The following is a 531,803-nucleotide window of genomic DNA, read 5'->3' on the forward strand; positions in this document are numbered from 1 at the left end:
TGATGTGGGTGCTGGGAATTGAACTCGAGTCCTTTGAAAGAGCAATTAAACACTCTTAACTGCTGAGCTGTCTCTCCAACTCCAACTCTTGTTTGGGTAATGAGTTTTGGTGGTTTCATTAAAAAGAAACATTACAAAATGGCTTCCTATCTATAGAAAATAAAACTATGTGTCCCTTCCCACTCCCTGCACTACTCACAGCTTTTGTACTCTCTCCTGCCACAGACACCATTTTATCTTTAGGTCATTCTCCAGTCCCCTTACCCCAGATCTCACTGTCAGGAAAATTTTGCCTGCACAGACACACACCTGTTCTTACCAAACCCCTCATGTATGTATTTGGGAAATGTTGAAGGTTTTATGTGGTGGTATTTTATTTGTGCACTAATAAATAAAGCTTACTTGGAGATCAGAGGATAAAACCAGCCACTATATTAAACATAGAAGTCAGGCAATGGTAGCACACCTCTTTAATCCTAGTATTCGGGAGGCAGGGATCTGTCTGGATCTCTGTGAGTTCAAGGCCACACTGGGAACAGAGCCAGGCATGGTGGCACATGCCTTAAATTCCAACACTAGTTAACCCTGAAGGTCTGGAGGTCTGTACAGACAGACAGGAAGTGACAGATCTGGGCAGAAAGAGGAAGTGATGTAGCTGGGCAGAGAGAGGAAGATGGCAGGGACAGAAAGGATATAGGCGTGGGTATACAGGAAGTAGCTCTCTCTGGAGGCTGAGGAGTTGGTAAGGTGAGGTTGGCTGTGGCTTGTTCTATTCCTCTGATATCTCAGTTTTTGCCCCAATATCTGGCTCTGAGTTTTTTATTAATAAGACCGTTTAGCAATTTATCTTACAGTTTTGTTCTTTTTAATAGGGAAGAATATATTAACAGCAATAAAGTGATAATTGGTGCTCACAAGGTGAACATGATACTAAACCCTTTCTCCAGTGGGAAGCATTTATCAATGAGACTGCAGACTTTGCTTTGCCCATTCTTGACATCAAAATCTTTGCCTACAGACATTAGGCAGAGGTCTCCATCTCAATTATCTAGGTGCTGTAGAAAATGGAAAAAAAACCAGTTCTCCCAGACCCTAATGAAGCCCACTCAGGGTTCACACTGTGTGTGTTTTATTTGAAATTGAAATCATGAGAATGGGCAGCAGCAGCATGCAGTTCTCAGTACTGTCTCTTTAGTAACTCCTTTAAATGTTCTCAACAATCCCATGGGGAAAGTTTTGTTATCCCCATGACTCACAGAGAGATAAGTAGCTTGTGTAAGAACACACAATATATGGCTTTGTTTCTAATTTTAAGAAACTTCTCCTCTTAACCAGCACACTTTATGTCTATCTCATGCTTTTCTCGGTGAAAATTTGATGATTATTGTAGCCTGAATTCTAATTGGTCTTAATAATAAAAACCCGGAGTCAGATATCAGTATGAAAGCTGAAAGATCAGAGAAAGAGAGCAGCCAGCCACTAGAAAGACTTCCTACCTCTAGGAATCCTCAGACTGAAAAGGGCCGAGCTCCTGTCTCCACCCTGCCTTATCACTTCCTCTCTCCACCCAGCCAAATCACTTCCTGTTTCCTCCTCCCAAGTACTGGAATCAAAGGCATGAGATCCCAAGAGCTGGGATTAAAGGTGTGTGCCACCACTGCCTGGCCTCCAGTGGCTAGCTCCACACTTTGATCTCCAGGCACAAACAAAATATCACCACCACCGATTATCCTTAGCTAGACATTGCTAAAGAATTTATCTTCATTTTGATCTTTTCTGGACTCAATTTGTGTTGTCAACATCCAAATGATAAATCAACTTCGGAGTGTCACATTACCATCCCTGTTGGTATTTATTCAGCTAGGGTGTGTGTGATAGCAGCATATAAAAATGTAGCTAGCCCATCGCTACATTTCCCAGAATTTTTTCCCCTTGTAATTAGTTCTTGTTTATAGTCAGCCACCTGAGGTGAACTTCTTTTATATTTTTTTGAGAATTTCACATGTGAGTACTGTATTTACATTAGTTCCTCCTCTTTCTCCTTCCTCCAACTCCTCCCCATGTCCCGCAATGCCTCCTCAAGTTCATGACCTCTTACTCTTTAATTAATATTGCTACATATTACACATGAACAGTCACAATTTTCTAAACATAAGTGTAAGGAGCTGGGCAATGCTGCAGGGTGTCTGTATTACTCCTGATATGCTAGCTTATTTTATTGACACAGGACAGCAGCTAGGCCTGTGAAATCTTCAACTTCTTCATAACATCCTCAGCTTCCTTGAACCCTGAGTTAGACATGGTCAGTTCATGATCTCCAATCTACCAATGTCTGCAGATGATCCACAGCATTGAAGCTGGGGATAATGTCTAAAACACCATCTCTTGTTTGTCCTTATAGGTTTCAGCTTGTCCTTGTTCTTTCTTACGTCATCTCTAACTTTTCTTTCTGACTGCTGGGCCCTATTATCTAGAGTGACCTCAGAGTTGTCACCATATGCAGAGACAGTAAATGAGTATGTGGAACATCAAGAATGGGTGTCCGAGGGTTGCTATAATACATATAGTCAGTGACACTGGATGATAAAAATGTTGTTGGCATCTTGATACTGGGCTTTATCACTGCTGATTCAGGGAAACAGAATGACCATGGGGCTCTGAAATGCTTTGGCTTGAAAATGACCACCAACCCAACAGTTCCCCAGAGTTTTCTTGAGTGAGAGCAGCAGGAAATATTAGATAGAAGGACTTAGATTGTGGAGATAAACAGATAGAAAATACAAGATAGCTTTGAGGCCGGGCGGTGGTGGCGCACGCCTTTAATCCCAGCACTTGGGAGGCAGAGCCAGGCGGATCTCTGTGAGTTCGAGGCCAGCCTGGTCTACCAAGTGAGTTCCAGGAAAAGGCGCAAAGCTACACAGAGAAACCCTGTCTCGAAAAACCAAAAAAAAAAAAAAAAAGATAGCTTTGAGAGAGCCTGGAACCTATTCCAACGGGCCCTGACTGTCTCGTCCCCAGGGTATTTATAGAAACGCCAAGGGGTGGAGCACAAGACCTCCTCCCCCAGCACAGCCAAGTGCAGACCATCTCAGACACCTGCACTCTGGACCCTGGTCCAATCATCCTCTCTATGCAGACCTGCTCGGTAAAGCCACTAGGAACCTGAAAATGGGCTCCCACATGTATCCATGCCTATTGGCACATGCATTTAATCTTGGTAATTAGGAATCTGAGACAAGAGATTGGCAAGTTTAATGAGACTTGCCTGGGTTACGTAGTGAGTTCCAAGCCAACCTGATCTACATAGGATTTGCCTCTCTCAGAATGAGTGGGTGAAGCCTGGAATAGTGGTGCATGCCTCTAATTCCAGCACTTGAGAGGCAGAGGCAGGAGGAGCTCTATGAGTTTGTAGGCCAGTATGGTCCATCTACATAACAAGTTCAGACCAGTCAGGGCTACATAGTGGAATCCTGTCTCAGAACATCAAAAAATAATAAATAAATAAATAAATAAATAAATAAATAAATAAATAAATAAATAAATAAATAAATAAAAGTGGGTTGGGGGTTAGAAAGATGGCTCAGTAAGAGCACTTGCCTCAGCATACGAGTAACTATACTATAAAAAACCAAGTTCAAATGATCAGAACCCACATAAACACTTAGGTATGGTTTTGCATATGCTTGTATTCCTGGCACTGTGGGAACACAGAAAAAAAATAGTCACTCGGGCCTGGGAGCCAGGCAGCCTAGCTTGAGGTTCAGTGATAGGCTCTGTCTCATGGGAATAAGCCAGGATGTGAGAGCACAGGACACCCACAGCCTCCTTTGACCTCCTTGTGTCTGTGGGCCTGAACGCCAGCATACACACATAAGCATATACAACACATATTATGACATTAATATACACAAAAGACCCCTCCCCCAAAAGAAAATAACATTACTTCTTCAAACCCTTTGAGCACATTTATCTATAAAGGGTATCTGTCTCATTTATCTATAAAGGGTACTTGGAATATAAAGGAACATAGATATTCAATGAAGAGTAAATCTCTCTGCCACACTTCATATTTCTCCCAGTAACCCTTGGTTCCCACTTTCCCTGTAGTGTATGTTATATTACATGCACTACTCCATCTTCATGCTTTGTATTGAGCAGGTGCACACACTTCTTAGCCACAGTAAGTGTTGGTAAATGGTTCCCAGGATATTCAGGTTATGGAATGTTGCCATTGACTAAAGAGAAGGTCTGTACGAACAGAAGATGATATGTATATGCCTTGGGGGTGAACTTCCATTGGTCACTGAATGACATCGGGTTCTGTAAGTCATCTCCTTTGCTATAGAGTAGAAAGAAGTAATCCAGAATTATTATACACTCCAAACTGAAGTTATTCTGTGTAACACCACATTTTCCATTTAAATCTTCTCTGAATGATGCTCTTTCCTTACATTCCTTTATCCAGAGAAAGATACTCCCAATAAATTATTTGAAAAAGAATATTAGATACTATTTCCAGAAAGCCTAATCTGAAGCATTTCCACATATAAACTGCATTCTGCCATCCCGTAAGAGAATACACTAAGTACCACCTAGTAAACGAATCTGGCTCATATTTTTTCATCTCTGGGTGATGCATGGATGTCTCTACAGTAGAACCATTCCTGGTTTTTCTTGGTCCAGAAAGCAAAGAAGAACAAATTATCTGGCCTTCCTCTCCATCACATTCTTGTAAAATGGTAGCAGTAAACATTGTCCCTACTAGACAAGGAAAAGGACACAGAACAACCATTAGATACAGCACTTCCCAAATCCTACCCTGCAGATAAGTGGAGGTGCTTTTGGTGTAAGTGAAGAAAATTCTGAATCAGGCCCTAACAGGGAAAATCCTATTACACACTGATCTTTATGGTCCTTAGATCTTCCTTCTATTCTGCTCTTTGTCATGCATACATTAGTTATTGAAGGTCAGCTATGCCCTCTTTCCATATGTCTAGCTTTGTCTGCTTAACTTTGACAATTAGATAACCAAATGTGTGTTAAATATGTATATACATATATAATATATGTGTATATAAATATATATGTATGTATATATACTTAAAAAACAAAAATTATAGTCTCAAGATGATTATTAAGTCAAATTGTCAAAGCATTCTTTTACTGTTTTATTTGTTTTGCCCAGACTTGTGACTATTCTAGTGATATACAACTCTTTTTTGTTTTGTTTTTTGTTTGTTTGTTTGTTTTTTGAGACAGAGTTTCTCTGTGTAGCTTTGCACCTTTCCTGGAACTCACTTGGTGGTCCAGGCTGGCCTTGAACTCACAGAGACCCTCCTGGCTCTGCCTCCTGAGTGCTGGGATTAAAGGCATGTGCCACCACCACCCGGCCTGGTATACAACTCTTAAGTACCTGGTAGAAGGGCTGGAGAAATGGCAGTTTAGAGTATTTGATGCTGTTGCATATGGCAGGTTATAGCTGTCTGTAACTCCAGTTCCAGGGGATCCGGCACCCTTTTCTGATCTAGGTGGTCAGCAGGCATGTACACAGTGCATATACTTATTGACAAAACTCCCGTGCACATAAAATAAAAATAGTACTTAACATGTCAGTGAATAAATAGATTAAAATATGTTGTATTCTTGTAGTGGAAGATTATTCATCGAGACGAATGGAATAGCAACACATAGTGCAGTGTGGATGACACTAAAAAATATTGTTAAGTGACAGAAATCAAATGCCAGTGTCCTGACACTGTACAGTTCCACTTGTATTCAGAATATAAAAGAAACAAAAAGTGCATTCAAGGTTATTTTTGTTATTTTAAATTTGTGTGTGCATGCATGTACACGCACACATGAGTGCAGGTGTCTACAAACACCATAAATATCCGATCAGCTGAAGCTGGAGTCACAGGTGCTTTTTAGCTGCCTGATGTCATGGTGAGAGTCAAACCAGACAGGTTTTCTGAAAGAGCAGTTTACGTTCTTATCCACGGAGCCATCTCTCAAGCACCATGTGTTAGGGATTTGGTGGGTCGGGGGTGTTGAGACAAAGGGGAAATGGAAAGTGACTGCTAATTGTTATAGTATTTCCTTTGTGGTAATGAAAGTGTATTGGTTTTATAATTTTAATATAACTAGTGTATTGCACATGTAAAAAAAAGCATATAAGCTCACAGTTCAGTTCATATTATGTACGTCCAATCCCAGCTCTGGTGAAGTGGAGACAGGGAGATCCTTGGGACTTGCTGGCCAGTTTACCCCAGATTAGTTGTTGAGCTCCAGGCCAGTGAGAGACCCTGTCTCAAAAACAGATGTAGGTTCCTGAGGAATGACATCTGAATTTGACCTCTGACCGCCACACCCAAGTGCACACATGTACACACACTTGCACACACATTCATATCAGCACACATGAACATGAACCCACTCATGTTTGAAAATGTGCTAAAATGAGATTAGACTTGGGTGATATATGACTGTATTGAATTTCTCATACTGATCATGTTTATGGTCATTTTAGATACAGTTCACAGATCTGGCACATGTTTTGCTTGTTCTCTCTCTCTCTCTCTCTATATATATATATATATATATAAAATATATTATATAATATATATATATAATATATATATATAATGAGTAGATATAATCCTTCTCACCATGAATATAGATGCATTATTATAGCATCCCTCCATATATATATACAATAATGAGGGAATTCAGCAGAGGATGAAGAAGGCCCTAATTGTCTTCATATTTTCCCCCAGAAGTTTTATACAAATAATTTTTACTGATACCTACATGTGGAGGCCCACAAAGGTTTCCTAGTGAGATCTGAACTTGTTTTACCCAGCAGGGCTGCATTAGAGGATTGCTTGACCATGTGCATGGTTTCTAGGTGATTAGAAGGGTTTGCACTTGGCTGTGCTCGGGGGAGGTCTTTTCCTCCACTCCTTGGCATTCCTATAATACAGCCCTTTAGAAGACACAGAAGGGTCCTGTGGGTAAGGATCCAGGCCCTCCCAAGGCTATCCTGTGTTTCTCTCCCCTCTCCCCTTCTATCGAAATCTCTTATCCCTCACTCCTCAAGAGTACCCTGGAGTAAAATGTGGGAGCCAATCTCCCAGCTGTCCTCCCACACCTACACTCTTATTCTGAACTTTAAAGTATTTAGGAGGGATGCTTTATTAAAGTACAATTTGAATAAATATAAATATATCAGAAGTATTTGAAATACACAGTTTCTATCAAATTTTGGCATATGTTTTTATACTTTGTCCATACTTTATCCATCACTCCTCAAAGTTTACTTACACCTCTTTGTGACCTTTTCTTCCCCTCTTCATCCCTTCCCCTTGGAAGCTTTCTGACTGTATATTTATTTGCATATTCTAGAATACATGTAAATGGGATCAGACAGTTTGTGCCCCTTTCCATGCCACTTCATTCATTCAAAATAATTACTGTGTGCAGATTGACTGGATCTCATGGTAAACATATACGCATTAACTTTTTAGGAAATTGTCTCGCTCTTTCAACTGTGCCATTTGACATTGTCCATAGTAGTGTATGAGAATTTCATTTCAGCCATATTTTCTCCAACAGTTGTTATACCTGGCCGCTATTTATTATTATTTTTGTTTATTTTACATACCAACCACAGTTTCCCCTCCCTCCTCTCCTCCTGTTCCCTCCCCCACCTCCTTTCTGCCCCTCAGAAAGGGAAAGGCTTCCTATCCACTCCTCAGAAAGGGTAAGGCTTCCTATGGGAGTCAACAAAACATGGCATATCAAGTTGAGGCAGGACCAAGCCCCTGTCCCCTGCATCAAGGCTGAGCGAGACATCCCAACATAGGGAATAGGTTCCAAAAAGCCAGCTCATGTGCCAGAGACAAGTCCTGGTCTCACTGCTAGGGGGTCCACAGATAGACCAAGCTACACAACTGTCATCCACATGCAGAGGGTCTAGGTCGGTCCCATTTAGGCTCCCTAGCTGTCGGTCTACAGTTCATGAGCTCCCTCAAGCTCAGGTCAGCTCCCTCTGTAGCTTTCCCTGTCGTAATCTTGATCCCTCTGGCTGGTGCAATTCCTCCTCCCTCTCTTCTGCAGGACTCCCGGGGCTTGGCCCAGTGCTTGGCTGTGGATCTCTGCATCTGCTTCCATTGGTTACTGGATGAATGTTCTATGATGACAATTAGAGTAGTCACCAATCCAATTACAAGAGAAGGTCAGTTCAGGCACCCTCTCCACTATTGCTAGGAGTCTTAGCTGGGGTCATCCTTGTAGATTTCCTGGGAGTTTCCCTAGCACCAGGTTTCTCCCTAACCCCATAATGGCTCCCTTTATCAAGATGTCTCTTTTGTTGCTCTCCCTCTCCATCCCTCCCTCAACTCGACTATCTTGATCCCTCATGTTCCCATGCCCCAATCCCCTCCCTCTACTGCTCTCACTGCTCCCCCATCCCGAGTTTATCCAGAAAATCTCATTTATTTCCCCTTCCCAGGGTGATCCATGCATCCCTCTTAGGGTCTTAGGGTCCTCCTTGTCACCTAGTTTCTCTAGGGCTGTGGATTGTAGCCTGGTTATCCTTTGCTTTACATCTACTTTGGAGAAGATGTGGAGTAAAGGGAACCCTCTTCCTCTACTGGTGGGAGTACAAACTTGTACAGCCACTTTGGAAATCAGTATGGCGGTTTCTCAGAAATTGGGAATCAATCTACCTCAAGACCCAGCTATACCACTCTTGAGCATATACCCAAAGGATGCTCGATCATACTACATGAACACTTGTTCAACTATGTTCATAGCAGCATTATTTGTAATAGCCAGAACCTGGAAACAACCTAGATGCCCCTCAACCAAAGAATGGATAAAGAAAATGTGTTACATATACACAATAGAGTACTACTCAACTATTGAAAGCAAGGACACCAGGAAATTTGCAGGCAAATGGACAGAACTAGAAAAAAATCATCTTGTGTGAGGTAACCCAGATCACTATTTTACATTTTAGTTATTGTAAATAGGAATACTGGAGGTATGCATTAATACCTCATTATGGTTTTAATTTGAAGTTCTTTAACAATGACAGACATTGTTTCTGTGTCTATTTGCCCCATTTACTTTGATATAATGTCTGTTCAGAGTTCATCAGAAAAGGCTGGGTTTTTTTCCTTATACTTGGTTTTGACAGTCATTCATATGTGATGGTTACATGATTGTAAAAATGTCCTCTCCATCTATGTTTTATTTTCTAGTTCTCCTAAGAGTGTCTTTTGAAGAGGAAAATTTTTCACCTTGATAAAGTCCCTTTACCATTTTTTTATGGATTGTATTTTTTTGTGCAATAACTAAAATATTTCCTTATTCCAGTCCCAAAAAGATTTTCTCATCTATTTTATTCTAAATATGGGTCAAGGTTTTCTTTTATCATTGGCATAAAGCTACTTAATTATTTAGCATCATTTGTTGAAAATATTATCCTCACAGCATTTTTATCAGAAAGCAATTGACTATACACACACATGTATGTGCATATATCTGAATTTTCTATTCTATTTCACTGGTCCATTTGCTATCATGATTTCAATACCACACTACCTTCATAAATGTAGTTTTAATAAATCTTGAAGTTACAGGGTGTTATTCATGTAAATTTGTTTTTATTTTTCCAAGAATTTGTTGTGCTAGGTACATTGCATTTCCATGTTCAATTTAGTAATACTCTGTTAACTTCCACCCCAAAAAAATTTCATTGAGTTTTATTAGATTCTATTGAGTGTATAGAAATTCAAATCTTCTGACAAATGAACTTTAATTTCAGCAACATTTTATTGGTTTTACATGTCTTGGTATATTTTTATGCTGCTGAAGGATGTACCACTTGAAATATACATTTCAAATTGCAAGTACATTATAAAGAACTTACTAGTTCTAAACACATTTTCATAGATTCCTCTGGATTTTCTACAGAAATAGTCATGCTATCTTTGAATAGTCAGCTTCACTTTATTCTTCCTACTCTAAAAACATTTAATTTACTTTTCTTGCCTGATATCATTGGCTAAAACTTCTAGTACAACCTGACATAAAAACAAGAGTGGAATATTAGTAAGGTACAATAAAACACCATGACCAAAAGCAGCTTGTGGAGGAAAGGGCTCATTTCAGGTTATAGCTTATGGTCCATCATGAAGAGAAATCAGGGAGGGAACCCAGGCAGGCACCTGGAGGCAGAAACTGAGGCAGAGACCATCGAGGAGTGCTGCCTACTGGCTTGCTCTTCATGGTGTGCTCAGTTTGCTGCTTTCTTGTGCATCCAAAGACCACCTGCCCAAGGGTAGTACTACCCACAGTGGGCTGGGCCCTTCTATATTAATGATTAGCCAAGAAAATGTCCCCGCAGACATGCTCACAGACAGATATGATGGAGGCAATTCTTCAATATATGTTCTCTCTTCCCAAATGACTCTAGTTTGTTTTGAGTTGACAAAAACCTAACCAGTACAGAGGAAAATGACTCTAGTTTGTTTTGAGTTAACAAAAACCTAACCAGTACAGAGGAAAATGATTTTTTTCTTCAGGTATGGTGTCAACTGTGGAGCTTTTGAAAGGTCTTTCATCTTTGCTAAATTGAAGTTTCCTTCTGGTCTTAGCTTTCTGAATTATCTTACCAGATATACAATAGTCTGCGTGTGCTGAGATCACAGCTCTCTTCTTTCTGCTCTGTTAATATGGGGAATTATCTTGACTAAGTAATAGAAGACAAAACTCATTTTCATTCCTAGAATAAACTCCAATTGATCATGATGATTCATTTCCATATTAAATATTTATGTATACTTTCATGAGGTAAATTTTCTCTTTAGTAACGTCTTTTGCTATCAAAATTATTCTGGCCTCTTAGAATGAACAAAGAAAATTTCTTCAATTTTCTCTGCGAGTTCATGAGAATACAAACTCTTCCTTAAATAATAGGTATAATTCATGAATAAAATCAATTGGGTCTGGAGTTTTCTTTGTAGAAGGGCTTTTAGCATCAGAACCATCTGTGTGGTTCCAGTTAACTGCAATAACATCCAGAAATAGATAGGAACACATAGATTCATTAAGTATCTAGGTCAACAGGTAAAAGTACTTATTGTTCAATTTGAACTCCAGACCTAAGTTCAAATCTGGAGCATCAATGTGAAAATCTATGGATGACTGTACATGCCTATAACCCAAACACAGTAGAGGACAGGAGTATCACTATGGCTTGCTGGCCACTAGCCCAGCTCTAGAAATAGTGAGAGACCCTATTTTAAACCAACAAGGCTGGGAGTGATGGAGTATGATGCCCAACGTCCCCTTCTGGCCTCTTCAGGAATGCAGAGTCAAACATAACTGTACACATATGTGTGAATGCACCACACACATGCATACATGAACAATTTAAGAAAAATTTAAAAAGAACATTAGGTCTTTCTGAAAATGTATAAAAAGTTATGCACACATTCGAAATTGCGCAAAGCTTGGTTTAATCTCTGATGGTTTAGCAGTCACACTATTATGTTGTTTTCTCCCCTCCAGGGCTCTGCCAAAAGGCCACACTTTTATCATGCAACTGAAAATCTCTCATTGCCTGAGCTATGGCTCTGTTCTCTGTTCAGTGGAAAGTCGGTTTTCTACTCCTATGGCTTCTGCTTGACATTTGTAAAGGACTTCATCCAAGTTTGGCTTTGGCAGAGAAAGAATTCTAGAGTAGATCCAAGATAAAAATGGTTCCCTCATCTTATGGAAACACAAATACCATGATTCTTCCTGTCTTCCACTATAAATATTCCAGTGTCTGCAGCAGCTTCTCTTGGCTAGAGAACTGTTTAAATATTTCATATCCACCAATATTTGGACTACAAAAAGCCCACAGATGTTTAAATTTTATTAATATTTTTTGTTATTAATATTAATTTATCACTCATGCCAGATAACTTTATTTGTTCATGACTGAGATTATGTTGGAAACTATCTTACTCAGGTATATGGCATGTGCAGCCTAAGGGATCCACTGTTTCTTGGTTAAGTTTCTGTTTCTGTGATAAACACCATGACAAAAAAGCAACTTGGGGAGAAAAGTGTTTATTGCATCTCATAATTCCTAGGTCACACTCCATCACTGAGGGAAGTCAGGGCAGGAACCTGGAGGCAGGAACTGATGCAGAGGCCATGGAGGAGTGCTTCTTTCTGGTTTGCTCCTCCTGACTTGCTAGTTTGCTTCTTTATGCATCCCAGGACCATTTGCCCAGAGGTAGCACCACTTGCAATGAGATGGACCCTCCCATTTCAATCACGAATCAAGAAAATGTCCTACAGGCTTGCCTACAGGCCAGTCTTACGGAGGCATTTTCTTAATGGAAGTTACCTCATCCCAAGTGACTAACTTGTGTCAGGTTGACAAAAAACTATCATACTCTGCTTAGTTGCTTATTCAAGATGCTTTTTTTTTCCTGTATCAGGTCATTTGTAAATGTACAGTATAAGCCTAGTAAAGCTACTACTCTGAGATCCTCAATGTAAAGCATCAATTTCTGTTTTTAAGACAGCTGTCTATCACCCATTATGCACCAGCCAAGAATAAAGGAAAACACTCAGGAATGCATATGAGCTTCCTTTGTGGAGTGACACCTTGGAAGTAGCACACTTTTGCTTACCTGCAATGAACAAAATTTAGTCTCATGAGCACATCAAATTCCAAAGAAGTATGAAATATCATCCTGAGTTGAGAAACCTAGTGCCTGGCTAAAACAAGGGAGTTAAATTACTAAAAAGGGGGGGACTGGATATTAGTGAAATGTGAGTAGCATTTTAGGAGAGCACAATGTCGGCAGGAAAGCAGAGGATTTTGCTATAAGCAAAAAGGGGAGGGGGCATAGGACTGGCATGTAAGTTCTATTGGGGTGTTGCTATAAGAGTGAGAGGCATAACCACATGTCATTTCTTGGTTTGGGGCATAAATTCTATGTCCAAGTGGCTAAGAAAATGTAGCTGTCTTATATTGTATAGGAGAAATAAGGAAAAATCAGATGAATGCCACCTTTCTGAAAAGCCTTAATTTTGGGGGCTACAAAGATAGCTCATCAATTAAGAGTACATATTGCTCTTCTAGTGAACCCAGATCGATTCTCAGTACCTGCATGGAGGCTCAAAACCATCTATTACTTCAGTTCCAGGGCATCTAGGACCTTTTCCTGGCCTCCATTGGCACTATACACATAGACACAGGCGCAGGCAAATCACTTGTGCAAACACATAAAATAAAATAAATTACTTTTTAAAAGTTCTTATCTCCTACAGTTTGGAGAGGAATAAATTTGGATTCCCATATCACCATGTTTTTTTGGGTTTTTTTTTTTTTTTTTTTGTGTGTGTGTGTGTGTGTGTGTGTGTGTGTGTGTGTGTGTGTGTGTGTTTATAATAAGGGAAAGTTTTCAAAAAAGAACTGGGACACTTTGGAAGAGGCACATGACTATGACCAAATACCTATCTTTTATAGCAATCACTTAAAATGGTTTCCAGAGAATGAATCTGTTGTTCACTTTCTTTGGTAGTCCCAAATACAAGTAAGGTTGGGGCAAAGACAAGACCATTGTACCACATACACTGCCATAAACTGGATTTGGCTGAGGTCACTGTAATGATTTTTGTATTTTCCGATTCTTCCCCTCAATTTTTGTATGTTTCCTAAGCCCCATCATATTGAATTGATGATTTTGGCTAGAATCTTTATTATTATTATTATTATTATTATTATTATTTTTTTTTTTTCTTTTTATTCATCTATCCCCCATTCCCCTCCCTTCCCACAATACCCTCCTTGTAGTTGTTTTTTTTTTTTTACTCTTTGGGGGCCTGTAACCCAAATAAATACACGGAGACTTATTCTTACTTATGAATGCCTGGCCTTAGCTTAGTTTGTTTCTAGACAGCTTTTATAACTTAAATTATCCCATTTCTCTTTAACTATGTTTTGTCCCTGGGATTTTTTACCTTTCTTTATTCTATATATCTTTCTTTCCTTCTTACTCCATGGCTGGCTGTGTGACTAGGTGGCTGGTCCCTGGCATCCTCTCCTCCTTTTCTCTCTTCTCCTTTTCTCTCTTCTCCTTTTCTCTCTCCTCCCTTTTTTTCTTGAGCCTAGATTTCTCTTCCTATTTATTCTGTCTGCCTGGAAGCCCTGCCTATCTCTTTCCTGCCTAGCTATTGACCATTCAGCTCTTTATTAGACCAGTGAGGTGGTTTAGGCAGGCAAAGTAATACAAATTCACAGTTAAACAAATGCAACATAAAAGAATGCAACACATCTTTGCATCATTAAACAAATATTCCACAGCATAAACAAATGTAACACATCTTAAACTGTATTCAACAACACCTCCTCTTCCGCCTCCATCCAGGAAAGGGTACATCTCATATGAGTATCAACAAAACATGGTATATCAAGTTGCAGTAAGACTAAGCACCTCCCCTGTATTAAGGCTGGGCAAGGTGACCCAATATGAGGAGTGGGGTCCCAAAGGCCAGTAAAAGAGTTGGAGACAACCCTTGCTCCTGCTGTTAGGAGTCCCACAAGAGGACCAAGCTACACAACTGTAACATATATGCAGGGTGTCTAGGTCAGTCTCATAAAGGCTCCTTGTTTGTTGGTTCAGTCTCTGCGAGCCCCTGTGAGCCCTGGTTAGTTAATTGTGTGAGCCTTCCCATGGTGTCTTTGACCCCTCTTGCTCCTACAATCCTTTCTCCTTCTCCACAGGAATCCCAAACTCTGCCTAATGTTTGGCTGTGGGTCTCTGTATCTGTTTTTATTAGTTGCTGGATGAAGCCTCTCTGATGACAATTGGGCCAGGTATCAATCTGGTCACAGGAGACAGCCAGTTCAGGCTATTTATCCACTATTGCTAGGAGTCTAAGCTGGTGTCCTCCCCCATAGACTCCTGGGAGATTCCCCTGCACCAGGCTTCTGCCCGACCCCAAAATGCCCCAGTAGTCCCCCTCAATACTTTCCCCCTCCATGCCTCTCAACCTGATCGCTCATGTACCCATCCCAATCTGACCTCAGTCCACTCATGAAATCTCTTCTATTTCCCCTTCCCATGGAAATCTAGGTGTCCCCCATGAACTCTGCTTGCTACCTAGTCTCTCTGGGCCTGTGGATTATAGCATAGTTATCCTTTATTTTACAGCTAATATACACTTATGAGTGAGTATGTATCATGTTTATCTTCATTGGTCTGGGTTACCTCACTCAGGATGATTTTTTTTTCTATTTCTACACATTTGCCTTCAAATGTCCTAGTGCCCTTGTTTTTAACAGCTGAGTAATACTTCATTGTGTAAATTACCACATTTTATCTACTCCTCAGTAGAGGGACATCTGGGTTGTTTCCAAGTTCTGACTATTACAAATAATGCTGCTATGAACATAGCTGAGCAAGTGTCTTTGTTGTATGATTGAGCATCCTTTGGGTATATGCTCAAGAGTGGTATATATCCGAGTCTTATGGTACATTGATTCCAGTTTTCTGAAGAACCACCACACTGACTTCCAAAGTGGCTATACAAGTTTGCACTCCCACCAGCAGTGGATGAAGATTCCCCTTACTCTCCATCCTCTCCAGCATGAGCTGTCACTTGTGTTTTTTTATCATAGCAATTCTGACAGGTATAAGATGGATTCTCAGAGTCCTTTTGATTTGCATTCCTATGATGGCTAAGGATGTGTTTCTTGACCATTTGAAACTCTTCTGCTGAGATTTCTCTGTTTATATCTGTACCCAATTTTTTTTTTTGTTTTTTTGAGACAGGGTTTCTCTGCCTTGGCTGTCCTGCAACTCACTCTGTAGACCATGCTGGCCTTGAACTCACAGAGATCAGCCTGCTGCTGCCTCCTGTGAGTGCTGTGATTAAAGGTGTGTGCCACCACCGGGGCTCTGCAACCCATTTTTAAGTGGATTATTTGGTTTGTTGATATCTAATTTCTTGAGTTCTTTATATATTTTAGAAATCAGCCCTCTGTTGGATGTTGGGTTGGTGAATATCTTTTCCCATTCTGGAGGCTGCTGTTTTGTCCTATTGACAGTGTCCTTTCTTGGCTAGAATCTTGAGAGGCAACTAGGAGGATAAAGCCTAACTCAACAGATCCACATAGAAACATTTGTCTCCACCTCTGTGAAGGTGTCCAGCACCTTAGTTAGGTTTTAGGCACCATGTGTATGGCCTTCGCTTCTGTTAGTCTTGTAGTTCTCTTCATTCTCCTCTTTGTGTGTCAGCTTTAATCTCAGCATGCAGAGAAATAGCTACAGTATTTCAGGTGCCATATTCATACAGATCATCAGAGGAGAGGAGTGCTTTTCCTTGGCTGTATAATTTTAGGATTATAGTTGGAACTGCAGTACGCAGCTTATAACTACTTTATATCTCCTAATTCTTGTAGAGAAGATGTTAGAACTGACCTGTTGTTGGTTGTTTTTTTTTTCTTAACTCTTTTGGCTCTTGTTCTTTTGTTGGGCCTGCTGCCCAGCTCCCAAATAAACACTCTTGGAGACTTAGTTCTTTCTTACAATTGCCTGGCCTTAGCTTGGCTAATTTCTTGCCAGCTTTTCCTAACTTTAAATTATCTCATCTACCTTTTGGCTCTGGGATTTTTCCTTTTCTTACTTCTGTATATCTTGCTATCTCTCTTACTCCATGGCTGGCTGGGTGGCTGGGTGGCTGGCCCTTGGCATCCTCCTCTCCTTCTCTCTCCCTCTTTCTTCTTTTCCTCCCAGATTTTTCCTCCTATTTGTTCTCTCTGCCTGCCAGCCCTGCCTATCCTTTCTCCTGCCTTGCTATTGGTTGTTCAGGTCTTTATTAGACCATCAGGTGTTTTAGACAGGCACAGTAACACAGCTTCACAGAGTTAAACAAATGCAACATAAAAGAATGCAACACATCTTTGAATCATTGAACAAATGTTCCACAGAATAAACAAATGCAACATATCCTAAAATAATATTCCACAACTGTAGCTTGAGTTTTCCTGCCTGACCCACAGTCAGGACAAATCTCTATCACCTGCCAGTCCCACAGCCACTCAGACCTGACCAAGTAAACACAGAGAAGACATATTGCTTACAAACTGTATGGCTGTGGCAGGCTTCTTGCTAACTGTTCTTACAGCTTAAATTAATCCATTTCCATTAATCTATACCTTGCCACATGGCTCATGGCTAACCGGCATCTTCACATGCTGTTTCTCATCATGGCAGCTGGCAGTGTCTCTCTGACTCAGCCTTCCACTTCCCAGCTTTATTCTCCTCCTTGTCCCGCCTACACTTCCTGCCTAGCCAATGGCCAATCAGTGTTTTATTTATTGACTAATTAGCAACACATTTGCCATACAGAACATTCCACAGCACACAACACTAACCCAAACTGAGTCTCTCTGCCAGCAGTGAAGGGCATGTACAGGATGATAGATTGGCAACCAACAGCATTTGAAGCATCAACTTCCTGCCTTTAGGTTTCCCTTCTTATTCATTGTACCCACTGCCATTAGCTGACTCCATCAGACACTGCTTTATTCATGCAACTTGTAAGAGTTACATATATTTGTTAACTATGTATTATAAAAGGTATAAGCTTTCTAAAAGCCTTTAGTGGATGCTCAAAGATCATATTATAATTTTAATCTTTGCATTGTATTTTCTTCTTGCTCTAACTCACACAGAGAAGCAAAACATGCCCATTAGTCATGAAAGCTTGCTGTTCACTATTTGACCACTGAAGGAACACAGGAAAAATTAGGACCATCTATATTGAATGTTCCAAGTCAACCTTTACAGAAACATATTTTGATAGTCCTAGGAAGATGTTTTGCATTTCTCATGAGAATAACTCACCTGTAATTGTAGGCTCTATGATCAAACAGATTTCAGTCTCCTCTATGAAGATCCACATATCTTGGCCTCCAGTTTACCTTTCTACCTCCCTTTCTCACTGTTGCTGCACATGTTCATTCTATTCCACCCTTTATTGTTTAAATATGAGATAGCTGTCACCCCACAGGCTCTTGTGTTAAGTGCTTGGTTTTCAGATGTTAGTACTATTTTGGGGAGATTCTGACAGCCTTAAGAGATGGGAAGATGTAGGCCACTGAAAGTGTGTCTTTGAAGGTTATACCTGGTTATAACATCTTTCTCTGTTTCCTGTCTACTGCAAGGTGAACATCCCCTGCTCCTCCACACTTTTCCACCACTATAATGTTCTGCTTCACCGTGAGCCCAGAAGCAGCAGAGCTAAGGAATGTGAACTGAAATCTTTTTTAATTGTATACAGAACAGACCTTTGCTACTTTTTTACATTGTCCTCTCAGGTGTTTTGGTCACAGCTTTGCAAAATTAATTGTTTTCTACTACTTTGTAAAACAACTAAGGATCAACTCTCCAACACATGAACCTATGAACTTTATGATTCAGTAATGATAAAGAACTGCTATGCTTACAATACATTAAATATGTATTTTTATAATATATTATGTACTATGCATATATATATAATATATGCACGTGTTCCTGATTTTTCCTTTTATACAGTGAAGTGACTCTTCATGTAAACACAAGGACACAGCAGCACAATCACTTTAAGAACATTTAACCACTATAGGGTTAAGATAGTTTGCACACCAGCTAAACATCAAAACCTTTAACATACACTCAAATAATTAATTCATTAATTTCCAACCCCAAGTTAAACAGGTGACTTAATACATTTAGGATTATATAACAAAATACCATAAACTAAGTAATGTACAAATAATATAAATTTAGTTTTCACAGTTCTAGATCTGAGGAATCTGAGATGAAGGTGCCAGGCAAATTGATTCTGGTGAGGGGTTGACTATTATTTATCAATGGTGCCTACTCACTACAATTCATGTTCAAAGGGACAAATATGCTCCCTCGGTCCTCTTTTACAAGGTCACTATCCCATTCATGAAGAATCTGATCACTTGAATTATCTTCCAAGATTTTTTATCTCTTAATATCATTACCTTGGTGTTTAGCATTTCAACACATGAATTTTAGGGAAGCACAAACATTCAGAAAATAGCAACAGGAACTGTAAAATGCATGAATACCAATGGTCTTTGGCAAATTTTTAAAACATTCCACATATGAACTACCAGAGAGAAATACCACTATGGTATAGTTCTTGTTATTCTCAAACTGCTTTTGCACATGACCAACAAATGTTTGGTGAATGAACATTAGATCATTATACACTATGCTTTTGTGTCATTAACATTTTTGTGATAAATGTCATCTTAAACACATATTAAGAACTACATAACTAGATGTATTTGAATTGTTATTTCAAGCTTTCCCATGGAATAATTTTCAGAACTTATACAAATAATAGAATTAGTAACTAAATAAGTAAGTAAAATAGTTTTGAGTACCTACCATGTTCTCTTAACTGATTCTAAGTACATGACAATGATGAACACATGGGACATTGTCTCCATTTGCACCCAAACAATTTAGCCCATTGGAAAATGGAAAGAAACAAATTCTATGATGGGTCCAAATAGTTTGTACATATAGATTCATGCTACAAAGCAGGGATTTTGGTTATCTAGTGCTGTGTATGAGATAATTCAAAATTTAATCAACACTGATCATTTCTTAACTATAGGTCGCCTTGGCTTATTGGACAATTTTTACCCATAGCTTTTCATGCCTCTGCAGTGGAACAGTGATTGGAGTTAAGGTAATCTTGAGTGTTTCCTTATTCCCACATATAAGAAGAGTGGCAATATCACACAGTAAGAATAGCATGAGGAGCTCTAGTGATGGCTGCGGCCATTTTGGAAAATACACAGCATATGGCATATTAGAATGATCTGCTAGGATCAGGGGAAGTTTTCTGAAGAAGACTAATAAGGAGAAAATAAGGAGAGGTTATGCAGAAAAAGGAATAGGAAAAAACAAACGGACAAAATATATGTAAAGACCTGAGACAGAACAGAACAGCCCACAGGACAGAAAGAAGGTACAGTATAGAGATGGAAAGGATGGGTGAGGCAAGTTGGTGTTGTATAGTAGGTACAGAGAGTCCAGATTAAACCACTTTCTTGTCCATGTTCAGAGTTTTGTTCTTTAATCCGTAAACATACTAGAGTTTTAAGAGTTTTAAGTGGGCAGGTGGCTCTGATTACACCGAGTGGAGTGTATAATGAGGTTGCAAAAAGAACAGGAAGAGATGCAGAGAATCATGAATGGCACTTTAGGTGAGTCATGACTGGAGCTAGCATTGGCTAAATGAGTTGCAAAGAAGCTGGAGAGACACAGCTAGATTCAAGCACTGTAAGGAAGAAAAATAAATGGGACTTACAGATGGGTTGAACGGGATGTGGTGGAAGGCAGGAGTCAAGGGTGGATTGTGGTGCCAGCCACAGAGACACAGAAAAAGGTAGATTTGAAATGTTGAGGTTCAGTATATGTGGAGTTGGAGGCAAGCTTAAATAATCAAAATGAATATAATCAGTAGAACCAAGAACACAGGTGAGAGCCTAACTATACATATTTATGAATGCATGGTGCCTAGCTGGTAATTAATGGCACAAGTGAGGATAAGATGATGTAAAGAGAATACAGACAGTCTTTCTTGTGCAATACCTTTGATGCTTTTCCAGAGAATGATGAGTTGCCAGAAAGAATGTTGAGAATAAATAATATAAGATGGTCATATTATTAGAAGTGGTAAGTTGTTATCCGCGGTGAATGCTCTCAAGGGGTGCATAAGAGTAATGATTAAACTATGTCTACTGGGGTCAACAATGTGCAGGTCATAGCTTAGAAGTATGATGCTGGAAGTTATTGTGCCAACTTTTCCTGAGGGAATGAACAGATTTGTATTCATCCCAGACCAGGTACTAATGACAGACCAAAGAAACAATTCCGCTCAAGTCCAGCTTGGTGAGCCAATGAGTTTAATTAAGATTATTTAAAAGAACGTGGATGAGGAGTTGTTTGCAGGGGCCTAGGAAATTTAGGAGTGGCTGTACCACTGGAAAAAAAAAATCTCTTCCTTCCTTGGCAACTGTTTAGCTGCTTGTAGATCCTTAGGGAGAAACAAGACCTTGTGAGTCCCCTTCCCCACCATGAGGATATGCTAATGGACTGAATTTTGTGCAGGTATTCACAGCTGCTGAGAGATCAAGAAAGCAATAGCCATGTCATGTCCTAGAGACAGCCTTTCAGAACAGAAACAGGGAGTTTAGACTGCTTCTGGTGTAGCTGAAGATAAACTGAGCAATGAGGTTGTCACGTAATAGAACCCATTGAGAATAAGATATACTGAACACTGGATTTCACAGTACTAGATCATATGCCCTAAAGTTATCATGGTGTATTCCTTTTTAAACAAGGGAACATGAGGAAAATGGGGAACTGCATGTATCTTATGTGATTCAGACAAATGTAATTTGGATCCACAATAGCCCTGGGCAGAGGTTGGATATAGAGCAAATTATGGAAGCTTTAGGCAACTATATGAAAAATATTCTACAGCATGCCAACAGCGATAGCTCAAAATCTTTATTTGGCTTCAGTGTGTTCAACTCTTGTGCAAATCATGTAACCTCTCCATGCATCAACTTTGCTTGGCTATTTACTCGGATCAGAGAAAGACTGATCCTTGGAAAATGCTTGGAACAAAACGTCCCACAAGATTTGGCTAAAATGAAGCATTTGATTAGTTATCATTAACAACATGATACAAAGCCAGGAAGGACTATTAACTCATTGTTTTTAAACTTGGCTTCGGTTGTGTAGTTGGCTTCAGCCCTCGGAACTCTGGCCAAACAGCAGTATTTCTGTGTGTCATCTGTCTTCCCTGAGGACCCCCCAATGAGTCAGAGATATTTCACATCCAAGGAAAGTCTTTAGGGAAAGGAGGAGAAAGGCCATGGACAAAAGTGCGAGTGGCAGCCTGGAAAGCATGCATACAGAGGCAGCAAGAAGGATGGAGTAAAATGGTGATGTATGCTGCCTGCCGCTGCAGCTGGAAGCCCTTTAAGATATTCTTGAACTAATTTGCTAGCATAAGACCCAGCACTGATGCTGATTTTTGGATTGATTACACAAAGAGACATCAGAACTTTCCATCTCCTCCAAATCATCTTTCTTTGAATTCAACTATGTCATAAGGCTGTTACTTCCTGCAGATCCTTTCTGAATGAATCACCATTCTAAAGTGCTAAGCCCCCAGGGATGGATGAAAGAAAGCATCACCAGAATTAGCAAAGCTTAGGAAGAGCAGGCAGTTCGGGCTGCCAACTGAAGATGGTGGAGCTGCCTTCCTGCAGAAGGCTGTGTCCCTTCAACTGCCTCTCGTCTACTGCTTCTGTAGACACAGAGCCAATCCCATAGACCTAGAAATGGTGTTTGTGTATCTGTGTCTGGGGAGATGCAAATCAATATAATGATATTCGTGTTGAGACGTACCTCTGAGAAAAGTCTGTATGCATAATTCAAATTCATAGCCTCAGGGGCACAAATGGATTATTTCCTCATTTTCATATTAAGCTATTTCTGCCTCTGAAGTGTCCTGACCTCCTACTTCACTGCTATTCTGATAAGAAAGAGGAGTAATTATGCTATAAACCAAACTACAACCTAGGTTGAATGAAGTCTTTGAAGTTACGGTGCTCAACCCTTAATCAAGAAAGCATTTAGCCTACATTTCTTCACTTTGTTCCATTTTTCTTTTGTCCTTCCTGGCCCTGGACCATACTCCCATATGTCCTTTGTGCCATCATGTTCCCTTGTACATATTTCTTCAGGTCATATCTGGAGCCAAACTGATATGAGATTCGGATGTCCCACCACCATTGAGATGCAGAAGTTAGTACTCACCATACCTTCCCTGTTTGGCTATCCTTTATTTCCCCTATCTTTTTCCCAACATTTTCAAAAGTCAGATCATGTGCACTGTGATGAGGACAGCTGTGACCTTTCGAGCAAACATTTCAAATGTACAGCCTTTCCCCGCTCATCTCCTGAATTTCAATTGGCCTTATTTCTAGATAGCCCCCGCATGATTGGTCCGCTTGCATTGTAATCTTGACGTGTTTAAAATGAAATGCATTTTTTTCCTCCATGCTGGCTCCTCAACGGCCTCAGTACAAGACCGACCAGAAAAGCAAAATCAGTAAGAGGTATATGAAGTCAGTCTAATATGGATGTGTTAAAGGCACCTGCTTCACGGAGCGGTGAGAGCTGCCTGAGCAGGCCAATGTATGTCCATTGTCTCTGAATCTGTTCATTGCTGGAGCTTGAAGATCATAAGACAAACAGTAGGGGAGGAAAGACAACATCAAGTGGAGGAGATCAAGAACAGGCCAGAACCAGCAAGGATAAATTGGAACCCCACGAGGAAGAACTGGAAAACATGTTATTTCTCATTTCTGGCCTTAGTGGTGAGAACATATAGCAGAAGTGGGATTGTATTTTGTCTAGAGATAAATGCACAGTATGGCCTGGGAGTCTGAGACACTGAAGGAGAATCTCTCTGGGAAAGGCAGGCCCGGTTGTTATTTCACACCAATGAGGTGAGCAAACAGAGCATGCGTGTTTCAGAATGTCCAGTGCTTCTCTAACAGTTTCAAAATCCCTGAACATCTCCCCTGCGGCTGATCCTAACTGGAAAAAACCCAGACAATGAATTCTGGGAAATGTACCTCAGCTTAGGCAAGTTGATACATTAGAAAACCGTTAAAGTTCACTCCTAGTCAACCTGGAGGCCATTGACGTCTCCTAAACATATATTTAAATCTCTGAATAAAGATAATATTAACGCCTTCTGCTGCCTGACACAATTATCCCTTATACAACTGAGAAAAGTTCTCTTTCCCCAAAAGAGATTACAAAGTTCATTTTTATCTTTGAGTCATACTCATTTTTTTCCAAGCTGACTCACACTTTTCCTTTGATATCTTGTCCATTGCATATTGAAGTTGTGATGTCTTAAATAAACTTCTTAAGACTTTATTTTGTGCTAGTTAATAAGGTGATGAAAATTGGAAGAAAATAAAAGTATCTGGCTACTGTGTATGTAAAGCTGTCTGCATTAAAATAAGGAAGAAAGACAAGTATAATATGTCTCATTTCTACAATGCTCATGTGCTCGCTCACAGATGATGTCAGTAAGTGCTTTCTCCCCATAGCCCCTTATTCCTACTCTTTCTGTTTTCAGCAAGTACCTCAACTGTTCATTGTTTTTCTTTGATGGATAGGCACAAAACATTGTTCCTGAAAGCTCTGGGAATGTTAGCAGTCTTACCTGAGTTGAATTACAATTTTCTATTGATTTTAATATATCACATGGGACTATTAAGAGACACCATTGAGAATTTCCTATATTCCAGGCATGCTGTGTTATACACTTATTGTGTGATAATTGCAATCTAATATACCTCTGGTAGCCTTAAACACCCCATCCAGACAGCAACAGTCTTTCCTGTTTGTTAATCCAATGCTATGCTGTACCTAGAGTGGCCAGGCAATATTCTCAACTTCCACTAAATGGAATTTGTGTTGATCCCTTTGGAACTATAATCTCTTGACCAGCAGATATGGGAAGCTACATTTTTGCTAGCAAATCACTAAAGGTAATTGTGAATGGTGTCACTCTAATGCTCCTTCTTTCCTTTCCCTTCACTTCTTTTTCTCCTCTTTTCTTGACAGTGTTCCTCTATGTGGCTCAGTCTGGCCTGCAACTTGAAAGTCTTCCTGCCTCCATCTCTCAAATTCAGGGAATGTGCCATTGTGCTGACATAATAACTCTTCCATTTTCAGCCCTGGCCTCCTGGATTTATGAACATTGGATAAGTAAGAAACAACATAGAGTTCTAACTCGAAACATCTGGGAGGACATTATCCAGGCCTGTAAGGTGATGGCCCCTATCTCATGCCAAAATTATGTCTTCAGAGGACCAGTCCACATCTATGAATCCAGGATAATGAAGAACATGATAAAAAAAAAAAAACCTTACATGAATATAGCCCACGGCTAAACCTCATTTGTTGTGATTTGAGTTTGAGTTTGGTGCTGTGGGATGTCTTTCTGTATGCTGTGAATATGTGTGGCTCTCATTGGATAATAAATAAAGCTATTTTGGCCTATGGCAAGAAAGCTTACAGCCAGGTGGGAAATCCAAGCAGAGATACAGAGAGAAGAAGGGTGGAGTCGAGAGACATGAGCAGCTGCCCAAGGAGCAAGAAGATGCCAGCAGACCAGTGAGGCCACGGCCACGTGGCAACATATAGATGGATGGAAATGGGCTGAGTTGAGTTGTAAGAGTTAGCTATTGAGAAGCCTGAGCCCATAGGCCATACAGTTTGGAATTAACATAAGCCTCTGAGTGATTATTTTATAAATAACTGCAGGACCGTGGGGCCAGTTGGGACCAAGAAACCTCCAGGTACAGTTTGGTATAAATGTTCTGTTCTGTAGCTGGGTCTGTTTGAGCTACAGTGTTGCTGATAATACTGTGAAGGTCCTTTCCCCCACCTAGACAGGGTTCATATGTAGCCCAGGCTGGCCTTACACCTATAATCCTCTTGCCTCAGTCTCCTGAGTGCTGAGATTTTAGGTGCACACCATCATGTCAGCTGTGTATTTTAAAAATCCACTTTCCATTCTTTATTTTTCTAATAATAAAAAGAAATATCACGTGCTTAAACATTTCAACAGTACAAAGAATTCTTTAATAACATCAATTGATCCTACTCTGCCTTCTCCATACTGTAGTATGTTCCCCTGATTTCTCTACACCACAAACGTCAGCCTACTAGAAGCATTATTTTACTCCTTATCATTTCATTATGCAGTATATCTTGAGGACATTTCATAAAAGTACATAGGCATCTTGTTCGTTTTTTAAAGGTCACATGGTATTTAATCACATACATACTCATAATTAATAAAATGATTCTATTCAGGGATATTGATATGTACAGAAACCACTAAACTATTGCTACTATTCATATTGATAAACTAACACTTCACACACACACACACATACACACACACACACACACACACACACACACACACACACACATCTTTATATGCTTGATGGAGAAAAACACTTCATTTCTAAAAATCCTTGGATTTTTCATGTCTGGTTGATTTTTGAAATCTCAAACAGGGCCCATTTGTCTTTTTATGATTTGAGGTTTCAAGTCAGTTCAACATTCCTGCATGTGCAAATATTTGGAAATTATTTATTGCCCTTCTAGCTTCATGTTGAAGACCACAATGCCTTTTGCTCACTCACTAATAGTAATGTAGGGTCCATCTCTGAGTGACTCTTTTTCATTGAATCAACTCATTAATCTAATTAATCCTTGGGCTTTTCATGTATGGTTCATTTTTGAAATCTCAAACAGGGCCTATTAACTATTGTGTTGTCTATCAAGATAGTGTTATATGGTTTCATAAACTTACTTCCTCACCTTCTTTCTGCCCTCATTACATCTATCCAAATAATAATAATAATAAGAGCAGCAGCATCAAAAGTAATAAATGAAAATCCAATTACAATTTGGTATGGATAACAATGTGAGAGACAGGGTCTCCCTACATAGTCCATGCTGACCTCAAACTTGTGATCTTCCTGCAATTACAGGTATGCATCTTCATATTTGGCTAAACTGGGTGACTCTTAACACTTAGTATTTCATTTCCTGTGGCTAAGACAGATTCTGGTGATAGGAGAGAGCCAGATGCTGCTTCTCAATGAAGCTGGTCTTCATAAAGAGACCTCACGTTAGAGGCCATATCAGAAAGGAAGGCCACTGGACAAAGCTAGCTTAGACTTGGAATTTGGAGTGCATATAACTCCTTGCTTGTGGACCTAGAATAATTGTTCTTAACTGGGAGCAATTTTTGATATGTGAGACATTTGGTAATGTCTTGTGACAATTGTTGGTTGTCACAACTGGGGATTGGGGGCTGCCCCTGATATCTGGTGTATAGGTGCTGAGTATACCACTAAATACCCTTTAATGCTCAAAGAAAGCCATTCCCAGGAAAGAAACCTTTAGCCCCAAATGTCAATAGCACCCAACTTGAGAAAGCCTATCACGAGGTTACCCTATTCTAAAACCAGGGCCACTGAGCAGGGAAGAGTAAAAAGGTATACCAGCTCAAGTCTGTGTCACGTCCCTAAGGATTCTGACGTCATTGTCCAGGCTAGTATCTGAAATAGTGATTTCATGAAGCTCCTTTGGGATTCTGGTCAGTCTATGACAGGACTGATGACTACTTTCTGAAGAGTCTGATCTTAGGGAGGCCACCGCTCCCAGATTTTGCAACTGGAGCATTAACTGAAGGAAGTATCATCAACGGCAAAACCCAAAGGAGGTAGGAAGAATTTTGCTCAAATACTGGAGAGGATGATAGGGAAGCCCAGGTTTGGGGCTTTAGTGAGAAATGGGAAAGGCCCTTTTGAATGAACAAATTAAAATCTTCTGATTCAAGTCTGCGAGAGAGAGAGAGAGAGAGAGAGTGAGAGAGAGAGAGAGAGAGAGAGAGAGAGAGAGAGAGAGGAGGATTCAGACAGAGAGGAGAGAGAGAGGAGAGGGAGGGGGGAGAGAGAGAAAGGGGAGAAAAGAGAGAGGAGAGAGAGGATGGAGAGAGGAGAGAGAGTTGAGAGAGAGGAGAGAGGGGGAGAGAGAGAGCAGAGAGAGGAGTGAGGAGAGAGAGAGAGACGAGGGGGAGAAAGAGGAGAGAGAGAGGAGAGAGAGGGGAGAGAGACTGAGGAGAGAGAGGGGAGAGAGGAGGAGAGAGGGGAGAGACAGAGATAGGAGAGAGAAAGTAGAGAGAACAGAGAGAGAAGAGAGAGAGGAGGGAGAGAGAGGAGTGAGAGGGGAGGGAGAGAGGGGAGAGAGGAGAGAGAGGAGTGAGAGGAGCGAGAGGAGGGAGAGAGAAAGAGGGGAGAGAGAGAGGAGAGTGAGAGAGAGAGAGAGAGAGAGATGAGAGAGAGAGAGAGAGAGGAGAGAGAGAGAGAGAGAGAGAGAGAGAGAGAGAGAGGAGAATGGGAAGAGTGAGAGAGGAAAAGAAAAGAAAAGAAGAAAATCTCCTGGGTCGTTGCTCCCAGAGACCTTGGCCTAGCAAAGGGACCATCCTGGAAGGAGATAGTTCTAGTTCTGTAATGGATATGATTCTTGTCTAGTCACATTGCTCTATGATCCCAATGGCAACTAGCTGCGTTTTGTCTTCCACAAAGGCCTCTATGAAACCAGATCCACCCTGGGGGCAGCCTAGAAACCCTATCCTGAAGCCAGAATGTAGCCACGCCTTTCCACAGGGTGGATCCTCTAGGCTGCTCCTGCTGTTCTGGCGGTGGTTGAGCGCCACTCTGGAGATGGACAGATCTGGCTGCAGAAAACTACCACTGAATCCGTGAGGCTGTAGGTAGGCAGAGAACTTCCTGTGCCTTGTGCTCCCTGTCAGTTGACCCTAAAGTCTCATTCTAAACCGCCGCATAGCAGGCAGTCACCAGGCCTAGTCCTTGATTCAGTCCTTTCCAAAAGAGAAACATAAAACCCTGTAGTATGGGCCTTGGCGCTGGTGTAATATACTGCACACCTTGGTTCCAAATCCGGGTCTTTCCATAACGAATTTTTGAGTGGCTGTTGTTTTTTTTTTTTTTCCTGGTCCTGTGGGCATAATAATAATGAACTTCAGGTGTAGTCATGAGTGTCAAACCAGCGTACGTGGCCAATACATCCAGCTTCAGAGGGCAACTCTGAATTTCTAGGTTGCCTCTTTTTCTATGTGACACACAGGGACTTCAACCTTCAGCATGCGTGGATTCGTTCTAAGGGCCCAGGATCCCCGAGGTCCTGGAGGCACTAGCTTGTGTGTTGGAGCTAAGGGGCGTGCAAATGGAGCAAAGGATACTTTTGGATATAATGAGTTTCTAGAGCCTCTCGCTGGGAGACCTCTGGCTCCGAGAGGAACAGCCGGTTTCCAGAAAGAAGGGATGGAACAAAAAGAGGGGGGTGGGCAAATGGTGGGGCGGGGGAACCCTGAACCACTCTGTGTTCCAGGGAGAAGGAGTGGGGGAGGAGGAGGAGGAGGAGGAGGAGGAGGAGGAGGAGGAGGAGGAGGAGGAGGAGGAGGAGGAGGAGGAGGGAGGGAGGGAGGAGGGAGGGAGGCCAGGCCCCAGACGGGAGGGAGGGAAAGAAGGAGGCCCAGGAGGAGTTTTCCAGCCTGGTCTTAGCGGCTCTGGCTCACTACACAGCCCCTTGGTCTCCGGGCCTCTTCCCGCCCCTTAAGCGCGCTGAGCAGCCTGCCCTGCAAGGGAAGCGCCCGCTGGCCATGGGGGAGCCCGGGACTGGGCCCCGTGCTGTTGCTGCCTCAAGCGCTGCTGCTACTGCTGCTGCTGTGCGTCCTGCCCAGCCAGGGCTTCCCAGGTAGGACCTAGAGATGGGGCTGTCTCCCCAGCGGGGCATCAAGGAACCTTGGAGCCGTCTGCTGAAACCCCTGGCTCGGAACAGCGGGAGATGTGGGGGCGCCCTTTGTTTACTGTGAACTCAGCTTTGGCAGTTCCAGGGAGCGGGTCAAGAGGAGTGGGGCTCCCGACTGGGTACATGGAAGGGGATCTGAAGCTATGGGATCACGCCGTGCCCAGAACCTGAGCCTGAGCACCTTCTGCTCCCAGGGCTCCGGGATTTAAACCAAACCCTCTTGGGTTTGAGAAAGTTTGGTCACAGGCTCTTTTGCTTCTGTCTCACCACACCGCGTTGCTTTTTTTTTTTTTTTTTCTTTTTTTTTGGCCCTCTCACGGTTTTGATGGCTGTCAACGCTCTGGGCCTGGCGTCTTGCTTTTGGAAGGCGCCCCATATCTTGGCCCCCTCTGGAGCTGCCAAGACTCACCAGCCTGAGGAGCCTTCATGCATCTTCTTGTCTCGTGTCCGTCCCACCCCCACCCCCCCACCCCCCGCCCCCACGCCTCCATACTCCGGAATTCCGAGAAAGTTTGCTTCTCTGAGGAAGAAGTGCCAGCTGAGAGTAGTGACATGTGGCATGCTCTTGGTTAGCACCAGGGAAAGTGGGAAAGGCTCGGGGTTGTGCTGGAGGGCGTGGTCTCCAGCATCTAAGGGGATCCTGGTATTTACTGAGTTTTCACAGTGCAGGGAAAATTCTCTTTGAAAATGCCTCTTAAAAAATCTCTAGTTAATATCCTCACAATCAAGTCTTAGGTTAACAGAGAGCTTCAGAGGAGCAGGGCTACATGTATGGCATGCACCCCTGTGGCTTTGGAATGAAGCGTCAATCTTTGCAGAGGTTTTAACTTTCTGTTAATAGAAAAGAGGTGACATGAATTAGAAGGTATGCAAATGCTTGCCTATGTGTTCAACATCACTATAGGAAGTTAAAATCTGGAGCCCGAGAAGAAATTTCTTGGAATTGAGATAAAAGGATAAGGAGTTCCCAGCTAGGGAGCTGGGTAGACAAACGTAGGGAATCATGTTCTGAGTGAATGAATGAATGAATGAATGAATGAATGAATGAACGAACGAACGAACGACATGTGAGTTAATAGACAAGAACATTTGTGCTTTGAGCTGATGCTTGCAGGTTTAAAGTTTTGAAGGAACTGATTAGGGGCAAAATGCAAAGGAGTCTTTAGCTCCCTTGCTAGGGAAATGCCATTTTATGGTGTTAGTGCCCCCACTCCCACCTCCTTGACAACCATTGTGTTAAAAGGAGCTTAGAGGGGAAGGAGAGACAGTCTAACTGAAAGAACCTCCTCTTTTGGTTGAGCCTGTACCAGGCAGACTCCCCTTTCTCTTTCATATGCTTTTCCTCCTCTCTCCCGCTCCCCCCTCCACCTCCTTTCTCTCAGCTTCTACCCTTATATAGTATAGCTTGCCGCCAAGCCTCAGACACCCACAGAATCCTAGATTGGCCAGTTCAGGCATTTACTACTGCTTATGTTTTGGGACTTGCCCTTGGCTTTCTTGGCTTAGTTGGACAGGCTGCAGGTCCCTCCTCTCTCAGTCAGGCAGGCAGGCAGCCACCAGGTTCCTCTTTGCCACCACTTCTGCTGATTCCTAACCTGCCAGCTGGCTTTTCTCAGAAGCAAAGGAAGCATTTCTCTGGAGCCCTCCCTCCCCCCCTTTTTCTAGCATATTTCTAGATAGTTCCTTTTTTAAATTACTTATATTATTTTTTATATAATATAACTATACCATTTCCCCCTTCCTTTTCCTCTCTCCAAGCCTTCCTATATGCCTCACCCCCTTGCTTTCTACACCACAAGAATACTATTCAGCTGGAGCCCTATCTTGGCACATCTCTAAGGAGTATCTTGGGAAGTGAGCTCTGCTAGGGCTGTTGAAATGGACAGAGGGGATTTCAGTCCAAGCCAGAGATTGTAAAACTCTGGGGAAGGGAAATACTCCAGACTTGTTTCCTCTGGAGGCAAATCACATCAGCTGAGTTCACTGTTAGTTGTGGGGTGACGGGTTTTCAAGGTTGTCTCAGAGGCGCTCCCTCAGTAAGTGGACATCATGTCTCCAGGAAGAGCCAGTGAAAGAAGATTTGGATCTGGAACTTCACAAAGAGGGAGCTAGGAATTTAGGGCCCAGTCAGCACCCTAATTAAGTAACCATCTGAGCTCTTATAGCAAATCTGTCAGAGAAAGGGGAAATCTTTCCCATTCCCACCCAGAGAAGCTCTCTGGAGTTCTTCCAAACATGAATTTGATGCAGCTTTCCCGGGCCTCTGATGTATTCTTTGCACTCTTGCAAAGACTGTGTGGTTACAGAAACCCACAGAAAGCATATGAAGTGCTCCTAGCAAAACTGCCCATGTTTGTGTTTGGGACTTTTTAAGGAATGGATCTTTTCATTATTTCTATTCTTAAGTGAATTCTTGAAAGCCTCGGTGTGTCTCAGAGTTTGGAAGTTCACTCTACCTCCTGCAAACAAAGCTGAAGTTGGAGAATGATTGCTGTGGCCATGGAAAAAGGCCCTGTGAGTCTTCCTAGTTCTGGAGAAAACAGGAAAAGTACCTTGATTACATTAGTTAGGAAAACCTAAAGCCACATCAGCCCATGGCAGTCAAAGCAGTCTTCGGAACCAGCACATTTGGAGATAAGTATTAAGAGCCAAGCACCTGGCTCAAGCCCTACAATTAAGGTCTCACCAGAAACTGGCTAGAACTTTCTATTTGTGTTTAAAGCATATAATCAACTGACAAAATGACTCTGCAATATAAAAGGGGATCTGCTAGAGAGAGGAGGGCATTTTCATCTGGCATTGTCTTTGTTGAGAACACTTCCCCTACAGTAAATTGTTACCACTTCTCATTTCACAGATTTGTGAGTTGAACAAGGTACCAGAAACCATCATTAAGACACCAATTTCAGATCTTTCTGCCTCTTCAGTCCTTTCACTATAATCAAAGTACATCCCTTCATCCCTTCCCTTCTAGATGTCGACTGTAACAGTCTCACTGTTAGTCTCTCTGGAGCTAATTCATTGTAATTTTTTTGTCAGCCAAATACTGGTCTTTTCAGTGAACTATTTGTGTGTGTGTACATGTGCATGTGTACAGGTAAGTGCATATGCGTGTATGAGTGTGTGTGTGAGTGTGTGTGTGTGTGTGTGTGTGTGTGTGTGTGTGTGTGTGTGTGTGTGTGTGTTGTGTTCTTGTAGAAGCTAGAAGTCAGTTTTAGGTGTCTTCTCTTAGTGCTGTGATTACAAATGTGTGTCACCATACCTGGCTTTCTATGTAGATACTTTGATCTGAACTCAAATTCTTATTCATACGTGGCAAGCACTTTACTGACTGAGCTCTCTTCCCAGCCCCTAAGTGGACTAATTTGTATTCCATATTCCTCTATTCACTTAGAGCAGTAGCTCCCCACATCTACTCTCATGTGGAAGATTATTCGTTATACGCAGATGGTTCCAGCACAGTTCTCAAGTGTCCACTCTTGGCTACCCATAACTTAGTCCATATGCATTACATGTCCCTATAGCAACTTAGTTAAGTTTTCTTTCTTTATAGATATCACTGCCTGCATCTTGGAGTGACCCACTCAGCCATTCAACTGTTCAAAATTCTCCCCATTATCTACAACATCCATACTTTAATGAAATTAATTGACCAACCCTCCCTCCATTCCTCCCTTCCTCCCTTCTTCCCTCCCTTCTTTCCTGCCTTCCTTCCTGCCCAGTGATGGGGATGAGACACATAGCCTTGTGCATGTTGTATACACTCCAGCTCTTGGAATTATTTCTGGACCAAAGAAAAGGAAGCCTCCCGTCTTTCTTTAAAAAGCACAGCTCCTTGTGGCTGTTTTGTGGTCTTTATCACACATTCCATGCATTGCAAGTTATGCACTCCTCTTCTAGATTCTGAGTCCCTAAAAGCTAGCTACATTTGTACTGTGTTTTACCCTTATCTGTATTTCTAAGAATGCTTAGCAGAATATTCGATGCTGATGGATATTTGTGCTTATGGAATTTAATGGACCCTGAAACTCTGATGATCTGCAAGAAAGGTGCATGGGTAAGCGTGATTTTGTGCCACCATGAATGTAGATACATAGAAACTATGGCTTGCTGACCACAGAGGTTCATTTGAAATCCATGAGTACCCTCTGTTTAAGCAATAACTGTCTCTGTAAGATGAGAGACTGAGTGCAAGCATAAGCTGGAGTTTGCATTTATTTTTGTTGGCCACTTCATTCCATATCCTTCCAAAGTAGTTGAATGGATTCCTTAGTAAACACATATATATGTGCTAAATCAATTCCCCTTTCAGTAAACACAACTAAAACTAGTAATTGAAAGCAAAGAGAGCTTCAAGAGGTTTACTGTTGCCAAACTGACATAGCATGGAGTTTGTAGCAGCCAAGTTATGATTAACATTTAAGTTGAAGATTCTCTTACAAAATAGCAGTATGAATAATTGCCTCTCACGTTCTAGTTTCTAGTTTGTAGGGAGATAATTCCAGCAAGCCTCTCCATCTTTAACTGTTAGTTTTCGGAAATGCCAGCTTCAGTGGGCCTTTTGCCTTGGAAGGGGCTGCTCCTCTCTCAGGATGTTTAAATTCTGCTCTAAAATAGAATTGGTTTCTGCCTTCTCTAATGAAATCTGAGCTTTACCCAAAGACTTACTTTACCAAATGGCCATGAATGATGAAGAGGTACTATGCTTGGAAAAGGGGGCTGAACAAGGTATGGCATTCCTTCTTTTCAGTGGTTTCCTGTCTTCTGGGGAACTAGGCGCAGTTACCTACATTGGCCAACACTGTAGTGTAAATGTGTGATGGGTTCTGGAGGCACAGAGGAGCCGTACAGGAACTTGGTCTGCATGTTGAATGAAAGCTGTTGCTTGGAAATGCTGCTCCCTAGATGGGGATGGTAAAGGTCCAAGGTTTCATTAAAATGACTTCGGGCTTCACCAAGAGTGTTTTGAAATTGGAACCAGAACTCTGGACAGCTATTCTGCTCCCCCTGCCATGGGGAAAAGCCCCTATCCCAATCCAAATCCACCATTCACTAGATGGTCTTCCTGAACTGTGTGAGAAAAATGAACACTTAACAGGCAAGATAAACAAATAAATAGATAAGTACACAAAGATGAAATTACCAAAATAAGAAAACTTTTATTCAACCAATGGGTAGGTGGAGGTGACCTCTCTAGTTACCACCAGCTATACAGTTTCTAGTTCTCATTTAAAAAGCAACACTGGGCTAAGTGTAGCTCAAAAAGGTATACCATATCTGATGCTCTAAGCTCAAACTCCAGTGCTCCCCACAAGTAAAAATAAATGATAAATAAAGAAAAAAATCAAACAAAGTAGATGTAAACATAGACTAAACTGTTCCCTGTCCTCGTTTAGCTTAATGCCCAAGATCTGGAGGGGGATATTGAGTCAATATTTGGGATATTGATTGTCTGAAGTAGTTGTGAATAAGACCCAAACTACTCAATTTCAAATATCTTTGTGGTTAGTGGTAGCAGTGCACGCCTTTAGTCCTAGCACTTGGGAGGCAGAGGCAGGCAGATCTCTGAGTTCAAGGCCAGCCTGGTCTACAGAGCAAGTTCCAGGACAGTGAGGGTTACAAACAAGAAGACCAAAATAAATATTTTTGTGGCAGTTAACAGAATTTCCAAGATTCCTTCCCAGGGGAAAGGAACAGAAGATAACAAAATGGCAGTGAATATTTATAATACTCTGAATGAAAGAGCCAATTGGGGCTGGAGAGATGGCTCAGCAGTTAAGAGCACTGGCTGTTCTTCCAGAGGTCCTGAGTTCAATTCCCAGCAACCACATGGCGGCTCACAACCATCCGTAATGAGATCTGGTGCCCTCTTCTGTCCTGCAGGTGTATATGCAGACAGAACACTGTATACATAATAAATAAATAAATCAAAAAAAAAAAAAGAAAAAGAGCCAATTGGACAGGAGGAAAGTTGGGGCATACTTAGGTGATGAGACTTTTGCTCATCAAACACTACTCGAAGAGATTTAGAAGCTCTGGGAAGTTTAAAAGTTCTGAGGGTTTCTGATAAAGATTTAAAAGGCAAGCTTGCACCAAATGTCCTCAGGAGAACCGCTGAGCTGCCAAGTGCTTCAGGTAATAATTGGTTACACCTGGATCATAAAAGCACATGGCACACTATGTCCTCAGAAAACTCTGGAGCACACATTCCTCAGCCAAAAGACGCACTCACCCATAATTCTTAGCTAATACTGGATGTTCTCTGTGCATTGTTCTCCAGGGAGAAGATAAATGAGTTTGGACCTAATGACTAGGCTTATCCCAGAAACTTGGAGTTGTAAATTGCATATATTTGTTTAAAAACCGTTTTTTTTTTAATCAATTAAATTTTTTTTCATTTATTTTACATCCTGACCATAGTTTCCCCTCCCTCCTCTCCTCCCATTCCCTCCTCACACCTTCCTCCTGCCCCGCCCCCAATCCAGTCCTCCTATGTTTCTGTTCAGAAAGGGGCAGGCCTCCCATGGATATCAACACAACATGGCATATCAAGTTGAGGTAGGACTAAGCTCCTCCCCTTGTATTAAGGCTGGGCAAGGCAACCTAGTATGGGGAATAGGTTCCCCAAAGCCAGTTCAAACATTAGGGACAGGCCATGATCCCACTGCTAGGAGTTCCACAAATAGGCCAAGCTACTCAATTGTCACACATCTATAGAGGACCTAGATTGGACCCATTCATGCCCTCTAGCTGTCGGTCCAGTCTGTGAGCTCCTATAAGCCCAGGTTAATTATTTCTGTGGGTTCTCTTCTGATGACCTTGACCCCCCTAGCTCATACAATCCTTCCTGTCTTCAACAGGATTCCCTGAGCCCCACCCAGTGCTTGGCTGTGGATCTCTGCATCTGCTTCCATCAGTTACTGGATGAAGGCTCTATGATGACAATTAGGGTAGTCATCAATTTGATTACAGGGGAAGGCTAGTTCAGGCACCCTCTCCACTATTGCTAGGAGTCTTAGCTGATTCATCCTTGTGGGTTCCTGGGAGTTTCCCTGGCACCAGGTTTCTCCCTAACCTTGAAATGCCCACCCATCAAGACATCTCTTTCATTACTCCTCTCCTCCATGCTGCCCCCCAGCCCACTAGATCCCTCATGTTTCCATGCCTCCTGCCCCTAGTTTACCCAGGAGATCTCTTCTATTTCCCCTTCCTAGGAGAATCCATGCTTCCCTCATAGGATCCTCCTTGTTATCTAGCTTCCCTGGGGCTGTGGATTGTAGCCTGGCTATCCTTTACTTTGCAGCTAATATCCACTTATGAGTGAGCACATACTATGTTTGTCTTTCTGGGTCTGGGCTACCTCACTCAGGATGGTTTTTTCTAGTACCACCCATTTGCCTGCAGATTTCATGATGTCATTGTTTTTTTACAGCTGAGTATCACTCCATTTTCTTTATCCATTCTTTGGTTGAGGGGCATCTAGTTGAGCAAGTGTCCTTGTAGTGTCATTGAGCATCCTTTGTATATATGCCCAAAATTGGTATAGCTGGGTCTTGAGGTAGATTGATTCCCAATTTTCTGAGTACAAGTTTGTACTCCCACCAACAATGCAGGAGTGCTCCCCTTACTTCACATCCTCTCCAACATAAGCTGTCATCAGTGTTTTTGATCTTAGCCATTCTGACAGGTGTAAGATGATAGATATCTCAGAGTCGTTTTGATTTGCATTTCCCTGATGACTAAGGATGTTGAGCAATTCCTTAAATGTCTTTTGGTCATTTGAGATTCTTCTGTTGAGAATTCTCTGTTTAGATCATCACCCCATTTTTTATTGGATTATTGGTATTTAATTTCTTGATTTTATATATATATATTAGAAACCAGCCCTCTGTCAGATGAGGGGTTTTTGAAGATCTTTTCCCATTCTGTAGGCTGCCGTTTTGTTTTATTGACAGTGTCCTTTGCCTGATAGAAGCTTTTCAGTTTCATGAGGTCCCATTTATTAATTGTTGATCTTCGTGTCTGTGCTACTGGTGTTCTATTTAGGAAGTGATCTCCTGTACCAATGCATTCAAGGCTACTTCCCACTTTCTCTTCTATCAGGTTCAGTGTAACTGGATTTATGTTGAGGTCTTTGATCCACTTGGACTTGATTTTTGTGCACGGTGATAGATATGGATCTACTTGTATTCTTTTATATGCCGACATCCAGTTATGCCAGCATCATTTGTTGAAGGTACTTTCCTTTTTCTTTTGTATAATTTTGGCTTCTTTGTCAAAAATCAAGTGTTCATAGATGTGTGGATTTTTGTCAGGCTCTTCTATTCATTTCTATTGATCCACTTGTCTGTTTTATTCCAATACCAAGCTGTTTTTATTACTATAACTCTATAGTAGAGCTTGAAATTGGGGACGGTGATACCTCCAGAAATTCCTTTATTTTACAGGATTGTTTTAGCTATCCTTGTTTTTTGTTTTTCCATATGAAGTTGAGTATTGTTCTTTGGAGGTTTGTGAAGAATTGTGTTGGAATTTTGATGGGGATTGCATTGAATCTGTAGATTGCTTTTGGTAAGATGGCCATTTTTTTTATTTTTCGAGACAGGGTTTCTCTGTGTAGCTTTGTGCCTTTCCTGGAACTCACTCTGTAGCCCAGGCTGGCTTCTAACTCACAGAGATCCGCCTGCCTCTACCTCCCAAGTGCTGGGATTAAAGGCGTGCGCCACCACCACCCAGCAAGATGGCCATTTTTACTATATTAATCCTACCTATCCAAGAGCATGGGAGATCTTTTCATCTTCTGGTGTCTTCTCCAATTTCTTTCCTCAAAGACTTAAAGTTCTTGTCATACAGCTCTTTCACATTTTGGTTAGAGTTACCCCAAGCTATTTTATATTTGTGACTATTGTGAAGGGTGTTGTTTCCTTGATTTCTTTCTCAGCCTGTTTATCATTTGTATATAGGAGGGCTCTGATTTTCTTTTTTTAGTTAACCTTGTATCCCGCCACATTACTGAAGGTGTTTATCAGTTGTAGGAATTCCCTGGTAGAATTTTTGGGGTCACTCATGTATGCTATCATATCATCTGCAAATAGGGAAAGTTTGACTTCTTCCTTTCCGATGTGTATCCCCTTGATCTCCTTTTGTTGTCTTATTGCTCTAGCTAGAACTTCAAGTACTATATTGAATAGATAAGATAAGAGTGGATCACGGCATACTTTTAGCTTGGGTTTCAAATATCATTACAATAGTTTTTCTGTCCTGCTCTGTCCTGTAGTGTGATTAGTCACATGTACCAGCAATATGTTTTCTGATGTCATCATCACAGTGTCCCTCCAGTTGTGTTTAGAGGACATGTGTTCAATGAAGTTGCACCCTAGTGTCCTCTAATGGTTGGCCTTGGTCTGTGGATTATTGTGTGGATGGCTGAGCTGAGTGACCCTGCCTGGTCCGGGCTTCCAAGAATATTCAAGCACACTAGTTAAATCGGAGCCACAGGGTAAGAATCAAGCCAAGAGTTTTCAGGCCCATTGTGGACTGTTGAGGAAGTGTTGTTTATATCCCCCATTTTCTGAAACTCAGCTCCCACATGGCCATTCCTTATAGGAACTCTGTAGACACATGGTTACTGACTCAGTATTTGTCAGAATAAGGCAGTTCCTCTTAATGCCAGTGATAAAATGCTGTTTTATCTCAGATTTTAACTCAGCTTTTTAGGTAGTAGAATCATATTCTTTCAGTATTATCTATGTGTAGATATAATGCCCTCACCCGTGTAAAGTCTTACTAATTTGTCTATCATCATCGCTTAGCAGGGAACCTGGCTTCAAGAGGGTAACAACATGTCAGGAGGGAATGCTTCTGGCCAGCTTCAACCCACCCACCTGGATGGGTGTCTCAGGCTCTATATAGGTTTTTATCTAGTTTTCTCGTTTATACCCAGGTTCCCCTGAGCAGCCTGCCTATTTCATTTGCTGTGGAAACCTCTGGCAGTAAGGAAACCTCAGACATGAACTCTTCATGCATTTTAGGGAGGCCTCTCAGGCCTGGCCAGGTGGGATGTCTGGAGTCACATAGGTAGTTCAAAGTAGAGCTGTAGTTAGAGCTCAGTGAGTTCCCTTCTCTCCTGCAGGTCTGTGTTTGAATTTACATCTGGTGTGACCACTACATATTAAGCACTTTTCTGGCTCAAGAACTAGGCAAACAAGGATAAATTATGCTGCAGCACTCCCTGAGACCCCATCCAGCATGTAACTCAGCATCATTATTTATATGAATCCTTGTGTATACTCTCACTCATTCATCTAAGATCCAATTACTTGGGTATTTCTCAATGGTTGTTTGAGAAGCTCCCGCCCCAAGGCCAGCTCTTGATCCCCTTTAAGGACATTAGGGTCCCATAAGCTTTGTCTCTACACACTTGTTTTGAGTTGCACACCTGATTTGTGGTGACATTTTAACAGCTTTACTAAGACATAGTTCACCTACGCATTTAAACTGTCCACTTCAGTGGTTGTGGTATATTCATAGAGTTCTGTATCCATCATCTTAATCAATGTTAGGACATTTTTATTATTCCCCAAAGAAACCTTATCCCCTTTGGCTGTCACTGCCCAAACCTGACAGCTAGGCAACGACTAGCCTATTTGCCTCCATAGAATTGCCTACTCTTGACATTCTCTATAAAGTGAAGTTACACAAAACTTGTCTTTTTGTGAGTTGTGACCCTCATTTAGCACAATGCTTTCGAGGTTCATCCTTGTTGTCTCTTGATTCCTATAATTATTCCAGTCCATTCTACAAATATACTCCATTATATTTGCCTGTTGATCAGTTAATACACAAGTGGGTTGCTTCCACCTTAAGTCTCTTAGGAATAAAACGTTGCAGCAAAAAATTATGTACAGATCTTTGTGGGGACATAAACTGTCATTTCTCTTGGCTAGATGCTTAGGAATGGAACTTCTGGGTCATATGGTCACTCTGGGGTGAAACATCCAGGGACCTACAAAACTCTTTTCCAGAATGACTATCTCCTTTTACCGTCCCACTAGTAATGTATGTTCTAACATCTGTGCAATCTCAGAATCACTAACCCTTACACTGATTGTCTTTTCTATTAAGTAGACCCCTGTTCATTCAGAGTTTCCCCTCACATAGTGAGTGACAAAACTGGGTCTTTTCTGCGAACCAAGAAAGGATACTAGCTGGAGAAAGCCAATGATGTCTGCTATTTCACTGCTGGCTGGAGGAGTACTGCTAGCCCGCAATGCACCTCTCAATGAATTAGAACAGGATGCCCAGTTACATGGGCATAGAATTCTATCTGGAGACAGACTTTGGGCTAATTTAGAAATAGGGGCAGGTCCAGGACTCGAGACTGGAAGAGGAAAGGCTGGCTAGTGTGGTGAGCCTGGTTACTCTTTTGGTGGATATTATGGTGTGGGAAACTCTCTGGACAGACGTGTTGAATGATAGTGGTTTAGCCTCAAATGAGACAAAGCTATGCATCTGGTATTTTTTTAAAGCCTTGAGTATTTAAAAGGAAAACAAAACAAAAAGCTGTGCTTGCATTTCAGCATGATCCTTGCACCCTTGGGTCATCTGGAACCAAGTCAAAAATTCAGCCATGTAGGCCTTGCCCAAGTCTTGCTGAATCAGCATCTACATTTTAACAAGATCCTGCTGAGGATCTGTAGACAAGGAAATTTGAGTACTGGTCTGATGAGCAAGCACAGCCCTTTGCAAAAACAGAGTGGCTTGCCTGTTTAGAATCGCCACACAATGGCTCACTTCCTCTCCTCACCCTTTTGTGGTTGGTTTTGATTTCATCACTGAATCATTTGGACTTCCATTTGTAAGTCCTTTACATTCCTGAGATAAACATGTATACCTTTAGGTTTCTAGTCCCTTCTCTAGCTCAAAACACAAACATAAATCTTCAGGCCCTCCACTCTGGGTTTTTTTTTTACTGTATTGTGTTTTGTTTTGCTCTCTCTGTCTCTCTCTGTCTCTCTCTGCCTCTCTCTGTCTCTCTGTCTCTCTGTCTCTCTGTCTCTCCCTCCCCTTGATTATTTCTTTTCAAGTCTGCTGACCAGTTCAGCCCCTGCCTGGCCCAATGCAGAACAACAACAAAGCATATCTTAAGATTGACTTGCATAGCTTTCCTTTGCAGCTAATAATTTTAGCTAGTTTTAAAAAAAAGAACAGTAAGTTGGGTCTAATGTCACAGCTCTGTACCCCCAGGTACATGGGAAGCTAAGGCCTGCCTGGGCTACAGAGTGACTCCAAGATCAGCCTGGGCAACTTAGTGATAGCCTGGCTCAAAAAGCAAAACGGAAATTTGAGATATGGCTCAGGGAAAAAATGTTTTCCTATCACATGCAAGATGCTAAGTTTAACCCCCAGTATTAAAAAGGGGGGGGGAGGAAAGAAATGTAGAACAATCAGGGCTGTTGCTCCTCCTCCTCCTAACAAGACTTGATTCTAACTATTCTGAGAATAATTAGAACTGACTGGCCCTTAAAGGCTGAGGTTGAAATTACCTGTCATCATACTAGAAACCAATGTCAATGAGGTTAGGAGAGCTGGCAGTTTGGAGGGTGGATGAAAGGAAGACCAATGGGGAGGTCAGGTGAACACATCAGTGCCTCACTTCAGGCTCTGCCCTGAAAAGTCCACAAATTGGAAAGACTAGAATGATTGAGTTTTAATAACATCTAAGAGGGTTATTTGTGGGTTATGTCAGGGTAGGCATGTGGTTATGAACCCAACAATGGTCTCTAAGAAGACCTGATTGTGGAGTCTGGTGAATTTTAATTTGATAGATCTGGAGCAGGGAATAGTTAATTTGGGTACAGTCTGCAAATTGGTCCAAGCATGCCACATTTGTCCCCTCCTGTTTTCATATCATCAGTCACGCAAAAGTTTTAAGTGGTAAAAATATTCAAAAGGAAACTAATAATTATTTTCTTATCATTGAAACACAGCTGTATTAATTCACTTGAGTATACTATGTGTCCATTTGGTGATATAAAAATAATATTGAGTCATTTTGACAGATATCATGTCTTATGAAACTAAAAACAGTTTGCCTAAAAAGTTTGCCAATGCCTAATGTAAGTCTTACTTCTGAAAGTGTAACTCAAGAATCAGCTTTTCCTAGTAGCTTTAGAGAAATGTTAGATTTTGAATACCATTCCAGACCTATGAAATTGCAGCCTGTCTTTTAAGAGGAATGCCTAGGTGTTTGGAATTGCTTCCTCCACACTAGTAGACTCAGCTCAGGACTCATCTTGGAGGTCTAGACCAGCATGTTATAACTAACACTGTACTCAATTTATATGGCATACAACTTTATATCTAGTTTTCTAGGTTTGGGACTGTAACACCCACATATCTCAAACTCTCTGGAAATGAAGTTCTCATTGCATTCCTTACAGTCCTTGACTAAGTTCCAGTGTTCTAATCTAAGCTGGAAATGGCTGGGCCTTTGCTATCTGTTGACAGATTGCCTTGATGTTGCCAGGGTTTGGAGGCTTCATGTAGTTGGAAGTTTTCCTGTGTCCACAGCCACTCAGACCCAAGTAAACATACAGAGGCTTATATTAATTAAAACTGCTTGGCCATTAGCTCAGGCTTACTACTGACTAGCTCGTACACTTAAACTCAGCCCATTTCTGTTAATCTATATGTCACCATGTGTTCCTTGGCTTTACTTGTGTGCCATTACAAGCTGCTCCCTGGACAGCAGGCTGGTGTCTCCTGAATCAGTCTTTCTTCTTCCCAGAATTTTCCTTGTCTGCTTATCCCGCCTATACTTCCTGCCTGGCTACTGGCCAATCAGCATTTTATTAAACCAGTGTACAAAAGCATTACTCCACAGCAGCTTCGGACTCTGGTTTCTTTGGATCCTGACAGGATCTTGCTACATGATATGGCTCAAAGCCCTCTAATGTCTTCCACACACTTCTTTGAAGCGTTTTCCAGAGGCACGTAGATATGTTCTATTTATGTATGTTGCATTGTCATTAAATTGAGACATGCTGAGTATAAGCTCTGAATACAGTTTTTCTCCCTCCAAAACTCAGGATGAAATTTGGTTACCATTGTGGTGGGGTTGGGATGTGAGACTTTGAAGAGATTATTGGAACACCAGGAAGGACTAATGCCTTTCCCACGAGTAGGTCCTTACTTTCATAGGACTGAATCAGGTATAGTGGTTTTGGATTATTATAAAGCAAAGCTACCTCTCATTTGGCATCTATACACACATACTTGCCCTTCGCATTCTCACTAAGGGTTGTAATACAAGGCTATCCCCATATATAGCTTCCTACCTTGAACTTCCTAGCCTCCAGAACTGCCAACTAAAATAAGTTCATTTTCAATCACCCAGTCTCTGGTGTTTGGCTGTAGCAACATAAAGTGGCCCCAAACACAAGGTTGAATATGTTTCTGTAGTACAGGACTGCTCAGAATCATCAGTATGTTAATATAGCTTGTGACTGTCTGATAGAGGACTAGGAAGAAAATCTCAAATCATGACTCCCAGACCACATCTGGTAGCAGCACCACCCAAGAATATGTGAGGTATATAAATTCTCAGGCCCCATCCTAGGACTACTGAATCAGAAACAGGTTCCTAGGAAAGTTGGGGCCTAGCAATCTGTTTTAACAGACACTCCAAGTACTTCTCACACAGCAATATATGAGAATCATTCGTGTGGACAATTTCAAATCAGTTTTTCAGAACTTCTAACTAGACTAGTGTTTCCCATGTTGTTTTTAACAAGAACTGTTTATTCATTTTAAATTTTAGGACAGGACCTTGGGAAACATTACTCTGGCCTTACTAAGTAGAAATGGACACAGTAGGTTTCGAGAGTAAGCCCCGAGTTGAATCATCTCTCTGAGATTTGTGTCCTGAAGCAGTTTGTATGCATGCTTGGTTTGAAAAAAGTTTCCCAGATCAAAAGGCAGAAGCAGCTGGCTGATGCAAACACATGTTCTTTACAGTGTGTTTCTGTATACTGAAATGTGAAGAAGGCTGAGGAACAGCCCTGGGGCTAGTCCTTCTCCTATGCATAGTTCATCCTTTCAGGATACTGACCTGCGCGAGAGTGTGCCAGTCTGCAGGCTGTGACTCTCAGGCTAGATGGTTGCCCTGCTTTTTCGAGCCCACCTCATCCCTTCTCATGTACACGTTCTTTCTCCTTTGCTCGCAGTAGGTTTGTATCTACCACATTGTCACTTAGTCTGAAAGTTCTGGTGACACTGAAGTTATTGTACTTCCTCTGAGAGCAAGTGAGAGGAGTTCAGGGTGAGGAGACCACTCTGACCTTGGTTTTCGGGGAGAATGGACAAGACAATGGACAACTTCCATTTGTATACTTCTTTTGGGAGGGAAAAGAAAACTCTTGTGCTGTATCTTACTTTTGTCTGCCCTGTAGTCTGAAAAATTATGCTTCAAAACAAAAACAGGCCATTTGATGTTGTAGATAAGCTAGAACTCTGATGAATGCACTTAAATGATGCTTTTAAATGCAATAAAAAGACATTGGAGATGGAGCTCAGTGGTAGATCACTTACTTAGCAGTTACAAGGCCCTGAGTTTGAGCTCCACTCAGAAGAAAACTAAAAGTGAATCATATTTATTGTGAAAACACTCAGAGACCTGAAAAGCTGGAAGTAGATTTACCTCTCATTCTCCTCTAGACTCCCATTTTCTCCCTAAAATCACGACTCTGAAGAGTTTAGTATAAACTTGTAGACATTTTTCTCTCTGTGTGATTTTGGTAAAGATACAAGAGGTTTGAAAAAAATATTGCATTGCCACATGAAATAACAATGATGGTAAATTCATGCAATGATCTCATTTGCCAGGAAGCAGGCCCATGAGATAGAGGGCTTTAGCTGGGAGTGTGGTCCGAGAGGAAATTTGTCTCGAGCTCTCTCCCATGCTCACTGTCAGATACCATGAGTCTTCAGTCAGTGCCTTGGTCCATGGCCTTGTCCAAAGCCTGGATGCAGCCTCCCTTCCTTTATTCAATTTTCATTGTGTCCCTGGCATTCTGTGTGGACAGTTAAACCTTTGGAGGACCATATGACACACCACAAATTGCTTTTGTTCCATCATCTGGTTTTACTTTAAAGGGTAGCCTTCTTCCTTCTGTCTGTGTTGAGTGGGAACAGTTAGATTTCAGAGCTTTGGAAACTGTCTTAGTGGAAACAGGAGCTGGCATTAGTTAACAGCCCCTGCTTTGTGCTGACGTCCTCACTTTTAGGTACCTGTATTTTTCCTGTCCCTCTGTCTCTAAGATCTAAACAACAGGCAGAAACGCACTTGGTCCTTCAAACTATGAAGCAATAGGAGACTATACTGGAAAAAAAGTGTTCTTTCCCTTTGGACTAGAGTAATGCCTTCATTTATAAAGTTATCCTTTCAACTTTCTTTTTTTTAAGATCTAAAATATGGCCACAATTAAAATTTCACAAGCCACATGCTGTCTTCATTGTCTGTGCTAATTAAAAGCAGAGCGCTTGGAGACTAAGGGGGTCATCTTCTCTGCCGAGAGTTTTCCTCTGGGGCTCTTCTGCAGAAGTGTTTCAATAGAGGGTGGAATGCTGTCCTCGATGAAACAGCTATAGGAGCAAAGCTGACTAAGAGTTCATGCTTCCCAAGGATTACTTTCTCATCCTCTACCCACTCTACTGCTGTGGTTTTTTTTTTTTTTTAATAAAATCAAGCTACAGTGGACATGTAGGAGCATTCTTGACTGAGAAAAAAATTAATATAAGGACAGTGGTTGGGTGCAAGAGTGTGGGTGACATTCCGCAGTAAGACGGAACTCCAGTCACCCACAGTGGCAACCCTCTTCAGTTGCCCAGTAAGTGGTATCGTTTTGGCCTACCCATTCTTCTTTGCCTCTCTTTGTCTGCCCATCATTACGCGTTCGTGTGCCCTGTTTTAAGGCCTGCTTTGGGAGAAGACAAACATTGACTATGCTGCAATTTAACCCAGGGATTTGGTTTCCCTCCTGAAGTTAACTCAACTGCTAAATTGATACCTGCTAAATAGAGATGTCTAATGGGGGTTTCTATGATAGAAGCTTGAGGGTTGTTTTGCTTACTATTATGCAAGAAACTACCCAAAATTTGGTGGTTTAGATTAGTGACAACTACTTACTTGTACATGATGTTATAGTTTGGTCAGGGCTCAGTGTGGAAGACTCATTTCTCATGGGCATGCTGTTGGTTCTGTGGCTTTATCTGGGGCTGCTAGATCCAAGATGGCTCCTCTCATGTGTTTGGTACTTCATCTGCAATGGCCAAGCCCTCCCATCCCCCACTTCTTTCAGCCTTTCATCGATCAGACCAGTTTTTCCCAACTATCCAGCAGGATAAATGGACATCTTTGTATTCAGCTAGCTTCCCAATAGAGTAAACACAAAGCCTGTCAGGTTTCTGCTGTGAGGCATAGGTCATAGGTCATTGGAATTGACACAGCACCACTCTTATTGAACTTCATTAGTTAAAGAAAATTACAAGGCAGGCCAAGTTTTAGGCTGGTGGCAATAGTAGGTAGATTCCAACACTTAATAGTTTGAAGTAGTAGTACAAGTGGGAGAAATTGGTGGTAGTCTACTTTGAAGGAACTCCATTACAGGACTGGTTTGGGAATGCAAATTAGAGATATGAGTTTAACTGTCTGGGTTGTTTTCTGGGTATATTCTGACTCAGGGATGGACCCCAAATTAATTATGCAACTGTTGTGGCTTGGATATGAAATTCCCTCATCGATCATGAGTTGAAGCTTGATTTCCAATGCACTGTTCAGAGATAGGGCTTTTGGAAAGTGCCTGGACCATGAAGCCTCTGACATAGTCAGTGGATTAAATCATTCGAAGTTCATATTGTGACGGCATTATTGAGAGGTGATGGAAACTAGAGGGGGCCTCGTTGGAGTAAGTGGATCACTGAAAGCATTTTTTTCTCTTGCTTCTGTATCTTTTCTCTCTGGCTCACTCTGTCTCCTGACCACCATGAAGTGAGCAGCTCAAATCTATGATGTTGTCTTGGCCATGATGTTCTGCCTTACCACAGGCATACACTAAGTGGCCAAATGGCCGTGGACTGAAATATCTGAGACCGTGAGCCAAATAAATCTTTATATTGTTCATCTCAAGTATTTTGTCACTGTGATGAAAAGTGGCTAGCATACCAATGGTATTAGACCTACTAGGTAGAGTGCAGCATGAAGACTGAGAATGTATTCATGGACACTGCAAATAATTGAGTCAACTGACATCTCTGGAAACATGGAAGATTGATTTCCCAGCGGTTACTAGTACTAGCGCCACCTACCTCCCCTTCCCAAAGATTTTCTTTTCCTTCACCAAGGCAAGACATGATCAAATGGACACTAAAAATAGACCGTAGACTTAAATACAAAACTTGTATGACTTCTTGATGATACCATCAGAGAAACTGTAAGCTTGAGTAAGGTAAAAGGGTTCTCAGATATGACATCTAAAACATGGTCTATAAAAGGTACAGGGAATGATGTGCTTCATCCCAATTACAATTGTTTACTCTTCAGAACATACTATTAAGGGAATGAAGAGACAAATCACAGAATGGAGAAAATATTCTGAAATGACATGTCTGATTAAAGGGCTTTCACCCAAATATACCAAGAATGCTCTGAACTCAATAATAAGAAAATAAGCAGCCCCATTATAAAGAAGTCAAAATGTTTGAATAGACACAAAAGAGGATATATGAGAAAATGCTGAATATCATTATTCACCTACTAACAATTGGATGAGCATGGCTGATATAACTTCTGCTTTAATCTGTCAAAAATGTGAACACAGTCCACTTCTCTTTTGGAAAACTGACTTTCACTGTACAGTGCAAGAATAAGGTGTGGTTATTACTATCAGGAAGGGATTTGCACACATTTCCAATCCCCGTGTAGAGCTGACTAGCTATTTTATGTTTCCCTTACTAGAATTTATGTGACACGCATCCACAAATTGCTAGCCAGGAACTTTACCACTGGCCACCAGCAATTTGAAGCAGATCATTTACTGTAAGCTCAAGAGGACGTGGGTGTCTTCTACCATGCTTTTCCAAGCCTGTCTGGTTGCTGCGCTCCCTAAAAGCCTCCCTTCATCTACTACGTCTGTCCTCAAGTACCTAATGTCCTCTCATTTCAAGGAACTTGCATCATTTTGGCCTTATGACACAGGGCTTTAGTTTCCTTGGTACTACTGGTACTACTAATACATAAGAGATTTATGTCACCTTGAATTTTTTTTCTTTGAATTCACTTATACTCAGTGTTAAAGTTTGAAATGTGTTATTTTACATTTTTTCTAGAAACGAATGCTAAATTAGATGTTCAGTGCTCAGTAAGAATGCTGATTATATGAAGAGTAAGAAACAGCCTTTTTCATCTAGTTTCTAAATTTGGAACACGAATCCTGGATGAACAGCTGCAATGTCCCAAACAATTTTCCATTTCTGTGAATCCCAAAGGCTTCTTCATGCACTTAACATTCCAGAAATTCCTAGAATGAAAAAAAAAAGAGAACACACAGAGGTTTTGTTTAGATATGTATATATGTGTGTATTGTGTATGTATGCGTGTATGTTGTTTATAATAAACATACAAAGTAGCAGGATTCTTTTAACTGACATTTGCATACATCATTTGTTTTGGTTGATTTTTCTTCCCTACTTCTCTTCCAGATCTGCCTATGCCTACCAGTCTCCTGCTTGTACCCTTTTGCCCCACCCCAGTAGTCCCCTTTCCACTTTGATGTCTCTTGTATTTGATCACCCTCTTTTATCCGTCTGCCATAAGCCCTTTTCCTCTCCTCTCATGATCCTCTTCCTGGTTTCATGACCTATGCCCACATCCTCCCTCATACTTATAGGCACATAAAAAATCCAAAGTTAAGATTCACATATGAGAGAGAACATGTTCCCTTCACCTTCCTGAGTCTGGATGAACCCACTTGATAAAGTATTTTCCAGATTCATCCATATTCCTGTGAATTTCATGACTTTATTTTCATCTATTACTTCAGTAACTTTTTCAAAAGTTGACATGCACTTCAGAGCAGCTCTGTGCTCTTTATCCTGATGTACTGGTGTGCCAGCCTATGCCTGTACTGATGCCAGTGACATCTTGATCACTGCAGCTTTGCACTAACTCTTAAATTGGATAGTGTGATTCCTCCAAGTTTTTTCCTGATTTTTTATGAAATCACTTTAAACATAAATTCCAACAAAAATCTTGCTGTGATTATTATTGGAATTATTTGAATTCTATTGATGAATTTGGGGAAATAATTGATGTCTTTTTTTGTAATTTCCAACCCATGAGCACAGTACAACTCTCCACTTATTTGGGTCTTATTTGACTTGGTTCACTAGCACTTTTTTTCGTTTTCAGTAGGTAGATAAGACACATATTTTATTGGATTTGCAAGCGTTTCATTTTATATTTGTTTCATTTTTTATTTTTGAATGTCTTTTACTTATCCTTTGACAATTTCCTATATGTGTACAATGTGTCTTGATCATTGTACACACTCCCCTCCCACTCCTCTTGGGCACTCCAGCACGCATCCCTCCCTCCTTCATGTCCTCACTCTTTCTTTTTAACCCATTGAGTCCATTTAGCACTCCCTGTTAGAACACTGACTTATCTTGCTGGCTTGATCCTGTTCAGGTCAGGTATTGAGCAGGTACCACAGTTGTAGTGAGCTACATAGTGCAACCAGCATTTCATGACAGCATTTCGTAGCACTGCTTCTCATCCTCGGGCTCTTATATTTTTCCACCCCCTCTCTGACTCTGTTCTCTAAACCTTGGAAGTATTGATATAGATGTCCTGTTTAGGGCTGAGCACCCAATGGTCTCTCATTCTCAACACTTTGACCAGTTCTGAGTTTAACTGCATTAACTGCATTAACTGCTGTCCACGACAGAAGCAGCTTCTCTGGTTGAGAGAAGCACTAATCGAAGGGTCTAATAAATATTTAGAAAGAAATAGTTGACAGCATCTACACTTGGCAAAACAACAGTAGTAGGTTCCTCACTAGGGCCAGTGAGCTCACTAGACCGTGGACATTAGACTAGGTTTCCAGTACCATTCTTGAATTATTGCCGATGAAAAACGATTAGGCTTTGATGAGTGACTTTTGTCTTAGGTGTGTTTCAGATGGCAAAGTCTTTATCTTGAAGCCTAATGAATATTATAATTTAGAGAATTGATTGGGATGCTCATTGTCAGAAAACTCTTCTATTTAAAGATGTATCTGTTAGGATGAGAGAAGAAAGAAAACTCCACAGTCCAAAAAGTGTCGAATAAAGGTTTTCTGGAGTCACAGTTCCAGAGGTTGGTATTTCTCTCTTAGAATAGACACACGTTACATTTGTTCCTCAAAATAAATGTAGTCTTGGGGGCTGGAGGGAGTGCATAGTAGTTAAGAGTGCTTAGAGCTCTTGTAGAGGACCCAGGTTCAGTTCCCAGCACCCACATAATGCAGGTTACAACCATCTGTAATTCCAGCTTCAGGAGAATCTGTCCCCTCTTCTGGCCTTCCTGGGCACTTCATGCACCTGGTGCACATACATCCATTCAGGCACACACACATCCACACTAAATAAATGTTTACAAAAAGTGAACATGGTCCCACCCAAAGCATTTTTTCTCATAAGACAATGTCAATATATTTGAATAATGAAAGAAACATTAAATGAATAATGACTGTATAGCAAATGCAGATCTGCTTCTAATCCATTAGATCGCTCATCTGAGTAGTGAACAAGCAATCCTACCTGCAGCCTGAGAAATAAAATTGGAGAATTGGGAAAATTCAGTAAAAGATTCAGTAAAAACTTGCATGCCAATCGATTGCGTTTTTGGCCCCTGTATTGGTATTATCACATATTAGACAGCTTTTAAATGCAACAGAAATGCTCTACTTGTCCATTAAAGAGTGATCTGTGAGGACCAGGGTGGTTTTCTGTGTAGTGAAGCCAGGTAACACCACTTCCTGCAGCACCGTGCAGGTCATGTGCCAAGTGGTGCTACTTCAAGTGTTTAACTCAACTTCTTGTTCAATCTAGGTATTTCTTTTTTTTAAATTTTATTTATTTATGTATTTTTTTCAGGTATGAGTACTCTATTTGCATGTATGCCCACAGTCCATAAGAGGGCACCAGATCCCATTCTAGATGGTTGTGAGCCACCATGTGGGTGCTGGAAATTGAACTCAGGACCTTTGGAAGAGAAGCCTGTGCTCTTAACTGCTGAGCCATATCTCCAGCCCAACCTAAGCTATTTCTAATAACGAATGAACCAGTCTTTTTCTTAAAAAAAAGATTTATTTATTTAATTATTTATTTATTATATGTATGAGTGTTTTGCCTCCATGCCTGTAAGTGCACCACATGCATGCCGTGCCCACGGGGGCCAGGAGAGCCTCTGATGCCATGGTCCTGGAATTACAGTTGGTTCTGTGTCACCATGTGGTGCTGAGAAGCAACCTGAGTCTTCTGCAAGAGTATTAGGAGCTCTCAACCACTAAACCTCCTCTCCTATCCCAGCCTCATGTCTTTATATTAAGCAGACAACTATTTGAAAATAGCTTCAGCTTATTTCCAATGATAACTGAGTGTCAGAAAACAAATTCACACTCATAGCCAGGCTTTATTCAAAACATCAGTAAAAGTCATAGCCTCTAATTTCATGGTTTCTTTTGCAGTCTTCTCCTTTAAACCAACTATGTTGACATGTGATTCATCATTTGCTCATAAAAATAATTCATGTGAATAAATCACTATTAAAGCTTAATATTTAGTTATGCTTCAAGTAAAGCATCTGTGGTTGTTTGAGTGAGAATGCTAACATATTTGAGTGTTCGGTTTCCAGTTGGTGGACTATTTAGGAAAAATTAGGAGGTTTTGTTGGAGGAGATATGTCACTGGTGGTGGCCTTTGAGGTTTCAAAAGACCATGCCATTCCAACCTACCTCTTTCTCTGCCTGCTGCTTGTTGATTAGGATGTAAGTGCCTTGTTGCCACCATACTTCCCTCCCTGATGGCCATGGACTAACCCTCTGAAACTGTAAGCAAGCTCCCAATTAAATGCTTTCTTTTAAACATTGCCTCAGTCATGGTGTCTCTTCACAGCAATAGAACAGTAACTGAGACAGCATCTAACCTCATTATCTAAGACTTTTTCTCCTTATCTCTCTCATCTGTTTCCTTCTTACACTCTTGATATCAAGTCTTCCCCTTTATTGCATTGCCTATGTCTTAATTGTAAAGATATTCAATAGGATGTACCAATTCCATATGCAAACTAAGGTTTCTGAAAACTGGTGGGGCTGGCCAGTCATATAGCAAGGTCATAGGGTAGAGCCATAAGAACTCTTAGTATCCCACTCTACTGATTTTTATAGAAAACCTGTGTGGCATTGTCAGAGCCTTACTTCAGAGGATAGCACAGTGAGGTATTGTTCTCTTTTTCATTTTTTTGTGTGTATAGTGCATGAGTGTGTATACATGCACATGTGTTGTTGTGTACATGTTGTTTTCTGCCTTATTCATTGATGAAGCCTATCAGTTGAACCCAGAGCTTGCTGACAAGCCTAGTCTAGCTATCCAGCTTGCTCCAGGGTGCTGGAATTACAAGTCAGTCACCACACCTACCTGACATTTTACCTGAGTTTTGGAGGTCCAAACTTTATGCTTCCTGCTTACACAGCAAGCCCTGTAATTGCCGAGCCACTTCACAGCTGCTCACTGTGTTTTTGATTCACTCATAATTTTTTTTTCAATACCTCAGAAGTGTATGCAAGAAAACCAATTTGTTATGCTATAAATCAGGATGGTGGTGGGATCTGGTTGCAGTCTATTTATTATTTTGAGTGACGTTACATAGGTATGTTCAGTTTGTAGAAATTCATTTATTGACTTGTGTGTGTGTAAAAGAAAATGGAATGTTTAGAGCCGTGGGCATGCTTCAGTTGTAGAGTTCTTGCCTAGTGTTATGACATTTGAATGTAAAATGTCACTCGTCATGTTTGAGCTCTTAACTCCTCAGCTGGTAGTATGGTTTAGGGGGTCATGGAATCTTTAAGAGTGGGGTGGGAGCGGGACAAAAGTGGTGGACATTTGGAAACTCAAGCCCAGTCCTGGTTCCAGTCATCTCTGCTCTCTAATCAGCCATCACATGAGAGGCAGCAGTTACATGCTCCCAGCACTGTGGAGCCACTACCTCCGAAGACACTTTTAGTGCCATAATGGATTGCTCTTGGCAGAACTGTGAGCCAAAATAGACCTCTCTTCCTGAAGTCATCTGTCAAGTGTTCTATCACAGTGAAGAGAAAAGTAACTAACATACCCGGATTGCACAAAGCCCTGGATTCCTCCCCCAGCACCATAAAAATGTGTTAAAAGTGTGGCAGCTGGGCATGGTGGATCACATCTATAACACCAGCACTCCGGAGACTAGGGCAGGAAGATTGCAGGGTTGAGGCTGGCGTTATATAGAGAGTTGCAAGCCAATTCAAACTCTATAGAAAGACCCTGTGGGGTTGGGGGGACAGGGAGAAAGAAAATGAATACATAAAAGGAATCATTTCAGTAGTGGATGTGTTAGGGAAGGCTGGGAAACTGGGAGACCACTGGTCTATGACCCTGGCCCCTGATTTTTACTTGAACTTCATAGAAATATTTATTAACACCCTGTGTTGTGCAAGTCATCTCTATTCTCCATCATAGGATTCACTTTTCTCCTGCAGCCCTTTTTTTATTCTGCTCTTCAGAGCACTTTTCCCTCCTGGCGCCTACATGATGTAGGAGGCATCTGTCACAGAGCAAAGGAACAGTGATAATCAAGTGGTGACCTTGGCCAACATCCCAGGGTGCTCCCTTATTTAATATTCACTATCCGTGCTTCCACAAGCCAGAGCACATCTGTCTCTAGATCCTTCTTGCATGGCTGTACTCTAGGCCCCCAGCAACATCTGCCAAGAAGAGCTTGAAGCTAATTTTCGAAATGACGGCTCCCAAACCTCTTGGGTTTTTTTCCCCTCTCCTTTTTAAACATTAATTCCATGAAACATGAAATCAGTATCCTCCAAAGATTACCCCTCCTCTCTCCCCATCTCCGCAGCACACAAGGGACTGCCTGTTTATAGCCACCAGCAGATTGAAAGCCATGCATCTTTCTCTCCTTCCTGGGACTGAAGAAATTAGCCTTCATAGGTGTCTTTTACTTTACTTAAAAATTGTTTTCTCTCCCATATTTCAATGTTTCATTTCTTTATCTTTATGCTCACCACTTCCTCCCAAATGCTTGACTCTCTATAACATACAAGTCAATCTGGCGTCTGTGTGAGAAGCACCGACACTAGAGCTTCACAGAATCAACCTTGGAATTAGAGTTCCTTCTTGTCCCAGGTGCAGCAGCCTCCTCTCTCTCACCAGCATGCTTCAGCCTCAGAGAACGCTTTCTGCTACAGCAAGCTTGGATGGCAGCTCAAGAGGGTCTCAAAACCTTATAACACGCGACTTCACTTTGGGATGAAACCAATTCAACAAAATTCTAGCCGCCATCCTTGTTCCTCCCTTTTAGGGCTGTACAAAAGTAAGTTCCTTTTGCTCTCATGTTATTCATGTGATGGTATTGTGACTTCTTTTATTAAAAAATAAAACCCAAGAGTTAAATATTAGGGAATAAACCTGAAAGATCCACAGAGCACCTGAGAAATCATCACCTCCCTCTTTTCCACCTTCCCCAATAGAAACAGCCGTGCATCTCTTTAGGTCCCCCTTACTCCCTCTGTGTCCCTCTATCTTCCTCTGAGTCCATCAGAAAATTCTGTGGTCTACCCTGGCCAGCTGAATGTGGACTCTGCCTTCCAAACCAAGGTCTGACTCCATTTGCGGTCTTGGAACAATACCACAAACAAATCGCCCACAACATGATGACCATTAAGTGGTCAGAACACAGTGATTACTTTTCTCTTAAGTCTGGTTTCCTACAGAGTATCCATCTAAAATTCCCTCATCATTTAATAAACTACTTATTTTTTTACTTGTTATAAAATCTAGTCCATAGTGTTTTGGCTTTATTTTGTTTTGAACCTTGCTTCCCTTTACTTGGTTTTTTGAGCTAATCTCTTGGTATGCTGTCCAGGCTATCCCCAAACTCCTGATCAATCTTTCTACCTCAGCCTTCAGAGTAACTGGGGAGATTAATGCTTGCTGTGAAGCCTGGTACCTTTGCTTTCTTTTTTTTTTTCTTTTTTGCTTTACAGCATCTTTCATGGTGTCTTTGTCCTTCTTAAGGTATGGTTCAAAGAACTTATTTACAGTCTCACATGGTGGATTCTGTTCAGAAAAGCCAGACTTCTGTAGTTTAGCCTCTGTCCTCTTGCAGATCACTGTTGCTTGGCTTTCTCCTTTTTTTTCCAGAAGCTGCTTTACCTTCATCATGTGGGTAGCCAGCTGGCTGCTCTCTCCAAAGTCTGTGAAGGTAAATCTCCCCACATTAAGCTGTGTGGACAGGTTAGCATGAAAAGAAAATACAAGGTTTCAGGCTTATATTTCTATTGAACTCCCTCCTGTGTGTTTACAAGGAAGTACCAGCATTGATGATTTGTGTGTCCATTTTGAGCATCTACAGCTGGCACCGACAGTGTCCTGCACCATCCTGCCTCAGCTGAGGTGGGCAGTTCCCACACATGCTTATGGTTTCCCCCTCAGATGCTTGCAAGTCTCAGAGGCTTGCTTTCCAAGCTTTGCTCAGTTCCCTGAGACCTTGCTCAGCAGGAAGTTCTGGAAGAGTAGGAGGTTAGTAGAACTGGGCCAAGAAGGGGTGGGAGTCAGTGGACAGATGTCTCAGCTCCCATGTCCCTGGGTTGCTTCTCCTGCATTTCCTCAGTGAAGATGAGTCCAGGTTACCTCTAGAACTATCATGTTCACGAGACTACTTTCATGAGCTTCCCCCCATTTTCCTTTGTTATGTTCCCTACTTTATTGCTCTGCTTTCAAGAATTACCTCCCAAATGAACTGCCAGCATTCAATTTCTTGTCTCAGGTAGGGTCCACTTTGGGAGAAACAAAAACCATGAAGGTGTCCACTCCAGTTTTCTTAACGTCTACAAATTTATTTTTCCCTTTCTAGTTCTTATTCTTTCATTCATAGAACTACACAGAGATCTACAGAATACCTCCTGAGAGCATAGAACCCATTCATGGGTTGTGAATTTTGTTCAGTGAGTATTGATCAGTACTTTTTCAAAACTATATGGAGTTCAATATGAAAGAGCACCATACTTCATGTGTTGTTTTGTCAAACTTAGATTTCAGTTGTATAAGTCTATTGTGTTGTGGGTCACAAGATGAAACATATTTCTCAATGTGATTTACAATAAAAAGGTAAAAATAAATATTGCTCTCTGCTAATATAATTCACCAATTGATGCTTCCTTAAAAGATTAGTATACATTTACACATGTTGCATGTACTATATCAAACATGGCATTCTGTTGAGTAAATCAAAGAAATAAATGACTTTGGTGTGATTTGTTCTTTTTTATTTTTATTTCTCTTATTTTTCATATTATAATTACATTATTTCTCCTTTTTCCTCCCTCTAAACCCTCCAATATACCCTTCCTTACTCTCTTTCAAATTTATGGTGTCTTTTTTCATTAATTAATGTTACATACATATATGTACATGTATGTTTATATTCCTAAATACATAAATTTAACCTTCTCAGTCTGTATAATGTTACTTACATGTATGTATGTATGTATGTATGTATGTATGTATGTATGTATATTATTAATGTTCTTTTTAAACCCATACAAATTTGAAATCATCACCATTCTAAAAAATCTTTCAATTTTGGGGGTAATAATATATTCTCAGGTTAAGTCCAAGGGTTGAACTGAAATTTTTATGTCTAGAGTTCCCACACCCTATGTTTTAACAGCTTTGAGAATTACCCACCCATGGTCTTTGAATTTAAGAAAGTAAAGGGAGGGATTGCACTGTTCACTCTCTAGACTTTCAGGCCTACAGATGTAGTTTCCCTGGAACCAGAAATTTGAGTTCAAGTAAAGTAACCATCTTTGCTCTCAGTGCTACTGAGTTCTTCTTTTTTAGCTTATTCTTTTTTATATAAGAAAATTTTTATTCATTGTACATACCAATCACAGATCCCCATCTCATCCTTCCTCCCGCTCCCCGCCAAAGCCTTCCCCCACCCCTAACCCATCCCCTATCCCCTCCTTCATTGGTGTCTTTTTCTAGCACATATGTTAAAACAAGAAAGTTTTGGGGGGGGGGCATTTTGAGGAAGCAATTTTGATTGTCCCAGAAGAAAACTGTTGCTAGCAGCTTGTGAGTTGGCTGTACTGGCTATATTTCCAAACTGTGGGTTTGCATCAGGACACTCTCTTAGTCCTTGATGTTAGTGCCTGCATCAGATGATCCCCAAAAGCATTTCCAGAGCTAAGACTCTTAAGTTTATTGGCAAACATGACTTCTGGTTGGAAGTCCAAATGGTTCTTCCTAAGTACTTCTAGGAGAAACAAGTTCTGATAATTGCAAACAAATGATAAACAAAACTAACAAGCAAGTTCTTTGAATCAGAGGCATTTAAATGGATATGGCTTCATTTTTGAAATTAGACATCAAGGAGAACAGAAGAATATTTATATAATGTGTCTCTATTTTGTTTGTGGTACTGGGGATTGGACCAAGGGCCTCACAAGTGCTAGGTAAGTATTCTAGCATTGACCTATGTTTCCAGCTATAGATTATTTATACAATATGAATTTGCAAAAATTCAGCAAACACTGCTATGCTTATTTGCTAAATTAATAAAAACATAGTCTCCCAAAGAACATAAAGTATGACTTTGTAGTGTTTGATAGTCCTGGCTGAATGCTACATTTTACCCTGCCTCCTCAGGTGTTACCAATATCCTAAATTCTGTGGATACCTTTTTTTATTTTCTTTACATTATTACCAAACATATTTATATTTCAAATGATATGATTGAAAACATGCATTTGACCTTAGTATAACTGGACTCATACTGACTGTAATTTTCCTACAATTTACTTTTATTTTCATTTAATATCATATTCTTGGAACTTACTCATTGCATGAGGTTGTGACTTAGACAAAGAGCATTCACATCACTTGGGGAAATCTCATTGTGTAACTATGTCATAGTTCATCTACGTTACTCCTTGTGTGCATTTGCACTGTTGCTGGTTTTATGAACTTATAAACAGTGCTGTTAGTAGAATACAAGTCTAGTTCCTTGGTAAAATGCACAGGATTTTTCCAGAATTAATACCCATCAGTGGGTTGTCTGAACACACATCTTTGATTGTAGATAGTAATACCAAGTTGTTTATTGAAGAGATTATATTGCCTTGAATTTGTGCTACCAGTGTGTGCTTCCAATGCTTGACACCCTTTGTCAACACTTGACAAGATATTAACTACATGTTTTGAACCAATAAATGTGAAATAACTTGGGTATCTAGGGGAGGCCAGAGAAGGTGGCAGGTATTCTCTAATATACTGACTTGAATGGTCTCTTGAGTTTGCTTTCCATAATCCAGAGCTCACCAGTGCACAGAAATCAAAGCTCTGTTTTGGCAGTTGTTGTCAGAGTGAAAGGGGAGCCTCAATATCTGGCTAGCCTGGCCAGATGCCTGCTGCTTTAGAAGTTTTTGCAAGCTCAAAGTAAAATTTGAAATGCTTTTAATTTTTTTTTCATCCAGGACTTTTAGCAGCTTTTCCTGTGAGCACAGGCCAAGTAGTTCATTACACTGCCTGAAATAGACTTCTAACATCTTGATTTTGAAATTGATTCCTTTTTAGTTTATAGTTCCTTTTCATTGTATTTCATGGAATTGGGTGAAAGTAATCTAGTAGTTTGGTGTGTTGAAGGACACATTACCTCCTGTAACTGCCTTCTTCTGATTCACAAACTAGAAATTTATCAGTGAAGATGGCTAACCAACCATTTCATCAAGACTTTATAATAAACAAAATTGCTGTTTTGGTAATATTTGAGAATTTTGTGTATATGTTCATCAAGAGAAGAGAGAAAAGGCCCACCTACTATGGTACCAATTCACTGCCTGCTTTAATTTCTTACTTAGAATCTCTTGCTCAGGATTTCATTGAAGTGAAAGTGATTCTAGAAAACATCAGCATTCTTGTTCCTTTGGGAAAACACAATAGATGCCCATCATACCTAGAAAGCAGAGGCCCCAGGCACTGTATGGTGTGTTTCCACCTCCCTTGGCAGATGTTGTAACAGAGTCTACAGATTATCACTTTGGAAACCAGAATTGTCATCAGTTTAGTTCTACATTCTTTTTTAATTTCCACTAGAGTTTTTGAATCTCAGTGACAGTCATGAATAGTAGCAGACAGTATGTGACTGTCAGTTTGAGAACATTGAATGAAAAATGGATGCTTTCAAACAAGAGAAATTTTCCAGAAAAGAAACCATCTACCTCTCAATACAGGCAGAGCTGTCTTAAAAGTCTTTCATGAGAGGCCTCAAGTATAGTTCAAGTCATATTCCAGAAAATATTCCAGAAGAAAAAATATCTTAGATGTCCTTTAGTTAAGGAGGTTGTAACCTGTCACTTACAGGCATTTCATAATTTCAGGGATTTGGAGGAAGCATCTTTCCACACAGTCTCTTCTCTTTCTCTGTACCATTTAATCTACTGCATTAAAATATCACTCTGCAGCTGGCAATTAAGGACTGCTGCTTACCACTCTCAGCACACAGTACAGTGATTTTACTTGACTTTCTTAGTACCTTTCGTCTCTTCAATCCAGTCATTCTCTGTTTTGCCATGATCTGCCAGAATTTTGTAAATTATAGCACTGATTGACTGCCAAGAACTATGTACCCATCACAGTTTTATTTGGGCAGTGTTTTTGAACCATAAATACAGTATCTGTTTCTGTAAGTACACCCTTCATGAGGGAGACGAATGTCTCTTTTTTTGATACTGGGCAAACAGCTTGAGCAAATGAGTAGTGTGTTCACTACTGTCTTAAGAAGAAGAACCCTTTCAAAGAGTTCTTGTAGAGAGGAGTGCTTCTCTGTATGACAATGCAAACCCCTGTCATATTCCCTGAAGTGTTGGATGCTTACCTGCAGAGACAGACCCTACACACTTCTGAAACGATTTCTGAAAAATTCAAACAACACAGACTCAGTGCTAATGCAAAATTGTAAACAGAGTATCTCAAGGGAATGGAGCTTCAAGAGAATTGAGTTTTAAAGACTAATTAGAGCACGGCGCATGGAGGCTCATACTTACAATTTCAGCACATGGAAGGCTGTGGCAGGGGGATCAAGAATTTGAGGCCAACCTGGGCTACATAGTAAGTTTTAAAATGCTTGAGCATGTAGAGTGTCTCTGCCTCAAAAATTAATAATGGTTATTGGAAAAAAACTAGAGTAGGTTTTAAAATCTTTAAAATAGAGAAGATAGGCTGGAGAAATGGCTCAGTGTTAAGAACACTTGTTGCTCTTGTAGAGGACCTGGGTTAGATTCCCAGTACCCACATGGTGGCTAAAAACTGCCAATAACTCTGGTCCCAAGGGATATGATACCCTCTTCTGACCTCTGTGGGCACAAGGCATGCATATGGTTCATATAAATGCATGCATGCAGGGAAAACATTCATATACATATAATAAATAAAATAGAAAACAGACTAAGGGGAGGGGCCTGGCTTTCATGTGGATCATACAAAAAGACAAAGAAACAAGCCCAGGAACTCTTTTGATGTATGAAAGGATCGGCAAACAATGAACCCACTGACGTTTGAAAAAATATCATAAATTGAAAAAAATTAAGTTTATTTCATTGATGCTGAGACCATTCTCTGAGCTGAGAATACAGTTATGAACAAGGCAGCTAAGAGTCACTGTCTCTCCCAGTATGCATCAGAGTCATTGAATGACACCTACCAAAAGAACGAGTTTTCACTGAAGACTTAGAGGCAATATATGAAAGAACATTTCATTTATATGAAAGAACATTGTGACTGTGGAAACTGCACATCATGCTAGTTGTTTATTGCTTGTTGGAGGAGGGGAGCCCAAGTTGATTCATTTGACTACATTTTTCCCAACTGCAAAGGCTGAGATTCACACTGAAATTCACACTGCACCCTTCTACCTGCCCCCTGCATTCCGTTTTTAAAAGGCGGGAAAGCTCATTCAGTCTGGGCCATATATTTAGTGAGGAATAGAAACTTAATACCATGCCGAATGCCATGCCTCTCAACATTGTTTCCTCCTAGAAAGAATGGCCAAGAATAGACGAAAGAGCATACTGTAGTTGGAAGATTTTTCTGTGGTCAGGACCAATCTCTCCTACCCATGTCCTACAGCCACTTGGTCCCAAATAAACATACAGAGGCTTATATTATTTACAAACTGTGTAGTCTATGGCAGGCCTCTTGCTAGCTACCTCTTATATCTTAAATTAACTCATAACTATTAATCTATGTATCGTCACATGTTCTGTGGCTTTACCTGCGTCTTATTACATGCTGCTCCCTGGATGTCAGGATGGTGTCTCTCTGCCTATCCTTTCTTCTCTCCTATCTCTCTTGGATTTTGCCACCTGGCTCCATCCTGCCCTGCCACAGCTTTATTTATCAACTAATCAGAGTAACACATATTCACAGCATACAGACAGACTATCCCACAGCACTTCCCCTTTTCTGTCTAATCAAAAAGGAAGGTTTTAACTTTAACATAGTAAAATTACATATAATAGAACAGTTATCAAGCAAGAATTACAGTTCTAATATCTAGTCTATTTGTATTTGGCAAATTCAAAGAAAATATTCTATTTATCCTATATTTGTGAGTCTAAGGTTTCATATCTAACTTATCTTTTATCATAACCAAGGAAGATTATAACTATAACTATCTAGTCTTCAACTACATCAAAGAACCCAGAAGGATATAATATTACCTAAGTAAACAGGAAATGCTTTGTAAGCAACTTCCAAAATTCTGGAAATGACAGAGACAGCTGCCTGCCTGGACAGTCATCCAAAGTTCCTCTGTAACGTTGGGGCATCCATCTTTAGCCTATAGGCCTAGAGGTTTTCAGTCACTTCTCCTTGTGTCCTGTAGAATGTCTGGCAGTCTCCTCTGCTAAGCAGGAACCTGAAGAACCATCTCACCTCGCAAAGTTCAGTGGTCATCTTCTTATGGGTCCTGCATGTCTAGTTTATAAAACATATTATCAGCAGTCCAGGCAAGAGCAGTTTCTTCCCCAAATGGCTATTTTTGCCAAGAAGAAGATAAACTCCATATGGAGTGTCTTTGATGCCCATCCTCCTCTTTGAAATAAATCGGTGCTGCCAGGAGCAGACATGTCTCACTGTCCAGAAAGTCTAAGTTTTTAAAACATTTTAAATGCCATATTCTGTAGGTCTTTGAAGTGTTTAAAGATTACCTAATTGAAATATATCTATGTATACCTAGAAAACTTAACTAACATGACTATAGGTTTGATTATCATATATGACTAATTATTAATCTGTATTTCTCAACTATACATTACAATTTCAAATTAGTTGCACAAACAAAATACTTACAAAGAGACCATCCCACTGCAGCATACTATCAGCCTTATGTTGCATGGGGCATGCCATCTAGGTCCTGAATCAATCAGGTGAAAGCAAAGCCATCCCCAGCCCCTGGAAGCCCCTCACAAATCTTTAGAGTCTTCCATTCTGAACAAAGAAACAAAGAATTACCTAGACAAACCTGTAGGTTATAACAAGGGTCTTCCCCCATGTGCATCCCTTTGTTTCCTCATCTTCAGTTTTATCTGTTAGTCTGCCATGGATTTTGAGAAACAAGTCATCCAAGAAAGACACTTTTGACAGTTTCTGCTTCTGTGAATACTTGTCCAGGGCCTGTTTCTTGAGACTAAAGCAAACATCTTGTAAAGCTTAAGTTTCTCATACTGGTCTGGTTTCTCTCCTGTGGGAAAATATTGCCAAAAACTTAACAGAGCAGGTCTGGTGGTCTGCCATGGGGGACCCAGTGCTGTGATTTCCCAAAAGTCCCCCATGCATTTGAATCTCCTGCAATTTAATGCATGCAGGGAAGAAAGATTACTCCTCTGCTGTCTGTCCTCATGGCTTGTAGACTGGCCATTGAATGAGGTCACCACACATGTTTGTCTGTTCACATGTATTAACAACTGGAAGAATTCAAGAGACTAAGTAACAATATTGTTCCATGACAAAAGTTTTCTGTGGGCTCCCATTTCTTGAGGAATTTTAAGTTATGAAAGCATATACCAAACCACTGTCTCAAAGGATAAAAAAAATTAATACCTTGAGCCAGAATACATTTTCCCCAACACAAATTTTATCATTGAATTTAGAGACTAAACTTGACAACAATTTATTTCACTAGAGAAGACTGAGGATATGGATTTTACTAGTGGCTATTAAATTGAATAAATACATACATATAATTTTCTTAACTGCAAATCATATAAGATGGTTCAGACAGAAATTTTTGAAACACACAGAAAAGTTTGATAGTGCTAATATTCTTGTACTATACATAATACCTTAAATTTTATGCCAGTAATGTATGATCATCATATTTTGCTATTTTCCCCAGAAGCTCATTTGCAAGTACAAGGTAATAGAGGCCTTTAATATACTCTCACTGAATTAAGTAGAAAGTGTGATTATGAATCATCAAACTAGAGGCGAGTAAACAAACCAAGGACAAAATAACTTCTTTGATTTTAATATAGTATTTTAGGAACATATTACACAGTAAAATATTGTTGGAGTAGTTGAGGTTTAGACAGATGTTATCTTCACTTGTTTTCTTGGAAGGAGAGATTCAGATGAAAGTGTCACAAAATACTATGTTTTTTTAGAGGGTTCTGAGGCCTACCTTTAATTCCCTTAAAGGGACTTTTGTATGATAAAAGGTACACTGTGTTACCTTATTAGTTTAACAAAGAGTTCTATAGCCACATCCTTGGCTTTATCTTTAGATAATGTTTCCTTGGCAGTGGCCTATATTTATCTTTGTTAAAAAGCTAATCAAATATGTTTTCCCCTGATCAGCAGAGAGTGTGGTCCCAGGTGTTGCCTGAATCTCTGAATTGTATCACACTCTATATATACCATTTTTACATGAACATTCATGCCTGTAATAAATTTCCAATTTATAAGTTATGCAAAGAGATTGACAATTTTAGAACAGAATAATCATAACTATACTGTAATAAGTTATAAAATAATCACAATAATACTATATGTTATAGAAATATGGTTTCTCTTAAATATATATTTAATACAATGCTCATGCTTCTAGTGATGATGTGAGGCAATCCAATGCCTTCATGATGAAGTAAGCTGAATGACTAAGCCTTTATACTCTGGTTGTAGCTTCTGTATCTGGAGTTATTATAGCCTTCATGAGTTCATAGATAAAAGATTCATCCCCTTATAGACCACAGCAACCTCAGCATGCGAGCTTTTTCTTTCCTACATTGGAAAATTTAATTTTTTTAACTAAAAGAATAACTTTGCAGCTTCTCTCTGGTATAATTAAGATGCCAGCTCCTGTGCTTTGAAGTAAAATAAGGCCACACGAACCCAGGTACTATGATACCGTAATTATTGATCTTAAAGCAAATAGCTCTGGGATGATGAATGGGTGAACATTATAAACAATGTGCATACTCTGGATAAAGATAATTCCGGTCTAGATCAGACATGTGATTTCATCATGCTATTTAGGATGGTGTGTAGTGAAAAGTCTTGGGTTAAACATTCTTGGAATTTTCCATATAATATTGTTGAACCTCAGTTATGCATGGCCGACAAACTGCAGAAAAGAAAATATTCATTTCCTCGGTCAGAATAATCACATTTAAAGCCCAGTATCCCCATGTGGCTACTGCTTACTCCATTAGGTACTGCACATAGAGGCCATTTCCATCACTATAGAATGTGTCATTGGACATCACTAGTATTGACAAAATCAATCTGATCTAATGTAAATAATTATTTCTTTTGCTCTTTTTTGTTTGGTTGGTTCTTGACACATGGTCTCACTGTGTTGTCTAGGCTGGTCTTGAACTTAAGGCTGTTGTCCTGTCTCAGCCTCCCAGATGCTTCAATCACAGAGGTCACAATGTCTAGCTTCTTCTTGCTTTAAATGTGTTTTCTTGCTTATCTCATACTAGAAAGATTCCAGTATTAAGGGGGGCTTACATATTTCTTTAGAAAATATGTTAGCATGTGTCATAGTAAAGAATGCTATAAAAGCATGACTCCTAATTCTTATGTCACAGAGCCTTATTAAACTCTACTTAATGTTATCATCTTTTCTTCCATGAAAGTGAGTTCATATACTAAAAATGTGTTCCAGTTGATTCTGGAGAAGGAGATAGTACTCAAGTGAAACATCCTAGCACACAGTGAATTCTATCTGCTTTCTCAGTGACTTTAGTATAATTTTAAGTATAAAATATTAAGAATGCAGAATGAAGTAAAAAAATAAATCCAATCCTTTTGACTGATGACATAACGCAGAACCAATACATCTGCCAATTCAAATTATGTATCATGTTGAATGAACAGATCCTTTTAGCCAACTGGCTAGGTTTCCTCAGTCTCAAAGCTTTCCCTACTCCCCGCTGAATGGTGAAAAAGCTTATGGAGGGAGGAAAGGAATAGTGTAGTCATCTTCCAAACTCTAGATGCCTCATGGAGTTTCAATGCAAACAATGCATATTATTTTGAGGCCTCGATGGTTTTATCTATGTGGATATTCTAAGTGAAAGGGAGAGAGCCCAGGAAGACCCCCTCTTTGAACTGTGGGGAAGTTGTGAACAGTTACTTTAAAAAGACCTTTTAAATTAGAACAAGTTTCTGCAAGGAGAGCAGAATTTCAAATGGAATTGGCTTTAAGTATAGCTGAGGGACAGAATCATCCATGGCTTTGGATTCCTGGTTTCTTCGCCAACTTGCCTTTGTGTGGAAGAAGCACTGGAGCATGCTTTCCAAAGAGCGGTAATTTGAACCATATGCAGACTGAAATGATTGTCACATTAAAGCTCAATTAAGAGACTTTGAACGGGATCGCCTTTTATATAGAGACATTATGAGAAAAAGCCCTGTTTTCTCTGTATAACAGCCCTGGATGTCCTGGAGCTCACTCTGTAGACCAGGCTGACCTCAAACTCACAGAGATCCACCTGACTTTGCCTCCTGAGTGCTGGGATCAAAGGTGTGTGCCACCATGGTCCGGCTGTTTCTTCCCTTTCTTATATTATGGAAAATCTTTAGCTAATGTGTATGATTCTTTTTTTCAGTAAGCCCAACTTCCTGAACACATTGAGTTTGTCTTTTACTTTAATGTATACCTTGGGATCTCTATTTTGTAGACTACTCATCAGGTATTTTATAGAAGTTGATCTATATATTCAGGTTGAATATAAACTGGAAATGTTTTTTTTTTTCTTTTTTTCTCTTTTTCTTTTTTGGTTTTTCGAGACAGGGTTTCTCCGTGTAGTTTTGAAGCCTGTCTTAGATCTTGCTCTGTAGACCAGGTGGGTCTCAAACTCACAGAGATCCACCTGACTCTGCCTTCCAAGTGCTAGAATTAAAGGTATGTGCCACCACTGCCCGGAAATGTTTTTGGAATAACAATTAATATCTATTTATTTTCTTTGAACTTTTTAAAAATTAATGATAGGAAGTCTTCTTGTTTATATCAGCTTGAATGTATTCAGCTGCAAGAAACAAACAGTACTATGCACAGTGGCTTCGACTGAAAGGACATTTATCGTTGACAAAATAAGCACAGAGGTAGCTGGTATCTAAAGGTTATTTAGTAGTCAAATGAGATCATCAAAGACCTCAGGGTTATTTTTTTTCATTTTATTATTTTCATCCATTCTACCATCCTCAGATGAAATTTTCAATCCTAAGACTTTGTGCCTTGTGCTAACAAAATGTCTGCTGCAGTCTCAACCATTATCCATATATAATACCCTCCAAAGCCAGAAGGAAGGAAGGAAAAAGAGAGGCGAGTCTTGTCCTTTTGAACGTGTATCTTTTCTCTTGGGGAATGTCTTTGCAGTATGATCCTCCACAAACAGAATTATTTTCATTTGCCTAATACTAGTTTCCATGAAGCAATTATTGGAAAGGGCAATCTATTTTAACATGGAGTCATGATTTCTTCCCTGGGGAAAGGCATCTTAGAGCTAACGCAACCTCTGATCTTTTAAGAAGAAAGGACTAGCCAGGTTTGGTGGTGCATGACTGTAACTCCAGCAGTTTGATAAGCAGCAGAAGCAGGATTGTAAGTTCAAGGTCTGTGCAGACTACAAAACAAGTTCAAGGTTAACTTAGGCAATTTAGCAAAACCCTGTCTCAAAATAAAAAATAAAAAATTAACCATTGAAGATATAGCTCACTGGTAGAATGCTTCCCTAGCATACACAAGGTCCTAAGTTCAATCTCCAGTATTAAAATGAATACATGAATGAATGAATGAATCAATCAATCAATCAACTAGTAAGCAAGAGGTCTTGGATTTGGTTCTCAGAACTGCACAAAAAAGAAAAGTGAACAGAAGGAATGAGATCATGGCTACCGGGCATCGGACCGGCAGATTCTGCCACGCACAGATCCTTCATCTTGCTCTCATTCCTTGCATACTTGCTTTGGCACTACTCAAGAGGCCACTCGCCTGTCAGTAATCCCAAAGCCTACCACCCCATGTGTGAAAACGCAGGAGCAGAAGGCAGTAAGGCTTAAGGAAAATAGCATGCTGGGGTTGGAGGTCAGACAAACTAGATTTGAGTGTCCCATTTACCATTCATTAGCCAGAAAACCTTGCAAAGGAAGGCTAAGCAGTACCTGTCATAGGCTCACAGTGTGTGTTATTTCTCTTCCCGAAAGAATTCACTTGGTCAGAAAACATCTTGCTGTTGCTTGAAAGGATAAACTTGTCAGAAAGAAAAGCTTAACTGTAGCTGCTTTTACAATCCTCACTCAAGATTTTGTGGGTGGATTGGGGGCAGGTGGGGATGGGAACAGGAAGAATCAGGTAGGGGGCGGAGGATTGAAAGGAGAGAGTACTGGGAGAGACTACTGGAATTGGGGGTGGGTGATGTAGAAACCTGGTGCAGTGGAAACTCCATAGAATCCATGAGAGTGACCCTAGCGAAGACTCCTACTAATGGGGGGTAGGGAACCTGGATTGGCCATCTTCTATAACCAGGCAAGATTCCCAGCAGTAGGACTGGAACGTCAACCCAGCCACAAAACCTTCAACCTACAATCTGTCCTGCCTCCATGATGTACTGGGGTAATGGAGACACAGAACTTGTAGAAGTGGTCAATCAATTACTGGTCCAACTTGAGGCCCATACCACAAGAGGGACCCTAGGCTTGACACTTCCTGGAGGGCCAGGACCCAGAGAGGCTTATAGCCCAGAGACCTAGGATAAAACCAAACATGACTGGGAAAAAATGTCAATGAAATGATTCTTAGTGATGTTCTGCTGTACTCATAGATTGTTGCCTAGCCCAGCAACTGATGGGAGCAGATGCAGAGACCCACAGCCAAACATTAGGCAGAGCTTGGGGAATCCCACAGAAGAGGGAGAGGAAGGACTGTAGGAGCCAGAGGGGTCAAGGACACCAGGAGAACACAGTCTACAGAATCAACTAAGCATGGCTCATAGGGGCTCAAGAGGTTGGAGCTGCATCATGGGTCTGCGCTAGATCCTCTGCGCATATATGTATATTATGGTTCTTTAGTTTGCCAATTTTGTTGGCCTCCTAACAATGAGAGTGGGGATGTTTCTGATTCTTTTGCCTGCTTGTAGGAACTATTTCCTCCTACTAGGTTGCCTTGTTCAGCCTTGATATGAAGGTATATGCCCAGTCTTATTGCATCTTGTTATGCTGAGTTTGGCTGATATCACTGGGAGGCCTGCTTTTTTTTTTTAAGGGAAACAGAGGAGGAGTGGATCTGGGGGAGCCGGAGTTGGAGAGGGAACTGGGAGGAGTGGAAGAGAAACTGCAGCAGGATGTAACGTAAGAGAGAAGAATTAAAAAAATAAAACAAAATAAAATCCTCATTTAGCCAACCCACATAAAAGTCCCCTCTCACATTGTCAAAAGATTTGTAGGTAGTAGCAGTTACTAAGAGAAAGCTGCTCAATTCTCTCTCTCTGTGATAAAATACTTGAGAAAAGATTAACTTACAGTAGGAAAGGATTCTCTTGGCTCACAGTTTCAGTATATGGTCAGCTGTCTCCATTGTTTGGTGACCTGTGGCAAGGCAGAGCATTATTGACAAGCACCTGGGCCAGAGAAGGCTGCTCACTTCATAATATCCAAGAATGGGGGAGGCAGGGCTGGGGTCCCACAGTCCTATAATCTTCTTCAAGGGCCCACTACCAATATTGCCACCCCGAGGACCAAGGTTTTGGACACACAGGCCTTCGGTGACATTTCAGAACCTTACTGTAGGAGCAGAACACACACACACACACACACACACACACACACACACACACACACACACACACACACACCATGCATTGCTGTGTTGGTTTGCTTAAATGTTTGCCAAGGTTTAATGTAGGAAACAAACTCCTTACTAGGTATTTTGGGCAAAAGTAAAGTAAATCAGATGGATTCTAACAAGGGAAGTCAGGAAGTCTGTATCAGTGGTCAAAGGTCAGGCTGATTCTGTCACTCTAAGGTGAGGAAACTGTTGTTTGACTGCCATCACTGCCAGTGTCACATTCTGTGCATCCCACAATGCTGGTGAGAGGCCAGTGGCCATGGCATCTCACTGCTGTCAACACATCCACCAGAGCATATTTCCTGCATGTACAACTTAGGAAAATACTAATGCCTTCCTTAAGACCAACCGTTGACTAATGGGATTTCATGGAACTTAAAAGCTTCTGTACAGCAAAGGGCACCATTTGAGCAAAGAGGCAGACTACAGAATGGGAGAAAAAAAAACTTTCCATCTGATAGAGGGTTAGTGTCTAGGTTATATAAAGAACTCAAAACTAAATATCAAGAAAACAAATGACCCAATAAAAAATTGGCCCAAGAACTAAAAGAGTTCCTAAAAGAACTACAGATGGTCAAAAACTATTTTAAAAATGTTCAACATCCTTAGCTATCAGGGTGATACAAACTGAAAAGACATTGATATTTCATCTTTTCCCCAGTCAAAATGGCTAAGATAGAAACAACAGCAGCAAAGACTGTAGGGAAAGGAGAACATTGATTCACTGTTGGTGGAAGTGCAAAGTAATGCAACCACTACGGAAATCAGTGGGGAGTTTCCTCCAAAAGCTCGAAATATATCAACCATGTGATCCCTCTGTACCACCACCATACTCTCAGAGGACTTTATAGCTTAATACAGAGATATATGACCATGTATATACATTGCTGCTCTCTTCACAATAGCCAGGAAAATAAAAGAGCCTAGATACCCACCAGTTAATGAGTAAAAAATGAAAATGTGGTACATTTACCAATGGTGTTCAGTTATAAAGAAAAATGAAATTATGACATTTTCAGGTAAATGGTTGGAGCTGGAAATAATTATTCTGGATGAGATAACCCATTTTCAGATATGCATGTTGAAATTAGAGTATCTCTAGAAGTCAGGAATATATTAAGGGACCAGAGTGCGTGTGTGTGTGTGTGTGGGGGGGGGGGGGTCTCAAGAGGAATGGATAGAACACATGTGGTACACAAGGGGAACGGGGAAAAATGGAACAGGAAAGGCTAAATGGGATGGGGGATAGAAGGACAGGGTAGAGGAAGGGATACAAGGAGAGGGTAACTAACCTGAAGACCTTTTGGAAAGTCATATGAAAACCACTACTGTAAAAGCTTTCCATAATATGAACCTATATAAAAAGAGTTTAAATAGAGCTACTCCATATATAACAGGGTGTCTTAGTTAGGGTTACTCTTGCTGTGATAAAATACCATGACCAAAAGTGACTTAGAAAGAAAAGGGTTTATTTTACTCACAGTTTCATATAATAGTTGGATCCTTAAAAGCAATCAAGGCAAGAATTCAAACAGAGCAGGAACCTGGAGGCAGGAGATGATTGCAGAGGCCATAGAAAAGTGCTGCTTACTGGCTTGCTCCCCATGGCTTGCTCAGCCTGCTTTCATATAGAACCCAGGACCACCAGCCCAGGGATGACCCCACCCACAATGGACTGGGCACTCCCATTGATCACTAATTAAGAAAATGTCCTATAGGCTTGCCTACAGCCAGATCTTATGGAGGCATTTTCTCAGTTGAGGTCTCCTCCTCTCAGAAGACTCTAGCTTGTGTCAAGTTGATATAAAACTACCCAGCATACAGGGTGATGATGCTTCCACAATACAATGGGCTAGAAATAAAAAGCCCAGTTCCAGGAAGGAGTTAACTCTTTTGGATTTATTAGCCAGTGTGCACCTGTAGACCTCCAAACATTACAAGCTATTGTCATTGCTCTTAGTTATTGTCTAGAATTGATGACAAGACCCTATAGTTGAAGATACCACGTATTTGAGTCACAGGGCATGGAGAAATCAACTGGTATTGATGTGGGTATTTTAACCCTAATGAGTAGCATTCATATTGCCGGAGAGTTCAATGCACACCACTTGGGGAGAAAAGTAATCAACACTTTTACCCAGCTATGAACACTGTGAACCATAATAATGACTAGTCTGGCAAGACATGCCCACTGGTGTAAATATCACAAATGTTATGAGAATAACCAGCTACTTTCTGATTGTATTTAAACCCTGCTTAACAGCTCATATAGTTACCATTAACTGAACCAAAACCTATGGCTGGCTAGGTCATAGGTCCTTGGGGGAGAATCTAATACTATTATTAGATTCTTATCTTTATATCCACAGTGCATCTTTCAGCCTTCACCAGAGAAGCTTCTTTCTGCAGTAGCTGGTGATGAATACAAAGACTCACTACTGGTCCACATGCAGAGAATAAGATGTGGTGGAGTGCTCAGTCCTAGATGGGATGTATGTATCACACCCCTGCAAGGGTCAGGGATCATCCCAGAAGATGGGGCAGAAAGACTATAAGAGCCGGAGGTAGTTGATGTCTGCAGTGAAAAAGTATTTGTGAGGCATGACAAAGATGTTACACTCCTGAACTCACTGCAGTTGTGGCTTCGTGTACAAGATCAAGCCAGCCAAAATTCTAGCATTGGTGAGGGAGGATTCATCTCCAGCTGAAGTGCTATTGCAATTCATGACTTCTTGTAGCAGGCTTTCTTGGGCTGCCAGCACCCAAAGCATGGCATGAAGCCTCATTATTAGTTATAAAAGCTCGGCCTTAGCTTAGGCTTATTTCTAACTAGATTTTAAAATTTAACCCATTTCTATTAATCTATGTGCTGCCCTGAGGCTCATTTACCTCATCTATGTACTGTCCACCCTGCTTTCCTGCTTCCTTTATGTCTGTCTGACTGGTTCCCCTTTTCTCTCTGCACACCAGCCCCACCTGTCCCTCCTCTGCCATTCAGCCTTTTATTAGACCAATCAGGTGCCTTAGGCAGGCAAGGTGAAACAGTAAGACATCTTTATGTGGTTAAACAAATGCAGCAGAAACAAAAGCAACACATCTTTACATAGTTATTATATTGTATATTATACATGTAAACAATTATTCTGCAACACATCTTTACATAGTTAAACAAATATTCTATTCCACAACTTCTGTGAGAGGGAGAGTCAGTTTTCTTCAGGGATGCAGCTCCTGAGAGGCTACCCATCCTCCAATAGCTTCACCCATTCACATACATGCATCACTAAATGGAGTTAATGGAGAATGGAGGGAAGGAAGAGGGGAAAGCCCCTATACAAGGTTTGGTGTGGCTCATCTAATCATACATTTTTACAATATGATAACTTATTCCACGAAGGATTTGTGGTTGAAAACAGGCCAATGTGAAATACCTCTTTGTGGCTTCCGAGTCTCTAAGCCTTGAACATCTGGTTGTATTATTATGATATACATGATAAAAGTGCCTTCCACAAAGGATTTGCAAGTCCAGTCCAGCTAAGAGATTCGACCTAGGCACCAAGATATGTAAACATTGCACCAGACAATTAATATTAAGTGCTGTGGGCAGTGGTGTTACAGTGCACGGGAAATACAGAGTTCCTGGGGGAGCTGAGGCTTCCTCTCTCAGGACCCATAGAATAGTAAGAACTAAGAATATTGGCTTGATTGTTGACATGTTTTATTGTATAAAAGATCAACCAGGCAGGTAGGGGGCCTGCCACCCAGCTACCAAAAAAATACACAGAGGCTTTTCTTACTTATGAACGCTCAGCCTTAGCTTGGCTTGTTTCTTGCCAGCTTTTCTTAAATTATTCTGTCTACCTTTTGCCTCTGTGCTTTTCCTGTTCTCTTACTTCTGTAAATTTTACTCTTACTCCATGGCTTGCTGTGTAGCTGGCTGGCTGGCCCCTGGAGTCCTCCTCCTTCTCTGGCTCCTTTTTTTTCTTCCTCCCAGATTTCTCCTTCTATATATTATCTCTGCCTGCCAGCCCTGCCTATCCTTTCTCCTGTCTTGCTATTGGTTGTCCAGTTCTTTATTAGACCATGAGGTATTTTAGACAGGCACAGTAACACAGCTTCTCAGAGTTAAACAAATGCAACATAAAAGTAACACACCTTAAAATAATATTCTACAACAGCAGGCCATATTTAATCATGAGACATACACTTCTATGTTTGTCCAAGGCAATTGTCAGTTACATATATTCCTAGAATTTGTGCAAATGACTAAGTTCTTCAAACCTGGCCCAGAAACTCAAGTATGTGGAATTAAAGGACCTTGGAATTTGAGGTTTGGGGGCTATTTTCTCATTATGTTGTGGAGCCACAAGAACCATTCAAGTTCTAGCCTTTGAAAGTTGAAGGCTGGAAATAATGGATTTTTCATAACCATATGGGGACAGTTAAAGTGAACTACATGAATAGGATTGGTCTGGGGAAAAGTGTGGAGAAAAGGATGTAATCTGGAGCCCCAAGAAAACACTTATGTCTACATGGCAGACTGATGAGAAGCTGTGTCCAGAGACTGTTCAGAACAAGAAAAACAAAGGAAGCTAGTGTGGACAAAAAGTTTATGGAATAGGTGGGTGCCAATTCATTCTGAAACCTCTGTGCCATAAAATTAGGGTTCCAGGAGGTTAGTGTGTGTGTGTGTGTGTGTGTGTGTGTGTGTGTGTGTGTGTGTGTGTGTGTGTGTGTTCGCTGCTCATGGCTGCTCATGGTGTTGTTCCTTTAATGTGAGTGATTAAAGGTTCACATGGAATTTTGTCATTTCCTTGGGGTATACTTGCAGCAATGGAATGACTGGATCAAGGGGTCTAAAGCCAGGCTTTATGTTTCTCGGTTGCATTCCTAGGTTTCATGCTCACACACTCACTATTTGATACGGAACAAAGAAAAGTATGTAACTTTGCACAGCCTGGGTAGCCTAGCCAAGGGATCAGGTGAGGAAATCCGCAGCTGAGCAGAACAAAGGGATGGCCTTCTCTGCCTGGGAAATTCTCTCCAAATGGTCACACTTCAGCTGCCCTCCTCTCCTCATTTTTTTATTTCCATATTCTCCATCTCTCATCAAGAACACCAGTGAAACAGGGGCCATTAATTATGAGCTGCCCTCGCACAGACTTTTGCGTAAGCTCTAGGACAGATGTTCCTTTTCTAGTTCAATGGAAGGTGCCTGGGAAGTAGATGTGTGGCTAAAATGGTGCTAAGTTAAGGGTTGGTGAGCAGACTGAAGTTCTTAACTATAGGATTGCTGTGTTGAAATCTGAGATTTGCTTACTACTTCAAGTGATAAGGATCCACTACTTATAGGAACTCACCCAATATTCACAAAATGACTTGCCTTTAACTGCCAACTGAGTTAATTGCAAATAATACCATCTTTTTTCCCCCTCTAAGCCTATGGGCTTTGAGGGTAGTAAGACTGTGGGAGCCCACAGAGGTTTCCTAGTGAGATCGGAGCTTGCTTTACCCAGCAGGGCTGCATTAGAGGATGATTGGACCACGGGCCTGAGTACCAGGTGTTTGGAAGGGTCTACACTTGGCTGTATCTAGCAAGGGGGAGGTCTTTTGCCTCATCCCGTGGCATTGTTATTAAAAGCCCATTTGAATAAAGTTTTGGGCTGTTGGGTATTGACCCAGGTCTTCCAGAAGCTGTCCTGTGTTTCTGTCTTTCCTCTCGTTGGCTAGGCCTATCATTCTACCTACAAGTTTCTCATCCCTCTGTTCTCAAGAGTACCCTGGGAAAGGTGGGGGTAGGACCCCCACATAAGATGCCCTAAGAAATTTTACTTTATCCTAAGGTAGGCAAGAAACTCTGAATAAATACCAAGGGTCCTAAGTTTCAGCCTTCATTTCCTACAGATGTGCCAAGGAAGCTGTTTATTTCTTTTGTCATTGAGATAAGACATTTGATTTCCCTTCTTGGCCTCTGCCCACATTCATTTCAGCAGATGAACCTATTTCAGGTACTACAAACACTAGATTCTACTGGGTTGTCTTTGCTGGAGGAACTGTGGGTTTAGTCTGAGTCACACACATTTTACGGTGTCTGCTCTGGCATGAGCTTCATATACATTGGCATCATCTCAGAGTGAAGTTGACTCTCTTTCCCGATTCCAGAATTTCAGATGGCCCAGTGTGATTCCAAAAACAGTCTGAGGCTCATTTTGATTGGCTTTAGCCATCACAGCCCAGCCAGGTTCACTCTGAGAGGTTCCTGTCCCTTCATGAATGGCCACAGATGCTTCTGCTCTTGGCTCTGCATTCTAATAGCACCCCTTGCATGGATTATGCCCAAGCAATGCTTTCAAATAATGCGTCCATACTGTGTGGCTCTTCTTGCTGCAGTTTCTGTTCTTTTTTTTTATTGTAGGATCTGGAGACTCACCACTAGAAGACGATGGAGTCTGGTATTCACACTCTCTGTATAAAGGTGAATGCTTTGCTTATGTGCTGACGAGGACCTGCTGAGGCCAGGAGAATTTTTCTTTAAGGCTGTGCAGAGCAGACTGTAATAAAGTGACCAGACAACACATTGAAGTTCTAATTCTCTGTCCAGGAAGATAAATATTTAAAAGTAAATGTGCATAGGCACTCATCCTTCCAAAAGGAAAACAAAGGGAAGAAAAAGAAATCCCAGAAGTGCTGCCTTTCAGCACCCCGTGGTCATTTTATTCTCCTAAATTTCTTTACTGTCCGCACTTCTGCAAAGGCAAGCTGTAGCTGATGAAAGTGAAAATCAAGCCTGATTCATACATTACAGCTAGAGCCGTTCAGAGCAAACCCCCAAGGTGAACTCTGCACCCAGTGCTGCTAATGTACTGACTGAATGGAGAATGAGAAACTTGATTTTCATGAGCTCATCTCATGCTCTGTCTGAGCCCAGCATGGCTCCTAAAACGATAAGTAAAGTGTGTTGTTGCTCAAATGAATTTTAACTTAATGATAAGAAATCCAGCTCTACATATTTCCACCAGTATCCACTCCCAGCAGGTATATAAAGCCTAATCAAGAACCTTCTATACTGGCTTAGGTAAGTATATCCACAGATACTCCTACTGCTGCTCCCTTGAAGTCAGGGAGCTCAGGGTGGAAATGAAGGTAAATTTAAATGCTTTTCATCTGAAATGGCTCCTTCTTATTGCAAAGGAAAACTCTGAAGAAAATAGGCTGGCAAAGTTCCATTTTGACATTTGGCCCAAGAATGCATTCGTACTCTGGCAAGAAAGTACTACCCTAGACTGTCATGACCTTTCTGAGCTATCAGGGAATTGAAGTAGTTCCGGTCAGCCTTTGCCTAAAGACTGTCCTTCATTTTTCCAGAGAAGTGGGCAGTCTTTCTAGACAATGACTGGTGCCTATGCCCAGGTGCGTTTCCACATTTGCTTTGATTTCTGACCATAAAAGCTCACTTGTCAAATAATGTCTATCCTCATTGTCTTGGGCATTAAGTAATCCAACCAAGCACAAAATTTCTAGTCAGATGTTTGGACATACTCTGATTCATAAAACTTCCTGAAAAGTTTTTTTAGAAGCTCTTTTTGAGTCTCTAGTTGAAAAACATTCCTAAAATGCATGCAATGTAGAGACTCCTTACCCACATAGTAGGGATTGCCCCGTGTCCTTAGGACATTTTGCTCAGTGTCTACCCTCACCTTACAGTAGATCATATACCTAAAAATATGTCTATCCAGAACCTTCCATGAATGTCTAAGAATAAATCTTTTCATGATACATTATTTCTGCTGTCAGTTAAATAGCTTGCTGGCAGGAATCATCACACTATACATTTCGTATGTACGTACAGACATACCAAAACATGTTATGTACCTTCAGTTTTCACAATAGAGTTAAGTTTTTTTCTTCTTGGTATCACTGTTATGATGAGACTTGAACCTGGACCTTTATTCATGCTAGACAACTGCTCTATTCAAGAGTCACACCTCAGCTTTTAAGTGTCATTAATGTTAAAAGTTAGAGGTCAGCTGTGATTAACTGTGAGATTATCTCTGGAATACTAAGCTCCTCAGTGTCTGGCACATAGTATATACTCAATAACTAATTTGAATTAAATCCAATTTAAAAGAACAGAGGAAGATTAAATAGCATATATTGGGTTCCCAGGATGTAACATCTTATTTATTGATTTGTATTTATTTATTTATTTATTTGAGTGCTGGGGATGAAATTCAGACTTGATGGTTTTGCTTGGGATACCATAATAACTTCCCACTAATCAAGGGAAGGAGAAGATACATAGAGAAGTGTCAGTATTATCCCCTGTTTATGGAAGAGGGACCCGAGGGTTAGAGAGAGTAGGATGTGAGTTCTGCGTCACTCACTCAGCTGACAGATGCTGCACTGGACTCTGAACAGATGTTCTGGCTCACATCCATAATGCACTAGTAGTTCATTAGCCTGCCGCACCACGCTGCCTACCCCACAGACTCCATTTAATTAGAGTGCTTATCACATTGGCTCAGGAGGATGCAAAGGCTTTCCTGATTAATCAGTTTGGATGTCTACTTGGTAAATCTTGTCTTTACTTCAACAGTACACAATCTTCCTTCCTCAAAGCCTCTATGTTAAACATTTTGTTAGTTCACTTTGACTTAACTCATAGTGCTTATATGCACTTTAAATTCAAATCATTCACTCACATTCCCATTGCTGTTACTAAAGAACTGTTAAACTGTCAAAACACCTTCCAAAGATTTGTCTTGGAAAGTAATAAAAAATAAAATGCCTTTTACAAATAAATGAATACAAGATTCTTTTTCTCCAACTGGTAACAACATCACCTCTTTTGGATATGTGGTCAATACTGATAGAAGAATCTGAAGAATCAAAATGAGGGAGAAAAAAATCTGCTAATTACATGCTACATTCAAATATGTAAATTTGTTATATATGAAAGCACACACAGACCTTATATAAAACATAAATATACATAGTACAGGAAGACTGCATGTATAAAGTGTTCCATAAGGGAAGAGTTCCAGGAAGACCTGTAGGCCTGAGGTGAGCTCTGTACATCTATATCCACATGGTGGAAGTGAATGAACTCTAGGGTAAGCTCCCATCAATCTATGCAGACCATCTAGGGAATGTTACCTGAGTCTTGAATTTCGTATCCACTTGCAACTTTCTGAAAACCATGATATGATTTTTAAAAAAAAGTATTAGTAAAAGGGAACCTGAGAGCATCAGAGTAAAAAAGTGTCCTATTGGCAAAGCCTGGACTGACTAGCAGACAGAAGCATGTCCTTAGGAGAGAATTTCTGGGCAAAGCAAAATAAGGCCTGTGTTCCTTCCTGGCCACATGATGGCGAACTTACTCCATTTACTGACCACATAGGTGCCTGTGGGGGATGAAGAGCCAGGCAACTGCAGGACAGAAGTGCTTGTTCAGAGCATTAACTCCACTCCCACCCTGAGACTAGATGGAGCTTATTGCTGGTCCCCAGATAGTGCAGGAACTCCCCGACTAAAATGGTAGTCTTGCCCTTCTTTTGCATGGCTCTCAGAGAGTACCTTCCAAAGACAGGAGAAGTTCAGCTTTATGAGTGATACCCTAAGTATGCTCTGGCCAGCTGTCCTAGTTTGCTTCTCTGTTGCTGTGATAAAACACTGACCAAAGAAACTTGGAGAGGAAAGGCCTTTTCATTTCTTTCTTGGCTTACAGGTTACAGTCCATCATCAGGGGAAGCCAAGGCAGGAACTCAAGGCAGGATCCTGGAGGCAGGAACCGAAGCAGAGACCTAGACAGGCATGCTGCTAACTGGCTTGTTCTCCATAGCATGCTTAGCTTGCTTTCTTATACACAGTATCCAGGACCAGCTGCCCAGAGTTGACACCACCCATCTCTGTGATCTGGGCCATTCCTCATCAATCTTTAAGCAAGACATGCCCGTAGGCCAGCTGTTCTCAACCTGTGGGTCATGACCCTTTGGGGGTTCACATATCAGATATTTACATTACGATTCATAACAGTAGCAAAATTGCAGTTATGAAGTAGTGACAAAAAATAATTTTATGGTGGGGGTCCCCACAACATGAGGAGCTGTGTTAAAGGGTCACAGCATTAGGAAAGTTGAGAACCACTGCCATAGGCCAATCTGATGGAGACAATTCCTCAGTTGAAGTTCTGTCTCTCCACATGACTCCAGTTTGTGTCAAGTTCACAAAAACTAGTCAATGCAGCAACTATGAGACCAATATCAAAGCTCCCTGCAGATTTCCATCTGAGGAGGGTGTCACTGTGTTACCTAACGGGGCAAAACTGGGGATGGATGAAAAGGGGAGTAACTGTTCCATGAGTGTAAGCCCAAATGACACTCTGTTATGAACACTGGTGTAGCTTAGTTCAAATTAGTAAGCAAGAGCACTGTGGTTTTCTTTATAGAGAATATGCATATAGCTGGGCGGACGCCACAGTTAACTGTGTTATGCGTAGATGGCTAGGGTAGAAATTCACTATGGCATCAATTAGTTTCAAGAGATTAGAATATCATGTTAAGGTAAATACTAGAGGGAGCAAGTGCTTATTGAACATTTACTTTGTGCTCAGCACTGTGCTAGGCAATGGATATATAGTCTTTATTTATTCCTTATAACATTTGCCTGTTATCATTGGCAGAGGTGCTGACTCAGAGAGTTGAGGTAGCTTGTCCCCGTGATACAACTAATTAGAGGTACTTGGATTCATATTTAGTTATGTCTGATACCCAGTCCCATAGCCGTAACCTTCTTATCTACAAATATCTAATACACAGGGTCCCATTGGAAGGCCAGAATCTGGCCGGTAGCCGATCTGGGAGTGCATGAGTGAAGGGCTGCACTGTCTACACCTGTCACTTATTCCTCCCTTCCTTTGTTTCTGCCTGTAGACACTCCATGGTGCTCGCCCATCAAGGTGAAGTATGGGGATGTGTACTGCAGGACCCCTCCAGGAGGATACTACAAAACGGCCTTGGGGACCAGGTGTGACATTCGCTGCCGGAAGGGCTACGAGCTTCACGGTTCTTCCCAGCTGATCTGCCAGTCAAACAAGCGCTGGTCGGATAAGGTCATCTGCAAACGTGCGTAGACCCGGCCTGGGCTGAGTCCCCAGGGGCAAAACTGTTTTCTAGGAGATGAAGCTTTGCACCGAGTGGTGATTTGAAGCCAGTTGGTCTCTCCATTATAGCAGAGAGGGAGGGGTGTGCTTCTTTTTGAAGGAAGGGTATGGTGCCCTTTTGGGAAAATAATGGATAAGAGACTTTTCCCAGCACACTGGGGTATTTGCTCAGTAAACACAAGGCTCCAAAGAGTTGCTTGTGATTTAGAAACAAATAGGACACTTCTAGGGCTTGTCAGAATACCACAGAGGTAACTGGGTAGAAGTGAAAGCCATGTGATAGGTACAAGAAGGACCCCAAACCGGGGCCCCTGGTAGTATATTAAATGAAAGAAAATCATGAAAAGCAAATGTTCTGAGGAGTGGGACTTAGGCATGCAAGGAAGAATCACTAAAGAAGTGATGCTTTAACTGAGTGATGGTGGCTCATGCCTTTAATCCCAGTGCTTGGGAGGCAGAGGCCAGCCTGGTCTACAGAGTGAGTTCCAGGACAGGCATTAAAGCTACAAGAAACCTTGTCTCCAAAATCACCCTCCCGCCACCAAAAAATAAATAAATAAATAAAAATAAAAAAGGAAAAGGAAAAAGAAGTGATGCTTAGTCTTAAAGCTGGTCTGTGTCGTTCCTTGCTTGCTGGCTAACTCTGGAGGTAGGCAGACGACCTTCAAGATAAGTCCTCCAGTATCAAAACTGTAGACACTACAGCATTGGTGAAGCCACTTTTGGAAGCCTTTATTATGCAAAGTTGCCATCCCTTATTGATTGCCTAATGATTTCTAAGTCTTTAACATACATCCAAGTTTTGCACAGTATGTGACAGATATGGTTGGGGAAGCGGAGGCTCAGGACTGTAGCCATGTAGTATATATACACTTAGCAATGTTTCACCAGGTTTCCCTGTGACCTGTTCCTAGTTCCTGGTATCTTCGCACCTTCTGAATGCTTTGTTGCTGGGTTTTTTTTTTTTTTTTTGTTTTCATTTTTCCCTAGAAGTGGGATGTGAGCGGAGGAGGGCCTGGCAAATGCTGGGCAAATCTGCCACTCTGCTATATCTCTAGCTTTGAAAATGAACAAACAAGCAAGCAAGCAAACAAACAAGCAAACCTTTTTATTTTAAGGCAGGATCTCAACAAGTTGAAAGGCTGATGGGAGCTCAGTTTGTAGCCCAGGCTGGTTTTGAACTTGCCATCTTCCTGCTTCAGTGTCCTGAGTAGCTGGGATTACAGACACAGCCACACTTGCCCCCTTCCACTTTTCTTCAGAGAAAGAAGAAAACCTCTTACAGAAAACTCTTCCTTCCTGCTGCTTCTCTACCTCCTTCGTATTTATTTGGTTGTTTAGTTATTTATTGTAGTCTAGGAAATCTTGCCTCAGGCTCCTGGAATCTTGGAATCACAAGTGTGAACCACCAGCCCAGTTTTGATTTGATTTTACTTTTTCTTACAAGGGAATGGCTCTCCCATGGGCAGTCCTGTCCAATGACTGAGTGAGTAGTAGAGGGTGGTTCCAGGTGTGGAGGGTGAGTGGGAACTGCCATCTTCCCCCCAGGCTGCCCCTGAAGGAGCCTGCTGAGACTGACTCTGCTATCCATCACCCCTTGCAGGGGCCCTCCTCATCTTTCTCCCGTTTCCCCATTTTTTTCACTGGTCTCCCCTGGCAACACTTTCTTCCAAAAGTGGTAGCATGCAAATCCATCTCTCGGGGTTTGCTTCTGGGGAATTCAGGCTAAGACAATGGTGCAGCTGGGATGCCAAAGCCACCTATTGTGATATGAAACTTAATGTTTTCTGTGTGGCACACAAGGAGCCATTGTTTAATGCCATGTGTTATATTGCAGCAAACTGTTTGCTACGTGCTTTCAGTGTCTGGATTCTGAGCTTGTGGATACAAACTAAGAAACATGGAATATCTGGTTCTCTCCTTTTCAGAAAAGCGATGTCCTACCCTTGCCATGCCAGCAAATGGAGGGTTCAAGTGTGTCGACGGTGCCTACTTTAACTCTCGGTGTGAGTACTATTGCTCACCAGGATACACACTGAAAGGGGAACGGACGGTCACATGTATGGACAACAAGGCCTGGAGTGGCCGACCAGCCTCCTGTGTGGGTAAGAAAATGCCACAGGCCTCAGGAGCCCCATCCTGGGAGAGGAGCAGTAGGTCTTTGTTGGTATAATACACATGAAAGGAAACAACAGTGTTCCATGTTTGCAACCCAAACAGCCAACATAGCATTCAGTAGCTCCTGAGCTCGTAGGCCCAGCCCAAGACCTCCGTCTCTATCTTAGCTGACTTCAATGCGGCCTGCTTCCAGCTGACTTGTCCAGGTCCTAGACCTGCTGTTATCTCTCCTGGGAACTAATCAGTAAAAGTCAATTCTCATGGCCCTCTCCACTTCTTAAATTTAAAATTCTGGAGGTAGGGCTCAGCACTTTGCATTTTCAAATGCCCTCTAGGGATGTTAAAGTCTTCAAATAGAAGGCCACGAATCGCAGGTATTTTGCTTCTCAAATTTTCAGTGCCTGGGAATTTTCTGGGGACCTTGAGGAAAATGCAGATTTGAACTCAGCAGGTCTTGGAAGTCAGGCTTGGGGGGATTCATCCTGTAATGGAAGGTTTCTGAACTTTGGATTTTAACCCACTAAATGCTTAGTGACAATAATATCCCCACACCTTGGCCCCAGCCTAGTTGTGGCTATCAGAAATGTCTCTAGACATATTTTCAGTGGTTCCAGGGAAGAAAAATAACCCCTCCATTGACAACCACTTGCCTAGGGGCAGTGGGTTCTCATCATAGCTACTTGTAATTGCCACCTGGGCACCTTTTAGTGACCTACCTTAGAGATTCTGACTCAATTAACCCGACAAAGAGGCAGCTGGGGGAAGCCAATAGGGCTCTAAAAACGTCTCAGATTATTATTTTCCTGCTGGAGATCTAAAAGTGGCATTAGAAATTCCCCAGGGAAATGCGAATTCTCTGCCCACCTGAGATAAGCAAGCTTAGAAACTCTAGGTTGTGCCCAACAATCTGCTTCTATAAAAGCCAGGAAAGGTGATTCTGTTGTGAGCCAAAGTTGGAAAACCTGCTTTAGGAGTTCAAAATTAGGAAGTTTAATATCTTTATACTCAAAAATACTGTCCTTAGATAGGATGCATCAACTCCAGGAGGAAGACGGTTAGGAAAACAGAATCATGAGAGCCCTGCAGATGTAGAAAGCCAAAATCCACCTTTGGATTCTGGTATTTCTGTAGGCATTGAGGCACCCAGCTCTAGGACAGTGTTTTCTGCAACTGATTGCACTGGGGCATGAATCTCCAAAGTGCTGATATTGTATTGAAGTTCCTCTACTACAGAGGATCATTTACTCCTAAACTGTGGGGGCTGCCAGGTCCTGCCCTTAGAGAACATTAAAACACAATCCTACACTGTTTTTAAATGGAATTTATCAATTCGTTGAGAATTTCATGCAATGTATTAGATCATATCACCCCTAACTCCTCCTCACCCCCTACTTTTCTATGGATGAGAGCTGAGCATAGACTAGAAGAGCAACAACAGTGAAATGGTTGTGTCAGCCACAACGCTACACTCCCATGTAATTGACACCATGATGGATGAGAGGGAAGAGCTCAGGAAATAATCATTGAAGGTGCTACCAGAAATCTAATGGCTTCTCCTGGCCTTCCTGCCCTCTATCTCCTATCAGTGAGACCTGTGTGGCATCCAGCTGACAAAGGAATCTACACAAATATTGTTTTAAGATATAGTGCTGACCCTAAAGGAAACAATATGACAAAGCTGAGGCCCCATAAAATATTTGGCTGAAGCACTTTTCTCTGAAGATGTGGCATCTCCACTGTTGAGAAGGCCTGCTTGGCGAGGACAGATAGAATGTGCTGGAGCTGATGGTGGGGGTGGTGCTGAGATCTGGGCATGCCCATGGCTAAGTCCATGTGTTCAGAGCAGAAGGGTACCCCACAGATGCTGCCTTTGGTATGTATCTTCTTGTGCTTTGCTGTGTGCAAACTAGCTCTTAAAAGCAAACCAGAGGAAATTAATCAAATCTCTGTTCCCTTGTATTGGAAGGAGCAGAGGTCACAGTGTGGGAGAGGAGAAGCCCCAAACTCTTTCTGCTAAGCAAGCTTTGGCAGAGCACTCTAGGGACATATTGTTCAGATTTCCAGATTGCGCACAACAATGGAAAGAAAATGCTGATTGTTCTCAAAAAGCAACAAGCATGTCTAAAGCCAGACCAGATGGCCCTGGAACTTGCCCAGAGGGAGAGGGAAGGAAGTAAGAAATGAACCCCAATTTTAGGCAATTTATCTTACCGTTTGCTGAGACAAGTTTCAAGTGTATTGGAGGAATGGAAATTGTGTATGCAACTAGGCGGGGATGGGAAGTAGGGTGCAGGGTCCCCAAGAGCTTAGAGCTCTAAGGTAAATGAAATGGAACAGACAGAGTAAGCAGGCTGTGCTTTCTGCGATTTCAGTGACAGACAAGCTGGAGTTTGTCCCCAGTGAGTTTTGCTCCAAAGCTATCATTTACTTCTTTGGCTTTATTAATAAGTTTGCCTGTGTGCTGGCAGGAACAGGCTTCCTTGAGCATAACTCAGAGCCTCAGCCTATTTTAGGAGCTGACACATGGCGCTTGAGTTGTTCCCAGGTTTCCACACAACCTTAAACAGCACATTTTGGCCCGCACTGTGCTGAGTGCTAGGAAAGCTAACCCAGTTCTCTTGCAAACTGGGAAGGCTGGGCATTCTTTGACTCCAAGGTGGTCACTTCTGGGGTCTGGCTAATTGTAAGTGCCACAAGTCAAAATTCTCTGCCTCTGACTGAAGTCCAATTCAGTTATTTAAGAAATGAATGGGGTCATATGGGTAGAGGGAAAGCATACTCTAAGGTGCAGGGGAGTGAAGAAGTTAAGAAGCCCTTTCCTCCATTGGCTGAAACTGGCACTGTGTGCTGAGATATTTTTAATTTCTGTCCATTTTCATTTATTTGGTTCCATAGAACAATGGGCAGTAAGAGTGAACACAAATCCTCATTTAGAGACCTCATTTTAAGTAGACATACCTCTCAGCTATGGACCAAAACAACAAGAACAAAAAAAGACAGTTTTAAAAGCATGGATGAAGAAAAATTAGCAAATGCCTTTTGACACAAAGAGAATACTCGTTTTGTTGCTTTAACAAAGGACAATGTACAAACCAGCTTGGTTGGTGAAATTCCTCTCTCTTTTTATATTTTCTACAGAGTGGACAGTGATTCAGTCACACAAGTTAAATCCTGGAAGTAAATATATCTTTGAGATAGAAGATATGGAAATTGAAGGCAAATATTTTGTTGTCTGATGAGTTGGTTTAGCCAGCGATCCATGGGGGATATTTGTTGGCCTTCAATTCACTACTCCATTGCTATCAGCAGGGTTAGGAATAAGGGCACTGTTATAGATTAGTTTAGATGAATGTTTCCTGGGCTGGTAAGGAATACATATACACATCCATCACATATCATCAGGAATCTAATTTCAGTTTTACAACAGCTTGGTTGACGGAAAGACCGATCCCAGTTTTGGCTCACCTGGTTTACCACTGTGACTGAACAGGCAGACTTTCAGTGAGTGGCCTTCTCGACTACAAATGAGTCGACAGTTGGGCACCTTTGCTTGTGCTGCTTGCTCACTGCTTCCCTTCTGGTTTCTTTGGTTGTTTCTGGAAAGTTCCTTGAAATCTTGCAGTGCGAAAGAAAGGGAAGCACTTTCCAGAGGCATCCACGGGGATTGTCCTTTGGCTGGAGAAAGGACAACAATTGGGCAAGCTTTTTTTTCCCGAGACGAGTTTTCTTCCGCCTTGGCGGTCATGTCTTTGTGTGCCCCCAGGAAACAGATGGCTCTGGCTTCCATCATCACGCTCAGATTCTTTGAAAAAAACCCACTTCTATTTGAAACACAATTGTACAGTTCCCGCCCCACTCCAGTCTTCAGACTCTTACATTTGTCTCACTTGTGCAACGGACTGCCCAGAACTAAGCGGCTTCGAACAGATAAATTATTGATCCAAGAGACACTGTGGGTTGGAAATTTGGGCAGTGTTCCGTGAGGACGGCTGCTCTCTGCTAGCCATTATGGCTCAGGTTATAATGATTAAGGGCCTGCAGGGTCCAGGATGGGCCTCCTGCACATAGAAAGCACTGTGGCTCAGGAAAACTGTATTGACTAGAGTTTGACTGAATCTCAGTCTTTCCCTCTTCTTCTCCTCCTCCTCCCCACCACTCTCCCCCCTCTGCCTGTTTTCTTACCCCCCACTGTGACCTAAAGCCATTTGAGTTGCTTTCCATGACAACCGCCTCCAAACTAGAGTGATCTGAAGGTAAAGTGCCAGACTCTGCCACAACAGCCAAGGTCTGAAACTGACAGAGGGTCTCTGAGTTCATTGTTACCAAAACACTGTTCCTGTGGCTCTCCCCTTATTTCCAGCACATGTTAAAGAATCCTGGGTAAATAGTTCTGCTGCCAACGCTGATACAGCACAGTATATCTGATTATTGTATTTTCTACTCAGAAAGGAAAGTGGAATACAGGGAAGGGGCATGATTTGTCAAATAGCTCCAGTTGAATGGGGCAGAGAACAGAGAAGAGGAGTTTCACTGAGGCTTCATGATTTCCACACAATAACTGACTTTGTAGGCATCTGGACTTTGAGGGGAATAGTAATTATGTTTCTATAGTAACTTTTTCCATTTCATTCATGGAAATGTATCATAACTCTAAGAAGCTATGGTGGCTTAGCTCTCCAGAGCACCAGCATCCACAGGCTGGTCCTGTCAACTGAGAGAGAGGACAGTTGTTTAAAGAGGCTTCAGAATCTAGTCTTTCTGATGTTCTTTGAGGATTTATAGAGAAGCTGTGGTAAATAATCTGAAGAGAATATGCATTTTTATAAAGGTTGGATGCAAACACCAGGTCAACAACAACAAGAAGAATACACACACACACACACACACACACACACACACACACACACACACAGAGAGAGAGAGAGAGAGAGAGAGAGAGAGAGAGAGAGAGAGAGAGAGAGAATGATGTATTTAAATACCAGAACACAAGAAACTCCAAAAAGAGAAGACATGCTTTCCAGTCTATAGATGGGAATGCTAGGGACATTGATTTAGTTGCTAACTTAGTACTTAACATTAGGTGTGAAAATTCAATGAACTCACGCAAAGCTAGCACTTAAGCTGGAGTGGGCACATAGGGTTCAGAGAATATTGCTTCCTATATGGTACGATGTATATTTGTTTCGTATTTGGAGAAGCTTTCCATCTGAACAACTAGGCCACTTTTGACTGATTAATGTTAGGCAGACAAGCTGTCTTTGGGAAGCTCTGAGTCTCCCACCCCCTGTCCCGCCCCTCCCAGATCACCCAGCTGACACAAGGAAAACAGACAGTGTATCAGCCACATTTAGTTTACCTGATGTAGAGACCAAGAATCTTTCTTCACTCATAAATAACACAGTGTAATTTTACATGGAAATCAGGAGCCCATCCTCAGCCCCTCTTCTTCTGCTTTACCTTCTGTGGAAGCAGGTTTTCTAGAAAACAATTGCCAGCTATCTGTGATCGATGGGCAGCAAGTCATTCAGCACTTGTCTGAGCCACCCAAGACGTTGACACTGAAATGCTCACCTGAACTATGAAAGCATGCCTTCTATTGCCTAGCATAGTAACAAAAAAAGGTTATTTTTAATTACTTAGTAACCACAAATGGATACTTCGAGTAGATTTAAGTATACTCCATATTATTGTGACACATATACATTATTTTATTAATTCTTTAGGCATAGCTTTCATATTTTAATGTCATTGGAGCTGGGGTGCATCTTATAGTTGATCATGACTTAAATTCAAAGAAATATGATAGTTATTCAATTTAAGATCAGTGTAAGAAGGCTGCAAATTCACAGTCCATTGAAGCATGACATAGAATGAAAGCAAATTTGGGTAACTAAAGGTAAAACTGTTTGAAAAAATATTCAATATTCATTATTTCTTACACTGCATAAAATGAGCAATCCTTAGATAAGCTACAGGGGAAAGTGTGTGAAGGCCTTTACCTGATGCAGTCAGTCTCTGAGAGATTTGAGTCAGCAGCATAGAGGACATTCACTTTTCACCCAGGTCGTAGTAGCATTTAGATCATTATGGGCTGCTATGTAAAGCAATGCAAAGCTGCCTACCACATGCTGTCTTTAAATACGTTCTCCACCTGCTTGCCATCAAGGCGAACTGGGAAACCTCTAAATTTCCTCCTGTGCCTTCACTTCAGCTTTGATCACAGGCAACACAGCCCAGTGCAGAATTAGCATCTCACTCATTTCCAGCCCTCATTTATCAACCCATCTGGATAGAGGGGGTGTGGAGTAACTTAAATAATGCACCCAAACCCTGTGAGGCCACTGTGAATATGAATAAACCGAGAAAGGTGGCTCCATTACATATCCAGGGCATTCAAGTTTGCCTGAGCCAGAACAATGGTGTTCTCTGCCTCCTGATAGATGTAATTTTGGGCGAAATAAGCACCCCAATACACGGTAAACTCTGGTAAATTTTTAGCATCAGATTCACTTCCACCTCAAATGCCAGCATTTGGAATGACGCCCTTGGACAAAGTTGGCACTCATAAAAGATTTGTTGCATTGCGTTGAATCAAAGTAGATGATAGTGTTGGTGCCTTTGCTTGGTGTTCTACAACACTGTCTTTAAATCAGGGCAGTCTCACTAAAGCTGAATGGCTTCTGGCTTTAGCTGAGTAACTGTGCTGTTGCTAAGTCAGTATACAGAGTTAGGAAGAATATACCCAGTACATGTAGCAATGGTAGAGAATGGAAGGTCTATTTTGTGCAGGTGAGTCCTAAGAGGTCTATAAAACTCAGCAAAAGAGAGAAAGCAGGATGAAAGGATAGAGGAGAAATCCAGAGAGAACTATCTCTTCCGAAATGGCAAGAGTCTAGAGGTCTTGGTTTGTCAGATGACGAGTGTTGGCCACCAGTTTAACAAATTATTTCTTGATTGGCTTATCTTTTCAAGATATGGAACCTCCTAGAATCAAGTGCCCAAGTGTGAAAGAACGTATTGCTGAACCGAATAAGCTAACAGTCCGGGTGTCCTGGGAAACCCCAGAGGGAAGAGATACAGCAGATGGCATTCTTACTGAGTAAGTCAAACATGAAACTTGGCAGCTGCAATTCTCTCTCTCTCTCTCTCTCTCTCTCTCTCTCTCTCTCTCTCTCTCTCTCTCTCTGTCTCTCTCTCTCTGTCTCTCTCTGTCTCTCTGTCTCTGTCTCTGTCTCTCTCTCTCTCTCTCTCTCTCTCTCTCTCTCTCTCTTTCTCTCTCTCTCTCTCTCTCCCTCCCTCCCTTTCTTCCCCTCTCCTTCCTTGAAGCCTTGTACATTATAGGTAAGCATGGGTGCTGACCTATATTTCCAACCTATGTTGTCTCCTAGGAAATGTTCTGATATTTCCTAAATGTGAGATATTTACTACCCAAAGTGGAGTGTATCTATGCTGGTCTATTTACGTTTCAGACCTGGTCACTCTGGTCACCATCCAACATACTATATAGTTTATTTGTAAATAACAGCATAAAATATATATTATTTGTCGTTTTTTTTTTTCTTGCCTGTCTTTACTATAATACATTCAGTACATTAGTCCTAAGGGCTAGAACTGTACCTGGCACATAGTTAACACTCAGTTAAGATTTATTGGTGAAAGACAGAAAAAAAGAAAGGGTAGAGGGAAGGAGGAAAGAGGAAGAGATAAAGGCAAAAGAAGGCAGCTGGTTAATGCAGGGATCTACTCTCTCCCATTGCTTATAAAAAGGGCTCCTTCTCATATCCCCGGGCCTTCCTAAGCCCTCCCACCCATTGGGAAGCCTTCTGTGTCCCTCATGCTAGGTCAAGTGCTGTGCCCCTTTTTAGTCTGTGGTTACGGTTTGATGCAGAACTTTTCCATTCCTTGTCTGTTGCTTGTTCCTGTTTCAAAACTTCGAACTTTGGGTTTTTTGTTTTTGTTTTTGTTTTTGTTTTGTTTTGCTTTGTTTTGTTTTCTCGAGACAAGGTTTCTCTGTGTAGCTTTGCGCCTTTCCTGGATCTCGCTCTGTAGACCAGGCTGGCCTTGAACTCACAGAGATCCGCCTGGCTCTGCCTCCCGAGTGCTGGGATCAAAGGCGTGCGCCACCACCGCCTGGCTACATTTTTATTTTTAAACTTTTGAGCACATCAAACGCTTGGAAAAGCTTGTGATCCAAGTGAAGGTGTCCTCTGACTTCTTCCCTGCCTCAAGCCTGTTTTCCTAGGCCACTGCATTCATAGTGTGATGTCCAACCAAGTAATGGGTGGTCACATGCTGCTCTAATCTACCATTTGGACATGTACCCTAACAATATGTCAGCATGCACATCTATACATTAGAGTTCATGGCTCAGTTGGACCTCCCGGCAGAGGTTCCATACCTGGGTGCTTCTGACTTATGTCATTTTGGGCCATTAGGCAGGGATATAATTTCTAGAATCTTGTCAACACTGCAGGGCTCAAGACAAAACATTTTTTGTACACATTGTTAGCAATAACATAACATTTACTAATAAGAAGGATTAGGTGTCTTATTCATAGCAGGATAAACTGGGGGTATTAGAATGTGTCTAAAGGCTTTACAGTTTTGTGGAGGACCTGTTATTAAGGTTAGAATTGTGACATTTAACAGAAGGACCATGGTAAACCCTGACCCTCTGTTCAGTGCAGCTATCTGCCTCCAGAGTTCAGCAGTGTTGTTGGTTGTTGTTATTTTTTTTTTTACTCTTGCTTTTTGGGGGCCTGCCACCGGGCTCCCAAAATAAATACTCATGGAGACTTCTTATTACTTATAAATACCCAGCCTTAGCTTGGCTTATTTCTAGCCAGCTTGTCTTAACTTAAATTATCCCGTCTACCTTTTGCCTCTGGGCTTGTATCTTTCTATAGATAGATAGATAGATAGATAGATAGATAGGTAGGTAGATAGATAGATAGATAGATAGATAGATAGATAGATAGATAGGTAGATAGATAGATAGATACCTTTCTTTTCTTCTTACTCCATGGCTGGCTGTGTAGGTGGCTGGCCCCTGGTGTCCTCCTCTCCTTCTTGCTCCTTGATCCTCTTTCTTTCTCTCTTTTTCTCCTTCTGTTTATTCTTTCTGCCTGACAGCCCCACTTATCCTTTCTCTGCCTTGCTATTGGCCATTTAGTTCTTTATTAGACCATCAGGTGTTTTAGGCAGACAAAGTAACACAGTTTCACAGAGTTAAACAGATGCAACATAAAAGAATGCAACACATTTTTGTATCAGTAAACAAATGTTCCACAGCATAAACAGATGTAACACATCTTAAAATAATAGTCTACAACAGCAACTTGGATACAGTCCCACAGACTTGGAGGAGGGTACCGGGAGGAAGGCACTGTGGCAGCATGAGTTCAGAGAAAGCTGACTTGTCCCCTGATCAACTCATGCTTGGGCTCCTTGCTTTCCTAGCACATAGCCTATGACTCCCCTCCCCGGTATCTAGTCCAGGCTATTCTGATGCAGTCTGCTTCTGCGGGGAAGGGTGTATGGGCAAGCTCTGACACAGGTGTTTCTTCTGAGTCCCCTTGATGACTCCTGTTATTTTCATGATGAAATGGAGTCTCAGAGAAATTAGCCACCACTCCTATTTGAAAAACGACTCTTTTTGGGTTTATCTGAATTTACATTTACTGTCTAAGAATCTTAAGATCTTAAGGCATCTAAAGTGAAAAATGACATCTCTGAGTGGTGGGATTTCTGACAATTCCCCAAGACCCCACAGTGCACATGCCTTGTAAGTGTGTCCCACCTATATGTAAAGTGTTCCTTAGTGGTGACAATGATGATTCCATATGGCCATTATCATCAAATGCCATCATTCCTAAGAGCCACAGTGAAAAGGTGAGTTTTCTATACATTAAAAACTAACCAAAAGCTGTCATTTCATTATGTTATACCAACTGGTGGTGGTGTCAGATAGCTCCGAAGATAGATGCTATAGTCACCCCATGCTGTGCAATCCTGGCCAAGTCCTGTAGCCTTTTGTTGCCGTAGTTTCCTTTCCTGCAAAATAGTTCTATGAGGATTAATCAAATAATAAATAATAAACCATGCCTGATACATGTAAAGTTTATATAAAGCAGACAACAAGTTTTGCTTTTACTAACATAGTATTAGGATAGTCAAGGATTCACAGAGAATTTACCATTAGCTCAGAAAGGTCTTCACCGACCCAGATAGAAAAAGCAAGGAACATTCTAGCACCTTGTTGCAGGCCCAAATTGCCAAATAAATTATACTCTGAAAGAATTTTCCTCAGAAAGCATTGTGTTGTCTGACAAACAGGGAAGACATGCAGGCTCAGCCCACAAGCCCTGTTCTGTGCGACTGTCCCCTCAGCTGAGATCCAATTGCTCCCGTGAAGCAGAGGGAAGTTCAGGAGACCGCTCCTCACAGAACCTCGGTTCTGCTTGACAGGCTCAGAGCTCAACAGCTGCTTTTTAGTACACAAGCATAATCCTGGGTGTTTCTGCTTTCTTCCTTAAGTGTTATTCTAAAAGGCCTCCCTCCAGGCTCGAATTTTCCAGAAGGAGACCACAAGATTGAATACACAGTCTATGATAGAGCTGAGAACAAGGGCACCTGCAAGTTTCGAGTTAAAGTAAGAGGTGAGAGAGACTGTTGCTTCCTGATGACTGTCAAAGAAAGAGGGAACAGGCGGCTAAGCGGGGGTGTTCTGGATGCCCCTTGTAGTAGGGCTACTGCCAGTTTTGGATTAGGCTTTGGTGATGCTGAGGGAAGCATTCCATCTTAATGCCCGGATTTCAACATTGGGGGGAGGGGCGTTACGTAGGAAACACAACTAGTTTCACGGGAGCCCACAGCTGTCTGTCCAAGAAGACTACCACTTCATAATCTTTTCATCTCTGAGCTAATATCTCTAATACCTGCAATAAACAACCCGAGTGGTCAGGAGTCCCAGCTTTTAGGTCTTGCAGTCCTTTGGTCTACCTAAGAAAATATTTAGAAAACTTGGTGTTTCGTGGTTTGGCCAGGTAGTCAGTATCATTTACTGTTCAGGGCTCAGGGTCCTTACCTGTCACATGAGGGGGCTAATGCTGCTCTCTCAAGAGTCCCATTGGTATGGGTGACGACCAATATGGGGCATTAGATAATAGTCATCCTTGCCTCCCACTCATTTCGCTAATTGATGTATAACTTCATGGCAAACCCGGGGCCTCATCTTCTCTGGTTACTTTATGGAAGAGTGCTCAGGGCTAAGGCTATTCTGGGTTTGTGTCCCCTACAGTCAGGCGCTGCGGCAAACTCAATGTCCCAGAGAATGGTTACATGAAATGTTCCAGTGATGGTGATAACTATGGAGCTACTTGTGAATTCTCCTGTATCGGTGGCTATGAACTTCAGGGTAGTCCTGCCCGAGTATGCCAGTCCAATCTGGCTTGGTCTGGCACGGAGCCCACCTGTGCAGGTATGTGTGCAGTTCTTTCTTTAGCTAGCATCAGAATCTGAAACCCCTGATTCCAGAGCGGGTAAAAGCAGCTTTAGTGCCTTTACACCATAAAATTCACTGTCATCTCTGCTCATCTGAGTAGGTGAAAAGGCTGTCTTGTTTTTGCCTGTTCTCTGATCCCCCCTTCTTATCTTCTAAGAAACAATCTGGAGGCCAGTCTTCAGTGACATTAAGCCAATCGTGTGTTTACTTACATTTATCCCTCTACTTTACAGCTGAGGATCGAGTTTTCAATGCTAGTCCACTGCTGTGTTTAGACAATATAATTCCGGCCTTGCATCATTGGCTTAAGTGTCATACATATCTTGGGCACTTGAAATCCTTCCTCCTGTGTAAAATGAGGAGAATCATACCTCTCCTAAATGTGGTCGTCTACTGAATGCTGTAATAGAGTAGTTACAGGGTAAGCCTTCATTCAACACGTGCCAGCCAGCGGTTCTTACTGATGAACAGCAACTGGGCTGAGAGTGTGAAATCTAGACTACCTAGGAAACTCCAGACGAATTTTTTATTTCTATGAGTCCCCTTTTCTCAATGCCAGGTATGTCTTCCTTTTCCCCTCCTTTAACCCTACCGTTCAGAGCAGAAAAGCCACATATATCTCAGACTCCTCAGCTAAGTACTTGATGTCCATTTTTTGTGACACCGAGGCCTGCGATATATTGTCAAATAATCTCATAAATCTATCTAGCTTCTAGCCATATATGGGCATGGAGCACTTGAAGTAAGTCCAAATTTAGGTATGTTGTCTGGTGTAAAAGATACACCGATTTAAAAGTCTTAACACAATAAAGAATAGAAAGTATCCCTACTTTTTGTGTTGCTTGCATGTTGAAATATTTGGATATATTGGGTTGACATATAAAGCTATTGTCACATATTTGTTTGTGCATTTGTAATGAAGCTACTAGAAAAATTGAAATTGTACAGTTATGTAAAGTCGATTTACATTGACCAAGACCGTGAGCCCCAAAGGCCATGTTAGAGATAACAGCTGCCTCTCATTCAAAACAACGGCCCAGAAGTTGACACATAGCTGTCACTCAGTGCAGTTGACCGAATGAAAATGTAAATGAACCGTGATTTTAAAGCCGACCTGAAGTTTGAAATGTTAGCACCACATTCATAAGCCCTACCTAGTGTGTTCTCATTTTTCTTTTGTGATTTCTTTTTCAGGGCCAGACTGTTTGCTGCTCTGTGTACTGAGTCAATCCTTTAGGGCTGTTTGTCATTTATCCATTTCCGTGGAAGAACTATAATTAAACCACCTTGACTCATGCTCTCCCTGGCCATATTGAACGAACAATGAATTTACGTTCGACTAAGCTACTAAGTTTAATGTGATTTGTTACAGCAGCAAAGGAAAGCTAGGGCACCTTGTCTGCTGCAGGTGCTTCATGAACTCACTTCTCAAATCAACTACTTATACACGAATTCTCATCTCAGGGTCTACTTAGGGTTTTGTATGTGACTGGCTAAGTTAAGGCTTTGGAACTTATGCGACCATTTCTGATTACAGCTATGAATGTCAATGTTGGTGTCAGAACAGCAGCCGCACTTCTGGATCAGTTTTATGAAAAAAGGAGACTCCTCATTGTGTCCACACCTACGGCTCGAAACCTCCTCTACAGACTGCAGCTGGGAATGCTGCAGGTGAGGCCTTGAGGCACAGCTAAAGTGGGAGGGAGGCCTCTAACAGAAAGAAAACAGGCACTTCACTAAAAGCAAAGGCCAGACTCAATGTCTAATGCATTTAGGGTGAGTTTAAGGGACCAGCACTTTAGAGACAGTCATTCATTGCTGGTGCTGGTGTATAACCTTATTAACATTGACTCCCCAGAGCTAACCCAATCATTCTCCAACCAGCGAGGTTTGTCTGTCTTTGCTAATAAGCTTAATTGACATGTTGTCCAGGCCCAGCCAAAGAACAATTGTCTTTGCTGATCCTGTCCAGCACATTCATAGACTGGAGGTGATCAATCAGTTATCTTCCCAATAGACTGGCTAAGGGGATACAAGGCATCCGAAAGCCTCTAGGCACCGTATCCCACCTTGGGAATTCCACCTCCTCTAATGAAGGTGAATTTTGCTGCTACTGGATGAGACAATCAACATGTTGGGGGAGGGTAGAAACTGCAAGGGTCACACTAGAAGTTGCCTGATTCTGTCTTGAAGTTGCATGGCAATGAGTGGCCAACTTCCCTGAATGCTAAAGAAGCAGGATATGCTGCACTTCTCTTCTAGGATTTCTCATTCATTTAGTCCCATTTGAACAGTCTTGTTTAATCAAAGGCAGCAGTTTACTACTCAGCACAAGTACAATGAATAACGAGTCTTTCTTTCACTGTTTTCTTTGTCATCTGAACAGGTTGCTCATGAACTGTGAAGAGCCATATGAAATGTTTGGGCTACCTTGATAAGAACCAAATTCACTAAATCTGTATCATAAATCCCTGTCACCCTACCTGCCCTTGTATACCTCTGTCTTAGTTAGGGTTACTAGCTATATTGAAGCACCTTGACAAAAAGCAATTTAGAAAGGAATGGTTTATTTGGCTTATGCTTCCACATTCTTAGTTCATCACTGAAGGAAGTCAGGATAGGAACTTAAGCAAGGCAGGAACCTGGAGGTTGGGGTTGATGCAGAGGCCATGGAGGAGTGCTGCTTATTGACTTGCTCCCCATGGCTTGCTTAGCCTGCTTTCTTATAGTGCTCAGACCACCAGCCCAAGAATGGCACCACTGTTGTTCGAATCTAGATGGTCTTTTAATAAAAAACCCAGAGCCAGATATCAGGGTGAAAGCTGAAAAATCAGAGAAGCAGAACAGCCAGTCACTAGTTCTTACCTCTACAAAATCGTCAGCCTAAAGAGAGTGAGTTCCTGTTTCCTCACGCCTTATATACCTTTCTCTGCCCTGCCATATTACTTCCTGGGATTAAAGGCATGTAGGCTTCCCTGTACTAGGATTAAAGTTGTGTGCCAGCACTGCCTGGCTGTGTTTCTAGTGCGGCCTTGAACTCAGAGAGATCCAGACAGATCTCTGCCTCCTGCGTGATAGGATGAAGGGTGTGTGCCACCACTGCCTGACTTCTATGTCTAATCTAGTGGCTGGCTGTGTCCTCTGATCCTCAGGCAAGTTTATTAGGGTACACAATATATCACCACACATCACCCACAATGGGCTGGGCCCTCCCCCATCAATCACTAATTAAGAAAATGCCCTACAGGCTTGCCTACAACCAGATCTTCTGGAAGAATTTCCTTAATTGAGGTTCCCTTCTCTCAGATGTGTCAAGTGGACAGAAAACCAGCTAGCATGTTCCTCTTGCTCCTCATAAAATGCAAATGTATATGCTTAGCTGGTTTTATGGTCCTTGGCAAAGCAGCATGGCACGGCCACGCATGCCTCGAGCTCTTCTTAGCCCTAGGAAAATGAATAAGCCAATAAACTTGCCTTGGCTCATGCGCCAAATTTGGCCTATTGCTGCTGGATTTTGAAAGCTAGATTTTTATTGGTCACAGCCCCATTTATTCACCTGCATATTGATTATGACTACTTTTAGATTGCAGTGATAGAATCGAGTATTTAAGTTAAAAGCCATTGAGTCACTGTAAGCTTGAGTATTTGCCTCTTTTGGAGAAGTTTTGGTAGCCCTCAGCCTTAGCCCATTGCTGTCCTCTCAGGCCCTGGATAAACTGCTGATCAGCTAGTTGGCTATGGCATTTTGGATCTAGATATTCTTATATTTGTCCTCTCATCAACACTTTCACACTCACCTTCAAGGAAGACTTGCTTGACTTAGTTCAGGATTTAAAATGGTTTTTCTATACGTTGGGGTTTACTGCTGTGGCTTTATCTGTTGCCTGTGTTTTCAAGGGTGTATCTGACTTCCTTAGGTTGGAATTTTCCTTCTAGTGCTTTCTGTAGGGCTGGGTTTGTGGATAAGTATTGTTTAAATCTGGCTTTGTCATGGAATGTCTTGTTCACTCCATCTATGGTGATTGAAAATTTTGCTGGGTATATTAGTCTAGGCTGACATCCATGGTCTCTTAGTGTCTGCATTACATCTGTCCAGGTTCTTCTGGCTTTCAAAGTCTCCATTGAGAAATCGGGTGTTATTCTGATGGGTTTGCCTTTATATGTCACTTGGCCTTTTTCCTTTGCTGCTCTTAATATTCTTTCTTTATTCTGTACGTTTAGTTGTTTAACTATTACGTGGCGAGGGGACTTTTTTTGGGGGGTCTAGTCTGTTTGGTATTCTATAAGCTTCTTGTATCTTCATAGGCATTTCCTTCTTTAAGTTGGGAAAGTTTTCTTCTATGATCTTGTTGAATATATTTTCTGTGCCCTTGAGTTGGTATTCTTCTCCTTCTTCGACCCCTATTATTCTTAGGTTTGGTCTTTTCATGGTGTCCCAAATTTCTTGGACATTTTGGTTCATGACTTTGTTGGCTTTAGTGTTTTCTTTGACTGATGAATGTATTTCTTCTACTGTATCTTCAACGCTAGAGATCCTCTCTTCCATCTCTTGCATTCTGTTGGTTATACTTGCATCTGAAGTTCCCAATCGTTTTCTCAGATTTTCTATTTCCAGCATTCCCTCTGTTTGTGTCTTCTTCATTTTTTCTATTTCCCTTTTCAGGTCTTGGACTGTTTCCTTCATTTGTTTCATTGATTTTTCTTGATTTTCTCTCAGTATTTTATTGTTTTCTTCCAGGACTTTATTGATTTCTTCTAATTTGTTTGCCCTTTCCTCTAGTTGTTTACAGCATTCTTCACATTTTTTTGTCTTTTCCTCTACACAAGCCTCTAGCTTCTTCATGATGTCATTCATAAGGCTGTTTTCTTCTGCTTCTTCCAATTTCTGATGTTCAGGTCTAGGTGTTGGAGGAGGGCTAGGGCCTGGGGATGCTGTATTGCTATTCATCTTGTTTATCTTCTGTTCAATTTGTTGGCTTTGATTGTCACTGCTACTCCTGTTGAGACCTCCTGACATGGAGTTGACTTAGCCACATCTGCAAGCCTCTTGCCCAAGGCCAGCTAAGAGCCCAGGAATTGCTTTATCCTTGTTTTCTTGGGGTTAGGGTATGGGGAGCATAGGATAGGAGTATGCGGAGGGTGGTTAATTAGTGTAGAAAAGGCAAGTCTGGAAAATATTCTTAATTCTTTGTAAGAATGAAGTTAAAAACCTCAGGGTGGGGATAAGGGTGGTGTCTTGGATGCTTTTTGGAAATTTGATTTATGCAAAGTCCCACCATGTCTAGAAGTACCTTAGTGTAACCATTGTGTTTAGGTTTTCAAAGTCCCATTGCCAGGCTCTTTTGTGTAATTCCACTAGAAAGATATTTAGGTTTTCTAGGCATCAGATTAGCCTTGGTTTTTCAGCTGTTTTCAGAACTATTTGGAGTCAGCAAGGAAGCACCCACAAGATCATTGCTGGGGTTCCGGTCTGTGGTTCCTTAGTTATACTCACACCTCCCCTGTTGGTTCCCCCTCCAGCAAGCACAGTGTGGCCTGGATCTTCGACATGTCACCGTGGTGGAACTGGTAGGAGTGTTCCCAACCCTCATCGGCAGGATCAGAACGAAGATTATGCCGCCAGCTCTAGCTCTGCAGCTCAGGTAAGGGGGGGTTCTTGCCTTAAATTTCATGCCCTTGTGATACACTTGTATCTCACTATGGATGCACTTGTATCTGATCAGGTTCCCCGATTTTTTTTTTTCTATTCAGTATTTAGTTCAGGCGGTCTTCGGTGCTTAATTGCTTTTATTCTGGGAGTATTATAATCATGCTAATTGGCATGTTCCTGCATGTTCAACTGAATTATGCAGTGGAAAATTGCTAATGTTTCCTTCTTCCCCCTCCAGCCATTTTCTCTCCCACCTCTCTCTCTCTCTCTCTCTCTCTCTCTCTCTCTCTCTCTCTCTCTCTCTCTCTGTGTGTGTGTGTGTGTGTGTGTGTGTGTGTGTAGGTTGAAAACAAAATGGCCTAAGCAGCAGTCCTTGCTCACGTCAGGACAGATAGTAATTAGCCCTTTCAGGCTTGATCTCTTTTTTCTCCATCTTTGCAGAGCACTTGTCCGTATCCCTGTTTCAACAATTGTATTTCTTTTCTGTCATACTCGTAAAGCTAGAGCCCTAATAGTCAGACCTTGAGTAATGCATTAAAGTGAGCTTTAACAACTAAAAGGCAATTTCGGAATAACCTACATTTTTTTCTTGTATCTTTTGGCCACCTTGAGGCGGGTAATTAGGGTAAACTAATACTCCCTAAAAATCTTCCCTTCTAGCCTAGCTTTTATCTTTTGTATACTGCATGAGATGGAGCAAGTCTCTGTCTCAAGGTCCCAGAAGTCTCCTTGTCTTTTACAGTCCCAGATGACTTCACCATCTTGTACATTTAAGTCTGAGACACGCATAAAGAAAGTAAAAGCAAACAATGGTATTAGTCAGGTTCTTCTTATACTAAAATACCAAAGGCAAGTAACCCCTACAATTGTTTCTTTTGCTCGTAATTCTGAAGGCTACAGTGAGAGATGGGGGGACTCTATTGCTTTGAGTCTCTAGTGAAGGTCATCCATCATAGAGGGAACATAGGATCATGTTAATTGCTTACATCAAGAGCCAGGAAACAGACAAAGAGACCAGGGTTTTATAATCCTTTTCAAAGAGAGGCCTCCAAATGGCCTAAAATCCTCATGGTAGACCTCACTTCTCAAAGAGTCTACCATCTTCCAGTAGTGTTACCTAAGTAAGCCTTTAATATGTTGGCCTTTGGAGGACACTTGCCACCCAAATTATAGCATACTCTTCTGTGTTTATCCTTGGAAATGTTATGTATTACTTATACCTCCCAGTCCATTGGGCAGAACTAATCACATGATTACAATTGAACTTCAAAGGAGGCTGTGAAATGCAGTGCTTTGTTATTTTTATGAAGACAATGAAATGGCATTTGGTGAATTCTACCAAAGGTGTTCAAATAAGTTCACAAAAATTCCCTAAGAGTTGTATCACAGAGAGATGCTCTGGTTAGTTTTATGCAACCTGGACATAATCTAGCATCATTTGGCAAGATGGAACCTGGAGACAGGAACTGAAGCAGAGGCTATAGTAGAACACTGATTACCAACTTGCTCTTCCTGGCTTGCTTAGCTTGCACTTTTATACTACACAGGACCACCTGCTGAGAGGTTATACCACCCCCAAAGATCTGGACCCTCCCACATCAATCATAATTCAAGAAAATGTCCCATAGGCTTGTCTACAGACCAATATGGTGAATACATTTTCTTAATTGAGGTTACTTCTTCCCAGATGACTCTAGCTTGGGTATAGATCACACACACAAAAAAATTTCCATCATACCCTTTATCAATTACTTAAACAAGACTTTTTACAGAGGACTAAAGAGGTGGTTCAGTGGATAAAGTGCTTGCCTCATAAATGTGAAGACTGGATCAGATCCTCAGAACCTAAGTAAAGTCTAAGACAGCATTATGGGCCTGTCTATAACTCCATCCTTGGAAGACAGAGACAGGGATCTCTGGAGCAAGCTGGCTATCTACATTAGCCTTATCAGTGAGCTCTGAGTTCGATTGAGAGTCCCTAATTTGATGTATAAGATGGAAAGTCATTGTGGCAGTCACCTGATACCAACCTTGGGCTACCACATCCACATCTACACATATGTACATGTGCCTGTACATATATAGTATACTCACACACATGTAAGCACAGATACAGACACATGTACACTACATACGCATTCATACATAAAGATAAAATTTGTTGCAGAGTTTGTAAAATTAGTTTCTTTGGATAACAGATAGATGGTAGACACAGATACACATATACATGATAAATACATATACAACAATAATAAAATCTTGATGTAATTTTAAATTATTTTAAAAATGAACAGAGCTGACAGGAACCAAGAAGGACATCACTTTAATAATCATATTATTCTCAGACTTCCCTGGAAGGTGACACAGGAAGAGTTCCTTCCAATCTGATAGTAGTCATCATGTAGCTCAGGAATACTGTCAACCTCACCCTCCAACCAAACCCACAATCTGTGAGGTACCTTATTACCCGTCTCTTGAGATGTCTGTGGTCTCTCAGCTCCAGTGGGAACCACTCATGTTACTGTTGCTGATGTGATCATTTCTCTTTTCCCATGGCAGCGGTCCCTTTTTACATTCTGTGTTAATCAAGGTACAAGAGTCACATGAAGAATGTGTGTGATAGCCCCGGGGATGTTCTCATTTGGGCCTGATAACTGCTATGAAACCACGCGATGCAGTTTCACTCAGCTATCCTCCCTACAAGCTCCAGCCTCAGCATCGCTTGGCACCTTTCTTCTCCCAGCTCTGCTCAATTTCTCAGTCCTCTATGTTCCTGCAACCCCCTTGGGCTTGAATTTATCTGGTGGAGGCAGTGGAGTCACCTTCTTTTGGATTTCTAGTCACTAGATATGGATGAGCAAGTTAGCTTTTCACTGGGAAAAATAGTATCTCCCCATTTCATGAAACTGATTTTTGAGAAGTGCAGTCAGTTTACATTTTATTCAATGCTGTGTTTATTCATTTTTCAAGTTAGCATGAAAATGAATGGGTTTCATTAAGGCATTTTCATATGTGTATGTTATTATATTTTCTTCTAATTCATCCCCTATTTCTGACTGACCTACCCACCTTACTACCTTTTCTTTATGCAATTAAAACAACTCAGAACCATTCATAAGAGGAACAAATTCACTTTAAATTCATATGGCAGAATATGTTCTGCCTGCTTCATAACCTCAAGACATTTCAACTGGAACAAAAACCAGGAGAGGAGATTGGTGGCCTCATTATTTCATTGGGCTCAGCTGTCTGCTTACTTGCCTCTTGGCTTTCTCATTTAAACCTGCTGGTATTGATATACAGCATCTACACAGATGAAATCCATTTGTGTAATAAACACCACACAGTTGAAACCATGCCTGAATTTTTTGTTTTTGTTTTTTCGAGACAGGGTTTCTCCGTGTAGTTTTGGTGCCTTTCCTGGATCTCGCTCTGTAGACCAGGCTGGTCTCGAACTCACAGAGATCCACCTGCCTCTGCCTCCCATGTGCTGGGATTAAGGGCGTGCACCGCCACCACCCAGCGCCAGGGTATTTTTAAAAATTATTTGTGGTACTAATTATAATGAAATAAGTAAGAATGTCTGGGTGTAGGTCAGCCCATACAGTTCTAATTGTATTCCTGATAGCCATGACTATAATTTGTTGAATGTTACTTTAATCAAGATCACCTTGTCCAGGCTTCTTCAACCTTGGCCCTTTTGATACTTGAGGCTGGATTTGTCTGGTTAAAAAGCTGTCCTGTATACTGTAGGATAAATATATTAATATGTCTGACCTTTATCCATTAGATATCAGTAGTACCTAACTCCCTTCTTAGGACAACCAAGAGTGTGTTTAGACATGGTCAAATATCCCCGCAGTGGTAAAATATTCTTGCTGATAGTTATCACCATTTTAGTTCTGACATTACTGCTCCCCAAATCTTCTAGCCTTGCTCTACATGCGTGTAGCAACTTTTGGTTTATAGTACCATAGCCAGCCTGAAATCTTCCAGACCATAAAAATCTAAAGCAGAGTTTCTCAACTTCTAAATACCAATTATCTAGAGATCTTACTAGTAACCCAGATCCTGATTTGTTAGGTATGAGGTCAGACATGAGCAAGTTCTTTCTGTGCAAGTTTTCATGTGATGCTATGGGTCCAAGGTCCACACTTTGAGTAGTGGAGACATAAAAATGATTCAGTCCTTTATGGCATCAAGCATTTCTCTGCAAAGTATTACCAGAGGGCTCTGGTTGCCCCCTAGAAGTCTTGGGGGTCAGGGTTTAACATAGTCAAGTCTTCTTTTTGTTTATTCCAGGCTGTTGCTTCGAATCCCACTCTACTCCTTCAGCATGGTGCTAGTGGATAAGCATGGCATGGACAAAGAACGCTATGTCTCCCTAGTGACACCCATGGCTCTCTTCAACCTCATTGACACTTTCCCCCTGAGAAAAGAAGAGATGATCCTACAAGCTGAGATGGGCCAGACTTGCAACACCTGATGGGATGTTACAGTCTTGGCGGTTCCTCGTCTCTTTTTACATAGTGCCGTGCCTTACATAGCACCCTTTACCTGGGATGGCCTTAAAAATATCCTTGATGTACAGATTTTCATTTGTAATTTTTAAAGTCTATTTTATTATGTGCTTTCTTTGCCCTTAAAATTTGGCATAATGTTTTTTAAACTTTGAAATGTTTCAAAATATAAGAATATATCTACTCTTTCTAACTCTCCCTTTAGTCCATTGTGGCTGGTTAACTCTATAATTAGAAACTACAACCACACACATGCTCTCAGCATATTATTCATTGTGAAACACACTTTTCTTTCCTTTTATTGTTTATATAAGACTTTTGTTAATAAAATATTTTGAAGCAAACATACTAAAATTCACTTTTTTAAAAAAAATCAAGCATCAGGTCTACTTGCTTCATATGATCAGTAGTTTTAAAACTGTGATTTTTTTGTTTATTTTAAGAAAGGGAAACTGTAGTCCTGGCAAGGGATCAAGTAAGGTGGGAGAGAGCTAAGGCCCCAAGTGACAGAATAGCAAATTAATATATTAGTCCAAAAATCAAAAAATTAAACCTTTAACCTCTTACAGCTAAAGGTGTGAGAGTCTACAGCTAGAGAAAGTGTTGACTCCCCTTACTCCATTTTCCCGTGGAACAATGTATATGCCTTGTATGAAGAATGGTAAGTAATCCAGAGCTGATTTAAAGCATATAGGAAGATACACATAGGTTATAAGCAACCATAATGAGGTTTTATATAAACAGTTACATATCCACAGATTAGGATCTCCTTGAGTATCCTGTAACCATTCACTTCTGGGGTCTGTGTGTGAAGGACAGATGGAACGTTCTGGATCTCGGTGAAGCCTCAAACAAATGGACTTATCAGTCATATAGATGCTGGAGTCAGGTTGAAATTTAGTAGTGGAAAAGTACTTTCTCAGAGTCCTGAGAAATGTCTTCAAAGGCTCCCCCATTTCCTTCTACTCTCAATAAGAGATCTTATCAGAGATGCTTGAAGTATCCTCCTCCTCAATGAACATGCTATCAATGATAGAGAACTATCACAGAATACCACTCCTAGACAAAGAACTACAGGTGACTAATGGCTGCTGAAAGAAGGAGAATTAGCTTCTCCTAGGGATGAGCTCTCTAATGGGTTATCAATACAAAGGTCGTCAGCCTGAAACCATATAACACAAGCCACACTAAAGGGACAGACTCAGCAGGTTGTATTTATATATTTATGCACATACATATGCGTAACAATAATAATAAAAAGAGGCCATCAATTAGAGAGGGAGTGAGGGGGAAACATGGAGGGTGTTGGAGGGAGGGACATGGGAGGATTAGAGAGACAACAGGGATGGGAGAAGTGATGTAATTATATTTTAATTAAATATTTTTAATTAAAAAGGGCAGTCCTAGAAGTGAAGGTGCTAGAAGCAGGAGTGTAAATACATTTGGCCTTGCTTATCCTTGGTGCCTATTACATCTGTGGATTCAATTAACCTTGGATTGAAAATATTCAGACAAAGCTACATGATGCCTATATTGAAATTGCATAGACTTTTTTCCTCATTGTGTCCCAACCAATGAAGTATAAAAACTGTCTCCCTTATATGGGGTACTAGAAGTAATTCAGAGATGTTTAAAATACACAAGGAGGTGTACATAGATTACAGGTAAGTACTGTGCCATTTTATATCAGAAGTTGAGTAACTCTGGGGGTCCTGAAACCAACCCCTGAGTTTGTGTATGAAACAGTGTGATTGGCCAGTAGGGCTGAATTTTTGACTGCAACCCATGCACGGAGGTTTCCACTCACTGGTTACACAACACATCCCTTTGTGGGGAGGTCAGCTTTACTTATGAAGCCTGCATTAGTATTTGTCAGTGGTTGAGCCTGAAAAAAATCACACCTTGGCATTTAATAAGGGGTTAGATTGTACTCCTAGGCAAACATTTCCAAACATTTCTGGTATTAGTTTGGCCCATAATCTATTCTTAAACAAAATAGTGAAATGATAAAAAGTCCAAATTCCAACATATATTGGCTTAAAACAGGAGGTAAGTTGAACAATATTCTCACAGTAGATTAGGCAGAGTAAATGCCAATCCTCGAACAGAGATTTACAGTCTATGTAGAAAAATTGACTGTTTTTCTCATGGATACTAAAATCCACTCTTTAACTACTGCTTCCTTTATATGTATCAGATTAAAGTAAAAAGCACAAAATGGAAGAGGAATGTCAAATGGGGATGAACTTTACAAAGTACCCTATCTATGCCCATGGGACAGCCTGAAAGGAACTTATCTGATTTATTCAAATCAGTCTTTCTGATTACTTTGAAAGAGGATAGCACTTTGACCCTCATCCCCAAATATGCAGATTATTTGAAGACGAATGAATGACCTGTGATGTTTTAAAATTAAATACTCTTCAAGAAGACATGGGAAACACTTCAAAAAAGTTACCAATTGCTATCTCTAGAACAGAGGTTTTCCCCTGGAAGTCTCACAGGATTTTTTTAAAAAAATACATTTTGAAATCCTAGAAAGATACAGCAAGAGCTAGGGAGATGCATCAGAGCAATTGGTAAAGTGTTTGCTGCATAAATAGGAGGACCTGAGTTCAGTTTCCAGCACCCATGTAAAAAGTCAGGCAAGGGGGCTCACACTTCTTAGTCTCCGGCTTTCACATCCAAGCATGCATATGTACATGTATTTCACATACAGCATGAATACACACACACACACACATACACACACACACAAACAACTCTCACTACAAGCCTTCAGCTGTTGGATGATGAGGGAGAAGAAAGACAGTAAGGTCATTCAAAGCACCTTGGTCCAAGTCCAGGGTGTGGCTATCTATATTGGTCATTTGTTGTTGCAGTGAAATTACTCCAAAACTTAGTGGCTTGAAAAAACAAGCATTTTATTACCTCACAATTTCTGTGGGTCAGAGATTTAGGGGGAGTCTGTAGTGAAGTCTCTGATGAAGCTGCAGTCACTTCATCTGGGATGTCAGTCATCTGAAGACCTGACTGGGGCTAGGCGATCTACTTCCATGGTGGCTCTCATGCCTGGTTCTTGGAAGATGCCACTGTTTTTGCCCACACGGGCTTCATTACAGAGTATTGCATTATTCTCAAAATAGGACAGTTGGTTTCTTCTAGTGGAAATGACGTAAGAGTGATCAAAGAAGCATTATCTTTTATGACAGAGATTCAAGAGATAGACTATTCTACTTTTACTGTATCCAATTTGCCACACAGGTCAGCCCTTTTCAATATGGGAGGACAATATAAAAGGGCATGGGTACCAAGAGGCAAGAATCACTGGGGGTTATTTTGCAGGCTGAATTCCACTGGATACCATACTTCTTGGCAAATTCTTGATTGGAGCCATGCCTTCTTATGGCAATACAATTAGAAAGACTTTTCAATAATTAAATACAATTCTAATTGTGACTTCCTGATTTTGTAGACAAACTCCTGATTTCCTAGCTTCTTGGAAGGCCTTTTGGTAGTCCCAGGTAGTTCAGTGAGTTTTTGAAATCTCATCATGAAGTCTACATTTCTTTAGTCTTCTATTACACATGAAACTGAAACTACATTAGAGCAGATTCTATTCTTTGAAACCAAGACTGGAGAAACAGACAACAAAACTGAAAGCTATCTTCAAACACGTATTTTTTTTATTTTTATTTTGCAATACAATTCAGTTCTATATATCAGCCACGGATCCCCTTGTTCTCCCCGCTATGGCCCCCCTCACCTTCTCCCCAGCCCACCCCCCATTCCCACCTCCTCCAGGGCAAAGCATCCCCCGTGGACTGAGATCAACCTGGTAGACTCAGTCCAGGTAGGTCCAGTCCCCTCCTCCCAGACCGAGCCAAGCGATCCTGCATAGGCCCCAGGTTTCAAACAGCCAACTCATGCAATGAGCACAGGACCTGGTCCCACTGCCTGGATGCCTCCCAAACAGATCAAGCCAATCAACTGTCTCACCCATTCAGAGGGCCTGATCCAGTTGGTGACCCCTCAGCCATTGGTTCATAGTTCATGTGTTTCCATTTGTCAAACACGTATTTTTAAAACTTTGTTTACTTGCAATTCTATAATTCATAGACAATTTCAAGTACATTTTGGAGAAATATATTATCAGGCATGGTGTAATGAATTGGCATGACTGACTTTTCCCCCCATCAGTCTAGGTGGAGAAAAGGAGAAGGCATGTGTGGTGACTAATCTATGGGTAGATTATTGTGGTTAAGGCATGGTGGCAGTAAAAGAAAGTTAATTGTAGCATTTATGCATCATGTGACTGCCCATAAGGACAAGGGTCCATCTGAAAAGAAGTAAAAACAGTAATGTGACCGGCATATTGAAAGACTGTGATAACAGCTATTGATCCTAAGGGAGTTGAAGAATAAAGTAAATATAGGGATGGAATGGCTTTAGGAAGAAAGCATCTTTGAAATTTGCTATGTTACCCATGAAGAATGAGACTTCTCAGGAGACTGGCAAGAGTTGAGGCAGAGGTGACAAGTGAGACTCGAAGTTCACAGGGGAGGAAAGCTAAGTGGAAGTGAGTGTAAGTGGAGGATGGTGAAGAGTGTTATGGGAAATGGGAAAAATCACAGAGGGCGTTTTTCCATGGACAAGGAAAGAATTACAGATTAAAAGAGAATGTGTAAAATGGGGAGAGACTTGCTATTAACTCTCAACTAAGATACATTAGCGTTTGGAAGGAAGGACACCCGTGGTGTTCTAATCCTCTTGCCAATGACAGTTCTAATCCTGGAAAACTATGTTTTAAAAGTTGTTTGAATGCACTGGAGATCAAACAAAAGCAAGAAGAGACTAGAAGAGCTCTGAACTTAAAGAATTCAAGTATAGAGTTGGGGATACTGCTCAGTGGTAGAGCATTTATTTAACATGTGAAAGGCTCTGGGTTCAATCCTCAGAATCACTACAAAGAAAAAAAATAGAACATGGTGGGAAACCCACTTGGTTTTTCACCATTTATTGGGTGTTCTCACTTGGAACTCAAGCAGAAAGTTGAAATCTTACTGGGTTGAGGGATTGCAAGACAGAGAGATGGAATGGCCAGATATGCTCAGAATTCAACTGAAGATACAGTAAAAGAGAAAAGTACAGGAGCAGGGGAGGACCTGCATAGAAATGCCACTCACATCCTGAAGTGACTCCTAAGCTGTGCAAGCAGATAGTGAGACACCACATAAATAGTTTAGGAGGGAAGCAATGGTGAACTCAGTCGAGACTTCAGCAGTTGATCAGTGCTGAAAGACAGAGTTCAAAGGTCATTTCATGTCAGCTTAAAGTGGCTCAGTGAACACACTGGACATCCACTGAAAATCCAGCTCCATCCCACAAAAGTGAAAAATAAGCCTGGGGATTAACTTGAAATAAAATATATAAAAAAAAATGCCTACAACCAAACTTACACAATTCAAACTAGTGAATTATTTATTTTCTGAGAAAAGTTAAGCATGCTTTCAGAAAAAGAATGTAAAATGAGAGACTTTAGTTAACATTTTAGAAAGTCTCTTTAATATCTGGCATCAAAGAGGCTAGCTAGGCTGTGGAGCTCATGTGTGGCCTAATAGTTGGCACTATGGTAAGATGACTTAAATCGCTTTTACAATCTTCGAAATCTCTTGAAAATATATTCTATCCAACTTTACCAAGAGCTTTTGGGAGGGATGGAGTTTAAGAACTCAATTGTAAAACCAGGTATGCCAGTGAAAGAAGAAAGACTATAAAAGGCTCAAGTCTCATACCTGCTTGTGGTCACTATTTAACTGTATGTGGAGGACCGGTGGGCAAACATCAGTCTATTTGTAAATGAAATCGAGCTATGTTAGAAGGGGCCACGCAGAACTGCTATAGACTTGTGTAAGTACTGTTTACTCCACAATGTGGATAAATGTATCAAGAAGGAGACGAAAGAGCACAGAAGAGGAAGAGGAAGAAAAAGAAGAACAGTTATTTGCAGCAGTTATTTTGTTTGAAGTATCAGAAGAAAATTTGGCTTTAAAGATTACACAACAGTGCATACACACACACACACACACACACACACACACACACACACACACACACACACACACACCATGGAAAATAGAATATTTTAGTTAACCCACTTAGGTAACTATGAATATTTTTCTTGATATGTTACCAAAAGTCAACAAATGGTAGCTCCTTAAAGATAAATAGCAACATGAAAAATTGTGGTTTTTTTTTATCGTCTGTTGCATTCAAATTCAAACTTTGAATGGGTCTTTTAGTCCAGCATGGTTTTTGTAACCTATGCATAGGTCAGTTTCCTAAATGTTGAATTACTGAGTTATACCAGTCTCTGAAAGGTCACTAAATTTTGTTACACATATTTGTTAGTATCATCACCAATTTTATCAGAAAAGAGTGTAACTATTGCTGTCATATTCATAGCAGAGCAAGCATTTTTTCTAAAATTCTCATGTATAAAATATAAGTTTTATCATTGGCAATAAATACTGTCAGTTGTGTTTCCCCAAAGCAATGGGCTCACTTGGTTCCCCTTTGAACCAAGCCTGCCAAAGCCTCAAGCCTGAATAACCATAGTTTATGTGTCATTTGTTCTTCCAAATTAAATGGTGACACATACATTCTACTTTGTATGTACAGAAAATATTAAAAACATATGTACTTAAGGGACAAGATTCAGCCTCCTTAATAGGTTTTACTGTGCCATCAAGGATATTCTTTAAAAAAAAAAAAAAAAAAAGATTTATTTATTTATTATGTATACAGTGTTCTGCCTGCATGTATGCCTGCAGGCCAGAAGAGGGCACCAGATCTCATTACAGATGGTTGTGAGAATTGACATGTGGTTGCTGGGAATTGAACTCAGGACCTTTGGAAGAGCAGCCAGTGCTCTTAACCTCTGAGCCATCTCTCCAGCCCCCCCTCTTTTTTTTCTGGAGCTGAGGACCGAACCCAGGGCCTTTACACTTGCTAGGCAAGCGCTCTACTACTGAGCTAAATCCCCAAGCCCCAAGGATATTCTTAAAAGTGGTGTTTTGTTGTTTTGTTGCTGTGAATGGCTGAAGTCGAAATACAGCAGCTTGATTTATGCTTAAAGAGCTTCAGTTTTGCACAATTAAAAATACCCATGAGGAGGATGGGTTTGACATTGCTAGTTCTAGAGAGGTTTGAGGGTACCCAGGGCTCTAAAGAACCAAAAGTTTACTGCTTCAAACTGAACACATTGATGAATAATATCATGCTTTCCTTGAGAAATGTTCTCAAAATTCTATAGTGGTGATGAAACCTTTGGTAGAAACTTGGAACAAAACTTTGTTTGACATTTTTCCCCAATTCTGACAAGACTGGAGAAGTCTATCCCTAGTCGCTATATGCTCTGTAGAGATCCACAGTGCAAGAGAAAATTCCTCCAAGTTCAGTGTGTCTGTCCCTGTTCCCTGTGTCTCTTGACAGTGATTACACCCTTCAGTAAATTGATCACAAGTGGATAGTCAGGGTGGGCAAACTCTTTCGTCCTGTCAAAACATCCAAACACTAACAATGCACTCACAATCAGTCATCACCAGAACCCACAAACATTTCCTCTTCTCCAAGCTTTGCTTGCTTTTCACCAGCATCAGTGTTAGGATTTAAAGCAACAGAAGTACAGCTGCACCCTAAGTGCTGCCACACTGAGAGCGGGTGTTTGGGGCACATGACCTACAGCCACCTTTGGTTTCGTTTTTGTTTTGTTGGTTTTTTTTTTTTTTTTTGGTTTTTCGAGACAGGGTTTCTCTGTGTAGCTTTGCGCCCTTCCTGGAACTCATTTTGTAGTCCAGGCTGGCCTCGAACTCACAGAAATCCGCCTGGCTCTGCCTCCCGAGTGTTGGGATTAAAGGCGTGCACCACTGCCACCCGGCCTACAGCCACCTTTGACCTACACATCATCTTAATACCTTTTTGTGTTTACCTTGGGTGGTCACTGGAATGGCTTGAGATTCTATAAAAACTACTGATGCTCAGGGATGATGATGTAGTATGCTATAGACAGACAGCACATCAATATAAAAAACTTCCAAGGGAAGCCAGGCAGCGGTGATACATGCCTTTAATCCCAGCACTCAGGAGGCAGAGGCAGGCGGATCTCTGTGAGTTCAAGGCTAGCCTGGTCTACAGAGTGAGTTCCAGGACAGCTAGGGCTGCAAGATCAAACCTTGTCACAAACAAACAAACATCCCAAAACAACAACAACAAAAACCAAAACCAAACGAAAATAACACAAACAAACAAACAAAAAACTTCCAAGGGAATGTTCATATGCAGCCTATAGTGGCAACCTCTGTTTGGGGTGAAGTGAGAAGGTTCCTGGGTAGAACTGCTGATAGGAGCACATGTTTTTCCTCTGGAGAAACACTAATTAGTGCTTCTCTGCCTTGGACAATGCTTAGTGTCTACACTTACAACACTAGAATTATGCTTAGTTCATGGAAAATGCAGCACTCATTTCTCCTTAGGAAAAAGGCACAGAAAAGTGTAAATCTAGCTCTTACAGTTGTTGTTTGAAATAGGGTCTCACCTAGCTCATGTTGGCCAGGAACTGACTCTATTTCCTGAATGCTGGAATTATAGGAATGCACATCATTCTTGACTTATACACTGCTTAGTATTGAACCCAGAGTTTTGTGTATGTTAAACAAGAACTCTTACCAGATGAGCTACATCCCCAAGCCCTAGCTTCTTTAATCAGAATCAATTTTACTGGTGGGTGTACATTGTGCAGATGTTTCCATTACATAGTGCCACTTGTGATGATGCACAGCAATTGATGCATTTGCTTGAGCCAGAAAACAATTTCATTTCTTTACATAGCATTTTGTAAATTTGGGGCTTTGCATCATCTCCTCTCCTCTCCCCCATCCTCTGCCCATTCCCTTCCCCATCTCTCCAGAAATGATACATTTCTCTGCAGAAGGATACTGAAAAGCTTTCATCTCTGAACATAAACCAATCTCAGTCTTTCTCTGAAATATCTTCCAATGTGTCTCTTACTTTTGTGGAATTTTGTTTGACACTTGAGCAGGCTATTAGATGATTTGAACTAAAGATTGGCCTTATGCATTCAGGTGAGTTCTCGACAACTGAACATTTTGTATAGCCTGCCATATTTTCCCTGTTTTTTGACATTGTCTCTCTAAATTCTCTAGGCTGTCCTTGAACTCAGTCTGCAGCAAAGATTGGCCTTGAACTTGTAATCCTTGTGCCCTAGTCTCCTGAGTGGCACTGATTGCAGGCCTGTGCCCCAATATAAAGCATGAACTGCTAGGTTAGAGTGAGAACTTGGACTTCTTTTTTAGAAAAGCAGAAAAGGGAAAAATGTTAAGTGACAGCAATGTGGACTTCGGAAAGGACTGAGTTCCAAAACTCTCTAGACCAAAGCTTCTCACAGTTTGACCATCCTATTTGTTGCTGATCCCTGAACCACTTGTTATGGGTCATCAAGACAAGGAGGGCCTGCAAGATGAGTAGGCAGATAAAGGAGTTTTTCACCAAGCCCAATGACCTGTGAGTTCAATTACTCGTTCCCACATGTTGGAAGGAGAGAACTGATTCTCTGTTCTGTTAATCTTCTGACTGCCACAAGTGTGTCTTGGCATGTGGGTGTCCCCCTCAAAGGAATAATTAAAAGCAATAAAAAATAATCTAGAAAAGAAACTATAGAGCTTGCCCCATAGCAGGTATTAGAAATGTCAATAAATATTACATTGTTCAGCTGGAAGTTTTGATAGCAAAGCTTTCTTAATGAAGGAGTCAGCACATTGATTTAGATTCTGGTGAAAGCGCCTCATTTTATCCTGGATTAGCACTCCAAGAAACACTGAGGAGGGCTAGATGTGAGGTACTTGTTCCTTTGTCTCCATATGAACAGTCATGAAGCTGGAAATTAGGGAGGAAATAGGGCAGACTTTTGCAAAAGTACGACGATTCTTGTTTTGGATTGAGTAGCCCCCTGTCATTACTAGTTTTCTATAATATGACATGTGCAGTTCTGATAATTAGTTTTGCTAGAGGGTTTCTAAGTTCTAGATAGGCAGTCTGAACTAAATAATGTCTGAGTAATGGCAGTAAAGAAGACTATGTCTCTTAAAATAGCTTTGGCCATAATATGTCAGTCATTTCATAAGGTAGTGAATATGTGTGCCCTCCCACTGAGGAGTCTGATGTGTTCCCACGGCTGCTGAACTGTTCTCCTCCAGAAAGTTCAGAATTCAGTTTTTATAGTCACAAGTGACCATCCTGACAGGTCCTGCATGGCTAGGACTTGATCTGACCAGGGAGGGGCATTGAGGGAATGAAGAAACACAAACAAACGCACATACAGAAAAGCTGGGATCATGTGGAATGTGCTCACTCTGATGGAGGACTCCTACAACTCAACAATTCAGAACCTCAGCGTGTTTATTATGCATGGCACAGGAGGAGGAGTTAGCTGGTCTACATAGGAGAGCAGTCTCGGGTTGCAGTCATTTGAGAGGAGGAAGCTGCACTTGCTAGTTTTTGCAGACTAGCCAACAATCATCCAGAAACACTCGTACTCACTTGCACATCCTGTCAACATTCACACTTAGACCAGAGGAAAGCTTTGCCATCACTCTGAGCATCACCAGGGGAAGGAGGCATTGGATTCCTTGAGATGATTATGCTCATCAAGTCAAACAATATACATTCACTCAGTATTTCATCTGCTCTTTACACATTCTCAAGGCTTTCTTGGGTTCCTTCACAGTCCCTCTTACTATTTCACAGAAAGGGGAAGTATATCTATGTTGGAAGCATTTGCTTTGGAATGATCTCATAAGAAATGGTATCACTCAATCACCTTTTAATGTTTTTGCTTCCGGTCTAACAACTAGGAATTCTGCGATCTTTTTGTTAGTTTCCAGAAACAAGGGGAGGGGGGGGGGGAAGCATCTAAGTAGTTAGGAAGGAGCAGTGTTGATTCTGATTTTTAAAGTTATTTCTGTACAATACATCATTGATAACATCACACTGCCTCACTGACCACTAAGAACTCATTGATTCATTCATTTATTAGGCATGTATTACCAACCAGCATAGTTCACTGATCTTAAGGTGCAGATTTCTTTTCAGATTTTAACATCTCTGAAGTCACAGTGTCTTCAAATAACATCCTTCTCAGTCAAGGTCCTGGTGGGAAACATGACAGTCTCAAAAGGGAATTAAAGAAGGCAATAACGAAAGGACTTGCTTGTAATGATGTGGACATGGGAAAAAGAACTCAGTAAGAGCTTTGGAAGCATTCAAATCCAGCAGAACCAAGAATCATCTATCCTAGGCTTAGAGGACAAGAAGAGGGCACGATTAAGGGAACCTAGAAAGAACTGTGTGTATAGTTTTAGAAGTCACAGAGAGGAGTAGCAAAGGAACACAACCTTCAGGCCAGGAGGAAGAAGCACTGTAAACAAAAACCCAACCTCTTTCCTCCTGTCCTCTGAGCTCCTGCCGTTGGTGAAGTGTTCCAAACCAACCAAAATCCAGAGAGTAAAGGAGTGAAGCACACAAGTTTGGGAAGTTTTAGAGAGTGGATGTGGTGGGACAAACCAAACTACCCAACATAGCTCATCCCGTTTAGCCCTTCACATCTACTCTATTTCTATTTCTTTGTTCTTTTCGTGTCAATCTATCTGCTATCAGCAAAAAAGAGGAAAACATTCTGATATACTGATATACCTCAGGGCAATGACAGATAACAATAATGAACTTTGCATTTCAAAATGCAAAAAGAAAGTACGCTGAAAGTTTGTGGCATCTACTGGGTTCTTTTGTCCAAATAAAATCTAATTCCTCAGTACAGGGATCCCAAAATTTCCCCATCACCTACTCCCAGAGTCAGCAGACTACAGCCCACAGGCTGGCCATCTGTTTTTGCTAGTAACATTTTAGTTGGGACACAGCCACACACATTCTTTCACAAATTGTTTATAGCTGTTTTCATGCTAGAGCAGCAGAGAGGAGTCATTGTGACAAAGACCATATGGCTCATAAAGTCCAATTTATCATCTATCCCTTTAAGAAAATGTTTAGTCCCATGACTACTGTCAGTGAAGGGCAATATCAATCTTTTCATATTCCCATATGAACTGTAAAGCTTTAGCTACCACCATTTTTCTCCACGCAGTATTATAGCCAGGAAACAATACAGTTGGAAGGAAAAAGCTAAGTAACATAAAATGTCAGTGCTTCAGTCTAAGTTCTGTGACTAGCCATGGGGGCTGAGGTGATATGTCATTCAGATTCTCTTTGACTCTTCCTCAGCACTTCAACTAGATTGATTGCTTTATCCAGATGAGGAATCCAACCTTTCCCTTCTGGAATGGATGCTTCTTAGTGGCCCTGTGTTGATTGTGTGCTTGTAGTTTCCACTCGTCAGGATTATAGATCAAAGTGCTAAGAAGAGTTCTCCTTAGGCAATCCCCTGCCTTGGCTACTTGCTTCTCCTTGTAACCCTGTGTGTGAGCAACCCAATTTCCTTTCGATAATTCCACCCCCATTCTTTACCCAAATCAGTTGAGTGGCATATGTTCAAAACACATAGACTCACAGAAGTCAAGCTTATGGAAATAAGTAAAGAACATTTCTTTAGTAGTCAGTTATGTTTAAACATAAGAGGAGCCATTCACAGCTCTACATAATGGTCCTTCACCCATGCCTTCTGGCGTTCTGAGAGACACCACCATACACACACACACACACACACACACACACACACACACACACACACACACATTGACATATATACATTAACACATATGTGCCTCTGGTTTAAGGCACACACTATATCATGAAGTTATTTCCTCATCCTCACTGTTTATCAGCTGATTCTACAACTGAGCTTTGAGCAAGACATCAAACCAACAATTTTGGGATGATGAGACATGTGGTAAGACTAGTAAATTTCATAACATGAGTCCAAGGTGCACATTCTTCACTGTAAAATGAGTTCCTGGGCCAGAGGTACGTAAGGTGTTCTTTTGAGTCTAAGTATGTGGTACATTCACACAATAGGGAAAATAGCACACCTCTACTTTAGGGCTACACTACCTTAGGGCTACATTACCTCTCTGATTTTTGTTAAGATTTTGATTATTTTTATATACAGAATCACAGGTTGAGCTTACCCATGTCAGTTCAGCAAATGCTCATGTCTTCAGAGACAAATAAATGTAAAACAGTAAGACTAGATGGCACATAATTAATCTTCAAGGACACACAATCCATCTTCCAGAGCTCAGAATGACTCAGAAGACAAAATGTTAGTGATAATAGGAAAGTGAATTTAATGAACAATACATTACCATTTGCCTAATTTCCAAGATGGCATACATCATTAGTCTAGCATAAAACCCCATTTAGAAGCTTAGAAATAAACATATTAAACATTTAAATATTATTATTACTAATTTTGTGCTAAACATGTTAAGGTAAGCAAAGAGGAACTTTGTAGCCAACAATTACAAAATAGCCAAATGAATGCAGACTTCCTATCATCTCCTGAGATTAAAACATTTGATTTCTCAATGTTCTATACTTTGAATAGTTTATACATAAAAGCAAACTTACATATATATATAAATGTATATGCATTGCACTTAAAATTTTGTGAAGAGCATTGGTATCATGTGAATTGCACTTACCACAGAAAATATTGAAGTATCACATCACAAAAAGACATGAAAGAACCTTAAATGCATATTGCTAAGCAAAAGAAACAAGTCTATAAGGAATCTTTATGGTTTATGCATTTATCAAGGCAAGCAGTACTCTAAAATACAAAGCATGGACCTTATTATAAAGTATTACCTTAAGTTAAAAATAATGTCCAAAGTCGGGCAGTGGTGGCACATGCCTTTAATCCCAGCACTCGGGAGGCAGAGCCAGGCAGATCTCTGTGAGTTCGAGGCCAGCCTGGTCTACAGAGTGAGTTCCAGGACAGCCAAGACTACACAAAGAAACCCTGTCTCGAAAAACCAAAAAAAAAAGTCCAAATATTGTCTCATCAATTCTAATAAATGTGCCACACTGATACAAAAGAGATAACTAGAGAAACGGTAGAGATGGACAGTATATTAAATCGCCCTGTAACTTCTGCACAGTTTTTCCGTAAACCCAAATTTTCCCTAAGAAATAAAATCTGTTAACTATAAGCAGGCAAAATAGGTCAACTTCCTACCAGAAAAAAAAGTTTAGGTGAGTACCTTGGCAAGTGAATGAACATGTGTATGGATGATTCAGTCTATAACAGAATTGGGAAAATTGCCCCTTTTATTTTTCCTGAAGACTAGGTCTAACTCTGTGGCCCAGTGATTCATAGATGTTCATGAGACATTGAAAATGTGCCTTTCTTCTGCAATCCACTAAACCCATGCTCATCAGTACAATGCTTACTCTGGAAATGGGACACTCAGTGCAGTCACAGAGCTGGGCCAGTACCTGAGCTGATGAGGTGATGCATTTCTCAGATCAATTGAATTGAATTTACTTTTGATGCTGACGACTGAACCCGGGGTCTCACACATGTGAGGCAAGGGCTCTAACATTGAGCTCCAGCTCACGTCTTAAATTTTTTTTTTGAGACAAGGCCCTCATAAGTTACCAAGGCTGGCCCCAAACTTATGATCCTCCTGCCTTACCATCCTGAGTAGATAGGGTTACAACTGTGCCCCACCACTTTATGGCTTTAATAACCTCCTTAAATATTTGTACGACTTTACATTGAGGCACACTTTACTGATGGAAGAGATACAAAGGAAGCCCTCAGGGAAGGCAAGCTCCTCTTTCCCTTTTGTTCTTAGCAATTTATGTCTGGCCCAAACTGGTATATCATATTCAGCAAAACAACACCATCGTCCTAAAACTGTCCATAGAAAGCAATCTACTACTCATGAATTGCTCTTCAGGGACAGGATCTCTACCTCACCTATACACTCAAGCAGCTACTATGGTTTTTTTTTTTCCTGTTAATATCATATTCTTCCTGAGAGCAGTTCCCTACTTCGTTATATTTGCAGTGATGCTCAATGCCTCTTGGGACCTTAGGAAGCTACCAGGGTACCTTGTGTCTTCACATGGCTCTGATAATTCATATGTTTTGCAAGTAAATAATGTTAACCTGGGTCCTGAGGTGCCAGGAAAGAGTTTAAATTGAGGAATGGTATTTCCAGAAACCTATGTGCAAAAAAGCAGTGAAAGGATCTCCTAAACCTCTGTGTGTACTCCATCAACCCAAGGAGCACCAGAAAGAGTGAGAAAAAGTCTAGACGTCCCTTTCTCTATGTCAGCTGGAAATCAATAATCTCTCTTTTAAAATAGCTCTGAGTGATTGACATGACTGCTTGTGATGGAGTGGCTTCCATTCTTACTTGTTTCTAAAAGAGAACGAATGAAAACAAAGTCTTACGGTTGTGCTTCATCAATTCCTATGCATTTTCACAAACAAGATTGAACTTTCTGATGTCCAAATAGAATCTGGGTAAGTATAAAATTATGTGGCAAGTATAATCTGATTCCCTTTATTGGCATTAGTATATTTAACAACAGATAACACATAGATAGCTCTCTGACCTCCTGCCAGATTCTAATGACTTCAACTTTGCTTCAATTGTGTGCATCAATTCAGCCTCATTTAAAGAAAAGGGAAAACACAGATAACTTTCTTCTTGTGTTAAAATGTTTGATAAAAGTATGAACATTTTGTTACTTACAGGCTATACTAAATACGAACTCAATTTCACTTTTCTAAGGATCCTTCTCCAGAATAGGTTGATGAATTCTAGTGAAGTAAATAAAGCACAACTGATCATATTTGAAATATTATGGCTTACTCATGGTGACATATTAGTTTGTGTTTTTTATGGGGTGTGTGTTTAACAGAATGGTAATTTTGTTTCTGTAGATTAAAAGCGTTATCTTGAAAAATATTCTTGTGAGAAAGGCAGGTTTCATCAATATGTCATGGAGAATAAGGAAGGCCATAGAAAAAGATGGCTTTTACTCTGGGAGAAGATCTGAGGAAAGGGTAGTAAAGATAGGAAAGTTGGGTTGTTGGATTGCTAGCAGGTTCTCAATTTTATCACATAAACAAAACTGGGCTATAGTTTTTATCTTCAGTAAATTAAATATATTCTGTAACATTCATTAACAAATCAGTTGAAACATGAAATTCTGGCCTAAAGTAAATTGTCGCATTTGTTAGCATTCCATTTACTGTAATAAATACTTGAGATAGACAGGATTTGGAGGTTTTAACCCATGGTTTGTTGACCTCATTGCTTTTAGTTCTCTGGTGGTGGGCCAGAAAAATCTTGGCAAGAAAGTATGATAAAACTATTTATTTTATGGCTTGGATTGGGGGTGGGAAGGGGCCAGGATCCTAGTAACCACTTATAACTTGAAGACGTCACATGTGATCCACTGTTTCAACTTTATTTTACCTCCCAATAGTGGTTAATCCTTTAACACATGGCCTTTGGGGGGACATATAATATTCAAACTATAGTATGTCTCATAATAGGTATCTTTTCAAATATTTTTTGTACACTGGGGGGCACTTTATTGTATATAGAATGCTTAAGATCCAACCCAGCATCTAATACGAAGAGTTAAAGAGATTATAAATCACAAAGTGTTAAAGTTATTCATTTTTCTACAGTAGTTTACATTTTGCAAGCCATATTTTATGTACATTAATTCATTAGGTATCTTCATTTTTCAAAAATTTATTCATATCTGCATACATGTATGTTTCATAGTATGCATGTGAAGGCCAGAGGATAACCCTTGGGAGTCACTGCTTTCTTTCTCCCATGGGTTTTGGAGATGGAACTCATGCCATCATGCTTCTATTTCCTGAGCCACGTCATTGGCTCAATATCTTAGCTATTCTAAAGGAGACTATTTTCCATTTGACAGTCAAACAGACCAAGGGCTATTTGGGATAATTAACTGACTTCCGATGATTGATTGGTAAGTAGTCAAGATTTGAACTTAGGTCCTCTGAGACCAGGGTTAAGTTTTTTTCACTTCATCCTGGTTGCATTGTGCTGTGTTTGAACATGACATGACCCCACAGGCTTATGAGTTTGAACACTTGGTACTCAGTTGGTGGTGCTATTTGGGAAGGTTATGGGATATTTAGGAGGCAGAGTTTATCTTTTAAATACAGCATTTCTCAAATTGTAACTCGTTTTAAAATGGAATAATGCTTCAGATAATCTTTCCTAATTCTTAATATGTCACAATATTCCTGATTTTCCAGTATATATTTGTACATGCTGTTTCTTGTCTTAGTTCAAAGGTCATAAATGGCACTATTGTTGAAGGAAAGGTCCTGTTAATTTCTAGCGACAGTGTTCAGATCAATGTGAGACATATTGTATGGAAAAAAAACAACACTGATCACAACTTAAAATGCTCCAGTTTCAGAGGATTCTTGGACTTGATATTTCTAATACCTTTATTCCTACAAGTAGGGCTTGTCATTATTTCTTCCATGGCTTTCTTCTTTCCAGCCAAATATAAACTTTGGAGTATCAGAGGATTGCATGACTCCCATTACTGTGAATCAGGTGAGTGCAATTCATTTGTTATCTACTTAAGTATGTACTTGTCATTAGTCGTATATTAATGACCTTTTAAAGAAAAGGAGGCATAGGATGTTCCAAACTTTCCTTGTTTTTGTGCCCTAGGAAATCTACATCTCATTAGTAAGTACAGTGATAACAAAATGAGTGAAATAAGAGATTATTATGTTCATATGTTGCAAGTGCTATTTATGCCTTTAAAGATAAAATCGGGCTTTTAAGATTATCTGTCTCCTCACAACATTTTTGGTTTATTCATGGAAAAATTGAACACTGGAATCTCTAAATAAGGAGTGAAATATTCCAGGCAAGGTTGTCTTCTATTCTCCTGAAAAGCTTATCACCTGTCTAGGGCTATTACTATAGTATTACAGAAGGTTGATTTCTGTTTCAATTAACAAATATTATATACATTTAGAAGGATATGGTATGGTGTTTTTATATATATATATATATATATACAAATTAATTATCAAATCAGTCTGTTTGGCATATCTATCACATTAATTATTTATCATTTGTCCTGAGAACATTAAAACTTGTCCTTTAGTTGTTTTTAAATAATACATTATTACTAACTTAGAAAGAGTATTTTTAAAAGACCAATTTGCAAGCACCTTCAGAATTTTTTTTATCAGTGTGGGCTCCAGTTTTCCCTTATTTTTAGTTGGGAGTTGGAAATAGTGATTTTTTTTAATGTGCATGAAATAATTTATTGAATGCATTGACTAACAATAAAGAATAACATATATGAAAACTTAAATTTTATCTGTAGTGTCCACAGATTTCCTAGAAAGCATTGACACTATTGTCCAACTTAAGTAATATCTCTCTGTCAATTACTTTTAGTTTGCCAACATTCTCTCCCTTCTTCAGTTTTCATTCAGATACCCTAATAATCATCAGCGTTGTGACTACAGCAGTGATGAAGAATCACTAGTCTTAATCCAGGGGATAGCTAGCCTGCAAACCACAGCTGTGCAAACTAGACTAAGCCCTCCTTATAGGCTTAAGGATGGCGTAACCTTTAGTTTGTTATTTTGTTACTTGTAGTTGAAAATAACCTGAGTGTTGCAAGTTGATGTCTCATCAACATGTACTGGATACAGCAGTCAGAGGGATACTGTTCAAACACGTGATGCTTTGTCAGTCTTCAGCTCATTTCTCTCAGTAGTCCCCATTTCATTCCGTCAATGACCCAACTCCCTAGTTAAGACATGCAATTCCATATCCACCCTTGCTCTATCTCCTCCTTCCCCTCTCACTTTGAAATGGTGGCTTTTAAAAATGCTTACTGATGTAACGCTCTGTGATGTTATTTTTGTATTCTTTTGACTTATTTCACATACAGTTTTGATTACCTATTCTCAGTCAAGCACTGGGGATACGGCTGTGAAAATGCATTGCTTCTGCCCTTATGAACCTTACATAGTGGAGAGACAGCTCACTTAGGCACCAAAAGTTTCATTACATGAATAATTGAATGTAATTGTGATTGGTGCAGTGAACGGGAAATGAAGGCAGGCTTCTGTGGCCTAGTTCAGCACAGGATGTAGAAGGCTTTCCTGAGGAATTAGCATTCATAGCATTGAAGACCTGGATGACTTATGGGGATGGGGTTAATGTGGACAAGAAAGCACACAAGGTGGTTAAAGAGAAAGAGAGGAAGCAGAGAGGGGAGACACAGCTTGGGATACGCTAGAGAAAGGGCAGCAGCCTTCTTATGCTGGACCATCTACAGTAATTTAAACTTGATGTTCAGGTCAATTGAAAGCCCATGGGAAGTTACATAGATCACTCCAGAGATGGACAGCTATCCTCTCTACAATCACAGACAAGTACAGTCATGTGCTAATGCTAGATGGTAAATTTAGGTCATTAGGTCAAGAGCAGTTCTTTTGACTTTTCTGTATAGTTGGACATTGAAAATACAATTTTGAGATGAATCAATCATTCTGTTTCTAGTGTGGAGGCTGGAATAACTGTAAAGAAAACAGCCAGAGAGACATTGCAGCTGAACATACTTGCAGCATGACACTAATTACCCAGGTTCAGTCCCCAGCATCTATGTGAAGGGGTAACGAGAGGACTCCACATGTGTATGCAACATACACATCATAAATACACACAATAAATAAAAATAAACAATTCAAAAGGATTAAAGCTGGGAGACTACTGAAGGAGTCATAGAAAGCAGTGACATTAGTTCGGACTTGAGTGCTGTCACAGGGATGAGGAAAGTTAAGAAGTAGACTCAATATGATTCCCTGACTGATTCTGGGCAAAGGAGAAGCAAGAAATAAAAATCATTCCACGATGCCTGGTTACTGTCATGGGTTAGAGGATGGGTGCCCCTAAGTACTGAGATGGGATAGGCTAGAGCAAGAAGATGAGAACAAGAAGGATAGCAGAGTATTTAGTTTGAACATATTTTCAAAGAAGCTATCCTGAGATGTCATACTGGTGGTTAGATCTAGGTTGTCATCATATAATACAGTTATAGAAATCAATCTTCAAGAAAGGGAGTTTTATTTGAGAGTGAATAGAAATATAGAATTGTACTATATACACAGACACCATAACACACACACACACACACACACACACACACACACACACACACACACACACACACACACAGGGCAGTATCTGGTATATCGAGAGAATAAGGGAAAAGATTATACTTTTATTGAAGAGAGAAGAAATAACACAGATTGTTTTGGAAGCAAGTTCATATGACTGGTAACGTCTTTCTGGGAGCTGGCAAGCTTAGATTGGTGATCAGTGGCAACTGTTAAGTAAATTTTGTCTTAAAGTCATAGTTCGTCATTTGGTTGCCTAGGGCTTGCAAGGCATCCTATGAAACAGGTATTTGTGACCTACGTGTTTCCCCCTATGATTTCTTAGCTCTGTTTACTTGGCTGTGACAGGAATAACTAAAGTGGTTTGATGGATCTTGTCTAGGGCTGAGAAGAAAGGTCTGCATTGGATAAGCAAATTTTACATCATAAGTATGTTACCATGAAAGTAGGTTAGAAGTGAGGAGAAAGAGAGCACCGAAGAATCCAAATGGTAACAGTTATGCTGAGAACTATCAGAGGCACAAGAGGAGAAGTAACTCGTAACTAGAAACAGAAAAAATCCGGAGTGTGTGATTTTCAGACTTCTGTTGGTGGGTTTTGTATTGTTCTGATATCTTTCAGAAACCCAAGCACCTATAGGTGCTCATTTTTCATATACATATCTACTTCTGTAGGGAGGATGCATGAAAGTGGATAGCTGAGTAAGATATATATATATATCTCATTTTGAATTCCAAAGTGCTTGCTGTTAAAAAGAGAAGATTGCTGGGAGAAGCATTAAACATAGATGACTTACCCATATTTCCTGTGGTTTCTGATCTATTTAGTGTATCTGGGGTTTGTATTAAAGAGATACCCAGTAAGATGCTGGATTTCATGAAACAATTGTACAGAGAACTGCTTTGAATTTGATCTGAACACAAAGGTTCATGCTCTTCTTGGGTTTAAGATGTAAATTTAAGAATTATTTAACCACATTTTCTTAGTGAATAAATCTAGTTTGTTGTATCTACTCCAGAGACTGGCTTCACCATCACCACCTTCTCACATCCCCTAAAATGTCACTGAATCCAATCATGTTTGAAGATGATTTATTTTTCCAATGTGAGAAATAGTACCAAGCATATAGCTTTCTTTTCTGCATAATGGCGTGTGAATCCTTAAGAAGTACCGTATTTACTGAGCTATGATAGACTGAGTTTTCTATAGATGACCTATTTTTGAATAATGCTGGAAATCGCTTGTGTATTCCCTTACTATGAAGAATATTAGATACATTCTTAAGTGAGTTTTCAATTTTCAAAAACGTATCTAAAAACATGTAGCAACTAAGTAGAATGAATCTGAACATGGTTTTAGTTCTCCTACTACTAACATTCATTTGTTAGATTGTAAAGGGTTTGCATGTATCAAAATGAAGAAATGAGCTATAAGGAACTGAATCTGATTCCATAACATCTGGAGTATTCATGTTTTTGGTGCATGGGGTGCCACTGAGATAGGGTCTGGCTATATAGCCCAGAATAGATTAAAATTCTCTATGTAGCCAAGGCTCACCTTGAATTTCTGATCCTCCTCCCTCCACTTCCAAATTGCTGGGATTACAAGTATAACCTACCACATCTGGCATAGACCATGTATGTTTATGTTTAAATAATCAGACTATGATTTTTCTTTGACATGTGATCATCTATCCACCTTGATAACATAGAGTCATGTCAAAGTTGCCTAGGAGCTAAGTCCAGATTCAGTCACAGCCTCTGCATGACCTTGGACAAGTTATTTCAGTTCTCTTGAAGGCAGGGTTGGAACCCATAAAATAAAGAACCAAGCTTGGCAACCCTTCTGGATTTAAATGACTTTGCTTCTAAATTTGGTAGCTTAGGCACCAAAATGACAGGACTTATAATGGATTCAACTACTGGCCTCTGTTTCACCATCGTTTCTTGAACACTCACTCTTGTCACTGGCATCACTGTGGGCAAGGCATATTTCCTTTTTTTTTTTTATTGATTTTGGACTTAGCAATATGGCTTCCTTTTGACAAATGAGGTATACACACTTACGTGATTGAGCAGTGTGACTTATCCAAGTACACCTCTGCCATCACCACACTCAGGCTTTGGTTTAATGAGGATGAGAAATAAGCATCTGATTTGGATCCTCAGGCCTATAAGGAGGAAGTCGCGCTTTCCTAGCCAACCTTCATAGACATGAAAAAAATGGTCTTCATTTTAAGTCATTGACTTTTGGTGTGGTTTGTTACTTGCCATTATAATAGCATAAACAGATAAGAACTTGAATAAAGAGAAAATGAAAGAGAGAACATGGAGTTCCTGACTCTTTCCTATAGCAGCACGAGAGAGACACACACTGGAGTAGCTCCCTTTTCACTTAGCTAGTCTCTCTAGTGAACAAAATGTGAAGATATAAATTGACTGTCCCTTATTTCTTATTTCTTTTTACATAATGGCTTGTAATATTAGACAAAATATTTTTGTAACATAGTTCAATAATTGCTAGTTTATCAGCAAGATGACCTTATATTCCAATTTCTCTACACACACTCTAGTTTGTGTCTGTTTTAGTGCGCGCGTGTGTGTGTGTGTGTGTGTGTGTGTGTGTGTGTGTGTAATCATGTGTAATCATTTAGCTCTCTTCACTTTCAAAAGGAGGCTGAATTAGAGGATGAATTCTGCAGTTACCAGAACCCCACCAGGACATCGTAAAACATTACCACCTCCATCCTGATGTTTGCCACTACAAATGGATTCTACCCCATCTCCCAAACCATTCCCAGCATGCCTTCTTTACATCACAGGCAGTCCCAGGATAAGCAAAGTGGCCAGGATCTCTCTTTGTTATTCTTCAAGCAATCTGCTTTCTTGGTGTTCCCTTCTCTTCTCAAACTGAAGAAACCTTAAGTAACTTGGTTGGGAAAGGTTTGAGGACCCCTAATCTCAATGATATTTTCCAATAAGCTTGTGTCATTTCTGTTGATATAAAGCCTATGAGCCATTACATAGTTTTGCTTGTTGGCAAGATGGTGTGGTACACTTCCTATCGTCTACTCAGGGAAGCCTGAGTAGGTGAACATATAGAAGGATATGGTTTTTAGACAATCAGCAAGATCCTAAATGTTCACAACACTGACATAGCTCCTCTCGTGTCCTAATACCCTTAGGTGAGAAATGATAGGGAAACAGAATTCAAGGTCCCAGTCCTGTGCCGAGAGAAAACAGCAGGCAACTAGAGATGTCGTTCTTGCAGAATTGGTCCCTTCAGAGCCTACATTTCGCCATGCTGGAACGCAGCATGAGAACTCCCTCTACAGATGTTCCAGGGTTGTCAACCATCTTTTGCCAAAGGCGTTGTTCTTCCCCACGAGAGTCCATCCAGTCTACACTTTTCCCATGGCTGAAACCTGAAGAAGGGAAAAGGGGGTACAACATTTCATACAGGGGGTCAACCTTCTGGAAGGCAAGTAAGAGTCCCTGAGGGGAGTTTTTAAGTAAAAATCCCCTTTGGGCCTCTTCTCAGTTCCCATATCTAATGAGAAGTGTTCAAATGAGTCAGTGTGTTGAAGCCTGCAGGACTTCCTTCTGCTTAGGTTGTGCAGAGAAATCAGAATGGCACCTGATGTCTTGTTTCCTTCCTACTTTGATAGCTTGGCAGAGAACCAATTCATCTAAACTAAGTTAATGTGAGTTCACAGGCTGGCCTCAGATATGAAGATCTCTATTTCTAACATAGCTGCTTCTCTGACCCTGGAAGTTTCAAGTTTACTGACGTATGTATCCCCTGCTCTCCTTAATCTATAAAAAAGCTTCATATAGATGGGGTCTTTCTCAACCAAAATGTTGACATGGTATATGACTGACCTAAGATATGGAATAAAGAGATTTGGGGTGACTGCATGTGTACTTCTAGTGACAAAGCATTTGACAACTGTAACATGTCTCCCCACCTAGTTCACACATTGCTGTATTTTATGACATGAGTTATATATGTTCATTCTGTGTTTAGTTTTCTATCAACATGACACACTCAGGTCATTGAGAAAATGCATCCATCTGATTGGCCTGAGGGCAAGTCTGTGGGGAAGTCTCATGACTGATGATTGATGGGGGAGGAAACAGCTCGCTTGGGGGCAGTGCCACCCCTGGGCAGGTGGTCCTGGGTTATATAAAAACCATGCTGAGCAAGCAAGTAAGCAGTATTTCTCTGTGGTTCTACTTCAGTTCTGCCTCTATGTTCCTGCCTTGACTTCCTGCCCTGATTCACCTTCATGACGGACTGTAAATAACATGCTGAAATAAACCCTTTTCTTCCCAAGTAGCTCCTTGTCATTGTCTTTATCATAGCAAAAGAAAGCAAACTAAGACACATTGCTTGTATGAACAATGTTGTCTGTAGAGAAAATGTGGTTTCCTTTCAACATGATCATTCTTGAGTTGAAGTTCTAAAAGAAGATGAAGTAAAGGCAACCTTATGAGGCCTTCTATCACAAGTCTGTGTTGTCTTGATTTTCACCTGCGCAAAACCTGAAGACCCAAGAAAGTACTTGAAAGTGACTTGCATAAATGTATTGAAGATTTTTCTATGAAAGGATCAAGGATAAATATAAATACTTGCTCAACTTTAAGCAATGTAAGCTACCACATTAACACTTATATTTTAACAGTGATCAGATCTCCATCTAAAAGAATGAGGCATCTGTGTTACTTCAGGAGTTAGTTAGAGCTCAAACTACATGAAAGTCTACAACACATCACACCTGTACCGGTTATGCTCTTGCCCATGCCCAGGCGTAGGCCAGCTCCAGCTCGCCCAATTCCTTACCGCTTCCAGAGTTTAACCGGACACCTCCTAGAAAGATGTTGCTGGAAAAGGCCTCCTTGTCCCAGATGGTGAGTTCTAGGCAAACGTTCTTTATATCCTGAGGATACAGGCCACTGAATATGAATGTGTGATTCCACTGAGGATTAACACTCTTTTTTACAACCGCAGTTTTGTGCTTGGTGGCTTTGTTATCATCAGGAAGCAGGTAGCTGTAGAAGGAAACACAATCACATTAGTGGGAAAGTTAAAAAAAAATGCTGTCTTTGAGTTGTCATTTGGATTTCCTACAATTCTGTGTAACTGTGCGTGAATGCAGTATGCATACTTGATGTTCTCTCCCTGATTCTTCTAAGTTTAAATAATATCTTATTTGGAGGGATGACTAGTGCTGCAATAGTAAAATGACCTCTCTCCGTTTTTGAATATAATTTTGTCTTTCCAAACCCTTCCAAATATTTGGTTCTCCATCTGGGAAAGAAAAGACCTGTGGTGGTAGCCACCATTGAGAGTTTCACTTTGTGTCTTCTTGGGTCATCTGTAGGCTGATTGGAAGGCAGGGTGGATAGTTTCTGGCATGTTTTCAGCTTCTCCCCTCAAATCCTGTGTGTTCCAGGTTATCTGGTTCTGTGTGAGTTTTCTCCCTTATGTTCAGAGCACCTAGAAGTCACTGAAGACTGAATGCTTGAAGGGTAATTCTCAATCAGTGGGTTTTAGAAAAGGTTGGTGAGTTCCACAGGGCTTCACGGGATACTCCTGAGGAACGTTATGTGGAGTTCTTGTTGTTTTCCCAGTGGAACTGAACCCTACAGTGATAACCTTCCCATTAACCTATCTTTTTAATCTGCTGCCCTCTGTCTTTTGCTTCATGGTCTATACTCTTTCATTGATGTTTCCTGGAAGCCCTTCTCTGGTAGACTACCTGTGCCCTAGGTCATCTCTATTGTGTTCAAATTGCAAGTCTGGAACACCTTTGTGCTTTCAGGAAACATGGTTTAGGGAAGAAAATGAGTGTGTAGATGGAATAAGTACATGAAACAATTACGAAAAATACAAGTAAATGGCCCAGAGATAAAGAAGATAATTGGGTCATGTGGCATTTCATTTACTTTATTGGTCAGCACTAGTAAGTAGGACAATGACAGAGTGCTTACATAGCAAGGGCCTGGGTTTGAACCCAGCACTGCCACCAAACAGGGAAAAATTAATAAATTAACCAGAGAATGCCATTATCTCCCAATCTCCATTCTATACTTATTCTCTTTTAAAATTCCTGGTTTTTATTATTAGCATATTACATTTTCTTTTATCTCAATTCTTGTATTTCCATCATTAAAAACCCCTGGTTCTACATTTGGGCACATATTTTCCCAGAATTAAGACCATAAAGCTGTCTTGCAACTCATATAGCCACAGGACTAGGTTCTGGTCAATAGAATACAGGTAGCTCTATGAAAAAGTTATGGGAGACATCCTATGAGCTTAGACTTGCATAGGACAGTTGAACTCTGTATAGCTAGGTACCCTGGTCCATGGAGAAGATGCCATAATGATATAGAAAAACACCTTCATCCCTGATAATCAGGACGTTTCCACATCTACCCTAGATAAATTACCTTCAGTCATTGTTTACGTGTAAGAGAAAATATCATTTTAAATTTTATAATATTTATTTTTTATTGTATGTATGTATGTGTGGGGGCATGCCAGGGCATAGATGTGGAGGCCAAAGTATAACCTGCAAGAGTCAGTTACCATTTTTTTTTTACCAGGCGGATTCCAGTCATCAAAACTGGTTCATTAGGGTTGGTGGCAAGCCTGTTTCCCTTTACTTGCTGAGCCATCTTGTGGGCCCTGACTTTCTTAAGCCACAAATATTTCAGTTCATAAGCAGAGCATATGTAATTATGTAATTTACGTATTTCATAACATTACCAATATGGTGATATTTTATTTGTATTAAAATATTATTTGTATGTTAATAAATAAAGTTGCCCGGGGGTCAGAGCTATTAGCAAGCCATAGGAAAGCAGGGCAGTGGTAGCGTACGCTTGTAATTCCAGCACTTGGTAGGCAGAGCTGGGTAAGTCTCTGTGTGTTCAGGGATACAGCCATTATTGGATACACATGCTTTTAATCTTAATACCAATCATGGAAAACCTGGAGGCCTATACAGACAGGCTGTGAGGAGGCGGTCATGTGGTTGGGTTTACAACCAATGAGAAGGCAGGACAGGAACTCTATATAAAGACTTTAACACAGGGGTAGCTCTGGTTTGGAGAGGTAGGACCACCGCAGGAGGAAGGGTAAGGTTTTAGCTCTTAGCTCTGACCTCTTGGCTTTCTTCTTTGCATTGGTTCTGTGTTTATTATTTAATAAGAAGGTTGGATACATCTACATTTGGCGCCCAACGTGACAAGAATTCATTAAAAACCGCTTGGCTTGGCTTGGCGGCAGGTCCGGTTTCCAGCCTGGGCGGCCCGGCTGCCTAGCTTGGGCCCAGGCCTGACTGACCCGCAGCTGGAGCTACTTGCAACTGCTACAAACAACTCAGACCTGCCCTGCTGAACAGGGCCCCTGCCTGTAAAGCCAAGGCTTGACTCGGCTCAAGCAGCTACACTTTCTCTCTCTCTCTCTCTCTCTCTCTCTCTCTCTCTCTCTCTCTCTCTCTCTCGCTGGATTCACACCTGGAACACCAGGTGGCTGTGAAATTCCCTGGGATTCTACTGTTCTACCCAGACTTGGTAAGTCAATTAACATATCTATTTAAAAGAGAATTTTTTTCTACATTAAAAAAAATGGGCTTTATGTGTACATTGGAAGAAAATTGGGCTTTGTTTGAAATTTTAGGCACTCTGACAATGGAACAACTATATGAAAACATTAATATTGATCGAATTATTCAGTTTATTACTTTTCTTATCCTCATTTTACTATTTAAAAAGATCGTCAACTTAAGTGCCAGGATAACAGTCTTAGAAAAACTTGTTAAACCGGTAAAAATGAATTATAGAGAAATTCAAATTCAGACAGAAGAAATAAATAGTGAAGTTGTTTCAAAATTGGATCGTAAGGTTACAGAAAGAAAGCCAGTTTTCACACAATCACCCTTAATTTATCCAGTAGCCGTACAGCAGCTACCTGATGAAGAGAATGAACAGAATACTTGGGTTCCAGTTGAAATGTTAGACTTACGAAGATTTAAGGAGGCAATAGCATCTTATGGCATGCACTCCCCATATGTAAAGCAAATGTTAAACACCTGGTCAACTTGTAATAGGATTATACCAAAGGACTGGTGGGAATTGGCACAGGCTGTTCTTGAACCCGGACAAAATCTCCAGTGGAAAATGTGGTTCAGTAATGAGGCTAAAAATATAGAAAGACAATGGAGGGATAGCGGAATACAAGTCTGCCAGGATCAGCTTATTGGCGAAGGCCAATATGCTTCAGTACAAACACAATGTTCATATGATGTCCAAACCCTACTTCTATGTAAAACGGCAGCTTTGAATGCATGGGACAGAGTTGAAGAACCAGGAAAAAAAACTGAGTCATTTACAAAGGTTATACAGGGCCCCAAAGAATCTTTCACAGATTTCTTACCAAGATTGACTTCAGCAGTACAAAAAATGGTCCCGAATTCAGAGGCTAGTCAGATAATAATTGAATCTTTAGCCTTTGAGAATGCAAATGCAGCGTGCAAAAGAATAATTAGGCCGTTAAAGGCAAGATCTGCACCTTTGGAAGATTGGATTAGAGATACAGTTAATGTAGAGGCTTATGACCATGATGATATGTGGGTAGGAAAAGCAATTTCAAAAGGTTTGAGCAATGTTAGATGTTTTGGATGTGGAAAGCAAGGACATTTGAAAAGGGATTGTAAACAGGTCATTCCTAGAAATAATGTTTATTCAAGGAACACTGGCAACAGAATGCCCCTTCCTTCTGGAGTATGCAGAAGGTGTGGTAAGGGAAAACACTGGACCAACGAATGTAGATCAACAAGGGACAGACAGGGTAACCCTCTGCCTCGAGCTTCGGGAAACTCCCAGAGGGGCCTCAGGCAGGCCCCCACAGTAAATCCAGTTCAAACCTTTCCTGCAGTTGTAGAGGAAACCCCTACTCAAAGCAACTAAATAACCAAATGTCTATTGGAATAAATCATGTTAGTCGAGATGATGAAACAGAGAAAATAGGAAATACAGGAAAAAACATAAAGAAAATTTTTTTGCAAACTTCTATTAATGAACAAAGACCAAAACTAACAATAAAAATAAATGGTGTTTTGTTGTCTGGTCTGGTAGACACAGGTGCTGACATTACCATAATTGCACCAGAATTTTGGCATCCAACTTGGCCTCTTCAGGAGGTAAACATTCAACTCTTAGGAATTGGGACATTATCTAGAGTGAAACAAAGTGTAAGATGGCTTGAATGTATAGGTCCAGAAGGACAGAAAGGAAAATTAAAACCATATATGGCTAACATAGCTATGAACCTGTGGGGTCGAGACTTGTTACAACAATGGAATACTCAGATTAATATCCCTCCAATCTCAGAAACAAATCATAAATTAGTACATGTTTCTGAGAGAAATATTAAAAGATATTATTCTAAAGAGTGCTCACCAGCCATCCATGTCATACAAGAACAGGGCACAACAACTGATAATCTTCCAAAAACATTAACAGCTCTACCTTTAAAATGGTCAACAGACAAGCCTGTATAGGTTCAGCAATGGCCTTTAACAACAGAGAAACTCCAGGCTTTACAAGAGCTGGTGGAAGAACAGTTAAATGCTCATCATATTGAAGAATCAACCAGCCCTTGGAATTCTCCTGTATTTGTTATAAAAAAAAATCTGGTAAATGGAGAATGGTAACAGACCTTAGAGCAATTAACAAAGTAATTCAGCCAATGGGCTCTTTACAATCTGGAATTCCTTTACCTACTCTGTTACCAAAAGGCTGGCCTCTCATAGTTATTGATTTAAAAGACTGTTTCTTTTCAATACCCTTACAAGAAAAAGACAGAGAAAGATTTGCTTTCACAGTGCCTACTTATAATAATTCTCAACCGGTTAAAAGATTTCAATGGAGGGTTCTCCCACAGGGAATGTTGAATAGCCCAACTTTGTGCCAATATTTTGTAAAACAGCCATTAGAAGTGGTACATAAAAAATTTCCTAAATCTATAATTTATCATTATATGGATGACATTTTATTAGCTGATTCAAATGCAGATACTTTAGAAAGAATGTTTGAAAAAGTAAAGAAAATTTTGCCTTGCTGGGGATTACAAATTGCTTTAGAAAAGGTACAAAGAGGAGATTCTATTAATTATTTAGGATATAAAATAGAACTTCAAAATATTAGACCTCAAAAAGTGCAAATTAGGAGAGATCGACTACAGACTCTTAATGACTTTCAAAGATTATTTGGAGACATTTCTCATCTAAGAACTATTGTTGGGGTAAAAAATGATGAACTGAATAATTTGTTTAAAACCTTAGAAGGTGATAAGGACTTAAATAGTCCAAGAGAATTATCACCTGAAGCTGAGAAAGAATTGGCCTTGGTAGAAAAGAAAGTACATGAAGGGCATGTAGATCGTATTAATCCAAAGCTGGATTGCATTTTGGTTATTTTACCTTCTAGGCATTCCCCAACAGGAATATTAATGCAAAGGGAAGATATTATATTGGAATGGATATTTTTACCAAATAAACCAAATAAAAAATTAAAAACTTATGTGGAAAAAATCTCTGACTTGATTTGGAAAGGAAAATTGAGACTTCGTCAATTAGCAGGAATAGACCCAGCAGAAATTGTCGTACCTTTAACTAAGGAGGACATTGAAAAATTATGGATAGAAAATGAAGCTTGGCAAAAAGCTTGTAGTAATTTTTTGGGAGAAATTAACAGTAAATATCCCAAAAGCAATAGAATTGATCTTATAAAGAGAGCTGATTGGATCTTGCCTCGAATTGTGAGGAAAAAACCCATATCTGGAGTTCGTACATTTTATACAGATGCCAACAAACAAGGAAAGGCAGGTTACAAATCAGAAAATTTAAGTGGTTCAAAGTCCTTATAATTCAGTTCAAAAATCAGAATTGTATGCTATTCTGTTGGTATTAATGGATTTTTCAGAACCTCTCAATATAGTAACTGACTCTCAGTATGCTGAAAGAGTAGTATTACATATTGAGACTGCAGAATTTATCCACGATGCTTCAGAATTAACTTCATTATTTATTCAATTACAAGATACAATCAGAAAAAGGAGTCATCCTTTATATATAACTCACATCCGATCCCATACTGGTCTGCCAGGCCCTCTAGCACAAGGCAATGATGAGATTGATAAATTATTGATAGGAAATGTGCTGGAGGCCTCAGAATTTCATAAAAAACGTCATGTAAATAGTAAAGGTTTAAAAAAGGATTTTTCCATAACCTGGCAACAAGCCAAAGAAATAGTAAAGAAATGTCCTACTTGTTCCTTCTACAATCAAACACCATTACCAGCAGGATGTAACCCAAAGGGTACTCAGAGGAATGAAATCTGGCAGATGGACGTGTTTCACTTTGCAGAATTTGGAAAACTGAAATATGTACACCACACTATCGATACTTATTCAGGATTTCAATGGGCAACTGCTTTGAGTTCTGAAAAAGCTGATTCTGTAATCACTCATTTGCTAGAAGTTATGGCCATTATGGGTATACCTGCACAAATCAAAACTGATAATGCTCCATCATATGTCTCTGTTAAAATGAAACAGTTTTTTGCTTATTATAATATAAACCATGTTACAGGTATACCACATAATCCTACAGGTCAAGCAGTTATAGAAAGATCAAACAGAACTCTAAAGGATATGCTAAATAAACAAAAAGGAGTAACAAAAACCCCCAGAAATAGACTACATAATGCTCTATTAACTTTGAATTTTCTCAATGCCAATGAGAAAGGAACAACAGCTGCAGAGAGACATTGGATAATAGAAAAAACTACAGAATTAAATCAACCTATATACTTTAAGGATGTGCTGACCTCAGAATGGAAACCAGGGTATGTGTTACGTTGGGGACGAGGTTTTGCTTTTATTTCTACAGGAGAAGATAAGCTGTGGGTACCATCAAAATTGATAAAGGTTCGATTTGAACAAGAGAGACCTCTTAATTAGAGGAGGTGATAGTTCATCAACTATCGTAAACATCCAATTTAAACTAACTTACACCAGTAACACATGCCTTTTCATTTAATCAGATAGCTTGTCAAAAAGGAACATCCCCAAAAAACCTTGGGGAAAGGTTTTTGTTTTTGTCTTTTAGGAGAATGAAGGTTAACGAATTTGAAGAACACTGGACAAATGAGACAACTGAAGAAAAGGAACAAATCATCTATCCTAAGAAACAGAGTGAAATGGCGTATGGGTATGTTATCTAAAAAAAATTTTATGTCTTCCTAAATGTTTGTTTCTGCTTTTCTTTAAAGATTTAACACTATTTAACTTCTAATAGTCCCAGTTCAATTAAAATTTAAAGCTGACTTTGGAGTTGGAGAATGGCTCTCTCCTTCTTTAAACTCAAGCATGTTGTTAAAAGGAAAATGCAAACTCCCTGTATCATGCCAGAGGAAAAGAGCCATCTTCTGCTATGGGACAGGAGAAAAGCCAAATTAATTAAGGGACTATTCTATTACGAATCTCAACTCTTTGATTCTATTCTGATTCTTTAAACTTTTCTTAAAGTATGAATTTTATATCAAAATTTACAAGATCAATATATATAGATATATATACATTTTAAACTTTGTTAAGATATAAATGGTCATATAGAGTACTAACTAATTCTAAAAAGTCGCATATATAGTCTTTGTGTTCGAGTCTCTTATCAGTTTTTTGCAGGAAATCACGGTTAGGCCTAACATCAACTGAAGTCTCCAGGAAGAAGATGGGGCCCCACAACAACAACAATTCCACGTGGACAATAATAACATCACTAAGCTGACAAACATCATCTACAGATCAGCTTTGAACTACAAAGTGCTCAGAGCAATTTTGAGAAGAGCTAGCTGAGATGATCCAGTCTCAAAGACTACTTGAATAAGGATTTGAGATAAACCCTGAATTTTGGCATTATACACAGACTGGATAACGAAGGATATATTTACCTTTCCTAGAATTTGACAATTAACATAAAATTTTTCTTTCAGGATAAAGATACCTTCGCCCATACCCAGCAGGAAGCAATTTCAAGAATACGACGCCCACATTCCCAAAGAGGTGGTGTGGGGCGGTTGGTTTTTTTGGTCTTTTAATGGGTTTTGGGTCTGGGATAATTTTCATTGATTAGGGGGGTTGGTTACAAGTTGTTGTCAAGGGTTAGGAAAAAGGCTAAGCAAAGGAGATTAGATTTAAGGTTCTTATTAAAAAAAAAAAGAAAGAAAGAAAAGAAAAATGTAAATACTTTACATTGGATTGGATTGTTTTATATTGTATACAAATTATATATATTGAAATTGATATTGTTAGAAAATGTTATATATATTTTTCTAATTGTACCGTTCATCTAACAATGTAATGCAATTTTCTGATCCTTGAATGTTATTACCAATTATTAGGATATAAAGAAATGAAAGTTAGTAGTTAGATATTATAATAGAACTTGTAGTTATATTAGGTATGTTTTCAAGATTGAGTAGATATATTTTTAGATAGACAGGTTATCTTCAGACCCTTCAGAGATCTACAGAATATGGCATTTAAAATGTTTTAATAACTTAGAAAATTTTTCTTTTTTGTTATGACCATGAGACATGTCGGCTCCTGGCAGTACCAATCTACTTCAGAGAAAAAAATGGGCATTGAAGAAACTGCATATGGAGTTAACTTTCATTGTGGCAAAAGTTAGCCACTGGACAACAAAGTATCCTCGAATCAACAGGACAAAATGGACAGACAGGACATAAAACAAAGGATTACTGATTCTTGCCAAAACAAGTGTGGTTATGGCTTTATCAAAAGGCATCTTCAGAGGCCAGGACAATATGGCACCATCCCTGAAGTGGCCTTTGCAATTCGAAAAAGGTACAGTGCCCTTTTCTTCGAAGGCAGCTGAACAGGCAGTGGGCCGATGGCCTCTGATGTGCAATGGAACAGCAGCTGAAACAGTTATTCTTGAAGAGTAACTAAGCTCACGCCTCTCAATAGTAGTCTGGCATTTGATGGAGGGATATGGAGAAGAATGGGATGCTGAGATGAAGCCATATATACACAGCCAAGAAGAATGGACAGCTGAATTAAAAAACCATCAACAATTTCCAGAATTTAAAATCCTGAATCATGACATGACACTAGTGGAATTCAGGTGTTTCTGGTACATGGACTGCTCTCACTCAATGTGAGGTTGAACTGTTGACCTTGTGTACATCGTACTTCACAAATGAGTCTGTCAGATATGCTAAGCCTATAGGCTGAAGATGATGCCCCAGCACTTCGGAGAAACCTCAGGTGACTGTCCAGACAGCTGTCTGTTTCTGTCAACTCACAAATTTTTTGGAAGTTGCTTATGTGCACTTCCTGTTTTTATTTTTGTTAGCTAATATTATTTCCTTCTTGGGTCTCTGAGGGAGTTGAAGATTAGTTAGTTATAGTTGAAGTTTAGTTAGTTATAGTTGAAGATTAATTAGGATACATTTTGGACTTACCAAAATAGGATAGATAATGAAATTATTTTCTCTGAATTTGTCAAATACAAATGGACTAGACATTGTTTAGGTATTTATTACTTGTATATATTGTATATAGTTATTGTACTTTTGTATATAGTTTTTCTTATATTAGTTATAAGCTTTTTCTTTTTTTTTCCTTTTTATTAAAATAGAAAAGGGGAAATATGGTGATATTTTATTTGAATTAAAATATTATTTGGCCGGGCGGTGGTGGCGCACGCCTTTAATCCCAGCACTCGGGAGGCAGAGCCAGGCGGATCTCTGTGAGTTCGAGGCCAGCCTGGGCTACCAAGTGAGTCCCAGGACAGGCGCAAAGCTACACAGAGAAACCCTGTCTCGAAAAACCAAAAAAAAAAAAAAAAAAAAAAAAAAAAAAAAAATATTATTTGTATGTTAATAAATAAAGTTGCCCGGGGGTCAGAGCTATTAGCAAGCCATAGGAAAGCAGGGCAGTGGTAGCGTACGCTTGTAATTCCAGCACTTGGTAGGCAGAGCTGGGTAAGTCTCTGTGTGTTCAGGGATACAGCCATTATTGGATACACATGCTTTTAATCTTAATACCAATCATGGAAAACCTGGAGGCCTATACAGACAGGCTGTGAGGAGGCGGTCATGTGGTTGGGTTTACAACCAATGAGAAGGCAGGACAGGAACTCTATATAAAGACTTTAACACAGGGGTAGCTCTGGTTTGGAGAGGTAGGACCACCGCAGGAGGAAGGGTAAGGTTTTAGCTCTTAGCTCTGACCTCTTGGCTTTCTTCTTTGCATTGGTTCTGTGTTTATTATTTAATAAGAAGGTTGGATACATCTACAATCTTGTGGGCCCTGACTTTCTTAAGCCACAAATATTTCAGTTCATAAGCAGAGCATATGTAATTATGTAATTTACGTATTTCATAACATTACCAATATGTCTGTTCTTGCTTGCTCGCTGCCTCTTTGAAAAGATACCTCAGTTCATTTTTAAGGGTATTTATTTATTTATTTACTTATTTATTTTTATGTGTATGACTGTTTTCCTTGCATGTATGTCTACATCCTATGTGCAAGCAGATCTCCTGAGACTGTAGTTACAGATGGTTGTGAGGTACCATGTGGGTGTTGGGAACTGAACTTGGGTCCTCTGCAAGAGCAGCCAGTGCTCTTTACTACTGAACCATTTCTCTGACTTCTTGCATAATTTTTAAATTGGCTTAATAGTTAAGAATCCATAAGAGAATTTACTGTTTTTTAAAGAAAGAATGAAGCACTATTCTTTATTATTTGTGCCTCATAAATTCTCAACAAGAAAATGTAAAAACTGTTCCAGACAATGTTAAGTCATCCCTGGAAGGTCATAATAGGGCCATAGGACAGGAATAATATTCTTACCATACAAGACAGTAAGGAGCAGAGTTCTAAACTGGATGCTGGGGCTCCTGAGTTTAACTAGAGCAGCATGATTCAGAAAAAGTGTTTCTTTTATGCTAACAAACACAATTCAGCAATGTGGAAACCCTAGTCATCTTACTCTCTTCAATATATGGTTTACCAAACTTAAAATGCACAAGAATAAAAGTATGATTCATTTCCTTTTGGGAAAATACACCCATGGGAGGCCTGCTCCTTTCTGAATGGAGATGAAGGAATAGATGGAGAGGGGGGTAGATGGGAGGCAGGGGTGGTGGGGAGGGAACGGGAAGAGAGGAGGCCAAGGAAACTGTGTTTGGTATGTAAAATAAATGAAAAAAAGTTAAATAAAATACAATTTAAAAAAAGATTATACGTGAAAAGAAAAAAAGCAAGATCTCACTCTCTGCCCCCTGCTGGCCTGGCACTTGCTACATGTAGCCCAGGAGGGACGCAAACTTGTGATCTTCCTGACTCAGTCTCCCCAGGAGTAGGATTTCAGGCACTACCATCAGGCCTGGATCATTTTTCAAAGAGGCAACATCTCTGCCTTGAAGACTCACGCTATGGCTTGGCATCATGGAAACTTGCTTTCCTTCCTATGTTTAATGGTGCTCTGTGAGGTCAGTTATATCTATTTTTCAAAGAGCAGCATCTAATCTAATACATTTGAGTGTTTGAGTGTTTGCTTGAATTAATGGAAAAATATCCTTTTAGCCCAAGTTCTTCTAATTGCGTGAGAAAAGTCTACAATAGTCAAAAATGAGAGAGACTTGCTATTTGGATTGCCTAGAATGAGCAAGAGCATCCATTTAAAGGGCAGTATTCCTTCAAAAACTGCCATTTGCTCCATATAGCAGCAAATGTGTATCAGGTAGTCCTGGAGCCTGCCTCAAACACTCTCCAGGAGAGATGCTGAGATTTCTCTGCATTTTGCAATTTTCCCCAAGAGAACAAACCAGCAAGTATTTAATATTTTGGTTGCTGTACCAAATGAAAACAAAGAAAAAAAATGAAAGTAAATTATACATAGAAAATCATGCTTTCTTCTCTTTTGAGAAATGAATCTCCTGGGAAAATCTTCCAGCCTTCAGGATGAGAGTGATCCTCACAGTGGCCCTCCAGAAATCTGCTGGCGACACAGTGAAAGCTAGAACAGCAAGCCCACTCCATACTCAGATTGCTTTAGATGCAAGAGCAAGCACTTAAGGGTAGCTTTTCCAAAGTACATGCAATATGCAGAACGTGGGCCTCTCACAACTCCCATTGTCTAGTGGCTCACGGCTCCTTTCGCCATCCAGTAAGTGTCATCTGTGACGAGCTAGAACAAAATTACCCCTTCACGAAGCTGTCAGAAGTGCCTCCCGATTTCACTGCTGTCAGATTCTTCGCATCTTTGATGAACACTTCAAGTATTCCACCAGAGATGACAGGTGACTCTTTCTTCTTTCCCTTTTTAAAGGTCTTCTTTCCTGCACGATCCAGCAGAGAGGAGGTGGAAGGGATCAGTAATTCCACTTCACAATTTACAGAGAACATCTACAATTACTTCATTTTCTGGTAATCAAGCTTTTTTGTATATATTATATCACACACACACACACACACACACACACACACACACACACATGTTCATGCATAGACACACAAAGCTTCTGGAAAGGAAAGATGTAAAGCTTCTAAAGGAATAAAATGGATCCTGCCTGGACCACTAACCTGGTTTTTTTTTTTGTTTGTTTGTTTTGTATTGTTTTTCAAGACAGGGTTTCTCTGTGTAGTTTTGGTGCCTGTCCTGGAACTCACTTTGTAGACCAGGCTGGCCTCGAACTCACAGAGATCCATCTGGCTCTGCCTCCCAAGTGCTGGGATTAAAGGCATGCGCCACCACCGCCCAGCACCATCCTGTTCTTACTGAGAAAGAGCTAAGGTGAAAGCCAGACCCAAGCACCAGAGCTCCAGGAGAGACATTTCTACAGCTTGGATATTTTAAACTGACTTCCAAAGGGTATATTCAATAACTCCCTTTTGATAAATTGTCAGCTTCAGACAGGGTCAGTTCTAGAGGGTACAGCCTAGATTCAGTTACATTTTGTGGTTGGGAGAAAACTTTTTCAACTTCAATATTTATTCTGATGTAATAGGTTCAACATGAGTAATAATCATTCATGACTGGACCTTTATTTAATACTCTTTGACGTACCTTACATATATGAACCTATTTAATCCTCACAATGCTTTTGCTTTTTTAATTATTTTCCCTTTTTTCTGAGATTATAATGTAATTATAATTATATAATTATAATAATCTTCCTCCAAACTCTCCCATGTATCACTCCTTGCTCTCTTTCAAATTCATGGTCTCTTTTTTCATTGGCTGTTATTACATGCATATATGTACATACATATATATTCCTAACTATAACCTGCTCAGTCTGAATAATGTTTCTTGTATGTATGTTTTTAGGGATGACCATATGGTATTGCCATGAATGGGAAAATAAAGGAAGCTGCCTAGAAGATAATGAAAGGAGGAAGAAAAGAGAAATTTCAAATTGATTTTATCTGAATTTTCCCTTTGTTTTCTATGTTTTATGCCAGATATTGCTTCTCTAGACTTCCCGAGTAGCTGTTAATGAGTCCATAGAGCAGCTTTCTAGAAACCCTCATACAGCACATCTCTTCCACATTGGGGAGATTCTGTATCTCTTGGACTGACAGGAAATAATCTCCCATCAGGGTTGGTTTCTAAGTATGGATTTTTGTCCTCTACTTTTCTTCTCTACATACATTAGCATGTACTTCTCAACTCCCCAAAGACCCCGATCCTATTATATTATTGTACTGGAAAAGTAACACAGTCCAACCAAACCCTAATATCTACTCACACAATAGAAAGAGAATGTCGCTGATCATATCTATTGATTTTAACCCTACCTTGAGGTTGTCCTACTGGGAATATAGGGTTCTCCTCTGGAGGAATGTAACGTAAAACAACCGTTAGCTCTCCTTTGTATTGAAGGCCTATATCAGGAGCCAACTCCACCTAGACAAGGGAAGATAAGTGAAAAGAAAGTTAAAATACTGGATATCATCTTCTTAAATGAAATACAGCATATTCAGAAAGGCAAATATTTCATGTTTTCTCTTACATTTGGAATATAGGAAATCTATATTTCCTCAGATATTATTTCCCTAAGAGACCTCACTCCTCTATGGGGAGGACCCCAGGTTAGATTCCTAGCAATAGTGAATAAGTAGCCTGAACTGGCCATCTTCTGTGACCAGATTGGTGCCTGGCCCAATTGTCATCAGAGAGGCATCACCCAGCAACTGATGGAGGCAGATGCAGAGACGCACAGCCAAACATTAGGTAGAGTTCAGGAATTCTGCGGAGGAGGGGGAAAAAGGATTGTAGGAACCAGAGGGGTCAAGGACATCATAAGAAAACCCACAGAATCAACTAACCTGGGCTCATAGGAGCTCACAAAGACTGAACCAACAACCAGAGAGCCTGCATGGGGCTGACCTAGGCACTCTACACATATGTTACAGTTATGTAGGTTGGCCCTCTTACGGGACTTCTAACAGTGGGAACAGAGGCTGTCTTTGACTCTTTTACTGGCTTTTGGGAACCAAGTCCTCCATACTGGGTTGCCTTGTCCAGCCTTAATACATGGGGAGGTGCTTAGTCTTACTGCAACTTGATATGCCAAGTTTTATTGATACTCATAGGAGACCCGCCCTTTCCTGATGGAGACAGAAGAAGAAGGGACTGGGGACTGAGAGTGGAGGAGTGGGGGGAGGAACTGGGAGGGGAGAGTGGGGGGGGGGCTGCTTCTGGGATATAAAATGAATAGATGAATAAAAAAATTTCAAAAAAAGAGTGAGAGACAGAGAGAGACAGAGACACAGAGAGAGAGACAGAGACACACACAGAGAGAGCTGACTCCTATGCACTGAGTCAAGGGCAGAGAACTGTGCTCCTCAGAGAGCAGATGTAAAAAGCTCAGAAGCCAAACCCTCACATAGTAAAGCTAGAGACTCTTGAAATCTTAACACTCACCCACATACCCACAGACCCACACAGACCCACACAGACACACAACAGACACACAATAGACACACAGACAGACACACATGCACACGCACACACAGAAGAGATATTTGCTTGACTTTTATTTCTGTTGTAAGAGTAGCAAGTATTTTATTTAACCATACCAGAAGCAAAAATGATATAATAAGGTAAAATAGACCATTTAATACTAACTTTATTATTTTAAATAAAGTATGTGGCAAAGATTTTTCTTACTGTTCTAAAATTTTCAGTAGGGCTGAGGGTAGTACCTAGTAGTAGATCTTTTTTCCCAGCATACATGGCACTTTGAATTTGATCCCCAAATCTACCAAAAAACAAAAAATTCAGTAATTTTAGTTTATATAATGTCATAAATAAAAAATTCTAATGGACATTATAGTTGATTAAAATAGTCTCTACTTTTTTGATACTATGATCAATGGGAGGTGGGCCATTTGTCTTCTCTGGGACTGAGTAGCAGTTGTATTACATTGGTTATTGGAACATGGCAGAGGTGGCAAAGTACTTGTTTCTGGGCCCATGTCTAAAGGTTGACAGCTTCTATTTCCTTTCTTGGAATGGCTATTCATAGAATACTCCCTCTTAGAGCCCACGCTGTGAGAGTTTCAGCCCACATGTTAAAGAGATACCTAAGTGATCTAGTTTGCAGGCCTAGCTTTATCAGCCAGCATATATCAGCATCAAGTATGGGATATGGAAGCAAGCTAACTTAAACATCCAGTCCAGTCAAAGCTTCAGGTGATATCAGCTTTAGTCAACCATCTGGCTGCAACTCTATGACACCTTGACTGAGAACTACCTTGATAAGCTAATTTAACATGCAGAATTATGAGAGACAGTAATCCCAGATTTTTGTTTAAAGCCTAGAAGGTTTCCATTAATTTACTATACTGCCACAGTTAATCACAGCAGCCCTATTTGATAGTGAGTGAAATTTTTGAGTTAAGAAATAGGTTGTAGGAAAAGAGATAAGTGCAAATTTCATATACAAATACAGAGCATATTAGTACAGACTCAAACCATGCATTGTTGGGATATATTGATGTTATGTGGACTTTTAGCTAAAGGTAAAATATACTAGTGATTTTTAATAAACACAAGCCCCAGGAATTATGAAAGTATAACACAATAACAATGAGATTTTTAAGATGTTTTAATTTGGTTTCTATTGCTGTGACAACCCACATGTCCAAAGCAACTTGGAGTGGAGAGGGTTTATTTCATCTTATAGTTCATCATGAAGGGAAATCAATGCAGGAACTGAAAGCAGGCTCCTGGAGGCAGGAACTGAAGCAGAGGCCATGGAGAAAACTTACTTATTAGCTTGCTCCTTGTGCCTTATACAACTCAGGACTACCTGTCCAGGGGTGGAACTGCTCCCCATCATCTTTACTGATGCTCCACATCAATCTTTATTCAAGAAAATGCCCCACAGACTTGTCTACAGGCCAGTTTGATCGAGACAATTCTCAATTGGAGTTCTCTTTTCAGATGCCCCTAGATTGTGTGACGTTGACAAAAAAAGTAACCAGTGCATTTTATAACAAAATAATATACAAAAGATAGCTATAGTGTAGGGTCATCTTAAAGTCTGCACACACATACACACACACACACACACACACACACACACACACACACACACACACACACACACATATTGGAGTATATTTGATATTCTGGCTTGGAATTCTAAGGTAACATGTTCTGCCATACCGTCCTTTTCATTATTCAACCAATTTCTGAGCAGGAAAATGTAGAATTTCGTTCAGTTTCCTACAGGGTACTTTTGTAAGTAGTGTGGGAATGCATTAGACACAGACCCTACTTTCAATAGAGTTTAGAAGCTGCTTTAAACTACCCACATTTCTAATTCATCAGATTAATGTAGTCTATCCTTAAAATGAGCAGGATTACCTCTACAAAGACCATGTGTATTTGCTCTGATCAAGTCATGCCCACAGAGAGTCAGCAGTATGAGTCTCTAAGGTTCTAAATGACAGATACATTTGCGTGGTAATTATATAACTCAATATTACATAAATTGATTTGTGGACAAATACAGCTGTCACTATAGAAATTAGACTACTTTAGAGGAACAAATATTTGCATGCCAAGTTGTTGGTTTATGTGGCCTTAAAACTGTAGAAGATTAGAACAATTATGAATATTTAGAAAAACTTTTATTTAAAAGTGTTCTTATTCCACTTTATATCACACATTAGAAATTGTTGAAGATAATGCATTAAGAATGACATCAATAAAAGGAAAATATAGTCAAATTTTATTTGCGAAACATATATTCAAACAATATTAAATGTTTCCTACCAACATTTGTATATAAATATATATTTATTTGCTTTATACTGAAACAAATGTGTGCTACCTTGTGAAAGTAATCAAAACAATATGGTAGTAGCATAAAAATAACCAAATAGGCACATGGAACCTATTGAAGAACCCAGAAATAAATCCAGGAATTTGTGGTCAACTGATTTTCAATAAAAGTACTTTGGTGGTTTGAATAAGAATGTACTCCCATAGGCTCATATATTTGAATACTTAGTCACAAAGGAGTGACATTATTAGAAAAGGATTAGGAGGTGTGACCCTGTTGGAGGAAGTGTCACTGGGAGGTGGGCTTTGAGGTTTCAAAAGCCCATGACAGGTCTAGTCAGTGTCTCTGTCTCTCTCTCCCTCTCCCTCTCCCAACTCCCTCCCTACAGATCAGGATGTAGTTCTTAACTACTTCTCCAGCACCATGTCTGCCTGCATGCCACCATGCTCCCTGTCATGATGATAATGGACTAAACCTCTGAAACTGTAAGATGCCACCTCAACTGAATATTTTCTCTTATAACAGTTGCTGTGGTCAAAGTGTCTCTTCATAGCACTAAAACAGTGACTAAGTCAAGTACCAGCAACACACATAGACAAAGGACAATAGCTTTAATAAATAGTGCTGGACAGATTGGATGTCTACAGACAGAAGAATGAAACTAAGTACTTATCCTATAGAAGTATTATATACCATACATAAAATCAAAATAGAATGGATTAGAGATTTAACTGTAATACCTGAAATGGTAAGACAACTAGAAAATAATTTGGAAAGTGTAGGGGGTAAGTTCCATGGCATTGATTTTGTCAACCATATTTTTTGGCAGTGGGGGGATATGATCTCAAAAGTATAGGAAACAAAAGCAAAAACAGACAAATGGGATCACATCTTAAATAACTTGAGATCACAACAATTTCAATACTTCTGTATAACAAGGGAAACAATTAACAAAGTAAAGAGACAGTCTAGGTGATGTGAGAAAATAACTGCATCTGATAAGAAGAAAGTAACCAAGATACTTAGGGAACTCAAGTAACTCAATAGGAGAGCCAATAAACTTGCTAAACTTCTCAAAAGAATGCATGGAAGTGGTCAACAGACTTATGAATAGTGCTCAAAATTACTACAAAATTACTACAAAGATGACATGCACAACTGTAAAAGGAAATAATTGCACATTGTTAGTAGTAATGCAAATTAACAAATCTGTAATACAAAGTAGCATGGATGCTTCTCAAAAAAATCAAGATAAAAACTAGTACTACCGGATCATTCAGCAAACCTTTTATTGGTTATATGACCAAAGGAAAGGAACTCCATATTTCAAAAAGACTTTTGTACTCTTGTGTTCATTGCAATGCTTCCCACAATAGCTAAAAATTCTAAGCAGCCTGTGTGTATAGCAGTGGGTGAATATGTTGTTGGAAGCCAGGTATGACCAAGGCTGTGTGTGTAGAGAAGCAATAACAAAGAGTATGGAAATAAATCTCTATTTTGGATTCACTCAGAGGACTTCAAAACATGAATTCATGCCAATGACTTTACTAAGAATAGAGAAGAGAAACTAAAAGTTAAAAATGCTTAACAAGGGGCTGGAGAGATGGCTCAGAGATTAAGAGCACTGGCTGCTCATTCAGAGGACCTGGGTTCAATTTCCAGCACCCACATGGCAGCTCACAACTGTCTATAACTCTGCTTCCACAGGATCTGGCACCCTCACACAGATCTACATGCAGGCAAAACACCAATGAACTTAAAATAAAAAAATAAATAAATGATTTTAAAAAATGCTTAACAAGTATGTGATAGCAGGTGAAGTTCAGTGGGGGTAATATTTGCTCAGTCCTAAAGTGTGGTAGTTGGTTTTAACTGTTAACTTGATACAATCTAGATCACTTGGGAAACGTTTCAATAAAGGAATTATGTAGGTTGGCCTGTGGCCATGACTGTGGAAAGTTTTGATTGGTGTTCTAGTTTGTTTTCTGTTGCTGTTTTAAAGACACCATAGCTGAAAGCAACCGAGGGCAGAAAGGGTTTCAGTTTTCTTGACAGCTCCCAGTCCATCATGAAGGGAAGTCAGGGCAGGAAGCTGAGCAGGCCATGGGTGTGAGCCAGGGAAGCATGGAGGAAGACTGCTTGCTGGCTCACACCCATGGCCTGCTCAGCTTCTTGTTTTATACAAGCCAGGACCACCTGCCCCATGACCCAGGGTGGCATCACCCACAGTGGGCTGGACCTTTCCATGTCAAACACTAATTCAAAGAATGCCTCACAGACTTGTTTACATGGCAATATGATAGGAATATTTCCTCAACTGAGATTCCCTTTACTGAGATCCTAGCTTATGTCACCTTGACAACCACTACCAGCAATAACAAAACCAACCAACCAACCAAACAAACAAACAAGCAAAAACCTAACCAGCACATGGAAAGACCTAATCCACCATGGCCAGCAGCATTAAATATTCAGGAAGATTCTGAATTTTATTAGACATGAGAAAGCTAGATGAAGGCAAGCAATCAAGGATCCAACATGCTTTATTTCTCTCTTTGCTCTTGAGTATGAACCTAACATTCCTAAACTGCTTGGGTTCCTGCCTTGACTTCCCTAAAATGATGGACAGTAATCTGGAATTGTAAGCCAAATAAACCTTTTCCTTCATTCTGTTGCTTTTTGTCAGGGTATTTGCAACAGCAAATGAAATGAAACTAGAACACAGGGTAGCTCCAGGAACAGGCCAGGAAAGAACTGCCGTACACAGAAGTACAAGAGTATGAGTGTCTGTTTGCCTTCAGTCATCAGCAACTGATGAGAGAATCTGCCTCAGCCCCAGGAAACTTTCCCTCCTATGGCATTAGGGTTCTCCATGCTCCCAGACAAAGCTTATTCCATTAGTCTGAGGGCTTTCCACCTGCAAAGACTGGGAGATCATGGAAGGTGGGTGTGAAAACAATGGGGAGCCATATTTATTTGAAAATAAAGGTATGGCCTGCTGGGCTACAACCAAAGCTGAGCCATATCAAGTGAGCACTTCAGTGCCAGGAAAAGAGGCAGCGCTGATTAAAACTATACCCCAAAGTAGTAGGAAATTATCGAGACTCTCAGAGCAGATGTGTGTGTGAAATAATCAGATGCCACTCACTGTCTGGTGCTGTCTGAAAAGACTAATCCACTTCCACGCAGAAAAACCAGACGTCCCGGTGCATTTGCAGGTGGAAGGTGGGGAAAGAAATTACAGACAAAAGTGCCAACACTGTCAAGTAAAGAGCAGCTTTTAGCTAGGTAATAATTCCACAGAAATGTACATTTACTTTCCGCTTGAAGGCAAAATAAGAGAACATTTTCCTTGGAAAACCACTTAAGCTTGCTGCTGCTTTCCAGAGGTCCTGGTTTTTCTACTAGCACCTCCTGGGAAGGCTTGGATGGCAATTCATACTGACACACACTTCTTGTCTAACTACCTAACATGGCTTTCAAAAGGATAATGAGTTATAGGTAATGAAGAGTCCCATGTCACACAATGAAATGGAAGTTAGGCTGTGAAACTACTTTACACTACTCAAGTTTGACATCTCGAATCCATTTTCTGTCAGTACCAGCCTCCTCACTGGTGTCTTTTGTAGTATCTAACCAAAACAAAGCTCTCGGTACTAAGGGACTTTCAGTAGCATAGTCAATGTGCAGTACAACAGTATATTGCTCCACCATTTTCACTGCAAAAGGAAGTCAGTATTTCTAAAATATTTAGGACTATTAATTTTGATCTTTTATTAGGAGAGAAATCAGTCCCTACAGTTCACACTCCACCTCAGCTGGTTAATAGATTAAAAACATCAAGTCTCTAGGGCAGTTCACAATAAATTATAAGCAGCTGAAATGACTGACACAGGAAGGAGACTGTTTCAAATAATTTGTACTGGAATTTTTTTTCACAGTTTTTTGTTTTGTTTTGTTTTGTTTTGTTTTGTTTTTCGAGGACAGGGTTTCTCTGTGTAGCTTTGCGCCTTTTCCTGGAACTCACTCTGTAGCCCAGGCTGGCCTCGAGCTCACAGAGATCCGCCTGCCTCTGCCTCCCAAGTGCTGGGATTAAAGGTGTGCGCCACTCACAGTTAGTTATTGCCTTTATTTTATTCACAAGAAAATCAAGAAATTTTGTGGAAATCAGCTGTACAACACACCCTTCATTTGCATCCGAGGCCTTTTGTGAGTGGTTGGTGTAAATGTGAGTGCTGTGAATGGTTCAAACACAACTTTCATTTGCATATGCTCTATGGTATGTGTGTGTGTGTGTGTGTGTGTGTGTGTGTGTGTGTGTGTGTGTGTGTGTGAGGGCACACATGCCATGGCATATGTGTGGAGGTAGGGGACAACTTTGTAGAGTAGTATGGTGGTTTGACTGTAATTGACTCCCATAAGCTCATAGAGAGTGGCATTATTAGGAGGTGAAGCTTTGTTGGAGTAGGTATGGCTTGTTGGACGAAGTGTGTCACTGTGGAGGGAGACTTTGAGGTCTCAAATGTGCTCAAACCATGCCCAGTGTCTCAATTCACTTCCTGTTGCCTGTGGATCAAAGATGTAGGACTCTTAGCTTCTTCTCCAGCACCATGTCTGCCTACATGCCACCATGTTTCCTGCCATTATGATAATGGACTAAATCTATGAAACTATAAGCCACCCAATTAAATGTTTTTACTTTATGAGTTGCTGTAGTCATGGTGTCTCTTCACAGAAATAGAAACCCTAACTAAGACAAATAGTTTCTCTTTTTCCAACTTTTCATGGACTCTGGGGATCAAACTCAGGTCGCCAGGCACACAGGGCAATTGCTTTTACCTGCTGAGATATCTCACCAGCCTGTGTTTTGTAAGGCTTCCTATGTCTTTAAAATTTGGGAAACATAGGACCAGCAAGATGACTCCACAATGCATGTGACACAGCAAATACCTCATTATATTTTTTGTAGGCACAAAGTTCTTAGGTTTTAGACAAGTTTAGTAGAACCTCATTATTTGTTAGCACTATATAATCAGACCAACTTACAAGTAGACAGCATGGCTCTTCTTTATTACCTTATTTTTAAGGTGGATGTGCTTATTCTTTGATGGAAGAACCATATGGATATTGTAAAGGTGGAGGTAGTGGATCACCATTTGGTGAAGTACCTTGCCTTATTTCATGATTTCTTCAGTCTTTTTGTCAGTAGACATATGCTTATCAAAGATGTATGAATCTTTCACATACAAATTATCTCCTGGTAGAAGATGGACTGAACCATCAACAGTTACAATATTATTGGCAGCCATTTATCAGCTCCTTTTTATGTGCAATCTGAACAAAATCTGTGCAGAGCAGAGAGAGAGGAAGTTTTCACGTCTTTTAACTTTGTAGAAATGTGGTGGTACCAGCCATACTACTTTTGATAGGACATTTTCAGTTGCCTCTGATGGAGATGAGCACTTGTTGTGGCTTACCATCTCTGCCAGGTCAGGATGCATGCACCAGGTCTTGTGAAGGCAGCACAGAAGAAAGTTGGTGACAAGGCAGCTGCTATGTCCATACAACATGAGCCAGGTACTTTAGTCTTGCAGTGCTCAGATGTTGGGCTGTACATCCAGTCTGTATTAAAATCTTTAATATTACAAGCCTTGGTAAACTCTAGGTGAGCTTAGAGTAAGTCTACATAGGTGTCTTAGAGGGAGAGTATATTTCTTGTGTGCTTAGAACAGGAACTGGTGTGACTGATAATAAAAAGAAAATGTCATGGTTTGTAAAAACACAAACCTTCATTTGGATAAAATAATTGCTATGATTAGCTCAAAAAGGACAGTGCACTGATTGGTGCAAAAAAATTACAAGAGGTGCAAATGCAGTCCTATATATGCATAGGAGGGCTGTTATAATTGGTGGAATAGTCATTGATATGATTGATTCAAATACAACCTTTCATTTATATAAGTTGTTTGCAATGATTAGTGCAAAACAGACTAATAAAAAAGTGACAGTGCTGTAATTAGTTTCAAGAGACTGCTATAAAAGAAAGTGCAATGATTGGTGAAAACACAAACCTTCATTTGCATAAGAGGATTTTAAGTGGTTAAAAAGAACTTACAGTGCTGTGATTGGTATAAACACAATGCTCATTTGCATATGAGGCCTTTTGTGATTGGTGTAAATGTGAGTGCAGTGATTGGTCCAAATATAAACCTTCATTTGCATACGAGGCCTTTTATGATTGGTGTAGATGTGAGTGCTGTGATTGGTCCAAACACAGCCCTTCAATTGCATATGAGACATTTGTAATTGGTTGGTGTAAATGTGAGTACTGTGATTGGTCCAAACACAACTTCCTTTGCATATGACACCTCTTGTGATTGGTTGGTATAAATGTAAGTGCTGTGATTGGTCCAAACACAAATCCTCCATTATATAATAATGTTATTTATGTCCATGATAAACTGGAAAAGGCTGTGAGTGGTCAAAACACACCCTTCATTTGTATATGAGGCCTTTGGAATTGGTTGGTATAAACAAAAGCATTAATTTGCATGAGAGGCCCACTGTGATTGGATGGCGCAAATGTGAGTGCTGTGATTGGTCGAAACAAAGACTTAATTTGCATACAAGGCCTTGTGTGATTGGTTGGTGTAAATGTGAGTGCTGTGATTGGTCCAAAGAGACACTTCATTTGCATAAGAGGCCTATTGTGATTGGTTGGCATAAATGTGCATGCTGTGATAGGTCCAAACACAGCCTTAATTTGCATACAAGGCCCTTGTGATTGGTTGGAGCAAATGTGAGTACTGTGATTGGTCCAAACACAGTCTTAATTTGCATGAGAGGCCCAGTGTGATTGGATGGTACAAATGTGAGTGTTGTGATTGGTCCAAACACAGCCTTCATTTGCATATGAGGCATTTTGTGATTGGTTGGTGTAAATGTGAATGCTGTGATTAGTCAAAAAACAAGCCTACATTTGCATAAAAAGCCTCCTGTGATTGGTTGGTGTTAATGTGAGTGCTGTAATTGGTCCAAACACAATTTCATTAGCATATGAGGCCTCTTGTGATTGGTTGGTATAAATGTAAGTGCTGTGATTGGTCCATACAAAAGCCTTAATATGCATTAGAAGCCTTTTGTGATTGGTTGGTGCAAATATGAGTGCTGTGATTGGTCCAAATACAGTCTTAATTTGCATATGAGGCCTTTTGTGATTGGTTGGTGTAAACGTGAGTGCTGTGATTGGTCCAAACAGACACTTCATTTGCATAAGAGGCCTATTGTGATTGGTTGGCATAAATGTGCATGCTGTGATAGGTCCAAACACAGCCTTAATTTGCATACAAGTCCCTTGTGATTGGTTGGAGCAAATGTGAGTACTGTGATTGGTCCAAACACAGTCTTAATTTGCATGAGAGGCCCAGTGTGATTGGATGGTACAAATGTGAGTGCTGTGATTGGTCCAAACAAAGCCTTCATTTGCATATGAGGCATTTTGTGATTGGTTGGTGTAAATGTGAATGTTGTGATTAGTCCAAAAACAAGCCTACATTTGCATAAAAAGCCTCCTGTGATTGGTTGGTGTTAATGTGAGTGCTGTAATTGGTCCAAACACACTTTCATTAGCATATGAGGCCTCTTGTGATTGGTTGGTATAAATGTCAGTGCTGTGATTGGTCCATACAAAAGCCTTAATATGCATTAGAAGCCTTTTGTGATTGGTTGGTGCAAATATGAGTGCTGTGATTGGTCCAAACACAGAATTAATTTGCACATGAGGCCTTTTGTGATTGGTTAGTGCAAATATGAGTGCTGTGATTGGTCCATACACAAGCCTTAATTTGCATTAGAAGCCTTTTGTGATTGGTTGGTGCAAATGTGAGTGTTGTGATTGGTCCAAACACAGCATTCATTTCCATATGAGGCCTCTTGAGATTCTTTGGCATAAATGTGAGTGCTGTGATTAGTCCGAATACACCCTGCATTTGCATATGAGGCCTTTTCTGCTTGATTGCTGTAAATGTGAGTGCTGTGATTGGTCCAAACACACCTTCATTAGCATATGACACCTCTTGAGATTGTTTGGTATGAATGTAACTGTTGTGATTGGTCCAAACACACGCCTTCATTTGCATATGAGTCCACTTGTGATTGGTTGGTGTAAATGTGAGTGCTGTGATTGGTCTAAATATACCCTGTATTTGCATATGAGGCCTTTTCTGATTGGTTGGTGCAAATATGAGTGCTGTGATTGGTAAAACATAGCCTTCATTTGCATATGAGGCCTCTTGTGATTGGTTAGCATAAACATGAGTGTTGTGATAGGTCCATACACAAGCCTGCATTTGCATAAGAAGCCTTTTCTGATTGGTTGGCATAAATATGACTGATGTGATTGGTCTATACACAAGCCTGCATTTGCATAAGCCTTTTGTGAATGGTTGGTGGAAATATGAGTGCTGTGCTTGGTCCAAACACATCCTTCCTTTGCATATGAGGCCTTTTGTGGTTGGTGGGGGGAAATGTCAGTGCTGTAATTGGTCCAAATACAACCTTCAATTGCAATGAGGATTCATGTGATTGGTTGGCATAAATATGAGTGCTGTGATTTGTCCATACACAAGCCTGCATTTGCATAAGATTTTGTGATGGGTTGGCATAAATGTGAGTGATGTAATTGGTCCAAACACACTTTCATTAGCAAATGAGGCCTCTTGTGATTGGGTGGTATAAATGTAAGTGCTGCGATTGGTCCAAACACATGCCTTAATTTGCATAAGAGGCCTTTTGTGATTGGTTGTTTCAAATATGAGTGCTGTGATTGGTCAAAATACAGTCTTAATTTGCATATGAGGCCTTTTGTGATTGGTTGGTACAAATGTGAGTGCTGTTATTGGTCCAAACATAGCCTTCATTTGCATATGGTAGTTCTTATGATAGGTTGGTGTAAATGTGAGTGTTGTGATTGGACCAAACACACCTTCATTAGCATATGAAGCCTCTTTTGATAGATTGGTATATATGTCAATGCTGAGATTGGTCCAAACATAGCCTGAATTTGCATAAAAAACCTTTTGTGTGTGGTTGGTGCAAGTATGAGTACTGTGATTGATCCAAATAAGCCTTAACGTATATATGAGGCCTTTTGTGATTGGTTGGTGCAAATGTGAGTGCTGTGATTGTCCAAACAGACACTTCATTTGCATAAGACGCCTTTTGTGATTGGTTGGTGTAAATATGAAGGCTGTGATTGGTCGATACATGAGCCTAATTTGCATAAGAAGTCTTTTGTGATTGGTTGGTGCAAATGTGAATGCTGTTATTGGTCCAAACACAGCATTCATTTCCATATGAGGCCTCTTGAGATTCTTTGGCATAAATGTGAGTGTTGTGATTGATCCAAACACACCTTCATTAGCATATGATGCCTCTTGTGATTGTTTGGTATAAATGTAACTGTTTTGATTGGTCCAAACACAAGCCTTCATTTGCATATGAGGCCCCTTTTGATTGGTTGTAAATGTGAGTGCCGTGATTGGTATAAATATACCCGGCTTTTGCATATGAGGCCTTTTCTGATTGGATGATGCAAATATGAGTGCTGTGATTGGTAAACATAGCCTTCATTTGCATATGAGGCCTCTTGTGATTGGTTAGCATAAACATGGGTGCTGTGATTGGTCCACACAGACCCTTCATTTGCATAAGAACCCTTTTGTGATTGGTTAATACAAATATGAGTGCTGGGATTGGTCCAAACACAGCCTTAATTTGCATGAGAGGCCCAGTGTGATTGGGTAGTGCAAACATGAGTGTTGTGATTGGTCCAATCACAAGCCTACATTTGCATTAGAAGCCTTTTGTGATGGGTGGCATAAATATGAGTGCTGTAATTGGTCTAAACACACTTTTATTAGCATATGAGGCCTCTTGTGATTGGGGAGTATAAATGTAAGTGCTGTGATTTGTCCATACACAAGCCTGCATTTGCATAAGAAGCCTTTTGTGATTGTTGGCATAAATATGAGTTCTATGATTGGTTCAAATACAGTCTTAATTTGCATATGAGGCCTTTTGTGATTGGTTGGTACAAATGTCAGTGCTGTTATTGGTCCAAACACAGCCTTCATTTGCATATGAGGCTACTTGTGATAGGTTGGTATAAATGTGAGTGCTGTGATTGGTCCAAACACAACTTTAATTTGCATATGAGGCCTTTTGTGGCTGGTTGCTACAAATGTGAGTGCTGTTGTTGGTCCAAACACAGCCTTCATTTGCATATGAGGCTTCCTGTGATTGGTTGGCATAAGTATGAGTGCTGTGATTGGTTCATACACAAGACTTAATTTACATTAGTAGCCTTTCGTGATTGGTTGGTGCAAATATGTGTGCTGTGATTGGTCTAAACATGAGCCTAAATTTGCATAAGAAGCCATTTGTGATTGGTTGGTGCAAATATGAGTGCTCTGATTGGTCCAAACACAGCCTTCATTTGCATATGAGGCTTCTTGTGATAGGTTGGTGTAAATGTGAGTGCTGTCATTTGTCCAAACACAAGCCTAAATTTTTATAAGAGCCTTCTTTGATTGGTTGGTGCAAATGTGAGTGCTGTGATTAGTCCAAACATAACCCTTCATTTGCATATGATGCCTTTTCTGATTGGTTGGTACAAATATGAATGTTGTGATTGGTCCAAACACACAGTTCATTTGCATATAATGTCCTTTGTAATTGGTGGGTGTGAATATGAGTGCTGTGATTGGTCCAAACACAGTCTTAATTTGCATATGAGTTCTTTTGTGATTGGTTGGCATAAATGTTAGTTTTGTGATTTCTTCGAAACCCATCCTTCATTTACATAGGATGTGTCTTGTGATTGGTTGGTATAAATATAAGTGCTGTGATTGGTCCAAACACACCTTCATTTGCATGTGACACCTCGTGATGGATTGGTATAAATGTCAGTGCTGTGATTGGTCCAAACACAAGCATGAATTTGCATAAGAAACTTTTTGTGATTGGTTGGTATAAATGTGAGTGCTGTGATTGGTTAAATCACAACCCTTCATTTGCATATGAGGCCTTTTTTATGATTGGTTGTTATAAATGTAAGTGCTGTGATTGGTCCAAACACAAGTCCTCATTTACATAATTTTATTTCTGTCCATGATAAAATGGAAAAAATCTGTGTTTGTACAAACACACCCTTCATTTGTATATGAAGCCTTTTGATTTGGTTGGTGTAAATGTGAGTGCTGTCATTTATCCAAACACAAGAATAAATTTTCAAAAGGGCCTTCTTTGATTGGTTGGTGCAAATGTGAGTGCTGTGATTGGTCCAAACATAACCCTTCATTTGCATATGATGCCTTTTCTGATTGGTTGGTACAAATATGAATGTTGTGATTGGTCCAAACACAGATTTTATTTGCATATAATGTCCTTTGTAATTGGTTGGTGTGAATATGAGTGCTGTGATTGGTCCAAACATAGCCTTAATTTGCATATGAGTTCTTTTGTGATTGGTTGGCATAAATGTTAGTTTTGTGATTGGTTGAAACCCATCCTTCCTTTACATAGGATGCATCTTGTGATTGGTTGGTGTAAATATAAGTGCTGTGATTGGTCCAAATACAATTCCTCATTTACATAATAATGTTACTTCTGTCCATGGCAAAATGGAAAGTGCTGTGGTTGGTCCAAACACAACTTTCATTTCCATATGAAGCCTTTTGTGGTTTGTTGGTGTAATGTGAGTGTTGTGATTGGTCCAAACACAATTTTTAATTTGCATAAGATGCCTTTTTGATTTGTTGTTATAAATGTGAGTGCTGTGGTTGGTGCAAACATACCTTTCATTTGCATATGAGGCCTTTGTAATTGGTTGGTATAAATGAGAGTGCTGCGATTTGTCCAAACACAGCCTTCATTTGCATATGAAGCCTTTTGTGATTGGTTGGTGCAAATGTGAATACTGTGATTGGTTCAAACACAGACTTCATTTCCATATGAGGCCTTTTTTATGATTGGTTGGTGCAAATGTGAGTGCTGTGATTGGTCGAAACACATCCTTCCTTTGCATATGACACCTCTTGTGATTGGTTGGTTTAAATGTAAGTGCTGTGATTGGTCCAAAAAGAAGTCCTCATTTACATAATAATGTTATTTCTGTCCATGATAAAATGGAAAATGCTGTGATTGGTCCAAACACATCCTACATTTGCATATGAGGCCTTTTGTGATTGGTTGGTGTAAATGTGAGTGCTGTGATTTGCCAAACACATCATTCATTTGCATATGACGCTTGTGATTGGTTGGTATAAATATAAGTGCTGTGATTGGTTCAAATGTCATCCCTCATTTACATAAGAATGTTATTTCTGTCCATGGTAAAATGTTAAATGCTTTGATTGATCCAAACACATACTTCATTTGCATATGAGGCATTTTGTAACTGGTTGGTATAAATGTTAGTGCTGTGATTGGTCCAAACACACCCTTCATTTGCATATGAGGCCTTTTGTGATTGTTTGGATTAATTTTGAGTGCTGTGTTTGGTCCAAACAGCAGCCTTAATTTGCATATGGGCCTTCTGTAATAGGTGTGAATATGAGTGCTGTGATTGATCCAAAACAACCCTTATTTGCATATGAGGACTTTTTTGATTGGTGTTAATGTGAGTGCTGTGATTGATCCAAACATAGCCCTTTTTTGTGTATGAGCCCTTTTGTGATTGGTATAAATATAAGTGCTGTGATTGATCCAGACATACCCCTCATTTACATAATATGGTAATTTCTGTCCATGATATTATGGAAAATGCTGTGATTGGTCCAATATAACTCTTCATTTGCATAATATGATCATTTCTGTCAGTGATAAAAATGGAAAATGTTGTGATTGGCCCAAACACAACCCTGATTTTGCATAGTAGTTTCTTTTTGTGACATGTATAAAATTGATGGCTGTAATTGGTTCAAAAATAAGCCTTTATTTGCATGAGAGGCTTTTAACTGGTAAAAAAATCTTGCCACTTCATGATTGGTCCAAACACAATGCTTCATTTGCATAGAAGGTTATTGTGACATGTATAAAAGTTCATGCTGTGATTGATCCAAATACAAACCTTAATTTACATAAAATCTTACTTCTGTTGGTGATAAAATCGAAAATGTTGTGATTGGTCCAAACACAGTCCCACATTTGGAAAGAAGGGCTTATGTGACTTGTTTAAAAGTGATGACAGTAGCAACAACAATGAAAGTGTGTTAATAGATGCATCCTGAGCAGTGAAAACAACAATAAAAGTAGTTGAACAGTTTGAAAGTACAAATGCAAGACCATGAGGAATGAAAGAAGCAAAAATGTGGAGAGCTGAAGTTTAAAAAGGATAGGAGAAAGGAAACTGCTGATACTATTCACTAGAAGTGTTCCATAGAATTGTCTTTAGGACGTAAGCTTCTCAGATATCAATTAGTATACAACACAATTGTGAACAGTAAGAAATTGGTCGGTTTTTTTGTTTTGTTTTGTTTTGCTTTGTTTCGAGACAGGGTTTCTCTGTGTTGTTTTGGTGCCTGTTCTGGATCTCACTCTGTAGCCCAGGCTGGCCTTGAACTCACAGAGCTCCGCCTGCCTCTGCCTCCCGAGTGCTGGGATTAAAGGTGTGTGTTACTGCCACATCCTGTTGCTGTTTGCTTCTATTAAACACCAGGTGACAAAACAGCTATGCAAAACAGTGCTTTAATATCTTTAATATCAGTGCTTTAATATCTTTAATACCTTAGCCAGACAACTGATAACAATACTACACAAAAACAATGCAAGATACAGAAAACTGCTAAGTCTGCTAAACACTTTTATGGTAAGGCTTTTCATTCAGTTACAAATGTCTAATCCTGAATGACCAAATATTTTTTATATATGATATCAGGAAAAGTTAATGATATCATGAATTTTCTTGCTGGTAAAACTGTAATTCCTTCTCTCAAACATTCATGTCAGCCATATGCTTACTATTATGCTTAAGAATTTGAAAACTTTGTTTCATACAGGCCAAATATATCCCCTAAAATTTTTATGAATTATTTACACTAACATTAAGGCCAGTAGTTTGAAAACTCCACCAGAAAGTTGAATTTAACTTCTTTTTTTTTTTTTTTTTTTGGTTTTTCGAGACAGGGTTTCTCTGTGTAGCTTTGCGCCTTTCCTGGAACTTACTTGGTAGCCTAGGCTGGCCTTGAACTCACAGAGATTCGCCTGCCTCTGCCTCCCGAGTGCTGGGATCAAAGGCGTGCACCACCACCGCCCAGCTGTGAATATAATTTCTAAGTCTCAGCTTCTTCATCTATAATATGGGGAGAATATTACTTACCTCATGGGGTTATGACTATTAAGTACCAGCACTGCTGCCACTAATAGGGCTATGGCAATCATCACTTGGTTTTTCTCTCTAGGATTGTTTACTTTCCCATTAGTTCTATCTATTGGGTCTGATTTCTTTTGTGGAAATCCTATTATTATGACCAGACTATGTTTTAAATGTTTTTATTCCAACCAATGCATCTTACCCCATTGGTGAGTTATTAGCTCATGATGGGAAGGATAGTATAATTAGAGTTAAAAGAGAACCAGGCAGGCCAAAGGCATTGCTTTGACTATTGGAAAACCATTCTCCTTTTCTGAATAGTATAGTGCAGAGTATGGAATAATCATGCACTTAGAGATAATAATGTACAGGTTTAGGATGCGTGGAGCTAGGAAGGGAGGTCAACAACATGTGAACCCTGAAATTGAAGCCAAAGAAGAGTAGAAAGCCGAGACTCTAAGGTCTAGGTAAGAAGCTTTTATAGACAGCTTACAATGTGCTTAACACAGTGCTGACAGTCTTACAGAAAATGCTTATTCAAACATAATACCAGTCCTCTAAGAGGGACAAGCACTTCAGATCCCCCAGGTCTTGGAGTTGCAACAACAGCTACTATGGTGATGGTTATGTTACAAATTAGAATACCAAAGGTTAGAAAGGAACTTGGCCAAGGTCACATAGACATTTTGAGGCCATGAGGGAACCAATGATAGTCCAGTTCACTATCTTTGCCAAATGGTCTTTTGCACTACATATAAAGAATAATCTCTGACAGCATAAATGTAACCTTTTCATTCTCCTTCTTACTTAAAAACTGATGGTAAATGTCAAGAAAATTTAGTTGACTATAATGAATCCAAGGCATTGCTGTTCTAGGGTTGAACATACTAGAACCTCTAAAGTAAAAATATTTTGGCTCGTGGTCACTTTCTTGTGTGAGCCAAAGAGACCATTCCTGCTTATGCTGTGAATTGTAGAGAATGGGAAAGAGAAATAATGTTTTGAGATTGGTCATGCTCTATGGATTTGTTTTTGATGGCATAAAAACAAAGACTTTCTTATTATAATAGGATCATATAGTGTGGGTTTTTTTAGTAATCCATGGAGATCTTCAAATGATAAATGAGTTTCAGTAATAAAAGTTACTCATGTATGATTGCATGGTTTCTTATATTATACATGTATCTATGAAGAGCTTTTAAAATAATGGATTTATAATATCTTTTAAAGATTATAATAATCTTTGCAGATTATTACTTGAAATTTAGAAGCCTTCAGCATCTTCAGGCCTGAAACATCAGTTTTGCTCAGGTTTGTCTAATTGTGTAGCTGGTAGACTAATCTCGAAGTATTTCCTACCTTGGGCTGAAGCACAAACCACTCATCACATGGATTTTCAAAGTTCCATGAGTCGAAAGCAATCTCCACCTCTCCAAGGAAACTGTTGCGTCCAAAGCGATCATAGTGCCAGACTGAGACCTGCAGAGTCCTTGTTTCCAGCTGGGTGTGGCTGATGGTATACTACAAATGAGATGTAAAGAATCATACTTCTCAGGGAGGGTTCTATCTAAATGTAGAGCAGGATGAATTTACTTCACCAATTTTCAGATCATAGGCATCAGCAATATGAAAAAAAACCACTTTTATTTCTGCTACAATTGAAGATATGCATTAAAACACATTTTAGGTTATAGCTAGTTAAGAAATACATATATAAACAAATTATTATAGGGGTCAATAAAATTCAGGGACAATATTGAAAGTATTACGTGATGAAGAAGCCTCTTTCCAATTTTAACTAGTTTTCTTTTTTCTTTTTTTTTTTTTTACCTGTTTGTTTTTAGTTTGTAGCTCTAGGTTTAATATAACAATACTCCAACTTATTTATTCATAATAAAAATCCTCAAATCCAGAAAAGTATTGACTTGAGAAATTTGTAGCCTAAACTTCATAAAGCCCAGTAGAAGTTAAAAGCTATACATAAATTGAGCAGAAAATAAATATTGTGGGGCTTGCCTTTTCTTTTCCAGCAGAATGTTAACCACGGCCACCTGACCACAGCTCCTCTAATCTTCCATTGTTCTGTATATCCATCTGGGTCACACTTCAGACTGACTGATTTCCAAGCTTGGCTTTGTATGTATCCCTGTCCCAGCTGTTACCATCACGGTTAACTTTGGCTCTCTACTCCCTTAAGTTATCTGTCACTGTGTTTATCTGTTCTGCTTGGGCTCATCTTTGCTGTCCTGTTATGACCACTGGATTCACACTCAGCCTGTATTTGTTCATTTTCCATTTGGCCTGCCTTAATATTGGCCCCTGCTTCCACACATGCCTCTAATAATGCATGTAGACTCATGGCTTTCTTCTATTACTACCACCCAATGTGATAGACTCTGAATCCATTACTCTGGGTACAAGTCCAAGCATTTTCCTATGATTATTAATATATTTTATCCTTCCTTTGTATTTCTTACCAGGCCACATGGATCCAGAGTGAGAGAAGGGATTGTTTATGGCTACCCATTAGAAAATAGAAATTTCTTTAGACTTTAGAACCTAAGGTCTGGTTCATGTTTTATCTAGGCATTTTCTGAGACTTCTTAAACCTGACCTTGCATTGCTAGTGTTCATTAACAACATACCTATACTTAGCCAAACTCAGAGATCCTAATAAGAAACAGCACATAGCCCTTGTTAGCAAAGCAATAAATGTGTACAAAATGATTTACTGAGTTAATGACAAACTCCACTTAAGACAATGTCCAAGAAAGCAGATTTCTCAAAGGTGCAACTTATTTTTTGTGACAAGATATACCAGCCTAGATGTAATTTGTAATTTCCCTGGCTCATGTTGACTTAAGGTACTATCCCAGCAACAGTGGAGAGTGACCAGAGCAAGGATAGTTTGCTTTTTTTTCTTTTCCAGAAATTTCCAGGAAAGCTAATAGCATTCACATTCCAGCTTTCCAAAACACACAAAAACTTTGAAATGAAAAAATGTTCCATTTAGTTATTTCTTCCTTTCTGTTTAGTATTTTTGTATTTTTGATACAGGGGCTAGTCTTATTCTGTAGGCCAGACTTGCTTGAATGTCATTATGCTATCTCAGGCTAGCCTTGAACTCTTAACAATATCCCTGATACAACCTTCTGGCTTGTTGTTAATTCTAAATCAAAGAGGTTCTAGTTAGTATGATGCGAGTCCCTGTGATAGTATTTATTTACCTTTAGTGTTTCGTTGAATTCTGGATTGGTACCTGTCCTGATTTTGGTCTTGCGCTTATTGTTTCGGGACTTGTCTGGAAGAAGGTATGACTTGACATAACTGTGAATAACAAGGGATAAAAATCATTATTTGCAAACATATACTTTGCTAGAAATATTCTAGGACTTCAGTGAGTAAAGGGAATGGAGTAAGTGGATAAGAGATGGGAATGGAGAGACTTCAGTCTGTGTAATAGGGTATCATAAATATAATGATGGGCTTTCTATAAGAAAGAAGCAGTGCTGTATATTGGTAGAGAACAGGCTCTGGCATCAAGAAAAGTTGTTTGGGACCACCCGTGTATCACTGTTTTGATAGCCTTGGGCTTTGACCTTTCCTATGTCTGTTTCCTCAAGTGTAGAAAGTGGGATAGCAACAATATCTAACTCATGAAACATACATGAGGAACTGCCATTTTGTACTACTACACAAATGGAATCTGCTAACTCAATGATCTCATAACTCATTCTGGGATATGTGTCTCTCCATTACTTGTCCTATCTTCTGATGTCAGGGCATGGGACCAACTGCAATGAGTGAATGAAAGAAAACAGTGAAAAGGAAGAAATGGAAAATGACAATCTGACAGAAATTCAACCCAATCCCTTGACTGTCTTAGAAGACTCTTGGGACAGGGACATCAGAGAAGACAGGGGTGTGCACAAAATTGAAACATATTATACCAGAGTTCTGAAGCACATCTATTGGGGTTTTAGATGGTTCCTTTCCATGCTGGCCAAAATAATTGTATTTGTCATTTACCCATTTGAAATCAAGAGACTATGAAATGAATAAAAAGTCACACCTCTCCCTGAGAAACTATTTATGATTGATAGTTGCTGGGAGAAAGTGGCTTTCTTCAATGGAGTGACACTGGGTATAGTTAAATATACTTCAAGGCAGGCTTCATGCTCAGGAGTAGTTGACTAACACAAATTGAACTTCATGCTTTGGTTTTGTTTTGATGTGTGTGTGAGTGTGTGCACACACATACTTTTGTTTTGTTCTAAGAGAGAGAAAGAACATAAAGTCGGTAGGGGGAATCTGGGAGGGTTAGGAGAGGAAAGAATATAATCACAATATAATGTATGAAATATATTTTAAACAATTAGCACAATACACTTAGAAATGGTGGTGTATGCCAATATGTCAGTTTTTCTTCCTCCACAAGTGGCCTCTGTGCAAGCTAAAAGTCAGTCCTGAATCATATAATGGCTTCTTTCAAATCAGGAAAACAAGGAAACAATATTTATACTCAAACTCCAGAGAATATTTACTAGTATAGGAAGGAAGTTACATGTAGCTTTCTTTTTTCTTTTCTTTTCTTTCTTTTTTTCTGTTTTGTTTTTTTGAGACAGGGTTTCTCTGTGTATCCCTGGCTGCCCTGAAACTCTCTTTGTAGACCAGGCTGGCCTCAAACTCACAGAGATCCACCTGTTTCTGCCTCCCGAGTGTGAGTGCTGGGATTAAAGGCGTGCACCACCACCATGCCAGGCCGCAAGGAGCTTTCTAAGAAGGTTTTTGTTTGTTTGTTTGTTTGGGGGGGTTTCAAGACAGGGTTTGCTATATAACAGCCCTGGCTGTCCTGGAACTCGCTCTGTAGACCAGGCTGGCCTTGAACTCACAGAGATCTGCCTGTAGAACTCTGCCTTCAGAGTGCTGGGATTAAGGGTGTGCGCCACCACCTCCAGGCTCTGAGAAGGTTCCTAACTGAAGGAAATTCTTAATCTCTTCTGAAGAGGAAATGTGCATGCCATGGAAAAAGGAAGACAGAGAAGGCAGTGCTGGAGACAGCTGTGGAACATCCTATGTCCTTACGCATCTGTCCTCTGTTTCTTTTCATCTCCTATGGCCAGGTTTCTGCAGTTCTTGACAACAATGTAGAGGCTACCAGTTTTGTAGCAGTAGCTGATGTGGAGAAGAATTTCACCAGTGACCTTCACATTGCCATAGTCTCCTGTCTCACTGTAAACACTCATCATGCTGTTAAGGCTGGTCTGGAATAAACGAGATGGAAGAAGTCACCCAGAGCTCTTCTGTGGCTCTATTCACAAAACCCACCCTCTTTAGTCAATTTCAATTGATGCTCTATGTCACTAGCAGGGGAGTCAAAGGGGTGGGGGAAAGGCAGCAAGTCACTAGCTTTGTTTTGTTTTGCTGGTGGTGCATAAAATTCTAACCTCAGAAGAACCCCCTGCTTAGCTCCATTGGTAAGGGAGGCAGGAAGCTTGCTGAGAGAGGAACCATCTCCTCTGGCTTAGCTGAAATCCTTCACTCATGCCTTCTAATGAATACAGAGTTATGCGGGGATTTCTAGTGCAATCTTGCTTTTCCATCCCTGTCACTGTCTGCTATTTGCTGCTAGACTCAAATGCAATCTATTCAAATATCTCGAATATAACGATCAGGAGAAAGAAAAGTTCACTCCATATTATGAGTTAACAAAAATCTTAAAATGTCTTTCTCTACACTGACAGGATGTATGCCATCAGTTCTCAGGGAGCCATAGCTGCAGCCTTAACAAAGGCATAGCAGGACATCCTATACTCATGAGGGTGTCAGTTCCCCAAATTAGTAGCTGTGTGGCTACATAGGTAGTCCAAGACCCATGGCTTTGAAATTCCGTGGAATAGTAAATGACCAAAATATAGCACCAAAAAATTAAGTACCTCATTTAATCAAAAATATAAAAAAATTCTATAAGGATGAATAAAAATTTTGTCAAGACATTTATAACATAAGATACATATTTTAAATCAATGTAGCATTATTATTCAGTGCTAGAAAAAAAAGACTTTTTATCTTAGTAACATGATGGACACAAAAGACCAGTGACATTCATGAATGATACAGTAGTTTCATTACTTCTCATTCACCACTGAGAAGCAAAGACTACAGTAGTACAAAGAGCTTAGAAGTGTCATTCATTCATATAGATAGATACATAGACTTGAAAACTATCTATGGATCATCTATCTGTTGTATATCATATGTGGATACATGCATGTATCTATGTATCTATATTTCTACTTATCTTACTATGTGTCTGTCTACCTGCCCATGATTGGATCTTATTGCTATTGTTTTACAAAGGCTATTATGTTTCAAACAAGATGTATTTTTTCAAGGAACAGGATGTATCTGACTTAGCTCATAATCTCTTTTAAAACAAAGTCAAAGGCAAGAATGAACCAAGAATTCTAAAATTGCATACAAGTTATTTCTTAAAGAGAGCCAACAAGTAACAGAATTTGTTGCTCCTATTCTTAAAGTAATGCAACAGAATTTTTAAATGTTAACTACATAATAAATCTACCAGGGATCATTTTAGAATGACGATTAAGTCTGGGATAGTCTGACATTTTAGTTTTTCTACAGACAGCTAGGTCTTATGGATCCAAATAATGTGTGCTTGTACCCCAGGGTACCACTGTAAACTCATGGGAGTACCAAAATATATTTGAAAGGGAAACACAGCTACAGCAGTATCCATCAGACAGCATACAAGGTTGGCAAAGCACTAACTAGCAGCCTGTAGTGTCATTATTAATATCATGCTTTTTCCAGTGAATTACTATTTGTGATATGATGAGCTTTTGACAATTTCTTCAATCTAAAAAATTTTCATTAAAATCTATATAGAATGGAGTTGTGGTGGTACATATCCATCATCTCAGAACTTAGGAGATGAAGGCAGAGGGGTATTGAATTTCTCAAACAAAATGAACTTTTCTCAAGCCAAAAAAAAGCAGAAACATTAATGTGGAATGTTACATTAACATGTGATATCTGATGAGATTCTACAATCTGACAAACTACATAGTACTCAGCAAGTACATACAGCCTATTAGTAAGTCATGGAACAACTTAAGAACAGAATAAAAAATTTACCTGAATTATTCTTTTTCCAAATAGCTACTAAGTTCAGAGGATGTAAGTGCTTATTAAGTTTTTGAGAAACCAGTACTTATTTTTCACGTAGGAGTTACATTAGAGAATTACTGAGATTCTAGGGGCTGTATAAATTGAGAAAGTTTGGGGTCCATGACTATACCATAGTGTTGATCCATGGACAATGGTTCAAATCTTAAGACCTTCATGAATTAACCTCAACCATATTACACATGAAGAAACTCTACTTCACAAATTTGTTAGTAATACTAAGTCATAGAGGAAAGTTCTGGGTTTCTAGTCAAAAGTCCTATGGACCACAACTCACTGCCTCCTTGTATAACTGACCCATATTTTTCAACACAAGCCTCTGTAACTATATGATCAGAGAGGGATGAGGGATCCCTATGAGTAGAAGAAAATTTAAGAAGTCACGAAACTGAGACTTAGGGGGATTTAAAGTAGTTATGACAATTTTACTACTAATAAACCACTTTTCTTTATCAAGACATAGCTGTGACTTAAAATGGAGATGCTCATGTTATCAATAAACCATTTTGGGACATGTCTTTTGACTGGTACTCAGATTTAACATTTAATGAACTGGAATACTTGAGATGTATCAGCTCATAAATCCCATCTGTATATCAGCCAGAAAACAGATGGAACTGCTCGTTCAACCACATGTCCCAAACCATGGAGCTTATGAAGTATGGTTCAGAAGAGGGGAACAGCAAGGGTGAAGACTCACGGTGTCTGAATCAGCATCAGGCACATTTAGGTAGCTCCTCTTCCTATCAGATCCTGCTTGGGAGTTCTTTAAGGATGCCATCCAATGACCAAAAGAAAAAGGGTATTAGAGCATAGAAATCAGAGAAGCAAAGAAATGCACAGGTACACAGGTAGATACAATGGCATGTTGGTTGCTAAAGGCTTGCCCTCAAGGGGGAGCTTCAAATCAAGGTCAGAGCAGAATTTTCCCTGAAGACAGTGGGAAGCTCTGGACAGTTCTTTTAAACAGGAAAGAAATCAAAGTAGGGGTATTTTGTAGGAAAACGGCTTGCAGTAGTGTGGAGAGCCATTGGGGAGAAACTTATCAACAGGGAACTAGAATAATTTATAGACTTGAGATGACTTGGCCTAAGTTAGAAAATAAAGAAATTTAAGAATTTTGACAGGTGTTTATGAAGCAATTGTGTATGTTTCTACCAAATGACTCATGCAACTGTCAATGGTCATATCATGGCAATTAGCCTTTCTATCTCCTTTACCATTTAATTCTTTGTGTTGTGACTCTTCAAATTCCTCTTTTCCAGTTCTTTATAAAAGGGGAATGAAGAGAGTTCAAAAGCTGCCTGAGGATCATGGCAGAGGAAGGAAGGCTTCAGGAATTAAAATAGAGTGCAAGGTGGTGTATGGGCATAGGGCAAGCAGGAACTTACAACAGCTTGGGACATATGAGCACAACTTCCTGTCTCTTGAAAATGCACAGGGAATGAGCAAGAGAAAGTTCCGGGAGAATGCTTACCGTTGACAGACCAGTTGCCAGACTGTGGGGGTTTGCAGAAAACCCAGAGGACACTAAGTCATCAGCACCATCTTCAGCCTCTTCTAGGGAGTTCTAGGAAAGGATGTAAACACCAATGATACAGTTTATTTCTACCCCAGGAGGATTTCTTTTACATGAAAAAAGATTAATTTCACTAACACATGGAAAATGAAAGAAAAACAGAGAAGGAAACTCTTTTAGGTTTAGATTTTCACACTTCCAGTTAATCTTAATCATGAAATCAAAGGAATAGACAGGGTCTGGGCATTGTAGGGTCTCTTTCCTGGCAATACTTGCTTGATGGAAAGACGAAATTTGGAATCTTACAGACTTGGGTTTAATTCCCACCTCCCTAGTCTCTAAGGCAATCCACTTTGGACAATATACTTGTTATTTTTAGTTAAGACTTGCACCTACACACACACACACACACACACACACACACACACACACACACACACACACACTTTCTCTCTCTCTAGTCTCTCTCCACGCACTCTGTTATGATTTATTTCTTATCTGAATAATTTTTAGCATTGTATTTTTTTATTTTATTTTACAATACAATTCAGTTCTACATATCAGCCACGGATTCCCTTGTTCTCCCCCCTCCCGCCCCTCTCCCCTTCCCCCCAGCACACCTCCCATTCCCACCTCCTCCAGGGCAAAGCCTCCCCCGAGGACTGAGATCAACCTGGTAGACTCAGTCCAGGCAGGTCCAGTCCCTTCCTTTCAGGCCGAGCCAAGCGACCCTGCAAAAGCCCCAGGTTTCAAACAGCCAACTCATGCAATGAGCACAGGACCTGGCATTGTATTTTTACCATAAAAATTCATGAATGATTTTTAACTTACACCTTTTTGTTTTTGATGCTTAATATAACTGCTATAGGAGCAGTGACTTTGGTATTTTTAACAGAATTTAAAGACTTGCTTAATATGTATCCTTTATTTTCTGCTTCTTTGATCTTAGCTTTATTCATATAACTTTACCAATTTATATAATGATATTTGCTTTTAAAATCTTCTGAAGCAGTTCTAAGATTTCTTTCTTTTTGTAATTATATTTGAACCTAAACTGCCTTCTATGTAGCCATTTGTTTGGTATGTCTTGAAGGCCCTGTTACCTTTAAATGGACTTTTTAAAAGTTTTGGGTTTAAAGTAATTTTCCTTCAATACTTTGAAAATATTACTGTTTTCATCTTGTACTCAGTATCACCATAGAAAACTGATACTAATTTGATTCTTGTTTATTTGTATAAAATAAGATTTATTTCTATAAGTTTTTAAGAATTTTCTCTTATATTTGATAGTCTTTGACTTTAATGTTTCTAGGTGTGAATTAATTATTTATCATCTTGGATACTTTCAAACTAGACATTTCTTTAAAGTATGGCAAAAACATCCTTACTGTTGCATCAACTAGTACCTTTTCTGTATTTCTTACATTTCCTACTTCTGAGTGTGCGATTGCAAAGCGGTTACAACACAAACTGCTAGTTGTCGTGTTTCTTGATTTTCTTTTAAAACTAGACTATTATGAAAACTTTCAGGCATCCAGATGAAATGGGATGTGTTCAGAGCGTGTTCATGCATTCAGAAAAGTAGAAAGATTAATATAATGAATCCATAGTGCCAACCACTCAACCTTAAAGTCTTTTACACATGAAGATGACTATTTGTTGTTTTACTATTCAATGTAGGGTGCCCATACATATGCTCAAGACAGAAGTTCTTCCCAAATATATGATTCATAAATATTGAGGTCTGTTTCCATTTTTGTAACAGTGTTTATAGGAGTACAAATGCTTTTAATCTTGATGAAATTCAGTTTTTCTTAGCTGTATTATGTGTTATAATTATGGAGCTCTGTCTAAGAGTTCTGCTGTGGTGAAGATTTTCTCCTAGGTTTCCTTTGAGAATTGTACAGCATTAGTTCTTACATTTGGATGGCTAATTTTGAATTGATTTGTAAATTTTATGCATGATATATGTGATGCAAATAAGAGCCTTTGTGCATGTTTTTTGGCATACAGATATCCAATTGTCCCAGTATAATTCATTGAGATTACTTTTCCCCAATCACAAGAGACTATATGACTATATGCACTTGTGACTCTAAATGAAATAGTTGAATTTTAGACTTTCAATTCAGTTCCATGTATTACCTATACTTATACTTATTCATAGTTGAAGTTACTTAAAATCTAGTAGTGTAAATCATCCAACTTTGTTATTAAAATTTTTTTCTGGGCTCCTAGCATGTTCATATGAACTTCAGAATTCTCATGTCCATTTATACAAAATATCTTAGTGGAATTTGATTGGTATTATTCATCTTAAAAACACAAAATTTTCTAACCTATAAACAAAGTATTTCTCCATTTATTCAGGCTTCTAATTTAGTTCAATAAAATTTTATAAGTCGGGGCTGGAGAGATGGCTCAGAGGTTAAGAGCATAGGTTGCTCTTCCAGAGGTCCTGAGTTCAATTCCCAGCACCCACGCAGGGGCTCACAACCACCTGTAATGAGATCTGGCGCCCTCTTCTGGCATGCAGGGACACATGCAGGCAAAATACTGTATACATAATAAATATTTTTTAAAAATTTGTAAGTTACAAAGTATGCCTCATACTTTTGAAAATATACTCATTTCCCACTTTTTTCAACTGTTTTTCATGTTATTGATAGTATTACAGTTTTAACTTGGTTTTCCAGTTATTTACTGATAGTATATAACATAAAATTGAATTTTATATATTAATCTTTTGTCTTGCAACCTCAATGAATTGGCTGCAGTCATATCATATTTTTATATCATTTAGGATCTTCTACATGTAGGATCACATCATCTAAAAATTATTGACACTGAGAACCTTTACTTTTCCCTTTCCATTCTTCCTGTGTAATGCTGAATGAAGGAACCCTGCTTTGTTTACTAGACTTAGTATTTATTCATTTTTTGCCATTAAGTATCATGTCCATTGTACTGTCCACACATGCCCTTCATCAGGCTGAGGAAATTCTCCTTCTTTCTAGTTTGTTGAGGTTTTAGTATATATACAAGTGGGATTTTTGTCAAACAATTCCTCTCCTATTGAGATGTTATGGCTAATAACTTTTTAGTACCAGATTCATTTAATTTAAAAGTTTCATATTTTATTTGTATGTGTATGTGCCCACAGAGGCCAGCAGAGGGTGTCAGATCCCCTGGAACTAGAATTATAAGTGCTTGTGAGACAACTGAGTTAGGTACTAGGAACAAATTCAGGTCCTCTCTAAGAGCAGCAAGCACTCTTACCCTTTAAGCTATCTCTCCAGCCCCTACATTCATTTATTTTTAAATGATCAATCAACTTTGCTTTTATGGAGTAAATCTCACTTAGTTATAGTATTTGACCCATTAGTTAATCAATTAATTAATTAATTAATATACTTATTTATTTACAGAATGGGGCTTACTGTGATTTTATTAAAGACATTTGCACCTGTATTCATTATGTGTACTGAGATACTGTTTTCTGTTCTTCTGATGCCTATCTAGCTTTGTTAACCAGTGAAGTAATGGATGACACATAATCAATGTGGAAATACTTCCCCATCAACTTTCTGAATAAATTTGTGAATTCCATGATTTCTTCTTCAAATACTTAATGGACCAGGCCTGGTGGCTCACACCTGTAACATCACTACTTGGGAGGTTAAGGCCAGAGGATTGCATGCAAGTTTAAGGCCAGCCTGGGCTACATAGTACCAGGCTAGTCTGGGTTACAGAGTGACACTGTCTATAACCGCAATAAGCTCAAATACTTGATGGAATTCATTAGCAAAACTATCCACATCTTGGATTTTTCCATGGGAAATTTTAAGGTTGACCTGAAGAGGCTTCCACACACAATTTAAGTTTGGCCTAAAGGTTTTTCCATACAACCTACCTACTGCAACCTAACTTGATATGTAAATAGCTGTAACCTAGTATTGTAACAGTAATTAAGTCTCAGCCAATCATAAGCAGACAATTGTAAAATCATTACTAAGACAGACAAGCTGCATACGGAATAGGTTACCAAAAGCCAGCTCAAGCTCCAGGGGCAGGTCCTGATCCCACTGTTAGGAGACCCACAAACAGACCAAGCTACACAACGGTCACTCACATGCAGAGGGCCTAGGTTGGTCCCATACAGGCTCCCTAGCTGTGGGTCCAGAGTCCATGAGCTCCCACAAGCTCAAGTCAGCTGTCTCTGTGGGTTCCCCTGTCACGACCTTGACCCCATTGGCTCTTACAATCCCTCCTTCCTCTCTTCAACAGGACTCCCAGAGCTCAGTCCAGTGCTTGGCTGTGGATCTTTGCATCTACTTCCACCAGTTATTGAATGAAGTCTCTCTGATGACAATTAGGGTAGTCAACATTCTGATTCCTCATGCTGGGTTGCTCGGCCAGCCTCGATGCAGGAGGAGGAGCTTGGTCCTGCCTCAACTTCTTTTATTAACTACCATGGGAGGCCTACCCCTTTCTGAACTGAGACAGAGGAATGGTTGGGGGGAGGCAGATAGACAGGAGATGGGGGGAGGAAACAGGAGGAGAAGAGGGAGGGGAAACTGTGGTCGGCATGTAAAATAAATGAAAAAAATTTAATAAAAAAAAAGTTTGGAAACCTAAAAAAAAGACAAGCTGCAATCTCTTCTTCAATTCCATTTTTAGTATGTCATTTCTTTTTTAATGTTTGTTGTTCTGGTTAGTTCTGTGTCAACTTGACACATGCTAGGGCCATTTGGGAAGAAGGAACCTAAGTTGAGAAAATGTCTCTGTTACACTGGCCTGTGGGCAAGCCTGTGGGGCATTTTCTTGATTGATATTAACGTGAAAGAGCCCCACTTACTGTGGACCCTTATAAAACATTCTAGAAACTTATAGAAACATTTCTAGTTTATCTTATTGCATTTTCCAAACCTCTAGAATATTATTAACTAATAAAAATAACAGTGAAAAATCCATGTTGTCTTCTAAGTTGTAGTGGAAATGGCTTAATAACATCACCATTTAAAATGGCATATACTGTGACTGTTTGATATGTAATATTTTGAAATCATATTTAAATGGCTTTCATCAGTTTTAAAGGAGAATTTTATAGTTATGACTAAAATTTTATCACAAGTATTTGGCTCTTTAAAAAACAGTTTTATATATTCTTTAATAAATTTTTGGAATATAATGTTACTTCATTTCATATACATATTAAATATTCCATTCATATTTTGAACAAAATGTACTTTCTCTTCTATAGCATTTTTAATTCATTGCTAAGTTACTTTATATTGTTTCAAGTTATATGTATATATTCACAATGTAATTTTACTTGCAGTACTGTTTTTATTTTTTCAATTGTAGTGTTTTAGTTGCTTTTATATTTGATTGTGAAAACTACCAGAAAGACACACTGTATGTCTTAATTTTACTCGCAACTTATCACCTAAAAGTACAAATGCTTGAAGCAAGATCATGTGCTCCTTTCCATGTCTTATTGAACTTTCTCCCACATCCAACTTACCAAGTCTTTGTCTAATGCCCCAGGAACAGATCTGCTTCTTACACTTGAAGTGTCCTCTAAGTCTTCTGTAAATGACTCACTCAAATCTAACTCAGATTGACTCCAGTCTGGAGGGATAAATATGAAATGCAGATGCAAATAAGCTATTTTGTCATGGTTCTGCATTTCCATTGCAAATATTTCAGTATTTCAATATTTCAATTGAGACATGCATACACACACACACACACACACACACAGAGAGAGAGAGAGAGAGAGAGAGAGAGAGAGAGAGAGAGAGAGAGAGAGAGAGAGAGAGAGAGACATGCAATGCAATGGAAATAGTATCGAGGCTCACAAACTCCATGCTGCTTTACATTAACATACTTACATTTTCATAGTATTTTGGAAATTGCCTTGATATGAACATGAACACATCTGTGCTCATTTGTCCTTTGATCACAGGGTTTAAGTGCTCTGTTATAAAATCCACAGGTAGCTTTAAGCTGTTTAAAGATTCTGATTTACTCTTCCCTAAATATTAAAAATGCTCATAGATTGGGTTCTTAAGCTTCATGAACTTATTATTCTTGAAGAGAATTCACTGTGTTTTTACATTTGACATAAAATGAGGCCAACTGATCATAAATTTCCACTTTCAAATATGACTTCCTTTCATGCAAAAGGGAGTGACTATAGAAAGACTGCGAGGTTTGGATTTCATTAGTTACTAGAACATTCCTTAATCAATAGAATATCTTGATTTCAGTTTTTAAGATATCGGTTAACAAATGATGTGCTTCTGGACAGTGCTGTAGACAGCTTACCAAGTCAGGGCAGTTTACTTCCACAGAATAGTTCTGTTCTAAATCCTGCTGAGACAAATATAGTTGCTTATAGAGACTGGAGAGAGCAATCAAATACTTGAGTTTGAAATGGCAAATGCAGTGATGAGAAGTGTTTAGCACCGTGCCGGGCGGAGTATGTACTAAATGATGAGGAGTTGGGGAAGACATGCAGTAGAAGCTGACTTTATGATCTTACTTTCTAGGATATGTTAAACTTTTCCATTGAACAGGTGAACTCCTTTCCTATCTTTTTCTTTAAAAACTCCATTCATCTATTTAATGTATGTACACATCCACATGTGCCATGACACAAGAGTGAAATCACAGGACAGCTTTTGGGAGTTGGTTCTCTCCTTTCATCGTGTGGGTCCCAGGGAACTGAACACAGGTTGTCATGTTGGGTAGCGAGTACCTTTACCCACTGCACCATCTTATTGGCCTATTTTTGAGAACTTATACTTTAGAGAGCTCTGATTCCCAGTGCCACACATGTACATGGGTACACCCACAAACACACAAAATCATGTACACACAACCCCTTTTGCAGCCTGTTGCCTAGGAAAGGCTTCTTTGTCATTCAAGTTACAAGCCAGAATTTAGCCTTAGACTGCATGCAGATATTACCCTTAGGCAACAGATAATGGCTTAATGTTGAGGATTTAATTATGAATTTAGTTCAATGTATAGGACATAAACATTACAATAATTATATATTTCTCTGAAGAATTTTCCTACTTATAGGTAATAAACTTCAATGTAAATAATATCCATATAAATGAAAAGACTTATTACTAATATCCTTAATATATGTGCTGGTTAGTTTTTTAAGTATCATGGAATTCCTTTTATTGAGATGACATTGTACTTATTTTTAATATATATATATATTTGAGATTATAGTATAATTATATCACTTCCCCCTTCCCTTAGTTCCCTCCAAACCATCCCATGTACACACCCTACCCTCTTTTTTTTTTAACTGTTATTACTGGGAAGAGGGAAGCTCAGTTGAGAAAATGCCTCCATCAGATTGGCCTGTAGGTAAGCATGTAGGGCATTTTCTTGACTGATATTAATATGGAAGGAAGCAGATCACTGTGTCCAGTACTACCCTTCAGCAGGTGGTCCTGGGGTGTATGTGAAAGCAGGTTGAGTGAGCCATGAGGAGCAAGCCAGTAATCGGCATTCTTCCATGGTCTATGCTTTAGGTCCTGCCTTCCCTTCACGATGGACTATAAATTGCTATACAAGGAAATAAACCCATTCTTCTCCAAGTTGCTTTTAGCCATGGTGTTTATCACAGCAATAGAAAGCAAACTAGGCCAAGCTACTTACAACTAATTCCAATTTAAAGAATGAAACAATTTTTTCTGGGACTATGGAATCTCTAGTCATTCTATAGATTGAACTATCATTTTCTTGATCCCTAGGCACGAGTTATTGCCTGTCATATCAAATGTACCCTAGAACTATTGGTGTTTTCTGTCTTTCTATATGATAATCTGGTATAACTTTGAATCTTAACCACAGCTTATAGCAAAGATATACATTCAATAAGTAGATGTTTTAAAATGCAGTGAGCCTAAGGTGTTACCTGGGACCACCCTTAGAAAATGCTTATGCTTTGTCCTATTACTATAATGGATGATTGTTTTCTCAAGTATAAAACATCTACTCAATACCATATAAAGTGGGAAACTCAATTTGATTAGTCTTTTGTTAACAGTACGGCACTCATATTGTAACCACCTACCTGAGGAAACAGAGGCACCAGACACTGCTATGGAGGGTGTAATAGATGTGTTTCTGCGGTGACTCTTCTTGAGCTCCTCAGAGGCGCTTTCACTGGCAGCCGAAGCCATGGAATTTTCAAAACCATGTTCCTTCCCACAGAGTAAAAAATGAAAAAAGAAACATTATACTGACTGATTTCTCTTAAAACCTTTTCATATAAATATGCTCTAGTATAAAGATATTCATATGTATTATTTGCAGGGGGAGGAATGAAATAACATTTGAAGGAGCCTTATCAGAAGCCCACACTTCAAAAGTTACTGTATAAAATTGAATCCAAGAAGGTTTCAATTTAACATGAAACATATTTGACTACTTTTTTCATCCATGAAACTAGTGATAAAAGAGTAGCAATTTTTCTTTCTCTTTCTTTTTTTTTCTGACCTGCAATCCCCCAAACTGTAAGCTAAAGCAAACTTTTCTTTTTATGTTCTTGTACCTCAAGCATTGTGACAATAATGGAAAACTGAATTAGACTCCTTGTTTTATTAGTTTTTGTCTAGCAAGAGCAGTAGTTCTCAACTTTCCTAATGCTGTGACCCTTTGATACAGTTCCTCATGCTGCGGTAACCCCAGCCATAAAACTATTTTCATTGTTACTTCATAAGTGTAATTTTGCTAGTTTTGAATTGTAATGTAAATATGTTTGTTTTTTTTCTGATGGTCTTAGGTGACCCTGTGAAAGGGTCATTCAACCTCCAAAGGGGTGTCACCCACAGTTTGAGAACTGCTGAACTAGACCCTGGAAAGCTGACTCACATACACCGTACTTTCTCTGACCACATTTAACCTAAGACCCTGTCACCTTTTCCATCTAGAAGGCTGGGTGATCAAAATATGGTTACATGTATGTTGAAATATAAATGTCATGCATGATGCTTATCAGTGTTTATAAGAACGGAGACCTGTAGGGAGCCCTGTAGGGAGCAGATAAAGTCCTGGATGAATGTGTATTGTTTAACATGAGAATGGCCATGTCAAGGACCAATGCCTCATCACCATGGCAATAGCAAATCCTTCCTTAGGTGAGACTCAGAGGAATGGCAAAGCCTTCTTCTTGTATACATACAAATGTTGATAGTGTGTGCAGAAAATATATACTGTAGCTTTATTTTCCCTTGGTGTCAATGGCTAGAAGACTGCTTCCCTACAGAGAATGATCCTACTGAGATTAACTAAACTGCATCCTTCTTCAACTGCATATAATAACCCCTTCTCCTTGTTCTGCTGTATGCAACAAACCCACCTCCCTATTCGACTGTTATACAAACAGCCTAAGCTTGTGATGGGGCTTGCAGCTTTCCCATCAGAGAGCCCACTAGACCTGATCCCAGCTTTTCCCTATGTCCATGTTTGTCCTTTCTTCCTTCCCTCACTGCCCTGGTTCAGACAATTCCAACAGCCATGCAGGACACAGCAGGTAATTCTTCAACTTAGTGCCTTAGGTGATTTCAGGGATGCCTAACGACAAGTAAATGCTTGTACATGTGGCAGAATACAGTCTGAGACCGGCTTTCATTGTATGATATGACAAAAACAAAACCTTGTCCCAGCTCTGCTGATTCCTATAGGGTCAGTCTAAGCTTACTTTTGTAAAAAAAAAAAAAAAATTGTTGAGAACTTCATACATGAGCACTTCCATCCACATCGCTCTATCCCTCAACTCATCTCTTGATTCATTCCCAAATTAATGATCTCTTCCTTTATTGTTATTGTTAATCTATCATTAATATTAGACAGTCATTGAATATATAAAATAATAGTTCGTGTGTGTGTGTGTGTGTGTGTGTGTGTGTGTGTGTGTGTGTGTGTGTAGCTTACTGAGTCCATTTAGCATTGATCATAGATACATTTGTGTCCAGGGCTGACCACCTGAGACTGGAAAACCTATGAGGGAACTCAGCCTTGGAGGAAACTGATTCTCCCCATTAGCAGCCATATTGTTGACATTTCATAGGTACACTTTCTCTGTCATGTCTGGGGGACACTATATAGCTAAGGTTTTTTTTGGTTTTAGACAGAATTTCCCTGTGTAACAGCCCTGACAGTCCTGGAACTTGCTCTGTAGACTAGGCTGGCCTCGAACTCACAGAGATCCACCTGCCTCTGTTTCCCAAGTGCCATGATTAAAGGTGTGTGCCACCACCTCCTGGCACTAAGCTTTATTTAATATTAAAAAAACACCTGTGGTCCTCTTGAGAACTAGGCTGAGGTTAAATGTCAACGAAGATGGCAACATGGCATGATAACTGTTAAACTTAAGAGAGATTTTATCATTCTTTCTGTTATAAACAGTTAAACGGTGCCTACAGGATGAATTCCCTCCTGGTTGCCTGACATCTTCAATATTCAGGAATACTTTAATAAAGTCTCCACAGATAGATCTGGCTCTTACTTGCTTAGCATGCTAATAAATTCACCCAGTAGACTGCTTGCAGTATTTCATTATTTCAAACATGTAAGACCTATAGCAGAAAGTACGTTTCCTCTAATTCCTCTAATTATCATAGACTAGCAAAGTTTATCCAGAGTGTGACAAAGGTCCAATGCATGAATTAGTTTAGGTCAGTTTTGACAGCTCATCACACATGGAAGTCCCCTAATGAAGCAAGACTAAGCTCCTTACTGGCAATTATGGTGATGACAAATTTTCCCACAGGTGATCTGGTGCCACCATTAATATTGACCATTAATAGGTCAACTAACATTGTACAGTCATTAACATGTAACACATAATCTAGAACAAGGGTCTTCAACCTGTGGCAAGACCTCTTTGGGCGTTGAATGACCCTTTCATGGGGGGAGTCACCTAGACCATCAGAAAACACAGGTATTGCCAGGCAGTGGTGGCGCACACCTTTAATCCCAGCACTCGGGAGGCAGAGGCAGGCAGATCTGTGAGTTCGAGGCCAGCCTGGTCTACAAAGAGAGTTCCAGGAAAGGCGGGAGCAAAGCTACACAGAGAAACCCTGTCTCAAAAAAACAAAAAACAAAAAACAAAAAACAAAAAACAAAAAAACACACAGGTATTTACATTATAATTCCTAACAGTAGCAAAATTATAGTTATGAAGTAGCAACACAGTAATTCTATGATTGGGGTCACCACAGCATGAGGAACTGTATTAAAGGGTCACAGCATTGGGAAGGGTGAGAACTACTTCACTGGAGCTTCAGGAGATGAAGCCTAAAATTAGCCGTTTATATCATAGCATAAACAGAGATATTCAAAAGGTTTTCACTTATAGGAGAAATTGTGAGCTCACACACACACACACACACACACACACAAGCAATGTGATTTATAAATTACTCTACTGACTTATTAATAAGAAAGTATTTTTCCTCTTTAAAAACACCAGCTTAGACCAGTTAGAACATAGGAACGAACTCCACCTCCTCACTGTATATGCAGAGAAAACCTTCCCAATGAATAGTTTCATATCATAATAGCTGGTAAACATTATTATTATGTTCATCCTACTCACCCCCTTTCTTCATGCCTTTCTTTGCCCACAATTCTCTTTATAAGGCATGCAACGCCCCTGAGCCTCATACAAGTCTGCTCTGATTGGTCAGTGTGTCCTCACCACCAGCTCATAAATATGTTAAATGTTACTCCTTGTTAGGTTACCGAAGAAGAAAATATAGTCATCAACAATCTATGCACTTTTCTGACAGCTGAGCAGAAGCCAGCTGCTGAACTTAGCATAAATATTTATGAAACTCAAAATATGCTTTTTATCTAAGGAAGTACAATTTAGGCTATATTGAAACAGATCAATCAATGATATTCAATGTGTCTGAATGTGTTTTGATTCTTCCTCCAAAATACTGAAACACTCTGACTGCTCACTCCCAACCCTACTGCTACCTCCCTGTTCTCAAGCCCCTTTTAATGGCTGTACTATGGCAAAGGCTTCCTAAATGGTCTACAGGCTTCATTTACTTTCCTCAGCAGCCCCCTCCCAAGATCCTGCCTAAACAGATACTAGACTATATTACTGTGCTACATGAGCCCTACAGCTTCACCAGTCTTAACCAGACTAACTAATGAAAGCCTATAGCGTCAATTTCAAGGTCCTTTCTGACTCATGACTTCATTGAATTCATATAGAAGTACTCCTTTCTCCATTTACTAACAACAGGACACTGGCCTTTTCAGTCTTCTTTAGCAAATTGGGCATGCCCACATCAGGCTCTTTATGCTGACAGCTCCTCATGAAGTGTACAGATATTTTACAAACTATTTGAGCCAGGGCACTGATCATTAAAGATGGATCAGCCTTCTTTGTATCTCTCGGATGTTGATTTAGTCTGTCTGGAGGACACTTTGCCCACCTAGACATTGGCATGGCTGATTCTTTCACTTATTTTAAATCTTTGCATGTCTAGGGTGTCTCAGGAAGTTTCACTTCACTAAATTATGGCTGAATTGAAGTATTAAAGTTTATATATAATGATTTCTTAAATATTAATTCCAGCAATATTGAATTTCTTCCTTAATAAAAAATCTAATAGACGGTAACATATTCCAAGAATGACTTCCAATAGAATAGTTAATAAAAGAAAGCATTATTTCCAAATGTTTGGTGCTTTTTCTTCCTTAAAAGAAAAAATGTGATACAAAAATAATTTCTCATTTATTATATGTATGTATATATATATATACATACACATATATAATAGCAATTTAAGACTTTATTATATGATTGACCTCTCATTTTAACAGATGTAAAGAAAGAAAAGAAAATTATAAAATGACTCCAAGGTTCTACTTTTCCTATAGAATATCAATCATCTTAGGAAAAATTTAGTACAGCTAATTTATAAATATGTCCTCTGAGAAATAACATGAAGGATGAAAGTCAGAACCTCCAACAAACTCTTCATATTTAACTTGCACAGCCATTTAAAGATCCTTTAAAACCTGGCTTGCCCTTCTGTCTTCACTTAGGGTTTCTGACCCAAAGCTAAGGATACATTCCATTCAACAGTATAAACAACATGCTATGAGAGGCAGAGAATTCAAACCGAGTCATGGGTGGTGGTAAAGCCAAGTCCCAGAGACTGGGTGTGTCTTCACAGTCGTTTACTTACTCTACTGCTGATGGAGCTCACACTACGAGCACTTGGGGCTGGTGACCTCTGAGTGACTGGGATTCCACCATTGCTGTAGCCGCTTTTCAGTGTTCCTCGTCCTGCCTCCTGGTCAATGAGGTCTGATGACGCGGTACTTTTCCTGAATGATAGGAGAAAGCACATTCCAACTCTGAGAGCAGCCAAAGACACCAGCCAGGAAATGTTTATGAGGAAAACGATGAGGAATGCAAATCACAGCAAGTTGTCTAGGGCTCAGTGTGCACCTTCCCCCCAAACCTGCAGGAGTCCACTAGGTCTAGTGCCCACATCCCAACTTGTCTAACTCTGTTGTCATTCAACTGAGCTTCACGCTACCTTTCCAACTTTATTTCCCAGTTTTCATCAGCACTCTGATCAAATTTACATGCACATCTAAGTCATTTGCTTCCTCCGTCTCCATCTCTTTACCATTCTTTCTCCATGTCAGTCCTCCTCGCCTTTAGGTACAGAAGTTCCGCCTTCCCACTCAGGCCTTTCTTGACAAGCACAGGCCTTGTCTGTCTTGCTCTCCTCAGTCCCTGTTTCCATACAGGTTTTGACAAGCTGTTTCCTCTTTGACTACAGAGTGTACTGTTTGGCATCTTAATTCCCGTGCATATGTGCCTCTTGAAGGTATTCCTGTTAACTGTGGGCTCCCATGTTATCTCCAGCATGTTCTCCGGTGCAGAGTCACTCAGTTATGCTTAATCAATGATTAGAAATTATGGTTCATTTCTTAAAGTCTGACTCATGGTGGCTAACAAATACGCTATAAAATAATGACACTGGATAAATGGAATTGAATCATGTTGATGTTTGAGAGAATGATTTGATTCTATTCAGTGATGAGAAAAGCAATTCCTGCTCAGGAGGTGATCACAGGGTTCTTATTCAGTGGTGCATCGTAAGTAAATACACAATTCAGACAGATTAGAATTTGAAAGAAATATTCATCCCAGGGAGCCCTGCTCTTTTCTGAGGGGAAATGGAGGAAGAATGGATCTGGAGGAGAGGAGAGGTGGGGGAGGGCTGGGAGGAGGAAAATTGCAGTCACGATGGAATATATGAGAGAATAATTTTTTATTTTTATTCATTTTACATACCAACCACAGACCCCCCTCTCCTCCTTCCTCCCACTCCCCCCTCAGCCTCCCCTCCCATTCCCTCCTACAAGAAGGTTAGGTCTCCCATGGGGAGTCAGCAGAGCCTGGTACATTCGATTGAGGCAGGTCCAAGCCCCTCCCCCTGCACCAAGGCTGTGCAAAGTGTCCCACCATAGGAAAGAATTTTTTAAAAAAAGATCCATTCTTGTTTTATTCCTTATCCCTTGTGAGTCTAGAATAGGCTAGCGAACAAAACTATGTGACATTCATGCTTTCAATTATTGTTTTTGTAAGCTATATTAGGAAGCATATGATTGCTAAGGCATGCCAAAAATTAAATTACCAGTGTTTAAAGTTTAGAGTTGAGCCAACTGGAGGTGAGAACAAATGGAATAAGAAAAGAATTTTGTTTTCTGTTTTTTCTTTGAGAAGAGGTCTCACTATATAGCTGTAGTTGGCCTAGAACTCACAGAGATCTGTCTCCCTCTGCCTCCTAAGGGCTGGCATTGAAGATGTGTGCTAGCATACCAGGCAAAGAAAGAACTTTATCAATGCTTGAACCTACATACATTATTACCAGAAAGTAAATCTGGCAAAAGAAAGAGCAGGCAATGACCATCATAGCTGCCAACCTCAACGCTGTCTGAGAAGCCACCAAAGCCAATTATTCCCTGATGGACATTACCAGCCATCACTTTCTTTAATAAGCATGCAAATAGCAGCATGTCTTTCAGATCTTCATCAGTTTCCCTTCCTATTTTAATGATAAGGAAAGGGAGTCTTACAGAGGTTAAATATAAGCAGGGCATAGTGTTCCATCCCAGTATTCCCAGCATTCCAAGGGCTGAGGCAGGAAAATCATGAGTTTGAGGCTGGCTTGAACTACTTAGTAGGATCTTAAAACAAAAACAAGGGAGAGAGAACAATTATTCTTATCCTTTCTGCCTAAATTGTTTTTCCTTCTTGTCTGGAGACCAGCAAAAGAGGGGGAGGAAGAGGGCAGTGGGAAGCAAATGAGAGTAATGTGTGATAAGACATATGTATGACAACTTCACAATGAAACTGGTTACCTTGCCTGCTAACTAAATTCTGCATCAATAGAATGCACTAGCAAGAATAAACAGGCACATCTACCAAAGTCTGGGCCTATTTTTTCTGCTTTTTATACTGATCTCATGTCATTTCACTAAGATCAAATCTTTCCAACCAGAAGAATTCTGCATCAATAGAATGCACTAGCAAGAAAAGGACAAAGGAACACTGAACTGCAAGTTAGTTATTGGCATCCGACTATAAGAATCTTGATATACCTTCTATATTGTATCCTTTTGATAGCACGTAACATCTCTGGCCTCTTTCTAGAGATAACTCCAAATTCTAGTGCTATGGACATAGCTCAGAGTAGTTCTGACTGCTTGTTGATCCTGACAAAATAACATATTTTCTGTTTTAATTGTTTGATGCAATTTAGAGTTCTAAGTTTTAGAACAATTTTCCTGAACCCTCCTACAGCAGACACTGCATTTTGACTTTTCCACATGCGCTCATCTCAGAAATCCTACTTAGGGTAGGAAGAGATCAGAGACCAATCCAGTGACGGCCACAGGTTATTGATTCTCAGAACAGTATTCTACAAGCACCTCTCCCTTCTGTTTAAGGGAGGGAGATACCTTTAAAAATGTCTAATGGTGAGTCTTTCAAAAAGAGGTCAATAAATTACAACCAAAGGGATTCATGTGAATATTTCTGCTTCTATCTGTGTTGAAGGCCATCCCAGATCCAAGTAGCTTTGACAAATTTCCCATCATGGTTTCAAAAGGGCTGAAAGCAAAAGTCCTATTTACTGTAGAAGCTCTGGCAGCAGTTGGTTAATCAGAATGATGACATTTAACAGGCTAACCTGTAATAAGGAAAAAATTCTTGTGATCATAAGTCAGCTACTGGAAATTATTGTTGCCAACTGCATTAGCTCAGAAATGACACCGACTTTCACATTTGTCCCTGACATTTACTGTGAGTATCTCAAAATATTCCTTTTGTTTGATTAGATTAAGAAAAGGTTTAGTCTAAAGAGGCACAAAATTTTAAATACTTAGGTGCCAAGTGTTTTAGATGTTGTTTAAAATATGACATAAGTGCGTGGACCTTTGCCACTTAGATAGGAAGGGGATGATAGCATCTATATCAAATTTAGAGAAGTTTGAAAGCCAATTAAGAAAGCTCCATTTTTGATTCAGATATCATGTTGCCATGATTGAGATACATATTAGAAATCATTGGCAACAAATGTTCAGGCTAACGTGGTTAAGGGAAAACTGCAAAGAAGGAGATACATTTGACAGGGTCTGTGAGGCTTAGTTATATTAGGTTACGGAGAGACACATTTTCTAGATTAGAAGAGTCTCGTCTAATTTAGTGTATGAAATATACTTTGAAAAGCCTACTCTTTTGATATCTCTAATTTCACGATGTCCCCAGATATTGATGATGCCTTTTGAGATATATACATACATTTCTGTATAGAGGATCCAAGGATAGGACAGATACTATAATTTGCATTGCCTGTCTGTGTTTACATAATTCTCTCACTCAGGAGTGGTATCTAGGAAATCATTTTCTAGTACCCTCCCTTTCTAGACTGGCTGACAATGTTGAGCTTGCACTACATGGTGTCCAGAAGGCACCATTAATATAAAAGCTACTAACACTGAGACCAAGGTATAATGCATGGTACCACACAGAGAATGCAGGATATTCCTTCTGAGGCATATAAGCTTTTCTAACTTCTTTTAGTTACTTCAAATCTGAAATGAATACATAGGAAAGATGGGAAAGAGATGTTATAATTGGAAAATGAGATAAGTCTGATAAATGAGAAATAAATAGCAAAAATCTAAAAAGAAAAGAGGGAAAAGCTAGATGCAGTTCTTTTCTAGTCTTTGGTGGACCCTGAATGCTGCATCTTTAAACTATCTTATGTGAGATAAGCCTTGATCCCATGTAGCACATCTGGAACACCACATTGAATACCCTGAGCATGTGATCTAGAAATCAGTATGTTTTAAAACTGCCCATCTGATTCCAATACACAGAAAAATCTGGGAAATATGTGCTAAAATGCCCAGTAAGTGCATTAATTGCAGATATATGTGTCCATCAGCACTCATCTCTTTCTATGTATCACCATGTTTCCTGTTTAGCATTGTGCTCACACAAAAAAGTGCTGAGCTGTCTTCATGGTGATTGTGATAAAGGAAGATACATTTTCTGGTTTAGTGAGTGACTGTGAAATACTACAGTTCAGAAAAATGGTATGTGGATTGAAATATTCCCATACAATATTTTTGTGGTTAGTGCAATAAGAGTAATTTCCCATTTTTAGATTGATGATAAAATACAAAAGAAAAAAGTATCTTACAATACATAAATACTATAATTCATATTTAAATATCAGTAAACTAAATGTTGTTGGAAAGCAGGTATACCCTTTCATTTATATATTGTCTATACTTCTTTCTTTCTCCAGCAGGATAACTGAGAAGTTGAGATGGAGAATTTATAGGCCATAAAGCTAAACATATTAGCTTGAATATATGTCCCCATTCACAGAGATGTGTAAACACATGGGTATGCATATCTATACTTAAAAAATCAAACTATTCAGAGAAGCCAACACATTCCAAAGGAATAAGTTATAAATGGGTTATAAATACAGACCTCATGTATCTCCTGCTGATAATATGGCTGAATCCACACTTCTCTACCTCTTTTATCATTTATCCTCACTTCACTGTATTCTTAAGCCCTCAATTGTCTGACAATTTTGCTTTAGGCTGTTTATGACAGTTTGTGGTTTTGGTTTCTCATCCCTTGCTTTCATTAAAAAGTGATCTCCTTATCCAAAAGAAGTTAAAATAGAAAAGTAGGAACTAGTAAATCTGGATGCCAGGGCAATAGTGGCACAAAGCTTATGAGAATAACTGAATGATAACTGATTCGACTTAAGACCCATTGTACAAGATGGAACTCATCCCTGATGCTGCTTGGGTGACCAACACCAGAGACTTGATAGCCCCAGGACTTAGAGTAAAAACAAATCGTACCAGTCTTTACAAAACTAAATAAATAAATAAAAATGTAGTGGTAAAATTACCCCTAATGACATTGTTATACTCATAGATCAGTGCCTTATTGAGCCATCATCAGAGAAGCTTCCTTCTGCAGCAGGTCAGAACAAATACAGAGACCCACAGCCAGACATTATACAGAGATTGAGAGACTTTGGAACACACGTCTCTAAATGGTATGTCTCCACCAAATCCCTTACCCCAGAGCTCAGGAAACCCCATCGAAGAAGAAGGGGAAAGAGTGCAAGAACCACAGAAGCTGGAATACATCAGGAGAACAAGACCCTTTAAATCAACATGAGCAAAGCTCATATGAACTCACAGAGACTGAAGCAGTATGCACAGGGCCTACATGGGTGTACAGTTTTTGTGGAACTCCTGAGTGAGTCTCTGATTCTTGTGCCTTCTCCTAGGCTCTTTCCTTCTCTTTGTTTGTCTTGTCTAACTCTGAAATGATAGTTTTGTTTTGTCGTGTTTGGTTGTTGTCTCTTAGAAGCCTGTTCTTTTCCAATGAGAGACAGAAAGGGAGTGGATCTGGAGGGGAGGGGAGGCGGTGAGGGACAGGGAGTAGAGGGAAGGGAAATCATAATCAGGATATATTATCTGAAAAAAGAATCTATTTCCAATAAAAGGAAATAGACCTGGACAAATGGAAACAAAAGAATTGAAAATAGTGGAAGCTACCTGTACTGCAGTAGGAAATTCTTCTGTGTCTCAGAACACACACACACACACACACACACACACACACGTACACTACACAGACATATACACACATGCATACACATACATACATGCACACACATACACACACATACACAAACATACATATACACAAACATACACACACATAAACATACATACACACACATACATACACCACACACACACACACACACACATACACACACACATACACAAACATGCATATACACAAACATACACACACATAAACATACATACACACACATACATACACCACACATACACACACACATACACACACACATACATATACACACATTCATATCTACATACATACATACACACACATATATACATACATACACACACACAGAGTTAGTTTTGAATATGTGCTGCATCTACTTGGCTTTTGAATGACCTGTCTCAGCCTCCCCATGTGCTGGTACAGTACAAGCATGTACCACAGTTTCCCAACATTTAAAGGTAGAATATCAACATCAAACTCAGGTGCTCTATCCCCAACACTCAGGTAAATTTAGGGAATAAAATTCACATATTTTTAGAGAAAACAATTTTAAAGCCTGTTTTTAAGGAATTTGCTGAGTAAATCATAGTGTTTCAGGTAAAAAAAAAAAAGCCAAATAAACGAGTGTTGACTATGTATGTGACCTTGACTTCAAAGTAGAACACTGCCACCTTGCTATAGAACACTACCATGGAGAGGAGGCTGTAAAGAGAATAATTAAAATTTTACTTAAGACATGAAAATAATACTACTTCTAATAAAAGTAGAGGTAGCATTAAATCATAGGATGGATTTAACAAACTTACTTTCCCCAAACAATATACATACGGAAAGACAATGTTTTTTTTTTTCAATCATGACCATACCAAATATGCCCTATTTCTAGGAGACATGAAAAACAGAAAAGTGTGGTGATATTGTGTTCCCCAATATATTTCGCACCCTAATAAATTTATCTGGGGTCATAGAACAGAACAGCCACTAGACAGACATAGAGGCCAGAAAATGGTGGCACTCACACATTTAATCCTAGCATTCCAGAGGCAGAGATCTGCCTGGATCTCTGTGAGTTCAAGGCTACACTGGAAACAGCCAGGCATGGTAACAAGAGCCTTTAATCCCAGGAAGTGATGGCAGAAAGGTATATAAGGTGTGAGGACCAGGAACTAGGTGGTTAAGATTTGAGGCTTTTGAGCAGCACACTTCAGCTGAGAGGCATCCAGTCTGAGGAAACAGGATCAGCTGAGGAACTGGCAAGGTGAGGTAGCTGTGGCTTGTTCTGCTTCTCTGATCTTCCAGCTTTAACCCCAATACCTGGCTCCAGGTTTGTTTCTATTAATAAGATCTTCTAAGATTCATGCTACTGAAAAGTGGGGTTTAGAATGAGGATGAGGTCAGCTAAGGGCTGGATTTAATGGGGTTGTCTCTGTTGTTTACTCAGAGCCAAGCAAAACAGCTTGTGAAATTTCACAGACAGTGTGACAATCAGTCCCAGGGCTTGTGGAGAGCAATTAGAAGTAAAAGGGTAATTTTAGTGTGTGTGGAAGGAACAACAAAATAGGTGGGTGGGATGGTGTTGAAAGGCTCATGGTAAGATGCTTGCCACAGCCTCCAGTAACATGGAAGAAATACTGCCTAGAAATACAGCTCACCCTCCACTCACTTCTACTAAACAGTACATTTCAGACTCAGTGTTCTACACTTTTCATATAGTGTTAAGGGGACACATCTTATTACTAGTTCTATATAACTCTCCATAGTTTCTAAGGGCCTTTCTGACGATGCTTTTCACTTTATGCCTTAAAGATTTGTTCATTGACATTGCAGCCTAGAAATGGCTTGGAACTTTTCTCCCTCTCACCTACAGGGTAGAAAACTTAGACTGAAGTACAAAGTTCTTAGTTAAATTTGAATTTTATATAAACAATCCAACTTTATTAAGGATTGGAATCTTCAGCAGTTAAGAGCACTTACCGCTCTTGCAGAAGACCTGGGTTCAATTCCCAGCACCCACATGGCAGCTAACAGCTGTCTGTAACACCAGTTGCAGGCACACATGTGGTACAGAGACATACATGCAGGCAAAACACCAAGACACATATAATACATTTTTAAAACTGAAGTCAGTTGGTTGATAAATGTCTTTCATGAATCCTTGTCTGAAGGTCTGTTTCTCATAGAGCACAGCAACCATTCATTAGAACTTAGAAGGAATTTGGAAGAGCTGCCTTGAGTAGCATCCCATTTATTAACTACAGTTCACATTTACAACCTAATAAAAACTGTCCTATGTTTTGTATGTCCAGTCCCTAGCAACAAATGAGTAGCCATTTGTTAATGTTTTCCTGAGAGACTGCTATGCCTTTCCTATCCTGTTCATATTTCTCCAGCTTTGAAACTACTGACAAGAAATAAACCAATTAGGCATCTGATAAAATGTCATTTCTACTCATATATGTGAGTTTTTAAAAGGAATGCCTTAGCCCAGCTGCTCCAGGAAAAGACCAATGAACCATGAAGAAATATGCTTTATCAAGAAGAAAAGAAAATAATTGCCTAACTGGGTCAGGTCATAGATGAAAGAGATGGGCATCTCACAATCTCTTTAGATGACAGTTAAGAAAAGATACCCCCACACACACACCTCAACTTCTAAAGAATCACTTGGAATGAAGCTCATTATGGCAATCCATTAATGAGTCATCACCAAGGTCAATAAATAGTCCAGGGAAAGGACAGTTTGCTCTACTAATCTCTTGAGCATCTTCATTTTCTTAATAGGAAAGCCTTGCTCTTGACATGCTAAAGCCGAACAACTCTGATGACAATATTTGGATTATCTACAAACTATTTCAGATATTCACAACTTAAAAGATAAAGTCTTCTTTGCAGACATAAAGGAGGCATCTGGGAGAGGCTGGAGAGGGAAGTGGGGCATGAATATGATCAAAGTACATTGTATGCATACATGAAATTTCCAAAGAATAAAGACAAGTATTTTTAAAGTCTATTTACAGATTGTCTTCCAGTTTATAATTACAATAAAGTCTTGTGTCAAAACACCAGTATTTGATGAAACACGCCCATACGGCATTGCTGGAATCACAATATGAACACCTTGATCATGGGGAGAAAGCCCCTCATTCTTGATGAGTTAGTATAAGGCAAATAATTCAAAATAGCATGGCTATAGGTGGGGCAGCCAGGCCGAAAGAACAAATAGGAGAAGAAATCTAGGCTCAAGTAAAAAAGGGGAGGGGCGAGAAAAGGAGGCAGGAGGACGTCAGGGGTCAGCCACCCAGCCACACAGCCAGCCATGGAGTAAGAAGGAAAGAAAGATATATAGAATAAAGAAAGGTAAAAGCCCAGAGGCAAACGTAGTTAAAGAGAAACAGGATAAATTAAGTTAAAAAAAAAAAGCTAACTAGAAATGAGCCAAGCTAAGCCTGAGCATTCATAAATAAGAATAAGTCTCCATGTATTTATTTGAGAGCTGGGTGGCAGGCCCCCCTCAAAGAGTAAAAAAGAAAAAAACCCAGGCGACTACAGGGAAAATAAGAGGTCAGTTTAGGGGGCAGACAGAGGGGGAGAGCACTGAAAGAGACTACTGGAAAGGGGTGGCGAGCATTTCAGGGTCAGGTAAAAACCTGGCACAAGGGAATCTCCCAGGAATCTACAAGGATGATCCCAGCTAAGACTCCTAGCAATAGTGGATACATAGTCTGAACTGGTCATCTCCTGTGACCAGGCGAGACTTCAAGTGGAGGGATTGGGACACCAACCCAGCCACATAACCTTCAACCTACAGTCTGTACTGCCTATGGGATGTGCTGGAGTTAGGGTGGTGCAGAGATTGTGGGAGTGGCCAACCATGACTGGTCTAGCCTAAAACCCATGCCAGGATATAAGTCTGCCCTTGATACTGCTTGGAGCAGCAGGACCCACAGACTGGATGACACAGAGACCTAGGATAGAACCAAACATGACTGGAGGGGGAAATATATCAATATAATAAAGCCAAATAATATTCTGCTATACTCATAGATTGGTGCCTAGCCCAATTGTCATCAGAGAGGCTTCATCCAGCAACTGATGGAAACAGATGCAGACCCACAGCCTAACATTAGGCTGAGCTGGAGGAATCCTGCAGAAGATGGGGAGGAAGGATTGTAGGAGCCAGAGGGGCCAAGGACACCACAAGAAAACTCACAGAATCAACTAACCTGAACTCACAGGGCCTCACAGAGACTGAACTGACAACCAGCGAGTCTGCATGGGACTGACCTAGGCACTCTGCCTATATGTTACAGTTGTGTGGCTTGATCTGAATAGAAATGGAGTAGATTGGGGGTACAGAGAGGAAGTAGTGCATACCGGGAGGAGAAGGAGGGGGAAAACTGTGGTCAGTATGTAAAATAAATAAAAAAAAAGAAGGGAAGTAAAGCAAAACTATTTCAAGGGCAAAGATGCTTTGCTTATGTTTTAATAACACAGGGATTATTTAATCATACAGGGAATATATCTACATTCTTGAAAATTTGGAAAATTCTGAATACAACACTGATCCTCTGAAAGTGGATAATAAATTATTTTTCTTATATTTTTCTCTACATTCTTATAAAAAAGTGATGTGTAGAGGAATGCCAGAGAAAAAGTATGAACAGCTATCATTAATAAAAGCACCAATAATCAAAAGAATGTCCCCTCTCTGGGGATATATACATACATATATATATACACACACACACACACACAGACACACACACACACACACACATATATATATATATATATAGTTCTGGTCTATATACTAGATTACAACATGTAAGTTCCTGGGTTCCATACTCAGCACCACAATGAGAAAAAGGGCAAGGTGTTATAAGAAAAATGAAATTCTGCTTGTAGAAACTAGAGAGAAAAGAACAGAAATACTAACAGGATTGCTGCAGCCTGAGCAATCAGAAACAAAATGGAATTAGCATGTGGACAAATCAATGTACCATGAGAGCGGATAATTTTTTTCTTACTTTTAGCTTTCATAGTAATGAAAATAAGGCCTGACTTATGCCAAAACGCGCCAGAAAATCAACTCTGATTAGAAGTGACTGTGCTCTTGGCTATCCGTTCTTTTCCTCTTTGCTTTTCCTGACAAGTGATGACACTATACACAGGAGATTCTCACTTGACCCATCTGGAAATCAGTTTGAGGCAGTGGAACAAGAAATAAATGGAATTACAAAAAAATGCTCTAGGGCAACACACATGATGAAATTATTAATATTTTTTGAAAGCTGCAAGGAATGGATATGACACTTAGAGGTTTTTGTTTTAGAAGTTGAAACAGAAAAATAACAAGAAATCAATGAAATAATTCTCTGCCTTGTACATCTCTATTTGAACTTATAGCCCCAACTCCCCAAACATAAGATTGCACCCCTTCACATGACACAAATGTTTCTAATAGCTGTAAGTCAAGAAGAAAGGTTTTCTATAATAACTGGAAAGCATCTTCTTGCCTTTTTGTATTATATGCTAGGCATTCTCCGGGTGCCAATCCTTTACAGATACTTCAGCTCCCTGTGTGGGTTGAAAGGTTATCAACCTGATTCCCAGGCTGCCCATTGCTCTGTTTGTATGTCACTTACCTGTCTGAACCAGGGGCTGACTTGAAACTCTGAAAAGTTTGACTGTCTAAATCCAAGCTATAGCTCCTCCCACTTTCAGGTTTTGGAGTTCTGATTTCTCCTCTGGTTGCTGATCTGAACTTGCTCAGAAGAAATCTGAAAATAAACATGAGTTCAAGAGTAAGATAAGAAAACGCTTTCATTGTAACTATAGACTATGCATCTGTCCACCCCCATCTGAGAGCCTTTGATTTGCAGTAGATGGTGATTAACACAGACCCACAACTGGGAAAGGTATAGAAAATGTGAGACTGCAGAATGCTTAGCCCGAAAAGGAACATATATGCCACACCACTCCTCCCAAGGCTCAGGGATCATTTCCGAAGAGGGGACAGAAGAGTGTAAGGGCTAGAGGTGATGGACAACCACAAGGAAACAATATCTTCTGGGCACAGAAGCTGTGATAGCTGCACATATGAACACACAGTGGTGGTGACAGCGTGCAAAAACAACAAAACAAACAAACAAACAAACAAACAAACATGTGCAAACCAAAGCCAGACAAAAATCCCAGGATGGAAAGGAGAATTGGGGACTAAATCCCTCCCCCTACCTGTGGAGCAATTGCCAATCTCTAGGGGTTGGGAGAGTCAGGTTTCTCTAAGAATGTAGCCCCTGGTAAGTCAACCACACTCAAGTGGAAGGCCACATATCCAAGAATATTTAGATATCACAAATAGCTCTTGATGGGTTAAAAAAGTAAAGGAGGTGATGAAGAGACAATCTAGCAGTTAAAATTACTGACTCTTCTTCTGGAGGACCTAAGCTAAACTCTCGGCACCAACATGGTGGCTCACAATAGTGTATAATTCCAGTTCTACTGACACCCTGTTCTGGCAATCCTGGGCACCAGTCACACACACATAGTGCACAGACATTCATGAAGGCAAAGTGCCTATATACATTTTATGTATATATAATATACATAATATAATTTCAAGTGTATCTCAGTGATACAGAGCATGTTTAGTAAGAGCAAAGACCGGGGTTTGATCTCTAGCACCAAAATTGAATAATAAAAATAATTTATATTACTTTCACCAATAAATGATTGTTCAATAAAAGGCCATGGCTGAGGGGTTCTGGGTAGTTGGGTGCCAGGGCCTCTAATTCCCCAGCCATCATACTACTTGTTGATAAGCCAGGGCTCTGTCCCTGCTAAGTAAAAGACTGCCTAGTTTGGAAACTCATCAGTGGCAGCCAAGAGGGAGAAGCATATTCTGGGCTGGGACTCTTTGCAAGCATGCTCAGAGTAGGGAACTGCAGATGACTTGCACAGAAGGGAGTCTCTTGGAAAAACAAAGGTGTCAACGTAGAGCACAGCACAGTTAAGAGTTGTGACTACCTTTCTCGTTAACGGAACCCAAAACAACTCTGGGGAATAAAAGAATGTGCTATGTTCTTACTAAGCATGCTCTGTATCACGGAGCTTCACTGGGAATGACATATCTTTTAAATTATTTGTTAGTGCTTAGACAATTTTCTACAATATGTCTTGTTTACATTCACTCCCCCAACTTGTCACCAATCCACCTTCCCTTCCCCATTTACCCACTTTGTGTTCTCTGTCTCTCTTTTCGTGTGTGTGTGTGTGTGTGTGCGCGCGCGCGCGCGTGCGCGCGCGCGCGCAAGCGCATGCATGCATTTTTTAATGGAATCTGCCTTTATATCTTCCATGGTACCTCTTCTCTGGTAATGAAGTTTCTACAAAGAAAGGTTACATGCTGGGCAAAATCTGATCACATTACTATGTCATGTAGTTAATTGGAAATAGAACAAAAATAGCTTTTGAGGAAATGGAGGTCAAGTCCTAGTCCAGGATATTGAGTGCACCAAACATGGCTGCTTCTAAACACACTTAAATAAAAATTGGACTCAGGGGTCTATTAATAATCATAATTTTGGAAGAGCACATGAAGTACAGAAGGAGATGGGTTTGTGAGTCCAAGGGAGATTTGCTGGTAAGTAGTATGGGTGGATAAAATCAAAATGCATGGCATACACATTTGGAATTTTCAAAGAATAAATATAAGTATTAAATATGACAACAACAGAATCCCAGCTGTATTCTTTAGGAAGATGGTACCAGGATGATCATTTTACTTACTTTATATTCAACCATGTTCTAAGTGAACAAATGGATTCCAAAGGTACTGGCAGAATCTTAATAGAATCTGCTAAGTTGTCTCTGCTTCAAGAGACCCTAGCAAAATGTCACTGTCAAAATGTCAGAACCTTCATTCTGCTGGAAAATTACATTTGGGGTGAGAATGATGCTTGATGTAATACTAGCTTTTGATGCTCAGAATCACCCCTTCTTCCTTTTGGTAATGTGAACTCCACCCATCTGTCAATCTCCTTGTCAAGTTCCACTTGTAATCTGATGTGTGTCTTGATGACTCTTGTGCATCCCCCCAAACAGCCAGTATCTATTTATTTAATATGTGTCATTTATTGCCTATGCCATCTCTTGTGACTTAACACATTGCTGTATTTCTGACCCTGACGGCATGTATTGCCATTTTATATTTTCGTACAAGCCTTTAAAACTTCGTAACTTTTTAGGTGTTAAGCTTTCCTCTCTAACCGGATATTACCGTCCTTACAGGCAGAACCACAGCTGCCAGTTTTGAGTGCCAGCAGGGCTCAGCCTGGTGCTCTGGTGGTTTGAATGAGTCAGGATCTGTGTGACTCATTGTGTTTGTCAGTTATTGTTTTCCAGTTGTGTGCCCTAACTGGGATGCCTGAACTAAAGTCTGCAAACTATAGCTCTTAACAGCATCTGGAGGCTCTGAGAGCTTTATTCAGTCAATCCCCTGATTCTTTTTAAGGTTAGGCACTATGCTAGATACTTTAACACAAAAGTAAAGAAGCCACTGGGGCAGCACTAAAACAGCTTACCATTAAGTGTGTCTATGGGGCACGGGTCAGAGTGCAAGCTGACAAGAGATTCACAGGCACAAGGCATTGTGGGAATCCGGACAAATACATGAATGCAATAGGGCAGGGAGGATTCAATGTCTAGGATAGGAGCTTAAGAAATTCTAGAACATCTTTTGCATTTGTTTCTGCTAATTAATGAACAAAGGGGTTCATCAAGAGAGTCTGAGTTAAATTACACTTTAATTTCATTCCCACCCATAGTTCAGAACACTGAAAAAACACGAGGAAAGTCCATACTTCTTTTAGAGCTACAATCTCAGCCACTGTCAGCATTTCATGGTGTTTCTGCTGAAATAACAATGCAGTGCTACCTAGAGAGGAGCACCAGGAGGCTTTGTACCCTTAGAACCCTTGCTATACAGTCTTTATTTGGGGGGAACTCTTATTCTTTTGTGGCACCTCGCTGCCAGTTCCCAGTGCCTTCTTGCATCTTGCTCTCTGACCTATCTATCTCCCATTGCTCATTGCGATACTCAACATGCACGTTTGCCTTCTGAACTAAGTCGAAGCTGTCAAATGTGACTTTTTTTTTTCCTTAAGGAAGCCTGCATTTTAAATAGAGAATAGAATGTTCAAGTAACTATGCTTTTATATACCAGCAGTTAGGTTAGAAGGGAGGGATACTGGCATTTGGAAGCAAAGGCTCTAACTCTTACTAGAGATCTGCCTGAAGTAATGGGAATCATTTGACATAGAATAAATAAGGCAAATGAAATAAGAACTCTTATACATTCAGGTCAGCCAGGGGTTTTGTTTGGGTTTGTTTTTGTTTTGTTTTGTTTTTGAGACAGAGTTTCACTGTGTAACAGCCTTGGCTTTCCTGGAACTCATTCTGTAGACCAGATGGGCCTCAGAATCACAGAGATCTACCCGTCTCTGCCTCCTGAGTGCTGGGATGAAAAGCATGGGCCACCGCTGAGTGGCTCCAGCCAGGGAATTTTTAATCTGAGGTTGAAAGTATTTAAGACTGCATTTCCGTAGGAGAAAATGTTACCCTAGTTGAGTCTCTCATCTCCTCTGGGTCACTGAAGTCACATCAGACATGAAGCCCTAAAGATGATTTATTTTAGAGTGGGTAGGCTGTGCTTACCCCTTCCTCTTGGGCCCATCATGAGTGGCTTTCTGCCTGAGAGAAGATGAAGTATCTGACTTGTCTACATCTTGGTGGGCTTGCTCTTGGCTTTGTATTTCTTCAGATCCTCATGAGAAAAAATAGAAAATAAATTTACATACAAAAAGCAGAAAGGATAACACATTTCTCTTATGCACTCAGTTTTCTAGGTTGCCACAAGACCAAAAAAAAGCCTATAATAATTGGTAATGACAGTTCAATGCCAAGTTATTTGTATACATGGGTATTTCTAATTTGCTGAATGCCATAGAGATAACTAAGAAATAAGACCAGGACTCTTCAGGGCAAGGTGTGGCATGATAAGCTTTCCTAGGAAGACTGCAATAAAGATATCTTTAAGGTATGAAATGATGAGTTCAAGAGATCTCTAAATCAATAGATTATAGGCATTATTTTTATAGGTGTTTTGTTTTGTTTTGAGGCAAGGTCTCTCTATGTTCCTAAGGCTGGTCTGGAACTCACTATGTAATCCAGACTGCTTTTAAGTACATAACCTTTGTGCCTCAGTCTCCCAGAAGTAGTGAACACAAGTGTGCCACAATACACCACAGCCAGAGATCATGGAAATGAGAGGCCAGATTCCCTGGGATGACATACATGTGTGCATGTATCTTATGCCTGGCAATGTAGCCCACACACTGGAAGGCACTGAGGTTTAGTATACAGAGAGGTTATAGCGGACTGGACAATTTCCATTCAACCTAACTCTTCTAACATCAGACCTGATGTGACTCACCTTTAGGAGCCCTTCTTTGTGAGTACCACACCCAAAAGTGACACAAATATCAGTTGTAAGCTTCCTAGACCAAAAGGTACCCATTCCACCTTTACTATATAAACCATGCATGGGAAATTTGCACTTAAGAAAGCTTTATTCAATCCTGAATCAATTAGATTGTAATTTGAGTACACTGGAAAGCAGTCTCAAGCTGGTTGTCTTTGGTATTTTAGGCCAGTATAATTTTTCTTTGACTAAAACTTTCCTGCATATTTTAAGCCCATTAGCTTATCACACTTGGTTCCTGTCCAGTAAATGCCATTGACTCAGTCTAACCATTATGACAACCAAAATTCTCCTTGGTATTTCCCAATGTTCCCATTTGTGAGAGTGGGGACTTTAGGGTACAATACCAGTGCTTGGTTAGGAACCAAAAATTAAATTTAAAAGCTACCATTTAAAAGAAAATCTGAAATTCAACTTGGTGAAAAAATCAAGAATTGTTTTCAAAATGGAAATCATTTATTTCACCTGTTTTAGGTTGCTTTCTTAAATGTTTAGTAAAACACCAGAAATGTGTCTGGAAAAGTAACAGGCTGTGATGAGGATAACTGGCTCCTTTAAATTCTCAGCATGTCAGATATGTGGAAAATCAGTATGAAGTTTGTTTTCTACTGACTTCATTTGTAGGATTTTCAGATTTAGATTTTAAGCTACCAAGTTGTGAAATGGCCCATGAGATTGAGGGGAAAAAATCCAACTGTATTCACCTGCAACATTACTATAGGGAAGTTATTTAATCCAACCAATGGCTTAGAGACAAATAATTGCATTAGTTACCTGGACTTCTTCTTAAGATGGACTGTCGAACAACATCAGTGCCCAGAACATTGACTTGCTTGAAACGCTTTGCCTTCTCTTCAAAAAACCATTCTCCACTTATAATCCTCAGCTGCCTGCTCATGGAGCAAAAGGAAGGTACTAAAATTAAATGATTTAGCTTTGCATAGGTAACTTTCCAAAACCACTTAGGTAAAAATGCTGAGTGTCGATAAAAGATCTTCAATATAAGAAATGAGGACCAATCAAGGCCCTGTATGAGATAACAGCATCAGTAAGAACCTGTTTGGGGAAGATTCCTTCATGGAACATAAACCCTGGGCTATAGTAGAGAACAGGACAAAGCCTATCAAAATACTCCAGGAGAACGGTGATGGGATGCATTCCTGAGCAAGAGGGAACTAACAGATGCGGAAAGAAAATCAAACTGTCCTGTTAGAAATGTCTTCCTGGATTTTGTAATCAATTGAAAGTTGTAATCAATTGATGGGAAAGAATCCTTGAATAACCTTGTGCTGGCTGGTTTTTGTCAAGTCAAGGCAAACTGTGTCACCTAGCAAGAGGTGACTACAGTTGAGGAACTGTCTCCATCAGACTAGCCTTGGCATTTTCTTCATTGATCATTGATGTGGCAGGGCCCAGTCCACTGTGGGTGGTGTAACATCTGGGAACTAAGACCTGGGTTCTATAAGGAAGCAAACTGGGCAAGCCATAGAGAGAAAGCCAGTAAGGAGCTTTCCCCCACGGTTCCCGCTTCTGCTCCTACTTGAGTTGTTACCCTGAGCTCCCTCAATTGTGAACTGTGCTTGGGACATGAAGACCAAATAAACCCTTTCCTCTTCAAATTGCTTTTGGCCAATGTTTTATCACAGCAGTAAAAAGGAAACTAGAACAGGTCCTATCCATCTTAGAGTGGCTATGTGTAATCACCTCTTATCTTCCCTCTAGGAATGTCTGGGATTTTCTTTTATGTCTTCACCTTTTCTATGACCTATAGAGCTTTAAACTTTAACTTACAATTATAGGTCCTGTCTATTGGTCTATTAACTCTCTGAGAGACAATCTCTATGTAACTCAACTCCTCCCCACATGGTACTATAATAATAGGCGTTTTATAGACTGTGCTCTCAAGCAATAGTTTCTTCTTTTTATTATATATACTAACATACATTTGTTACACAGATGGTGAAATTTATTGTGGTATTTTTATTGTGTAAAAATTGCACATAAATGGTACTGATCTATACTTCAAGTTATAATTTTTACTTGAATGAGTGACTACTCCATCATTTTAAGATTTTAGCTTCATTTCATGTCTTCACCGCAAACCTCATTAGCATCAGTGACATGAAGGCAGGAGTCTTGGCTCTTTAGGTTACCATTTCTAGCAGTAATATTTGGTACTGTAGTTTGTAAACATTTGTGAAATGAATCAAGTTTTCTGGAATTCAACCTTTAGCAGCTACACTGCTAGAAACCTCAGTTTGAGGCTTATAACAAAGACATAGAACCATAAAAGTCATTAGGTAGTCTAAAATTATTTCTAATTAAACAAAGAAATAGATTATAAGGGCATGAGCTGAGGATGGGAAATAGTCCTGTATTATTGGGTAAATGATTTTAGAGGATTATAGTAGAAAATGAGATTGAGAGGTATGCCTGGGCTATGTAATAGCAACCTTTGAATGCCATGCTAAGAAGCCAAAATGTCGTTCTGGAGGCAATAGGAAACTTGCACTAAAGTTCACACTCAATTATATAACATTTGGATAAATACATAGAGAAATGAGACACTAGCAAACTAATTAGGAAATCACTTTAGTTGACAAGACAAGAAATGATAAAATATAAATCAAGGTATCATGAGGATGAGACTTTGCAAGAATTAGTAAGTCTGATATGGTGGCTGAAGAAAAGCAACTATGATCCAAATAGAGATTTCTAGCCCCAGAGCATCATATCTAGATTTATCAACAAACTGTGCTTTAAAATCAGTAATTGGATCCCACATATAAAATTCATCCAGGAAAAGATATCAGCTTTATTCCTCATAGTAATTGAAATCTTGCTTCTTAGTGTAAGACACAAAGGGAAGATGTAAGTTCACCACAGTTCTACTAAATATCGAACTGTTAACCTTAGACAGTGAAAATATGGCCATACCATGTACTCCCCACATTCATTCCTGGTGGCCCTATAACCTCTTGAAAAGCACAGATTATTGAGTGGTTAATTCATAACTGTAGAGATTACAAAATGCATCAAATCTAAGGAAGATATAATCTGCCAAAAGAATCAATTTGAATAGATTATTCCTGGATATATCTCCAGAGATTTATAGGCTTATATATTATTAATTAGGCTAGAGATGCATGTATTTGTGGAATGTTAATTTCTAAACATGTTCTTTCAAGATTCCTGTCAATCAGAAACTCGTTTAAGTACTAAAGTAATCCGATATTTTTCTTTTTTTTCTTTTTTTTTTCTTTTTTTTTTTTTTTTTTTTTGGTTTTTCGAGACAGGGTTTCTCTGTGTAGCTTTGCGCCTTTCCTGGAACTCACTTTGTAGCCCAGGCTGGCCTCGAACTCACAGAGATTTGCCTGCCTCTGCCTCCCGAGTGCTGGGATTAAAGGTGTGCGCCACCACCGCCCGGCAGTAATCCGATTTTACAGCAAGAATTGAGCCACTAATCAAGTGACATTAAAATACCAAGACTGTCCTAGATCATTCATGTGGATCCAAAGTAATCACATGAGCTATTGAAACCAAGAAAAATAAGTGAAGTCAAAAGAGACAGCACAGAGCGGGAAGTCACAGAATGACATGAGAACAGGAGGAGTGACAGGACATAGCTGAGCACTTGAAAATCATCCAATGGGGTGTGCTAAAGTCTTGTCTCTTACTTGTGTATGTGCTTATGGGAGGCAGAAGATAGTACAGTGACAGTTTCATATGAAGCAGTCTACATTCTAAAGGAAATGGACTTCCATACTGTCTTCACCATACACCTACAGCTGCCAACAGATGCCACAAATACTATTTCTCCAGAGCTGTTAGTCACTACCTCCTGCCATCTGTGTGAGAACAATAGTTATTATAACTGTATTTGTTCACCTCTGGTATGAACTTGAGTAATTTGTCATTTTTAGAACTCTGAAGTATCAGAGATAATGCCTTTGTCCGCTTTGCAGTTTCTGGATGTAGACAAAGTTAATAGAAGAACAGGAAATTAATACTGAGTACCTACCAGGTACCAAGTAATGTGCTAGGCACTTTATATGTGCCATCTCCTATCCCTGCTATGAGATGTAAGCTACCAATGACAGTCCTCACTTTATAGACTAGGAAACTCACATGGGTTAAGCAATTTCCTCAAAGCTACAAAGGTGTGATAGCAGATACAACATTCATACTCCAAGTCTCATACTCTTTCCATTGGGCAATATCATCGGAAAAGAATTTATGTTTGTCAGCTGCAACAAGGCTTTGATGAGGGGTGTGTATGGAAACAAAAGCAATAGCCAGCAATGCTTAGCATTTCAAATGAATGTGTGTACACTTCCACATGTGTGCCAACTGGGGCCAAGTAGCAAGAATAAAGAAGTGATGAGAGAAGATAAAAAAAGAAATGTGGAACTTGCTATAAGATTTCAATCCATCTACCATGTCACTATAGTATTCAAACAACTCAAGGCTTAAAATAGACTGTTTCCTCTAAGTTGAACTCTGAAGTATGGGTTTTGACTGACATTACAATGCACCATACTTACTATCTGTGAACACTGATTGGACTGCTGACTATCCGAGAGTGTTAGCTTGTGGTTTGAATTAACATTAAACTCCTGGGGCTTTATGTAAGTTTTCTTTACTTGGAAATTTACATAAATGTGAAGAAGTTATATTCTTGTTTCAAACAGGCATATCAGCCAAAGTATTTTGTTTGCTTATCTATCATTAACTACTGGAGACACCTGTAATAAGATATGCTTTGTAAGCTACACTAAGATATTATTTTCCATCTGTTAATCACAAGGAAGCTAGTTGAACTTATTATTTATAAATTCATTCACTACATAGTACATATTTATTGAATTCCTACCATTGGGGGTTGAAAGAATAGAGGAAGAGAAACACAAACACTTTGTCCATACGGAGAGGTCTAGGTTCCTTCTTTTCCAAGCAGGAAAAAATGCAAAGAAATCCTGTACATATGATAGTGAAACTGCAAACCACTTACAGGCAAAGAAAACATCTTAAATGTAGTTCAGGGGCAGCAAAGGCAAAAATGGATTCCTACAAAGGAAGCAGCCTCCTTCTACCAATCCTTGCTATAAACCTTTCAGTGCTTCAGAAATAAAACCTTCTCCAAGGTAAATGACAATAAAGGTTGTTCTTCCAACTGATTCAAGAATGAGTCACCTTCTGACTCATCTCATTTCTTAGAGGTTAGGGTGGGAATTTCAATTTAATGGTCTATTAAACATGGAGACAGCCCAGTAGGGCTGTAATATCCTCTTAAAACAAACAAAGGACATTCTTTGCCAATAAAATATCATTTATACTTCCTTATTGAAAACCATTCCATGAATAGCAAAGAGAATATTACCAATATTGAAAGCTTTAGTCTCAGTGAGCACCCAAACAAGTAGCTTAAATATTAGGGAAGTATTATTAATAGATTTTTCAGCTGGAAAAGTAAGCGTGGACTTTCATATATTAAATACTCATGTAAATCTCCATTTATTGCAGAAAAACCAACTGTAGAAAAATTGTTGCTGGAGAAGTATAAGAATCACACATCAAAAGCTATTTTCTCTTTAGAATGTCAAAGAGTTTCTTTCATGGGTGCAAAAAATAACACAATAACCTTATTTTTTTATGTTAGACTATGAAGCCATTGAAAGCATTCCATGTTTCCCTATCCTTGGACCAATAGGCTAATACCAAATGTGTAGTAGGGATGGACAGATGTGTAGATGAGTAGATCAATTAGACAAATAGATGGTTGGCTTGATTAAGTTAATGTTTCACCAATAAAAAGAAGGCAATTGATTGAGAAGTTTTCTATTAATATATTAATACTTCCTAAGCAAAGCATCTTGTTCAACATTTTAATATTTATACTTGCATCTTCTAATAAGAACTTGTATTTTTCTGTGATGGGTAAACATTTACTTTGTTTAAAGGGCAGATATACTTGTCATGGCTCTTCTTCCCACCCCCCAACTTCATGTTCCCCTTAGAATAAAATTATATTTGTTCTATTTTTCTTCCTCTTATTCCAGCCTGATGTGCTTTAAGGAGAAGACATTCATTCATCCATTTATCATTTCATTATCTTGCTCATCCATCCACCTACTCATTTAACAAATACACATGGAGTACCTACTTTAGGCATTCCTTCAGGCATGAGGACATCATCACCGAACAACAGAGATTTATTTGAATCTCCTGTCTTCATGGCTATGGGGCTTATATTATAGCAGAGGAAGAGCAATATGGAATGCAATAAATAAGTGAAATATGTAGCACAAGTGATCTAAGTGGGAAGCACAGGAAAGGATTCTTTCCTTTTGGGTAGGCCAGTTTCTATGACAATCTCCAAATTCAACTCAACATATTAAGAGTTAATTTCTTGTTAATATACCCTAAAGAGAATCTGACTCCTGTCTTTCAGAGGAAAGATATAGTGAATTAGACCTTTATTTACCACTCATATTATCTAGCAAATGAACTGATCTAAAAACATAAGGCCACAGGTCTTGTGATTCAGTAATTAGAACTAGTATAGATACATGGAAGTAAAAATTTGTCTTATATTGAAGTCTGAGGATCCATGTAATAAAGGGCTTTTGAGTCTTAGGCCTTAGGTCCTTTTGACAGAACAAATGAGGGTCTGGGCTATGTCAGAGAATGAACAGAAATGGGATAAAGGGGAAAAGAATACATACTAAGAATCAACCTAGAAAGTACTGGATAAGAATTGGAAAAATAGTTATTGAGAAACTTCTCATCAATCCTGGGAGATTTGTGTAAGCAATTCCACTAAATTAGGAACAAGACAAGGTTGTCCACTCTCTCCATACCTATTCAATATAGTACTTGAACTCTTAGCTAGAGCAATAAGACAATTGAAGGAGATCAAGGGGATACAAGTTGGAAAGGAAGAAGTCAAAGTATTGCTATGTGCAGATGATATGATAGTATACATAAGTGACCCCAAAAATTCTACCAGAAACTACTACAGCTGATAAACATCTTCAGTAATGTGGCAGAATACAAGATTAACTAAAAAAAATCAGTATCCCTCCCATATACAAATGACAAATGGGCTGAGAAAGAAATCAGGGAAACAACACCTTTCACAATAGCCTCAAATAATATAAAATATCTTGCGTGTAACTCTAACCAAGCAAATGAAAGGCTTGTATGATAAAACCTTCAAGTCTTTGAAGAAAGAAATTGAAGAAGATATCAGAAGATAGAAAGATCTCCAATGCTCATGAATTAGTAGCATCAACATAGTCAATATGTCCATCCTACCAAAATCAATCTACAGATTTAACATAATCTCCATCAAAATTCCAACACAATTCTTTTTTTTTGGGGGGGGGGCAGTTTTGAGACAGGGTTTCTCTGTGTAGCTTTGCTCCTGTTCTGGAACTCACTCTGTAGCCCAGGCTGGCCTTGAACTCACAGAGATCCGCCTGCCTCTGCCTCCTGAGTGCTGGGATTAAAGGCGTGTACCACGACCGCCCAACCCAACACAATTCTTTACAGACCTTGGCACAAGCTAAAGTCATCTGAGAGGAGGAAGCCTCAATAGAAAAAAAATGCCTCTATAAGACCTAGCTGTAGGCAACCCTATAAGGCATTTGCTTAAGTAGTGATTAATGGGGGTGGGCCCAGCTCATTATGGGTGGTGCCATCCCTGGGCTGGTAGTCCGGGGTTCTACAAGAAAGCAGGCTGAACAAGCCATGGGGAGCAAGCCAGTAAGTAACACTCCTCCATGGCCTCTGCATCAGCTCCTGCCTCCAAGTTCCTGCCCTGTTTAAGTTCTTGTACTGACTTTCTTCAGTGGACTGCAATGTGGAAATTTAAGGCCAATAAACCCTTTCTTGCCCAACTTGCTTTTGTCATGGTGTTTCACTGCAGCAATAGAAACTAAGATGGAGATGGAGTCCCAACTGGCCATTTCCTGTCACCAAACAAAGCTTCCAGTACTAGGGCTGTGTTACATCCAATCGAATTGTTGGCCAAAGGTGGTGGTTCTCAACCTTCCTAATGCTGTGACCCTGGATGTGGTGATCCCCAACCATACATTTATTTTGCTACTGTTATGAATCATAATGTAAATATATGATATGTAGGATATCTCAAATGTGACCTCCAAAAGGTTGTGACCCACCCCCATGTTAAGAACCACTAGCCAAAGTGAACCCATGGAAATCTCCAAACAATCCAGGCTGTTGCCAAGACAGTAGATTGCTCTCCAAAAATTGACAGCAAGGCTCCATTGCTGAAGACAACACCCACACTGATTGCACATGGGAATGTCAAGCCAGTGCCTACATAGGGCCTTCACACCTAGATCCTAGTGCAGTGGTTCTCAACCTGTGGATCATGACCCCTTTGGGGTCAAATGACCATTTCACAGGACTCACCTAAGACCATCAGAAAACACAGATATCTACATTATGATTCATAACAGTAGTAAAATCACAGTTAGGAAGTAGCAAGGAAAATAATTTTATGGTTGGAGGTCACCACAACACGAGGAACTGTGTTAAAGTGTTGCAGCATTAGAAATGTTGAGAACCACTGATCTAAACAGAAGCCTAATGGGAAAGCTGTTACCCTTCGTCTTTTTTTTTAATTTTTTTATTTTTATTTTGCAATACAATTCAGTTCTACATATCAGCCACGGATCCCCTTGTTCTCCCTCCTCCGGCCCCCCTCACCTTCCCCCTAGCCCACCCCCAATTCCCACCTCCTCCAGGGCAAAGCCTCCCCCGAGGACTGAGATCAACCTGGTAGACTCAGTCCAGGCAGGTCCAGTCCCCTCCTCCCAGGCCGAGCCAAGCGACCCTGCATAGGCCCCAGGTTTCAAACAGCCAACTCATGCAATGAGCACAGGACCCGGTCCCACTGCCTGGATGCCTCCCAAACAGATCAAGCCAATCAACTGTCTCACCCATTCAGAGGGCCTGATCCAGTTGGGGACCCCTCAGCCATTGGTTCATAGTTCATGTGTTTCCATTCGTTTGGCTATTTGTCCCTGTGCTTTATCCAACCTTGGTCTCAACAATTCTCACTCATATAAACCCTCCTCATTCTCGCTAATTGGACTCCCAAAGATCCACCCGGGGCCTAGCCATGGATCTCTGCATCCAGATCCCTCAGTAGTTGGATGGGGTTTCTAGAACGACAATTAGGGTGTTTGGTCATCCCATCACCAGAGTAGGTCAGTTCGGGCTGTATCTCGACCATTGCCAGCAGTCTGTTGAGGGAAAGAGAGCTTGGGGGAGCGGGAGATCCCAGCTGTATCAACAACAGAGAGGGAGAACAAGGAATAGGAGACCATGGTAAATGAAGACCACATGAGAATAGGAAGAAGCAAAGTGCTAGAGAGGCCCACAGAAATCCACCCTTCGTCTTTTTGATGAATAGCTAGACCTGGAGAATGTTAAGTAACTGTTCCATCTCAGCTGATGCATACAGCACACAGGATGTTTGATGCTCATCTTGTCAGTTATCTCAAATGTTTAAGAATGCCAAGAGAATTCTGTCTATGCCTTTGGAGAAGCCGTGTGGTGTCTTGAAGGGCTTATAGAAAAGAAAATACATTGCTGGCTTTTAAATACAGGGAGACATTGATTCCATTAGGTCTCCGATTTTATAATGCTTCAGGGTTGTTTTTTTAAATACTGTTCCCTACTTTTATATTTGCTTCTACCTGTTTCTCTCCCACTGAACACTCCTTTATCTCTGTCTCTGTGCCTGTATATCTGTCTTTGCATTTCTCTGTGTGTCTCTGTTTCTCTGTCTCTCTGTCTCTGTCTCTCTCTCTCAGACACACACACACATACACACACACCACACACACACACACACACACACACACACACACACACACACACACACACACACTGTCAAGCCTGTAACGAGGTTGTGCTTATAAATCCACTCTCAATTTAAAATTCTTTTTCTCATTTCTTACTTTCTCCATTCGAATCTTGTCAGTCATCAAATATGGATTTTGTACAGAAAGGCGGGAAACTCACGCGACTTTGGCACAGACAGTGCACTTCCAGCTGCCATCAAGGCCAGTGACTCGACACTCACTGCACACCCTGAGTGAGCAGGCGTGGCACAGATCTCCCCGGTCAAAGATGAGGCCAAGGTTTTTCTGACAGTGAACACAGACTCTGCTGCTCTCTTGGTGAGTCTTCCCACTTCTACGCTTTGCTTCTAAAAGTTCATTTTTCAGCTTCCTGGTCAGAGAAAAGGCACATTAAAAGCTCAGAAGAGGACTAACAAGAAGCCTCGGTGGGTAAAGCTCTTGCTGTAAAGCCTGACATCTGAGTTCAATCCCACACGGTGGAAGGAGACAGAACCTACTCCCTCAAGTTGTCCTCTGACCTCCATATCACACATGGTATGTGTGTATGTTATCCCCCCAAACATACAAATAAATACATAGATGGAACCAAAAGAGTCACACAGGAACACAGCCTTCTTTATTTAAAAATATTTTCATAATTGAATCAAGGAATCAGAGCCAAATACTCCCAGCCAGTACAATTTCTCCTTCCAGAATCAATGATCTTTTGAAATTAGCTGTTGAGTATTTCTGTTTTACTTTTGTTATCTTCCACTAGCACTGTTTATTCATTTACCCAGGATGCCTTTGATATTCTAATCCTGGAAGTGCTCTCTATGTGAGGAAAGAGTACAAAGACATTCAGCCACATCAGTTCTTCCCTGGAGTGCACCTATGAAGAGGGTAACTACAAACATAGTCTACCGTTTCAGCTCTACATACTTCTGCTTAGCATTTAAGAGTTTCCAACAATGCACATTAACCTTTCTGTCAGACACAGCTATGCTTGAGTCCAGGATAGAACACAAATTAGCAGTCCAACTGCAGGCAATGATTTATTCACTTAATTTAATCTCTTCTTTTCTAAAATATGAATAATTACCTTCTTCAAAGGTTATTTTTATGAGATAATAAAAGTGAAGTTCCTAGCATGATTCCTGTCACATAGGTATCAAGTACATGCCACTTTCACATCCCCTTTTAAAAACGATTTGACAAAAAATGTAATTATCTGCCCTTTAGAAACTTGAAATTGCAAGCATAGCCCTTTCTCCAGAAGCAGCTCTTAGGAAATTCTTGGGGATACTAAATATCAGGATCTGGTTTACAAGACCAAAATCTGCTTTTTAAAAGCCAAAATCTGCGTTTTATCAAAACACCCAGTTGATGATAGTGTAGGAAGTACAGCTTTAGAACATGTGTTGTCTGACTTGTCTGAACACTGGACTAGCATAGAAATACTGGTGGCCAAGTCTCATCTCCACAAATGTGAATGCTATTGGTTTGAGAGGTGGCCTGGGAAAATGCTATGTCTAAAATGTCTTTATTTGTTTTAGTATACTGTCAGGTTTGGCAAACTCTACTCTAGAAGATTGACCAGTTCCCATTTTAATATTTTTTAGATATGCCACTCATTTGGGTTACTGATATCTCATCTTGTCTTCAATGCCCAGAAAGAAAACCTGGGAACATTTCACATCTTTCACATCATTTTCCTTTCATGTTTATGACATTAACTTTTGGCAGACTAAATCAGACTAGCATCTTCTCAGATACAAAAAGGATGAATGTATTTTCTTGAGCATGTGTTCAGGGTCTAACTCCAGGCTAGGTTATAAAGCAGTTGAATAGTTGAAGGTAATTATTTCTTTTGGGAAGTCTTATGAATCTGTATTGGTTCATGTGTAGTGTATATATGCTGAAATCACAGTGGATGTTATTAACAGTTCATTCATGTTAATAAAAATAAAATATTTTAAAGATAATAGCCAGGATAGATAGAACCAGAACTTTTCATTCTCATCCCAATGAGAGAATCATAAGTCAAGAATTTTAAACTGAGGAATAAGTTTTCCAAAATTATTTACATTTTTTCATATATTAATTCAGCATGTGTTAGGTAGGTTGTCATGACGACATAAGCAGGCTTGGAGGTCACTATGGATGGATCTTACCATCATAGTCAACTTTGGACCTACCTCCTGTTTCCCTGGTAACATTAGAAAGAGAAGCATCACAATTGCTACATCTTTACGATTTAAAATGCTGCATGAACAGGACTGTGTTTTTGAACCATTAAAAGAAAGCTAATTTGTCTTAGTCAAAAGATCAAAATCTGAGTTCTACTTTTGGTCCTGGGTAGAAACATGACATTCTGACATGCCTGAAATATACAATATCATCACCTCCCTTAAGAGTTAATCCAGCTTGGCCCATCAGTCACCTAGTCAGGATCACCCCTCAGGAACACTAATTCAAATGAAAACATGCTAAAGAAAAAAGAGTAATTGTCCCATTGATGAGATGATGTACATACACACATCAGGACCTCTGGGCCCCCAGATCCTCTGCTTACAGATCTTCACTGCTGAATTACACACTTTTCTGAGTTGTAACCCCCAAAGAATAACCTTTTCTCATTCCTTATCTCTTCTGGACTACCAGCCAAAGTCCTAAAAATTCTTTCCCTGACTCTAACTCAAAGGTACATTCTTCTCTCTCTCCTCCATTTCCCCCTACTGTTGTTTCCCTCTCATGCTAATAAAAGGACCTCAAGTCTCCTTCTGAGTCTGTTTTAAATTTTTTTTTATCAGGGGCTGGAGAGACAGTTGAGCAGTAAGTTCAAGTACAGCTCTTGTAGAGGACCTGAATACAATTCTCCAAACCCACATTGGGCAGCTCACAACTTCTTGTAACTCCAGTTCCAGGCCATCTGACACCCTCTTATGTCCTCTGTAAGCATCTGCACTCACACACGCACATATCTACACACACACACACACACACACACACACACACACACACACACACGATTAAAAATAAAATATTTTTAAAACAATCTCTTTCATCAAGAACATGAAAAACTATAATTGGCTGGTAACACATTTATCAAGTCTCTGTTCTTTGCTAGGCCTTCTGGTATGTGCTATCAAAATGAGTTAATATAGGACATCTGCTAAGAACAGATGGGGACAAATGACCCAAATACTGCAAGAGCAACCATACAGAATACTTATGTCCTCACTGTCTTGTGCATCTAAACACAAATGTCAAGAGTCCAAACTTCTGCTTTAGTGTTTACAGTCTATTTATATGTCTTCTACCAGAGCTCCTGACTCAAATGAAGTTAAAAACATACTTTTAAGAACTTGTGAAAGGTGTAGCTTTAAGCTATCAGAATAGGTTCTCATTTGAAGAAGTCTCCTATATGATTTGTGAAGCTACAAGAGTTATTTGAATACCTCAGGACCCAGGGGTAGTAGGCCTTTTGTGTAACACTGTTGTCCAATGCTTTCTTGAACTCTCAGCAGCTGTGACTATCTGATAGAGACCTGCATAAGACTAGGCCTAGTAATAGTCCCTCATAAATGAGGAACTCAAGAGACCCTATCCCTTGCTGAGGATATATAGGTAATGTTTTCTGGGATAGAAGGACCCACAAAATCCTACCCTGCCCTGAGAATAAATATTCAGTTTAATGTTGCTAGGGATAGTGACATTTCCTTTAATGGCGTGGCCACTGGTGAAGTACCTATGATCCCAAATAACCCTACTAAAACTCTTCAGTTCACTAATCTGGACGTGAGTGGAATCTTTTCTTTGGTATGTCATTGATGTCTTATCTGTGGTAAATAGAATTTATTTGTCTCCCCAGAAAAAGTTTACATGATAATTGATAAAGATACAAAGTAATTGAAATAATCAGAGGACAACAACCATTGAGAGCAACTTTACGTGAGTAGGTTGGTGGGTCAAAGTAGCAAGCAGTGAGGGGACTGGGACATATTCTAGAGGGAAATTCTCTCCTAGAAAAGAACATATCATTGGGTACTCAAAGTTTAACCTCTTACCAGCTCCTTTTACTAGAATTGTTGTGTTGTTGTTTGTTTTTGCTCTTTTTTGGGGGGGAGGCTGCCAACCAGCTCCCAAATAAATCACACATAGAGTCTTACTATTACTTATGAATGCCTGGCCTTAGCTTGGCTTGTTTCTTGCCAGTTTTTCTTAACTTTAAATTATCCTGTCTACCTTTTGCCTTGGAGCTTTTCTCGTTTTCTTACTTCTGTAAATCTTACTCTTTCTGTGGCTTGCTGTGTAGCTAGGTGGCTGGCCCCTGGAGTTCTCCTCCTTCTCTGGCTACTTCCTTTTCTTCTTCCCAGATTTTTCCTTCTATATATTCTCTCTGCCTGCCTGCCCCACCTATTTTTTTTCCTGTCTTACTATTGGCTGTTCAGTTCTTTATTAGACTACCAAGTGTTTTAGACAGGCACAGTAACACAGCTTCACAGAGTTAAACAAATGCAACATAAACAAAAATAACACACCTTGAAATAATATTCTACAACATTGCTGGGACCACTTTGGGAAGTTATAGCCATATAAAAGTCAATCATCTGCTTTCCAATTTTTGTGCTTTACTTCACAGTCACTTTATTTAACAGCCTACTTTAACTCAGAAAATGGTTTCTTAGCCTGAAAGGACTTGGGACTCAATATAGATCAGGCTAGAGGAAAGCAAATATATAAGAGTCTAAACATCTTAGTTGGGTAGTTCCTGAGACAATTGATGTTTATGATGCCAACTGTCTGCAATCCCAGCTAACTGGGCAGAAGGATCACAAGTTCAAAGCCTAACTTAAATGAATTCAAGGCCAGCCTATATTTTAGAAACCCTATCTCAAAATTAAAAGGTAAAAACAGAAGACTGAGGCTACACCTTAGTGGCAAACTGCATTCCTAGCATGTTCAAAGCACTGGGTTCAATATCCAGTACCTCAGTTTGCAGAGCAATGTGTGCTGATATCTGGCCATAGCCTTTTTGCTGTGTCACTCACAGCAAAGGTGGAAGGGTCATGAGGGGTCAAGAGAACACAAGAAGACCTCTAAATGGCTATGATAACAACCCACTGTTAGATTAATAATGAAGATATATATCCATTAATGAGGAGGGCAGAGTGAGCTCTGATGATCTAAGCATCTCCCTTTGGACTCCTTCTTCCAAATATGGTATATTGGGCATTAAGTTTCTAACACATCACTATTTGTATTCTTATTTTTTGTATGAGTGTTTTGCCTGTGTGTATGTGTGTGTACTGTGTGTGTGTACCTGGTGCCTGAAGAGGTCAGAAGAGGATGTCATATCCGCTAGGACTAGAGTTATGGATGCTTGTGAACCACCATGTGGGTGCTACAAATCAAAACTGGGTGCTCTGCAAGAGCAACAAGTGCTCTAAATCTCTAAGTCATCTCTCCAGCGACCCCATCACAAGAATTTTGAAGGATTTAATCAAACAATAGCAGATAGTTGCTGTGGGATGTCCTGTATGTTGTGAATATATGTTGCTATGATTGATTGATAAATAAAACACTGATTGGCCAGTAGCCAGGCAGGAAGTATAGGATAGGCAGAACAAACAGAGAAGAAAGGCTAGGAGGTGGAAGCTGGAAGAGATGCCAGCCTGCCGTCCAGGGAGCAACATGTAAAGGCTACAGGTAAAGCCACAGAACATGTAGATTAACAGAAATGGGCTGAGTTTAAGTGTAAGTGCTAGACAATGGTAGGCCTGAGCTAATGGCTGAGCAGATTAATTAATATGAGCTTTTGAGTGATTATTTTACAAGCAGTTGTGTGGTCTGTGCTGAGCAGGACTGGAGAAAACTCCAGCTACAGATAGTAATTAGAATAAATGAAGAAAACGTCCAATTGGAAAAAATGGTACTAAGGGGAAAGGAAGTATGAGAACTGGAAGAAAGGGATAAACTGAGAGGTATATCTGCTTTCTATTCAAGCAACCAGCTCTTACAAATCAAGGTGAAGTTCATTTATATGTGCATGGCTGTAGTAGCTTCAAGAAGGCACCTGAAGTATATGAGCTTCTGGGCTGCTATCCCAGTACCTCGTCTTCTTTCTCACAAACAGAAAAGTCACCTTCAGCTACAAATGCTTCTGGATTCAACAACCAGGCTTTACAACCGGGTTTATTTTCTGTTCTTTCAGATAATAAGAAACCCCAAGTTAGGCAGTTGTAGCATGAATCCTGATTGGTCGGGGTGAAAGCTGAAAGATCAGAGAAGCAGAGCAGCCAGCCACTAGAAAGACTTCTTACCTCTAGGAATCCTCAGACTGAAAGGGCTGAGCTCCTGTCTCCATCCCACCTTATCACTTCCTCTCTCCACCCAGCCATATCACTTCCTGTTTCCTCCTGTTTGCCTCCCAAGTACTGGGATCAAAGGTGTATGCCGCCACCGCCTGGCCTCTAGTGGCTGGCTCTGCACTCTGATCTCTAGGCAAGATTTATTTGTTAGAGCACAAACAAAATATCACCACAGGCTTCAATTAGTTTAAATGCAAAATAGCATCATTACGGATCAAGTATCCTTTCATCTTGTTGCTTCTCTATGTACAAAATATGGTTTATTTTTATGCAAAATGACCAGGAAGCTCCAGCATTGTAGCCTTGTTTAAGGCAGAACAAGTGAGTGTACGCTTAGGTGATTTAGCACAGGGGTCTTCACAGACAAAGCAAAGTCTACTTTGGAAATCCTCCCAAAAGCCTTCTTGGATTTGACTACACAGTGTCACATCATTGCCAAGTAGCTGCAAGGGAGGCTAAGGAATTGACACTTCACCCCGTTTTGTGGAAGTGGGTAAAGACTACTGGGTGAAGAATAATTCCCCTTTCCTGAGGGATTATGTGTTGTGTTGTATTGTGAATTCTCCACAGAGCAACAATCCCTCTTTTCTGGAGACAGCAGCTAACTGCAAAACATTTTATATCTCACGGCACAATATTCCTATGTTAACTTTACAGGAAAGAAAATGAAAAGACAAGAATCAGGCTCTGGGTCACACAAACACGCAGATGTAGGTGTTCCGCTTCACTACATTCATCATCAACTTTCTTTCTAAATGTCAGTGATGGTTAAAAGAAGGGCCCTAACTGGCTTTGGGCCACTCATTTAATTGCTACAGCATCCTTTTGAGATAAAAACTATCCAGTTATATCATCTGCCCACTCTATGTCAATGCTCATTAGTATCTTTTCAACATGACACAAGCCAGGATTATCTGGGAAGAGGAAACCTCAACTGAGAAAATGCTTCCATTAAATTGGCCTGTAGGGGTATTTATTTGATTAATGTTTGGTATGGGAAGACCCAGCCCACTGTGGACAACGACATCCCTGGACATCCTGACTTCTATAAGAAAGCAGGCTGAGCAAGACACAGGAAGCAAGCCAGTAAGCAGCACCCCTCCATGGCCTCTTCATCAGTTTCTGCCTCCAGATTCCTGCCTTAAGTATCTACCATGATGTCCCTGGATGATAGACTACAAGATGCAAAATGAGATAAACCCTTTCCTCCCCAACTTCCTTTTGATCATAGTATTTATCACAGCAATAGAAAGTAAATGAGGCTGTCTCCTTAATTTTTACCATCTATTACCTACTTAATCACCTGTCTCATCCTTTGAATATTTTCACACTGCCATCTCCCCACTATGTCAACAGAATAATTGCCAAACATATCAGGTCCTAATATTTAGAACTTGTAAACATTATAGCATTTAGAATTGTTTGCATCCTAATTACAGAGAGAAAGAAATTGTTTGGATTTTAGTAGGTGGGGAATGGGGGTGGATCTGGGTGGAGTTGGGTGAGGAAAAACCACAATCAAAATAGATTATATTAAAATATATTTTTTTCAATTACAACTCTTGTAATGGGAACACTCTTCCACTGCTGGTCGGAGTGCAAACTTGTACAGCCACTTTGGAAATCAGTGTGGTGATTTCTCAGAAAACTGGGAATCAATCTACCTCAAGACCCAGCTCTAGCACTCTTGAGCATATACCCAAAGGATGCTCAATCATACCACAAAGACACTTGCTCAACTATGTTCATAGCAGCATTATTTGTAATAGCCAGAACATGGAAACAACCCAGATGCCCTTCAACTGAAGAATGGATAAACAAAATGTGGTACATATACACAATGGAATACTACTCAGCAGAGAAAAAACAATGACATCATGAGGTTTGCAGGCAAATGGATAGAACTAGAAAAATATCATCCTCAGTGAAGTAACCCAGACTCAGAAAGACAAACATGGTATGTACTCACTCATAAGTAGATACTAGATGTAAAGCAAAGAATAACCAGACTACAATCCACAGCTCCAGGGAGACTAGCTAGTAAGAAGGACCCTAAGAGGGACATATGGTTTGCCCTGGGAAGGGGAAAGAGACTAGATCTTTAGGGTAAACTGAGGATGGGGGGAGGGAGTAGAGGGAAGGGCATGGGGGATGGGAACATGAGATATCAGGATGGTCGAGTTGGGGGAGGGATGGAGAGGGAGAGCAATAAAAGAGATATCTTGATAGAGGGGGGCATTATGGGATTATGGAGAAACCTGGTACCAGGGAAATCCCAGGAATCCACAAGGATGACCCCAGCTAAGATTCCTAGCAATAGTGGAGCAAGTGTCTAAATTGGCCTTCTCCTGTAATCAGATTGGTGAATACCCTAACTGTCGTCATAGAACCTTCATCCAGTAACTGATGGAAGCAGATACAGAGATCCACAGCCAAGGACTGGGCCAAGCCCCGGGAGTCTTGTTGAAAAGAGGGAGGAAGGATTGTAGGTGCCGGAGGGATCAAGATCATGATGGGGAAAGCCACAGAGCCAGCTTATCTGAGCTTGTGGGAGCTCATAGACTCTAGACAGACAGCTAGGGAGCCTACATGGGACCAACCTAGGCCCTCTATATGTGGATGACAGTTATGTAGCTTGGTCTGTTTGTGGGGCCGCTAGCAGTGGGACCAGGACCTGTTCCTGGCACATGAGCTGGCTTTTTGGAACTTATTCCCTATGGTGGGATGCCTTGCTCAGCCTTGATGCAGGGGGGAGGAGTTTGGTCCTGCCTCAACAAGATAAGCCATGCGATGTTGACTCCCATGGGAGGCCTTATCTTTTCTGAGGAGTGGATGCAGGGTGGGGTAGCAAGGAGGTGGGGGAAGGAACAAGAAGAGAGGAGGGAGGGGAGAGTGTGGTTGGTATGTAAAATAAGTGAAAAAAATTAATAATAAAAAAGAAAAAGAGTGCTTTCAAATATAACAAGATAAAGAATCTTGAGATTAGAAAATTATCCTGGATTATCCAGATAGGCCAATTTAATCACAAATATTCTTTCAATAACGATAATAGAAAATGATATGATAGACATTGATGAGGACAAGACATGCAGAGGAGAAGCTACTGTAACCAGTGAGATAGAAACAGAGGCAATATGACCACAGCCAAAGAATGTAAGGAAATAGCAGAATAAAGGACAAGAGTCTCCTGAAGATGTTCTGGATGAGGTAATGTTATACTAACATCTTGATTTTAAGTGAGGAATAGTCACTTCAGATTTCTGGTTTCTAGAGGAGTGAAAATGAATTTACTTTACATAAAGCCACGGGGTTTGTGATAATCTGTTATAAGAGACACCAGGTATAAATATGCCCTCCTATGAGCCTAATTTCTTGGAGATTATAACATCTTTGTATATAACAAGTTCAACTCGCTGGGTTCTCAGGTTTTGGGCCTGCTATTTGACTTCACTTTTAGGTATTCTTATGAATAATACACTGTCACAGATAAGCCTTGGGATTTACCATCTCTAGAAAGAACATTATATTAAAAATCATGAATTCAAACATCTTACATCCTCAGACTAGATATTTTTTCAAGTTCATTTACTTATGACTCTATCATTTCCACATAACCATCATTCCTCCTCTTTGGCCGCTTCCCCTTGGAACCCAGACTGAAGATACTCTCCTACACTGTGTATCTCCTGCCCAACAGACCTGGAGTCAGAAGACTACCTATGGTAAATACGTATATATTAAATAGGTTGAAAGGATAAGCAATAGTCACTATATGTCATCAGCCCCATACGAAGAAGCAGTCATAACAAATGAAAAAGAATGACTTGACCCATCATCAAATACTAAAGGCAGTGATGCAGAGCTCTTCTCTGCCCTTCCAACATCAACAAGCCTGGATCCTTAGGAGGAGAAGAGCAGAGAGGAGAGGAAATAGAAGAGGGAAGGGAAGAGAAAGCCCCCTGTTGCATAAAATTTTTTGATGAGATGCCGACAAATGTCTACTTATCACAGATAGGGCACCAGCAAAAGAAACAAACTATTCAACTCAAGTGCAGGTTGGTAAACCAGCAATTTAATTGAGACTACTTACTGGAGCACAGGTTAGTGGCACAGCCATATCTGAATGGAATGGCAGAAGTCATAAAGCCAGCACAGCTGCTTGACAAAGATCCAGCAAAGCTAAGCCACATGATGGCTGCCATGCCACCTTTGGTTTTCATCTCCACCTGTTACACACTTGGGGTACTTTTAATATTTGTACAACTTGAGCATGTTGGATTGATGGAAAATTCCTCATAAATCATTTATGCCTTCTCCCAGGAAGGCTGCTTCTAAGCTTACCCAGGAAAGTCCTGAACATACTATTCCCCCCACCCCACTTTGAGGGAGATATCCTTATCTACTTGAAGGTCTTCCTTATGTCTTGGAGGTTGTGACACATAAAGAAGGAGCCAGAGGTCTCTTCATGAGGCTATGAGACATTCTTGAAACATCTGTCCCTCTATTTACACAGGAACAAGATATTCAAAACAAAGTAAATTCAAAAAGGTCAACAAGATTCAGTGGGCTAGAGGAATTGTCCACAGTTTAGATTACAAGGCTCTTCCCACTGTACACTCAGACAATTACGTGGTATACAACTCTGTCCTACATAGAGACATATTGATAAGTAAAGCATAGAGTGGAAAGATGATGAAAGTATGAGATGCTAGGACCTCCCTCTCTTAGAAGTTAGCTCATGTAGAGCCACTATAATATCATATGACCAAGGAACAACAAAATGCCAGGATTAGACATATAGACAAATTCTATAAGGATATAAATGTGAACATTGATTGTAATTACTGCAGCTTTAGCCTGAGGATTTTTCCTGGGCACTCTGAGCACTAGGAGTTAATAATACATTGCTTGAGACATGGCAAAATGTACAGGGTGGTTGAAGATTTTGTTTTGGTCTAATGTCCTTGAAGCAACCAAAACAACCAGCCTGAGCACAGGCTGTCATATGCTTCTAGTTTCTCAAAAACTGGGTTATGGGGTTAATGAGTAAGAGTGATAACTCTGCTTATTAATGATGTCAAAACCTGAGGGAAAATGATTGGAAATGATAACTCTGTTCTGTCATAGTTTATTAATGATGACTAAAAGATGAGCAAAAGGAAGTGAAACATGTCCAAAAACAATAATGATATGATCTATGTTTTGGAACATCATGAATGTATCCCTGCTAACTAAATTCTGTATAAATAAAGAAACACTCTGGCTGCTAGTCAGTCAGGCTGCAAGATTCTCCTGACCACCATGGCCTGGCTCACTTCCTTCTTCCACTGACTCCTTACACCCTCTGCAGGACCCAACCACTGCCAGGGAATGGCTCCTGGCAGGTTAGGGGTTACTAACAGGAGCACAGACAATGTATGGAAGTCTACCTACTAAAACTCTGTCTCTGTCTATCTGTTTTTCTCTCTCCCCCCTCTCTTTCCCTCTCTCCCTCTCTCTCTATCCTTCCCTCCCTCCCTCCCTTCTTCCCTCCCTCCCTCCCTCCCTCTCTGAAGCTGCTCTCTATAATCTTCAAGATGCCAGGGCTTTATAAATCCCTTCCCACAGACATACCGAGAGGACACCGTTCTACAATACCTATCATTGTCTTTCTTCCTGTGGTCCACTGTAGCGGATTAAAGCACTTGTACGTTTAGAAGCATAAGGAAAGAAGATAAAATTAGAGAATAATATGTTCTTAAAAATAGAAGAATGTTTAAACCAGTCAGTGTATTACCTCGAATAAAGCTGCTTTAAACTGGGCCCACCATACAGTTTCAGTTAGAATTTTAAAAATGTTTGTGTTTGGTTTTCTTACTTTCCTTTTAAGTTGATTCTAATTTATTCTGCTTGGAATAATCTGTGCCATTGAACAATAGCCTTTTAAAATATTTCTCAAATAATTTTGATCGGCTTAAAATTTCTCAGGTATTACTCTTTCTACTTGGAATGAAATCCACTCCCCTTTCCTATGGTCTATACAGCTCTGCCTAATGTGGTCCTTGCTGTCCCCACCGTTCTCTAGCCATTTCCCTTCTAGTCACCAAATCCTGGCAACAAAATGCTTCTTCAAGTTCAATAAATGAACAAACTTCTTCCTCAGCTCTAAGGGCCTCTGTGCATACTGTTTCTTTGGCTGAGCATGCCTTCCCTTTCTGCTCCTCGATATAACACTTTTCACAAATATTTCCCATGTTCCCTATAAACAAGTTAAAATTGAACATCTCTGCATTCTTGGTGTTGGATATGGTCATGCAATTTGTATAGGCCCATGAAATATGGCATGTGCTTTTACATAAAAGCTTTATGATCATGGACATCATTTGTACGGTTTTTTAGAGAGAAAGCAACGTCTAAAACTGTGTCTTCTCTACAAGTCTGGGCTGTGATCTGAGAATGTTGTGAAGTAACATCCTCAGCCCATCTTGCCATGGATATGTAGTGGGGTTTTATTGTTATTGCAACACAACTTAGCATACATTGACTAAAGATCATTTAGTTTGATTTTCAATGTGGCTGCCTGGTCATATCTTTAAATATATTTATTTATTTTTATTTTATATAAATGGTGTTTTGGCTGCATGTAAATATATGTACCATATGCATGCAATATCCATGGGGGCCAGATAGGGTGTCAGATTATCTGGAACTAGTTACAGATAAGCTGCCATGTGGGTACTTGGAATTGAACCCTGGTCCACTAGAAAAGTAGCTGGTGCTAATAACTGCTGAGCCATCTCTCCCACATATCTTTTTTATTTCTAGTTTTATTGCTTCTTCTCCAAATATACTATTTTTGACAACCAAATCTATGATTGGTTCCTATCTTATTATTATTTTTACCCAGAATAATATGTTTAGGTTCTTCACAGAACTTACCATACCTTTCAAATTAAATCCTTATTTGGCTGCTTTTACTATTTTCATGTTTATCTCCCCATGTTTCTAAAGTGGTTTCATGTTTCCATAAGTCTATATTGCAAAAGAATAAGACTATAGAAATAGAGGCAAGATTAAATCTCATATATTGTTGTACATTTCAGAACATAACTCAGTACCTGGGACATGACAGATATCACTCATTGGACTGAATAAAAGGCAATTTAAGCAAAAGTAAGAGAGCAAAAAAGAGAGTAAAGGAAGCGACGGGAGGAGATGGGAGGGGAGGCATGAGAGGAAAGGAAAAGAGGAAGTCTGGTTGGCCCAGCCATGAGCACTACTAATTATCACTAGGCATTCCAGTTAGCCTTTCTCAGTTGCAGTCACTCCAAGTTGAAAATAAAAATAATAATCCCTTCCCATCTCTATCTTGTCTTCCTTCACCTCATTTTAAATAATCATATTCAGAAAGAAGGAATATCTGGGTTCACCAAAATATTAACAATTCCAATCACTTCTCTACTGTTTTGAGACAAGTTCTCATTATTTATCACAGTCTGGCTTTAAGCTTGTTATTGCACTGTCTGAGCCTCCTGGCTGCTGACTACAGGTGTATAGTTGATTTTACCTAAAGAGGAGCAAAGAGGACAGAGGAACATAGCTCAATGGTAGAGTGTTTGCCTAGCAGCATATAGAAGGCTCTAGATTCAATCCTAACACCTCAAGAAAAAAAATGAGATAGCTGATATTAATATGCTTTCAGTATGTAAGAAACCAGCCTGAGCTACAAGGCAAGACAAGAGAAAATAGTTTTGCTATTGAAGAAATTTAATTAAAAACATTATCTTTCCTTATTTGGGATAAACCTGGGATTTATAAACACTTAAAGTGTTTATTCTTAGTTTCCTTGGTTGATGCACAGAAATAACATTAATATAAACATGTGAATTGATGGTCTACATTAATTTATCTAAAATAATAATGACTGAATAGATGGACTACTTGATTATTGCTAAATGACTGAGTTTTTTATTTCTGTATTATAATGACGTATTGAATTCATTTTTTTCTATTTAATCATCCACAAAGCTCAACATGTAAAAATCCCTTACTTTATCATAACCCAGACACATTATTTGCAAATGCATAACTGCTAACAAAAAAATCTGTCTTCTGTTATCCTGACTAGAGCAAGCTGTATTTAATAGAACTTGGCATCAAAGTAGGAATTTCAGAATGTAAGCAATGAGTTGCTTGGAAAAGGAAGTTATAGATAAACAGTTTATAAAGCTCTCTTGATTCTTGATGCTTTCAATAATCCCATGCAGTTGTGCACAACAAGGTCCAAGATAAGAAGCAAGGGAAGTTTACATAGTGGCCCAAGGCATAGAATTGTGCACTCAAGACTGCCTGAGTTCAAATGCTCAATATGCCACTTATTTTATCTGAGATCTTAACACAATTATTTAACCTCTTCCTCAAGACTAAAGATAGCTATCCTCTCCATATCTCCAAATGTCCCCACTGCAGAACAACCTCCCAAGATTATTATGAGGACTTAAAAATGACATTGCTTGTAAATATTTAGCATAGCTAGAAGAATTGTAATTAATCACAATTCTAATAAGCATTTCAGCATCTCTTTTCCTTTTTATCTCAATTAGTAGAACATCTCACAGGTACTTAGAACAGAGACTAGATTTCTAAACTGTTCTAATTTCATACGGGAGCAAAAAACCTCAAATTAAATAAAAAAAGCAAGCAAACAAAAGGAGGTATCACACTACTTGATTTTGAGATACAGTGAAGATCCATAGTGAACAAAATATCGTAATACTACATAAAAACAAACACACTAACCAATGGAATATAATAGAGGTATGTATTGATTACTTTTCTGTTGTTGTGATAAAATACAATGGCCAAAGCAACTTACAAAGAAAGCATGTAATTGGGTTTACAGTTTCAGGCTGTTAATGACTATCATGGTGGAGTCAAGACATGGCGGTAGGAACAACTAAGAGTTCATATCTAGAACCACAAGCAAGAGACAGAGAGCACACTGGGAATGGCATGAGTCTTGAAACCTCAAAGCCTGCTCCCACTGAAACACCTCCTCCAACAAGGCCACACCGAACAGTTCCATCAACTGAGGACCAGGTATTCAAACATATGAGCCTATGGAAGGCATTCATACTCAAACCACCACAAGATTCTAGAAATAAATTCATGCATCTATTGTCCACCTACTCTTACCAGATATTCTTACAATATATACTGGAAAAAGGACAAGCTCATCAATAAACAGGGATGAGAAAACTGGATGCTCATATGCAGATAATTGAAACCTGACCCTTAACTCTCACCTAATACAAAAAACAACTCAAAATGCAATGCAATGTGTGAAACTCCTAGATGAAAATATTGGGGAAACACTTCCAGACATCAGTATAGGCAATGATCTTTTAAATTAGGATCCTAAAACACAAGAAATAAGAGCATAAGTAGACAATGGAATTTTATCAAACTCAAAAGCTTCTGTATAGAAAAGAAAAAATAAACACAGGGAAGTAACAACCTATAGTCTAGCAGGTATTCTTTTCAAATTACTCATCTAATAAAAATTAATATCTAGTGAGCCAATGTGGTGGCTCAGCACATAATGGAACTCTCAGCACCATTGAAGACAAGAGTTTGATCCCCAGGATGCCATGATGGAAGGAGAAAACCAATTCTCATAAATTGCCTTCTGATCTACATACCCTATTTATGCTGTGGCATGCATGCTCACACACATACATACACATGCACACAAAATAAAGGAAATGCAATAAAAATTTTTAAAATTAATTATCAAAAATATAAGGGACTTTAAAAACAATAACCCAAATAAGAGCAAGTACTTTCCCTTATCTTCTTATTACTTCTTAGAGACTCATCTTGAATCAAGAGACAAAGTTTCAAGATGCTGGGACAGTAAAAGTTAAGGACTCTAGACACCTACCTCAATTAACAGTGCAATAGAGCTGCCATTCAACCTAGAATTTTACACTAGTAAAAATATATAGAATATTTCCACATTGTTTAAGTCATTACATAATATCTGTCATTTGTAGCCAAATATCTTTCCCAGTAAATCCAATAAGGACCAAATAAGTATTAGGTCTTGCACTGCCCACTCGTAAGAGAGGTGCTCTTGGGATCTCTGCTACAGTGCCTTCATCTTCAAGCAAACTAAGTCCTTGTCTAGAGCTAAAGTTTCAAGCTCCATTAAGAAAGCAAAACTGATGGGACTGATTAAATGCATGGCAAACCAGTCACAAGACAAGGACCACAGAAATCATATACACAGGCAGAATAATATATCAGCAGCCCAATAATGACGGCTACCAGCTCCTAACACCCCTTCCTTTGTTAATATTCAGAGGGAGTGCCATCTATTCTAGAGCTATTTCATTTCTGCTTGAAGAAAATTCAGGGTGGATGGCATCTCCAATCTATACTCTGAATATAAAAATGTTAGCTTTTACATCCATGAAATCTTACTAACATGGCTGCCTAAACACAAGCTAAACAAGGACAATACCAATAGGCAAGACAAAGTGGGTAGGGGAAAGGGTAAGAGCCCCCAACCTTACACAAAGAACTATGGGCAATTAAGTAATGCTGAGAGAAATAGTTTTCCTCAGGGAAGGGCACCAATTAGTTATTCAGTACAAAATGGTCAGCCCTGAAATCATATATTCAAGTAACATTATATAAACAGAGCAGATTATATTTAGGAATGTATTTGCATATTCATATTCATATACATATATGCATGGAACAAAACTCAATGAGAAAAGAGGCAGGAATTTAAAAAAGAGCAAGGCTGGGTACATGGAGGGAGGAAAGGAAAGGGAGAAACAATGTAATTATAATCTCAAAAATATTCAAAACCCATTAGCTTTGTGGTTAGAAGGGATGGCTCAGTGGCAGAGCACTTGCTTACCATACATGAGGCCCTGGACTCCATCTCAAGCACCACAAAAGAAAAAAAACTAAGATAGACATGCATATACTACCTTTTTGTTTGGATAGCAGTTTCTGTGTGTATGATAGATTACTAAACACTACAGTGTAGAGCCACAACAATGTGTCAAGACTTTAATATTTGACAACCAGGAGAAAGGCATGATGCCCATTTTATAGCAAAGAAAGCTGAAAGGCAGAATCTGGTATTTAAAACAAACAAGCACACTACACTCTGCCCATACACTAACAGGCTCTGTGTCCATTAAATCGCTCTGCTAAGAAAGGACAACGTATTTGTGAATGGTGAATCTTTCCTAGCTGTGCAAAGCCATGCTGAGCACACTCAAAGGTGAGCCTTGATAAACACAAAAGCTTTCTTTTGCTGTCCTACTTCTACCATACAGCATCTTCCTGGGTTGAATCTTGTCACAAACTATCTCATGACAAATATCACCTAAGCAGCTACATTTTAATCAACACCACTCTCATTCTAATAAATTTCATAGCAGTTGTGATTAGTTTTCAGATCAGAGCCTATTAAAAGATAAACATCCTCTGAGAATTGAGAGAAAGGATGAACTTGGATTTGGACCAAAAGAAAAGACTCTTTGAAAGAAGAACAGGATTGCAGTGGTTCCTGTCCAAATGAAGTCTTTGTGAATTCTGCCAATTTTGTGTTTGGAGACTATCTTAAGAAAAGAAGGCAATCTGAAATTTGTACATCTATAGATGGTCTCCTTTTGATAAACTCAAATTAAGACAATGGTTTCTAAGCATAAAGCTTAGTGCCTAGTAATATACTAGGAGTTCCCACAAAACTATGTGAAAAGCTAGATAGCTAGTGTCTCCACTAAATTTGTATCAATGTGATACAAGCTAGAATTATTTGGGGAGTCTCTCAATTGAGAAAAGGCTGCCATTAAGATTCACCTGTAGGCAAGTCTGTAGTGAGTTTTCTTAATTAATAATTGATATGGGATGGCCCAGGCCATTGTGGATGGTGCCAACCCTGGGAAGGTGGTCCTGGGATATATAAGAAAGTGAACTGAGCAAGTCTTGAGGAACAATTTAGTAAGCAGCATTCCTCCATAGCCTCTGCTTTGATTCTTGCCTCCAGGTTCCTGCCCTGAAACCTGATAGAATGACCTGAGAATTGAAAGATGAAATAAACCCTTTCCTCCCCAAGTTGCTTTTGATCACTGTGTTTTTACCAAGCAATGGAAACTCTAAGACAGCTGGCACCCCACCCCAGGCCCACACAAATAATTAAAAGAGTAATAATATTGAAAAGCAGTAGAATTAAGCGAAATAGATAAAACCACAGGAATACAAGGAAGAGTGTAATTAATGCCCTATCACTATTAAAAAAAAACCAGAGACTCATTATGGACATTTAAGATACATTAAATGTGCTTGTATAAATACTGCAAATATGTGATGGCATTCTGCATGCATTTAAAGATGGAAAATAAAATAGCAAATATTGTCTGACCTGGTTAAGCTCTTTCAAAGTTCCCTCTACCAGATGCTACCTGACATGTCACCTTGCCTTCCCTAGGACTTCAAGGTTTACTGGTTTAAAAATATAGATCACTTGCACACAAACCCTAGGCTCAAGGTCTCCTTTTGATAAACCCAACTTTTAGACAATGGTTTCATAGATCACATGACAAAGATAACTCACTACAATTCTAAAGAAGTGAGAAATGAATCAGTACTCTTTGACATTTTCTGTTTATTAACTCTTGTCTGATAGCACACAGGGAATTGATTTAATATGTAATTAGCAAATTGAGTCTTCTGAAAACAACTATTGTTGTCTATCCTGACCCACAGAGGAATAAGGATGCATTTTCCAAAGGATATCTTTCCTGAGCATCAAAACAGAAAAACATCATATTATTAATATGATAAATTATTTAGAAAGCACAGAAACAGGGATAGAATCAGTACAGTGACAGGTAGGAAATGTTGTTTCTTTAAGAAACAACAAAGAACAAAATACTGGGCTTTAAAAGGTGGTTGCTATGACAAATGGAAGAATAGAACTGACTTGATGGAAATAAATTGGACATTTATGCAAAAACTCAAGATGTTTTAAAGAGAATACACTGCCCTTGAAAATATCTTTCAAAGCACTTCTGCTGCTGGGTACAGGTAGTTTTGGCAGATACATAGCACAAGTACATTTCTGAAATGTCTCTAAATTGAATTTGTACAATGTGGCTTATTTTAACTATGACAATGAAGGAGAATATGTACAGCAAAGGTTTTAGTGCTTAATTTCCACATTTTAATTTTAAAGAAGATAATGATGTGGATTCATATTTTCATAGATGCAACATTACAAAAAAATACTTCCATGAGTTTTTCCTGGTTGTTGGTATAAGTTAAGCTACCATTTAATTGAAACTCACTGAAGATTAATAAGTGACTTAAATGTGCTTTTTGAAAAAAATATTATCTGCTTCTGAAAAACCATAATTGATAATTAATTTTAGATTCTATAACAGGAAGATGAGATGTTCATCTTCAAACAATAAACAAAATCAACCCATGAGATGCATGATCCTATTGATATCAAAAGACTATTTACTTGAAATTTTAAACCTTTAATGTGATATTTAACAATAAAATTTTACTTATATTACTTATTAGAAATAAAATGCCTACCTTTCTAGGAATATACACAATATTATATATTTTCTTATGAACTGATCACCATTGGAGGTGGGAGGAGGCAAATATTTTTCAGTTCCTACCCTTAGCTCCAACATTCAGTCATGTTCTAGATTACATGGACTTCATCATGCTGTCTGTACAGTTTACAGTAAAAAGAGAATTTCAGTGTTCTGGCTATCAGTATAGCTTACCTTCTGCTACCTAGAGGTTTGTCCTCAACATCAATTCTCCCTAAAGACAATACATTAAAAGAGAGAACACTAAAATGGACATCATGGAAGAGACAAAGATGAAGACAGACTTGAGTACATATATGTATAAGGAATACAGCTGATTTTCTTGTCTATTTCTCTATCTAGAATATAACTTTAAAATAATAATATAAATTGAAAATAAAATAGTATACTACACATCTCTACAGAGAGATACACACAAATATATACACATATAGATTAAAAACATATAGAAGCTGAAAGACATTTAAGGAATTGCTCAACATCCTTAGTCATCAGGGAAATGCAAATCAAAACAACTCTGAGATACCATCTTACACCTGTCAGAATGGCTAAGATCAAAAACACTGAAGACAGCTTATGTTGGAGAAGATGTGAAGCAAGGGGAACACTCCTCCACTGTTGGTGGGAATGCAAACTTGTACAGCCACTCTGGAAATCAGTATGGTGGTTTCTCAGAAAATTGGGAATAAGTCTTCCTCAAGACCCAGCTATATTACTTTTGGTCATATACCCAAGGAATGCTCAATCTTACCACAAGGACACATGTTCAACTATGTTCATATCAGCATTATTCATAATAGCAAGAACCTGGATAAAACCTAGATGCCCCTCAACTAAAGAATGGATAAAGAAAATGTGGCACATATACACAATGGAGTACTACTCAGCAGTAAAAAATAATGATATCATGAAATATGCAGGCAAATGGATGGAACTAGAAAATATCATCTTGAGTGAGGTAACCCAGACTCAGAAGGACAAACATAGTATGTACTCATTCATAAGTGGATACTAAATGTGAAGGAAGGGATGGCCAGACTGCAACCCACAACTCTAGAGAGGCTAGCTAACAGGGAAAGACCCTAGGAGGGACACATGGGTGACCCTGCAAAGGAGAAGTGGATGAGATCTACATGAGTGGACTGGGTGTGTGGGGGGTGGCAGAGGGCGAGGAGTGGGGGATGAGAACATAGGGAAATGGGAGGGTCAAGCTGGAACAGGGACAGAGTGGGAGGGCAGGAAGGAAGATACCATGATATATGAGGACATCATGGGAATAGGAAGAGGCAGGGTGCTGGGGAGGCTCTCAGGAATCCATAAGGTTGACCCCAACTTGGTCTGCAGTGGTGACCAGCCTAGCAAATAACCTAGCTGTCATCATAGAGCCTTTGTCCAGTGACTGATGGAGGCAGATACAGAGATCCACGACCAGGCGCCAGCCTGAGCTCCGGGAATCCAACTGATGAGAGAGAGGAGAGATACTGCAGGCGAGGGACGTCGAGATCATGATGGGAGGACATGCAGAGATGACTGGCCACACTAGTGGAAGCCCATGAACTGTGGACTGGTGGCTGTGGAGCCCCCATGGGACTGGACTAGGCCCTCTGGATATGGAAAACGGTTGTTTGGCTTGAACTGTTTGGGGGACACCCAGGCAGGGGGATCGGGATCTGTCCCTGGTCTATGAGCAGGCTTCTGGGAATCTGATGCCTGAGGTGTGATGCCTTGGACAGCCTTGGTGCAGTGGGAAGGGGCTTGGACCTGCCTAGGCTCAGTGTGCTAGGCTCTGCTGACTCCCCATGGGAGACCTCAATTTGGGGGATGTGGGGATGTGGGGTGGCTTGGGAGAGAGGGCTGGGGGTGGGAGGAGGGAGGAGGGGGCATCTGTGGATAGCATGTGGAGTGAGTAGAAAATTTCTTAATAAAGAAAAATGAAAAAGACCAAAAAAATATAGAAAAGCAGCAAACTTATTTATGACTATAGTGACATTATTTCAAACAAAAAATAGTTCAAGCATGTATAAGTGCATTTAGCAGTCCAATGCTTGACATGTCTCCAAATAGCATGTCTTTATATGCCTGTTCCTACAATGTGCCTTGACTGTAAAACAGTAAAAATTACTTGAAGGAAAATTCTGTAAAATCAAATTTTAGTTGAACTTCATATATCTATTCACTAAAATTAGTAAGTTCTTGGTAGAAGAACTTTTTTATTATTCTGTGGGACTCATTAACAGCTTGAGTCCCATTAAGCAACTAGTATTTTCATACTGGGATTTCTTTGTGTATGTGTCTATGTGTGGATATATGCATGTGAGTGTTGGTGCCCAAGAAGGTCAGAGGTGTCAGATGTGCCTGAAACTAGTGTCACTGGCAGTTGAAAGCCACTCGGCCTGGGTGTAGGACCTGGAACTCAGGTCCTCTGTATAAGCAGTACACACTCAACTCCTGAGCCACTCTCTGAAGTCCCTCAGGCTGACATTTCTGCTAATGCATTAAGAAGCTTTGTGAAAATTCTATTAGGATTAAAACAAAATGTTTACCAAGCTAGAAGTCCAAGCCAATATTTCTCTGGGATTTCTATGGAGGCAGTGAGTCTTTCGGCTTTTGAGAAGGTCAAACTAATTTCATTTTTAGTGGTAGAAAAAAACCATAATTGCAGATTAAACACTTATACGGTATTAAATGAATATTATTCTTTGTACTTATTGGCCTCCCTGACTTCTAGGTTGAATGTATTATTATTGAAATTACATTCAATTCATTTGAACCAAATGTTTATCTTACTTGCTTTTCTCTAATCTTTCTCCTTCCTTCTCTTCCCCCAGGACTGAAATGAAAGAATGAATCTCCAAATAAAGGTGGAAGGCAGCGTCTTAGCCTGAGTGCATGGATTATTGATGGTACTAAGTTCAGGCTTTCTTAGTGGCCATTTCAGTGGAACTAGGCATGCAGAACAAAACAGTAAATTTGCACTTTAGTTTTTCAGTCACCACACAGAGAAGATCAACTTAAAGAACTTTTTGTCCATTTTTCATGTTTGATAAAAGGTGTAGTAACTTGGGATAATGGCATATAGCTGACAGAATGATCAGTAAATGCCAGGCTGAAGTAATGTAATGTTTTCTGTTCTGTTCCATTTTACTGATGGCGGTGGTAATACCATGAGTGTGTTTTCAACAGGGTCATCAAAATAGCTATAATTATAAAAGTATCTGCTATGGAATGTTCCCAGGCATGGCCACTGTTGCACTCACAACTGTAGACAGCTTTGATGATCAATAGGAGTCCTACACTAGATTGGAACCATTAATTTTCTGTGTGCAGGTAGGGAAAGGTTCACAAAGCCCTGCTCATCCCTGAAATTTTTTCACGACAGGGTTTCTCTGTGTAGCTTTGGCGCCTTTCCTGGAACTTACTCTGTAGCCCAGGCTGGCCTTGACCTCACAGAGATCTGCCTGCCTCTGCTTTCTGAGTGCTGGGATCAAAGGTATGCACTACCACTAACCGGCCTGAAAATTTATAAACAGCTAAGAGTTGCTACAGGAGAGAGCGTTCATGAAGCCACTTATTTTCCAGAATATATAGTAAGTTGAAGGTTGCTGGGGGAGGAGGTGAATTCACAAGCATGTATATCAGCTTCCTTAATCTTTACAGCAGCGCTATGAGGAACAATGTTATCATTATTGTTTTTGTTGATGAAGAATCTAAATGAGAGAAATTGGGGGCAGTAGTAGGCAGTTCTTCTATTATTACCTGAGATGAAAAAGATGAAAAAACTGAAAAAGAAAGAGATTTCATTCACTGGATGCTTGTTGGTCTTATAATAAAAACTCAGAGCCAGATATTAAGCTAAATGCTGAAAGATCAGAGAGACAAAGGAATAAGCCACAGCCACTTCTCACCTCGCCCACTCCTCAGCCTATCCTGTCTTCACTAATCCTCAGACTGCATGCCTCTGAGTCCTCAGCCAAAAGGGACTAGTTCCTGTCTCCTCCTGCCTTATATTCCTTTCTCCGCCCAGTCATTTCACTTCCTATCTCAACCTTCCTAGTGCTGGGATTAATGACGTGTGTGCTTCCCAAATACTGGGATTAAAGGTGTGTGCCACCACTGCCTGGCTCTGTTTCCAATGTGGCCTTGAACTTACAGGATCTCTGTCTCCTGAGTGACAGGATTAAAGGTGTGTGCCACCACTGCCTGGCTCTGTTTCCAATGTGGCCTTGAACTTACAGGATCTCTGTCTCCTGAGTGACAGGATTAAAGGTGTGTGCCACCACTGCCTGACCTCTATGTCTAATCTAGTGGCTGACTCTGTCCTCTGACCTTCAGGCAAGATTTACTGGAGTACAACAAATTATCACCACAGCTGTTTGGCTCTGTTTTTGGAGATTATTGAAAGATAAGATGACAAGAGCATGTAGTAAGGGATGCCTAACCACCTCATGGTGGTCAGAGCAAGAAACTAGTGTCCAATAACCCCTTTAATGGTCATGCTTTTAGTGACTTAAAACTTCTAGCTAGATTCTACTCCCTCCCATTGGGACAACGACCTCAACACATGAACCTTTGGGAGACACACTAGATCTAGATCTGTCAGGTTTAAATGTATGATGTCAGTCTATGGGCTTCCATGTTTGAAAACTTGGTCCCCAGATGGAGGCATTGCTTTGAGAGTTTATAGATGCTTTCTAGGCATAAGGCTTAACACAGGCTCACACAGGTGGAAGTTGAAAACTCTATAGGCCAGCTCTGCCTCTAGTCTGTTTTTCTGTTTTCTGGACTTCTGAGATACCACTTTCAAATATTTGGGCTACTTCTCAAAAGTCATAAAGTCCCTGATCAGTAGCTGTCTCCAGTGCGACTGTCACATTTCCAATTAAAATTACCACAAACAAATAGAAAGCAGTGAAAACGGGCCAAGCAAAAACCACGCATTACCTTATTCTCTTGTCTTCCACTTTTTTCAAATATTCATCTCTCTTTAGGACTCCCAGGATCATTTCCTTCTCATGATCTAATAAAAATGACAGATTGATGAACTCTGAGTTCTTAGACATGGTGTTTCAGCAGCAGTTCTGTGTGGCAGCAGTTGAATCTTCCAGAAGGCAAATGGATATTTACTATTGTTAAGATAGCCCCTGGCCAACCTGGAGTCACAGCTGTTCAGTTACAAGGGCTTTTATAAGGTCTCCACAGATTTGCTGACAAGTGCTGGGTATTCTTTCAGGTTACAGAGAAAACATGTGTTACTGAGATTACAGTCCACGAAAGTCATTGTTTGCACTGAAAAAAACAAGTCTCTAAAGCCTTTGCTATGGATACACAGTCAGCAGCTAAGACTCAGGAATGATGCTGAACCTTGATCTCTCCAAAAGCTTCAGAACAGGAAACAATTCCTCTGGGCCAAGAATGTAGAAAACACTGAAAAGGTGGAAAAAACAAAGATGAGAAAAATTAATTAGGTCATATCACACATAGCACTCATTCAATTACTTAATTTTTGAAACATTGGTGTACCTAGCTCACGCACAACTTTCAAATTAATAAAAAAACATGGACTCTGTGTGTGTGTGTGTGTGTGTGTGTGTGTGTGTGTGTGTGTGTGTGTGTGTATTTTGTACTAGTCACAGTTCTAGGTAATCACTGGAAACACTGGACCACATCCCCTCCAGGTACAGGGAACAGCAAAAGAGACGCATTTCAACTACTTCTCTTGACAACATAAGAAGGTCACCAAGACCTGGATCATGTCCTTAACTTTAGTTTTGTACCTGGACTCTCTTTTTATAGCCCCTTAAGAATGATGATAATCCTGAGAGGAGAGAGATGGTTCAGTGGTTGAGAGCACTGACTGATGTTCCAGAGGAACCAGTTCAATTCCCAGGTCATCTGGTGTCTGGTCACACCAGGATAAAAACTAAAAAAAAAAAATTTTTAAAGAACGATAATTCTTACAGTTGTTTGTCAGATTTGGGGCTTGCTACCATCTGAAAATACCATCCCTCAGGGTCCCTTAACACCTATGAATTACAAGCTACATAGTTTCCTTGGTTCTTGTCAGGCGTCTAGACATAACTAAATACCTATTCAAAGGCTGCTATAGCACAGCCAACTACCCATGATATCAAACTGACCTAACAAATGTTAGTCAATGAAAAAGAAGAGGATCTTTTTCAGAGCTCTGTAACTTTTCAAAGCCACTAACTAACATGTATGTTGTATTCAGAGTGTACCAACTACAACATTGCTGTAATGACTCCAAATTGAAATGATTCCTACAGACCAAGACGTAGCCCCGTTTGAGGAAATGTCCCAGATCCCTCCAGACTGGATTTACTCAAGGCCTTTTGTCTGTCTACAAAGACCATTACATTAGTTTGTGGGGATTAGAAATGAAGAGGAAGCAGCAAGGTCAAGGTCAAGGGAGACCCTACAGAAAATACAATGCTTGGCATTTTCTACCAGTGTCAATTGCTGCCTCTCCAGATAAAGTACACAATTTGCTTTTCCATCCTTGTGTGTCTCATCTGTTTTTAAGCTGAAATGGAAAAAAATAATTGGAAATTCAGTGACTGAATATATAATCCCTATAGTCCAGGTTCACTTGCTACATACTTTATACTAAAAATAAAATCAGATTTCATATGTCCTACATGCATTTTTTTTTTTTGGTTTTTCGAGACAGGGTTTCTCTGTGTAGCTTTGCACCTTTCCTGGAACTCACTTGGTAGCCCAGGCTGGCCTCGAACTCACAGAGATCCTCCTGGCTCTGCCTCCCGAGTGCTGGGATTAAAGGCGTGCACCACCACCGCCCAGCCTACATGCATATTTTACAGAATGTATTTTTTAAAATATTCAAGGGGTTGGGAATGCTTGAATCAAATTAATAGTTATGCATGTTTTGACCTGCAGATAGAAGTCTGTACTCTCAAAATCCATGAGTTTGTCCTGGGAGTAAATAAAGGAAGAGAAGGCTGACAAGATGAAATAGTAAAGGTGCTTGGTACCAGACCTGATGAGCTGAGTTTGTTCCCTACAACCTACATGGTGGAAGAAGCGAACCCATGCCAGTGAGTTGACCTCTGACCTCTACAAGTACATGCTGTGCACACCCACCCACTCATTCACTCAATAAATAAATAAATACATGTAATAATTGATAAAGTAAAGGAAGTAAACCGTGAAGTGACAGATAGAGGGGAATTTAAAGAATTTAACAGAAACCAAATTGAATCGACAGAATGTAATTAGCAATATGACCCTTTTGCTCTTATGTGGACTAATAGGCTAATATATTAGTACCTGAGTTGGTGTATAAAATGGTGACCAAAGATAGCCGGGCGGTGGTGGCGCACGCCTTTAATCCCAGCACTCGGGAGGCAGAGCCAGGCGGATCTCTGTGAGTTCGAGGCCAGCCTGGGCTACCAAGTGAGTCCCAGGAAAGGCGCAAAGCTGCACAGAGAAACCCTGTCTCGAAAAACGAAAAAAAAAAAATGGTGACCAAAGAGATCATAAGTAGTCAAAACTTCATCGAGAAAATCAGGCTATTTCCTCTGGAAGGCAGGACTGGACTGTGATTATAATTTAGTAAGATAGAATCTTACTGAAGATCCTGAGAACACAGAGTGGAAGAAAGAAGATGGTGAGCCTGGGCGACTAGATGGGAGACTTAGATGGGAGACTAAAGGAGATAGATGCCCCTACCATCAGGAAAGAATCCCCTGGCCTCCAAGTGGGAATAACTTGCTACCTGAAACACATGTTTCATGCTCAATGATGGGACTACTGTCTAGGAAAATTTCATATCATTAATCACTAAAATCATATAGCAACTCCCTTGCTCAAATTTCATTTTCTTCTAGATCCTTCTTAGATTAAGTTGTCTTCCCAGAGAGTTCTCCCTTCAGGAGTGAATCTTCTAGTCTTGTGTGCAGAACCCTCTGTGTTTAGTTTAGTTTGAACCCATATCTCATCCACTTGTTCATTGTGTGGTAGCTAAATTGCATTTCTGAGCATTTGCACTGAGCACTAACCTGGCTGCAATTAGTTTACCTAACTATGTGCCAATTTATGAAACCCCTCTTCAGCTAGACTGTAGCTCTACTTTGAGAATCCTTTACCACCAATGCCCTTTAACAAAGCAAAAACAAAAACAAAAACAATAACAAACAAACAAAAAAGTGAGGAAATGAGTTAACTATTCTCATCCTTTTTGTTAAACACACTATGAACACTAGTCAAAATAGAAGACATAAATTCATTTTTACTTTATTCTTACTTACTTATGTAAATAGAGCTATGGGCTTACATACTTCAAATGTGTATTCCTCCATGTGTGGTTAAAAAGCTTGATGAACTGGGCTAAACTCTTCTGCTTGGGACATTGGTCACTTTGGACATGTCATTAACTCTGGTGGTCATCAAAAAAGTTACATCAATAATTACCACAGCTTCAAACATGAGGTTTTTTTTTAAAAAGTATCTGTTTTGGACAACACACAGTAGAAAACAACAAGGGCTAATAAATGACTGAGTAAAAATATAGGTGTGTCTGAGTATATCTCATTACTATCTATTTAAAAACAATTTCTCTCCTCCTTTCTGTGTGTGTGTGTGTGTGTGTGTGTGTGTGTGTGTGTGTGTGTGTGTGTGTGTGTGTGTCTGTGTGTACTGATAGGTTAGTGGTCATTAGCTTATAGTTCTTTGACTATTAATAATAATGCTACCTTTCCCCACTTTCACATTGTCAACTGACACAAGTTCTGAAATCGAATCAATAACGATCCCTCAGCAACTAACTCAGCATCTCTGAGTCCACATCCGGCCTGCGCATGGGCACTTGCCTAAGACCCTAAGCACACGAATGCATTTGTCCAAAGGAACTAGATCTGGTAACATACACACATGTAATCCCAGACACCAGGGAGGCTGAGACAGGAGGATCACAAATTTAAGACCTACCTTGGCAACTTGGTAAGATTCTTTTAAAATAAAAAAGTACACTATATTTTGATCATATTGTTTCCCCTCACCCAACACTTTCTGGATCCTTCCCCCACCTATATTTTTCATGTTCTTTCTCTTTCTTAAAAAACAAAAACAAACAAAAAACACAAACAAACAAACAAACATTGAGTTCATTTTGTGTTGGCCAAATGAGGTGTGTCATTGAACAAAGAAAAGTTAGCAAGTTATGAAACACTCAATTATTAAGAGGTAGCAGTATAAAAGTTTTCACACAAAGATGCACAAATCAGTAAAAAGGCAGTTCAGTTATAAGAAATAGAAATTCTTCAAAATCCATCTATCAGCCAACAATATTATGGATGTTGAGAAACTAGTTCTATAATTCATATATAATTCACAAAAAGGTAATAGATCAAGAGCTAATGTTCTTTCTTTTTTTCATTTAAAATGAAAATATTAAAATTTATTTCATGGATTTGTTGTTTCTATTGAAATGAATTATTGATAGAATTGCTTAGCACATGCTCAAAAATATTTAGACCTTACCAAAGCTAAACAATGTACCATTAAAATAGATCCATTGAAAACATATCTCCATTTCATTTGATTTACAAAATACCTGCGGCATCTCTGGCTTCCTAGATTTTCTATGAAGACTTTTAGCAACTATTTACAAATACCACAGTCTATTATTAATAATAAAAATTTAATAGTACCAAGATATTTTTAAAATATATGAAGCCTACAAACTCATGGAAACTGAGTAACTCTCTACTGAGGTACCACTGGGCCAAGGAAGAAATAAAGAAATTAAAGACTTCCTAGAATTCAATGAAAATAAATGCACAACATACCCAAACTTATGGGACACAATGAAAGTGGTGCCTTCGTGAAGAATATGGAGAGATTACATGGAAAGACAAACATGGCATGTACTCACTTATATGTGGATATTAGTTGTAAAGTAAAGGATAACGTATTGTAGAAAATTATTTTAAGATGTGTTACATTTGTTTATGTGGTGTAACATTTGTTTAATGATGTGCTTTCTATGGGATGTGCTGGGGTAAGGGTGTCCTAGAGATTGAGGGAGTGGCCAACCAATGACTGGTCTAGCCTAAAACATATGCCAGGAGAGTAAGCCCACCCCTAATACTTCCTGGAGCACCAGGACCTACAGGCTGCATTTCCCAAAGACCTAAGATAGAACTAAACAAACATAATTGGAGGAAAAAGTGTCAATGTAATGATGCCTAACAATATTCTGCTATACTCTTAGATTGGTGCCTAGCACAATTGCCATCAGAGAGGCTTCATCCAGCAACTGATGGAAACAGATGCAGACCCACAACAAAACACTAGGCAGAGCGTGGAGAATCCTGCAGAAGAAGAGGATAAAAGATTGTAGGAGCCAGAGGGGCCAAGGACACCACAAGAAAACCCATAGAGTCAATTAACCTGGGCTCACAGTGGCTCAGAGAGAATGAACTGACAACCAGGGAGCCTGCATGGGACTGACCGACCTAGGCCCTCTGCATATATGTGGCAGCTGTGTAGCTTGGTCTTCCTGTGGGACTCCTAACAGTGGGAGCAGAGGCTGTCTCTGACTCTTTTACATGCTTTTGGGACCCTATTCATACTGGCTCACTATGGTGGTATGTGGCTAAGGGAGATATCTGATTCCAGTGCTAAAAGGAGATGGGTCTGAGGGAAGGAAGTCTTTCCTAAGGTTGTTCTCCAAATACCTCGAACGTATATGTACAAATAGTGATCAGTCCACAGTGTTAGCAATTCTTAGGGAAAAAAATCAATTGGGAAAGCTATGAAGGCACACATGATTTTCAAAACAGAAGACAGGCTGATATATAACAAGCCAAATAACACCAAAAGCTCCTTGGAATTTGGCTTCCTCTGAAGGAATTTGTTGATCCCTTCAGGTAGTGGCTTTGCCATAACCAGTTGAGTTCTTATAATATATTCCTGCAGCTATATGCAGCTCACCATGACCAGCCTTAACACACGGAGAGGTGCTTAGTCTTACAGCAACTTGATATGCCATGTTTTGTTGATATCAATGGAAGGCCTGCTGCTTTCTGAATAGAAATGAAGTAAGAGTGGATTGGGGAGTAAGAAAAGAGGGGGAAGAGGAGAACTGTGACTGGGATATGAACTAAACAAATTCATTTAAAAACTGACTTCTGCCGGGCGGCGGCGGCGCACGCCTTTAATCCCAGCACTCCGGGAGGCAGAGCCAGGCGGATCTCTGTGAGTTCGAGGCCAGCCTGGTCTACCAAGTGAGTTCTAGGAAAGGCGCAAAGCTACACAGAGAAACCCTGTCTCGAAAAACCAAAAAACAAAAAACTGACTTCTATAAAAATTAATATTCTAACCATTTTAGCTCATCTTCATTTCTCATAATACATGTGCACATATCTAGTAGTTATCATGTTCAGCCACAAAGCAGAAAAATATTTTGTTGAGATTTAAGGTCAATGGTGTTTTTAAAACATGATGTTCTATCCATTTGAGTATTTTTAAAAAATCTAAAAGAGAGCTTGTTGCAAAGCATAGAAATGTTCATACAATAGACGTGTGCAAAATATCAGAAACTGTCGTGAAGGAATGTATACATGAAGAAATCATGGGTTCTAGACTGAAGAGCCTTGTCTTTTCCTAATGGAGATAGAGATAAACAGAAAAAGCCATAATTGGTAAGACAAAATAACAGTTAAGAAGAAGCAGATTGTAATTCTAGGTTGTAAAGACAAGGTATGAGAAATTCACAAGAAAACACCCCCAGTTCAGGATATACTGTTACTTGCTGGCCTGAGGTATGGGTCAATAGGGAAGAAAGAAGGGAAATACCAAAGTAGTGAAGATTTGCTATTCAGATAGATCGCCCTGGACTTCAGTGTTCTGTGAAACTCTGTTTGGAAATATTTTCTCTATAAATACAGCAAAGGGATGCTGTATGGCCAAGCCTACAGAGCTGAACTCTATTTCAAACAGAGAAGCTCTGTTTCAACGTTTCAATGTTCTGTAAGTTGAATTCCTGATAGGATTTTATTTGAAGAAACAGATCCATGACCTTGTAAAGATAAAGAGTGTCCCTCTGCTATCAAGCTGTTGAATGCTTTTAAGCCAAGTAATAAATAATACAGGTTTTTATTTTAGACATGTATTTTGAAAGACCAGCACTCCTTGATGATTGGTTGAAGGGCCAGTCAGGCAAAGCATGAGGAGGCCCTTGAGAATGCCAGGTAGCAATTAGCAACTGAAGCTCTGTTATGGGAAAGGAAATGAGGATCATTATTGAGACAGAGGGGAATTAATTGTTGTAACAAGATCCTGTGACTAGCTACATGTGGGTGGTATGCAAAAGGGAATAGAATGACTCTGAGTTTTCCCACAAGAGATGCAAAGATTCTTAAATTTTTAATGTATGGAAGAGTATCTAAGAGTTTTGTTCATAAGTAGGTTTGTGATATTCTTATGTACATTAATTCCAGGGTTTTTGATTTAACATAATGTGTGGAAAGCATAGGGATGCTGATGTTAGAAATAATGTTAATAGAACTGGGGACTCTATGATAAGAAAAGATGAGAAAGAAAAGGTCATTGTGCTTCTGAAGCAAACATCAACAAAGATCTGTTGGGAATTTGAGATACGGAACTTCTAATCATCATCTTCGAGTTCATCAGAGAAACAAAGATTAGTGATATTTTATTGGGAAGCACTAGGGCCTGGATAATGGGTGGTGGCTTAATCTAAGCAAATCAGTGAAATTACTCAGAGAGAAAGGCAGTGCCAAGGGTAAAACCATAAGGAGCAGCAATCTTTAATGAACGGATGGAGCAGCAGGCATGACAGTACACACCTATAACTTCAGCACTTGGTTGACAGAGGTACAAGATCAGGCATTCAAGGCCAACTTGTGCTAGACAGTGAGTAGTACAAGACCAGCCTGTACCACAGTGGGACTCTCAAAAACAGCTTGCATAAGTTTCATAGATGACCTCCTATGTCTCCTACCATTTGGTCATACTTGCTTTCAAATGTTTTACACTTCTAGTATGGAGAATTTGAGCTGGGCACAGTGGTTAAAATTTGTAATCACAACATTAAGAAAGTGGAGACAAGAGAATCAGATACATAGTGAGTTCAAGTCAAGACAGAACTACATTAGATCATGTCTCAAAAACTGGATAGAAGAATAAGGAAGATAATGAAAAGGATTAGAGGTATAACTGAGTGGGTGAGGTAGTTGAGTGTATTGAGCTGGGAATCAAGTTTACCACTCATAGGTAATGGCACAGACCATTGTTACATTTAACTCTTAGCTAACCAATCGAGCAATCTGTTACAAATACCTCCAGGTGCAAAGAGTATCACACTATAGCTAGAAAAGTCACCATACCAATTAACTCAGTCAAATCCAGTGTTACATAATATCTTATTTAGCCTAAGTTTCTTATAATGTATGTTAGTATATCCTGGAATTATTTTTGTTTGTGATCTAATTACATGCAAGTCGAATGTTGTGCTTATAGTCACCTGAAACATGCTAAATTCACATAGCTGTAGACCTTGTCATAATGGAGATTATTTGGAAGGAAAAGTGGGTATTTAGAATAGGCAACCCCTTGGATTTAAAAAAGAAAAACAGGAAAGGGTTTGCATTTGGTTAGGAGATCTGAAATTATTATGAACTAAGATGGAAAGAAATAATAGTTCAAGATGGATGCCTGAGCAAGGCTGTGAGGGAGAGGATTATGGATGGTATGGCAGACTACTGGAATCCTGGAGAATTGCAGAAAGCCATGCATATTCCAGCATTAGTGCAGTGAGATTCTTTTCATAGGGTTGGAAATGAGTGAATGTTGGAAAATGAATGGAAGTAAGATCTTCCTGTGTCCCTGGAACACTTGGCAGGTAAGTGTTATGAAGTGTTAAAAATAGGGGCTGGAGGGATGGGTCAGCAGTTAAAAGCACTTGCTGTTCTTCCAGTGGACCTGAGTTCAGTTCCCAGCATCCACTTCAGGTGACTCTCAACAACTTGTAACTCCAGCTTCAGGAGATCAGACACTACTGGCCTCTAAGGACTCATGTGCACATACCCACATGCAAACACAGATATCCACACATGATTAAAAAATAAAAATAAATCTTTTTTAAAGCGTTAAAATAAACACATCTACACATGATTAAAAATAGATCTTTTTAAAGCATTAAAATGTGTTGAAACAAATCAGAATTCGTACTTAATAAGGTCTTTAGTTCAAGCTGTAAGCAGACAGTGTCATGCTCATTTTCCTGGAAATAAGTAATGATTTGGGTCAATAGGGCAATTTAACTCCCCAGTTAGCAGTTTTAACAATCTCCCTTGCTTCTCTGGCCTTCTTGACCAAAATAAAATGATTTTATTTAATATTTATCTGTCAACTACTCAAGCAGGCTACCTTGATGCCGGTAACAGACATGTAGAATACTTAAGAAAACTATACATCTCATAGCTGCCTGTCTGAGCCCCTTAAGCACAGCTCCAGCCGGGCTGTCAGAATTTGTTTGCACCAAAGTTTTTGCTCGCCCAAACTTTGATCAATTCTGGATGCCCTCAGAGCCATTCCACGTTGTTCAGGGAGGAAGCACTTCCCTTGGTGGTCTGGTGGGACTGCTGGGAACAGTGACAACAAGGCAAGGGTGTGAAATAAATGACTATGATTGGTTCAAACATTCCTTGTCAGGCTATCTAAGCCCGCTGCTCAGACTCAGCGAGTCAGCTGGGAGGGTTTCTCCTGTGTTGCCTCCCTTGGTATTTGAGCATTAGGCTCAGTAACAGGCTTCTTTTGAGTGGGCTTTTCTTACCTCTTTTCAGTTACACAGACAGTAACACGAAGAAAGAAGCATAAGAATGGTGGGGATGGCACAGAGGACAGCAGTGGCAGAGACAGCAGATCCACCGGAAGGCCACGCTAAGAAAGCTGGCTGCTAAAAATTAATACAATTTTTTTAAAAACTAGTGGAGACGCATGAACTGTGAACCAGTAGCTGAGGAGCCCCCATGGAACTGGACCAGGCCCTCTGGATGGGTGAGACAGTTGATTAGCTTGAACTGTTTAGGAGGTCCCCAGCCAGTGGGATTGGGACCTATCCCTAGTGCATGAGCCGGCATTTTGGAGCCTAGTGCCTATGGTGAAACACTTTGCTCAGCCTTGGTGCAGGGAGGAGGGGACTGGACCTGCCTCAACTGAGTCTACCAGGCTGGGCTGATTCCCCAGGGGAGACCTTGTCTTGGAAGAGGTGGGAATGGGGGGTGGATTGGGGGAAGGGCTAGGGGGTGGGAGGAGAAAGGACAGGGGGATCTGTGGTTGGTATGTAAAATGAATAGAAAATCTCTTAATAATAATAAAGAAGAATTAAGAAATTAATTTTAGAGGCTGGAGAAAGTTTGCATAGTTTAGGACAATGGGTTCTCTTCCAGAGGATGGGTTCAATTCCAGCATTTGCATGATGGCTCACAACTGTTTGGAATTCTAGTGCCAATGGATCTGATGCCCACTTCTGGCTTCTCCTGGCACTGCATGCCTGTGATGCACAGACAGACAAGCATGCAGGCAAAAAATCATACATATAAAATAAAATAAGTAAAGAATAAAATTTTACAAAATGAATTACAATAGATTTTCATACATGTATAATAGAATAACCAAAAGTAGAACATGAATGATCATACAATTTATGATTAAAATGAGAGCTTGACAGATGAAGAAACAAACAAACACAGCTGAACAATTTAAGAGCAGCCATGGCAGGAAGAGGGGCAGAGGAAGTAGATGACAAAAGAAGACAGAGACTGAGACTGAAGAAATAGTAGCTACAAGGAAGCAAAGACCAGAAAAGGCAGGACCCGATCACTGGAAGAGTTCCAAAGATCTGTCAAGTCATAGTCCATCATTGTCAGAAGTCAAGGCAGGAGCTCAGACAGGAACCTGGAGGCAGGAACTGAAGCAGAGGCCGTGAAGGAGAACAGCTTGTTCTCCAAGCTCTTGTTCATCCAGCTTTCTTATGCCTCCCAGAACCACATAAACAAAGGTGGCATCACCTACAGTGGACTAGGCCTCTCCCACATCAATCATTAATCAAGAAAATGTCCCCATAGACTTGACTACAGGCCAGTCTGATAGAGGCACTTTCTTGAGTTTCCCTCATCCCAGATTATATCAAGTTTACATAAAAATAACCAGCATAGGTCCTTTATGGAAATCCATGTACAGTGCTAGCATGAAAGTAGGTTGTAACTCCAGGAAAATCCTTTATTGTGTCGTGTTAGGGATTAAACTTGGGGCCATTCATATGCCTGCCTGGAAGCTGTACCATCAGTCACTACCAAGGCATCCTAATCTCTTAGGCCTACACAAGACCATAATATTTAAAAAGCTGAGCATATCAATAATTAAGTTCTAGTTAGACAGTCAACCACAGAACTACAGTCTAAGCCCTGGAAGCTCTATTTTTAAGTTCAACCCAAAGTTGACCTTCATCTACCCAGATTGCTCTTCTAAAAGAGGATTGTCTCCAAATACAGACAGCTTGCTTCTCCACTTTGTTATAGAAAACTATTTTAAGGTGTGTTACTTTTGTTTATGTTGCATTTGCTTAACTCTGTGAAGCTGTGTTACTGTGCCTGTGTAAAACACCTGATGGTTTAATAAAGAACAGAATGGCCAATAGTGAGGCAGGAGAAAGGATTGGCAGAGCTGGCAGACAGAGAGAATTAACAGAAGGAGAAATCTGGGAGACTAGGAAGAAGGAGCCAGAAAAGGAAGAGGACATCAGGGTCCGGCCAGCCACAGAGTAAGAGTGAAACTAAGATTACAGAAGTAAGAAGAGGAAAAAGCCCAGAGGCAAAAGGTAGATAGGATAATTTAAAGTTAAGAAAAATTGGCTAGAAATAAGCCAAGGTAAGGCCAGGCATTTATAATTAAGAATAAGCCTCCGTATGTGATTTATTTGGGAGCTGGGGGACAAGTACCCCAAAAGAGTAAAAGAAAAAAAAAAAAGCAACAACATTTTGGTGTACCAACATGGGCCAAATTTCCATGTATGTTCTGATAAAGCTGAAAAAAAATGGAGGGAAAGAAAAGAAAAAGGACACAGCTCCTTTAAGAAGCACTGCTGTTCAGCTGAGAGGGCAGTGCTAAATAAAAATGGCAAGCTAAGTAAAAACTGTTCGTGGCAATGCAGGCAAAGGCTTCAATGGCTAGGAAGGTTGAATGCAGTTCTCAGTCAAGCACCTCCAACCAGAATGCAAGATTTAGGCTTTGCTTTCACTAACCCAGAAGCAGGCAGAGCCAGGTGAGAGCTATGCAATCGAGAAAGAAAATGACACCCACATTCCCAAGAATTGGGGGGTATGGGTGGTCTTTGGTGGGTTATGGATGTTTGTTATCATTGAGGAGAATATAGTATATTGATACAAATTTAAAGTTATTTTTGTTACAACACACTGTATATGTTTCTACTCTTGTTTAAGGTATTGTCCCTATGCAGTTCATTTAAAATGTAAGGTAAAGTTCTAGTTTTTGAAAGCTATTATTATAAGTTATATAGGATAATCAATAAACATAGGTTAGTAGTTAGTCATTTATAACGATCAAATTTATAGATTTGTTCGGTATACTTTCCAGATCATACAGAGATATATTTTAGATAGATGGTCTTCAAACTCATCAAAGACCTACAGAATATGACATTTAAAATGGTTTGTTAACCTAAGGTTTTTCCAGATAATAAGATGAATCTGCTCCTGGCAGCACCAATTTGTTTCCTAAAAGAATGAAGAAACTCCTTATGGAGTTTGCTTTCACTGTGGCAAGGTTAGTCACTGGGCAAAGAAACTGCTCTTGCCTTTGACTGCTGACAATGTGCTGAGCAGACTGGACATGCAGGACACACAGGAAAAAAAGACTGTTGAACTTTGCCAAAACAAGGCAGGACAGTCCTTTGAGATTCCTGCTTCACAGAAGAGTCTGCCAGACATTCTGCAGCACACAGAGGAAAATGACTGATGAATTTTGCCAATATATGTGGGACAGTCTTTCACATTTCCTGATTCACTGAAAAGTCTGCCAGATACTCTAGGCCTGTAGGCTGAAGATGGATGCCCCAACGTTGCAGAGGAACTTTGGGTGACTGTCCAGGCAGTCAGACGCCTCTGTCATTTCTAGAGTTTTGAAAGTTGTTTGCAATGCACTTTCTGTTTACTCAATAATATAATATCCTCCTGGGGCCTTTGATGGTGTTGAACACGAGGTATTTATAGTTGCAGTTTTCTTTAGTTATGATAGAAAGTAAATTAGGTGTAAAACTTTAGATTCACTAAGATAGGATAAATAATGCATTGTTTTCTCTGAATATTCTAACTACAAGTGGACAGACTATTGTAAATGTAATTCTTATTTAACAACTGCTTTTGACGTGTACAGTTTTACTATGTTTAAGTTAAAATATTTCTTTTTTATTTAGACAAAAGGGGGAAATGTTGTAGAATGTTATTTTAGGGTGTGTTACTTTTGTTTATGTTGCATTTGTTTAACTTTGTGAAGCTGTGTTACTATTCCTGTCTAAAACACCTGATGGTCTAATAAAGAGCAGAATGGCCAATAGTGAGGCAGGAGAAAGGATAGGCGGGGCTGGCAGGCAGAGAGAATATATAGAAGGAGAAATCTGGGAGGAAGGAAGGAGAGAAGGAGGAGTATGCTAGGGGCCAACCACCCAGATACACAGTCAGCCACGGAGTAAGAGTGAAAGTAAGATACCAGAAGTAAGAAGAGGAAAAAGCCTAGAGGCAAAAGGTAGATGGGATATTTTGAAGTTAAGAAAAGTTGGCAAGAAACAACCAAGATAAGGCCAGACATTTATAATTAAGAATAAGACTGAGTGTGTGATTTATTTGGGAGCTGGGTGGTGGGTCCCCCAAAAGGGTAAAGAGTTAAAAAAAAAAACAGTTCTTGGCACTGGCTTTTGTTTTCTCTTTGCTCTTTGGGGGCCCACCACCCAGTTCCCAAACAAATCACACACGGAGACTTACTCTTTCTTATGAATGCCTAGTCTTAGCTTGGCTTGTTTCTAGCCAGCTTTTCTAACTTAAATTAACCCGTTTCTCTTCTATGTTTTGCACTTGGACTTTTTAACCTTTCTTTATTTTATATCTCTCTTTAGTTCTTACTCTATGGCTGGTTGTGTGGTTGGGTAGCAGCCTCTCTCCTCTTTTTCTCACTCCTAATTCTTCTCATTCTTCTATTTATTCTCTCTGCCTGCCTATCATTTCTCCTGCCTAGCTATCGGCCATTCAGCTCTTTATTAGGCCAATCAGGTGTTTTAGACAGGCACAGTAACACAGCTTTACAGAGTTAAACTAATGCAACATAAAAGGATGCAACACATCTTTGCATCATTAAACACTAATAGTCCACAGCAGGCCTGTTCACCACATGTTTATGAAGCTGTGCAGAATAAGGTGAACAATATTTCTTTTTTCTTTTTTCTTTTCTTTTCTTTTTTTTTGTTTTTTTTTTTTGTTTGTTTTTTTGTTTTTCAGGACAGGGTTTCTCTGTGTAGCTTTGCGCCTTTCCTGGAACTCACTCTGTAGCTTAGGTTGGCCTCAAACTCACAGAGATCAGCCTGCCTCTGCCTCCTAAGTGCTGGGATTAAAGGCGTGTGCCACCACCGCCTGGCTGAACAATATGTCTATTCCTAAAAGATGGTTTTATACAACCATCTACACAAAGGGCTGGCAAACACTTTCTAGTAAAGAACAACTAGTGCTTATACCACAATTAAGATTACAATCTCTACTATATTTTGTTGACAAAAGTTATGAAGTACACTTCTTTTAAGAAGGGCCCTTACTGAGATGTATGTATTTAAAGACAAAGAGCACAGTGGAGCACAGTGGTAGAAAGTTCCTTAATTGTTTCTGGGTTATATATCTGCGTCTAAAGCAATAATTGAAACTTGGAGTCCTAGAAAAGGTTCATAAACTACTAGACATTTACTCAAGACTTCTACAGTATCAGTGGCCCAAATATTAAGACCTTAGGGACTCTGTTATCATATCTATCACAGAACAAAATATTGTACAGGTCAATTAAAATCTGTACATATGCCACTGAAAAACCCACTGAAGCACATACTTCCGAGTGAATTTTATGTTATGTGCACTCTTTCACATCAAATCTGATTTTTCAGTTTGAGAGCCAAACATTGCTTATAAAAAAATTTCCTATTTCCTGAGGATCTGATATCAGATTACATCTCTGTGTTGAAGAAATTAACATGCTTACTCCTCATTTTCCACCTATATAATAGGAAGTTAGTGAATAATAACATATACCTGGGTAAACCAAAACAAATGTCTAATGTAAAATTCCTCCAAGGATCCCTGTTATAATTTTTTTCTATGAAATGATAAGATTCCACAGACATCAAATGTAAAGCCAAATAGAAATTATTCAAAATATCCAAGGTTTTGAAAGTCACATGTCCTATGCTCTATGATGTATTATATTTTATACTGAAATGTATTTTTACCACTCAATGATTATATTGCATTAAGTCTTTTTTCCTTGTAGCTCATGGCAAAGATAATCCTTGTATGGCACTTATATAAAAGAGTCAGTTCCTGTTCTAAGGTGTTGCTTTATATGCACTAACTGATTCAATCTTCATATGACCTCTTTGAGTTAGATAGTTTTATTATTTCTAAATTAAAAATAAGGGAAACAAAATAGAGAAGCATTCAGTAACTTGCCCATGGCTACACAGTAAGCGGTGAAGCTAGAATTCAAATTATGATTAACTGCCTCTAATGATGCTGCTCCTTTGTTATTGACTTTCCATGATTTTGGCACATTCTGAAACAACATGTTTAGTTCATCTCAGCTCCATCACTGTCAAACCTGGGGCCAGCTTCTTTGCCTTCTTCTTGTGTACACTGACCAAGTTATAAAGTTATCTGCTGCAGTGAACTTTAAGCTTTGTGATATTATTGTTTTTCTTTGCTTGACAGATATGGTATCCTTATTCTTGGCCTTTAGCCAAAAATATCCACAATTTCCTCAATTTGGAAGGATCATAATGACAAGGCACTAAAAAAAGTATAGATTGGCAGTGCCATAAAGACATTTACCTAGTCACTGTGTACTCAATCAATCACCCTACCGTATTATACAATTACATATGTGTGTGTGTATGTGTGTGTGTGTGTATCATAGTAGATATATGTATACACACACAAATCTATATGAACATGATATGTGATAGTTGCATATATTCCATTTTCCCTAGTTAATCTTGTACCAGTGCTCAAAATTATTGCTGTGGAACATACACATCTGTACCAAAGAAATAGGCAGAGATGAATTGCTATACATAGAGACACAGTTGAAAAATGAAACATGGACCTTAGAAATGTATATTCATTCACTCCTTTTATACTTGGAAGAGTGAGATCATGTGCTTTGTGTGCTATTTAGTGATGGTTTGAAGTGTCCATCACTATGAGTGTGTGTGTTTGCATGTGTATGTGTTTATATGTATTATATGTTATATGTATATATATACATATATGTGTGTATATATATGATATTTAGAATTTTTTACATCCTGTTACTATTTACATTTTCCTTTGAGGGTGTTTGAAAAGTTAAAACAAAAAAGCTAATTTGTTCTACCACAGATAATTTAGGAAATATCACTATAAGGTAGTCTTCAATATATTTGTTTTAAATATATTTCAAGTTCTGCATTTTTCTACCAATATCAACTTTTGGAGGTCTGATTATTTGAAATTTTTCTTAGTATAGAGAGGACAGAGGATATAAAATTGGAACAATTTTCTCTGACTAAGGAAAGAAAGTAAAGCTATAGACTTCAGGCTAGAGATTAATGAAATTGTGGAAGGCCTGGTGCTCCTTGGTTTCTGTGAGCACAGAGGGATTAGGGAGCTAAGACAAAGGAGGAAGAAAAGTTGAGGGGTTGAGGGAATGGGAGTGCTGAAGGGGCCAATAGACCTAAGAAATTTTGAATAATGAGGGTCCTAGATAATGCAAGAGCCCTTCACAAAAGGTCACTGACAGGAAGCAAACCAGTGAGATGCTAGAGCCAGATTCAGAACAGCTTTGCAGATTCCAGCTAAGTACAAAAGAGGAAGATTGAAATTAGGGAAGCAGAAAAATAGATGCCAGGAAGAATCCACCACAAGTTACTTAAGTTGACCATTGGGACCCCAAAACTCTGGGTCAAAGCTAGGTCTCAAATGTGTGAGATATAGGATCTCAAGTGCATGACTGAACTTCTATATGCCTTGGTACCACAGAAACTATTTGACTAGTGATGGAGAAATGGAAAAATCGCAGAAATGTGAGCAGTTTCTATTATTAGTAGCAATATTGGGCCTACCTTTCATTTTTGCAGACCTAGGTTAACATTTTTTTCTAATAAAATGAAAGGTTTCTACTATATTTCATCCCAGCTGCTTCAGAACATATTCTGTGGGACTGAGAACTAATAGTTACATCCTATGGTGTTTAAGTTCAGAGCCAGGCATAGGACTTTCACTCACAAGAACAATGATAGACAGGATAGACAAGAATTTACTTGAAAGATAATCAGTAGCCATGTGAATTATTGTGTTGAACTGATTTGGACATGTGTGTGCACTCACATACAAGCACACAGAGAAAGAGAGAGAGAGATGGAGGGAAGGATGCTGTGGGATGTCTTTCTGTATGCTGTGAATATGTGTGGCTCCCATTGGGTAATAAATAAAGCTGTTTTGGCCTTTATTTATTAGGGCAAAGGCAGGAGAGACACCAACTGCTCCCCAAAGAGCAACAAGATGCCAGCAGACCAGTAACGCCATGGCCACATGGCAACACATAGATTGAAGGAAATGGGCTGAGCTGAGTTGTAAGAACTAGCTAGTGAGAAGCCTGAGGCCATAGACCATACAGTTTGGAATTACTATAAGCCTCTGAGTAATTATTTTACAAGTGGCTGCAGGACCGCGAGGCCAGGTGGGACCAGAGAAATTTCTGGCTACAGAAGGATGGAGGGAAAGAAAGGAAGGAGAGGAGAGAAAGACAGACAAAGAGAGAAAGATGAGAAATAAAATGTAAAAATGAAAGAGAAAACAGAACATCCATTTTTATGTAGTTAAGATAAACAGTAATTTCCCAATTACAAGGAATTCAGTAAAGTGAGTCTTCATTACAAAATGAGTTTTCAGTATACATTTAGCTCTATTCAGAATATGGACTGTAATATTTGCCTGTTTACACTTACGATTTTTGTGTGTGTTGCTATGAATCAAATTCAGGGCCTTGAGCATGCTAATTGAAGGCCCTACTACCAAGCAACATCTTCAACTTCTATAAACATCTTTATATACACCCTTATTTGCTGCAAATTAGAAGAAAAAAAAAGACAGCCTGTTTGGACTAGACTTTTATTGCTTTGTTTGAAACTATTTAATAAAATTAACTTACATTGTAAATCATACAGTAATTTTACCAAAACTTCATACTAGGAGACAAAAACTATCAGTGTCTATATGTACAGCTCATGGAAATATATATTATGGGATTTAACTAGACTATTTGAATTAGAAATTTTAACAAGCTATTTGAATTAGAAAAATGTGTTGGTTATGACCATCTGTTTACCAAGTGGGCTGTTATTGAACTTCCATTTTATGATCCATATAAATGTATGTTTATATTTAAAGTCTATTTTTGAATCCTAGAATACCATGCTATGGTAGCTTGCTCCAAGCTTGATTTCTCCCAAATATTCACTCCATGTGTTACTACAACTGAGCTATAACTTCTGTTAAGGTCTCTCACTCTTACTCTTTGAAAACATGGGCAACATTAAATACTTTCAAGAATCATATTGTGTGGTTTTTAAAATTTTAACTGCTTTAGAATGATGTTGATTTTAGAGTTGCTTTCATGTTAATTTTCCTAGTTCCTTCCAAGTCCTGGTACTATCTTGGAAACATTTTTTGACTGCACACCACTAAAATAAAAATGCTAGTGAAGTCTATTTACATGAACCACCAACTCTTAAATGAATTGGCTGTGTTCTTGATGTAGGAACACAGTGTTTCCTGACAGTCTGTTTGAATGAGTAAATTCAATTAGCCTGGATAAGTCAACTGTTACAAGGACTGGAAACTGCTAAATGAAACTTTAACAAGAGTTACAAATAGGACTATGCTGAGGTCAAAATGAATAAGGTCATGAAGGCTTCAGTCGGTGAAGGTAAGTGTGGCTTTAATACTTTTAGTCAATGAAGAGGAAAATGAAGTAAAAGCCTATTTATTTTGTATTTAATAAAAATTGCAGAGAAAAATTCAAAACTCAGGTTTGAGAGGACATTTAAATGAACAAGAAATAATTAAAAGGATACAATGTGCCTATAAACATGTAGAGTCCTGTGAATTTAAGAAGAGATTTAAAATTGTTTAAAATACTGAAGTCAAATAAGAAGCAGGAACAAAATGGCACTGTAAAAAATATGAACTTGTTGGTTTCTGATTTGAAAGTGTCTCACTCACTATGTAGCTCAGGCTGGCCTTGAACTTGTGATCCCATTGCTCCTAAGTGCTGAGACTCCACATGTAAAACTACCATGTTTACACCTTGAACTTTACAGTGTTAGTAAAGGGAAAAAATGGAAACTAACACAGACTCCTGAAAATATCTTCATGGCTAGTAACATTAAGCACAGGGGGAAAAAAATGTATCTTTCTATACCCATGTAGGAAACTGAAAGCATCAGTACTGGAAATATTTAATTCTAAAACATAGTCATAGAAGAAAAACTCAGACTCTTTCTGTCAATATTGGAATATTTAATGCTAATATTTAATATTTAAGTTCATGATGGTATATATCTATAACCCTAGTACTTAGATGCTGAGGCATGAGAATTTCAAGTTCAAGGCTAGTCTGAGCGACATAGCAAGACCCTGTCTCAAAAAAAAATTAAATATTTTTTATCTATTATGAAAAGAATACTAGACACAGAATGTCAAAGCTGGACATGGTGGCTCACACCTGTAATCCCAGTGCTCAGGTAGAAACCTGTGAGTTCAAGGTCAGCCTGGTCTATATAGTGAGTTCCAGGCCATACAAAGCAACACAGTAAGACCCTACCTCAAACAAAAACCAAAAAAAGAACCCTACAAATAAAGAAAAACTAGAACTATAGCATGTGTGGCAGTCCAGTATTCCAGGTTCTGGAGCACAAAGGCCCTGAAATAACAGTACTCCAGAGCTGAGAATATAAGATCTGCTGGGCTGCCTAGATTTGAAGCCTGGTCAAGTTACCCATTAATAGTACATAACCCTGATGATCTTCAGATGATCCTTATGTAAATGGCATGATGATCCCTGTGCTATGGCGTTCTTATGATAATTAAATGAGTTTTTAAATTTTAAGCAATTAAAAAGCACTGTCTGGGATATTCTAAGCATCATTTTTTCTTTCAATGTGGAAAGTGAAGCAAACAATCTCATCTGAGGTAACTAGTATGTGCTACTAAGAAAACACCTTGAGTGATGTAGACATTGAGGTTAACAGTCTTCCTAAGATCCCTTCACTCTGAAATACTCAACATCCATGCTAGGTAAAGGGGTTTCCAGAACAGAAAGAACAGCTGTGCCTGCTTTCTTAACATTTGGATATTTGAGTACTGACACTTTCACTCCACAACAAACTGTCACATTTCGTGACCCTAAAGAGTACATTGTGTCTTCAAGCCCCAGCAGGCTGCCTTTCTGATGACACATTGCTCAGTTCTGCTCCAATTTTGATGTGAGGGACTGTGGTAGGTATAGGTATTCATTCTGGGATTCTGTATTTCCATTCTGGATGTACCCAACTCTCACCTAGTGGTTCAATTCTAGTAAATTGCTCTCACCTTATACCTCACTGTCATCCAGCACCTCTTCCATAATTTTAGAAGGTTTACTTTTATTACACCAGTCATTGTTTTTAAGTAATTTACATTGACTACCACTTTTTATTCTACAACATTCCTGTGAGTGTACTCATTTTGTAGGTGAGTTTACACAGCTGATATGTAGCACACCTGAGATGCAAACTCACATTACCAGGCATTTTTTTCATCCCAGATATACTATATTCCCTCACATAGATAAGAATCGAGGCCCTAGACTCTATTTCTGAGGTTTTTTTTTTTTTTGGTTTTTCGAGACAGGGTTTCTCTGTGTAGCTTTGCGCCTTCCCTGAAACTCACTTGGTAGTCCAGGCTGGCCTCGAACTCACAGAGATCCGCCTGGCTCTGCCTCCCGAGTGCTGGGATTAAAGGCGTGAGCCACCACCGCCCGGCTTAGTTCTGAGTTTTAATAAATAAAACTCTTACTATAATATTTATATAATGCTTAACACTTCAAGACGATTTTAACAGAACATAAAAGAACTTCCCTGATCTCTGTCCTTGTGATCTTTGTGTAAGAATGGATGAGTACGAGACAAACAAGGCTAACAGTATAGTGGAGGCAGTGAATGGTAGACTTGTATCTTCACCCCAGGTCTTTGGCTGTGTTCTTTCTACCAACTCCATTATTCTGTTTCCAGGGCTCAGAAAAAGAAGATATCTAGGAGTTACAGACATTTGATGTATATATGGTCTAGGTAGGATTTTGAATTCGAGAAAGTTCTTAGACTTCGGGAAGAAAAATTATAAAATAAAGAACAAAAGATAAATAGCAGAAAGGAAACATGAGAAAGGATAACCACTGGATGAAGAAATAAAAATAAAAAGACTTGGTAGCAGTTTGGGTACAAAGAAACATTAGGAGAAAGTTTGTCTCTAAGGTTTCAAATATGAAAAAACCTACCATCAATGTCATTATCAAGAACATACATGAAAAGGGAAGTGTTTAACACAAAGACAGTGACGTTGGCTAAACAGTTATGAACATCAGGTGAAATTGCACATGTAACTGGAAAAAATATATAGCTGATGGAAAGATAATGTCTGAAGATAAGCAGCAGCCACTTTGAGGTGACACTCAAAACTGTGGGGTGCAGCACTTAGAGGGCAGAGACAAGATCAGGAGTTCAAGGCTATTCTTTGCTCCATATCAAGCTCAAGTCTAACCTGGCTTCCCTGTTGTTGACGTTGATGACAAATCATAGGCAAAGGAAAGAAATGGTTCAAAGCTAAATGTTAAACTAACAGTAAAAGACAAGAAGATAGGGAGACAAAAGGGAAAGTGATGGAAAAAAAGATGAATAATCAGTGTGTAGAAATGGACAAGGAAGGAGATAGTTCAAGAAATAAGAACCAATCTTAAATGCCATGTCCAACAAAGGAGACAAATGTAATGAAGAATTGGAAAAGTATTCTTTACTATTCTTACCATGATTGTATTAATTACTTGGGTAAATTTACAAGTCATAACTAGACTGGAAGAACACAAAGGCAAACCTATGTATGTTCTCCACTGTAACTGTAGTACCCAGCAGTTCTAATGCATAGTTGTCCCTAAACAAATGTCAAATCAGAAGTAAACAAAACTACAACTGGACACACAGCAGCATGATATGGTACCTGGATGTACAGTGTTCATAAAATGATCAAGATAGATGTGACATCATAGAGGAATTTAAAAGGAAGTATAATATTAAGAGAGAAAGTAAGGTGACAGTAAGGACATCTTGTATGAATTATCAGAGTTTTTTTCTGAAAGACAAGAGTAATATATAATAATAATATATATTACTTTGATATTTGGTCGCACTAAGTTGTCCAATATCGCCCTGTACTCACTCTGTAGCCTAGGTAGGCCTTAAGCTTGTAACCCTCATGTTTCTGCCTTTCAACTGTCTGGTGTTATGGGTCTATGCCATCAGGCATGGCTGCATTCCATTCTATTTCTCTAAAAGCTCTATCCTCTATCAGATTTTCTTCTGGAACTTATGATGGCCACTAGCATTGCTCAGCCTGCAATGGGGTCTGCGTGGTTTACCGATGTCTTTAAAGAAGAATTAGAGGTCCATGATGGAACACGCAGAAAAAAAAACAATCAGAAGATCTGAAGAAACAGATCAAAAGAAACAAAACAACCCACAGAAAGAGATTGCATGGGAATGGAACCAGACTAGAGAGTTCTGGGAAGTCAACTAAAATGCGTGAATTTGTGTGGGAAGGAGGTGGTAAGAGAGGAACAGAGGGTACACACATGTAACATATGGATGTACAAAAGATGGCTACAAGCAAATCTGAAATAGAAAATACTAAAGATGATTAACCATGTGTTTATGCATGTTGGCAAAACAGTCATAGCATATGGCATGTGATAAAGTTAGGCAAATAAACTGCTCATTTCCCATAATTTAAAGCATTTCCCTCCCTTCTCTTTACATACTAAATAATTGTAAGGTAGTAGTTACAACAAAAATACTAAATGTGCTCCAAGTCACGAAGTAGCAGAAAACAAAACCAATCAGAAAACTTCATCAAACATGAGTAAACTGAAGGACAACACCGCTAACCTGCAGAGAGGCTAGCAGAGAATTTCAGGAGCCTGTAAATACATGGACAAAAATGAATTTCAGCAACTGAAATGCCAGGAAGATTATTTCTCATGTTTCCTCATCTTTTTGATACTAGTTGCTCATATAGAAATATATAGATGTGTTGATATGTGTGTTTATCTACTGATATAGGATTATACAGTACTTATGAGTTCTATAGTAGTTGAGGATTTCACTAGAGTAGTAGAATGACTTCATGTATATAAGTCATAGTGTATGAACTGTAACAGCCATTCATGGAAGCTACTGTCTAGTCAGCTCATGAATAAAGTTCAAAATGAAAATCTACAATTTCTTCTTTTAGATTATTTTATAGTACTTTACATACATTTTCACATATAAGGAACATTTTAAACTCATCATTCTTGAGTGTTTTAAATATAAACTCCCATTGTCTCTAAATATACAGTTTCACATATTATATTGCAAGAATATTTTCAGCAGTTCATGGTAGGTCCTTTAAATCTATAATCTCAGCATTCAGTTTCATAGGCAGGAGGTTTGCCACAAGTTTAGCCTACTATGGGCTGCATAGTGAGCCCCTACTACGTGTATTTCATTTAAATAAGGAAAGTAGCAATCCTAATTAAAACACTCTATATCAAAGAGAATTACCATGAGTTTGAGGCCAGGCTGGGCTCCATAGTGAGTTCCAGAGGGGGCTCCAAATGAGAGACCCTGTGTCAAACAACCAAACAAATCATACACAATAGAGAAGAGAATGGAGCTGAATGTAAATATAATTTAATAACTCTAATTACAATATCTGAGAGTTCAAATAAATGAAAGAATTTCATAGCAAAAGGACCTCCTGTCTTCTATAGGGTGAGGCATGAAAACTCTTTGGCAAAATGACCAGTACTTTCCCTAAGAACTTGATTTATTTTTGTCACTGGGATACCTACTTGGTTTTAGAGATGTTTGGCTTTGTAGTAGACTCTACCACAAGATTTCACTTGGAATACTGAATTCAGAAAATCCATTTTCCATCCAAAGCTATCAAACTCTTAGCATTCTAACAACTCCTTTCTCCATTTTTTACTTTATAGTGAGACCCTGTATCAAGTGCTAGAAAGAATCGTTTTCTCCCCATTTTTCCCATTTTTTTTTTGCCCACCTCAAATAATTACAAAATAAGAAATTCAAGAAAGCAAATATCATCCCATAGGTCCCTAAGGACATCATTCTTACCTGAGTAAGGTTAGAGGGCTTTTGTAGGCTCACTTTTCTTACAGACACACAAACTGTACTGGACTACTTGACCCTCAGGAAGTGCTAAGAGCAGGAACTTGAAAAACCAGCCTCCCTTGTTCCCACAATATGTTTGCACATTGAACACACCCAGTGACACACGGTAATGTTTATCTGTGGTAGACAGCTATTTCAGGAAGCATGCAATGTCTGTAGAGCTGAGCAAGGATAAGGACTGGGAAGGGAGTTGATTTCATCTTGTAAACACTTAAGAAGATCTTGACATGACATCCTTTTTATACCAATGTTTTGAAGGTGATTCATTCTTTTAATATTCTTTTCTACCCATGAAAAACACTATTCATACAGACTCTGAGGGGGGAAAAGGAATAATAATGTGTCAGGCACTATTTGAAGTGCTTTACATGTATCATATCCTACATTTCCTCCAAATTATTAAGCCTATGGTAATGTTATTACACACATATTAGAAATAAAAAAGTAGTTTTCTCAGCTACCCAATTAGTAATTCATGGGACCAGAAGTTAAGTCTCACAGTCCATTACTTAACCATGACACTACATTGAACAATGAGGAAGATTTTCTTAGAACTAGTACTGTGGTACTGGGCATATGGTAAGCACTGTTAAAACACTGTTAAAAATCCACTAGTAGCATCCATGAGAAGTTCTTTAAGCTTACTTTGTAAATACTTCTTTTGACATTAATGTTCCTGTAACTGAGCAATGACATTGAGAGCAGGGCAAATTGACTCTTGAATTAGCATACTCTCTAAATGGACTCTCTTTGCTGCTCTGGCTGCCCTGAGCAAAAGAACTCTCAGTCAATTAGCCAGCAGGATTCCTCTTATCTGATTACCAAAATACCTAGAGCACTCCACAGACACCTTGAGGAAACTACAGGACAATTGCAGTTCGCTGTCCCAGTGCTTGAAAGGGTAGCCTCAGCCAGGGCAGTTGTAAACAGTTTGTACCACATTTTCTTAGATCACAAACTGCAATGAGCACATTGTCTCCCATCCCCATTACTCCATTTTGTTCCCTTCTTTCTCCCACCTTGCTTTAGACCTCCCATGAACTCCTCTTCCATAAATCAGTATATATATATACTAATTTCGATTCCATATGTAAGCAAAAATGCAACACACATATTTTGTTTTGTTCATTGAGATAGACCCACATTGTAGTCCAGACAGGCCTAGTACTTACTATGTAGCCCAGGCTGATCTTGAACTCATGACAATCTTCTTACTTCACCCTCCCAACTGCTGGGATTCTAAGTGTGAGCCACCAGTGTTTTGGTTGTTTTCCACAACTTGGAGTCATCTAAGGAACTGTCTAGATCAGGTTGGCCTATGGTCATGTCTATGAATGAATATCTTGGTTGTCAATTCATGTGAAAGACTCAAGTCTTTGTGGGCAGTTCCATTATCTAGTCAAGGGGTCTTGAACTATATAAGACAGGAAAAAGGTAGGTTAGAGCTTGAATGAAGCAGTCTTTCTGCTTTGACTGTGAATGTCGTATGACTCACTGCTTGAGTCTCATCATTCAGTCAAGTGACGCTTTGGCCAGCTGTGTTCTAAGGCAAATGTTTTTCTTCAATTGTGCTTGTGTTAAACTTAAATGCAACTTATCTGCTATCAAGTACAACGTAAAAGCATTGAAATTAGGGTGGTGTGCCTGATATGGTTCAGGGGTGAAGGCACTTGCCACCAAGACTGACAATCTGAGTTCTAGTACCAGGAACCACACAGTGAAAAGGAAGAACCTACTCCCACAAGTGTTCACCTGAATTCCAAACACATGCTACAGCACACACACACACACACACACACACACACACACACACACACACACACACACGTAATAAAAATTTAGAACAGCCAATATTTTAAGAATGTAGAGGTTTGTCTGATTTCAAAAAAAAAGAAAGAAAAAGTAGAGTTATTGCTCTCAAGAAATTCTAATATATGAATAGAAAATACTACTGGGTATCAACACCTCAAAATCATACTATGTGGCTTAAAGCTCTGTTTTTTAGGCCCATGGTTCAACTGTTTTAGGCAGAAGCTTCTCCCTAAGGCAAATTACTCTGATCTCTGGGTAGAGCTCACTAGTACTGGTGAGTATTCTTGTCTCTATTCTTTTGATTCTCATTTAAAGTGTTATTTATAAGTTCTAGTTGCTTCATGAGTTAAAAAAAATGTAGTTCAACATATATTGCCAGATGTGGTGCCACAAGCCTATAATCCTAACACTTGCAGGCAGGAGGTTCATGAGTTCCAGACCAGCCTAGGCCATATAACAAGATCCTGTCTGTAGTGATTTGAATCACAATGATCCCCATAGATCCCTATGTTTGAATACTTAGTCTCTAGTTGGTGGAGCTGTTTGGAAAGGATTAGGATGCATGGCCTTGTTGGAGACTATGTGGCACTGTGTGGAGGTGGGCTTTGAGCCTTCAAAAGACTAGAGCCATTTCTCTCTCCCTTTCCCTGTCCCTCCCCACCTCTCTCTGGCTCCCACTTGCAGATCAAGATGTAAGCTTCCAGTTGTTCCTGCCACCATACCTTTGCTCCACCATGATGGATTCTAACCACCTTGAAATCATAAGCCCAATTAAATGCTCCCTTTTATAAGTTGCCTTGGTCATGGTATTTTGTCACAGCAATAGAATAGATATTGTCTCAAAGACGACATTTTAAAAACATGTTCATTTCATATATGTATGATTGTCATGCTTTAACCCTGTTTTAAAAAGTTATCTTTTTATAATTTTAGAGGTCAAATCAAATTCTCAGTACATTCACCTGTCAAGGCCAGACAAATTTCAGAGTATACTTCATGCATGGTTTAAGCTCACACAGACTTTTCTTAACTCACTGAGAGGATCCAAATCACCCTTAGAACATTGCCAACTCTAACTTCCTAGTGTCAATTTGCTGAGCTACTAACTTAGTGGCTGCATGATTTCAGATACTTAAGGACCATCCATAATATTGGCAGTACTACATGAAAATTTGGGTTTTGGTGTCTGATGATTTTAAGAGCTTTGTAAGTGGATTTCTGATTGGTGAGACATTATCCATCTACAGCCATATGATCCCAAATGAACCATATTTTTTTATATCTTAGAAGCTAAGCAGGGTAAGATCTGGCTAGTACTTGGATGAGATGGAAACCTAATCTGTGTTATGAGAGAGGTAATAGATAATCTGGTTTGTCACTTTTTGTTTGTATGATTTTTAGATCAAATAAATTAAGAATCACAGCCATTGGGAGAATGTACTATTTTGCTTTGTTTTGCTTAAGTATATTTATTAATATTTACTATGTCTGTGGTTAATCTTGATTATGAGTGAAACTGCAGAATTGAAGTAGGGGGTACTATTTCTCTTGACCTATATGTCTTCTTCTGTGTCTGTAATTCAGAAATGCCTTCCCTTCCAATTACATGAATGTATCATTTGTCCTACTTCTGAATGATACTAATATATTAGTCCATAAAATCTCTGAGTTGAAAGGAATTCTTTTCTGAGTGATATATCTAATATAATCACTTTAAGAATTGAAATTCACATAAAATTACAAAAACCTTTGTTAAACAAGACTTGCTTCATATTTTCTTTTGGAGTGATTGATTCTGCTTGTCAATTTGAGTGAGCTAAGGGACCATCTGGCAGTTGACAAAATATTAACCCCACCTGTGTCTGGGAGGTTGCTTCTGGAAGAGATCAGCATTTGGATCTGCAGGCTGAGTCAAGAGCACCCTAACTGATGCTGGTAGACATCATCTAACTCACTGAGGGCCTCAAAAGCACAAAAAGGCAGGGACAGTTAAACTTGTTCTTTCTGAGATGAGACATTCCCTTTTTCCCACTTAGCCATCAGCATTCCTAAATTTGAGGTTTAGAGACATAGGCTAGAGATGGCTAGATTCTGCCACCTCCCTCCCTCTTCCCCCTTTTCAGATCCAATTACATGGCCAGGTTTCCTGAGTATCAAGCTTACAGATTGAGGGCCTTTTTGGCCCCTACATTTGAGATAACAAATTTAAATAGCAAATCCATTTCTGCGATACCAGGCCTGCACAGCCAGTCCTTGCACAGAAGGGATGTTTCTGTACTGAAGGCAAATGGCTTTTTATTCTAGAATAGGAAAAAATGGTCATACAAAACAAAATTAAATTGCTACGGAAAACTTCAGAAAGTTTATATAAACATAATTTGAAAGAGGAAACAAATTTGCTTTAAGTATTTTCAAGGCTGACTCAGAGTTCATGAGTTAATGCATAAAATTTTTAAAAAGGGGTTTAGAATCACATTTTTATACTGGATGCTGAACTCAACTGAAGAGTTGAACTTGCTCTGTAAAACAGACTAAGATTTGTTACAGCTCGAAATCTGGTTTAATAAAATACGGTAAAGGACCCCTCTTCAGATGTATCAATTTTCTGTGTTGGTAAACACTTTAGCGAACACTTGGTGGCTTATAAAGCATGCACATTTATATGCATACAGCTCTGGATGTACAAACTCACTTTCTTTTATTCTTAGTAATGTACTCCCAAGAAGTTATCTACATTCATTATTTTTATCATACTCAACCCCCATTGTCCTCCTAGTCTTTTTTTTCTCCTAATGAATTCCTTCATCTTCCTATCTAGTCCTATTTTAACATCTTTGATTTGACTCATTACATTTCATTAAGGTTTCTTGAATGGTTATTTACAGAAGCACAGGAAACTTAACTACTGACTAAAGCACTGAGGAGAAAAAAAAAAAACCACAACCCCAGCAACTGTTAACTGCCAATCATCACTGAGTAAAAAAAGAAGCTGCCGCTCAGCCAGTGACTGTTAACTGCCAATAGCTCCTCCTGCTTCCGTGATGGAATGTTGATAGGCTCCATCTCATTTAGAACCTGGGCGGGTAACCACAGCTGCCAAGCAGATGTTATATACCTGAACAGAATAACTTCCAATAAATGAGTCTCACATTCTCATGCCCTGGATTGTTCTTTTTAAAGTAAAAGGAAAGGACTGGGCATATAATCACAGGACTTGATGGTTGAGCCAGGAAGACCAAGATGGTTTTCCAGGCTGGCCAAGTCTAAGGCCAGCCTAGAAAACAAAGTAAGTACAAGACTAGCTAGGTCTACACAGCAAAGTCTTACCGCAAACAACCAAAAATAAATATCAACAAAGAAAAGAAAAATAGTTTGTAGTGTTTATTTAACCACAAATGAACTAGAATTTAACTATTTCTTGTATCACCACTTTGAGTAATAGGTAGCCAAGCTACAGTCACTTAACTTCTCAAGCTTCCACGACCTTATCATAAATGCTCCAATCCCCTGGCAATTTTATCTGTATCTTTCTTCAAGCCATCTTAAATACTTTGAAATGTATTTTATACTTAAGATTTTCTTTTTTCCAACAAACCTTTGGCAAGTTACAAATATTTCTTCTGTCACTTTGTGACAAGGAAGTCCTTATAGAAAGATTTATCTGATATACTATTAGTCAGGAGTTACATGCAAAAAATTTTCAGTCAAGATGGTCTCCCCAGTAGTAACATTTTTCTAAATTGATATAGCTTCTAACTGTATTCTAAATACTTATGCTTATATACACAAATAAGTGTAGCTCTCACACTCATCAAAGATACTTCTTTTTGCAGAAGACAGAGGTCATTATAGAAAGCCAAAACTGGTCAAAATGCAGAGAACAAGTGAGCATGGGACTCCCAGTCTCAATTGGTATGTCTACAAAGCATCCTCTACATCTAAACCTCAGAAGAGGGTTGGGGAAGATTGTAAGAGCCAGACAACCAGTACCCCTGCTGGGAGACAGTGTCTTCTACACAAAGCATCTGTGAAATCTCAATAATATGACTGCTTAAACAAGACCCATATAATGATAACACCAGTCAACATATCTACATGAATGGGAGAAATTTCTTTGAAAAGTTACACAGGTAATGAATACCTGCAAAGAGCGAGAATAGTTTTGTTTTGTTTTTTTTTCACAGAAAAGGCTCCTGATAGGCTCTCCTATCCCAAATGATCAGCTCTAAACACACATCTATACAAGTGGACTAAGGAGGTTTTGTAGGGATGGGAGGTGAATGAATGTTAATTATGGAAGAGCCATGCATTCAAGTGGGGCTTGGGAGAACAGGGGAGGAGCTGGATGGGGAAGATGGAGGGGTGAAAATTATGTAAGTACAGTGTACTTACATTTATGACATTCTCAAAAAATATCCTTTTTCTAAAAACAGATTTTTACTATGTCATTGTGCCTTGCCTGAAACTCACTGTGTAGACTGGGTTGCCCTTAAACTCACAGAGATCCACCTACTGATGCCTCTTGAGTTCTGGGATTAAAGATGGTTTGTTACCATTCCCAGCTCAAAAAATAAATAAGTAAAATTTTAATTTAACAAGAGGTCCTCAAGGCATGCCATAGATTATTTTTGTATATTAATTCATTTTATTTATAGTTTATACATAACAATCATACATGTTTCAAAGAACACTTATTTTTATATAATACATATCATTTAATGCTTAAATTAGGGCATGGGAAATATTAGTAAGTAGTTTAGAAAGTATGTCACTTAATGGGAAAGAACTAAATAATGGGGAGTCCTAAATATTTTTAATTTACCAGTGTTCTGGCAGTACATTCCTTGCTGACAATAATAAACAACACTATAGTGGCATGGTTTCAGCTATTAACTTAGTGATTGATTGATTTGTTTGTTTTGCTAGGGGTTGAACCTAAGGCTTAATCATGCTATAGCACTGAGCTGTATCCTCAACCCTCAGTCACTATTTTTAGATGTTTGACTATAACCTATATTAATGTGTGTCTAGTATCTTCTAGAAGTTTTCAAGTAAGGAAACATATCAAACTTATCTTTGCTATTGATTAAAATATAGATGTTCAGGACCTGCTCCATGCTTACAAGAAAATCAAGTAAATCATGTTTACAAATATTTTGATCACCACCTATTTTGCATATCATGGAAAGATTATTTGACCTTAAGTTGCATTATTCATACAAAATCCTTACTTGTGAAAAAACAGGCAAAGAAAACAGAACCTTATAATACCTGTGGTTCAGTTGTTGCAAGGAAAATACTAATATTCTCTTCTTGGGAGACCTAAACTCATCTGCAGGATGCAGGTTTTTGTCTTCATGAACTGTCTCAAATCCCAGTAAAAAGAGAAGAACTTGGTTATTCAGAGAATAGGATCTTGCAACAGGGTGGCGCATCATGTCCTCACTTAACTACCTTTGAGGCCTTGTTAGTGGTGACAGTCTATTATCTAGAACAGCTTAACTGAGCAGTTGGACACAATAACCAAGAAACCAAATCCAAAGATCTAGCTTATAAGCCCATTCCTTTTCTCCTAACTTGTCTGGCCTGTCCCAAGCACAACACAAGTGAAAGTTCTTACAAGTGGCTACTCAGCTCCCAAATAAATCACACACGGAGAGGCTTAGTCTTACTTATGAATGCCTGACCTTAGCTTGGCTTGTTTTTTGCCAGCATTTCTTAACTTATCCCATCACCCTTTTGCCTCTGGGATTTTCCCATTCTCTTACTTCTGTAAATCTTACTCTTACTCCATGGCTCGCTGTGTAGCTGGGTGACTGACCCCTGGAGTCCTCTTCCTTCTCTGGCTACCTCTTCTTTTTCCAAGATTTCTCCTTCTATTTATTCTCTCTGCCTGCCAGCCCCACCTATCCTTTCTCCTGCCTCGCTATTGGCCATTCCACTCTTTATTAGACCACCAGGTATTTTAGACAGGCACAGTAACACAGCTTCACAGAGTTAAAAAAATTCAACATAAACAAAAGTAACACACCTTAAAATAATATTCTACTACAAGGAAGTATGGATTTTTGGAGGTGGTGTGTCACTGGAAGTGGGCTTTGATCTGGTTTTCATGGGGCAGCAACTAATCATTTTTATCTAAATATAACTATATACATTCTCAGGCAATTTGATTTCACTACAAGTCAGAAATTGAGACCTTTTGAGTCAGATAGAAATACCTATATCTTATATATCTGTGGCCAAGTGATGTTCCTTCTAAAGCATTATGCCAGTCCTAATGATCACAGCTGATGCCTAGACTAGAATTTGACCCATCACTCTGTAATTTTTACACTAGGAAATAAGACATAAGAACACTTCTTGTTAGAATCCTATTTTGAAAATATTAAAGGCTCTTTCTGAAAAGTAGTCTTCCCTTGGCAGTGTCCTATAGAAAGTCAGCAAGGATCAGCAGATATGGGCTTTCAAAACATCTCTGTTCCCATATGAAGTCTTCTTATATCTCAAGCCGTGTATTCTGCCCAAACCAAGCAATTGCTACAAGATCCTTCTATCAATTCTTAATTTTGTTATTGCTGTTGTGTTCTTGTTTGGTTAGTCGTTGTGGTGGTTTGAATAAGGATGGCCCCTATAGTCTCATAGATTTGAATGCTTGGTTACCAGGGAGTGACACAATTTGAAAGGATTAGAAGGTGTGGCCTTGTTGGAGGAAGTGTATCACTGATGATGAGCTTTGAGGTTTCAAAAGCCCATTCCAAGCCCAGAATCTCTCTCTTGGCCATTTGATCAGGATGTACTTCCTAGCTACACACCATTTCTGCCTGTGTGCTGCCATGCTTCCTGTCATGATAATGATGGACTAAACCCTGAAACTGTAAGCCAGGCCCAATTAAATACTTTCTTTGATAGAGTTGCCTTGGTCATGGTGTTTCTTCACAGTAACTGACTAAGAACACTAAGACAGAAGTTGATACCAGGGAGCAGGGTACTGCTGTGACTGGCATGATCATGAAGTTTAGACTGTCCCCAAATGTGCTATGTAGCTAAGGCTGCCCTGAGCTACTTATTGTCCTGACTTAACTTTCCATGTGCCATCATTATAGGCATTTCTGGAATTCTAGCCAGAAATAGTCACACACCTATAATAATGCACATCAATTCTTAATATGATATTGTGTGCTAATTTGAGCCATGTCGGATCTTGATCCTGCCCTACCATCACATTGATATGATCACAGACCTGATTAAGAAGCCTATTGGAAAGCATGGGGGCTACAGTATGAACCTATTTCTGGTATTTAATTGTGCTCTCTCCCAACAGAGCACCAATAGATACTGGTTTGTCTCAAATTGTCCAAGCTACAGGGAATCCGTTCTCACCCTCTCCTTTTCACTTCTCATAAAGGCATAAAGACTATACTTGGGTGGGCTCCTGACTTCCTAAGGGCATCAGTGTTCACACTGCCTATTACCACCCCAGAGGGTTAGATTCCTTGTGCTTGTAGAATGGGCCTTTGATAGAGGCTTCATTAGGCTTCTACTGTGCTCCCTATGGGCTCCTTGTTTCCTATAAAGCCCATAGACATGGCTCAACACAATGTTTAAAGGGAGAACAGTATTCCTGTTTATCCTTGATTCTACAACAGCTTTACCAGCCATGGCTGAATCAAGTCCAACCTCCAAATTCATGCCCAGAAAAGGAACTATCTCAAGGACGCCAGAAAGCCTGGGACTTTAAACTACTGCATGAACTATAAAGTTCATGTTTAACCAACCTCTCTCCTGTAACTTCTCCCATACTAAGTCAGTTCCTTTGTGATGCTGTACTGTGACATACCCAGAGGGCTATGTTTTAGACTACCCTAAGCCTCAGGCATAAGCCAAGTAAATGGCTTTTCGGTGTCAGACAGCTGTTTAACAACCTAGTACTCAAACCTGAGAACTAGGCTGGCTTCACCCAAAAAGCATTATTTTAAAAAAGGTATCTGAGTATAATGACTAACTCCATGGTATTCTCGCTAAAGGCAACTGACTGGACTAGAAGAAACCAATGTTCTGTAACCAGTTAGACCTGCCTGAATGCAGGTCTTAAGCCAGATAGCATTTATATACAATTGTTATTTAGTTTATCAGTGTACACAGGAAACTGAATCACATATTCCACACAACATCTTAGCACCATAGGCACGAACTAACCCTTGTGTACATCCTCTCTTTTAAAATGAGGCAGAGGATTAAGTTTTTCCAAGGGAAAGCCTAGATCATAGTTTCTGTTTTGTATATTTCCTTCTGGTTTCACTGTTGCCCCTCAGTGTTCCGCAAACACCCCTTGTAGGGTAAAAGGACCAGCCAAAGAAAACATGTTGGCCCTGAAACCAGAGCCAGCCGAAGAAACACAGCCTGGCCCTGAAACCAGAGCCCCAAAAACACACTTTGGCCCTGAAACTGGGGCCAGTGAAAGAAACACACCCTGGCCCTGAAACCACAGCCAGAAAGCTAAAAAGGGCCAGTGAAAGAAATACACTTTGGCCCTGAAATCAGAGCCAAAGAAACACACTCTGCCCCTGACCAACTCAGTACAAAACCAATCAATCCCTGAGCACAAAAACCAACCAGTGCCTGAGCGTGAAATCCAGCCCATGCCTGAGCGTGAAATCCAGCCCATGTCTGAGCGTGAAATCCAGCCCATGTCTGAGCATGAAATCCAGCCCATGTCTGAGCATGAAATCCAGCCCATGTCTGAGCATGAAATCCAGCCCATGTCTGAGCTTGTCCAGGCTCAGGGACTGAAATCTGACCGATTCCCATCCAGAAAAACTTCACCCTAGAAAAACTCCACCCCTAAGAAGCCCTATATAAGCCCTGTACCTGTTCAATTAACTACAGCCCTTTCCCACCCTGGCAGAGAGGCAGCCACCCTCCTGATTCTTTCCTCCCGATAAATCTCTTCTAAGAGGTTTGGGTTAGACCTTCTTTGGCAGGAATGGAGTGGATTAGAGAAGTAACAATTTTTTAAATTTTATTTTATAATTTAATTTAATTTTACATATCAGCCACGGATTCCCCTCCCCCCCCCCCCCCGCCTTCCTCCCAGCCCACCCCCCCTATTCCCATGTCCTCCAGGGCAAAGACTCCCCGAGGATTGAGTTCAACCTGGTAGATTCAGTCCAGGCAGGTCCAGTCCCCTCCTCCCAGGCTGAGCCAAGTGTCCCTGTATAAGCCCCAGGTTCCAAACAGCCAGCACATGTACTGAGGACAGGTCCCGGCCGCCCTCTGGATAAGTGAAGTAACAATTTTTGGTGGAGCAGAGTGGAGCAGAACTGTAACAACTTTCGCTGGGGGAAACCCTCCCCTAGCAGAGCTGAATTGTTATACTCCGGGGGACCTGAGCAGAGATGTATCGCTTTCGCTGGGGTTTGAAACCTTCCCCCAGTGCAGCTGAGTTGTTACACTCTGGGGACCTGAGCAGAGCTGTAACACTTTCGCTGGGGAAACCTTCCCCTGCAGAGGCAGAGTTGTTACATTGGGGAAACCTTTCCCTGGATCAGGGCTGTAAACGTCTTTGCTTTCAGTGTCTTTGTGGTACTCCTTGGATCCTGACTGCCAGGATCCTTTTCCATTCCAAGCTGCAATGCTTATACCCGATCCTTGAGGTTTATGTGAACAGTGTGCCACTCTACTCCATGCCCCTCCCCCACACACTGCCATCGCCTGCTGACCTGAAGCATTCCCACCCGTGAATGAAGTCTTCCCCCAACATAGCACATGTTGTCACCAACCCAACTCGAGATGGTAACACTACACTGGTAACACCGAAGCCTTCTATTCTCACAGCTCACCAGAATGGCTTCTCTGTCGTCTCCCCCAGCCACCTCCTCACATCAAGGCCACTGCTCACACCATCTCCATTAGAAACTTCCCCCCACCCCCAATTCACAGTTTAAGTGCCCCGTGCTAGCCACAGTTTCTCTCCCAACCCCACCCCCACTCCACCCCCCACCCTACCCCTGGCATTCCTGGGTGTTTCATGATCACATCTAGCTCAAAAAAGGCGCACTGAAAGGAGTCAGAAGCACTGGTAATGGTTTAGACACTTTTAATAACATGTCTAATTTTCCCCCCAGCTAGGGGGACATTGGGACGATTTGAGGCTTAAGGAGGGAACCTGCAGCCTCTGAGACCCAAGTATCATCAGTTCTTATCGGGTTCTGGTGTCTTCTCAACCACAGATTTGTTGTCATCTTTGACGAATTGATGGAGCTCTTCGTTGTTCTGTAATGCCTGGGACACGTGCTCTGAGCCTATGAGCTTCTTGCCACTGCTGTGGGCCTCCTTGCTGGTCAGGTCAAGGATATTGGATGTCAGGGACTCGAGTACACCGGCGAGGAACCCGGATGGCGAAGCGCTCAGATGCTGAGAGAAGTTTCCTTCTCGGAGAAAGTGGTCGACGAGGCTCACAGAAAACTGCAGCTGAGCTCTTCTGGAGCGGGATATGTTCTGCTTACGCCTTTTATCTTCCATGGTGCCCGTTGGATGGATTGCGTTCAGCGCTGGATCTCTTCTGAACTGGGTCTCTCAAGACATCAGCTTTTATAACCACCAAGTCTTATCTCTGCCCTTCATTGGTCAGGAGAGGCCTTTGTGACTACAGACTTTGTTATGTCATTAGTGCCCCCCCTGGGCCACTGCTCCTCCTTCAGTCTAGAAGTGACCATGTTAGGAAAATGTCTACTTATTTCAACAGCACAGCAAACATTTGTTTTTCAATTAAAACCGTTCACCCCACTTTAGCCCACGCCAGCTTTGAAGATTCTAGCATCACCTTTGACATTTTGTACATCCTTCTATAAACTGTTGGTCACTGACAGATGTTACAGTTGAACATGAAATGTCCCCCATAGGCAGATGAGTAACGTCAGGGAATCCATCAGTATACTTAGACCTTGTTCAGAGATTCAAAAGCTGTCCGATGTGTAAAATCTGGGTTCTGGCTCATGCTATGGATTATTATAAATAAACATAGCCCTCTGAGAATCTCAGGGCAGTATTGTAGAAGGAAGGCTTTAATCTCAGAGAAGCCATAGTAGGTGGATTAAACATGCAGGATGGACAGCTCTAGGTGATTAAGTAGTCACCATTTCTCAGATTTCGTTTACTGCCTGAGGTGGAATTTGAGTTTGGATACCTTGTTTGATACCTTGTTGGCAAGCCCTTTATACAATAGGCCTGAGAGGTGATATAAGTTCAAAGAAACAGAGCTTATAGCTTCAACTCTGCAACTCAACTGTGGGTCATGTATAAATGAAAATAGGTGTAAAAATTCAACTAGTATTCCCAGAGAGTATAACATTCTCAATTGAATTGAGATAAAACAGACAAATGAACAGCAGAAATATCTGGCAAGCTGGATTCTTTTCAGTCTTCTACCCAGAAGTGATTAATTTCTAGAAATTATGGGCTCTTTAGAAAGGCACATCCTGAAACCAGATGCCTAACCACTTGGGCTCTTCTAAAATGTCCATTTCCATCTGGCTTCACCATCACTCCATCATCATGTGAATGCTCTGTCCCCTTAAGCTCATGCCCACAGTGTGGAGCCCCTCCGCAACACCCATTTTCTTCTGATCTGAGACCTTCACTCCCATGAAAGAAGACTTCCAAGCAGAATTTCTGGTCATCATCAGTGTCTCCTAAGTTACCATACTGAAAATCCAACTTGCCGGTGAGACTCCAGCCAATTTCCAAGCTTCCCTGAGGCTTCTTTTGTCCTCAGAGTCAACAAGGGAGCCTTCTCTGCCCTCTCCTCCACCCAATTCCTCCCATCAGGGTCACTGCCCATCCCACCCCCACAGAGAGGTGGTCACTATAGATCACTAATTCAAATACCCATTACTAACCACAACTTCCATCCTCCACCCCCTCCTTAGTATCTTGTGGACATCTCCAACTCAGAAAGACAAACTGAGAAGAGTCAGGACAAGCAGCTTTTGGTCAAATGCTTTATTAGTACTCATGGACACCAGGGGAGACTCCTCTGCTACTGGCCATCATGGTTCTAGCTGAGTCCATGAGGCTTCCCACCCTTAGGTTCTGTCCCCATTCTTTAGCCATTCCTTCTGGGTCCAGGCATCTCATCAAACAGAGAGAAAGGCGCATTCTTGAAGGCATGGGAAGGTTCACGGTTGTTGTCTGCCTGCCTCTCTCCATCTTGTGGGACATCTTGCTGGCTGTTGATGTTGGCTTCGGAGCCCACCACCTCCAGGATGTAGTCGGTAAGGTAATCAAGCATGGCGAGGAGGAAATCTGAAGTGGTGGAGCCTAGGCAGGGGGTATATTGCTCCTCCTGCAGTAGGCGGTACACGCAGTTCACAGGAACCTGTACCTCAGGTGTAGAAGAAGAGTCTTCTATGTTCTTGTTGTCACTGCAAGACTTTTCTTGGTTCTTCTTCTCTGACATGATGGTTTGATGGACTGGGCTCCGGTATGCTCTGCTTGGTTCACCAGCAAAACTGGGTCTCTGAAGACACTCAATGTTCAGCCCTGCCCATTGCATCCCCAGCCTCTACTATTGGTCTGACCTTTATGACATCTTAGGCTTTGAGATGTCATTGGTACCAGTGGGCACCAATGAGTCCAGACTAGGCCTCAGTCTAGAAATATCTGCCATAGCAATCTGACCTCCCTACCATGATTTTGAGAGACAATTAACTACCCCCAATTACACTTGAATTAACATTGTAGAAATAATGTGTTTTAGCTGAAAACTGCCTGTCTTTATAACCTTTCATTAATTACAGGGCACTGATAAACATGTCAAACATACTTTCCAGGTAGAGGCTTGACTGACCTCTTCAAACAGTACTGAGAGCCATTTTGATTCAATTTACTTATTTAAATAGGCTTGGTTCACATTCCTATACACTATTTGTATTCTCCTTTGAACACGTGTTCATTCCATATCTACAGGAGTTTTCCCAATTAAAAAACATCTATTTTTTGAAGAAGAACTGCTCAGTGTGTTTCTGGTCTGAGTCACATAGATATTGTTGGTAGCTGTACTTTGAGCTCTCTTTAAGTCTAGACTTGATTTCTTGGCTCTGTTGGGTTAAACCAGGCTCTAGTTTATTCTTATTTCAATTTACACATTCTTATTTCAATTTTCCTTTCTATTCATATCTTGTATCTGCTTTTTTGATGTGCTTTGGTTCACTTATAACCAATATTTTTTCTGTTCCCAAAGACAAAAAGTATAAAAAGAAAGGAATCTTGAATCCAATCAATATCAAAACCTAACTTCATTAGATTTTAGGGCAGAACAATAACCTCATGGCATATGAGACCATTCACTCTGGCCGTATTGAACCTATGACTTTATCTATAGCCAAAGCTCTTCCCTCTGGACCCTCAGAGAGTCTCTTTGAGTAGCAACATAAGGTTACAAAGGTTATCCACCTTTGTCCTCACAGATTTTAGGAATCCTACAGGCTTTTGTCATTTCAGCCCGTCATCTTCAGTTTAATCTGGCATTATTTCTGCTGATATAACATTTCCCAAATGTAAAGATCTTCTGTATAACTCATGGGAATTCATTCCATTAGACATTGGATTACTTCACAGGTCCTTAATGTAAACATCTTATCCCTAAGTTTTGATTGTGTTGAGAAGCACACATCACATCTCTTCAAAATAGCCATTATGTGATGGAATACACTCAAGTTTTGATTTCCTCAAGGGCACTAGCACAAAGATGTCTAGCTGTATCTTGACTTAATCTACAGAGGACCACTTCTGAGAGCAAATCTCTTAATTTTCACCATTTACAATTTGAGTAGGCTGAGGCTTTCACATAATCAAATCCTGGTTCCTTTCTCCTTAGCAGGTTTCCCTTAATTTATTTCCTTCCTCTATCATTTTACTATAAGCTGTAGTTGGGGGCATGGTTTCAACATTTTATTTGGAAATCTGTTCAGCTAAATAAATATTCACATTGATCAGTCAAGTTTTATTTTCATACAATGATAGAAAACTATTCAGCTAAAATTTCCTCTTACTAGTATAGGCAAGACACTGGCAGGACATCAGCTCTTGAAGTGTGCACAGAGGAAACGGGTGGGAGAGAGATTCTGAAAGAGGCAGTTTAGAACATTAAGTAATCCTCAAATTGCCTGTTCCAGCTTAGTTAAAGATAAACCAGAAGAGCAACTTGGGGCCTTAAATTCGCCACAAAGCTAAAGGGTAAATGACAGTGAATACAGTATCTGTGCCTCCCTAGTCCAAAAGGTACAATATCACTCATGTTAACAAACTTACTTAGCCATCTCCTATCCCAAACACCTATCGTGAGGATGGAAACCACACAGAACATATTTGAAACTGACTCTCTAGACAACTCCAACAGTAATAAATGTGGCTCTTCCTGTGTTCTCCAGAGGAGGGGGAACACAGTTTTCACATCCACTACTCATGAGACCCTGGGCAGAATGCTGTTTTCATCCAACCTCAATGCATCTGACTATTTGCTATGTCTGTGTTCCCAGTTGGTGATACTGTGTGCCCAGTTGACAGTCTAATCTCTGTTTCATTCTTTAGGAAAGAGCTCTGGAGGAGGTACTCTGAACCTTAGATTTCCTTATCCAAAAGACCTCAGTGATTCTTCAATAACAGATTTGGTGCTGTGACTTTGATGTGTAAGGGTGACCTGAATATAAGGTGATACCCTCCTCACTGACTCTGTAGCTTGACCACTCCTCCCCCTTAGTACCCTCCTGGGGCATATTTATTCTTCCATATTCACTCTCTCTGTTTCCCTTGTGTTATATCCCCACTACTTCCTCCACCTACTTCCCTGTTTGGGATACTCTTTCTAGGAGGTTCTTTCTGGCTCCTCTCCTTTTCCTAAATCCTGTTGCCTGGGATCTTCTCCAGTTCCCTCTTTCTTTTCCCTGGGGTTCTTGACACTAGGATGCCGCTCTCCCTCTGTCTTGAGTTTCAGTTCCCTCTCCTTCATCCCAAAGCCCTCAATTCCGTTCTTGTATCTCCCTCTTCCATGGCCCTGATCATTTGGGTACTCTCTGTTGGCATCTGCCTCCTCTCTTCTCCTGCGTCTCTGGTCTCACCTGCCTCAGAAGAGCCCATAACTACTGTTTTCCCAATCCTGGCTCTAAGAAGCCATAGTGTTTGGTGTCACTGGTTTTAAGCTCCTTTTTTGTTCTCCTGTTCTTTTCTGTAGCTACTGCTCTCTTCCATAGCTACGGTAGCCCCAGAATAGCCCCTAGGGTGCATGTTCCTCAAAAGCAGCTCTATGAGAGACACTATTGGTCTCTCTGTCTGTGGACATTCCACCTCAGCCCTGCTTGTCTCCCGGCCTGCTTCCCAACCTGCTTTTTGGCTTTCTGGTCAAAGCTGTCCTGGTGTCACAGGCTTTTCCTGGTCTCCCCTTTTCATGACCACTGTAATGGTACTTGTGTCAACCAGAAACAAGCTGGAATCATCTGGAAAGATGGAGCCTCATTGAAGAACTGACTTCATTAGATTGGCTTGTAGGCAAGTCTGTAGGGGCACTTTCTTGATTAATGATTGACGGAAGGAAGACCAGCCCACTGTGGATGTGCAAGCCCTTAGACGTTGGTCCTAGAGTTTATAGTAAATATATAGAAACCCACAGGCAAAATCATCCTAAATGGAAAAAAAGCTTGACAAAATCCCACTAAAGTCAGGAATGAGACAGGGATAGCCACTTAGCCACACCCTCATTATGCTCTAAGTACTAGGTAGAGAGAGCACTAAGGCAAGAGCAAGAGAAGGAAATTAAAGGGAACACGAATAGGGAAAGAAGTTGACAAATTAATCTTATTTGAAGATAACATGATACTGCAATACATTAGGAATCCTATAATTAAGAGTTAAGATTTAAATCATGCTGTAACTGGGTTGGAGGGGGGACTAAGAAACTTGGGCAAAGATCTATCAATGAATTGGCAATGAATGCCCTCAGGCATAGCCAGCAATTCCAAATCCATACTGGTGGGGACACCTTGGAGAAGGTAGAAAGCCACTGTTTGTCAAAGGATCACTTTCATTGTTCATTGTCAAAGGAACTACTTCATTGGGGGTCACACCCTGGCAGGCATTAAAACAGGGATTTTTCTTCCCCTTCATCATCCCCACTTTGTTTCTTGTTCTCTTTCTTTTTCAAGGAAACAAGTCTCTTTGGTACACTGCAAAGAGAGCAGTGCCCATAGCAACAACAAAAGAACCACCTGTCCCCTGCCTGTTTTTCTCTTCCCTAGACTAAACAACCAGCCATTCAATACCCAGAAGTTACCATTGGGTGCACACCTCATCGTTTGGAAGATTCTGAATCCCAGACCATAAACAAGAACATCTTATTTTTGTGAGCAATTGGGAAAGTGGTCTGAAGTAGCCTGTGAGAGAACCCAAATTAGATGAAAAAAATATAAAATTCAAAGTACCTAATCTTTTAGTCAAACAAATTTGTTGATTTAAAGTTGTTGATTAAAAAAAAAATCCAAGGCTTATGTGTGCTTATAACAGATATTCAAAATACAATCTCCATGATTTCTAGGTTTAAGATACAAACAGGTGGGATTGATTGAGGAGAACATTACTCAGGCCCACTTGTTTCCTGGACCAACTCAAACAGTGGCTGTCCATACTTGATGCACTGTGGACTCCCTTGATAATTAGTTAATAGCAGCTTTATTTGAAACACTTCACACCTTAGGAAGGAAGACAATCCCTTGCCTGAGTTTTCATGTGCCAGATTGAGAGAAGTTTGTGGAAAATAAAGATCTGGTATGGAAAAACAGTTAAATGAGAATTCATGTTTGAGTTTGACTATAAAAGAGTAAGCTACATGCCTAATTCAAAGCTGCATCTGAGCCAGTAGATAATTACAACTAAAAGAGGGAGAAGTATTTGAGCTGTTCTGACACACTGTTCTTTTCTCCATAACCAATTCATACATCATTTCACTAATTCAGTGGCTCTCAACTTGTGGCTCACGAACCCTTTGGATGTCAAATGGTCCTTTCATATGGGTCACCTAAGAAAACACAGAGATTTACATTACAATTCATAAGAGTAGCAAAATTACAGTTATGAAGTAGCAACGAAAACAACTTTATGGTTTGTGGTCACCACATGAGGAACTGATTTCACATTATCCTATAGCTTAATAGTGACAAAACTGCATGGCACTGCTACAAAAGCCACTCTGTGGACCAATGAACTGAAGTCCACAGAAATAACCCCACACAGCTATGGCTTTCTACTTACTGTCAAAGGCGCAAACACACACCAGAGGAGAAAACCCTAACCAATAAATGTTATTGGCAAAACTATTCATCCACCACAGAAGAATGAAACGGGATCCACGGTGATCACCGTGAATAAACATAGATTAAAAATGGATCAAGTGCTTAAATTTAAAAACTGAAAGTGTTAGACTAAAAGACTTCAAGACATAAATGTAGGCAAGAACTTTCTAAAAAAGACTCTCGCTGTAACAGGAAATAGACCTAAGAATTGACAAATAGGATGATATGAAATTAAAAAGCTTCTGTATGGCTAAAAGAACTATCAGCAAAGTGATAAGATACTTTGAAAGTAAATTTACAGAATGAGAGGAAATGTTTGCTACTTATACTTCAGCAAGGGGATTATTACCTAGACTATATAAAAATGCAAGAAATAAATATTCCCAAACCCACTGATCAATAAATTAAAGTACAGAAAATTCTCAGAAGAAGAAACACAAGATAACCAAAACTGTGTTTAAAAGTGTTCGACATCATTAGCCATCAGGGATGTGCAAATTAAAACTACCTTGGCATTCCAACTCACCCCAGTTAGAATGACTATCATTAAGAAAACATATAACAATCCTGGCCATCTTTAGGAATGAAGAACACTTGGTCACTGCTGGTGGGAGTGTAAACTAGTGCAAATACTGAAGTCAGGGTGGAGGCACCTCAAAAGCTAAAAATAGAACTACCATATGCTCTAGCTGTCCCATAAGACTCTTTATCTTTCTACAGAGATCTGCACATCAATGTTCATTGCTGCTCTAATCATAATAACTAGGAAATTGAACTAGCCTAGATATCAATAGAATGATTAATGGATAATGGAAATGTGGTACATACAGATAATGAAAGTTTACTGTATTATAAAGAAAAATAAAATCATAGGATAATGATGGAATTGGAAAATATTCTACTAAGTGAGGTAACCCAGGCCATGGAAGAAAAATGCTACATGTTTTCACTCATTTTATATATATATATATATATATATATATATATATATATATATATCCTAGTTTTAAATTTTTAAAGATGTGTATTTATGTAAGTCTGAACACAGGTACAGATCATGTAAGTAGAAAGAGGACTATGAGCTGAAAGAAAATGGAGGTAGGAGAGAATACATGTAAAAGGAAAATAGAAAGGGTAATACTAAGTGTGGAAGCATTGAAGGGTGGAATCACACGAGTATAGAAGGAATAGATATGGGGAAGGAATAGGTAGGGAAAGGGTCAATAAAAACAAATTATATATGAAAATGCCATAATGAAAACTGTTGCTTTGTATAATAATTAAAAACTGGCAAATAACCAACAGACTGAAATACATGGAAAAGACAAGGTAGAAGAAATGGATACATCAGCCAAAGAAAATTTTAAATCTAAAAATAACCAAGCACAAAACATCATGGAAATCTGAGACACTATGAAAAGCCCAAACCTATGAATAATAAGTATAGAGGAGGGCAGAAGAAATTCACTTCAAAAACACAGAAAATACTTTTAACAAAATCATAGAAGAAAATTTCCATGATCTAAAGAAAGATGGCTATCATGGTACAAGAGGCTTACAGTACACCAAACACACAGGAGCAGAAAAGAAACCCCCGTGACACATAATAATCAAAACACTAAATGTATCAAACAAAGAAAGGACATTAAAAGCTGTAAGGGAAAAAAACCAACTAACATATGAAAGTAGAATAACACCTGACCTTTCAATGGAGACTCTGAAAGCAAGAAGGGTCTGGATGGATACTCAAAGCTTGAGAGGCCACAGATACCAGCCCAGATTACTATTCACAGCGAAACTATCAATTACAACTGATGGAGAAAGAAAAACATTTCATGATAAAAACCAATTTAAACAACTCCTGGCCACCATCTCAGTTCTACAGAACACACTAGGTGGAGAATTTCAGTATTAAAAGAAAGTTAACTAAGGAATAAATAATTCGAGGACACAAGGAATAAATAATCCCAAACTAGCATATCAAAAGAGAGGGAAAACCCACACCCAAACCAAAATAACAGAAATTAATAAACACTGCTCAATAATTCTCAATATTAATGGTTTCAATTCTTAAATAACATAGACTAGCAGATACTATTAGGAAACAGGATCTATCTTTCCGCTGCCTCCATGAAACACAGCTTACTGTCAAGGACAGATCTCACCTTGGGATAAAAAGATGTAGAAATGTATTCTAAGCAAATGGACAAAGAATCAAAGAGGTGTAGTATGCTGGCTAGTTTTATGTCAACTTGATACAAGCTATAGTCATCTGAAAGGAGGGAACTTCAATTGAGAAAATGCTTCCAGAAGATCTGGCTGTAAGCAGATCAAATTGTAGGACATTTTCTTATTAGTTATTCAGGGAGGACCCAGCCCATTATAAGTAGTGCCAACCTTGGGCTTATAGTCCTGGTTCTATAAAAAAAAGAAGGCTGAACAAGTCAAGAGGAGTAAGCCAGTAAGCAGCACTCCTCTATGGTCTTTGTATCAGCTCCTGCCTCCAGGTTTCTGCCCTGTTTGAGTGCCTGTCCTGATTTCCTTCAATGATGAATAGCCATGTGGAAGTGTAAGCCAAATAAACTTTTTCTCCCCACCTTGCTTTTGGTCATGGTGTTTCATCACATCAGTAGTATTTTAATGTTTGAAAAAAACAAAATTCAAAATAAAACTACAGACTCATTAAGAGAAAAAAATGTACTAAGAGAATATCGCAATTCTAAATATTTTGCACAAAACACAAGGGCACCCAAGTTCATAAGTAAACACTAGTACAACTAAAATCATATACTGACCTGAGTTATGACTTTTTAAATTTAGCCTTAGGCAAACTCTTAGGACAAGGACAAAACCCAGCTACATTCACAAGGATTGTCTATTTCCCAGTTGCTAATATCATTTCCCCCTGAAACCTCTTGAGCCAGGTCCCCATAGTCTGCTTAGATCTCTTCTCTGTCTTTCAGGATCCTACTAATATGGACCATTAAGCTTTGCTTTTAGCATTCAAATATTTTTCAAGTCCAAAGGCCCAAATCTTCCACATTCCTCCAAAAAAACCACGTGGTCATATTTGTCACAGCAATAGCTCAATTCCTGATACCATTTTCAACATTAGCCACCCCTCTATTGCTGTGATAAAATAACATGGCCAAGGAAACTTATGGAAGGAGAGGTTTATTTGGGGCTCACAGTCCCAGAGGGACAAGAGTCCATCACCATCATGATGAGGAGCATGGCAGCAGGCAAGAGGCATGGCATTGGAATAGTATATGAAAGCTCACATCCTGATCTGCAACAGGATGCAGAGAATTCCCTGGGACTGACAGGAGGCTTTTTGAAGCCTCAAAGCCAATCCCTGTGACATACCTCCTCCAACTAGGCCACAACTCCTAATCATTCTCAAACAGTTCCACCAACTGGTACCAAGTATATAAACATATGAGTCAGTGAGACCCATTCTCAATCACACTATCACAGTATCTTTGTCTTGTTCCTGATTTTAGTGGACATGCTTTGAGTTTCTGTCCTGCTGTGGATATCGCTCTGTATAAATAAACACTGATTGGCCAATAGCCAGACAGGAAGTATAGGTGGGACTAACAGAGAGGAGAATTGAGGAAACAGGAAGGGAAGGGAGAGATTGCCTGGAGCCGCCGCCAGGACAAGGAAGATGTAAGGTACCAATAAGCCACAAGCCACGTGACAAAGTATAGATTAATAGAAATGGGCTAAATATAAGAGTAAGAGCTAGACAATGATAGGCCTGAGCTAATGGCCAAGCAGTTTAAATAATGTAAGAGTCTGTGTGTTTATTTTATAAGTGGGCTCCAGGACTGGCGGGACTTGGCGAGAGCTGGAGACAAATTCTCCAGCTACACTGTCCATTTAGAATGATGTTGGTTGCAGGCTTGCTTTAAATGGCTATTATTACGTTGAGATATATCCCCTATGTCCCTAGTTTCTCTAGAACTTGTATCATGAAGGGATTTGTCAAAGGCCTTTTCAAAATGAAATATGAGGATATTGTGGTTTTTGCCTTTTGGTCTGTTTATATGGCAAATTAGATTTATTCATTTGTGTATATTCCTGCATCCCTAGAATGAAGCCAATGTGATGATCATGACATATATCCTGATATGTCTTTAATTCAGTTTACAAGTCTTTTATTCGAGTTTTTGAATATATGTTCTTAAGGGATATTGGTCAATAATTTTATTTTGTTGAGTCTTTGTGTGGTTTTTATATCAGAGAAATAATGGCTTCAGGATGTTATTTTAATTTTCCTGTATCTGCTAAGACCTTCTTTTTAACCTAATACATGGTCCAGTTTTGATAAAGTTCCACGGGTTTCTGAAAAGAAAATGTATTCTTTAGTGTTTGAATGTTCTGTAGATGTCTGTTAGATCCATTTGATTTATGATGTTATTTAATTCAGTGTTTCTTAGTTTAGTTTTTGTTTGGATGGTCTATCTTTTGGCAAGAGTGAGATATTGAAGTCATCCACTATCATTGTGGATGTGACAAAAAGAAAAACAAAACATACAGTTTGAGGAGAAAAAAAAAGAAAGTTAATGTTGCAACTAATGCTTGTGCTGAAATAGATAGGAGGTTAAGGGGAGGCTGACCAGCCATTCAACAAAGTGAGGGTTGCCCTCAGGGCAAGACCCCACCAAGCTAAGCTTCCAACTTGTGAAAGCAAATGGCCTATGGAACTTTCTGCCCCTAAAAACCAGCAAATGAAAGTAGCCACTTTCAAACGTGTTTGAAGGGGGCCAGGCTCCATTTCAAGTAGTCATCAGAACTTGGCAATGTTGTCTACATTTTTCTGGCTTTAGAGTAATGAAGGACACGTGAGTAAAGGGGTTGTGGAATCTTCCTATGTGATCATGGAGAGGCTCTGAGGCCAGGCAATATGTGACAGGGTAATCCCTGCATGCAGGCTTTGAGAGGGCAAGAGGCCCTGAGAGGTCAATGTATGAAGCTGTGAAAGTGAAGCCTGGATTTTGTTGGAGGCATCATGTTAGGCATGCCAGAGACATAGGATATCTGCCAAGGATAGCTTCACAAAGGGAATGGAACCAGCTCAATAGAGAGCTATATCTTGAAGGCAGCAAAGCTGGGCATAGGACATTCACTGTACTATAGGATTTCAAGTTTGCCCTGATGGTAATAGACTCCTATCTCTTTGGAACTATAAACCCCAAAATAAATAGTTCCTTATGTTACCTTCATTTTATTACATCAATAAAAACTAATTTATACACAAATCCATCTTGTCCGCACCTATCAATGTATTACTTGAGGTCTTAGCTAGAGCAATAAGATAACTGAAGGAGATCAAAGGGGTGCAAATGATAAAGGAAGAAGTCAAAGTATCCTCATTTACAGATAATATTATTTTATACATAAAAGACCCTAAAGACATACCAGGAAACTTCTACAGCTTATGAAAACTTTCAGCAAAGTAGCAGGTTACAAAATTAACACACAAAAACAAATATCCTTCCTATGTTCAAATTATAAACAGACTGAGAAAGAAATCAGGGAAGCAACACCTTTCACCATAGCCTCAAATAAAATAAAATAAAATATCTTGGGATATCTCTAACCAAGCAAGTGAAAGACTTGTATGATAAAAGCTTTAAGAAATTGAAGAAAAAATTAAAGAAGATCCCAGAAGATGGAAAGATCTGTCATAATCATGGATCATAGGAAAATGGCCATCCTACCATAAGGATCTATAGATTCAATGCAGTCCCCATCAAAATTCCAAGACAGTTCTCCACAGAAATTGAAAAAAAAATTCCAACTTCATATAGAAACAGAAATCTCAGAACAGCTAAGACAATCCTGAATAATAAAAGAACTTCTGGAGGTATCACCATCCCAGATTTCAAATTGTATTACAGAGGTATAGTAATAAAAAAATCATGATATTGGCATAAAAGCAGACACGTTGATCAATGGAATTGAATGGAAAACCCAGACATAAGTCCACACACCTATGGACACCTAAATTTTTGAAAGAAGCTAAAAATGCACACTGGACAAAAAACATCTTCAACAAATGGTTGTGGTCAGAGTAAGTAGATGTAGAAGAATGAATATAAATCTGTATTTATTACTCTGCACAAAACTCAACTCCAAGAAGATCAAGGACCTCAACGTAAGATCAAATAGCCTGAATCTGATAGAAGGCAAAGGAGGGAATAGTTTCAAACTCATTGACACAGGAAAAGATTTTCTGGACAGGACACCAATAGCATAGTCACAGAGATCACCAATTAATGAGATCTCATGAAACTGAAAAGTTTCTGTATGGTAAAGGACACCATAATTCAGACAAAGGGGCAGCCTCCAGAACTGGAAAAGCTCTTTACCAATTACACATCCAATAGAGGGTTTATATCTAAATATATAAAGCACTAAAAGGGGAACATCTACTGCATGAAGGAATTTCCCTTATGATGTTTGAGCAATGTACTCATCTATGGGTGTAGCAATATGCCATTAAGAGTCATTTTATTGCTATGTTTAATATAGTAAAATAATAGTGAGTGTCACTGGGTGTGTCCACCACATTCCAGGGTAGGCTCTATGCCCAGGAGTAGTGGCCGGTTCTTTATAGCATTTTTGGAAAAATGGCTTAAAGAACAAGGATTGATATTTCATGAGTGTCACTTATGTATTCTGCTTAGTGTGTCAGGCCTTTAAGTACTTAGGAAATATACTTATCCAGTTTCCAACAAAAGATGAGTCTTCATAGAATATGGATTTATGAAGTTGTCTGTTTATTTTAAAGTCTCTTAAAATCACCTTAAAACTCTAATAAGTACTTTTGAGGTTATTATGGTATATTCTGTGGTGATGCAATATTATGAAAATATCTCTTACATCCTAAGAGACCGGAACATTTGCTGGACCTTAGAGCCAAAGTTAATAATTCACCTTGAGGTCACTTAAGACTTCAGACTGCCAGCCTACTGTGTACTCAGCCTGTTTGTTCAACCTGCCTTTAAGAAAACAATGAAACAAGCAACCTTACTCACCTTGGATTTGCCTTGCAATCAACTTTTACAATCTAAGTTAATGCATAGCTGCAGTCTTCAGTGATGCATGCTTCCATGACCCTGACCCAGAGTAATGCATGTGTATCATTTGATGAAACAGCAAATACAGAAGTTGAAAGCAACCTCCTAAAATCTACCATAGAGTTTGAAAGCAATCATTAGGAGTATTGCTTGATAAATAATGATGTTTGTTATCTGGGTTAGTTGGGATCAGCTGGAGCCAGTGACTTAGTCCCTCAGCAAACTCTGTTAAAGATTTCTGTAAAGTATCCCATTCCTTCCCCCATGCAATATTTTCTGTGCTGTTCAATGAACACAGAGTAAAGTCCTTTGCCAGGGAAATATACACACAGCTCATATAACACACAGACTGAAACACACACAGAGAAACAGACACACACAGGAACAAGCATGGACACAGAAACAAGCAGACTGACAAGATGGACACAGGCAGGCACAGATTGAGGCTCATGCAACAGAAAGCCAAAGAGATGGAGGACACACAAAGCATGAAGTGAGGAATCCATAGCTGGTCTTGCTCTTGGTTAAATGACTCCAAGTGTTTTTATCTCTTTCCTTAATATGACGCCAATGCATTATTGATGACTCAGAGTTAATCACCAGTGTGTATAAGGTGCATATATATTTGGATATGCATATCCTTAAGAGTTAAAGGTACTATATATTTGGACATTATGTAAATGTTAGACAAAAGTTAAAACTAAAACATGATATTACTCCTTCTCCAAGACTGACTGAATTGTCCTTCTGAATGATCAAAACTTGGAGACTGAATAGAAAAAGGATAAAAGTCAAAGAGCATAAGAGGGCAACCAATACTTTGGTCAGCCAGGGCCCAGGAGATGACACCTACCCACAATTCCAGTAAGTCACCTGATCTTAACCAGAGAGGTCATATAACCACAGAGGTAAGAATGGTCTTATCAGTACATGGTATATAGGGAGGAGACTCTGGATAGAAGAATGTCTGCAGTGCTTCCAAGGGAAGCCACATGATGAGATCCAGATGCATCCTTATGGCCTTAAACACCCAACAGGAACTTATAAAGTTCCTACAAAGTTAACACCACAAAGTTAACACTACAAAGCAAATATAGCTAGAATGGATCTAGATTAGATGTTGAGCACTATACCAGCTCTTATAGTTGCATTCAAATGGACGCTAGTAGGCACAGTATTGAGGAAGAAACTGACCAAGTTTTACAGTCTCTAACTATACCTGAAATGCCTGAACCAGAACCTATGAAATGTTCAAAGTCAGCATTCTGTTATTTCTAAAAATAGTCCTTGACATGGGAGCTAAAGAGAAATGGTTTCATGTGTTCTTTGCTATAAGTCTTGAATAAAGTTTCCGTTTTACTGAGGTGGTGGGGGGAGAAGACTGAGGTCTCAATTCACATGCTACATATTCTAATTACTCTTAGGAAGTGTTTGTAAATTTTCGTGAATAAACATTTCTACTATGTATGGGTGTTCATACATTTTATCTCTATATTTAGGAAAATGAGGTAGGAGGATTGCTGTGTGATGGTCTGTATGTCAAATACTCTGATTGGTCAATAAATAAAACACTGATTGGCCAGTGGCCAGGCAGGAAGTATAGGCGGGACTAACAGAGAGGAGAACTGAGAGAACAGGAAGGTGGGAAGAGACACTGCCAGCTGCCGCCATGACAAGCAGCATGTGAAGATGCTGGTAAGCCATGAGCCACGTGGCAAGGTATAGATTTATAGAAATGGATTAATTTAAGATATAAGAACAGTTAGCAAGACGCCTGCCACGGCCATACAGTTTGTAAGCAATGTAAGTCTCTGTGTTTACTTGGTTGGGTCTGAGCGGCTGTGGGACTGGCAGGTGAGAGAGATTTGTCCTGACTGTGGGCCAGGCAGGAAAACTCTAGCTACAGAGGATTGCTGTGAGTAAGAGGCCAGTTGGAAGTAAAGAGTTCCCAGTCTTGGAAAAACAACAAAAATAATCTCCATTTGTTATGTCTGTGGGACGATTCCCAGAGATTTTAAAGGGTTGCTTGAAAAATAATTTATAGCATTTTCAGGAAAACTAGTGGCAGAACACCTCACAGTATTAAGCTAAAAGAATTCATTTTTTAATATTTATGAATATTTGTCAGTTTATTACATAGCATTACTATGGCAAAAGATAACTGACGCATGCTACTTTATTGTGGAGCCACAGATCCCTAGACACTCAGTATTTCATGGAAAATCTAGAGTATTTATTCCATTGCAAATGAAACAACCCTAGAGACTTCACACACTTATAAAGTTCCTCTATAATAAATAACTTGGTAGTCTGGAAAATACTTGATCATATAATTTCCAAAACTGGTTCTCATAAAATAAGTCATATGGAAATGATTTGACTTGTAGAGAGGCTGAAATGATACTTAATTCCTTAAGCAATAAGAAACAGCCAGCAATTCATTGAATTACAGCGACAAGGTACTCTCACAGTGCAAGCAAAACAGCAAGACCTTTAGGTCTTAAGTTAAGAGGTATCGTCACTACATTTGAAAAGACCATTTTATGAAAACTGAACTTGTCAAATAATAACTTCCTCCTCCAGACATTTGGGCAGAGAGTGACAAAAACAGAACACAACAAAAAAACCCTCCACACTAGAATCAAAAGATATAGACATCCTGGGGTGTTCTTCTCATAGAGCAAACAAAGCTCCAAATCACTGCAGAGGTAATTAATGACATCTAATCATCAATAGGATTTTTCCATGGAGATAGCTAAAGCATCCACTAGAGCCCCATACAGAGTTTCTACTATCTTTCCTTGACCTGCAAGAGCAGCCATCCTTCAGACTTCTCAGTCTGCCCATCTCATTCTTCCTTACAATATATTCAAATTGATTGAAAAGCACAATGTATGGGGCAAGTAAGATGGCTCAGTGAGTAAGGATGATTATCTGAGTTCAGTTGCCAAGAACCACATTGTGAAAGAAGAGAAGCGACTGCTACAAGTTGTCCCCTGACATGTGCACTAACTACAGCATGTGCACACATGTGCAAACAATTCAAATGTAATCTTTTTAAGTGAAAAATTGTGCAAGTCCTGATAAATTCTATTTTTTGTCTACAAAGACTGTGTTATTTAAATGTTTTAAAGATTTATTTTTGTTTTCTGAGTATGAGTGTTTTGTGTGAATGTAAGTATGTGCACCACAGGTATGTCTGCTGCCTGTATAGATCAGCAGAGGGTATTGGATTAGCAGAAACTGGAGTTAAGCAAGGTTTTGAGCCACCATGTGGGTGCTGGGTATTGAACCTTCATTTTCTGCAAGAGCAATAAGTGCTCATAACTTCTAAGCCATCTCTCCAGTCAAAAGACTTTTTCTTTGTGGTAAATACCAATATCCAAGAGAAGAATTTTGAAGTACAATAGAAAAAATAACTAGAGCTATTCAAACAATCACACTTGCTGACCTCAGCAAAGAAGGTAGCAAGCCCAGACCCCAGAAATACACTCTGTAGTGTCAAAAATAGACTATTTAGAAAGGTTCTGATAAAATCCAATATCCAGTCATGATAAAAGTCTTGCAGAGACTAAGAATGGACAGGGCACAATCAGCATAATAAAGGCCATGCACAACAAATCTACAACCAACATCATGATAAATAGTGAAAAACTAACATTCCTACTATGATCAGAAACAAAACAAGGGCATCCATGGTCTCCACTTGTAGTCAAGATAGTATCTGAAGTCTTAGCTTGAGCTAAGACAATAGACAGAAATAAAAGAGATACAAATAGGAAAAGACGCCAATGCTTCCATATTTGCAGATGACCTGATTGCAGACATGAGACCCTAAAGACTTCGCCAAAAAGCTCTTAGAGCTGATAAGTGTTTTCATCAAAAGGGCAGAATAAAAAACTACCAACAAACATTATTAGCCTTTTTATGTACCAATGACAGATATACTGAAAAAGAACTCAAAAAAGAACTCTCATTCATAATATCCACAGAATCTAAAATAAAATACCTGGAAATAAAACTAACCAAGAAATCAAAGGTCCTCTACAATGAAATCTTTCAAACACTGAAGAAAGAATTCAAGGAAAATACCAAAAGATTGAAAGACCTGCTTTGCTCATATATTAGAAAAATTAGCATCATAAAATGGTCGATAGAACTCTCATCCAGTGTTTGATGGAAGCAGATGCAGAGATCCACGGCTGAGCCCCAGGTGAAGCTCCAGGAGCCCAATCGGCGAGAGAGAGGAGGGATTGTATGAGCGAGAGATATTGAGATCAGGATTGGAAAAAGCACAGAGACACCTAGCCAAACTAGTGGAAACACATGAACTGTGAACCAATGGCTGAGGAGCCCCCATGGAACTGAATCAGGCCCTCTGGATAAGTGAGACAGTTGATTAGCTTGAACTGTTTAGGAGACCCCCAGGCAGTGGGACCGGGACCTGTCCCTAGTGAATGAGCCGGCTTTTTGAAGCCTGGGGCCTATGCTGAGACACTTTGCTCAGCCTTGGTGCAGGGAGGAGGGGACTGGACCTGCCTCAGCTAAGTCTACCAGGCTGGGCTGACTCCCCAGGGGAGACCTTGCCTTGGGAGGAGGTGGGAATGGGGGGTGGATTGGGGGGAGGGCTGGGGGGTGGGAGGAGGGAAGACAGGGGAATCTGTGGCTGATATGTGAAAGTAAGTTAATTATTATATATATATATATATATATATATATATATATATATATATATATATATCCCCTTTCCAAAATTAATCTACAGATGTGATACAATAGCAATCAAAGTATTACCTTTCTTCACAGATATAGGGAAAAAAATCACAACATTTATATAGAGGACTAAAGACCAAGTACAGCCAAAGCAATCCTGAAGCAAAAGAAGGACCCAACTCTAGCTTCATGTAGTTAGAGCTACCTTATCTTTGACAAAGATGCCAAAAAGTATACATTGGAGAAGAGACAGCATGTTTAACAAAGCTGCTGGGCAAACCTCAAACTAAATACATCAAGGATCTCAGCATAAAACCTGATAGCCTGAATTTGCTAGAAGAGAAAGTAGAAAACACACTTCTACTTATAGGTACAGGAAATGACTTTCTAAATAGGAATAGAAACAACAACAAATGCTGGCATGGGTGCTTCAAAGATTGTGTGTGTTTAAGGGGAGTATATGTGGAAGTCAGGAAACTAGAAACTGGTCACTGACAAGGAGGACAAATTGAGGAAGTGGGAAAAGTAGCATATAGCTGAAATAAAAGCTACTTGAGAACTTATCCTTCAACCTTAGTTAAAAGAAAAGTAAGAGCTGATACTGGAATAAACATGATATGAAAGAATAGTGGAAGAATATTGGGAACCAAAGGTTTAAGTGGGGTTGAGGACAGAGGAGTGGAAGAAAGGGGCAGGAGAAGATATGCTGGAAAAGGTAAGGATTATAAAGAGACCCTATGAAAACCCACTATTTTTTAAGCTAAGTAAAAATACAATTTTATAAATGAATTTGAATAGGAACATCCAAATTTGGAGAACAACACTGCTCTTAGAAGGTAGAACTGAATGAAAATCTTGGCGTCAGGCACAGGTTACCTTTCTATTAGTCAGAGAGGCTTCAGAGGTACCTAAAGCAATACAGACCATTGCCATTGCTCTTGGCTGCCCACCATAACTTCAGCTTACTGCTGCAGACACCACTCCCTCTGGCTGCAGAATTCAGAGATATCAATCTTTAACTGACCAGAAAATTCTCCTTGCTGGCTGGTTTCCATGGAGCTGGAAGGTGCTATACAAGCTGCTGGTGGAGAAAAGTCATCAATGGTCTTATCCATTGCTGGACCCTGAACATTACCATACTAACCAGCCAGGCAAGATGTGCCCATTTGTGCAAGAGTGGCAAGACTATTTACAGGAGTTACAAACTTCTCTCTTGATTAGATTTGATGCCTGCTCCATTGGATGGATATCATGTCAGGTACTATAAATATGGCCAAATTCTACAGCTACGGAAGTCATAGGCCCTAGAGGAGAATCTACTGGTGTTTTTTTCCTAGAGAATCCTGTTATCAAACTGCATTCTAAATACTGATCTTTATATCCATTTGCTTGTCCTGTATCCAACCTTGGTCAGAGAAGCTTTCTATTGCAATAGGTCAATGCAGAGATGCATGAGCCATCTATATATCATCCCACCTATGGGTCAGGGAACATCATGAAAGTGGGGGACAGAAAGCATGTAGGAACTGGAGGATGGGGAAAAGAGCTGTGAAATTCTCTAATATGCATATGGCAGGGATGTTACATATATGAACTCAGTAACAATGGTTACCTACACAAGACCTGAACAAGATAAATCCAGTGGATTTGGTGAGTTAAAAAAAAAAGAGCAGAGAAAGCTGGGAAGGAAATAGAGGGGTGTATGGGAGGAACTGGGAGTGAAGCAATGGGAATGGATTTCATCAAAATACATTATATACATGTATGACACTCTTAAACAACAAAACGGGTATTTAAAAATTTCCAGCATGGAGAGAGGAGTAGCCTCTGGAGGTTCCACCCCTAAGTAAAGGAGCTGCTGGCAGCTGATGGCTGCTGGGGGATGGACAGTCATTCTCCAGGAACGAGACCGCAAGTACATTTCCTATGATCACGTAGGCAGCACTAACTGGGCTTTGTGGGTTAAAAATGAAGACAAAGATAAGTACATTTAAAAAATGTAAAAAGAAGACATGAAGTTGGAATAGATAGGATATGAGCGGTTCTGGGGGAGTTGGAGTGAGGGAGTGAGAGTTGGATATGATCAAGGTATATTGCATACATGTATGGAATTTTCAAAGAATACACTTTTTCTAAATGGGTTTTAGATCTGAACAGAGAGCTCACAGAAGAAATACAAAAAGGCCAAGAAATATTTTAGAAAGTGTTCACTATCCTTAGCGAATCACAGAAAAGCAAATCAAAGCTGAGATTTCATCTTACTCCTATCAGAATGGCTCAGACTAAGAAAACAAATATGTGTGTGAAATTCTCAAAACGGAACAAAAACATTGAGGTTATGTGGAAAAGAGAGACCTTATTCACTGTCCTTGGAAGTTATAACTGGTGCAGACACTAGGGAAATCATTATGGAGGTTCCTCAGAAAGCTAGACATAGATCTACCATGTGATGAATCTCTACCATTCCTGGGCATGTATTCCAAACACCATATCCTACTACAGAGATACTTGCTCATCCATGTTCTTGCTGAGCTAATCACAATATTTAGGAAATGGAATCAGCCTAGATGTCCATTAACTGATGGTAATAATAATGTAGTACATATACACAACGGAATTTTATACAGCTGTAAAGAAAACTGAGATTAGGAAATTTGCAGGTAAATTGGTTATCCTAGCTAACCTTAGTTACCAAGTTGACACAGCCTAAAGAGATCTGTTAGTAGAATCTCAGCTAAGTGTCTATCAGGTAGATATGCATGTATGTGAAGGATTGTTTTCATTGCTAATTAATGCAGGTGGGCACAGCCCACTGTGAGCTGAACAATCCCTAGACTGGTCAGTACTGAGGTGTATATGAAAATTATCTAAGCATGAGACAGAGCAAGCCAGAAAGCCATCTTCCTCCATGATTTCTGCTTCTAGGTTCCTGCCTTGAGCCCTTGCCCTGACTTACCTCAGTGATAGATGGTGACCTGGAAGTGTAGTCCAAATAAATCCTTTCCTTCCCAAGTTTCTTTCAGCTAGACATTTTATCATAACAACAGATATCAAAGTAGAACATGGACAGAACTAGGAATTTTTATACTGAGTGGGGCAACCAAGACCCACAAAAACAAATGGCGCATGTTCTTGCTCATATGTACAATATAGCTTTAGATCTTAGATTTGTCATGTAATCCAGGAAACTAGAAAGGGGCCAGTGGAAGAGGAAGACTATATGGGAGGATATAGAAGAACAGCAGTAGTATGAAGTAGGAAAGAGGAATAAAGGGAGGGGGGTTAAGTGGGAAAGGAAATGGAAAAGTAGGGCAGAGATGGGAGGATAGATAACGTCAAAGATGTTTGAATAGAAATAGGAAAAGGAATCTATGTATAGGTTTTCTAAAAATACATATTTTCTTAAAACAAGTTTAACTGACATTACCCTACATAGGTAATAACATTTCTCCCAGAAGCCATAAGTTATCAAACAAAAAGCCTAGTGCCAGGTTGAAGGCTAGCCCTCTCTTAAGAGTTGCTGGACAAGGGAGTTCCAGAGACTACCACACCCCAAACAACACAGGCTACTGTCATTGCTCTTAGTTGCCTGCCAGAACTTCATAGTAAGACTCTACTGATAAGCTGAGCACAGTGGCACATGCTTTTAATCCACACATTTGAAAGGCAGAGGCAGGGGGATTTCTGTGAGTTCGGGACCATCCTGGCTTACATAGTGAGTTCAAAGATAGCCAGGGTTATATAGTGGGACCCTATCTCAAAAGAAAACAAAAATCTATGGCTGAAGACAGAACACAATTTGGTCACAGGATATGGAGAAATAAAATTAGTACTGACATCAAGTTTCCTCCATGATGACTAGATTTTATAGTGACAGGAGGTACTATGCAGCTGCTGGGAGGGGGGCGATAATAATAATAATCAACTATCTTACTTAGCTTTGAACACTATAAGCTACAATAATGACTGGCCTAGCAAGATATGTCTACTGTTGCTATAGTGGCAAAAATGTTATAAGGTAACCAACGGCTTTCTAATTGGATTTGAGGCTCATACTATAAACTGGGCAACAACCATGGCTGGGGAGGTTATAGGCCCTAGGGGACAGTCTACTATCATTATTTTACTAAATGGACATAGTACCAAAATGCTTTCTGAATACTATCCTTATACCCACAGAGAAGTACAGATTTTATTACTCATCAGAGAACCTTCTTTTTGCATCAGATGATAGTTAATACCGAGATTCACAACTGATCAAAGTGCAGAAAATAAGTGATTATGGCTGTTGAGGGAGGTGAGTCAGTTTTCGGGGTTATGGTCCCTAGGAGGTTTCCCATGCTCCAGCAGAGGGCCCCAAACCCATGCACACATAAGCAACACTAACTGGACTTGGTGGATTACTTAGAAGCAAAAGGTAAAAGAGGACATGAAATTGAGAGGGGGACATGTTGGGAGGGATCTAGGGGGAGTTGGAGAGGAGAAAGGGGTGGATATGATGTAAAAACATTCCACACATGTGTGAAATTACCAGAGAATAAAAATCAACTGTATTTATCAGGACGTAAATGCACTTGCCACTGGGAATGATTCTTGGGTTTAATCCTTGGAATCACACCACAGAAGGAGAGAACTAAGTCACTCAGGTTGTCCTTTGACCTACACACACACACCACACCACACCCCCTACACACACACACACACACAATCATTCAATTAATCAATCACTATACGTTTTAAAAATCACCAGAAAAACAATGATAAAAGATATAAAAAGGCAAGCCCTAAATTTAAAAATATTTATATTAAGTAGTACAGTTAAATATCAAATGACTGTCAAATTGCTTTGAACTTTCCTAGATGGTTTTTACATATATTTATGTGCTTATTTATTTATTTGTATAGGGGAATGCATGTGTGCAGTGCGTGTACATGTGTACATGTGCGTGTGCATGTGCAGGTCAGTGGAGGACATCCTATCCCCCTGGAATAGGGTTTTCTTATCAAACTGAGAACTAGGCTGGCAGTCAGGAAGCCTCAGCATCTAAGTGACATTTTTCTATTTGGGTGGTTCAACTCTGGTCCTCAGATTGTATAATCAGTTTTCTTACCATCATCATCTCCCAGGCTCCATTTTCTATTTTTGTGCCTGTCGCCTCTCAGACAAATAAGTCACCACCCTCTAACTAGTATCAGTCTGTTGACCACAGTTTGAGGAGCACAAACATAGATAATGATGTCTCTCATCAGGACTCCCATTCACTTGTCCTGGCACTTCAACCTCCTCATCCAACTCAATGATCCCCCACTCCTCAACACACACTCCATGGTTAAATACTTTCTCTCTTAGAACAATGACAACTCACAGTTTGATCTTTGATTACTCCCCCCATTGCTTTTGTCTTCATAAACACAGGTTTATGTTTCCTATCATCTAACTTTATTCGCTTTTTGGTACCTCTGTTCAAACCAATTCAAAAACAGTACTCTTTTCATAGACCCACTGACATAGTTGCTATCCACCAGGCACAATGACCACTTTCCGCCATTACCTCTAAGGTCTTCTCTTCTTCCTGTGAGATATGAGCCATCCACTTCCTTTCCTTAGCCCCTCTTCTTGCTTGAGCTATTAGGGCATGTAGTTCTTCCTACCTCTTTCTTTGATACTTCCCAGTTTGCTCCCTAGGATTCCCCCTCCACACATATTTAGTTTCATCCTACAGTTTGTGGTCTAGAGCAAATACTTCCATTCACATGTTACAATAAATACTTTTGTCCTGCTGATTTCAACACATGTAACTGGAGTCCAGAATTCTTTCCTAGAGCTAAAATTGTTTCTACCACAACTTAGCTCCAAACTTACTTCATTCAAACTTTGCAACCTAGTGAAGTCACTCTGTTCAGTTCCCTTAGCTGTTCCAATTTTCAGGTTTTAGATTTGTAAAGTAAGAATGCCATCTAACTCAGAGGCGTATGATACAGACTAAATGATGCAGTGCAGGTAGGGATGTGTAAGCAGTTCCTGAACATAACAAATTATCAGTAACACCAGACATTGCTTACTTCCTCTTGCATTTTCTTATACTAATTCTGTATCATAATTAAGATAGCTAATGCTTTCCTTCCCTCCTTTTCATTTGTCCTCTGACAATTATTCACTAAGTATCTACTATATTACGGGCATTCTGTAAGGAATTGAAGATAAACCATTGTCTAAGACAAAGGCTGAGGATACAGCTCAAAGCTAGGGTGCTTGTTTAACACTCAGAGGACCCTGGGTTTGCTCACCAGATGCACATACACATACAAACACATCAAGGAAATTAGTCACTTACAAAATGACAAACTCACCGGGCAGTGGTGGCGCATGCCTTTAATCCCAGCACTCGGGAGGCAGAGGCAGGCGGATCTCTGTGAGTTCGAGGCCAGCCTGGGCTACCAAGTGAGTTCCAGGTCAGGCACCAAAAATACACAGAGAAACCCTGTCTCAAAAAAACAAAACAAAACAAAACAAAAAAAGGAAAGAAAACAAAATGACAAACACTATCACTCCATTTATCAGAAGAACTAAGAGTAGTCAAACTCCTAGAGACAGAAGCTAGAATGGTGAATGCAGGGATTGGGGCCAAAGGAATGGAGCTAGTTTTAATCAGGGCAGAGGTTCGTTCTGGAGTCACAAAAGAGTTCTGGAGATGCATTGATAATTAATGCACACAAAGCCACAAGAATGCACACTTATAATATATGATGATATATGACACACAAAAATGTAATAAATTAGAAATAGATGATCAACTAAATGCAAAAGACAAAACTACAAAACTTTCAGAAGGAAACAGATTTTAGTGACTTTAAGCTAGGCGAAGACTTTTTTTTCGAGACAGGGTTTCTCTGTGTATTTTTGGTGCCTGACTTGGAACTCGTGTGCCACACCACTGCCTGGCTAGGTGAAGCCTTCTTAAGACTCCAAAAGCATAAATGAAAAATAAAACAGTTAATAATAATAGACTATTTTTAAAAATCTCCTCAAAAGATAATATTAAGGAAATAAAAAGCCATGTGTGGTGGCAACTACTTATTGTGGCAGTTTGAATGTAATTGGTCCCCATAATCTCATAGCGAGTGGCACTATTAGGATGTGTGGCTTTGTTGGAGTGGGTATGGTCTTGTTGGAAGAAGTGTGTCACTGTGGGGGTGGGCTTTGAGGTTTCCTATGCTCAGTATACTACCCAATGTCTCAGTCAACTTTCTGTTGCCTGCAAGATGTAGGACTCTCAGCTACTCCTACATCTGCCTGCATGCCACCATGTTCCCACTATGATGATAATGATTGAACCTGTAAAACTGTAAGTGAGCAACCCCAATTAAATGTTTTCCATATAAGAGTTGCCGTGGCCATGGTGTCTTTTCACAGCAATAGAAACCCTAACTAAGACACTTGCAATCCCCATACTCTGGAGTCAGACATGGGATGATAATAAATTTAAATTCAGGCTGGGCCACACAGTAAGTTCTAGGCCAGGGCCATATGAGACCCCATCTCAAAATAAAAATGTAAACTAGTGGAATTCAGGTGTTTCTGGTACATGGACTGCTCTCACCCAATGTGAGGTTGAACTGTCGACCTTGTGTACATCCTACTTCACAAATGAGTCTGTCAGATATGCTAAGCCTATAGGCTGAAGATGATGCCCCAACACTGTGGAGAAACCTCAGGTGACTGTCCAGGCAGCTGACTGTTTCTGTCAACTCACAAATTTTTTGGAAGTTGCTTGCATGCACTTTCTGTTTTTATTTTTGTTAGCTAATATTATTTCCTTCTTGGGTCTCTGAGGGAGTTGAAGATTAGTTAGTTATAGTTGAAGGTTAGTTAGTTATAGTTGAAGATTAATTAGGATAGAAAGTGAATTAGATACATTTTGGACTTAACAAAATAGGATAGATAATGAAATTATTTTCTCTGAATTTGTCAAATACAAATGGACTAGACATTGTTTAGACATTTATTACTTGTATATATTGTATATAGTCATTGTACTTTTGTATATAGTTTTTCTTTTGTTAGTTATAACCTTTTTCTTTTTTTTCCTTTTTATTAAAATAGAAAAGGGGAAAAAAAAATAAAAATGTAAATCATCACATAAATGAACTTAAGGACAGAAATTATATAATTATCTCAATAGACACAGAAAAGGCCTTTGAAAAACTTCAATAAACATTTATGTCCAAAGTTGTGGAGTAGAAATGGAGAGTGCATACCTTAACTTAATAAAGGCTCTGCATAAAAATCCTATAGCCAAAATCATGATAAGTGGAACAAAAACTCAATGCATTCTGACTAATATCAGGAACAAGACCAGGGTGTTGACCCTCTCCATTCTTATACAATATAATGTCTGAAATCGTGGCTACAGCAGTAAGACAAGAGAAGGACATAAAAATGACATAAATAGGAGAATAAGAAGTCACAGTACCCCAATTTGCAGATTATATGATTCTATACATAAAGGACTCAGATGATGCCACCAGAAACAAACAAACAAACAAAATACTATTAGAGTTGAAAAAACCCATTCAGTAAAGTGGCAGTATACAAAATTAACACACAAAAGCCTTATCCTCTCTACATATCAATGACAAGCATCCTGAAAAAAATATATAAGATAAATGTGCTGCCTAGATTCATGTCAACTTAACACAAACTATAGTCATCTGAGAGGAGGAAACCTTGATTGAGAAAATGTTTCCATAAGATCAGGCTGTGGGCCAGCCTATAGATATTTTCTTAATTAGTGATTGATGGGGGAGGGCCCAGTCCATTGTAGATGATGCCATCCCTGAGCTGGTGGTCCTGGGTTTTATAAGAAAGCTGGTTGAGCAAGCCATGTGGAACAATCCAGTAAGCAGAGTCCCTCCATGGCCTCTGCATCAGCTCCAGCCTCCAGGTTCCTGCCCTGATTGAATTCTTGTGCTGATGGCCTTTGACAATGGACAGCAATGTGGAAGTATAAGCCAAATAAACCCCTTCCTCTTCAATTTGCTTTTTGGTCATGGTGTTTCATCACAGCAATAAAAACCCTAAGACAGTGAACAAGTACATTCACAATTACCATAAAAAAGAATACACACAGGAATAGGCCTAATCAAGAGAACAAGAGCATTCTACAGTGAAAATTTTAAAACAGTGAAAAAATTTGAAGACACTAGAAGAATGACATTCTATGCTCATGGATCAAAAGTATTATTCATTTGAAAATGACCAATCGAAGTCCAGGTTTGGTAACACACATCTTTTTTTTTTTTTTTAATTTATTTTGCAATACAATTCAGTTCTACATATCAGCCACGGATTCCCTTGTTCTCCCCCCTCCCGTCCCCCTCACCTTCCCCCCAACCCCCCCCCATTCCCATCTCCTCCAGGGCAAAGCCTTCCCCACAGACTGAGGTCAACCTGGTAGACTCAGTCCAGGTAGGTCTAGTCCCCTCCTCCCAGGCCGAGCCAAACAATCCTGCATAGGCCCCAGGTTTCAAACAGCCAACTCATGCAATGAGCACAGGACCCGGTCCCACTGCCTGGATGCCTCCCAAACAGATCAAGCCAATCAACTGTCTCACCCATTCAGAGGGCCTGATCCAGTGGGGACCCCTCAGCCCTTGGTTCATAGTTCATGGGTAACACACATCTTTAATCCTAGTGCATGGGAGGCAGAGGCAGGTAATTGTAGTAAAATTCACATACATGAAACAATAATATCAAATTTTATTTATATGGAGACATAAAAAAGCTAAAACAACCAAGGATAATCCATGCATCCTACAAAAAAGAATATGATTTCAAATCAGAGCGATAATCATATCAACACCATGGTCCTGGCACAAACATAGACACAGATCAATGGAAATAGAATAGAGGACACATATATAAATCATGCAACTACAGCTACATTATTTTTTGTTTCATTTTATTTATTTCTGTGTTGGGTGCTTTGCCTACATCAGTAGTTCTCAACTTTCCTAATGCTGTGAGCCTTTAATACAGTTCCTCATATTGTGGTGACCCCCAACCATAAAATTATTTTTGTTGCTACTTCATAACTATAAATTTGCTAGATATGAATCATAATGTAAATATCTGATTTGCAGGATATCTGATAAGTGACCTCTGTGAAAGGGTTGTTTGATCCATACCCCCAAGGTGCTCATGACTCACATGTTGAGAACCACTGACCTACATCTACATCCATCCTCCACTTACATGTCTGGTGCCTGGAGGCCTGAAGAGAGCACAAGATCTCCAGGAACTATAGTTACAGCATTACAAGCAGCTCACAGCTGCCATGTGGGTGCTTGGAAAGGAGTCAGGGCCCTCTGAAAGAGTAGCCAGTGCTCTTAGCAGCTGAGCTATCTCTCCTGCCTGCCAGCTACATGATTTTTGACAAAAATGGTTATATATATATATATGAAAAGACAACATCTTCAACAAATACCACTGGGAAACCTAAATTTCAATCTGCAGAAAAATGAAACTAGATAGATCCTTATCTCTCACCTTGCACAGAATTCAACTAATAATGAATCAAGGACTTCAATATAAGACAATCTATATGTCAAACTGCTAAAAGTAGGATTCTAATAGTACTGGAAACATGATCAATACTTGACAAACAGGATCTCATAAAATGGAAAACATTCTATATAGCAAAGGAAACTGTCAAGTGAAGAGATGGCACAGAGACTAGAAGAAAATCTTTACCAGCTATATACCCAACAGAGGATTAGTCTCCAGAAGACACAAAGAACTCAAAAACTATACCTGAAGATACATAAAAATATTGGCTGTGGAATTGTGATTTTTAATAGGAAAGGACCCATAGGCTCATATATTTGAATGCTTGGTTATTAGGCAGTGACACTACTTGACAGGGATTAAGAGGCATGCCCTTGTTAGAGTAGGTGTGGTCTTGTTGGAGAAAGTGTGTCACTGAGGGTGAGTTTTGAGGTTTCAAATGCTCAAGTCAGGCACAATGGCTCTCTCTTCCTACTGCATTCACATCTGGGTGCAGAACTCTCAGCTACCATGTCTTCCTGCATCCTGCCATGCTCCCCACTATAAGGATAATGGACTAAACCTCTAAAAGTGTAAGAAGCCCCCAATTAAGTGCTTTCTTTTTATGAGTTGCCATGGTCACAGTGTCTCTTCAAGTTGGTACCAGGAGGCAGTGTATTGCTATGACAGGCCTGACCATGATGCTTGCTGGTGGAATGTGGACTGCGGGACTTAGGACTAGAAGAGCAGTTGAACACTTAAAGCAGGGCTTAATGGGCCACACTAGTAGGAGTGTGGAAGACAGTAGTGCTGAGAGCAATGTTGATTATGATGGCCCAGCTCAAGAGGTTTCAGAGGAAATTAGGAATTGACCTAGAGATAATACTTATAATATTTTGGCCAAGAATGTGGCTGCTTTTTGCCCTTGTCCAGAAAGTCTGTCTGAGGCTAAATTGAAGAGTTTTGGATTAATGGTATTGATTGAGGAGATTTCAAAACAGCCTAGTATTGACTGTGTCACATGGTTATTAGTGGCCACTCTAACGCAGATCTATAATGAAAAGGAGCAAGCTAAGAAAGGAAAAATACAAAATGTAAAGTTTGAGGAGAAATGGAGCACCAGAAAGTGCAATGGAGCTAAGTCCAGTGCTCAAGTGGATAAAAGTTTAAAGAAAACCCTGATCCTAAATGGAAGAAAAGGAGTGGTGACCTCAAGGCAAGATGCCACCCAGCTAAGCTTCCAACTTATGAAAAAGAATTAAAGAAAAGTTTAGGAATGGGTGTGGTGATGTGTATGCCTTTAATCCTGGCACTTGGGAGGCAGAGGAAAGCAGCCTTTGAGTTTGAGGCCTGCCTGGCCTACAGAGCAAGTTCCAGGACAACCAAGCTTAGACAGTGAAAGAAACCATTGAAAACAAAAAGCTGGTGAAAATGTGTTTGAATGAAGGGGCCATGTTCTAGCCCGAGCAAGAAGAGAACTTGACAGCTTCAGCCTTTAGAGTCAAGGATGCAAGAAAGGGGTTTGATCCCAGCACTAGGGAGGTTGAGACAGGAAGTGATATGACTGTGTGGAGAGGTGAGTATAAGGTGGGAGGAGACAGGCGCTCACCCCTTTCAGGCTGAGAAGTTGGTGAGGTAAGTGGTAGCTGTGGCTTGCTCCTTTGTCTCTCTGTTCTTTCAGCATTTACCCCTATATCTGATTCCAGGGTTTTATTATTAAGACCAACTAGAATTCACGCTACAAAGATGAAATAAAATTTGAATGAAAATGGGTAAAACTGGAAAATAGTATACTGAATGAGTATATAAGCACAGCAAGACAAACAAGGTATGTTTCTCAATTTGTAATACCAACAGGCACCAAGAAGCTAGGAAAAGCCCATAAGAGGGGAGGTTGTAAAAGGTCTTAAAGGATGAAGAGATAATAAAACATGTTATATAAAAGTAGGGAGCAAGGATCCTGGGAGTTAAAGGTTTAAGCAGGGATGTGAGCAGGTGGACAGGAGAGAATAGGGGTTTGGAGTAGGTTAGTGAAAACAAATGATGCATGAAAAACCTTATGGTAACTCATTGTTTTGTAAGCTAGTAAAACACTATTAATTTACAAAAGTAGAAGGAGTTTGAACATTTGCATGGGTAGACAATGCTTTCCCCAGATGACATAGATTATTAAGTGAAAAATCTCTGTGGCAGGTGGAAGATACCTCCCTATGAGTTATTGATACTATACAATATTTTCATTGATTTTGGTTGCCAACTATAACTACATGGGGGGAAGACCCTATTGTTGAAGACATAACACACTTTGATTATAGGATGTAGAAAAATAAAGGTGGAACTGATCTGAAAGTGTCCTCCCTACTTGCTGACTTTCATAACACCAGATGTACTATGCAGGTTGTTTGGCAAGAAAAGTCACCAATGACATTACTCAGCAGTGACCTCCAAATGGTGACATGAGAGGCAAGATGTGCTCATTGGTGCAATATTGGCATGAAGGTTATAGAGGTAACCAACCAATTTCTGACTAGATTTGAGGCCTTCTTCACAGGAAGGAATTCAACTATGTCATGTTGAAAATGTGGTCAAAAGTCTATATGCCCTAGAGGGAAAACTATTAATGTTATTTTGCTAAAAGGTCATGCTGTTAACTGTCTTCTGAATTTATTTTTATACCTATAGATCTGTATATATGAATGCAAAACAGACATATAAATAAATAAATGTTATAAAGAAAGAGTAAGCTATGGGTATCAAGCCAGTAAGCAATGTTCCTCCTTCTAGGTTCATACTTTGAGGTCCTTCCCTGACTTGCCTCAGTCACTGGACTATAAAGTCTAAGCTGAAATAAACCCTTTCCTCTCCAAGCTGGTTTTGGTTCATGTTTTATCATAGCAACAGAGAAGAAAGCAGATTAGTACATGGTGCACGACTATAATTTCAGCATTTGGGAGATAAAGGCCATGTTAGTATATATAGTGAGTTCCAAGCTAGCGTGCTCCACACAGTGGGACCCCAGTCTTTAAAAATAAGTTTTACATCTAGAAAAGGGAAGTTAATCTCCAGAAACAGGAAGCTGATCACTGTTTTTCTGATGCTAGAACTGGAGGAGATGAAGTAAAACGGATACTAGAGAACAAGAATCTCTGTATCTTGACTATAACAGTCATCTGAGAGGGCATGTAAATATCAAAACTATAAAATGTGCTCTTTTAACGGATATACTGTGTTGTATACAAACAGTATTTCAATAAAATTGAAAAGCAAAATAATTCACTCAATCATACTGAATTTTTGTGGTTGCTCACATATGTCGTACATTCTCAGGCCTCTAGGCTAATCCTGTGGTGCTCTTTCCTCTAGGCCATGCCGTATACCCTTATGCTCATTGTCTTTCCAAGCTCATCTAGTGAACTAGCTCTCCCTCTTTTAAAAGCCATGGCTTGTCAGTTAAGAGCAATGGCTGCTCTCGCAGAAGACTGGGGTTTGAGTTCCAGCGCTCACATGGTGACCCACAAACTGTCTAGCCTCCAAGGGCACTAGGCACAAATGTGGTGTACATACATACGTAAAGACAAAACACCCAGATACATAAATTAAAATTAAAGTTAAAAATAAATAAAATTAGTTTACTGCTAGCTGTGGAGAAAATTAAGAGGGAGATCTTTGATTGGTGTGTAAAATGAATGAAAAAATGTTCTTAATAAAAAAAGGGGAGGGACAGTTAGGGGGAGAGGGAGAGAGAGAGGGACAGTTAGGGGGAGAGGGAGATGGGGAGAGAGGAAGAGGGAGAGGAAGAGAGAGAAGGATAGATAGGGAGAGAGGAAGAAGGAGATAAAAAGAGGAGAGAGAGGTAGAGGGAGGAGAGGAAGTGAGAGAAGGAGAGGGAGAGATAATGGAAGAGAGAAAGAGGGGAAGAGGGAGAGAGGAAGAAGGAGAGGGGAATAGGGAGAGAGTGTGGGGGAGAGAAAAGAGAGAGAGGTGTGGAGAGGTAGACGGGGGAAAGGAGAGAGGGGGAGAGGGAGAGGAAGACAGGGTGAGACAAGGAGGTTAGAAGAGTGAGAAAATGAAGGGCAAATAGAGGGAAAGAGAGAGAGAGAGAGAGAGAGAGAGAGAGAGAGAGAGAGAGAGAGAGACCAGAGGGAGAGAGGAAGAGAGAAAGGGGTAGAAAAACAGAGAGAGAGAGGGGGGAGGAGGACAGAAAAACAGAGACATGGAGACAGAGAGAGAGACAGGGAGTGACAGAGAGAGACTGGTAGAGAGGGAGAGGGGAAGAGGGAGAGAGAGGAGGAGAGAGAGCAGGAGATATGTAGAGGGAGAAGGAGAGGGAAATGGGAAGAGAGTGTGGGGAAGGGGAGGGGAGAGAGGGAGAGATGGGGAGTGAAAGAGAGAGAGGGAGTGGGGAGACATGTAGAGGTGGGGAGGGGTAGATGGGGAGAAGAAGAGATGGAAGGGGCGAGTGAGAGAGGGAGATAGGGAGAGGGACAGGGAGATAGAGCAGGGAGGGGGTAGAGGGGGAGAAAGGGAGAGAGGGAGAGAGCAAGATGAAGAGAGGGGGAGAGAAGAAGAGAAAGGGAGAGAAAGAGAGAGGAGGAGAGGGAGAGAGGGTGAAAGCGTGGGGGGGAGAGGGGAGAGGAGTGGGGAAATAGGAAGAGGGGAGACAAAGAGAGAGGAGGAGAGGGAGAGAGGGAGATATATAGGGAGAGAGTGGGAGGGGAAGAGGGAGAGTGAGGAGGAGAGGGGAGGGAGACGGAGAGGGAATGAATAGGGGAGAGGGAGGGAGGGGGAGAAAAGGAAAGGGAAGAGGGAGTGGGAGTGGGAGAGACAGGGAGATGGAGAGATGAGAGAGGGGGAGAGGGAGAGGTAAAGAGGGAGTGATAGCAATGGAGAGAAAGGAAGATGGAGAGAGAATGTGAGGAGAGAGGAAGAGAGCAAAGGAGGAGTGAGAAAGGGAGATTGGGAGCAGGGAGAGAGGGGGAGAGAGGGAGAGAGAGCAAGAGAGAGGGAGTGGGAAGAGAGAAGTGGGGAGGGAGAGAGATGGAGAGAAGGAGAGAGGGAGCAGGAGATGAGGAGAGGGAGAAAAGTGGAAAGCGAGGTTGTGAGGGAGAGGGGGACAGGGAAAAAGGAACAAGATGAGAGAGAGATGAGAGAGAGGGACAGAGTAGGGAGAGCGAGAGGAAGAGATGGCTGGGCAGACAGACAACAGAGACTGATCTAGGGCCTCATTCATGTTAGCTGTCCTGGGGTGTGAAGAAGGCTAGCTAAGCATGAGCCCATGAGAGAGGCAGAAAGTAGCGTTGCTCCACAGTCTCTGCCTGAAGTTCCTGCCCTAACTTCCCTCAATGGTGGAATGTAACCTTTTTTCTCCCTAAGTTGTTATTGCGCAAGTGCTTTGACCCATCAATCAAAAGAAACTAGAACATGTCACTCCCCCCCCCCCCACTGTGCTGTATCCACAGACCTTTTATAGCATGTTATTTTGGGACAAGGTCCTTCTAAGTTGGCCAGGCCAGGCTTGAAATCTTTTTGTTGACTATGATGACCTTGAGTTTGGGACCTCTCCGTCTCAGCCTTACAGAATAGACGGAATTATTTGTCTTTACCACCAGGTTTGGCTTGTTTATTTTACCGTGTAATCCAGACTTGTCTGGAACTCACTATGTAGTTGAGGCTTGAGTTAAACTTTTTTTTTTTTTTTTTTTTTGGTTTTTCAAGACAAGGTTTCTCTGTATAACCTTGGCTGTCCTGGAACTCGCTCTGTAGACCAGGCTGGCCTCAAACTCAGAGATCTTACCTGCCTCTGCCTCCCGAGTACTGGGATTAAAGGTGTGTGTCATCATCTCCTGGCTTGAATTAAACTTCTAAACCTCCTGCCTCAACCTTGAAAGTACTGGAATTACAGATATGTATCAAACACACATGGATCATGTCCTTTTCATTGTGTCTACAGCATTCCACACACATAGAAAAATATCATTAAAATGTTCATGTTCTGAGCAGCAAGGTCAGAATTGAGAATTTTCATTAGTATCCCAATGTGGATACCAAGAAATCTCCCAGAGTATTTATTGGCCATGACATGGGAGAAAAAATCCTCAAGGATTCCACCTCAACTCAGGCCCAGAAATATGATATGTGTCACCACATAAAAGCAAATCTCCTGAGTTTAACCAAAGGGAAAAGATGACAGCAACAATCATAAAAACTACCCCAGGCACCAAAATACTTCAAGTATCAGTTTTTTCCCTGCAGGTCAATAATTATCTGTAATTCACACAGAGACGTCAACCAAAAAACTTTGCTCATTTAATCAATTAATGGATTCTGCATTGCTTCAGGGACATAAGTAGAATACAACTAGAACATACAAGCCGAACAGTTATTTCATGTTGATTGCATGTCAGAAATTATTTCTTACCAAGACAGTTGTTCAAAAATTGGAAAAACTATTTCAAGTTTTAAATGCTTTTCATGTCACTGAACCAATCTGAAATAGTTGTCCAGTCATCTGCCATGAAACAAAAGAGGAGTGTGATGGTCATGGAAGTCCCAGTTTGCTGAGCCCACACACTTTCCCACTTCGCAGTCTAGCACAGAGGTGGCAGGTGCTATTTCCGAATAATGTATAGAATAGTATTGGTTCCATTGACCCAACTTGACATGATTCAGCCACTGTCATTGCCTCAGTCCACTTAAGGGTCTTTTTATTTTCTTGAGTATTTTTATGGTTTTCACCTTTTTTTTCTCCTTAGGATTTTTTTTTCCATTGTGGAAAAACAGAACTTGAATAAAAGGAGCCCCAGGCTATGAGTCAGAATCTCTTGTGGTGGACAGTTCAAAGAACCCAGAAGTTAAGGTAACACACCTCTTTTTTGCAACCCCAGGTCTGCCAAATCTGTAACTTTAAATTCTTTAATGTTTCTTATTCTAAGTTTTCTTTGCTGTAGTAACTGAAGAACAAGATAATATTTAATACACATATTACATTATATTATCTAACTAATATATGTGTATTAAATATTATCTTGTTCAAACGATCTAATATAATATGTGTATTAAATATTATCTTGTTCTTCAGTTCCTACAGTTGATAAGCAGACCATGCAGGTATGATAGCTCATTCCTATAAGCTCCACTTAGGAGGCAGAGACCGGAGGATTGCTCCAAGTTTGAGGCCAGCCTAGCGTACAGAATGGGACCCTGTCTCAAACAATAACTGCAAAACAGAGCAAGCTGGCATCAATTCCAAGTAATTTTATATTGAGTTCAATTTATTTATTTATTTACTTATTTATTTGTTTGTTTGTTTATTTATTTATTGTTGTTGGTTTTGGTTTTTCAAGACAGAGTTTCTCTGTGTAGCTTTGGAGCCCATCCTGGAACTCGCTCTGTAGACCAGGTTGGCCTCAAACTCACAGAGATCCACCTGGCTCTATCTCCCAAGTACTGGGATTAGAGGCGTGTACCACCACTGCCCAGCAAGTTCAAATATTTTAAATTGTGAAAAATCATTTAGCATAGGCTAGTATGGTATGTTCATCTTTTAATACCTAATGCTAAGATTATATTGAATCCTCAGTAACCTTTGCTCAATAGCGAAAAGATCCAGGAGATCTTGGTTGCGTGAGTTTGATTTTTCTAAAAAGATTTAGATGATCTCTGATTGAAGAAACTCATGTTTTTCTAGTTCAAAATTAACCACAAAAAGCAAAGGACATTCCAGAAGTCATTTCCATAATAGAAGAAGCAAAAACAGTTATATAATCAAGAAGGTTCTTACCAAAGTCGAGGACACTAAGGATAGGGAAGAGGGAAATGGGGGGCAAAGGCATTCTTTGTCATTGAAGTCGCCCATCTGTGAAGTATGAGTCACCTGTGCAAACAAGATAAGATGTGTCCTCTGTGCTCTGACTCATGCTGTCTTTTCTGATAGCATTTAAAGGGCTGAATTTTCCCAAGCGGAAGCTCAAGTAGAGATATTTACTCTCTAGCTCTGTGTCAAGTGTTCTCTAATTATTTTGGCAATGTCTGGAGTTTCAGTTAGTGAGTAAAAGCAGTCTTGAAAGTCGGCTATGCGGGGAGAATGCCTGTGTCTTAACATATGGAAACCTTCATAGACGTTGCCTTGCTCATTTCTTTTAAACAGTTTCACGGTTCCCAAGCTCTCATTGAACTCACTGTGTAGCTGAGGCTGATCTTGAACTCCCAAGTGCTAGGACTGTATGCATATATCACCATGCCCTACTAGGAACGTTCTTTAAAGCTAAAATATCCTTATTACTTGAGCCATCATAGCATAAAATTGCAGTGTGGATTTGTACTTGTTTCAGGTAGCTGTTCAAGAGATTTTAATCACAAAATAGTAAAAAAAAAACCATCTAGGTATTAATTTCAAGTATTTTCATATTGATATCATATACTTCAGAGTCCTTACAGCTCCACTTCTAATTTCAATACAGATTTTCTAAAACAAAATTTCTATTCTCTTGTATGCACACCTCATTTGAGAAGAATGTGAACAGGGATCACATTGCATTTTTCACTTGAAAATATCTAACAATGAAATATAAGGTTGTTCTTCATGTGTAAGGATTTAAATTAGGCAGGGCCTAAACATGTCAGTTCCAGCATGGAAAATGAAGATGTATCCATCAATCAGCAAGCAAATTATAGAGTATCTGTGGTGGTTCTTCCACTCTGAGGCCAAGGGAAGTTAAAAATATCTGTTGACTGATCAAGCTAGTCAACATTCCAGTATGCATAGGGACATTTAATATGACAAATGTGAGGACAGTTAACATGGTGTCTTCCCTTGAGGGATGTTTAAGTGTGTGTATTAGTTTGTTTTGGGTCACTATAATAAAGTTCCTGAGGCAAACAAATACATGCACTTAAACAGTTCCCAAGGGCAGATGTCATGGTAAATGTCCTTAGCACCAAAAGAGAAAAATTAAAGAGAAATAAGAAACTTTAAAAATTGATGGTTATGGGTTCATTAACTTGATTGTGGTATTAACACACACACAGGCATAGATAGATAGATAGATAGATAGATAGATAGATAGATAGATAGATATAGATAAAGATATAATCAAATTTGATACATGATACACACTTGAGTTATGCATATATTAGTAAAGTAGGAAAAAAATCTATAGACTATAGACCTAACTTTTATGTAATTTATGTGAAACATTTAGAAATATTAGTACACATACATACTATATGAGGAAAGATTAGGAAAATCAGGTTCAATGTAAAACAAAACAGCAGCATTCTCATCATTAGCAAGTTAGCATTACCTGAGACTGAGGTGATGCGTTCTAGGTAGGAAAGATATGACAGCCAAGAGGTGAGGAACATGCTCGCTAGCCAGTTTGCTCAGGTGTGCCTTCCTGAGGTGCTTTGCTGCTCTTTGACTTTAGTCTTGTTTTCTTTTTGGTTTTGTTGGTATTTTGGTTGGTTTGTTTTGTTTGATTTGTGTATTTGTGTATTCATTTTGTTTGTTTAAAGACAGGGTCTCATGATGCCCAGGCTGGCCTCAAACTAATTTTGTAACTTTCCTGGTCTTCCTGACTCAGCCCACCCCCTTAAGGGTTGGAGGAATTACAGGTGTGCTCTACCATACTCAGGGACATCTCAGTCATGGTCAAACCTCTGGTGCCTTAGTTTCTCCACCTGTGAAGTCCAGAAAGTGATGCAATATACCGCCTTGGTTTGGAATCACTTAGGGTTTCTGACATATTTATAACAGTACCTGCAACTGAGGAGTGTAGCTCATTGGTAAAGCACCCGCCTATCATGGGTGAGGCCCTGGCTTCGAGCTGCAGCACCTCAGGAAAAAGAGAAACATACAAAGCAAATAAAAATACAAAGTCCATAACAATACAAGGATGCTTGCTAGCTGAACCAAAGAGGTAAAAACAAAGACTGCATAATGCTATGGTTCTGATTGTCTAAACAAAAAGTTCAATTATTTTTATCAGGCAACAAATTTATCAAACAAAATGGTTGAATGGGCAATTCACATAGCTGAAAACAATTTACCTCACTAAGTGAATTTAACTGCCTTGCTGCAACTAATTCTTCTTACACAGATGATAAACAACTGTGCAGTAAAAGCTAGCCTGGGTTTGTAGCCTCGCTCCCTGGGTTCTCAGTTATGTAAGATAGGGCAAGTGATTTCTCTGTACTTTAGACACATGGCCAAATTAGGAAGAATATAGGATAGGCATGCATGTTTAGAGTGTTAATTCCTACACAGTACATAGGACTGACTGCCCTTGGCATTTTTACATTTTACGGTTATAACTCTCTTAAGGTACAAATTCAATGACTTCATAACTACTATAGTGGTATAAAGATGGGAAATTAAATTACCATAGGTGACATTTATATCATATCAAACCACCAGATTGGCAAGCTAAACCATCAGTGTATTTATTATGGAAATATTGGGATAACTACCTAATCATACCAGAGTAAACTGCCCTGGTTGAGTTTGAGACTGGTTTCTTGTTTACTCTATAATTACAATGATCACCTTAAAAACAAACTAAGGCATGCCTCTTTCCTGCTTAACATTTTCACTGATTCTTCATGTCTCACTGGCCAAATCCATCTCACCCCAAACAACAAATTAAATGATCATTAGAATCATATATGTTGTCTTTCTTTCTGAGACGTTGATTTGTCCCTCAATTTCCTCAGTACTGTTGTATTTTCAGCTCTGTTTTCTTGCCTTGACCCTTGTTCTGCAAGGCTCTTTGCTTGCCTGCAATCTGATCCTTTCTCCAAAGTTCCAGACGAGGTTGCTGTTAATAAACAGCACCTTTCCTCCTGCCTTAAGACTTAGTGCATGCATAGTCCATTATTTAACATCTTCATTCAAACAAGGACTGAATGAGGGCAGTGGCTGTTTTACTAAAAGTTGAACCCTTAGGACTGAACACACCTTTTTCTAGGCATGTCAGATGGAATGAGGAAGTGTTTGTTGAAGGAGGAAAGAGCACAACAAAACAAAACAAAAACACCAAAACAGCAACAACAACAAAAAACAATCCAGCCCAGTAAGACATTTAGCAACAATTTCTCTGACTTAACCCTATTCCCTACATTTTCAGAACATGTTTCACCATTACCACTGACCCTAGAAAACTCAAATCCTTTGCCAGTCCATACTAACCAAATTCTGCTTCTTGCCACCTTTCCCAATGAACAATAAAGAAACTGGATCCAGGGTGTGCCTAACTTTATGCTACTAGATAGATCTTTTCCTCACCCTAGACCTTAGAGTCCACATTTAAAACATAAGAAAATATGGTTAGTTTACGTTTATGCTACAATATGAGAAAATTCTGTCATATTCACCAGCAGAACTCCCCATTTTGTGACAGTTCACTCCTGTAAGCAGCAGTAGTAGTCCTCATTAGCTTTAGGTGCCAGCTTGACCCAGCCTAGAGGAACATGAAAAGGGAGTTTCAATTGAGGGGCTGCCTACATCAAACTGGCCTGTCGCTATGTCTGTGGGGGACTGTCTTGATTATTGATTGCTGTGGGAGGACCAAGGCCACTGAGGGCAGACATCCCTTGAGCAGGTGGTCCTAGAGTGCCTAGGAAAGCTAGCTCAGCAAGAGCCTGTGAGAGGTGCCATAAGCAATGTTTCTCCATGGTCCCTGCTTCAAGTTCCTGCCCTGACTTCCCTTAATAATGGACTGGAACCTGTAAGATGAAATACACAAAATTTCTTTTGCCCAAGGCGTTACCACAGCAACAAAAAGGGAACATATACGAAAGCCAACTTATCCAGGCTCATGAGAGTCCACTGTGCATATTTGTTCTAACGTATTGGTAGCTTGAAATTGCCTACATTAGGAGAATGCATACTCCAGGAATCAACAAAATCAGTAAGTGAGGATTTTTTTTCCTGGAGCTGGTTGTTTAAACATTTACTGGGACACTACTGTCAGTGAGCTGCAGCTGCTACCATGGGAACAGTAATCAGTCCTGGATTAAAACCTAGTCTTAATGCTCTATTGAGCAAAATGTATTGGTGTGGATAGCTTACACGTAAATATAAAAGACAGAACTATATCTTTTGGCTGTTTTAGTTCAAGATGGGCCACAAGTGGGTTGTGAGACTAGGTTTTCAGTACATATGACAGAGACCTCAGGGAGCACCAGCAGTGAGTTAAAGATGGAAGAAATACATTGCACATTCATGAGCAGCCTCCTATGATGGGCATTTGGGGCACAATTCCATCTAGATCATCTGAATTTGCAGAGAATGCAACTCAGAATTATTATAGCTAAAAGTGAGAAGCTGGAGTGTTTGTGTACAACCCTCTGCCCACAAGAGACTGAGCTGAGTCTGTGGGCTTTAAGGCCATGGGATTGTTTTCAGCTGTCAAAGCATACTTCCAACAGGCAGAAAATGTCCCTTTGCGGAGACTTGTGCACACATACCATAAGAAACAATGGGCCTGTGCTACAGAGGGTAATAATATGACAAAGAAATTAATAATACTGACTTATCAGTGCAGAACTTTTCCACCAGAGACATTCAATCTCAAATTGTTCTTTTCCCACAAAGGCGATGGCATCAGAGCAGACACACTGAGGCCATTCTCCAGGTAGCCACAGCAAGTGAGTTTGAAAACAGCATGTTTCACTAAATTTCACATTGATAACTATGAATATTAGTATGTGAAAAACAATAGAATAATAGCATTTGAGTTGCATGGAGTTCTGGGCTTAGCATTTTAACGGTAAGTAATGAACTGTTGTTAAAGTGAGAATGCTCTAAAAGTGATGGAGAATCTTTTAAACGGGGTTAAAGGTGTGACTGAGTGGATGAGCACTTGCCTAGCACATGCGGGGATCTGAGTTCCATCATCTGTACTGCCAAAACCTCCTTTAGCTGCAGAAGGAAGGATTCCAGTAAGAACAGAAGGGCATTCACAGGAAAACTAACTGGATGACTTGAGAAGAAAATACATACATGAATCAGAGACATTTCTCTTACATATTAGGACCATATTCTTCATTATTTGAAATGCATTACAATTAGATTGACATTATTTGGGCAGGTACTGCTCACATCATTGAGAAAGGAGTCAGATAACGATAACCTAGGTACACAAATGCTAATTTTGTTTTATTCATAAAGAAATTAAATATACATTTTATGCATCAATGGTTTTATTTATTTAGTCATGTGTTTATTAGGTCTCCTGTATACTAAGCAAGCACTCTACAACTGAGCCACATTATCCCAGAAATAGTTCTTGAAACATCATTTGAGAACCTCTAGAGATCCCTGATACTGCCTCCTGGGATCTCGAAGTCAAAATTTATTTCCTAATGCCCAGGTTCTGAGAGGGAAGCCTTGATTAAGGAATTGCCTAGACCAGATGGGCCTGTAGGCATGCCTGTGGGGGATTGTCTTGATTGTTAATTAATGCAGGAGAGCTGAGCCAACAGTGGCTGGCACTATCCCTAGGTAGGTAGTCCTAGACTGTATAAGAAAGCTAGCGAAGTGTGAACCTGTGACTGATCCAGTAAACAAGGCAGGAGGAAGACTTCCTCCAGGATTCCTGCCTTCATTTCCCTCAGTGATGGACTGTGACCTGGAAGTGTAAACCAAATAAACCATTTCCTCACCAGTTTGCATTTGTCACAGCAACAGAAATGCAACTACACAACAACCTGACATAGACCTCTGGCCTCCACATTCATGTATACTCAGACTCATGGACACTTACACGCATAATACACACACACACACACACACACACACACACACACACGAAACATCTACTAAAAGTATAGAATATTTAAATGTATAAAACAAGGGCTGGAGAGATGACTCAGTCGTTAAATCACTGGCTGCTCTTCCAGACAAAGGAGATTTGATTCCTAGCAAATGCATAATGGCTTACAACCATTCATAAATCCGGTTCCAGGTTATTAGATACCCTTTTCTGGCTTCTCCAGGCTCCGGGCATGCATATGCAGACAAAACACCCAAATACATAAAATAAAAATATTTTTAAGTATACTGCAATACTTAAGAAAGCAACAACAGGAATAGAGACAAACCAAGAATTTTAAAGGTGAAAGGCCTTTAGTTTTCTAATCTCTTTGAAATAAATGGAGAAATAAAACTGAAAGGTCTTATTCCATAAGAAATGAAGGGTCAGAGTTAGAACACAAGAGTTCTCAATTATTAGCAGATGTTTCTGGCTTTGTTTTTAAATCTTAAAGAGAACTATGAGAGACTAGCCACTTAATCTCTAGATGAAACTATTCAAGGAACAGGAAAATATATTCTAGATAAAGCCTTCTTAATGAAATGATATGCTCTGGATCAAAGAATAGAAATAAACTCAATTATTTCCTCTCAAGCTCCCTCTCCCAACACACATACAAAACCTGAGGATATCATTTCAAAACAAAAAGAGAGGTATCCTATTAAAGTAAATGCAGGCCGGGCGGTGGTGGCGCACGCCTTTAATCCCAGCACTCGGGAGGCAGAGCCAGGCGGATCTCTGTGAGTTCGAAGCCAGCCTGGGCTACCAAGTGAGTTCCAGGAAAAGGCACAAAACTACACAGAGAAAGCCTGTCTCGAAAAACAAACAAACAAACAAAAAAAAAAGTAAATGCAAAGAAATTGGATGTTATTCAAGCCAAGACCACGTTATCAGATTCCTTACTCTGGATTAGGTACTTTCTAAATTACCCCCAAAGTCGTCCTAAAGTTCCTGCTACCTTAAACGTAGCTTCATAGAAGAATATACACAGAATTCATAACCAGGTAACAGTTATGATGGTAGTTAATGGGAAAAGGAGAGCAATATACTAGAAGAGGTAAGTTTAGACAGAAAACAGGCTTGAACATCCTGTCAGAACAATTGGACTTGAGAAGGAAGGGGTGAAATCTGGTCCTTCACTAGATTTGGGGTGGGGGTGGGGATTATGGTACAAACTGTGAATAACTTTAGGATTTCTTTGTAATATTTATCCCTTCCATATGTTCTGCTTTCTACCCAGAGTCATATTCTCTTTCTAGCTTATTTTAATAAAGGTAAATCTTAATTAACAATTGAGGTATTAGGTGATAAAAGGAGCCTTCACCTTGTGGCATTTATACTTCAAACAAGGTCTCAAATGGCCAAATAGCTTGAATGCCTAAAGGTATATCCTCATAAAGGGAAAAGGTCAGACTAAATATCACATTCTGACACCTTCTGTAATATTTTCAGCAAGATGTAAAAGACTCTCACTATTGTATAACTGAGGAATACAATATGAAACAAATAACTTACTCTTATATATCAACATATATCTCCAACGACAATAAATTTATCATCTTTATCCATCAAATATGTTGGATCATATTTTAAATGCTGTGGACTAACAATTTTTAATCAAGGAAAAATCAGTTTACAAATTAACCTTCAGGAATAGAGCTTAGTAATAATTATCCTGTGGTATTTAAATTAAGGGTCACCTGCATTTTCTCTGTCATCAGCCATGTATGACTTTGAACTGTTATTTAATCTTCCATCTCTTTCCTCATCTGTAAAAAGAAAGGAACATAACAGTAACTGCCTCATCATGGTGTTACAAAATGAGCTAATAAATACTTCTATTTAGAACAGTGTCTCAGTTACTTTTTCTGTTCCAGTGATAATATATCCTGGTACAGACAAGGAAGGAGGAGTTTATTTTTGACTCACATTGTGAGGGTACAGTCACAAAAGTAAAGAAGGAAAGACTTTTTGTGGCTCACAGTTTGAAGATACAGTCCATCGTTGTAGGGACAGTCAAGGCAGCAAGTGCTGGAAACAGTTCATCATCTTGTGCTCACAGTCAGGAAGCAGAGATGGATGAATGCTAGTGTTCAGCAAGCTTTCTCATTTTTATGCAGTTTAGGACCCAAGCCCAGGAAATGGCACTGCCTACTTTTAACCTAATCAAGATAACCCCTCACGGCTGCTCAGAAGCTACCCTTATCTAAATAATCTCCCATGGATGTGCCTAGAGGCACGTCTCCCATGTCATTCCAGAGCCTGTCAAGGTAACTATCCACACTAACTAGCACATACTGGAATGACCTGTTTTTATTATCAGATCAAAGAATAGATTCTAAAATGAAAGTCGACAGTGGTGCTATGTATCAACATTAGATAACTAAAAAATTAGACAAATTTACTTGCTTTGTAAAAAAAAATCTGCAAGGAAATTGTAAATAGGATGAAAAAACAGTCCACAAAATTGGAGAAAAAGTTTGCCAGGTGTACATCCAGAGGAATAGTTACAAAAATACACAAAGAAATAAAAAAACTAAACAACACAAAAACAAACAAAAAATTAAAAATATAGACTACAAACTAAAGAGAGAGAGATCTCAGAGGAAGAAATACAAATAGCTGGGAACACTTTCTATTCAACTTCCTTAGCCATCAGAAAAAAGCAACAACAACAACAAATTAAAACCTATAAACTGTTGGAAATCATTCTTAGCTTTCTCAAAAAAACCCCTAAACATAGAACTACTATATAAGATTATATAACACTATATAATTATTATATGACACTATATTACACTCTTGGCCATGTATAGAAAGGCCTCTCTACCCTCTGACAGGGATACTGCCACACCCACGTTCACTGCTACCCTATTCATAATACCTAGGAAATAGTGGTGAATGGATAATGAAAATGTGGTACATAAACAAATGGAATTTTATTCATCTGTAAAGAAAAATGAAATGATTAAATTTGCAAGGAAATAGATGGAATTGAAAATAACTGTATACAAAGTGATAAGCCAGGCCCAGAAAGACAAATACCACATGCTCTTTCCTATATGTGGATATTGGTTTCCACTCAGGTTCTGCTTGTTGAACATAGAGTACTGATGGAAGCCAGAAAACAGACTAAGGGACATGGAGGGGAGTATCTTGGCTGAAAAAAGATACTAGAACAGTGATCAAAGGAAAACAGCAAGAGAGAATACTGTAGGTGGAAAGTTTTAAGTAGAGAAGGCATGTGTTCTGAGTTGAAGAAGGATTAATAGTCCCAAGTATGAGATACTCCACAGGAGTGGGTCATGGAGGGCCCAGAAGCCTACAATAATATGAACTCTTATCAACACTGTTGGCTACCTAGCAGAACTGGAAGGTAAGTTCTTTTACATATTACAAAAGATACCACACACCTTGGCTGTAAGATAACAGGCTGGCACTGAGCTGGAAACTTTCTTCATGCTGGCTAGCATCTGAACCACCAGAGGCTGCTGAGGGAGAAAGGAATCATTGTTGGTCTTAGCTAGCTGTGAACCCTATGGACCAAAAGTCCAACTTGATGGGAAGATATGCCAACCTATACAACAGTGGTTTGTCTGTTGTGGGGATAATCAATTGTCCTCTAATTGGATTTGAGGCTGGTCCCATGGGGGGTGGGGGGGTGGGGAGTAGAGTCAATTCGAGCTTGGTGCAGTATGTTGAGCTAACACTCAAGATCACAAGCCCAAGTGAGGAACTAACTGCTGATATTTAACTAAACTGACAGAGCAGCAACTGCCTTCTAAATATCTATGTTTATTTATTCCCATAGACAAAAGCTACACATAGCATAATTACAAGTATAAAAAACAATCTAAACACAAAATCCTCTTTTAAAAGAAAGCAAATCAGTAACTACCTGGGTCTAGGGTAAAGGCATTGACCATGAATTGGCCAGATGACTTTAAGGAAAAGCAGAAATGTTCTATGTCTTATTTGTGGTAATTAAATAATTGCATACATTCAATAGAAACCTTATAAAGTAAACAGTTTAACTTGGTGACTTTTTGCACATAGGTTATACATCAGTAAAATTACATTAAAAAATGACCACTGGGCATGGTGGCTTAAATATGACCCCAGCACTCAGGAGGCTGAGTCAGGAAGGTTGTTGTGAGTTTGATGCCAGTCTAGGTCATCCTAGGCTACAGAGTAAGGCATTGTCTCAAAAAAGCGTATTATTATGATAAAAGATTATTTACAAATTTCACACTAAGAAACTATTAAATTGTCTAAATTTTTAAAAGCAGAAATTTTAGTGTACTGATCTGCTAACATGTTACACATCTTTAAAAAGAAGCAGATATTCAGGATTACAATAAAAACCATTTGTGAATAAATTATGTATAAATGGTCTTCCCTCACCATAGTTCTAAAATGATACTCTATTGTTAAAAAATGAAGCATCACCATTTTATTGTAAATGAAGTGCACTATTTCATTGTAACTTACATAATGTACTGCTCTTTAGATAAAAGAAATTCTTCCCAACTCAAATATTATAATAATAGATGTACATTAATTTAAAATTCCCTTCCTAGAGCCAGGTATGGTGATTCATGACTGTAATATTAGCACTCAAGAGGCAGAGGTAGGCAGATTGCTATAAATTTGAGACCAGGTTACTGCCTTAAATTTCTTTTGCTGTAATTGAGACTATGATGAAAAGCAACTTGGGTTTTGGAAGGATTTGCTTGGCTTACATATGGCAGGTCACACAGTTTATTGATGGAAGCCAAGAGAGTAACTCAAGGTAGGAACCTGGTGGCAAGAACATGGGAGCAGGCAGGTAGGCATGATGTTGGAGCACTAACTAGAGCTTATATCTGATCCATAAGCAGGGGACAAAGAGTAAAAAATGAGAATGATGCAGGATGCCTACCCTCAATGACAGACCTCCTCCAACAAGGCCACACCTCCTAACCCTTCCCAAAGGGAATCTTGTATCTCTGATGCCAAAAGGCTTAGATGACCCATCCCTTTCTGATTTGCTGACATCAACACACTTCTATCTCTTGAGCTGATTCCACTCTGCAATTCTCTTTGGAAGAAAACCCTCAGGTCTGACATCACTAACATCTTGGGGTCTCTAACACTTCCACAGTTTCACAAAATGACCTCTCAAGGCCTCCATGCAGGGACTCCCCTGCTATATCCCTGACCTCAGGGGCTTTCCTTAACCATGGAGGAAGATTCCACAACACCTTTACTCCTGTATCCTTCATGACTCTAAAACCAGACACACATGGCTGAAGCCAAATCTGACAAGTTCTGCCATAAGCATGGGGTAGAACCTGGTCCCCTCCGTGAATTTCATTTGCATAAGCTTTGATTTGTTGTTGCTATTTAGGGACAGATAATTTTTTAGGTCTGCTCTTTGTACAAGTTGCAGGATTAGCTGCTGATGGGGTCTTGCCCTGAGGGCATCACTCCCTTTATTTCATTTCTCTTTATCTCTTTCAGTACAAACTACGGCTCCAACATTAAATTGCCTGGTTCTGTATTTCTCCTCAAACTGTACATTTTGTATTTCTTTTTGCCTCACTTGCTCCTTTTCATTGTACATCTGCATAAGAGTGATCATTTATAAACACACAACAGAGTCAATATTAGGCTGTCATGAAATCTCCTCCACAAATAATTAGACCCAAACTGGTCTGTTTAGCCTCAGGTAGATTCTTAGGACATGGGCAAAAAACAGCCACATACTTTGCTAAAACATCACAAGAATGGTTTCTAGCCGAGTTGCTAACATTATTCCCCTCTGAAACCTCTTGGGTTGGGTTTCCATAATATATATTGCTCTCAACCCTGCTGTCTCCCAAGATCCTACTATGATGGCCCACTAAGCCCCACTTACAACACTCAACTGCTTTCCTAGTCAAAAGTCTGCAAGTCTTCCATATTCCTCCAAAAAACTAGCATGGACAGCAATATCCTACTCTAGGTACCAACTTCTATCTTAGTTACTTTGCTACTGCTGTGACAAAGTACCATAACCAAGGCAACTTGTAGAAAAAGGTATTTAATGAAGGCTTATAGTTTCAGAGGGAGAGTCCATAACCACCATAGTGGTGAGCATGGCAACAGGCAGGCATGGTGTTGGAACACTAGATGGGAGCTTACATCTACCTACGAGCAGGAGGCAGAGAAAGAGCGAGAGAGAGAAAGAGAGAGAAAGAGAGAGAAAGAGAGAGAGAGAGAGAGAGAGAGAGAGAGAGAGAGAGAGAGAGAGAGAGAGAGAGAGAGAGAGAACTGGGAATGGTATAGGAATTTGAAACCTCAAAATTTACCCTCAGTGACACACCTCCTCCAACAAGGCCACACCTCCTAATCCTTCCCAAACAGTTCCACCAACTAGGGACCGAGTGCTTAAACATATGAGCCTATGGGGGCCATTGTCACTCAAATCCCACATTATATAATGTTTCTTGTATGTGTATGATATTAGAATTGACCTCTTGGTATTGCATAATCAGTTGGGGAGCTTTTCTCTGAGGGAAGGATATTTCTCTCACTCTCAACATTCCTTACTTGCTTTATCTATGGTTGGGGCTCCATGTTATTTCTACCTTCCATGTTAGTGTGTCTATTGGTGTCATCCTTGTTGAAGTCTTGTTTAGGCAGCCATGTTGTTGAGACTTTGTAAGTGTAGCTTCACCCTGTAGTTTATATATATATATATATATATATATATATATATATATATGTGTGTGTGTGTGTGTGTGTGTGTGTGTGTGTGTGTGTGTGTGTGTGTGTGTGATATGTGTGTGTGATATGTATATATATGTGTGTGTGTGTGTGTGTGTGTGTGTGTGTGTGTGTGTGTGTATGTCGGTATGTGTAGTATGATGTGCATATATAGATTTTTTTTAGAGAAAATGTGATCATGAACTTGAGAGAGAGAGAGCAAAGGGGTACATGGGTTGTGCTGGAAAGAGAAAAGAGGAGAAGAATGATGAAATTAATTTTAATTTCATAAAATAAAAATTAAAAATAAGAAGTTTTAAAGAATAATGATAAAATAAAACCATAAGGGCTGGAGAGACGGCTCGGATGCTATGAGCACTGGCTGTTCTTCAGAGGACCTAGGTTCAATACCAAACACCCACATGGTAGCTCACAACTGTCTAGTTTCAGTCCCAAGGGATCCAATACCTTCTTCAAAGTGCTGAGAATAAGTGTTGCATATTCAGCTATAAATGATACATCTGTATCACCTCTCCAAACCTCACAGAACATCATGGAAGAGAAGGTGGAGAGATTTTAAGCAAGGGAGGAAGAGATTAAATAATGTGGAACAAACTTTTCAGGGCTTGACATGGCCATTGCACTCAGAGCAGCTATGCTAATCTGCACAAGGGTGCGACTGTCTGTATTCCATTATAGGTGTGTAAGTAATTATAGGCAGTTAGCAGTAGCTAAGGAAGAGGGGCATATGAATCCCCCACACCAACCCCTCCCCAAGAAGCTATAGGAAGTTAATAGCTGTTGGGGGAGGGGCATTTCTTTTAATAGTGTAGTAATTGGTAAGATGCCTATGCTCCTGTAAATACCCTTTTCCCTTGTTCTAATTTTTAAGATTTACTTATTTTTATTTTACATATATAGGTGTTTTGGCTATATATGTCTGTGTACCATATGTATGAGTGCCCTCTGAGGCATTTTATTAATTCTTTGAGAATTGCATACTATATATTTTGATCATATTCAACTACTCTAAGACAGCCGTAGAGACCTAAAGTCCTGACCATATTATCACCACTTTGAGAAAGGAGAATCGATTTCTTCTACAGAATCTCAGGAGTCACTGGCCTAAGGTTAGCCATTTGACTTTTGTCCCTCATTAGGTACCAATTTTAGGACCCCAAACTCTAACTGCATTCTCTAATTCCCTCTCTTAGGTCAATATGAAATCTAAAAGACATATGTGGGACTACAGAATATTTTGTTACTTTGCCTGTTGTGACCAAATACCAACAAAAAGAAACTTAGGGAAAGAAGAGGGTTTATTTTGGATACAATCTATCAAATTTATCACAGTGGAAAGTAATTGGAGTGTGAGGTGTCTAGGCACATTACATCCACAATCCAGAAACAGAGGTAGATGAATGCTAGTTCTCAACTTACTTTCTCATTTTTATTCAATACAGTACCTCAGCCCCATGCTGCACACATTCAGGGATGGTTTACCACCTTAGGTTAAACTTCTCTGGAAACACCCTCATAGACATACCTAGAAATGTGTTCTAGGTGATTCCAAGTCCAGTCAAGTTGACAATTAAGATTCACCAGCACAGATACGAAAAAGCACAGTTTTGTATAGTCCCTATACGCAGAATTAAAAACCTCAAAGTTGTTCCTTTACCCAGAAAAGAAATTGTGTAGAGAGTTGATGAGGAGCTATAAGTAAAGGTAATGAATGACAAGATAGGCTAGCTGCATCTGATCCTTGGAGCTAAAGGGAAATGCTCAGGGTGTATTACCATGGGTATCAAGGGGATAATTGACTCACAGTGAGACCTGAATTACTGTTTGAAATGTGGAGCACCCAACTTACAACAGGAACTTATGACATGCCCAGGGAATAGACATGTCTGTTGGTAACCCATGGCCCTTTCCTTCTATTCCCTCTTCTGAAAAGAAAGCAAGTTCTCTACACCAGCTCTGTGTGGTGATATATTGTGTACCCTAATAAAATTTGCCTGAAGATCAGAGGACAGAACAAGCCACTAGATTAAACATAGATGCCAGGCAGTGGTGGCATACACCTTTAATCCATAGATGCCAGGCAGAGGTGCACCTGGATCTCTGTGAGTTCAAAGCCACCCTGAACTACATGAGATTGACTCGGTCTAGGAGAGAAAACAGAGCTAAGCAGTGATAGTACACACCTTTAATCCCAGTACTGGGAAGCACACATGCCTTTAATCCCAGCACTTGAGATCTCATTCCTTTGCTACCAGTATTTGGGAAGCACACACGCCTTTAACCCCAGGAAGTGATGGCAGGGCAGAGAAAGGTATATAAGGTGTGAGAAAACAGGAACTAAAGGCCGTTTGGCAAAAGCGTCCCTTTCAGCTAGAGGCTTTTTCGGCTGAAGCCTTTCCGGTGAAACCTTTTGGGTGAGGACTCAGAGACATTCAGTCAGAGGATTCATGAAGTTGTCGAGGTGAGCTGTGGCTTGTTCCTTTGTCTCTCTGATCTTTCAGCATTACCCCAATATTCTGGCTCTGGATTTTTTTATTAAAAGACCTTTTAACATTCGAGCTACAACTCTGTATACCAGAGGGTCTAACCCCCTTGGGATCACCCCCAAGAAACTGGGATACCTCTTAGAGGATGAGAAGATATGGTCATCTAGCAGCATCCTTAAACAGAGCACCAGTCCTCAGTTGGAGCTTTTCTGCAAATGGGAGGGAAAATAGTCTGATATTAATTACACAAAGTTGTTTTGTTCCTGAGAGATTGATCGCCAAGATATTTATGGTAAATGTAAAGATGACTCCTCCATTTCAGTTTTGATGGGACCTATTTACATGGAATCTTCCAGAAACTTGGAAGGTCCTCATTAATTTAAGGTCCTTCAAGAGTAAGACTCTTGAGACTTCCTCTATTCCCCCAGTAACACCTATTTACACCCCCATCCCATTACCAACGGCCCTACTCAATCTAGAGGATACTCATTTCTGACTTCTGTAAAAGCTATAAATCAGGTTCCAATACAGATGATTTATTCTTGTGGTCAAGTCTGTCTATATACTTCTCATTCACTCAAAATTCAGTGGGGATAAAATGAGATACAACCTGGTCTCATCATATAATGGAGACAATTAGACATTTAAAAAAATTAAGCATAGAGGGTGGCCCTTTAAGACCATGCCTTCCCCTGTGGGGTAAGTTCTTGTTGTTTGTTTGTTGTTTTTGTAGAGTTTTTTCCCCTCTGGTACAAAGAATGATTATACTGGAGTGAAAATGCAACTACTGGAAGACAAATAATTAGACTGATATTAACTTTAGGCAGCTACACCCTAGAACCTCAAAACGCAGAAAGGGCCCGGTGTTCAAGGTCACAGATACTGGAACAAGAAAGCAATCCTGTCTAGCCCTGGCTAAGTCTCTACAAATATTACAAAAAAATACAAATGCTAGGAATCTAGCTTTCTGTCACTAGATCCAACAGGAAGTCTCCTATCCAGTCATCACCACTAGATCCTCATATTCTCCCCCAACTGATCCCCCAAATGTAGCAGTTTGTTATGTCTCAGGAGAGCAGATGCCATTACATCCAAAGTACAAGTAGAGGGATAACTTCTCAGGAGGTTCGGCTGTGTATTGTCCCTTACCTCAGTGGTTTTGCTTACATAAGACAGTTCACTGTCCAATGTCATCGGAAGCTTTGCTCCCTTGGCCACCTCTTGCTGGTGGGAGTGCAAACTTGTACACTCTGGAAATCAGTATGGTGATTTCTCAGAAAATTGGGGATCAACCTACCCAAGACTCAGCTTTTGTGTGTGTGTGTGTGTGTGTGTGTGTGTGTGTGTGTGTGTGTGTGTGTGTGTGACTTAATTGGAAAGTCCGGTCTTTATCAGCTCCTGTTAATGTGTTAATGCTTGGTCTCAATCATACCACAAGGACACTTGCTCAACTATGTTCACAGCAGCATTATTCATAATAGCCAGAACCTGGAAACAACCTAGATACCCTTCAACTGAAGAATGGATAAAGAAAACGTGGTACATTTAAACAATGGAGTATTACTCAGTGGTTAAAAGAAAACAAAATCATAACATTTGCAGGCAAATGGTTGGAACTAGGAAAAAAACATTCTGAGTGAGGTAACCCAGACCCAGAAAGATAAACCATGGTTAGTACTCACTCAAAAATGGATATTAGATGTAAAGCAAAGGATAATCAGGCTATAATCCACAACCCCAGAGAAACTAGGTAACAAGAAGGATCCTAAGAGGGACACCCATAAATCATCACCCTGGGAGGGAAATAGATAAGATCTCCTGGGTAAACTGGGAGGAGGGAAAAGGGCAGGGGATGAAGGATGGGAACATGAGGGAACAGGATGTTCAAGTAGAGGGAGAGACAGAGAAGGAGAGCAATGGTAGACATATCTTGATAGATGAAGCCATCACCGGGTTAGGGAAATTCCCAGGAATCCACAAGGATGACCTCAGCTTAGACTACTAGCAATAGGAGATAGGGTGCCTGAACTGGCCTTCCCCTGTAATCAAATTGATGACTACCCTAATTGTCATCATAGAGCTTTCATCCAGTGACTGATGGAAGCAGATGCAGAGATCCACAGCTAGGCACTGGGCTGAGCACCTGGAGTCCAGTCAAAAGAGGGAGGAGGGATTATATGGGGGGGTGTCAAGATCATGATGGGGAAATCTACAGAGACAGCTGACCCAAGCTAGTGGGAGCTCACAGACTCTGGACTGATGGCTGGGGAACCCATATTGAACCAAACTAGGCCCTCTGAATGTAGGTGTGGCTTGGTCTGTTTGTGGGACCCCTGGCAGTGGGACCAGGATTTATCCTTGGTGCATGAAGTGGCTTTTTGGAGCCCATTCCCTATGGTGGGATGTCTTGCTCAGCCTCGATATGGGGGTGGGCAGCACACATGGGCCTGCTTCAATTTGATATGCCAGTCTCTGTTGAGTCCCCATGGAGGGAGGCCTTACCCTATGAGGAGTGGATGAGGGTGGGGGTGGGAGAGAGCGGACAAGGGAAGGGAGGGGAAACTGTGGTTGGTATGTAAAATGAAGAAAAAAATTAAAATACAAAGGAAAAAAGAAAGGAAGGAAGGAAGGGAGGGAGGGAGGGAGGGAGGGAGGGAGGAAGGAAGAGATTAATTAATTTGGGCCACCTACATGGTTTTAAGCACCCAGAATGAAAGTATAATCATAAAAACAAAATACCTGGTATTATAAAACAAAACTCTACAAACCCACAGGAGGATTCTCAACTTGACCTTGTTCAGCCAGGAAACCTAGCACTCCATAAGACCTACTAAGATAGGTCAGATGACCAGATTTAGCCAATTTAAAAGGGACAGCACTCCAACAGCTGTCAAACTTCATGATGTGACCTATTGGGCTCACCTGTCTGGGATTTAAAAAAAAATGATTTTTTAAAAAAATGCTCAATGCAAGACACAAGAGATCCCTACTGGGTAGCAAACTAACTGAGGATTTAGAAAGGGGCCTGTCCATGTTGTTACATCAGGTTTCACTCCTAGATGCGGAGCTACAGGTAGTCAATGGCTGCTAAGAGAGAGAATCAGCTTCCTCAGAGGCCAGATTCCATATAGGTTGTCCAGTTCCAAGTGGTCACCCTTAAACACATGTACATATGAGCAATGTTAAACAAATTCAGAAAATTGGTGTGTGTGTGTGTGTGTGTGTGTGTGTGTGTGTGCGCGCGCGTGCGCGCACGTGCACATGCATGTGCACATGCTTATGTGTTTGTGTCTATAACAATAATAATTAAGAAAAGGTCATGAAGTTGGAAGTGGGGACGTGAGAGGAATCAGCGGGGAGTGGAGGGGCAGGAGTGATATAAGTAGAGTGCTCATGTATGAAGTTATCAAAACAATTAAGAAAATATGGGACTGGAGAGATGTCTCAGCCATTGAAGGCAAGACTCACAACCAAACACACCAAAACAGAAAGAAAAACTGGACAAAATAATCATAAAAAAATTAGAAATAGAAAGAAAAATCTAAGGGTCCCCTGTGGAGGCCCACAAAGATTTCCTAGTGAGATCTGATCTTGCTTAACCTAGCAGAGCTGCATTAGGGGATCGCTTGACCACGTGCATGGTTACCAGGTGATTGGAAGGGTCTGCACTTGGCTGTGCTCCACCCCTTGGCATTCTTTTAAAAGGCCCTCCTGAGACTATCCTGTGTTTCTGTTTCTCACTCCTCTACGTTTCTACCTAATATCTCTTATCCCTCTCTCCTCAAGGGTACCCTGGAGAAAAAGTGGGTCCCCCCACAGTCCCCAAGAACCAACTTCAGAAATCTATGAACCCATGATCCATAGCAACTACTTTTAAAGTTATCTTCATGGGCAGTATCTTGATAACACTTACATTCGCTCTTATCTATGCCCCACCAGGAAAATGTTTTCTTGACTATCATAAAAGTTTTTCTGGATATTCAACTTTTGTCAAAACTAATTTTTCAGGCTTTGCGTAATTAAAACTCCAACTCCCTGTTTTCATGTCTCCTCTATTACTGGAAGAATCTTCATTTCAGCTGGATCTGTCATATTTGCCCCTCAAGCTCCATATACACTGCCTACACTTTGTTCCAATCTTTAAACCATAGCTAATGGCTCCTACAAGTTTGGGGCCACAAAGGAGTGTTGTGAGATATTTATACACTATGTGAAAATGTATTGCTTTGATTGGTTTAATAAAGAGATGAATGTCCAATGGCTAGACAGGAGATATAGGCAGGACTTCTGGGCAGAGAGAGGAAGTGGGAGGAGATAATCAAGGCACAGAGGAGATGCCAACAAGACATGGAGGGAGTCAGACATACAGAATGAAAAAAAAGTTAAAAAGCTACATGGTAAAATGTAGACTAATAAAACCAGGTTAATTTAAGTTATAAGTGCTATGGGATAAGCCTATGCTAAGCCAGAGCTTTCATAATTAATAAGAAGTCTCCTTATCATTATTTGGGAGCTGGCATTACAGAGAAAAGACTAGCTATAAATAACATCTAATGTGGAGCATGGACACAGAGCCCACTGCTCACAGCATACAGAGTCACGGGCTCTTTTAAGAGGCCCTACTGTGAAACAGAGCATTTGAGCAGCCAGCACACTAGGTAAAAATGCCTGCTACTCAAACTCAGCAAACTCCCAGAGCTGGGGCAGTAAAACATGGCTCCCACCTGGTACTGCTGATAAGAGTCTAGGCTCTCAGGGAACTGAGTGGGGCAGAACTAGTCAACAGAGTAGCCCAGCAATGCTTAGCAGATTATGGTTTGGATGCTGCAGGTGCTTAGTAAAGTCAGGTCCAGACTGAAAAAAACCTCTGAACAGATATAGTATGTTTAAAAATGTGCTTAGATGCTAAAGAAGATGGGGACAGATAGTCATAGAAAAAATAGTTTAAAAATAATAAAATCTTTAAAGAAAGAATAAAGTAACATAAAAAAATAAGCCACATAAAGATGGGAAATACACAGGGTGTCTGAATCCCATATGGTACTTTGTCGACTTTGAATTTTTAAATGCTAATGTACAAAAAACAATAGCTACTAAAGATGTTGGATTATGGAAACTGCTAAATTAAACCAGTTTATATATTTTAAGAATGTCATAACTTCAAAAAGGAAGTCAGAAAATATGTTGCATTGGGGGAGAGGTTATGCCTTTGTTTCCATAGGAAACAAAAAGTTATGGTTCTCTTCAAAATTCATAAAGATCAGATTTGATCAGGGGAGATATCCTGAGGATCTTGGCTGCAAACATGAGGGGAAAAGGCAAGAAAGATTACAGAACAGGTGATGTATATGCTGATCCCTTGATATGGGAACAGCTCTGAGACTGGATGAGACATGATAAATCTTGTTGGCTACAGAGATCTCATGACTTATTATTACATGCCATCCTTTCATCTGGCATGGATAGAGGTTTGATTATATAGTCCAAACGAACTTATAAAATTGACAGATGCCTTTTACCTGCTCAAACATAGAACAAAAATCTTTTACTGATTTGTGCATAGCACACATTCCATACTTGTGTTAATGCGGGTATATATATTACATTTAAAAGTTTGTATGTTTTCAGAAAGATAAAAAAGATCAAACACCAATAAAGACAAGTATCCCAGGTGACCCAGCCTCTCAGAATGACTCTGTTGTAGTTTTCTCAAAATTCTGCATCCAGAACAACTTCAAAGCTGCAAGCTGAGATGGCCCAGCCTCACAGCCTACTCCAGCCAGGACTTCAGATAAGCCCTGCACTTTCCCGTTACACAGAGACTAGACAATAAAAGATAGTTAGCTCTCCCAGGACTTGATCATTATCCAAATTTTCTCAGTGTCCCCTAAAGATGTCATCACCTCTAGATAACAAGAAGCAGTCTATAGAACCCAACGCTCACATTCCCAAGAGTAGGTGGTTTTTAGTCATTCAGTGGGTTATGGATGTTTGTCATCATTTAGGTGTGTTGGTTACAAGTTATTATTGGTAATGCTCAGAAAAAATAAACATAGGACATTAGATTCAGGGATCTCTTTCTGAAAGGAAAAAGGGGGGGATATAGTATAGAAATGACGGGATAAAAGTGTGGATTGATGAGTCTACTTTTGAACAATCACATCTCAAATCTTGGGTGACTGTCCAGGCAGCCAGCTACTTCTGTCATTTCTGTAGTTTTGGAAGATGTTTGCTCTGCACTTCTTGTTTACTCAGGTAATATTATATCCTTCTCAGGTATAGCCAGAAGTTTCTTGGGTCCTGCCAGACCCCACCCCTCCATGATCCAGACAAATCTCTCTCAGCCGCAGTACCACAGCTGCTCAGACCCAAGTAAACACATAGAGGCTTACATTATTTACAAACTGTATGGCCTATGGAAGGATTCTTGCTAGCTAGCTCTTATAACTTAACCCATTTCTATTTATCTATAAGTTGCCACGTTGCCGTGACTTACAGGTACTTTCACATCTTGCTTCTCCTGGTGGTGCTGGCGTCTCTCTAGATTACACCTTTCTCCTTCCTTTCTCTCTCCTTGGATTTCCTGCCTGCCTCTAAGCTGCCTTGCCATAGGCCAAAGCAGCTTATTTATTAACCATTGGGAACAACATATATTCACAGCATACAGAAAGACATCCCCCAGCACTCAGGTCTCTGATGGAGTTAAGGAAGAGATAGTATAGCTATAGTTTTTCTTGTTACAAAATTCAGAAAGGAAACTTACATAAAAGATATAAAGTTTATAAGTTTGAGAAACATAGAAGCTTAAGTTGTTGTTTATCTAAGAAAATGATTTGGCGTCTAAAAAGATAATTTTGGTTTGGCAATACAAGTTAGGATAGAAAGTAAATTTTGACTTACCAAGATAAGATAGATACTGGAATATTTTATCTGAATTTGCCAAAATACAGATAGACTGGACATTGTAAATGTAATTCTCACCTGCTATTTGTTCTTACTGTATATTTACTATGTTAGAGTTAAAACCTTTCCTTTTTATTTAGACAATAAGGGGGAAATGTTCTGGGGTATTTGCACACTGTGTGAAAATGTATTGCTGTGATTAGTTTACTAACAAGATGAATGGCCAATAGCTAGGCAGGAGATACAGGTGGGACTTCTGGGCAGAGAAAGGAAGTAGGAGGAGATAATCGAGGCACAGAGGAGACACCAGCAAGACATGGAGGGAGTCAGACATACAGAATGGAAGAAAGGTAAAAAGCTACATGGTAAAATGTAGATTAATAAAAGGAGGTTAATTTAAGTTATAAGAGCTAGTGGGACAAGCCTAAGTTAAGCCCAAGTTTTCATAATTAATAAGAAGTCTATGTCCTTCATGCAAGGCCTAATGCTCTGTTCTTTGTTCTCACTGACATATTTTCCAATCATTGTTTGAATAGGCATGGCCATGACTGCTTCTTCTTGCCACTCTAATAGGATTGCAGAGGGTGTTCTACATTTTCAGTTCCTGGCTTCTTCTATGGCTAATCAAGTTTGTTTCTTCCATCACTGAATAGATTCAGTTTCAAATGATTACTTGACAGTAATTACTTGACAGTTTCAAATAATTACTCGATTGGCCTAACTCCCCCAGATATCATGTTCTACACTGGACCAAATGGGACAAATATTTTGTATAACATTCCTATCAACAAAATCAGCTGTAACTTATACTGCTCCCCATAGACTCTTTATTGCTAATTTAATTGGCCCTTGCTCACTATCCTCCTAGTCCAATTGATGTCTTCTAGACTACAAGTACTAAAACTTAAAATGATGATGACTTAGCCGGGTGGTGGTGGCGCACGCCTTTAATCCCAGCACTCGGGAGGCAGAGCCAGGCGGATCTCTGTGAGTTCGAGGCCAGCCTGGTCTACTGAGTGAGATCCAGGATAGGAACCAAAGCTACACAGAGAAACCCTGTCTCGGAACCCCCCTCCCCCCCCCAAAAAAATGATGATGACTTAGAAATACCAACTGCTTGTCCACCTTCTTTTAATAGGGAGCCCCTAGATATCCATGACAGCAATGATAGTAAGCTCTAGAACACCCTAAACCCTAGGCTGTTGGAAAATATTATTTTAAGGTGTGTTACTTTTGTTTATGTTACATTTGTTTAACCCCATGAAGCTGTATTGCTTTGCCTGTCTAAAACACCTGATGATCTAATAAAAACCTGAATGGCCAACAGTGAGGCAGGAGAGAGAAACAGGCAGGGCTGGCAGGCAGAGAGAATAAATAATAAATAGAAGGAGAAATGTGGAAGAAGAGGAGATCTAGCAGCCAGAGGAGGACGAGGACATCAGGGGCTAGCAAGCCATGGAGTAAGAGTAAGATTTACAGAAGTATGAGAATGGGGAAATCCCAGAGGCAAAAGCTAGATGGGATAATTTAAAGTCAAGGAAAGCTGGCTAGAAAGAAACCAAGCTAAGGCCAGCTAATTAAAAATTAGCTTCCATGTGTGATTTATTTCGGAGCTGGGTGACGGCCCCTCAAAGAGCAAAAAACAAACAACAACACTAGGCCTGTGAACCTCTTCCAGCAAGAAACAGACGTGATGGCATCTGCTTCTCTAAAAACATTTGAGGTTTCCAGTTCTCAAGGGAGAATGTTTGGTAGAAGTCACATATAAGACATGGAGAAATGGGGCTATGAGCAAGGCTCTGTTGCTTAATCTTAGCTCTGCCTGTGACAACAGGGTCTCTGAGACAACAAATGGTCATGAGAGTGATGATCAGGTCATGAGATCATGAAAAACCATGGTTCAAACTGGTTGTGGAAGGGAGCATATACTACAGTGAGATAAACTTTAAATAAATTGTTTTAAATACACCAATCAAAGGAGAGAGGAATGGACTGTTTGATTCAGTGGCCTAGGAAATGTAAAAAATAAAATAAAAATAGCTTGGGACATAATCTTGGACAATCATACTTGTATGTCTCAGTGTGCTTTACTCTAAAAAATAAAATAAAATGATAAAGCCATGCATGGTGTCTCATGCCTGTATTTCTAGCACTTTAGAGACTGATACAAGATGATCCTTGAGAGTGTGAGCTTAGCCTTGGCTACACAGTTTGTTCCCACCAAGATCAGAAGAGGATATTAGATCCCCTTGAGCTAGAGTTACAAGCAATTGTGAGCCACTCAACATGAGTGCTGGGAACCAAACTCTGGTCCTCTGGAATAGGAGTCAGTACTCTTAACCTCTGGACAATTTTTCCAGTCACCATTGTGAGGTCTTTTATTACTCACTGATAGTCATTGTTTTACTCTGATGCTTTTCTCAAGTTCAAAATTACCTAGTATCCCAATGTGCTTCATCTTCAGAAAAATTCAACTCTAAGAAGTACTCCAAAATATATGTCTCTGACCATTAAAACTTATCTGTGCAAATATTTCCAGAACTCTAGTAAAAAATAAAAAATAAATTAAAAAAAGCTCAGGGATTCATAAAATGTCTCACCTAAGACAAGCAGAACCAGAGAACTGATTTTAAGAAGAATGACCATAGTTTTATGGCCTTCCTATTTGAAACCTTGCTTTTCAGTTAATGTTTTTTCCCCAGATTAAAAATTTCCACTTTTCTCTCAAACTGTCTGTAACACATAGAATTTAGTAGGGTATACCTTTGGCAAGTAAAAATTAAGCATCCCTTCCTCATCCTGTTTGCTCTAGAATTTTAAAATTCTAATTTTCAAGGCAATTAATTGTTTGCATAAACTTCAATAAGAATCTGTTATAATAGGACACAATTGAAAACATTAATTGTATTATCAAGGCTTTGGTTGAATATCATATTAGAAAACAATATGTGTAGCATCAGATATAAGACAGATTCAAGAAACTAAAGTAGATTTTTTTATGGAACCAATATGCCCTCTTGGAATACTAGGATAGTACTTGATTTGTGAGATTTCGACATTACACATCAGAGAGTCACTCTCTGGCTTTCCCAGGAACCTCAGTATACACGCGGAAATCTCAACAACAGAGATATCTGCCCTGATCTCTAACCTATTGCAGCTAAACTCTGAGGGCAAGTACTTGACTTAGCCTTTTAGTCTTAAGAGACTTCTAAACCTTTGATTTTTTTTTTAAGATTTATTTTATGTGTATGAATGTTTTGCTTGCATATATGTCTGTCTACCGCCTGTGTGCAATGGCCACAGATGCCAGAAGAACATGTATGATCCCCTGGAACTGAAGTTAAAGAAGATGATGAACCACAGTGTGGGTGTTAGAAACTGAAACCAGGTCCTCTCCAAGAGCAGTAAGTGATCTTAACATCTGAGCTGTCTGTCCAAACCCTAATATGATATTTCTCATGGAAAGTTTCAGTAGCTCTGAGTAATGGTGGCACATGTCTGTGATCCCTGAAGCCCTGGAAACTGATTTAGAAGGACGAAGGTAAATTAAACTACATCCTGGGTTACAGAGTGAGACTCTGCTCACCCTACAATAACCCAGCCAAACAAAAAGTTGTCTAACTTCGAAAGTCCTGTGTGACCAATTGCCATTCTTAGTGTGTTTATATAATAATCAGGTCAAAATCTAATGAGACCAGACCCCATTTGCAAACAAGAATCAAAAGGGAAATTAAAAAGATTCTTTAATGAAGGGTTCCTGATACACTTCATCTGTGTGTCTAAAGGTAAATTTTTGGAGTGCAGTTAGAAATTATCCTGGTGTAGGAAGGTGGTGATACAGTAGCTTCTCTTCTGGGGTGCATGAGCTCATCAGACACAGATGGCTAACTTTACAGCACCAGGCATTCATTTCCTCCAGCCGAGGGGGTCTTAAGTTCACCTTCAAAGTAGCAGTGCCACTATTGCACCACTGGGAATATATTGTCAGGCTGGTCACTGTTGTGGTTTGTGGGTTTGACAGCTGGACATGACTATAATTGCTTTTCTCCCTTGGCAGCTTGCATAGCACCTTCTGACAATATGAAAACTAGTCCTCAGGGAGGAGGCTTCTAGGTCAGTTCCAGCTGGATGTCTCCAAGTCCTGTGTCTAAAATATGAGGTATCTTGAGCAAAAGGGTCTTGCCTTCAAGTTCTGGGAGGTAACCTCAAACAATGGCAATAAACATTTTGGGAGTCACTTAGACCCACACTCACAGCCAATGGCAAAGATGAGATCTCATCACTCATTTAAAAAGCTTCTCTGTGCAGTAGAGAGAGGCTGCTACCAGAATCCATAACTAGTCAAAATGAAGAGAATGGTGACTGAGTTCCCCGCCCCCAGTTGATACATTACAACACAATTCCTACATCTAAAACTCGGGAAATATGGAAGAAGGAATGTAAAGACTATATGAGCCAGAGGATCAGGACACCTGCTGTGAGATAGTCTTCTAGACATGACATCTCAACGATTTTGTTGCCTGAATAATACCTGCCTAATGACACCAGTCAACATGCCAACACGGATGGTGGAAATTTCTCAACCCCCTCTCCCATAGACAAGAAGCTACAGACAACCAATGGCTGCTGAAAGAAGGGGAATCAGTTTTCTCCAGAGATGAGTCTCCTGATAGGTTAATAGCAATATTAATGAAATCAGTAGGGGCTCTGTGTGTAACAGTAATAATGATAGAAAAGGTCATGAATTAGAGAGGGAGCGGGGGAACACAGGAAGAGTTGAGGGAGAAGGGGTACAGCAACAATGTAAATATGGTGCTCATATATAAAATTCTCAAAATGAAAAATAAATAAGTTTTTTAAAGAGGTATAATGTAAGGAGGAAATTAGTTTCAATGGGACACTGTTCTAGTTTCCTTTTGATTGCTGTGATAAATCATTCTGACCCCAAGCAACTTAGGGAAGGAAAGGAATTATTTGGCTTATATATACTTCCAGGTCACAGGGCATCATTAAGGGAAGTAAGCAGAGAAACTCGAGCAGGGACTTGAAGCAGAAACTGGGGAGGAACACTTGTTCTCAGGTTCATGCTTTGCTAGCTTTCTTATACAGACCAGGACCACCTACCTAGGGATGGTGCTGCCCACAGTGGTCTGAGCCCTTTCACAACAAGAACTATCAAGACAGTCATACCCACATGCCAAATTGAGTTGGGCAATCCCTGAAAAGAGATTCCCTTCTCAGGTGAATCCAAGCTAGATCAAGTTGACAATTAAAGCCTAAGGCACAACCTTATACAATTCCTAATTATTTTTGCCTCCTCTAATACCAGTTTACAACTTTTCAAACTAATGTTTCCATTTTTTTCCTCTAGCTCTCCTGATTTTGCACCTCTGAGAATTAATCTCTTTCCCAAAAACATTTAAGCTAAAGCTACGTGACATAATATGAGCCTAAAGGAACTCAAAGCAACAGATCATCCCTGATGCTGCATAAAGGCTCAGAAAATCCATCAGAATACAAAGAAGGCATTCAAAGTGCAAATCAGGAAACTAGGCAGATTGTCATTACTATCTCAAGACGCTTTAAGCTCAATCTAAAACTAATGCCTGCTTCCCTTAAGGACTCAGAAACTGAGTTTGCAACTATTAATTTTGTGTTTCATTTGTCGTCATAGAAATACTCATGTGTAAATGCCTGATACCTTGTATCATCCAATAAAACTGTCTAGGAACCAACCTTTACAGTTGTTTTAGCTAAACGTTAATGAACAAAAGCTGTGCCCAAACAAGAATTGGATTTATTATGTCCACAAGGGAAAATGTTTTCTCTTTTTTTTTTTCCATGAAGAAAGGAAAAACCAGCAAATACTCTCCTTGGATGAAACCTTAGTCTCAGCTGAGCCCTCTGACCAAGTAGGATGGACTTCGGGCTTCCCCCACTGTCTTTAGAGAATCCTGTTTCGACTCTTCAATACAGTTCTGGGTCAGCCCAGGTGACCTGAGCTCAATCTCTGAGACATACATTGTGGAAGGAGAGGACCAACTGCTGAGAATTGTCCTCTAACCATCACACACACACACACACACACACACACGCACGCACGCACGCACGCACGTACGCACACGCGCGCGCAGAGGAATGGCTCCGCGCAGAGCAGAGAAGGGACCTAAATCCATGAGGGAGTTAAGTGATTTTGGTGGCCTGGATGGGTTCCCCTCGCCTAATTTTGGACTGGACAGCTTAAACAAAGAAAGGGGAGCTGTTTGCTCCACAGCTTTAGGTAAACATGTTCAAGACTGACTTTGAATATATCACTAGCCTGGACTCATCAGCCAGAAGGAGAGCCCCGCTGGTGGGAGAAAATGCCCACCAGACCTTTGTCAGGAGGGAAAGGAAGAAGGCAGAGTTTGCCATCTTTATCAGTAGCTGCCTTCCCTATCTCTCTGCCTGTCAAGGATCTGGCTAACTCCTGGTCCCTCATGGGCAGATCCTACCAACACCCTACTTCTCCATTCTAAATCACCATTTGTCCTCCTTGGAACAGAGCCCAATCTCTCTCCCACTATAAGACCTCAAGCAATAGTTCCTATATCTACAGTGTTCACCCCTTGTTAACATGAGGATGTACTTATTCCTTAATTCACCATAGTTTTCTTTCCCAACCCTGTGCTAATATTCTCAGTAGCAAGGAGATCCCATTATCTTTCCTTTTAACTACCATAACAGAAGAAAGATAGTACGTAAAGTCATACTAACTGCAGGCACTTTCCTCTCTGTAAGAGAAGGATCCAAGTCAAGCAAGAGACAGACAGTTTTCTCAGTTAGAAAAACACTATATTGTGATGATGGGTCTGGACTAGCTTTGCAGTGGAGAGATGCAAGGGCCCTTGTTTAAATTACAAATCATTGAGAACCAGAAAGGAGAACTGAATTAGTGAAATGGTAGTGGAGTTAAGGTGACCAAAAGAGATGGTCACAGCAAGCAAGTAGAGATGAGAGAAAGAGAAAGGGTCAAGAAGATAAGCACTGTGAGGAGCCTGAGAAGAAATTCCCTGCCATGGGGAACAGTTAAGGGCTGAGGTCATGTTGGTGTGGGAAGCAGTTGTAAGGTCGTGGTACTGGACTATTTCTCCTTTAAGATCTAGGAGATTTCCACACACAAACGTCTTTGGTTAAATTTATCTGAGGATAAAGTGAATCATAACAATGAGGAAGGGGACAGAAGAGCCCATACAAGACAGAGAAGATTGGAAGAAATGGCCATTCAAAAAGTTAGCAGAGAGTGGACCTACCCCATGAACAGACCAGGAGAACATAAGCCATGAGGATTCTTAGATATATGGGATGAAAGACAAGCATAAGCACCATTTAATTTGAGCATCCTCCCACAAACTCTTCTCACAAGTCAATGTAGTATGCTGCTTATAATGCATCCAAGGACTAAGAGGGAAGAAAGTGACAGAATGCATGAAAATTACTTCAACTATCAGGTAATTGTCAAAAGAAGTGGCATGGAATACTTGACATGACTCATTTAGGTAGGAGGTGACAGTGGGTAAAATTAAGAGAAGTTTGAAATAAAGTGATATTTTCTTTAAAGAGATATATTATCATAGAGGAAAAATGCCATAAAATCTGCATATGTACCTAAAACGCTGACACATTATGGACAGAAAAGAATGCACTGATGAAATAATTCATGTTTACGTTGATGAAAGGCTTATTACTATAAAGATTCCTTGTACAAGTCATATTTGATCCATCCAGATGTATGAATAATGCATTTGAATTATTTCGAAATATTAAAAAAACATACAACACTAATGATTTTAATGGTAGTTTAAGCCTAGCAAGATAGCTGACCTTAACATCAAGAAAACCAAAGTCATAGTACAGGGATGGCTAAGATAAAATATAAATCCAGATATTTTTCCCCTGCAAGTTATTTCAAGTAGTTGATTTCCTAAGATAGGAGACACAATTAGAATTGACTTTAGAAACTTATTCTACCAAAAGAATATATATATATGAAAATGGTTTGGGCCTCGATGTGGCTTGATATTTTTAGTATTATGATACCATGTGTGATCCTTAGATCAGCAAGAAGAACAGTATCTGGTAAGTGACTGAAAATGCAAATTTACATTTTAAAGATACTTTAATAAAAGAGCAAAGAACTTGTGGTGGTTTATCCACAACGCCTTACCAGTCAGTCACTGGTTAAAGTCTTTTGGGTCCCTTCCCCAGAGTACAAGGGCCACAGACACAAAACAGTACCAGCGACAAGGCAGCTATAAGTAGTCTTTTGCATGCTCAGGTGAAACTGAAGGGATGTGTGGGTTCATTTTTCATCACTGTGTCAAAATACCCAAGAAAAACAACTTAAAAGGAGGAAGGATTTATTTTTGGCTCACAATTTCAGAGCTTAGGGACCATGTGAGGGACACTTTTTTTTTCCTATGCCTGAGGTGAAACATCATGGCAGAGAGAGTATGGAGTATGATAGGCCAGAGACGCTCATTCCATATCCAGGAAGCAGGGAGGGGGTAGGGGGAAAGGAGGAGGATACATCACACACACACACACATACACACACACACACACACACACACACACACACACACACACACAGAGGGAGAGAGAGAGAGAGAGAGAGAGAGAGAGAGAGAGAGAGAGAGAGAGAGATCAATTAATTTTCTGCAACTAAGAAGCATCTTCTGTGATACTTCCCATGTCTATTCAAATCTTAAATCCAACAATAGATTAATCAGCTCATTAGTGTGGAGGCCTCAGGATCTTTTCCTATCTAGAAACACCCTCACAAACATACCCAGAGATGTGCTTTACGAATATCTCAGGCATCTCTCAATCCAGACAAGTTAACAATCAAGATTAACCAAGTATAGTTTCAGAAAATTTTATGAGAAAGATGTGCTACCTCAGCTGTGGTTGACATATTGTGAACCCCAATAAACTTATCTGGGGGTCAGAGAACAGAACAGCCACTATATTAAACACAGGTTTAGGCAGTGGTAGCACATGCCTTTAATCCTAGCATTCAGGAGGCAGAGATCCATCTGGATCTCTGTGAGTTCAAAGCCACACTGGAAACAGCCAGGCATGGTGACGCACGTCTTTAATCTCAGGAAGTGATGGCAGGAAGCAGAAAGGTATATAAGGCGTGAGGACCAGGAACTAGAGTCTTGTTAAGCTTTTAGGTGTTTAGCAGCAGTTCAGATGAAGATCCATTCCAGTGAGGACTCAGAGGCTTTCAGTCTGAGGAAACAAGATCAGCTGAGGAACTGGCAAGGTGAGGTTGGATGTGGCTTGCTCTGTTTCTCTGATCTTTCAGCGTTCACCCCAATACCTGGCTCCCAGGTTTGTTTTTATTAATAAGACCTTTTAAGATTCGAGTTACACTCAGCCATCATTATTATGTTAAGGTCAAGGATGAATTCAATGATCAGAAAGCAATAACGAGGCTTAAACAGTATACTGCAAAATGGTCATCAGCCACCCTCTCCATTTCTCTTTAGGACTATCAGAACACAAGTTGGGTATGGAAGGGAGTTGGTCTCAGTTGCTGCTGTACAATAAGTCTAGTAAACGGGAATCCCCAAAGCTGATGAGCTTTACTGGTCACTCTATGCTCTTAATAACCAAATGATACTTTTCTCTAAACCTTTATGTAAATGTCATGGCAGGGCATCATAGATGATAAAGATAGATGGATAGATAGATAGATAGATAGATAGATAGATAGATAGATAGATAGATAGATTACACACACACACACACACACACACACACACACACACACACACATATATATATGAGTGATTAAAAGAAACACAGAAACTTCAACTGATCCCCTGAATGAATTCATCTAATCCTACCACTGATTCATAGCAACCACATAGACTGCCAGCAGGGATAAGAAAAATCCCTCTGCAACCTTCCCTAAAGCTTTATTTCCAGAAATGGCCTTGAAAAAATGTAAACAATTGCCTGCAGGAATGATTTACTTCCCGAGACTCTGGTATTTACCCTTTATTACAATAATTTAATCATGTTTTCCCCCAGTAAGACTCCCATCACTGTCCTATCACAGCTTATCACACCACTTTCTCCAGAGTCACCACACAACTTCATCAAAAGATAGTATAATAAACACTGTAATCATATATATCTACTAAGAGTTCCCATAAACTTTCCCATCTCATTTTATGTTCCTAGGTTGATTTTTATGTAAAATATGACATTCTTGTCGAAGTTATATGATGTATTATGCACCTATCTTTCACGCAAAATAATTGCTTGTAATTGTTAGCCATTGATTGAGTCAAGGCCCTGATTCAATTAACCACTGGTTATATCAACCCCTGATCCAATAAAGCACTGATTAGGATCAACATCTGTAGCTGGAGGCTTTTTTGTGTCCTGCCCTGTCCAGTTGCCTCTTATAAGATAATCACTCAGAGGCTTATATTAATTATAAATATTTGGCCGATGGCTCAGGCTTATTACTAACTAGCTCTTACAACTTAAATTAACCCATTTTGCCACATGGCTGCGGCATTACCAGTCTGCTGGCATCTTGTTCCTTGGGTGGCTGGATGGCATCTCTCTCTCTCTCTCTCTCTCTCTCTCTCTCTCTCTCTCTCTCTCTCTCTCTCTCTCTCTCTCTCTCTCTCTCTCTCTCTCTCTCTCTCACCTCTGCCCTTCTTCTCCCTGTATCTCTGTTGGATTTCCTGCCTGGCTCTATCTTGTCTTGCCATAGGCCAAAGTAGCTTAATTTATCAACCAATGAAAGCAACACATACAGAAAGACCATCCCACAGCAAATATCAGATTAAATCAGTTTCAGTTTGGGGGCCCCCGAAATAAAGCACTGAAATGATTAGCTCTGGTAAAATTAGGCACCATCAATCCCTGGTGATATTTTATTTGTATTAAAATGTTATTTGTATGTTAATAAATAAAGTTGCCCAGGGGTCAGAGCTATTAGCAAGCCATAGGAAAGCAGGGCAGTGGTGGCGTACACTTGTAATGCCAGCACTTGGTAGGCAGAGCTTGGTAAGTCTCTGTGTGTTCAGGGATACAGCCATTATTGGATACACATGCCTTTAATTTCAATACCAATCATGGAAAACCTGGAGGCCTATACAGACAGGCTGTGACGAGGCGGTCATGTGGTTGGGTTTACAACCAATGAGAAGGCAGAACAGAAACTCTATATAAAGACTTTAACACAGGGGTAGCTCTGGTTCGGAGAGGTAGGACCACCGCAGGAGGAAGGGTAAGGTTTTAGCTCTTAGCTCTGACCTCTTGGCTTTCTTCTTTGCATTGGTTCTGTGTTTCTTATTTAATAAGAAGGTTGGTTGCATTTACAAATCCCCTTATTAGATTAGCCAGTACTTAGAACAAAACCCTGATTTGTAACAGTATTTATCAGATTAGCCACTTTTTAGATCAAGCTCAGACTGGATCAATTCTGGATCAGGCTGGCAACTGACTGAATCAACTCTAGATCAGGATCAAGTGCTGATCAATCTCTGATTTGGGTCAATTATTGATGGGATTGGACCCCTTTTTATTCCATTACTTGTGGTGGCCACAGAGGCTCTCTAGTGAGACCTTACTCAGGGTCACAGAATCTGAGCTTGCTTTGCCCAGCAGGGCTGCATAATGGGATAATTTGGCCAGAGGCGTGGTTACCAGGTGTTTGGAAGGGTCTACACTTGGCTGTACAGTGTGCTTTGATCTTGCAAGAAGGAGGTCTTTTGCCTCTCCCCTTGGCATATTATAAAAAGCCCTTTTCAATAAACCTCAGGGTGACTGGGTATTGACCCAGGGCCCTCCCAAAGCTATCCTGTGTCTTGGTCTTTCTTATCATCTCTTTCTATCTTTCTATCATTTCCTCATTCCTCTCTCCTCCCCCCAAGAACCCAGGTCAGAGCTGGACTCCAGCAGACTCCCACAATTGCTCCATTGATTGGAACTGTCCCTGATTGTATCAAGCCCGAAAATCTGGAATTCTAAGAAAAAATTAATAAGGATAATTATTCTTATGAAACCAAAATTCAGAAAATTTGGTTTCAAGGGTTACTGAATGATCCAGTGTCTGTATCCAAACTAAAAAAAAATGCTTTATTGTCCTGCCCATTCATTATGTTGAGATTATATGACACTTTTAAATGAGTAAATTTCCTATAAAATAATATTCCTCTTTCAAAAAAATCAGAGGATCACCAATGCTGATTTCAAATCTGCATAGCAACATCAGGCCTACCTTGTGCACAAACACCCAAGATTATTGTATTGATGGATGTACTATTGTACACTTGCTGTGCCTTCAGAAGCATTGGATTATAACCTACCATAAACATGATTTAGGACATAAAACTTTTGGAAATGTAACACTTTCTTACCTTATACACAGACGCCTCGTGCTTAGGGAATTTTCCTTGGGAATTCAGGCCTCTCTGACTTCACAAATGCAGTGAAGTATATGACTCGTGGAGCTCAGACAGTTCACCTACGATGACAGCACAGCACAGAAGACATTGTTAAAGTCAACAGAGATCGATTTCCTGTTACACACTTAGCAATACTCTTCTTGACTATATCTCAAGTCAAGTCCTGCAACTGCCTACAGAGCTTTTGCCTAAGAAATTCTACACCAGCATCAGCACAGCAAGGAAAAGCAAAAGGAATAAATGTAGAAGAAAATCATGATGAGAAGTTAAGCTTAAGAAATAAGTAGGAGCTGGAATGATGGTATAGTGGTTAAGAGCTACTCCAGAGGACCCAGGTTCGATTCCCAGCACCTACATGGCAGCTGACAACTATCTGTAGCTCCAGGTCTGTGGGATCCACTGCCCTTTTCCGGCCTCTGATGTCACCAGGTACACATGTAACAGGCAGCCAAAACAGCTCTACACATAAAAATAATTTAAAAATGTAAAGAGAAATAAAATTGTAAGTGAGAGAATGCCTTCTGCAAAAGGAAACTAATAGTTCTAATTATCTCTCAAGTCAACCTCATAAACTTAGTGCCAAAATATTTGTACAAATGCAAGCTCATGTAACTAGGTGTTTGAGCTAGCAAATAAATTGTTCAGAAGTTCAGTCTTCACTGGGATGAAAAACAATTGCCAAGTGGCCTGTCGCACTATTTCATAGTAATTTATCAGAGCTGATCTTTGAAAGTTTCTGAGCTTAGCTGATGAAAAGCGAAAATACTAAGTGGGAACTGTTATGATTTATTACTACCCCCCCTCCCTGCAAGGGTATCCCAAGTGTGCAGGGAAACATGCTGGGCAGATGCAGTAGCAGGCTGGGCAGATGCACACCATGTGATCATGGTGGTCGTAGCCAGGAATACAAAACCCAGACGCTGCATCCATGTGGAGAGTTTATTATAATAGAGAGATAAAAAGGCAGAGAGACAGAGTGAGAGAGAGGAAGGGAGAGAGAGAGTGAGGTGCACACCTCATGGGAGTGGAGGGAGAGAGAGAGAGGAAGGGATGGAGTTTTTCCTTAAAAAGAGACTTCTATGTTAAGACACAGGACGGCCCCAAGGGGCGGGATCAGAATATTAACAGGAGCTATGCTTCTACTTATGGAATCCATTTTCTCTCTCTCTCTCTCTCTCTCTCTCTCTCTCTCTCTCTCTCTCTCTCTCTCTCTCTCTCTCTCTCTCACACACACACACACACACACACACACACACACACACACGTATATATCTTTATGTATAAATACACACACACTTTTATAGGCAGAGAGGGGAGAGGAAGAGAGAGATTGAGAGAGAGAGATGACTAGGAGAAAGTTAAGACAGAGAGAGAAAATTCAGAGACGGAAAGTCTTATTTGGAAAGTTAACAATGAGGCTCAGAACCTCAGTTCTAAGTTTATTTTCCATTCAACCCAAAGTTTTAAAGCATGTGACTTAGAAAAGACAGGTTGAGAAAATACAAAGGAACACAAAAGTCATTGTAATTAACTGTTTCTGTCAACAGTTTAAAGCCATGGGCTGAATGAATCATGCCAAAGCTTGGGGTGAGATTGCTGCTATTGGAGAGATGCCACTGAAGAGCAAAGCTTTCCTACTTTGTAGGACAGCAGAAGGACTATTAAGTTAGTTTTAAGCACCTGTACCTGGCACAGGGACATTTTTTATGACAGAAAACCATATAACAAAGGACGTTCCTAGAAAAGGTTTCCCTATTTATATTCCTATAAATTCTACAGGTCCAGTGAAACTACTGTAACTGCTGTGAAAAGGTTAAAAATGTGCAGATAGATCATATATGCCCTTCATATTTCTCAATAATTTGTACAGGAGTATTACCTTAGCCCATGTGTCCCCCAGATAGCATTATAGCCCAATCCCTTTGAAGAAACAATAAAGAAAATATATATCACGTATATGACAATCACTAAGTCCATTTCTGTCTATATTAGTAAAATACTACATTTGAAATGCTCATTGGGTGCCCCAGACATCTTCACATCTACTGTGTACCTGATTGATGTGCTCATGGGAAGAAAGGATATTTAACAGGATAAGTCCTCACCGGTACTCAATTGATTCACTGTGTTGCTAGGGTTGTGAATCAAATTGCCAGGTAACTAAGCACATGACCTCATAATTCTGAAGGTCAGACCTTTGGGTGGGCATGACTTGGGTCATCAGGCTGCCTAGGCTAGGTTCTCTAAGGTTCTGGTTGGAAGAATCTGCTTGAACAGAAAGTCATCAAGGTTGTTGGCAAATAGTTCCCCTTTCACTTCTGGTTGCCTTTCATGGCTTAGAGGACATCTACATTTCTTCACACATTGTCCCCTTAATTTCAAAGCTAGGAATGGTGCATCCTAGTCTTTTTTATTTTGAATCTCTCTCACATTCCCTTCTCACATCTTCAGTCATCAACTGGATATAGTTCTCTGCCCTACGAGCTTGTATTTTGGTTAGGTCCAATCACTTTACTTCAAAAAAAATCTGTCCCAAATGACAAGCTGTTATGGAATATATTTTAAGGTGTGTTACATTTTTTCCTACTGCTTTTGTTAACAACGCAAAGACATGTTACATTTGTTTGATTAAATAAAATAAAATTAACCTGCAGTCAGGAGGCTGAGTCAGCAACTAGCTGACAGGAAGTGGTAGGGATTGGAACCATGTGTAGCTAGGGTTCTTAAGTGGGGGCAGTGCTGGATTTTTAGAGAGCCATGAGCTAGGAGAGAAGGTTAGCTACTTGCTATTCAGCCTCTCTGAGCAAGCAAGCAGAATTTCACCCCTACCTTTGAATCCTGATTTCTATAGAGGGTTAGAGATATAGATAAAGCTCCCTTAGTGGCCTTGAAAGAGCCAGTGCCTGAGGGAGCAGAATTCCAGCTCGCTGCTGCCCTTACATCAGATCGGCTGCTGGTAGCTGCAGAGTCGCAATTGCTGATTAGGACAGCCGTTGATTAAGAGGCAGCCACTGAATTTGATGAAAAACAACAAGCCACAACGACAACAGTATCTCATTATATACACAGCTTCTGGAGATAGAGACTCATAATCTGATGCACCATTTATAGAAAGTATACTTCTCATATCTATCAATTCACATTTTGGGGATTGTAAGGACACTTCTCAAGCACAGCACAAACCACACAAACTTTTAGGTGATGAATATCATTCTGAATGTCCACTAAAGGGACCCTCAGATTTCTGATAGGCTATAAGAATCTGCCAAGCAGGATTCTGAGGGTTGTCAGTCACCACAGCATCAGTCAGGAATATGCCACCTCTAGATCTCTAAGGGAAGTTGGTAATATATTGGATATGAGCAATCTGGATGAAAAGGCTCTCTGACCTTTTAAAATCTCATGAATTGTTATTGAGATTTTAATAAAGGTCTTAAGAAGCTGGGAGTATATAACTCAATCAGTAATGTGTTTGCTGTACAAGCATACAGACCTCAGTTTGATTCCCCAGAACCCACAGAAGAGTGGGGCCTGATGGTGTTCATTTATAATCTTAGGACACAGAAAGCAGAGACAGGTGGACCCCTGAAACTCCCTAGCCAGTCAACCTAGCCTAGCAGAAGAGCTCCAGGCAGTGAGCAATCCTGTTAAAAAATAAAATTTTACAAAAGGTACACTGCACCTAAGGAGGGACACCCAAGATTGAACTTTGACCTCCACACAAAACTGCATATACACCCATACACACACGGTACACAGGAACATAAACACAGAGAGACTCACATACACAAAAATAAATGGTAATGACATTTAAGTGATAGTCAACCCATTGGTGACTATAACATATCGAAATGACAGTTATTGAAGCAAGATGACGTCAATATTAAAACAGTATAATTTTTCTATTTTTTAATACATGTAGTTGTCATAGACTACTTCCTGAAAATGAACACAAAAATACTCCCTATGACATTTTCTGCCAGCTTCATCTGTTTTGAGGTGTTTGGGGTGTCAGTTGGGTATAGATTTACAATTGTCACATCTTCTTGATGGAACACATTGGCATTTTATCGTTTTAAAATTTGCTTCTTTGTCTCTAGCAACAATTGTGTGGGGGTGGTGTATGTATGTGGAGAAGCATGCATGACTGTTCGCATGGGCACACGTAGAGGCCAGAGGAGGGGCACTGGCTCTCTTCCTCTATCACTTTCAGCCTTATTCCCTTGAGACAGGGTCTGTCACTGAGCTGGAAGTTCAGGGTTTCAGCTGAGCTGGCTGGCCAGTGAGCTGCAAGGATCTGCTTGTCTCTAAGCCCGAAAGCTAGGGTTAGAGGCATGCATGGCTGCACCTGTCTTTTTATGTGGGTGCTGAGGATTTGAACTCGGGTCCTCATGCTTTCCACTCACTGAACCATCTCACCAGCTACTATAGCAACAGTCTTTCTCCAAGTCTATTGTGTGTGATAGAATAGCTTTCTTAAGCCCTTTTGATTACTGTTTGCATACTGCATCTTTTTCTAACCTTTAACTTTCAACCTATTTGTGACTGGACATAAAGAATGTCTCTTGTAGCCAGCATATAGTTGGTTATTTATATTTTTAATTCTATCGTGCCAATTTAGGCCTTTTGATTGGAGAGCCCAATTTACTTATATTTAACAAGATTACTAATAAAGTAGGATTTGTCTCTGAAATTTTTATTTCTGATATGTCTTGTTCTTTTCTTGTTATGCTATTCCGTCATTATTGCCTTTTTGTGTTAAAATGGTTCTGAATAGCACACAGCTTAATTCATCTGTCATTTATTTAGATATATTATTTCATTAATGATTGCCTTAGAAATTTCAATTAAACCAACTTTTTTTCTGTATTAGATATTTAACCTGGAGCCTCAGGCATGATGGATAAGTGATCTACCACTGAACTATGTATGTTCCTACCTCTCTCTTTACTTTTCATTTCTGAACTGGTTTCACTCAGTTTCACAGGCTGGTCAAGAACTCATGTAACAGGCTCCCAGACCTTAGCACAACTAACTCCATGATGGAAGTGCCATTCAGACCGTAAAACTCAGCACATAGACAGCATCACCTGCCAAAACTAAAACAAAGACCTAATCCAGCAAAGTTCATACCTTGCTTTGTGGCTTCTGTAGTTGAACTTCTGGCTCACTGTTCTTGTTAACTGAAGTATGTCAACCCAGAACATGGGTTTTTTGGGGGGTGCTTAAAAGCTCACCCTGAGAAACCTCTAGGCTACACTTTGATCCTGAACACCCAGTGTAGTTGCTGGCCAGCTAATAAAGCCTTTCTATTGGCCTAAACCCTTGTCTGAGCAGTCTTCTCTGGTGGATACCCCACAACACTCACTTTGCAGACAATACTAACCTGGAACTCTAAATCCTCTGGCCCCTGCCTCCTGAACATCTGGGATTACGGGCTTGCACCACCAGGCCCAGCAATGAATACTTATTTAATTTCAACAGAATATAAAAGCTTCTGCCCCAGTTTGTCCCCAGTCCATTACTCCATCCTTATAGTATTATTCTTATACAAGTTAGAGCTTCTAATAGGTTATAATTATGGATTTATACAGTTTCCTTTTGAATCAGATGTGATAGAAAACTTATAAACAAAATGCCAAGTTATACTAGCTTTTATGTTTCTCTATGTGGTTACCATACTAGTTACTCTTAATATTTTTTAGTGAATTTGGATAACAGTCTAGTGTCTTTTCATTTCAGCCTGAAAGATTCCATTTAATTCTTTAACTGAGTAGGTCACTCATCATGTGACAAATTCTCTTGATTTTTTTGTTTATGTAGGTATAAATAGTTTTTTTTTAAGTACTTTGAGTATATTAGCACCCTGCCTTTCAGGTAAGGCACTGCTGGACACTTTAGTTCTCTCTCTCTCTCTCTCTCTCTCTCTCTCTCTCTCTCTCTCTCTCTCTCTCTCTCCTGTTTTGCTTTTGTGACAGAGTCTCATTTTCTAGCTCAGGCTGACCTTGAACTTATGGGTGATCCTACTGCCTCAGCACATCATGCCTGGTATCCTTTATTTCTTTTCTGTTCTATTTTGTTTTGTTCTGGTTTTGCTTGGTTTTGTTGTGTGGCAAGGTCTCATGGAGCCCAGGCTTGCCTTAAACCCCACTATCTGAGAATGGCTTTGAATTCCTGACCTTACTGGAGTGAACACCAGGATACAGGTGTGCATCACCATGCCCAGCTTCCTTCAGTTCTTTAGGTTGAAAGGACCAAGCAGACCCCATAACAGGGTGCTCAGTCATCTCTCAGAGATCAAGCCTCAATTTCAGTTTCCTGAGACTTGAGCAAGCAGTTTCTGGGAGGGTCATGAACAAAAGACATAGTCCTTGCAGTAGCTCCCTTTCTGCACTGAGTCAGACCCCACAATCAGTACGTGCTAGGCCAGCCAGCCTCCATGGCAGCTCAAGGACAAAGCCTGGGACTTGTCCAGGCCTGCCCAAAAATGATAACTGTAACCCCCAACTAGCCCTAGTCAATTGAAAGTTACTAACATGATTGCCACTCGCATAAACCAATCCTGGGTCTGTTCCTATGTAGTCTGTAGACCCCCAAGCCCCCTTTGCTTTAAAAACCCTGCCCCATTGCTACTCGAGGTCTCTCCTGCTCTGCTGCTGATCAGACAGACAGAGGGTCCCGAGTTAACTTGCAATACAAAGACTCTTAGCTTTCACATCGGATTCAGTCTCTTGGTGGTCTCTGGGGGACTCTGGGTGCAACAAGGTATTTGTTTTCATTTAGTTCTCTGAATATATTCAAAATAGCTTTCATGTCCTTGTCTAATAATGCCACTGTCTGAGATTCCTTATGGTACCTATTAGCTACCTTTATTATGAACATAAGCCATATTTTGCTCTTTTGAATATCTCATAATTTTGCTAAAATTAGGACATTTTAAGTAACACAGCAACTCAGGGTAAATTTCTGTCCATTTATCGAGCTTTCTTAGGTTTTTGCTTAGTGATCTTCTAAACTAGTTTTTGCCATATTCTTTCTTAGTTTCTATTGAGTGCCATGTATACTTGAGAAGTCAGTATAATTAAAATATATTATATATGTATGAGAATGTTATAATGAAACCCATCATTATGTGTAATATATGTGATGTACATGTATGAATATATAAATATATTACACAAAAAATGTAAAACCAAAGTATGTACATAGTGTTTTTCTATATGTAAAAGTTGCTCAGGGATTAAATAATTCAAACACTAATCCCAAAGAGTCTTTAAGATGCAGAAGAGGAGCCAGTCAGCAACGCCACCGCCCCCACTGGTCACACAGCTACACAGTTCCGAGCCCTGCCTGCTAAGAGCTCTTCAAAGTTAGTTAACCATAATGATTTAATCTTCTCAGGACTTCATTGAGCATGAGGAGAGCCTCACATACATGGTTGGTGGTTTAGATTTCCACGAAAATATCAGTGTTTCATAGTCTCTGTGAAGCTCATTCTGATAGGGATGAGAATTCTGATTCTGTCAGACCAGAAGCAAGAGAATGAAAGCCCTCTGCAGTCAGTTGCTTCCCAGGCACCACGTGACACCTATGACTAGCAACATATCAGCTTCAGCCCTGAGGCAAATGGCGTAATTGGTGGTCAGTGATATCCTAGTAGATAACACCCTTTCTACTGGTGGTCAGTAACTTTTTAATGAAAGAGACAGCAAGGGCTACTCATGCCTAGATTAGGTAAATGAGGGCTTCTTCTGTATCAAGACCCTTCCCTCCGAAGAAAATATCCTGTTCTGCCCAGAACTTAAGAAGAGATATGATACACCCAAAGATAACATAAAATGAGAAGAGAAATGCAGCCTTTATACATTATAGAAGCCCTGCCCCTAGAGGCAGCTGCCTACCGACCTTCACCGCTGGCCCAGTTAGTGCGGGCGGGGAGTAGAAAATTTGAAAGATGAATTTCAAACACTATGACAGGAAATCTCCCAGCTGCTCATAACTCATTTCCAAGTGAGTTCCATTGTTGGATGAAGAGAAATCAGCCCCAGCTTATCAGTAAGTGATCTAGACCTGCAGCTGCCTGTGACTCATGGCAGGGTTCAAGATGAACCAACGGCCATGACTTTGAACGGCCATGGAGCCGGAGGGAAACTGATGATGGTAACACGATTATCTCTTCTTTCCTGGTGCTAAGCTAACAAGGCTGAAAGGAAAACTGAAGACGATAAATACGGTTAGCTGTTACTCCTTCCTGTCTCAGACACATCCTGGCCTCAAGGTCACATAGAGCAAGTTTTGGCTGACTGCAAGGCTGAACCAAATATTATATTTCCTGCCTGTTTGGCCTGAAAGGGCAAAACACTCTTTTCATGCCCAAGGCCCACACCACCCTGGAAGGAGGGCAATTTCTTAGCCCCTTGAATAGAATATAATAATAATAAAATAAAAATAAAGGCTCTGTACACCTGGTTCTTCCTCTTTTCCTGGTGTGTCTCCCAAGATGGATAATTTTTCTTTGTTTTGTTATGAACCTAGGTTAATTATATATAGTAATTGTTTCATTCTGACATTTTCACACATGTATGTAATGTATTTTGATCGTATTCATACTCATAACCCGCTTTTGTCCCTTCCTACACTCACTGATCGTCCAACTAGGCCCCTTTAACTTCTTGTGTCTTAGGATTTCTTTTTTCTTTTTCTTTTTTTAACATCCCAACCGAAGTTTTCCCTTCCTTCCTCTTCTCCTAGTCCCTCCCTCACACCTCCCTTCTGCCCCCTCCCATCCACTCCTTCTCCGTTTCTATTCAGAAAAGGGCAGGTCTCCCATGGATATCTGACAAAGCATGGCATATCAAGTTGTAGTGAAACTAAGCGCCTTGCCTGATATAAAGGCTGGGCAAGGCAACCCAGTATGAGGAGTAGGGCTTCTAATAGGAACATAGGTGAACAGTCATTTACATGAACATAGGCATTTGACCAGTGGCTGTACCACTGTAGAAACTGTGCCTCCCTTGGTACTTGTCCTTACGATATATCTTTTTATTAGTAGTCTACTAAAGCTGTAGCTTTCTGTCTCTTGCTCTTCCATCTGCTTTCCCCAACACCTTTACCTTAGCATTCAGGCTATTCTCCTAACACCAATAAATTGTTCTCAAGTTCTCTTTTTGTGCATTTTTAAGTTCTTTTATCAATGAGGCAGAAGGAGATTCTGTGTCCACTGTGACAATTCCACAGTTTTTCTTAGTTAACTTGTTATGTACCCCAATTGTTGTCTACCATAGGAAATTTCAAGGTCCAACCATTGTCCCTGCCTGCTTGAGAAATGCTCTGCAGAAAAACTTTTCCATACTGGACGAGATGCACATCAATCCAATAAAGACAGTCTTGAACATGTTCTTCCTGGAAACACAAGCCGGGTCAAATAAGGATAATTCTCTGAATATGGCTTTGAAAATACTTCAACTGTGTTCTACTCATTCGTTGGCTTCCAGGATTCTGGTTTCAACTGTGATGGTAGACAATGGATTCTCAATGCTGTCATGTGCTCAAGGTTAGGGAATAAGCATATGCAAAGTTACAGTGCCACAAAGCTTACTGTTCTTTTTGTTTGTTTGTTTGTTTGTTTGTTTGTTTGTTTGTTTTTGTTTTTCGAGACAAGGTTTCTCTGTGTAGTTTTGGTACCTGTCCTGGATCTCGTTCTGTAGACCAGGCTGGCCTTGAACGCACAGAGATTCGCCTGGCTCTGCCTCCCGAGTGCTGGGATTAAAGGTGTGCACCACCACTGCCTGGCAAGCTTGCTGTTCTTATCCAGCTTTAGCTACTGTTCTTGAATAGATGATTCCCAGATTGCTATAAGCCAGTGCTTAATTTCTCAAGCTCTAAAAACATTGATTCTGACAATGTTCTCTTTACTTTTATGCAGAAGTATATGCCTGTTAGAAGCCAGCCACCTTGGAAGAAGAACAACTACCCTGAGAGTACCACACCGCAAGAAACCTGCTGGAAGAGATCTTGAAGATAAAACATGTAGAGATGAAAGAGATAGAAGAACTGAAGTCTTGGATAAGTTTTTTTTCAACTCCTTTTTTAAGTCAGTCTTCTAATCCTGTCTATTCCAGCCCATATCACAAGAACCAGAGGGGAAAAATGTCATGTTGAATCATTCCTAAATTTTTTATTTACAAAATTAAATGCTTATTTCAAGCTGTTAGCTTTGGAGGAGCTTTGTTATATGGCACTCTAACCAATCAAACTGGTAGACAACCAAAACCAGAGGCAAGAAAGTCTCTTGTGAACACTACTGGGATTGATCTTGCTGCCATTGTTATGGAACTTGTAGGTCCCAGCCTAGGCACCACATCAGGTCTGGCCATCAGTCCTTAGTCACCCAGTGAAGAGGTAATAGTAGAAGGCAGGAAAGAGAGATTTCTCCAATGTGACTGCATTGGAAAGAGGAACAAAGAGATCCAGTGGCACCCCCATGTTGTGGAATATTATTTTAAGAAGTGTTACATTTGTTTATGCTGTGGAATATTTGTCTAATGATGCAAAGATATGTTGCATTCTTTTATGTTGCATTTGTTTAACTCGTGAAGCTGTGATACTTTGCCTGTCTAAAACACCTGCTTGATCTAATAAAAAACTGAATGACCAATAGCAGGGCAGGAGAGAGAAATAAGTGGGACTGGCAGGCAGACAGAATAAATAGAAAGTGATAAAGAAAAGAGGGAGGAGCGAGAAAAGAAGGTGAGGAGATGCCAGGGACCAGCCACCCAGTCACACAGCCAGACACAGAATGAGAAAGAAAGAAAAGATATACAGAAATAAAGAAAGGTAAAAGCCCAGAGGCAAAAGGTAGATGGGGTAATTTAAGTTAGGAAAAGCTGGACAGAAATAAGCCAAGATAAGGCCAGGCATTTATAAGTAATAATAAATCACCATGTGTTTATTTGGGAGCTGAATGGCAGGTCCCCCAAAGAGAAAAGAGTAAAAACAAATAACTACACCCCCAGCTAGGTCTGTCTTCTGGGCCCTAAAGTGAGACTGATGCTTAAGTAGAGAGCCAAGGATATGCACATCTAAGCAGTCATGGTGAAGGTGTGGTCCTGCCCACTGACCTATCTTTGACTGGGCTTCACAGGTTCTTAGAAGACAAGATTCCTCCCTCTGATTGGAGACTTTTCCTTCTCCTAGCATGAGATTCCTAGGGAAATTCCTGTTTCTATGGGGTCTAGCTTTTCAATAGTCTGATAATAAGATTAAGAGACACAAGTATGTTTTTAAGATATCTTCATTTATATGAACAATCCAATTACAGCTCCTCACTTTCTGTTTTAATACTTTGATCTTAAGATAGAATATGTCTAGGTCCAAAACAAATATAATAAGCAGTATTCAAATAATAAGCATTGTGGAGATACTATGTTTGTGCTCTAACAAATAAGATCAGAGATCAAAGCCAGTCAGTAGTTAGTCATAGAGGCCAGGCAGTGGTAGGACACACCTTTAATCCCAACACTTGGGATCTCATGCCTTTGATCCCAGTATTTGGGAGGCACACGCCTTTAATCCCAGCATGAGGGAGGAGGAAACAGGAAGTGATATGACTGAACAGAGAGAGGGATGGCTTTTACTTTAAACTTTTTTATGGCTTTCACTTTAAACTTTTCTGCAGCCTTGATTGTGTGTGTGTGCGTGTGTGTGCGTGTGTGTGTGTGTGTGTGTGTGTGTGTGTGTGTGCCCAATAGACAAATACCATACAAAGTATATTTTTAAACAATCACCCATATCTATTCACTATTCATTTTAAAAACTAAGCAACTAAAAAGTTTTTTAAAAAGATCTTTTTTAACCAGATAACTTTTTTAGTTGAATGGCAATCTTTATAGTTTGGCAAAATGAAAACTTAAAGAATTGGTTGATTAGTTCCTGTGTATTTCTTACATCATACATACACTGAGGTGAACAAGAGACACAAACACAGTCACATTTTAAAACCAATCAGCATGTCAAAACACTGAAATGTTAACTGATCTTAGAGAAGAGCCATCAAAAGTAGATAGTATGAACCACAGAAAAAGCAGTTACATAAACTGGATTTTATAAGAAAGCGTTTGTTAAATTTGAACTGGGGGCTATTTGAACTGAAAGCTCACTCAGGACTGTGCTCACCTGTAGGGGGCTCACTTGATTTCTCATAGGTGCTGTAAGAGAAAAGGGCAGGCACCCTACGGAGAGTTTGCCTGTGAGTCCAATTTCTATTTTTGAAGAGAAGCTTCCTGAGCCCTTAAGCGCCAGGAGCACAGCTCACGTGATGACCACACGGTGACTAAAGCCTTCATCTACCATCCTAACAAGCACAGAGTTATAATGGAAGAAAGAAAGCAGAACTTTACAGTTTGAACTATACAAATACTTGCCATAGTCCATTGTAACACCAAATTGTGAAAAGGCAAGCCTCACATTCCAAGGAAATATAACTACTCAAACAAAAGGGGGAAATTGAAGAAATGCTCAGGATAAGATAAAGAAAGGAGCTTGTTGTCTTTTATCAAAAACGAAAAAAGAAAATAAGCAGAAAAGAGGGCCTGTAGAGCTGGTTCAGTGATTAAGAGCACTAACTGCTCTTGCAGAGGACCATGTTCAACTCCCAGCATCCACATGGCTGCTCAAAACCATCTGTAACTCCAGTTCCAAGGATCCCAACACCCTCTAGCCTCTGTGAGCAGCAGGCATGCATGTGGTGCACATAAGACATGCAGGCAAAACATTCATACATATAAAATAAATATAAATATATATTTCAACTGGATATAGTAACAGACACCTTTAAGCCTACTGCTCCAGGAGGAGAGACAAGTGTGTTTCTGTGAGGGGCCAGCCTGATCTATCTTCTCCTTAATGAATTCCATACTAGCCAGGGCTACGTAGCAAGATCCTGTCTTGGAAAAAAATAAAAATAAATAAATACATATGCCTACATATATATATATATATATATATATATATATATGTGTGTGTGTGTGTGTGTGTGTGTGTGTGTGTGTGTGTGTGTGTGTGTATGGAAATGTAGAAAAGAAAAAGCTAGCTTCCAAATGGATTTCATGTTGAAACTGTGATATGTTACTGGTAAATATATATACATATATATGTGTGTGTGTGTGTGTGTGTGTATGTTTGTGTTGTGTCTATATGCATATATATATATACATATATGTGTGAGTTTATGTGCCTATGTGTATGTGTTTATATATATCAAACTACGATGTTGTATTTGTCAGTTACATAACACATATCAAAGAATATTTTATCTATAAACATGAATATTGAATTTAATAATCCAGTGAACATAGACTCTTTTGTAAATAATAATGGTTTTTTGTTGTTTTTTTTTTTTTTTTTTTTTTTCGAGACAGGGTTTCTCTGTGTAGCTTTGCACCTTTCCTGGGACTCACTTGGTAGTCCAGGTTGGCTATACTCACAGAGATCCGCCTGCCTCTGCCTCCTGAGTGCTGGGATTAAAGGCGTGCGCCACCACCGCCCGGCTTGTAAATAATAATGTTTTTATCTTAAGTATTTTACAAGGTACATTTACACCAAACTGTTTAAGATTAAAAGCAACTGAGAATTGACCTCCTTCTTTATTATAATCTATAGAGTCCACGGTTTGAACAATCTGACTAAGAGACTCAAGTGTTTCAGCGGGGTATGGTGACCAACACTTTAAATCCCAGCACTCCAGAAACAGAGGCAGGAGGATCTCAGTGGATTCCAGGCTGGCCAGGGCCATATAGGTAGACCCTATCTCAAAATTAAAAAAAAAAAATCTCATTTCTGCCACCCAGTTCCACTATTCTAATACTCCCAGTGGCTGCCCCTATCATTAGCTCCTTAAAACTATTTATTCCTTCTTCTCAATGCAATTTATCTGGAATGTCCTCATTAGTGTTCCTGGGTACAGAAGCATCTGTAATTCTGAAGTTTTCACCCATCAGAGGGTTTCTAGAGTGTCGGAAATCAGTTTCAGTTTGGAAGACCTGGAGGATTTAATAGCTCCTCTTCCCTCCATTTGCCCCCAATCCCTTCATTTTCTGGATTTTGCCACCATCCTGCCAGCCCCGACAGCCTTAATATAATCATCTCCCTGCTCCTTTTCCAGGATTCATCAAGTGCTTCATGTCTGCCCCTTTTGCATCTTAAAGACACTTTGGGATCAGTGTTTGAATTTTTTAATCCCTGAGCAACTTTTACATGTAGAAAAGCACTACATACATACTTTGGTTTCACCTTTTTCATATACTATATTTATATATTCATACAAAGCATGCATGTACATCACATATATTATACACAGTGACGGCTTTTACTATAACATTCTCATACACATATATAATATATTTTGATCATACTGCCTTTCCTGTTTGGCTCTCACTTGGGCTGAGTCCCTCTCCTCCCAACTAGAGGTTATTTACAGGAGCATAGGTACCCTACTGTTTGGGGAAAAAAATGTCCCTCCCACAGCAACCATTAACTGCCTATAGCTCCTCAGGGAATGGAGGGGCCTTGTCAGCTCTACCCTTTAACTACAGTTAACTGCCAATCAATCCCCCAGTGGAGTGGAGCCTGCTGTGCTTTTACCCCTTGCTACAAGTAACTGCCTATAAATCCTCAGAAAGGGGCGGGGCTTCATGAGCTTTCACACACACACACACACACACACACACACACACACACACACGCCCGCCCCCCCATGACAGAATGTTGATATCCCTATTTTATGCATGCAATCACTGGTACAGTCAGCAAATGTTTGAGCACCTAGTACAAGCCAAGCACCTTTATAGGTATTCTGAGCGCAATACAATAGCAAGCAGAACAGAACACTGCCTTTGTAGAAATTACATTTAGTAGGTAAAACAGGTAACATGCAAATCTATAACATGACAGCAGATAATGATAGGCTACAAGGTTAGAGATACAGCCTTTTACAAAATGCTGGCGGTGGTAGCGCACGCCTTTAATCCCAGCACTTGGGAAGCAGAGCCAGGCGGATCTCTGTGAGTTCGAGGCCAGCCTGGTCTCCAAAGTGAGTTCCAGGAAAGGTGCAAAGCTACACAGAGAAACCCCGTCTTGAAAAACCAAAAAAAAAAAAAATGGTATGAATAGAGTGTTAGGGGACTTTATTTTTAGAAGAGGTAAATAGTGAAGAAAATTCCCGAATAACGTACTTCACAATAGTCAATGTTTACTAATCTAAATTTTAGTTCAAAATTGAGTGAACCTCAGATTCTCTTATTGTCACTATATTTAAGAAGAGTAAATACTGTCTTCCACCTTCCAAAATTTAAAAGATTAAAATCAATGCCAAAATTGTGCAGTTGAAATTGGAATCACAATCATAATCTAAGTCTCATGTTAGAGATAACCTGCTAAATTTGCTTCAATATTACAAATACATCAACTATCAAGTCTACACACAGTATTATAAAAAAAAAAAACTGTTCCCAAATTTCTTTTGGAGCCTATTTTAAAACCATTAGTATTCAGGTTACATTGACCGCATCAATGAGACCAATTTGTACTGCACTCTATTCATGCCTTTTGCCAAGTGACTGCAATTCTTCCCATCAAGAGGCACATCTATTCCATTTGTGTCTGAGTTCAGGTACAATCTTTAGACACTGAAATATTTACAAAGATCAAGCAGATAGAGGTTTGAAAAAAAATCCTTCATTTCTTGCGTCTCTGTCACTAGCATGAAAACATGTCTGCTCTAACCTGCTAGGGGAGTGTCACTAAGATCTTGTGATTAGCACAGCATTACAGCAAAGATAGATACAATTATCTATATGTTCCGCGGGTAGGGAATATACTTGCCAGCAAAGACAAAAAATGTCTTAATGATAAGTGAGTTATGACTTCTGCACTAAACGAATCAGGAATATGTTCGTCTGCAAAAGCAGCTGAAGGAGAAAAAATGAACTCCCCTAGTGTAAAAGTCTACAAAAGTCAAGAGGGCTGGTTAGCAATTCCACAAACAGTCTCAGGGGCCTAGGCTCCATCTATCTTGTTCTGCCACAGTTGCATGAGAATTATTGTCATCACATCTGTAATCCAACCAGGGGGAAGAGAGGCGGGCTAAAGAAACACAGATTTTTTTTTTCTTCCTCCAAAGCAGCTTTCTAAGAGACAGGCATGGAGGTAAAAGCCTACAATTCTAACACCCCAGAGGCTGAAGCAGAAGGAGCATGATTTTAATGCCAGCCAGGTTATAGTCCTTTGATGAAAATGCATTCATATGTCAAACTCAATTAGAAAGAAAACTAGAAATGTAATCTTTATTCTGAGCATCCATGTGCTCAGAACACCATGAAAAGGGGGAAAGTGACATTTAGTTGTAACTAACCATCTCCACCTCACAATCATAATGGCTAAGTAAATAGGATTTGTAAATCATTAAACTCTTGTTTTCCTCTCAGAGCATGGGCAAGGTTGTCAAGACACAGGATCTGATAGAGGAAGGGCCCAATAGATGGCCTTCGTCACTGCATACTCACTATGGATACAGAGATTCTTCTTCAACAGTGTTCTGAGGGCTATCAGCCTATGCTGCTTTCGGCTTTTGCCTGAAAGGAATTTATCTGTTTGCCTTAACTAAAATTTTCCCTAAATTCCAATTCCTCTTTCATTTGATTTTCTTCAGCTAATCTCTGGGCTACCTGATTGACTTCGGAATTCTTGTCACTTTTTATATTTTACTTTTACAAGGATCACAATCAAAACAATTATAGTTTTTATTTCTCCCAATTATAGCATTAAAGCCATTTTAAACAACTACATGTGAAGGTGCTTTGTATATGCAACTCTAGTTTTTCAGCTTTCTTGGATCCCCTTTTGAAGACTTACTTTACTTTAAATATATAGGTATTTTGCCCACTTGTTAGTCTGTGCACCACCTGATTGCCATGGAGTCGAGAACTGGGACCATACTTACAGAAGATTGTGAGTTGACTCATGGGTGCTGGGAATCAAACTCGGGTTCTCTCAAAGATCAGTCAGTGCTCTTAACCACTGAGCCATCTCTCCAGCCCTCAGATCCTTTTTATTTATTTTATTTGAGCTAAAGAAAGGAATGTTCCCAAAGGCTTCTGAGGTTCCTCAAAAGTTGTGATTTGCCCTGGGTCCTGCTAGACTCACCCCTTCCACAGACCGCTTCCGCCACCTTCTACCTGCTCCTGAGGTCTGCTCTTTATAGATTGCCCTCACTTCCACTTATCTCAGCAATACTTGATCTTGTTTATTGGCCCATTTTTCACCAAAACAGGATAAACACTATTACTTTACATAAGGACAAAACTATGATTTTATCAATGTTCCTGAAGCCTTGTGGTAAGCAGCAGATGATCATGAGGATAGAAATCTGAAAGCTGTTCTAGAACCCATTAGTCACGGCCCTTCTCAGGGATCTCATACTGACTGCACTTCCACTCTTACTGCTCAGAAGACAAGTCGCTTTCACCTCAGATCAAATGCCTCTGTCTGGTGCTCTGCCCCATACATCATTTGCCCTATAACTTTCACCTTTCAAAGGAAGCAAAAACAAGAGAAAAGTCCATTAATTCACCAAAAGCCTTCAGAGATATAGTTCCAAACAAGATACTTTTAAAGATAACATTTGATATTTTTATACATAACTGGATCTAGGCTTCATCTGAGTATAACCAAGCTATGTATCAACGTGGTGTTTCCCTCATGTACATAAAAGCCCCTATATGTACCCATGACAAATTCTGTCTTTAACTTGGAAATTATACACATGAACTACAGCTATATTTTAGTATAGCAACTTCTGGTTCTATTCCATGTATTATAAAGCCTATATGACTGGGAAATAATTAAAATTTTGTCATGTTAATTTGTCATTTAAAATCTACCTTCTGGGGCCAACTTCAATGGCTCAGTGGGTAAAGGCACCAAGCTACCAAGCTGGTTACCTTAATTCGATCCCTAGGCTCCAAGTACTGGAAGGAGAAAACCAACTCCTACAAGTTGACCTCCACACTCTCATTGTGGCACACACACACACACACACACACACACACACACACACACACACTCACACACACTCTCTCTCTCTCTCTCTCTCTCTCTCTCTCTCTCTCTCTCTCTCTCTCTCACACACACACACACACACACACACACACAAATAAAATGCTAAAAATTTCTAACTTCTAAGTTAGAAATGAAGGGCTTATAATAACTAAGAAAAAAATCACTACCATTGAAAAAAAGACAAAAATGGAAATGTAATGATAAAAAGAGAAAATAATTCTGATAGTAATCTGAGATGAGTTATACAAAGAATTAAATTTGATTGTGTACCTGTTAGAAGATGAAATTAAAAGGATAGCTTGCAGCTAGGCGTGGAAACTGCCATCTGTAAACTCCAAACCTGGGAGGCAAAAGCTGACAGATTATGAACTTGAGGGCAGTGCCCTATTGCAAAACAATCTTTATCTTAAACAAAATTATCTTTTTAAAAGATAAATATGAATACTAAATACATGAGTGGCAGATATGCTAATTACTCTAGTTTGATCACTACAGACTATAAATGCATTGAGAGATAATATTAAACCCAATGCATATATCCAAGTATATGCTAATTAAAACAAAATTTTAGTGCACTCTGAGTGTTTGGCTCATTTGTGTGTTCTGGTGTGTAATAGTACACCCCAGATTGTCTGGGACTATCCCAGTTTATGTCTCTTATGCTGATGTAATTATTAACAGCAACTCTCTTCATTCTCAAAGACACCTTGATTTGTTTTAAGGTCACCTTACACTATGGCTGTAGGTTCAGTCCCAAAGCATGGGAAGAAAACAACATGGGTACCATAGTTGTAGATTTGTTGATGAGTCACCCAAATGTGTAAGAGTTCATTGAATTTTGAGTAATTGAATAGCATAATTGCCTTTTTAGTTGATTTAAACATACATTTTAAAGTGTTATGATATGTAGACATACTCAAGAGCATTCCATAAAAAAAACTTGAATGAACGCCAGGCGGTGGTGGTGGTGGTGGTGATGGTGGTGGTGGTGGTGGTGGTGGTGCACACCTTTAATCCCAGCACTCGGGAGGCAGAGCCAGGCGGATCTCTGTGAGTTTGAGGCCAGCCTGGACTACCAAGTGAGTTCCAGGACAGGCACCAAAACTACACAGAGAAACCCTGTCTTGAAAAAAAATGGTATCAGAGTCTACTCCTTACTCCAAATCATGCCATTTTTCAATTGGTGTTTTGACATGGTTCTCCAGGAAAAACATGGCTGTTGCCCACTCAAGCTGTAACCAGCTGTGATTACTGACAGACGACTTACACATCAGCAGAGGAAAGGGATTCACGAGGCCCTGGCTGTCCCTAAGGATTTATATACAATTAGCAGTTGCTGTAAGAGAGTTTTTCTTCAGTGGTGCAGCCGCCTATGAATTGTCCATGGTCCTGTAAGTAATCTCAATTCAACTTATTGGCTCATCAAGCTGCACTTGAGAAGGACTGTGTCTTTGCTTCTGTCATTGGTGCCTTATATGAGATGTGTAGCCATTTGTTCACATCTCAGAAAAAGTTCACACCATAAATAGTAAAGAAGATGCGACAGATGCTTCCTACATACAGAAAGAATACTTTGCTCTTTCTGAGTTCATGAGAACATCCCCCCCGCCCCCCGAAATGGCTGATCTACATCCTGAAGTCATATCTGACACTGGCACCTACTGGTAAAAATGTGACAGAGCAGCTACTACACAGAAACCACTGAGGCAGAGAGAAAAGAAAAGAAGATTGAGAAGTAAAAATGTAAAGTCATGAGTACCCATGACAAGAAGCATTAACAAGAAAAGATGATGATAAGGTTCAGGGGTGCTGAGTTCTTCTCAAGACTGGCCAATAACACACAAGAAAACTTAAAAATGCATAAAAATTGTTAAAATTATGTCTGTAACAGGCATAGTGCAATTGTCAAACTTCATTACCCATCAGACCAGTGGTTACCAATCCCATGGTCAAAAGTGCTCTGTGATATTACAAAAGGAAATAGAAAAGAAAAAAGACAATGTTTAGTGAGAATTCATTTTACTTTCTATTATTCATTAAACAAATGTTAGATGAGTAGATCTTGTAAGTTTATAAGGACACCCAGAACTTTCTACCACGTCTCTATATTTATGTCACCTCTCCCCCAAGAGATTACATAAGGTTTTGAAAGTAAGATTTGCATCCAAAATATCTTTGATATTTGATGGAGTATTTGATCTGTGACAAGAACCCATTAAACATATGTCCAAATACTTGAATGAATAAACAAATGAATGAAACCCAGAATTTTTTTGACTAACTTGGTAAATATTATCAGGCCTCTCCTTTAAGTTCATCTTACTTCCAGATTCCATAATTACATTCATCTCTTGGAAACCATTAGCTCTGAAGATTCAAAACAATGCTGGGTTTGAACCTGCCACCTACTTTTTGTTTTGCTTGGTGAGAAAGGCACTTGCTATAGATCATAGTCCAGCCTCAAACTAGTGGCCCTCCAGCCTCAAGCCTCCTAAATGCTGAGATTAAAAGTGTTCATCACCACATTGGTCCCTGTAGATATTTTTACATGGAAGTATCTCTTTATTTCACAGAGATACTGCCTGGAGAGCTTTTACAGGCAAACACCTGAGACATAAACTACACGCTCTTGCCTGACATTATTGTATATCACTCTGTCAAGTCAACTGCTTCTCAGAAGAACATCTGATTATGGTTTTGCGAAACAGTAATGTCTGTTATGCACAGGAACCATTTGGCAGTTCTTATAATGAGAATGCAAGGCTGCTGCCTCTCTCCTGGGAAAGAGGGAGGAGATGTGAAAAGTGTGACTCCTGCAGATGCAGAGATCCACAGCCAGGCACCAGGCTGAGCTCCAGGAATCCAACTGATGAGAGAGAGGAGAGATACTGCAGGCAGGGGACGTGGAGATCAGGATGAGAGGACGTGCAGAGATGACCGGCCACACTAGTGGAAGCCCATGAACTGTAGGCTAGTGGCTGTGGAGACCACATGGGACTGGACTAGGCCCTCTGGATACGGAAGACGGTTGTTTGGCTCGAACTGTTTGGGGGGCACCCAGGCAGAGGATCATGATCCATCCCAGGTGCATGGGCAGGCTTCTGGGAGCCTGATGACTGTGGTGTTGCTTTGCACAGCCTTGGTGCAGTGGGGAGGGGCTTGGACCTGCCTAGGCTCAGTGTGCTGGGCTCTGCTCACTCCCCATGGCAGACCTCGATTTGGGGGATGTGGGGATGCGGGGTGGCTTGGGAAAGATGGATAGGGGGTGGGAGGAGGGAGGAGGTGGGATCTGTGTGTGGTATATGGAGTGAGTAGAAAATTTCTTAATAAAGAAAAATGGAAAAAAAAGAAAAAAGAAAAGTATGACTCCTCCAGGTGGAAAATAAGGAAGGCCTTTGCCATTTGGTTTCGAGGCCAGAGGCCAGGAATGAAGGTGCTAGGGCAGCCCGCACAAGGGCGAGGAGGCAGGAGCACACTTATCTGACAAGCCCCTTCCAGTGGTAGTATTCCTCCGTGTTATCCCCAAGCCTAAGACTGAGCAGATCTGTTGAGTGGGTTCTGAGAAAGCAGCGCTCATCCACAGTTTGGGACTGAAATGGGTCAGAGCTAGGAGTAGCAGGAAGAGTCGGTTGGGGGGGGCGGTAGAAGTGACAAAGAAAAGCAGTCATGTGATCAGCTAAGTAAGGGAACAGGAGACCATCACAATGAAGTTGTTCACATGGCAAAACAGAGAACTCCAGAGCACAATGGAGGAAGAAATGAGTTCCTAGCAGTCACAAATAATCATGGCCCTAGCTCATGAAAGGGAGAGATCACAATCCCTTCCCCCATCTCTGAAATCCGAAGAACTAGACAAAACTTAACTGCACCTTTGATTGCGAAGGTAACAAAAGACCTTGCCAGAAGGCACATATAAGAACTGTGTATACCTGAGGTATATTATGTCTAGTCTCAGCTCATAGCACCAAAGGAAAAGGAAAGTTTGAATTTAAATGATCTATAAAATACATTCTCATTTCTCCTAGATTAATATTTATCTCATTACTTCCACTCTACCCTTTAAAATGGATCATGAACTCTAAGTCCTACAAGTTTTCTATTACGTCCACATTGCAATTTTATTCCCTGATACTTGAATCCTATAACTAAAGTTTTGTGATTCTCTTATCTTGAAGGTTTTCCATCCAATATCATCTTCAAAAGAGGAAACATGATATTTTCTCTACTATCCTTGATGGTCATCCACCCTTCATGCCAAACCCATCACAAGAAGTACTCCAAAAGAAAGAATGCATGCCTAAAATTTCTGGACAACATTGGCTATGTAATTGTTGTTCTTTGAAATGAAGATGAGCTGGAAGGATTGGCTGAGGTGCTTCAAAATTGATTTTTTCAGTTATGAGACTATAGAAGGCAAAAGGGGAACAGTTGTCCCTGCCATGTATAACAAATGAATGACAGGAAACAAGCAATGGCCATAAAATAGTATGTTAAATCCTAAACATAGCATTTCATTGTTAGAGTGACTCACTCCTTTCTCTTCAACTCAGTATTCCATTTATAAAGAAAACAAAGATCCTTTGACGTCTATCCTTTCATATTTACCACCATGTTTATTTAATTTCATGTATTAGAGGCACGTGGCTTTCTAATAGATGTAAAAGGTAGTTACACTGTGCTTTGTTATGAAGATGACCAGAGGTCAAGGGAAACATGATATAGAAATGACAGCAAACATACAGCATTTACAAGTGTTGGGTTAAAGAAGTCATGTAACATACACAATGGCATTGCACTGTACTTGGTGTGAAGTCACAGTCTGGCTTTTTGTGTCATTAGATAAGAAGTGATGATCTTAATGACATGGGTGGTTCTGAAATACTATATTTTGTGGCCTTAGGAACATATTAGAATTAATTCCCACTCATTTAGTTCTAGCAAGGGGGTGTTCTACAATTCTTGCTAAGACAAGAAGCATAACTGAAACGGTTCCAGAACTCATAATAGCTTCAGTATATTTAAACTTTCTGACCCACTCAGGAACCTGTGAGGTATCCAGAGGCAGCAATAACCACTACCCAGCCACTGGAAAGGCAGCTGTGGTATAGACGCTAGCAGGACAGAGACAGAATACCTTTGTATAAAGCCTGGCTCCCCCACTTCATATTGTTATGCTATTTATCATCGCCATGCCCCAGTTTCTTTATCTCCAACAAGGAATGATAATTGTAGCTACCTCTTAAATGTAGTTGATAGAATTAAATGAGAAAAATCAATCACATCCCCAGCTCAAAGCTCTTGAGGCTTCCAGCACCTCACACATATAAACTACATGGAGGAATTTGAAAGAAAAAAATACAGAATCCCTTCTCCTCTGCTAATACAGAGAAGCAGTAATCTGATAGCTCTTGGTGACACAAAGATTCTGCAGGCCTTTCAAAATAAGAGCAAAGTCAGAAGTTAGGTCCATATATCCAGCAAGCACCCAGAAAATGCATGGAGCACTGTAGCTTTCTGCTGAAGTTCCAGAACTGTATCCCACCAACTAAAGACTATGTGTGTTAAGTCATTGATACACAGAATCAGTCTATTTGTATTGCCCAGACACTAGCAGTTGAACTGGCAGTAGTCATCTTGGAGACATAGAAAGCTCATCTAGACATCAAAAGGACAGATGTTTCAGACGTTTTGAGGCAAGAACAGTGGAAATCAAGAGAATTCTAAATTCTAAATTTTTAGCTAAGCTTTCCCTTCATCTGGATTGGAGCAGGCCTTGCCTGGTAAACAACAGATGTACAAGGAGGTTCAGAGAGATCTTCTGCAGAGGGTAAAGAGAGAAAGAAAAAGTTTAAAGTAGATGATATCATCAAGGATCAGTGATTACTCTGGTTGCCTAAGGAAGATGAGTCTATAGAGAGATAGTGAGAGGTGAAGGCCAATCTGTGTTGGGAGATTTTCCCTGGAGTTTGCCTTCTACTCTGGCATCTTGTTGGCCAGATGTTTTTGACCTTGTTGTGAATGTTTTTCATAACATAGAAAGAAAACTACCTCAAGAAATAACAAAACTTACAAGTGGCTTCCACAAACTCCTGGTTAGCCAAGCAGATTATTGATCCATATTTAGATTTGTCACCAATTCACAATGATGTTAAAACCAAATGATTAAATGCACAAAGCCATATGGGCCAAGTAGTATTTTGGCAATACCAGAATCTTTTGATCCTCCAAGTAAATGTTCCAGTCACATTGCTCCTGTTAGGAATTGATAGACCATAGATATGCTCACGATGTTATACACAGTCCAATAGGCTTCCTCCCACTCTTAGTAGTGACCGGTCAGAGGTTCCAACATTGGCTATAGAGACAAATACCAATTTCACCAAAACTTACTAAAACTCACTCTTTAAAATACTGCAGAAATGAAATTTTTCTTATTTTTTGTTTGTTTTATCTAATTTTTTTAATATCAGGAGAAGCATGGTTTGCCTTTTAAATTAAAACATAAAAAGGTCATGAAAATGTTTCATTCAACAAATATTTAACTGGAACAAGATCTTCAGGGGAAAAAAAGAAGAGCAAATAAAAGTTCCATGTGACCAATTTCTAAAATGTACTTTACAAACAAATACACCTACACCCAAAGGCTTTCCATTTAGTAAAATGCCTCTATCAGATGTAGCCGTGTGCTCCATACCAGACATTACAGACAACCACTATAGCTTGTGGGAATACAGTTGAAGATCAGGGATGAGCTTACAAGAGATCATCAGCCCAATAGTGTCACCTGTAAGGCATTTAGTTATTTGGGTCACAGAAATTGACATAGGCATATAGGAGGTGAGACAATATAGGACTTTGTTTCTTTCTTTGCATTCTTACCTCAAAAGAAGCAAGCAATACACCTTTCTTAATGCTTCTGCTGTAGCTTTTCACTCATGTGCAGAGAATGTGGAATGAAATGAGGTCAAAGTCCTTGTTTACAGTGACCAATCTATTGAAAGTAAAATGCTGTTTAACCTGGATCACCTTGGAAAGGGGAAACGGATGAGATCTCCATGAGTAAACTGGGAATGGGGGGGGGCAGTAGAGGGGAGGGGATGGGGGATGAGAATATGAGGGAACAGGATGGTCGAGCTGCGGGAGGGACGGAGTAGGAGAGCAATGAAAGAGATGTCTTGACAGAGGGCGACATTATGGGGTAAGGGAGAAACCTGTTATTAAGGAAATTCCCAGGAATCCACAATGATGACCCCAGATTAGACTACTAGCAATAGTGGAGAGGGTACCTGAGCTGGCTTACACTGGTAATCAGATTGGTGAATACCCTAACTGTCATCATAGAGCCTTCATCCAGTACCTGATGGAAGTAGATGCAGAGATTCACAACCAAACACCAGGCCAAGCTCCAGGAGTCTAGTCAAAGAGAGGGAAGAGGGATTATGTGAGTGCTGTGGGATGTCTTTCTCTATGCTGTGAATATATGCTATTCCAATTGGTTAGTAAATAAAGCTTCATTGGCCTATGGCAGGGCAGGATGGAGCCAGGCAGGAAAATCCAAGAGAGATAATGAGAGGAGAAAGGAGAGCGGGAGGAGACATGAAACCACTGTCCAAGGAGCAACATGTAATGGGACTCAGTAAAGCCACGGCCATGTGGCAAAACATAGATTAATAGAAGTGGGCTAATTTAAGATGAAAGCTAGCTAGCAAGAAGCCTGCCATAAGCCATACAGTTGGTAATTAATATAAGCCTCTGAGTGATTATTTTATAAGCGGCTGCAGGAACATGGGGCCACGTGGGACCAGAGAAACACAGGACCATGGAGAAGAGGTAGGCCCAGAGAAACTCCAACTACATATGAGCAAGGGGGGGTGTCAAGATCACGATGGGGAAACCTACAGAGACAACTGAACCAAGCTCGTAGGAACTCACGAACTTTAAACCAACAGCTCTGGAGCCTGCATGGGACCGGTCTACACCCTCCGCATATGGTAGACAGTTGTGTAGCTTGGTCTGTTTGAGGGTCCCCTGGCGATGGGATCAGGATTTGTCCCTGGTGGATGAGCTGGCTTTCTGGATCCCATTCCCTGTGATGGGACACCTAGCTCAGCCTTAATGCAGCGGGAGGGGCTTGGTCCTATCTCCTCAACTGAATGTACCAGGCTTTGCTGACTCCCCATGGGAGGCCTTACCCTTTTGCAGGAGGGGATGAGAGGTGGATCTGTGGTTGGTATGGAAAATATAAAAATATTATAAAAAATAAAATAAAGATAATTACAAATAGAAAAAAAAGAAATTAAAAATTCACATGTCCCCAAGACATGGTTAGCAGTGGGGATAAACGGACCCATATATATCCCACCACTTAACACCTTCAAATAAAGTCATCTGCTTAAAGTGCACATAGCTTATTTGGTTATTTCCAACTAAGAAAATTGACTGATATGGCCACATTATATGCTAGTCAGAGGTTGAAAACAGAGATTTAGAAGAACTGCACCAGAAAAAAAATCAACCTTGGGAAACAGATTGCTAAGCAAATGTACTGCTAGATTAAGAATTATATAGTTCTCTTGTCTGCCTGTCCCAATACACCGTTTTTTGTGTTTTTACTCTCCTGTCCCCTCATGACCCTTTTCCTTAGAATCTAAAGTGGCAGACTGACAGACACTGCATCTATGAATTTTTTATCAAAAAGCAGTAATAGAGGCTAGAGAGGTGGCTCAGTGGCTAAGAGCACTTGCTATTCTGGTAGAGAATCCAGGGTTCAGTTACCCACATCTGATATCTCCTAACTACCGATAACTCTAGCTCCAGGGGATCCAACCTCCTCTTCTAGTCTCTGCAGGTACCTGCACATATGTAGCCTCATACTTAACTCATACCCACACATATAGATACAAATAAATATTTAAAAATAGAAGTAATAGGAGTTCCCCTGAAAAGGAATACTAAGGCATGAGAATGGCAGTCGTCCTAATTTTCACTATGTGCTCTTTTATTGATGATTTTTTTTTACTATGCCTTTTATAGTGGAATTTACTATGACACTGATTGAGATTTACTCATCTGGAGAAAAGTTATACAAAGCCATAAAGTATTTACATGCAAATATACTATAATAAACAGATTCCACGTGTACCCACCGATATCACTTTTTTTGGGTGCTTAGGAACCAGAGCCATAGACACAGAAATTCATGTCATTGGTCAAACATAAAATTGGATTATTAGATTATTTGATTAAAATTCATTACCATGAAGCCTTCCTGGCATAAACAAATGCTTGATTGAATGAATAAGTAAGTAAATTAGAGTTCGGTGACAAATCTCCAGGGCAGAATTTCAAATAAGTTATTTTGATAATTTACCTTCAAGGCAGTGAAACACAGCTCCTAATTCCTTTAGTGGGGCCTCTGCCTAGCACCTTGGGTTTCAGTGGGGAGGCGGAGGCAGAGAATCACTTTAAGCTAGTGAAACCTGACAAACATTACCTCAGCTAGACAGTGGCCAAGATAAATATGAAGTGATCGATAACTGTGACAGTATATGCCCTTGGTATGGGGAGTTAAAATGGCATTTAACCTCTGGGATCTTCCTCTCCAAAACACACAGCCCCATGCTATCATATGAAAAACAGGAGACAAATCCCAGCTGATCTCTGTTCTTTCTCTCATGCTTTAAAATTGTGACATCCTGAGGGCTGGAGAGATGGCTCAGTGGTTAAGAGCCATCTTGGTGCTGCTGTAGAGGACCCAGGTTCAATTCCCACCACCCACAAGGTGATTTACAACTGTCTGTCATTCCAGCTCAAAGGGAACGGATGCCTTCTGGACATCATAAGCACCAGGCATGTACATGGTGCACATACACACATGTGCCTTAAATAAATACATAAATAAGCAACTGCTTCTTTTTTTTAGGAAGAAGATTGTACTATCTCTGAGAGCAAAAGTGTTACTGGATATGCTCCGCTCACTACCACTCACCCCAGTGGAAAAGCCTTGAAGAAGGCAAGCCATAGGATGCCAACCCCTATTGTGTGCTGCCCTGTGGGAGCTAGCCGAGAGTTATTCTGCAGTAGATGGTTCTCAGTAGGAAATCAGAGTGGTGCAGGGAGACTGACTAATTCAAGAGTAAAACCAACACATCAAAGTAGGAGGCAGGAAGTCCAGACAGAAGTATGGAGACCAACTTGTAAAGGGGTGGAGTGTAAAGTTCCTGAGAAGCCATGTGAGGTCTGACTGGGGCCTGGAATGCACCCATACCTTCTCTGCCTTTCACTGAGTGAAGTTCCACTCTGTGGCATATGGCTTAGAAACATTTGGTATTCATTTTATAATTGTCTCCTTTGCTGTAATTCCCTTGGCTATGCTTAAAGTGAAATTCCTTCTAAGGATGTTTAGCTAAATCTTAGAGAGCCTGTGAGAGATGGCTCAGTTGGTAAAATACTTGATCCACAGCACCCATGTGGTGGCAAATAGGTTTCTAAGCCCAGGACTAGGGAGGCAGAGACAGGCAAAGATTAGTAAAGAAAAAAGAGGCAGGCCGATCTCTGGGTCTCATTGAAAAACTAACCTAATCAGTGTGCCCCAGGTCCTAGTAAGATCATATCTCAAAAAACAAGTTGGAGGTTCCTTAAGAATGACACCTGTAATCCACCATATAAACAAACTGAAAGAAAAACCACAGGTTCATCTCATTAGATGCTAAAAAGACCTTTGATTAAAATCCAACACCCTTTCATGATAAAAGTCCTGGGGAGATTAGGGATACAAGGGACATGCTTAAACACAATAAAGGTAGTTTACAGGAAGCCCATAGCCAACATCAACTTAAAGGGAGAGAAACTCAAGGCAATTCCACTAAAATCAGAAACAAAACAAGGCTGTCTACTCTCTCCAAACCTAGTCAATATAATGTTGTGGTGTTGTGCCCGTGTCGCAAGACCCCCGAGCAAGACCACCACAGAGCTGATATCTGATGCAAAAAACACAGGGGTTTATTGATAACAAGCAAGCCCGGGCTTGGTCCGTGTCACAGCACGTGGTGGAGGACGGCCCTGAGCTCTCAGGGTGAGGGGTTTTTAAAGGGAAAAACCGCAAGCAGGGTGGTACAAGCCTTTGCATAATGTGATTGGGTGAGGGTATGTAACCTTTGAATTTACTGGTTGGGGGTTACAGTCATCATTTTGGGGCAGGCCTGACAAGTCCCAGGCTTTGTCCTTGAGCTGCCATGGAGGCTGGCTAGCCTAGCATGTACTGACTGTGGGGGCTGACTCAGTGGCCCCAGCTCTGTCTTTGACTCATGCACTTAGTTATAAGTCTGTGAGGGGTCCCAGACAGTAAACAATTGGCTGAACCTTGAGCAGTCAGAGTACATGCAGAAAGGGAGCTACTGCAAGGACTATGTCTTTTGTTCATGGCCCTCTCAGAAACTGCTTGCTTAAGTCTCAGGAAACTGAAATTGAGGCCTGATCTCTGAGAGAAGACTGAGCACCATGTTATGGCATCTACTTAGTCCTTTCAGTGGAATACTATTTTAACCAGGCAAAAATGTGTTACATTTGTTTATGCTGTGGAATATTACTTTAATTGTGTAAAAGTGTATTACATTTGTTTATGCTGCATTTGTTTAATAATTTAAGGATGTGTTTTTAATTATGTTAAAATGTGTCGCATCTGTTTCACCTTGCCTGCCCAAGGCACCTGCCTGGTCTAATAAAAAAACTGAATAGCCAATAGCTAGGCAGCAGAGGGATAGGTAGAGCTGGCAGGCAGAGAGAATAAATAGGAGGAGGAATCTAGGCTCAGGAGAAGAAAGAGAAGAGAAGGAAAAAAGGAGAGAATGAGAGAGACGCCAGGGCAGCCTGCCAGCCAGATACGAGAAGCAGTGAAAGTAAGATATACAGAAGGAAAGAAAAAAGGTAAAAAAAAAAAAAATCCCTGAGGCCAAACGTAAATGAAGAGAAACAGGGTAAGTTATGAGAGCTAGCAAGAAACGAGCCCAAGCTAAGCCAAGCATTCAAAACTAATAATAAGTCTCTGTGTCAGGTTTGGGAGCTGGCTGGTGGCCCAAAAGAAAAAACCTGGTACAATATAGTACTTGAAGTCTTAGCTAGAGCAATAACACAAGTGAAGGATTTACATGATAGTATACATTAAGTGGCCTGAAAAACTCCACCAGGGAATGCCTATAGCTGATAAACACTTTCAGCAGAGTAGCTGGATACAAGAATAACTCACAAAAATCAGTAGTCCTCCTATATACAAATGACCAATAGACTAAGAAAGAAATCAGGAAACAATACCTTTCAAAATAATCTCAAATAATATAACCCATCCTGGGGTAACTCTAACTAAGCGAGTGAAAGACTTGTATGATAAAAACTTTGAAGAAATAAATTGAAGAAGATACCAGAAGATGGGATGATCTCCCATGTTCATGGGCCACTAGGATTAATATAGTAAAAATGGTCATCTTACCAAAAGCAATCTACAGATTCAATGCAATCCCCATCAAAATTCTAACACAATTCTTCACAGATCTTGAAAAGAAAGTTCTCAACTTCCCATGAAAAAAAAAAAAGAAAAACCCAGAATAGCTGAAACAATCCTAAATAATAAAAGAACTGCTGAAGGTCTCACCATTCCCAATCTACTACAGAGCTATAGTAATAAAAACCACATGATATTGTCATAAAAACAGATATGCTAATCAATGAAATTGAACTGAATACCCAAACATAAATCCACACACCTGTGTACACTTGATTTTTGATAAAGAAGCCAGAAATACACACCAGAAAAAAGAGCATCTTCAATAAATGGTGCTGGTAAAACTGGATATCAGCATGTAGAAGAATGCAAATAGATCCATACTTATCACCCAGCACAAAACTCAAGTCCAAATGGATCAAAAACACCAACATAAAATAGATACACTGAACCTGATAGAAGAGTAAATGGGGAATAGCCTTGAATTCACTGGCACAGGAAAATACTTTCTGAACAGTACACCATTAGTACAGGCACTAAGATCAACAACTAATAAATGGGACCTCATGAACCAAGAAGATTCTCCATAGCAAAGGACACCATCATTCAGACAAAGCAACAGTCTACAGAATGGGAAAATATTCTTACCAACTGATAATTAGCCCTCATCTGATAGAGGGCTAATATCCAAAATGTATAAAGAACTCAAGAAACTAGATATCAAGAAAATAAATAACCCAGTTAAAATAGGGTACAGATCCGAACAGAGAATTCACAAAAGAGAAAACTCAAATGGATGAGAAGCACTTAAAGAAATGTTCAACATCCCTGTCATGAGGGAACTGCAAATCAAAACTACTTTGGGATTTCATCTTACACCTGTCAGCATGGCTAAGATCAACAAAACAAGTGACAGCTCATGCCAGTGAGGATGTGGAATAAGAGGAATACTCCTCCATTGCTGGTGGGAGTTCAATCATGTACAGCCACTATGGAAATCAGTGTGGCAGTTCCTCGGGAAGATGGGAGTCAATCTACTTCATGATCCATCTATACCACTCTTGGGTATACAGCCAAAGGACACTTCATCCTACCAAAGAGACAGTTGCTCAACCATGATCATTGCTGTTGTATTCATAACAGCCAGAAATTAGAAACAACCTAAATGTCCCTCAACAGAAGACTGAATAAAAAAAAAGTGATACATTTACACAATTGAGTATTACTCAGGATTAAAAAGAAATGACATCATGAAATTTGGAGGTAAGTGGGTGGAACTGAAAAAAATCATTCTGAACGAGGTATCTCAGACTCAGAAAGACAAATTTTGTATGTATTTGCTTATATGTGGATATTTACTGTGAAATCAGTGATAACCAAGCTTCTCTCCAAAAACAGACAGAAAGTCCCCATTGCTGAAGACAATTCCCACACAACTCATTGAAGATGCAGATGCCAAGCCAGTGCCTACATAGAGTCTTCACCCATATGCTCCAGATTCTTTAGGACAGGAAGGTACTCTGCAAGCTCTCAAAAGAGAAACATAAACACCAAGTCAACCACAAACCCTATATCAACAATGGTGTCCTGTCTATAAGATATGCTAGAGGAATGGTGGCACAAAGCTTTTGAGAGTAACAAACCAACAATGGATTTAGCTTAAGTCCCACTTCACAAGAGGGAACCCATACCTGACACTACTTGGGTGACTAAGAACTTGAGACTAGATAGTCCATGGACCTAGGGGAAAACCAAATAATACTGTTCTAAGAAAAGAAAAAAATCTAGTGATAAATGACTCCTAATGATATTCTGCTATATTCATAGATCAATGCCATATTCAACCATCATCAGAGAAGCTTCCTCCTGCAGCTTATGGAAACAAATATAGAGAAACACAGCCAGATATTATGCAAAGAATGAGAAACCTTAGAACACTCAGCCCTAAATGGGATGTCTCCATCAGATCCATTCCCTCAGAGCTCAGAGAAACCTGTGGAAGAAGAGGCAGAAAGAATGTAAGAACCAGAGGGGATGGAGGACACCAGGGGAACATGGCCCTCTAAATAAACATGAGCAAAGGTCATATAAACTCACAGAGACTGAAGCAGCATGCACAGGACCTGCATGGGTCAGTACTAGGTCATATATATATCATGGCTTCCAGTTTAGTGTTTTTATGGGACTACTGAATGTGTGAATGAGTAGGTCTCTGATTCTTGTGCCTTCTCTTGGGCTCTTTCTCTTCTGTTCATCTTATCCAACTTTTGATGTGATCATTTTTGTTTTATACTATTATATTTTTGCTGTGGGATGTTCTGTATGGCAAATGTGTTGCTCTGATTGGTCAATAAATAAAACACTGATTGGCCATTGGCTAGGCAGGAAGTGTAGGCGGAACAAGGAGGAGAATAAAGCTGGGAAGTGGAAGGCTGAGTCAGAGAGACACTGCCAGCCGCCACGATGACAAACAGCATGTGAAGATGCCAGTAAGCCACGAGCCACGTGGCAAGGTATAGATTAATGGAAATGGATTAATTTAAGCTGTAAGAACAGTTAGCAAGAAGCCTGCCACGGCCATACAGTTTGTAAGCAATATAAGTCTCTGTGTTTACTTGGTCGGTCTGAGCTGCTGTGGGACTGGCAGGTGAGAGAGATTTGTCCTGACTGTGGTACAGGCAGGAAAACTCTAGCTACATATTTTATTTTGTTATTTTTTAAAAAATGAATGAATGAATGGAAACCTAGTCACTAGGGTAAAGGTTAACAACTGAACTGTCACTCATACCTGCTGTCATTGGGAAAATCAGTTTTCTTCAATAGAGTGACACTAGATATATCAACCACTTCAGGACAGGCCTCATGTTCAGGAATAGTTGACCAGCATATAATGGACTCCACGGTTGTTGTTTTTTGGTTTTTGGTTTTTTTTTTGTGGGTGCTTTTATTTAGTTGCTGTTTTGTGTTTTTATTTTTGTTTTATTTTTGGAAAGCCTGTGATTTTACTCTGTTTTCTTGGTTTGGGTGTTTTGTTATTGTATGGGGTTTTTGTTTGTCTTTTGAGAAAGAACTTAAAGTTGGGTGGGTAGGGAAGGGGGATTATCTGGAATGATTTGGGGAAGGGGAAGAATATGCTCAAAATATATTTAAATTTAAAAATTGTTTTAAATGATAAAAATGATACAAAATGAATAACACTTGTGGTTGATCTTTAGCCTCTATAAGTGTACACACACACACACACACACACACACACACACACACACACACACACACACACCACAAACACATGTCCTCAAAAGAATGAAAAATACAGCATTATGGATGTTGTGCCTAGACTAGCAGTGGGGTAGCAGCTGTACTCTTGACATCAGAGAGCACTGGGCAGAGCTCTAGCACAGCAAATAGACGTAAGTGGACACAGGCAGAGAGGACGCAGTGAACTGCTCTTTCCCACTTGTACAAGAGGATGTGACTCTTGATAATGGTAAGGAAAACTAAATCATATTGCCTTCCATTCGAGTTGGCTAAAAGGTATTAGGAAATACAAAGGGAGAAAATCTATTACATAATGGAGAGCTCTAAGAGCCGCTGGAGTGAGGACTAGCAGAAGCTTTCACTGAGGCTGCCTTTACTAGTCTAACAACATGTATGTATATAATAGATGGGAAATGCAAAAGTATCTGTCATATTTGACTAAGTTATAGATTTTAATAAATGAATTTTTATGAATCTGTTACCCAAATCAGTACCTACAACATTGCTAATGCTAGTGCATCTACTATACTACTACCCAATCCCATCTGTCTCCCCAGTACTGGCCTAGGTTCTGAGATACATACATACATACATACATACATACATACATACATACACACATACACACACACATATACACATATGTGTTTGTGTGCATATATGTGCATATATAATATATATCTTGTATGTGTAAAATCCCTAAGGATTTATATTTATATTTTATTTATGAGTCTGTATTCTTCCCTATAGCAAGAATTAATTCATTTTACTCTAAAAACAAATATCACACTTACCATTTTCCTATCAATGGATGACTATGTTATTCTAGACTTTTTTTTATTATGAATCATGTTGTGGTGCACATTATTTCTAGAGGTACAGTTGTCTTAGTTAGGCTTCTATGCCTGTGATAAACACCCTGACAAAAAACAACTTGGGGAAGGGAAGGGTTTATTTTGGATTATACTTTATAGCCCATCACTCAGGGAAGCAGGTTGGGGACTCAAGGCAGAAACCTGGAGGTTGGAACTGAAGCAGAAGCTAAGAAGGAATGCTACTTACTAGCTAGCTTCTCCTGCCTTGCTTGGCTGAGTTCTCTCTCCCACATCAGTCACATCCCACAGACTAGCCTACAGGCAATCTGATGAAGGCCTTTTTCTCACATGATGTTTCTCTTCCTAGATAACTCTAGCTTGTATCCAGCTGACAAAAAAATAATCAAACAGGACACTGACTCACATTCAGAATTTCTCTAGAGATTATGTAGGAATAAAAATACTGAGTCATAGGGTTGGTAGAGTCAGCTTACCAAGATAATGTCTGAATTAGTCTGTTTTCTGCTGATATAACACAATATTTGAGGCTGGGACTTTATAAAGAAAAGTGTTTTATCCAGCTCAGAGTTGGGGAGGCTGAAAGCTCAAGATTGGGTAACTTCTCTGTTTAGCCTCTGATGGAGTCTCCTGGGCTGCACCACAACATGGAGAGATAGAAAGGCAACAGACTACATTCCGAATAGGGCAAGTGCATAGAGTGACCCAACTTTATAAGAATCTACTCTCAGGATAACTAACCTTATCCCATGGAAAACTACATTAATCCACAACTTAAACGTCTTCCACTAGGTCCTCCCTCTTGAGCTCTTATAGATTCCAACACCCCTTAAGATCATGCAAACCAAGCTTCCAGCTCATAAATCCTTAGAACACACACACACAAATCATACTCAAACTATAGGAGCAACAGAATTTGCTTTTCCAAAATACTCCCAAATTGTACTCACACAAAACAAGATATATGAGCTCCTGTAGATCCACATCCACATGCGCACTTTTGTTATCAGATTCCATCATGTGTTATCACATTTTCACACCAAACATACTATGTTCTTCATCAATCAAAAGCCACAAGAATCTGAAAGTGCTATCAGTACAGTTTAATTCAAGGCTTAGATGATGTCTTAAATAAGTTTCGGAAACTTATTTAAGAGCAGAGCCTGAAACAAAGGTTTGTACGCAGGTAAATTTGTTTGGGGCAGAGTTTCCAGTGAATAGAAGTATACAGGTGGGGAAAAAGAAAAATAAAACTCATACAGGGATATGTTTCTAAGTTATCCACTACTGTAGAAAACTTGATTTTAATCTTACTTAGACCCTCTGAGGACTTCTGAGGAACAAACTCTACTAAAATGCAAATGAGAATTATTTGGTCAAGGATAGGTGAAATAAAGGGAGTTCATTGCCAGTTCCCATCTTAGATTATTAACTCTCTCGGATTATATAACATGTGTGTGAGTGCTCGGGAAATACCAATGAAGATCTAGTATGGAAAGTGGGGTATTCACTATGACTTAAGGAAGGCACCACCTGGATATACAGCATGAAGTTAGTTACTAGACTGAAGGCTTGATTACGAGCTGGACTGAATGTCTGGGGGAGGAAGGTCACTTTTTTTCAGTTGTGGATTTTAAATTTATATAGACACAGAACATCATGTATGTATGTACAAAGTAAAAACCAGAAGTAAAACTGTCAAGGATGGGCCAGTCAGATGGCTAAGCCGGTCAAAACACCAAGCCTGATGACTGAGCTCCATTTCCAGACCCCCATGATGGAAGAGAGAACCAGTTCTTGAAAGTGATCCTTCCACATCCAGATCCACATCATGGAGCATGCCACCCATACACAAAATATAAAGAAACAAGCAAGCAAACAAACAAATAAATGAGCAAAATAATTGTTTAACGGCTCAGCCAGTAAAGATGCTTCCCGCCAAGCCTGATGGCCTAAGCTCAGTCCCCAGGCCCCAACATGGTGAAAGGGAGAGACAGCTCCTTAAAGTTAACCTTTGACCTCTGTGCATGTGCCTATGCTAGTGCGGGTGCAGGCACATGAATAAATGAATAGATATAATATAAACTTGAAACTGTCAAGGGGAGCTAATAGGAGGGACAGGGCAAGAAAGGGAAGGGTCGATAGATGAGGGGGGTATGATCAACATACTATATGTACATGTGTGAAAACTTTGAAAAGCTGGGCTGGAAGGATATGTGAAAAGCCCTGTTTCTTTCTGTTGCTGGTATAGAATACAGGCAAGAGAGTTGGTGCCATCTTAGACCATGGGGCAAGCAGCTGGATGTAATCTAGCTTTGAACTTGTTGGAACAGCTAGGTAAAGGGGGAATGTGGGCCTGTGTTGGTACCAGGGAACTTCTGTGACAGTTTTACTTTAGACATTTGTCTGTTACTGGAACTAACTGGCATTCTCTCACCAGAGAAACAAAATGAGAATGGTTTTTCTCATTGGTTCTCTCTTCCATCATGGGGGTCTGGAAATGGAGCTCATCAGGCTTGAAAGAGAGAAACAAGGCTCTCTTCTCAAGCATGCCAACTCCCTTCCCCTGGGCTTCGGAGAAGTATCTCATAGAATAGCTTTCTCTCGCTGGTGAAATTCAGTCATAGCTTCACAGTTGGATGTAAGAGATGCTACATGAGAGATTCTTCATTAGATACACTGCTACCAGCAAGAACAATGGGATTCAGTTCCTAAGAGAGAAGGTGAGGGTGAATATTAGAGGGCAGCTTAAGTTTCTGTCACTAGATGAGGAAAGGAGAATCCTGGGGGCAGAAGTGTACAAGTATGGATAGGGAGAGGAATATGGTTGAGGGAGAGCAGAGGGTAAGTGGGGGTGAGAGGATCAACTCAGACTAAGTATGTATAAAAATATCATAAGGGAATTGTTATTTTTCATGATAATTGAAAATATTAAATTTCATTTAAAAAATTCTATTACAGTAGCCTTGGGGCATGTTTTAAATATATATGTCTGTCTTAAAATTATAAAATGAACATACCAAATAACTCACAGAGTTAATATGAGGACTAAATGAGATAAGTTAAATAAAATTGCATGTTGCTTGGTATGCAGAAAATGCTTAATAGTCGTAAACGTTGGCTGGTTTTAATTCACTTTAGTGAGTCAGCAGCATCAGGACTTGTCATGGAGCCATCTGTCAGATAACAGATCTTATCAGTGTCCCTGAATTTATTAGGCTTAAGGGTGCTGGGTGCTGACTCATACCCAAAACACTCATAAGTGTTTAAAGCCGGAGTGTTGGCTTAGTAATTTACAATGAAAAACATAACTGTCAGCAGAACAGACAGGCCTGACCAGGTTATCCTCTCCCTGTAGGCAATGAATATGTGGCATCATCAGGTTGATTGTTGAGCATGAAATCAGGAGGAACAGAATCCACTGTACCGTTCAAATGCTTAATGCTGGTGGGCTCTCACAGCCTAGTGTATCCGTCTTACCAACTGCGCTTGTCTTATCCAGGAAATAAAATAAGACACTTCTATTAGAATAGCACCTAAAACCTCTTCCCCTGGACATGCAGGGGGGACACAGCCAAGGGAGGGCAAAAAAAAACCAACAAGTGCAAACTGTGGGAAATCTGGGAAGGTAAACTCAAAACACGTATAGAATGTGGAAAAGATATTACTTGTTCTTTAGGGGTTAAATGAATAGCTTTATTCTGACTAGAGGCTCTACACATCTGGCATCTTTGGAAAATGTGCAAGCGAAAAATTTTAGCAAAAACCATTCTTTGTGTCCAGTTCCAGAGTAAATGGGTTGGGTGGAGAGGCAGCATTTAAGAGTGCATACTGCTCCTGCAGATGACCCAAGTGTGGTTCCCAGCACCCACATCGAGTGACTCACAAATAGCCTGTAACTCCAGCTCCAGGAGATCTGATGCCCTTTTCTGCTACTTGTGTGCTCATGCACATGCCCACATACACACTCATACCCACTCTCCCTCCCCCAAATAATTTAAAATGAGAAAATAAATGTTTTTAAAAATGTAATCTTGCCGGGCAGTGGTGGCGCACGCCTTTAATCCCAGCACTCGGGAGGCAGAGGCAGGAGGATCTCTGTGAGTTCCGAGGCCAGCCTGGGCTACCAAGTGAGTTCCAGGAAAGGCGCAAAGCTACACAGAGAAACCCTGTCTTGAAAAACCAAAAAAAAAATGTAATCTTGTTTTATTGAATTACAAATGAATGCATATGAAGCATAACATTTACAATAATGAAACTATGTAGAAAATATGTGTATATTCATGTGAACATAGTATAAAAGTGCTAGCCACATCTTTTATAAATGATTAAAACAGCCACAGAAATAAATTTACTCTCAACAAACAAGCAACATGTTTTTCTCATCTCCAGTTATTTTGGGGAGGAGATGCTGTTTGATATAGTACACTATGAGTCTCGTGTAGAAATGATAATGGGACTAAATAAGAAATTATTTAAAATTAATGTGTTTTGAGAAAAACTCGTTGCCCCTTTGAGAGACATATGTTCTCTAGAGTGATTAATCCTTTTTAAATTGCATAGGAGAAGTCTTACACAATCATCTTTAAGCTGGTAAAAATAGCAAGCTGCAAGTTAGCTCTCTTGTTGGAGAACATGACTAGAGACAAGTGAGGCTACACATAGTTACCTACCTCTGTTTCTACAAGACATGTAAAAAATCCCAATGAAGCATTTTCTCACATTTTCCTCTGCTCTCTGGGGAGGTAATCTTGACAAAATAAAGTGCAATACTGTCCAGTATTAAGATAGTGAGTATCATAGATAAACTTCACATACCATGATATATGGAATGACCTTGACCTCACAAATACCATAAAATAGCAAAATGTCAGTGATCTGTGGCTTGCAAACCATCATTTCTACACAAGTGACATGGATGTCATCTGGAAACTTGTTAGAAATGCAAATTCTTGGGCTGTACCCCAAACTAATAGAATCACAAATTCTGAATCAGACACCAGAATCCTGTTTCTAACCATTTCTTCATGATGAGCTTGGTAACTGCTAAAGTTTGATCTATACAGACCATACGACCTAAAAGACAATCTATGAGGCAGCAACATCATGTCACCAGGAATGTGTAAGAACTTTGCACTCTCATGCCTCACCTTAAGAAGTGGCCCCTCCTGAGTCTGGGTTACCTCACTCAGGATGATTTTTTCTAGATCTATCCATTTGTCTACAAACCTCATGATGTCATTGTTTTTCTCTGCTGAGTAGTATTCCATTGTGTATATATACCACATTTTGTTTATCCATTCTTCAGTTGAAGGGCATCTAGATTGTTTCCATGTTCTGGCTATTACAAACAATGCTGATATGAACATAGCTGAACAAGTGCTCTTATGGTGTGGTTGAGTATTCCTTGGGTATATGCCCAAGAGTGGTATATAGCTGGATCTTGGGGGAGATGGATTCCCAATTTTCTAAGAAAGCGCCATATTGATTTCCAAAGTGGTTGTACAAGCTTGCATTCTCACTCATAGCAGGATACTAGATGTGGAACAAGGATGATTTGTCTGCTACTCACATCACCAGGGAGGCTACCTGGAAAACAGGACCCCAAGAAAGACACAGGGATCGCCCAATGACAGAGAAATGGAATGAGATCTACATGAACAGCCTGGACATGAGTCGGGGTAGTGAAAGGCGAGGGTCGAGGGAAAGAGAGGTTGGGGGAGCGGGAGATCCCAGCTGGATCAACAACAGAGAGGGAGAACAAGGAATAGGAGACCATGGTAAATGAAGACCACATGAGAATAGGAAGAAGCAAAGTGCTAGAGAGGCCCACAGAAATCCACAAAGATACCCACACAACAGACTGCTGGCAATGGTCGAGAGACAGCCCGAACTGACCTACTCTGGTGATGGGATGGCCAAACACCCTAATTGTCGTGCTAGAAACCTCATCCAACTACTGAGGGATCTGGATGCAGAGATCCATGACTAGGCCCTGGGTGGATCTCTGGGAGTCCAATTAGCGAGAATGAGGAGGGTTTATATGAGCAAGAATTGTTGAGACCAAAGTTGGATAAAGCACAGGGACAAATAGCCAAATGAATGGAAACACATGAACTATGAACCAATGGCTGAGGGGTCCCCACTGGATCAGGCCCTCTGAATGGGTGAGACAGTTGATTGGCTTGATCTGTTTGGGAGGCATCCAGGCAGTGGGACCGGGTCCTGTGCTCATTGCATGAGTTGGCTGTTTGAAACCTGGGGCCTATGCAGGATTGCTTGGCTCGGCCTGGGAGGAGGGGACTGGACCTACCTGGACTGAGTCTACCAGGTTGATCTCAGTCTGTGGGGAAGGCTTTGCCCTGGAGGAGATGGGAATGGGGGGGGGAGCTGGGGGGAAGGTGAGGGGGACAGGAGGGGGGAGAACAAGGGAATCCGTGGCTGATATGTAGAACTGAATTGTATTGCAAAATAAAAAAAAAAAAAAGAAGTGGCCCCTCGCCGGGCAGTGGTGGCGCACGCCTTTAATCCCAGCACTCGGGAGGCAGAGGCAGGTGGATCTTTGTGAGTTTGAGGCCAGCCTGGGCTACCAAGTGAGTTCCAGGAAAGGCGCAAAGCTACACAGAGAAACCCTGTCTCAAAAAACCAAAAAAAAAAAGAAGTGGCCCCTGCATTTTAATAAAATTTCTCGGTAACTCATGTGCACATTCAAATGTAAGAACTGCCATGCTGTACCCCACTTTCTGTTATGGGCTGAATTGTGGCCCTCTTCATGTTGTTATGCTTAAGTTCTAACAGGCAAGATCTGAGAATATGCCTATATTTGGAAACAGGTCCTTTAAAGATGTGATCACGTGAAAATAAGGTGTTTAGAGTAAACCTGCTGTGATTTATGTCCTTAGAAAGTGGATGTCGCAGCACAGATTTGCACCAAGGAAAGGCTATGGACTAACACAACAAGAGGGCAGCTGCATCCAAATCAAAGCCATCGGCTTCACAAGTAGGAAACCCCACTGGTGCTTTGATCTTAGACTTTTAATCTCCAGGACTCCGGGAAAACAAATTTATTTTCTTTGCCACATTTCCTTTGTGGCATGTAGTGTGGCAGTTCCAGAAAATTAAGAGTCTCCAAACTCAAGTAGGTACTGGCAATTTTAGAAGGTGTTTTTAAAAACACTAATAATGTTTGGTTCCCATTCCCAAAGTTTCCAACATAAGTGATCTAAGGATTAACCCATGAATCTGGGTTTGAGAAAGCTCCCTGGGAATTGTTACTGTGCACAGTGTTTGAAAGTTGTTGATATCTACACCGGGCTTATCAGGCAACCCTTCCAAGACTCAGAGCGCTAAAATCTAAAATCTAAAATTCCAGTCTCTGACCCTTGCTTATCCAGTCTCCCGCTGTTATGTTCTCAAAAGTGGACCTTCTGTACATTGAGGACTCCTACTAAGAGGAAGTCAAACTAACAGCTGGCAAGTTTGTGGTAATGTTCTCTTCACACATCAACATTTTAAGTTATTTGGCCTTTTATTTTGTTATTGCCCCCCACTTCGGTAGGACATCCTCCACAGTACAGGCATAGAGAAGTCCCCCCTCAAGAAAATCTGTTGACCTAAGTTGTCAGCACTTATTTTTGCTAGGTTTTCATTGTTCCTCCCATTAAGATGCCTTCAAGGTTCCTAGGATCCAAATGAAAGACTTGGATTCTATAAATCCTCACACCAGGGATCTATCTGGTACCACAGTTCTAAACAGCATTTAAGTGTAGCTAAAGTTTTCCTTTCTGGCCCACAGTCAGGACAAATCTCTATCACCCACTAGTCCCACAGCTGCTCAGACCTGACCAAATAAACACAGAGACTTATATTGCTTACAAACCGTATGGCCGTGGCAGGCTTCTTGCTAACTGTTCTTATAGCTTAAATTAATCCATTTCTATAAATCTATACCTTGCCACATGGCTCGTGGCTTAACAGCATCTTCACCTGCTCTTTGTCATCATGGCGGCTGGCAGTGTCTCTCTGACTCAGCCTTCCACTTCCCAGCTTTATTCTCCTCCTTGTCCCACCTACACTTCCTGCCTGGCCACTGGCCAATCAGTGTTTTATTTATTGACTAATCAGCAACACATTTGCCATACAGAACATCCCACAGCATTTAAGTGCTAAAGCTTTTCCACTTTTTCCTTATCCCTGTAGCTCTCAAACCCAACAATCTAGTCAAAGGACTAATTATTAAAAGTTTGCTGTGTTTCAAGAACTGGAGGATCTGATTTATATTTAATATTAATGGAGGCCATGTAAGATTTATATGTGAATATTAATATATACAATGTATTTTCTGAATGTTGATGTATTAGTCCATTTTTGGCCGTGTGTGTGTGTGTGTGTGTGTGTGTGTGTGTGTGTGTGTGTGTGTTATTTAGTTCAGGGTCCTTGATGTTCATAGACCCAACACTGGTGGTGATCTTGCTGGCAGAGTCCTGAGATAGTGCAGGTTTTCACAAAGTAATTGACAGAGAATGCACGCACATAAGCATTCTCTGGCCTCCTCCCTCTTCTTATGAAGAAGCCACCAGTATTCAGTGATGAAAGCTCTACCCTGATTACCATAGCCAATCCTAATCTCTTCCCAAAGGTCTTACTTATAAATAATCACAGTCAGATTAAGTTTCCACCCTCTTAAAATCTCATGATAGGGATTAGTGTTCAACACATGAAGGTTCCATAGACATAACTAAAATAGGACACAATTTGGGGCGGGGGAACCCTTTCCAAATGTGAGTTTGCTACCTTGAGTAATATTTTATTTTACTTGGCCCAACCAATGACACAATCACAACTTCAAACATTTTCATAGTATTCCAAGCAGACCTTCTAGTTAACTCTCCAAAGTCATCAACAGCACCTCTCCCAATAAGCCTTTCATTATAGAAGCTAAAAGTCTTGATATTTCCCCAGCCACTCTTGCCATTAAGAGCAGTTTATATGACCCAGTTCCTGCCAACGAGACAAAAGGAGCGTTTGTTAGGAAAAGAGGAAGTTACACAAAGGCATACACTCTCCCCTTTTCTACCCTTGGTTTCTTGTCCTTGGATGAGGCATAGGGTCATCGTATCTGAAGCGGCTGGAGCCATTTTGAAATCCTAAAGATAAGGTATTGACATAGCTGTCCCATTGTTTTCACCTGCTGTCAGACTTCTCTACTGCTAAAGTCACTCTTCAAATAAATATGTGTATGTGTGCGAAATGCACACACTTGTATATATTTATATTCTTATTTATTTACAAAATAGTATAATCTGATGATCTACACTTTACGAAAACCATTGAATTACATGGATTATATTATTATATTCTAGGAGCGAAGAGGAAGCTTGCCCATGTAGAATTTGAGAAATCTGAACTGCAAAATTATTTAATCATTCACTCATATTTCCAACATACCTCTACTTTACTAAGTTCCAGTGATAAAAATATGAATAAGACTCATGATAGAGGCAGGAAGAGCTAGGTTATTAGGGAAGTGAGAAATATAACTTATTTTGACGAGCTTACTGGAGGTCCTTGAAAGAGGATTATCAATGACTCCCTGTGACCTGACTAACCATCTAAAGTTTCACTAATTTTCTTCTAAGAAGAACAAGAGGGGTTTGTTTATATGGCCACAGATTGCAATCCACAGGACAATTCCAAAACCAGTAATCTATGATCAGGGGCTAATAAACTGCCAGAAAACATTCCTTCACCTATATTTCTCCCCCAAAAGATAAAAGGCAATACCAGATTTTAGGAGTACTTTGGTACTGTACCATCAGGTAAGTTGTCTAGAACAGAATCATTTTGTGATATGAATTAAGACCACCTGTTAACATCACATCACACTGAATAATACTGACAACTAGTTGTCAGCATAAGCCACAGATTCATGCATTTCAGCATACTCTCCCTGGCACTTCTATGCAAAAAACGACAGCAATAATTAGTGTCTGTTTAACAGTCACAGAAACATTTTGCTGCTTAATGGTAGTGAAAGGAGAAACACCCCTCCCCAAACTGATTTTACTGAAAGCAATGAGTTTTGGCACTCCCTACACCGATAGAGGACGAACTAACATGTAGCTTTGTACAGGTAAATCCTTCTGAGACTCAGAATAGGTTCTCATTGATTTTCCTGCAAGGGAAATAAGAGGCTTTGAAGCATCTCTGAAAACAGACAATACAAAAGCAACAATAACCTCCAATTTTTTTTCCGAGAATATTCCATGGCGTCTTTCAATGAATTCCCTCAACATTGGCACAGATTGTGCCTCCAAAATATTTTGATTCTGTCCGTGGTCACTTTATAGGTATGCAATAACTGCAGTTCTTTGCCAGCTCTGCTGTGTCCTGGGTTAGAATGGTTCTTCCAAGATCCCAACTCAGGCTACAAGAAACACCCAGCCACCTTACTGAATGAAGAAAGCGCCCGGCAAAGGATCCCAGCTCAGTTCTCCTGTCCCCACCTCTAAAAATTATCCAGGAACAAAAAGAGGTGGGCGGGGGGGGTGAGTAAGCAAAGACAAATCAAACATACCTTGTCCCATAAACGTCGCATCAGGACATTTGAAGGTACCCGGGAGATTAAGAATATGGCTCCAGAGTTTGGTTTGGCTGGGAGTCTAAGCACAGATTTAATATTCTCTGACGCGTTTTAAAAAATCTAACTTTCTATCTACAATGGAAAGAACCAGAGGAAGGAAGGAAGCAAGGGAAGAAGACAGAGACACAGACTGGAAGACCCTCCCCCATCCCCCGCAACCAGCACCCTAACAGAGGGTATCAAATGGCGAGAACTTACCTAGTCCTCACCTATATAGAAAGGCGACTGGAGCAGCCTCAGAAGGGAGGCAGGAGTCGCGCCGCCCGGGAGAGTAGCCGAGGGAGTCGCGGAACTGGAGCCCGGAGCCTGGAGCCAAAGCGCAGACCCCGGGAAGGGAGAGAAGTCCCTCTCCTAACCCTAGGGAGAGGAGTGACTCACCCTATCGCTTGGTGCCCGCCTTTCTTCCTCCCCGCCCCCAGCAGGTAGAGGGACCGCGCAGAGAGGCGGTCTCCAGCCGCCCCTACCCACAGGCTCAGTGCCAGGCTCCACCAGGCGGCGGCGCCACAATCCAGGCAGGCACAGCCCACCCCAGCACACATCCGCGCTCCTGTCACAAGGCTCCTTCATCTCTTGGCCCTAGCCTCTCCAGGTCCCTGCTGTCCTCCCGCTGTCTATGCAAACCCTACACATCTTCCACATGCCATCTGGGCTCGGTATTGCCAAGACCTTCAGGACCAACCAAACTCTCACAGAGGTCCACCACCCCATCCTCATTCTCCCCCTTGTGGTAGCACCAGAACCCATCCAGCCTAGAGAAGGTGTGGCTGGCTCCTCCAGCTTGCCGGATCTACCAGGGATTCACTCCTTACCTGGCCTCTCAGTTGGATATGGCCAAGGTACCATCTCTTCTACACTAGTAACTATTCCTGAGGTCCCCTACTGCCCATCATTGGCCACACACTAGTTACTCCTGTCTCCTGAGACCCCCTTTTGATATTCTCCCCTTGAGGGTGCCACAGGGTCCTGGAAAACTAGTCTGGAGGAATGGTGAACTCATGATGTAGCAAGGGACACCCTCTTCATTAGACCCTCAGTAAGAAGAGCAGCGAAGCTCTGCCCAAACTGGCTTTGGGGCTGGTGCTTCCTTGGCACCATTAGGATGCCCTAGCGTGGAATGAGCTCAAACAATCGGTATTACCGCCATCAAACAAGGCTCTAGATTCCACCCTGGGACGCGGTGTTTCCTTGTTAACAGTCTCTTGTTCTGCTGGGGAAAGGATGATGAAATGACAGTCCTGTCTGCATTATACCAAAACTGAGACCAAACCGGAGGAGGGAGCACATGTCTGCAATCCAAGCACTCAGGAGACTGAGGGGGTGAATGCTAATTCCAGGGGGTGGGGGGATTAGTACCACCATCTTAACTTTTTTTTTGTAGCCTTGGCTGGCCTGGAATCCCAGTGTAGGTTAGGTTGGCCTAGAACTCATAGCTATTCCTGCATCTGCCTCTGCCTCCCAAGTGCCGGGATTAAAGGTATGCACCACCACATCTGGCCTGCCTTTTCATTTAAAATATATATATATATATACTAGGACAAAGAGAATATAGAAATGAGTTACGTTAACTTTGAAAGAGGGAGAAGTCAGAGTTCATAGAAAATGAAACAAGAATGGGAAGAAAAGAGAGAGCACTTTCTCAGTAAGACTGCCACAACTTCTCCACCTCCGGTAAAGCAAGGGAGAGTTTGCCTACTCAGAACAGTAGGCTATCTTCCCCAATACACATCCCCTCTTATCATCCCACACTTTCCCATCACCATTATAAACAGAGATTTTTCTAATAACAGGATGTGTAAAAGCTAGGAGGAGGGTTTTTTTTTCCATTTCTACTTCCCAATAACCCTGCAGATGGCCTAACATACAGTTAAAAACCAAAGCTGTACTCAGACAGCAAAGTTACCATCCAGGTCCTTCCTTCCTATGTCTGCTTCTCGCTTTTATCTATTTTTCATCTTTTACAGTCTTTGACTTTTCTTCCATATCTACTTTACTGAATACTGGCATCCCTCGAGTTCTCTAGCTCTTCTCCTTAATTCCATAAAGTACTGGGGTTCCCCCCACTTTCCTTTCCTTTCTAATGCTTCCCTACTGCATATGTTGTCTTCTTACCTTATTTTCCATTTTTTATCCCAATGAATTTGCTATAGTTTGGATCTTGGATGTCCTCCAAAGGCTCATGTGTTGAAGGATTTATCCCTAGCTCCTGGTGCTACTAGAAGGTTTGGCCTAGTGAGAGAATTTAAAGCCATTAGGGATGTGTAATCAGATTAAGGTACTGAGACCCTGCTTCTCTCTTTTTAAATTACTTTTCAACCATGAGCTGAACAATTTTGCTTTATGGTATACTTCTATCTTACCATGGGGCCAATCAATCATGGAACAGAGCCTCTAAAAGTCTAAGCCAAAATAAACCTTTTCACTTTATAAGTTGATTACCACAAATATTTTTTTACAATAACAGAAAACTAACTAGCATGCAATGCTTTGTTATTTTTTTGTTTTGTTTCCAGCTTCAATAAAAAACCCGTACCTGTCAAAAATACTACATTCTTCAACAAGTTGCATATATGTATGCAAGACAATATATCCTCTTATCCAATGATCAGGCAAATGTATTAATATTACCAGAATCACCTATTCATTAATTCATATTTACTATGTAGCTTCTGTGACCTAGGCACTATGATTAGTCCTAGGAATATCAACATGAATAAGGCGAGGTCCTGACCATTAAGAATACCACTATGGGGGCTGAAGAGATGGCTCATTGGATAGGAACACTTCTTATAGAGGACCCAGGTTCAATTCCCAGCATCCACATGATAGTGGTTCACAATCATCCATAACTCCAGTTCCAGGGGATAGGATACCTTCTTCTGACTTCCATGGGCACCAGGCACTCATGCATTACACAGATATATGTGGTGACAAAATATTTGCATACAGAAAATAAAACTTAAAAGTACTCCTGATTGGCTAGCTTCAATCAACTGACAGGCAAATAGTATGCTCTGATTGACTAGCTATGGTTAGGTTGGTCAGTTTGGTAATATGTTTCCATTGGTTAGCTTGAGATATGTAAGACAGGCAAGTAGTGTACTGTGACTGGCTAGCTTGGGTCATGATGAAGAAGCACATATATTATGGTTGCTAGTTTAAGGCACACTGAATAGGCAGGTACTGTAACTTGGGTCATGGTAGAAAGTCATGCACTATACTTTGATTGGCTATTGTGGGTAATGATAGACAGACAGATGTTAGTTCTGGTTGTCTCAGGCTATGTTTGACAGTCAGGGAGTGTGTTTTGATTTGACTAGCTTGGATAATGGGCAAGCAAGTAGTTTATTCTAAGATGATGAGCATGTGCTCATCCCTATTTGTTAATTTGTCAGTGTTTCTAGAAGTAGAGAAGGATTTATGTACCTGGCACCCTATAAGATAGGCATAATTCTTAAAGGTTAAGATGTCCAAAATATGTGGACAAATGCAACATGTCTACTGCATATATACAAATATTTGTGATATGAAATGATATACCCTACCCTAACAATCTATTATTACACAGTAAAATCACAAGAAGCACACATGAAAGCTAAGCAGGCTTAGAAGAAAAAAAATAGAGCTGCAGCAGAACACTCAAAACTTATATGACTTTATAAGCAAAGCAGTAACAAAATTTAAAAATTAATATAGCTGGTGATGACTGGAGCAGTTCAGACACACAGCCTGGTGTGTCTAGAGAATAGCTCAGGGGAACATTAAAATGCAAGAAACTGCCAGAGTGGAAATTAAGCCTTGGAGGAGCAGAGACCATGCAGCTAGAAATGGACCACTGCGTGAAGCTGCCCATAGACTGAGCTCAGGTGAAAGAGCGATGTACCTGAGGCAAGACCCATGCAAGGCTAAGGGTTGCCTCCTTGGAGAAGAAGCCCTGTGTTCAGAGGCTAACTTTTGAAAAGGGGTCCTTGAGTGTGCTGCAGCCAAGCTGAAGGTTTGCTTTTTTCTGTTATGTACAAGTCATTTGTTATTGAAGAAAATAGTGTACATTTTCTTGTTACTGTTTAAATACTTATAAAGTATCTATGATCTAATTCTGGTTCATGTTTTAAATTTCCAGTTATTTGATAATGACTCCCAAATTTACATATTCTTTCTAAATATTTTCCTTGGATTGCAGACAGCAATCTAGTCAAGGTCTTTATCTTCATGACTAATAGGATTCTCAAACCTGTCTTACAGAAAACTCACCTCTCCATATCCCCCCTTCACAATATTATGCCTTCTGAAAATTTCCTCTTCATTTAAACTTTTATTTTAAAAATATATTCATTTCTGAGTGCTGGAGAGATGCTTTTCCAGAGGACCCAGGTTCAATTCCCAGCACCCATAAGGTGGCTCACAACTGTCTGTAACTCAAGCTCCAGGGATCCAACACCCTCCTCTTGCCAGACATGGATGTGGTATACATCCCGGCCAAAAAAAAAGAACCAAAAACAAAAACCTCATCCACATACAATAAAAGTATAATTAAAAATTTAAATGTATTTATTTATGTTATTTATGTATATATTTGTGTCCCTATGTGAGTTTATGTGCACCACATTCCAAAAAAATGCTCTCAGAGGACAGAAGAGGGCATTGGATCCCCTAGAATTGGAGTTTGGGGCAGTTATGAACCTTCCCATGTGGATGTTGGGATGGAAAGCAAGGCACTCTGCAAGAACAGTAAGCACTATTAACCAGTGAGGCACCTCTCCAGCCTCCAGCCTGTTATTTTGTGGCAGCTGCAAACATTTTGAAGTTCAAGCTCTAACAACTTTAAGCTGTGTTTTAAGTTTCTCTTGAAATCATATCCCAAAATGAAGCGGCTAGTACCCTCAGTCCAGTCTACCTTTAAATCACACCTGGAGCCTGATAATCACCACTGCTATCATGCTTATCTAGCCAGTATCATTCTCAGTGTCGCTACAAGTAGGCTAACTGGTCTCCTTGCTCTGCCCTTTGTCCCACACCATTTTTTTTCCCTAGGACAGCTAGAAAAAGCCTTTAAAATATAATCTCATGTGTACATCACATATAGTACATTTTATATATATATATATAACATATACTATGTGTACATATATATAGTGTATTATAATAGAATATATATTCACAAACATTCTTTCATGTATGAAGTATTTATGAAAACTCAATATGGATGTAAATTACTTTGTATACTAATTTTAAAAATAGTTCTTATGCTATCTCCTGTGGGGAGATCCTCCATTGTTTCTAACTCATTCAGAGTAAAATCTTCATTTTTACAGTGATCAGGAGGCTCTGCATGACATAGTCCCTGTCATCTTCAAAAATCTGCTCACTTCCACCGGCTCCCTTGCTTACTGGTCGTCAACTCATTGCACGCTAATACATTGCAGGTACTATCCCCTGCAATATCACCACGGCTGACTCTCTCACCTTTTGGTTTCTACTTTTCATCTATCACTGAGGTGTTCCTTCACACCCTATTTGAAATAATAACTCTCCCACCTAACCAGTAGTGATCCCTGTTCTAGCCCTCAGTCCTGCTTTATCCCCCACAATAGTTTACATCACTGCCTGACATACTAGATATCATATTCATTTCTTCATTCTGTGCCCTCTAACTTTAAAATATAAGTTACAAGGAAGCATAGATGTCTGCACTTTTCAATGCTGTCTTCCCAGTACTAAGAACACATTTGGGCATGCAGTAGACACTCACGAAATATTTGAGCACATATCTTCCTATTATGTACCAGATACTGTTCTAAGCATTTAGGAATATGGCAATGAGACAAGGTTCCCCACATTATATGTTCCACTCACTAAATACTAGTTTAAAAAATAACCTATTTTATCTTCATTCAACTTATTCCATATGTATAAGCAAAGTTGGTGTGTTTAAGAGGACACGTGATGAATGTTATATTTAACATCACTCTGCATACGACCAATATTTGAAAATTATGTAATTATATAATTATAACTATATAAAGTCTACCTGCATATATGTCTGTGCATCACATGTGTTACTGATGATTGAGGAGGCCAGAGAGGCATTGGATCCTCTGGAGCTGGAGTTTCACACAGTTGTAAGCTGCTATGTGTGTGCTGAGAATCTAATTCAGGTCTTCTGGAAGAGGAACAAGTGCTGTCAACCACTGAGCCCTCTGTCCAGGCCTTGATTTTTTTTAAATATCTAAAAAGTCTATTTGTCATTAATTCTGGTTCAATTCAATCTTTTCTTTGTAGGGAGATCAATTTTATAACATTGTGGCATTAAACCATACTAAGCTAACTATAAATATGTTTTTGTCCTGGAGATAGTCCATTTTTATCAGTACTTGACATAAGAGGCAAGGTCTGAGAAGTAGAATTAGAAAGAAGCTGCACAGCACTGAAATAGCATGATGGCAATTATGGAGTAGCATGCTGGTGTCACAGGGCAGCACATAATTAAACAGCAAAAGAAACAGGAAGCCTGAATGTGTTCTGAGTTCAGAGGTAGAATGATACCTGGTAGTTGGAGTATCTAGGTCTAGGGTTAAGTAGTATGTATTTTTTTCACTGAATGTAACACCCTTAAGGTTGGGAGTTATAGAAGGGAAAAAATTAAAATTTAGCCTTGATGTCTTTGTAAGTATCATGGACTCGGTAAGGGTTGCTAGAAGGAATAGCAAAGATATAACTAACATTCTTTCCAAATGAATAATATATGTGTCCTCTTTCTTTATTACCAGGAATAACTCGTTCTTTATATAATACTTCTATTTTCTTTCTTGGTATGTTATTGGTTTCTTATTTAAAATGTCCAATTGTCTCAAGTGATCTCTCAAAGCCAAAAATTTGTTGCAATAACAGTGGGCCTCTGGGGACTGCTGTTGTAATGGGAATGGCTAGCAGGAAAGAACATTCTCTGACCAGGACTGATTTTGTAGAGTCTGAATATCATACCACCTAACTTGTCACTGGCGGTTATGCTATGGGATGGTCCTTCTGTATGCTGTGAATATGTATTTCTCTCATTGGTTGATAATAAAGTTGTTTCAGCCTATGGCAAGACAGGATAAGGTTAGGCAGAGGAATCAAATGAGGACTCAGAGGAAGAGGGGCGGGGTCAAGACAGATACTGCTAACAGCCCAAGAAGCAGGACTCTGGAGAACCAGTAACAGACCATGTGGCAATGAATAGATTAATATAAATGGGTTAATTTAAATGTAAGAGCTAGTTAATAATAGGCCTGAGCTACTGGCCAAGCATTTAAAATTAATATAAGCCTTTGTGTGGTAATTTGAGAAGCAGCTGCTGGGTATTTGGGAGTTGTTGGCAGAACAGAAACTTCAGTTTACAGCAGTAAGTTCCTAGAATGAAACTGTCCTACTACAGTGGAGGAATGCCCAAGCAATCTTGATTGGATGGATGGTGAAAGATAGCTGATTGTCCCAGGAAGTAACTTCATGGAAATACTTAGTATTTTTTCACAATGCAATGCATGAATTTTTAAAATGCCTGCTAAAGTGACTAGAGAGATGGCTCGATTGTTACAAATAGCTGTGGTTCATCCAGAGGACCGGAGTTTAAATCCCAACACTAACATAAGATGGCTTATAACTGCCTGTAATTCCAGTTTCAATGAATCTGACACCTTCTTCTGGATTTCACAGGCATCCCACACACATAGCATACACACACACACACACACACACACACACACACACACACACACACACACGGGGGGGGAGAGAGAGAGAGAGAGAGAGAGAGAGAGAGAGAGAGAGAGAGAGAGAGAGAGAGACTTATACATGCACACAAATAAATAAGAAGGTAAATGCTTACTTTAAAAAGTAACCATCTGCTAAAAATGTAGGTTATTAGATAAGGTTACCTGGGTTTGAATCCACACTCCATTGATTCACCATGGCATTAATTCTGCGACCTCATCTGTAGAGAAAATCAGAATGGTTATTCACAGACTTATTGTAAAGCTTAAATAAAAAGATCTACATTCACACTTAGCTCAGTCCTTGACACATAATAGTAATTGGATGAATGCTTAGCTGTTATTATCTTGTTCTACAAGCACAGCTGGGTAGACGAAAGATACAAAATAAATTGAGGGAATTTTTCCTGTCTTGAAGAAACTAATAATCTACTTCAGAAGAGAAGGAATATATTAAAAAACTAGAGAGAAATCATAAAATAATTATATTAGTTAAGACTCTTTTATTTGTGAGCAACAAAAATTAACTTTGCCTTATTTAAGAAAAAAAATGAGTACTAGAGCAAATTCATCATAATGAGTCAGGAGCACTCCCCAGACTCAAAAACAAATTAAACTCTGAAGCCTTGAGAAGAACAAGGACCAGGTAAGCTCCTGAAATTCAGTAACTAGACATTGATTTGGATTCTGGATCGCTTGAGTTCAGCCAATGTTGCAGTCTGAATGTTTGTGTTTCCCCAAAATTAAGTATATTGAAACCTAACCCAAAATGTGACAGTGTTATCATATTGGGCGATAGATAGGTCCCGGTGGGACTGGTGCCCTTCATAAAAGAAGCTTCAGAGAGCTCTTTTTTCTCCTCCACCATGAGAACATATGCTGTGGGATGTTCTGTATGGCAAATGTGTTGCTGATTATTCAATAAATAAAACACTGATTGGCCAGTGGCTAGGCAGGAAGTGTAGGCGGGACAAGGAGGAGAATAAAGCTGGGAAGTGGAAGGCTGAGTCAGAGACACTGCCAGCCGCCAGGATGAGAAACAGCGTGTGAAGATGCCGGTAAGCCACAAGCCACGTGGCAAGGTATAGATTTATAGAAATGGATTAATTTAAACTGTAAGAACAGTTAGCAAGAAGCCTGCCACGGCCATACAGTTTGTAACCAATATAAGTCTCTATGTTTACTTGGTCGGGTCTGAGCGGCTGTGGGACTGGCAGGTGAGAGAGATTTGTCCTGACTGTGGGCCAGGCAGGAAAACTTTAGCTACAAACATACAGCAAAACAAACAAACAGACAGACAAACAACAACAAAACACAGCTGTCAGTAAATTAGGATGTGTGCCTCACTAGACCCCTTGGGTCTACGCTTTGATCTTGACCTCCCAATCTTCAGGCTAGTTATCAATAAACTTCGGTGACTGTTAAGCTGTTCTGTTTGTTGTATTTTTGTTTCCAGCAGCCTAAGTAGTCCAAGATAGCTAGCCACTTAGTGGGATCCCACCTCATCTTTGTATTAGTCACATTTCTCACTGCTGCAACCAAATACCTGACAAGAGCTTGTTTAAGAGGAGAATGATCGATGTTGCCTCATGGTCAGAGGGAATTCAATCCATCACGGCTTCCATCGTGGCTAGGAAACCATAGCATCAGGCAGTTGCTTGTTTACATCTCAGCAGGCCAGGAAACAAAGAAATGGGGCTTTCTCCTTTCTCCACTTTTGCTCCATTCAAGCACTGAACCCATAGAATGGTGCCACCCACATTGAGGCTGGGTTTTTTCTCCAAAGTTAATTCTCTCCGAAATACCTTCATGGGCATAACCAGAGACATGCCTCAAATATCCTGGGTGATGCCAAATCCAATCAAGTTGACAATGAAAATTAACCATCAGTTTCAATATCTCTCAGTCTCTGAGTCTCTATGTCTCAAGTTTCACATTACTAGTAGCGATAACTTGATTGGCCCAGTTTTTTATCTGTCTTATCCCTCTGAATTACTTAAGTAGCCTTGCCTCACATGAGGTGTGACAATCTATGGGAATACCACCTGCCATTGGAGAAGGCTTCCCAAATTGCTGCCTCCTAGAATATATTTCACCTTGTTACCTCTCTGTCTTCATCTTCTATATGACCTAGTGTTCTGACATCCTTTCTTTACTTCCAAAAAGGATGACCATAATATGCTTCAGGAACTTCCCACTCACCATTTTCTTCGCTTGGCATATTCAGTTTCTTTGTTATTTTATTATATGTATGAAGTTTTTTTCTACATGTATGTCTGGGCATCACTTGCATGGAGATGGCCAGGAGAGGGTGTTATAGTCTTTGAAACTGGAGTTACAGATGGTTATAAGCCACCATGTGAATGGAATCAAACCCAGCTCCTCTGGAAGAGTAATCAGTATTCTCAACCTCTGAGCCATCTCTCTGGCCTCCATATTCAGTTTCTTAAATGACCACATGAATCACTCCTTTGTGTCTTTCAAATTATATTCAAATGTTATCTTCTCAAGTGACTTTTACTGATAAAATTATCTAAAATTTCAATACCCACATATACACATGCTTCTCCCTCCTCTCATCCATTATACTCTGCTGTAATTAAAACTCAGTACTAGTGTTAGGCAGGAGATTAACTTTTGTAGGACTGACCATCAATACCCCCCCAAGAGTATATAATGGGCAATAGGAAGTAGTTGTCACTCCAGCTAGGCCATAAAGATAGCTGACGGTGGGAGTCAATGAAATAACATATAAAGAGTGGTGGTTTTTCCAGCTAACCAGTTCAGGACCCCAAAACAGGGTATAAAGGACAATAAGTGGTGGCACACACCTTTAATCCTAGTACTTAGAGCCGGAGGCAGGTGGATCTCAATGACTTTGAGGTTAGCCTGGTTTATATAGTGAGTTCTAGTCTATCCAGACCCAGTCTATTAAAACGAAAAGAAAAGAAAACCAACAACCGGTAGTGGTCTCTAGCTGGATCAGCTAAAAGCAACTTTGGGACTTCCTAACTAGGGGTATGTGCAGAAAGCTGGTACCCTCTCTTCTAGTAAACTTTAAAGTTTGTGGGGTATTTAAAACCTTCTGCATATTATTGTATCTTATAATATACTTAATAGCAGACTGAATTCTGGGTAAAGTGGACTTCTGGGAGGAAGTCTTTTCCTGAAAGTGCACACCCTGGAGGTAATAGAGGAACAGGTAATAGGGAGAAAAGCCACTACTGCTAATATAGAAGCATTGCTTCTTGCCTATGCCCTTCCTCTTACTTTTCTTTTTATGTATTCTCAAAAGGGATTGTGGGACCTTCGTCTTTTGTAATTCCCTGTCTGTCAGTCTATCTCTGTCTCTGTCTCTGTCTGTCTGTCTCTCTCTCTGTCTCTGTCTCTGTCTGTCTCTCTCTCTCTCTCTCTCTCTCTCTCTCTCTCTCTCTCTCTCTCTGTGTGTGTGTGTGTGTGTGTGTGTGTGTGTGTGTGTGTGTGTGTGTGTGACCCACATGTCATAGCATATGTGCAAAGTTCAGAAAACAATTTTAGAGAGTCAGTTCTTGTTGAGGGATATTTGGTCACACTGTGAACCACAAGTTTGCATTTGTGTTAATTAAATAAAATTAACCTTGGTCAGGAGGCTGCATTAGCAACTAGTTGACAGAAATTAATCATAGAGCCTCAGAGGGCATCCTGGAGAGATAGACAAAGGATGTAGTAGGGTGAGGTTTGGAGTAGGGCAGGTTTTTCTGGTTTGGCGATGTGGAAGCACAGGTCTTCCGTGGATGCCAGTAAGGACAGAGGGTTAGCTAGTTGCTACTCAGCCTCTCTGAGCTCACAGGTTTTTACCCCAGCCTTTGATTCTCGAGTCTTATTCATAATTAGAACAGTAGATATTTAGTTAAAGTTACATTTAGAGATATCAGGAGCAGAATTCTCACCAAGCTGTGGCCTGAGGGGCTGGGCCACTGCTAGAGAAGCAGGCCAGTAATGGCAGCGTCACAATTGCTGTCTGAAATAGCAGTAGATTAAGGCACAGCCATTGTGCTGAACTTAAATCAACAAGTTCTTTCCTTTCATGGTGGGCTCCAGGCCTTTTGTCAGGCTAGAATAGCAAGTGTTCTACCCCCACCCCACCCCCGCTGAGCTATCTCCTCAAATCAGCCCTTTCTTATTCTAAAGAGTATATTCTTCCTCCCTTGCTTGCTCTAACTAAACTCTTGAATGTTAGTTCTACTACTGTGTCCCATCTGAATTCTTCTCCTTTGAGAGCACTAGTGTTAGAATTCTGTCTGCCACTCCTCCAGCTATATGACTGCACGTGCGCAATTCAGTAGCTAAGTAAGGGGTCTTACCTCTTACATCATCAGTGCACTGCGTGATTACACAATCTGCACATGCATGGCATAGCTCTGTATGCCCACATGTGCATGTGCAGGAGAATCCTTAAAAAGCCAGTCACAGACTCCTCCCCTCTCTTCTGCTCTTTCCTCCTCCCCCCATCTCTCTCTCCCTGCACATGTCTTTCACAGGCCTGGTTACTCTCTTTTGTCCCCCACTCCTCCTAATAAAGCTCTGATACTGGGTTTTGTCATGCCTCGTGACCTTTCTTGCATGGTAACAAGCGCCACATTTAAAACCAGCGCACAGTAGGCTCTCCCAGCACTCTGTGTCCAAGACCCTGTACCAAGGTTTCTTGGATCTACAGCTGCCTGCTTTTTCATTTGCCGAGCCGCCAGGACTGATACACACAACACACCAGCTGCCTAGATTGGTGAGTTTTCCCTTTCCGATCCCTTGCCATTTCCCATGACTATAGCCTGAGATATATTTCTTGCATCCGACCCCCGGGGGGGGGGGCGGTCCTTGTGCTGTGTATGAAGGTTGGGGTAACTTGTGCTGATAATTTATGCAGATCCACAGATTACCTACTCTTGGGGACGCCCGTGATGCGAGTCTGGGATCCTGTTGTTATTTTAACTTTTTATTTTATTTTTCTCTCAGCTGCACTCATGGGACATAGAGGCTTCCTCCTCTTGGTACCACGCCTCCTCTGAAAAATGCCTTAAATATCCCTGTTTTAGGTAAATATGGCCACATAACGGCTGCTTGAACCTCGATATTTCACGAGAATTATCTAACTTCTGCCAGCAACTGGGCAAATGAAAAGAGTTACCTTATCCCCACACTTTTACCTAAGCTCTGAACCCTCTCTTTCTGAGTCTTTCTCTTCTGTCCACGTGCATTCCTGAACCTGAGGAATCTCTGACTCCAAAGAACCTCTGCCTATCTGACCTCTGCTCTGCTCTCCAGTATTAGGCAGACCTCTCCAACTCTGTCTCCCTCTTTCACTATTACTGTTACCTTTCTCAGCTTCCCTGAGAAGCACAGACATGTCTGGAAGCAGGCTAGGATGCATGCAAATAAGTTTACGATCAGGACCCACATTGGGATTATAATAATCTGGATGGCTCTCTAGTCAGAGATCAGTTTACAACCTGCCTCCTGGCAGGTCTTCCTAAAGCTGTCCTCACACCAGCAAACTATCAAAAAAAAAAAAAAAAGTAATTCAAGATATGGAATAAAATCCGTCTCTTGTTTCCCAAAGCTTCCCAACATCAGGGCTAAGCTTAAGCATCTGGAGAGCAGGGCCCCCTAACACCACAGGCGGAAGTTTCAGCTGTGGCATTTAAAGGTACCATGGGAGAGATGAGAAAGCCCATGAACAAAATTGCCAAATGCTGGCACACGCTATCCAAGTGGTTGCATAAGGGCACCCAGGTCCCTGTTTTAAATGTGTGCTAGAAAAGGCCACACAGGCTACTGTGTGCCCTGCTCCTCAGTTCAAAAAGGAACCTAGAGAGATGCTGGTCCTTGTGCACCTCGTGGCATGGAAACATCAAAGACCTTCAGCAGACCTCCTGGGCTGGGTCACAGGCTCACAAGGAACCCAGGATGCAGCATGGGGCAATCCATTTCCTTCCTGTTGGACACCGAGCCATTTACTCAGTCCTGAGGAAGTTTTGGGGTCCCACCTCTTCTTCTCATTTCCCTATTGTCATGATAGGGGGACAGCCTTAACCACCTCACCAGACCCCACCACTTAATTGTACTTTCAGGGAAACCTAATAGGAAAAGATTTAGGCACATGGAGGGAGCAAATGAAATGAAAGCTCCTACCTTAGCTGGAAAATCTTTTCCTATTAGGTTTCCTGCTCTCTCTCAAGTTCCAGAGGACACCAGGATCCACTGCCTTGTCACCAATTCCAGAAGAATGAGATCTCACCCCACAAGCTTTTCTCTTCCTGGTACCCTCTTCTAATTAACTACTCAGCTAATTGTTACAGGATCACCATAGAGCTGGAGTCCAAGGACCATCAAGTATATACCCAGGTGGTAAGGAACAGTAACAGTCCAAAGGTATTTACATCCCCAGACCCAAAAGTGTCTAGGCTCTGCAAAAAACAGACTTTAATGTAACAACCTATTACTGTTAAATGCCCTCAGCAATTGATCATCTGTGTCTCCTGGCTGCTAAACTAATAAAGGAAACAGGTGCCTTAAAATAATCTGTTTCTGGACCCCAAGAAAGACACAGGGATCGCCCAATGACAGAGAAATGGAATGAGATCTACATGAACAGCCTGGACATGAGTGGGGGTAATGAAAGGCGAGGGTCGAGGGAAAGAGAGCTTGGGGGAGCGGGAGATCCCAGCTGGATCAACAACAGAGAGGGAGAACAAGGAATAGGAGACCATGGTAAATGAAGACCACATGAGAACAGGAAGAAGCAAAGTGCTAGAGAGGCCCACAGAATTCCACAAAGATACCCATACAACAGACTGCCGGCAATGGTCGAGAGACAGCCCGAACTGACCTACTCTGGTGATGGGATGGCCAAACACCCTAATTGTTGTGCTAGAAACCTCATCCAACTACTGAGGGATCTGGATGCAGAGATCCATGACTAGGCCCTGGGTGGATCTCTGGGAGTCCAATCAACGAGAATGAGGAGGGTTTATATGAGCGAGAATTGTTGAGACCAAGGTTGGATAAAGCACAGGGACAAATAGCCAAATGAATGGAAACACATGAACTATGAACCAATGGCTGAGGGGTCCCCACTGGATCAGGCCCTCTGAATGGGTGAGACAGTTGATTGGCTTGATCTGTTTGGGAGGCATCCAGGCAGTGGGACCAGATCTTGTGCTCATTGCATGAGTTGGCTGTTTGAAACCTGGGGCCTATGCAGGATTGTTTGGCTCGGCCTGGGAGGAGGGGACTAGACCTACCTGGACTGAGTCTACCAGGTTGACCTCAGTCTGTGGGGAAGGCTTTGCCCTGGAGGAGATGGGAATGGGGGGGGGGGGGCGTTGGGGGGAAGGTGAGGGGGACGGGAGGGGGGAGAACAAGGGAATCCGTGACTGATATGTAGAACTGAATTGTATTGCAAAATAAATTAAAATAAATTAAAAAAAAAATCTGTTTCTGACAAAATTTATCTCAGGTAAAAATTAAAAGCATGTTTCAAATATCCTCCTCTCTCTCCCTCCTCCCCGCTCTCTAACACTAACCAATACAGCAGAGTACTAAAACATTACAATAATATGGTCACCAGCTCAAGATTTTAAATTTCCCATGGCTACTTCTTAATATGTTTAAAAATTTTTCTGAGCTCCAGAGAATCCACTTAGACAGGCCAGCGAGCTCCAAAACTGACTTGAATCCATCTGGACAGGTCGGATCTGCTTCAGATAGGTGTAACCCAAACTTTCCTGGTCTCGGGATCCCCTCTCTCACACTGGCAACCCCTGCAAAGGAAAAAAATAAAAATAATAATTATTATTATTTTTTCTAAGCTTTTCTCTGTCTCACCAGCACCCTCTCAGACACGAGCAGCCAGAGTCCCGGCCAAGAGGGATGATGGACAGGTCCAAGGCAGCAGATGACAGCCCACCATCCCAGGATGCCTGTCTACCTCAGCAGCTCCCTTCCTTATCCTCTCAAGAGTCAACCAATGCCCACCAAGTCAGCTAGAAGCAGTTTTTCAGGAGAAACGACACCCCTATTTCTGTTCATCCACCTTTTTTTATAATAAGCAAAAAGTCTGGGATGTTAAGATTCTGTCACTCCCCCAGCTACATGACCACACATGTGCAGTTCAGTAGCTAAGTAAGGGGTCTTACTCTTACATCATCAGTGCACTGCGTGATTACACAATCTGCACATGCATGGCATAGCTCTGTATGCCCACATGCGCATGTGCAGGAGAATCCTTAAAAAGCCAGTCACAGACTCCTCCCCTTATTCTGCTCTTTCCTCCTCCCCCCATCTCTCTCTCCCTGCATGTTCTTTCACAGGCCTGGTCACTCTCTTCTGTCCCCCCAATAAAGCTCTGATACTGGGTTTTATCGTGCCTTGTGACCTTACTTCACAGAGTAAAAGCTCCGTATTTAAAACCAACAACTAGAACTGAGACTGAGGTCAGAAGAAACTGGATTTCACATATACCAGTTAGCTCTTGTATGACAGTTACCAGAAATTTAAACTTGGCCAAAAAGGATAACCATTTGGCTTAGGTCATGCTTCTGAGGGTTGGCAGAGCAGTTATCTTAATCTGGCCTGTCTGGACTCATCTTTTCTCGGTTTGCTCACAGTTGATGGCCAGCTGGCTGGCAGAACAACCACTGACCAGATGATGTAAAATAGTTTCATGACTCACATTTCTAGTGTTTAGTGGGTTGTCAGCTGCAGTATCTGTCTATTCTGAGTAGTTACCTTATCTTTCTAGCAGGCTTCCTGAGATTCATGCACATGGTGGTCTCAAGGTTCCAAGAGCAGTAAGCAGCAAGCCTTTGTAAGCTACTACATTGAAATTTTCTACTTATCATGGTGTTTTATTTACTAATATCTTACTGATCAAACTAAGTCATATGGCCAGCCTAAAATTAAGGGCTTGAAAAATAGACTAAGAGTTTTAGTGCTAAGAAAACAAAGTTATGATGGAGTGTGCATATGAGGATTGAAAGTATTTGTGCCCATATTCGCAATCAGCCACCACTTCTAATGTACTGTAAAATTTAATTTTTATTATAAAAGTAATTCCATTAATTCCCAAAATAAGGCCACAAGAAGAATCTTGAGTGAGCAAGGAGACGTGTAGAATGATGGGTTTTTGTTGTTTGGAGTTGTTTAAACACATGGAGTTTTCCTTAAATCAACACATAAGCTGCCACATTTGAGTGACACAGCTTCTGTGCAGTCATTTTTCTACCTACTTCACTAGCACAGTGTCTTAACTACTCTAGTAATTACATAGAAAAATCAACTTCCCACATGAACATTGAAATGAGTTCAAATCAACCTAATGGCCTCTCCTAGAGGGAGCATTATCATGCAGTGAACATTTGCTCTAACTGATATTATATATGCAAATAAGACTTTAATTTTGATATACTGTCTCATAGACATACCTTCAGTTCAGTGCAGTTCTCCTTATAATATATCATTACAGGTGAATTAGTCTGATTTTTTTCGGTGTGCTTGACATTGATAGACAATAAGGCTTAATTTTCACAACATCAGGTGTTCTCTTCTACTCATCATTTCTCCACCCCCAATGGAGAACTTTAAGGATAACGACATGATGTCTTGTCCTCCCACACTTTGTATCCTCCACCCACCTACTTTCCTCTTTGTCACTATAGAACTTTTGTTTATTCAGATCATTAACACTATCACTATTTTGTCCACTGTCATTAGGAGAGAAGTAGAGTGAAAGAGAGGAAAAAAGAAAAGGGAGGAGGGAGGAGGAAGAAAGAGGGGAAGGCGGAAGAAGAGCAACAGGAGGAGGAGAAAAAGAGGGAGTAAGAAAGAAGAGAAAGGAAATTAGGAGTGATTAACTAGCAAATGGGAAAGTCGTGGACTAATCCCACAGAGTACTTGTTATTATCCTCATCAAACAGCAACGAAAAAAAAAGACTAACTGCTTTACCAAGGATCAAGAGGTTATTAGGTGTTATTTGATATTGACTCCAGGTCTGAGGAAGTGGAAATTTTCTCAACTCATAACAAATATGGACTGGGGCAAATACTTTTGAGAATATTATTTACAACTTCTGGAAAGTAATTATCATTACTGATAATATGTTCCACCATTTTTCTGGTGACATTGACAATATTAGGAGGACTATGGTTTGGTTTTTCCAGAGAAGCAAAAGCACATGGAAACATAGAGAAATGTAAACTCAGCAAGACTGACTTATTAGGAATTGCCTTATAAAATTATAGATGCTGAGAAGTCTCCAGATCTGTTGCCTACAAACTGGATGTATACATTCCAGTATATTTAATCAAAGGACTACTGAAGAATAAGAAAGAAAACTCATCTATTGATATATAAAGCAATATGGATAATGCCCTATGACATCTTTGCTTAGTTGAGCCTAAGACAGGCAAAGAGGTAGAAGAGAAGAGGATGCTGTGGATATCACTCTGTATAAATAAAATGCTGATTGGCCAGTGGCCAGGCAGGAAGTATAGGCAGGACAAGCAGAGAAGAGAATTCTGGGAAGTGGAAGGCTGAGGCAGGGAGACACTGCCAGCCACCACCATGACAAGCAGCATATGAAGATGCCAGTAAGCCACGAGCCACGTGGCAAGGTATAGATTTATAGAAATGGATTAATTTAAGATATAAGGACAGTTAGCAAGACGCCTGCCACGACCATACAGTTTGTAAGCACTATAAGTCTCTGTGTTTACTTGGTTGGGTCTGACGGCTGTGGGACTGGCAAGTGAGAGAGATTTGTCCTGACTATGGGCCAGGCAGGAAAACTCTAGCTACAAGAGGACATATGATGTAGTTTTGTTTATATGAAGTTCAAGAGAAAGTAAAATTTATCAATGGTTACCAGGGTGAGATAAAGTTATATTGCTGATGAGAGGAACAAGAAGGATCTGTCTGAAATAGGAGGAATACTCTGTACCATGACCTGGCTTGTGATAGTAAGGACATCAAGTTCTATCAAAGTATACATTTATTATTAATGTATTGATTACATATATGCTATACTACATAAAATTTTAAAATTTTTATTAAAGAAATATTCTTCACCCTCACTTGCTACAAGTTCAAATAAATAAAACCTTCAAAACATACCTGAAATTAATTTGCTTGAGAAACTGATCTCTCATGTGTCTGGATCTATTGTCATGTGCTTTACATTCACGAAAAGAGATTATGCTTGTTTATATTGTCTTCTTAGCCAGAAGGTCTTTACTGCTCTGATTAAATGTCTGCTTCATCCACGGCATACCTGTGATTTATAGACTAGATAGTAGCTGACCTTCCATCATTTATGCACTGTTAACCAGGTCAATAGCAATTCCTCTCTCTGACACAGTTTTGCTTTATCATAGTTCCTGCCTCAAACATAATTGAGGAGTTCAAACATAATTATTGAGTTAAACTAGAGTGCTGTGGGATGTCTTTCTGTATGCTGTGAATATGTGTTGCTCTGATTGGTTAATAAATAAGGCTGTTTGGCCAATGGTGAAGCAGAACAAGGTGAGGCAGTACATTCCAACTGGAGAGAAAGGAGAAGAAAGAAGAGTGGAGCAGATGCTGTGAGCTGCTGCCCAGAGAAGCAAGATGTGAAAGTACCAGTAAGTCAAGAAGCCACATGGCAATGCATAGATTAATAGAAATGGGCTGAGTTAAGTTGTAAGACCTAGCTAGCAAGAAGCCTGAGTCAATAGACCATGTTATTTGCAATGAATATTAAGCCTTTGAGTGATTATTTTATAAACAGCTATGGGACCATGGGGCCGGGCGAGGCCAGAGAAACATGGGACTGCAGGGCCGGGTGGGACCAGAGAAACTTATGGCTACACTAAAGTATAAATTTCTTTACACATTTCATATACATCTTATTTATCTAAAGAGATGAACAGTTTGGGACAGGTTTAGCATGTATGTCTCTTTCCCTAAGCACTTTTTGCTCTCTAAGTTACTTTTCCCTACATCTACTCAATGATCAGAAAACGGAAAGTGACACCAGAAGAATGCAGACACATGACTACCCCAATTGTCATCAGAGAGCCTTCATCCAGTAACTGATGGAAACAGATGCAGACCCACAGCCAAATATTAGGCCAAGCTCCGGGAATTCTGCAGAATGGAGGTAGGATTGTAGGAGTCAGAGGGGTCAAGGATATCACAAGAAAAACCACCGAGACAACTAAACTGGGCTCATAGGAGCTCACAGAGTCTGAACTGACAACGGGGGAGCCTGCATAGGACTGACCTAGGCCCTCTACTCTATGCATATGTGACAGTTGTGTAGCTTGGTCTACTTGTGGGACTCCTAACAGTGGGAACAGGGGCTGTCTCTGACTCTTTTGTTGGCTTTTGGGAACCTCACACTGTGTTGTCTTGCCCATCCTTAATACAAGGGGAGGTGCTTTGTCCTACAGCAACATAATATGCCATGCTTTGTTGATATTCATGGGAGGCCTGCCTCTTTCTGAACAGAAATATAAGAGAGGATTGGAGAGGGAGATAAGGGAGAGGAAACTGTGGTCAGGATGTAAAATAAATAAATAAATTTAATTAAAAAGAGAATATACACATACATACACACACACTTATGTGAGTCTCTGTGTGCATTTCAGCTTCACTGAGATATACTCTTATCATGTAATTTGGTCATTTAAAGTGCACAATTCAATGATATTTAGTAATGTTCATAGAGTTATTCAATCATCACTACAATTGATTTAGGAACATTTTCATCATTCTTTCCCCAAAAGAAACCAGATAACCATCTGCAATCATTTCTCATTATTTCCCAACTCTCCAGCTGAATCAAGGACTGATCTAATTTCTGACCTTATAGAATTGTTTCTCCTGGACATTTCATATAGATGGAATAGTACAATGTGTAGCCTAGTTACTAGCTTCTTTCATTTAGCATATTATCAAGATTAATATATGTTATCTATACTTTACACATTTATTTTACTAAACAGCATTCCATTGTGTCCACACAGCACATTTATTTGTCCTCTGATCAGTTGATACACAATTTGTTTTCACATTTTAACTATTATAAGTAATGCTTCTATGACCATTCATGCACCAGTTTTTGTGTTAACATGTGTTTTCATTTTTCTTAGACATATTCCTAAGAATAGAATTGCAGAATTATATGAGAATCTGTGTTTAGAAAATGAATACTTTAGTTTCTCCCACATGCTCACCAACAGATATGAGACTCCATTTGTTATTAGTAGTAGTGTGGCAACCCATAAGGCTTTTACAATTCATTTGGCAGGGTTCTGTTTTTTGTATTCACAGGAAAACAGAAATACCCATCTTCAAGAAATCAAAAGGCCTTGGACACTTAGATGTCTACAGCAGAAGGGAAGAACCTATTGATACCCATATACTCTACAGGGTAATATCCCACTGCCTAACATCAACATCTCTTTAACTCTAGAAAAATTGTAGTCCCAATTCAATTATAAACCAAGCTGTCTTTGGAGTTGGAATGTGCCTTTCTCCTTCTCTAAACCCAAGCATGTTGCTAAAAGAAAAAAAAAAAGAGAGCCATCTAGTGTGGGACAGAAGAAAACCAATCTAGGGACCATTGTTGTCAAGATTCTATTTCTCTCCATGCTTATTCTTGATTCCTTAGAATCCTTCTTTACATGTCATGTCATCTTAAGATTCAAACTTTCCATTTTGATATTAATAATGTTCAAGTTTTCCACAGTGAAATATAAATCTTTCCAACAGCAATCTCTAAAGTCTCTAGAAGGAAGATGGGGCCCACAACAACGACACTACCTGGTCCATAATGATGCCATTGAACCTAAAAACACCACTCAATGATCAGCTTTGGACTGCAAACTCTTCAGGAGAGTTCCAAGATAAGATGGTCCATTATGCTACACTTCTAGCAGAACCTCAGATAACTTTACCCATTTACTCTGAGACTGACTACAAACATTACAGCTAGTCTTATTGAGACTTAACCATTTAGCTTTTTTACAGGATCCCACAGAGATACCATCGCCCCCTAAACATCAGGAAGCAATTTTAAGAAAATAACGCCCCCTCTCCCAAAAGTTTTCATTTTATCAGGATTATGGATAAGTTGTTACAGGGTTGGGAGTGGAACAATAAAGTTTAGACTCAGGATTCCTTTTTGGAAAGGAGAAAAAAAGAGAATAGGTAGGTACAGGATGTTAAGGTAGATTATTGGATCTACTAGTAAACTACTTAGCAAACTATTAGCCTTAGATACTTTGCACTGATATGGATTCTTGTATATTGATACAAATGTAAACTATTTTTATATTCCTATTTAAGATAATTTGTATATTGATACAAATTCAAAACTATAATTGTCATATTATACACATGTTCTTACTCATATTTGAAATATTTTGTATATTGATACAAATGTAAAATTATATTCACCATATTGTATGTATGTTCTACCTCTGTTTAGGATATTTTGTATATTGATACATATTAAGGATATTATTATCATATTGCACTATACATTTCTACCTCCATTTAAGATATTTTGTGTATTGTCACAATTTTGAGGTCATTGTCCTTATACTGTACCTCTGTTTACAGACTGTTTACCTTATTAAGTTATTTAGGTAGATAAGACTTACAGATTAGTAGTCACCCATGCTTATCATATCTATAGTTATGTTGGTTAAGTTTTCCAGATTTACAGAAACACATGTCAGAAGGATAGGTAATCTTCAAACACTTCACAGACCTAGAGAATATGGCATTTAAATGATTTGATAACTTAGAATTCTGTTGACATGAGACATGATTGCTCCTGGCAGCACCAATCTGATCTTGAGAGAATGTTGAGCTTCTAAGACACTCCATTTGGAAATTTGTCTTCTTCTTGGCAAAGAACTGCCCTTGCCTCAACTTCTGACAGTATGAATGTTGTCCTTTCGGGACGAGCAAGACACAAGGAAAAGTGACTAGTGAACCTTCCCAAGACAGGATAAGACGGTCTTTTAAAATTCCTGCTTCTGAAAATGTTCTATCAGATATTCTAGGCCTGTAGCCAAAATGGATTCCCAATGACATTGAGAGACTTTAGGTGACTATTTAGGCTGCCAGCTGTCTCTGTTTATTCTCAAGATTTTTCAGAAATTGCTTGCTTACATTTCCTGTTTTCTCAGGTACTACTATGTTCCTTCTCAGGTCTTTGATGGGGTTGAAGACTAGATAGTTACAGTTATAACCCTCTAATATCTTGGCTAAGAACATTTCAGATACTGAAGTTAGATTTTTTTTTTTTTAGCACAGCTTTGGAGTAATCTCTGTAACATGCCATTTACCTAAGTTCTGGACATCTCTGGATTTTTGTATGTGTCTCTTGTTTGATGTTGTTCTTGCTGGTCGTATTTCTATTTTTGTTTAAGTTATTACCTCTCCCCTCTCCTGAACAATACTCAATAATCATTCCCATTGTATGTAGTTTTATATTAGATTAGAACTTTCTTATTTAAACAAAAGGGGGAGATGTAGTGGATATCTGTTTTATGACCCTGAAGCGCAGTCCTAGAGACCTAGCAAGTAACTGCTCTATCTGCCTATGACCTTGAAGTACATGCCCCTGGGTCGTGGCCTCTCAGCAGCTACCATTAAGACCTGAGATGCACATAAGCAGCTCTCTCCGCTCCCTCGTGGGACTTGGATGCTGGGAGTCTCCATGCCTCACCTGTTCCAGGATCCTGCGACAATTCCTCTGTTCTTTCTTGTGAGTTTTCTCACAAGAAGACTTAATAAATCCCTTTGCCCTTTAAGTAGACCCCGGGGTTTTCTCACTTTACATAAAGTTGTATATTATTGTAATCTTTCCTAGACAGGATCTCACTATGTAGTCTTGGCTGGCTTGGAACTTGTAAAGTAGACCAGGCTGGCCTTGAACTCAGACATCTGCCTGCCTCTGCCTCCTGAGTGCTGGGATGAAAGTCATGCACTACTGTGCTTAGTTATCATTGTAATTTTGATTTGCATTTGATGTTGAACAATTTTTCATGTTTTCATGTCTTTATTGACTACTGATACAGCTCCTGTAGAAAAATGTCTTAGATTCCATGCTCATGTTTTTTTTTTTGTTTTGTTTTTGATTTTGAGTCTTTGTTTGTTTGCTTTCTGAGACAAAATCCCATGAGCCCCAGGCTAACCTTGAACTTACTCTGCATTCTTACATGGCCTTCAACCCTCCTCTTCCTTCCTCTGAAGTACTAGAATTACAGACCTGAGTCACCCTGCCCAGCTATGTTCATCTGTTGTAAGGTGTAATGCTTTTGTATTGACATATATTAAATATATATAACAATGGGTTTCAGTATGGCATCAATATAATTTGATCATAATGCATCCCATTACCCTCTCTTGTTCTCAATGCACTCTTGTTCATTCCTTTCCTCTAACTAGTCCCCCTTCTAATTTCATGCAGTGTGTCTGCCTCTGTGTGTGTGTGTGTGTGTGTGTGTGTGAGAGAGAGAGAGAGAGAGAGAGAGAGAGAGAGAGAGAGAGAGACAGAGAGAGAGAGAGAGACAGAGAGAGACAGAGAGAGACAGAGAGAGAGAGAGATCTATCAAGTGTTGCTCATTTTAGTGTAGTAAGGTGATTTTATTGGAACAATGCCATGCCACTGGAAAAACTGTCTCCTTCTCTCCCAGCAACCATTAAATGCCAATTGTGACCTTCCCCCATCTACTTTTAACTGTCTATAAATCTTCAGGGAGTGATTACATGAGTCTAATAGAAAGCAAACTACAAACATAAAACTTACAGAACGTACAAGGACCATTTAAGACTTCTTTGGTGTCACAGCAAATATACAAGTAAATTTGGGGCTGTCAAGCATTAGTATAACATGAAAAAAAACAGGAGAATGCAACCTCAGTAGTGCATAAGTGTGCTGTTTATTTATTTATTGTGTATGTGTGTTTTGCCCCTGTGTATGTTTGTGCCATACACGGAGGCCAGAAAAGGACTTAGAATCCCCTGGAACTGGCATTACAAAGGTTGTAAGCTTCCATGTAGGTGCTGGCAATTGAACCCAGGTCCTCTAGAAGAGTAGACAATGCTCTTGACTGCCGAGTCATCTCCTCCCCACCCCAATTTCCACTATCATTATGTGTTTGGAAAACAAGTTAACTCCAGTCCTGCAAGACCACACATTTTCCTTCGGTATTAGCAGCATTCCATTGACTTGATTTTCCTTCAGCTAAAATCTAAGAAACTGTTACATTGCCAAAAAGGCCTTCATTTTCTCAAAACTAAGATTAAAGTAGGCAAGAGAAGGGAAAGTAATTTTTCCCAGTGGTATCTTCGGTAAACTGTACTTTGCTTTTCTTTTTTTCTGCTAAAAAAAACTCATCATATGGGGGCTGGAGAGATGGCTCAGTGGTTAAGAGCACAGGCTGCTCTTCCCAGAGGACCTCAACTCTCAGCACCCACAGGACAACTCACAGCTGTCTGTAACTCCAGTTCCGGAGGATCTTACGTGCTCACACAGACATGCATGCAGGCAAAAATACCAATGCACATAAAATAAAAATAAATAAATCATTTTTAAAAAATTACAGCAGCTATTGTTCCTATGGCTACAAATATCCAGTAGTGATGGACCGGGTGATTTCTTCAATCTTCTCACCTATCTCCCACACAGGACCTTACAGAGAACATCTACAGAATGCAGACATTTATTGAGGAGGTGATATGTGTCAGGTACTGGGCCAAAGCATTACACGGCTTTGCAGAGATGATTGACGTTCCTCACGTGATCAACACCACCAACGGTCAGTTGGGTCACAAGGAGGATTTTTTAGTGGAGTTCTCAAAGTGTTGGGTCCCTTAAAGGGCAGTTTACTGTGGTTTTGAGAACTGTAGGTTCACGCAAGGAGGGCGGTTTAAACCGGTTGGGAGAGTCTTGGGTCCCTGCAAGTGGATTTAGCTACATTGTAAACTCTGACTTCCAGAGTCGTTAACATACGTCACAGCAGCTACATAAGTCCGTTTAGGCAGTTCCTTTACAGAATGAGTGTGGTCTTACGGCAAAGTACAGGACTACTATGCCTGACTCCACGGGTTCAGTTCCCCTTCCCCCTTTCCCTTTTTCCATGATTCCCGCTCCCTTCTGATCTTTTCTTTCCCTCATACATTTCACTCCTCTGACCTCAGTATTTGGTTCTCTGAGCCACGTGAGAGGGATGGGAGGAAACTCAGGAGAAAAAGCCATACTTTTAGTCTTTACAAGTTTTATCTCATGTCACCTTTGTTTTGTTTTGGTTTGGTGTTTTTTGGTTTTTCAAGACAGGGTTTCTCTGTGTAGCCCTGGCTGTCCTGGAACTCGCTTTATAGAACAGGCTGGCCTCACACTCATAGAGGTCCTCCTGCCTCTGCCTCCCTAGTGCTCAGATTAGTGTTGAACCCCACAACTGCCCCTGCACGATACTGGCACTTTTAAAACAAGTTTCATAGATGGAGAAATTATGAACTACAGCCAAGATTGATTTAAAAAAAAGTTAACCTGTGGTTTGGAGAGTCCATGAATATCAAATAAATGAGCGGGAAGTCAGAATGGAGACCTAGAAAGTGTGAAGGTGAGGCGTGAAGTGAGGAAGGATGGGAGGCTGGAGATACTGTGTGTCTTGAACCTGTAAGATCAGCACATTTAAGCCTCCTTCTTCTATTTTAGATAAACAGTTCATTGCTCACTATTTGTACCCCAGTGTCCTTTAGCTAGAAGTACAGGGTTCTGAGTCTTAGGTCTGTGGAAACGGGTTTAGCTAAGTTATCAGCCTGGACTTCACTAGTACGCTGTAGCCTGGATCATAGTCTTTTTTATGCCTTTTGAGAGGCCGCAAAGCCCCCTGGGAATGTAGCCTAGGGGCAGAGTTCTGGGTTCTGGTGTAGAAGGCTTAGGTTTGATTCCCCGTGTTCGATTTCCTTCACCGCCTGATTTCCCTGCTTTTTATAAGTTGTTTTTGAGCTTTTTTGTTCCCAAACCCAATGAATCTTATGTATCATTAGCCAATGAACCAAAATACGTCCCTCATCCCATATATATGCAAATATGTCAACCAAAAGTAAAATGAATAAAGGATGTGTAAGATTACAGCAGCTAGGGCTGGAGAGATGACTCAGTGGTTAAGAGCACGGGCTGCTCTTCCCAGAGGACCTCAATTCTCAGCACCCACAAGACAACTCACAGCTGTCTGTAACTCCAGTTCCGGAGGATCCCACACTCTCACACAGACATACATGCAGGCAAAAATACCAATGCACATAAAATAAAAATAAATAAATCATTTTAAAATGTTACAGCAGCTATTGCTCCTATGGCTACAAATACCCAAAACTCCAGTAGTGATGGACCGGGTGATTTCTTCAATCTTCTCACCTATCTCCCACACAGGACCTTACACAGAACATCTACAGAATGCAGACATTTATTGAGGAGGTGATATGTGTCAGGTACTGGGCCTAAGCATTACACGGCTTTGCAGAGATGATTGACGTTCCTCACGTGATCAACACCACCAACGGTCAGTTGGGTCACAAGGAGGATTTTTTAGTGGAGTTCTCAAAGTGTTGGGTCCCTTAAAGGGCAGTTTACTGTGGTTTTGAGAACTGTAGGTTCACGCAAGGGGGCGGTTTAAACCGGTTGGGAGAGTCTTGGGTCCGTGGAAGTGGATCTAACTACATTCTAAGTCCTGACTTCCGGAGTCGTTAACATACGTCACAGCAGCTTCATAAGCCCGTTTAGGCACGTGTTACTCTGCTTGAAGTTGTGGTCTCGAGGCAAAGTACCGGGATACTATGCCTGATTCCACGGGTTCAGTCCCCATTTCCCTTTTTCGTGAGCCCCGCTCTCTCCTGATCTTTTCTTTCCCTCACACATTTCACTCCTCTGACCTCAGTATTTGGTTCTCTGAGCCACGTGAGAGGGATGGGAGGAAACTCAGGAGAAAAAGCCATGCTTTTAGTCTTTACAAGTTTTATCTCATGTCACCTTTTTTATTTTGTTTTTGTTTTTGGTTTTGGTTTTGTTTTTTTTTTTTTTTGGCTTTTCAAGACAGGATTTCTCTGTGTAGCCCTGGCCGTCCTGGAATTCACTTTGTAGATCAGGCTGGCCTCACACTCATAGAGGTCCTCCTGCCTCTGCCTCCCAAGTGCTCAGAATAGAATCGTGCCCCACCACTGCCCATGCACGATACTGGCACTTTTAAAACAAGTTTCGTAGATGGAGAGATTATGAGCTACAGCCAAGATTGATTAAAAAAAAACTTAACCAGTGGTTTGGAGAGGCCATTAATATCCAATGAATGAGCGGGAAGTCCGAATGGAGACCTAGAAACTGTGAAGGTGAGGCGTGAAGTGAGGAAGGATGGGGGCTGGAGATACTGTGTGTCTTGAACCTGTAAGATCAGCACATTTAAGTCTCTTTCTTCTATTTTAGATAAACAGTTCATTGCTAACTATTTGTACCCCAGTGTCCTTTAGCTAGAAGTACAGGGTTCTGAGTCTTAGGTCTGTGTAAATGGATTTAACTAAGTTATCAGCCTGGACTTCACTAGTACTCTTTAGCCTGGGTCATAATCTTTTTTATGCCTTTTGAGAGACCGCAAAGCCCCCTGGGAATGTAGCCTAGGGGCAGAGTTCTGGGTTTCCATGTAGAAGGCCTTAGGTTCGATTCCCAGTGTTCGAATCCCTTTACCTCTTGATTTCCCTGCTTTTCTAAATTTGTTTTGAGTTTTTTTGCTCCCAAACCCACTGAATCTTATGTATCATTAGCCAATGAACCAAAATACGTCCCTCATCCCATATATATGCAAATATGTCAACCAAAAATAAAATGAATAAAGGATGTGTGTGATTACAGCAGCTCGGGCTGGAGAGATGACTCAGTGGTTAAGAGCACAGGCTGCTCTCCCCAGACGACCTCAATTCTCAGCACCCACAGGACAACTCACAGCTGTCTGTAACTCCAGTTCCGGAGGATCCTACATGCTCACACAGACATGCATGCAGGCAAAAATACCAATGCACATAAAACAGAATAAATAAATCACTATTAAAATATTACAACAGCTATTGCTCCTATGACTACAAATACCCAAATATCCATTAGTGATGGACCCGGTGATTTCTTCAATCTTCTCACCTATCTCCCACACAGGACCTTACAGAGAACATCTACAGAATGCAGACATTTATTGAGGAGGTGATATGTGTCAGGTACTGGGCCTAAGCATTACACGGCTTTGCAGAGATGATTGACGTTCCTCACGTGATCAACACCACCAACGGTCAGTTGGGTCACAAGGAGGATTTTTTAGTGGAGTTCTCAAAGTGTTGGGCCCCTTTAAAGGCAGTTTACTGTGGTTTTGAGAACTGTAGGTTCACACAAGGAGGGCGGTTTAAACCGGTTGGGAGACTCTTGGGTCCCTGGAAGAGGATCTAGCTACATTCTAAGTCCTGACTTCCGGAGTCGTTAACATACGTCACAGCAGCTTCATAAGCCCGTTTAGTCAGGGTTTGCTGCGCGTAAGTGCGTGGCTGCAAGGCAGAGTACTAGTCTACTGTGCCTGAGGCCATGAGCTCGACCCCCACCTCCCCTTTCCCTTTTTCATGAGCCCCGCTCTCTTCTGATCTTTTCTTTCCCTCATACATTTCACTCCTCTGACCTCAGTATTTGGTTCTCTGAGCCACGTGAGAGGGATGGGAGGAAACTGAGGAGAAATTGGTTTGTTTTTTTTTTTGTTTTTGTTTTTTTTTTTTTTTGATTTTTCAAGACAGGGTTTCTCTGTGTAGCCCTGACTGTCCTGGAACTCGCTTTATAGAACAGGCTGGCCTCAAACTCATAGAGATCCTCCTGCCTCTGCCTCCGTAGTGTTCAGATCAGAATCGTGCCCCACCACTGCCCATGCACGATACTGGAACTTTTAAAACAAGTTTCATAGATGGAGAGATTATGAGTTACAGCCAAGATTGATTAAAAAAAAAAACTTAACCAGTGTTTTGGAGAGTCCATGAGTATCCAATAAATGAGCGGGAAGTCAGAATGGAGACCTAGAAACTGTGAAGGTGAGGCATGAAGTGAGGAAGGATGGGGGGCTGGAGATATCGTGTGTCTTGAACCTGTAAGATCAGCACATTTAAGCCTCCTTCTTCTATTTTAGATAAACAGTTCATTGCTAACTATTTGTACCCCAGTGTCCTTTATCTAGAAGTACAGGGTTCTGAGTCTTAGGTCTGTGGAAATGGGTTTAACTAAGTTATCAGCCTGGACTTCACTAGTACTCTGTAGCCTGGGTCATAGTCTTTTTTATGCCTTTTGAGAGGCCGCAAAGCCCCCTGGGAATGTAGCCTAGGGGCAGAGTTCTGGGTTTCCGTGTAGGAGACCTTAGGTTCCATTCCCAGTGTTCGATTCCCTTCACCGCCCGATTTCCCTGCTTTTCTAAATTTGTTTTTGAGCTTTTTTGTTCTCAAACCCACTGAATCTTATGTATCATTAGCCAATGAACCAAAATACGTCCCTCATCCCATATATATGCAAATATGTCAACCAAAAATAAAATGAATAAAAGATGCATAAGATTACAGCAGCTAGGGCTGGAGAGATGACTCAGTGGTTAAGAGCACAGGCTGCTCTTCCCAGAGGACCTCAATTCTCAGCACCCACAGGACAACTCACAGCTGTCTGTAACTCCAGTTCCGGAGGATCTTACATGCTCACACAGACATGCATACAGGCAAAAATACCAATGCACATAAAATAAAAATAAATAAATCATTTTTAAAATGTTACAGCAGCTATTGCTCCTATGGCTACAAATACCCAAATATCCAGTAGTGATTGACCCGGTGATTTCTTCAATCTTCTCACCTATCTCCAGCATAGGACCTTACAGAGAACATCTACAGAATGCAGACATTTATTGAGGAGGTGATATGTGTCAGGTACTGGGCCTAAGCATTACACGGCTTTGCAGAGATGATTGACGTTCCTCACGTGATCAACACCACCAACGGTCAGTTGGGTCACAAGGTAGATTTTTAGGGGAGTTCTCAAAGTGTTGGGTCCCTTAAAGGGCAGTTTACTGTGGTTTTGAGAACTGTGGGTTCACACAAGGGGGCGGTTTAAACTGGTTGCGAGAGTCTTGGGTCCGTGGAAGAGAATCTAGCTACATTCTAAGTCCTGACTTCCGGAGTCGTTAGCATACGTCACAGCAGCTTCATAAGTCCGTTTAGTCAGGTTCTGCCGCGCGTAAGTGCGCGGCTGCAAGGCAGAGTACTAGTCTACTGTGCCTGAGGCCATGAGTTCACGGCCCGCCTCCCCTTTCCCTTTTTCATGAGCCCCGCTCTCTCCTGATCTTTTCTTTCCCTCATACATTTCACTCCTCTGACCTCAGTATTTGGTTCTCTGAGCCACATGAGAGGGATGGGAGGAAACTGAGGAGAAATTGGTTTTTTTGATTTTTCAAGACAGGGTTTCTCTGTGTAGCCCTGGCTGTCCTGGAACTCACTCTGTAGAACAGGCTGGTCTCACACTCATATAGAGGTCCTCCTGCCTCTGCCTCCCTAGTGCTCAGATTACAGTCACGACCCACCACTGCCCATGCACAATATTGGCACTTTTAAAACAAGTTTCGTAGATGGAGAAATTATGAACTACAGCCAAGATTGATTTAAAAAAAAGTTAACCTGTGGTTTGGAGAGTCCATGAATATCAAATAAATGAGCGGGAAGTCAGAATGGAGACCTAGAAACTGTGAAGGTGAGGCGTGAAGTGAGGAAGGATGGGGGCTGGAGATACTGTGTGTCTTGAATCTGTAAGATCAGCACATTTAAGTCTCTTTCTTCCATTTTAGATAAACTGTTCATTGCTAACTATTTGTACCCCAGTGTCCTTTAGCTAGAAGTACAGGGTTCTGAGTCTTAGGTCTGTGTAAATGGATTTAACTAAGTTATCAGCCTGGACTTCACTAGTACTCTTTAGCCTGGGTCATAATCTTTTTTATGCCTTTTGAGAGGCCGCAAAGCCCCCTGGGAATGTAGACTAGGGGCACAGTTCTGGGTTCTGGTGTAGAAGGCCTTAGGTTCCATTCCCAGTGTTCGATTCCCTTCACCGCCTGGTTTCCCTGCTTTTCTTAAGTTGTCTTTGAGCTTTTTTGTTCTCAAACCCACTGAATCTTATGTATCATTAGCCAATGAACCAATATATGTCCCTCATTCCATACATATGCAAATATGTCAACCAAAAATAAAATGAATAAAGGATGCATAAGATTACAGCAGCTAGGGCTGGAGAGATGACTCAGTGGTTAAGAGCACTGGCTGCTCTTCCATGGGTTGTGGGTTCAATTCCCAGAGTGCACGTGGTGGCTCACAGCCACCTGTACCTCCAGTCTCAGAGCATCCTAGATCCTAGATCCTGGATCCACTCTGGCTTCTGAAGGTACCAGGCATACAAATGGTGCACAGACAGACATGCAAGCAAAATATCTATATACGTAAAATAAATAAATATTTTTTTAAAAAATTATATAATTATCCCCAAACAGAAACTCATCCCATGTAGAGGAGTTATATGCCTTTATATGACCTCATTATAGGAACATTAAAACCTTTATACTAAATAAAGACCTGGTGGCACACACCTTTAATTTTATCAGTCAGAAGGCAAAGGCAGGCAGATCTCTGAGAGTGGGAGGCCAGCCTGGTCTACATAGTGAATTCTAGCGCCAGCCAAGAACACATAATGAGACCCAGTCTCAAAAAACCAAAAACACAACAACAACAAAAACTACCAGAACAAATGTTTGAATCATATGAAAAAATCCAAGGTTTTGTATCTGTATCAGAAAAGTCTGCTTTTCCTTTCTGTTTTCTATTTATATGAGCCTCCAAAAAGAGCCTTAAAGTTGTTTGCTCTGAACTGCTTTGTAGCCTGTCCTCAATTTCTAAATCTGAAAGTGTCTTGGCTATACCAAGACTTCCACAGAGAAGTGTAATTCCACAAAACACATGTAAGTCTAAATCCATTAAAGACTCTGCAACAAGAAAAAATGCTGCAATCTGATGTCACACAGAGCCTGAGAGTTTTCTCAGCACTCCACAATGAGTGCTCTCTGGGTTACCTGCAGCTTCAGTTATTAACCAGATAGAAACTGTCCAGTCGTGAGGCATCTGCTTACTACTCTCTTTCTGTGATTAATTTAGTGTCTTCTGACAGCTTAAGGTCTTGTTTTTGACATCCAGGTCATCCCAAATTCCCCTCAAGACCATACTGAAAAAGGAAACAACAAAACTCCATCTATCCACCCACCCATCCATCCACCCACCCACCCACCCACCCATCCATGCATTTGCTTATGGTACTGTGCATGTTTTCCTATACTAAACTACAACTTCAGAGGCCAATTTCATGACTTTATTCCTTTTACCGGACCCACAAGTCTTGCCATAAAATGTCACATTAGAGATGTTTACTTCCCATGGCCCTTTTATTTTTATGATAAAACTGCTTCTGAAAACATACAAATTGATGCCTTGGGAGTGTTTATCTGACAGGTTCTTTGTTTCAAACGTCATGATCCATTTCAAGCAAGAAATGAACTGTGAAGGAATACTAAGAAGTACAGTTGACTATTTGGGAGGACTGGGGGATTAGTCTTGATGCAAAGCCCTAGTAGCAACACCCAGAGTCTGGAGCTGAGCTAATCCCTTCCATTTTACCTGTGAGGAAACTAATATTTTAAAGGGTCAGTAAGGGACTGGCAGAATGACTCACTGGTTAAGAGCACTGGCTACACTTGCAGGGGACTCAGTTTCAATTTCCAGCACCCACATGACAGTTCACAACCAACTCAAACTCCAGTTCCAGGGGACCCAACGCCCTCTTCTGATCTTCTGGACACTGGATGCACATGGTGCACATACATATATGCAGGTAAAACACTCATACACATTCAATTTTAAAGAATTTAAATTATTTTTTAAGGTAAAAAGGTGATATGTCCTGTGGCCTAGTAAGTATAATCAGAGACTCCAGCTCTAGGATTTTTGATTCCTGGTCTTCAGCACTTTTCATTACCTCATACATACTGTAAAGAGAGTACAAAGATATGTGAAAAAAGAGACAGGACCTTTGTAAAGTGGTCTGTTTGAAAACTGACTGAATTGTTTTGTTTTTATTCTCAATTAACATGACTGTTCATGCACTTTGGTTAAAGTTAAGGACCATAGTAGAGTTAAGTGGCATCCAAAAAATGAAAAAAGCATGCACACACACACACACACACACACACACACACACACACACACACACACACACACACACCAAACATGCAAAGAATTTTTTAAAAGTTCATCTCATCATGCATTAAAACTTGTCTAGCATCCTCTCCTGTGCATCCCTGAGCCGTTCATTTCTGGTAGCTTCCCCTAATTGGTCTGCTCTCTGAAAATCTCCATGATACCTCTCTCACATAAATCTGCAGCCTTTCCAGATTTTTTTCTTTTCTGAGACTAGCTCACTGCAGGCTTTTCATATGTAAATTAACACGATGCTTCTGCATTCTCTCATTTTCCTCTCCTCTTAACTCCCTCTCATGAACCTTCAATAACTTGAGATTTTCCAAAAAGTGAAAGACTGAGCAGAGGTCGGAATAAGACTCATTATAAACACTGCTCCCTATCACAGTGAAAAGCACAGTTTCAAGGTGTCTGTGGAAAATGATCAACTCTGTCTTCTTACTTCCTTTTCTGCTGATTCAGCTTCTGTAGAGAGAAGGTGGGGTTACTACATACTTACCCTCCCCTTCTAAACTGTGGCATTTATGTCATCCCCTCGGAATGCTGAATGAAATGAAAAGTTACAGATCTCCTGCCTAGCATTAGCAACTTGGGGAGAATAACAGAACCTATTTTAAAGACAGAACACTAAGCATGTACTAGGCCTCAGCATGTTTTAAAACAGTTAAGCTATTTCTCTCATTTTCCTCTGTATTACAGAAGCAGGATTTTAAAAGAACTTTAAAAATGAAGGAGATGTGAGAAGGAAGAAAGTCTTCTGGCCCAGGATCTAGTTTGCCTTTCCTGCTGAAGGATAAACTTTAATACAACTGATAAAGCCAAAATTGCCTAACAGAAAGTGTTTTCCTGAAGACATTTGTCTTCGTTAGAGGCTTCTATTGCTGTGAAGAGCCGCCATGACCAGGACAACTCTTCTAAAGGAAAACATTTAATTGGGGCTGGCTTATACTTAAGGGGTTCAGTCCATTATCATCATGGCGGGAAGCATGACAGCACACAAGCAGACATGGTACTAGAGAGGGAGCTGAGAGTTCTACATCTGAATCATCAACAGGCAGCAGGAAGAGAGAATGACACTGAGTATGGCATGTGTGAAACCTCAAAGCCCACCCATAGTGACACACTTCCTCCAACAAGGCCACATCTACTCTAACAAGATTACACTTCCTAACAGTGCCACTCCTTATAAGCCTATGAGGGCCATTTTCATTCAAACCACCACAATTTTCAAACAAAGATGTTAAAAATAATAAATAAGGGCTGGAGAGATGGCTCAGCAGTTAAGAGCAGTTGCTTTTCTTCCAGAAGACCCACGTTTGAGTCTTAACACCCACACTCCAGATGCAGGCAACCCAATGCCCTCTTCTGGCCTCTGCAGGTACTGTGTGCATATATTACACAGCCACGTATGTAGGCAGTATTGTGTTTATTTTAGGGCTTTGTGGTACTTTATATACAGTGTTCAAGACATGTCTCCAATGATCAAAAGATGAGACATAAATTATTAAAGTATTTTGGTGCTTAATTTGTTGAGACAGGGACTTGCTATGAAGCTCTAGCTGGCCTGGAAGATACTATGTAGACTAGGCTAGCCTTGAATTTATACTTATCCTTCTGCCACAATCTCCTGAATGCTGGAAATTCCAGGAGTGTGCCATCACATCTAGTTTAAATATGTTTTTTATTTTATTTTTTTCTTGTTTCTAGAAGTCAAATGTCCAGTACCCTAGAGAATCATTTATCTCTACAGCAGTTCCCATCTCTGTTAAATCCACAGAACCATTAATCATTCACATCATCAACACCAAGACTATGTCCATAACTCTGTAATGGCTTTTTTGATATCCTGGGGAAATATATTGCTGAAAATAAAACCTACCACTTTATTTTTTTTTAGGAAGGATGTAAGTAGCTTAACAGGTATCATATTGGAAATGTTTTTACTTCTGGCATTTTCATTCTAGGTTCTAATATAATTTTGAAAGATATACAGTTTGGACACATTACCCATTTAATATAAGTCACATAGGTATAAAACAAATCTCTGACCATATTACATGCTGCAAACATCATTATATTTTAACATAGGAAGAAGAAACAGATTGATTGGATGTTTATATTACAAACAAATACTCAAAATAAACATTGCATCTAGTTACTGACCATGTCTTCCCTTCCCTCATTTATCTTTATAACAATAAATTGTAGAGAGTTTGGTATATCAAGTAAAAAAATACCCACAGACCCCAAACTTAAAGCATGACTATCCTTTGTAAGCCTGTATTAAGGAAGGTGGGATGAACCAGGTATCCCCACATTCCAGTTTTGCTGTGGGATGCTCTGTATGATGTGAAAATGTGTTGCTATGATTGATTGATAAATAAAATGCTGATTGGCCAGTAGCCAGGCAGGAAGTGTAGTATAGGCAGGACAAGCAGAGAGGAGAATTCTGGGAAGTGGAAGGCTGAGTCAGGAGACACTGCCAGCCGCCGCCATGAGAAGCATGATGTAAGATACCGGTAAGCCACGAGCCACGTGGCAAGGTATAGATTTATAGAAATGGGTTAATTTAAGATATAAAAACTAGATAGCAAGAAGCCTGAGCCATTAGGCCAAACAATTTAAATAATATAAGCTTCTGAGTGATTATTTTATAAGTGGGCTGCAGGACTGTGGGGGATTGTTGGGACCCAGATAGAAACTTTCCAGCTACACAGTTTCTTATCAAATCAAAAGTGCAGACTTGTTTTAGACTGGGCCTCATTGTGTCACTCAGGCTGACCTCAAACTTACAGAGATCTGCCTCTGTACTCCCCTTCCACCAAGTTAATGGTCTGACTACCATTCACAGTCAGATTTTCTTTTATATGTGTATATATTCAATGCATTTACTTGAATGCCTCTGAAAGTTGGGCCGGGTATATGGAGTCTCCCTTTGTGGCTCCTACTATTCAAAACCCCCGTCCTCCTGGGCACATTTTTTTGCTATTCATTTGTTGTCCTGTCATGGTTTTTCATGGTATCTGGCCTATGATGGGCTCCCCTTCTTGTTTTCCATCACATTTATAGATTTACTTGTATATTTTTGCATGTTCTAGGCACAGACACAGGGAAGTTCATTTTATCTGAAAAATAAGCTAAAATCTCAAGTTTTTACCAACTTTGTGATAGTGCACTGGGCAGGTTGAAAAATTTGTGTTTAGAGTTTGTCATCATCTCTCTTAATGAACTGATGACAGAGCAGATTCCCAGGCATAGAAAATTGTCAAACTCTTGATTTTTTATTTTAAATATAATACTGCTAATTGTCTAGCAATATGCATAATCCCCTTCCATTTGATAATATAATCCTTAAATTTAGGAAAAGTGTATGTCTACCTATGCTAAAGACTACATATCTTAGCTTCTCTTGCAACTACGAATAACTATGTTGGCACCTTCTGGGAAACAAAATACAATGGAAATAATAATAAAGACTCAATTCTCTGGAGTAGGTATGTGATTTGTAGCTCTCATCAGTTTCTGTGATATAAGTAGTCCAGCTATTTCTGCTTTATGCTACTAATGTCACTGAATGAAGCCTTGGAAAGAAATTTGCAGCAGTACACTATTACACAGTAGATGATGGCAGTAGATTCTCTTCTAAGATCCATGACCTCGACAGCTCTAGGTAGTTGACTGGATTTCTTGTATTAGGCATGATTTCCCTCCTATTGAGTGGGCTGTAAGTCCAATCAGACAACTATTGGTTATCTCTAAACTATGAGTGACACTAGTGCACCTTAAGGGATATTTTTCCATGCTGGTCATTGTTATAGTTCATTGGCATCACTGCTATATAGGACTGCTAATTACTTCCCTGACTTGGCAGCTTATATAGTACTTTCTGATACTATGAAAGCTAGACTATAGGGAGGAGACTTTCAGTTTAGATCCAGCTCAAATCTTCTGAGTCTTATGTCCAAAGTGTATGGTGTCTTCAGCACGAGGGACTTAAATCTCTTAGAGGCAACCAAGGGCAAGATAAATAGCTTGTATTGTTCTAGGAGCCACTGGAAACACCATAACCAACAACTTGGATGAAGGCTACTCATGCCTGATACTGACTGAGTGGAGAGAATTGGTAGCCCAAGTGGTATAACTTCATTTAACATATATGTATATATCTATGTATACTCATAAACTTACATGAGTTGTGTATGACTTTAGATGGAGCATCTGAATAAACCAACATTGAATTTACCATCAGAAGTGAGTCTGACTTAACAGAACAAGAAATATTTAGTTATTTCCTTAGCACTTATGAAATAAGCAAAGAAACTGATATTCCCTACACCATAGAGATAAAATGGTAGCTCCAAGTCTCACTCTATAAACCAAGCAGGCTTTGAACTTATGATCACCTTGACTCAGTTTTCTAAATATCTGGGATTGCAGTCCTGCAGCACTAATGCCACTCAAGCTTTTCTCGGGAGTTTTACATAATTATTCTTGACCAGCTTGCAAGGACCAGAGCAGTAAAAAAAACTCAGATAAAAGCTTTTGCCTTCCCTCCAAAACTCACTGTTTCAGGTGCCTTCAGTTAAGCCACTGTTACTCTGAGTGTGCAGGAAAGAAAGCTGAGGGAAAAGACAAGGGCTGAGCACAAAGGTTACTAAGTAAAAGAAAGTGTTGACAAACCTAGGAAGTGCCAGTGATGTGTTCAATCATTTACTCATTCTTAAAAGGACAATATGTGGGCTTTGCTTCCTTTCCCCCTTTCCCATATTTGTTAACACAGACATGCTAATAATGAGTCAACTATGACTCAGAGGATGAGAAAAATATCATAGAGGATGGCAGAGCTACAAGAAGAAAGGAATGTGAGTCCTTTAATGACTGTGTGGATCAGAGTGTCTCTTTCTATCAGCTTGAGCCTTTCCATAGGAAAGAAAGAAATCTTCCTTCATGTCAAACAGCTCAGACAGCTTTATCAGTGTATACAGGCTGATTTCTCAACAATTCCAATAGTCTCTGCTGGGGAATATTATTTTAAGGTGTGTTATTTTTGTTTATGTTGCATTTGTTTAACTCTGTGAAGCTATGATACTTTGCCTGTCTAAAACACCTGATAGTCTAATAAAGATCTGAATAGCCAATAGCAAGGCAGAGAAAGGATAGGCAGGGCTGGCAGGCAGAGAGATTATATAGAAGGAGAAATCTGGGAGAAAAAGAAGGAACAAGAGAAAGAGCCAGAGAAGGAGGAGGACATTAGGGCCCAGCCACCCAGCTATGCAGCACGCCACAGAGTAAAAAACAAAGAAAGGAATGCAGGAATAGAGAAAGATAAAAGCCCAGAGGCAAAAGATAGATGGGATAATTTAAAGTTAAGGAAAGCTGACTAGAAACAAGCCAAGCTAAGGCCGGCATTGGTAATTAAGAATAAGTCTCCATGTGTGATTTATTTAGGAGCTGGGTGGTGGGCCCCCCAAAAAAGCAAAAACAAACAGGTCTTAGATGAGATAGCAATATCATTGCTTAGAAAGTCTCTCCTTCAGAATTTAATCAATTGCAAATAAGGAGTTTGTGGAAACATTTTATAGAACATTATAATTTCTAGAAAAGGGTATCCTTTATGCAATCTCATATTTCTTCTCAAAGTATATTTTAATTGTGGTAATTGTGGTAAAATTATTATTAACTACTTGTTGAAGATCTGTAGATAATATTCTATATTTTCATTTCATTTTGGAAAGTTTCAACTAATTTGCCTTCCAAGTCACTGTTTATTTCCCTAGCAATGTCCAGTATAATGATGAGCCCATCAAAAGTATTTTTTATTTCTGTTAGATTTTTTTATCTCTAGTATTCCTTTTTTAAGAATTCTTACCCTCTACTTAAATTACCCATCTGTTTTTACATGCTGTCTGTTTTATACACTACAGTCCTTAATGTATTAATTATAGTTATGTTTTTTAATTCTTATTTATTTTTATTTTATTCCTGTGCATATGTTTTCCCTGCATGGATGCATATGTACTACATATGTGCCTGGTGCCCACAAACGTCAGAATAGGGCATCAGATCTCCTGAAACTGTAGTTACAGGCAGTTGTGAGACACCATGTGAGTACTTGGAATCTAACCCAGGACCTCTGGAAGAGCAGCAACTACTCTTAACTAAGTCTTCTTTACATACCCCTAATTACAGTTATTTGTTGTTGGTGGGGGTTTTCGTTGGGGGGAGGCAATGGGCATGGTCTTCTCTGAAGATACGTGACCCCTTAAAAGCTGTGGGGGAAGGGTCATGCCCTCTCTTGGGCTGATCGAAGCAAGCAGCCAGCTGAGGAAAAGCTTGGCTTACATTCTCCCCTAGACAGAAAAGCAGTACAGCAGCTGTGTTGGTGGCGGCATCTCAGCTCTGTTCTGGGTCATGAACGTACCTTATTGATCTCACCTGTCAATAAACCTGATTTGATTTGACCCCAGAATTCCATCCCACATTACATCTGTGTCCTGGGTTGATTCTTCTTTTTCTTTCTTTCTTTCTTTCTTTCTTTCTTTCTTTCTTTCTTTCTTTCTTTCTTTCTTTCTTTCTTTCTTTTTCTTTCTTTCTTTCTTTCTTTCTTTCTCTCTTTCTCTCTTTCTCTTCTTTCTTTCTTTCCTCCCTTCCTTCCTTTTTTCTTTCTTTCTTCCTCTTTCTTTTTCTTATGTTTTTATTTTTGAACAAAGGTCCCTTGAAACCCAATCTGTGCTTGAGTTGACTGTATAGTTGATATCCTTGAACTTCTAATCCTCTTGCCTCCACTCCTGAATGTCAAGATTATAGGACCACACCAGGTTAATGCAATGCTGGAGATCAAGCACAGGGCCTCATGCATGCTAAGCAAGCATTCTACGCACTGAGATACATTCCCAGACCCATACTGTGATTTGTACTCCTTTCAAAAATGGTTTGAATTGTTTATTAAAAGTCAAGCATAATATATTAGCTAATAGGAACATGGGCCTGTACTATAAATTCCATTTTGATGTGGCTAGGAGTTGGGCTGTGTTTGATTGTATCTGTAACTGTGGGTATCAGAGCTTATGAAGTCTTTTAAGGTATTTGTTTCCTTATTTAATGTTTGCTTGTTTGTAGTGCTAGGGATGAAACCTGGGGTTTCATGCATACTAGGTAAATCCTCTATCACTGAGTTATACACTAACTGTATTTATTATACACTGGCTGTCTTTAGTTTTGCTTTCTTTGTTGATATTAGCTATCCCTAATAAAACCCAAAAATTTTCATCATGCTGAACTTTCATTTGAAATCCACTATCTTGAGGCTGAAGAGATGGCTCAGTGGTTAGGAGCACTGGCTGCTCTTCCAGAGGAGCCAGCTTCAGTTCCCAGCAATCACATTCAAGCTCACACCTGTCTATAACTTTAAGTTCCAGGGGTCCTACACCTCACATAGACATACATGCAAGTAAAAACACTTAAGAACATAAAATAAAATAAACTGAAATAAAAGGAAAGAAATCCACTGTCTTTGCGGTGGCACCCTGTGGCACCAGTGAGGTGTTAGAGTAAAGCATTGCACAACTTCTGAAGAAATCTTAGTCTGTTAATAGCCTTGGTGTCTTAGTTTTGTAACCTTCAAAGGTGTCTCCTGACTTTATTTTCCTCTCAGAAGGGAGTGAAATAATGGAAGTGTCCTTCTTATGTGGGGAAACTTTCTCTGGAAGCCTTTACACTTAGCGGGTTAAGCTTTTGTCATAGAGACTATTTTAAGCATTTCACAATGTTTTTCCTTTGATCACTCTGCCACACTCACTAGGGGATCATTCTCATTTTTTTCCGGAAGTAAATTCCAAGAAAATACAAGTATCCACACAATCCTGTCAGCTTCCAGCAAGTCCTCAAAATTCTTACTTAACGGTTCAACTTGTTTCTGTTTCGTGTAAACAGAGCTTGACTGTGACTCTCCACATCTCACAATGTTACTTCCCCTAGCATCTCAGCTCTCTAATAGATAAAAGAAGATTGGAGATTTTTTTTTCAGTTTGTATTTTCTTAACATAAAGATGGGACTGAAAACTTCCAAGATCCACACATGTCACACCTAAAGCTAGACATCCAAAAGCATTCTGTTTTGGTATTATGCTTGTATGCCATTTAAATTTTGAATGGAAATTATGAAGGATCCTTTTATTTGAAACTTAGAACTTGCCAAACAGATTCATTACTCCAATAGTATGAACTTTGGATTTTTTAGCAAGTTTTTCATATAAATACCTGGGTGATAGGTAGGGTCTGTTCTCTCAAATAATGCTAAATAAATGAGAACCTTCTGTGAAAGAGAATTAGTCTGACTCTGCTACAACTACCCTACAATTTCTTGGCCTCCTTTTAGGTGTGTTCCATGAATCTGAGCCATATATTTGGTTATATTAGTAAATTTGGAATGAAATTGAGACAGATCTATGATCCCTTGGAATCTGACTCTATTGACATGGTGAAGTGGGTGGAAATCAACAGTTTCCACAGTTCTGTCCAGGATGATATGAACCAGTGCAATTGAGGAGATCATTCAAAAACAAACAGAAAACTTTGGTCTATCAAAGACTCCTGTGGAAGTCAGGTGGTGGTGGCGCATGCCTTTAATCCCAAGGATCTCTGAGTTCAAGACCAACATGGTTTACAAAGCAGGTTCCAGGACAGCCAGGGACAGCCTGTCTTGAAAAAAAACAAACACACGAACAAAAGACTCCTATGGAATGGGTAATGGTGTCCACAGAGTAATTTCATAGCTCCCTGAACAGTTTCACATACCAGCAGTATGGATAGACTAAAGTTGTACTACTCAGCAATGTAGTCTTGAGGTAAGGAACAATCTCACTCCAAGATAGTTGAGTTCCTTTAGAGTGTCACTTCAATCCATTGTTGACTTGTCTGACTTCACTGCCTAGGCCCATTTGCTCAGTATTCCCTTTGAAGCCATATAGCTGTTAGCACTGTTAGCTTCTCTTTCCTTGTCGAGCAAATGATCCAAATCCAATTCCACCCACCCGCTCCCTCTTGTACTGTGAGAGTGCGATATTTCCCCTAAAAAGAACCTGTCACTGTTAATTAGGGAGGAAAGCCTATGTAGCACCATGTAGGTTTAATAGACAAGAAAATCCCCATAGAGGCTCTGAGAAACACTTTGGATACATTGACAAGTTAATAAAAAGCTTGAGTCAGTGGCTTTTTTAACACACTAGCATGAAAGTGTCAATCGAAAGAAAGTAACTTTGAAGGGAAAATTTGTTAAACTGTAAAAAGCTGTGACTGAGCTTAAACCTCTTATGTTTCTTGTCTTCTGTACTGATTCATCACTGAACAACTGGCAAGGGAATTATGTTCCTCTTCAGGTCCTGTAACTTGATAACAGCATCGTTGTGATATTTGAGAACATCATTGTCAGAGAAACTTATTCATCTACACCATAGGCTTAGGGTTCTAGTTTTCCCCTCTTCTAATCGTGTGTTCATACAGAGCTAACTAGAAAGGGGGAAGAGGAAAGAGGAGCAGAGGACAGAAGAAAGACCATGCTGCCACAGATGAAGATGTGTGTGCTCTGGATGGGGACAAATGCAGTCAGGAGACCCACTGCTAATCCCAGCTTTGAGAACACTAGACTTGATGTTGTCTGTTTCAGCTGTGTGAAGGATCATTGACTACACAGACCGTTCTCTTCACTCTATCCCATCACTGTGTGTCTGATAAACCAGGCACATGATAACCAAGCAATTCAATGATGAAGTTGTACTTTGTTATATGACTAGGGAGATGAAGGGGAAATTATCATCAAATAAATGACAAGAACTCAATGCTACTAGGGTTAGCATGTCAACATGAAAAAGAAAGAACTGCGTGAAATTCTAAGTGTCATATGTCCACTCATATTTATTACTGCCATTGCTGACCTTTTATTTAATTTTATTGAATGTGTGTGGATGTTTGGCCTGCATGTATGTCTGTGCACCACATACTTGCAGTGCCCATGGAAGCCAGGAGAAGGCCTCAGATACTCTGGATCTGGATTTCCACATGACTGTTAACTGCCATATGGGTGCTGGGAACTGAACCTTGTTCTCTGCAAGAGCAATAAGTGTTCTTAACCACTGAGCAATCTCTACAGCCTCCATTCCTGACTTATTTTTGAAACAGGGTCTCATTGTGTATCCAAGGCTGGACTGAAATTCACTCTATAGACCAGGCTGACCTTGAACTTGCAGAGATCCACCTGTCTTTGCCTCCAAGTGCTAGGGTTAAAAGTGCCCACCATCTCTGACATTATAAATAATCTATTTTGAGCTGTGGACATTTATTGCTTGTTTATATGAAGCAGATAGAATGTCTAGAGTGTAGCCATAAGTTTTCCTGTGTCCCACCCAGTCCCACAGCCACTCAGACCCAAGTAAAAACATAGAGGCTTATATTGATTATAAACTGGATGGTCTATGGCTCAAGTTTCTTGCTAGCTAGCTCTTATATCTTAAATTAACCATTTATATTAATCTATGTTTTGCCATGCGTTCTGTGGCTTACTGGTCTGCCAGCAGGTTGTTCCTTTGGCGGTGGCTGGCGTCTCTCCACCTTCTTCCTGTCTCTGTGCTTGGATTCCCTGCCTGCCTCTAAGCTGCCTTGCTATAGGCCAAAAGAATTTTCTAGCCATTGGGAACAACACATATTCACAGCATACAGAAAGACATCCCACAGCACTTCTCCCTTTTCTATCTAATCAAAAAGGAAGGTTTTAATTTTAACACAGTAAAATTACATATAACAAAACAGTTATCAAGCAAGAATTAGTTACAATATCTAGTCTATTTGTATTTGTGGTTATTATAATGCAATACATAAAGCCGGGCAGTGGTGGTGCAAGCCTTAAATCCCAGCACTTGGGAGGCAGAGCCAGGCGGGTCTCTGTGAGTTCAAAGCCATCCTGATCTACAGAGCGAGATCCAGAACAGGCACCAAAACTACACAGAGAAACCCTGTCTCGAAAAACTAAAATAATAATAATAATAATAATATATAATTGATATGTCAGTGATTGCTGATTTTTCTCTTGAACTCGTTGCCTAATTTTCTTTGGAGTCTTCCTGATTTCTTTTCCTTTTCAGGTTTAAAGTTATGGAACAGGACTTGATTTCACTATTCATTTAAGCCATGGAAAGACATACTGTTTCATAATAGCACTAACTTTTTACATTACTAAAACTCAAGTCCTAAATTTACTGGAAGTTTCTTTCCCTGATTCCTTCTTTTTCCTGAGATGTGTCAATTCACTGGAGTCATTTTTATGACAGATACTCTGTGTTATTAACCCATTGTTAAACTTTCCTTTCTGGTACCCCTCTACTAGAGCAGCTAAAGACATAAAAGCCTCGTATTTCTGTTCTCCTTTGCAACAAGGGAGGTGATGTGACATGGCTCTGTACAAGGTTAAGGGAAGCCCCAGTGAAAGGCTATCCTTCCTCCTTAAGAGAAAACCATTGACTCCTCCCTCCTCCTCCCTGCTTAGAACTCAGTTGGGAGGATGCCTGTGGTTGATATATTGTGTACCACAGATTCCTTTTTCAGTATTTTTGTCATATGAGAAAAATCAATTCTTCTTTAAATTTATATATGGCAAGGGCCATAGCTAGCCTATCCAGTTGCATTCATATAACTTCTTTCCCTATGTGGTCCTTTGATCTTCACTATCTCTTGCCTTCAGTCCATCACACTACCTTGAAATATCCAAACTGAAAGGCCTCCACTCCCAACCTGCCCCAAGGCAGGAAATATAAGGCCTTTCTTGAGTAATAGTACAAGTGTATGTACTCACCGTTGCATATTTACCATCCTGTGTTAGTTCTCAGGAACAAAGCAAACCTTCCCTCTTTTCACCTCCTGGCAGCTATTAATGGTTACCCCTCTTTGTAAGTTATTTTATTTTATCTGTATGTGTATTTCTGTGTATGGAATGATGTGTTGTGTACGTGGTGCATGCATATGTGTGCTCATCATGTACATGCAGAGGCCAGAGCAGGACATTGGGCATCTTTCTCTATAGATCATCGTCTCTGTATTGCCTTGACGCAGGGTTTCTCACTAAATCAGTTCAGACTTTGAGCTAAGCTGAGACATGCCTTCTTCACCCCCAGTGCTGGGGTTATGGCCATGTGCAGCTATGCTGGCATTTTCTATGAGTTATGCTTGTAGAACAACCGTGCTTACCTGTGAGCCATCTAGCAGCCACTCTCTGTACTTTATATAAAGGCGGGGATATGGGAATTGTCGATTTGTTTTTTCTTCTAAGCATATAAATATCCTGACATCTCTAGCATCTTCAACTTGCACACCTCTGCCCAGATGCCTCTAACTATTGCCCTTAATCTTGCCACATTGCCTTTCCAGTCTAGTGCCATGAAAAGCAGATTGTTCTATCCTTATACTCTATTTGATAACTTTCTTTTGGAATTACATATTAATCAACTATTGCTACATAACAAATCACCTCCAAACTCGGTGAACTAAAATGGCACTTATTATTTCCAAATAAGTCTATGAGTCAGGTTAAGTGTTGGTTCATAGTCAGAGCTCAGCTGGGGGTGATCTAACTTCCTAGCAACAGTGAATTAGCCAGGCTTGTCCCTTATGAGGCACAGACACAGACCAAATGCACAAGCTGCTTTTATTTTCCAAACTGATGATTGTGTTGCTTGTGCTCTGTAATTGAGCTTAGATTCAGAGTGAGAGGCTAAGGAAAATACACAGTACAATGGAAGTGAGTACAGAGAGAGGCAAACCGATTAGAATTCCTAATGCAATTTCCTTTTCTAGTGCCTTGTGTTTGTGTTTGCCTGTCAGAGCACCTCCTCTAGAACATCCTTCCTCTGCCTCTTGGAGACTCCTCCACAAAGCACCCTTTGACTTTGAGTGTTTTCTGTTATTTCAGCCTCTGTACTCTTTTTTAAAATATGTGAACATTCTCCCTGCATTATCTAGCTATCCACTATATATTTTTAAACTCCAATATTTAAATCTCTGTAAGTAGCCTTTCTTTAGTAAAATTGAAATATTCCCCTCCCTCCACTTTTGGAGTTAGAATCTTGCTATGTTCCTAGACCAGTCAAATTCCTGGGCTCCAACAATTCTCCTGCCTTAGTGAGGACTACGAGCATGTGCCACTGCATCAGGCTAGGCAGCTGTGCTTGTTCACACATGTTGCGTCTTTCCATCCTCCACACACTGGCTCCTATTGTTTACCCTCCTGTGCGGTTGGTTCTGCCTTCCTCACTATGGTTACTACCTACCCTTCCTCCAAGATGCAGCCTACTCCAACATCCCCTTTCTTACTTCTCCCATACCTTAAAACAGTGAGAACATAGCAGCCTACCAAAATCACGTATTGAAATGAATCTTTCAATAAAATTAGTATGCATTCGGTTTTGTGCCAGAAGAGGTTAGTCTAATGAAAAGAGACCCATTAAAATTTGTTTTAGACTATATAAGTAGAAGGTGACACCCAGCCAGATTTTATACTGTATCTTCCTCCTGTTCCTCCCAACATGGTATGTGCTATCTGGAAATAAATGATTCATTTTATATGAACCTGAAATACAACCTCTGAAAGATAAGCCTTAAATGGCTTTCATCCCCTAAGTATATGACATGGTTTTTGGAGGAGACCTTTTGTGCTTTCACATTCACTTAATATATTCATGTTTGAATGCTTTTATTTTGGGAAAAATATGCTATTCAACCACATCATTGGTATCTAACATATACAAAGGAAAGCTCCAATAAATGCCATAGAGTAAGTAAATACAATTCTATCAAAAATTCTCCATATGCAGTTTCCCTTTTTAAGTTAATTTAGTATTTAAATTTCTGATAAATATTATACTGGATGTATTAGATTATTTACATATTAGAAGTCCCTTAAATACTATACTGGGTGTATTAGATTATTTACACATTAGCAGTCCCTTGGTATCAGGGCATAGTGTGAATGCCCTAAACTTGACCACTATTTGAAGACGTAGATTATGTGTCGAGTTTAGAATTATGTTAGTCAGACTTTGGACCTGAACTATAAACTAATAAACAACTTAAAGGGGGCAATTATTTCTTTTGCTCATGACTCCAAGCATCTCAGCTCAGTATGTTCACTGTGGAAAGAGTGAGATGAAAAGTAAAAAGGGAATATAACAGGCCTCCAGAATTTAACACAACTGACACCATGTTGAAGGTGCCAAGACACCATTCTGACCTAAGGGTCCAGTGTATAAAACCCACCTGCCAAAATAAGAACAAAGACCTAATCCATCATCATCCACAGTTCTGAGAAAGTCCCTAAATATACTGACTTTGCTTTTTGGTTTCTGTAGCTCCATTTCCTGCTCACTGTTCTTGCTAATTGAAATGTGTCAACCAGGATATGGTTTGGGTGCATAAAAAGCCAAGAATGGTAAGACTCATGGACTCACAGTTTCAGTATGTTCCCTGTGTACCTCATGGGCCAGAGAATGAAGACTTTCTACAGTTCTCTGAAGGAGTTACCTCGCAACAAGAAAGAAAATAATAGTTTTGTGTTCTGAGTAAGAGGGGAAGCGTAGATGTCAAATAGTTTGTAGTAGAGCGATCGCCACCTATTCCCTTTTAAGATAGATTGTGTGTTCTTTCACCTATTTAAAGAGCCCACATATGATAGGTTCGGTTTCTTGGTAAAGTGAAAGTTATATGCTGTTAGTGACAAGAAAGTTTTAGTTAGAGGGTTGTGAAGTAGATGAGTGTTTGAAATTATAATAAGCCAGAGCTAGTTAATCAGTTAATCATAGATAATCCCATACTTCTATGAGAACCTCACTGTAGATGGAGTCCACAGAAATATAGTAGAGGCCTCACTGAAGGATTTTTTTTTTTTTCCAAATCAGAAAACCTTTGCCTTTGTACATTTTGTGGTAATTCCTTCCTGCCACTCTGCCTGGTGTCTTTCCTATAATGAATGGCAATCTTAAGGCTCTAAGTCCTCCATTCCACCAAGCATTAACCAAGGATAAAATGAAGATCAGACTCTTATCTCTCTACTGGACAGAAAACACTTCCTATTATTTTTCAAGTCCTCTATATGTCTATGTGTGGAAGATCTTTGTGACCTGAACATTTCAATCAACACACAACCCAAACTTTTATATCTTATAAGGATTTATCGAGGCATCAGAAGTGTATTTAATCACATTTTCTCAGCATATTGGTCAGTATCTAGGTCATTCATATCATTACCTATGGAAGACGGAACACAATGATGATTTTCTATGGAAATCTACCAAGTCCATTAACGTGAACTGAGGTCAGTCTACTTACACTCCTATTTGATTATGCATTCTAAAATCAGGGCTTCAGCCTACATTAAATAAGCATATATGATTGAAGCTGCTGTCTCCTTGTGTGGGGACTATGACACAAATGCTCATTTTGTTCGTATTCAGTCTCCTTTCTTCCTATTAAAAAAGGAAAAAGGCACTTTGTTTTAAAATTCAGTGTTTCTTAGTCCTCATCTGGCCTATGAATAAGGATATTAAATGTGCTTTGACTATGAAGAGGCTCATTAGCATATAAACTTTGACAATAACTGATTTCCTCTCATAAAGTTGCAGATTTTTGATGAGCAAAATGATTAAACTTAATGAACCCATTTTATACTTGTAAATACATTACCCCATCTCTTCAAAAGCACCAAAAATGTCCTTCATGAGGCATGCTAGAAGAATGACACAAATGAAGAGCCAAGTGAGGCTAAATGGGTCTCTTTGCACCTGTTCTTCTCCTGGAACAGGATGGATCTGATTCATACAGTGCACGTATTCTTTCAGTTGGATTGTAGTTCCCGTCAGGATGATACAGAGCTATCACGGACAAATGAAAATTCTTGGTACCATGGGATCTCAACCTTGACTGCATATTATAATCACTCATCCAGGGAAGTTTAAAAATAAAATAAATTAAAATTACTGATACAGAATCTTGGGAAGTGGTATTTAGAATAGATATTTTTAAAATTAATTTTATTTTATGTATGGGTGTTTTGCCTGCAAACTGATGCTCCCAGAGGCCAAAAGAGGGCGTCTGATCCCCTGGAACTGGAAACAATCTGTTATGAAATAGGGTACTTATGGGTACTGAGACGCTGTGTCCACTGCAAGAGGATCAAGTGCTCTTAACCATTGAGCCATCTCTTCATCCCTAGAATAGAGCTTTTAAAAACAAATCTCTTCTTCTGATGTTTACAGTCAGTGAAGGGACTCTGGCCAGCTTGAGCCTGGCAAGCATGGCTCTGGTAGGCCTTGCCCTTCTCTCCATTCCCTCTGCCTTGCTAAAAACCATTAGATTACATTCCTGAAGCTAGTCACCAAGGTCTATTCCCTTATTTGGCCACTTTCTTCTCCTGAGACTGACGACCAAAGTCCAGCAATCAAAAGCCCCCTTTGGTTCATCTAATTAACATGCCCAATTAAAATGAAACACCTCATCCTCACACAAGTTTCACATTTTACCTTTATAAACTCCATTTCCCTATGTGCCACATCTGTCTCCCCTCTATCCAGAGGCAGTCCTTTGTCCCTCCAGGACAAATATCCCTGCCTCCTTTCTCTAGTCCCCTTCCCCAGCTCCCTTGTTCTCTTCTCCTTCGTCCTCTATCTCCTGTCTTTGTCTCTTAGCCCCTGCCCTTTGTAAACCCTCTGGGACAAATTAATCTCCTTTGTGCTGAGAACTTGGCCTTGGGAGTCCTGAGCAGTGAGGACCCTTTCAGTCAGGGTTACAATTTTTTTCATTTCACTGCTCCAAAAACTAATTCCATACCATAGCAATCCTCATCGTCAGAACATAGCTCCTTCCTCGCTGGCATTACTGATTAGTGATTTTGAAATGGAAGAAAGCCTATCTCAGCCATCATAGTATCTTCCTGCTCCGTTTGTATCTTCTGCTTCCTTCCCCATTGTTTATTCATCTTCTCCCTAAGTCAGGGAATTTAAAAATTAGTGCTCTGCTCTTGGTAATTAGTTTGGGTATTAAAAAATTGTATGACTCTGCAGTTCTTCTGCAATGATTATTTGTGCAGTGAAACAAAACCTCATTCTGCCATACTGGAACCAGATATTTCAAAGGCCTTGAACTAGTACTCTGTGAGGCTTGAGTACAATAGCTAACATCCAAAAAGCAGAGGAATTATAGAAGCTGACAACCTGGAACAGAACCTGTGTGTAAATAGAAATAGTATTTAAAATTGGAGAATTTTATCAACATTGACATAAGAAAGTGACCCATCTCCTTTGGACACTGGGCCCTAGTGTTAAGTATTGCTAAAATAACTGCCAGTAGTGATAGGAATTCCAGCCATGCCCCCATGATCCCGAATGCCCTGGCAGGATACCTGGTCATTTCTGCCTAGTCATTTCCGGGTCATGCATCCTACATAACCCATGAGCTATGTGGTCACGTAAATCACCCACAGCATGACCACGTGATCTATGCGCATGCATGGAGTAGTCATGTGGGCCTGTGTGCGCATGCCTGGGGTGTCCCCTACTCCTCCTTTTCACGTGTCCTTTCAGCAGGCCTGAACACATCTATCCCTTTCTCCTTGTCTTAATAAAACTCTTGTTAGTGGGTTTCATTGTGTTCCATGACTTCTCCTCACAGGGTAAGAGTGCACTAAAACCAACAAGTGGGGCTGGAAAGAGGGCTCAGTGGTTGAAAGTACTGGCTACTCTTCCAGAGGACATAAGTTCAATTCCTAGCACCTACTTGGCAGCTCACAATCATCTCTAACTGCAATCCAGGACATCCAATGCCCTCTTTTGGCCTCTTCTAACACCAGGTATACATGTGGTACACAGACATACATGCAGGCAAAATACCTATACATCTAAATTCTATTTTTAAAAAAATCACTGTCAGTATTTGTCTTAGTTAGGGTTTCTATTGCTGTAAAGAGACACCACGACCACAGCAACTCTTATAAAGGAAAAACATTTAATTGAAGTGGCTTACATTTCAGAGGTTTAGTCCATTTTCATGGTGTGACATGGTGGCGTTCAGGGAGACATGGTGCTGGAGAAGTAGCCTAGTGTCCTAAATCTTGACTTTTGGGCAACAGGAAATGGTCTGAGACACTGGGCAGTATCTTGAGCATATATGAGACCTCAAAGTCCACTTCCACAGTGACACACTTCCTCCAACAAGACCACACCCACTTCAACAAAGCCCATACCTCCTAATAGTGCCACTCCCTTTGGGGGCCATTTTCTTTCAGATCACCACAGTATTAATGATACATTTTTTGAAGTTTATATTGTAAGCACTTTTCTGATACCTGTATTCCTGTAAATAGCAAAGAGCTAGAGATGGAGCAACCTAATTAGCAGCAACTGAACTCTCTTGTTGCCTGGGCTGCCTTGAGCAAAAGGACTATCAATCCAACAGCCAGCTGGACTACCCTTATGCCAGTATCAGCTATCTTGAATACTCCAAGGACTCTTTGACACAAATATTCAAAAGACTGCAGTTGATTGCCTGGGCTTCTGAAGGCAAAGCTCCAATCAGAGCTGTTAGACGCATTTGCACCAGACTGTTTGCTATCACAGTCTATAATGAACTCTAGATGACCCTGCAGCTGTTTCTAACTTGGCCAGGAAGGGTGCATTTCCTCCAGTGGTCTAGCAGAGAATCGGTTTTGTTTGTTATTTTGTTTTAGTATTGAACATATTTTTATTGAAAATAAAAATTTTCTGTAAAATATATTCTAATCACAATTTCCCCTCCTATATCTCCTCCTAGATCTTTCCCATCTCCCCAGTCATCCAAATCCATGCTGTTGTTCTCTCTGTTAGGAAACAAACATGCAAATAAAACAAACTATAATTTAAGAACTAGAGTTACAGATGTTTGTAAGCCACTATGTGAATGCTTGGATTTGAACTCTGGTCCTCTGGAAGAGCAGTTGGTGCTCTTACCTTCTGAGCCATCTCTCCAGCCCCCAAACTATAATTTAAAAATAAGAATAAAAAGCATGAGAAACACACACAAATCCCATAAAAACACAAAATCAGAAACCATAATATGTAAGCAAAAGTTTTTTTTTAAAATGCCCAAAGTAATATGAGACAAAACAACAACAAACAAAAAAACCTCCCAAAATACCACTGAATTCATTTTGTGTTGGCCATCTACTGGTGGGCATGGGCATGGGGCCTATCAGAGAGACTGTTATGGCTGGTGCTAAGAGGCAAGGCCATGATTGGTCCAAAACACAAACCTCAATGACCCTGATTAGTTCACAGGGCAATGCTGTGATTAGCCCAAACAGGTGGCTGTGGTTGGTCGAAACAAATAGCTGTTACTGGTTTAAATGGTCCTTCCATGGATACAGAACCACATTTTTTAAGCTCACTTAGAATCAGATGGGAGACACTTTCCTATAGAATTGTGACATCAGGCCCAATAAAAGCTTCTCTAGGGTGGCCATCTTTTTTTTTTTTCCCACTTTCAGTAATAAGCAAAAGCCAGTAACAGAAAAAATACCAGAAGCAGCAGAGAATGTTGATGGTTATTGTCTGGGTTTGGCTACTTATCAGCAGAAGAGGTGCAAGTGGCTTGCTCCTGCCTTCTAAGCCCCGACACTGGGCTCCCTAACACCACAGCTTTCCTCCAACACCCAGGTTTTCCTTTCCTTTTCTTTCTTTTTTTTAGTGGGGGCAGGGTGCCAGGGAGCAGGAACAGGGCAGGCTATTCTCTAACTCTACAATTCTACATGGCTGATAAGGACCCTGAATTCACGACTTGTAGTCAGAAGTTTTCTTGGGTCCCACCAAGCCCCCAAAGTCCCGCAGCCTGCTTATAAAATAATCACTCAGAAGTTTATATTAATTATAACTGCTCAGCCATTAGCTCAGGCTTCTTACTGACTAGCTCTTACACTTAAATTAACCCATAATTCTTATCTGTGTTTAGCAACGTGGCTTGGTGCCTTTTCTCATCTTGCTTCCTCTGCGTCTGGCTGGTGACTCCTGACTCAGCCTTCCTCTTCCCAGAATCCTCTCGTCTGCTCACTCCGCCTATACTTACTGTCTGGCTACTGGCTAATCAGCGTTTTATTAAACCCATGTACATAAGCATTATCCCACAGCAATGACCCACCTGCCTCCACATCCCAAGTGCTGGGATTACAAATGTATGCTGCCATACAGAGTTCATGCAGTCTTGGGGATGGAAACCAAGCCTTCATGCATGCTAGGCAATTTCTTGTCAATTGAGGGAACTCATGCCTGGTCCTGTAAACCTAGCCAAGAACTTGTGACTGGAGAGATGATAAGCAATCACACTACTTTAGAAACACGGTAGTATTGTGTTTTCTTCTAACTCTTACAAATATGTATCCTTATACCCACAGAGAAGTGCTGCTTTCACTTTCATGAGAGAAGCCTCTTTTTTGTAGCAGAGGTAGCCTATTGGAGAGAACCATGACTTCTGAAAATGCAGAGAATATAAGTGAATATGGGGTGGCCATCCCCAAGTGGGACATCTATAAGACAGGTCCTACACCTAAGGCTCAGGGATCATCATGGAAGAGAAGGTGAAACTGTTGTAAGAGGACTGTGACAACTGCTGACAGATAGTGTCTTCTGAATAGGACAGAGCTGATGCACTCATGAACTCTCAACATCATTGCTTGCACAAGACCTGCACAGACCACACCAGTCAACACGGAGAAAAAATTCACAAGGCCCCACACCTAGATAGATAACTACAGGTAGTCAATAGCTACTGAGAGAGGGAGAACTAATGTTTATTTTAAGGACAAGTCATCAACCCTAAGGAGTCAGCCCTAAAGACATGCAAATAAGCACAATACTAATTAGACTCAGTAAGGGGTGTGTGTGTGTGTGTGTGTGTGTGTGTGTGTGTGTGTGTGTGTGTGTGTAAATATCAAATATAATTATAGAAGAGGTCATGAGTTAAAGAGGGCATGATACAGAGGAGTTGGAAGAGGAGAGTGAGGGGTGGAAATGATGTAAATATAGTGTACAAATGCATTAAATTCTCAGATAAATTAAAAACAAACTAAAAATATGGCTAGTCCTAAGACAAAATAAATACTTTGTATTTTGCACAGGAATATACACATGTCTATAGTTTGATAATGAAGGCTGTCAGTTGCAAAACAAATAACTTATCTATCACTATATTACAGTCATTGTTCATAAAAATAAAGCTGATAGAATTCTCTAGCCAGGCAACTTCTGTTTGTACTTCAAAAAATATGTTTTCTTCTGTTGTATTCAGAGTTCTACACACACTAGTAAATATGTGTTAATCATGCTTATCAAATCTTCTTTATGTTTTCTGATGCATTTTGGCTTGCTTGTTTTGTTATCTGTCAAAATTATGGCATCAAGACATCTCATACTAGGGCTGGTGAGATAGCTTGCCACTAATAGATTTTCTGTTCTCCAAAAATAGGTTTCTCCACTGATACAGTAAACCAGATCAAGCAGAATTGAAAAAGTATAATGTAGCTGGAGAGTTTTCTCTCTGGGTCCCACCAATCCCTGGCAGTCCAACAGCCCATTTATAAAATAAGCACACAGACGCTTATATTATTTAAACTGTTTGGCCATTAGCTCAGGCCTATCATTGTCTAGCTCTTACTTTTATATTTAGCCCATTTTTATTAATCTATACTTTCCCACGTGGCTCATGGCTTACTGGTAGTAACTTACATCTTCCTTGTCCTGGCAGCGGCTCCAGCCATCTCCCCCTCTCTGCCTTCCTGTTTCCTCAATTCTCCTCTCTGTTAGTCCCGCCTATACTTCCTCTCTGACTACTAGCCAGTCAGTGTTTATTTATACAGAGTGATAGAGATGGCTCAGAGTTTAAGAGCACTGGCTGTTCTTCCAGAGGTCCTGAGTTCTATTCCCAGCAACCACATGGTGACTCACAACCATCTGTAATGAGAGTATAAGAACAAGTTTATTTGATCAAAGCAGTCTGTTTTTGCTTTTGTCCTATAGCTTTGGATAAATAGCATGGTATTTTTTATGGCTTTCACTTTATACTTTTCTGCAGCCTTGATTTTGTGTGTGTGTGTGTGTGTGTGTGTGTGTGTGTGTGTGTGTGTGTGTGTGTGTGAAGAGAGAGAGAGAGAGAGAGAGAGAGAGAGAGAGAGAGAGAGAGAGAGAGAGAGACTTTTGTAAATGACATATAGCTGAGATAGATTTTGTTCTGTCCTTGGTCATGTAAGTGGGACACATGATCTGCTTGTATTTATTATCATTATAATATACTTGAGATTATATCTGTCTTCTATAACATCTACATATTCGTTCCATTTGTATTATGCTTTCTATGCTCTTCCCCACCCCGTCTTTGGGACTTCTTGGGTGGGTATTTTTATCATTGTATTTTCATAGTTTGTTAACTTGGTAGTTAAACACTTAAAAATATTTCCCAATTAGTGACTATCCCGCATATAAAATATCTTTATCTCATCACAGTTGAATATTGCATGGTATGTTTACCATTTCCAGACAACGAAAATGGCTTTCAAAATTTTTCAGTGTATCTACATATCAATGTATAAACTCTATAATCTTATATTTTCGTTTACTATGCATTGTAAACTCCATATTTTATAAAGTAATTGTTTATATAAAGATTAACCCCTGCAGGCCAGTGGTGCACACCTTTAATCCCAGCACTAGGGAGGCAGAGGCAGGCAGATCTCTGTGAGTTCAAGGCCAGCCTGGTCTACAAAGTGAATTCCAGGACAGCCAGAACTGTTACACAGAGAAACCCTGTCTCAAAAAACCAAAAGAAAAAAAAATTACCCCCTTTTAAATGCTCATTTTTTACTTAGTTGAAATTTCTATCTAGGATCATTTCTTTTGACAGAAGCATAGATTTTGGTGTTTCTTGCTTAGTTGCATAAACTTTATTTAACATTTATTTTAAAGGATATTTTTGATAGATCAATATTTTAAGTTTCTGTATTTTGAAGATATTTTTGAAATCAAACACATGGTTTGTCTGGGAAGTCAAAGACTCTTCCTGTTTCACTTTTGAAAGAATTCAAAGGTAATTGAAGTAGCGTGTTTGAGGGTGTAATCTTACAGTTTTTCTTTTCCTTTGATTTTCCTTTACTATACTGTGATGTGACAAATACATGTTTTATTTTAGTTATTCCATTTAGGATTTGTAGCTAGAGTTTTCCTGCCTGGCCCACAGTCAGGACAAATCTCTCTCACCTGCCAGTCCTACAGCCGCTCAGACCCAACCAAGTAAACACAGAGACTTATATTGGTTACAAACTGTATGGCCGTGGCAGGCTTCTTGCTAACTGTTCTTACAGCTTAAATTAATCCATTTCTATTAATCTATACCTTGCCACATGGCTCGTGGCTTACCGGCATCTTCACATGCTGTTTGTCATCGTGGCAGCTGGCAGTGTCTCTCTGACTCAGCCTTCCACTTCCCAGCTTTATTCTCCTCCTTGTCCCGCCTATACTTCCTGCCTAGCCAATGGCCAATCAGTGTTTTATTTATTGACTAATCAGCAACACATTTGCCATACAGACCGTCCCACAGCAAGGATTCTTAGGGATTTTTAGACCCATGGATAGAGGTTCTAGAGGTTCATTCACACTATCCTCTTTTTGTCTCTACACATCCACAGTCTGCCCTACTTTCCACTTTAAGAATGATTACCTATTCTCTCACCCCCCCCCCGTGTGTGTGTGTGTGTGTGTGTGTGTGTGTGTGTGTGTGTGTGTGTGTGTGTGTGTGTGTTGCTAGAGATGGAACCCAGCACAGTGCACATGCTAGGCAAGCTATACATTGTTGAGCTATGCTTCTAGCCCCTAACTTATATAGATTTCAGTGGCTCTATGATGGCTAATCTTAGCTGTCAACTTGACTACATTTGGAATGAACTAAAACCCAAGCAGCTGAACACACCTGTGAGGGATTTTCTTGACTGGATCACTTGAGGTGATAAGACTCATTCAAACTTTTATACTTAAGGTCAGAAGACCCATGCTAAATCTGGGCCAATACCTTCTGGTGGCAAACCCATAAAGGATGTGGAAGGAGGAAGGTTTTGCTTTCTACTTGCTTGCCTCAGCTCTTACTGGTAAGTTTTTCTATCCTCCTTCAGAGGTATTCCTCTGCTGGTATTAGGACCTACTTCTTCCACATGCATTCCAATGCAGACTGGAGACCAGCTAAGACATCCAGTCTCAGAGACTGAACAACTGCAGAATAATTGGCATTTATGTCAGGAGACAGCCATTGTAGAACCACAGCCTGTACGTAACTTTAATAAACCGTGTGTGTGTGTGTGTGTGTGTGTGTGTGTGTGTGTGTGTGTTTCTTGGTTCCCTTTGTTGGAAATCACTTGAATTGGTATATTCTCTGACAAAATAAGTCATTATTTCTATGTCCTATTGCGTCTGTTTCTTTGGAGAACCCTGACTAATCCAAGGAAATGGACCCTCAGAATAAAATTCTGAAATTGGATTGTTCATATATAATATATCATATATGGTTTTTCCCCTTGAGACAGTGTTTGCTAAGTAGCTCAGGCTGTCCTGGACCTCATTATATAGCCCAGGCTGTTCTCTAATTCATGACAACTCCCTTATCTTGGCCTCCCTATTGCTGGGATTACAGATGTTAGCCATCATGACTGGCTATGGATAATATTCTTTTTTTTTAAAGAAATGGAGTATAGGATATTCACTACATGAAATTATATCACAATTATTTATTTCATCACAAGGGAATGAAATGTAGGTAGAAGAGCAGGAAATGAAGGTGGTTGAGTGACTGGGACATTTAGTCTCTATGATAATAAAGCTTCTACTATAATTTATGGAGTCACCTGGTATGTTATCATAGCTTTGGAAATCACACTTAAGGAACATGTACATGAAAAGCACGGATATAAAATGAAGAATCTCAATTAAAGAGCAAGTTGTTCTTCGTAGCAGGATTGAGAGAGGACTCCCTTATGTCTCATAGTTGTGCTTTATCACATTGTTCCGTTATATTGGTGGTATTAATTGGACCTGTAATTGCATGACCTCTACAAATGTAATAGATATGGACCCTAAAATGTGTCCCTTGAAATATAGAAGGCTTATTAGTTATTGTATCATTTAAATATGGGAATAAATTAATTATGTTACCACTTAAAATAAAAGGGATTAGCCATGACAAGTGCCTCTCTATAAGATACCATGTATGCTTGGGTAAGGGGGTGGATATTGAAATGGAAAGGGAATCAAGTTCCTGTACTATTCCTTGTAGACCTCATATAACCACCCCCCACACAGCCTCATTTAAATACCCATAGCATTATGGTTAAATAGCATCAATGTGATCACCTGTAGACAGGTCATTAGGTCTACCTGGGAGGGATCATGTAGATTATGTTGCCCCATGTGCTGGAGTCCTTGGCTGAATAAAAAGGAGAAACAAGTTAAGCAGGACTACTCTCTGTTTCCTTACTGTGGAAACAATGTGAGGAGCTGTCTCGACCTCTGTCCCCAGGAATTTACCTGCCATGATGGATTATACCCTGGAACTGTGAGCTAACAGAAACTCTCCTTCCAAAATTCCTTTTTGTCGGGGTATTTTGTCACAGCAATGAGACAAACACCTAACACAGTAAGTAAATCTTCTTAAATATTATATTTGGAGAGATTTCATCAACTTCTTATGAAGAATATGATTAATAAAATTCTTTCACCAATTTTTGAAGAACTTTACTGTATTGTTCTGTGCATTCTCTCTCATCTCTTTAAGAAATCAAATTATGTATACTAAATGTTCTCATGGTATTCTTTTTGTCTCTATACTTCCTTCTGTATTTCACATTCAGTTAAATCTCTGCTTCATTTTGAATATTTTTTCAGACCAATTTTTAAATTTTGATTAAATATCTTTTCAGACAATATATTTTGGTCAGACTCTTTCTTTTTTCCCCAACTCCTCCCAGATCTTCCTCACTCCCCTATCCACTCAACTACACATTCTCTCTCTCTCTCTCTCTCTCTCTCTCTCTCTCTCTCTCTCTCTCTCTCTCTCTCTCTCTCACTAAAATTGAAAATCAGAACAAGCAAACTAAAAAAACAAAATCAGACTCCTAGCAATAGTAAAGAGGGTCCCTGAACTGGCCTTCCCCTGAAATCAGATTGATGACCACCCTAACTGTCATCATAGAGCCTTCATCCAGTAAATGATGGAAGCAGATGCAGAGACCCACAGACAAACACCAACCTGAACTCTAGGAGTCCAGTTGAAGAGAGGGAAGAGGGATTATATGAACAAGGGGTGTCAAGATCACGATGGGGAAACCTACAGAGACAACTGAACCAAGCTCGTAGGAACTCACGAACTTTAAACCAACAGCTGTGGAGCCTGCATGGGACCGGTCTATGCCCTCTGCATAAGCGAGACAGTTGTGTAGCTTGGTCTGTTTGAGGGTCCCCTGGCGATGGGATCAGGATTTGTCCCTGGTGGATGAGCTGGCTTTCTGGATCCCATTCCCTGTAGTGGGACACCTAGCTCAGCCTTGATGCAGGGGGAGGGGCTTGGTCCTACCTCCTCAACTGAATGTACTAGGCTTTGCTGACTCCCCATGGGAGGCCTTACCCTTTTGCAGGAGGGGATGAGGGGTGGGCCAGGGGTGGGGGGTAGGGGAAGGCTCGGGGGGAGTGGGAGGAGGGATGAGAGGGAGATCTGTCATTGGTATGTAAAATGAATATTTTTTTAAATAAAAAACCCAATAAGACAAAAACAAAAAACATAAAGCACACAAACACAGAATCTCTTTGTGTTAACCAACTACTCCTGGGCATCTGGCCTGTCCTGGAGTGTGGTTGATACATCCAGTGATACCTCATTGGAGAAAACTGATTTTCCCTTTCCCAGCAAGGGTCAATAGCAAATAGCCTAGCTTCTTCATTAGGGTGGGACTTTGTGTCCACTCCCCTTCTCAGTTCTGAGATATTTTTAGACTAATTTTTAATTAGTTAATTTTGAGACAAGGCCTCACTATGTAGCTATGACTGGCATGGAATTTGCTAGGTAGACCAAACAGGCCTCAAACTCAGAAATATGCCTGCCTCTGCCACCCAAGTGCTGAGATTAAATGTGCATGCCACACCTAGCTTTGGCCAACTTTTTAAGATTTATTTTATGTGTATGAGGATTTTGCCTGACTGTATACATATGCACTACTTGAGTGCCTATTGCCCACAGAGTTCAAAAGAAGGCACTGGAACCCCTGGAACAGGAGTTACAGATGCTTATGAGACACCATGTGGGTGCTGGAAACTAAACTCAGGTCTTTCATAAGAGCAGCAAGTGCTCTTAACCTCTGAGCTGCCTCTCCAACCCCTAGACCAACCTTCAAAGAATTGCTAGTTAAACCTCAAGCCTTGTCTCAACTACTAGAGAAGACTTCCCTAAGTTTTGTTTGTGTGTTGTCACTGTCTAGTTTTACTTCTAGAAATTCAATTTGGATTTTTAAAGTAGTTTCCAGTTGTTGAATAAAATACTCCATCTTGTCTTTTATATCTTTGAATGTGGTAAACATAGTTATTTTAAAGTCTTGACAACTAGGTCCTTAATTGGTTGTTTCCATTGTCTGCTGGTTATGATAATGTGGTTTTGTTTCTTTATGTACCTACTTACGTTTCATTTTGCACTTAATGTATGTGAAAAAATATAAATCTACTTTGTAGCCTATAATGATATTTCTGTCGTCCAGAAAGAATTGTTTTGTTTTGTTGCCGCTGCCTAAAGGTATTAGCAAAATCAGAGCACCTTAATCCAACTGCAGGGGCAGAGAGGATTTCAAACCAAGCTGGGTAACTTCACAGTCAAGCCCTGATGTTTTATTCCTAGCTTGGAATCTTTAAGGTCTCTTTCAACCCAAAGTATGATTTCTTACCAGAATTTCCCTTCTTGGCATGCCACGGAACCTGATTATCTTATGTCTCGGCCCGTGGCATCTTCTCAACACCAGCTGAAAACCGAGTTCAAATGCCATGCCCTCTCTCTTTTTCCAGGGTTTTGTCATTTGAAATCTGTAATTGCCTTCAGCATTCTTCATTACATTTTGCCCAGTCAAAATCATCAGTGAAAAAGCTAATGCTTATTCCTTAATTCAACATTAGAATTTGAATCATTTAGAAAATGAGTTGAAATGAGACATACTTGTAATCCAACTCCTCAGGAAGTTCAGTCAAGAGAAGACGAGTTCCAAGCCAGCCTGGGCTACACAGAGAGATTTTGTTTCAAAGCACCCCAACAAAATGTAAAGAACAATGTTTAGGCTAAAATAACTATTTAAGCATTACTAGAATGTGTTATATATCTATGATCCTAGGACTCTGGAAGCTGAGACAGGAGAATTGTGAGTTCTAGTCCAGCCAGAGTTTCATAAATGAGACCTTGTTTTAAAAAAGAAGCAAACAAATAAAAACTACTTGAGCAAGAATTGTTTATAACTATTTATAGACTAAAACCATATTTAAAATATGTTTAGAAAAGCAAAATCCAGGGTTTCAATAAAACATTTAAAAGTTTTTATTTAAAATATTTTACAAATTTATTTTAACATCTTCTCTACTTTATTTTTTCTTCACAACCATATAAATAATTTTAAGGATAGACCCTATAAAGGTGCACACACATGTATTTTTAAGGAAGCTTATAATATGTTTCAGACAATGCAACAGAAAACCCCAGTGGAAGCCAGAGATCAATACTGATGTCTTCCTCAATGCTTACCATCTTAGTTTTTAAGAGAGAATTTCACCCCGGGACCTGGGAATCACCATTTATGTTAGACTGGCTGACTACCAGGCCCCAGGGATCCTACTCTTTCTGACTCCCCACCACTGAGATTACCTATTTAGCTATGTCCACATCCCCGCATCCATTTTTGATAGCAGAATTAACTTTCACAATAAAATAAAACACTAACCACAGCTTTTCGTGTCTGTTCTGTAAAAGGGAGTGATACGCATTTTGAATCCCTGGCACTAGGTTTCTCTGCCAATGCAGTAAGCCAAATCAAGCCAAATTAAAAGTAAAGAACCAGGCTTAATCTGAGCAAAGCACTCTGGGGTGATCTTGGGGGGCGAGGGCAGAAGGGAGGGAGAGAAATCATGTGGCAGGTCCATGGCAGAGCTTAAAGTTATATCTCCTAGAACCGGAGTGTACAGACAGCCGTGAGCCACCACATGGATACTGGGAACCAAACTCAGGTCCTCTGCAAGAGCAGTGAATGTCCTTAACTGCTGAATCATCTCTCCAGCCCCAATTACACTTTTTTTTTTTTTGCAGTACTCCTGTGTGTGCCATAACATAGAGAACCATTAAAGCAAAAATAAGAGAAAGGGATTAGAAAACTAATGAGCTTTCTGACTTGATACTGGAGAACAAAATAGAAGTCACTGTAGTGGGCTGAATATTCTTCCCCATGAAAATATAGCCACATTTGTATCCCAGAACCTGAGAATGCGCTAGCTTGCATGGCAAAAGGCATTTTGTGAATGTGGTTAGAACTTCTACCTCTCAGACTGTGAAACGATGTGTGTGTGGCTTTAAACCACTCTCTCTGTGGTAATTCATTACAGCAGCAACAGGAAGCTCACAACAGCGTTGAAGAACTTGAGCTTTGCTATCAGACTGTAGCATTCGAGCTGATAGACCTCGTCTAACACATACTGTATATAAGGCCTTGGGCAAGTCACTGAAAATCTCTGCATTTTAGCTCCATCTTTAATAAGGAGATGAGGGGAGGGCAAATCTGAATTACTGAGAATTTGAGGAAAATCTCAGAATCAGCCACAATTTAGTAGTCCTAAAATAAATGTAAACAGAGTGCTTCTGCTAAGGTTTATAATTCAATTTAGGGCATTTGCTCCTTTCTCAAAAGTCTTATACTTCTTTATTTTAAAAAAAAGTCAACAGAACAGGAGCATCAACTTCAGGAGTTGTGTGTATAGTATCTTATTTGATCCTTATAGCTAGTCACAAAATAGAAGTGATTATGTTTATCATACGAGAAATCGAATCTGTTGGGGGGGGCTATTTTTTTTTTAAATCAGTAACTAGTACACAGAGAAATCAAAGTTGGTTGCTTTCTTGCTACACTCATTTGCTGGATAACTGTGGATGAACGAAGTCTGTGCATATGACTACAGCAGTGAGCCCTAAACCACTTGTGCTGAGTCTAGACTGGCTGACACAAGGTCATCCTAACTAATCCCCATGGGATGCTGGTCGAGCTCTTAACCTGCATCCTTTACTTTCAGAAGACAGGCCTGGTCAGAAGTGCACTCTAGGCCTAGGAGGTACCCTTAGCCTTGCTAAGCGGCTCAACTCAACCAGAGCGCCCCCTCCCTGTCCTTTGATCCCCGCCCCCCGACCCCCTCGTCGGGTCCCTGGAAGGTTGCTCCAGTGCGACACAAAGGCGGGGCCTACGTAAACAAAAGCCGTGGGCCAGAAGGAGAGGCGGGGCCTCCCCGGAGGCCAGTGCGTGGTTGCGGAGTTAGACCGTCGCTTTGCTCCGCCCCCTGGGACTGCCAAAGCCACCATGGAGGAGTACCAAAGGCCCTGCGACGAGGTACCGCCCCTCTGGCGCCGAGAAGTGCCCCTCGGTCCCCGCTGTCGGCACGCTGTCGGGTGGTCTCTTAGTGCTTGGGGGGTTAGGATGCGGAGTCCCGTGAACCCGAGTCTGCTCCGCGGGGCTGGGATCCTTCTTGCGCTTTGGCGTCTCTGTCTCGCCGCCCCTGAGAGCCTGAGGGTGGGCCGATCCTTGGGATGGTTTAGGTGACCGAAAGCTCTTGGGGGCAGTCGGCAGGGTCTGAGAGGACCCAGTGGGTGTAGGGGGAGGCCTAACTTGGGGTGTATGGGCGGGTGTTGGCGAGCCCCGCCCGTCTGCGATCTGGGCCTGGGAAACCGGTTTTCTCTCCGTTTCTCCACCCTTTTGGGTCTCCTTGAGCTGGTGCTGCAAGGTGGCTCTGGTCCTGGGAGCTCTCCGCAGGGACTGCTAGAGGAAGTGCTTTATGGATTAAGAGCCCTTGCTCACTGATTCAGGTTCCCCAAAGCCTCCCCAGAACTCCATGATGTCGGTTATTTTCCTGTTACTGATGGGAACTCTGACTTTTCATGGTGACCAAGTGACAGGCCCCAAATTAAAACTGCTAGGAATGACAGGTGTTCCATTTGAACCCCAGGTCTCTGACTTTACACTTCAGCCCATGTTCCCAGTACTGTTGAATCGCCGCACAGCCTGTAAAAGTTTGCAAAGACAGAGTAAATAGACATTTTCTGTCCAGTGGTAGCCACTGGTGAGTGATACAAGAAAATGAAAGATGAGATGGTGGAGGTGCAATGTCACATGATCCTTGTAAGGGGCTTCTTCTGGGCCAATGGGAAGTTTTAGAGTATGAGTTTCTGCAGAAGATTATGTGTTGCAGAGAGCATGCATACTTGTAGGTCAGTGGTGAATCATACTAATGTTAGAAACAAGGACTTGCCCCCCACCCAGCCCCGCAAATTACATGGTTGACTCTTAACCATATTTTCCCTCTAGCAAGGGTGCAAGGAAATCTTTTCTGCACCACTTCCTAAATACCTGTAATTTAAAAAGAAATAGGAGTGGAGAAGTAGCTCATTGGTAGAGTGGTTGCATAGCACATTAGAAGTCCTGAATTCCATCCCCAGCATCAGGAAAGAAAGATGGAAAACTAACAGACATTATTTGTGTTACCTCGGCCAACGAAGCATCCACCTTATTAGGTAACTTCCCAAATTGTAGTGAAATGTGCATCATTTATTTCTTAGGTCAATTTTGAATGTGATTTTGAAGCAAAATGACAATTTATCATGGGGCTAAAATATGAGGACCTCTTTTCAAAATGCCTCCAAGTATTTAGGTTTTCATTCCTCTTTTAGGGGGATGTGGGTAATTTTATAGGATAATTAATAGAGTTAAAATATAAAAATCTATACTTAAACATAACTCCAGAATTTACTGATTTCAAGTAGTTTTAAGTTGCATAGTGGTTTTTAAAACACAAAAGTACCACTTTCTCAATGCACCCAAAATATCTCCATGGAAAGCATTCTTATATTACCTAAATCATCCTGGCTTATATTTCAGTCTTATCACATAATCCAGTTCTACTCTCAAGGACACTTAGATGTCATTGAAAATTGCTGTTAACTCAAGTTTGTAACAAACCATTCCAAAAAAAAAAGTGAGAGACCAATTTATACAATTAAAGTGACATTAAATTTGAATGACAGAGTATTGCCATAATCTTTAATTTGGGAAAGCTTCGATTTGTCTCATCAATTCAAAATAAAATTGGAAATGACAATTTAGCATACTTTTTTATGGGCCACTTTATCTAGCTGAAATGATTTCCTGTATACTGATAACACACAATAGACATCATTTATAGCTACTACCTGCTAATTTCTTGATCTTTATAATACAATGATTATCTAGAATGTTCATTAGAACCACTATTGTAAAAGCACTTTTCAAACTGGTATTTGCCTAGGCCCTGCCCAATCCTAATGGATCTGAATCGACAGGGAGTGGGATCAACATCCTCAGGAGACCTGATGCCCTAGCTCTATGGTCTTCTGTCACATCACTTTCTTAGGCCAGCTGAGGGTATCCTGTATATTGCCCTATGTATAAACAAGGGAAGCCTTGCTGAAAGCAGTTGTATCTTGTTTTCTCTGTAGATTGCCTTCAATGCTGATGAAGCCCAAAATATAGTCAAAGAGGTGAGTTCTGTTTGCTGTTATCTCTATGCTTGTTGTGTTGATAGAAAAATTTTAAATCCAGGTTTTGATTTTTCAGGCCAACGTTAGAAATGTTAATGCTAAAACACCAAGGTTTAAAATATTTATTCACTCTTTGCAGGGGTGTGTATGTGATCTCTTGCATTCAGTGAGGCCTATTTGGACTTTTTCTGAAAGACACACTGAAGCACTGTTTCAAGTCTACAAAAAGTACAGAAGCTCTTTTTTGGAATCAGTTTTAGCTGAGGACATTTACTGATTCTAGTGTTATCAATGTAGACTACCTGTCTACCTGTGGGTGAGGCTATCAATATAGACTACCCTAGGGTTACCAATATAGACTACCTTGGGGGTGAGGTTTTAATCTAGACTACTCTAGGAGTGAGGCTATCAATATGGACTATGCTGGGGGTGAGGCTATCAATATAGACTATCCTGAGATTATCAATACAGAATACCTTGGGGGTTAGGCTATCAATACAGACTACCTTGGGGGTGAGGTTATTAATAGAGACTACCTAGGGGGTGAGGTCATCAATATAGACTACCCTTGGGGTGAAGTTATCAATATAGACTACCTAGGGGGTGAGATTATTAATATAGACTGTTCTAGAGGTGAGATTATTAATATAGACTACCTAGGGGGTGAGATTATTAATATAGACTATTCTAGAAGTGAGGATATCAATATAGACTAACTACCCTGGGGGGACGTTATCAGTACAGACTACCCTGGGAGTAAGGCCCTGGGGATGAGGCTATTAATATAAACTACCCTGGGGTGAGGTTGCTAAAAACCCTGAGCTGGCCCACAAGACTTGCTTCACTTTTGGGTGTGGCTCCTGGGGCCTGTGTCCTAGCAAGTCCTGACTGAGTTCTTTCTGGGCTGGATCAGCTCTGCCTTCTGAGCATCTCCAGTTCACCTGGAGACAGTTCTTGACTTGCCTGAATGCAAGTCCTCTTATCCAAAGCTCAGCTGGTCTGGCCCTGTATAAGTAGAATCCACTCAGCTTCTCGTTGGGTTAGGCAGTACCAAAAACACTGTGGCATGTTAATAGTTGAAGAATTGTGGGTTAGAATATTTAATGATTTAAAATATTCAGAGTATATTATGTAAAGACATTTTTAGGACTATTTCACTAAAATAAAGCCAGCCCTCGAGCCAGGTGGATCTCTGTGAGTTTGAGGCCAGCCTGGGCTACAGAGCGAGATCCAGGAAAGGTGCAAAGCTACACAGAGAAACCCTGTCTCGAAAAACTAAAAAAAAAAAAAAAAAGCAAATGTTTTCAATACCCTCACAATGCCAGAGCACAAGGAAGAGCAATTGGAAGGCAGAGGTAGCAATGATCTTATTTTTCAAAGTAATATGTCAAGAGAGACTGTCTTTGGCTAGTAGATATGAAGTAAAAGATGCTGGGTCTTTGGAAGAGCCACTTAATATATTTTCCTTACCCGAGTTTTGAACCATATGAAAAGACGAAAGTGTTCACTTGGAAGAATAAACACCACCTTTATTGTAGGTGGAACTCGGCTGATGACCGGATCATGTTTTACTAACCCCTGCACAGTTCTGAACTTGGAATACTGGCTTTGCCAGCACACAAGGGAAAGTTTGAGTCAGCAGAGAGAAACACAGGATAATGTGTCTCTTTGGTCTGGGTGGAGAAATGAAAACCCAAGTCCAAGATGCTTGGAAATGTGCTTTTCTCTGATGAGTGTGGTAGAACAATGCCGATCATTCACCAGCCAGGTCACTTACTCCGTCTCCATAGGAAGGAATAGTGGTGGATGGAGTGAGAGATCAAAAATTTTAGACGTGTGTGTGTGTGTGTGTGTATGCGCGCGCGCGCGCGCGCGCGCGCGCATGACAGTGATTAAGTGGTACTAAAAATTACTAGATGCATTTTATTTCTTTTTTTTTGAGATAAAGTGTTGTTATATAGTCAGGATGGCCTCCAGGTTGTAATCCTCCTGCCTCAGACTCTCAAGTGTTAGTATTGCAGGCCAAACCACCACACCTAGCTTACTAGATGCATTTTAAGAGTATGAACATTACTGAGAATGTGGTTAGCAATATAAGCCGTTTAATTGAAAACAGTCAGATACCAAGTGAACTTGAATTCTTTACATAAAAAGATGATACTTAGGAGAAATCTCAGTGTCAGTCCAGGTTGCTTTGGGGACCATGTCTCAGTTCTCCTTTGTCTTGGTTTCCTGAGTCACCTTTCTACGTCACTGAAACATTTCCACTGAGGGGCTGGACAGGCTTAAACGTCCAAGTACTGCTTTAAACATCTCAGGCCATCCTAGAGAACTCCCTAATTTCAATAGTCATTTCTGTTTTATTTCATACTCATCTTCTTTTCCATCTTTTAATCTCTGGCTAATTTACTTTTCCTTCTGTGCTTGTAGGACTACTCATATACCAGTACCAGGAGACATTTTGTTCAGTGAGGGATCGAATTTCCCCCATGCCCAAAACTTCCTCAGAGAAAAACTTCGTTATAAATGACATAAACTCAAAACAAAGTCTAAAGTGTGTTCATTTCGGAGCATTCAGAAAGTACATAAAAGTCAGAATTGCTTCAACCACAAACATTGATGAAATACCTACTGTGTGCCCAGGTCCTGAGCTTTGCCCTGGGGGGAACACAGAGCTCTTTAAAGCTCTGTTTTGTGTAGTGTGATTCATTGTTGATGTAATTAGTCAGATTAAATGCTCATTAATAGTAATAAGCAGGGCTGTTGACATCCTTCCAGTATCTTCTGTTGTTTGGAGCAGAACATAAAGTGGTACTACTAAATGACCTAAAACAGCAACAACACAGACAAAGCAACTGTGCTCTTACTTTCCCATTAAGAAAAGGCCATGTGGATAGTGGAAAAGGCTTTTCCCAAGGTCATCAGCTTGGTAATAGTAAAGGCAGAATCAAAACTAAGTTCTCCAGCCCCTTCGGGCACTTTCTTTCCTCTGCCATGTTATTGAAATTTCAATAGTAATTTGGCTCACTTTATTTCCATTAGCCCCTTTAAATTATATAAGCTATATCTTTACATATTATTAGTAAAGATTTTATAATACCCAGCTAAATGTTCTGTCTTAATGAGCCTCCTTATAAATCTTTACTATAACCCAATTGTAGTCAGTGAAGACACATTCATATTTGTGTGTTCTGATCTAGATTCTGAAACCAAATTGAATGTCTATTTTCCAGGATCTATCGCTTGAATATAAAATAAATCAACAATAAGAGTAATAATAATAGTTATCTATAGGCTCATTCTATGCCAGTCACTGTGATTGAGAACTTGGCATTCATTATCTCATTTCACCCTTCATCATCTGAGAAGACGACACAGTTTTCTTTCCTGTAAGCATCAGGTGCCATGTCCTTGCACAGCTCCAGGGACTTGACTTGCTTGGGGGCAGTAAAGGAATGAAGAAAAAATAACATACACGTACACAAACACATGGGCAGACAATCTGGAACCAGGTGGCGTGGGCTTCCTGATGGAAAAACTGCAGCGCCCAGGAAACTCAGCTTGTTTATTATATAGAGTTGAACAAGGAGGCAGGGTTATTACATACAGACAGGGAGGCACAGTTATTACATACAGCTGAACAAGGAGACAGGTGTAGCTAATCTCAGAAGGAGAAGTCTCCATGGGCAGCAGTCTTCAGGCTGTAGACATCTGGGGGAGAAAGCTATTGTGGACATTTTCTGCACATTCTGCACACTATCAACATCTGCATGTGGACCAGAGGAAGGCTTTAACCATCCTTCTGTGCCTCAACTCGGGGGTGGGGGAGGCTTTGCCATTGTCCCATGGGTCTGAGGCTATTGGGTCCCTTGACATGGCTGTGCCCCTGTCAGAAGCACAAGCACATTCACTCAGGATTTCATTCACTCTGGGCTTGCCTCTCTCCCCACAATCTGGGAAACAATGGCTTAAAGGTGATAGGTCATTTGCTAAAGTTTCCAGAGCAGACAGGTATGAATCTGGCCTTCCAGCCCAGGACTGGGATACTAAATCAATTGCTGGGTGTTTGTTGTTGTTGTTGTGGTGGTGGTGGTGTTTTGTTTTGGTTTTGGTTTTGGTTTTGGTTGTTTGAGACAGGGTTTGTCTGTGTAGGCCTGGCTGTCCTGGAACTCACTGTAGACCAGGCTGGCCTCGAACTCACCATCGCTCTTAATCAGGTGTCAAAAGTGGATGCAAGTAAACACTGTAGGATATTATTCAGGTTTTTTTCCTAGAATATCTTTATTACTTTCACTGGCATGTGTATTGGTTGTTTTGTAGCTAAGCAATTATATAGCATGAATGAGATTATAATTAGCATCCATAGAAGTATGTTTTTAAATTAGTCCTATCCTTTGTTTTGAGCACATGAACCCTAGTTTTAGTCCCATCTGTTTCAAAGCCATTTTAACCAGTTAATACTATCTTATCTTAATCCTGTAGTCATTCTTATCACTTACTGTTTATGATTTGTCTTTCCTATGTTATAAACATTAGAGTTCTTTTATTAGTGTTCCTGCTAGATTAAGCGCTTTACTACAGAGGCATTGGCAAATTGATTTTTTATATGACCTGTAATATTTCATAGCATGAGATAAGGCTTATGGAAGTGCTTTGAAAACTCTTAAGCAGTTAGAGACAGTGCACATCAAACATTTAGTAGATGTGCGTTTTCTGCTATGCCTTAGTGGGTGGTGCCTTGAATTTCTCTTGCAGTGTATGTAAAACTGGTTCATTTGGGCTAACGGAGCTGCCGTTTCTCCTAGTGTGTTGATGGAGTTTTAGGAGGTGAGGACTACAATCAAGACAACATCAACCAGTGGACTGCAAGCATAGTGGAGCAATCCCTTGCACATTTGGTTAAGCTTGGCAAAGCTTATAAGTACATTGGTGAGTACTGATACTTTTATCCTTCTGATTTTCTCTGAATTTGGAGAATGCATCTGAATGACAGGCACTGTAGTTGAACACTAATAGTGTAGCAAGCACTTCTGACTTGTCCCTTTGAAGGTAACACAGGATGAAGTGTGAAAAGGGAGGTCTTTCGGTCTAAAACAGCAGTTTGAACTGCTTTCCCTTGGTGAGACCCTTCAGTACTGTCTTCCTCTCAGCCCTCCATGCCTGTGTATAGGCCTGCATTTCTGTCTGAAGTCTGTTAATAACACAGAGTACAAAATTTGATCCAAAATTTTTCTGCAGTACAATTGCTGAGAGTTATAGTAACGGTTCATGAAATGGCTGAGTCTTGTGAAGTTAAGTTCACAATGGTCGATGTTCAAAATGAGAGACTATTTCAGTCTACTAGCTGAATTATTTTGTGTTACCTTTTTTCAGCTTTTAGAGTTCTAATGCAAATACTTCAACCTTGATTCTTTCCCTTTTTCAGTAAGTATTATTCTATGACTTTCTTTGTAGTGACCTGCGCTGTGGTCCAGAGGAGTGCATATGGATTTCACACAGCCAGCTCATGTTTTTGGGATACTACATCTGATGGTGAGAGACCATAAATGAATGAATTTACCCTGAATCAAAGTTCCAGCAAAGTCAGTCTGGACTTACTACGTAGCTCTACTTAAAGTCTGAAAAACACTGTATCAATACAATTGCTTTGTATATACTCACAAGTAGGATTTCAAACCAGTATGAAATGTGAAGATATAACATGTTAGAAGAAATGTTACTTATATTACTAAAAACTATAAGTGTGTGTGTGTTTGTGCATGCTTGTGTGTGTGTGTGTGTGTGTGTGTGTGTGTGTGTGTGTGTGTGTGTGTATTAATTACTTAGTGCCTGGTAATTTTGATGTTTTGCTGATATATTAAAGTGCTCTTCTTGTATGTTTTCAGGAACCTGTACTGTAAGATGGGAGAATCGTACCATGAACTGCATCGTTAATGTTTTTGCGATTGCAATTGTCCTGTAATCCACTAAACATTTTGGTTAAAGCCATTTAACCTAAGTTTGTGAGTGCATCCTTTCTAAAAAGAGTAATAATTACCTATTAATGTGCTAGATGACAAGTGTGCAATGTGCTTCAAAGCTATCAACAAAAAACTGAATATTGTAAGCAAAAGTCTAAAATATAAGATCTTGGTAGGTTATCTCATATTCTATACAGCTTCATTTAAAGACACAAATGTTAGCCAAAAAAATAATGCACAAATATTGACTGACATAAAAATAGAATGTTATATTTATACAAGCCTTTCACTAGCATTATGCACCCACAGAGATGGGAAAATCTATTTAGAAACTGACATTATCTTTAAACTAGAAAACACAACAGGGATAAATATGTGATCAGTGCAGAGAAAATTTCATGAGTTAGCTAATACTTTTCTTATTTATTTTAATTTCTCCCCTTCATTGAATTATATATATTAGTTCATGGAAAGTAATTTTGACACCCCCCACCCTCATCTAATGTTATAGGTAGCAGCTATAACCAACCTGTTTCATTTTCCTGAGAACTGGCAAATCCATGTTTTTAAATGTCAATTTCTTGCATTTACACTTGAGGTAGAATTAAATGATAACCAGATTTCCTGGTTAAGCAAAATTAGTTAAGTCTGTAATCAAGAGTATATGACTCAGACAACTGCCTTACAATCCACTCATTATCTACTGAATGACTGTTCTGCATCTTTCTCTGCCAGGCATGGCAGCTCTCCACATGGTGTTCAGGTGTTAAGTTTCTTTGGTAGCTGTTCAGTTGGAAAACTGGTATCTCTGAGGAAGGGCCAAAAAGGAAGGAAAGAGTCTGGACCTCCATGGAGAACTAAGCAAAAGGAACACACTAATTGGTGACAGAATTATAGATACAGTTTTTTAAGGGTTGCTTTTGACCAAGTAAAATACATAAAATATGCAACTCTTACTTAAAGGCCTTATTTAGTCTTAGCTATACAAGTAATAAATTTTATCATTGCATTAGTTACAGCTATGTGTGCATAATTTAAAATGCTTATGTGGCATTAGGACTGAGTGAAGTAGAATATACATTAAAAGTGAACAATCATTAGCAGGTTATCTAATATCTCAGGGCTTATGAAATATAGTTAAATTTATTAAGAAAATCAATGATAAAACCTAGGATACACAGCTGGCCACTCAATGCAAAGTCAGTCTGCCATTTAACCTTGAAAATGAAATCAATTTTACATGTCACCACTGACACCCAATCCATGTAAGGACTGAAATCACGATTCATTGAATTTGGGGGTAAAGAAAAGCTCAGTATTAATGGTGACAATATTCCGACAGGATTCTGGTAGGAGTACTACTCGCATGGTTGGCACTTTGCTGAAGAACTGTAATGACAAGAATGCAAAGAGAGGGTTTAATGCAGTGATCTGTGATTTGGGCACATCAGAAATTCTTTGTCATTACCTTTATGTACTTTATGCTGCTGGCTCTTGTACCTCTGGAGATTATAATAGTGACCAAACTATCTGTGCAGTTAAGGCTTATTTTTGATGATTGTTGTTGAAGCCTCATTTTAAAATAAATCATACCTCGTGAGCTTGCTATCTGCTGTTTCTAGTTCAAATATAATAAAGACTATCTTACTGTGCTGTACATTTGGCTCTGGTTGCTAATTCAGTGGTCAAGAAATCAGGATTGTGCTTACTTTAATAAATTCTAAGCAGGAGGAATGGAGGAGGAAAACAAATGTGGCACCACATAAATATATTACAATAAAGAGATATATTCATATACACACAGGTCTGATGCAGGACGGTCAATAGTGGGAGGCCAGACTGTGTCTCAAAAATATTGCTATCCAAATTTAGTCTTTGCCATTACAATATAATGAATAGCTTCTATTTCATGCATTTTACTTACGATTTTTAACTTTTTCTTTAAAGTTAGTGTAAAATATATTATGTAACTATTTATGAACCTTTAATGATTGTTTTTAGAAGTTAATTTTGTCTTATTTGTCAAATTGCAAATGAGCTGCTGCTTCTTTAAAAATAATTTGGGACTTTAAGTAAAATTAGAGTATTCGCATGTAATACTCAAATACATGTGTAATTCAGTTAGTGTAAGCACTAGCTGCGATGTTTTGTAAAGCTATAATTTTGTGTTTGTGACGTCCCAATAGACTGCCTAAATAATGGCAACTTCTCATTAAAGAGCACTTCCCTGTCCTTCCCAAGTTGGGTGTGAATTGTGAGTCATTGGGTGGATTTCACTGCCTCCATTCATCATTGTATTTTTAAAAGTCTGAGTCAAAATACATATTCTTGATAACAGTTATTTTACAAGGATGGGAAAATGTATGACTATTTAGGGAGAAGTGATTGAGTCTCTTCTATGGCACATACCAAAGAAAAGTTGAAGATGAGTGGAAATTCTTTGCTCGTGTGCTGGAATCTGTCCAAGGTGAAATTGTTTTATGATTAAAAAGGTGGAGCTATGTTTGTGGCTAAAAATTCTATGTCCAGTGTTAAATAGTTCTGTGACGTTAACTTTATACCTTTTACAGTGAATATTTTAATTTAGTATACAAAGTAATGGGTTTCATTATGGCATTTTCATACACATGTGTCATCCCTGATATTTCCATTGCTCCCCCTCCCCCTCCTCCTTTCTTTCATGCCCCATGTATGCTGTGCAATAATCTTAAACATTCATCCCTTATAAATGTATTAGTTATTTTTATGAGGATTGAGCCAATGGCTTTGTGCTCACTGGGAGCTTAAGCATTCTACCACTAAGCTGTATCCCTAGCCCTGTCTTTACTTTCAAAAACAAAAAAAGCGTCACTTACTGTTTTATGTGTGTGTGTGTGTGTGTGTGTGTGTGTGTGTGTGTGTGTGTGTGTGTGTGTGTTGCCTACAAGCATGTCTGTGCACTACTTGCGTGCTTCGTGGTGTGTGGAGGCCTGGAGAGGGTGTCAGAGTTAGAGACACTAGAGAGCTGTCAGGTAGGTGAATGGAATCAAACCGCAGGCCTCTGCAAGAGCTGCCAGTGCTCGGAAAGGCTGAGCCGTCCCGCCAGCCCCTGGTTTCACTTTTTCTTTTGAGACAGGGTCTCCTTTTGAAAGCTCTAGGAATCTTTCTTCTGGCTTTTTCTTGGTTTTAGGGCATTTTGTGATGGGGATTCCAGCCCCCAGCTTCCTTCTTTCTTTCTTTCTTTCTTTCCTTCCTTCCTTCCTTCCTTCCTTTTTTTGTTTTTGGGTTTTGTTTTTTTTTTTTTTTTTTTTTGGTTTTTCGAGACAAAGTTTCTCTGCATAGTTTTGGAGCCTGTCCTGGAACTCACTTGGTAGCCCAGGCTGGCCTCGAACTCACAGAGATCCGCCTGGCTCTGCCTCCCGAGTGCTGGGATTAAAGGCGTGCGCCACCACTGCCCAGCTAGCCCCCAGCTTCAAAGCCAGTAGAGGAGCATCTTCAGACCTCACCTCTGACCTCTAAGGTTTAAATTCTTTTTTCTTTCTGCCTGATCATTCATCTTGTCCTATTACAAATCCTGTGACTACATTGGCTACAGTCAATAATTGATTCTAGCTACAAGATCTTCAATCACACCTGCATAGTTCGTTTTAACATAAACAAAGTCACAGGTTTCCAAATTAAGGGGACATCCTAGTGTCCATGGAGTCTCCACATGATCCCTAGTGTCCATGGAGTCTCCACATGAGTACCAAAAAAAGAAGAGACCACGTAGGATAATGGTAAGTGAATTGAACGTGCTCTATTCCAAGGGAAGCTATGTTTCAACTCTATCCACTGTTACTGTGAAGGAATGCAGTCTCGTGTGTGCCTAATCTTTCAACTTTAAAAAAAATCACAAGTAATGATTATGATATGAAAAATATCAAAAGTTTGAAATGAAAAACATTTAAACATTGACTTTTGACCTAAGCAAACCCAATAAATAGTGTTCTTTTTACTCTCTATAGTTCCTACTCCTTCCCCCCCTCTTCTATCCCTTCCTTCTTCCCTTCTCTCCCCTCCTTTCTTTTCTTTTTGAGACAGGGTCTTGTTACGTAATTATGTCCAACTGTCCTCCCTCCAACGACTGTCAAGTGTTGGGATTACAGGTGTGATTCATCATGTCCAGACCCCTACGTTATTTGTGAATCACTTAGGAGATGAGAATGATAGAATAATAGAAATATAGTCCCTTTCCGTTCCATATTAGCACTTTCCTGGGGCGACTGGTCTTTCTCATATTAAACCCAGTATGAGAATTCTCACTTAGATGAAGGTAGGAACATGATGTTTCTGGGAAGCCAAGTACAAAAAGAAAGGGAGACAAAGCCCCTCCACCTCCCAAAGAAGGCAGGGGTGAAGGAGTAAAGGAATATCATGAATGTTATAGGAATAGATGACTCTATGCATAGAAAACTATAAGAAAAAAACCATCAGTGGGGATTAAGCAGATCCCTTAACACGTGACTGGAGTGTCTCAATTTCATAGTTTCCCATAGCTCTGGCTTCCTTCACTAGCCCCTCCAGCCCCCTCCTAGAACCTCCATGGATTGGATAATGTGCTCACACACTATACTTATTCTACCAATAGTCAGTGAGCCAAGAGCAGGGAGTGAAGTCAGCCACAGTGTGGGCTCAAGGCCAAGTCAATACCGGGTGCAGCTGCCATAGTTGTCACCATGCTAATAGGGACCAGATAGTTAATAGAAATAATGTCCTATGAATCATTGGCAGGTTTTTTGTTTTTTTTATGGAGGCCATTTAGCGACATCTGTCAATTTTTTCTGCTTCTATCATATGAATAGTTTTTGGCTCAGTGCTACAGAACTAATAGCACGGTTCATAAAGGGAAAGGGCAAATAAGGCTTTTCTCTTTGAGATTATTCATAGAGCTAGATAAAAATGAGAATAAGACCAGGTATGGTGTTACACAGAGGAAGCGGAAAGTAAGAGTTTGAGGCCATCCTAGTCACACAGTAGGTCAGTCTGAGCTGCATAACAGGGCTCTCAAAAGCAAACAGAAAAAGAAAGCCAGAGTGTCCACCAAGAGGACAAGGGGTAAATTATGGAGAAGAAAGGGGAAAGTCATATTTTTTGCATAAAGCAAATTACACAAGTTGAAATAGTTTAAAGAACTCTTAACTTTTAAGTGAATTTAAAGAGGATACATGAATATATTTTTATGCAAAACAGTATACTATAGTACTGTAATGGTCTAACAAACTATGTGACTTCCATCATGCCTCCTCTTTGTCCTCCACATCTGAATCTACTCCCAGAGGCTAAAAATTGGTATTCTGTTGTACATGATTCATGCTACTGTTTTACATTGATATAACTATATGAATGTATTATTTTTACAGCTGGCTATATGTGATATATAACTGCAGGTCCCTCTTTTTAAAGTTTGTTAAATGTGGGCCTAGAGAGATGGCTCACTGATTAAGAGCACTAGCTGCTCTTCCAGAGGACTCTGTTTCAACTCCCAGCACCCACATGGCAGACAGCTCACAACTGTCTGTAGCTCCAGTTCAAGGTAATCCAATGCTCTCTTCTGACTTGTATGGATACCAGGCACATACATGGAGTCAAAACACCCACACACATGACAATAAGTGACTCTTAAAAAATAATAAAACAAGAATTTTTAAATGTTACATGGGGGGAGCACTCATGTGTGCCACGGCACCTGAGGACAACTTATGGAAGTTGGTTCTTTCCTTCCATCGTTTGAGTCTCAGGGATCAAACTCAGGTCCTCAGGCTTGGCAGCAAGTACCTTTACCTGCTGAGCCACCTCCCTACCCAAGACTGCCCTTTTTATGTTGTACTTTACTTATGAATTTTTTTCCCATCAGAGTGTAAAATCTCCTTGTTGAGCTTAGGTAACAATTTATTCACTTTGAACATTTAGGTAGTATCCCATGTTCCACTCTTTAAAAAATCTGGCTATGAAAATCTTTGCACAAATCCCTTGGTTTCCATGTAGAGATTCTTCTCTAAAATAATTTAGAAGTGGAATTATTGGATGGTCAAATATGTATCTTTTACACCTGAATTGTTTTCTTTTGTGATTTAAAAATAATAACTTGTTTTGATATATGAGCAAACAATTAAGTAATAAAAAAGTGACAAGTTGCCCTTATGATTTTTTTTAAAGATTGATTTTTATTACGATTTTAAATTATGGAACTGGAGTTACAGGCAGTTGTGAGCTGCCCAGTGCTGGGAACTTGTGTCCTCTGCAAGAGCAGTTCCTGCTGTTAACTGCTGAGCCAGCTCTTCAGCCCCATGTGCTTAGTTTTGTCAACTTGGTTGCACTGGAAATTGTACAAGATTCGTGGAATACACTGTGGTGATATTTTGTTTGTGCTCTAACAAAGAAAGCTTGCCCGAAGAGCAGAGAGACAAAGGAGAAAGCACAGCCACTTCTTACCTCGACAACTCCTCAGGCTGAAAAGGGGCCGAGCTCTTGTTTCCACTCTCTTCCTCTCTCTGCCCAGCCACATCACTTCCTGTTTCCTCCTCCCAAGTGCTGGTTCACTAGTGGCTAGCTCCACCCTCTGATGTCCAGGCAAGCTTTATTTGTTAGAGCACAAACAAAATATCACCACATTCCTCCTTCTGTCTAAAACAAAAAAGGTTATAACAAATATAAGAAAAACTATATACAATAAGTACAATAATTATATATAATATATACAGGCAATAAATACAGTAGCAATGTCTAGTCCATTAGCATTTGAAAAATTCAGAAAAATACTCCATTATCTATCCTATCTTGGTAAGTCTAAAGTTTGATATCTAGTTTATCTTTTATCATAACTAAGGGAAACTATAATTATAACTATCCAGTCTTCAACTCCATCAAAGACCCCAGAAGGTGAGGATTCAGTAGAGGTGAGAAGTCTCTCCAGTGGCTGCTCCTTTGCTTCTCTGACCTTTCAGCATTTACCCTGATATCTGACTCCAGGTTTTTATTATTAAGACTAATTAGAATTTGTGCTACAGTACATTTGTGTATTTCCAGAGAGAAATACATAAAGGGGTAAAGAGATGCCGTGAATGTGGGCAACCATAGTCCAACTCTGAGTCCCTAAATTGAGAGGAAACAGCGAATACTACTACAGGTGTTCTCTATCATGTTCTCAGGCCACCATGATGAGAACTACCTGCTTTACCACACACTCCTCATGGTGATGGGCTGAAACCTCTGGAACCAATCGAAACCAAACCTGTTCTCCTTATAGTTCCTCACATCAGGTGATTTGTCACAGTAATAGGAAAAGTAATACACCTTCAAATTTATAGCACATATGTGTCAGCTCTGAAAGTTATCAATCTCAAATGAAGTTCTTTGTTGTCCAAACTAACTCTCCAAAAAGTACCAAAGTCACAAAAATGGGCCTGATTTTGGGGGGAGCATGCTTGAGATATTGTATCTGCCCTTCTCTTTATATATAATTATATGGTGTGTGTGCGTGTGTGTGTGTGTGTGTGTGTGTGTGTGTGTGTGTGTGTGTGTGTTATCATACTTGTCCCAAAACTTGCAATAGCACCACGAATGATGCTATAGGCTTTGTTTCCTCATTTGTTGATTTGAATAAAGCTTTATGAAACACCTATAAACACTACAAGCACTGTTCACTGGGACCAATTTCATTTATGTCCTTAATGTTGATTCTCTGCTGCCAGTGGTAGCACTTGATGGAGCATAAGAAGGCCCACATTTTGGCTGTGACTCTCCCTGCAATTGCTTGTGTGATATGGAAATAATCATTTCACCTTTCTAAGATGCACTTAACTCACTTATAAAATGAAGGGGACAGATCAGGTCTTTTAAATTTTTAATGCTAAAGAGCAAAGAAAAAAATCCAAATACCTAATTCTTTCCCTTGGAGGGTCCAGGGCAGAGCCAGAAGTGGGACTTCAAAATTTTCTTCTGTTAATGCTACTGCTTTGGCTAGTGGTTCCTAAGTGCACTAGCCACTTTTTTATTATAAAAATTACCCAAGAGAAGGGCTTGGAGAAGGAAATGTTTATTTTAGCTCATGGTTTCAATATTTTAGTCCTTGGTCCTATGCTCTGCTGCTGAGCCTCAGGCAAGGTTAGAACATCATGTGTGCAGTTGGGCAGCCAGGAGGCAGAGGAGTCTCATATGGTGGACAAGAAGCAGAGTACAGGCAGGGGACCAGATAGACTAGTCCAAGTTGTGACTGCTATGAACCGAATTCCTCCTCAAATTTTCACAACCTCCAAAAACAGTACCACCAGTAAGGGTATACAGTGTTCAACAAATGAAGGGTTATGGAGGGCATGCCATATCTAAACCATAGCACTGGTAGCTTGCAGGTCAGCTTAAGTGGGGCAACTAACGTGAAAATACCCAGACTCAGTCCCTGGCGTGCTCAACCAGAACTGGACTTTGATCTGACTACGAGTTTTCATCTGCCCGACCTCCAGGGAACTCTGCAGGAGAGGCTGCTGCATTCTGCTTGCTTCCCTTTGTTACACCTTCATTTCTTTCCTTTTCCAATACTCTTTCACTTCCTCCGTAGACTTGTAAAGTTTGTCTTCTGCTTCTCTCTTGGGAACAGAATCTGTTCTTCTGTGTTCTGATGTTGTCCTTTGCCAAGTTGTACAGATGTAGACTCTGGCCCATCATCTTCCTTGGGGATCCTGAGACTGACTCATCATATGTGGTAGATCCTAGAGTTGGAGAGCACTTTGAGGCCAGCACTCCAGCCTCAGCAGAAATCCTTTCTACAAACACTTAGCAGAAGGCTAGGAGAGAAGATTGCCCGGACTAAAAGCTGTATTACACTCAAGCATACCTGTCAGGGATGCCCTCTATTTAACTGACTCCTTTGATGTTGAGCTCAGACAAGTAAGGAAAGATGGTCAGGGTTCCTTTGGAGATCTTTATCGCAAGAGTCCCAAGAAGAAACACACACACACACACACACGCACGCACGCACGCACGCACGCACGCACGCACGCACGCACACACACACACAGCTCATGTGTGGGTGAAACTTGCTTTGAAATAAAGCTTTGCTTACTCATCTTTAGTTTATCGCCTCATGTAGTTTAGCATTGCTGCCACCAGGGGGCGGAAGAGTGCCATTGAATGTGCACTGAAGCATAAACTTGAAGTTTAGTCTCTATGAGACGCAAAATGAAGGCTCTTTCTCCACTCTGCCCTCTTACTAACAATGGATGTTCACAGATCCCCAGCTTTTCCTACAAAACAGCCCTCTGTTAGAGTACTCAGACTACGTCAAACTCTAAGCTCATGCTGGAGCCACTTTTCACAGGCCTCAGTACATGTAGTAAAAACAGCAAAATTTCTGGTTTGTCGCAGTTCTTTCAGAGAAATAGTCAGAATCCTGCTGCTTTCTTTAGAGGCCTCTCAGCTGGAATCTTGTCTCAGTGGCTTTTTCCAACACCCTTTCCCCAGACCGTTCCTGGTCTCTTTCTACAAGGGACACTTGAATAGGTTCTTAATATTCACTGTGTATTAGATTCCAAACTCTGGGAAAACGAAGTGAACAAAACTACTTACTTGTTAACATTCTAGTGGACTGGACAATAAACCAATAGAATCAGATGCTAACGTGTGCTGTAGAGAAATAACTGGGTGGAAGATGATTGAAGGAGTAGGTGGTGGCAGGGCTATTCACTTAAATAAACTGGTCAAAGCAGACCTCTCTAATAAAAATTCTATTCCAGCTGCAACCTGAAGGAGATGAGAGGGAGAAAACCATACAAATATGTGAAAAAAAATTAGTGCAGGCAGAGGGACCTTAAATGTAAAGACATAGTAGAACCAACCAGTACGTTGAAGGAGAGCAAGGTAACCATCATGGGGGGGTGGGACGAGAGAGCAAAGGAGAGGGATATTCATAATGCTATGCTTCCTGAAGTATGAACAGTTGAGTTCTGCCACAATGGACTGTATCCCTTGGAACTGCCTGACCAATGAACCTAAAAGGATAGAGAAAAACAACAACAACAACAAAACAAAAAGAAAAACATTCTTAACACTGAAAATATGTTGTCTTACAGAAAAATTTGACACTGCTGGTAGAATTGGAAGATAACGAACCTTTAAAAGCTGGGAAAGGCAAGGATATAGACTTTCACACAGGCACCTTGTCCTGCAGAGAACCTGAGCTTCTCCTAATGAGTCCCATGTTGGACCTTCCTTTCTTAACTATGCTGGACAAGAAGAAATGTCCCTACAAGCCAAACGGACCAGTCAGTCCTAGCTAGGTTATGCTGTGACGACAAACAGCCTTCAATTATCAGTGATTCAACAAGCAAAGGCTTTTCTCCGTCTTGGCTTTCTTTGTTAGTTGTCAGGGGTCTCTGTTCTCTCAATGACGTGAATTGCAGGAGGCTCATCTCTACCCAGCTTCTGCAGAATCCACCACGATCCACAGTGGCCCTTGACCTGGAAGCCATACACACTACACTATATTTAAAGATGGTGCCTTAAGCATTTTGTCAAATTGATTTACAAAATTAGAGGTGTGTTATTCTCACTCAGTTTTTAAACTGTTTAACATCATGACCTAATTTTGCTTTTATATGCCATTACTAAGTAAAATTATAGCTTTTAATTAGCAGTGTCTCCTAAGGTCAGTTTTTGAGAACAACTCATAGCCACCTTCTCCGTGAATGCCAGCATTTCAATTCATTTAAATTCATCCTTCATCATTTTTCTGTGATGCCATAAGGTAAGTTTGTAGGAAAACATACTGTCTGGATTTCAATCTTAACATGCCCTAGGCTGCAACATCTTGGTCTGTAAAGCAGAGATAATAGATAAAGAAATACATAAAGTTCTTAGCTAATAATAGTAGCAGGAGGCCGGGCGGTGGTGGCACATGCCTTTAATCCCAGCACTTAGGAGGCAGAAGCAGGTGGATCTCTGTGAGTTCGAGGCCAGCCTGGGCTACAGAGTGAGTTCCAGGAAAGGCTCCAAAAGCTAAATAGAGAAACCCTGTCTCAAAAAAACAAAATACTAATAATAATAACAATAATAACAGCAGGAAGATGGGAGTCTGGGTCCATAAGGGCTTCAACAAGTCCCCTATTCCCAGTCAATATGCAACGGTCATGTAACATGGCCATAAAAATGATGTCTGTTGCTTAAAGTCATTGAGATTTTTAAAAAAATATTCTTATTCTTTGAGAATTTCATATAATATATTTTGATCGTATCCACTCTTCTTCACCTATTCCTCCTATATCTACCCCACTTCCTTACCTACCCAACTTTTTGTTCTCTTTTTTTTACTCCATCAAGTCCCATTTCTCCTGTCCATATACACTTCAATGCAGGGCTCTCTGAGAGAATGTGGTTATTTAACTGCCCGTGGCACAAGTAGATCTTGACTGAAATAGAAATTGGCACAGGAAGTAGGGATTACTTTCCATGGTTGTCTCTGTATACACACACTTTATTTTATTTTACAATTGTATTTTACGTGTATGGGCGTTTGCCTGCATGTATGTCTATGTACCACATGCATGCCTGGTACCCTCAAAGGCCAGAAGAGAGCATTGGATCTCCCAGAACTGGAACTACAGACAGTTGTGAGTCACCATGGGTGGTGATGGGAATCAAACCCAGGGTCTATGAAAGAGCAGTCAGTGCTCTTAACCACTGACCCATCTCTTCAGCCCCACACCCATATCCTTTTAAAAGAGATTTTAGAATTTATGTGTATGTATGTGCCTGCATGAGTTCATGTGTACCACTGGCTTGCTGGGTCCTCGGAGGTCAGAGGGCATCAGACTTGCTGGAACTGGAGTTATAGGTTGTAAGCCATCTGCTGTTGTGCTGGGAACTGAAACCAGGTCCTCTGCTAGAGCAATAGGCATCTTAACCACTGAACTACCTCTTCATCCCCCATATGGACCATTTTCTCCCTCAACTTTTGCCAATACTCCGCCTCCTCTATTATGCATTTAGCTATATAGTATCACAGTTAATAACTTTGTATTCCATTTTAACCATAGTTAGGTCTTGTATAATTTGCCTATTAATAGAAAAAACAGAAAATCAGCAAGTGTTCACATTATTATGACTTTTTTGCTTTGAGCTGTGTGTTGCAACCATTATAGATCTAAAGCTCTAATGTACTAAGTGCATTACTAAGGGAATATTTCTTCTATTGATGGAAAGGTATACATCTACATATCCAATGTATTAAATATACTACTTACAGGGAATGTTTCTATTGCTGGAAAGAAACACAAAGTTACATTGCAGACAGATCATGTGAATACAGAGATAAATGGGGATGGGATAAACTGTAATTAATCTAATCATTATTCACTTCTTTAAAAGCTGATAAGATGATCTCTTTATATTCCACTTTTCTCTCTAGTTAATGATGATACCATCTACTTGTCTCACTTTTTCTTTTTATTCCCATCTCCTACCTTTTGATATATCATAGAGGGTTTTATAAATGCATCTCATATGTACCAAATAGACAGTAAAGTTTGCTGATTATTTTTTATAAAGGAAAAACATACTCATGTTCTAAAAGGCTTTAAAGCTAACTTCCTTTGTAATTTGTTCATGGTTAAGCTTGCTGTTGCCTTTGATCTCAGAAAATCCACAGGTACACCAGCGGAATAGAGTAATGCATGCAGCAGGTAGTTGACAACACAGATGTTGGAGTGTGATGTTTTAGCCATGGCTGATGCAGAGCTCACCACTGAAAAGCAGGAGGATCAGCTAGCTCTGCTGACCTTTACACACCAGCTGTGGATTAACTTCCATGTCAACGGAGTACCATGGTGGTTTTCAGCCAACAGAGATACAATCCACAAACAATGAGAGATGTTTAGATAGTATTTTTTTTCTTATCAACCAACACAAGCTGAAATTTGGTCTACAATCTTTGGGAAAGATGGGTGATTTACTCTTGTACTTTGGCTTGTCCCCATATGACTCTAAAGAGTGATGGTTAGCTTTTTTGCTAGCAATTGAAGTTACTCAAGGGGGAATTGCCTAACTGAAAGGAGGAAGTGATGCTTAGCAGTCAAGTGATCTAACCGAATGGAAAAAACCTGGTGATTATTTAATATCCGAATGTAATGTTTTCAACTTGATGTTTTAATATAAATCAGGTTTCCTGACATGTGCAATCTTCTCTGAAGGATCAAGTTTCAGAATATAATGTTTAGGGCTTTTCCCAAAGATTAGACAAGCACAACTATTTGTTGTTAATTCTCAGGGTAAAATCCCCCAAATTAACTCCCAATGGCTTTTTCTCATGCTTCCCTTTAGCCACAGAACAGTTACATGGGGATTGAGGGTTTTTTTTTGTACAATTTGAAATATTATATTTTCTTGGTTATTGATAATTTATTTGCAGTAATTCTTAGCTGGACCATTCAGTTTGTGTAGACTCTTCAGTCCTCATTCAGCAACAGAATACACAAAGGACTACAACAATCTCAAGCCATGCTTAACTTGTTGACCATTTTTCCACATTTCAGAAATTACCAGTGGTCAGACTGCCCAACCACTGTCAGCATTTTTTGTTCTGCAGAACAGCTCCTAAAGTTGAGAAATCCTGTCATTTTATAATTTTTCTTCTTCCTCATAAACATAAACACACACACACACACACACACACACACACACACACACACAGACACACCCCTATGGATGGCCCTTCTCTCAAAGACACAAAATAAAATAAAATAAAAATATATATAAAGTAAATTTAAATTGAGTCACTAGAACCTTCCTTTCTTCAAGAAAAGTGACTGTTTCTTGGTAGAGGATCTGGATACATAGACCAAACTGGCCTTGAATTCATAATTCTGATTCAGCATCCTGAGTGCTGGAATTACATGTGCGCATCAGAACACCTGGCTCTTCACTTCTTTTTAAAATACACTTTTATATATTTTAAATAAAATGACATCACCTCTATGTCACATCCCTTTCCTCCCTCTGGCATCCTACTTATTTTAATTTAAAAGTGAAAATCAACATGGACTCACTTTTTCATTGACATACCAAGGCGTTTGGTCTTTACTGCCGCCATGACCCAACCATTCTCAGTGCATGTTTGGGTTCCATGAACCTTGTCTAATCTGCTATTGGGAAGAACATATACCCTATTGCTAGAGAATGTGGATTTATCGCTGACATACTTCTCCATTAACTGTAGGATCCTAGTTTATCAATTATCTTTCCTTGGATAGTTTTGTTATCAACAAGATCGAGATTAAAATGGCTACATTGTGATGTTGCTGAGGGAGTACCTGAGGTACATGTAAAAGGTTTAGCATAGTAGTAGGTGCTCAATAAATGTTTGCTATTTCTATTATTATCGTTTGCCTTAGGTGATGTTCTTCCCATCCATGATGACATCAGCTGACTCACCCCAAAACACATGCATCACAAATCACAGCTCGATGCATTACCTAGACAGTGAGGGCTGTAACTGATGGACTCATTGGAACAACCCTCTTGGAAGGAGACAAGCTATCTGCTAGCTTGATTCACCCTTTAATAACAAGTTCAATAACACAGACACAGGGAAAGCATACTGATTTCAACATTGAAGCAAGTTTTAATAACTATTTCTACAAGTTATCCCCAGATCGTCTTCTCCCCCAAACTATTCATATACAATAGCTGTAAGTATTCAAATTCCATAAACATGATATTGCAAAAGCAAGAAAATCTAAGAAAAGCATGTGTAGCCTTATTTTCTCATCTGACATTTGTTACTAAAGACAGATCTCGATATCTGTTACTAAATTCTAAGAAATAAATGCTGAAAGAGCTATGCTGGCAGCTGGCAGCTGGGAGCTGGGAGCTGGGGGGCTGGGGAGGAAAGAGAAGGAAGTTCTCAACCAAGAAGCACATTGCACTCGTTTTCCATCTCATAGCCAGAATAACACAGGGGAGATCTCTATTTTGGGAACTATGTTGGTATCTATAGAAAACTGGAGAAACATTCTTGGAGCAACAGAGAGACATTACTTAATACCACTTTGTTAGAAACATTTGTTCAAATTCAATATAACTGAGGTCTCCCTCTAGCTCAAACTTTGCTACAAATAATTAAAACTATGCACACAGTATCTTACTCATGTTAATTATACAAAAAAAATGTATGTTGAATGAATGGACTAATGCCTAGGGTGCAATATGAAGAGGCTGGACCTTTCTCCAGGGAAAACTTTTCTTGTGGTACCATGTGTGCATCTAGGAAGGCCTTATTTGCCAGAACCAACCTTCAGTGCTCTAAGGATCTTGGCAGAATAAGGGCATAGAAGTAATGTAAGGGACATCTGAGCTCTCATTTCATCTAGTCCCATCAAACTGCCCACATAACATCAAAATTTGTGACGAGAATTGAAAAGATTCAACACTAGATGAAGTCAAAACAAGATGAGTCTGCATGTCTCCTTCAATTCCATGCAATACACACAAACCAGAACTGGAGGGTGGAACATGACCACTGTGTGACCCTTCCCCTGCCTTTGCCCTTTTGAGTGCTGTATTTTATTTTCTCTTCTGTTGTTTCAACACTTTCCCTTCTCTGCAACAGGGCCTCTGCCCTTCCCTCTGTTCTTTCTTCCTCATTACCAAAGGTTAATAGTTAGAAATATTTGTATCCCCGGTGATGGGGCAATCATAGCTGTTTTGAGTTCCCAGCAATGGGAATAGTTTTTGTGACTTTTTTAAAGAACCTGTGACTATTCTAGCAGTGATTTAGACTCTGTCTTGCACTGCTGACTACCCATAAAATATTGGGTGTGATTACACTATTTGGGGATTACAATTTCTAAGATTTATATTTCAGAAAGATGGTAGTGCCGGTAATGGTGGTGAGGAAAATGCTGTAGTTAAAAACAAGCTATTGTCTATACACATAAGATCTATTTGTGTGGGCATTTAAGCAAAAAGAATATATGGACCCTAAGCAGATATGTATTATCAGATACATATTTGCTAGAATTCAGTTCAAAATTCACAAGGGTTGGCTAGAGCAGACCATTTCTGGCAGTAAATAGATGTTTTCTCCCCTTTTATGGACTAGGACTAGCAGTGTTAGCCAGCATCATCATAGGGGTTTAGGTCTCTGAAATCATCCCTCCTGCTTCCAAATAACAATGGGATGAACACACTAGGCCAGGCTATCCCTATTGGTTCATATCCTGCTCTCCATCCCCAGGGCAATCAGGATCCTCTGGTCTGTAAAAGAAGCAGAAGAGTAATTTTGTCTCTGGCCTTCAACTAATTCCACTGTGACACTGCATAGTTCTAAATGTTTGCATTCATTTGTTTATTCATTCAGTAAACTGATCTTGAACACCCACTCTGCCAAGCACCGTGCTCAATGCAGAGTGCTACCCTAACTCTAATCAGTCTAATGTTCCTTTGTAGGAATAATCTCTGACCCCCTTAGGCTGTTCTGCTGATAAACTGGAATACACTTCCATGCCAATACTGTCACTAGTAAGTATTAAGTCACTGTCAGCATCATTATCTCCTCCATAAAAAAAAGTGTCCTTTTACAAAATGCTAATGTTAAAGATGAAACAAAACTGAAGAATGATGAGCTACTCTTTGATTGCTCTCTTGTTAGGGGAGGGTATTAAAAACTGATTCTTGAGACAGCCTGGTATTAAATAGAAGATTACCACACTTGGAGTAAGATGGCATAGATCTGGCTTCAGCTTCTGAATCTGAAGGACGGTGCTGAAATTATTGGAGCTCCCATTGTTTATCCTAAAATGAGTCCCAGACAATTCTTGCCTTCCCCTCTTCTGGCATGGCAGAGGGCAATGAAATAAAGCAACATAACAATGTTTGTAAAAGTGCCATGAAAGCCATGAAGCTCCATGCAAATGTGACCTACCACTAGCAAGCAATCTTCAGAATTCTTTTTAGAGGGCTATGCCATTATAGTTTCCTCCTCCTTTCTTCAGAGGATGGAACGCATACAGTCAACCAGCATACCGGGGCATTCGGCAGCATACACTTGTTTCTTCATGACAGAGTGAGTTAGAAGTTTTCCTTGTTGAAAATAAAATGGACTCCACGAGGGCCGGACTCAGAGTTGGAGATGCTCTGTTTGTTGAGGGTGTTAGCCAAGGCTTCAGGGCCACAAAGGAAAACTCCTATTCTGGTGCTTTAGAGAAAGAAAAGAAAGTTTCAGGCTTTGGCGTGAGTTGGACAACGAAGTAGGTGGGCACATTTCCTATTAAGTAGAGCCCCTTCCATTCTTATTTTTTCCACAGATGACACAAATGTTCATATTACTCACAAGGATGGGGCTTAATCTGATTGTAGGGACAGCTGGAAAACCCAAAAGTGGTTGATACCCCCAGAAAATAAAATCCAAGCAGAATTTTCGGAAATTTCTACCACAAGGATATCATGGCTAATATGTGAAGCTACAGTGTACTTTCCTGTAAGACTCTAGCCACCCCTCCAAATCTTTCTAGTGTTTTAAAATCAATAGCAAACCCTCATTGGGTACCCCAGCTCTGACAGCAGATTTATCCCTTGAAGTCTTATAGTTGAAATCCTTGCTTTTCAAAATGTGTTCCTATGCCATTTTAAAAAGCATCATGTTTTTAATTACGCAGGTTCCTGGGCCCCACTTCACACCTAATAAATCAGAGTCTGTATGTAAAAACATTCCAAGGTAATTTATGTGCCCATCCAAGTGTAAGAAACAATGTGGACCATAAAACAGGTGTATCAAACCTGGGGCCAATGGGCCACATGCATATCAGAATAGCTATGCCTGCAGCCCAACACATTCGTAGATCACAGCATCATGTTTCAATGGCAAGTCAAAGTGTTTGCCACATCTATTCAAACAGATATATTTATGGTAAGCTTGTGAGTTTTCCATGTGTTCTAGGAGACAGGGGAATTTTTTCAAGGTTTCATGATAGATGAACTGTAGTGACAAAAGAAAGAAACTTGTGTCATCTGTCAACTGATGATTTGACTCAGACACTTGAACTGAAAGTGAAGGGATAATATTCTTAATAACAAGCATAAGCTGTACTCACTACTTAAACACATACACCAGCGAAATGTGGGCAACTAAAATAAAGAAATGCTATGGTGCAGCTTGGGTTAGGATGTTGAGAGAATTACTCTCCATGTAATTTTGCTGTGATTTAAAGATTGTTTCTTAAATTCGGAGACATGAGACATCTGTTGGAGAAGAACTCAACCCCATTACAGTATTATGGAAATGTTAATGCTAACTTTTAAACTATAAAGTACAGTCAGTGCTCAGGAGCTGCTGCCCCTGGCAGACCACAAGCTTCAAGAACACTTTAGTGGAGGACTCCTTACTTAGGGTGTTGACTTGCAATTGTCTTGAATTCATTATCCCAGTTGGGCCGTCCATACAGAGTCTTTTGTTTTAGGCCTGTGATCACATCTTTCTCCTCATCGTGGTGTACAGCAAAGTGATTGGCCTGTAACAAAGGATATACATTCAGAAAAAAGAAGCATGGTATAACAGACATTTCACAAATCAAGCTCTTACCACTCATCGTACACACACACACACACACACACACACACACACACACACACACATACACACACACACACACACACACACACACACACACACACATTGGTTAGGATGAGAAGGGGTGCTATTCAGGAAGAAAGGGAATGAAGGTGTCCTCTATACCCATCTGTTATCCAGACACTATACTAGACATATGGATAGCAATAAGTCAGTTCTTTATGAGACAACGGCATAGTCAATGGTCAGTAACTCCCTTTACAGAAGGTGCCTTTGTAAAAGCTCAGGTGAAAGGGAGGCATTATTTGAAGCAAGACTCCCCCTGCATTAAAGAGGAAAATCCTCTTTTGCAATCCAAAAAGGCCAACCTAAATTTGAAGGTAAAAGAGAAAAGGAAATAGAACACAACGATGAGATAACATAGAATGAGATGAGGTCTTTATACGTTACAGAAGCCCTGCCCCTAGAGGCAGCTGCCTACCGACCTTCACCGCTGGCCCAGTTAGTGCGGGCGGGGAGTAGAAAATTTGAAAGATGAATTTCAAACACTATGACAGGAAATCTCCCAGCTGCTCATAACTCATTTCCAAGTGAGTTCCATTGTTGGATGAAGAGAAATCAGCCCCAGCTTATCAGTAAGTGATCTAGACCTGCAGCTGCCTGTGACTCATGGCAGGGTTCAAGATGAACCAACGGCCGCGACTTTGAACGGCCATGGAGCCGGAGGGAAACTGATGATGGTAACACGATTATCTCTTCTTTCCTGGTGCTAAGCTAACAAGGCTGAAAGGAAAACTGAAGACGATAAATACGGTTAGCTGTTACTCCTTCCTGTCTCAGACACATCCTGGCCTCAAGGTCACATAGAGCAAGTTTTGGCTGACTGTAAGGCTGAACCAAATAATACTAAAGTTAACTATTTCCTCCTTGGTTGACTCCACAGTTCTGCTTTTGCCCTTAAGGATCATATTGCCCTCTAAGAAAAACAAATTCATACTACAGGGAACCTACCCTCGATTCTGTTCTTGTTGCTGTCACAAAGTATGCTAAAATCTACTTAGGAGAGAAAGGGTTTATTTGGCTCACAACTCCAGATTCCAGTCCACCATTGTGGAGAAGGCAAGGTGGAAGGAACTGGAAACAGCTAGTCATATCTACAGTCAAGAGCAGAAAGCAATAAATGCTCCCATGCCGCTCACTTTCTGCTTCTACCTCGCTTTCTCCTGTCCTATGTAGTTCAGGGCCGGCCCCCCTGCCCAGGGAATGGAATCACTTACAATGGCTGCATCTTCCCATACCAATTAGCAACTGACACAATCTCCCACAGATATGCCTCTAGGCCAATTTGATCGAAATATTTACTCAATTGATATTACCTTCCCAGATTGATATTTAAAGCTAACTATTATAGGCCTTAATGAGGCTTCACGCAGCGTTTCGTAACTTTGTCAATTACAAAATGCTTATATTGCTAAATGTTCCTTGTGGGAGGCTATATTGCATTCAGTTGGAAACAACTGACTCATTTTATTTAAGTAGTTTCCAAATGTTTTTCATCACACATATTCATATGAATATATAATATATTCAAATTTCTTCATTTTATATATATATGTTGATTTATTTATTATTAAAAAGCACAAACTGCTGGGAGTTGCTGAGTGCAGGCTCTGGAACAGTCAGACTGCCATTTACTTGTTGATGCCTTTATGCAAATAACCTACTCAGTTCTAGGCTTTTGATTCTAATTAGACAATAAATTTGACAAATAAAATTAGGTAGTCCATATAAACACTAAAACCAATGCCTGGGGGCCAGGCGGTAGTGGCACACACCTTTAAACTCAGGAGGCAGAGCCAGGAGGAGTTCTGTGAGTTCAAGGCCAGCCTGGTCTACAGAGCAAGATCCAGGAAAGGCACCAAAACTACACAGAGAAACCCTGTCTCAAAATAAAAATAAAAATAAATAAACAACAACAACAAATGCCTGGAACAGAATTCGGACTCGGCAAAGGATTTGTTGTAGGACCCCAAATCCATGAATGCTCAAGTCTCTTACATACTTTAAATCTTTAGATTACTTATGACACTTCAGACAATGTAAATCCTATGTAACTAGTTGTTATACTGTATTGTTTAGGGAGCAATTACAAGAAAAAGACTGCATATGTTCAGTATGGTTCCTTTTCTCCCAAATATTTTGATTAGGTTGATGGAATATATAGAGCAAAACCTCAAGTATATGGTGAGCTGACTGCATGTAAATTTATTGAATATATCAGAAAACATGCATAACATATAAATTAAGGAATATGTACAAGAGAGAAGCATAGATTTTTCTCCCCATCACCATTTGATGGCATTTATCCATCTGCTTTGAGATTCCTGCTCCTTGGTGGGAACAGTGCTCTAATATCAACACAGGCTCCTTAGGAACAGAGTCTCAATAGTCTAAATATCTGATGGTGATACTGTGTGAGTGTGAGCAAGCTGGGTCACTTGATTCCATCAGCTGTCCTTGAGGAAAAAAAGCCATGCACGGAACCTATCAATATGTAAAAGGAAGCCAGCGAGCTCTGGACACCAAGAAGGACCCGAGAACTGGATTCTTGTCCTCACCTGAGACTCATCCCAGCCAGTAAGGTAGATGTTGTAGCTGAGGAAGTCGGCATTGTTCCTTTCCTGCATCTGGGTCTCCAGCAGCTGCAGCAGGTCTGCAAACCACTCAAAGGCATGTGTGTCCCTGCACAGCCAGTAGAAGTAGATCTGAAGAAGGAGGGGCCACAAATCAGATCATATAGGGGACAGTCTTTATCAGCATCAACAAATGGGTTTCTAATGCTCTAAACTTTTCCATGATGCCCGGAAGGCCGAGAAACAGGTTTTCAGAAATCTGGTGATATTCGTCATTGTTTCAAGACAGGGTCTTTAATATAGGCCAGGGTGGTTCCAAACTCAGGATTCTCCTGTTTCTGCCTCTCAAGTGATGGGATTGCAGGTGTGTATTACCACACTGTGGAGACTTCATAGGCTGATTTATATAAACCTTCTCTGACCGTCAAGCAGGTAGATCAGGAAATAAATAGTTTGGGAAGCTGCTGGAGAGTTGGCTCAGTAGATAAGAGTACTTTCTGCTCTTCCAGGTGATGAAAGTTCTGTTTCCAGCACCCGTGTCAAGTGGCTCACAACTGCCTGTCACTCCTGGTCAAGGGCATCTATCTGCACTCTTCTAGCCTCCAGCAGCATCTCTACATATGTGGCACATGAACACACACACACACACACACACACACACACACACACACACACACACACTGAAAGGCCCTAACCCTTCAGACTTACACACCCCAAGCCCCAGGAAATAAGGAACTAAAAAGAAAACTAGTTCCAAGGGCAAGCTGACTCAATCATTATTCAACCACCCCTGTAACAATGTAAAAAGATTTCTGTTAAGAGATGTGCTCAACTGTGACTGGGATAGTTGCAAGTGTTCCAGGAAGGACCACTGTGACCTTTGTGTAAACTCCACTCCCGCCCTGATACCCCCCTTGAGGTTTCAGGAAGAATGTACATGCAGACATGACTGTACCCACTCTGTGATCAGACCATGATCTTGTGAAACGAAATTCTATGGGAATTGTAATCTTATGGCTTTTGTGGGTTTTTCCTTTAAAAGCATTCATATGGCTTCTATAAGATGCACCTCTTGCTCTTTGGAGCAGAGTTGGCCCGACTTTACAGCCGCAACAATAAAAACCTCGTGCTGTTGCATCAACTGGACTGGAGTCTGGGTTCTTGGGGTGCCCACTTGAGACCCTAGATTTTTGGGGTCTAACAACACACACACACACACACACACACACACACACACACACACACACACACACACACACACACACACAAAAGCACACTCACATAAATAAAAATAAATATTTAAAAGTAAATCAATAAATTGATGGTTTAGCTAACATAGCTAACCCTCATCTTGTGGTTCTCTAGCTGCCAGCTGCTGTTTCTCTCCCAGAATCCACGGCTTCCTATGTATCTGCTCTGAGAATGGCCCAAGGAATCAACAGTGGGTCCTATAGGACATCTTCCCTGCCTGGGACTGCCAGACCCTCCCAAGCTCCTACGGAAAAACTTAGTTTTCCTCATACCTTTGTCACGTAGAAAAGAAGTAAAATAGAAGAATGAAAGTGAAGCTAGCTTCAGTGTCCCTGTCAGAACCAGTCTTGACAGGTACTAGAACAATTTGAGGTTCACAAAGACGTCTTTCATCAAGTAATTGACTTGTAACAATCCCCTGGGAATTTATTCCCAAGAGACATCCAGAGGCAAATAAAAAGTTCCATGTCTCCTGCCCTGTCCTGCTAAAAAGCAGTATTGAAGAGCTGAAAATCGAGTCAATATCATTATATAATCTTGTATCATTATATAATGAAGGATGATAGAAAAGCTGTTTTCTCAAATTTGCTGAATTTATAATACTGCTACACAATATTGCTCTTGCTAACCAGTCTGTTTATACACAAGCACATTAACTTACCTGATAACCCACCGAGGAGAAGTCTGCCTCTCTGCTATCACTCAACTCTTTCTCTCACTGCCCTTCCCCTGATGTCTGAAAGCCTTCCTTTTCAGCATGCTATCTAATCCAGGCCTTCCAGGAAACAAGAGGAACTTACCTTTTTGAGCCTCAGATTTGTGGCATTATTGCAATATTTGTACCAGACAGACTTGAGAATGGAGGCGAAAGGCGTGACTCCAATCCCTGCTCCCACTAGCATTACCACTTCATAGCTGAACACATCTTCACTGGCTGTGCCAAAGGGCCCATCGACTGCTATCCTGGATGGAAGGGAAGGGGATAGTTGTGGGTGTTTCTTCATCTGCACAGGAAGTAGAATGCATGTTGTTGTTGGAGATGTGCACTAGGTTGAGTCTGCCGAGGCAGTGTATGTATGAGGGGACCTCTATAAAATGGCTTTCATGTTAAGTCATCTAATGCCACCAACGGGGCTGAAAGTAAAAATATGAATGATTATCCAACTGAAAACCGTTGCTAGCTTACCATGAGCATTTTTCATTTTCTTGCTCTTTTTTCCCTCTCCACATAACACACACACACACGCACGCACACATGCACGCACACCTCTAGATTTATTTTTATTGTTTGTGTATGGATGTCTTGCCTGCATGTATGTCTGTGTACCAGGTGTATTCCTGGTGCTCATAGAGTCTAGAAAAGGATGGTGGGTCCCCTGGAACTGGAATTAGATAGTTGTGAGTGCTTAGAATCAAACCCAGGCCTTTTGGAAGAGCAGCCAGTGCTCTTGATGGCTGAGCCGTCTCTCCAGCTCACATTTGTCTTTTGTTATAGAAAAGTATATTTTAAAGTATATTTGATTTTTTGTATATTATTATTATTATTATTATTATTATTATTATTATTGTGTGTGCATATGCCAAAGCACACATGAGGTCAGAGGGCAACTTTCAGGAGTTTATCTTCTTCAACCTTGTGATCCTGGGGGACAGGGATTGAACTCAGGACATCTGGTCTGCACAGCAAGCTCTCTTACCCAACAAACCATATAGGAAGCCCCTTGGTTTTTAGTTTGTTTGGTTTGTTTTTTTTTTTTTTTTTTGAAACAATCTCATGTAGCCTAGGCTGGACTCAAAGTTGCTATGTTGTCAGGGAGAACCCTGAACTACTGATCCTCCTGCTTCTACTTCCCAAGTACTGGGATTATAGGCATGGGCACCATGCCTGGTCAGGCAATCCAAATTTGAAATTCCTAATTGCATTACACATTTAAGTAAGAATTTTTACATAGTAACATAGTGTTGAGTTGATAGCATTACTTTCCATTTGTTTATTCATTAAACAATTCAAAAACCCGTTCTTTAGCTTCTACTGAGTCCCCGGTACTGTGTTAGACAAGTGGAGCGAAGGAGGCAAAGCAAAAGATACTGTCAAACAAATGATGGCATTTAAAATTGAAGAATATCTCTGATGTGATTTTTGCTGGTCAGAAAAAGTTAATATAACTTGGCCTTGACCTTTACATATTTAAAGAAAGTTGAGGGTGTTACTAATATTTGATCTCAATGCTTTATAGTTTACCTAAGTTACCTAAGCATATGCATAAATACACCACATGCAACGGAAAACAGACACAACTATATTCTTTGAACCACTGTGCTTTGTCATTCAGATCACGTGGTGAGAGAGGGAATCACAACTACTTAGCACCATTTCTCCCAAACTCGTACACATTTGCAGTATGTGTTCTGTACTCACTTAGGTAGTTTCCAGGCATCTTGGAACTCTTGCTTATCACAGCCACAGGCATTGAATAGTCCTTCTGTCCAGTCTCCCACAATACGGATATGGATGCTAAAAAAGTCTTCCTCAGGAGCAGAGGTCAGGGTGAATGGGTGCCATTCCAGCTTGGATACCTTGGGGCACTTGACAAAAATGTACTGTCCTACCTCCATCTTGAATCCCTTCTTCTTCATTTGAAGCTCAATGGTTTTAAAAGGGTGAGTGACCACCTATAGAATAAAGCATAACCCTGGAAATTACATGTCACCCAAACATTTGCATTTTCAGGGTTTACATGGATAAAATACTTAGTTAAGATGCCCTGTCTGTGTTTCTTATTTAAGGACCAACACAGAAGCAGATTTATCTGCCATTAGGATTTGCCCTCAATTGTAGCCACTGGCTAATGATGAACTGAAGTACGGACACAAAGTCCGAGTCTTCTCTCTTCAGCCTGAGACAACTCCAACACTCCCTTGCAGGACCAGCTGACATTGCAGCTGCAACCGCAACGTGAGCCCAGTCAGCCCTTCTCTCTTCCTCATTCTGTCTTATTATTTTAATGTTTTTTATTGTTTGTTTTGAAACATGGTTCCTGCATGTAGACCAGGGTAGCCTGAAACTCGTGATGTAGCCCAAGCTGGCCTTGAGCTCATGCTCTCCTACCTCAACTTCCCGATTACTGGGATCATGGGAATGTGCTGCCACGTCTTGTTTTACTTTCATTGTGAGTACAGCCCCTGAGAACACACTCCTAATAAGGGTTTGGTATACAGTTCTCTGTTTCACAGTCTTTACAGGAAATCAGTCTGTTTTGATTTTTCTCTCTCTCTCAAAAGCTAAAGAAGGTACAAAAAATAGAAAAAAAAAGTTTCCTGTTCATTCTTTCTGTCTTCCCTGGTCACGAGAAAGGACATTGGCAGCTAGAATATAGAGATTTCACTGACTAGTTATATTGCAACAGCCCCCAAATGAAGCTAACCATGTTGTCTGTTCTTGTCCTGAATCACATCTTAATGTGCCCAATTCCATGGGCTGTTTCTACATTTCTCCTCACTTAGGGAGGATGCTATGCCAAGCCAGGCACCATATTTATTCTCCATATACACAACTGTCCACAGAAGGTCTGTTCGAATGATCCAAATTGAGGAAATACATAGATAATTCTAAAACAGAACAGAATAAGGGAAACAGAAAGTAGATACTCTTTCTTATCAGAAAGATACCTCCACTCCCAAGTTTATTTCAGCACTACAGCTATGCTCTAGACCCACCCTAACTGTGGGAATAATGACTGGATAAAGAAAATGTGGTGCATTTACATAGTAGATGGCTATTCAGCTTCAAAAGGTGACACATCTTGCCACATGCAACACAAACCTGAATGACATAAGGGAAATAAGCCAGACACAGATGCAGCATAATCTCACTCATATGATGAATCCGAAAGAGTTCAGCTCATAGAAATTGAATATAAAAGGGTAGTTACCAAAGGATAAGAAGAGTGGGGTGGAAGAAGACATAGGAGTTCTTAGGTACTGAATTGCAGTCAGGTAGGATGAGTAGGTTCTGCTGTTGTGGTGCTCATACGTTGCATATGTCAAGTCTTCTAGAAGACTTTGGATATTTTTTTATTTAAGAAATTTTTTATTCATTATACATAGCAACCACCGATCCCCTTCTCATCCCTCCTCCTGCTCCCCACCCTAGCTTTTCCCCATCCCCAGCCTACCCCCATCCCCTCCTCCAAAAGGGTAAGGCCTCCCATGGGGAGTCAGCAGAGCCTGGTACATTCAGTTGAGGCAGGTCCAAGCCCCTCCCCCTGCATCAAAGCTGAGCAAGGCATCCGGACTCTGGATATTTTTATAACAGTGAAATCATCTATGTTTGAGTTGAACGCTGTGCTACTACTTTATTTGATTACACAGGTATAACATAGGGGAACACTACATTGTAGCTTATAGATATGTTCAATTATGAGCTAACTGAAAATGAAATCAAAGCAAAAAAGAATCGGAAAGGTAATATACTGTTCTTTCGAAGATGCCTACGATACCTAGAAGAATTTCAGAGGTTCATGTTCAGACACACCAAAGGGCATCAGAGGAGGGAAAGTTCTGGAGAACAGAAACAACAACTTTTCAATGCTCAGTGGTGTTTCTCGGCTTTTCTGTCCATGAGTGAGTTGCGCAAGTGTGGGAACTAATACTAATAAAAGGTGCAGCTAAGTGGCAAAGTATATGCTTAGCATGTGTGATGCCTGGGTTCGACACCTAGCACCACCAAAACATTCTAAAACATTTTCAAAACTTGGTATTTAAATGTATCTCATACAGCAAGGTTGCAAACAACTTCCTCTGCACTGCAATAAGCAATTGGAAAGCATCATTTTGCATAGATAAAATTACGTTGAAAATTGTTTACCATGTTGTAATTTTGTGTGTTAAAAATAAGTTTTTCTTGTTGCAATTTTATTACTATGAGCACAAAGAGGATTTAACTAAATAAAATGTACTAGTAGACAGCACTCTCACTGGAATATTTTTGGATAACCTGTTTCTTGTATTTTTGTGAAAAGAAAGTGAACATTTATTTTCTTCACAAGATAACAAATTTACCCTAGAAGTATGTTTAGGAGAAATGTTTGTTTGGTTTGGTCATGTCTTATTTATGAAGGGAAAAACTATGGCAGGCCCCTTTGTCGATTGCTAGACTTTTAAAAATAATACGATATAAATAGCATAAAAGGAGAGCAGCTGCATGCCCCTACATTGCAGACCTCCCAGTGCCAGCATGACTAGTTCTGCTATGACTCTCCACAGGTATCAACTGGAAAAAGCTACTGGGAAGACAGAAGGAATTTTAGTGTCTTTCAAGAAAGAACCCATAATAGGCTTTTTGTAAATCCTTTTTGAAGTGAATTGATCAGAGTTCAATTTTATTTGACAAAACAGTCTTGTTGGGTGTTTACTGAAACTGCAACGAAGAACTTTTCTATCTGTCTGTCTGTCTATCTATCTATCTATCTATCTATCATCTGATAGTCTATCTATCTGTTAGTCTATCTAATTGTACATGTCTCTTATTTAGTAATGAAAAACAAAACATAGAAAAATAGAGAAAGAGCACTCCAGACTTGGAGGTTGGAGACCAAATGCAAGGTGAAGCTTATGTATTAATCCACTTGACACATTGGACACTGCAGCTCTAATATACTGTGATTACTTGTAAAGAATAGAAGAAGGAACTAGAAAGATCTTTCAACTTCCTTTGTTTGCTTCTTGTTTTTTAGTACCTAAAATTGTTTGTCTCATAACACATACTGTGTGTGTGTGTGGGGGGGGTAATCACAGAAAGTGATACCTTATATTGGCCCCACTTAAAGGCCAATTCACTTCATCACTAAGTTAAATTCAATAAAATAAACTGTAAGCTTTCTATTTTCAGTTTAATAAAAGAAACATGGCTGAGGCCTTTTTGACCAACAATATAGAGAATGTGAGGAGACTTGCCCATGTGATACTTAGCTACTAAGAATTCCCACATCATCAAATACCTTGGTGATGACCACCTTCTGTTGAGATCGCCAAAACCGGACCAGCCTCTCACAGAGATACAGGAACATGGGTCCCACTATCCATTTCCAAGTCTGTAATCACATCAAATACAAACTTGAGATGTGCCAAGGGAGTGGTAACAGCTAGTGAAACATTCAGAAGATGAAAACATTTTACAAGCCAGGCTAACCTTCGTAAGCTTGTTTAAGTATTTACTACTGATAAGCAATTTTTCATAAAACCGAATTATGGAAATATCAAAAGTTAAGATAAACTGTCAAGCCAGTAAAATAGCCACATTGGGGTTATATGTTATTCGATCTGTATCTGTAGTGTGAGACTCAAAAGAGGAACTTCCTACAAGGGTGAGGTTTCCTTTCAGCATCACAGCTGAAGCTGAACTAGCTTACAACAGAGCACAGATGGTATCAGAACAAACCTGTCTCGTTTCAGGAACATGAGATTTTTAATGCAACCTTGCATGGTTTTCTCCCAGAGATTGAGTCTGAAATTAACCTTTTGCAAGATGACACATTTTGTGCAAGACTTCAGCTGTCTTCTTCAATATTCCTGTAAACTCTAGGAGCTATACAATGTTCTCGATGAAGGGACACACATGAAGATTCTAAGGCTTCTATCTAAGTCTCTGGTCTTTATAGATTTTGAGGCTCTATATAAACATTTAGACCCAACAGGCCTACCAGTTGGATTCCTAATCTAATATTTGAAGTACCAAAAAGTTTAAAATATCTAAAATTTGATTTTCTATAATGGAATCTGAAGTAGAAAATAAGAGCATATTTTGCATATGTCCTGGTTGGTTTTGTTTTTTGTTTTTTGTTTTTTCTTGTCAACCTGACAAAAGCTAGAGTTATCTTGGAAGAGGAATCTCAATTGAGAAAATGCTTCCATCCAGATTTCCCATAGGCAGGTCTGCTGGACATTTTCTTGATTGATGATTGATGTGGAAGGGCCTAGCTCACTGTGGGCAGTGCAAAACTTGGGCTGGTGGTACTGGTTTCTATAAGAAAGAAGACTGAGCAAGCCATGTGGAACAATCCAGTAAACTGCATCCCTTCATGGCCTCTGCATTAGTTCCTGCGTCCAGGTTCCTGCCTTGGGTTCTTGCTCTAACTTCTTTCAGTGATGGAGTGTGACCTGAGAGTTATAAGCTTGCTCTTTGTCATGGTGTTTGATCTCAGTATTAGAAACAATAGCTAGGACATTATAGTTTCAAGAGTCTACTAAACTATATTTTTGACATTATATTGTTGGAAATTGAAAGTACTCGGGTTCTCCACATCACTAGCCCAAACTGAAGAATATCTGTGACAGAGGTGAGGAGTATTATTTTGCTCTACTTCATCTTTATAAGATAGATGCTTTGAAAGTCTCTCTTCTATTTCCTGTGCAATACCGTAGAGTGACATTGAATGGCATCAGATTTGGACATTTCCTTTGATATCCTCAGAAACCTAGAAGTAGTTTTGTGGCTGTTGCCTATAAAGGTAGTAGAACTCACTGCAGCTGTCATCAAGGAACTCTGCCCATAAAAGAACTAATAATAAGGTTTGTTTTGTACCCTTTCTATCAATGGCTGAATATCGTAGGAGCAAGTCACTGCTGAATCAGCTTGATGTCATTTATGAACAAGGATACTCAAAGGCATTAAGCCATTGTAGAGTAATGGGCATAGCAAAAGAATATTCCCATGCCAAAACAGTGGGAGAAAACGAGATAGGAGATTTGTCTTTATGTTATACAATGCTTAAGAAAATAGTTATAATACTCAGAAGCCCCAGACAAATTTTGAGTTTTGTTCACTTTACACCAGTGGCTAGCACAGCAAACAGCAAAGTATAGTGTCTGCCAAAGGAAGGAAAGACCACATGAAGATTATAGAGCTTGCTTTACGAGGCAGAGATATAGAGGCTGCACAGAACGGAGCTCCGAAGAATTCTCTATGGGAAAAAGCAAATGTTTCACCTTGCTTGCCCCTGTTTGCCCTTGTCTCACCCTTACTCTATCACAAGGTGACTACCCTTGGGGTTGGTATGATTCTGGCTATGCAACCTTTGTCACCTGATAGATGAGATCTCCTGATCCTAAAGGTAGCACAATGTGCTACTTCATTTATTTTCTTAACAGTTCGGAAAGCCATATGGAATGCCATATAGGCTTCCTGGTAACCAAAGAGACCCACAGCTCCTTATAGGTGATTTATTTGAGCCATACAACTTAGAGCAGGATAGAATTCCTAAGTGCACCTCTGAAAACCATTAACTGCTATTATTGCGATCTTCATACCCAGAAGAGGAGGAGGAGGAGGTGGTGGTAGTGGTGGCTCTTAACTCCAAAGAGCAATTTAAAAGCATTTCTTTTCAACTTCATTCTAGGACATCGACAACAGATCAAGGCAAAGTTTGTTTTTCAAGAAAAAGTTCTAGCCAATTCACAACATTTGTACTGGTTTCTTAAGCCTACCAGTAACAGCACTGTAAAAGAAGCAATACAAATACATACCATGGGAGGGTTTCCAGAGAACTTTGGTACTGGGCAGTCTGGTCTTGTTCCCCATTGTGAGATTTGTTTCTCACAGACATTTATTTTATGCTCTTCCAAACTCTCGTTAGTCTGTCCACGTACAATTCGTCTGGTGAATACAAAAATGTAAGTCCACATCACTTTATAACAAGACAGCAACCTGCTTGAATGTTTTAGACTCTTGGAACCCAGGGCCTCATATATGCTAGGCAAGCACTCTAACAATGAGCTATATATATACATACTCTTAACTCTGATTGTGGACATATTGCAAGTATTTTGATTGGGGGACCTGAACTTCTTAATGTCACCCTTTCTGAATAAGTCAGGCAAGGAAATGAAAATGTGTGATCTTGAACAATAGAAAACAACTCTGTGTGGTGGTACAAAGAGCATCAACGTGTAACATTATGGATTGTGAGTCTTGGATTACCAATATGTGCTTTTTTTTTTTTAGGAGAATGTGCTTCTTTTCAAGTATCATTTTTGTGTATAGACAAACAGAACCCAGAAAAACGATAGTTCTAACAGGCTGATTGTTAACCCATGGGGTGCCTTTGTGCAGATTTGAAAACAGTCATCTGTGAAGACACTCCTACAAGCCAACGTGTGGCCAGCAGAAAGCAGACTACCTTTCATCTTTTAGACAGGCTTTTTTATATTCTGGACAACCCACACAACCATACACAATGGCCTTGAGGCTAGTAGAAGTGCTGCTTTATTTGTAGATTGCTAACTTGTCTAGACCAGGCATGGTACACATCTGTAATCCCTGAATTCTACATGTTAAGGCAGGAAGAGTGTGACTTTGAGGATTCCAGTCCAGCCTAGTCTATGTAGTGAGACTGCATCTGGAAAATGTTTAAAAATGATATCTTTCTGAGAGGATTTAACCATCCTCACAGATACAAGCACCAGTACTGTGTTCCCAAGGTGCTTAAAGCCTATTCAGTTCAACCCAATAATTATTAAGTAAACAAATATTAGAATATTAGGCAATTTGGGGTTAGTGGTGATGGAAAGAGGGAGGCACAGAATGGAGTAAGTTATTTCAAAGAATGCAAATGCCATGGTCTTCAGAATATATTCATAGAAGAGTCATGGAAGTTCATTTGTAAACTTCATTTGGGATGCCTAAAATTTAGCATATTTCTGAGAATAGTTTAATTCAAGGCCATTAACCATCCTCTACCCTTTTGCGAAACAGGGTCTCATTAGGTGGCTCTGGCTGGCCTGGAACTTACTGTGTAGACTAACCCCTTCCTATTCCTAGGTCTTGGTGAAGAGACTTTCCTGTGTGAGCACTTATTATGGGTAGGCTTGAGGAAAAGTACTATTCACCAATTGTCTCAGTTAATTTGTGGAATAAGCTTGAGAAGCAAGTATTATTTTTGTAGTTTTTACATGGGGGTACTAAAGCAGAATGATTTATTGAAAATAATTCTGTTTTTGACCCAGATAGCCTTGACCTCAAATCTCAATTCTACCCATTCACACTTTGGTAAAATTAACTTCTGTTGAGTATCAGTCACTCCATCTGTAGAACAGGTGCATTTCCTCATTAAATATTGAACTCAGTGATCAATGGACATGGCATATGAAAAACATCAAGTACAAAGCAGGAGTCCGGGGAATAGTAATTACAAAAGGTCTTGATTCCCTACTTCACATGGGGAATAAATAATAGAAAAAAATATGATTTTTCTCCTCATGCTCTAAGTAATAGGACCCAAAGTCTGCAAATCGGAATTTTAATTCCAGTTCAGCTGTTACCTAGGCACGAGATCCTGAGCAACCCCTTAAGCAGTGTGACTTAGATAGAGAATAAGGCAAATAAATCCCTGTCTGATCCAAAGGCAGACAGCTATTGGCGCCACTATACAAGCAGGAAGTGGCGGGATTAGTAAAGGAGGGAGGGGAAGAAACGCTTCGCTTTTGTAGGATTCTCTGAGATAGCTGAAATGTGTGCAAGTTTCACTTAAAGACACTCTGTGGCTTTAGGAGACTCAGGAGACTGACTGCTCATCCCCACAGATTTCTCAGTGCTTAGAAAGAGTTTATCAGGGGTTGAAATCGGGAAGGAGGTTAAGAATGCGCACAGAAGTTGGCCACAGTTGCTTCTTCTCATCCTTCCTCTTTTTACTCTCAAGACTTGGTCATCCCTAGGTTACTTGGCTTGAGTTTTGCATATTTACTTTCCCCACCCTTACATTCCTGGAACTCTATACACACCATGGAACTTCCCTGGGCTTGGCTTTTATGTGCAGGTGGTGTGAAAGAGTAGAAAAATGAAACTTGATAGTAAAGCAGATGTTTTTCCAAGCATATAATCAAGCACTGTGTGTCTTTATGGGAGTGTTCACCACAGCCCACTCTAGACCACCTGTTCTCTAGGCTACACGCTAGCTGGGAGTGGCCTGGCCCACATATTTTACCATTTTTACTTTGGGGTTCTACATCTATACATTAGAGGAGTTAAAAAAAAAAACATTGAATGTCAAGTTCTTAGCACCTGATACAGAGCTAGGTAGAAGTAATTACTTTTATCATATCCAAAAGTTTGAAGGCAATGCCCATGTATTTTTCTAGCTAGCATTCCTCCACAGTTCCTGAGATAGATCCTCATACCCAGTAGGCAATCAGTAATGATTATTTGCTTAAATCAAAATCAGCTGGACGACAGAAAATCTCTTCAACTGATTAATCACTAGCTCTTTTACTTTGGGATTTTGCCTAACCTACTTGCGATTTACCCAGAGAAACAATGTGGTGGGCATCCAAGAGCCTACCAATGCTTTCAATAAGGTATGACCAACAGAGGGTAGACTAGCTTCCTCCTCTTTAGGCAGCAATTTGTAGCGGACAATCTACACAATCATACACAATGGCCTTGAAACTAACCATAGCCAGTATATTTTACACACTGGGTATATGTTTCAAGCTTATTTGAAGTAACTGCATCAGGAATTAGATAGGTAAAACACAAAAGCAAAAATGTTGCCGTTTCTTTTGACTGACCTCTGCTGCCCTATTCCATTCCCTCAGCAGAAAAGCTGACCACACAAAAGCAAGGAAGTAACTGTGTCTCTCTCTCACTGGGCAATATATCTAGAAAGTGAAACCCCAAGTCTTTGGCAGTGGAGTTAGAAAACTCACTCAGCTCCATGGATGGCAAGGCCGATGAAGAAGATCACAAAGAGATGGTGTGTATACCAGAACACTTCAAAGTAAGACCTCCGGATGGTTTTGGTAGAGGATGTGATAATTAATATGAGACACAGTGTGATGACAATTCCTGTGATGCCAGCCAACCGAGTCACAGCCACATACAGGCCCCCTTCAGGGTTCTGGAAAAACAGAAACATATAGGTTCGTAACTGAAGGAGTGTCCATTTTCAAGCTATTTAGAAAAAGGCATTTCTTGTTCCTTGGCTAGTCTCATCATATCTCTCAGAGAGATATTGTGTTGAGGTTTCCAAATTTAAACAGTCTTACATTGTTGAGGAGTCATAGTTACATTCAGATGATTCTAATGGAGTTCAACTATAAAGGACTGACCTAGTAAAAGATGTCCTCAAAGCGTCCTAGGTTCTCTATCTCTTTGATTTGGAAATGTCACAGTGCTTAGTTGGTCAACGAAGTCTGAGAATACCTGCTATCTGAGGCTGGGCTCACCATGAGTGTACCCTGAGATGAGAGTTCATGGGCAAGGAACTTAGAAACCAGGTGTTCCAAGAGAAGCTTCTCAGCAAAGAAGGAATGAGTCAGAGAAAAAGAGAAAGTCAGACAAGGAGAAAGAAAGACAACATCTCACGGGGCTGGCTTCAACTTGGCCTTATAGATGTTCTCTCATTTTGTCCACTTTTCAGGAAATGAAAAATAAAAAAATGGTAAAAGGTCTAGGCCAGATCTCTTATCAGTTGGAAAGAGCAGACTGTGGTACACAGAGATGCACAGGGTCAGGCTTAGACCTTTTACCATTTTTTTATTTTTCATTTTGTTTGTTTTGTCTCCAGTATCACCGAATTCTATTGAATAAGGATGAGACAATTTCATATGCTCAGACACAGACAAAGCAGTCTGAGAGTGAGCTATACCTCAGCATTTGTACTGACTAAAGGGGAAGAAGCTGCACTTCACGGCCTGCATTCATCAGTTATTTGTCAAAGGCTTCTCAGGGAGAAGTATCTGCAGATCCCTTCAGATCTCATCCTTAGGCAGAGAATACTGGCGGCCTCAAGGCAGTCCTTAGAAGAGGAGACAGGCTTAAGTGACTGAAAAGGAAGATACTCTGGAGTAAGCACAGATCCAAAACAAAGTAACCCAGTTCAACTAATGCGTCCAAATTGTCATCCTTGTACATCATTGGGCAAACAATGAACAATGGAAAGAAAAATTATCCATGGTATCACAGAAAAAGAATTTATGGACCATTCCAATTTTTCTTATGTCAGTTTGATGTGGGAAAATTAAAGGGTTTTTTTTTTGTTTTGTAGCAGTTTTTCTAAACTTAGAAAATGTGTTTGAAATTCAATGGGGAATTTAACTATCTTCCTAGGCCATGAGGTTCATAAAAATGACCTGAGCTCCTTTCTGTGTGGAAGAAGGTTCAGGAACTCATAGAATAAGAGCTTATGAATAACCATGAGGTATTTTTTGCTCACAAAAATAATTAAATAAATAAATCTTTAAAAATAAAAAACAAATCTGTTCTGAAACCATGCTTGCATCTAGACAAAACATGGGTTCTTTGCCTATTACAGATAAAACATGGGTTCTTTGCCTATTACAGATAGCCCTGTTCTTTCTTCCTCCCAGAAAAATAAGTAAGATAGTAATCCCAGAACTACCCCAAATTCCTGATCATATACAATTTAAACAAATACTAGCTTTCTTAAATCCTCTCTCAAATCATCTAATGCAAGCCTAAGTTGCCTAGCAAGTCCCTCATAACATTATCTGCAGGTATTCACTCAGACTTCTTTAAGGTATGAGATCTCTTTCATTGTAAGCCCAACTTTGATTGGACATAAATCTCTTGCTTTATTTTATTGGTGTGCACAGTCATGGGTGAGTATGAGTTACTACAGGATCTGCATACAAAATTTCTCCAAGAGAGCCCAAGGGTTCAGGAAATACCTAAGCAGTCTGTGCACATGAGACCAAGAAGGTAGGAGACATTTTCTTTACACTTACATTCTAAGCCATTAGCAAACTTTCATTGTTGACTTTAAGGGACAAATTATAGCTTTTCATTGTTCTGTGCTTTCATAGCCCAGCAAACATCTGGATCAGAGAAGGGGAGGCTTACCTTGATTTTTTCTCTAGCAAAATTGAGATACTCTTCATGGTCCTTGTCACCAATTTCAGAGAGTGCAACTGAATATGGGTCAGAATTGTTGACTCTGGCATTCACACACCACTCCACATTGAACAGATGTGCAATGGTGTGGATCGCTGAAGAGGGCAGAGAAGAGAAACAAAGAGGAGAAGTATGAACATTATTAGAATCTAGGTTCCTGGCCACATCCTCTGACTCTCAAGCGAAACAACGGGATGTGGTCTAGGATGCTGTAAACTAGAACTGGGTCCCAATAACGAGTGAAGCAAGACACTTCTAATAGGCCAGCTTCTTTCTGCCTGTGTGACTATGGAAAAAATCATACAGCCTCTCTGGTATTGGTTCCATCATTTGTAAAATGAAGGTGTTGAACTAACAGTTCTGAAGATCCAACCAATTTCTAAAGATTATACATTTGATGTATCCACATCTACTCTTTTTCTCTAATGGATTTGTGCTCAAGTGAGAAAAGAACTCATGTGATGGCTGCTAAATCACCTCCAGAGAACAGAGACAAACGTAATCAAATTAATACAAGCTGATGGTCAACAGCATGAATCTCTTAAGTTAAAAAGAAACTGCATTGATGATTTCATTATCACTTGCCTAGAGCTTCCTAGGGGCCTGACACTGTTATAAGTGCTTTACAATTACTCAGTCCTCATATTAAACCAATGATCTAAGTACATTTCATATCAGCTCATTAGGGCATAGACTGCTTTAAGACCTTGCCCAAGGTCACCGAGCCGAGAAGCAGCTGACTTAGGAATTACATCCAAGCTGTGTGGCCCCTGTATCTGCATTCTTCCTGGTAGAGTATGCTACTTTCTAACAGGATAGCATCAGTCATTCCTTTTGAAGCATTTTTTATTTAAAAGTTTTTTTTTAATTTTACATACCAACCATTTCATTTACCACAACTCAAAGTCCTACACAATCTGGTGGAGGAGGAACCCAGTTAAACACCTCTAAACTGAGCTCATTTTCATCAGGTAAGAGACAGCCTCCTCATAGGCAGACTAAAAGCCTTTTTTGTTCATTAATGTTTGTGTCTACTTTCTGGCAAAATAAATTATTTAAGTGAATCCATGGAGAGTGCCGAAGTTGTAGGCACATTCTTTTTTGCAACAACACCTACAACCCAACAGTGATAACAGAACACATTATATGTAAAACACATTGTCTACATATATATGATGAGATAAGAATAATCACTAAAGTATCTTAAGGGGTTTCTTAGAGATTTTCAATTTATAGCTCATATTTCTGTAGGTTTACTGCAAAAATCCTCAAAGTCCACATTTGTAGCAAAGTGATTCAGTAGAAGGAATAAAAATTTTTGTGTTTTCACTAACAAACATTTTTATACTAATATAATAGGAAATGGTGAGGATATGAGGGCAGATTCTATGGCATGTTTTTATTTTATTTATATAGGAAGACCTTATGGTTTTAAAAAAAACCCACCATAGGTGTGAATCCCAAAATCAGGAAATTGAATTTGAATGCTTTTGAACTGAACTCATCTGACCACAACATAATGGAGTTGTAGAGTCTGAGACACACATGGATCCAAGAATAGAGGGGGCCTCTGTTACAACTTGTTTGCATTTCGAATGTCTTTTAAAACTTACCAGTGTGAAGTGCTATCATCCATGCTACCATTTTATGGAAAGTGAGGTTCCGATCCAGTTGTCTTCGAATTCTTGTTGAGCAACACTTTGGATGAAAAGAGAATGGTAGAAATAGTTAATATGAAAGCTTTCTATGTCCCAGACACTCTCCATGCATCATCTCATGTAATTCTCATCACCACTCTACAAGGATATATTTCCATCCATTTGGGTGATTAGAAAACTGATAGAGGTAGTCATTTCTCCCAGTTCAAACAGCAAGCTTAAGTAATATGTTTCCTGTTCTCATACTGATGACATGAAGCCCTCTCTCAAATACCTTTTTCATTGTATAAAGTTTTGAATTTTGACAAATATATTTCTAGTCATGATTAATTTATTTAATAAACAAGGGATCTAGAAATTCATAAAGAGTTGGCCTATAGTTACATTCCTAGGAGTCCGGTGGGGACAAAGATGAGTGAACAATTCTAGAACAAGTGAATAGGTCTTCAACCCAATTGCTCATATACACTATAGAAGGAGGGAAGTGGGTTAGTCAGAGACATTACAAGGAAGATCATTGTCATATAATAATAATAATAGTAATAATAATAATAGTACTTAATAATAATTATAGTAACAGTACTGAAAGCTCGTGGAAGAGCTTCTTTAAGCCTTTTACATATATTGGCTCACTTCATTTTCACTCTTATGTCAGTTTTATTAAGGAGGGACCATTACCTACAGCCGAGGAAACAAAGATGATGTTCCTGCCTTATGTGATATGCCAGTAAGTGACAGAGATGGGAGTTCAACCCAGACCATCTGAGAACTGTATCAACAGTGCAGTAATTTATATGATACCTTAACATTCAGACTAGAAGTGGGTCCAGTGTATTTGACTCACCTCCATATGTTAGAGTCCATGGATTTGAATCTGGAGTCAAGTCAGTGCTCAAAGCAGAGAAAGCAAACCCTAGCTGATGGTTAAAATAGAGTTTTATCCTCACAAAATCTGCCCATTTGCTTGGTCTACCTGCTTTGCCCCACAATTTAAATGTACTGTCACAAAAAGTCCAAGTTCTTTAAAGAGGACGGTGAACTTCTAAAACAATCCTAGGTATTGTCAATACATGGTCTAAATATTCAATTTAAATAAGGAGGTGACTTCTTTTTTAATAAATATTCTGACTTTGTAGAAAGAGATGATTATACAGAAATTGGACCTACTCTACTGTTTCTCAGTTCGCCACACCTAAAAAGAGGGAAGGCTACACAAAAGATGACGTTTGGAACTGCAAAACACTAGTAAGGAAGATGGTAAGGACTCCAACTAGAGCAGAACAGCGTTATCAAGTGTCCTGTGGGACCCGGGTAATTTACTGTCACTTGATGCAATAATGCACGTATTCTTGTCTCCATTATAGACAAAAATTAAAAGTTCACTTTGGCTGGGATCTCAGTCTATTATCTGTTTATCAAATCAGATGCAAGGACACCATCATTATTATTCTAAGTGCCTCCAAAATCTAACTTAAGAATTTAAGTTTTGGTATCTTTAGTGGAAAGTGGTCATAGAAAGTGAGGGTAGACTCTTGGGCATATACCCAAAGGATGCTCAAACATACCACAAGGACACTTGCTCAACTATGTTCATAGCAGCATTATTTATAATAGCCGGAACATGGAAACAACCTAGATGCCCCTCAGCCGAAGAATGGATGAAGAAAATGTGGTGTATCTACACAATGGAGTACTACTCAGCCATAAAAAACAATAGCACCATGAAATTCGCAGGCAAATGAATGGAAGTAGAAAATACCATCCTGAGTGAGGTAACCCAGACTCAGAAAGACAAACATAGCATGTATTCACTCATAAGTGGATACTAAATATAAAGCAAAGGATAATCAGACTGCAACCCACAACTCCAGAGAAGCTAGGAAACAAGGAGGACCCTAAGAGGATTGCCTTGGGAAGGGAGATCCCACTGAGTAAACTGGGCATGGTGGGGGCAAAAGAGGGTAGGGGATGGTGAATGAGAACATGAGGGAACAAGATGGTTGAGTTGGAACAGGAACAGAGTGGGAGAGCAAGGAAAGAGATATCTTGATAGAGAGAGACATTACGGGGTAAAGGAGAAACCTGGTGCTAGGGAAGTTCCCAGGAATCCACAAGGATGACCCCAGACTACTAGCAATAGTGGAGAGGGTGCCTGAACTGGCCTACTCCTGTAATCAGATTGGTGAATACTCTAACTGTCATCATAGAGCCTTTATCCAGTAACTGATGGAAGCAGATGCAGAGATCCACAGCCATGCACCAGGCCAAGCTCCGGGAGTCCAGTCAAAGAAACAAAAGAGGGATTCTATGAGCAAGGACATCAAGATCATGATGGAGAAATCTATAGAGACAACTGAACCAAGCTCAAAGGAACTCACGAACTTTAGACCAACAGCTGTGAAACCTGCATGGGACCGGACTAGACCCTCTGCTTAATCGAGACAGTTGTGTAGACAGGTGTGTTTGAGGGGCCCCTGGCAGTGGGATTGGGATCTATCCCTGGTGCATGAGCTAGCTTTCTAGATCTCATTACCTATGGTCAGACACCTTGCTCACCCTTGATGCAGCGGGAAGGGGCTTGGTCCTGCCTCAACTGAATGTACCAGGCTTAGCTGTCCCCCATGGGAGAACTTACCTTGTTGGAGGAGGGGATGAGGGGTGAGTCGTGGGGAGCTGGAGGAGGGATGAGAGGGGGATCTGTGGTTGGTATGTAAAATTAATTAAAAAATTAATAGAAAAATGAAAATAAGGGTAGAAGAATGAAGACTAGAATGGAAAGAAACCAATAAAGGGCATACATATTATCATTCAGCTACCACAGTGCTTTAACGGTGGCCTCATTCAGACCAGGGAACTCCTTTATAGTTTTCAGGAAACAGCCTCCTGTTTCTTTTTTATGTCCAGCTGGGTTTTGCCCAAATAAGGCTGCCAGATCCCCTGGAACTGGAGTTACAGACAGTTGCGAACTGCCATGTGGGTGCTGGGAATTGAACCTAGGTTCCTTGGAAGAAGGGCCAGTGCTCTTAACCGCTGAACCTTCGCTCTAGCCCAACCTCCTGTTTCTTAACTGCCACATTCCTTCAGTTTTTAAGAGTACTTCTAGTAGGCAGAATTCTGGAATGATTTGTAATCATCTTGAACAATCTTCTCCCTTGACTTTGGATGGAACCTGTGACTAGGATGTGTGATTTTGTTAGACGATATGATAAAATGGACTCTGCAGATGTAAAGTTCAAAATTGACCTAAAGAGGGAGATTTTTTTCCAGGTATCTGACACTATTACATAAACTTGAAATCTAGGTCTAGATGTCCCAGTGGAGGAAGTCAGGGATTTGAAATACCAGAAGGATGTAAGGTACTATTGCTGCCTGGAGGATGGAGACAGGTACATGGCAGGGAGGTGGTGGGACCTGTGGGGTCCAAAAGTGGCCATGGGATAACTGCTAGCAGGGAAACAGGGACCACAGACCAGCAACTGTAATGGATGGAAGTTTGCTAAGAAGGAGCTCGGAAAGGAGTTTTTGGTTTGTTGTATTTTATTTTGTTGTACAGAGCTGAGGATGGAACCAAGGGCCTTATGCATGCTGGAAACATACTCTATCTCTGAGTCCAGAATTTCAGAAGAATATTCTAATCCATTTTCAAGGTCCACTCATTTCCTCTCAGTCCAGCAAACATTTTTTGAATCTCAATTTCATAGAATGCTGAGTAGAAAAGTCAATCACAGGGTGCTGGACCTCTGCTTGCCACAACTTGCAGCTTGTAAATGAGGGTTGTTAAAAACCATTGCATTTGTGGTGATTCATTGCACAGGAGTAGATAACTAATAGCATCCTTCCTGGAGTGGTAAGCTGGATTGGACTCTTGGGCAGTGGTGGCATGGGCTTTAATCTGAGCACTCAGGAGGCAGAGGCAGGCAGACCTCTGTGAGTTCGAGGCCAACCTAGTTTGAAAAGTGAGTTCCAGGACAGCCAGGGCTGTTACACAGAGAAACCCTCTCAAAAAACCAAAACCAAATAAAGAATCACAGGATGGGAATTAGCATAGTTGAAAGCAGTAATGAATTACATTTGAAAGTAAGTTTTGCCTCCACTTGTGTCTATGGTGAGTCACAGACCTACCACTTAGCTGTAGGACAATTTTCTTACCTAGATAATCATCGAAGTTCTTCTCTAGGAGGCATGTATTCATTGAGAAATGTTTCATTAGAATTTGATGTTATTTTGCATCATTGTGTAATGAACTTCTCATCTAATGTACCCCGTCTCTCCAGCTACAGGGCAAGTATCCTGTACAAAGATGACCATGCTATGTACTTTTCAATTTTTTCTTTAATAATTACTTGGTCACCCAAATGGAGCACATGTTTTACTGCCTTGAAAATAAGATCATTAAGCCTATCTACATTTGCCACTGCTTAATTTCTATTGTCTTGAAGGGGGATTGAAAGAAAAATTCACTAGCTCCTCCCACATCATAACAAATCTGAAGAGAAATAATATGGCTTTGTTGAGCTTCCTATGTCATCTCCATAGTTCTGTCTTTATCGCTCTCATTAGCACCAATAAAATTTGAGAAATAATAGATGTTGATGTCCCTAACCAACCTTTGACACAAACACTTAGAAAGGATAAATGCAGTGTCAGAACAATGGAGAGCTATGATTTGGTAATAGAGTGTCTATTCAAAGATAAGCATTCTATCCTAACATCTAGTTAACGCAAAGAAGAGTTTATTCAAACAGAGTAACGGGTGAGTCAATGGAACAGGTCCCATCAGGGCAGCGGCAATCCTTCATTTTTCCTAACCGCAGTCTTCAGTGTGCTCAGGAATGACAAGCCACCCTAAAGAAAGCCACAAGTCATGCTGATGCTGAGCTTTCAAGAGAATGATCTCCTCACCACTTCCTGAAAACGAGGCACAATGATAAGCTGGTGAAGTTGGAAGAAGAGCTTTACTGTCTTTGATTGCCTGGGTCCTTTCTCTTCCTCCTCACCCTACAGATACCATTTCTGTGCTTTGAATTGTTACCAGCTGTCTCCCGAACAGACGAGCTGTCATCACGCCTTATGGCTTCCTCAGGGAACTACCTCTTTGCCTTTGTCCACTGACTTCTAAAGGGAAGTTTCTCTGTTACTGTCACAGAGGGCCTTGCCCAATTTCAACAAATTGTCATTTTAGTGCAAGGACAATTGTTGGGACATCCTGGCAAATTTCTACGCTCTATTGAAACTGAATTTCAAAATAATGAAAAGTGGAACTAAAATGAAGTCCATATTGAATAGGGTATATGTGAGCTTTTGTAGCTCTAGTTTATGTATACTTGGTCTGATTGCGTTTGCATTGCATATTTACAAGCACTCTAGGTAAAATGTCAAGAGCTATCCTTACATCCACCCGCAGAGTTCAGGTGAAGAAACAGTCAGCCATGGCATACATGCAGCAGCAAAAATATGCGGTAACTATGAATGACAACCCTTCTTATGGCACTCCTTATACTTTTGAAATCCCATGGCTATTCTATATCGCTTCCACACGACTCTAAGCTCCCTACGCTTGTGGCCATCTGCCCTTCCTCACTCTGTGTCTCCAGTTATTAATGTATAGAAAGACCTCCACTGGGGTGTCAACTCAACATGGACAAACTGAATCAGTAGATGTTTAATAAAAGTGTGGTCACTCATTGTTCTTCCGTTTTCCAACACTGGAGATGGAATGTGCAGCCTTTCCTCCTTGGCATGTTCCTCACCACTGAACTACAGCCCTTCCTAGCAGGGCGGATTGACGTGTTAATTTGCATCCTTTGACCTGCTTTCCTGCTAAATTCTTCCTGAGGCAGAAAGCACAAGGGAGTTCCTCTAGGAGGCCACACGGTTCGAGACAGCCATGATGAGGCCCTCTGACTCTGAGCCTGTACAAGGCAAAAGACCTTACCTTTTAACCTTCCTGTTTCATTCTGACCTGAAGATTAGGATGGGTCACAAGTCAGAAATGTGTTTCTACACATCCAAGTGAGGTTATTAAAAGTTCACCAAGGACTTCCGTATGCTTAGGCCTATCTTTTTCCCATCTCGCTCAACAAAGCTAGCTGAGAACCTTTACCCTTTGTCTTTCCTTTTTTTTTTTTTTGGAGAGGGGTAAGGATACACAGCCAGAGAGCTTTTTCCCCTGGGTAATCAGAAACCCAAGTCTGAATGATTCAGACCTCTAAAACTGATCAGAAATTCTGGGGATGCTTAGTTAGCACAGTGTCCCATTAACAAGTTCTTGAAATTATTATATCCTTATCATTTCTAGAGGAGGTTATTTAGCAGGTTCAAATACTCATTTTAAACAGAGCCACAGGGACAGTTACAGATGTTTAGTTGACACATTCAAAATCGAAAAGGATCACAATTGCCTGGCTTTCAACCCAATACTCCCATTTAATTGTGTTCCCACCTCACTCCCTTAACATGAGTTCTATGGAGCTTCAGTGAGCTGTGGCGGTTACAATTTCCGACATGAATCACAGCATATTCACTTATTTAAATCTCAATCAGAAAAGCAGCTTCATTTTTCAAAGTTCACATTTCAGACTGCCAATCTCAGAGGGAAGGGCATGCCATACCTGGAGCAGGCCATTGCTTCCGGGGGATGGGGAGCGGGAAGGGTAACAGACTAGGTGGTATGAAAACATGAAGAGCAGTTCTAGGAAGGAAGAGTACGAATGGGGATGAATGGCAGAGAGATGGGGAGAGGGGGGTAGTGGAGACGCGATCAACCAGAACCAAGGATGTACGAAAATGCCCTAAGGAGAACCATTACGTTGTATGCTAATGTAAATAAATAACAAAGGGCTGGGGGAAATTGTTCTTTTGTGGGAGGATCTAGCTAGTTACAGGGTTGGGCTTTTCTCCAATTTGTCACTCACTGCTATTAAAGATTCTCATGAAGGTCTTTACCCGTGGGCCACAAGACGCGCCCAAATTGACATTTTATATGTGCTGCTCATGGGACATGGACACTCAGAGCAAAGCAACTTTGGGTTGTGGGGTAACCGGGATTTCTTAACTGACCGCCTTGGTGAAACACTGCCTGTTTCTCAGGCTTTACTTCCTCTAAATAGAAAGCATTCAAATGGGGACAAGGAGAATTTTTCTTAAGCGCCCAAATCATGTCTCCATAAAAACAAAAGGCTGTTGTGCAATGACTTCATCTAGCAAGTCTTCATCTGGCTCCTGTACTGCTTAAAAAATGGGTGGATAGCTTGGCTACCAGCCTTGCAATCCAGTGAGACCTCATCTCCGTTGAGTCTTCCATTCAGGAGATTATTCGGAAAGCCTGATGGTCAATGTCTAACACTAGGGGCTGTTGTTACCTTTTGTCCTGGGTTCTCTCAGTTTGCAAGGCAGAATTGTGACACATCGAATTAATGACTTAGATAAAGGAGCTTTGTCACAGTATTTTCCAGAGCTAAAGGACCTGACCCTTTCCAGAGAACTTCAAAGGACTTGCTGACATTCTTCGTTTATGTCTGTCTGTCTGATTTGTTGGTTTGCTGTCATTTTGCTCAACTGCATATGGATTTGCAGTGCTGGAGCTGGGACTCGGGGCCTCCTGCATGCTAGGCTAATGCTGTGCTACTGAGCCACACCCTTTTCCCGACTCTTCACGTAAAATTAGACCCCTTAGAGTGGAGTTTAGCGAGTATGTCTAAGATGAAATGGTATTTTGTAAAGAGGTGGATAGTATCAAAGTTTGTCTGTTCATCTCATTTTAGCAAATTTGCGGGCTGTGTGTTTTTAAACAAAAACTCTTCATTGGGCTAATATGAATTTTGTATGAGTAGGAAAAGGGAGGCAAAGTGAAACGCAAGTTGTACCTGTAATTCACAATCTAGTTCATATATTCAGCAATTGTCGGATGAAATGTTAGTCCTTTAGCTATACATTTAAGCTTGTAGTTTCCCAGCAAAATACCTGCTTTCTACCCTAGTCTTAGCTTAGAGCAGTAGTTCTCAACCTGTGGGTCATGACCCATTTCACAGGGGGTCGGAAAAACATGGATGTTTATGTTACGATTCATAACAGTAGCAAAATTACAGTTATAAAGTAGCAACAAAGTAATTGTATGGTTTGGGTCACCACAACAAAAGGAACTGTATTAAAGGGCTGCAGCATTAGGAAGGGTGAGAATCACTGTCTTAGACACTTACCCATTACAATTACTGTACTCTCATAAACAAGAGTTTGCTTGCTGTTTTCCTTCAAAATTGATTTTAACTTAAATATTTTAAGATTTTAGGAGAGAGAGAGGGAGGGAGGATGGGGTAGGCATGTTTGTGTGTTAGCCAGAGGTCGATAGCAAGTGTCTCCCTCTATTTTCCACTTTATTTTTGAGGCAAAATTTCTCACTGAATCTGGAGTACACCAATTCTGCAGGACGAACTGGCTATTGAACTCCAGGTCCCAGGAGGGCACTAACCCCTAATATTTCTCAGGAATTCTTTCAACGTGGTCAGGAATAGTTAAAAAAAAATCCAGAGTGAAGCAGTGTCTTGCTGATAATTAGGTTTTAAAGGCTAGTTCCACAGACATATCCCCCAATCAAGCTCATGATGCTGCCTGTCCTTGGCGAGAGTGACATGTTCAACCTGCCCAATTCTGTGCACTATGTCTCCATTTCTTCCTATGGAACGAATATACTACCCCTCTTTCTCCCAAGCCAGATAGAACCTGACTTATATTCATCGTCATTCTCCAAGTACACCAACATTCATAGAAGGAAAACAATGTAGCCATCAGTTCATACATTGGGTAAATATCAACCTTGGCGTTTCTTTTGGTACTGGCAATTGACCCTACAGTGTCATGCATGGTTGGCAAGTACTGTACCACTGAGCTGCATATCCTGCCCAACAAATACATTTAAATAGAACACAATAAAGGGTAATAATAGAAAGTATTATAAAATTTCTCATTTTTGAGAATCCTATTTTCTCACCATTTTCTATGCTTTTTTGTATGCCCATGCTATTTTCTCCACATAGAAAATTTTTCTATTTCATCAACAAATTCTAGATGTTGATATAGCCTCATATGCCCATTCTCAGGCTACTTTCTCTCTGAAACCTTCCTGGCATTCACTGACCCATCTAATGTCATTTCTGTCTTACTTGATCCTCCATGGCTCTTTATTTTAATGTTTTATAGGACCTACCATAAACATTTATTTGAACACATGTGCTAAATAAGTAACAATGACTTAGCCGGGGAGGTGGTGGCACACACCTTTAATCCCAGCACTTGGGAGACAGAGTCAGGTGGATCTCTGTGAGTTCGAGGTCAGCCTGGTCTACAAAGCGAGTTCCAGGAAAGGCACAAGCTACACAGAGAAACCCTGTCTCGAAAAACCAAATAAATAAGTAAATAAATAAATAAATAAATAAATAAATAAATAAATAAATAACAATGACTTAATTTTCATCTTCATACAATGCTACCAGTAAAAAAAAGTGTATATAAAATCTTATAAGTTAAAAATACTCTTTCTATATCAAGGTGCTCATTAAAATCTTGATGTGAGGGCAAAGAGGGCTCTGGGCGTGTAGAAAGCTCTGAAACTTCCAGTCCCATGGAGCTAAAATTTCCTTAGTTTGCTTTTCTTTATTTTTGTTTTATTTTTAAAAGGATCTCACTATGTAGCTGATGCTGGCCTAGAACTCACTATATAGCATGGGATGGCCTCAAACTTAAGATATGTCTGTCTCAGGCTCCTCATTGCTGGGATTATAGACTTGTGCCATCATAGGAATTAGCTATTTCTACTCATGTTTTCTTTTCTTTTCTTTTCGTTTTGTTTTGTTTTTGTTTTTGTTTTGAGACAGGGTTTCTCTGTGTAGCTTTGCGCCTTTCCTGGAACTCACTCTGTAGCCCAGGCTGGCCTCTAACTCACAGAGATCCACCTGCCTCTGTCTCTCAAGTGCTGGGATTAAAGGTGCGCGCCGCCGCCGCCGCCGCCGCCACCGCCGCCGCCGCCACCACCACCACCCAGCTCTTATTTTCTTATAGTATGTTGTTTTGTGCATCGATTGAATTTGCTTGAGGTACTACACAGAAAATGTTTTTTTTCTGATAAAATTTAAAAAATATTCTTGAACAGTTAGTTCCAAAATATCACTGGCTCGTATACTCCTAATTTGTTTAGCTGCTTCTTAAAATTTCCAAGGTAAATGATTGCTCCAGGGAACTCTACCCTCAAATAGTATAATATATATTATTTGATATATACTATTGTATATATATCCATATGTGTATAGGTATATGTATATGATGTATATTACAGCATAGGACATGGTGTAGCCCATAAATATTCTACATAAGAGAAGCTTCACAAAGCATTATTTGCTTTTCCTTAGAAAGAGCATTTGGCATGATGGATTGAAACTTTGAGGCACTCCACAGAATATTTGGTCTTACCGCACTGGAACCCCTGAGGAAGGAGAGCAGATTTCGACACACTGGCAGCAGGATCAGCATGCAGTTGAAATTCAGGCAGGCTGCAGGTGCCCTGGCCAGAGCCAGTGCTGACTAGAAAAGAGAGGATAGGGAGTCGAGAGACTTGCGTGAGCAGAATACCCACATTCCTCTTCCCTGGAGTCCTATCATGGGACCCCAAAAAAGCTCCTTCAAGACATCTGGAAAGAATTTCCTTCAGAGCAGAGGATTTTTTCCTTAGGGTCCACTGATGTGCTTTCTTTTAACCTGAAACTGCCTTTTAACCTCAACTGAACATTTTAAAGTTTCAAACCTGAAGAGAAGTTGAAATGAATGCACTTTGAGTTGTGTTTATCCACCTCCCAGACTAAACCTTTTAAATTTTAGTATGCATGCTTTATCGACCTTTCCACCCCTTTCTCCATTTGAGGAGAGTATCAGGTGTCCTCCTATATTTCTGTTGCTCTCTGTTTTATCCCATTGAGACAAGGTCTCAGCTTGAACCAGGATCTCACCGTTTTTTCTGTAGTCTGGTGTTCAGCACGCTCCAGGGATCCTACTATCTCCACTACCGCCTTATCCTTCCAGTAGTGGGGTTCTGGGTGCCTGTGGCCACACTTGCCTTTGTACACGGGTACTGGGGAACTGAACTCTCGTCCTGATGCTTGTGCAGCAAGCACTCCTATCCTTTGAGCACCCCCCTTACACAGTTGGTACATGGTAAGTTGCATGCATAAGTTTACATCCTCCTAAATCTTTGAGCATGTGTACCATTAACATGAGGTCAGTATCAAAACTAGATCTTTGATTTTAAACAAAGTCCCCTTAGCATTCAGACCTTAACTGTAACTTAAGTTGATATGGTGTAATACTTGGGCAAAATTGGTTTTGCCATATCTAAAGAAGTTGCCTATTTTACAACCTACAGGGTCAGCATGAATACATTAGAGACAATTTTAATAATGTCATATGATTGTTTGATAATACTTATACATATGATTATAACATATTATTAGTGTAAGCAATTAATATTTTCAGCATTATATAACAAATTATGTGCTCTGGGAGTAGCTGCAATTCTAATTGTTTTCATTTGTGATATAGATACCTGACAATTCAAGGAAATAGATTACTTAAAGACTCAAAGAAATTCAAGGACCTCCACTCTGCTGGCCTACTGAAATGCTGTAGTACACGAACAAGTTCCTGCCAGTCTCCAGATGTAACTTGAAGTTGGTTTTCTCAAGATCATTTCATGTGTCATTAGGAGGAGGGCTTCTCCATGCAAAAAAAAGGTATGAACCACCTACCTTGGAAAAATTACAGAAAATTTCAGTTGTCACACCAACTGTATGGTGTGATGAATGGATGGCTCCCAGTAGGCTTTCCATTCATTCTACAGATTCCTATGCTAAGCCTGGTACATATTGCTAGACAGGGATGCAGCTTAGACCCTCTGCCATACTTGTTTGTTACACTGGTAGGCCTTAAGAGACTATTGTCAAAGAATTTGCAATTGGGGATGAAACTGATGAAGTTGTCTTGGTTGGTCAGAATATTTCTTTTAAATCTTAAAAGGAATAAATATGAGCACATCTGCCTAGAAGTGTGAGCTGGCCAATATTGCATGAGGTAGAAGTTTACTTACTCCCCCCACAAAAGCTGCACTAGGGAGCAGAGCCAGGTGGGTCTCTGTGAGTTCGAGGCCAGCCTGGGCTACCAAGTGAGTTCCAGGACAGGCGCAAAGCTATACAGAGAAACCCTGTCTCAAAAAAAAAAAAAGAAGAAGAAGTTTACTTACCCCAAGGAGTTTTCGAGTATAATAGTACTTAGGTCCATCATCATAAACCTTGTAGTAATGGACAAAGAGGAAGACATTCAACCCCAACCACACCAGCTGCACAAACAGAAAAAGTCAGATGAGGTTTATAAATCTAAATGGGTAGAGATGATAAAAAAAAAAATCCCATATGACACTGGAGTCAAGTGAAAGACAGGACTTCCCTCAAGTTCAGACTTTGACATTGGTGGTTACAGAGCTGAACACAATCAGCTTAGAGGCAGCTCTTTCCTATTCCAGTGCCACTCCACTTTTCAGTAGCTGACTTTATCTTTCTTCATCGTTTTGCATCATCACTCCACTACTTGGTCAACATATTAAATTAATAACAGTCTGTCTCATCTCCTTCTCTCTCCTCCTCTTTTTATCTTAAGCTCAGACAGAGAGGTAACAATGATGGATAAGTAAAGTGAGAGGAGATGGAAATACAGTACTGTGGGGGAATCAACCTGTAGAAGCTGAGCTCTCCTCTCGCAGATGCCGGTCATCTACCTGCAGCACATACAGCTTACCATTCTATTTGGTAAGTTTCCCTTCACTTTTAAAGGAGGGGATATTGAACGTGGGCAAGGGGCTCAAGGTCATGAAATTTACAAAAGTAAACATTCTAGATTTTAAGTTCACATTGGATGTCAACAACCTTATGAAGGGGTGATACTGCCCAGTCTTCTACCTTCAGTTCCATAGTGATTTTCTTTCAATATTAAATTATTAGTTATTATTAATACTAGCTATGAAATACCCATGGATGCTTCCTAACAGTCTCTCTTTACGAAGAAGGTGCTACAGAAACTTCATTTCTTACCCTGCCATTCCCCTTAACTCTAGATTTCTCAGCCATGTCTTTACTTTCATCTTTATGCATACATAATTTCAAAGATTACTTCCTGGGGAAACTGTAATTAGAATAAAAGTTGTATTTCACCTTGTTTCTTAGGTGAGTCACCTGCCCTTAAAATGGTAGCAAGTACTCAGGACTACAGTTTCAAATCCCCATGTTCTATGTTGCATTAGAATGTTGGTTTGGCATGAGCCATGTTTGAATCAAATATTTGTTGTTTTAATTTTATTCATGCTATTAATTTATTTATATCTCCAGAACTCAAAGAGTCCATGCATTACATGGTAAATTTTTTACCAAACTTCCATTCATAAGCGATTTTTGATATCATGCTGCATTAGCTGTTTGGCAAGGATATTTAGTTACCACATTTCTTCCAAATTCATCCTTAATTGCTTTGCTGAGAACACTAACTTAAGAGTACAGAACAGAAATCAATGTGTAATTGAAAATTAGCCACAACCTTATTTCCAGAATTGTTTCTCCAGATAAGTAGGTTTATATATAATTGCATATTAATGACATACTTTATATGTACATAAATACATATAATAGACATACTGCATATGTATGAGTCTAAATTTATTTCAAGTTTTTCATCTCGATTTGTTGCAAAATTCACAAGTAACTACAGTTCAGACCTCATGGGGGAAAAAAAGTGCTTGTTTTAAAAAGAAATTTTAGAACTTTGGTCAATTTGGTGTTATTACTGAAATAAAGGTAGGTCCCTTCCCATCCAAGAAATCTATAAGAATAAATATTATTTAGAACACAGTAAAGTTTTAATTGACCATTTTAAGTAGGTCACATAAAAAGTGGAAAATTTTACCTCTGAGTATTTTTAAAAAATCTCAGAATTCGAGATCTTTAGTACTAACTGTCTTCTATTCTCTCTGTTAAATGCTGGCTAATTTCATAGTCTTAGTAACTCAGAAATAAACTAGGAGAAATGAGAGCCATTGATGCATAGTTTTAATGACATTTAAACAGATGTTTGTTCACAGAGTAAGTACATTTGTTAAGCAAACAACGATAAGAAAACCCACTGCTCTATTTTGGCTCCCAAGAGAACTCCAGCATGTTAAAGAGTTTAGAATTTCTCTGTCGTTGGTACTTACAATGACAAAGATGGAGAGTCCCTCATTCACAGCCCAGTTCCCCATGGTAGCAAAGGTTGAGTGTGCTGGTTCTGCCTCTCTCCTCCACTGTGCTTCTTCTTTGTATGAGGAAATGAAAACAGCAGCCTTGGGGCAATATGTTTCCTTTTCTATTATCAGAAATTAGCTAATCATTGGTCAACTGAAGGCCTGTTTCCATAACAAATTTAAATCTTTAAACCACATAAAAACTCCAGAAAGAAAAAAGATCTTGTGATTCAATCACATTGGAAAATGAAATCAATTGCTACAACTGAGAGACTATTTGCCAAGTATTTAAATTGGTTTTATTATTTATCAGATTATTTGTGTAGTTTATGAATGTATTATCCTCAGTGAAGAATTGTTTTTAGCTAACAGTTGTCTACTTCAAATTTCAAGTTATTCACCTAACCAGAGATAAAACGTATAGGTGCTGGGTAAAACATTAAACACATGTGGCATCTTCTGACGGGCTCTTACAACAGTATTTATTCTCACTGGATGAAGTAAAAGGAGTGATAGATGATGTTTATAGAGTATTAACCATGTGCCAATATTATATCCTAAAATGGATATAGGTCGATATTGTGTACATACATTTATAAATTGAAACATACATATAAATACATATGTATGCGTACACAGAAACATACTTGTGCCCACATATACATCAGTTCAGTTGATTCTCATGACTCTGCTCCTATAGAGTCGATTCTATTTTATGATTACATTTACAGATGAGGAAACTAAGATCCAGAGCAGTGAACTTATTTCAACCCAGTAACAATGCCAAGGAATAGTGTTGAAGTCTAAACAACCAACATTACCTGCAAGTAAGATACCAGGGGGAAAAAGTTTAAATTTGTCAGCTCCACCTTAAATCACTCCACACAGGACTACAGGAAAGGGAAATGTGCCAAAAAAGACCCAAAGGTTTAGATGACAATCACGTTTCCAGGCAGACATTCTATATGCTGTGTGTAAACAGAGATCAAAGATATACCAGTGGATGGTAGATGCTAAAGCTAGATGTAGCACAACTACCTTCTGGCTGCTACTCTGTCTTCAAGACATGAAACAGGTGGATGGTGACCTGACTGTGTGGTGAAAGTTGATTGTGCAGAGGTGGCTGTACAGTACTTACAGCTAATAGAGAAGTTCAAGAAACAAAGCAGAACCCTGGAAGAGGACAAAAGAGCGAAAGAACCGAGGCACAAATTCCCTCAGTTGTTGTCTACAAAACACATGGACAACCTCTAGGATTGTGCCAATTAGTAAATCAGTATGTTTTTTTCATTGCGTGATATTTAAAGAAAGGTAGTTTGACTTCCCCATGGTAATTAGAACATGTATAACCCACACAAAGCAAACCCACCTCCTGGGTTCATTTCCCAAAACAGATAAATTCAAAGAATCACTAGACGATCGGAACATTAGCAAGTTACATGTTTCTTTGTTTGCTGATCTGTTTGCCTACCCTCTCCGAGTACTGCTGTATTTCACAGAGAATGACATTTGTCAGCCAGCTTAGACTGACGGCTTCCGGTTGGCCCAGCTAAACTGGAGTAGAGAAGCCACAATGTTTCTCACCACAGAATTTTGCTTCAAGAGGCATTCACCAGGTGGGTGAATTGCTACTATGTCTCCAGCTTCCCCTTCAGCCCTTCCCTTCAGTGTGTGAGCCCTTCAGCCCTTCCCTTCAGTGTGTGAGCACCTGCTAGTCAGCAGCATTGGAGGGCTCCAAGTTGCCAGATGGCCCTGGCTGCTGTGCGGGGGCGGGAGGTTAGACAACCACCTCCCAATTCCCCTCTGACTGAGAGCTAACCACTTCCTGTCGTTACTCTTTTTTTATGTTGCCTCTTGTCCCCTGTTGGGATTCTCCACTTTTCCATCACCCATGTAACACTTTTCTGGTGTAAAAGTCTCTGTCGAAATAGGTAGTTTCTGTTTTTCACTTGGATTTTGAAACAAAGTAATTCAGATGAGTACTGGTTTTTTCATGTAGCTGAAGAAGTGAGTCCTATATGCCTAAGGAACAATAAAACACCATAAACGTGAATTCTCTTTATCTTCTCCACTCACAAACTCCCTTTTAAGGATGACTCCTAGTCTTTCAAGCTTTTCAAAATTCAACAAGCTCTTCTGTATCTTTCCCCTCTTTTCTCTTGCCTACCTGATGGGTCATCCTCCTTGTCCCTCTTCACGTTTCCTCTACTGTTTTTCATGTGCGTTCTGAAGCCTGTGCTCTACTGCAGAAGAACTGAGAGTGCCATGCACATTCACAGACTAAGAAGCACTATTTTCTTTTTCTTATAAACACGCTTGGTGGACATTAACCCCTCCTTTTCCTTCCCTCTAAAAGTTCAGAAGAAAATTTAGAGAAAGAAGCATTTTGCCATGGGTAAGCAACCATTCCCTTCTCTTGATTGGCCCCCCTCATGAAACTAATCACGACACTCCGAGTTGCATTTTCCTGAGTCTTAAGAGCCTCAATCAGTTTCACAGCTGGAGAAGATCACTTGCGATGAAAAGTAAAATCTTTCGTCCATGGAAACTAACTTCCCTTTTGAGAAGACTAAGAAATCTGCAGTGTGCGCTGCCCTCGGAAACACAGGTGGACAGGGTGGTAAAGGGGCAGCGGGATTAGCTGTGTAGCACTGATTATACAAGGAGAATAAAAAAACTTAAACCTCTGGATTAGCTAATGGGAATTAGCTTAGGGCTCATCTTGTCCCGATCCCTTCAGCTTCCACTGGCTCTAACTGGTGGCCTTCAGTAAGATTGTGGAAAACTTAAGCACAAACTCACAAGTCCTTGAGACACAGGAGAGAGGCAGTCCCAAGTTTCAGAATATTCCCTGATTTCACTCCCTGAATGTGATTCTGTCTTTTCTGTCTTGATAGCTCAATTTGCAAATTAGATTTCCCACAATTTCAAGGACGAAAATTGCTATAGAAATGGAGAGATGTAACTACATCAAAAGTCCTGATGCATTTTGTTCCTAGTGCTGAGGAAACTGTGTTTTCTTTCTTTTGTAGCTAGCTTGTGTTCACTGGACTTTCCAGAATTGTCGTGTTTGGCAAAATCTGCAAAATTTGCCTAAGGTTTACTATGGAGAAGTTCCCTTGGACACAGTGATTGTCTTAGGTTGGGTCCTTGATATAAACAAGAGCAATCAGTGTTTTTGCATCCTCTGGAGGAACAAAATTAAAACTGTTTCTCTCTTCCTCTTTGTCAATGATGTATGTCTTGTGTGACTACAGTCTGTCACTACTATCATGTGCTAAAAAAATCTGAGTAAGAATTATACCAGGACATGGAGGCATGAGCTAGAACTGACAGGGAAGCCTCCTCCCTGAGGACTAGCTCTCACAGTATCAGAAGGTGCTATGAAGCCACCGAGGGAGAAGAACAATCATAAGTCCTACCCAGATGTCAAGCCTACACACCACAACAATGACTGGCCAGACAAGATGTCCTCCACAGTGCAATTGCAGTGCAGCTGTCTAAAGGGACTAAAGGCACCCCCCATTAGGAGGGAATTCATGCCTGGTACAACGAACCTAGCCAACTACTAGTGACTGAGGCAGTCACAGACCCTAGAGGGGAAACATGATACTGCTATTTTCCTGACCCAGTACAATTTATAACTGTATTCTAATCACTTATCCTTCCACCCACACCAAAAAAGCTTATCTCTTCCCTCACCAGAAAAGCTTCTTTTTGCAGCAGCGGCTACTACAGAGATCCACAACTGGTCAAAGCGTAGAGAATAAGTGACTGTGGGGTGCTCTTCCATTTTGCTTTCTGTTCCCATAATAAACACTGTGACCAAAAGCAACATAGGTTTATTGCATCTTACAACTCCCAGGTCACACTCTATCACTGAAGGAAGTCAGCACTGAAATTTAAAGCAGGAATCTGGAGGCAGGAACTGAAGTAGAGGCCATGGAGGAGTGCTGCTTACTGGCTTGCTTAATCAACCTGCTTTCTTATACAACCCAGGGATGGCACCACTCAAAGTAGTCTAAACCCTCATTCATCAGCCATTAATCAAGAAAATGTCTCACAGACAAGTCCCAGGACAATCTGATGGAGGCAATTCCTCAATTGAGGTTCCCTCTTCCAGACAACTCTAGTTTCTATTGAGTTGACAAAACCCCACCACCAAAGGTGACCTGTCCCAATGATTATATCTACCATGCAACCCCTACACCTAAAGCTCAGGGAACATAGAGAAAGAAGGGGCACAAAGATTGCAAGAAACAAGACTGAGATGCCTGCTGCTGCTAGATAGTGTCTTCTAGCCTTGACAAGGATGCCGTACCCATAAAAGCTCAACAATATGGTTGCCTAAATAAGACTTGCATAGGATAATACCAGTCAATGTACCATTGCTAATGGGGAAAATCTCACAAGGCCCTGCTCCTAGATGAAGAGCTATAAGCAATCAGTGGCTGTAGAGGGAGGGAAAATCACTTTTTTTTTCTGGTGATAAGCATCTTGATATCCAATCCCAAGCTGTCAACCTTAAACACGTATACAGGTGAGCAACACTAAATGGACTCAGTAGGTTTTACATAATACATGTATCTATGTAACAACAACAATTATAGAATGAGAGGTTATGTGTTTGAGAGGGAACAGGCATGCGAGGGGCAGAAGAAAGAGGTGGAAATGATGTAAATATAGTACTCGTGAAATTCTCAAAAGAATTTAAAATTGAAAACTAAAAAACAAAGAGGGCATATACAGGAAATTATACTGACATAAATAAAACCTGAACTAGTAATGAAGACAGGGCGAGGAGATTTGAAGAGAGAGATGCTGACAATGTTTGAATTCTTAGTTTTTTCTGCCTAGACATTTAGGCATTTCAGTTATTCGTAAAGAGTGGGTTTCCTAGGAAACGGTCTCTAAGGTAGAGATTAATGTGCAACATTATTGGGGAGATTTCTTGTAGGTAAGTATCTAAGAAAGGAAAGAAAAGATAAGAAAACAGGAGTGTGCCAAAAAGAAAATGAATTATCATGCAGCAACCCCGAAATCTTGTGGGGAGATCTGAAACTGGAGTGACTCTGAGTAACCTTGGGGAAGATAACTCTGGATTTTAGTTGTTTGGTTTGGTTTGTAGTTATAGCACTCACAGTGCTTCCCTTGTTTCAGCCTTCTGAGTGCTGAGACGCCCAACATGGGACACCACACCTGGAAAAGATGGTTTTTATCAGAGACAATCTCTGTAGGTGTTTATAGTGTGATAGAAATAATATGCCTTGTTCTCGAGAAATCACTCTGCATACTTACAGATGAAGGAAAAGCTCTCTACTGAAGTGCCTGGCCCACTGGGGCTAATTCCCAAAGAACAGTCAACCTTAAATAGATGCCCCTAGCTTATATACACCTTGGGCTTATGAGTTTAACATAAGCACTGTCATCTTTAAATCTCTTTCAGGTCCCAGCTACGCTTTGAACAATTTGAACAGAGACAGGAGACTGCAAATCTGGTCACTTGGGCAGATGGGAGATTTACACAGCAAAGATCTTGCCAGAATTGTTGTTTAAGTACACCAGTGTTGTTCTTTCTGAATAGTTGATGTCTAGGCTCATCTTGCTCACCTGGCAGAATTATGCTTCCTGATAAGCCCTTTCATGCTTAGCTTTGAAAAAGCTTGTAGAGTGTAGAGTCATGGTTCAGCCTCCAGTTCCCTGATACACAGAGGAAGAAGACACTAAAAGAAGTCGCCCTATGCATGCTCAAAGCTTAAGTGAGCACGCAGCAACTGACAACGGAGCTGTCCCTAACCAAAAAGAAAGAAGCCAATGCTGACAGCTCTTTGATCCAGAACTTCGAGCATCCAGCACTCTGAGTATACAAACTTTCGGTTCTCAAGTCATCCAGTCTATGTAACTTTATTATGACAGCCAAAGCTAACAGCTAGGTGAAATGGAAAATCAAAAAAGCCCCACATAAGTCTGGGACTGGATGCATGTCCAGGAAAGACCTAAGAAGATCACAAGGGCTCACTTCTGACTGATTTCTAGGCCCAGATCAAGCAGAAAAATGAAGATGTTAGGTAGGGCACCAGCTCTGGGAAGGATTGATCAATGGGACCCCCAAAACAGGACATATAGAACATTATGTAGTGGTGGTAATTCCAGAAAGGCCAGATCAGGGCCCCACAAAGAGGACATAAAGAACAATAATAGGTGGCCATGGTCCATTCTTGCTGCCAGATGGACCACTCACACTAGCTTCTGCAACTTCCTTAATAGGAAAACATAGAGAATGCTGTTAACCTTTCCCGAGTGATTTTTTTTTTTACTTAAATGCTTATGCACATTCTTGAATCTTATATAGCTACTTAGATTGAATTTTTGTAAAAATGGGCTTCTGAGGAATTGTATACCTTTTTCCTGGAAGTAGCTGCCCTGGAGGAGGGCAAAAAGAAGGGAATAACACAGGAAAAGAAATGTAAGGCCCATGTTTGTCAGGGTCAAGGCTTTTATGCTGGGTTCAGCCCATTCATTTCTAAAAAAATGCATTCTTGCTTCTTTGCTAATTAATTAAACTCTAATTAAACTGCTTACTCTACTACCATATCTCATCTGAAGCACAAGAATCAAGACTGCTTCTGGGTCAAGACCAGAAGAAACTGGAGACGTCCCCTTAATCATAACAAAGGATAACATCAAATTGGAAATTACCTAGCTGAGGGTTGAAGGAGTGCCCTGCCTGGACCCAGAACCAATCTTCAAGGACCAAGAGGGAGCTTAGTCCTACCACAACTTGATATGTCATGCTTTGTCAATACTCATGTGAGGTCTGCTCCTTTCTGAACAGAAACAGAGGATGGGGGGAGGGAATGGGAGGAGAGGAGGGAGGGGGAACTTCAGTCGGATATAAAATAAATGAATAAATTTAATTAATAAAAATCAGAATGGTGTTTACAAAATAGTTTTGAAAGTTAGTAAAAAATATAATTGAAAGTAAGTAGCAAGGCAACATAATTTTTGCAGAGGGGAGAGAAGTTGAGTAATTGCATGGCAATATTAAAAATACCTAGTTTTCCACAAGATATAGAAAGATAAAGTATTGTCCATTCACAGGGAAAAAAAAACAAATTAACAAAGAAAAGTCCCCAAGGAAACACAGATATTGGACTAAATTAACAGTATTAAAACTTTCTCATGGAGTTAAAAGAAAGAATGAACAGAAAATTAAAGGAAACTATGTCCATCATGAAAATGATGTTTATACAGATATAGGCTATCAATTAAGAGACGGAAATTATTTAAAAAATAGAAATTTTGGGTCTGATAAATATAATAATTGAAATGAAGACGTACTAGATTTGAGAAAGGCAGAAAAGGCCACCCGTGCACTAAAATATAAGTCAAATCAAATTATTTCCTTTGAGGTAGAGTACATCATGAACCATAATACACACAAAGTGGGAAATACAGAAGAAACAAGACCAGGAACATTGTTAACTTGCCAGGATCTAGAGTCACCTGGGAGATAAACATCTGGGCATATCTGTGAGGAAGTTTCAGGATTGGGTTGAAGTCTAACTGTGGGTGGTATTATTCCATGGGCTGGGGTTGTAAGTTGAATAGAAAGGGCAAAGGGAGCTGAGTATCAACACGCATTGTTCTCTGCTTCCTGACTGTAGTCACAATGTGATCAGCCACCACAATCTTCTGCTGCCATGACTTTCCTGCCATGATGGCTTTTAGCCTCAAACTGTGAGTCAACATAAACTGTTTCTTCCTTAAGCGGTTTTTGTCAAATATTTTTATCACAGCAAGAAAAGCAACTTTCGGGGAACGGGAGAGATTACTCAGAGGTTAAAAGCACTTGTTGCTCTTGCGCAGGACTTAGATTTGGTTTCCAACACTCACATGATGGCTCACAATCATATATCACTCTAGTTCCAGGGGATCCAGTATCCTCTTCTGGACTCCAAGGGCACTAGGCACACATGTGATGTAGACTCATATCTATAGAATAAAATAAAGTTCAAAAATATAAAAAGAAAAACAACTAACACAGAAGAAAAATATATGAAGAAATAGTGTAAATAGTAAAAAGGACTCTCCAAATTTGGTAACAGGCATGAAGATGTTCAGCTCAACAATCCCCAAGCAGGGTGATGTATTTACAGTGATGAAAGAAACAAAATCTGTTCATAGTACACCCATAGTGAATTTGAGGCCAGCCTGGGTGCCATAAAACCATGTCTCAAAACCCCAAAATCTAAAATGGAGCAATAAAATCATTAACAGATTGCTGTGGGATAATGCTTTTGTACACTGTTTAATAAAACACTGCTTGGCCAGTAGCCAGGCAGGAAGTATAGGGGGGATAAGCAGACAAGGAGAATTATGGGAAGAGGAAGGCTGAGTCAGGAGATGCCAGCCTGCTGTCCAGGGAGCAGCATGTAATGGCACACAGGTAAAGCCATGGAACACATGGCAACATATAGATTAACAGAAATGGGCTGAGTTTAAGTGTAACAGCTAGTCAGTGGTAGGCCTGAGCTAATGGCAGAGCAGTTATAATTAATATAAGCCCCTGTGTGATTATTTTATAAAAGGCTGCAGGACTATGGGTGAGAGATTTGTCCCGACCGAGGGCCAGGCGGGACACAGAAAAACTTCAGCTATACAGATAAGGGAAAACTGAAGGAATGGAGTTCTAGTAGACCTACCTTATAAGAAAGGCTACAATGACATTTTCAGGATGAAATGAAAGATTGTTAAATGTACTTTAAAGGTACATGAAGAAAGAAAAAGTATCAATAAGTGATTACTTAATTTTTGTAAGTTTCCATTGTTTAAAGTTGTGTTTTTAATTAGTAAATAAGTTTCATTTTAGTTATTACTTTGAAAATTATAAGTTAAACGGAGAAACATATACACACATTTACACATGCACATATACATATTAAATATGTTAACATTTATCTAAGAAAAGGATTTCAATCAAATCTTGATTTTTCTAACCATACCTTGTTTTATGGATTTGACTTGGAAAGCTTGAAATCTTTTATATAATTGCCAGACAACACAAATTTATAGTTGGAAGACAATCGCTAAAATTCAAAAGTGAAATTAATGCATCTATATAATGTAACTTCCCTTCAATTAGCAAACAAAAAGGTCTTGTTTTTCACAAAGACCCTGCCACCAAACACAATTTCATTTGCTTTTGTCACAAGAAAAGGAAACAGACCTATTTTCTGCTAAGCGACACAAGGAGACCAAATCTGGCCAGTCTTCTTATAGAAGCCAGGGCATTAAGAAAATAAGGTCATTATCACACTCTTTCTTGCTAGATCAAAGAATAACTGCAGTGGCTCTTTTTAGATAAAGTTGCCTAAAAGTTTAGGAACCAAAGATAGCCACTCCGAGGAGCAGCTAGGAAACATAAATCTCATTCCTCGGGGATGCTGATTCTCCCTCTCTGATCAGCCACTGCCTAACTGTAGCTCTTCACATAGGGGGCAGAACCTTGTGGAATTTGCCCCATCAACACTGACATGCCAACTGAGGTTGCCATCATACCAGTCTTGTTCAGACAACCGTATTGCTGAGATTTCATGGATGCATTTTCCCTGTCATATGTAGGGGACAGTATCTAGCAGCATATGTACCGGTCCATTGGCTCTTAATCTTTTCAATACCTCTTGCTCAGTGTCTTCTGAGCCTTAGGTATAGAGGTTGTGTTGCAAGATGTATCACACTTGTGGTTGGCACACCCACAGTAACTTGTTCTTTGCGTGTTGACAAATTGTATTTCTGTAATAGTCTCCAACTATTACAAAAGAAGCTTTTGATGAGGAGTTAGAGACATATTTATCTCTCTTTGTATAAACATATACATGCATATACATGTAATAATAATAATGATTAAAGAAAAGATCATTAATTTGGGAGGGGAACACCCAGGAGTTGAAGGGAGAGGGAGAGGAGAGAGGGAGGGAGGTAGATGCAGTGAGCATGTATGAAGTTCTCAAAAAAAGAAAGAAAAATAAAAAGGAGGAAGGAAGAGAGAGAGAAAGAAAGAAAAAAGAAAGGAAGGAAGGAAGGAAGAAAGAATACTATTCTTTTACTCAGTAAGGGAGGTGGGGAAACATTAGGTTAGGCTGTGATCGAAAATTCTTTTTGTTTTTAACTTATTCTTCTCTCATACAATACATGCCAACCTCAGTTTCCACTCCCAGAGCCCTTCCCCCCACACACCTCCTCTCTCCACTAGATCCACTCCTTCTCCATTTCCCTTCAGAAAAATCACAGGCCTCCCAGGGATATCAACCCAACACGGCATAATAAGTTACAATGAGACCAGGAACAAACCCTCATATCAAAGCTGGATGAGGCAACCCAGTAGGAAGAAAGCGTTTTAAAAGCAAGCAAAAGAGTCTGAGACATCCCTAACTCCCACTGTTAGGAGTCACATAAGAACACCAAGCTACACAATGATAACATACATGCAGAGTGCCTAGGTCAGACCCATGCAGGCTCCCCTGTTTGCTGCTTCAGTCTCTGTGAACCCCCATGAACCCTACTTAGTTGATTCAGTGGAGCATGTTCTCCTGGTGCCCTCGACCCCTCTGTCTAAAACAGGTTAGAAAAATGTCTGCCTCATCTGTATTAGTATTAGTGACTATCTCTAAGTTATATATCCTATTTTAATACATAATGATTTACTTTTCCTTCAGTTGCATAAACAAAGAACTCTAATATCACAGAAAAAGTATAACTAAAGGTGAAAGTCAGCTGCTCTCCTTTCAGCTGAATTAATCCTTAGTGGATGTCTGGTAGCACAGGCACCATTATGGATGGCATGTTAACATGTGCTCCATCACACTGTTGTCTATACATAAACACCTTCATGCATTTCTCAGCACACTGCCCATTTCAGCCAGGCACCCTGCTGCAACTCACAGAAACTGACTTTGATAAACTTCATCACAACATAATTTATAGCCACATCTGGTGGAATAGGCCTGCAATCCCAAATACTTGCAAGGCTAAGGCAGAAGGATCTTATATTCAAGATCCATGTGGGAAACTTAGTGAGTCCTTGTCTCATAATTTAAAAATGCTAGGGCATAGCTTGGTGATAGATCACTTGCCAAGAATGAGGAAGGACTTATATTTGATCCTCAGTACCACAAAACATGGTAAATGGAAAATGTATAAAATGCCTTATAGAATTGATAGGGAGGCTAGATAAGTGAAACAAAAGGCAAGAACAAAGAAAAGCTACACTGAATGGATGCCAAAGGACATCTGGGAAAGGGGCAGCAGCTACCAACACAGACAGTAGCATGCATTTTACACTCTCGGAATTCCTCTTGCCGTCATTTTCAGATACAAGGTAGGTCCTACATGCATCTCTGTGTTTGTACTCTTGCTCCTGCTAACAGGGATCAAAGGGAATAAACATTTCATCTTTTCATCTACTGATAAAATGATCTATTCCTCCAGAAATGGGGCTTGTGGATTGGATGGCTAAAATATGACATATTTCCATTATATCAATGAGGAGAGAAAGAGTAAATGCCAGAGTTTTGGTCATATCCACCATGTATGCCATTTTAAGTTAAGAGAATACCATCTGTGAAAACAGTGTTTTAGAAATTTGTATATCCACAGGACACAAATAAATTGAAAAGTTCCTATTTCCAGAGATTTCACTGTTTTTCTGACTCACTTTAGCACTCTACTCACTCCTTCTCCCTTCAACTCCTCACTATTGGCTCCTCTAATAGAAAATGAGAGAATAAAGTAATAAAATATAAAAACTATAGATAATAGTGTGGTGGTTTGAATGAGAATGGCCTCCATATACCCATGTTTGAATGCTTGGTCCCCAGTGTGAACTATTTGGGAAGGATTAGGAGGTGTGGCCTTTTTGAAGTAAGTATGGCCTTGTTGGAGGAAGTATGTCACTGGAGATGAGCTTTGAGGTTTCAAAAGCCCACACAAGGCCCAGTACCTCTCTGCCTGCTGCCTGCAGATCAAGATGTGCGGCTCTCAGCTACTGCTCCAATGTCATGCCTATCTGCTTCTTACCATGATCATGGACTAATACTCTAAAACTGTAGGCAAGCCCCCAATTAAATGCTTTCAATTATCATCTTTGGTCATGGCATCTCCTTCCAGCAATAGAATGACAGATAAGGCTAGGAGTGGAGTATTAGTGTGATAGGCCTGACCATGCTGTTGTTTGGAGGAATATGGAAGACTTTGGGATGTTGTAGTAGAAAAGTAGTTGAATGCTTTAATCAGGGACTATGGCCATCTTAATAGGAGCATAGAAGACAGTAGTGCTGAGTGCAATTTGGACCATGGAAGCCCAGTTTAAGAGGCTTAAGACTGGAAGAATATTAATAAGTGGTCTATAGACCATTTGTAGGATATTTTGGCAAAGAATGTGCTGCTCACTCCCCCCCTCCAAAAAACTCTCCCTGGGCTACACTGAAGAGGTTTGGATTAATGTCATTGGCAGGGGAGAGTTCTAGACACAGAATTGACTATGTCACCTGGTTGTTAGTGTTCACTCTTATGTAGCTCTACAGTGAAAAGGCACAAGCAAACAAAGAGAAACACAAAATGTACAGTTTGAGGAGGAAAGGAGCAACAGAAAATGTAATGCTGGAGCCAAGTCTTATGCTCAAGGATATTAGAAGTTTAAAGAAAAGCCTGATGCTAAATGGAATAAAGGGAGTGGTGCCCTCAGGGTGAGACTCCATACAGATAATCTTGCAACCTATGAAAGGACATGGCTTGAGGGATTTCCTAGGCCTAACAATAACTAAAAGCTTTTGCAAATGAAATTCAAGGAGTGGGCTATGTTCCAATCACATCAAGCAGAAGAATTTGGCAGCTTCAGCCACATGGTTCTGGCTTTAGAGTCAAGAAGGATACAAGAAGGGCTTGTGGAATCTCCCTCTGCAACTAAGGAAAGCCGCTGAGGCCAGGCATGTGTCAGGGGTGTCCCTGCATGGAGGCTCAGAGAGGCCATTTTTTTGAAGCTGTGAAGGTGAAGCCTGGATTGTGTTGGAAACCCCAAAGTGTTGGAGATGCCAGAGCTGTGGGATACCTGCCAAGGAGAGCTGCTAAGAGGGAGTGGAACCAGCCCAAGAGAAAGAAGTGTGTTGCAGTCAATAAAGCTGAGAGGAGTTGGAGATCTGAAGAGTACTTTGACATCAGACAAGGAGATGCAGAGTTTGGAGTTTGTCCAGTTGGTTTTTAATCTTGCCTTGGTCCAGTATTTCCCCACTATGCCCCTTTTAACTCTCTTTTAGAATAGCAATGTATATGTTGTACCATTGTATATTGGAAGTATGTAATCTGCTTTTGGGGAGTTACAGTTAAGAGATTGTCTTGAGTCTCTTTGGACTTTCAAGCAAAGACTGAAAGGCTATGGAGACTTTTGAAGTTGGACTAAATGCATTTTGCATTATGATATGGCTACAAACTTGGGGGGGCCAGGGAGTGGAATGTGGTGGTTTATATGGGAATGGCCCTAATAGGCTCATAGGCTTGAATGCTTGGTCCCCAGTTAGTGGAACTGTGTGTGAAGTTTTAGGAGGTATGTTCCTGTTCAAGTAGGTGTGGTCTTGTTGGAGGAAGTGTATCATTGGGGTGATTTTGAAGTTTCAAAAGCTCATGCCAGGCCCAATCATCCTCCACCACTCTGCCTGCTAGTAGCCTGTGGATCAGGATGTAGAGATCTCAACTACTGCTCCAGCACCATGCCTGTTTGATTCTTGCCATGATGATTATAACTATAAGCAAGCTCCTAATTAAATGTTTTCATTTATTAATGTTGCCTTGGTCATGGTGTCTCCTCACAGCAATAGAACAGTAACTAAGACAAATCAGGTACTAATACATGTTTAACAATTCTCACTCTGTGCATGGGCATGCACTCTTGATTTGTAGCATTGTCAATTTCTTTCTTTCTTTGTTTTTGAGGTTTTATTGTTGATTTATTTGTTTGCTAGTTTTTTGGGTTTTTTTTTTTTTTTGAGAGAGGCTATTATTATGTAGCCCTGGCTGGCCTTGAACTCACAGAGATCCAAGATCCACCTACCTCTAACTTTCAAGTGCTGGGGTTAAAGACATTTGGCACCTTTCCTGGACCTTTATTGTTTTTAAGACTAGGTTTCACTATAGCTCATGTTTGTCTGGAACTCATATAGCCTCAACTATCCATGAATTTTTGACAATCCTCTTTCTATAGCCTCTCAAGTTCTGGGATTACAGGTATAAACCACCCTACATTTATCAGTTTCTGTGATGTATATATTCCCACCATGGCTGATTTCAAAGACAGTCATATTTAATATTCTGCTCATAAAATTTCTGAAATTTAATAATAGTCTTTTATTAAAAAGCCAGTGTGAGGTGGATTTTGCATAAACACTGAATGTGTAAGAGCAAGATAAGGCCCAAGATTTAAGATGAAAAATACAGCTGGTAAAAGGTATGTGGGAAAGGAAAAATAAAAAAGAGCATATTTATTACCTTGAAAAAGACAAAAGAGAGACACTTAAGAAATTAGTAAGAATGAAAGAAGGTTAAATAGCCAGTATTTTAAGGCCCATACTCTGAACAGTTCTAGGGAATTCTGAGAAAGAATTAGACTATGTGGCAAGATCCTGGCTCAAAACCAAAACAAATGTAACATAAAATAAGTGAGGGGAGGGAATATCATGAAAATAAACAGAAGTAATTAAGTCACCATTTTCGTTGAGAGAATTTATTTTAAAAGGTTCTTTTTAAAACAAACGCCAGTATAAATTGTGGAGATATCTATCAGTCTATTCTATCTATATCTTGTATTACTATAAAATATTGCATAAAATTACTCCAGATAATTGTATCTTAAAATATTAATTATGTTATAACTTTTGGATGAGTGCCTTACCTTGGTAGTGTTTTCCTGATCTTCCATTGACTCCTTTTGGTACTATTGGTCATCTGGGGAAAGTGAATGGCTCTGCTGATGCTGGCTAGCTCCTTTACATCTTTCAAAGACATCTGCAGCTTGGCTGATCTAAATACTTTTATTTCTTCTCCATGAATTTCTTTCCAGCAAGCTAACCTAGTCATAATTCATTGGCTAGGCAAAGGTAAAGAGTCTATTCTCACCAAATAGCAAGTGTAAGCACATAAGACCTTCTCAATTCACTTCATATTTACTAACATTTCATCAGGAAAAGCAAATCACCTGGACAGTGACTTAGAATGAGTGCTATGAAGTTACAGGCAAAATGTGTAGATGGAAGGATGCATTAATGGGTACAACAAATGCAGTTGAGCTACCAAACTAGGTATCTTGGAAATCAAAGGAACATGGCAAGTGTGGTCCTCCCATTCTTCATAGAACTTATACTGTAAGTGGATAATGTATAATTGTTTTAATATACAGTATGCTAAAGACTGGTGATAGAGCTCAGCGGTAGAGCTCTTGCATGCCCTGAGTTCAAGCTGAAGCACTACAAAAATTATACTGCTAATACACAGTGCCAGAATTGATAGAACTACAATGTACATGTTTCATATTCAGCAACTTAAAGCACTTTGTTACACATTGCCTTCAAACAACTCAAGTCTTTGTCTATAATAAAAAATAAGGTCTGGTCGAGATGATTTTCATGCAATTCATTGAAATCTTCATATGAACCATGAATGTTTTATTTTCTCAGAAGGCAAAAGAAGAAGAAGATTAACAAGATACATTTCCTGTCCCTAGTGGCCTCAGGTCTATCATGGGATTTTAGTCTTTGGACTCTAATTTAGTCTGTTCTTGAACTCTACAATACTTATTTACACATTCCTTCTATATAGCTTATGAAGATGCACTAAGAAGGAATGGAGAGAAACTCTTACTTAAAGTATTATTGGGACGATGATTCAGAGCTCAATATGGTACATGGCAAATAATCAAGCATATTTCCCTAGTATGTTGATAAGCTTTAAGGTTTTTGTCTCAATATTATTAGTATTAAGTAGGAAAAGCTACATCTTTCAAGAGACAGTGTCATTCATATATTCACAAAAACGTGCCCTTAAATGTATGCCTGAAACACAGAACCCCTATGGTAGGCCAATTAGTCAGTAGTTTAACACTAACCAAAGCTGTGCCAACTAGATTATTTCCTCCTGGATATTTGGAAAAAAATATCTCGTTCTTGTAGACTGGCTGAACCAATGATATCTAAACTTGAAGGTAATTCCATGGTCATAAGTTTGTAAGTGATAAGGAACAAAGAAATCCTGATTGCGCCTGGAAAAACAAATATTACTGATGTTCAGAGAGATATAGATATGAGAAACTGAGAGGAAGTCATGAATTGTTTTAACTTTTAGTCCAGTGTGTTTTCAGAACTGGCCTTAGCAACAAGTCGCTAGGCAATATCACGTCTTGGAGGGTGTATTACGATTACATTTACAGCAAAGGCAAATCCCATTCATTTGAAAGCTACAGAATCAAAGTTTATCAAGTAATTTTTCTGTAAGTATCTTGTTTATACAATACAGTGGCCTTTAAACAGGTTAGGAGATAAGGAAAGACTTCCTAAGAGAATTGATAACAAGAGTGACATCTGATAAATGACTAGGATTAGCAGCCAGAAACAGGCAATTAAAAATGAATGCCGCTCTGAATTGAATTGTGTCTCCCCGAAAGATAGGTTGATGTCCTAA

At 40.0% G+C, this 531,803-nt stretch overlaps 6 protein-coding genes across 15 annotated transcripts; 2 read left to right on the plus strand and 4 right to left on the minus strand.

Moving 5' to 3' along the window:
* The first annotated feature begins 28,897 nt into the window (after positions 1 to 28,897).
* Positions 28,898 to 105,561, plus strand: Srpx (sushi repeat containing protein X-linked). The gene is made up of 11 exons (XM_052743434.1): positions 28,898 to 29,107; positions 29,318 to 29,510; positions 76,700 to 76,759; positions 81,216 to 81,407; positions 83,374 to 83,550; positions 90,536 to 90,662; positions 94,100 to 94,221; positions 94,863 to 95,042; positions 96,604 to 96,737; positions 100,587 to 100,708; positions 105,019 to 105,561. The coding sequence occupies exons 1-11, from the start codon at positions 28,898 to 28,900 to the stop codon at positions 105,200 to 105,202; spliced, it is 1,701 nt and encodes a 566-aa protein (XP_052599394.1). The 3' UTR covers positions 105,203 to 105,561.
* Positions 105,562 to 118,588: 13,027 nt separating this feature from the next.
* Sytl5 (synaptotagmin like 5) lies at positions 118,589 to 390,442 on the minus strand. Of its 10 annotated transcripts, none has more exons than XM_052741720.1 (20): positions 389,988 to 390,438; positions 344,399 to 344,505; positions 311,772 to 311,847; positions 235,598 to 236,080; positions 210,833 to 211,042; positions 201,548 to 201,663; positions 199,948 to 200,056; positions 195,876 to 196,010; positions 184,250 to 184,391; positions 179,110 to 179,239; positions 176,530 to 176,636; positions 170,961 to 171,053; positions 170,184 to 170,249; positions 167,360 to 167,538; positions 165,502 to 165,601; positions 163,634 to 163,795; positions 144,404 to 144,512; positions 142,806 to 142,941; positions 130,339 to 130,547; positions 118,589 to 128,920 (listed from the first exon to the last, which is right to left on the minus strand). In XM_052741720.1, exons 4-20 carry the CDS (start codon positions 235,714 to 235,716, stop codon positions 128,778 to 128,780), a joined length of 2,265 nt encoding a protein of 754 aa, XP_052597680.1. In that variant the 5' UTR covers positions 235,717 to 236,080; positions 311,772 to 311,847; positions 344,399 to 344,505; positions 389,988 to 390,438; the 3' UTR covers positions 118,589 to 128,777. The 10 variants fall into 10 exon arrangements, with proteins under 10 accessions (XP_052597680.1, XP_052597593.1, XP_052597512.1 ...); XM_052741633.1 differs by lacking the exon at positions 311,772 to 311,847 and adding an exon at positions 317,526 to 317,594; XM_052741552.1 differs by lacking the exon at positions 311,772 to 311,847 and adding an exon at positions 325,197 to 325,270.
* Positions 272,517 to 272,846, minus strand: LOC128112931 (histone H2A-Bbd type 1-like). The gene has a single exon (XM_052742434.1). It carries the CDS (start codon positions 272,844 to 272,846, stop codon positions 272,517 to 272,519), a length of 330 nt encoding a protein of 109 aa, XP_052598394.1.
* On the minus strand, positions 274,391 to 274,782 carry LOC128112873 (huntingtin-interacting protein M). Its single transcript, XM_052742309.1, has one exon. It carries the CDS (start codon positions 274,780 to 274,782, stop codon positions 274,429 to 274,431), a length of 354 nt encoding a protein of 117 aa, XP_052598269.1. The 3' UTR covers positions 274,391 to 274,428.
* Positions 390,443 to 454,453: 64,011 nt separating the features above from the next.
* Positions 454,454 to 464,411, plus strand: Dynlt3 (dynein light chain Tctex-type 3). The gene is made up of 5 exons (XM_052742573.1): positions 454,454 to 454,614; positions 456,753 to 456,794; positions 461,600 to 461,723; positions 462,249 to 462,326; positions 462,680 to 464,411. The coding sequence occupies exons 1-5, from the start codon at positions 454,585 to 454,587 to the stop codon at positions 462,754 to 462,756; spliced, it is 351 nt and encodes a 116-aa protein (XP_052598533.1). The 5' UTR covers positions 454,454 to 454,584; the 3' UTR covers positions 462,757 to 464,411.
* A 12,949-nt stretch (positions 464,412 to 477,360) lies between these two features.
* LOC128113011 (cytochrome b-245 heavy chain) lies at positions 477,361 to 515,807 on the minus strand. Its single transcript, XM_052742688.1, has 13 exons — positions 515,055 to 515,807; positions 513,057 to 513,152; positions 511,238 to 511,348; positions 500,732 to 500,816; positions 499,068 to 499,213; positions 496,913 to 497,103; positions 493,736 to 493,865; positions 491,212 to 491,304; positions 487,632 to 487,885; positions 486,013 to 486,175; positions 483,947 to 484,093; positions 481,145 to 481,269; positions 477,361 to 479,957 (listed from the first exon to the last, which is right to left on the minus strand). The coding sequence occupies exons 1-13, from the start codon at positions 515,097 to 515,099 to the stop codon at positions 479,831 to 479,833; spliced, it is 1,713 nt and encodes a 570-aa protein (XP_052598648.1). The 5' UTR covers positions 515,100 to 515,807; the 3' UTR covers positions 477,361 to 479,830.
* Positions 515,808 to 531,803: the final 15,996 nt, after the last annotated feature.

The sequence above is a fragment of the Peromyscus californicus genome, unplaced genomic scaffold (genome assembly GCF_007827085.1).
Source record: "Peromyscus californicus insignis strain IS unplaced genomic scaffold, ASM782708v3 Scaffold_10__1_contigs__length_136768540, whole genome shotgun sequence".
Taxonomy (NCBI): Eukaryota; Metazoa; Chordata; class Mammalia; order Rodentia; family Cricetidae; genus Peromyscus; species Peromyscus californicus.

Coding starts and splice junctions, on each gene's coding strand:
- Srpx (XM_052743434.1), top strand. CDS start 28,898: ATGCGTGGATTCGTTCTAAGGGCCCAGGATCCCCGAGGTCCTGGAGGC. Junction 83,551..90,535: donor CCGACCAGCCTCCTGTGTGG/GTAAGAAAATGC, acceptor TATCTTTTCAAG/ATATGGAACCTCCTAGAATC. Junction 90,663..94,099: donor GCAGATGGCATTCTTACTGA/GTAAGTCAAACA, acceptor TTCTTCCTTAAG/TGTTATTCTAAAAGGCCTCC.
- Sytl5 (XM_052741874.1), bottom strand. CDS start 235,716: ATGTCTAAGAACTCAGAGTTCATCAATCTGTCATTTTTATTAGATCAT. Junction 170,250..170,960: donor TGGCAACTGGTCTGTCAACG/GTAAGCATTCTC, acceptor GCATCCTTAAAG/AACTCCCAAGCAGGATCTGA. Junction 144,513..163,633: donor GGTTTGTGCTTCAGCCCAAG/GTAGGAAATACT, acceptor TCCCTTGTCTAG/GTGGAGTTGGCTCCTGATAT.
- LOC128112931 (XM_052742434.1), bottom strand. CDS start 272,846: ATGGAAGATAAAAGGCGTAAGCAGAACATATCCCGCTCCAGAAGAGCT.
- LOC128112873 (XM_052742309.1), bottom strand. CDS start 274,782: ATGTCAGAGAAGAAGAACCAAGAAAAGTCTTGCAGTGACAACAAGAAC.
- Dynlt3 (XM_052742573.1), top strand. CDS start 454,585: ATGGAGGAGTACCAAAGGCCCTGCGACGAG. Junction 456,795..461,599: donor CCCAAAATATAGTCAAAGAG/GTGAGTTCTGTT, acceptor CGTTTCTCCTAG/TGTGTTGATGGAGTTTTAGG. Junction 462,327..462,679: donor TTGGGATACTACATCTGATG/GTGAGAGACCAT, acceptor GTATGTTTTCAG/GAACCTGTACTGTAAGATGG.
- LOC128113011 (XM_052742688.1), bottom strand. CDS start 515,099: ATGGGGAACTGGGCTGTGAATGAGGGACTCTCCATCTTTGTCATT. Junction 513,153..515,054: donor GACTCTCCATCTTTGTCATT/GTAAGTACCAAC, acceptor CTGTTTGTGCAG/CTGGTGTGGTTGGGGTTGAA. Junction 493,866..496,912: donor CTTGCCATCCATGGAGCTGA/GTGAGTTTTCTA, acceptor TGTATTCACCAG/ACGAATTGTACGTGGACAGA.